We start from the raw sequence: 490,477 nt of genomic DNA on the forward strand, positions 1-490,477 counted from the left end.
TTTCCCAGCTCCTTTTTCCCATTATCTTATATCACTTTTAAATAGCTCATGAAGGATATTTTAGACAAATTCAGCCCCTTTTCCCCTGTGGCAAGTAATGCAATAAAAGCTAATTGATTTAGCATCCTATTGATTAGAAAGCAGGGATACAATACAATGAGAACTGATGACCACAAACATGACTCAAACGCGGCCAGATATCCTAAAGAAGTTTATGACTCATCATCAAAACACAATTATATTCCAAAGAGGCCAAGCATTAAATGTATTTTATTGAGTTAAGTTTATCTGACACTGTTCAGCCACAAATGGTCATGTGAAATCCATAGAACCAGAATACCTGATTAGCCAGAATAACACATTCTCAGACCACGCTGGCTTTTCTACCATTGGATCTAGACAAACATGACCCTCTGCAGCATACATATTTACTGCATCACTTGAAGATTGTGGAGAAGATAGACTTAGAGCTGAACTGGAAAGTATATGACAGAAAAATGTCTGGAGACAGTTATTTCATAATATATCATTTCTAAGAAGAAATTAAGCACTATAATTTGCGAGCCTGCAGTGATGCCTCAATGCATTGAGTAAGGTCTCTGGCATCAATTATGTTTAAGTAATAACATATGTAAAGGGCCTGTGTCTGCCCAAACTGTCAAGGGCTCCTAAGTGGCATCTATTGTTATTATTATCATATTATAATTATTAAATCATGATGCTTATCTTATAGGTACTTATAATAGAACTAGGTTGGTAGAAACTGGCTTGTGTTGTCTTTTATCTTCAAAAGTGGAATAGGTGTGTGTCTTTGGTCTTACTTTGAGTTAAGATTCACTTAAACGTAGTGCAATCTAATAATCACCAAACGATTCCTTCATTTTCTGCTTTTAATTTATCTCAAACAAGCAAATAAATGAAAAGCAGGCATGAGACAAAAAGGCTATTCCACAAAATCTCTGCGGAAAAAGGGCTGTGAGCCCAGTTGTTGAGTGAAGTTCCTCAGTCCAGAGAAGGCAGCAGAGAATGCCAATGTTGGCGGGGTGCAGTGGCTCACGCCTGTCATTCCAGCTTGGGAGGCCAAGGCGGGCAAATTGCTTTGAGCTCAGGAGTTCGAGACCAGTTTGGGCAACATGGCAAAACTGCATCTCTACAAAAAAATACAAAAATTAGCAGGGTGTGGCCACCATGTGCCTGTAGTCCTAGCTACTCAGGAGGCTGAGATTGGAGAATCGTTTGAGCCTGGGAAGCAGAGTCAAGATCGTGCCACTGCATGCCGGCGTGGGTGACAGAGTGAGACCCTGTCTCAGGGAAAAAAAGAGAGAAAGAGAGAATGCCAATGTTCTCATTGTCTCTCGTATCTCTCTGAGTCAGTGCTCTCCAGAGAAACAGAGCCAATAGGATATGTATCTCTACACAGAAAGATTTCTTTTAAGAAATTGGCCCATGCAATTACAGGCTAGCAAATCTAAAATCCGCAGGGTGGGCTGGTTGGCTGAAGACCCAGGAAAAGCCAGCGTTTTGGCTGGAGTCCGAAGGCCAGCTGTCTGCTGCAGAATTCCATCTTGTTGGAGGAAGTCAGTCTTTTGTTCTTTTCAGGCCTTTGACAGATCAGATGAGGCCCACCGGTACTAGGGAGGGCAACCTGCTTTACTCACGGTGCACAGATTAAAATGGTAATTTCATCCAAAACACCCTCACAGAAATATCCAGAATTGTGTTTGACTGCATACCTGGACACCATGGCCCAGCCAAGTTGATACAGAAAATTAACCATCATAATCTCTAATCTCTCCCTCCTTCCCTCTGTCTCTGTCTCCATCTCTCTCTCTCTCTCTCTCTCTCTCTCACACACACACACACACACACACACACACACGAGCAAAGTTTATCACAAAGTAAGGAAGAAATGCAGGGTGCAGTGGCTCACGCCTGTAACCCCAGCACTGTAGGAGGCCAAGGTGGGCGGATCACCTAAGGTCAGGAGTTCGAGACCAACCTGGCCAACATGGCAAAACCCCATCTCTACTAAAAATACAAAAATTAGCCAGGCATGGTGGCACACGCCTGTAGTCTCAGCTACTCAGGAGCTGAGGCAGGAGAATCTCTTGAACCCGGGAGGCGGAGGTTGCAGTGAGCCGAGATCGCGCCATTGCACTCCAGCCTGGGCAACAGTGTGAGACTCCATCTCAAAAAACAAACAAAGTGAGGAAGGAAGCATCAAGGTGTGATGCCAACCACCAGGGCTATCTTGAGACCCTCGGAGAAGTCCATACCTGAGGAGAGGAGCACTGAGCATTATTGCATCAATTCCAAGTAGGACTTCATCTCTTCTTTCATGAGAAAAATAATTCATCGATTCTGAAAAACAGCATTCATTATCTACCTACGATGCCATTTTTAAAACGTCTCAGGTAAATATTGTTCTATCCCCATCTCACAGATAAAGAAACTCTTTTCAATTAAGTGACTTGCCCCAGCATCCATTGCTAAAAGATGGAAGAATCTAAATTTCAACACAAGTCCTCAAATGTCTCTTGTGATTTCTCTCCATGCTGCCCCACAGGTAAGGAAAACAAGAATGTCAGCAAATGTCTGTAACAGAAGAAACCTGCGATGTTGAGCGTGGAGTAGTACACTTTGTTCCAGGATTCCATCTCTGGTTAGGGGATGTGTGGGAAGGAGCACTCACAGACAGATATGCATCCAAGCCCATGGCCTGCAAACCAGAACCTCTCCTGCTAAAGAGATTTGTAGATGCTTATGGGAGCAAGAATTGCCCAACCTACCACACTCTCTAGGCAAATGTCATCTGTTGGAGATTCCGACTGAGGTCCTGGAAGGGCTCCCACATGGGCCATCTGCCAGGCCTCTGATGTCGGCCAACTGCCAAGCTTAGGCTAACGGTTGCTTGTAGTTGGTGGCAGAGCTATTCCAAAGAACTACTGAGATGCAGGCAACTGATGACAGGGCTGCTCTTTTGTCTCTCTAGCTGGCCCCGCACAGTACCCTAAGCGACCCACTCCAGGGCTCCCCTTGGGAAACCATGTCCGTGGATCATGCTTAGCACTGCCCTTGTTCTAGCCGTGCGTGGTGGCGCGTGACCGTAATTCCAGCTACTCAGGAGGCTGAGGCAGGAGAATTGCTTGAACCCGGGAGGCGGAGGTTGCAGTGAGCTGAGATTGCACCACTGCACTCCAGCCTGGGTGACAGAGCAAGACTACATCTCAAAAAAAAAAAGGATAAAAAAGAACTGCCCTTGTTCATGGCTGGATGTTCAGAGGGTGGAAAAATGGAAAAGGTGGTTGTTATAGAAGCACTTGAGCTGTGTGCTTTTAAAGTTTGGGTTGGGATTAGTTCTGGGAACGTGGTCTACCTTCTTTCTTCCTCCTGTGCCCTCTTTCGACCCACCCCACAACTTTGTATATCAAATGGCAAAAAGAATCCTATTCCTGCCTTAGTTCATTATCTGACCTTCAGTAGGACCAGAGGCCTGGGAAATGGGGGCGAGGCCGAGTGTGTGGTAGAACCACAGGCATTCTAGATGCAGACATGAGTGAGAATCACACCCCAGTCCATGGCATGTCACCCACCTGGTACTTCAGAGGAAGCTAGTTCTGCCACGGCCACCTCCTAGTGAAAGCGACACAGGAGGGCCTGCCTTCCCCTCTGCAGTGCCTCTCGCTGCAAACACTTGACCAGTGCACATTTGCCAAAGTTCTGAATGTCAGAGCCAAGCTGAAAACCAGTGCAAGATCAGTCCATCTAAGTCAAGGCAGCTATGTGCATGTCCTAAATTATAGTTGCAGAGGGGTAATCCCAGGCTGTTTAGTACAAAGATAATGATCAGAAACTAGGAAAATGGTTGCTTTAATTCAAAAACCACATTGCTAGCAATAAGGTGATAACCATGACAAGATTCCTGTACAGAGGGTCCTGCACCAGGAAAAAGATAACATTAACTCATTCCGATCTGAAAGCATTAGCCATGATGTACTTACTATTATTACTATTTTCTAGTGAGGAAACTCTGACCTAAGGAGCATAAGTAAACTTCCACAAAGTAACTCAGCTAGTGAATTGGTACCACCAGGATTTGAAGCCAGGAAGTCTGATTCCCAAGTCTAAAAACGTAACCACTCTATTATATGGCATTCTGATTGTATAATGTTTTTGTGCTTATGAGGCATTGTCAGGCCTGCTGTCTGTTGAGATTTATCATTTTTTTAATTCCTCCATCTTATTTTGCGTAATAGTATCACATCCATTGGTTTATAATAAAGACTATAATAAAATTGTATGTCTTCTGGCCAGGCATAGTGGCTCACGCCTGTAATCGCAGCGCTTTGGGAGGCTGAGGTAGGAGAATTGCTTGAAGCAAGGAGTTCAAGTCCAGCCTGGGCAACAAGGCGAGACCCGTCTCTACTAAAAATTTAAAAAAAAAAAAATAGCTGGGCACAGTGGTGTGCACCTGTAGTCCAGCCTGGGCAACAAAGCAAGACCCCATCTCTACTAAAAATTTTTTTTAAAAGCTGGGCACGGTGGTGCACGCCTGTAGTCCCAGCTACTTGGGAGGCTGAGGTGGGAAGATTGCTGGAGCCCAGGAGTTTGAGGCTGCAGTAAGCTAGGATTGTGCCACTGTACTCCAGCCTGGGCAACAGAGAAAGACCCCATTTATTTAAAAAAAAATGAATGTTTTCCAAATATTTTTATAATTTAAATATTTTCCCACTAAATAAGATCTTATCTGTGCCATTTCTCTATAATTTTCCACATACATGGCTTTTACTGGGCCGAGGAGGCTACTGAAAATATGAGATCACATACTCACAAGGGATGTGGGTACTCCTTCCCTGACACCGTGTTGCTTCTTTTAGGTCACATTAAGGTTTAGTTTCTTTCAAGACTGTTACTATTTTATCAGAAATTAAGACCTTAAATTAAGTACTAATTCATTTTCACATCTCAGTGAATGAGATGAAAGGAAACTGAAGTGAGATTTGGGTTTTCTGGTTTTCACTTTTGGGGAGAGATTTTTTTTTAACATGGGGTCTTCCTGAAGTCATACCATGGAGGTAATCTCATTCAGGGTCTGTAGGTAGGTGAGCAATCTGTTTCAAGATGAAAAGAAATTGTATAGGGTTTTAAAAGATGTCATTCCAATGCCTTAAACAGTCCTCACAGTGTTATAGGCAATACTGTGACCTGACTCTTCACATGGTTGCTGTGACATCATAACTTTTTTTTTTTTTGAGATGAAGTCTCACTCTTGTCCCCCAGGCTGGAGTGCAACGGCACAATCTCAGCTCACTGAAACCTCCGCCTCCTGGGTTCAGGAGATTCTCCTGCCTCAGCCTCCCGAGTAGCTGGGATTACAGGCACCTGCCACCACGCCAGAACAATTTTTGTATTTTTAGTAGAGACAGGATTTCACCATGTTGGCCAGGCTGGTCTCGAACTCCTGACCTCAGGTGAACCACCTGCCTCAGCCTCCCAAAGTGCTCGGATTACAGGCATGAGCCACTGCGCCCGGCCTGTCATAACATCTTTAAGCCTCAGTTTTCTCAACTACAAAATGGAGCCAGTAATATCTACTTCTTGAGTTTAGTAAGATGTTACTAAAATACTAAAGACGGCCAGGCAAGGTGGCTCATGCCTGTAATACCAGCACACTGGGAGGCCAAGTCAGGTAGATCACTTGAGTCCAGGAGTTCAAGACCAGCCTGGGCAACATGGTCAAACTCCATCTCTATAAAAAATACAAAAAAATGTAAGACAGGCGTGGTGGCATGCACCTGCAGTCCTGGCTACTTGGGAGGCTGAGGTGGGAGGATCACCTGAGCCCAGGAGGCTGAGGCTGCAGTGAGCCATGATCACACCATTGCACTCCAGCGTGGGTGCCAGAGTGAGACCTTATCACAAACAAAAAAGACCTAACACAACTCCTGACACAGGATGCAAAGAATAACAGCTGCAATTTCCACGATTTCCCTAGTCAGAGCTCTACCAATCACCAGCTGCCTGACTTCGAATGTGCTTAACTCTTCTAGATTCGGTTTCCTTGTATGTGTATTTAAATGTCAAAGGGTCCTGCTGACTCAGACTCCCTGTAATTCCAAGATGTCCTCTGTCCCCCTGCCCCTACCCAGTGTGCTGCTGGCTTCCCCCACGGGCTGGCACTCAGACCTGGCCTAGGCTCCTGTTAGCAGATTTTCACATCTTTGCCCACATCTACTATTTCCAAGACATCTGCACTGAGCTAAGTATGCCCGTCACACACTACTCAAGCACTTGCACAAGTGTGAGGCACACAAAACGAATGTTGGGCTGAAGAAAACTCAACTTGGAAAAGAAAGGGGAGACACAAGTTTGCCACAGAATTTTCTTAATGTTCTTAATAATCTACAGTTGGCAGAGCTAAGGGTTCCCCCAAGCAGTGGAAGTGTCTCTTTTGCATTCTTCCAACACTAGCATGCCCCAGCCCAGAATAAAGGCAGCACCACCTCTCTACCCATTGTCATCACATTTGCTTGGAAACTGGACCAAAGAGTAAAGCAAACTGAGGATAAGCTTAGTAAACCATGGGATGCTGAATGAATAAAACAGGAATGACACGCTATCCACTGCTTACGGAACACTTACTGTGCATCTCAGTATAACCATGTAGACATTTCACCCTCACAACAATCCTATGATGTAGGTAGCTATTTATGAAGAAGGAATTTTAATTATCCTCATTTTCAGATGAGGGAACTGAGGCAGAGAGAGGGGAGGTGACCCATCTTCAGAATCCTTCTTCACCACAACATTATACTGCCTATGATAGCAGGAGTAACAATGATGATAGCTTATATGTAGTGAGCACCTGAAATGCACTGGATGCTTTATCAATGGAATAGGAAAAAGGAAACTGTTCGTGTAAAGAAAAACAAAAAATAAAAACAGCTTGTAGATGTCCATATTTTAGGTGAGAAATTCATCTCAGAGGTACATGGTGTTTTAATGTATTCCAGTAGTTTTCAACCCTAGCTACACTTTAGAACAACCTGGGGACCTTCTAAGCAATAGCAATATCTAAAACCTACCCCAGACCTGGGTGTGGAACCCAGATATCAGTAAATTTTTTAAACTTTGCAGATCACTCTTGTGCCCAGCGTGTTGAGAACCACTGGTTTACTTCGTTCAAACACACTTAGGATATTTTTCAGTTGTGAACATGATTGGAAAGAAAAAAAATTGTCAACAAAGGAAAATAAATATTATACAATAATTTGGAGACTTCTTCAAAAAGAAAGAAGAGTCGGGGCCCATAGAATAGGCAGAAGATAATATTGGGAAAGAGCTCTAGTCCAGGTGGAGACACTGAAGATCCAGCAACAGGACAATAGGTGAGACCCTGACGGGGAAGACGGCATGGAAGGTTGCAAAAAGTGGATACAATACTTCACTACTTCTGTGGCCATGTCCTTTGCAATACGGCTTTGGAGCTTCTCCCATTCAAACATGGTGTCTATTTCCCCTTTCCTTGAATATGGGCTGACCCTGTGACTTGCTTTGACCAGCAGAATGCAGTGGAGTCCCAGTTCAAGCCCAGGTCTCAGAAATCTTGCATCACACTCACTCACCATGTCCACAAACAAGCCTAAGGCTCATCCGCTTCAAGTTGACAGACCACATGAACCAGAGCCCAAGTGTCCCAGCCAAGCCTCCAGACATGTGAGAGGGTCCCAGCAAGATTAGCAAATGGACCCACAGTTCATTGAAGACCCATATGAAAATCCAGCAGAAGCTGGAAGAGCCACCCAGCTGATCCTAAATTGCTAATACACAGGATTGTGATAACTGAGTTTGGGGATGATTTGAGGATGGTTATGTCGAATTAGCTAAATGGCCAGTGAGAAGGTGGAGAGACATAAGAGGGTAATGTCTAGCACTCAGTTTTAAGTTGTTATCTGATCTGGGCTGTAAACCCCCTTAAACCACCCCAAATAGGCCCAAATCTTCCATAAACACACAACCCTGGTGAATGATGCCTTTCCTAGTACATAGTGGAAGGGGAAGAAGAGGGAATACAGAAGGGAAGTCGTGGCAGGAAAGATGCAGAGGGGGCTTCACAGCTCCAAAGAGGCAGGAAACCAGGGTGGGAGGTTATCAGGAAGGAAAGCAAATCCCCCACAGAATTCCCAGAGCAGTGAGGGAGGGGAGATTGGACAAGCCAGAGCATGTGGAATGGGCCTTGGGTGAGTCTGTTGGGATATTAAAGAAAAGGGTGACACTGTCAGGCTGGAGGGCTAGAAACACACCTGCAGCAGACCCTTGCATCCAATCCTCATACCCACCATGACAGGGAGAGATTTATCACCCTCATTTTATAAGTGAGAAATCCAAGGATTGGAGAGGTTAAGTAACCTCCCCAGGATAACTCACCCGGGAAGTGGTGGAACCAGGTGTGCCTGACTCAAGCTCTCTGAGTAGATCTAATTAGCTGGTCAGAGTTCTGAATGTTTTTTCCCGGAACTCCAAACTCCCAGGCCCTCACTGCACTAGTGAATAGCGCGGAGGGGCGGGGGAGGGAATAACAGGAAAAATAAAGGAAGAAATTGTCAACAAAGAAAAATAAATGTTGTACATGAATGTGGAGACTTCCAAATTCTTATTTGAAGCGTGAATAAAGTGATCCCAAATCCTCAGATCCAGATTCTCCCATCCCAATCAGCCGCCTGAGACTTTTCACTCCAATGAGCACTCCTATTGGCTTCCTTAATTTCCCCTCCACTGTTTTCAGCAGAAGCCAGTGTGTCAGCTCCTGTGCTCACAACGTCCTCCCCCACCTGGCGGCACTGGTCCTCCATCAGGAGCTGAGAAGCAGCCTGGGGTCCCATGACTTACTGCAGTTACCCAATTCCTCCTCCCCAGAGTTTGTGCTCTGCTCCAAAGCGCAGAGAAGCCACACACACACACACGCTCACACACACGTACACACACACACCCTAACATACACACACCACACACATACACTCACCACACACTTCCACACACACCACACACTCGCACACACACATACATACAAACACTCATACACACACACTCATACAAACATACACACACACTCATACACACATACACACACACACAAGTGTTTGCTGCCCCTCACGTGGTACAGTAGGGAAAACCACGACACACTCGGGGTCACAGGGAGCATCTGAACCGAGAAGAGCCCGCCCCACAGCTCCTGCTTCCACCCCTCTCTGCGGACACAGAGTCAAAGTCATGTGGGTATCCTGGGAATTTCCCCCCTAAAAAAACTGTGGCCGGGCGAGGTGGCTCACGCCTGTAATCCCAACACTTTGGGAGGCTGAGGCGGGTGGATCACCTGAGGTCAGGAGTTCGAGACCAGCCTGACCAACATGGTGAAACCCCGTCTCTACTAAAATAAATAAATAAATAAAAATAAAAAAATTTTTAAAAATTGGACAGGCGTGATGGCACATGTCTGTCATCCCTATTTGGGATGGCTATTTGGGATGCTGAGGCAGGAGAACTGCTTGAACCCGGGAGGCGAAGGATATAGTGAGCCGAGATCGCGCCATTGCACTCCAGCCTGGGCGACAGAGCAAGACTCTGCGTCCAAAAAAATAAAAATAAAATAAAATAAAAAATTATGTTTCTTGAGGAGAAAAGACAAAAACAACTGCCGCTTGATTTCTCTTTCAAATTCCAAGAGAATAGGCTTCATTATACCGCCCCAGGTCGCCCGCAGGTGGGAAAGCGGACAGTTAAGCCCATTTCTTCCCCATCTGCTCGGGTTTTGTCTTGAGTATTTCGCACAGCTCCCCCATCCGCCCTCTGGCGCTTCAGAGTCTGGAGGAATCCCGAGCTGCGCCTCCCTCTCCCTGCATCCCTGGCAGAGAATTTCCCCTCCCAGCGCGGGGGAGCCCATCCCTGAGGACTCGGGCAGGTCAGATGAGAATTGGTAGAAAGTGAAGCGCCTTTTCCTCGCGCTGAGGGCAAAGCCAGTGTGCAGCCGCCTGTGGGTGAGGAGCTTTTATGACAATGAATCCCGTGTTTTATGGGAGGGCAGTGTGGAGACAGCGCGGGCCGAGTCCCTGGGTTCCGGGGCAAGACTGTGGGCGTCTCCCGCGGTGACTCAGAGATGCTGCCCTGCCTCACACCATCTCGCACCATCTCTGTGGAGGCCGTGACCTTCATTCACTGCCGTCTGTCACTGGGGGGTGACCTCGCAGTTGTCAGAGCCCCCTCTCCTGGGGCTCAGGACTGGGATCACCCCCGCAACCCGGCGCTTCCAGCTTCATCTCGGGGCGCTCTGTTTACTCCTCCCAGGCCTGTGCCTGAGCTGCCGGCTACCTTAAAAGGTCCCCTCGGAGCTTCTGCGCTTCCCACACACTTCCTATTGCTAATAGCTGAGGCTGAGCTTAGCACGGCTGCTTGCAGGTTAAAGACCAGGGCCTGCGGGGCCAGCTTTCAGCAGGCAATGAGGACCCCACTTACAGCCACACACCTACCTTAAGGGACCGCCTGGGTTCCCTCATATCCAGTGAACTGCCAGCCCTACTTCCAGCCCTCCAAGTCTGGAAAATCACAGGAGGGGAGGGAGAGGGGCCCAGAGGGTGTAGTTGGGAATCCCTGGCTTGGAATCCAGAAGGGCTGGAGTTAGAATCCTGTCCTTTCACTGAGTGTCCTGGGCTAAGTTATTGAACCTCTCCTAGCCTCTTGGTAGAAGGGAGACTCTACTGCTTGCCTCGCGGGGTTGTGATGAGATAAAGGGGCCACAGAGAGTAGGTGTGAGCTCCATCCACCCATGTGGCAGGTCAACTCCACCTATGTCTCTAGAAACTGAGGTCAGGGCTTCAGCCCAACCCCTTTCTGTTGGTGGAGAGTGAGGTGAGCTATTTCTATCCCCTTTAAGCCTCCACTCCCCATCTGTGGGTTGGGGGTGCACCTCGTGATTTTTCAGCCTTCCCACAATGGCAGGAGGTCACGCAGCAGCCCTGAGGTGAGGACACTGCGTGGCTCAGGTGAATATGGTACTCGCTGTACCCGCCAAGCGCTAGATAGAGGGGACCAAGGCAGGCTTCAGGAAGAAGAAAGGCCTTTTGGGCCTGAAGTTTGCAGGATCCCAGATGGCAGGCACTGGGATACGGGAGGGCCTCAACCCTTAGCAGTGCCTTTCCCACCAGTTCCCAGATCCCTTTTGGAAAGTGGCCCAGTGCTCCCGCCTCTCCGCTGGCACTTATTAGGGGCTTCTGAGTCCGTGGGACCTGGGATGGCTTTGGGGCCTTGAATGTCTGTGATGTTTCCCCATCAAGGCCCCAGCCTCGGGCCTTCAAGCCGAGAATCCACCAAGGTCTCTTTGCAGCAGCTCCCTGGGCTCCTCTGGGTTGCCCCCTTCCTCCAGGAGGGAATCTGCCAAAGGGACAGGCTCCTGCTCTCTGGGCAGGAACAGAGCCCATTGTCCTCTCCATCCCCTCTGGTGATTCCAGAGGCAGGCAGACCCAGGATCAAAGGCTGCTGACAAGCTGTGGGATTCTGGGCAAAGTACTCAACCTCTCTGAGCCTGTTTCCTCCCCTATAAAATGACAATCATAGGCGCCGTGAGATTTCCATGAGATGATACCTGTGTCAGGACCCAAAGTAAGTGATTGGCAAATGATAGCTGTTATTTCATTGCGTGGGGACATCTGGGAGGAGCGAGAAGAGTCACAGCCAGTTACAGAGCAGAGAACACTGGACTGAGAAGCAGATCTGAATTCAAGCCCAGTTCTGCTACTTAATAGCCGTGTGTCGTTAGACAAGTCCCTTGACCTCCAACCAATGGGAAGAACAACGCGTCTCTCAGCACAGTTGTGACAATGCCTGTGAAAGCACACGGTGTCCAAGGGCTGCCAAAGTCAGGCATTGTTTCACAGACTCAGAATGTGACAGCGGCAGGAGGCCTTGCACACATCTTCACAAGAGCATGTAGCATGCCTGATGTAATGTCACGTCCCTGAATCCCTTGAACCCCGGAGGCAGAGGTTGTCGTGAGCCGAGATCACGTCACTGCACTCCAGCCTGGGCCAACAGAGCAAGACCCTGTCTCAAAAAATAACAATAATGATAATAATAATAATGTCATGGCCCTCTAGCACAGAGCCCCGTGCATAATCAAAGCTTGGTAAATGTTCGTTTTTGAATTAGTTGATTTAGCCCAACTCTTTTCACTTTATAGAGGAAAACTAAATTCTGAAGGACAGAGGAGACCAAAATATTTATGGAAGAGCTGAGGCTGCACCCCAGATCCCCAGTTTCCGGCTTCCTGGTTCACATTCTAGAAAATACTTCCCTCGGTACCAGGAGACCTCCCACTTCCCATCTCATCAGTCCCAGCTTTTTTTGCACTCAGTTTTCAGATTATTAATCCCCAAACCTGGTCTTCTGCGAAGCAAGGCTAGCCTTTGAGATCAGAGGATTAGGAAGCCACTTCAAAGCTTGAAAGGCCCAGCCCCCATATCTTTCCATCCCCAGTCTCCCCAGGCCAGCAGCTGTCAGATACTCAAGAGTTAGCAAAGCAGGCACCTGGCCAAAGTCATGCCGATACCTGCCTGGCCACATAGCCAGACCCTCTCCTGGGTGTCTACAGGGACTTCCAAAGCACAGCTCTAAGGGGGTAGTCATGGCAAATTTAGTGTATCAGGATGAGGAAACTGAACCGTGTTGGTTGTATGTATGCTCCTTCAGAAGAAGTTCATTATTCATTTTTGGAAGACCAGCTATTGCATTTTGGGTTTTTTTTTTTTTTTTGTCGTTGTTGTTGTTGTTTTTGTTTTTTTAATGCTTTTTATTTTCAGTAGAGATAGGTCTCACTATGTTGCCCAGACTGGTCTTGAATTCCTGGGCTCAAGCGATCCTCCTGCATCAGCCTCCCCAAATGTTGGGATTACAGGCATGAGCCACGGTATGTGGCTTGCATTTTGAAAAACAGAGTTCTTTCTACCTCCAGGAGCCTTATCAGCCTTTGTCCCAAGGTTTAGGACAGTGCTCATTAAAGACCTGCTCTGTCAAAATCTCCCATGAAGTCTGTACAAGAACATTGTTCTTTTTATTAGCATAGAGGAGCATTTCCCAAAACATGGTCTATGGAACATGAATCCTGTGAGATGCAGCTGAGGGTTTTATGGACAAACAGGTATGAGAAATGCTGCACACTATACCTCCCGGCCCGAAATTCACAAAGCAATATCAATAGCTCTAAGAACGTTCAGTGAAGAAAAGTAGTAGGTGTCTATTGCTTGGCCTGCCCAGCAGTCCTTTCTCCCTCCTTTGGTAACAGCATTCAGGTTTTCCTTTGGGGAACAACTCCCTCCCTCCCACCCACCATGACCCTGCATTTCATGTGGTCTGATTTGTTGAGACCATTCAGCGACAATGCTGCCTCATCCTCAACACATACACATACACACACACACACACACACACACACACACACACACACTCCCACCTGCAGGCCCCTAGCCAAATGTGGTAACCAGTGCAGAATTACATGCTCAAAAAAGATTACTGGAACTGAATCTCTCAGATCATAGCACTCTTAGAAGCTGTCCGTAAGTTCCTGTTACTAAGACTCCTAAATCTTTCCCAGATCCTGTACATCCAGTGATTTGATCGTTCACCTTTTCCTTTAATTCCTATGAACTATCTAAAATTATTCCAATCATTTTCTTTTTTTCCTTAAGTTTGTCTCTCTCAGTTGCTGTTGCTTGCAACAATGAACTCTAGTTGATGAAAGAAACCAATTTTTCACAAGCAAAAGATAATGAAATTGGACCCTTTCTTATTCTATATGCAAGAATTAACTCAAAATGGATCAAAGACCTAAACATAAGAACTAACACCATAAAATCTTAGAAGAAAACACAGAGAAAGTCTTTGGCAGTGGTTTCTTGAATATGACACCAAAGGCACGAGCAACAAAAGAAAAAATAGATCAATTGGACTTCATTGAAATTAAACTTTTGTGGCTCAAAGGACATTATCAACAAATTGAAAAGGAAATCCACAGAATGGGAGAAAATGTTTGCAAATCATGTCTAATAAATAATTAATATTCAGAACATATAATGAACTCCTACAACTCAACAATAGCAACAAAAAACAAATGACCCAGTTTAAAAATAGGCAAACGATTTGAATAGACATTTCTCCAAAGGAGAGATGCAAATGGCCAGTATGCACATGAAGAGGTGTTTGACATCGCTAATCATTAGGGAAATGCAAATCAAAACTATAATGAGATACAACTTCACACCCAATGGGAGTGATTATTATGTATTTTTAAACAAAAACACAGAAAATAATTGGAACGTGCGTACATCGCTGGTAGGAACAGAAAATGCTGCAGCCTCTGCGGAAAACAGTATGACAGTTCCTAAAAAAAAAATAAAATTGGAATTACCATAGGATCTGGTAATTCCACTTCTGGGCCCAAAAGAATTGAAAGCAGGAACTCAAACAGATATTTGTACAATGTTCATAGCAACATTACTCACAATAGCCAAAAGACGGAAGTAATCCAATTATCTGTCACCAATGGGATAAGCAAAATGTGGCAAATACAATGGAATAAGTTTTTTTAAGATTGAGAAGGAGTCTCGCTATGTTGTCCAGGCTGGTCTCTAACTCCAGAGCTCAAGCAATCCTCCCACCTCAGCCTCCCCAGTAGCTGAAAGTACAGGCTTGTGCCACTGCTCCCAGCTGGAATAATATTTAGCTTTTAAAATAAAGGACATTCTGACACACGCTCCAACTTGTGTTGGATGCATTATGCTAAATGAAAGAAGCCAGTCACAAAAAGACAAATATTGTTTAGGTACGTGGAGTAGTCAGATTCATACAAACAGAAAGCAGAATGATGGTTGCCAGGGGCTGGGGAGAGGGCAAAATGGGGTGTTATTTTATAATGGGTATAGAGTTTCAGTTTGAGATGATGAAAAATTTCTGAGTATGGAAGGTGGTGATGATTACACAACAATGTGAACATACTTTAATGCACAAAACTGTACACTTAAAAATTGTTAAGCTGGGCACAGTGGCTTATGCTGGTAATCCCCATGCTTTGGGAGGCCAAGGCAGAGGATCATTTAAAGTCAGGAGTTGAAGACCGGCCTGTGCAACACAGTGAGACCCCGTCTCTACAAAAAAATTTAAAATTAGCCAGGCACAGCAGTGTGTACCTGAAGTCCCAGCTACAGAGGAGGCTGAGGTGGGACCCCACAAGTTCAAAGCTGCAGTGAGCTATGATTGTACCACTGCAATCCAGCCTGGGTGACAGAGTGAAAACCTGTCTCTCAAAAAAATTTTTTAAGTGATTACAATGGTAAATTTTATGTTCTGTGTATTTTACCACAATAAAAATAAGAAAACCATTTTGCTTTCTTTAACCTAACTTTCCCTGAATTATTTGACCATGGAAATCCCCCTTTTCACCAGAATTCACATGAATATAATACAACAGAGAGCAAGGGTCCCAGAGAACACACTTGGGAAAGGCTGGCCTGTGGCATTGTGACGGGACCTTCAAGGATAGAAACCCCATGGTGGCACAGGGTGAGGCACTCACTGCAGGTGGAGGAGAAACACATTGGACCGGTCATTAGGGAAGGAAGATACCTGTATCTCACTCAGTAAATTAGCATTCGAGGGAGAGCCTAGAATTGCAGAGGGCAGGGAAGACATCTTCTTCTCTGCGTTTTGACATTATGATATCTATGAGGTAGCTTCTGAGTGGGAGTTCTTAAGAGGAATCCCCTATTGGAGGCAGAATTGGAAGCTTGCAAACAAATCCAGGCAGGAGGCCTGAGATAACATGCCTCTCAACATATGGCCCAAGAGGTAGGGGGCTAAGTACCTCTGATACTGTAGACTGTATTGTTTACATGCCGAATACAGGTTGCTTAGCAACCTCAGAACTGAATAAAGGCTTTTTGAAAATTTTAGCCTGTTCTCAGCTGCTAAGGGGAACTCCTTTGGCCAGGGAGTTTGGTTCATCCTTTGGCCAGGTCATTATGGCTGGATTACCCATGAGAACATTACTAAGGCTGCCCAATGGGAGGACAAAAATTTAGGATAATAGAGTAGAAGAGTCTCTGATTAGATAGCGGGTCCCTACTTCCAGAATTCCTCCCAGGACAAATCTCTGAAGGCTCTTGGTTTTCATCTGAATAAAGAAAATAATAAAATATAGCTAAAAGTTTTTGAGTTTTCATTATGTGCCGGGGAAAGCGCCAAGCACTTAGTACGCATTTTCCATTTATTCCCCTGAAAAAAACCTAAGAAGTGGATTACTTTTTAATTCATTTATTCAAATTCTCCATTCAGATGAAAAAGCTGAGCTTTAGAAAGATAAAATTACTTGCCCAAGTTACCCAGATGGGAGCCAGTGGAGCCAGGATTCAAATCCTGGCAACTGGATTCCAGAACCCACCCTGTTCATTGCCACTTTATCCCATCTTTTCAGCCACCCTCCCACACACCTCTACAGTCTGCTTCTTCCTTCTTAGTAGCAAAGCAGGTGGATTCTTCCTGTCCACTTCTGTCTTTTTTCCTATACTGAGAATTTTAACTTGGAGCACCTGTGAAACCCTAGAGGCCCATTTATCTGTTGGCAATGTTCTCCTTTTAAGCTGGGGAATGGACCGTGTCATCTTCAACCAGAGTTTTTTATGATTCAAACATCTTCCTCTTCAGCGTGTAAAATGGCATTTCTTATTGCCCAGTCTGCAGAGAGTCTCAAAGACGTAGTAAAGGAAATCAAATGAAGAGTTTCCTTCTCTTGCTGCCAGAAGAGATAGAGTTGGCATTTTCCCAACTGCTAATGTTTCTAAACTGGCTTTATATGTTCCCAGGGACAACAATCAAGCCCAGTCCAATAGGTCAGCAAACTAGGTGAGTGTCTACCTGCATGCTGGAAACAGGGCCTAACATGGGGGTGGGCACTGAGGTACCCACTGCTCCCGAAGATCTCTTTCCTGTGCCAGCCAAATACATGCCTGTCATTCTCCCTCAAACACTGGTGAATGAATTGAAGTGCAAACAAATCCTTATGCCACCTCATATGTGCATAGCACTTTAATAACCCTGCAGAGATTCGAATGCCCTTTAGAGATTACGAATCATTTTTACTTATCTCAGTCTTAAAAACCCTCCAAGGCAGGTATCAGTATTCTTACTTTATATAGGAGGATGTTAAAGCTCACTCATAGTTAGCAAAGACAGGACTAGCATCTAAGGCTTTCACCCAAGCCCAATGTTTTCTGGATGTAGAATTTAGCACTCATCTCTTACACAATTCTTTCACCTGGCAGAAGTCTGAAGCTGGGACAAGTAAATTTTGGTTGGTGCCCTAAGAAGAGCCACATCTGGATTGTGGAATAAGGACAAGAAGGAAGGGCCAAGCAAGAAGACCAAAGAGCCTGTCTCTGCAGAGCTGGGAAGCGGGGCAGCTGCCTGATCCTGATGTGGAGCCAAGAGACCGCACTACACGCTTGTGGGAAAGACCTTGAGCTGGGATCTGGAGCCCCAGGTTTCAGGCCAACTGGGCTACTGAGTCGCCTAGAGCACATCACGCTTGTCAGGGCATCATTTTCTCTCTGTATGAAAAGGATTTGGGGGATCTGACATCTAAGATACTCTCAGGCTCTAACAAGCTTGAGTCATCTTTGGGGGTCAGTAGGTCTGCGTGTGCTTCCATGTGACAATGAGAGCTAAATAAACGTCAGCTCCTTCCAGCCTCATCAACATCATCATCTCGGCTGTGACTCAGATCATCCACACATGATGAGTAAACAGTGCCCTTTGCACTGTGCTGCATGAAGCCGAGCGTGGGGGCGGTGGTCACAGTCGAGGCTGCCTGCCTGCCTCCCTGGGTTGCAGATTTATGGCATGGCAGTCCTTGTCGAAAAGACATCTGGAGGGCCTGGCTCTACCTATTTTTCTCCTACCCAGCTCAGAGGTACTTTTGCCCAGTCACTCCTCAAATAATCCAAGCTCCTCACACTGCTGTTTCCAAGTTTTGAAACACATTATGGCAGGCCACCAGTTCCATTTTATTAGCAAATAGATGAGTCACAGGGCCATTTCCTTTGGATTTTTAAGTAAGATTTCCACTTCTACCTCACTGTCTTGTCTGGCCTGATGTTTACAAAGAGAGAGGTTGCTACTTTCAAATACATGTGATTTTTAGTCAAATAAATCCTAACTGCTTGAGCTGCACCACCTCCAACACTGTTCCTTGCCCATTTCCTGATGTCATGCATTTGCCCTTCCTCTGTGTCTGTGGGTATGCCAGAGAAGTAGGAGTTCCCCCATTAGATACTTATTTTAGAATATCTGCCATCTGGATGGGATGAAGACAATGTGGCGTATTGCCACAATGGAATACTATTCAGTCATCAAAGAGAACAAAATCACGTATTTAGAAGCAAGATGGGTAGAACTAGTAGCCATTGTTTGAAGTGAAGCAACTCAGAAACAGAGACAAATACTGCACAGTCTCACTTATAAATGGGAGCTAAATAATGTGTACACATGGACGTAGAGAGTGGAATTATAGACCATGGAGACCTGGAAGGATGGGGAAGTGGGAGGGGGGTGAGGGATGAGAAATTACTTAGTGGATACAATGTACTTGATTTGGGTGAGGGATACCCTAAAAACCCTGACTTCATAGCACTCTGCAATATATTCATGTCACAAAATTACACTTGTACTTCATAAACTTATACAAATAAAAATTAATCAATAAAATAGCTGCCATCTGCACTGCAATTATTCCCTACCTTTAATCAAGACTGGCTTAAATGTGTATGTCGGCTGAGTGCAGTGGCTCATGCCTGTAATCCCAGCACTTTGGGAGGCCGAGGCAGGCGGATCACAAGGTCAGGACATCGAGACCATCCTGGCTAACACGGTGAAACCCCGTCTCTACTAAAAATACAAAAAAAAAGAAAATTAGCAGGGCGTGGTGGTGGGCGCCTGTAGTCCCAGCTACTCGGGAGGCTGAGGCAGGAGAATGGCATGAACCCGGGAGGAGCAGCTTGCAGTGAGCCAAGATGGCGTCACTGCCCTCCAGCCTAGGCGACAGAGACTCTGTCTCAAAAAAAAAAAATTGTGTATGTAATGTGTGTGTATATATATCTGAGTGCATACACACATGTATATGCATAATAGGTATGTATGTATATGCAAATAAAATTGCAAATACCTTTCAAGAAAGTGTTCTCCAAAGCTATCTCAAATTATCCACACGGTAATTTCTCCAAGTCAAGCAACTGCCTTGGGGCCTCTGAGTGATACTAGCAAGAGTACTTCTCAGTCCTCCTGCATTTTTACTTTTCCAGAAGCCTGACAGTAAGGGGGTAGTTTCTCTACTTCCAATGGAGTGGTTTAAAACGTTAATACAACAGAAGATACAAGAACATTTTTGTTTTATTTGAGCATGATCCCAGTAAAACTGAAATAACAATTACTTGTCCTGAGTTCCAGAAAGGGCATGCTCTAGGATACTCACCTTCCTTGGTAGATGCTGGAATAAATAAATAAGACTGACAGCATACCCATTTTTGGAATATATGTATTGAAGAGCGGAGCAAGACAAGAGTCTCATTGATATTTGTTTTACTAATTGTAGTACTCTACTTTTCCTTTAGCTGTGAGCCCCCTCTCTCCCACCTCTACCCTATTCCCCAACACGTGCACGCGCATGCACACACACACACACACACGCATATGTGCATGCACACACACACACGCATACGTGCATGCACACACACGCGCATACGTGCATGCACACACACACACACGCATACGTGCATGCATACACACGATCACCTGTATGTTCCTTCGCTAAAAACCTCATGTCCTTGGTTTGCATATGTTATTTTTTCCCTAGCTGCATGACAAGAAAAACAGGTGGATAATATTTACTTCCTCATTTCCCCAGGGTTGGACTGGATGATTTACTGATGGTTGGGTAGAGTCTCTTGTCGTTTTGTGGCTGTCTCCTATCCAGTCACACGACTGGACTCCATATCTTACTCCAGCGCAATCTTGTCACCAGGGCCTTGGCCAGGGCTTGTGTCTGGCCAGAACGGCTCCCTTTCTCTCCTGCTGTCATTTTGTGTTGCTCTCTGGCTATTGTGGGCATCAGGCCTCACCACTTTATGTGCACTTCTCACAGAAAACCTTGAATGCTGCTGGACACGTGTGCTAAGTCCAATAAGCACAGCAAATGCACATGCTGGGCTGAGGCTGCCCCTGACGAAGGACTTCCTTCCTTCTGCCTGAAATGCCTTACTCACTACTCCTTTGCTTGGCTGTTGCAGTAATGAATGTCTTCTTTTTTCTTTTTCTTTCTTTCTTTTTTTGAGACAGAATCTTGCTCTGTTGCCCAGGCTGGAGTGCAGTGGCACAATCTCAGCTCACTGCAACCTCCACCTCCTGGGTTCAAGCAATTCTCCTGATTCGGACGAGAGTCCCAGCGTTGCGGTGGCTTCCTCATTGGTCTCCCTGGGTGGGTCTCATGACTCGGTTCCTGCCAGGCTCAGCCCTTCTGGGCGATGTCCTGAAGCAGCACCACTCTAATCTGTCACACCCGTGTTTAGAAATATTCAAGCAGCTGCATTACCTTCCAAGCCAAGTCCAAATTTCTCAGTTTGGAACTCAATGTCTTCTACAATTGCTTCCCAACTTACCCTTACAGTTCACTCGCTCTCCACCTCTTGGGCAAACAATAAATTGATAAGTTAAGTGCTTTACATTTCATCCTAATGATATTCCTATAAGATGTGTGTTATTATCCTTGTTTTTCAGATGAAGAAATTGAGGCACATTAAGATTGACTTGCCCTAAGTAACCCAATGTATTTAGTTTCTTGGGGCTGCTGATATTACCATAAACTCGATGACTTAAAATAACAGAAATGTATCCTCTTCCAGTTCTAGAGTATAGAAATCCAAAAATCTTGATGTTGGCGGGGCCATGCATCCTCTGAAGGAGTTAGAGGAAGATCCTTCCTTGTCTCTTCAGCTCTGGTGCTTGTAAACATTCCTTGGCATTGCAACCCCAATCTCTGCATGGCCTTCTTCCCTCTGTGTCCCCTCTGTGTCAAAATCTCTCTTCTTTCTCTTATAAAGGCACCACATATTGGAATTAAGGTTCACCCTTAATCCAGGATGATTTCGTTCTGAGATCCTTAACTAGTACATCTGCACAGACCCTATTTCCCAATAAAGTCACATTCTGAGGTTCAAGTGGACACAAATTCTGGGGGAAGACTGTTTAACCCACTACACCCAACAAGTAAGAATTTGAAACTAAATCTCTCAGGCTATCAAGCATCATACATTAACACCTTCACTTAACGCCTCCCAGAAAGCTCCCGGCCAAATTGGACTTCTCTCATTTTTCTATATAGATTTCTCCCTTTCCTGCCTCTCTGTCATTGCTCATGCTATTTTCTTTACATAGGCCAGTTTTTCCCTTTTTCTTCCTTTCAACCAATCCTACCTGTGGAAATCTTGTGTAGTCTTCAAGATGAAGCTCAACATCACTTCCTCTAAGAAGACATCCATGGGCCAGTGCAGTGGCTCACGCCTGTAATTTCTGCACTTTGGGAGGCCAAGGCAGGCAGATCACTTGAGGCCAAGAGTTCGAGATCAGCCTGGCCAACACAGTGAAACCCCGTCTCTACCAAAAAATACAAAAATTAGCCGGGCGTGTTGGCACCTACCTGTAATCCCAACCACTCAGAGGCTGAGGCAGGAGAATTGCTTGAACCCAGGAGGTGGAGGTTGCAGTGAGCTGAGATCATGCCACTGCACTCCAGCCTGGGCAACAGAGCATGATTCTGTCTCAAAAAAAAAAAAAAAGAAAAAGAAAAAGAAAAAAAAAGACATTCATTACTGCAACGCCAAGCAAAGGATTTTTCTTCCACCAAAGCTAAACTGCCTTACAGCACATGTCTCCGATGGCCCATATTATCTTCAACCTCACGTTCTAGGTTTCTGTGCAGTTGTCTCCATTCCCTACTACATCTGCTTCCTGCCACTGTTAACTATATTACAAGCACCTTAAAGGCAAAACTGCCTCCTCCCACCATGTGTTCTCCACAGTACTTTTCTTAAGCCGGAGCTCCACAAATTTGCCCAAGTGAATTTAGAATCATCTGCATCTTTCTCTGCATTGAATAGTTCATGTATTTGTAAGCAAAAATGTAGGATGCTTAAAAACTCACCTTTCCCCAATGCTCCCACTTTTCCCAACTGGAATTTTTTAAATGGCCCAATTTTCTTTTCCACATCTAACTCAATCATCTTAACAAACGTTTTCATCATTTGAATTTTATCTAATGAATAAAAATTGAGTCCCTTCCTGGTATAATCCTCTCACAATTTCTTTATTTTCTTCCTATCACCAGTGCTACCTCCTTTGGCTTTTCAGGACAAATTTATTACTCTTGAGATCTCTGAGGATGAGGATAATATCTTAGCCATCATTATATTCCCAGCAGCTGTTAGCACCTGGGTGTCCAATAATATTTGAAGAATGCATGAATGTGTGAAGGTGTGGATGCTGCACTAGAGCAGGCAGAGTCAGTGCTGTCCCTGAGATGATGACATAACTTTTGCAGGTCTCACATAATCCTTACCACAACCCTATGAGGTGGGCATTCTTCCCATGTTACAGATGGGAAAACTGAGGCTATGAGATAGTAAAGAACTTGACTCTTGGCCACACATCCAGTAAGTGATGAAACCAGATTGAAACCCAGGTTTGTCTAACCCTGGAGCTAAAGCTCTTAACCAAAAATCCTCTTGGATTGGATTGCAGCCGGCATTATCCTGCCCTGCTTCAAGCCAAGGGAATGTGATCATGACAACCTTGAACATACCCTTAAACCTGGAGCCTTGGCATCTGTTGGCCATTTGGTTGGGAAGGTCTAAAAGAAGTGATGAGGAAGCTTGAGATTGTGAGAAAAATAGTGTAAAGAATATATATGCATTTTGTGTGTGTGTGTGTGTGTCTGTGTATTCTGTGTATAGGATGATACCTGGGGATGAAACAGGCTGTGTTTATAGGAAAGTTTTGGAGATAAGAATATACAAGTGACCAGGAGTCACAGGTGGACCTCAGTCCTAGCTCAGACACTTAGCATCTGAACAAACTTGGACAAGTCATTTATCCACCTGAACTGGTTTGCTGTGAGATGGCCTATTGACCTCACATAGGTGTTGGGAGGATCTATGAAGCTCAAGAAGAAAGTTCGTAAAATCCCAGTATATGCAGTGCGCTGCACTGATGAGTAGAAGGGTAAGGAGGAACAGAGTGGTGGTCCCTGATTCAAAGGAGTTTCCATTCAAATTAGGGGAAACAGACATGTAAAACTAACTCTAAATGATACGGAATGGAAAATGTGCAACCATGAAAAGGAAGATCTCTTGAGCTCTTTACTGTATGGCAGGTTAAAAGATGTTAATCTCACAAAGATGTTAACCTTACCAAGTGGGTATTATTAGCAATCCCATTTGGTAGATGAGAAAACTGATAGCTAGAAACCTTTAACCTTTACTCCAAAGCCATGTTGCTAAATTCCACAGCCAAAATTCACCCCAGATCTATGTAACCTGAATCTTTACTTGTATCATCTCCCCATGCTATTGCCTTGAGCAATTCTAAGATGCAAAGTGCAGAGAGATGGGAACCTTTGTGCTCAACTTGGAAAAAGGGGAGAAAGGGCAATGAAAACAGAGCAGACACCCTTTAAAACTGCGTGGCTTTAAGGCCAGGCGTGATAGCTTGTGGCTGTAATCCCAGCACTTTGGGAGGCCGAGGCAGGCGGATCACCTGAGGTCAAGAGTTTAAGACCAGTCTGGCCAATATGGTAAAACCCTGTCTCTACTAAAAATACAAAAATTAGCCTGACGTGGTGGTGCATGCTGTAGTCCCAGCTACTTGGGAGGCTGTGGCAGGAGAATCGCTTGAACCCAGAAGGCGGAGGTTGCAGTGAGCCGAGATCACGCCACTGCACTCCAGCCTGGGTGACACAGTGACTCCGTCTCAAGAAAACAACAACTGTGTAGCTTTAGGGAATGTCTGAAGTCCCATGATTGTCACCATCAGTGTGTGTCTCACTACAAACTCAAAAAGCTAGGGAGAAGAGAATGAAATAGGGTGCATATAGGGCCAGAGAAGATGTGAAGGGAGAACACCAGAAGTTCCATTCCAGCAAAAGGGCTGCATACGGCCGCTGGATAGATGCCAAGTGATTAATGTCAAGCCATATTAATGTCAGAGAGGAGAATTTGGTGAAAGCTTTGCCTGGCTAGATCTCAGGCTGGAAATCACTAGATTCCTTTATTTTATTTCCCCCTAATCCTTTATAACTTCCTCTAATGCCTTAGTCAAGCTTAAGACCATCAGCCTCCAGGGAGCAAAGTGAAGCCCATCTGTTCAGTCAGGCATTTGCCAGACCAAAGTAAAAGGTCAATCTGGCTTTTCCTATAACAGCATTGAGATGACCCCAAATACTTCCCAACGGTATCAGCCAAAAACAACTTTGCATTACCGTGAATCGTGATTTCAAAGCAGAGATGTCAGGGATATCCTTTAAAACGGATAATGACTGGGCTATTGCTAGTGAGAAAAAGAAAGAAAACAATAGGCATATGTCTCTTTGGAATGTGCTTGCTCTAAAGGCTGTATAAAAATAATCCTAATCATCTTGTTTGGGGAGGAAAATCAATCAAGAATGCCTTTTTTCAAATATTTTATTTCTTTTATTATAAGACATATAGGTAAAAACTTGCATATTTTGAAAAAGATAGAAAATGGTAATAAAATGGATATTTTTCTTATTAAGAAATATGTTCATAAATATGCTTTATCAAATGTTAAAATGGTTATTTTGCAAAATAATAATAAATAGAGCAGAGCTGTGACATACAAGGGTCAACCAAAGTACTGGAAGTTTTTATGCTATATGTTTTATAAAAATTCAGACTTCTGATTATACATTAAAAATTGACATTTTGCACTACAGGGTATCAATAATTCTGATTTTAAAAATATTTTTATGATGGCTCCATGAATTCAAAAATAATAAAACATAAAAGGTGGTTTGACTAAATAGAATCTGATTCAAATAATTTCCCCCTAAATAAGAAATTGTAAGATATAATTTTTGAGCCTATAAGGGACACATGTATCAGTTCCCAATTCTATATGTCTTGGTGGGCATTGAACAAAAATTGTTTGCTAAGCCTTTGTTTCCAGCAAGGTCCACATCATTTCTTTTCACAGTTTGATGGAGCAATAATAGTCACGATTCTGATGAGCCTAGTTCTACAATTCTAGCTCCATGGATCTTAGATTCGTAGAAAGTTTTCCCTCCTTTGAAGAAACTCATTGACAGCTTTCTTATATTTGTTTATGACTCATTGGCCTCAAAGTCACATATCAGAACACTGGGAAAAATTTTTAATGATGAAAAGTTCTTGTTCTAGGCATTCTTTGTAAGCTTTACTTCTCTACTATCCAAAATAGAAGAAACACATGTGAACACCAAACACATCCTCTAAAGAGTCTTGGGTGTTCAAATAGCAAGGTCAGGCTTTTCCTGGAAATAAATACTGACTTTTTACAAAAATCTTTCATTTCCCATGCATCATGTTGCCCACAAGGCTAATACGCTAGCTCCCTGCTACAATGGGGGAAACCACATCTAACTTAAGTATTCAATCTAATATAGATTATTGGTCCCAATGGCCTTCAACAACGGCCATCAAAGGGACATCTGGGTGACCCTGGGTTCCTAGAGTACAGAGAGGTCATGGCAGGATTTGGACTTGAGCTTGAAGGCCATATTCTTGTTGTTTTTGGCCACGATCTTGCCCCAGAAGCGCCTGGCTTTCCTGGGCATGCTCTCCTTCCTTTTCTGGTAGGCCAGCCGCCGTTCATTCTTCTCCTTGCTGTCCCGCCGAAGGCGCACCTGTCGCACAATGCCCTCAAACAGCTCCTTCACGTTGTGCTGGACAGCTGCAGAGGTCTCGATGAACTTGCAGTCAAACACCACTGCACAGGCTCTCCCTTCTGGGAAGGAAAGAAAGAGGTCAGAGGGACTGCAGAGCACAGTCCCACATAGCACACAGTCAAGCTGGATGGTTCTTCGAGGTAACACTAAGTCAGCTGTATATGCAGTGGATAGAGGATGCTGCTGCGGCATGGGCCCTCCCAGGGCATGAATAGAAAATGTCTCACTGGAGGGTCCCTGGAAGTAAGGGAGATGGGCTTTAGATCTGATCCCCCATAAATTCACTGTCTGAAGGTCCCATTTCATCAAATATAGTGATATTAGTTATAACAGTAAAAGCCATACCCTTAATTTACTGCTGACTTACAATGTGCCAAGAACAAGGCTAAGTTCTTTATAAACACTGTTTTCAATGTCCACAACAATCTTGGAAAATACATTATTATCCCTGTCAAATACATGAAGAAACCGAGGGGAGTCTCCTCTGCAGGTGAAGTTCACACAGCCTGTAAGTGGCAGTGAAGCCAGGTCTGCTCAGTTCTCAAGCCCATACTCAACTCTTTCTCCTGACCCAGTTTCCAGAATTGGAAATAAGAATTCTACTGCTTAGCTTTCCTCTCTTTTAAAATAAAAATAAAAATAAAGCAATAATGAGATATCTTGGGAAAAAATTGAGAATTTTACAAATGTGTAATACAGTTAAATTATACAAGCTTTTCTGGGACAGTCTCAATTTCAAGTATTTCATTGCATTCAATGACCATGCATCAAGTTTTGGTTTGGAAAAAAAATGATTACTGTAGACAGTTGTGTCCTAGTAGGAAGACATTCCCAAACTAGTGTGTACATTGTCTTTATCAGGTGTCTTTCCTCCTGAGCAGGGCCCGGCAATGTAGTATTTTAGTTTTATAATTGTACCAGGATCAAATCTGAATTAGGCCAGTAAAATCTCAAGGGCTATAAAAGCACTTGGCTGCCCACTCAGCAGATAGAGATTTTCCCTGAGCTAAGTATGAAGAAGAATATGTGACCCCATCAGACTGATGCCTCAAATGAAATTTCAGAAGCCAGGGATGGGGAGTAGGAGAGTAGGACAGTGTTTCTAGGGCTCACAGGAACCAGAGTCAGCCAGAGTAGAATTCTTTTTCCTCAATGAAACTCTTTCTCACAGTTCCCCTAAATCAGAGTTCCCTATCCTCCTTGCATGAAGATGCTACTTTCATTTCCCTGTACTCTTGGGAATTCCAGGAAACTCCTTAAAAGCGGGAGGATTAGTATCCTGCAGGTAGACCAGATGGACAAGGGAGAACAACTAGTGTGGAGGAGACCCACTGGGACTGTAGGAGTCTGAGAAACACACCTAAAATTTCATATAGCATCTTAATGAGTTCCTAGATCCAGCCTCGTGGAAGGAGGGAAGAACCCGTGTCTGAAGGAAAACACATGTGATCCAGCGATTGTTTCTACAGTATTGGCTCTGCTCCTCTTACCTGATACAGACACTTCTCGGCACCGCACTAAGTCACTTTTGTTGCCAACCAAAATTATGGGAATGTCCTCTGTCTGCCGGGCCCTGCGGAGCTGGATTCGCAGCTCAGATGCCTTCTCGAAGCTCGCTCGGTCTGTGATTGAGTAGACAATCAGGTATGCGTCCCCGACCTGCATGCAGTGGTCATGGAGCCATTCATTTTCCCCCTAATGAAACAATAAGATCTTCTGTGAGTTCAGTTAGGCCTGGGGAATAAAGCATCAGTTTGCAAAGAAACAATATGTGTATCCTAAAGTACACTTGCTGATAGGAAAAATAGGAAAAAGGAAGAAAATCGCTTCCAACTCCCTAAAAGCATTGGTCTTCTATGCCTATAAGATGTCTGGTGGCTGTAAAGATTGCTAGCCTGTCCAGTATTTATGCCAAAAAGTTTTCACTTTTCAGTATCTTCTACAGCTTGATTTGATAAATTACACAACTTCTCTGCCAAACAGCATTTCCAATTTCTATTTAATCTACCAAAAATGAGCCTTTTCTGACTTCCCAAAAACTCCCTTTTGCCTTTTCCAAGTGATGAGATTAAGAACACTTTTGTGGGACTAGGAGGGTTTTCAATTAACAGAAGTCTAGCACATAGGTTCTGAAGCTTTTTAAAATCTTTAAAAAGCCAATGTTGAAGACTGGTATTGAGAATCTCAACTTCATATGAGATGGATGTATGTTATTTAAAATAACAGTCAATGCCTGTTTGTATTTTCCCTAAAACAAATAAACTTTTTGGGTGTGTTTTTTAATAGAACTAAAGGCAAGTCACTACAACTTGCTTGTTATTCAGAACTCATCTGTGAACGACCTGTTCCTTAGAACAGTCTCATTCTTCAGCAGTATGCTTTTAATCAAGAAAATGAGCCCACCTCATCTGGAACACCTACTATATAGGACAAGGTCACCCTTGCACCAAACAACTTGTTGAAAGGAAAGCCCTAAAGGAATTTAGAGAGCTACAGGCTCTGCATACCTTATTTTCCCACATATCCAGGAGTATAATCGTTGCACTTTCCCCATCAACCATCAGGGTTCGTTCATATGTATCTTCTAGAGAAGAAAGAACAAAGATATTGGAGTCAGGCGAATATGCAACACTTCTCCATAAGAGGGTCAGGTAGAAAATTGTGCTAGAACATAAACTTACTAAATATGCAATTAATTATGTAAGTATACAGATATTTTCAAAGGCAAATTACTATTTTTTGTCACCTTCAACAACATTCTACATATAATTCCTCCAGTCCTTATCCAGCAGAACGTCTCTCTCGAACATGTGTCACTAAACCACATGGAGTAAAAGGCATTTGTTTGCATCATTCCTGGACCTTTTGTATGGCAAAATCATTTGTGAGGATAAACTTACTCAAGAGCTTTTGACTCAGATTCAATGGTTAATGCTATGAGGAAACATTAACCACCCAGTGAAACTGTAAGCCACATTTTCATAAGTCCATTGTACCTTTCAGTGGGTAGTTACTGAATACTCACTAGCAATTTCAGGAGCTTTGGGCTCAGAGACATTGCTCCTCTTCGGACAAGTGCAAGAATGAATCTTGAGACTCTCCCTGTTTTGGCTGTAGTTTTCTTCCTTTTTTTAAAAAAAATGCTGTTCCCTAGGAATAAGTGGGCTTGTTTTTCCATCTTGAGTATAATAGAAATGCAGCCTCCAGCTCTACTTGGTAATGGAAACTTTCCTCCCTGCACTTGAGCCCAGATCTTGTGTAGGTGAAGGGTGAACACAGTACAGTACAATGGGCCAAAGCAGTTCCAGCCTGGAAAATCCATGGGGGGCAGGCGTAGAAAAGGGGTACAGTGGGATTTTTGCAAGTGGGATTTCCCTCATCCCAATACCATTGAGCCCATCCCCACTCTATTTTCACAATGAGGTTTCCTGTTTTGAATTTCATCTTTTGAAAATTATGACTTTCATAATGATTTATCATTTTTCTTCTGTTCTTTTTGTCTAGAATCTTTTCCCTCAAATACCCACAAGGCCTGTTTCCTTACCTCCCTCTGGGGGAGGTGCTTCCTGGCCATCCATTTAAAATTGCAACACTTCTATCCCACAATATTCCTTCTCTGCTTTATGTTTCTCCATCTCACTTATTGCCACCTAACATACAACACATTTAACTTACTTATTCTATTATTTTCTGTCCCTCCTGCCCCTCTCGTAATGTTAGGGCAGACATTTGCATCTATGCTGTTTACTGTGTCCCCCAGCACATTGGTACATTGCTGGTGCACAATAAAGTTTGTACAGTGAACGAATGATAAATATAGCATTGTGGCTGTGAAAACAAGCAAACCTGAATTCAAATCCAGGTGCCATCCCTTATGAACTCTGGGGGTCTACGCAACTTAGGCTCTCTGAGCCTCAGTTTTCTTCATCTGTGCAATGGGATTGATAATAGTACTCACACCTTAGGGCTATGTGACAATTACCTGTATTAAGCCTGGGCACAAAGTAGAAACTCAGTCAGTGTTAGCCATTATCACTTCTTCAGGTGAAGGAAGCTGGTTCTTGCCATACTCAGCACTTCCTCACTACAGATAAATCCTAGCTTAAGAGAGCTACGTTGGAACCAGGGCACTTCTTGTTTTACAATAGCGAGCAGTTTACGAAAAACACTGCTCCTGGTTTAATGCTTCATCATCTAAGAATTGGAATCAGGAGAGGTTTCCCTTCCTTAGAGAAGGAAAACTTGGACAAATAAGAAGAGAGTTAACCAGGCATGGCCCTGTCTTTCTGTGAGTTTCCCCACCTCCCACAGCGTCATTCTTCTAATCAGTAAGTGTTTGCCCTTGGGGAATTAAAACTCTGTCTCGCCCATCGTGTGCCTGCTCACAATATGCAGAAGGAATGAGATCACAGTGGGACTATTTGGATTACCAGGGGTAGAACCTCACAACCTCAACCTGTAAATTAGACAACGCAAGGGAGACTGTCAGAGCCTGAGCAGCACAGAACGGGGATGGCCTGACTGCTGCTTCCCACCACAGGGTTCTTAGCTCTTCTCTAAAACCCCTCCCTGCACTCAGACAACTCCTTCAATGATGGAGGAACTTTCTCAGCCCACCACTCAGGTACAGGGGACTCGCTTGAGTGCCCAGTCATTCAAATAGAAACATACTGTGTTCCAATCGCTGACGGAAAAGGAAAACCCAACTTTCTCCTGGCTTAAGAGATATCAGAACAAGTCTAGAGAAAAAGTGGACTAAGGATCACAGCCATGAAAGTAAAAACATGCTTTCCCGTTCTAGAAGCTTCCTGACAGGATCATTCTGTCTGATCTTACCTTTGCCTGAAAATTACGGTGTTGGAGGCCTGGGAGGCTAAAACAATCCATCTCCTCCCTGCTCAGCACGTGTGCTCCCCACTTTACCCCCCACCCCAGTACATGAGTTTAGATACGGCCTCTGGCTGTGTGCACCAGGACCCTTCCAGCACACATGGCATCCCGACTGAAGGCTCTCCCCTAACCAGGTGCAAGCCTGGGAGTAACCAGAGCTCCAGGTTTCTCTTCATCTAAGTTGCTCAGCTCATCTTTTATCCTTTTCAAGTGCTAATCAGGTGAGAAGAAGGGAAGGAAAAGAATACCAGACTCTAGGAGAGCTCTTTGAAATCTGCTTCCAGTAAAGGTGTGGAGAAAGGTTTGGATACTGATTAGTCTCTGTGAGGCTTTTCCGTAATCTGGGTCTGGAGACACCCCTACTTCTCCAGTGCACTGGAAGAAAGCTGGGGTGTCTGTGCACACTCTATGTAGCAAAAGAACTCATGCTGATGGGGACAGACAGACGTTCTATAAGGGGTGATGGTGGTCAGTAGCCACTTTCTCTAGACCAGTTTGTCTTTCCTCATTTGATCCCCCTGACAGACTCTCTCCCTGACCAAACTTTAGTCAGGCTCCTCTGAATCCTCTTCTCTACCCGGCCTCTCCCTGGGCTTCCGTTTCCATCCTGGCAGAATTCAGCTTTAGCAAGAATCCTGCTAAGTCAGTTTAGTGAGAATCCCCCACCTTCAATATCTGATCAAATTCCTCACCCACCACCTCTGATAGTCTAAGTCCTTGGCCTGACTTCAGCAAGAATCCCCCTAACCTTGACGTCTCCTCTTAGTAATTTTCCATCCTCTGACCCCCTCCCACCTGCTCCTTGGCCTGACTTCAGCAAGAATCCCCCTAACCTTGACGTCTCCTCTTAGTAATTTTCTATCCTCTGACCCCCTCCCACCTGCTCCTTGGCTAAGTGCCCACTTGTTCTTCTTGTACTTGGAATTGAGCCCCATCTCTCCCCACTATTGGGATGCCTACTGCAATGGCCCTGAATAAAGTCTTCCTTACCATGTTAATAATTTTTTCGTTAACACTCCTTGTGCTTGGAAGTGAGGCCCCTTCTGCCCAAGACTGGCTCAAGTGCTGTGTGTGTGTGAAACCCGCCCAAGTGTTCTCTCACTGCCAGAACTGACTCCTGCAGCACCTCTAAAGTTCTGAGACTCCAGCATCCCTCTCCCTGAAAACTTTCAACTGCTTCCAGCTTTCATAGCTCAGGGGATCCCAAGGAACCTCAGAAGAAATGCCTGCTCTACAAATACTGTCCTCTACTCTACTGGCCCCGGTCCCCTCTGGACAGCTCCACGGGCCCCAGCCAACAGTGACCAAAGTGGACAGGGGCCACAAGCAAGGAAACCACCACTTTTGAAAGATAAGCACATCAAAAGGAAATGGTAGATTCAGAATCAGCTCTAACTAATGCTCATTTCGTACTTACTATGTGCCAGGCACCATGCTCCATGCTCAACATGTTATATCCTTTAATCCTCGTAACACCCTATGAAGGAGGTATTACCCCAATTACACTAATGAGGCAGCTTGAGGAGGCTAAGTGGCTTGTCCAAGAGCACCCAGCCAAGTCAGTGTCAGAGCTGCGTCTAAACCCATCATCAAACCCCAAGCCCAATGAGACTTCCGTACTTTGCTATATATGTGTGGTGTGCCTTCCCACCTAGCTCAGGGCTTCCAAATCCTAGTTGTCCCTAGGGTCCAGTTCAGAGACCATCTCTTCCATGAAGCTTTTATTTATTTTATTTATTTTATTTTATTTTTATTTTTATTTTATTTTATTTCATTTTTGAGATGGAGTTTCACTTTTGTTGCCCAGGCTGGAGTGCAATGGTGAGATCTCGACTCACTGCAATCTCCACCTCCCAGATTCAAATGACTCGCCTGCCTCAGCCTCCTCAGTAGCTGGGATTACAGGCACATGCCACCACGCCCGGCTAATTTTTTGTATTTTTAGTAGAGATGGGGTTTTACCATGTTGGCCAGGCTGGTCTTGGACTCCTGACCTCAGGTGATCCACCTGCCTCGGCCTCCCAAAGTGTTGGGATTACAGGCATGAGCCACCATGCCGGGCCAACCATGAAGCTCTTAAATCCACAGTCAGAGGTAATCTTTTCGCCTCGGAATTCCCACAGCACTCTCCTTACACCACTTTCAAGACATTTACCACATCCTATCTCAATTTCTACTTGGTGTATACATTATGCTCCATTGCATACTGTGAGCATCTCCGCAGAAGAAGCCCCATGACTCTTTGCATGTCCCCAGAGTGCCTCACCAAGCTCTGTGCTATACATTCAGTAACTTCTTAGGAATGAATGAATGAATGAATGGCATTCAGTGTATACAGAGAGTCATAAGATTACTGTAGTGTAACTGTAACAATATCCATCTTTATTAGGAGAAATCATTATGAGAATATTATGTCGATTTTTTTTCTTACAGTGAATGCTGATTTAAAAAAAAAAAAATGTAGGGGTGTGCCTTAGAAAACCTTCCTCTTGGGAAACAAAACCAACTAGTGATTCCAGCAGGTCCTACAGATTCTCTGTGTAAGAAGCTAGGGAAAGGATTCCCTTTCTCTCATGATTGAACCCAAATCCTGTGTCTTTTCATGGTCCCCTGCGGCCCCAGGATCAGCCATATGCCTGATGCCCAATGTGCTGTCATATTGGGCATCTCTCTCTCTCTCTCTCAACAAAGAAGTTCCCAAAATATCTGGGAAGGCTACCTTTCCAAATTCCAGGTATGAGTCAGTCTTCTTAACATTTTATGCCTATGGGAATATTACCCTCTGGATACATACAACTCCATTCTAATGGACAAACATTTTTGAAAGTCTACTATCCACTAACTTTTTTCAATTCTTCCCTCTTAAAAACAAAAAACAACTCCCAGTCCATCTCTTCCTTATGTCAACGCCCAAAGCACTGTATCGTTACTGCTTAAAATATTAGTTAATGTGACCCTGCTCTGCAACATAGCAACTAACACTTAGCTCATTACTAGGGGGCATGGTATACCTCATCCATCGCCTTGTATCCCAGAGCTTAGGCCAGAGCCAGGTGTGTGGCTGATGCCCAATGTGCTGTCATACTTAGTATTTGGAAGCTAAATCCTGGGGCTGCAGGGGGCTATGAAAAGACACAGGATTTGGGTTCAATCACAACTAGATTTGAATCCTGGTCATACCATGTACTAGTTTTTTCACCCTGGGAAAGTCACTTGACTTTGTAAGCCTCCATTTCTTCACCTGTCAAATAGGTATATTAATGCCAGATTGATTCAAGTATTATCAAAAATATGTGTGGGAAGTATTTAACACAGTGCCTGGCACATAGCAAGTTCCCCAGAAATGGTAAAATGAACTGAACTAAGATGATAAAATCCCAAATTCTAAATCCACCTTCCTTATTGGGTGATTCTGGATAAGGCTTTTGATCTCCCTGAGACTTAGTTTACTCATGAGTACAAGAACTTTGTGAAGACCAAAATAAACAGCAGCAAATATAAGGCACCTAACAAAGTGCCTCTCCCGTTGCAAACATTCACTCTAAATGCTAGCCCCTTCCTCCCGTTTCTCTTTCCTAGCAAGTCACCTGGCAGCCTTTACAAAGAAAGAGGGAATCAATTGTACAACACTGGCCCTATTTCTCCCTTTACTCTTCTGAGATTCCAGGAGTGAGGAGAGAAATCAATGTTACAACAATGAGTCATTATTTATAGCCCAGTTCCTGAGCTGCCTCATGAGGCAGTGAACTCCTTGACACTGAGACAATCAAGAAGAATAAAACCTCCAGATGAGATGGGCTGTGGGTAGTGAGGAATAACATTAATATGCATCAATGCAGGGGAGAACTGAGTCATCGCTAAGACACCTCCCTACTCTGTGATTCAGTTGTGAGTCGCGACAGAACACAGACCATGTGACTTGGGGAAACACTGAGCAGTGCTTCCTTTATTTCTGTAGCTGCAAATAGGGACATATAACTACCCTGGTCGCATACGCTCAGACTGAAGCTGTGGCTGAAAGACACTTTATGGATGGCATTGGCTATCAGGATCCTCATATTACTTAGCAGAACATAGGGCTGTGCTTTACCCCTAGCTGAAGAATACATGCATTTTGAGATAATGTCACCTCAAAACAGTTTTGGAAATAGGCCAGGCTCCAATCAATAAATAGATGAAATTGTACAGGGAAAATTGTCTTGAAAAGCTGTCAGACTCTATAGAAAGTTTCATTGTTATACTTCACATTTTAAAAAATTATTATGCTATTTCAAATACAGATTTTGAACTATTTAACACCCACAAAACTTTCTAATATTGGTGGAAGCAAACTGATCAAGCCATCCTAACAGCTTTTCCAACTGGCTTGTTTTAGGTATAACCATGGAAAAAGGCTGTGTCTATACTGAGTTCCGGGAAGAATGTTCAAGTCAGAGTCAGCAGAAGTCAAGTGGGGCGCTGACCCTCTGGCTCTGCCCTCTCTAATCAGCCTTCCCCAACCCATTTAGAATTGGAATCTGAAGAATTCCCTTTCTGGCCCAGGATCAACAGATTTTGGTCCTGTCTACAAGCATTTTCATTTTCTTGCCCGAAAGCCTGTGCTTGGGCTTTTCTAGAGACTCAGCTCCCCCATCAATTGTCCAAAATGCCTAACTTCAGCTCCCAACTCTGTGGGTAAATAAGTCACCCACCCTCACTCTTTCTTCCTGGGCCACCCCTGGTGGAAAGAAGCCCACTGGGGCTGGGACACCTACCTCCCAGCACCTCGCAGTCGCTGTCCATGCTGTCATGCACACCTGCAAAGATGTTGGCCAGAGTGGACTTGCCCACCCCCTGCTCCCCTATGAGCACCACTCGGTAGTAGGTGTTCCCTGACTCAGAGGAGATGACTGAGTCTGTGGAGTCAGAGGACCAGCTTCGGCGGCAGTGGTCCTCAGGGGTAGCAGAATGGCGGTTGCGGTGGCTGTACTGGTGGGGCTCTTTCTGGACCATCAGATGCCTGCCATCAGCTGGGATGCTCCAGCGCTGCTGCTGTGGCTGCATGCCCACAGTGCCCTGGCGCATGGTGACATTATTCAGAGTCATCGTTGAGTCCTGGGGAGCAAAGCAGCCAAGATGGCAGCATTAGTAAGCATGAGTGAGAGCTCCGCTCAAATACATGGTCAGTCATCAGTAATATTTTATTAGATGAGATGAGAAGCAAGTATCCCTAACATAAAGACCACCAATTAAACAGTCCCCCAAACCCCAACAAGACAGGCTTTCAACTGGACACACACATGCTGCCCACACTGTCAGTAACCAGCTCCTCAGGCAGACTATCATTTGCATGGGAAAACAAATACGGTTAACATCACCCACTGCCCATGGGCTTCCCCCTTCCTCAAAGCAGACTTGGATGAAAGAAGAGCTGCACTCAGAGCTGGCACAAAGGCAGCTGGAAAGAACCAGCAGACTCCAAAGATGGCTTGAAAAGCAACAAGTTAATGTTGCTGGGGACCAGCTGGTCAGGTTAGCTGCTCTTGTCTAAACTTGGCTCTTAATTGCACCAGTGTCCAGCAGGTTTTGTGCCTCAGTGGGAAACACGTGGCAATGACATCACCCTCCCCTCCCCTGCCCACTGCAACCCTGGCTGGACTGGACAGGCACTTATTGGAACTTCCATGTTTAGTAAAGTTGCCTTGATGCTCTCCAGCTGCCTGGAGAGCATCCACCTGCCATTATTGGGGGTAGGGGGGAAATTTTCTGTTTAAAGTTTATGCCTCAGCTGTGCCCTCTTACCCACAGATACCACTTTTAAAACATCCCGGCTCCAAACCTAGACACCCTGGCAGAGAAATGACCTGCTCATGTTCAGACCTATGAAATTTGCAGAGAAAGTGCCTCATTCTTAAAAAACCACATCCATTCTCAAGAGTTCTTTAATTCAACTCAGATTCCTTTTTTGAGTCAGGGTCTTGCTCTGTCACCCAGGCTGGAGTGCAGTGGCACGATCATAGCTCACTGTAGCTAGCCTCCAACTGCCAGGCTCAAGAGATCCTCCACTTCAGCCTCCCAAGTAGCTGGGACTACAGACCTGCACTACCACGTCCACTAGTTTTTTTATTTTTATTTTTATTTTTTGGTAGAGACAGTGGCCTCACTATGTTGCCCAGGCTGGTCTCGAACTCCTGGGGTCAAGTGATCCTCCTGCCTCGGCTTCCGAAAGTGCTGAGATCACAGGCCTGAGCCACCATTCTCAGATCCCCTTCTTGAAGCAAATCAGAAGGCTGAAGACTCCCCTAAATGATATTCAACAACTTCTCTACAACTTTCCCTTTGCAGACTGCCTCCCCTAGCCGGGAGGTCTGTTTTTCCGGCTACTGGTGATAAAGTATAAGTACTTACGTTGCAATCAGCAAGATGCACAAACACTCCTCTCCCACCCTCACCCCCACACTCCGTACCCCAACATCTCGCCACTAACCAGGACGACCAGCCGGTTTTTTAGTCTCAAAAGCAGCACCTCAGTTGGCAGACTTACATTCAAACAACAAATACATAAAGCATCATTAAGGGCTGCCCTCTCTGACCACTCGATCTGTAGAGGGAGGTGACCCTTCTACCGAATTGAACTAAGGAACCTGCTGATGAGAAGCGACATCCTTTGCACTTGAAGCTCTGACCCCTACCAGAAAATCCCAGTGCTGAGCGCACGTTCCAGGGGTTCTTTTCTCAACTTCGAAAGTTCTGCGGGCTGGGAAACTCCCACTCTCTCCCTTCTCCGTCTCGGGCCGTCCCCCTTACTTGGCTCGGCCGGATCGGCGTCGGGGCGTCAGCGTATCGCGTGGGTCCGCGCTGGGATACCCGGGCCAACGAGCGGGGAGTGCTGCGCTGTGCCCGCCGTCCTTGCCCGCCGCCTGCAGCCGCCGCGGCCGGGCGGTTTATAACCAGCCCAGCCGACCCGCCGCGGGGCTTTTCCGTGACGTCAGCGCCCCCGCCGGGAGGGGGCGGCTCTGCAGCAAACTCGGAGTTGCAGCCACTTGGCTAAATCAGTTACTCGCAGTCATGTGACCCCTTCTCTCTCCATTTAAAAAATAATGACAGTTCAATCCTGGGCCTCCTTTATTTTGTTTTATTTTCTTTTTACCAGATGAACACAGGAAAATGGAAAAATACACTAAGTGACACTTAATCGTCCTTCCCAGCAAAGCACTTGCGAGCTGTCGGGATAAAGGATGGAAGGGAGAGGCAGGTTTGAGTTGAGAACTCAGTTTTGCCAAGAAAACAGAGATCAACCTGGAATGCGCAGAGACTTTAGCCTCCAGGATGAGACTGCAGCCACCTTGAATAGCCAAGGCTTGTTTTAACCACATCTTCTGCAACGAAGACAGCCTTGTCACCTTCTTCTGGATAGGGGGAAGCAGATGGAGCCCCACAAGGCTTTGTTTCCCTTCTCTGGCAAGGACCCAGAGAGAAGGGGCCAGAAAGAGGTGAGGAAAGAGGACAAGACCTTGAAAAGGGCAGTTTGGAAAAACAATTTAATTGAGGATCCAAGCAGATTGTGCTAAATATTGCTGGCCCTCCTGCTCTGGGCCAGAATGCTGAGGCTCCTCAATCAGGGAATTTAATCAGCATCCCAATCAGCAGCATCTCTGTACCAGGCTCCCTGGCAAGGCTACGCCTTGGGCATGAGCCAATACAGCCTGGCCATGGGGAGGAGCACTGAGACCAACACCCCTGTAAGAGACTCCTGTGAACAAAGGGCACAGGATAATAACTACTACTACCATTTATTAAGTACCTCTGAGGACCTCTGCTTAGTAGGTACTGTTAGGCCTCCTGGGACCTTAATCCTTACTATACTTCTGCAAGGTGGCTCTATTTCTACCCTCATTGTATGGAGGAGGAAGATAACATAGGGCCAGAGAATTTGCCCAAGGTCACACCGCTGGTATAAGTGGCAGGGTCAGGACTCAAAGCCTGGTTTTCCTGAGTCTCTGCACTGCACCACCAAGTGAAGGATTTCAATGACCTCTTTCTGGGGACATGGGTATTTCCCAGATGCTGTGTTTAGAGATGATGCTGGCCTCTCCAACATATCTGCTTTTCCAGCCAGCTTCAACTCTGGGTTGGCTGGTGGCTCCGGGAAGCAGCCAAAGGCACCAGCATCTATTGAAGCAGCTGGACTCTGCTGTGATTAGAGTCAATTCACAGTTATCCTGCAGGCATTTATCTGCTTTGAGAATTAGCTACATGACCAGCTGCTGAGACCTGCCAGGTCCCAAGCTAGCAAAGGTGGAATCCATAGAGTAATGAAAACTTAGAATTCCTTTAGTCTCAGGTGTTGTGGCCCCAATCTCCTACTTATCTTATACATAAGAAACCTGAGACCCAGAGAGGAGATGACCGCTTAGGACATGACAGAACTGGAACTACAACCTGGGGATCATAATTCTCTGGATGCCCTTTGCTTCTGTCAAGTTTTTCTTCTGGGTTTCGCTGACAGGAAGTGGCTACAGATGTGGGGAAAGGAAAAGGAGAGGAGATGGGGGGTGGGGGAGATCATCTCCAAGAGTATATCACTGACTCCATTCTAAAACACATGTAATTGATGAATAATCCATGTTTCAAAATGATCCATGCTTTTTCCATACTGACACTCCTACTCTGTCAACTGGTCTCAACAGAAACATCATAGGAGTAAAAACTAAGAAGAAATCAGTTTATAAGCATATGATATAGTTCCTCAGTTCTACTTTTGCCGATTGATAAGAATCTAATACTTCACATTTATAAAAACCTAATTCTGGCCAGGCACAGTGGCTCACGCCTGTAATCCTAGCACTTTGGGAGGCTGAGGTGGGTGGATCACGAGGTCAGGAGTTCAAGACCAGCCTGGCCAACGTAATGAAACCCTGTCTCTACTAAAAATACAAAAAAATAGCCGGGCATGGTGGTGGATGCCTGTAATCCCAGCTACTCAGGAGGCTGAGGCGGGAGAATCGCTTGAACCTGGGAGGCAGAGGTTGCAGTGAGCCGAGATCGTGCCATTGCACTCCAGCCTGGGCGACACAGCAAGACTCCATCTCAAAACAAACAAACAAAACAAACAAAAAAAAAACTAATTCCATACCTAGGCAATATCTACTATGAACTATTTGTCATTGGTATATGTGAAACATACAAAAGAAAATGAACTCCAGGGACTGGGGAAAGGGAAGGGGCACACAGCAATGTTGTGTTTGGATAATAGAACAATTTTTAAATTTTTTAAATTGTCTGTCTCACAAGAAGCCACATGAACACAAACAAGAACACTACTTAAGAAGAGTCTTGACTAAAAGTTAAGTTTGAGTAATTATTTAGAGAAAAATCATAGTTATACTTCACAAAAAGCACATCTGAGCGCCAAATCTCATCTAGCCAAGTCTCAGATCCCTCGACCAGGATTCCAGCTCACTGGGATCATCTTGAGGGTGTGGAGCTGGAGAGAAAAGGTAGAATCAGGGCATTTGGGTAAGTGGCAAGTTTTGAAGAGGAAAAATTGGCAGAAAGTTGTCTTTTGTTCTATGAATTATTCTCTCCATATTCTTTCTGCCAGCATTTGAAGGCTTCCTCAGTTTCTAGCTACAATGAGTAGCTCAAGAGTATAGCAAAGAGGCAGAATTCAAAGCAACAAAAATAACTCACATTTACTTACCAAAATGCATGCCTATCTCAGCTAATCCGCATCACCCCTACAGTTACCCATATTCTATGGGGAAAGGTGCTGAGGAATGAGGGTTAAATAACCAGCCCAGGGTCACAGGGTGGTTAGGTGGCAGATGTGTACTCTCTGGGGCCACAGTCTTAACTGCTGTTCTATTTAGAGTAGGGGATATACGTCAGTCCTCATTCCCATACTAGCCCCACCTTGGCCTACCACCTTCCTAAAACCCTCAAAGGAGAAGTTTTTGTCTGATTGGCCAAAGCCCATGACCTTCACTGGGCCACCTGTTCCTAGTGGGCCGAGTTACTCTACTTAAAGGCATGAGCCATCCTTTCCTCTCTCTTTTCTCCACATCCCTGCCCTAGGGCAGAAGGTGAAGTTGGGGTCTGTTTGGGGACTCTGCCTACTACTCTGCCACTGTCACTGTCACTTAGCATGTAGACTTGAGCAACCAGTTCCCATGATTTCAAATAGGATGAGAAAGGAAGGAAAGACGTAGGGAAAGAATAGGACCTTTGACCAGGGTTGTAAATAAGGGCATCTGGGACTTGCACAGACATTAAGATAATATTACTTTGAATACCATGTCTTGAAAACTCTAAGAGAGGAGAGATGATGGGTAGGCTCAGGATCTGTACATGCCTGGGTCCATTATACTATTCTAAAAGCTGTAATTCTATTCCAAAAGCAACAGAATCTAAAAGCAACAGAATCATCTATACTATAGACTTACTACAACCAAGGTCATGCTTGCCCAAGCCATCAAGTAAATGCTACTCAGTGGTAAAGGGGACACCATGCAAACGTTCTCCCTTTCCCAACAAGGAGGTAGATTATAGACTAAACACTGAGTAAGAAATAAATTAAATGGGTTTTTTCCTATTATTTTTTAAATGTTTCTTTTTTTCTTTCTTTCTTTCTTTTTGTATGTTTTTTGAGAGACAGAATCTTGCTATGTTGCCCAGGCTGGCCTCACCACTCCCAGGCTCAAGTGATCCTCCAGCTTCAGCCTCCTGAGTTACTGGGACTATAGGTGCTGGGCTCTGTTTTGCATTTTAATGCCTTTAGGCAAAGCATGCCGGCCAGTTTCCCACAATCCTTACTAATCCTTAATATATTCTACTCCAAGCAGTTTCATTTATACTATCTACCTGGCCCCTAAAGGCATTTGACTTTGGGATCTTTGCCTGGGCTGAAAGAAATGGTAGGGGATTTAACATCAGAAAAGGAGGTTCAAATCCAGGCCTTTCCTCTTATGCATGTGATGCTGGGGATGTCACCAAGCCCCAGAGGCCTTGGCTTCTGCTGTTCTGAGGACTAAAGAGCTATGGAATGTGGAAGTGCTTGTTAACCACGGAGCACTATGTCAATAAGAGTGATTATGATTATGACGCAGGAGCCAAGGATTGAAGCTTAGCCACCTGCCCTCGGTTTTGCTGCCTCTTAAGGCTCCAGCTAAATTAATCCAGCAGAATTCAAGACACATGGGGTGGAGGGAGGATGGGCGAGAAATATGCTCATATTAGATGTTACTAGGAAAATATCATTAGCAAGGAGGTTGTTGTAAACAAGAAGATGGAGGCCAAATACCCAGCACACATCATAGGTCTCCACCAGCCACAAAAACATTCAGGGGAGGAGCTGGGTGGGAAGCAATTTGCAAAGTGTCTGAGCACAAAAAGAACCACCCACCAACTTTGGGAAGTCTAAAGAAGGAAAGAATTACTATATGGAAAATCATTGCTTTAGAGAAGGGGGATAAAAAAGCCTTCAATCGCAAATTCAAGAGAGGCCTGATTACAAGAAAATAAAGACAGAAGAAAAGATGGCTAAGAATAACGTGTCAGCATCCAGAGGCCTGTGAGATCCAGATGGACAGCCCCTCCAGCTGCATCCTCCCCAGACCAGCCCCCAGCTTCTCATCAGACTCCTGCTGAGCAGATTGAATTTTCCATTGAAAAAATTCTTAGCTATCACCCCTCCTTCCCTCCATTGGCCCAGCCTGCTGCAGGCCTGGAGAGTGCCAGTGGCAGAGATAGCTAGAGCCCTTCCTTCTAAAAGCTTGCAGAGTAAGTGCAGAATGTATCTTAGTAGGCTGGGAGGAGCCTCCTAAAGAAAGCAAATGTTTTCTTCCCAGGCTCCCTCCATCCATCCACATTCATTCATTAAACAACAGATAACTACTGAGAATCTACGTTATGTAAAGACCTGTTCTAAGGGTTAAGAATATGATCCTTACATTCACAGAACTTCTACTCTGGTAGGAGAAATAATAAATAAAGAAATAAAGTATCACCATGTTCAGTCATTCATGCACTCATTCTTTCTCTGAGCATGCGACCCTTTAGCCTCCATTTTCTCATCTGCAAATAGGGAATGATAATACTGAAAGGAAGTATAAAGTAGGGATTAAGGGCATACCCATTCAGAGGTCTGACAACACCCAGGTCAGTGAAAATGTAAAGAATGGAAGCTCTCATGCCCAGCAGGTGGGAGTGTAAGTTCGTAAGGCCACTTTGGAAATCAACTATCAACACCTAAGATGTGCATATCCTTTGAGATCCAGCAATTCCACTTCTAAATGTACATCTTATATGTTACAGAAAAAACAAATACAAGGATGCTCATGAAAGCACTGTTTGCAATAGCAACAATCAGAAACCAACTAATGGCCATCAATGAATAAATGCATTGTGGTATATTTACACAATGAAATAGTATACAGCACTGAAAATGGATGAAGTAGATCTACTTGTATCAACAGAAGTAAATGTTGAGACCATATGGTAACTTGAAGAAGCAAATTGCAGGATATCAACAGGGTAATACACTATATAATTTTTACATACCACACTAGTGTTTTATGGTTAAATACACAGTTAGTAAAAGGATAGAAACGAGGATGAGAAAAATAGACATCAACTTCAGAATAGAATTATCTCAAGTGAAGGAGGGGAATGACAATTAGATGGACAGAAGACTTCTCAAAAACAACCGAGAAGCCAGGAAATACTTGCATAATAAGATGAAAGTGCTCAGTGAAAATAATTGTTAATGTGGAATTTTATGCCCAACTAAACTGTAGTTCAACAATGTGAGCTAAACAGGTCAGGTGCAGTGGCTCACACCTATAATCCCAGCACTTTGGGAGGCCGAGGCGGGCAGATCACTTGAGGTCAGGAGTTCAAAACCAGCCTGGTCAACATGGTGAAACTCTACCTCTACAAAAAAATACAAAAATTAGCCAGACATGGTGGCAGGCACCTGTAATCCTAGCTACTCAGGAGGCTGGGGCAGGAGAATTGCTTTGCAGAGGTTGCAGTGAGCTGAGATCGTGCCACTGCACTCCAGCCTGGGTGACAGAGAGAGACTCTGTCTCAAATAAATAAATAAAAATAAAACTCCGATGTGAGCCTAACAAATATTTATCGAGTACTTGTTATTACTAAGCAATATCCTAAGCTGCAGAGACACAGAATTATACAAGTCTAGGTTTCTGTCCTCCAGGAGCTTAAAGTCTGATGTTCCTTTCCCCAGAAAGTACCAAATCCATGAGATCATCTAAGAGCTACATAAAAGCTTTAGCCCAATGCATATTTGGTTTCCCAACCAACACAACCTTTTTCCTAGAGTTCCCTCCCTCAGCAACAGAATGCTTAATGACACTATTTTGACCCAAGGAGTCAAAAACAAGACTAATGCAAAGTCCTTGATTTAGCCAATTATAATGACATGGGGATTCTTCAATGATAAATTTAGAAAGGTCAAAGGAAGAAACAGCTGGGTTGAAGACATAGGCAGTTAACACCTTTCATACATGGTTATAATTATTCCCATTTGCCTGCTTTGTTTGCTTAATCTCACCATCTTCCTGATTTCCAGGTCTTTATTGAAACAGGTGGATGATTTCTCCAACACTTAAAAGGCAGCAAGACTCTTTAGCTTTGGTAGGATGCAAGTAACTCACCCCTGCAATGAACATCATCCAGAATGTTTTAAAAAATAAAAATGAATGAAGCCCTTAATTGATGAAAAGTTATATGTCTAAGTTTCTGTTATTTTGTAAAGATTCCTTCATTCCCCATTTAAAATCTTTGAGTAAAAAACTGTTATACTGTGTTCTCTACGTAAGCAAGGTATCATTTTTAACCCAGAATAGTGCATTTACTGGAGTTGGTGAATTTAATAGATGAAATAATGATTATAGTGGCTAGCATGTGTGCCAGGCACTGATGTGCATTATCTAACTTAATCCTCACAACAACTCTATGAAGCAAGTACTATTATTATTCTCCTCTTATAGATACGGAGACTGAGATCAGGTAACATAGCTAGGAACTGGCAGACTTCATCTAACTCTTTTTTGTTTGTTTGTTTTTATGAGACAGGTTCTGACTCTGTCACCCACGCTGGAGTGCAGTGGTGCAGTTATGGCTCACTGCAGCCTCAATCTCCCCAGCCTCAAGTGATCCTCCCATCTTAGCTTCCTAAGTAGCTGGGACTACAGGCATGCAGCACCACACCCAGCTAATTTTTTTTGTATTTTGCAATACATGGTTTCACCATGTTGCTCAGGCTGGTCTCAAACTCCTGGACTCAAGAAATCTGCCCACCTTGGCCTCCCAAAGTGCTGGGATTACAGGCATGAGCCACCATGCCATGCCTGGCTACCATCTAACCCTTATCTACAACTCTGGTCCATGCAGTGAGACTTTCTCAGCTCTGAAGTGCAGACACCAGCACTGGGTAGTGGTAAGTAAGTGAAAAAAATTGGACAATGTCATATTAGTACAGAGGTGGCTGTATGCATGTATAGGTCAGCCTCCTTCACATGACTGGGAGCTGCTGGAAGGCAGGACTATTCCTGTCCATCTCTGTATCCCAGCTCCTAGGAGCAAACCTAGCACACAGAGGGAACTCAGTATGTGTCCATTGAAAAACTGAATAAATGAACAACATGCACCATCACCTTATCTGGTCAGTTATTTAAAAGCCCCTAATTTCACCATTGCACGGTAACTCTTCAGAAGGACAGGCCTTCATCCCAGGCAGTGGAGCTGAGTGATTCAACAATCATGTGCTCGGCTCTCACAATGTGCCAAGGTACAACAAGGCCCCACATTGGAGAGGATCAGGGCCCAGAAGGAAAGAAAGATGTGCACACATAGGGTGTGATTGGATGCAGAATGTGGTGAGATGCAATGCTAGATGTAACACAACGAATGAGATGAGGGCACAGACCACAGGGTCTCCTCCTTTGCGAGAGAGCCTCCCCGCCCCTCATCATGCCTGCCTGGGCCCATGCTGCACACTCTTGTAATTGCAATCTCCTCTCCCTTGGGAAGAGCAACATTGGGAACCATCTCCTCTGGTCCTCTCCTCAGGTCCTTCTCCTTCCATGGAGAAGGATTGACCTTCCTGATTGGCGAGATCAGGGAAGAGACTGAGCATGTGCAATCAGGTCTCCTTACTTGTTCACTGGAGCAAGGCTGCCTGCAGGATGGGGCATTGCTTTTCCTTTTCCTCTTCCTTCAAGTGGCACAAGGCTTGCAGTTGCTCTTTGCATGAACAATATGGCAATCCTAGTGGACGGCCCTCCAACAGCTTTCCCTCTCAGAGGATGGATCATAATTGGTCTAAATCGGTCAAGGTAAGCTCATCTCCTATGTCAGGGATTGATCTAAATATGGGCACTTGATCTCATTGTGGTCAATAAGATGCAAAAGAATGAAAGCTCCTGGGAAAGAATTTCCTCATATATAAAAAGAAATCCCTCCTTTCTCAACCCACCTCTTCCTGTCTCCCAAATCTATGGTCTGAGAACTTTTGAGGTTTATCACTCCTTTAAACCTCAACTTACACGGAGGTGGGGATCATATCTGATATATTTACCACTGCACACTCAGTATCTAGCATAGCGCCTGGCTTATAGGTGGCATTTAATAATTATATTCAATACAGAATGTGATTACTTCCAGCTAGAGTGATTGAGAAGGCTTGATATAGTGATATTAAGATGAGCCTTTAAATGTAATAATACTCGTAACATTAATAAGAATAGTAAGAAACTGAAATGTAGAAACTTTGATTAACTTGCCCAAGTTCCCACAGCTAGAAAATGGTAAAGCTAAAGATTTGAACCCCAACTTCTGATTCCGGAGAACATGGACTTAATCCAGTAGTCCACTGGGAACCATAAATTCAACAATACAATTCAACTCAGCAAACATGTAAAATACCTATTATATCGCAGGCTCTAGGAATACAAATAAATGACAGTCCCTGTACAAGATGGTCAGGAAGAAAACCAAGTAATTAACAATATTAATAGCTGCCCATTCTTGAGCCAGGTATTTTGTCGACCGATTTACATGTATCATGTCATTTAATATTTTCAACAATCCTATGTGGTCATTATTAACACTATCCACATTTTACAAATTAGGGAACTGAGGCAGAGATATTAAGTAACTTATCCAGGATCACACAGCCCAGTGACAGAACTGTGACTTGTATCCAAGCAACTGTACTTCAGAGTAGCAGCCATTATATACCCAAAACCATCATTGTAAAGTGACATGACAGACCCTATCACAGAAGTGTGTAATGGTGGAGGCAGCAAAGGAGTTGGGGTGATAAACTGTGCTTGAGTGGACCAGAGAAAACTTTACAAAATAATTTTCAGCCATCCATATGTTTTGAAGTACGGAAAGAAATTGGCAGGGAAGTTTCTTCATGCCTGCATGTGTTGTTGGGGGAGGGCGTGTGTATTTGTGTGTGCACATGTGGGGGGAGGGTGTGTGTATTTGTGTGTGCACATGTGGGGGGAGGGTGTGTGTATTTGTGTGTGCACATGTCGGGGGAGGGCGTGTGTATTTGTGTGTTCCATGCATGTGCACACACCAACATGTAGATAGGATATGCGTATGCAAAAATAGCATCTGGAAAGCCTATCTGAGATGGATGAAGAACAATGTAGCTGTGGGGAAAATGCAAGAAAAGATAGAGCCAGAAAGGTAGTCATGGGTCCTCAAAAAAATTCTGAGCGGTGAAAGAAAAGGCATTGGCTTTGTAAATGCTCTGTTTACTCCTCTGCCAGGAACTCAAAGTTCCAGCAGGAGGTCAGATGACAAGAGGTAAGGAGAAACCTATCAAGGTCCAGAAGCAAACAAGGAGAAGCCAGCTCCTCAGCCTTCACGTCTGAATGGGTGCAGAAGCCATGACATGCAGGTACGCATCCAAGGGCCAGGAGGTACCCACAGTTTCTATAAGGGAGCAGCTCCATAAAATGGAGCTAAGAGGCTCACACGAGGCCCGCTGGCTGCGCCACCCAAACCCCCCACGCCCCAGGGGGAACCTGAGATCTGCCAGGACCAGCCAGAGCACCTGAGAGAGATGTGCCCGTGCACAGCGCCACCAGCTGGCTCAGGGAGGCGTTTCCTGCCCAAACACCCACTTTCTATTCCCCTCTTCCACTTTCTCCTCCCACACCCCTTCTCTCCTCTCCACTTCTTTGTCCTGGATCTATGTTATTTTTCTGAGCATCCAATACACAGCAAATATGGTTTGTGCTCAGCCGAGGGATTGCCATCTATACTCAATGTGAAACATCACGGTTGGATGGGGAACAGATGTTTCTGCCCATTAAAATTTATATGAAAACTATAAACGTTCCTCTGACAAATGAAATAAGTAGAAACCTCTGAGAAATTGTAAAGTCATCACCCTTGGGAAATTCAGCAGGAGTGATGCATGACCCAGTGGCAACAGTGCTTGCCATTTTTCTTTCTAAATTAAAACACAATCTGGGTAGAGAAAAGCAAGCCCCTTGCAAATGACACATAGAACCAATATCCTTGGCTATGTCTCTCACACTAGGGAATTCTCTCCTTGGGTTAAGAAATTGCATAGCAAAAATACCATCATCATAATTATTACCCTAAAGAATTTTATTAGGTATCCATCCATTTGTATGCTTAGATTATATAATTTAATATGTGGTTTGGTGTCAGGTTTTATGTTGTTTTTTGTACCTTCAAATTGCCAATGAGAAAAACTATGTATTCACTCTTTCACTGCATGAATTTTGAAGAGCCCATTAGGTATTGGGCCAGATGCTAGGCTGTCTCTGGGATGCACAAATTAAAACAACACAATCCTTCCCCTTACTAAAATCATAATCACTGAACCCACATTCAGTATTGAAATGTCTGTTCACCTCAAAGACCAAGCCCTGTCATCACACATGGACAAGATCATAGTGAGACTTCAACTGGGGAAAGAGGAACCACTGAGCCTGAGAAAAAGGGCATGCAGTGCTCCCAATCCTAATGTAGCAAACATGCTCCTGCCCTCCAAGGACACAAAGATGTGTATAAAGCAAAGGGTAACCAGAAGAGAAAACAGCAGAAGTATTCTCAAATAGCAATTGGTATTTGGTGCTTAAAAATCTAACTCCATTAGTTCCTTTATCCATTATTATGGGATGATTTCGTTAGTATGTCAGATTCTCCAAGTACATTTGTGTTAGTCCTTTCTAGATTGCGAGAAACTGAGACATTCTCAGCTGTAGACTTACTGTGAGAGAAGCAAGAAACTATGTTGACTGCTGCCCTGCTGAGTTTCATGGAAAACACAAATTTCATACAGATTACCACACAACTTCTACTTTCTCATTGAGAATCTTCGTTGCAAAAATTGGAAACTGTCTCAAGTCACTTTTTTTTTTTTTTTTTTTGAGACAGGGTCTTACTCTGTCGCCTAGGCTGGCGTGTAATGGTGCCATCACAGTTCAGTTCACTGCAGCCTCGACCTCCCGAGCTCAGGTGATCCTCCCATTTCATTCTCCTGAGTAGCTGGGACCACAGGCACACCACCACCCCCAGCTAATTTTTGGATTTTTTTGTAGAGATGAGGTTTCGCCATGTTGCCCAGGCTGGTCTCAAACTCCTGGGCTTAAGCAATCCTCCCACCTCGGCTTCCTGAAATGCTGGGATTACAGGCGTGAGCCACAATGCCTGGCCAATTTTTTAAAATACTAGTGGATATTATTAAAATGCAGATATCTTGAGGCCCTAAGGGACTTCTTCAAGGGGTCAGAGACAGGAAATAGAAATCTATCAGAAGCCAAGACTCACACACTGTCTCACGCCCTCTTTCCACATGGCCTCTCCATGTCTGCTTCTTGCCACATATGTTTCTCTTCTCTCCACACACTGGCTTTGCTTCTTCTCACCCCATAGCTCTAGTCCCTTTGTTCCAGCCACAGGCAGGGACAGACAATCTCACAGACCCAATTCCAAAGTCCCAGGAAAGAGCATCTGATTGGCTAAGCTTGGATGAAACAATCAACCTTGGTCCAATCAACTGAAGCCTGGAAGGCAGAGCCTGGAACTGTAGCACAAATACGGCTGCCACACAGAAGCCTTGAGTGTGAAAGGAGGAGGCTCTCTAAAGAAAGGGATTGCTGTGAACTGAGCAAAGGCCACAAAAGGTGTCTGCTAATCTTTGGCAATTCTGTCATCTCCCCTCAGAGAGCTTCCCTTGCTCCCTGTCCCAGGGCTCTGCTTTATGGTGACCCAGATACTGGTAGTCTCTACTCGCTAAGTTTCTCCCCTCTCTTATTCCCTGTCTCATGACTTCTTCTTACCTATAGTTGCTATTATTTCACGCCTTCTACTTACTGCCTGTCTCCATGTCTCTTGACTTCTGTGCCACTTGACTGACAGCATCTCTCTGAGTTAACAGAATTAATTCTCCCAAAAAGTAGATTGGGTTGGACAGGCCTGTCAACCTCAACTGACCTGTAGCTCTCTTTGGGTCAGTCATCAATCGATCTGTGGTCCCATCAGCTATGGCCAGGGCAGTGGGGTTACCAGGGTATAGAATAGAGATGGAGGGTACAAAAATAAGCAAACCATCTGCTTCTACTTTTCCCAGAAAAGAGCCATGGGTCTGGCAGTTTTCCTATGAGCTTCTAATACATTGCAAAAGACCTGTCATGTCTCCAAATACTCTCTTGACATATTAATAAAATAAGCTCCTTAGGAATCTCTACGCTTTTTAAATTCTCAAACAATAACTAGTTTAGCATTTCATATACATTTAATACAATTAATACATTTAATAAAATAAAATTACTACTGTACTACTCAGTGTACTATTGTACCCTCAGCTGGTATTTTACTAAACCTTAATAAACCTTGTCCTTCTCAAATACCTACTTCCAAGAGTCTTAAAGTAAAATAGGGCAAGCAATTAATAGATTAAAGGAAAAAACTCCTACACATCACAGAATCGTTGACTGCTACATAACTTCTTGGTGACTAAGGCCTTACAATCCTGGTGGTAATATTGTGGTTCTTTTTGTAAAATCCTCTGTAAATTACTTATTTAAGCAGCTAGAGGCAAGCGTATAAAAGTATCTGCTCTCTGTCCTGCTCTTCACTGAGAAATATGAGCTAATTAATACGAAATGTTACAATGCCTCAATTCTCACTATAAATTAAGGAGAAATGTAACACACAAAGTAAGAGGAAAGAATATATTACTGAGAACAAAAGAACATATCACTGAGAACCAATAGGAGTTTTAGAAAAAGACAGATACATTATGTTACACATAAGATCCTAAATATTTTAATCTCCTAGATACAAGCCCAGCTTCCAATTCATTTACGACCTAAAACATCCAGTTACTAGTGAGCACATCCCTGTACTGAAGATGCAGATCCTCTGCTGCAGAAAGTTCTTTCACCCAAGAATAGTCACATACCCATCCTTGCTGCCAGCCCAGATGGGGCTTCTCAGCTAGGGAAAACTTCATTAGGGGTATGATGTGTTTTATCTAATTGATAGCCACAGATGGGCAATCTTTCTGTCATGCCACTGAATAAAGATGTCCTTTTGGGCTCATTTACAAAACTGAAATGTAAAATATTATTTTAAATGGTAGAGGAGCACAAACGCATTGTCTAGCTTTGTACAACTCTTTCCATAAGGAGGGACATTGGTCAGAATTACCCTCATGGTCAGGATACCCAGGCTCAGAAGACAGGAGGAGAAGTAACCTGTCTAAGAAGAGCTATATCCCTGCTTCTTGAAATGAATTCAAATCTGGTGTAGATGGCCTGTCCCTGCCACAGGTCCCTCTCTCACATCTTGTGGTATAAAACAGCTCTTGCCAAGTAGAAGTCCAACGTAAAACCAACAGTGATTTCTCTTGAGACATCAGATCTAAAATGGAATAAACCCTTATTAGCAAAGTTCAAAAGTAGCATGTGATATCCAGAAAATCTGGGCTACAAGGATAAAAAACCAAAATAGAATATGCAAATGTGAGAAACACATGAGTTTAATTACTGCAAATGTAAATATAGAATTCCTAGGTAAATCTTTTAGAATGAAAAAGCCATGAAAATATATTGATTAGACATGAGCCCCTCGATAGCAGTTGTATATTGCAGTGATACTAAACCATACCAAAACTTCGTAGCTTAAAAATAACAATAATTTATTAGTTCATGATACTATGTGTCATCAGCATGGGCTAGAGGCAGATGGGTGCTTCTCATCGGGGCTTATTTATGTGGCAACTATCAGGTAGCAGCCTAGCAGGGACTAGATGATACAAAATAGCTTTGCTCATCTGACTGGCTGTTGGTTGGGCCTCTCTCTCTCCATGTGGTCTCTCATCTCCAACAAGATTAGCCTTGGTTCTTCCCATGGCAGCTACTGCTGGTCTCTCATCTCCAACCAGATTAGCCTTGGTTCTTCCCATGGCAGCAGTAGCATTCCAAGAGAACAAGACTGGAAGCTGCAAGGCCTGAACTCCCACAGCTAAAACTCCTATAATGTGTAACTTCCTTCATTCTATTGGACAAAGCAAGTCACAAGGTCAGCTCACATTCAAAATGCGAAATAGACTTCACCTATTGATGGGAAGAGAGGCAAAGTCATATTGCTCAGAGCATCCAATACAAGGAAAGGAGGAATCTATGGCCATTTATTGCAATCTATACAAGCAAAGAAACACATCCTAATGAGCTCTATTCTCCCTAGCACCTAATATAAGGTTTGGTACACATGGACAATATTTTAAGTCTGTTGTTAAATGAATACATAAGTCTTTAGAAATATAGTTAATCCATTGCTGATAAGAGAAATTTCAAAATTAAAACTGCCAGTGCTTTTTTAAAATTAGGGTATTAACCTTTATCAACTCTAGTCTTATGTCACTATCCTTACCCTTTCTCTTACATTGGCATGAAAATTTGTTTTCTCCAAATAACTAAGCTGAGATCAGGCTAATTTGACATCTTCTTGAAAATTTGTGCTAGTTCTCTAATCTAGCTTCTATTATCATCAAAATAACATGGGCCATACCAGATATAATTGTATAATCTGCTTATAAATATAACCCCAATGTTCTGTCCCACAGCATCCAAAAGCATACACAACCACAATTCATCGTGGCAGGAATGCAGGCTTATTCACAGCTCATCACAAACAAACTGGGGGCCCATTTCAAAGTCTACCTAGGAAGGGCACCCAGAAATGTCCACCTTTTAAGTTCTCCTTTTTTTCTTTTCCATCCGCAGCCCCTTCTCTTTTCATGAATGGTAGCATGTTTGCTGCTGAGTAGTTTTGTCGGCCTGTTTCCCACCTGTAGAATTTGGGGAGGTGGAGGAGGTCTGATAGCCTTCCTTCATTTCATGCTCTGTCCCTTTCAGGCTAAATTGGCAGCCTTTCTTGTGGTATAAAATTATTAAAAACCTTGTGAGTCCTCTGTGTATGTCACAGGAATTCATTCCATTAGGCAAGAGTCTTGTCCACAGATCTTTGCTACATAGTTTATTTCTATTTTTGCTTTTGCTGAGATGGCTGAGGGACAATGCCCTTAAGCTTCTTAGATGCTCTCTGGTTTGATTAAGATATCTGTGTGCCACACCCTTCAAGGAGGCTTTTGTGTGACTGAATGCTCTGATCTTTTGATCTTTCTGAGATAATAGCAAAAGGTAGTGATGGAGGATTTTTCTTGGCCCCTTCGCTCCACTCGCAGGAGGGGTGTCCTGTCTACTCGGCCCGCCATGCTGAACCCCTTGTGGGAGGGAGCACATGAGTGAGCGAGTGCGAGATCCGGTCAGCTGCTCCAGGCGCCGGCAGAAGCAAGCTCCATGGAGGGCTCCTGGTGGTACCCAGGTGAGGGTTCCTGTGACCCTGAAGCACCAGGGTGGGTGTTACGGTGCTCTTTTAGTTCCGCTGTCCACAGGCAGCAGTGTGTTAGCAGTTCAGCTGACCCCTTGTAGTGGCACTTGGGTGAGGGTGCCCATGACCCCAAGATCCCAGAGTGTGTTACAGTGTTCTTTTAGTTTTGCTGTCTGCGGACAGTGGTGTGTTAGCAATTCAGTTGGCCCTTTTCCTTGTTGCTTAGGGCAGCTGCCTTCCGCCAGAGAGGGCAAAAGGCCAGTGTAACGCCCTTTCCGGGTACCCACACTCAGTGGGTCCCAAGCTCTTGCCCAGCATCCAGGAATAATGAGGTTGCTCAGACAATTAAAGGGCAGATAATTTTATTATGCATTAAAAACGGCTCTCAGCAGAGAGGGGAGCTGGAGACGGGGCAAGATGGACAGGCTGTCTTACCCCAAAGTCTGGTTGTCTCTTCCATAGTCTGGCCATGTCTTCCCTGAAGTCCAGCCGTCTCCCACACTACTGACAGAGTCTGGGGTCTTTATAGGCACAGGATGGGGGAAGGGCAGGCCTTAGGTAGTTTTGGAAAAGACATTTGACTGGTAAAAAGACATTATTCAGATAGAACCAATCAAGAGAGAGCGGGCAAACAGGAATAGAAGTTCTTACTTTGGGCCATGGGTTTCAGGCTACTTTGGCTTGAAGGTGGGGTTTCACCAGGGACCCACCCGTGTCTGCCTAGAATTTCTCTGCCTCCTACCTGTATCGATCGTACAGCCACACCCTCAGCCTTTTTTTTTTTTTTAAGAGGATGCTTTCCTAACAGGAGATCTTTCCATTTTAGCATATTTTGCAATCTGAATAAGCTAAGCATTTTCCAAAACATGAAGTCTTGGATCTTCTTTTTTTTTTAAGAGTTACCTTGCTCCTCTTGCATTTGACTGTGAGCAGCAAGAAGATCCAGGCCATACCTTTAACACTTTGCCTGGAAACCTCCTCACCTTGATATCCAAGCTCATCATTTACGAATTTTGCTTTCCACATAAGTGCAAGTCATAATTCTACTAAGTGTAAGAGGATCCACTTTCCTCCAGTTTCCAATAACATGTTCCTCATTTCCTTCTGAATTCTCACCAGAATTGTCCTTAAAATTTAGATTTCTATTAATAGTCCCTTCACAACCATTTAGATATTCTCTAAGATGATTCTTCTGAGCCCTCCCCAGCAAAGACTTTTCTAGAGCCCATAGGCACTTTTCTTAGAGCCCATAGGCAATTGTAAGGGTTGCTTCAATAGTGCTGACCCCTCTGAACAATAGCTTTCATTTATATATAGTTTGCAAAGTGCTTTTTAAAATATTATCTTTATGACATCAGGTGAGGAAAACGAGGCAGTCTTCCTAGCCCCATTTATCACATGGTGAAACCAAGGCTCAGAGACCTTTCAAAGGTAAGTGACAAGGAAAGGGCTAAAACCTTAGGTCTTCTGGTTTTTACTTTTAAAACACTGTTCCAAGCTCCCTCCCTTCCCTAAAGATAAAATCTTATTCTGCTGGTAGATTAGCAGAATAGAGGGAACTTAAGCCTTTGAAAATTGAACACATCTTCATTTTAGTTTCTTTTGAGGGAAGGGAGTTTTCCATAAAATTTAGCATCCAGACAAGCACAAAAGTCAAGGGAGAAGATGAATGAGGCGAGGTCTGTCAGCAGTGAGCTCAGTCCAGTTGGCAGAGGATATCTGAGATACTTTGGCGCCTTGTGCCTGGATCTATGAAGTGCCCACTGATAAAACCTAAGCTTAGTTTTAAATAAACAGTAAGTCTTCCTTCCATCTTGAGCAAGAAAAAGCTAGATATGCCAGGGGCTTCCCATCTAACTTTCAACAAATCTGGACTATTTGCCCAGAACAAAGAAGCCCTTAAAATCAACCATCCATGGAAACATTCAAAGAAACCAAGAGATTAATCTATCTACAGAGGCCTCTGGTCCAAGATGGCAGAGTCAACAGGCCTCGACCTCCCCTCCTTCCTAAAATCACATTGACATGCCAGTAAAGAAAAGAATAAATCACATAAAAGAAGCTTTCAGCAAGTCAGAAATTTGGCAGATTTCTGGGAATAGAGAAGATGAGATTGCACTGGCAGATAAAACAGAGAGGAAGCAGCAACAGCTCAGAATGTACACCACAGAAAGCTGTAGCTAAGGCTGGAGCCATTTTGAGGGCTCTGAGTTCCAAGTCAGCAGGAATAGAGTGGGAGTGGGAAGAGGAGCAGAAATCAGGAGGATGAATGGAAGGCCTGCTGCTGGAACAGAGAGGCAAGTCAGGCTGCATCTCCACTTTTATATTTGGAGAACTGTCAGCTGGAGGATGACACCTGGGAAGAAACCAAAACTATGCTTGCTAGAGAGAGTAAAAACTGTCCTTGGGGAGGACCACATCTGCTGGTTCATGTGCTGGCCCTGGCAATGGGCACCCATCGTTTGGCCTGCCTTGCATCTCCCTTTCTTTTAGAACTCCACGTTTGCTTTGGGGAACCACTTATCTTGCACTGCCTACAGTTTGGTCAATCAAGAAACTGTGAGCCAAGTTGCCTTCCTCTCTTGGCTAAGGGGAAGCTCCCTGACCCAAGAGAGGCCAATCGGATCATCTCTCAAAAGAGACTGACACAAACGCTGAAAACAGCTCAAGTTTTTTCACCTGCCAATAGAGATGTTTCACCTTCATGGAGATGTTGCCTAGAGGTAAATCCCCAGAGATGTTCTGATTTCTGTGGACCCTGGCTCCTATTCTGCCCTGAACCTGGTTCTTCTACTTCACCCCGGACTTTGTATACTACCCCATATCTTCCCCGTAAGTTTCCCTTGCATCCAAAAAACCATAACTGATACGTAAACCCAGAGTAGAGCCCTTATTGTATAGCATTTCCTTCCTTGCCATCTACCCTATAGCACAGGCTGCCAGTCCACACCCACTAGTTCTGGGCTAACTATGAGAGCTTCCATTCAAAGATGCCACAGACCCATGCAATAGTGGAAACCAATGGCACAAAATAGAGAGGCCTAGATAATCAAACTAAATATCTGTAGTCAAAGGAAACAGCTAATTAAGTGATGAGAAGACAACTTAAAAATAATTCTAATTAGTATACTTAAAGAGATTTGAGACAATTATGCCTAAAAAACCTACAGTAGGTAAAAAAAGGAACAATAAAAAATATGATAACCAAATATTTTTAAATTATTAGAAAGCAACCAAAAAAAGTCAAGGAGATCCCCTAGAATATATAGCAAAAGCCAAAGAAATGAAAAATAAAAGCAAAATGTTAAGAGTCATATAGAGGACTTATCCAGTAGTAACCCCCATATGAATTTCAGAAAGAGAAAATACAAGGGAGAAAAATAGGAAATAAATAACAGAAGAAAATTTCCCAGAGCTAAAGAAAGATATGTGCTTTATAGATTACAAAGGCTTAGCAAGTACAGATCAGAGAAATAAAAAAGACCCATTCAAGGATACATCATTGAAACTTCTGAATACCACAGACAAAGGGAAGATCTATTTGTCCTTAGATTTTAAAAAATGAAGATTAACTATAAAAGAATAAAAATTAGATTGTCTCACATGAATAAGCAACAACGGATGTTGAAAAATACTCTCAAAGTTCTAAGAGAAAATTTATTTTGAACCTAATATTCTGTAAATAGCCAAAATCTCAATGACATATGAGGTGAAAATGATGAAATTGTCTCACAAGAGCTCAAAAAAATGACCTCTCACATAATCTTTTTGGAAAATAAATTCCTTTAAAAGTATCCAGCAAGTCGAAAGAAAACGTGGAATCCAAGAAAAAAGAAAAGCATGGACTCTAATACACAGGGGACCCAATCAAGTAGCTCAATGTAAAAAAAAAGAAAAGAAATTTTTTTTAAAAGCCTGGGATAACAGTTGTACAGCGCTTAGGAAGTAACCAATCTAAATTAAAACAATAAATCAAAGAACTCAGAGAATAAGTCTTCAAGAAGTGAAATCACATTAATAAATTAAGCAGCTGGATGGTCTTGGTGATAATATGAAGTTATGTGCTTCTTTTGTACACAGTAAAAAGAAAAAAAGACAAATAGAAACCCTATTTGGGGAGAAGCATACAAAGATAAGGAAACCACAACCAAATTCAGAATGAAGCCAAAGTGCAGTATGACTTTGAGCCACTGAGAGTGAAAAAAAAAGGTAATTCATTTCTGATGCTTGGAACATTTTACTTTGTGTAGTTCAGTTCTGTGGTATATGACTACATTTCCTTCCAACTGCATGTTCTACACAAAATAATATTTACATGATTCATGTTTTTGTAAACTTTTTATTGCTGTTCCATTTTTATTGTAAAGTAAAATAAAGATACAAGAGAGGCACAAACCAAACATATAATTTAATGAATTACTATTAGGAGAGCATCCATTTAACTACTGCTCAGCTCCTGGAAGAGAACATTGCTACCCACCCAGAATCCCCTCCATTTTCACTATCCCAGTCTCAACCCTCCTGGGTTTTACACTAATCATTTCTTTGGATATTTTATCACCCAAGTATGCATCCTTAGCTGTTAGAGTTTAATCTCAGTCATTTTAAAAATTTGATATCTCTTAAGGCTTTTTTTAATATATAGGTTTCCCCTCTATCCCTCTTTTTTTCTTACATTTTATGTATTGAAAAATACGTAGTCTGGACACTGCTGAGTGCATACTTACAGTACAGTTCAGCATGTTCATCTTCTCTGTATTCCTAAAAATGGGCATCTAGATTCAGAGCTGGGATTGGACTCAGGTTCTGTTCTTCTCACAGGATAATAGGTGGTAATATGTTCCTTTTTTTTTTTCTTTTTGTTGTTAAGTTTTGCTGTTGTTTCAGTTTTATTGACATAAAATTTACATCCTATACAATTCAACCACTTAATGTGTGCAATTCATGGCTTTTAGTATATTCATAGGTGATAAAAATGTAGTAAAATTAGCTGTAGTATTGAGTCAATTTTACAACATTTTAATCAACTCGAAAAGAAACCCCATGCCATCTAGCCATCATCCTTTTAAATCCACAGTCCTCCCCATCAGCTTTAGGCAACCACTAATCTTCTTTCTGCCTCTACTGAACTGCCTATTCTGGACATTTCATATAAATGGAATTATATAATATTTGGTTTCTGTGACTGGCTTCTTTCTTCAACAATGTTTTCAAGGTGGTTATATATTGTTTCATTAGGAGGTACAAAATGTCCAGTCTTCACTCTTTTTTCATATTAAAGGGTGTTGAAGCTCAATGTGTAGAGCTAATCAGGGATTGCAAAATGGTGATATTCTAATTTTATCATTTATTTCACATTTATCAGCCTAAATATTTACCTAAAGAGTATTTCCATTCTTTTACAATATTGTTTTCCAGTAGTAAAGTTCAAATGGAAAAGGCAGGATAAATGCTTGATTCTTTCCCAGTCTTCACGAGTTTTCAAGATAATCTCATCCTCCAGAGGTGATCAATTACATTTAAATATATACATATATATAAATTTAACAGTCATGGATTTAAACATATTTGATAGATTTTTATTGATTCCAACTATCATTCTTTTTCAAGCTCAATTTATACTATCTTTGGCCAGTGGGACTCCAAGGAAACCAAGGAAGGACACCAAGTCACACAGAAAGACGCAGTAACTTGCCCTAGTTCACAGAGCTAAAGATTAGATTTAAATAAGGGGATCTGTCACCAAAGCCCTATGCTTAGCTACTATGTCATTATACCACTGCTCCAATTCAAAAATATAGTAAAAGGACACATCTCATTGATCAAAGCACGAAAAAGACAAAATATTTAAGAATTATACAAGAAATGTGCAGTCCTACATGAAGAAAACTTTGAATCTCTGTGTAGAAATATAAGACTCAAATAAATGGAATTATATACTTAATCTTAAACCGGGCAAATGAATAATATAAACATATCAAGTCAATTATCTCCAAATTTTTACTTAAATTACCTCTGATTTGTTCAATTATCTCTACATTTAATCTGATCTCAATTTTAAAAAAACAGGATTATTAGGAGGACTAGACACATTTCTTCTAAAGGAAAAATGTATGGGTGGTATCTGGGATATAAACATGCAAGATAAGCCATGAAAAAATATTTAAAAGAATGGCCACAGTAGGGTGGGGAGCATTGCACTGTCACATATTTTAAAATAATATAAAACTACAGTTATTGAAACACTTTGGGATGTGCACAGGAAGAGAAAGACATATCAATGCAAACACTATTCAGATACATATAGGAATTTTATATATGATAGAGATAGCATTTTAAAACAATGGGAGAAGGTAGATGATTCAACAAGGAAAGTTGGGACCATTGGTCATCTAGAAGAAACAAAGCTCAACCCTCTTCTTTCCTTACAATAAAATAAATTCTAGGTAAATCAAAGATTTTAAAATGGGTTCAGCAATGACAGAAAGCAGCTCAGTGGTTGCCTGGGGCCAGGGGTGGGAGGCCGAGGAGCACGACCTCTTAGAGGTCATGGAAATACCTTGTATCTTGATTGAGTGGCTGTTACATTTGTCAAACTCATCAGATTGGACACTTAAAATCTGTGTATTTTATTATATATAAATTGTATCTCAATAAAGTTTGTTTTAAAACGGGTTCACAAAAGTTCTAGAGGAAAATCTAAGAAATTCTTAGAGTAAAAAATAAAGGGAATATATACATATGTGTGCTTCTAATTATAAATAAATTTTATAGATGAATTTTTAATAAATGATTACAGTATCTGCCTTTAAGGAGGATACCAGGCTAAGCAGGAGAATTTCTTTTCATTTTGCTCCCTTTCATACTATTTATACGTTTTACTCTGTGCACTTATTACTTTTTCAATGACAAAAAAGTATTAACAAAAGGAAGCTCATAAATCAAAGATTAAGTTCATTTTTTAAGTTATAATAGTACTCAACAGAAAATCTAATATAATAAGTTTTCTGTAATAACATAGAGGTGGAGAAGCAAAGGAGATGAAGGAGAATATAAATAATTAACATCTTATCTTTTATAATGAGGTGTCAGTTGGGAGTTAAAGTGGATATATAGAGAAATAGAAGAATATATGCAGAAAAACAGGAAAAATTAAAAGGAATTATTCTACTAAGGAAGCCAGAGGTAGGAAGGAGTAGAGTTGTATCATTTAAAAAATTACCTTAATGTAATTTTGGTAGCTTCCAAGAACACTACCAGGCAAGCTATACCAGAGGTCATGGAACAGAAAGACTCACAGAGCAAACTAAAACTACTTAAAACTCACAGCCAGAAGCAAGAAGCAGGGAATGGAGTAGGTTAACACCTTGGCTCTGCAGAGAGAAAAGACAGGCATATAACCTTCCATGTGTGGCCGGAGATCAGGTACTGCCTCCCTCTCTGCAGTATGGTTCATTTTCACTGATGGGGTAGCTATGAGGACCAGAACTGAGGTTGGAGGAAGGGGGCCCAACAGACAGAAGTGTCTGGAGCTGACACACACTCTTGTTCAAACGGAGCAATGCAGGCACATGGATAGCTGGCCATGGCTGGATCTCACCACCCAGCCTGCTGACCAGAATTTTATTGGCATTTCTACATATAGCACATCTGGGGCCAGAAAGGCAGTGTACTGGGTGTTCCAGTGGGTGTCACTTCTGTTTGTCCCATTCTTTTTACCATAAACTATGTTTTATGGGTTACGAACTTACTATCAATTGAACACATCTTACGAATTTTGCCTACATCTCACAATCTACTTGCTTACTTGGTATCTACATCTAACCCTTCTAAGTTTTATCTATTCTATTTGTTTTCTTTTTTATAGCAGAATTGAAAATTCTCAAATAATAGAGCAAATATACAAATATAAGTGGAAGACTTTCATTTTTCATCTTTTTTTCATTTTTAAAAAATTTTTGTGGGTACATAGTAGATGTATGTATTTATGGCCTACATTAGATGTATCGTCATTTTTTATCTTATTACCCTTTAAAAATAAAGTTATAATATGCTTGAAATACTCTTAAAATACTAATAAGTTAAAAGTGAAAATGAAAAACCGTCTACACCTATATCCATGCATGATTATAAAAGTGTATCCTTTATTAATAGTTTTATATGTAAGTATTAATGCATTCCTTCATGTTCTAAACATTTCGTAGCTGAGAGTTTTCATTGTATAAATCACCAAGTAGACCATGAGCAGGGAATACAGGGCAGCAGCTAAGACTTCAGTCCTTGAGACCAGATACATATGGGCTTGAATCTTGGCTGTGTAACCCAGGCAAGTTACTAAAAGTCTGTACCCAGTTTTCCCATCTGTAAGGTGGAAAAAATAAGTACTACTTCCTAGGGTGACTGTGAGAAGGAAATTAAATAAAACATATAAAATGCTTAGCACACCATCTGGAACACTATATAAGTTATCTCCTATTATCATCATTACACTGAGGGTGAGATCACAACTTACATTTCATGTCCCTACAAAGGGTTTAGTATTCAGCAGACTCAGTAAAATCTTAGTGAATTGAATCTGCTGTAGCTACTGTAGAGAAAAAAGGGGGGCAGGGGCAGACCTAAGTAAAAACAGTCAAAATGTTTAAGGGAAAACAGTTAAGGAAAATAATCCTAGCTAATATGAACCAGCTACTAAGACTTGCAAAATACCTAAGAATTTCCCAACAACTGGTCCCTTATGAAAAGTTTTTTGTTCCTTAGGAAGATTGTATTTAATTACTTTGATTTTGGTCCCAGGTCTTAGCAACATTCTTCTGGCATTCCATGAGGCTCTAGGGCAGACAAGTTAAAACACAGCCCTCTAGAATTTTTGTTCTTCCCCCAAAGGAAATCCAGCAGTGGCTGCTCACTATTATTCAGAGTTTTTTAAAGAAGAGATTGTTTAAGGGATACTTCTTGGCTTTGTAAACAACCCCCAAACAGTGGAAGCAGAGTCTGGCTTGTGTCTGGAGCCAGTTAAGTAAGGAATCAGTGCTAAGACTGGGAGAATCCCTGGGGCGACTGGTCAACCTTTGCCTTCCAGAATGACCAACCTTTAACTCCTGGGAGAGATGGTTGTCTCTGTAAACCCAGATGTTGACCAATCCAGACAAAAACATATGGGGCTTGAATTCAGCGGATGTAAATTCTAATCCTAGTTCAAGCACCCAAAGTGTCTGAGCATTTTCAATGAATCATTGTTCATTCATTCATTCATTCAATAATTGTTGTTCACCAAACATGCTAAGTACCGGAAATACAAAGCTGAATAAAAATAGTTATCTGTAGATCATATGAACATGAGTGCATAGATAGATATAGATGGAGAGGAAGGCAGTATCTGATCCTGGGCCACACAGGGAAGGTTATATGCCTGTCTTTCTCCCTACAGACACAAGGTGTTAATCTACTCCATCCCCTGCCTCTTGCTTCTGGCTGTGAGTTTTAAGATATAATGTAAGATGACAGCTTTTTCTAACATGTGAGAATTAAGTGGTATAAAAGATATTGTTGTAGTCTATTCAGGCTGCTATAGCAAAATACCATAGATCAGGTGGTGAACAACATCAGGTGGTGAATGACAAATATTTCTCACAGTTCTGGAGGCTGGGAATTCCAAGATCAAGGCACTGGCAGGTTCAGTGTCTAGTAAGGGCTCACTTCCTGATTCATAGATGGCACCTTCTTGCTGTGTCCTCACATGGCGGAAGGTGGAAGGGGTCTCCCTGGGGCCTCTTTTATAAGGGCAGCATTTCATTCATGAGGATTCCGCCTTCATAATCTCATCAATTCCCAAAGCTCCAGCTCCTAATACCATCACATTGGAGATTATATTTCAATGTATGAAGAGGGAGAGGGGGTACAAAAACATTGAGACCACAGCAGATGTTTTAGGCTTTGCAATTCAAATGATTAAATGAAAATCAGAGAGAGAAAAAGAAGTTCTCTTTTCAGATCCCTTTCAAACCTGGCCAGGCACAGTGGCTCACTCCTGTAATCTCAGCACTTTGGGAGGCCATGGCAGGCGGATCACCTGAGGTCAGGAGTTCGAGATCAGCCTGGCCAACATGGCAAAACCCCATCTCTATTAAAAATACAAAAATTAGCTGGGCATTGTGGCACACGCCTGTGATCCCAGATGCTCAGGAGGCTGAGGCAAGAGAATCGCTAGAACTCAGGAGGCAGAGGCTGCAGTGAGCCAATATCATGCCACTGCACTCCAGCCTGGGTAACAGATCAAGACTCCATCTCAAAAAAAAAAAAAAAAGAAGGAAAGAAAGAAAGTGACAGTCAATTTTGCAATAATGAAGACACCATACTGCCTATAAAATGGGTGAAGATTGACCAATGTGTATGGGTATAGGGTAATAGGCACCTCAAGGGCTGCTTATAAAAGTGTAATTTGGGTCAATATTTCTGTAGGGCCATTTGAAAATAAATCTCCAAAGCTTCAAAAAATGTTTATATCCTCTGGCCCAATATACATGCTTATAGGCATTTATCCCAAGGAAACAGAAACATACAAAAATATTTTTTAATATATGAGAATGTTCATTAGAATGCTATTTCTAATGCTATAAAATTGGAAATAACCTAAATGCCCAACAATAGGAAATGATTAAATAAATTATAGTTTATTAACACAATGAAACAGGATACAGCCACTTCTTCACATACTTTTCTGCCTCTTCCAACCCCATTAAGGTACTCCAATTATAGTTATATTATAGATATATTATAGATCATGTGATATATTATAGATCATGTAATTCACTGATACGCAGTTTTTGTGGGTTTTTTCTTTCACTCTTTCTCTGTGTTTCCTAAAGGTGTTAATGCCCTTGCACTTCTAGCCTGCCTGGAACACAGGAAAAGTGAGCCTTGGCAGCCAAAGCAATTCCTTGGGCAAGCAGATGCAGTGCTTGCGGCTGGGAGTAAGGCAGGCATGAATGGAGATGGTGAGGGCCAGGGGGACACAGGCAGAGCACCACCAGCCACTCTTGTCTCCACTCCGCCCTTCCCTAGCTCCAGGTCCCACCTCAGCTTCTGCATCAACTTCACAGACAGTTGAGATTCCAAGTGCATCTCCACACCAAGGTAAGGAATCATGACCAGAAAGAGTTTGAGGCAGAGCTGCACAATGGTGAGTGCCTATTGTCTCAGCTAGTCAGGAGGCTGAAGTAAGAGGATCACGTGAGCCCAGGAGTTCGAGGCTGCACTGAACTACGGTCATGCCACTGCACTCTAGCCTGGGTGACAAAACAAGATCCTGTCTCTTGAAAAATAAATAAATAAATAATAAAGAGTTTGGGGCAGGAAGGAATACATCTACAAACCAGGAAGAAAGAGAAAAAGGAGACATTCCTAAGGGTAAGCTATGTTGTATAAACAAGCCTCACTGTCTTCCACTCCTGTTGAATGATCAGCCACCCGAAGCCTTCTTCATCTTTGTCACTGTCCATCCTATATTGGTCAGTGAAGCTCATCGGGTTACATCCCAAACTGGACAGGCAAAGACAACATCTAGGAACTGTTTGGACCTGCAATCTAGAGTGGAGAAAGCTAAGATCTGGACAAGGTCCAGGCAGCCCACCATCCTGAGCCACACTTCAGGCAAACCAGTAGCCCAGACAAAGTAAAGTATTACAAACACCAGCTTTGGGCTAGGCCCTGGAGAGCTGAGGCTGCTTAAGTGCTTTCTGCCGAAGCCCAGATATTTGTCTGGGAACAGAGAAACGGGCTGGTGTAAAGTGGGAAAATCAGGACCATAGCTGGTCCACAAACCATGAGGCAGCTGGGCATGGCAGGGCTGAGGTGTGGGCTGCTGGTGCCCTTGTAGCCAAGTGCTCAGTGTATGTCATCCATACCTGCTGCTGAACTACATTAAAATTCATTCCTATATGATACCAAAGAAACCCTCCAGGCACCAATCTTGTCTCTCGGAGATTTTCATCATAATGCTCTTGTTTTAAACTTGAAGAAGTTCGTGAGCTGGCCATAATTTACTCCTTCAGCCCTCTCTCTCACTTCTCCTCACACAAGCTCTCCATGCTGGGCAAATCCATGTACACACTGATCTTCCACAAGGGCTTCCATTCCTGCCTCCCAATCATAACCTGCAAAGTTTCACCCCTCACCCAGTCTCTTTCCTTGCTCTGACACCATCCGGCTCCCATATGCAAAAGTACACATGCATCCATGCACACACCCCACTGTCAAGAACTATGAAAGGTCTGAGCTTTTGCCCTACTTACAAACTAACAACTTAGATTTTGCCCTGCTTACAAACGAACATCCATTTCATGGATGCTGGCCAAAGACACAAGACTCCTCGGTCAGGAACAAAGGATTTTATTATTCATGCCAGGCACAGCAAGCAGCATAAGTGTCACCATATTTGGCACTGGCTCCCCAAGCTCCAGTTCCCACCAGGCAATGTGAAAAGGGTCAGCTGACCCTTGCTCATGTGGTGGGGTTGCATTACAGGAGAGGACCTCAGTGCTTAGGGAGCCTGAATCTTATACAATGAGCAGTGAGCATGCCTGTCCCTTGTTCTGGAAGGAAATGCTACTGCTATCCTCCAAGACTGTTCAGTACACAGACATCTTTGAAAAGATAGTACTTAAGAAATAACAGCCAGTGCCCACTTATAAGACATGCAGAAATGCAGAGGCCCTTGGAGAGACATCTCCCAACCACCTCCAGAAGATAAAAGTAAACACTGGAGTTGGACTCACTTCTGTTCAAGTTCCAGATCCTCTCTCTCTAGCTGTATGATTTTGGACATGTTTCTTAATTTCTCTGAACACATTTTCTCATCTGTAATATAGGTATAATAGCATCCACCATAAAGTTGATGTAGATTGAAATATTCGTACAATGCGTACCAGAGTGCTTATACCTTGCAAATGCTCACCACATGGCTGCCATCATTATTAGTAGCAGCATCCAGCTGTCCAAATTCCACAAATCTTTAAAGCCCTGCATGGTTTACCCACTTTGTGGAAACCGTTGCTTCCCTCCCCATGCCACCTACCAACCACAGAAAGCTCAGCCTCCTTGCTAAAGTCTCCTGCCTCTCCTCTGACAGTTCAGTGAGTTCCAACTGAGGATTGCCCTTGCTCTGTTGTTTTGTCTTGTCGTTTCACCATAAATGTCTGTCATGTCTTCCTACCTGGAGTATTCCCTTCTGGAGGGCAGGATTCTGTCTTCTACCTCTCAGTATCACCATAGCATGCAGCATAAGACCTAGTACACACCGCAATAAACACTGACAGGGAGATTGCCCAGCCCAAGACAAGCGAAAAATAGTCATTCCTAGGCAACCAGGCCCCTCTCTGCTACACAAAAGAAGTGCATCTATGAAGAGCAGGATGGAGGCCATTCTCGGCAGCATGGAGGGTGAAACATGCCTGCAGCCTGAGAGCTGCCAGCCCAGCTCCCTCGCCCCCACACCCTAACTCCCCACCCTGCAGCCTGACCCTCCATGTGACTCATCACCAGCACTTACATGAGGGGCCTGCCAGAACCCCAGGAAAAGTTGTTCCCTTGGCAAAGGAAGATAAATCCTGCCCATGAGGAGGAACTTATTTGAAAAGAACCCGTTGATTCAAAGTCAAAAAAAGTTATCCTCTGGAAAGACAACTTCCAGCCAACTTCTCAATGAAAAGAAAACCCCCTCTGATTAAATGCCATGCCTTAGGGTGGCAAAACACATGCACGTCTAACCCTGCCGTAAACTGGCAAGCCAAAGGCATCTTCTGTGGGTATTTTAGTATTTGGTAACCAACTGACAGCTGATTAAATCCAGGTGTGCATTGCAGTCTTCTCTGGTCAGCAAAGAACAAACAGGCCTTCCCAGCTATGCCCAGCACATCCCCACTTCCAGGGCTGGCCTTGGAGCCACCACACACAGGCTACCACAGGATCTGGGGCTGTGCGTCACGAGGTGCTCATTCTGTCACTTTAAAGCAATCACCCTACAGTCATGGGCATTTCTGAGAAGAGCTGGCTCAACGCACAATCCTGACAAATCTGCACCTGGAAAACTCTTTCTTTTTTTTTTTTTTTTTAAGCCGTATTACTGAAAACCAGTGGTAGCAAATGTATTGATGGGGGCTGCTGGGGCCTGAGGTTTTGCACACGAGGTGCTGCAGAGTTGGAGCCCTCACTCTCCTCCCTTCTCTAAGGTTAGGCAAAAAGGAGCCAGGTACACTCACAGACAGCAGGAGTGCTGCGGGAGAGCGGGGCATGCATGCCTCTCCCCCATGCCCCCAAGTGGGAAAGGCCTTGTACAGGGTCTCTTGATTCTTTGGTGAAAGGAGAGTGCTCTCACAGGTTGTCCCGTGTGTGCGCGTTTGTAGCCAAATCAGGAGAAACCACGCAGTGGCCGTTTCAACTCGGAGGCTGCAGCACCACTGTTAGGAAGCTGAGGAAGAGTGGGAGGTTGTTGGAGTCGGGGCACAGGGCCCACATCATCCATCTGCCTCATGGATGAGAGGACCCTGGAGTCCAGTTCTAGTTCTGCCTCTAATAAGCTGAGTGACTGGGTCAGGTTGCCTACCTCAGTTAGCTTTGGATATTTTCCTCACATAAAACTGGGGAATTGAATCTTGTTAATATCATCTCACAGGGCCATTGTGGGGATCAAGTGTATGATGAGTGCTCAGTACAGGACTTTGGGTGTGGCAAGGGCTCAGTAAAAGAGTGATTTTTAATCTCCCTCAGATGACTTCATCACAAGATGGCTACCAAGTAGCCTTCAAGGCATGAGTCCTCTTCCCCAGAGGCTGCAGGAGAGGAATCATCTCTGCTCCTCACCTAGGGCAGACAGCAGGGAGCAGGGAGCAGGGGCAAGGGATGGTTGTTTTCTGGTCACCACACCCCAGACAAGGACATTCAATGCCCATCACTCTCTCCATCTGATAAAGACCATGGCCCCATGACCACAGCTACTACCACCACCTCCACCCAAGGAGCCTGGCACCTAAAATCTGGGGGTTCACAGCTTTCTGCTGGAGTGCCTCCACTTTCAAAAAGCTTTTCAGTGAATGCTGTGATGTATTTTAACCAACACTTGTTGAGCACCTGCTCTGAGTTTCTATGCCACTGTCATGGGTGCTGCAGGCTACATGAGGTGTGTCTTCCCCAAGCATCTATTTCACTGGGCTGTATTAATTTAATATTTAGGTTGGTGCAAAAGTAATTGTGGTTTTTGCCATTAAAAGCAATTGTGGTTTTCCCAGCACAAGACAAGGATGCCCGCTCTCACCACTCCTATTCAACATAGTATTGGAAGTTCTGGCCAGAGCAATCAGGCAAGAGAAAGAAATAAAGGGTATTCAAATAGGAAGAAAGGAAGTCAAATTGTCTCTGTTTGCAGGTGACATATATTTAGAAAAGTCCATCATCTCAGTCCAAAAACTCCTTAAGCTGATAAGCAACTTCAGCAAAGTCTCAGGATACAAAATCAATAGGCAAAAATCACAAGCATTCCTATACACCAACAATAGACAAGCAGAGAGCCAAATCATGAGTGAACTCCCATTCACAATTGCCACAAAGAGAATAAAATACCTAGGAATATAACTTACAAGGGACATGAAGGACCACTTCAAAGAGAACTACAAACCACTGCTCAAGGAAATAAGAGAGGAGACAAACAAATGGAAAAACATTCCATGCTCAGGGATAGGAAGAATCAATATCATGAAAATAGCCATACTGCCCAAAGTAATTTATAGATTCAATGCTATTCCCATCAAGCTGCCATTGACTTTCTTCACAGAATTTGAAAAAAACTACTTTAAATTTCATATGGAACCAAAAAAGAGCCTGTTTGGCCAAGAAAATCCTAAGCAGAAAGGACAAAGCTGGAGGCATCAAGCTACCTGTCTTCAAACTATGCTACAAGGCTGCAGTAACCAAAACATTATGGTCCTGCTACCAAACCAATGGAACAGAACAGAGACCTCAGATATAACACTACACATCTACAACCATCTGATCTTCCACAAACCTGACAAAAACTAGCAATGGGGAAAGGATTCCCTGTTTAATAAATGGTGCTGGGAAAACTGGCTAATCATATGCAGAAAACAGAAACTGGGCCCCTTCCTTACACCTTATACAAAAATTAACTCGAGATGGATTAAAGACTTAAATGTAAAACCCAAAACCATAGAAACCTTAGAAGAAAACCTAGGCAATACCATTCAGGACATAGGCATGGGCAAAGACTTCATGACTAAAACACCAAAAGCAATTGCAATGAAAGCCAAAATAGCAAATGGAATCTAATCAACCTAAAGAGCTTTGGCACAGCAAAAGAAACTATCATTAAAGTGAACAGGCCACATACAGAATGGGAGAAAATTTTTGTAAGCTGCCCATCTGACAAAGGTCTAATATGCAGAATCTACAAGGAACTTAAATGAATTTACAAGAAAAAAACTCCATAAAAAAGCAGGTGAAGGATATGAACAGACAATTCTCAAAAGAAGACATTTATGCAGCCAACAAACATATGAAAAAAAGCTCATTATCACCGGTCATTACAGAAATGCAAATCAAAACCACGATGAGATACCATCTCACACCAGTTAGAATGGCAATTATTAGAAAGTCAGGCAACAACAGATCCTGGCGAGGCTGTGCAGAAATAGGAACGCTTTTACACTGTTGGTGGGAGTGTAAGTTAATTCAACTATTGTGGAAGACAGTGTGGTGATTCCTCAAGGATATAGAACCTGAAAGACCACTTGATCCAGCAATCCCATTACTGGGTATATACCCAAAGGATTATAAATCATTCTGCTATAAAGACACATGCACATGTATGTTTATTGCAGCATTATTTACAATAGCAAAGACTTGGAACCAACCCAAATATCCATCAATGATAGACTGGATAAAGGAAATGTGGCACATATATACCATGGAATACTATGCAGCCATAAAAAAGAATGAGTTCATGTCCCTTGCAGGGACATGGATTAGCTGGAAGCCATCATTCTCAGCAAACTAACACAAGAACAGAAAACCAAACACCGCATGTTCTCACTCATAAGTGGGAGTTGAACAATGAAAACACACGGACACAGGGCGGGGAACATCACACACCAGGGCCTGTCAGGGGGTGGGAGGCAGGGGAAAGGAGAGCATTAGGACAAATACCTAATGCATGCGGGATTTAAAACCTAGATGACGGGTTGATAGGTGCAGCAAACCACCATTGCACATGTATACCTATGTGACAAACCTGCATCCCAGAACTTAAAAAAAAAAAATAGTAATTGTGGTTTTTGCCATTACTTTTAATGATGAAAACTGCAATTACTTTTGCATCAACCTACATTTTACACTAAAAAGAAACATGGGCTTGCAGTGGAAGAGACATGGAGGGATGGAGTTGGAATGCTGATGTGAGAGAAGTCTGGACCAAGGCCACCCAAATTACAGCGAGGCAGAAAGGCTCACTGCTTGCACCAGTGATGCTGCTACCCCAGAGCAGCAGCTGAAGTTACCAGATACCATCACAGCCTCCTGGAGAGAAAGCACTGGCCTGGAACCTAATGCTGGCCAGAGGGCTCCAAGGACAAATACAAAAATTAGCCAGGTGTGGCAGCGCTCACCTGTAGTCCCAGCTACTCGGGAGACTGAGGCAGGAGAATCACTTGAACCCAGGAGGCGGAGGTTGCAGTGAGCCGAGATTGTGCCACTGCACTCCAGCCTGGCCAGGGGACAGAGCGAGACTCCATCTCAAAAAAAAATTAAAATTAAAAAAAAGACAATAATAAGCTCATAATTACCCCTAACATAATACAACTATCCTTCATACAACTGGAAAGGCACCAATCCCCAACCCAAATACTATTACATAAAGTTAACAATACTTAAATGCTGATATGAAGTCAATAAATCTTATATCACATGATAAAGGAAAAAGGAAATAAAATGAAGGTATTTTCTTAATATGAGTGTATACATGCACAAATGTGTTTTTAACAGAAGGAGGAAATACTCATAACCATTACAGTCCTCCTTTCTGCAGCTGGTCACGTGGTTGTAGCTGGTATTGATGACTACCTTCCTCTACTACCCATTCTGTATTTCCTTTGCCTTCAGCAAGGACCTAAGCAGGTCGTGGTTTTTTTCTGGTGCAGTGACCCAAACTTTCGTTCCTGAAGGGTCTGGGCCCTTTATAGTCCTGTGTGGATTGGGCTGTTGCAGTTTCTCATTGACCTTAATCACAGGGCATGGTAATACTAAGAGACGCCCTCATGGATCTCCTGTATTCCATGCATACTCTTCCTTACCTCCACTGTAGAGTAGTAGACTGATTTTATCTTGATAGTCTGGGTCAGTCACCCCAGTCAGCACTATAACTCCCTTCTTAACCTGTTGACTTAAAAGATAGGAGGAGCCCAAAGTGTCCAGGTGGCAATCTTAGCTTCCAGTTTAATGGAATAGTTCTTGTGTCTCCTAGTGGCAGCATTCCTCCCTCTGGAACTAAGACCGCTAGGCCAGCAGAACATAATGTCGTGGGAACAGGAAGCAAAATGTTTGCTAGTGGATCACTAGTGAGAGGTGCCACTTCTACTTCCACCCCTTGATTCCTGGACCTGTGAATCCTGGCTATGGGAGAAGCAGTACCATACACTGGATGCTGATTCACAGCATACACGGCCCTCTGAAGAGCTTTGTCCCAGCCCTGCAAAGTATTGTAATCTATTTGGTATTGTAATTGTGACTTCAAAAGGCCATTCCACCATTCTATCAATCCAGCTGCTTCAGGATGATGGGGAACATGGTAAAAACCGTGAATTCCATGAGCATAAGCCCACTGCTACACTTCTTTAGCCGTAAAGTGAGGGCTTTGGTCAAAGGCAGTGCTGTGTGGAATATCATGATGGTGGATAAGGTATTCTGTGAGTCCAGAGATGGTAGCCTTGGCAGAAGCATTGTATACCGGATAGGCAAGCCCATATCCAGAGTAGTGTCTATTCCATGAGGACAAACCTCTGCCCTTTACATGTTGCAAAAGGCCCAATATAATCAACCTGCCACCAGGTAGCTGGATGATCACCCCAAGGAATGGTGCCATATTGAGGGCTCAGTGTGGGTCTCCGCTGCTGGCAAATTGGGCACTCAGCAGTGGCCACAGTCAGGTCAGCCTTGGTGAGTGAAAGTCCATGCTGCTGAGCCCATGTGTAACCTCCATCCCTGCCACCATGGCCAGTTTGTTCATGGGCCCATTGGGCGATGACACGGGTGGCTGGGGAAAGAGGCTGAGTGGTATCCACAGAACAGGTTATCCTATCCACTTGATTATTTAAATACTCCTCTGTTGAGGTCACCTGTTGGTGAGCACTCACATGGGATACAAATATCTTCACAGTTTTTGACCACTTAGAGAGGTCCATTCACATACCTCTTCCCCAGATTTCTTTGTCACCAATTTTTCAATCATGCTTCTTCCAAGTCCCTGACCATCCAGCCAAACCACTGGCTATAGCCCATGAATTAGTACATAATCACACATCTGGCCATTTCTCCTTCCATGCAAAGTGCACAACCAGGTGCTCTGCTCAACATTCTACCCCCTGGGAAGAATTCCCTTCACAACTGTCCTTAAGGGATGTCCTAGAAAGGGGCTGTAGTGCTGCAGCTGTCCACACTTTTGGGTGGTGCCCACACATCGTGCAGAACCATCTGTGCATCAGGCCCTAGTCTTCTCTTCCTCTGTCAACTCATCATAGGGAACTCCCCATGAGGCCACTGGTGTGGACTGGGGGAAAGAAGGCAGTGTGGCAGGAGTGGAGACCATGGGCATTTGAGCCACTTCCTCACGTAACTTATTTGTGCCTTCAGGACCTGCTCGAGCCCGATCACATATATACCACTTCCATTTGATGATGGAATGCTACTGTGCATGACCCACTTTATGGTTAGATGGGTCAGAAAGCACCCAGTTCATGATAGGCAGTTCAGGTCGCATGGTGACTTGATGACCCATAGTCAAACATTCAGTTTTCACCAAAGTCCAGTAACAAGCCAAGAGCTGCCTCTCAAAAGGAGAGTAGTTATCTGCAGAAGATAGCAGAGCCTTGCTCCAAAATCCTAGATGCCTCCACTATGATTCATCTATTGGGGCCTGCCAAAGGCTCCAAACAGCATCCCTATCTACCACTGACACCTCAAGCACAATTGGATCTGCTGGGTCATATGGCCGAAGTGGCAGAGCAGCCTGGACCTGTTGCAGAGCCTTCTCCTGTTCTGGACCTCACTCAAAACTGGCAGCCTTTCAGGTCACTCAATAAATGGGCTAGAGTAACACACCCAGATGAGGAATGTGTTGCCTTCAAAATCCAAATAGGCCCATTAGGCATCATGCCTCTTTCTTGGTTGTAGGAGGGGCCAAGTACAGCAACTTATCCTTCACCTTAGGACTATCTCAACAGCCCCCACACCACTGGATCCCTAGAAATTTTACTGAGGTAGAAGTTCCCTGAATTTTAGTTGGATTTCTTTCCCCTCCTCTGGCACACAAATGTCTCACCAGTAAGTCCAGTGTGTTTGCTACTTCTTGCTCACTGGATCCAATCAGCCTAATGTCATCAATGTAAATGATCAGTGTGATATCTTGTGGAAGCGAAAAGTTATCAAGGTCTCTCTGAATAAGATTATGACACAAAGCTGGAGAGTTGATACACCCCTGAGGTAGGACAGTAAAGGTATATTGCTGATCTTGCCCACTGAAGGCAAATTGCTTCTGGTGGGCCTTATGGACAGGAATGGAGAAAAGGGCATTTGCCAAGTCAATGGCTTCATACCAGGTACCAGGAAATGTGTTAATTTGCTCAAGCAATGGAAACCACATCCGGTATAGCAGCTGCAATTGGAGTCACCACTTGGTTAAGCTTACAATAATCTACTGTCATTCTCCAAGATCCATCTGTCTTCTGCAGATGCCAAATGGAAGAGTTGAACGGGGATGTGACGGGAATCACCATTCTGCGTCTTTCAAGTCCTTGATGGTGGCACTAATCTCTGCAGTCCCTCCAGGGATGAGATATTGTTTTTGATTTACTACCTTTCTAGGTAAAGGCAGCACTAATGGCTTCCATTTGGCCTTTCCCACCATAGTAGCCCTCACCCTACTGTGTCCGGAATTGGTGGGTTCTTGGTCTCACTGACTTCAAGAATGAAGCTGTGGACGCTCGTGGTGAGTGTTACAGTTCTTGAAGGCGGCGTGTCCGGAGTTTGTTCCTTCTGATGTTCAGATGTGTTCGGAGTTTCTTCCTTCTGGTGGGTTCATGGTCTCGCTGGCTCAGGAGTGAAGCTGCAGACCTTCGCGGTGAGTGTTACAGCTCTTAAGGCGGTGCGTCTGGAGTTGTTCGTTCCTCCCGGTGGGCTCGTGGTCTCGCTGGCTTCAGGAGTGAAGCTGCAGACCTTTGCGGTGAGTGTTACAGCTCATAAAAGCAGTGTGGACCCAAAGAGTGAGCAGTAGCAAGATTTATTGCAAAGAGCCAAAGAAAAAAGCTTCCACAGTGTGGAAGGGGACCCAAGCGGGTTGCCACTGCTAGGCTCGGGCAGACTGCTTTTATTTTCTTATCTGGCCCCACCCACGTCCTGCTGATTGGTAGAGCCTAGTGGTCTGTTTTGACAGGGCACTGATTGGTGCGTTTACAATCCCTGAGCTAGACACAAAGGTTCTCCAAGGCCCCACCAGAGTAGCTAGATACAGAGTGTCGATTGGCGCATTCACAAACCCTGAGCTAGACACAGGGTGCTGATTGGTGTGTTTACAAACCTTGAACTAGATACAGAGTGCCGATTGGTGTATTTACAATCCCTGAGCTAGACATAAAGATTCTCCACGTCCCCACCAGACTCAGGAGCCCAACTGGCTTCACCCAGTGGATCCCACACCGGGGCAGCAGGTGGAGCTGCCTGCCAGTCCCGCACTGTGTGCCCACATTCCTCAGCCCTTGGGTAGTCGATGGGACTGGGCACCGTGGAGCAGGGGGTGGCGCTCATTGGGGAGGCTTGGGCTGCACAGGAGCCCATGGAGGGGGTGGGAGGCTCAGGCATGGTGGGCTGCAGGTCCCGAGCCCTGCCCTGCGGGAAGGCAGCTAAGGCCTGGTGAGAAATCCAGTGCAGCACCAGTGGGCTGGCACTGCTGGGGGACCCAGTACACCCTCTGCAGCCGCTGGCCCAGGTGCTAAGTCCCTCATTGCCCGGGGCTGGCAGGGCCGGCCGGCTTCTCCGAGTGCGGGGCCCGCCAAGCCCACGCCCACCCGGAACTCCAGCTGGCCCACAAGTGCGGCAGGCAGCCCCGGTTCCCACTCGCGCCTCTCCCTCCACACCTCCCTGCAAGCTGAGGGAGTGGGCTCCGGCCTTGGCCAGCCCAGAAAGGGGCTCCCACAGTGCAGCGGTGGGCTGAAGGGCTCCTCAAGTGCCGCCAAAGTGGGGGCCCAGGCAGAGGAGGCACCGAGAGCGAGCAAGGGCTGTGAGGACTGCCAGCACGCTGTCACCTCTCACTACCAGTTAGGAAGCCAATTTGGGGGTTCTGCCAGCTGCTAAGTATGTCTATGCCAATTATGCATTCTGGCACTGGGAAAATGACCACAGGATGAGTCCAGGGACCCACTGGACCCACTGTAAGTTGGACCTGAGCTAAAACTCCATTAATTACCTGACCTCTATAAGCTTCTACTTTAACTGGAAGACCACAATGACATTTTGAGTCCCCTGGAATCAACATCAGCGCAGAGCCATTGTCAAATAGTCCCTGAAATGTCTGATCATTTTCCTTTCCCCAGTGCACAGTTACCTTGGTAAAAGGCTGGAGGTCTCCTTGGGGATGGATGGGAGGAAGATTGACAGCATAAATTGCCGGTAGTCTAGTGGGGTCCTTCCTCAAGGGGACCCAGCCTCCCCTTCATTCAAGGTGTTGTGGGTCTGTAAACTGGCTCAAGTCTGGACATTGATTGAGGGGCTGTGATTTTCTGTTTTTATAATTCAAATTAGTTTTTTGCCCATTCAACCTAGAAGTTTTCTGCTTATATAAATTAAGTAGGAATGCAGTAGACTTCCTATCAATTTCACTTCTAGGAACATCGTGATTAATTAGCCAATGCCAGAGCTCTACATGAGTCAGACTATTCTGATTGCATCTTCGCCTCTGCTGTCCATTGCAGCAGCTTCACCCACCTTGCCTTTGACACTTGAGTGCTGCCACTTGGCTCCTGCCACCTCAGGATCCAATTATTCCCATTGTATTTAAATTTTGTAGTTGAGTGACTGCAGTTCCCACTGTTAAATCTGACATACAGAGAAGAGTAATTACAGGGCTCTACAAAGATGCAGGTGCTGCCCTCACAAATCTATTCTGTAAGGCATTGGTCAAGGGTATATCTTCTGGACCCTCCCAGCTGGGATGAGTAGGTCTAAAGTGAATAATCCACTCCACCATCCCAATCTCCCCAAGCCTTTGGATCCCTTCATCTACATTAAACCAAGGGAGATCAGGTATTTCCAGCTCGCTCACAGTGGGCCATCTTTTCATCCATATTTCAGCTAACCAAGCACATAAACTATTAGAACCTTTTTTAACTCCTGGAGTTGCAACATTCCATGCAGAGTCCCTACTTAGTGGGCCCAAACTGATAAATTCAGCCTGATCCAACTCTCTGTTCCTTCCACCATTATCCCACACCCTTAATATCCATTCCCATGCCTGTTCTCCAGATTTCTGCTTATATAAATTAGAAAGCTCAAGCAGTTCTTTTCAAGTACACTCTTTTTGAGGACACTCGAAAAGTGCACCACCTCATGGGTCATATCTCAACCTCACCTCTACAGGCCCAATGGGACTTTAGTCTAGTTATAGGTCTAGAAGCAAACAGGGGTGTTGGGGGTGGCTCCTGAGGAGAATCAACATTATCTTGCCTGGCAACTCCCTCAGGGGAGGCCATCACTGTTGCCTCAGTCAGTGCAGGGTTTATCTCCTCAGACAAAGGGGGAAAGGCTGATGGCAGCATGGGTCAGGGAGGCGATGGGGAAGCTGTTTCTTCTGGCAAAAAAAGTTTCATCAGAGTTTACAAGCTCAGTGTCCCCAGCTTCATCAGTGGCCTCCTACACATCCCCATTCCGAGTTGCAGGGTCCTATTCTTTTCCGATCAACGCCCTCACTTTAGCAGTAGACACCTGGCGAGGCTGTGCATGCACCTTCCATTGCAGGTCAGCCCCTTACATAATAAGAGCTTGTGCCTTTTTTCCCACAATTTCAGCTCTTTTTCTATAGGAGATAAGACTCTCACTCAGGGAAATCTTAGCAGATTTGAGGCTCAGTTTCTGCTTCTGAAGCCAGGAGTTAGAATCCCTGACTCTAACAAAGTGATGACAAAATTCATCACTTTGTCCACTGAACTTAGGAGCAATCAACCAGCTTCATTATGTTCTTTGGTTCTCCACATATGGTCAAAGGTATTATGTATAGAGTCACTAGACTCCTTGCCTCTCATGAGCAGTGAATCAGGAGTGTCAAATGCATTTATTTTGCATAGCTCTCTAAACAGTTCATGCCAAGTTCTCTTCATATCAGTGTTCTCTATACTATTAGAAGTAGGGTCCTTAGCATTTTTGGGTCTAATCATATTAAGCAGCCAACACCAGAAACCCAAAACCAATGAAAGAACTCCATCCTTCATATTCTGTTCCTCTAGAAACACTCCTGGTACCAAAATCTGTATTAGTCAGGGTTCTCTAGAGGGACAGAACTAATTGGATAATTATATATATAAAAGGGAGTTTATTAAGTATTAACTCACTTGATCACAAGGTCCCACAATAGGCCATCTGTGAGCTCAGGAGCAAGGAGAGCCAGTCTGAGTCCCAAAACCAAAGGACTTGGAGTCCAATGTTCAAGGGCAGGAAGCATCCAACACAGAAGAAAGAGGTAGGCTGGGAGGCTAGGCCAATCTAGTCTTTTCATGTTTTTCTGCCTGCTTTATTCTAGCCATGCTGGCAGCTGATTAGGTGGTACCTCCCCAGATTAAGGGTGGGTCTGCCTTTCCCAGCCCACTAACTCAAATGTTAATCTCCTTCGGCAACACCCTCACAGACACACCCAGGATCAATACTTTTCATCCTTCAATCCAATCAAGTTGACACTCAGTATTAACTATCACAACCTGAGACCTCAACATAAACTCTGTCTGGCCCACAATTCCACATAGGACTCACCAGTTCTGCCAATCCAGGGACAACCTCCCCATGGACCAGCAGGTGTTTTCCAACTGAGAACTTTGCTGCCATTGCCTGCACCCTTCTCCTTCACCAAACACTCGCTGAGCCATTAATTTTCTTTCAGCATGCAGGGAGCATGCCAAAAACTTCCTGTAGCTCATGAGTCATGGTCTCTGAGCACAGAACACCTCCCGAGGGAAACAAGGCTGCGAGGAGCCCCAAACCTCAAGGGAAGCTCTGCCAGAGGATGCACTGACTAGGAGGCAGCACTCAGGAAAGGCCCTGCCCGACATGCTGGGCTGTTGTTCAGGGTGCCATGGAAACCTCACAGGGTGGCCAGGCCCGAAAGAACTCAGAGCAGGCAGAAAACAGGCACTGACCTGGGATCAGGCAGCCTGACGTTAGTTCTCGGGAGCCCAGACTTGACAGAGTTGCTGAGGGAACTGAATAAGAAAATGTATGTGAATTGTTCTACAAGCTATAAAGCATTGTTACTACTAAACAAAAATTAGACATCAGACCCAAGAGGTGTAACATTCCCTGCCTCTCCTTTCTATTCCCTTTGAGCTCCATTTTCTAGGAAAGATTAAGGAGGAGGGAGCACTCAGAATGTCTTACTGTGAAATTGAACTCAGCTGAATCTGCTGCAGGTAGACAGTCTCTTCACTAATGGGAAGCTTTAAAGACCCTTACAAGGAGACCTGCAAACCAGTACCCAAGAGACCTGCAAGCCAAATGCAGGAACCGCAACCTGTTAATTTTGCACACACTGTGGAGCATGTCTACCTTTTGTCATCTTACCTGAATCAACCAACAAATATTTATTCAGCACCTGCAGTGTACCAGGACCACGTTAGACATGTCATTTCCAGAAGCTATTCAGAATCTTTTTGTCTCTTAAAACCATAATATGTCACCCATCTACCTCTAGCACTATACTTAATATTCTCAACACTCCTCTGACCCAGACAACGGGTGAGAGAGAGACAGTTTGTCTGGGAATTCACTTCCATTTCAAATGTTACTGTTTTCCAGCTTTTGCTATATCACACTTTGCTCTTGGCTTTCTACAGAATCTGTTCTCTTTACTTTTTCCCTTCTGTTTCTCCTACAACCTCACACACAAGCGCAGCTAAAATGCTGACAATAATTGCAAGACACTTCACCCCTGGGGACCCTGGTTTCTTCACCTGAAAAATGAAGAATGTTGAAGACAAGCTCTGAGGACACTTCCACCTCTGTCCTTCTGAGATCCTGAGGTTCTAAGTAGCCAGATCTTCATTTTTAAATAAGGAAAGGAAGCTCAAGGCAGGGAGAAGCGCCCAGGACATGGACAAAGTGGAGATCAGAGAGACTCAAACTGTTGATGTGCCACAATGCTCTGCTCCACACCCAGCATGGAATAGCCTGAATTAATAATTAATAAAGAATCATTAACAATAGTTGTTTTATTATATGTTTGTTTAATTATAATTTTATAATTATATACTTGAACATCTTTATAATTAATAAATTAATAATTAATAACAAGAGATGCTATGAACAGATGCTTATCTGTGTCCAGAACAAGAGGAAAAGTATTAGATTGGGATGAGGTGAAAACTATGTCATTTTAAACAGACCAAGTTTCCTTAAGCAATCATTTTGTTACTAGGTGTTTACCAAAAAGGTTAAATCTAGCCTGATATTGAGAATAGGAGCACTGGGATGGCAGTGAGCCAAGGAAGACCAGGCAAGAAGAGGGATGGATTTTTTCCTTCCTTAGACTGGACTTCAGCCAGTCAGCATTCATGGCTGGCCCCTGGAAGCCCCTTCAAAAGGTGGCTATGGTGGCCCAAAACACAACCTATCTCCAACATTTATGAACAGGACAGAAAAAGTTAAAAATTAGTCATGGGCTTCTCTACCTTTACAAATTCTTGGAGTGCCACTCTGAGAAATGGACAAAGATACAAATGGAGAAGGGAGAGAATGCTGAGTAAGACTAAGGTGATTTTCATTAAGAGAGCCAGGTACTCCCAGACCAAAGAAAATCACAGCTCCCTGAAGGAGGTAGCAGAAGACAAGCCAGCCAGCAGAAGCTAGAGTTTGAGGGAAAAGGGCTAAGGGAGAGCGAAGATAGAAAGTATGGCCTAGAGGAGGAGACAGCTGCTAGACTTTGTGCAATTTGGGGAAGAGGTGGCATGTAAAGTGGGTTGCTAGTTTGCTCTATATGATGCAATGTAATGCCCCTCTTCTGTGCCTTGTCCATGGACTTCCATAAAGACTGAAATCCTTTTACAAGGTTTTATTGAAGTTGGAAGTGTTCTTCTTTTGAATGCTACCCTTTGTTAAGACTGATGCAAAGTCTTACCCTGGTTGCATTCTGGTGAGCTCTGGAAGAGCACTGCGTACCTGAGATTACCTCAGATCTGCTATCTGCTGCATTTATAAAGAGTATGTATCAGGGAAAATGCTTTGGGTTTGAAGTCAAAAGATACTGGCTTCAATCATAATTGCTTGAAGGAGTTGTTTAGCCTCTCTGCTTCCTAATTTTGAAAAGAAGATAATTTCTAAACTGATATGGTATGTACATATATATATACACACACATATACATATATATACACTTTTATATATATACACACACACATATATATATGGTGGTCCTCAACCAGGAGGCCACTGAATCACCATGAAAGGCTTTTAAAAGCCCATGTGCCTGTAACAAGGAATGAAGTACTGCATACATGCTACAGCGTGGATGAATCTCAAAAACCCCATGCTAAGTGAAAGAAGTCAGGCACAAAAGTCCACATATTAAATGATTCCATTTATATGAAAGGTCCAGAAAAGGTAAATCTACAGAGACAGATCATATATTAATAGTTTTCTGGAGCTAGGGGTGGAAATGGGGAATGATGGCAAACAGCAAGTTTTCTTTTTGGGATGATGGAAATTATTTAAAATAAGATTGTGGTGATGATGGTTGTACGACTAATACAAATAATCATTTAATTGTTCACTTAAAGTGGGTGAATTTTATGGTAGTAAATTATGCCTCAATAAAGCTTTAAATAAATATATGTGCCCTCATTTCTCCCAATTTGATAGTCCTGGTGGGAAAAGAGGGGGATGTGTATTCTGAAAGAATTTCCTTCAGTTCTTATACGTGCCTTCTCTGCTCCCACTTAAGAATCACTGATATAAGCCCTTGTTCCTCAAAGAGTAGTCCATGGGCCAGGAGCATTAGCTATCCCCTGGGAACTTACTGGAAATCCAGACTCTCAGGCCCCAGTGCAGAACTGTGCTTTGTGTCTTGAAGTTGGTGAGCACATTCAAGTTTTGGAAGCACTGCTCTAGAACCTTCTGCAAACAGTGACAGACCAGCTTTCCCAAGGTCTTTGCTCTTGTCATGCCCTTGTCCTTTAAGAATCCAACATTTGACAGGAGGAGTCCTTTCTCTGAGAACATGCTTGCCTTCCTGCAACCAGATAATAGTGGGGGGGGATAAAAAAAGCTTCTTTTCAAATTAAGGTCATTAGTTATTTGTTATAAACAACACTAATCAGTGTTGACTGTGTGCCTCAAAGCCTTGCCCAAATGTTTATGTGTGGCTGAAACCAAGAGCGAAATACCAGACATCTAAGGAGTGCAGCCCTCACCCCGCTTTCTAGATGGACACTGCAGAATCCAAATCCAAAATCTCATTTACTGTAGCTGAGAGGCCTCCCTGCAATCTGTCCTGTTGGTAAGCTGCCCTCACTACTATTTCTTTCAGTAATCACACAGCACAAATATCAGATGGTTGGCATTGTGCACTGGAAAATAACCTAGACATGAGCAACACTGCCATATTCTGATGCTTCAAAGTGAATAATACAGCAGACGCCTTATTTCTAATTGGTCTAATTCTGGCCTGGTGGACAAGCAGAAATTGTGTTTTAGAAGCTGCTCTGAGAACTGTTAATTGCCAAAGCTAATGACTGTCCCATCCCCAAAAGATACTGGCACTGAACAGTAACCTCAAATACCTACATAACAGAGAGTTTTCTTTGCAATTTTTACTCTAAAACTGTAAACAGTGACTAAGCTGTTTGTATTGGAAGTGTTATTCACTGTACCATTGAAATTACCCTGTCCAGAAGGAAAAGGTCAGAGCCTTGTGGATCCCTTTGATTGGTCCAGAGATCGAGTTCATGTTACCACTGTCAGGACCAGGTACCCCTGGAGCAGTCCCCTCAACCAGACATGAAGGTGCGGGGCAGGGCACATCGGCACCAACTGGCAATTAATGGCAGCATTTGGCAGGTCATGAGAGTCTCGTCTGAGAAATGTAGAAAAGAAATGAGTGTTTAACATTTTGTATTTTGAGGAGAGATCATAAATTAAATGTCAATATGATGGAGGAAGAGAAGGAGCCTTCCTGGGGCAAGTAGGTGCTGATTATAATTGGAGACCTGGAGAGAAAACAAATTGCATTTGGCAGCATGAAAATAAATGATTGTATGTGTCAGGGTTAAAGAAAAATCTCTTCTGTTTGAAGTGGGGAGTTGCTTTGGAACCTAAAGGGGGTTATTGCCTAGATAGGAGAGAGGGGAGAGGAACGTTATGAACTTACGGAGAATGAATGTAGTATGCTTGATCCTAGCTGAAGCATACTTTACGTCAGAAATAATGAGGGAGGCCAGGCGCGGTGGCTCACGCCTGTAATCCCAACATTTTGGGAGGCTGAGGCAGGTGGATTGCCTGAGCTCAGAAGTTCGAGACCAGCCTGACCAAAATGGCAAAACCCCATCTCTACCAAAAATACAAAAATTAGGCAGATGTGGTTGCGGGCACCTGTAGGCCCAGCTACTGAGGAGGCTGAGGCAAGAGAATTGCTTGAACCCAGGAGGCAGAGGTTTCAGTGAGCCAAGATTGCACCACTGCCCTCCAGCCTGGGCAACAGAGTGAGATCCTGTCTCAAACAAAAAGAAAAGAAATAATAAGAGTCTCTGAGCAAAGTGGGACCAGACTGAGCAGTTTGGTTTTTTTTTATCTTCTGAGTGTAATGACGTGAAAAGTTTTATCTTGCAGTTCAACTTCACTCAGCTGCCTTGAGTTGGCTGCCTGGAACATTGTGTCAAAGATTCTAAGGCCGTGTTTGCACTTTTCAGAAAAGATTAACAATACCTGCCCTGGGAGCTGGATGGCGTCTGCATGCTTCACGTCTTCTGACGTAGGGTTATCGTAGAGAAGAGCCACCAGAAGTTCAAAAGCAAACGAACTCTATTAAACAGAGAAATAGTGTTGAAACCTATGTGCCTACTACAAGAGATACAATTTCCTCCTAAATTTTTAAATTTCCAAACTTGTGCTAAAAAACAGATATGCAATAAGAATTGCATCATGAATTTAACTTGTTTATTGATTCATTCAAGTATTTTTGTGTGCCTACCAGAAGGGTAGCACCAGGGATAAATGATAGGCACGACAAATTGCTTCTGAGCTCCAAGAATTCACAGTCTAGTACAGGAGACAGGCAAGTAAATGGACCACAACAGCTGCAGAACTCTTGAGCATACAGTTGAGGATACTGGGGTAGGTGAAAAATGGCCCCCCAAGATATCCACATCCCAATCCTTAGAATCTGTGAATGTTCCCCTATATGGCAAAAAAGGGTCTTTGTGGGTGTGATGAAGTTAAGGATCTTGAGATGGGAGATTATCCTGGATTATCAGGGTAGGCCCTCAATACAATCACATATGTTCTTATAAAAGGGAGGCAAGGGTTTGATACAGACAGAAGATGATAAGGCAATGTGACCACTGGGGCAGAGAATGGAATGATGCAACCACAAACCATAAACTGTGGAATTCTGGCAACCACCAGAAACTGGAAGCTGGAAGAGGCAAGGAAAAAATTCCCCCTTAGAGTCTCTGGAGGAAGCACGGTCTTGCCAATACGTGATTTCAATCCAGTGATACTGAGTTCAGATTTGCAGCCTCTAGCAGTGTTACGGAATACATTTGTGTTACTTGAATCCATAAAATTTGTGATAATTTGTTACAACAACCATCAGAAACTAATACAGATGCTCTTGAGAGCTCACGGGAAAATGGCTCATAATCAGGGTTCCTGGGTCAAGTTTGGGAAATGATTCAGGCTGATTTAGATAAAAAAACTCTCTGGAAGGCTATGGGGAGAGGGACTTCAATATGTGGTTCATAGGATCTAGAAGGGCTGGAAGAGCAAGCTCAGAAGGTGAGAGTATTACCAGAGGAAGGTTTCCGAGACACACAGCACCAAAATATGTTAATGGCAGTAGTTATCCGTACAGGTCTGCAGCAACCTCAATTCTTGTCTCCTCAGAAGAAAGAATTTGAGGGACATAAAGCAGAAGGAGAGACCAAGGCAAGTTTTAGAGCAGGAGTTAGTTTATTAAAACTAAGTTAGCTTATTAGAGCAGTAATGAAAGGAAGGAAAGCACACTTGGAAGAGGGCCAAGCGGGCAATTTGAGAGACCAAGTGCATGGCTTTACCGCTTGACTTGGGGTTTTATATGTTGACATACTTCCGGGGTCTTCCATTACTTCTCCCCACTCCTGAGATCTTATTGGGAAGCCGCTGATCACCAGTTTCAGGTGTGTTTTACCTATTAGGAGAATGCCCTTCCCTGGTGCCGGCTGTGACCAATTATTACTTTAGAGGGACAGCTAACAACAACCTGACTATCACTGATGGTTGCCCAACACTCCTTGTGTGGGTTGGGGGAGCCCTCTCCTGCCCTGCTCATACCTGATTAGCTACCTACTATAATGGGAGGATCCCAGAAGGCTCCAAACACCAAGTGGAAAGAACAATTCTTCCATGAGGCAGCTACCCCTGCCCCTGGAAACAGGAAATGAATTCTGGCCATCTCTTTTATCTTTGTGTCGCTCACTTGTGATCTAAAATTCCAAAAAGTAGGGTCAGATTGGGTGAGACCTAGATTGTTAGGGGTTGGGAGAGAAAGATGTTCCCCTCTACAGCTTCCTCAGTGGTACAAGGAGTAAAGGATCCCACAAATACTACTATAAGACAATTCCTCCCTAAACTTGGTAGGGTTTTAGATGTTAACAACAAGAAACAACAATAATATAACCAGAAATAACAAATATCCATACCAGAAAACACCTAATCCTTTTGGGGTTGCTTTTGGAAAAAATTGATATGTAAGCTGGAACCTTAAAAAAAAAAACAGGGGAAGTCAGCTGTGGGTGTTTTAGGGTTGAATTATTTCACATGCCTGCACACAAATAAAGCCCTAATGTGTTAATATCTCAGCTGACTGACCCGCTCATCAGCCCTGGCTCCCATTTTCATGTCTTACTGTTTTACTCCTGACCACAAAGTGTGAAATCATCCAAAAAGATTTGACAAGGAAAAATAAGATGATGGGGTTGAACCAAAAGACACCACATATGGGCCCTTCTGGACCTCACTGTTCCTATGTCCTCAGGGCTTCAACCTGGAATCCCCCATAATCAAGGGCACCGACAGCAAAAGTGCCATTGTTGTAATTAATGAAATGTGTATTACATTGCTTAGCAACCCCGCTCTGTTTGTGTGACTAACTCCTTGCCTGAACACATATAACTTTGGCTCTCTGGAGAATATAACTGAGTCACAACTCTACTTTTATGAGATCAGGGAAGAATAAAAACTTTATTTACCTACATGGTTGCCTGCGGTTCCTAAAATGAAGCAGAGCTCTAAGACTTTCAGGTGAGATGACTCAGAAGACTAAAGGAGGATAATGAGGATTAATGGGAACAGCAAGTTTCAAGAACAGGCTGAAAATAAATTCTATTATCATTATTCTTCCAACAAAGTGGAGAGATCCAGTCTGAGGGGTCTTTGTCAGCCTGGGCACCAGTATAAAGTCTGAGATGGTCAGTAAAGTCAGTAGGTTTCATGTTAAACACAGTCAATCCCTTGCCATTGTTCTTAAATTGAGCCTGTATGTCTAGAAGTTTCCTGGGAAGAATGTAATGTTTATGCTCTATGGATGAGATTAAAAGCAAATTTACTAAACATTTAGCTAAAGCATACCCAACTATTTACAGATAGCATATGTTATTATGGATATAAATGAGTCTATAAGCAAGTAATTCCCATTTAGGCCACTGGAATCCACCATCGCTTCATAACTTCCCCTGACAGGCTGCTCCTCAGAGTCATGATCTGTCTCTTCCTTGCCCAACATTTCCTTGTCCCACCTCCAGGGGAAGCACAATCAAGGAAAGGGGTCAAACAACCTGTCACTTGGCAGTTGTGTGCCATTAGCAACTCTCAGAGTCCCAGATTCCTGATTTGTAATTTGCACAAAATAATGGTACTTCAGAGGGTTGTTCTTGAAATTTATTAGATACTATGAGATACTATCACTGCCTGGCACGTAAGAAACACTCAGTCAATAGTAACTACTTTGCACTGGGTTGGAATCCTAGCTAGACCACTTATCAGCTGTTGACTTTGTACAAACTACTTTACATATCTGAGCTTCCATTTCCTTCTACGTACAACAGTGATAACAGTGCCTATCTTATGAGAAATTCTTGAGGGTATTAAATGAGATAATATATAGAAATTAATATGACACAGAATGAGTATTCAATTAGTAGTCATTAACTAGTGGGAACAACTTTACTGTTTCTACCCATTGTCTCTCTTAGGTGGGTTAAGCTAATGCTTGGATAATTAGGGATACCTGGTTCTTTCCTCCTAAAAAGACAAATTTCTCTAAGTTACTATGATTTTTAAAAATAACTTAAGGAGAGAGATAATCTCTTCTACAGCTTGGTGTACCTTGTGCCTATGACACAACACATGGAAAATAAAATTGAATTTTTAAAAATGTCTCCCCTGTCCCTGATTTCTTGCCCCGCACCAGCTCCCAACAGCTTTCTACTCCACCTCATACTGTTTCTTGAGAATCCTTTTTTTTTTTATTTTAAATTTTAGTTTTTGTGTGTACATAGTAGGTATTTATATAGATGGGGTACCTGAGATATTTTCATACAGGCGTGCAATGTGTAATAATCACATCGTGGTAAATGGGGTATCCATCCCTTCAAGCATTTATCCTTTGTATTGCAAACAATCTAGTTATATTCTTTTAGTTATTTTTAAATGTACAATTAAGTCATTATTTACTATAATTACCCTGTTGTGCTATCAAATACTAGGTCTTATTCATTTTTTTCCATTTTTTGTACCCCTTAACCATACTCACTTCCCCCTGATGCCCCACTACTCTTCCCTGCCTCTAGTAACCATCCTTCTACTTTCTATCTCCATGAGTCCAGTTGTTTTAATTTTCAGCTCTCACACAAAGTGAGAACATACAAACTTTGTCTTTCTGTGTCTGGCTGCTTTCACTTAATGACCTACAGTTCCACCCATGTTGTTGCAAATGATGAGACTTCATTCTTTTTCATGGCTGAATAGTATTCCATTGTGTATAAGTACCACATTTTCTTTGACCATTCATCTGATGATGGACACTTAGATCACTTCCAAATCTTGGCTATTGTGAATAGTGCTGCATTAAACATGAAAGTGCAGATAGCTCTTTGATATCCTGATTTCCTTTCTTTTGGGTATATACCTAGCAGTGGGACTGCTGGATTGTACAATGTATCATATAGCTTTTTGAGGAATCTCCATAGCAGTTGTACAGTAATTCTCCATAGTAGTTGTACTAATTTCCATTCCCACCAACAGTATACAAGGGCTCCATTTTCTCCACATCCTCGCCAGCATTTGTTATTGCCCATCTTTTGGATAAAAGCCATTTTAAGTGGGTTGAAATGATATCTTATTGTAGTTTTGATTTGCATTTCTCTGATGATCAATGATGTTGAGCACCTTTTCATACACCTGTTTGCCATTTGTGTGTCTTCTTTTGAAAAATGTCTAATCATATATTTTGCCCATTTTAAAATTAGATTATTAGACTTTTTTCCTATACAGCTGTTTGAGCTCCTTATTTTGCTGGTTTTTAATCCCTTATTAGATAGTTTGCAAATATTTTCTCCCATTTTGTCTCTTCACTTTGTTGATTGTTTCCTTTGCTGTGCACAAGTTTTTTAACTTGATATGATCCCAATTGTCCATTTTTGCTTTGGTTGCGTGTGCTTATGAGGTATTACTCAAGAAATCTTTGCCCACTTCAACATCCTAGAGAGTTTCCCAAATGTTTTCTTTGAGGAGTTTCATAGTTTGAAGTCTTAGATTTTAGTCTTTAATCTATTTACATTTGATTTTTTATATGGCAAGAGAAAAGGGTCTAGTTTCATTCTTTTGCATAAGGATATCCAGTTTTTCCAGCACCATTTATTGAAGAGACTGTCCTTTCCCACACTGCATGTTCTTGGCACTTTTGCAAAAAATGAGTTCACTGTAGATGTTTGGATTTGATTCTGGGTTCTCTCTTCTGTTCTATTGGCTATGTGTCTGTTTTTATGCCAGTACTATGCTCTTTTGGTTACTATAGCTCTGTAGTATAATTGGAATTCAGGTAATGTGACTCCTCCAGTTTTTTTCTTTTTGCTCAGGATAGTTTTGGCTATTTTGCCCAGGATAGCTTTGGCTATTTGGGTCTTTTATAGTTCCATATAAATTTTAGGATTTTTTTCTATTTCTGTGAAGAATGTCATTTTTATTTTGATAAGGATTGCATTGAATCTGTACATTGCTTTGGATAGTATGGACATTTTAACAATATTGACTCAATCCAGAACATGAAATATCTTTACATATTTTTGAGTCTGCTTCAGTTTCTTTCATGAGTGTGTTATAGTTTTCATTGCACAGGTATGTCACCTCTTCAGTTAATTCCTAGTATTTTATTTGTAGCTATTGTAAACAAGATTACTTTCTTGATTTCTTTTACAGATTGTTCTCTGTTTGCATATAGAAATGCTACTGATTTTTGCATGTTGAGTTTGTAACCTCCAACTTTACTGAATTTTTATCAGTCCTAATCATTTTTTGGAGGAGGCTTAGGTTTTTAAAAATATAAGATAATATCATATGCAAACAAGGATAATTTGACTTCTTCCTTTCCAATTTGAATGCCTTTGTTTCTTTCTCTCGTCTGATTGTTCTAGCTAGGACTTCCAGTACTATGTTGAATACCAGTGATGAAAGTAGGCATCCTTGCTGTGTTCCAGGTCTTAGAGGAAAGGCTTTCAGTTTTTCCCCATTCTGTATGATACTAATCATGGGTCTGTTATATATGGATTTTATTGTGTTGAAGTATGTTCCTTCTATACCCGGTTTTTTTTTTTTAGGGTTTTTTAAATCATGAAGGGATATTGAATTTTATCAAATGCTTTTTCAGCATCAATTGAATGATCATATGGTTTTTGTCCTACAATTCTGTTGACATGATGTATCACATTGATTAATTTGTATATGTTTGAGCCATCCTTGCACCCCTAGATAAATTCCACTTGGTCATGATGAATATTCTTTTTAATGTGTTGTTAAATTTGGTTTGCTAGTATTTTATTGAAGATTTTTGCACCAATGTTCATCAGAGTTATTGGCCTGAAGTCGTCATCATCTTCTTCTTCTCCTTCTCCTTCTTCTTCCTCTTCTCTTCCTTCTCCTCCTTCTCCTTCTTTTTAATGAGTCTTTGTCTGGTTTAGGTATCAGGGTAAACACAATCCTCAAATGTTGAGTTTGGAAGCATTCCCTTCTCCTCTATTTTTGGAATAGTTTGAGTAGGATTGTTATCAGTTCTTGTTTAAATGTTTGGTAAAATTCAGCAGTGAAGCCATTGAATCCTGGACTTTTCATTGCTGGGAGGCTTTTATTATGGCTTCAATCTAATTACTTGTTATTGGTCTGTTCAGGTTTTGGATTTCTCCATGGTTTAATCTTGGTAGGCTGTATGTGTCTAGTAATTTATTTCTTCCAGGTTTACCAGTTTATTGGCATATAGTTGGTCATAGTAGCCTATAATGATCCTTTGAATTTCTGTAATATTGGTCGTAATGTCTCCTTTTTCATCTCTAATTTATTATTCGTATCTTTTCTTTTTTCCTAGTCTTGCCAAAGGTTTGTCATTTTGTTTACCTTTTCAAAAACCCAACTTTTAGTTTCATTTATCTTTTGAATTGTTTTCTTCATTTCAATTTCATTTATTTCTGCTCTGATCTTTATTATTTCTTTTCTTCTACTAATTTTGGGTTTGGTTTGCTCCGGCTTTTCTAGTTCTCAAAATGCATCATTAGGTTATTTATTTGAAGTTTTTGTACTTTTTTGATATAGGTGCTTATAGCTATAAACTTTCCTCTTTTGCTGTATCCCATAGGTTTTGGTATGTTGTGTTTCCATTATCATTTGTTTCAAGAAATTTGGTAATTTATTTCTTTATTTCTTCATTGACCACTGGTCATTCAGGAGCATATTGTTTAACTTACAGGTGTTTGTATAGTTTCCAAAATTCCTCTTGTTATTGATTCCTAATTTTATTCCATTGTGATCTGAAAGATACCTGAATTTAAGATAATTCCAGCTTTTGAATTTTTTGAAGACTTTTTTGTGGCCTAACGTATGGTCAGTCCTTGAGAGTAATCCATGTGCTGAGGAGAAGAATGTGTATTCTGCAGCTGTCAGATGAAGTGTTCTGTAAATATCTGTTAGTTCCATTTAGCCTATAGTGCAGGTTAAGTCTGATTTTTTTTCCTGTTGATTTTCTCTTTGAATGATCTGTCCAATGCTGAAAGTAGAGTATTGAAGTCTCCAGCTATTTTTATATTGGAGTCTATCTCTCTTTTTAGCTCTAATAATATTTATTTTATATATTCCTGGAGCTCCAGTGTTGGGTGCATATTTATAATTGTTGTATCCCCTTGCCACACTGACCCCTTTATCATTATATAATGAACTGTATCTTTTTATAGTTTCTGTCCTGAAGTCTATTTTGTCTGACATAAGTGTAGCCACTCCTCCTCTTTTTTTTTTTTTTTTTTTTTTTTTGGTATTCATTAGCATGGAATATCTTTTTCCATCCCTTTACTTTCAGGCTATGTGTTCTTTATAGATGAAGTGTGTTTCTGTAGGCAACAGATCAGTGGGTCTTACTTTTTTATCCATTCAGCCATTCTACATCTTTTGATTGGAGAGTTTAGTATATTTACATTAAATGCTATTAGTAAGGACTTACTCCTGCCATTTTGTTGTTTGTTTTCTGATTGTTTTGTGGTCTGCTCTTCCTTCTTTCCTTCATTTCTGTCTTCCTTTTAGTGAAAGTGATTTTCTCTGGTAGTATGTTTTAATTTCTTGCTTTTTATTTTTTGTGTATCCGTGTATATCTTTTTGGTTGAGGTTATCAAGAACCTTGCAAATAATATCTTATAACCCATGATTTTAAACTGATGACAATTTGCCACTGGTTGCATAAACTAACAAACAAGCCAAGAGAAAACTAAGAAAAACTGTACACTTTAACTTTGTCCCCTGCTTATTAACTTTTTGTTGTTTCTATTTATCTTATTGTACTGTGTCTTGAAAAGTTGTTGTAGTTATTATTTTTTATCTGTTCATTATTTAGTCTTTCTACTCAAGATATGAGTAGTTTATGCACCACAATTGTAGTCTTATAATATTCTGTAGTTTTCTGTGTTCTTACAGTTACCAGTGAGTTTTGCACCTCCAGATGATTTATCATTGCTCATTAACATCCTTTTCTTTCAGATTGAAGAACACTTCATCTGACAGCTGCAGAATACACACTCTTCCCCTCAGCACATGGATTACTCTCAAGGACTGACTATATGTTAGGCCGCAAAACAAGTCTTAAAAACCTCAAAAAAAAATTGAAATTAGGCCGGGCGCGGTGGCTCACGCCTGTAATCCCAGCACTTTGGGAGGCCGAGGCGGGCGGATCACGAGGTCAGGAGATCGAGACCATCCCGGCTAAAATGGTGAAACCCCGTCTCTACTAAAAATACAAAAAATTAGCCGGGCGTAGTGGCGGGCGCCTGTAGTCCCAGCTACTTGGGAGGCTGAGGCGGGAGAATGGCGTGAACCCGGGAGGCGGAGCTTGCAGTGAGCCGAGATCCCGCCACTGCACTCCAGCCTGGGCGACAGAGCGAGACTCCGTCTCAAAAAAAAAAAAAAAATTGAAATTATCTTAAAGTCAGGTATCTTCTCAGATCACAATGGAATAAAATTAGAAATCAATAATAAGAGGAATTTTGGAAACTACACAACACATGTAAGTTAGACAATATGCTCCTGAATGACCAGTGGTCAGTGAAGAAATGCATTTTTGTAGGATACATGTGGTGTTGATGAAATCCCTCAGCTTTTGTTCATCTGGGAAAGTATTTCTCCTTCATGATTCAAGGATATTTTCACTAAATATACTAATCTAGAATAAAAGTTTTTTTTCTTTTGACACTTTATATATGTCATGCTACTCTCTCCTGGCCTTAAGGTTTCCACTGAGAAGTCTGCTGCTGCCAGACTTACTGGAGCTCCATTGTATGTTATTTGTTTCTTTTCCCTTGCTGCTTTCAGAATCCTTTCTTATTCTTGACCTTTGGGAGTTTGATTATGAAATGTCTTGAAGTAGTCTTATTTAGGTTAAATCTGCTTGGTGTTTTGTAACCTTCTTGCACTTAAATATTGATCTTTTTCTCTAGGTTTGGGAAACTCTATGTTATTATCTCTTTCAATAAACGTTTTACTCTAATCTCTCTCTCTACTGCCTCTTTAAGGCCAGTAACTCTTAGATTTGCCCTTTTGAGGCTATTTTCTAAATCCAGCAGGCATGCTTCTTTCTTTTTAATTTTTTCTTTGGTCTCCTCTTACTGTGTATGTTCAGCCTGTCTTCAAGCTTACTAGTGCTTTCTTCTGTTTGATCAACTTTGCTGTTAAGAGACTCTGATGCATTTTTCAGTATGTCAATTGCATTTTTCAACTCCAGAATTTCTGCTTATTTTTAATTATTTCAATCTCTTTGTTAAATTTGTCTAATAGAATTCTGAATTCCTTCTCTGTGTTATCTTGAGTTTCTTTGAGTTTCCTCAAAACAGCTATTTTGAATTTTCTGTCTGAAAGGTAACATATCTCTGTCTCTCCAGGATTGGTCCCTGGTGCCTTATTTGGTTCATTTGGTGAGGTCATGTTTTCCTGGATGATCTTGAGGCTTTTGGATGTCCATTGGTGTCTGGGTATTGAAGAGTTAGGTATTTATTGCAGTATTTGCCATCTGGGCTTGTTTGTACCCACCCTTCTTGGGAAGGTGTTCTAGGTATTTAAAACGACTTGAATGTTGTGATCTAAGTTTTTGGTCACCCCAACCATATCTGTATTATGGGGCACCAATCCCAGTAATGCTGTGGCTCTTTGCAGACTCATAGAGGTACTTCCTTGGTGTTCTTGGATAAGATCTGGAAGAATTATCTGGATTACCAGGCAGAGACTCTTATTCTTTTCTCTTACTTTTTCCCAATCAAACAAGAGTCTCAGTCTCTCTCTCTCTCTCTGCTGAGCTACCTGGAGGTGGGAGAGGAGTGACATAAGCACCCTCATGCTACCACAACTAGGAATGCACTGGGTTAGACCTGAAGGCAATACAGCACTGGGTCTTGCCCAAGGCCCACAGTAACCATTGCCTGGCTACTGCCTATGTTTGCTCAAGGCCCTAGGGCTCTACAATCAGCAGATGGCAAAGCCAGCTAGGCTCTTGTCCTTCCCTCCAGCGCAGGTCCAGAGATGCTATCCAGGAGTCAGGGCCTGGAATCAGGCACTCCAGGAGCCTACTTGGTGCTCTACACCATGGTGCCCAAGCTGGTACCTAAGCAGCAAAAGTCCCCTTCACTCTTCCCTCACCTTTTCTCACACAGAAGGAGTCTCTTCCCATAGCTATAACAGCTGGGAATGTACTGGGTCATACCTGAAACCAAGCATGTCTCTGAATCTCACCAAGGTCCATGGTGAGTACTGCCTGGCTACCACTGCTGATTATTCAGGGCCCAAGGGCTCTTTGGTCTGCAGGTGATGAATCTTTTCAGGACTGTGTCCTTCCCTTCAAGGCAGTGGGTTCCCTTTTGACCCAGGGTGTATCTAGAAATGCCATCTGGGCATTAGGGCTTGGAGTGGGGGTCTCAGGACTCTACCTGCTGTCCTATCCTATTGTGGCTAAGCTGGTATCCAAGTTGTAATACAAAGTCCTCTTTACTCTTCCCTTTCCTCTCCTTAAGCTGCACTGTCTGGGGTTGGTGGGGGTGCGGGGAGACACAAGCACTCCCTTGGTGATCCCAGCTGGTATCTTACTCAGTCATGAGCCCCCTATATTTACTGACTTCAAGCCCAGCACAGCACCAGGACTTGCCCAGGAATTGCAGTCTTACAAGTTTATTTAGACTGCCTTACAAGTTTATTATTTAGAACCCCAGAGCACTTTAGCCCACAGTGGTGAGGCTTGCCAGAACTAAGGTTCCAACCACTAGGATGGGTGATTCCTCTCTGCTTAGTGCTGGTCTAAATGCTCCTTCCATGGGCGCTGGCTGAGTTCTGCCCAGTGTTGTTTTCTGCTGTGAGAGGGCAGTACTGAGTTCCAATGAAAAGTCCTGCAATCACTGTGCTCTCCCTCCCCTGAGCACACAGATTCTCTCTCCATGCCACAGAGGCACTGCTGGGGAATGAGGAATGGGTGGCATCTGCAACTCAAGACTGTCTTTCTTACCATCTTTAGTGCTTCTTGCAGTGATATGAAGTTAAAACCAGGAACTGTAATTGCTTTCCTGATTTTTGGTTCTTATGAAAGTGCCTTTTTGTGTGGGTAGTTGTTTGATTTGGTGTTCCTGTGGAGAGGATCATCGATGAAGGCTTCTATTTGGCCATCTTGCCCTGCTTCCTCCTTGTGAATCTTATGTATTGGTTTGATGAGATAGAAGGTAAATCCAGAAAGCACAATATTGACAACAATTATTAAATTTTGAAAATTATATATTGTTTCCTTTCCTGTGATTAGGATTATGAGAATATGAAAAACCCCTTTCTTTAAAATAATAAAGCCTAGACACAATGGTTCATACTTGTAATCCCAGCGCTTTGGGAGGCCAAGGTAGGAGGATCACTGGAACCCAGGAGTTTGAGACCAGCCTGGGTAACATAACAAGATACTATCTCTCCAAAAAAAAAAAAAAAAAAATTAGCCAGGTATGTGGCATATGCCTGTAGTCCCAATGACTTAGGAGGCTGAGGGAGGGGAATTGGTTAAGCCCAGGAGTTTGAGACTGCAGTGAGGTATGATCATGTCACTGCACTCCAGCCTGTGTGACAGAGCAAGACCCTGTCTCTAAAAAACATAAAAAAAAAATCAAACAAAATAAAATAATAGCTATTTCAGTTGTTATGTGAAGTTGTTGGGATTTAGAATGGGAGGTGGGAGGTCAGACATTCCTAAAATTACACAAGTTAATCTATTGAGGTATGGGAAGAACATAGTAAAACTTCAATTAATAAATTATATACATTTACTATTGTACTAATTGAATTACTTCTGTACTAATTGAATTTACTACTGTACTAATAGAATTTTTAGGCATGTGCCCCCCATTGGAGCTATATCTTACATAATCAAAAATATTTAAAGTTCATTGACTTAAATCATATATTTAATGTCACAAATTGTCATTATTCTTATGCTAAATCAAATTAAATTTGGCCTAAATAAGCCTCTGTACTCTCAGAGTTGACTCCTTAGATAATAAACCGCAATGTAAGTTAGTATGTAAATTGAAAACATAACTTAGGAATATGCTTCTGTAACAAATAGCTGAGTCTCAGCCAATCACAGCAGCTGGGCTTAGTCAATCACAGGTGGCCAGCTCTTCAAATAAGGCAAATTGTATTCAAATAAGGCAAATTGTGAGCTGTACAAATACAGCTGTTTTTGTACCTCACTTGTGTTTTCTGTATGTGATATGGTTTGGCTCTGTGTCCCTACCCAAATCTCATCTCGAATTGTAATCCCCACGTATCGAGGGAGGGACCTGGTGGGAGGTGATTGGATCACAGGGGCATTTTCTCCCATGCTATTCTTGTGATAGTGAGTGAGTTCTCAGGAGAGCTGATGGTTTTAAAGTGTGGCACTTCCTTGCACTTGTTCTTTCACTCCTGCTGCCTTGTGAAGAAGGTGTCAGCTTCCCCTTCGCCTTCCACCATGATTGTAAGTTTCCTGAGGCCTCCCCAGCCATGCAGAACTGTGAGTCAATTAAACTTTTTTCCTTTATTAACTACCCAGTCTCAGGTAGTATCTTTATAGCAATGTAAAAATGGACCAATACAGTATGTCACTTTCTTTTTTAAGTCCATAAATGTTATCCAATCATGTGCAGCCCTGGAGTTTCTCTGAACTGGTTCTTGTTCATGGGTCTGTCTGATTTGTGACTCACTCTTTGCTCAATTAAACTCTGTTCTTCTTTTAGCAGATTTGGTGTCAGAAGTGAGGATCCCAAGTAAGAGTCCTGTGACCCCCCCTGCCAGGAATACCAGGCAACAAGGTGAGGTACCCATCAAGCCCATTGTGCTCACTATACTCTTGTTTGAAACTGGAGGTTATGTGTGAGTTTACTCTCAGATTTTGAGCTTTACTCATTTGTGTTCTGAGCTTTCTGAGTTTGAGACATAATTAGACTGGATTGGGTGCAGGACCTAATTGGATTTAATAATTAACTGGATTAGATTCAGTTAGAGGCCTAGAGTAGGTACCTTTTTGTTAATGGGTTTGTTTCAATCTGGGGCTCCACCTTCTGGGATTCCAGCTAATTTTATGTATAAGAATTATGGGCCTAGAATGGGTGCATTTTCAGAAAAATGGGTTAACCTTATTGGAGACAGCTTAGAATTAAGATGGTCACAATGGGTAAGATTTAATTTAGATAGAATTGTTTACTTGCAGGCACATTATAAAGGAAGGGCTCAAAGACTCCACAAAAGCAATGGAATGAATTTTTCAATTGTTATGCAGAGGCCTTTAAAATATTAAATAAATTAAAAATTGTCTCCATAAAGGATTCCTTACAAAAGGCAAATGAAAAGCATATGCAACACACTGATGACATGACAAAAAAGGACTGTATTGTGGCTGAATTAACTCTGACTATTCATTCTCTTTATCTGTTTCTACCTAAATACTCTTTATTTTATTTTATTTCATTTCATTTTAGTTTTTGAGACAGTCTCGCTCTGTTACCCAGGCTGGAGTGAAGTGGTGTGATCTCAGCTCACTGCAACCTCCACCTCCTGGGTTCAAGCAATTCTCCTGCCCCACTGAGCCTCCCACATAGCTGGGATTACAGGGATGTGCCACCATGCCCCGCTAATTTTTGTATTTTTTGTAGAGATGGGGTTTCATCATGTTGGCCAGGCTAGTCTCGAACTTCTAACCTCAGGTGCTTTGCTCACCTCAGCCTCCCAAAGTGCTGGGATTACAGGCATGAGCCACTGCAACCAGCCTCTACCTACTCTGAGTCTTCTAATCTTTTTGCTAAATTTCCCTTTCACTCTGAAGATTAATTTTTTTAAAAGAGAAGTTAGATTCCTTACAAAGTGAGTCCCTCTGATCAGCCAGGCTTGCCTGCTGTAACCACCTTTATACCATAGTCTAAAACTGAGCTTAGAGACATTGTAAAGGAATCCCATAACACAAGTGAAAATTCTCAAAAATTTATGGAGGAATTTAGAATCCTCATAGGAGCTTACAATGCAGGAATCCCTGATCTTTACCAATTTATTCACATGGTATTGGGGCTTGATGAAGCTCACAAATGGATGGCAGAAGCAGAATGGGACAAACCTTGGAAGGATATTAAAGACCCCTCGAAAACCTCCTCATGAGATGAACCAAAAGGAGTTAGAAACATTGCTGAAAACATTTTCAGTTAAATTCCTAAGATTTTTCCACAAAAATTGGTCAATTATACAGTCTTACAGACAAAAAAAAAAAGGATGAAGCAGCTTCAGATTACAAAGCCCTTTTAGAAATACTATTTGTAAAATATTCTAGCCTTGAATTACAATAAGGAGTATTTCCTGCAGGGACTGAAAATGCATTAACTGTTTTATAAAAGGACTTCATCTCAAACTTAGTAGCCTAATTTAAAAAACATAAATCAGGATGGGAAGTTACAGATATGATTGAATTGCTGGCCTTAGTTGAACATTAGAGAGGACTCTACAGCAAGAAAAAATCCCAGAAAGCTAACAAGCATATGTTTTTCCAATTACAACAATTACAAGAACATAGACCAAAGGGACCTTCTTGTTTTTATTTTACATCACAACCAAGAGGTCCTAAAATAAGAAACCATTTACCCCAGGTGCTTGCCTTCATTGAAAACAACCAGGACACTGGAAAAGAGATTGTCTGCTTTTATATCAGTTCACCATAAACCTCCTCCCTTTAGGCGAGATTGGTTTCTCACTAGAATGAGTCCAAAAGATTTTAGCTCTTGTGATATTAGTCAACATTAAGGAGACTCCAATAGATTCTACAGTAAATGACTCCTCCTAATACCCTTAAATAAACCTGAAGAAACAAGAGTTGAAAAAAACGGGGAACCTTGTACAATCCTGGTGGATACCACAGCCACCTTATCTATCTACCGTAAGCCCCACTAGTAAGCCAACAAATCCCTCAGAGTAAAAAAGGTCATTTCTTGCAAATCAAAACCACAATGAGATACCATCTTTTGCCAGTCAGAATGGCAATTATTAAAAAGTCAGGAAACAAAAGATGCTGGTGAGGCTATGGAGAAATAGGAACACTTTTACACTGTTGGTAGGAATGTAAATTAGTTCAACCATTATGGAAGACAGTATGGCAATTCCTCAAGGATCTAGAACCAGAAATACCATTTGACCCAGCAATCCCATTACTGGGTATATACCCAAAGGAATATAAATCATTCTACTATAAAAACACATGCACGCATATGTTTATTGCAGCACTATTTACACTAACAAAGACGTGGAACCAACCCAAACGCCCAACAATGATAGACTAGATAAAGAAAATGTGACACATATATACCATGGAATACTATGCAGCCATAAGAAGGGGTGAGATCATGTCCTTTGCAGGCACATGGACGAAGCTGGAAGCCATCATCTTCAGCAAACTAACACAGGAACAGAAAATCAAACACCGCATGTTCTCACTCATAAGTGGGAGTTGAATAATGAGAACAAATGGACACAGAGAGGGGAACAACACACACCAGGGCCTGTTGGGGAGTGGGGATGAGGCGAGGAAACTTAGAGGACAGGTCAATAGGTGCAGCAAACCACCATGGTGCATGTATACCTATGTAACAAACCTGCACATTCTGCACATGTATCACTTTTTTTTTTAGAAGAAATAAAGAAAAAAAAGGTCATTTATGTGGTGGGAGTTTCAAATCAAGTTCAATAGGTCCCCATATCTGAACCTATCCAATTGATGTTGAAGCCATTTTCAGAAAAACGTATCTTTCAAATATGTGGTAGTGCTCCAGTAAACTTGCTAGGGTGATACTTACTTTCAAAGCTAAAAGGGCATATAATTCTCTCCAGAGGGAGAAATAATCTTAGAGTTTCCTGATTCCTGAACCAGAACTGTTATGCTGTCTACAGGCTGAAATTGATAAGACTGCAACTCAGGCCTGTAATAACTCTGACCTTTCTAAAATAACTGAATGTTTATGAGCTTCTTCTTCAATGATGCAGGAAGGATTAAAAGTGTGGAAGCTATAAGAGTCCAAATTGATCATTCTAAACCTTTGCCTAAATTACCCCAATATCCACTAAAACCCCAAGCAATTCAAGAGCTCTTACTAATTGTGGATTTAATTAAATAAGGATTTATAATTCCACATACCAGTACTTGCAACACTCCAATCCTACCAGTTAAAAAACCAAATGAATAATGTTGGAGATTTGTTCAAGATTTATTGGCAATTAAAATTGTAATACCAAGGTTTCCTATAGTCCCAAACCCTAATACTTTATTATCTAACATGCCCACTGATTCAGAATGATTCTCAGTAATAAATCTCTGCTCAGTCTTCTTTAGCATTCCAGTTCACAAAGAGAGTCAATACATTTTTTGCTTTTACTCGGAAAAATCAGCAGTACACCTGAACTGAAATGTTATAAGGGCTTACTGAAGCCCCTTCCTATTTTTCCCAGGCATTACATAAAGACTTAATAACCCTATAGCTTCCTCAGAATTATACTCTTATTCAATATGTAGATGATCTGCTGTCATGCTCTCCCACTAAAAAATGCTTTGAAATTGTCTCAATTTACCTTTTACAGCAACTCGTACAAAAAGGTCACAGGCTTCGGTGGAAAAACTTCTGTTTCAAGAGAAAGAGTTTACTATTTGGGACATGACTTGAGTGCTTAAGGGATTTCCCTCTTGCCTGGGAGAATAAAAATTATTCAGTTTTCCTTGGCCTGCAACCAAAAGACAATTAGGAGGTTTTCTTGGACTTGCAGGATACTGAAGATCATGAGTCCTGAATGTTTTCTTAATGGCTTCACATTTGTATGAGCTCACTAGAAATGCAGGACCAGAACCTTTACCTTGGGAAGAAAGTCATGAGCAAGCTTTTAACCAAATAAAATTGGCCTTACAACAGCCTCCAGCTTTAGAACTTCCAAATTACATTAAGCCTTTTACCTTGTTCATTTATGAATGTAACAATCAGGCATTAGTTCTTACCCAAGAACTTGGAAGGAAGTATAAGCCCTTTGCATATTATAGCTTGCACTGAGACTCAGTAGCTAAGGCATATTCTAATTGTTTAAAAGTAGTAACAGCAGCAACCAAGTTGGCAGAAGTTTCCTCTGAGCTAGTTTTAGGAAATGCACTTAACTTCTAAGTCTCACATGCTGTGGGAAATCTATTAAATTCCAACAAAACTCAGCATTTTTCAGCAAGTAAATTAACATCTTACTGAATTCTTCTCCTGTTTCCTAATCTTCATATAAAATGCTGCAACCTATTTAACCCTGCTACTCTACCACCTCTGCCTGATGATGGTGAATACCACAATTGTTAAGTGTAATATCAGAGATAGTGACCCCTCATGTTGATTTACAAAATACTGCATTGGCTAATGCTGAGTTAAACTTTTTGTTGATGGGTTCTATGCCAAAAACTCAGAAGGGAAAAAATATCAGGAGGGATATGCTGTTACAACTCAAAATGAGCTAATGGTGAAGGGAACTCTTCCCCAGTTAAGTCAGCTCAACCCAAAGGGCTTTTTGCTCTCACCTAAGCTTGTCATACAGCTAAGGACAAATTAGTAAATATTTACACTATATGCTTTTGGAGTAGTCCACAATTTTGTAATGTTATGAAAACAACAATGGCTTTTCATTTCTAGTGGGACCCCCGCCAAAAATATACTCCAAGTAGATGAACTTCCTGCTATATTGTTACCATCACAGATTGCCCATTATTAAGATTGAAGCCCATACCTGTAAAATTGAACCTGAATATAAAGAGAAAGCCCTAACAGATTTTTGTGCTAAATCAGCTAGTGCTGAAACTGTTAGGATATGCAATTTGAACAAATTTCATGAGGTTGAGCCAAGTCAACTCCCTTGTGATGGCCTATTTAATAAACAGTGCATTGTGGGAAAAACAAAATTGGTATCTAAAAGTCTGTAAATTGAATCTTAAGTGTGAATACACAGAGGGCCTGGATGGCCACCCTGTTCTTCCTGAGACTCTGAAGACTTCGTTGCTAAAAGCTCTGCCCTCCACAGATCATCATGGAACAGAAAAATGATCCAAATTATAAAAAGAATATCAGTGAGGTGACTGTTCCAGAATTGCTAAAATGGTTTATAACCAATGCTTGGTTTGTTAAACTCATAATTCTGGGAAAATAAAAACTGCAAGCGGTGTATTTCCACCACCTGGTGGACTATTTGAACACATACAGATGGACTTCTTTCGATTGCCACCATCAATGGTGTATCAGTATTTTCTTGTAAGTTTATATACTTTCTGGTTGGGTTGAAGCTTTCCCATGTAGGAAAGTTGATGCTGTGATAGCAGCTATGAAATTATTAGAAAATATGTTTCCTTTATGGAGCATTGCTGGAGAACTCTCCAGTGATGGGGGAACTCATTTTACTGGGCAAGTTATAGAGCAGTTAAATAAGGTGTTATGGGCACAATGACATTATCAACCTCAACCTTCTGAAAAGATTGAAAGAACAAATGGCATCTTAAACCTGAAACCGGCAAAATTAACAGAATCAATTGGGCTGCCTTGGCCAAAGGTAACATTGGCTTTAATGGCAATGAGACCTACTCTCACTGGAAAACATAAGTTGACCCCTTTTGAAATAGTCACTGGAAGGCCTATGATCCTAATAATAGAACTTGATGCATCTCCTGCTATGACTAAATACTGCAAGGCTCTAATGCATTATGCCAGAGTGTATTTTCATCAGGTAAAGGAAGTTTTCTGTGATCCACTGACTAAGGACAATCAAACTTTTTATGGTCTAGAAACCAGAGATTGGGTCTTCCGGAAACCACATCAGAAGAAGACTGCCTTTGAACCCCATTGGAAGGGGTTATACCAAGTTATTCTCACTACTTACTTGAAGTACTTACTTGAAATAAGACTTCAAGGCTTCAAACTTTGGAACCACATCTCACAACTCAAAAAGGTACCTTCAGACTTTTGGAACTGTATGTCTATTGGAAAATTTAAGGTAAAGCTGGCCAGAAAAATTTTCCAGAAGCAAATAGTATCCTCAATGTGGACAGCTTTCCCAAGATTATGGATCAACACTTCTCTGTGATTAGAAAAGCTTATCCTTTTCTTCTTTTCTTTCTCATTTCCTTCTGTCCTAATCCTTTCCTTTTCCTTACAGGAAAATCCATGGAGCCATAATCAGTGAATGGCTTTAGCTATAGCTTATGCTATAGTACAAAATACAGAGCAATCATTGGGTTTGTGGGCTAATATCAAAACAAACAAACAACAACAACAACAAAAAACAGGAAACATTTCCATCAGTGCCAATACCTCTCCATCTTCCCAATGAGAGTAATGCTGAAATTCCACAGGAAGATAGCTGAAAGCTATCTTTGCTGTTCTAAACATCACTGTTACTTGCTTTCTATACTCACTAGAACCAACACTCTAACCTTTCCAATTAACCTGATGGTTACCAAATGTAGAAAACCTATCTGAGTGGTGCGTGCAAAAGATATACTGTGCTTCCAGACATCATGCACTCAAGACCTTGGAATTACTTATGTGGGTACAAGTAATTGTATAATGTCACTGGATTAAATTCAATAGAATCTTTTTTCATTAAATGTGATTATATTCCCTTACAGTATGTTATAAAGGGGCCACCAAAAAGTAAATTTTCCACTGGACCTTGTTGGAAGCTATCAAATTTGACTGACCTCTGCTCAAACACAATTAGGTGGCCCTCTTTCCAACCCCCAAAGGCCTATATCAGATCTTCAGAAAATCTGCTTGTTCTGTTCTGTCTCCTTGCTTGTTTGGATCTTGCTATTTGGCGTAGCTCACTCCTGCCTGTCAAATTCATTCCCCTGGAAGTCTCCATAATAGCTCCTATAATCAGAGGCTAAAATGGTCAATAACCAAAATTATCATCAACCTTCAAACAGACAAAGTTAAGCTAGTTTCCACTGAGGAAAGATTCCAGTGGGGTATCTGGGGGCTCACTCTTGGTGGTAGTGGAGTACTGATTGTATGGAATTTGAAGCTAATCTATAAATTGGAGAAAATCTTCAAGTTTGTGGTCAATCAGATCTCCCAGGGCTTCAGACATGTAGAAGCCACTCTCTAAAAGGTGAATAATAACATACATGTTCAATAAACACCACGCAATAAAATATCATAAAGCTTTAAATCTCCTTTTTCCTTCAATTTGGGGCTTATGATTGGTACTGAATAAAAATGTATGCTGTACCCATCTCTCTGATTTTGTTAGTACAGAAAGCTTAATTTACAAGGTGGCTAATACTGCTGTTTCCATAGACACTGCCATCAAATACATTAAGGAAATTTTTCAAGAGAAAGAAACATAGGATGTGTTTACAAGAGCAACTAACATTTGGTTTGCAGGCATTCTAAAGGTGGATAATAAGCTTGGGTTTCTCAAGATTTTCTAATCTTCATATTTCTTCTAGTGGGTCTCCAAGTTATTATGACTTGTGTTACCAGGCTAACAACAAAAGTCAACCACTCTTTAAATCAGGCCATTTTACAGCAAACTATGGTCCTTAATCACCATAACACCCCAAACAACGACTATAATCAATTAGTTGCAAATACTGTAGAGCTGCCTCTATTGCCTGAACTTTGACTTGTTTGATTTGGTTTGATTCATTTCATAAGGACTCTTAAGAAGTATGCTTTGGTCTTTTGGTATTATCTTCTTGATTGTCATCATATTAGTTCCGCTGGTATGCTATATCTTCTCAAGTCTTAAAAATTTTGTATGCAGCCATTCATTGAGTGTTGAATGCTCTCACTTTGATTAATTCAGCAAGAACATAATTATTCAACTGATGTGACATTGCAACTTATGAATTTTATACTATGAACAAATAAGATTTGTGAATTCCACAGAGACCAAACAAGTCCACCTATGATAGTGACAGAGGGTGGCATCAATGCCCAAAGTTTGGGTCAGTCTCTCAAAATGGAGATGTTGACCAAAAGGAGAGAACTGTTAAATCAAACTAAACTTGGCCTGAGACAAAGCCTCTGTACTTGCATGCTTGAGTCCTTATGTAACAAACTGCAACCTAACTTTGTATGTAAATAAACTGAAAGCCTCATTTAGGAATATTCTTCTGTAACAAATAGCTGTGTCTCAGCCAATCACAGCAGCTTGACTTTAGTCAATCACAGGTGGCCAACTCTTCAAACCATGTTGAAATAAGCAAATGCCAAAGTGTAACCAAGCCAGCTGTTTCTGCACCTCACTTCCATTTTCATACATCACTTTCTTTTTTCTTGTTTTTTTGGTTTTTTTTTTTTTTTGAGACAGAGTCTCGCTCTGTCACCACACTGGAGTGCAGTGGCACGATCTTGGCTCACTGCAACCTCCGCTTCCCAGGGTTCAAACGATTCTCCTGCCTCAGCCTCCCAAGTAGCTGGGATTACAGGCATGTGCCACCACGCCTGGCTAATTTTTGTATTTTTAGTAGAGACGAGGTTTCACCATGTTGGCCAGGCTGGTCTTGAACTCCTGACCTCAGGTAATCTGCCCGCCCTGGCCTCCCAAAGTGCTGGGATTACAGGCGTGAGCCACCTGGCTCGTCACTTTCTTTTTTCTGTCCAAAAATGGTGTATGACCATTTGACAGCCCCAGAGTTTCTCTGAACCTGTTCTAGTTCTGGGGGCTGCCTGGTTCATGAATTGTTCTTTGCCCAATTAAACTATTAAATTTGTCTAAAGTTTTTCTTTTAACACTTATGTCCAAAAATTATCATGACATTTTAACTTTGTTACTTAGAGTTACCCATTTAAAAGCAGTATATATGAATTTTAAAGGTCCAGTGTTTTTATTATACTTATTAGAGTGGGGGAGGGAGGAAAGACAGAAGGTAGAAGAAAAGGAGAGAAGAGGAGAGGAGAGGAGAGGAGAGAAGTAGAGGCGATTGAAATTTTTTAAATCTCAAGAGAATAACAATCAAATCACCACATGCATCCTGCTAACATTTCTACAATGTGTGAAATGTGTGAAACATATCTAACGCCCATTTTTATTAGCGAATGTGGAACAATGCACAGTCTAAACTGAGTTAACAGAGACCAGTTTTCCCCAACAGTAACGCAAAGCTCAGTGTGTCCCTGGCTGGATATCTGATTTGCTGCTGTCTTCACCTGTTGATCTTTTCTGGACCTTGACTCCTCGCAAAGTGATCCTTGGCCCTCAGCCAGGAAGTTGTTTGTAATTATCTATCCTGCTGCTCTCTGCTTGTCCATTCTTTACAGCGGTGTGAAATCATGACAGGATGCCCAGGCCTGTGTTAGGCAGTAGGACATTAACTCAAATTGCCTAAATGGTTAGGGTAGTTACATAAGACCCTCTTCTTAGTGGAATGCTTTTTGTTTAATATTTTAAAAATTTCCTCCATTTCACTATTGGAACTTCTTATTCCCCTGTCTAGCCATACAGACATGTATTTAGGTGCAGTATCTATTGTCTACAATTGCCTAGAATATGGTGGATACCCCCACTCCAATGGGCAGTCCTTGTCCTGATATTCAGGGTTACCCACGCCCTATTAAAGCTGGTTTCTAGACATCCTTATTGTCTGGGAAGTATTCCCTTTCTGTTAGCTGAATAACCATTATTAATAAAACAGACCATTAATGAATCAGCCCTAGTCTTAATTGTTTGGGCAAGTCATGACGGACCAAGTCACTTCTCATACTTGTGACCCAAGGATTCAGTGCCAAGGTGAAAGAAATATTTTCTCTTCTTTGTGGCTTTAGAACCTGCATTAGTCCATTCTCACATTGCTATAAAGAATACCTGAAACTGGGTAGTTAATTAAACTGGGAGGTTTAATTGGCTCATAGTACCGCAGGCTGTACAGGAAGCATGACGCTGGCATCTGCTCTGCTTCTGGAAACTTTCACTTATGGCAGAAGGTGAAAGGGAAGCAAGCACATCTTACATGGCCAGAGGAGGAGCAAGAGAAAGACGGGGGAGATGTCACACACTTTTAAACAACCAAATCTCACAAGAACTCACTATTGTGACAACACCACCAAGGGGGATGGTGTTAAACCATGAGAAGTTGCCCCCATGATCTCCAATCACCTCCCACCAGGCCCCACCTCCAACACTGAGGATTACAATTGAGCATGAGATTTGGTGGGGACACAGATCCAAATCATATCAGAACCAAAGGTTTAGCCAACTAGAATATGAAGTGAACTACTGACAGAGACAAAATTTTACATATGTTTTCAATACCAATCCAATTTTTTTAAATGAAATTTCAAATTGTTATTGCTTACAGGCTTTTATAACTCTTCAACACTTCATTAAGGCTCTTCTTAAGGACCTCCATGTCTCCCTCCCACCCAACCTTACATGGTTTTTTATTCTTCCCAGACATTTCTCTTCTCCTCTGACATCTAGAATACTAAGCCATCTGGCCCACCTATCCAAAGCTACCCCATCGCCAAAGTCCAATTCACATCACACGTCCTATGAAGCTCTCATTGATGTTTGCAGCACACATTGATTTCTCCTTTCTCTTCATATTTGTAATAGTTTCATGGACAGCCCCAGTCAATTTATGCTACTTTGTGCCACTCTCCAATGACACAGGGAAATCTTGGAAGAGTTTAATATTGTGAGCATATTTGCTTTGGCTATTCCACCAAACCCAACATTGAATACCATACTAGGCATTTATGAAGTTACATTCAATCACATATTGGAACTGTGACACTGAGGTTGCTAGTTTTGTTGATTAGAGGAACTGTGCTACCATGCCCAGAGGAAGCTTCATATGAGAAAAGCACAATGTTCCTATAAACAAAACATACCAGATTATTGGGTTATTAATCAAACCTCCCTATGTATTATTAATAGCTACCATTTATTGAAATATCTAATTTTTTTAAAGTATAAGGATAATGTTATAATATTTATCATATTTATTTCAGATTGAATTAGAAATACAATGTTACAGGTTTACTGGAAATCCTCTTTATTCCTACACCCATTCTTCTCCCTCTCTAGGCACTGGCAACTACTTATTAAGAATTTGTGTGTATCCTGTTGATGTTGTTTTTTTGTTTTTGTTTTGTTCTGTTTTTTGAGACTGTTCTGTGTTAGTATCCCATGGATCTACATCTGTTGATTTTTTTCCCCAACAGAATTATAAAACTTTTGAGGGCTTATAATCATAATATTAATAATTATAATATATTAATAATAGCTACCACTTATGAAGTACCTACTGTGTGCCAGGTGTTAGGTATAACATTTGAAATATTATTTAATTTCAGTTAATGCTCATGCAATCTGATGATTTAGGTAATATTTCCATTTTAAAAATGAGAAAACTGAGGCATGAAGAGTTTAAATAGCTTGCCTAGACTCACACAGGTAGACAATGGCTAAGCCAAGAACAAAACCAGGTTACACAGGGCTTGAAACTTATACAAGTTGGGGTAAGCAGGCTCTCTTAAAGAAAAAGATCTCAAGTATACAAGTATACATATACAAAATTAGGTAAGAAAGAGAATATTCAGAATGAGAACAGAAACAACTAATTACTTGAGCCTTAGATATGCAAGCCCCTTTCTTCTAAGAGGGCTTTGGACAATTCCCCTAAAATATTTATATTGAAAACACTCCCTGGTTGCCACCTGGCTTCCATCAAGAACATTATGTAACATGCAAATGAACCTGAAGCAGCATTAGCTCATGATAAGCCAGGCCCTGAGGCTGAAGCAGCATTAGCTCATGGTAAGTTGGCCTCTGAGCAGAGATGGGATTTGGTCTTTTCCAGAGCCCAGATCTCAGGCACCTCTTCCCAAGGGCCTGGTACAGTGTTCAGCACATATTAGGGAGCTGTGCCCCTGTATGCTGTCCACCTTCTTCACTCTCTCTCATGCCCTATGTTAATTCTCTTATAATGTCTAATATTACCTACAGTTATCTTACTTGCATGTTTATTGTCTGTTTCTCCCAAACTCCATGAGATCAGGGACCTTGTCAACCTTTGTTCCTCATCGTATCCTCAACATTTAAACAGTGCCTAAGCCTAATTCACAGTATCAGTGAAGATCTATTGAATAAATGAAATAAATGTTGGCTAAAGGAACACATTAAAATGCATTTGGTTTAAGATAGATCAAAACTTAGGGAATTCATACCAGAAAAAGCTTTAATAACAGAGTTTATAGTATTTGATTGTTTGTCTTGAGGCAGGGTCTTACTCTGTCCACCCAGGCTGGAGTGCAGTGGCAGGATCATAGCTGCAGCCTTGACCTCCTAGGCACACGTTATCCTCTCACCTCAGCCTCCTACATAGCCAAGACTACACAGGCATGCCACCAGGCCCAGCTATTTTTTTTTTTTTTTTTTAACTTTTGTAGAGATGGGCTCTCACTATGTTTCCCAGGCTGGTCTAAAACACTTGGCCTCAAGCGATCTTCCCACCTCAGCCTCCCAAAGTGCTGGGATTACAGGTGTGAGCCACCATGCCCAGCCAGAGTTTACAGTGTTAGAAACAATGAGTTCATGTAATCTTCTTTATTTATTTTTATTTTTTTATTTTTTGAGACAGAGTTTCGCTCTTGTTGCCCAGGCTAGAGTGCAATGACGCAATCTTGGCTCATGGCAACCTCCACCTACTGGATTCAAGTGATTCTCCTGCTTCAGCCTCCCAAGTAGCTGGATTACAGGACTGTGCCACCATGCCCGGCTAATTTTTTGTATTTAGTAGAGATGGGATTTCACCGGTTGGTCAGGCTGGTCTCGAACTCCTGACCTCAGGTGATCCACCCACCTCGCCCTCCCAGTGTAATCTTCTTAAAAGCAAATTTATATTTTGTACAAACTATGCATTATATTTAGCTCATTTTCTTATAAAAACATTCAACATTTCAAACCCCCAGTGCAATGAATGAATAGTTCTTCAGCAAGAGTTATTAACTTTTGTTTATAGCAACCATAATAAGGCTGCAATCTAAAATAAAAATATTTAAGAATTATCTTAATTAGCATGGTAATCAAAAAGACATACCCCACGTGCTTTGGGAATCAACAGTCATCTAAAAAAACAGTAACTTCTTTTTTCCAGTGGTAGTTTCTTTTTTATATTTATAGAAATGTAAATTTTGTCCCTTCATGGATTATTTATCTTAAGAAACCATTGGGAAATCAAAAAGGAGAAATGTTTGTTTCTAGGCTATGAATCATAGGAGAAAATTGTACTAAATCTGTTTTTTTTTTTTCACATTGGCCTACTTGAAAGACTATTTCATTTTTTTTTCTCATTTTACATTTAATGAACCCGATCAAAATCCAAAATAGTACAGTTTTGTTTCATAAAGTTACATAATTGTTTTTGAGGAAAAATATAGACTACATAAAGTGATTGCCTGAGATAAATATTTGAAGTTAAAATATCTTTTATTTTCAGTTCTTCTGTTGAGTACGGCAAAAAAAAAAAAGGTCCTCAAAATAACCATAGTTAATGTTTCATTTGATAATGGTTCACTTCCCTGTTGACTTTCCAAGCATCCATCTTGGAAAGAAGAAACAAGCCTCTGTTTCTGTTTACTTTGGTTAACAAGATTTCAAAATCTTCGTTCAGTCTTCTGTTGAGTTTTAAGAGTATACTTGCAGCATCAATTTATTTATATTGCTATCAAATGTATGGGGTTAATAGAACTGGAACAATTGACTGGCCAGCTGCAAAAAATGTTAGATACCTCATTGTTTACATTAAAAAAAAATCCAGAAGAATCAGAAACTTAAACAGAAAAAAAGAAAGAACAAAAGTGAAAGAAGAAAATATAAGGGACTTCTACTTCTTGCAATAATAGATTAGGTAATTCAACCAACTATCCTGTTTAGAACAAGGAAAGATATTTTAAAACATGTACCTGCCATATATGATACAACTATTCCATTCCGAGGTATTTACCCAAAAGAAATAAAAATATATTTCCACAAAAAGACTTTTACACAAATGTTCATAGAAATTTCATTTGTAAGAGCCCAAACTAGAAACAATCCAAATGCCTATCAACTGGTAAATGGATAAACAAATTGTGGATATAGCTATGCAACAGACTGCTACTCAGTATTAAAAAGCAGGGAACTACTGATATATGCAACAACACAAATCAATCTTAATATAATTATTTTGAGGGAAAGAAGCCATACAAAAAAAGAGTAAACACTGTATGCTTTCATTTATATAAAATTCTAGAAAATGCAAGCTAGTTTATCATAACAGAAGGTAAATCAGTGGTTGCGTGGGGATGGAGACTTGTGATGGGGCAGAGGGTAGGGAAGGAAAGATGACCAAGGGCCATGAGGACACTTTTGGGGGTGGTGGATACGTACATTATTTTGATTGTGGTAATGGTTTCATGGTTAAATACCTGTCAAAACTCATCAAATTGTACAATTTATATATGCACACTGTATGTGGACTACACTTTAATCATTGCCTCAGCAATATATACAATAATGACTTCAATCATATATCTCAACAAAAAAAGTCTACTTGAAAGTTTTGGACAGCCTAAAAAGGCACTGAAAAATGACATAGCCAAGATCCAGGAGAAAAGGAATCCCAGAGAGGTGAACCTGGTATTTGGGGTCATTTCTCCCTTTGAGAAGCCCTTTAAATGTTTACCTTAAAAAGAAGAAATACTGAAAATGAATGGGGAAGGTGTCCAACTTAAAGGCTTCAGAAGAGAACAACAGAACAACCCCAAAGAAGTGTAAAGAATGAGAAAATAAAAATAAGAGGCCAGACACAGTAGCCTGTAATCCCAGCACTTTGGGAGGCCAAGTCAGGAGAATCACTTGAGGCCAGGAGGTCAAGACCAGCCTGGGCAACATAACAGGAATTCATTGCTACAAAGAAAATTTTTTTAATTAGCCAGGAATGGTGGCACCTGTAGTTGCCTGTAGTCCCAGCTACTCAGGAGGCCAAGGTAGCGTTATCACTTGAGCCCAGGATTTTGGGCTTACAAGGAGCCATGATCGCACCACTACACTCCAGCCTGGGTGATAGAGACCTTGTCTCGAAACAAACAAACAAACAAGAACAAAAATTAATGAATCCAAAAACAAGAAATAACTAGCACAACCAACAAAATCAAATGTTGATTTTTTTTAAAAGACTGATAAAATACATTCCAGTAAAATGTATAAAATTTATAAAAGAAGAAAAGTGAAAATAAATGTGCTAGGAATAAAAAAGGGGACATAACTACAGAGAAAATACATATATTAAAATCATAAGAAATAAACAACTTTATGCCATACATTTTAAAATGACAATTTTAGAAAAATGTCACTTATAAGGAGAAGTTTTTTAAAAAAACATAATAAACCAATAACCATGAAAATGTTTGTGTTTAAATAGCAAAGACTTGGAACCAATCCAAATGTCCAACAATGATAGACTGCATTAACAAAATGTGGCACATATACACCATGGAATACTATGCAGCCATAAAAAATGATGAATTCATGTCCTTTGTAGGGACATGGATGAAATTGGAAATCATCATTCTCAGTAAAACTATCACAAGGACAAAAAACCAAACACCGCATGTTCTCACTCATAGGTGGGAATTGAACAATGAGAACACATGGACACAGGAAGGGGAACATCACACTCTGGGGACTGTCGTGGGGTAGGGGGAGTGGGGAGGGATAGCATTAGGAGATATACCTAATGCTAAATGACGAGTTAATGGGTGCAGCACACCAGCATGGCACATGTATACATATGTAACTAACCTGCACATTGTGCACATGTACCCTAAAACTTAAAGTATAATAATAATTTTAAAAAAAAGAAAAAAAAAGGTTAAAAAAAGAAAATGTTTGTGTTTAAAAATCCACCTCCTTGTACACACACACACAGGTGTGCACAGCATGCACACAGGTACCACAAATACCAAATCAAAAGCATTTCACAGAAAAGTTCTAGCAAATACTGAAGGAACAGAATCTCAATCTTATGATCCAGAGCATTAAAAAAAAAAATCCATCAATTTAATGAAGCTAATAGTTCATTTAATAAAACTAATGTTAACTATTATACCAAAACTAAATGAGAGTATGTAAAAGGAAGATTATAGGCCAATATCACTTATGAACATAAATGTGAAAGTCATAACTAAATAAAATGTTTCTTAAAATCTGAGTATATAAAAAATTCCTCTTGTCTAAACTGCATTTCTCTGAGAAATAGAAATTAGAACAGTATATTAGAAAAAAAATGTAATTTACCATATTAACAAAGCAAATAAAGTTATGCGATTCAACAGTTGGAGAAAATACATTTGATATAACTCAAAACCCATTCATAAATTTTTTAATTGTAGCAAAATAATAATAGAAAGGAATGTCCTTAATCTGAGAATGGGAACCAGCCAAATTCCTAAAGCAAACATTTTATTTAATGGTAAATGTTCTACACATTCCCTTTAAAGTAGGAAAAGTAAAGGATGTTCATTATCACTGAGCAGTGCAGAAAAAAAAAAGAAAAGAAAAGAAAAAAATTACATAAGAGTTTCAAATAAATAACAGAATTGTTATCATTAATAGATGGTATGATTGTGAACACAGAAAATCCGGGAAAATTTACAGACAAACTCTCAGAGTTCAACAAGTTATTGGAATACAAGACCAATAGGCAAAACTCAATTATTTTTCCATACACCTGGAACAAACAAGTAGCAATAGTAAATTTTAATATCATGCTTTCACAAATGATAAATACTATATAGTACCAAGGACTAAATCTATAATTTATCTGCAAATTTTTTTGTGGAAAAAGTCACAAAACCTTGCTGAAGGACAGTACAGAAGATCTGAATAAATGGAGATGTTTTGCTGTTCACAGATGAGAAGACTCAATATTGTTAAGAGATCAAGACTCTCAAAGTAAATCTATAAAGGCAGTGTAAATCCACTCAAACTACTTGTGCAACTTGACAAGCTGATTCTCAAATTCATATGCGAAAAAAAAAGCAAAAAATTGCCAAAGGCTGTTGAAGAAGAACATATTTGGATATTAAGCTACAGTGATTTAATACAGCATAGTAGTGGTGCAGGGATAGCCAAATATGTCAATGAGAGATAACAGCCAAGAAACTGAAGAATAATATAAAAAACTTGATAGTTGTCAGACATTGTACTAAATATCATGGGGAAAGACTCAACTAGCCAGTAAATTATATTGTAATAAGTGGTTATTCATAAGGAAAAAAGTAAAATTAGAATTCTATTAAACATAATGAAACATATGCTTTCATTTCATTAAGCATAAATGAAAATAAATTTCAGATAAAAATCAAAAGAGAAAAGCAAAACATTAAGTCTTTTAGACTAAAATATAGAAAAGTATATTTATGAATTTAGGGTAAGGAAGAAAGTTTTAACCAAAACATAAATGAAAACCGTAAGGAAAGGCCAAATTTTAAAACCCTGTACCAAAAGACACTGTTAAAAAATGAAAATACTAGTCACTTGAAAGAAGATAGTTGCCATGAAACTGACAAAAGATTAGTATCCAGAATATATTAAAAACATATACCAAAAAAATAAGAGCAGGACAAAGTCCAATGTTTAAAGTAGATAATTCTTAGCAGAAAAAGTCTGAACAGTAAATAAAAATATGACTATATACTCAGTTGTGCTTATAGTTAAGAGAATGCAAGAAAAAAATTAAGGTACAATTCCACACTTATATAAATTGGCAGAAACCACTTTGGAGAGTAATTTTCCCATAAACATGGGCATACCATATGGCCAAGCAATTCTACTTCTAGAGAAAGTTTTGCCCATGTGTACAGAGACCTGCATAAGAATAAATTTGGGAGGATTGTTTGTAAAAGCAAAAAAATGTAAAATAACCTAAATGTCCATCAACAGAAGAAAAAAAATGAATAAATTGTGGTTCATACAATTGAATAATGTTCAATAAATGTTCATACAATTGAATGAAAAATTAGAGCTGCAGGCCAGGCGCGGTGGCTCACACCTGTAATCCCAACACTTTGGGAGGCCGAGGTGGGTGGATCACGAGGTCAGGAGATTGAGATCATCCTGGCCAACATGGTACCCTGTCTCCACTAAAAATACAAAAATTAGCTGGGCATGTTGGTGCATGCCTGTAATCCTAGCTACTCAGGGGGCTGAGGCAGGAGAATCACTTGAACCAGGGAGTCGGAGGTTGCAGTGAGCCGAGACCGTGCCACTGCACTCCAGCCTGGGCAACAGAGTGAGACAGGAGACTCCATTTCAAAAAAAAAAAAAAAAAGAAAAGAAAAATTAGAGCTACAAGTGTCAGCATGGATACTTTTAAAAATATATGTAGTGTGGGAGCAGGTTGAAAGATTACAGAATTATAACACTTATATAAAGTTTTACAGCCTGCAAAACAATATTATAAAAACTTTATGGACAGAAACATATACAGTAATAGGATAAAAACATGCATGGGCAGCCAGCCGCCCCGTCCGGGAGGAGGGGGCCAGCCCCTGCCCGGCCAACCGCCCAGTCCAGGAGGTGGGGGGCAGCCCCCGCCCGGCCAGCCGCCCCGTCCGGGAGGTGGGGGGCAGCCCCCGCCTGGCCGCCCCCGCCTGGCCACCGCCCCGTCTGGGAGGTGGGGGGCGCCTCTGCCCGGCCGCCCCGTCTGGGAAGTGAGGAGCCCCTCTGCCCGGCCGCCACCCCATCTGGGAGGTGTACCCAACAGCTCATTGAGAATGGGCCATGATGACGATGGCGGTTTTGTCGAATAGAAAAGGGGGAAATGTGGGGAAAAGAAAGAGAGATCAGATTGTTACTGTGTCTGTGTAGAAAGAAGTAGACATAAGAGACTCCATTTTGTTCTGTACTAAGAAAAATTCTTCTGCCTTGAGATGCTGTTAATCTATAACCTTACCCCCAACCCCCTGCTCTCTGAAACATGTGCTGTGTTCACTCAGGGTTAAATGGATTAAGGGCGGTGCAAGATGTGCTTTGTTAAACAGATGCTTGAAGGCAGCATGCTCGTTAAGAGTCATCACCACTCCCTAATCTCAAGTACCCAGGGACAAAAACACTGCGGAAGGCGGCAGGGTCCTCTGCCTAGGAAAACCAGAGACCTTTGTTCACATGTTTATCTGCTGACCTTCCCTCCACTATTGTCCTATGACCCTGCCAAATCCCCCTCTCCGAGAAACACCCAAGAATGATCAATAAATACTAAAAAAATTAAAAAAAAAAAAAAAACATTCATGGGGATGATAAATACCAAATTTGGAACATTAATGATTCCTGGGTAGAGAAATGAAATCCGAGTGAGGTTCACCATATTTGTTAGCTTTTATTTCTTAATGAAAGAAGATATGAAACAAACACAAGATGTTATGACTGTGTAAAGTTGTGTGATAGGTACACAGGTAGTGTAGGGGAGGCAAAATTTTATCACTACTTGCAGGGTTCTCCTGCTGAGCCTGAGAATTAAATTAACATAAGACAGATCAACAGGAGAAAGCATTCAATTTTTAAATTTTATTTTATTTTATTTTATTTTGAGACAGGATCTCGCTCTGATGCTCAGGCTGGAGTGCAGTAGCATGATCATGGCTTACTGCGGCCTCAGCCTTCCAACTCAGCATGCCACCCCCTGCCCCCAGGCCACCCAGTAGCTGGGACTACAGGCACAGGCCACCACGCCCAGCTCAAATTTATTTAATATAAATTTTACATGGCACTGGAGCCTTCATGAAGAATAAAGACTCAAAGAAGCAGTTAGGTAGAGTTCAATGAACACTTACATACTGAACTGGACAAAAAATAGTAAATTATGAAACTGGGACAAGGCAAAGGGGCTTGGGCAGGGTAGTTAATTGGGTAGAGAAGCCCATCCTTGATGATAAGAATATTTTCCTTCTTATGTGGAGAGAACAACTTTCACATAGGAATTGTGTCTCCTCCATTAAAGAAACAGAAGGAAGGGCTGGGTGTGTTGGTTCACGCCTATAATCTCAACACTTTGGGAGCCCAAGGCAGGAGGATCCCTTGAGGCCAGGAGTTTGAGACCAGCATGGTCCACATAGCACAACCCCATCTCTACAAAGAATAAAAATTAAAAAATTCCAGCTACTCGGGAGGCTGAGGTTGGAGGGTCGCTTGATCCCAGGAATTTGAGGCTGCAGTGAGCTATGATCGCACCACTGCACTCCAGCCTGGGTGACAGAGCAGACCCCTTCTCTAAAGAAAAGTTGAGTGGGGAAGGTTAGAGTGATCTTCTTACATCTGCTGTTTTTCATGTGCCTTTAGCTCAAAATGGTCAAGGTACCAGGGCAACATATTTTGGGGTGGCAGATTGTTAATTCCTTCAGTAGTTACTATGACATTGCACTATATACTTTTTTGTATGTTTAATGTATTTCATAATTTCAAAAAGAGAGAAACTTGCATAAACAGATACTGAATACCTGTCTGGCAATGAAGTAGTGTGGGGAAATAGACAATGACCCAAGTGATCAAGTCCTCAGTGAATGAGGATGTATGAACTAGGAAGAGTAGAGGGCAGCAACAAAGAGAGTTATCTGGCACCATCGTCTAATGGCATGTGCTTCACAGGGTCTGGATGGAAAAAGGAGCAGGCAGCCTGGTATCAACATTAAATTTAAACATCATTCTTTTCATTTACAGGAGAAGTTTCTGAAGCCCAGGAACCATCAAAAGTCTACATAGGCACAAGTTAATCAACTTTGCTAGCTTGGGGCCCAAATAAAAAGATCTGTGGGCCCCAGATCTTTGCTCATGGCCACAGGGCATGGCAGTGCTCCTAAAATTGTGGTTGATGGTGCAGCAGCCTGAGATTTCCAACCTGAGTCAGTGGTGAAGGAGCACATTGTGGCAATGCTGTGAGGAGAAAATTGGATTCCATTCTTCTGGGTTCATTCCAAGGGAGACACGGAAATCCTCTCAGAGGGAATGAACCTGAGCCAATCTGACTATCAGAACACTTGGGCTTTTCAGTAGAGGCAAGTGAAGCTCTGAGTCCCAGAAGGAGAGCTCATGTCCAGTGCAGCACCCCCTAAAAATATAAATTTGGTATTGGCTAGCAACATCTTGCCAGGACTTGTTTATATTTCTAGACTTCTGTGAATGTTATCCACATTATAAAGTATGTTCCAAACATCAGCTAAAATCACATTTTTTATTTAATAGAGGTAGACGATACCAATGCTGACCTATACAGAAAATCCTGGAACACCTGACTTCTAAGAAGTAACTAAAAACAAACAAATAAATCCTAAGACACAAGGTAACCTCATTGGCACTTGGAAGGAAAGTAGAAGTTTTAAGGCTTTTTGTAGTATTTTATGGGTCTGTACAGCTGGCAGGCCTACCAACAGCCAAAGAGACAATTATAGGGTAATTATAGGGTAAGACAATTACCCTGAGAATTATGGCATCTCAGGGTAAAAAGAAACTTACCTCACTGTACACAAAAAACACTTATCAAAGATGTAATGACTCTCAGAATCAGTGATATTGTTTTACTCAAGATTTGGGAAAGATGTAGGCACAATATTAAGTCTAAAGATTATGTCAGCTCAAAGGATCAAACAAAACATTATAACATGGTTTCATCCACTATGATTTGGGAGAAAGGTTGATGTGGGCCATTTTTAGAAAATCTATAATTAAATAGCTGCAAACAAAGATTTCTTGATATAATTCAGAACACTTGGTGGGGCTGAGCTGTTAAAGATGTACAAAGATTTATTGAAGCAGAAAGAAGAAAATTAAGGGGTGAGGGACAACAGTGCAGGATAGAGGGGGACTGGAGTAAGAAACTGTCCTAGCCAGGAAGAAACAACCATGCTTATTAGTAAAAATTAAAATTCAGTATGGAAAACAGAATCCAAGAAAATACACAAACACATAATGCATTTTGGGGTGATAAGATCATCTTTTCAAATGTACTCTTACTACATTTTTACTACCATTAAAATTGACTAAAATAGAGAATAAGAAGCCAAAAAATAATGTCAATGATTCTGTTAGCTTCACAGCTGAAATTCACTGCGCTCCAGCCTGGCGACAGAGTGAGACTCCGTCTCAAGAAAAGAAAAAAAAAAGAGCCAAAGACCAAGAACGGGTACAAATTATAAGTCAAACAAGTAAGGCCTTCCACTCATGTATCAAGGCTTATTATAAAGTCATGCTAATTAAAAGAGTATAGTCAGAGTTAGACTAATAAACCAATATTTTAAAAATACAAAATGTGGAACTTATCTCTCCAACTGTGGAAAACTGAAATATGACAGCGGTAGCATTGCATTCCAGTCTGGGGGAAGGGATACATTTATTCAGTAAATATTATTAGGGCAATTCATTATTCAAGCAGGAAAAAATCCAGATTCCCATTTTATGTCACTTGGAAAAATAAATTCCAGGTAAATTAAAGAACTAAGTATGAAATATAAAACTTAAAAGTTTTCAAAGAAACTATAGAATAATCTCTTTGTGACTCCAGGGCAAGAAAAGATTTATTCAATAAATGAACAAATACATAAACAAAAAATCCCATACTCTAAAAATATATACAAACAAATGACTGTATTAAAATTTAAGACTTTTATACATAAAAAACAGACCTCTGGAAGAATATATAATATCTGTATTAGTAACCAAATACAAAATATTAAATTAATATTAAATAAATATTAACATTAAATATTAAAATTAACATAAAAAGTTTAAATTTATATATCAATCAGAGAAAGAAAAAACAACAAGGAAATGGATAACATAAATGAACAGGCAATTCACAGAAAAGGAAATCCAAATGACAAATAACACAGGAAAATATACTTATCCTAATTAGTAATCAGGAAAATTCAAAAATAAGGTTTCCTTTCATACCCATCAGACTGGAAACTGCAAAGTTTCTCAGAGCTAAGTGTTGGACTCATGTGGAGCAACAACAGTTCTCATATCTTTCTGGGATGCACCTACTTCACAGAGCAATTTGGCAACATTTGATAAAAATGAAGATGCACAGTCAATTCACTTCTGATAGGTACTAGTATTTTCAGTGCAGCATTGTATTTAATAGCAGAAGAAAAGGAAACAATCTAAATGTCCACCAACAAGAGAATGAATAAATGAATTGTGGTTTATTAACCCAATGTAAAAATGAAAGAACTAGAGCTGGGCCAGGTGCAGTGGCTCACAACTGTAATCCCAGCACTTCGGGAGGCCAAGGTGGGTAGATCACGAGGTCAGGAGTTCAAGACCAGCCTAGCCAAGATGATGAAACCCCATCTCTACTAAAAATACAAAAATTAGCCAGGTGTGGTGGTGGGTGCCTGGAATCCCAGCTACTCAGGAGGCTGAGGCAGAGAATTACTTGAATCCAGGAGGCAGAGGTTGCGGTGAGCCAAGATCAGGACATTGCACTCCAGCCTGGGCAACAGAGAGAGACTTCGTCTCAAAATAAAAAATAAAAAAAAAGAACCAGAGCTACATATGTCAGCATGGGTAAATCCCTTTCACTGAGTGAAAAAGAAGTGGGAAGGAACACAAGGAAAGGAAAGACATTGGCCAGTGGATACAAAGTTATAGTTAGATAGGAGAAAGAAGTTCTGGTATTCTATTGCATGGCAGGAGGACTATAGTTAATAATAATGTACATTTCAAAACAGCTACAAGAGAGGATTTTAAATGTTCTCACCACAAAGAAGTGATAAACATTTGAGGTAATGGATATGTGAACTACCCTGATTTGATCCTTCCCTAATGTATCAAAATATCACATTATACCCTATAAATATACATAATTATTATTTGTCAAATAAAAATTTATTTAAAAGACAATTTGCAAACATATATATGTATTACTTATTTTTATATACACATTTACCATGAAATTTAAAAATAAAAGCAAATAGTTATAGATAGTAATTATATTACATAAATGTGCAATAAAAGCATATGAACATTTATAAAGCTGTTAAACATTAAACCTCTGACAGTAATTGACTCAGAGAAGAAAAAAGGGTAATAGGACTGGAGATAAATACAGAGCAGGCTTCAACTCTATCTGTATCGTTTTCTTTCTCTCCAAAAATCTATAATAAATATGGCAAAATGTTAACATTTGAAAGATATGAGTAGTGGCTATAATTTATTCAACAAATACTCACTAGAATGTGTCAAGCACTGTTCCAGGCTGGGGATACAGCAATGACTAGGACATCAAAGTCTCCAACCACACAAAGCTCACATTGTATTGGGAAGATGGACCACATAAAAATAAAACAAATTTCTATGATAGATAGTTAAGTGCTGTGAAGAAAAATAAAGCAAAAAAAAAAAAAAAGTGATTGAGGGGGAGTATTCTGGAAAAATTGCAGAGTAGGGAGCACCAGAAATTTGTCTTCCCACCTAGACAACAATTATACTGGCAGAATGTGTCTGGTTTAACCATAGCTGAGAGCTGTGTACGTGTTGCTGGAGCAGCTTACACAGCTTGCTGGAGCCAGAATGGGCAAAACAAGCGTTGTTCTCCAAATACTAGGGATCTGTGTTCAGATTACTGATAGCTGCTTCTGATCACAGATTTGCAGACAAACGGCAGGTGACCATTGCTATTTCACTCCTTCTCATTGTTGCAAGCCCCTCCCCCTCCAGCTGAGGTGACTTTCAATGGATTTAAAAGGCCAGCACCATTTTTTTCTTTCTTCACTTTTCTTTTTTGTCTTTTTTTGGATCCAGACTTTAAAGACTATGACTTTCAAAAACAACTGCATCAGAAAAATGAGAAAGTGACCACACATGTCCAGGGAAGGGTACAAGCTCAGAGAAGACCTGAGAAAACCTTAAGTTTAATATTCAGGATGATCCTTGGTAAAGAGACAACCTACCACAATAAAAAAATAAATAAATCAACAATAACAGAAACAGCAAACCCTGGCAAAAGGAGTTTTCCAGAGAATCTGATTTCCAGAGTTACCACATTATTAGATTCAAATGTCCAGTTTTCAACAAAAATATCAAAAGGAATACAAAGAAACAGGAAAGTTTAGCACATTAAAAGAAAAAAAATACATCAACAGAAACTGTTCCTGAAAAAGACCTGATGGAAGAGCTACTAGACAATGATTAAAACGATTGTCTCAAAGATGCCCAAAAAACTAAAGGAAGATGTACAGAAAGTCAAAAAAATGATGATAAACAAAATGGAAATATCAGTAGAGACAGAAAACCTAAAAAGATACCAAAAAGAATTGCTGAAGCTGAAAAGTACAATAACTGTAATTAAAAGTTCGCTAAAGGAATTCAAAGGCAGATTTGAGCATGCAGAAAAAAGAATCAGTGAACTTGAAGACAGGACAATGGAAATTATCTAGTCTGAGAAACAGAAAGAAAAAAAGGTTGAAGAAAAGTGAACAGAGCCAAAGGGACATGTTGGATACCATCAAGTGGATTAATATACACATTGTCAGAATTAAACAAGAAGAAAGAGAAAAAGGGGCAAAGAGAATATTTGGAGAAATAATGGCTGAAAACTTCCCAAATTTGATAAAAGGTATGAATATAAACATCCAATAAGCTCAATTAATTCCAAGAAAGATGATTTCAAGACAGAGAGAATCTTGAAAGCAGCAAAAGTAACTCATCACATAAAATGGATTCTTAATAAGACTCTCAGCAGATTTCTCATCTGTGACTTTGGAGGCCGGAGGTAGTGGGCCAATATAGTCAAAGTGCTAAAAGAAAACAACCTGTTAATCAAGAATCCTATATCCAGCAAAATTGTCCTTTAAAAAAGTTAGAAATTATTAGGTTGGTGCAAAAGTAATTGCAGTTGTTATTCTTCAAAAGAATTGTTATTCTTCAAAAAGAATAACAATTACTTTTAAAATGGCAAAAACCACAATTACTTTTGCACCAACCTAATAAGCTATTCCTAGATAAATAAAAGTTATGAGAGTTAGTTACTGCTAGATCTGCCATGCAAGCAATTAAATAGTTCTATACAGTAAATCAAAGACATATGAAGAAATAAATATCTCAACTAAGGTAAATACACAGGCAATCAGAAAAGCTAGCATTTTTGTAACAATGGTTTGTAACTTTTTTTCTGTATTATTTAAGAGACTAAAGCATTTAAAAGAATTATTAGTTTATGTTTTGGGGCACAAAATGTATAAGAATGTAATTTTGTAACATCAACAACTGAAAGGGGCAAGAATGGAGCTATAAAGAAGCAGAGTTTTTATGTGTTATTGAAGTTAAACTAGTAAAAATTCAAAATAGCGTTATAACTTTAGTATGTTAAATGTCATCCCCATGGTAACCACAAAGAAAATAGCTATAGATTATACACAAAAGGACATTAGAAAGGAACTCAAAATTTTTACTACTAAAAAAACAAGTAATTACAAAAGAAGACAGCAATGACAGAAATGAGAGACAAAAATGCTACAGGAAAATTGAAAACAAGTAGCAAAATTACAGAAGTAATTAATAATAATTACTTTAAATGTAAATGTATTAAACTCTCCAGTCAAAATACAGATATTGGCAGAATGGATCAAAACACATGCTCCAAATATACGCTATCAATAAGAGACTCACTTTCAATCCAAAGGCACAAATAAGTGGAAAGCAAAAGTATGGAAAAAGATAGTTTATGCAAATAATTACCAAAGAGAGCAGAGGGGGCTATACTGATGTCAGGCAAAAGAGACTTTAAGTCAAAAAAGATTACGAGAGAGAAATATATACATGCATGTATATATTCAAAAAGCTTCAATACAATTATAAGCATTTACACACCTAATAACAGACCATCAAAATATGAAGCAAAAGCTCATAGAATTAAAGAGAGAAATAGACAGTTCTACAATAATAGTTGGAACTTCAATATTCTACTTTTAATATTGAATAGAACAATCACGCAGAAGATAAGGAAATAGAGGACTTAGACAACACAAAAAACCAACCAATCTATTGAATATATATATATATAATATATATATAAATACACACTGTATTTGTCAATTCTCACATTGCTATAAAGAATGACCTGAGACTGGGTAGTTTATAAAGAAAAGAGGTTTAATTGGTTCACGGTTTCACAGGCTATACAGGAAGCATGGCTGGGGAGGCCTTGAGGAACTTACAATCATGGCAGAAGGCAAAGGGGAAGCAGGCATGTCTTACATGGCTGGAGCAGGAGGAAGAGTGAAGGGGTAGGTGCTACCCACTTTTAAAAACAACCAGATCTCATAAGAACTCGTTTACTCTCATGAGAACAGCAAAGGGGAAGTCAACACCATGATCCAATCACATCCCACCAGGCCCCTCCTCCAGCACTGGTGATTACAATTCAACATGAGATTTGGGCGGGGAAATAAATCCAAACCATATCACACACACTATATATATGTTGTATTATATATAATATTATATTATCTATTAGATCAATAAACCAATAGATCTAACAGACATATGCAAAATATTCTATGTAACAACAGCATACGCATTCTTCTCAAGTGCACGTAGGACATTTTCCAGAATAGACCATATATTAGGCCACAAATTAAGTCTTATATTTAAAAAGATAGACATCATACGAAGTATCTACTCTGATGACAGCGAGAAGTTAGAAATCAATAACATAAATTCATAAATTTGTGGAAATTAAACAACACACTCTTAAATCACCAATGGGTCAAAGAAGAAATAACAAGGGAAATTAGAAAATATTTACAGGAGAAACAAAATTTAAAAAAAAATACCAAAACTTATGGGATGCAATGACAGCAGTGCTAAGGGAGAAATTTATAGCTTTAAACACTTACATTAAAAAACAAGAAACATCTCAAATCAACAACCTAACTTTACAAATTAAAGAACTAGAGGCCGGGTGCGGTGGCTCATGCCTGTAATCTCAGCACTTTCAAAGGCCAAGGCAGGTGGATCACGAGGTCAGGAGTTCAAGACCAGCCTGGTCAAGATGGTGAAACCCCATCTCTACTAAAAATACAAAAATTAGCTGGGCGTGGTGGCGGGCACCTGTAATCCCAGCTACTCAGGAGGCTGAGGCAGGAGAATCACTTGAACCTGGGAGGCAGAGGTTGCAGTGAGCCGAGATCGCGCCATTGCACTCTAGCCTGGGCGACAGAGCAAGAGTCCGTCTCAAAAAATAAAATAGAACAAACTAAACCCAAAGCTAGCAGAAGGAAGAAAATAATAAAGATCAAAGCAGAGATAAATAGAGAAGAGAAAAACAAAAGAGAAAAATCAATGAAACCAAAAGTTGGTTCTTCAAAAAGATGAACAAAAATGACAAATCTTTAGCCAAACAGACTAAGAAAAAAAAAGAGAGAAGACTCAAATTATAAAAATCAGAAATGTAAGGACATTACTACTGATTCTATAGAAATTTTAAAAGACTGAAAGAGAATACCATGAACAATTGTACACCAATAAATTGAATAACCTATATGAAATGGACAAACTCCTAGAAACACAAAACATACCAAGACTAAATCATGAATAAATGGAAAATCTGAATAGACCCATAACTAGTAAGGAGACAATCAGTAATCAAAAATCTCCCAACAAAGTACAGCCCTGGACCTGATGGCTTCAGGGGTGTATTCTATCAAACATTTAAAGAAGTAAAACCAATCCTTCTCAAATCTTTAATTTTAAAAAATTTTAAAAATTTTTAAATATTAAAAAATTTTCTTTAATTTTTACAGAAAGATTTGAGAAGGATCTTTAATTTTAATCTAAAAATTAAAAAGAAAGGAACACTTCCTAATTCAGTCTTTGAGGTCAGCATTACTCTGATGCCAAAAACCAGACAAAGACACTATAAGAAAACTACAAACCAATATCCCTTATGAACACTGATATAAAAATATTCAACAAAATATTAGCAAACCAAATTCAGCAGCATCTTAAAAGTATTATACGACATGACTCAGTGGAATTTATTCTTGGAATACAAGAATGGTTCAACATACAAATATTAGTCAATGTAATATAACACATTAACAGAATGAAGGAAAAACAACACATGATTATCTCAATTGATGCAGAAAAAGCATTTGACAAAATTCAGCACCCTTTCACAATTAAAAACACGCACACACACACTGAAGAAAACTAGGAACAGATGGAAACTATGTCAACATAATAAAAACCATATATGAAAAACCTGCAATGAATATCATATTCAATGACGAAAGACTAAAATCTTTTCCTTTAAGAAAACAAAGAAGCTAAGCACAGTGGCTCATGCCTGTAATCCCAGCATTTTGGGAGGCTGAGGCAGGCAGATCGCAAGGTCAGGAGAACGAGACCAGCCTGGCCAACATGGTGAAACCGCGTCTCTACTAAAAATACAAATATTAGCTGGGTGTGTTGGCGGATGCCTGTAATTCCAGCTACTCAAGAGGCTGAGGCAGGAGAATTGCTTGAACCCAGGAGGGGAGGTTGCAGTGAGCCAAGATCGCGCCATTGCTCTCCAGCATGGGTGACAGAGCGAGACTCCATCTCAAAAAAAAAAAAAAAAGAAAACAAAGAAAGGATGCTTCCTTTCACCACATTTATTCAACATAGTAACATAGTACTGGAGTTCTAGCTAGACAATTAGGTAAAGAGAGAGAGATCAAAATTGGGAAAAAAGAAGTAAAATGATCTCTGTTCCCAGATGATATGATTTTATCTGTAGAAAATCCTAAAGATTCCACAAAAACACTCTTAGAACTAATAAGTGAATTTAACAAAGTAGCAGGAAACAAAATCAACAGACAAAAATCAGTTGCATTTCTCTATACTAACAATGAACTAGTTAGTTCCTTTTGGAAAAGGAAATTACAAAAACAATTCTACTTAAAACTGCATCAAAAAGAGTAAAATACTTATGAATCAACCAAGGAGGTAAAAAACTTAAGCAACAAAAAATATAAAACATTGCTAAAATAAATTAAAGGAGACATAATAGAAACACACCTCATAGTCATGGATTAGAAGACTTAATAAGATGTCACAATACTATCCAAAGTGATCTACAGATCCAGTGCAATCCCTATTATCCAATGACTTTTTTGGCAGAAATAGAAAAACCCATCCAGGGACGTATTTTCCTCTATCCTCCCTAGGCTGGGGCTGTCTCAGGTCTTGGGACTCTGGCAGGGGACTGCCGGGCAGAGGCAAAGGGACTGCAGCCTCTGTGGTTGGCCAGGCCAGGCTCCAGGGAGAAAAGCAAATGCTGGGCTAGGGTAGGGGCTGGGTGGGGGCAGATCTGGTGCCGCTGGCAGGAAGCACTTTATCTCTGACCTGGCCAAACATCCTCCAACCCCAAGAGAAATGGCTTTTCCTCCCAGACCAGAGCTACAGGTGGGCCAGGAAAAATGGACTGCAAGTCCAGGACAGGTGAACACTGGGTCTGCCTGCCAGAGAAAGGTTTTCTTCATCATTGTCTTTTTGGCACGGCCTGACTTTACACTGTGTGGGTGGTCCCAAGAAGCACCTGAAGTGAGCAGCAGCCCCAAAGCATTGGATGCTGGATGAATTAACCGGTATGTTTGCTCCTTGTACATCCACTGGTCCCTACAAGCTGAGAGTCTCTCCTCATCATTTTCCTAAGGAACTGACTTAAGTATACCCTGACAGGAGATGAAGAAAAGAAGATCTGCATGCAGCGGTTCATTAAGATTAATGGCAAGGTCTGAACTGATATAACCTACCCTTCTGGTTTCATGAATGTCATCAGCATTGACAAGACCAGAGAGCATTTCCATCTAATCTATGACACTAAGGGTCACTTCGCTGTTCATCCTATTACACCCCAGAAGACAAAGTACAAGTTGTGCAAAGTGAGAAAAACCTTTGTGAGCACAAAAGGAATCCCTCATCTGGTGACTCATGACGCTTTCACCGTCTGCTACCCTGATTCCCTCATCAAGGTGAATGACCCCATTTAGACTGACTTGTAGACTGGCAAGATTACTGATTTCCTCAAGTTTGACACTGGTAGCGTACGTATGGTTACTGGAGGTGCTAATCTGAGACAAACTGGTGTGATCACCAACAGAGAAAAGACATCTTGGATCTTTTGATGTGGTTCATGTGAAAGATGCCAATGGCAACAGCTTTATCACCAGGCTCTCCAACATTTTTGACATTGGCAAGGGCAGCCACTGCTGAAGACAGAGACAAGAGACTGGCAGCCAAATCAGTGGGTAAAATGTTCTCTAAGTTACATGTTAGAAAGGTCTTTGTACTTAATTAAAGATAATACAGCATGAAAAAAAAGAAAGAAAGAAAACCCCACCCTAAAATTCAAATAGAAGCTCAAGAGTCCTGAATGGTCAAAACAATATCAAAAAAAGAACAAATCTGGGAGACTCACACTTCCTGATTTCAACATTTACTACAAAGCTACAGTAATTATAACATGTGGTGATGACACAGGATAGATGTATAGATCAGTGGACTAGAATTAAGAGTCCAAAAATAAACTTTCACAGATATAGTAAATTGATTTTTAATTGGGTACCAAGGCCATTCAATGGGTAAAGAATAATCTCTTCAACAAATAGTGCTGAGATAACTGGATATCCACATACAAATGAAGGAAGTTGGACCCTTACCTTACATTACTTACAAAAAGTAACTCAAAATGTATCAAATACCTAAGTGTAAGACCTAAGATTATAAAACTTTTAGAAGGGCAAAAGCTTCATGACACTGGATTTCACAATGATTTCTTGGATATAACACCAAAGGCACAGGCAACAAAAGAAAAAAAATAGACAAATTGGACTTAAAGAAAAATTTTGAACTTTGTGCATGAAAAGAGTAAAAAAGGCAACCTACAGAATGAGAGGAAATACTTGCAAACTATACATCTGACAAGGATTAATATCCAGAATATATAAAGAACTCCTAAAGCTCAACAACAAAAGATCCAATTAAAAAACGGGCAACGAACTTGAATAGACATTTCTCCAACAAGGATATATAAACGGCCAATAAGCATATGAAAAGATGCTCAACATCACTAATCATTAGAGAAATGCACATCAAAACTACAATGATATACTACTTCACACCCATTAGAATGGCTACTATTTAAAAAAAAACAAAACAGAAAATAAGAAGTGTTGGTGAGGATGTAGAGAAATTGGAACCCTTGTGCACTGTTAGTAAGAATGTAAAATGGTACAGCCACTGTGAAAAACAGCACAGAAGTTCCTCAAGAAATTAAAAATAGAACTATCATATGATCCAGCAATTCCACTTCTGGGTATATGCCCAAAATTATTAAAAACAGGGTCTTGAGATATGTGTAAACCCATGTTCATAGAAGTTATTCACAATAGTTAAAACATGGAAGCAATCCAAGTGTCCATCAACAGATAAATGGATAAACAAAATGTGGTATACACTACAATGGAATAATATTTAGCCTTATAAAGAAATTCTGACATATGCTACAACAGAGATGAACCTTGACAACATTATACTAAGTGAAATAAGCCAGTCACAGAAAGACAAATACCGTATAAGTCCACTTATATGAGTTACTTAGAGCAGTCAAAATTATAGAGACAGACAGTAGAGTGGTGGTTGCCAGAAGCCGAGGGGAGGAAGAAATGGGGAGTTGTTATTTCGTGGGTACAGTTTCAGGTTTACAAGATAGAAAGAGTTATGGCAGCCAGGTGTGGTGTCGTGTGCCTGTAGTCTCAACAACTCGGGAGGCTGAGGCGGGAGGATCGCTTGAGGTCAGGAGTTCGAGGATATAGTGCAGTATGACTGCGCCTGCAAACAGCCACTACACTCCAGCCTAAGCAACATGAAACTCTATCTCTTTTAAAAGTTTTAAAATTTTAAAATAAATTTTAGCCTGGGTATGGTGGCTCACGCCTATAATCCCAGCACTTTGGAAGGTCGAGGCAGGCAGATTGCTTCAGCCCAGTAGACCAGCCTGGGCAACAGGGCAAAACCATGTCTCCACAAAAAACACAAAAATTAGCTGGGCATAGTGCTGCATGCCTGTAATCCCAGCTACTCGGGAGGCTGAGATGGAAGGATCACTTGAGCCCAGGAGGTTGTGGCTTCAGTGAGCCAAGATCATGCCATTGCACTCCAGCCTGGGTGACAAACCAAGGCCCTGTCTTGAAAAATAAAATAAATTTAAAAAAATTTTTTTAGGAATTACGGAAATGGATGGTGGTGATGGTTACACAACATTATGAACGTATTTAATACCACAGAACTGTACACTTAAAATGGTTAAGATTGTAAATGTTATATGTATTTTAACACAAAAAACTGGAGGTGTGTTATGTGTACATTTTAACACAATAAAAAATTACAGGTGTGGTGGCTCATGCCTGTAATCCCAGCACTCTGGGAGGATCATTTGAGCCCAGGAGTTTGAGACTGCAGTGAGCTATGATCACGCCACTGCACTCCAGCCTGGGCAACAAGAGTAAGACCTTGCCTTGAAAAAAAAAAAAAAATGGAGGAAAATATTTATGCAGGGGTGGGCAGTATGCCATTCAAACAGCATGGATTCAGCCCAGCACACTGGCTCATGCCTGTAATATCAGCACTTTGGGACGCCAAGGTGGGAGGATTGCTTGAGACCAAAAGTTGGAGACCAACCTGGGCAACAAAGTGAGACCTTGTTTCTTAAAGAAAAAGAACAAAACAAACCAAAAAACCCACAAAAACACAAATAGTACAGTTAATGGTTAGGAAGGCTACTCTGAGGAGGTGATGACTGAGCACCTAGATGTAAACTAATTAAGGAAGCCAGTGATGTTTAGGAATGTTTTCTTCTACATGAAAACAACACAACATTTCCTAGAAACATAAAAGAAGACATAAATATCTAGGGAGACATTCCATATTCCTGGATGAATACTCTAAATTATCTCATTTTTTTCTCAAAATTAATTGACAAAATAATTCTAAGATTAATCCAGAAAAATAACTGATATAGAGTAACCAACAAAATACTGAAAAAGAAGGATACTACAGAGGAATTTGATCTCCTAAATAATAATAAATCTTGAAATCCATATTAATTAAAATACTGTTCAAGAACAGAAAAATCAATAGGGAAAGAATGGATTATTTAAGTGTTATTACAATTGGGCAACCGTTTTCTAAAATTTAGATTCCTAACTCATTCCTCACACCAAAATTATAGATGGCAGAACCTGCAGAAATGAAAATAAGCATCTCTGAATTTCGGCGTTTTTTAAAAAACCTAGAACATCGTAAGTTCTCAAACACTGTATGGCAAATGAATTAATAAATGAATGAGATGAGACATAGAGCCCCTTACTGAGGAAATGAAAGGAGTTACCTTGCATTTTGTTATTTGTTTAATTCACTCGTTTATCCATTTAATTCACCTATATCGAGCACCCACTTGGTGCCGTCAACATCTCAAGATATAGGAATGACTGAAGTCTCAACATGTCCAGGAAGGTCGATCATATTTCTCACAATAAAGGGCTCCACCCAGGTCCAACTTTCAAGCAGATCCCCTTTTACCTAAAAGGTACTTAGCATTCTGGAAGCCTCAGTATTTGTTCCTTCCATTACAGGAACCCAGATGTAGTCTGCTCACAGTACTAACGAAAAGAGTGGATCTTCTAATTCATCTTCCTCAGCAGCACAAACTCTTCCCACCCTAGGAGCAGAAACCAGGCTGAGATGTATGGAAGCCTCCAGTACTAAGCTACCCAGACAGAAAGCAACATCCAGGTCAAAGCATCACTGTCCGACCACATGACCCTTCTACACCTGGGCCCCGAAGGCACTGCTAGGAGTCAACAGCTCCACCTGGTGACCAGAGGCTGGCCTTCATCAAAGGCTCAGGCACTGCAGCAGTTGAGAATTTCTCTTTATGGGTATTTCCTCAGGCATAAATACAGTAACTAAAACATATGTTTTCATTGTCTGCTACTTATGGAATAAACATTAATGTTTTGTGTTTTCAAAGCTATTTAAGTCAAAAAAATCCTTTAATAATGTTTATGGAGAACTGAAAAATTGTTACTGGAGGTCTCACAAAAAAAATCACAGTGAAAAAACAAATAATTCTGTGCAAAAGTCTGTTTATTAAACCTATATTCATCTTACAACAAAATCAGAAGTTAATAACTAAGGTGTCACTGATTTCAAGACTATTTCCATCAAACTTTAAAGTTTGCTCATTTTTCATTTAATTAATAATTTAATACCCACCCCCCTACCAACACGACCCATGGGGAGACAATAAGTGTAAAGCTCTGACAATATAAAATGCTGTGGAAAATAATCCTGTCAGTCATATTGATAGCTAGAATGATTTGCCAGTTTTTATAGCCATCATAACAGCAGCCTGTGATTTGAAATCTCATAAAACAGGAAGCTGTGTGCTTAAAGACATGCCTGGAATTCCTGATGTGATGGGAGACAATTGTTGTGATCTGTTGCTGCCACCAGCAGGCCATTCTCACAAAATGGTATTTTCCCCTTTGCTTTTTGTTTCCAACTTACCTACTGATATTTCTTGACCACCACATTCTTTAATCAGGATAAATAATTAGATAAAAAAACAAATCTTTTTCATGGGTATCCTCAGTAACAATCACTTCTTTAAAATCTACCATATATAACCTTTTTAAAATTTATTTAACAAACAGGCCTAATCTTTCTGCTTATCTTTTATTCCTTTTTTTTTTCATAAGCTCCTAAATCCTTGCATTTTTTAAATCAGGTTCCTGGTAAATATATCTTAATATGAGAACAAGTGATCCTGGCATAAAAGGTAGAAGCCCACAGTTCATCACACTGATGACTGCTATAAGATATTCCTTAAATTTTCATTTAGCTGGCGAATTTAAGGCTGGTGCATACAAACAAGTTCTATAGCCACATCAACCTGGGATCAGATCCAGCTTCTTAGCATTGTGCTCTTGGGAAGCATTTAACCTTTCTAGGCATCAGTATCCTCCCTGTAAAATGAGGATAATAATAATACCCATGTCTTAGGATTGACAAGAGGAATAAATGAAATAATGCATATAAAGCATTTAGCAAAATGTCTGGCACATAGTAAGCCATCAATGAATGACTCATTATTATTATTAAAGTGTAAAAATTAAGACTTCCATACAATCAGAAGCCAAATCAATGGGAGAGTTCTGACTAGAACCTCCAAATCTGCTGATTCCAAGCCAAGGGCTTTGAACATCGTATTGCAATGATGCTTTCTATTTATCTAATTAAGATGAAGACTCTGGTTCTTTTGGGATAGGCCAAGATTGCTGAAAACATCACTTTTCAAATATGAAGTCCTTTTTAAGCCCAGAATTAGACAAACCATTAGGTTCCACTGGACGTCCCTCCTACATCTGAAAACAGCTTTCTCCCCCTTGGATGACAGAAGTGGTATTTTTATGGTAATATTTCTCATAAGAAGCAAGTACATGAGATTCCTCTTTAAGCTCTGAAATTTCTTTCTTTTGCAGAGCTTCAGATAAATAAAGCAGCTTTCCATTATGTGTTTCTGTCTAGCAAGGCTATTCAATATGTTCATGGTGGAGCATAGGCATGAGGGGCGCTCTCCAGCACAGTTAGTGGAAACAATTTCTAGTCTAGTTCAAAGCAGTAACTAAAGCCAGGTTCCTTTGATGTCTTACTGAGAAAGCTGCCCTGCAGCATAAGACAGGGCAGTGTGAATTCCCGTCTAGCCTTGTGGCTGAAGTTTTGTGGATCAGGAGCTGGGGAAGACCAGAAGTGCCAAAGGTCTACTTTGCTACAGAGAAAATAAGTGAAGCGACTGTGTCTCAATGGTAAGTCTTGCATAGGTACCTTTAAAATATTGTCCTATAATTAGATTTTTATCTCCCTTTCAACTTGAATGAGGAATCATTCTGGACTTGCTGTCTCATCAAATGTTAAATTATATACTAATTATTCCTATGTCTGCAATTCTTTCTAAACAAGGATTTCCAAAAACTTTTCCACCCTTTGGAGGTTAACTTACTGCATGGAAACTAAATACTGGAGGTTACTGAGTACCAAGATTAGAGGGGGAATTTACAGTGTTTGCTTCCCAAATTAGCTTTATTAAAGGGACTAGAAAGTTTTATAAAGGGTATGGATTGTTAGCAAGTGATAGAAAAATTTATTGATCTCAATCCCATCTCAATACACAGGCACCAGAGCCTTCTTTATTGCCCGTTATGTTTTTTAAGGCTCTAGTTCTGCACAATCAATGGTGGTTCACAGCGTGTGGGAAACAAATGGACAGCAATGCTCTTTGGCATTTGGTCAACCCTCTGAATCATGTAGCTCTTTCCCATCTTTTAAGGGTGTAACCCCTTCTAAGAATTTTATTGCCAAAGACAATATGACAATATATCTAACTGATCTCAAAGCCACTTTTTAGTGCCTCCACTACAGAGAAAGTGTTTGTACTCATCCAGTGGTCTTTTCCTGTCCCACATTTCCCTTTGTTTCCATAGAAAGGTTGGACACCGCTGACCATTCTTCAAGTCCTCGACAATTTGCTGAGCAGATACTCACCATGGGTCAGGCTCTAGGACACCATGGGAAAAACTGAGGCAGAAGCACACTCAGCATTTAAGGTACAGCAAGGGGGGGAGTGGGAATGAAGTGTAGTTAGTGAGGGGAGATGAAGTCAGAAAGATAATGGGGCCAGATCATGTTAGGCCTGGAGGCCACTGTGAAATTTTTAACTTAGACTCTGAGCGAAAGATTGAGGGAAAAACGTAATAAATAATTTTTTCCTTTGGTAATTAAGAGCAAAATTACCAAATGATCAGAAGTAGATAACTAGTATTAGGTACCATGTTTCTATCACCCTAGGCATTGCCAGAGGGCCTTCCACAGACACACCCAGGCACCTCAGGATTGAGCCAGAAGTTCAGAGAGGCCCATAACCTGGTTTCATAAATTAGCCCATGAACTGGGGTCTGAACAGGGGCTTTGGCCCCACACCATTCACCTTCCTCTTGCTTTCTTACACTTGCCCACTCCTAATTTCCCTAATCTCTGCCCCAGGAACTTCTCATTAATCAGTAGACTGAGCAGGATAGTGGCTGCTCTGTATGATAAACCAAGTCCCTTATTCCAGCTGGCATGCCCTTGACTTTGCAGAGCTGTGGCCCCTCCTAACTGCCTCTGGACTCTGGTGTAACGCGTGAGCTGGCTTAAGTTAGTTTAGCCACTGAGTAGAAAAGAACATAAAGGCCAGGAAGGAAAAAAAAAAACATCACTCACAGCCGCCTTAGAGCCACCTCGTTTGATGCCCCCTGAGTTAGAAACTGATTTCCAAGGCCAACCATGGGGAAAAATCTGGCTACATTCCAACCTTATCGTGTTTAATGAGGCCTCATGATGAAAACACAAGGCTTCTCCTTGATGATTCCCTCCTATGGCAGAGGTCTGAATAAATAAAGGAAGAAATATTAGAGCAGCTGGTTTCAGATAATAAAGCTAGCAGTATATGATTTACTAGTGATTGAAATTAAAAATATGAATAGGATTCAGAGGATAAAGGTTAAGGTGACACACGATTGCTACAGTTATTGCTAACAGAAAATAGTCATTACTTGTTAACATTTCTAAAGCGTTGATACAAGCCACAGGCTATCAGCACTACTGCTGCTCTCATTATGACAGATTAAATAATCATATAAATAATCACTCCGTCCAAAACTTGATAACAAATTCGACAATGCCAAAAACAAAAACAAAAACCATAGCCTATATGTACACCAACCTTCTTTGCAAAGCTCTCTTATAAACTACTTTTTCAAAGCTCCCCACTATACCCAGTATCTAGTGAATGGCTTTACCATTGGTGTCATTAAAATTGTACTGACTGGCCATTGTCAGAGGGAAGCGCTTCTTCACCTTTCTGGTGAAGGGAGCTCAGTTTATTTAACTCCTGGCCTCCCTTTGCAACCTGTTTCACCCTTCCCCTTGGGAGATAGTGACCTCTCTGACTGGTAAATTTATCAAGAATATCTCCACCTTGACGTGTGGTTAATTTGATCAATGGGATGTAAATGAAAATGTGGTATGCAATTTTGAGAATAAGCCCTTAAGAGGAAGTCTTCTCCTTCTCTTTCCTGTTGGCTGAAATGCAAATATGATTACTGGATCCAGTGTATACCACAAGGTGGAAGCTGCATAATAGGGACTGGGGAGCCACAACAAGCTAGGAGCTGGGGTCCCCAGCGACTGAAATTACACCAGCCCAGACTGCCGACCCAGACTTTCACCTGAGAAATAAACTTCTGCCTTACTTAAGCCCCTGTATTACAGGTTTTCTGACAATTACAGCCACAAAATAGCAGCAGGGAGTCCAAGAATGCTGGGGGAAAAGGCACAGCCCAGGAAAAAGTGATTAGAGGATACCCAGAGAAATAAGTCCAAATAAAAAGGTTTAGTGACTGAGATTAAGCATGAACAAAAGGTATATAAATAAGAGGAAAAAACAAGCATTTGGCAAACCATACTAACAAGTCATGAACTTATATTTATACACTAAGATTTGTATTCATGTACATATAATGGATCCTTGTTAATAAGCATAAATATATTAAATGAATATTCATAAAGCACTTAGAAAAGTCCCTGGCAGGCAATGAGTGCTACACAGCTGCTATTAATTTAAAATAAAATAAATAAGAGTAAATGATGTGATGGTTAATTTTATGTCAACCTAGCTAGACTATGGTGCCCAGTTGTTTGGTCAAACACTAGTCTAGAGGTTGCTGTACAGGTATTTGTGGATGTGGTTAACATTTACACTAAGTTTTCTTTAAGTAAAGCAGATTACCCTCTATAATGTGAGTGGGCCTCATTCAATCAGCTGAAAGCAATAAAAGCAAAGACTGAGGTTTCCAAAAGAAGAAGGAATTCCTCAAAACTGCAACATGGAAATTCTGCCTGAGTTTCCAGCCTGCTGGCTTACCCTACAGATTTTCGACTTGCCAGCCCCTACAATCCCTTTAGCCAATTTCTTAAAACAAATAAATTTCTAAGTATATATATATAGATAGACAGACAGACAGATAGATGTATAGAGATAGATATAGAGAGATATAGATATATAGAGAGAGATCTCATATTGTTTCTGTTTCTCTGAAGAACCCTAATACAAATGGAAAGTTAAAATAGGCCTGCAGTAGAAGTCACTGGAACCCTTTGTTGACAACCAGCAGGTGGGATAAAGGACCCACTAGAACCTTGCTCAGTGCACTGTCACTCCCCATCCCAACCCTACTTTCATGGCCCTGAGGAACAACCTCTAAAGAACCTCAAAAGTTCAGTTACCCTCCTTCCCTTGCTGCTGTTTTAGAGCAGAAGATGAAAGGGACCACAATGGTCACAGTTCATCCTAGAACTAGGAGTAAATGCTTACAGGTATGGGGTTTCTTTTGGGGGTGATGAAAATGTTCTGGAATAAGACAGTGGTGATGGCTAAACAACACTGTGAATGTACTAAATTCTACTGAATTGTACACTTTAAAATAATCAATTTTATGCCATATAAACTTCACCTCAATAAATTATTTTTAATTATGATTTATAATATGTGAATTTTACCTCAATTTAAAAAAACTGCAAAAAAAAAAAATGGAAATATCTCCACCTTCTTCCTCCTGGAAATGAGTTTGCGTGTAGAAAACACAAGCTCTCAAGGCAGGGTGCAGTGATTTTTGGCTGTAATCCCAGCATTCTGGGACACCAAGGTGGCTGGACTGCTTGAGGCTAGGAGTTCAAGACCAGCCCTGGAAAGATAGCGAGACCCTGTCTCTACAAAAAATAAAATAAAATTAGTCAAGCATTGTGGCACATGCCTATTGTCCCAGCTACTAGGGAGACTAAGGTGGGAAGATAGCTTGAGCCTAGAAGTTCGAGGCTGCAGTGAGCTACGATAGTGCCACTGAACTCCAGCCGGGGCAACACAGCAAGATCCTATCTCAAAAATAGCAACAATAAGAAAACAAAAAACACAAGCTTCTTCTGTGCCTCCGAACCCTGAAGCTTACCTGGGAAACATTTCCTCATGGGTAGGACAGAGCTCAGTATTAACAACCCACTTGGGTAACAGATGTAAAGCCAAGCCAATCAAGTAAGCTATTACCAAAAATGAAAGGGATATTTTGACCTCCATATGTACTTTTTGTTTCCCACCTTAACAAAGTATGAAAGCTGAAGGAATCCCAGAGCTGATGGCTCCCACTAATGGTGGTTTTCTACACACACTCAGTCTTGTCTCACATGACCACATGTATCCTCGGTACAGAGAGACTGAGACATTTGGAAGCCTAGCCTGGACTCATAAGAGTTCCACTCTGCTTTTGCAATCCATGCTTTCTCGTTGCCTGCTGTGTATGCTTTCTTAAAGATAAGTAAACCTAAAGCTGGATGCAGCCCACAGTGTCTTGTGACCTTGTGTTTTTGTCTTGTGAGTTGTCAGTTTGAGCAATCTGAGCAGAAAGGGTGGTCAATCAAATCAACTGCTTCAATTGTAAAATACCATGTCTATTGTTCTGTGAAAGGATAAACATAAGATTCAGATCTCATGAAATTCACACACCCTAATCCAAAACCCAATTCTTTAATTAATTCACTTGAAAAGAGAACATGATATGAAACACTCACATTAGTTCATTTTTCTTCTCACATATACATCTGTCTCAGGAACCTGGCATGGTGAAATCATAGAAAAGGCAGGACAGTGCACTGGAAAGAGCTTCAGATTTTGAGTTAAAAGAGGGGCTGGTGTTCAAGTTTCAGCTCTGTCACTGAATGATCTTGAATAATTATTTAATCTCTGTAAGCCTTAAATCTATAAAACGGAGATAATAGAGTATTTGCTCTGTTCAACTCTCAGCATTGTTGTGAGGAGCAAACCACTTATCTGTAAAGAGCTAAATAAATGTAGATTATCACATGTTTCAAGCACCTGATTTTCACGTGTTCATTTTGGTCTGCTTCAGAAAATCATTGATCCTATCTTATCTCATTTATTTATATTAGTCCATAATGGCTATACTGCATACATAATAAACAGAGGTTTATAAATACTAAACTTTTACTTAGCATCATTATATTTATGTAAGAGACAGAAGCATTAGATTGACATTCCTATAGATTTTCTTTAAACAAATGTAGCAGTTGTAATTTTGTTCCATTCAGATGCTAAACAATGGTATACATCTGTATTGGTCAGAATTGTCCAGAGATAAATAGATATATAGAGAGTTATTATGGGAATAGACTCGCATAATTATAGAAGGCAAGAAGTCCCAAAATCTGCTGTCCCAGTCTGAGTCTGAAGGCCTGAGAAGGGGATAAGGGGTTGCTATAGTCTGAATGTTTGTGTCCTTCCCAAATTCATGTTGAAACCATATTACCAATGTGATATTAGGAGGTGGGGTCTTGGGGAGGTGATCAGGTCATGAGGGCAGAGTCCTCATGAATGGAATTAATGCCTTTATAAAAGAGGCCCAAGAGAGACTCCTTGTCCCTTCCACCATGTGAGGTAACAGCTACACAGTGCTATCTATGAAACAGAGAGCAGGCCCTCACCAGACACTGGCTCTGCTGGTGCCTTGTTCGTGGACTACCCCCGCTCCAGAACTGTAAGAAACAAATTTCTGTTGTTTATGAGCTATCCAGTTTATGGTATTTTGCTATAGCACCTCAAATGGACAAAGACACGGGTGATAGTGTAAGTCCCAGTCTGAGTTCAAAGGCCTGAGAACTAGGAGCTCCGATGTCAGAGGGTAGGAGAAGATGGATGTTCCAGCTCAAACAGAAAGTAAATTTACCCTCCCTGCCTTTTCGCTCTATTCAGGTCCTCAAAAGATTGGATGATACAAACCAATGTTGATAAAGCAAATCTCTTCTATAGGTAAAGGCTAGTCTCTTCTAGAAACACTCTCGCAGACACATCCAGAAATAAATACTCAGGAAGGATTTTAACTCCCAATTTCAAATTCTAACTTGATCTATAATTACTATATAAACTATGCATACCTCCAGAGATGAAATTTTTAATAATAAAACAGGGAATGGGTACAGTGGCTCACACCTGTAATACCAATATTTTGGGAGGCAGAGGCAGGAGTTTGAGACCAACCTAGGCAACACAGCACGATCCCATCTCTACTTCAAAAAAAAAAAGGAATACGTGAAAATAAATACATTGCAGGTACAAAGGATTTTTTTTTTTTTTTTTAAACAGAGTCTTGCTCTGTAGCCCAGGCTGGAGTGCAGTGGCACAATCTCGGCTCACTGCAACCTCTGCCTCCCGGGTTCAAGCGATTCTCCTGCCTCAGCCTCCCAAGTAGCTGGGACTACAGGCACGTGCCACCACGTCCAGCTAATTTTTGTATTTTTAGTAGAGATGGGGTTTCACCATGTTGGCCAGGATGGTCTCGATCTCTTGACCTTGTGATCTGCCCACCTCGGCTCCCAAAGTGCTGGGATTACAGGTGTGAGCCACCGTGCCCGGCCAGAATTTATGCTGTAGACATTTATGATGTTATATTTTTTTTAACTACTCAAAAAAAGTCTTCAGTATTTTGTTGACATTTCCTCAAAAAATAAAAATAAAGGAATTGTTAATTTTGGTCTACTTTGGAATTTTATTATCTTCTTACTCACAAAAAATAATTTTTAATAAATCTAAAAAAATTGTAAAGATTAAATCACACTGAACACTTCAGGTTTTCAAGTAAGTGTAACAAATTCCAATAAACTATTGTCTGTCAATAAGGTACTTTTTTTTTTTTTACAGTTTTTACATCATAAAAGCTGTATTCTGAATTGGTATTGGTTTTGTGAACACAGTATCTTAGGGATAGAAATTTGTAATGGTTTGAAGCAAAGATCACAGGTTAGCTATAGAAAAGTGCCACAGGAAACTGGTCTAAACCAAAAACATGTTTTTATCATACAAGGTAAGACAAAATAATATCCCTTTCTATCAAGTCATGTTGAAGCCTTCCTTGAATACCAAAATAGCATATCTACAAATCCCTCTAGGATACAATATATTAATTTGGGAACAATTCAGAAAAACAAAGCCATAAGCTAATTATACATATTGTTTGCTGTGAGTCACAGTCAAAATTTTAATCTTGCCACATAATATTAGGACACAGTTGCTCAGGCAATGTGACTGTAGGCCATAATTGAGCCACTCAAATGAAATGCCAGCCAGATTTTTTTCACTTGCTCCTTTGTCATACACCCTTTTAAATGGATGGATAGGCTGTCTAGGAGTTTAGTTCTGCAGATCAGAGCTGCTCATGTTTAAATTCAGCTTTAGTAATTCAATCCTAATGAAAACGTGACTGAAATGTATTTGCATTGTCGTTTAGAACCAGAACATTATGACATAAAGCTGTGTGAAAGGTGTATTTGTGTAATTAGAAATGAATTATGTATGTGACTTAAATTATTACCCATTGCAGTGACAGCTTCTGTCAGCTCATGCAGCAGATTGACAGATCGCAATAACAAAAAGGGAAGTCTGGATGCTGTCAGAGGCAAGAAGAAACTGCTGCCTCTGCTTTCTTCAGTGTTGAGCACAGCTCCATGCTCAGCAGTTGGCGTAAATAAATACCTTGAAACTGAGATCTATGAGCAAGAAACATGATCAAGGTGGTTAAAGAAGTAAAAGAGGTAAAGTACCTCATTCATTCATTCAATTACTAAATAGCTATTCTATGCCAGGTCCCATACAAGGTCCTGAGAATATTAGGGTAAGTAAGATTAAATCCCCATCCTCAAAGGAGTCCACCAAGAGAGAGAGGGAGAGCATGCGACCACATGAGCATATGGACTGGGAACATAGAGAAAGGGAAAATTCTTATAAACAGCACCTCTCACGCAAAAGCTGCTTTATACGTGCAAACCAGGTGTTAAGGTCCCTTAACATGTGGATAAAATGAGTCTATACCCCCACAAATGCCTGGCTTGTCAAAGTCCAAAGTCTTCATCAATTCCCAGAGGGCTATCTTCTGTACTTCTCAGCCTCTGAGATCCCATGCCACATATGCTACCTTTATTCCATGTCACATGGGTTCTCCCATGAAATTCAGCCTCTTCTGAAATTTCTACTGCAAAATCACTCTCATGCAGGATACTGGAAGATTTCAGAGTGAGGCAGAGAAATGGATGGAAGGTTACTTCCCACACTACTTGGCAAACAAACAACTTTATGAAGAACAATAGGTATCCACTATAAAAACAGGGCCCAGCACCCTTACCTAAGGAGCTGAAATGTTCCTTTTGACAGATTTGTCTTGAATTGAGATAAGGGTGCTGGGCCTTTCTACCCAGCATCCACCAGTCTCAAATGTTGGCCAACCAGGGGAGGAGCATAATCTTGGGTGAGGCAGATCCTCTCAGCTGAGGGCTATTCTTGGGGAAGAATTTGGCTATAAGTGGCCCACAGGTGATGCTTCTGGCAGCTGGAGAAACAAGCGCCTTGGTTCTGAAAGGGGCAATCTGGGCAGCACACCCTTGCATACACCACAGTTAAGACAGGCAGCAGTTGCAGAGTGGCTGGAACTATGTGAATAAAATAAATACATACATACATACATACATACATACATACATACATACATAAATTTTTGTTTAAAAAGACAGGCAGAATTACCTGCCCTTTATCAATGTTTTTTAAGTACTTTATGCCTGAAAAGGATACGATGCAAGATAGATATTGAAAGTTTAGTTCAGTCCAGCAACATAGTGAGACCCTATCTCTTAAAAAAAAAAAAAAGTTGTATATAAAGCCTCATGCATGAAGTCTATATACATGGGGCCAAGAAATACCATTTTTACTTATTACTAGTTGGCTACTTCCTCACTGACGAATTTGGTCCCAAACTGCCTGTTCATGAATCCTAGATGTACAGCTAGCTACCCAGGTATGGCACTAACAAATTAAAAGAATTCATCCTTGATTATACATAACTGAGTATTTAACACCTCAAGACAATACAGGTATACCCCATTTTGTTGTGCTTCCCAGATATTGTGATTTTTTTAAATTGAAGGTTTCTGACAACCCTGCATCAAGCAAATGAGTGACACTTTTCCCCAAAACATGCTCACTTCATGTCTGTGTCACATTTTAGTAATTCTTGCAATATTTCAAACTTTTACATTATTATATGTTAGGGTTATCTGTAATCAGTGATCTTTGATGTTACTATTGTAACTGTTTTGATGTACCATAACTTATGCCCATGTAAGATAGCAATCTTAATCAATAAATGTTGTGTGTGTTCTGACTGCTCCACCAACTGTTGGTTACCCCATCTCTCTCCCTCTCCTTGGGCCTCCCTATTCCCTGAGACATAACGATACTGAAATTCGGCTAATTAATAATCCTGCAATGGCCACTAAGTGTTCAAGTGAAAGGAAAAGTCATATATTTTTCACCTTAAGTCAAAAGCTAGACAGAATTAAGCTTAGTGAGGAAGGCATGTTGAAAGCCAAGACAGGCTGGAAGCTAGGACTCTTGCATTAGTTAGCCAAGTTCTGAATGCAAAGAAAAAGCTCTTAAAGGAAATTACAAGGGAACACACAAATGGTAAGTGAAGCAGCTTTATTGCTGATATGGAGAAAGTGTTAATGGCCTGGAAAGAAGTTCAAACCAGGCACAATATTCCCAAAGCCTAATCCAGAGCAAGGCCCTAAATCTCTTCAGTTCCATGAAGGCTGAGAGAGGTGAGGAGGCTGCAGAAGAGTTTGAAGCTAGCATAATATTTAAGGAAAGAAGCTGTCTCCACATCATATAAGTGTAAGGTGAACAGCAAGTGCTGATGGATAAGCTGCAGCAAGTTATCCAGAAGATCTAGCTAAGATCATTGATGAAGGTGGCTACACTAAACAACAGATTTTCAATGTAGAAGAAACAGCCTGCTATTGAAAGACGATGCCAGCTAGGACTTTCATAGCTAGAGAAGATAAGTCAATGTCTGACATCAAAGCTTTAAAGGACAGGCTGGCTCTGTTTGGGACTAATGCAGCTGGTAGCTTTAAGTTGAAACCACCTTCCAAAAATCCCAGGGCTCTTAAGAATTATGCTAAATCTACTTGCCTGTGCTCTAGAAATGAAACAACAAAGCCTGGGTTACTGAATATTTTAAGCTCACAGTTGCAACCTACTGCTCAGAATGAAAGATTTCTTTTAAAATATTACTGTTTATTGACAAAGCACCTAGTAATCCAATGGCTCTGATGGAGATGTACAAGGAGATCAATGTTGTTTTCATGCCTGTTAACACAACATCCATTTTGCAGTACATGGGTTAAGCAGTAATTTCGACTTTCAAGTCATATTATATAAGGATTGCATTGTGTAAAGCTAGCTATGACCATATAGACAGTGATTCCTCTGATGGATCTGAGCAAAATCAATGGAAGACCTTCTGGAAAAGATCCACCATTTGCAATTCATGGGAGGATGTCAATATAACAACATTAACAGGAGTTTGGAAGAAGTTAATTCCAATCCTCATAATTGACTTTGAGGAGTTCAAGATTTCAGTGGAGGAAGTAACTGTAAATGTGGTGGAATCAGCAAGAGAACTAGAATTAGAAGTGGAGCCTGAAGATTTGACTGAATTGCTGCAATCTCATGACCAAACTTGAGCAGATGAGGAGTTACTTCTTATGGGGGAGCAAAGAAAGTAGTTTCTTCAGATGGAATCTACTCCTGGTGAAGGTGCTGTGAACATTGTTGAAATTACCACAAATGATTTAGACTATTCCATAAACTTAGTTGATAAACCAGTGACAGGTTTCAAGAGGACTGGCTCCAATTTTGAAAGAGTTTTTACTGTGGGAAAAATACTATCAAATAGCATCGCACGCTACAGAGAAAGCTTTTGTGAAAGGAAGAGTCAATTGATGTGGCAAACGTTGCTGTCTTGTTTTCAGAAATTGTCACAGCCACCCCAACCCTCAGCAACCTTCACCAGGTTCCTGATCAGTCAGCAGTCATTGACATCAGTATAAGACCCTCTACCAGCAAAAAGATAACAGGCCGGGCATGGTGGCTCATGCCTGTAATCCCAGCACTTTGGGAGGCCAAGGCAGGTGGATCACCTGAACTCAGGAGTTCAAGACCAGCCTAACCAACATGGCAAAACCCTGTCTCCACTAAAAATACAAAAATTAGCTGGGCACAGTGGCGGATGCCTGTAATCCCAGCTACTCGGGAGGCTGAGGCAAGAAGAATTGCTTGAACCCAGGAGGGAGAGGTTGCAGTGAGCCAAGATCATGCCACTGCACTCCAGCCTGGGTGACAGAGCAAGACTCCGTCTCAAAAAAAAAAAAAAAAAAAAAGGCATCAACTCACTAAAGTCTCAGATGACCATTAGCATTTTCTAGCAAATTATTTTTAAATTAAGGAAAATACATCATTTTTCAGACATGATGCTATTGCATACTTAATAGACTACAGTATAGTATAAACATAACTTTCATATGCACTGGGAAACCAAAAATATGTGTTACTTACTTTATTGTGATATTCATTTTATTGCAGTGGTCTGTAGCCAAACCTGCAATATCTCCAGGGTATGCCTGTATTTTCTGTCTAAAAGAAATTTTCCTAAATGGAAACAAAAGCTGATTACAGAAGCCCCATTTGGAAATTAAATTAGTAACTCCTTTCTCTTTGCAGGCTTCAGTCTTCTAAAGGTTGCTTTGTATATTAAAACCTTTTTTTTTTTTTTTTAAGATGGGGTCTTGCTCTGTCACCCAGGATGGATATTGGATCATATCCAATCATAGTTCACTGCAAACTCAAACTCCTAGGCTCAAGCAATCCTTCTACCTCAGCCTCCCACGTAGCTGGAACTACAGGCATGTGCCACCATATCTGGCTAAGTTTGTTTTTTAGAGTCAGGGTCTCACTGTGTTGCTCAGGTTAGTCTCAAACTATTGGCCTCAAGCAATCCTCCTGCCTCTACCTACTAGGTAACTAGGATTACAAACTGGAGCCACTGCGCACAGCTAAAACACTCTTTTCAATGCCAAAAATTACTCCAGATAACCCTTAAATGATGGTAGCTGAACCTTTGTTCAGTGCATAAACAATATTTGGTAGACATGGCTTTATAGACTGCATAAGTCTGAGGTCCCAAACTAGGAACTAGTGCTCTCAAGTGTTCCCAAATCCTTCAACTCCTGCACTAACCCATTGACTTTTCTCACTCAAACTGCCCTGCAGCAACTATTACATCCAACATCTTTAGCATTTGCGATCCTAACCTCTCATTCTCTTTCTCCTTTGAGCTACATTTTAAACTTACCAAGTTTTTCAGTTGTTTCAAACATCTGTCTAATATTTCTAATCAGATTAGTTTTCCCAAAGACAGAGAGTATTTTACCTTTTTATATTCCTTATAAAAATTTCTCAGTAGATACTTAATGAAAGTGTATTAATCAAGGAATTATTAACAATTATACAATGATATAAGCACATCTTTATTTTTCATTTAAACACTTAATATTTACAAAACATTAAACCACTCAATTTTGACTATTGTATCAAAAGTGATATATTTTGCAACATATACTGTAATTTAAATAATTCTATTAATTTTCAAAAAGTACATTTAATTACCATACTAATTTTCAAAAGAAGAGCAATGGAATGTCAGAAGTAATCTTTCACTATGTGCCAGTAGCTTGAGTGGTTATATTCTGAAAAATGAATGACACATTTTCTGTTATTCTTTCAAGAAAAGGATCTGTAAGATTTAAATGATCTCCAGAAAAATGTTTCCATTGCTTCAGCTGGGACATAGAAAGAGGTTTCAGGGAGTTAGATTTCTGGTGATGTGGACCAAGCTGACAATCTCTAGAGACAATGAATTTTTCCAACGAATCACCTGTAATAAGTAAAACAATGAGAAAATCCTTAGGCAAGCCAATATCCTGCTAAATACAATACTTTTTTGTTTTATGATAATTAGTTTATGTGATTTATTACATTTGATCACCATGGTTCAAGTTAAAACAAATTCATTCTTTTTACAAACATTTATAAGTTATTTACTATGTACTGATTTAAACAGCAAAGGTAAAATGATGAAGAAACACAGGCATGGTCTCTGACTTCAAGGACCTTACAGTCTAGTGGGAGAGATATACATTAAATAAATAATCATCTGAAAAATGTATTACAAATTCAAAATCCCTTTCCTAAAACCTGTGGGGCCACGTTTACAAATTCAGAATATAATTCGAACAATCTGGGTCAGCATTCCATAATGAAACTCATTAACATTCTGTAGCAAGTCATAAATAGTCTTACAAAATGGGTTAAATAAAGACTATTGATAAACTCACATCAATTTAGGTAAGGTTTTGCCACAAATAATTTTGTCACAAATTTATGAAGAAAAAAAAACCTTTTGAGCTTTCTAGATTTCAGAATTGAAGATAAGGGACTGTGGAGCTGAATTACAAACAGAGGTAAGGGTATGAAGGAAAGATACAGGGAACTATCTTACATATGACAAGAGAGGCTGACTTGGTCCGGAAGGTAAGTGAAGGGCACCCTGAGGAAATGTTCTATTAAGATCTGAAAGATGAGAAAAGAACTAGATGGGGAAAAAAGATAAAGCATTCCATGATAAGCACATTAAAAAGCTATGAAAAGGAAGGGACACTGGCATAGTCGAGCAATTGATACGAGCCTATGCAATTAAAGCCTATAGAGTAAAAGCAAAGAATAATGCAAAAGAAGTTAAGTAATGCACAGTGAAGCAAGTATTCAAGGGCTGGATTATGCAAAACATGAATGGCAGAGGCCAGCCGTTATTCACCAAATCCATTTCTCTTTCCTCCAGGGCACTTAGTCACCTTTTCCAGCCTCCCTTACGGTTAGATATTGCCACTGAGTCTGGCCTTATGGAATGCAGCTATGTCACTTCCAGGTCTGAACTATAAACATCCTTCAAACTGAACAATTTTCTACTTTATCTCTTCTCTCACTGCTGGCTGGCAGATGCAGGGTATCCCAGCAGAGGACTCTAAGGTCCAAATGGATGGAAGAGCTCCAAGTGAAAGAACCCTGGATCACGAAATTACCTTATGAAAGGCTGTCCACTAAATGCCCACAATGACCTGTTACACAAATGAGAAACATATTTCTATTGTGTTAGACCATTGTGCTTTTTTAGTTTCTTGTTACAGCAATTAGACTGCCCTGACTAACTTATCAATTTAGAGATTTTAGTATCTATCCTAAGAGCAATAGGAAGCTATTGGAGGTTTTATTTTTTTAACCTTTTAATTATGGGAAATTTCAAATAAATATAATAAATATATAGCATGTATCATTTCACTTATAAATATTTCATTCTACATTTCTAAAAGATAAACACTTCTTTGAAATTTTATCACACCTAAAAGAAAAGCCTCAAGTCATTCCTTAATATCATCAAATTCTTGTCAGTGTTCATAATCATTGAGGTTTTAAGAAAAGAGATGACAAGGCCGGGCGCAGTGGCTCACGCCTGTAATCCCAGCACTTCGGGAGGCCAAGGCGGGCAGATCACGAGGTCAGGTGATCGAGACCATCCTGGCTAACACAGTGTAACCCCGTCTCTACTAAAAACACAAAAAATTAGCCAGACGTGGTGGCAGGCGCCTGTAGTCCCAGCTACTCGGGAGGCTGAGGCAGGAGAATGGCGTTAACCCGGGAGGCGGAGCTGGCAGTGAGCCGAGATAGCGCCACTGCACACTAGCCTGGGTGACAGAGCAAGACTCCGTCTCAAAAAAAAAAAAGAAAAGAGATGACAAGATTGCTTCCAAAATTAGAAGACAATAGAATAATACCTGCAAAGTACTAACCAAAAAACCTCTGGCTAACCAAGAGTTCGCCAGTATTAGGCCCTCGTTAAAAAATGAAAAGACAGTAGAAATAAATAAAAATACCTTAATAATGATAAATGCAAACAAACTAAATGTTCTCACTGAAACAAAATATTAGACTGGACAAAAAATAAAACCCAGCTTTATGCTATTGACAAGAGATACCTAAAACATAAGAACACAGAGAAATTTAAGGTAAACAGATGGGAAAAGATAGACCAGACAAACCCTAATGATAAGAAAACTAGTGTAATATGTTAAGACAAAATGAAAGCAAAAGGCATTCGGGATAAGGCGATCACTACATAACAATAAAATAGAGAAACCATAATGAAAAAAATATTTCACAAGGAAGATATAAAATATATGAAGCAGAAAATGACAAAATAACAATTTTCTCTAATCCACTGTCACAGTTTCATATTTTAATATATTTATTTGAATAATAGATATATCTAACAAAAAATTAGGTTGTTAATGTTTTAAATGGGCAAACAATATGAAGAGATGGTTCACATAAAGAACTATGGTTTTTAAACTTAGGAAAATGCTCAACTTCATTCGTAATAAGAGAATAGCAAATTAAAACTATACCAATATATTATTTTCTTACTATCAGATTGGCAAATATACAAACATTTGATAATCCACTAAACTGGCAAGGCTATGGGAAAATAGACATTCTAGTGTATTTCTGGGAGTGTGTAAATTGACACAACATCCAACAAAGGGCATTTTGGCAATATCTATCAAAATTACAAATGTACACATTCTCTGACTCAGCAATACTAAAAATTTACCTTATAGGTATACTTGAAGATATTCAAAATGATACATGAATAAAATACACACTTATGGGAAATAACCTAATTGTACATCTATGGATGATATGGTTTGGCAGTGTCCCCACCCAAATCTCATCTTGCAGCTCCCATATTTCCCACGTGTTGTGGGAAGGACCCGGTGGGAGATGATTGAATCATGGGGGCAGGTCTTTCCTGTGCTGTTCTTGTGATAATGAATGGGTCTCACGAGATCTGATGGTTTTAAAAATGGGAATTGCCCTGCACAAGCTCTCTTTTTGCCTGCCACCATCCATGTAAGATCTGATTTGCTCCTCCTTGCCTTCTGCCATTAATGTGAGGCCTCCCCAGCTATGTGGAACTGTGAGTCTAATTAAACTTCTTTTTTTTGTAAATCGCCCAGTCTCAGGTATGCCTTTATCAGCAGCGTGAAAACAGACTAATATAGTGGGGGATAAATTATGATATATCTATACACTGGAAGATTATACAGCTGAGGAAGAAAAAGAATGAGGAAACTCTGTAACAATACGGAAAGATCTCAAGATACGCTACTGAGTGAAAAAGGTACAGAAATATAATATGCTATAATTTATTGGGAGGAAAACTGGGCAAGAATATATATCTAGAGTGGCTTATATATGCATACATATATATCTGGAAGGATACACAAAAAAACTAATAGTGGTGGTTTCTTTTGATGTAGAAGGCTAGAAATTAGGGAGATAAGGGTAGAGTAGGAGGTAGAGTAGGAGGTAGAGTAGGAGGAAGAGTTTTCACCATGTACATTTTATATTTTTAAATAATTGAGTCATGTAAATATATTACCGATTCAAAAGTTAAATTAGTCATTTTTGAAATCTATAAAAGAAAAAATGGATTACATAACAAAATCTGGCTAATATGACAGAATTCTACACTAGGCAATTAAGAGGATATACACGATTTCCATGCACAAAACAAACATTTACAAAAAATGACCACACACTAGACCATACCCCAAGTCTCTATAATTACCAAAGAATCCATATCATGTAGTTCTATTTCTGACTACAGAGCATTAGCCAGAGTTCAGTAACAAAAACTAAAATACATTTTAAAACATACTTTTAAATAACTCATGAGACAAAGAAGAAATCATAATGAAAAAACAAAATATTTAGAACTGAATAATGAAAGACTGTATATCAAAATTATGGGCAGCTTAGAGGAAAATGTATAGTCTTAAATATCCACTTCTTTGAAAAGAAGACTGAAAAATCATTAAGCTAAGTATTAAACTTAAATATTGGAAAAAGAACATTAGAGTAAATACAAGGAAAAAGGAGAAAAGAAGAGAAATTATTAAAACAGGAAAAAATTTAATAGGGAGGATAAAGTGTTAATTAATATTTTTAATTACCAAAATGGCTATGAAGAAAATCTGAAAACATTTCTATGAAGTTTAAATTCTACCCACTAAAAAATAAAAATATATACATATTTTAACTACCATAAATATTATATATTGTTATAATTATATATTGTGCATGATTATATTTATTATATTTAGTTATTAGTTATATATTTATATATGACATATAACTAATAAATATAATCATATATAATTTATATGACAAATAACTAATAAACTAATAAGCTTCTATTGTACCTAAAGAGAAACATTTATATAAAGAAACATTTCCATAGAAGAGAAACATTTATATAAAATATATTTATGTTTATATAAAATCTAAATTCTTCCATCTCAGTCTTATATAGTCTAACTTCTTCAACCTATCTTAATATAATTCATCAAGTAACTTTCAGCTACTAGACATTGATTGCTCAAGTCCTACTCCTGATCTAGTTCCTTTTTGAATGGTGTCTATTCTGGAGGGTAAATTTTCAGCTTTACTTAAGCAGCACTAGCACTTACATCAAGTACTGAGAAGTATGGTGACCTATGCTTCTAAGTGCCTCAGAAAATATGACCCCATTATGAATAAATTCTGTACAACATAAACAACAGGATTATTCTGTCAACTGTATGTTTTTTTGCGAAAGAGAAATAGGGATTAAAACCATTTTTCTGGCTGGATGCGGTGGCTCACACCTGTAATCCCAGCACTTTGAGAGGCTGAGGCGGGCAGATCGCTGGAGCCCAGGAGTTCGAGACCAGTGTGGGCAACATGAAGAAATCTCGTCTCTACAAAAAATACAAAAATTAGCCAGGTGTGGTGGTGCACACCTGTAGTCCCAGCTACTCAGGAGGCTGAAGCTGGAAGACTGCTTGAACCCAGGAGGCGGAGGTTGCAGTGAGCCATGATTGCACCACTGCACTCCAGCCTGGGCAACAGAGCAACAGAGCCAGACCCTGTCTTGGAAAAAAAAAAAAAAAAAAAAAAAAAAAAAAAAAAAACTCTAACTCCAAAGCCATTACACCAGGACTTGAAAGATTTTCCTAAATAAGTTCAATTTTTCACAAGTGATTCAGAAATAAAAAGCTAAAATTCAGAGAATAAGAGTCTACTGGGCCGGGCGCGGTGGCTCACGCCTGTAATCCCAGCACTTTGGGAGGCCGAGGCGGGCGGATCACGAGGTCAGGAGATCGAGACCATCCTGGCTAACACGGTGAAACCCCGTCTCTACTAAAAATACAAAAAATTAGCCGGGCGTGGTAGCGGGCGCCTGTAGTCCCAGCTACTCGGGAGGCTGAGGCAGGAGAATGGCGTGAACCCGGGAGGCGGAGCTTGCAGTGAGCCGAGATCGCGCCACTGCACTCCAGCCTGGGCGACAGAGCGAGACTCCGTCTCAAAAAAAAAAAAAAAAAAAAAAAAGATTCTACTGAATATTTTCTCAAATATCTCTATCTGGCAGCTGCCCTATGAGCTGAGAAAAAAATAAAACTAACATATGCAAATGGTAAATATTATAAAGTTATTCTTTAAATATTTTCAACTGCTAACAAGAAATAAATTAACTTTACTACATAGTAACAGAATTAAAATATAACTAACCTGTATGAACTTCTTCTCCTGTACACTCACAGTCAAGCAGATCATGAGTAACACAATCTGAACTTTCATGTAATGTGAACAAATTTTTAAGTTCTTCTACTGAAAACTGAATATGTTCAGATGTCTTGGTGAGGTCGACAACTGCCCCACAAAGACCTTGCTTACTGATCTGCCTTTGATAGATCTTTTCTTCTATTGTACCTAAAGAGAAAACATTAATTAGATTTCCTTCAGATCTTTATGTTCATTATTTTTGTTGGGTATAATGTTTAGTAACATACTAGTTAATAAAATAACAATATATTCCTGACACTGAAGCACAGGCTAACAAAAAATAATTTTAATTATTCAAAGAGTATACATTTTTGTCACACTGAAGGGTTGTTACCTGTAGTTAGGAGTCTGTAAATATGTACAGGATATTTCTGACCATCTCTCCATACTCTAGACATTGCCTATAGAAAATAAGTGAGAATTCTGAGAGTACAGTAGAAACTAATGGCCCCTTCCACACATGCAATTTGCAGAAATATGTTTTAAAATTCGGAATTCTATATTTTACATACAGCTTCAGAAAACAAATCTCAGGTGTGTGAAGCATGCCCTACTTCATAGCTTTTTCTTGGCAGAAAGAAAGGGATGAGTGAACACTTACTATGGTACTGTAAAATAACTACAAGAGTATCATGCAAGAGTGAGAGAATAGATCTTCATCAATGGGACAGTGAGTATGGACAGCAAGAATGGAAAGAACCAAGTGTAGCATGGGCTTGGAGGTTCATTCTCAGTCCAAATAGCTAAAGATTTGCCCCTGAGAACTACCTAGGATACATGTAATCAGCTAAGGCTCTAGGTGGATCCCTGTGGTTTAAAGATTTATCAATGATACTGTGCATTAAAGTGTTGATGTTCAAACCCTGCACATTTCAAATAAAAATCTGGCCTTCAACCAACTTCTAAGAGATCATCTCTAGGCCTTTGGAATGTCCTGCCTGATATGAGTGTCTGTTTACCAGACACTTGGGCCACACCAGATAGTTTATGCTAACAATGTTATATGGTGGGGCCTTGGATCATGTAGTTTGATTTCTGGAGGCTAAAGACTGATTAACTAAGGTCAGTCATGCAGGTGTTCCATGACTACAGAACTGACCCCAAACAAAATTCTGGACACCAAGACGTGGATGAACTTCCCTGGTGGACAATATTCTATATGCACTGTCACTCACCAATGCCGACAGAATTAAGTGTTGTCCATAAAACTCCACTGGCAGAGAACAACTGGAAGCTTGTGCCTGGTCTCTCTTGGACTCTGCCCTGGACTCAGTACCTTTTCCTTACCGCTTTGAGTATTCTTTACTATAATGTAACATAACTGTGAGTATAGCTGCTTTTCTCAGTTGAGTCCTTCTAGTGAATCATTAAACCTGAGGGTTGTCTTGGGATCCCCCAATGCACATACCAACTGAGGTGCAAACCTACAGGTAGAAAACTCAAGATACAAAAAGATGGGCTGTACTCTAAAGAAAACCAAAGGCTTCTCAAACATTTTCCTAAATATGTTACTTTTATACCCTTACTATAGCCTGCATAAACACTAATCATAGCATCTGTAACTTTATTGTCTTCACCTGATGGTCATGAACACCCTAAAGGCCAACTCTGCAGTAAACTAGAACCTGGAGACATACAGGTTTAGGTCTGAATCCTGGCTCTGCATCTTACAAGCTGTGGGATCTAGAACAAGCTTCTATATCTTCATCTGTAAAATGGGACTACTAATATCCATCCTTGTAGGCTTGTTAGGAGGATTAAACAGATGGAAAGCACTTAGGAGAGTGCCTCACGCAAAATAAGGGCTCTTTATGCAGTGGATATTATATATCATCATTATCTTTGTATCCTCAATAGGCATTGTATCCTCAGGCATTCAATAATATCTATTTAATGCATAAATATTCCTACCTGAATGTCAGTGGCTGGATTCCAATCAATGTCATAGAGAATTAAGTGAGATCCTCCAATGAGGTTAAGTCCTACACCACCAGCTTTTGAACTTAACAAAAAAATAAAAAAAGAAGAGTGTTGACTGTTAAAGCCATCAACAATCTGCTGCCTTTGAGAGATTGGTGTTTGTCCATCAAGTCTTGTATAAGCATATCCATGACGCTTACATACTTCTTGTAAAATGTTCAAGGTTTGTGTATAGTTGGATACCAACACCACCCTGTCAATCAAAAAGAAAGATTCTTTAGATAAATTTAAAGGCAGCATTAGATTTTCTTAGTTGAAAGAAAATACCACAATAATATTATCACTGACATTGAGAGAACATGCAACAATGACCTTGTACAATTAAAACATAGGTATTCCTGCATATTCCATTTTAAAGTCAATATCTAAACTTCCAGTTTTAAGACAGTGCGGCAAAGACCTTTCTGCCTTCTTCATCTCTCTGAGGTTCACTCTAAAAACAGCAAGAGAATGAGCAAAATACAAAAATGAACAGAAACTAACTCTGAAGATATTTGAAAACAAAAACCATAGTGAAGCAGTCACCTGCTTAGGAGTATACATAAGGTGATGCCTACATGCCCAAAGAGGGAGATTCCAGTAAGAAACAAATGAAAGTTCATTTGCACCACAGAATCTTGCTAAGGTACCTGAGAAGGAAGGAATTTAGACTGGAACTATTACAACATTGGTACGTAGAACCCAGGCCCTGCTCCCATGTGATCAGTTGACTTTTCTTTCCCAAATAAAGTATTTATTATCTGGAGAAAATAAACCAAAGAAACTTAGACCAGGGAACTGACTGTAGAAGGCAGGAGAGCCAATGTAGTGGCTTATGCCTGTAGCCCCTGCTACTCAGGAGGCTGAAACAGGAAGATAACTTGAATCCAAGAGTTTCAGTCCAGCCTGGACAATAGAGCAAGGCCCTGTCTTTTAAAAAAAAAAATGTGTTAATGAAAGTCTAGATACTGAATAAGATCCCTCTACCCTTTTCCTGCCAACTACTAGAATACCAGCAGCCAGGCACCCCATATGCCAGCCCAAGGAAGATACTACTAAAGGATTCATCTATGGAAAGACTTAAATGATTCCACAGAAAAGATCCACAGATAGGGAGTCCCCAAATTTAAAAGCTAGCTTGCTGCCTGATTACCCAATGATGATTATTAGTCAACGAGCCCTGCCTATCCATACAGTGTTCAATTAATGTTTTACTGCTTCACTCTTAACTGTGGACACCAGGGAACACCAGCTATTTGAAGTGAGCTTCAACATGAAAAGGAAAAATCAAAATAAACAAACCTGAATTAAACAAAGCAATGAAAAAAAACAGAAGAAAACTTTCCGAAAATAATTTATGTCCTCAAACAAGAGCTATCTATCCTTCAATGGAAGAGGATGCAATTTTTCAAAAGGAACAATCAAGAATTAGAAAAATATCTTAGAAATGTAAAATGATAGACAAAGTTTTAACAGGAGAGCTGGAAGATAATAGTACGAGAGTTTGACAGGAAATACATTAAGAAGAAAAAGTGATGACCAATAGGAGAGAAAAAAAAGAATTAGAGAATCAATTCATGAGGTTCAATATCTGACTGACAGGAATTCCAAAGAAAACAAGAAATTGTTTTAAGAGAAAGGCCGGGCGCGGTGGCTCAAGCCTGTAATCCCAGCACTTCAGGAGGCCGAGGTGGGCGGATCACAAGGTCAGAAGATAGAGACCATCCTGGCTAACACGGTGAAACCCCGTCTCTACTAAAAATACAAAAAAATTAGTCGGGCATGGTGGTGGGCGCCTGTAGTCCCAGCTACTCCGGAGGCTGAAGCAGGAGAATGGCGTGAACCTGGGAGGCGGAGCTTGCAGTGAGCCGAGATCGCGCCACTGCACTCCAGCCTGGGCGACAGAGCAAGACTCCCTCTCAAAAAAAAAAAAAAAAAGAGAGCGAGAAAGGATATCTCCCAGACATGGAGTCTTCAGATAAAAAGGACCTACTAAAAAGTTCCCAGCTCAATTAATGAGGACTCATATTAAGGTATATCAAGATTATAACTCAAAGTATGAAGAATGAATAAAAGTTGATCAATTTTTGATGAAGAAAAATAGGTCATATGCAAATGAATCGAAATTTGAAAATCATCGGACTTCTCAAAAGCAACTAAAAACTAGAAAACAACATGTAAAGCAATGTCTTCAAAATTCTAGGGGAATACTATTTTGATCTAGAAGTTTATGACAAGGGAAGTTGTCAGTCAAGTGCTAGTGTAGAATAAAGACAGTTTCAGATGTACAAGAAGTCAAAAAGATTAATCTCCCATCTTTCTTAGGAAACTACTGTGAGATGTGCTCCAGCAAAATGTGAAATTCAGAAAACAGAAAATCCAACACAGAAGAGGAAAAAAATGAATTTATAAGTTAATATGATTTGGCTCTGTGTCTCCACCCAAATCTCATCTCGAATTACAATCTCCAGAACCCCCATTTGTTCAGGGAGGGACCAGGTGGGAGGTGACTAAATCACGGGGGCGGTTTCCTGCATGCTGTTCTCGTGATAGGGAGTGAGTTCTCACGAGATCTGCTGGTTTTATAAGGCAGTTTTCCCTGCTCTTGCTAGCTCTCTCTTTCCTGCTACTCTGTGAAGAAGGTCTTTGCTTCCCCTTTGCCTTCTGCCATGATTATAAGTTTCCTGAGGCCTTCCCAGCCATGTGGAACTGTGAGTCAATTAAACCTCTTTCCTTTATAAATTACCCAGTCTCAGGTATTTCTTTATAGCAGTGTGAAAACGGACTAATGCATAGGTGATGGCTTTTTAAAAGTCCCAGGATGCCGGGCACTGTGGCTCACACCTGTAATCCCAGCACTTTGGGAGGCCAAGGGGGGTGGGTCACCTGAGGTCAGGAGTTTGAGACCAACCTGGGCAACATGGTGAAACTCCATCTCTACTAAAAATAAAAAAAATTAGCATCCCCCTGTAATTTCAGCTACTCGAGAGGCCAAAGCACGAGAATTGCTTGAACCCAGGAAGCAGAGGTTGGAGTGAGCTGAGATCACGCCACTGCACTCCAGCTTGGGCAACAGAGCAAGACTCCATCTCAAAAAAAAAAAAAAAAAAAGCCCCAAGATGACAGCTATGTAGCAAGATTAGAGATCAGTTCAAATTGTAGCAGGAAGACAGAGGACTCACAGAGGAAAGACAAAGAAAATACAGAGGCACCTAGAGACCACAGTGGTACCCCATTATCTGCAGATCTGCTTTCCACTGTTTCAGTTACCTGCGGTCAACCTCGGTTCAAAAATATTACACACAGTAAGGTATTTTGAGAAAGAAAGAGAGGATGCACATTCACATAACTTTCACTACAGTATACTGTTATGATTGTTCTATTATTAGTTATTGTTGTTAATCTCTTACTGTGCCTAATTTATAACTTTATCACTGGTATGAATATACATGAAAAAACAAAATCCATATAGGGCTTGGTAGTATCTGTGGTTTCAGGCATCCATTCCTGGTCTTGGAAGGTATTCCCAAGGATAAGATGGGGATTCCCAAGGATAAGATAGCCAAAAAGCACATTAAAAGGTGCTCGATATCACTAATCATTAGAGAAATGCAAATCAAAACTACAATGATATCCCACCTCCCATCCACTAGGATGACTATTATCAAAAAAATAGAAAGTAACAAAGTTGGTAAGGAGATAGAGCAATTTGAACCCTGTGCACTGTTGGTGGAAATGAAAATGGTGCAGTCCTCTATGAAAAACAGTATGGCAGTACTTCAAAATATTAAAAATAGAATTACCATATGATGCAACAATTCCACTTCTGGATTTATATCCAAAAGAATTTAATGGGTGCAGCAAACCAACATGGCACATGTATACATATGTAACAAACCTGCACATTGTGCACATGTACCCTAGAACTTAGAATATAATAAAAATATATCTATAAATTAAAAAAAAAGAATTCAAAGCAGGGTTTTGAAAAGTTATTTGCACACCCATGTTCACAGCAACATTATTCACAAGAGCCAAAAAGTAGAGACAACCCAAGTGTTCAGCAATAGATGAATGGATAAACAAAATGTGGTATATACATACAATGGAATATTGTTTAGCCTTAAAAAGGAAGGAAATTCTGACACATGCTACAACATGGATAAACCTGGAGGACATTATGTTAAGTGAAATTGGTCAGTAAAATAAAGAAAGAAAAACTATATGATTCCATTTATATGAGGTATCTGGAATAGTCAGAGTCAGAGAGTAGAAGGGTAGTCCAGGTGTTAAGGGAGGGGAAAATAAGGAGTTGGTGTTTAATAGATTTCAGTTTTGTTTGCAAAACTGAAATAGTATTTCAGTTTTGTTTGCAAGATGCAAAGAGTTCTGAACATTGGTTGCACCAGGATGTGAATGTACTTAACACTACAGAATTATACATAAAAAAATGGTTAAAATGGTAACTCTATGTTATGTCTATATTACCACAATTTTTTTTTAAAGAAAAGGCGATCTCTTCAGATAATGTGAAGCAACAGAACAAAGACCCAGCCTGTGCCACTTATGAAAGTGTAGCTTCTCCTTCAATGCAACATGGCAGGGTTTAGGTTTCTTAAGGACCCACAAGGAGTCAAATGACCATCACACCTATAATCCCAACACTTTGGGAGACTGAGGTACGCAGATTGCTTGAACTCAGGAGTTAAGAGACCAGCCTGGGCAACATGGTGAAACACCGTCTCTACAAAAATACAAAAATTAGCAGGGCTTGATAGCACATTCCTGTAATCCCAGCTACATGGGAAGCTGAAGTGGGAGGATCACTTGGGCCTGGGAGGTCAAGGCTGCAGTGGGCTGAGGTCACACCACTGCACTCCGGCCTGTGCCCCAGAGTGAGACCCTATCTCAAGATAAAGAGAAAAGACCACCCCAACTTCAATCCCCAAATATTACTTTTATTTTTCTTAATCATTATATTTTTCTTCATTCCTTTCTTCCTTCTTGCCACAAGAGGGAAACTTTCCCCTATGACATCTTCAAAGATAAATTCTCACATCTATATTCAAACTGTATCTCTTCTCATTTCTTCCAAAACTCTTTTCACTCATTATCCTTTGTCCAATGACAGCCACCTATCCCGCCCACCCTTCAGAGAAAAAAAAAAGTCCAGTTAAAAAAAAAAAGATAATAAGATATGAATAGAAGCTAAAGTGAAAGTTTGCACTCTTAAACTGGGTCACAATCTGCATATGTACATCTCACATGCCCTTTTGCACATAGCAAATATTATCTAATAAAACATGTGAGAAGAGCTCCATTAGAGGTAGGTACAGGATGCTATGGAGTACAGAGGAGGGGAGTCTAACTCAATCTGAGATAGGAGAAAGCATGAGAGCTGAGTCTTGTTGTTGTTGTTGTTATTTTGTAGAAAAGGGGTCTCACTCTATCACCTAGGCTGGCCTCCGATGCCTGGCCTCGAGCAATCCTCCCACCTTGGTCTCCCAGAGTGCTGGGATTATAGGTATAAACAATTGCACTTGGTCTGTTGAGCTGAGGCTTAACAAAGAGAAAAAGTTGGCCAGAAGAATGAGAAGCAGAGGTAAGCCAGCCACAGAAACCTGCAACATGTAAGAGCAGAGCAGAAGTGGGGCAAATTACAGGCTCTGCAGGTGGTTTGGTATGACTGGACCACATGGTATGTGTGAAGGAGTGATGAGAGATGAGGCTGGAAAAGGAGGCATTAACCATGTCATGAAGGGTCCTGCCTAATGTGCTAAAGAATTTAGAAATTTCTGGAAGACAAGTGGGAGTCTTCAAATGATTTTTTAAGAAAAGGAGTGACAAGTTCATATTTATATTTTAGAAATATAATTCAGGGCAATGTTGAGTATGTCAGGGGGCTGAAAGTAAGAGGGAAGTAGCTTATAAGAGATCATCATAACCCAAATCAGTAATTTTAAGAATCAAAACAAAAATCTTGGTACCAGAAAAATGAGGATGGATTCTTGAAATTAAAAAATAAAATCAATAGAATTTAGTGACTGACACTGTGGGATAAATAAAGAAGAAAAGTGAGTCTATAATAATTTCCAGGGTTTTTGCTTGCATTATGGTACCAAGGAATAATGGGACAAGATGAGGCTTACAATAACAAAATGATGGTTTTGTCACATGGTTTTGGACCTGGGAAGTTTGAAGTACTATAGGACATCAAGATAGATTTAGATGTCCATTCAACACTTAAAAATAAAGATGTAGAAATTAGAAGAGAGGACTGAACTAGAGATATAAATTTGTTTCAATATTATATGTGTTTGGTATCCAAGAAGATATAAAATATATATAGTCATCACACACACACACTGGACCACATGGTATGGTTGTGTGTGTGTGTGTGTGCATGTGTGTGTGCAATAGTTGAAAGTACAGGGAGTATAGCACTCAGGAAGTGTGTTAAGAGTGAGAAAGTTAAAGAGAAAATCCTAAGGTGTATCAGTATTTAAGAAACAGTAAAAGAAGAAAGGATTCTGAAGAAAATTGAGAAACAAGCATTATATATCAGAAAATATCACTAGGTTTTTAAAAGTATACATATGTTTAGTTTTTCTTAAAACTTACAGACACATTGTTAATTACAAGTTTATGAAATACTAGAAGCTAACCATATTCCCAAAGAAGAAAATAACTTATTTTTAATGTTTTCTTATTTTAAAAGGGAAGTAGGAAGTAAAGAAATAGTGCAAACTAAAACTCTATGAGCACTTATAAGTTTGTTAAATCGATCTTACTTTTCAGTAGGTCGAAGTTCGTGGATAACCGCTAAGAGCTTGGACAACACCTGTAGTTTTCCTGACTCCTTTTCAGTAAACAGGAGAGGGTTGTAGTCAGCAGGAAACACACTTAGCAAGCCTTTGTATAGACTCTTTTCTTCATTTTTATCACAAGTTGAGCTACATTCCTTTTCCTATTCAAAATGATGATTGTTAATGCTGGCTCAAGTTTGTTTTTTTAATTAGGAGGGGAAAATGCTAAAATTATGGAAGGAAAAAGGTGAAGATTAACGGCTATCTGAAAAGTCCAAGAAACTGTTAGGTAAATCTTTATAGGTCATGATTTGATCATTTTTTAAAAAAGTAACATGCCTTCTACTGAGTTAGTTACAGAGCAGTTCTAACGCAGTCTCATGCCTGCTACCTTCACCCTGCAAGTGTAGTATTAATATTTCCCACATGTAACTACAGGAAGTAGGAGCAGACAAAGAAAGGAGAGAGAAATAAAGGGCAAATGGTGATACAAAATCCATCCTCTCCAAAACCCTAACATTTTGCATCTTTGATACATCTTTTTCTCTTTTCCTCTCTCCTTCCCTCCCTGTTAGTATTCTCTACTGAATTGTGGGCTTCATACAACACCTTTACATCCAAAAACAAGCACTATCGTTTACTTAATCTTACCAGTTTCTTCTGTAAGAAGGAAGAATTTCACCAATAAATTAACAGAGAAATTTATTCTTACTTACAACAATACTTTTTATTTCACCAATAGTTGTAGAATAAATTTATTCCAAGGTGATTATCAGCACCTCTGAAATTCCCCCTCCAAAACTGCCTAGCTGATATGTGAACATATAACTAGAGATCAGAGATATTCATGACTACATCACTTTTTGGGTTAAATTCCTAGGATTGGCAGGTCTCTTAACTCTCTCCCATATTTACCAGATTTATCACTGTTTTTGAAACTTTGTTCAACCTAAACCCCTTGTCTGGAATACTTTTTTATTTTGCTGCTCAATTATCCCAATCCTATAAACACTTGAGGACCCAGTGCAAATTATACCTGATTATTCATAGCCTTTGTTTGCACTGAGTTTTAACCTTTATGGTTACACAGTACATTTCAGGTTTGACTTTATCTAATTGAGCAGTTAATGATATGCAGTTGACCCTTGAACACATGGGTTTGAACTACGCAAGTCTACTTATATGCAGATTTTCTCCCATCTCTGCCACCACCCCTGATACAGCAAGGCCAACCCCTCCTCTGCCTCCTCTCCTCTTAGCCTACTCAATGTGAAGAGCTTTGTGAGGATCTACTTCCACTTACTGAATAATAAATATATTTTCTCTTCTTCATTCTTTTCTTAATAACATTTTCTTTTTATAGCTTACTTTAGTGTAAAAATACAGTATATAATATACAAAATATGTGTGAACTGACTTAATGCTACTGGTAAGGCTTCTGGTCAACAGTAGGCTATTCGTAGTTCAGTTTTGGGGGAGTCAAAAGTCATACAAGTTATAAAGGGATTTTCAACAGCACACACAGGGGTCAGCCCCCCTAACCCCAGGGTTGTTTAAGATCGAATGACTTTTTTTTATACTTCACAAATGTTTTCCTGTGTGTTGCACCCCCTCTTTAGTAATACTAGAAACACTTTAAGGGCAGTGAATCCTATGTGAAATGTATAAAAATGCTGGGCACAGAGTACTAATTTTAATTTGGCTTACTGTCAAAATACAGCAATATTTAGGTGTAGTCATTTGATTAAAAATACTAGGAACTCTAAAATATTTCTATCACTGGGACATATGAGGAGAAAGAAGTAGCTGCTGGCTGCTTTAGGTTAGCTCTGCCTACAACTTGGAAAGATCATCAAAGGACCACAGGCCCAGGGTCTAGTATACAGTTTTTCATCTTCAGAAACTTGAATATGCTTAAGCTCTAGGGAAATTATTCATATTAACCAAATTAAGAGACTGAATAAGTCAGAATGAAAATGTATTGACCTATGAGACCTGCCTATTTAGACCAATCAGTCTATGCACGTGCATTCTGTCCTATGAAAGAACGTCCCCAGGGAAAGTCAAACCACTAACAGAAGGTGTCTGGTGAATATTAAATCAGAGTACAGGGAGATGGGTGATCTTTTCTTTTTTTAAAGAGACAGGGCCTCATTATGTTGCCCAGACTGGTCTCGAACTCTTGGCCTCAAGCAATTCTCCCACCTCAGCCTCGCAAAGTGCTGGGATTATAGGCGTGAGCCACCGCCCTGGCCAAGACGGGCGATCTTAATGCACAAGTTCTTAACCAAGAACACGTATTAGAATCACTTGAAAAGGCTTTTTTAAAAATGCTCATGCCTGGGTCCTACTCTCAAACAAACTCTGAATTAATCCATATGTGTTGAGGCCTGGACTAATGTAATTTTAAGAGCTTCCCAGGATATTATAATATGTACCACTAATTAATAATTGACCAATAGATAATATCTTTATACTGTGACAGCCTGATGCAGCATCTCCATCATAGAGATTTACCAGTTTGACTTCTCATCTCAAGCTAATCGCGACACTATCTCTTCTGACTCCATGTACACTTCAATTATGAGTTATGATATTGTTACTGGTTACGTTCCACTCACATTTCCTAAAGAAAGACCTAACATCTTAATTGAACTTGGGAAACAATTTAGTTTCAATAGAAACATAGTTACAAGCCATTGCTTAAAGGTTATTTATACATGTAGAAGGCTCATTTCTGCCCTTTTATATCAATCCTTATTTGCTATGAAGTTAGAGAAAAGGCTTTTCTGAATAAATATCAGACTATAAATTATGTACCCTATTTGAAGTATCCTATGCCTATTATTAGTGACTGCATGGCAACAATGGAGAAACACTCAGAGCCCCCTGCTGCTTTCTTCAAGAATGTACAAACATATTCTAAATTAACTGGTATACTCTGGGCCATCATAAGGTCTTCCTTTTAATGAAGAAATTTTTGGCTATTTTTACCGTGCTTCATGCCCAAAGGGTTTGATTTTTATCACTGTATATAGAATCAGTTTTTTTTAAGTTGCGGCTGGGCGCAGTGGCTCACACCTGTAATCTCAGCACTTTGGGAGGCTGAGGTGGGAGGATCACTTGAGCTCAGGAGTTCGAGACCAGCCTGGGCAATAGAGTGAGACCCCATCTCTATTTTTTAAAAAATAAATATTTTTAAAAAAAATAAATAAAAAGGGCCAGGTGCGGTGGCTCAAGCCTGTAATCCCAGCACTTTGGGAGGTCGAGGCAGGCAGATCACCTGAGGTCAGGAGTTCGAGACCAGCCTGGCCAACATGGTAAAACCCCGTCTCTACTAAAAATACAAAAATTAGCTGGGTGTGGTGGCAGGCGCCTGTAATCCCAGCTACTCGGGAGGCTGAGGCAGGAGAATCGCTTGAACGTGGGAGGTGGAGGTTGCAGTGAGCCAAGATCATGCCATTGCACTCCAGCCTGGGGGACAAGAACAAGACTTCATCTCAAAAAATAAATAAATAAACAAATAAATAAACAGCATCACTAAGTTTCTCCAGAATAAGATTATATATATATAGATTATATATAGAGATTTTATATATAATATATATACATATATACATATATATCTGAGCCCCTATTTCCTCACCAAAAAAATGGGGATGGTAATACTAGTACTTATTCCAGAGTTTTGTAAATAATAAATAAAATAACACTAATAAAGCACTTAGTGATTGGTACAGGTTGACCATCCTTTATCCAAAATACTTGGGAACAGAAGTGGTTCAGATTTCAGATTTTTTCAGATTTTGGAATATTTGCATCTTGGGCATGGGCTGCAAGTCTAAACACGAAATTCATTTATATTTCATATATACCTTATACACATAGCCTGAAGGTAATTTTATACAGTATTTTTAATAACTTTGTGCATGAAACAAAGTCTGTGCGCACTTAACATCAGAAAGCAAAGATGTCAGGTATGGAATTTCCCACCTGTGATGTCATGTTGGCACTCAAAAAGTTTTGAATTTTGGAGCATTTTGAATTTCTAATTTCCAGATTAGGAATGCTCAACCTGTATATAATTAGTGCTTAATAACTGTTAGCTAATATTATTAATACCAAAATGTGATTTTCCATGGGTTGAGCTTAAGATGATTTTTATTTTCTTTGTGATTTTCTGAATTTTCTAAATTTTATGCACAATCATGTATCACTTTCAAAATGAGAAAAAAATAAATTATTTTTAATGGCACATTTTGTATTTGTCAGCACCAAACAAACAAAACTGACAGACTATATTAACATAAAATAGGAAGGGAGACGATCGCCAAGTATTAGATAAGGTGCCAAAGGGGATTGGGCACAAACTATAGAAGGCAGTACCTCAAACTCATCTCTTCCCTACTTCAGCTCTAGGAGTGTGGACATGCTCTGAAGAACAAATGAAAGGCTGGATAAGCTCTACAGCAGAACCATACTAGATAGCCAGCAGAGCTTTTTGAAAACCCACAAATGCAACCTCAGAAATTAGCCCTGTCTGCCCTCTTAGATTCATATACTATAGAACCCTCATATCCCTGACACAGTTTCAGATACTATGCACTTACCTTTATAGAGTTGAACAAAAGGCAGGGGTGATTGCACAGTTTTTTAAGAGCTCCTATACATATTAGATGGGGACTATTTTCCAACAACCCTTGAAGGCAGAACCTGACAACCTGAGAATTTAACAGCTTTCGATAAAGCTCAATCTGTAGTGCTCCTGGTCGGCAAAAGACAACATTCTCTATTTTAGGTGGGAGATATTTATTTATAATTTCTTGGGTTCTTCTAAGGATAAAGAGTCCAGTGAGGCAAGTAAGTTCAGCTGCTCTTCTTTCTCCTAACTCCTTTTCTTCCTATGGAAAAATAGCAGACTTAAATGAAAGTGTTATAGACAAAAATACACTTAAAATGAACATTAAAGATTTCATAATGATAAACCATTTACTCATTGCTTCCCAACAAATTTTAAAAGAAATAAAATATGAGTATAGGGACAGAAAAACCAACCATGATCTATTTATATGTTTAGCATAACCATTTAATTAAGTGAAGTCACAGTCTCCTAAATAACAAAATAATGATATATCCTATAATTGGTAGAATCTTAGAGTCAATGAAATATAGTCTGTATACAACACGTAGACCATAATTTAACCATTGTCCTACCTTTAAAAATGTTTGTTTCCCATTTGTGTTTCCTTTAGTTTGCTTCTTTTTTGTTGTTGTTGTTTTTGAGACAGAGTCCTGCTCTATCACCCAGGCTGGAGTGCAGTGGCACGATCTCGGCTCACTGCAACCTCCACCTCCCGGGTTCAAGGGAACCTCTTGCCTCAGCCTCCTGAGTAGCTGGGATTACAGGCACACACCACTATATCTGGCGAATTTTTATATTTTTAGTAAAGATGGGGTTTCACCATGTCGGCCAGGCTGATCTTAAACTCCTGACATCAAGTGATCCACCTGCCTCAGCCTCCCAAAGTGCTGGGATTACAGGCATGAGCCACTGTGCCCAGCCAGTTTCTAATTTTTTACCCTTACAGCTAAGTTTTTATTTCGTTTTATTTTTTTGAAACAGAGTCTCACTCTGTCGCCCAGGGCTGGAGTGCAGTGATGTGATCTCAGCTCACTACAACCTCCACCTCCCAGGCTCAAGCAATCCTCCCACCTCAGCCTCCCAAGTAGCTGGGACCACAGGTACATGCCACCACACCTGGCTGATTTTTTTTTTTTTTTTTTTTTTTGGTAGACATAAGGTCACCCTATACCCTATAGCTAAGTTTTTAATTTTTTAGTTTTGTTTTTTTTTTTTGAGATGGAGTTTCACTCTGTCACCAGGCTAAAGTGCAGTGGCATGATCTCAGCTCACTGCAACCTCTGCCTCCCGGGTTCAAGTGATTCTCCTGAGTAGCTGGGACTACAGGCATGTGCCACCATGCCCAGCTAATTTTTGTATTTTTAGTAGAGACGGGGTTTCACCATGTTGGCCAGGATGGTCTCGATCTCTTGACCTAGTGATCCACCCACCTCAGCCTCCCAAAGTGCTGGGATTACAGGAATGAGCCACCACACCCAGCCAGCTAAGTTTTTAAATAAATGTACTTTTTTTTATAATAAATTCATAAAAGGAGTATTGCCAGGCCACAAGATATACACAATTTTAATGCTTTTGATATACATTGCCAAACTTTCCCCAAGTTGTGCCAACGTACATTCCAACCAACAATTTACATTCCAAATAGGAGACTCTTGTCTACACTTGCTACTACTAGTAAATCCAAGTTGGGGAGGTGGTATACACCTGCAGTCCCAGCTACTCGGGAGGCTGAGGCAAAAGGATACTCCAGGAGTTCAAGGCCAGACTGGGCAACGCAGAGTGACACCATCTCTAAATAAACAAACACACACCAATAGAAAAGTACAAAAGTCACTTTGGTTATTTTGTTCTACTTTTTTCAAAACTAGTAAAGATGAACATTTTTATATGTTTATTGTCATAATTCTTTGTGAAGTTCCTATTCATGAATTTTAGACAAGTGATGTCATATTCTAAAATAAGGAATGCAAGAAACGAAGGATTGTGGAGAAAAATAAAGAGTTCACACTATTGATTTTTCTAAATCAAAATAATATGAAGTTATGGATGATTTCCTCAGACATACGGCTTTTTAAAAACCTATTTATTAGAGTAAATTATACCTCAGAAGCAGAAGGTTCTCTCGATAAAATGATGGGTTCTTCATATATTTTCCTATAAGATGACAAAGAGCCTAATATTCCTGGATTTACAAAATCAATTAATGCAAAAAATTCTTGCAGATCATTCTGAATTGGAGTACCTAAAGAGAGACAAAAATGAGTAAAAGGTCAAGTTTGTGTTTTACAATCACAATCTCAGGTTTATAGCAAAACCACAATGGAAGTTTGGAGAAATTTATTCCCTAAAAGGAATAAATACAAGCAAATTGCCTAAAACTAAGAAAGAGCAGTCAAAGCAAGTTAAAACATATTAATCACCACATAAACTTTTAACTCTGGTTTTAATTGCATACTAAGTTCTTACATAGTAGTATAGCATAGAGACTGAGTGCAGGCTCAGTGGAGTCTGACTGCTTAGGTTCAAATCCTACCTGCATCACTTACTCCCTGAGTGACCCTGAGAAAGTTATTTACACCAGTTTATTTTCTGTAAAATGCAGATAATAACAGTCGTTCCTAGGGTTGTGAGGATCAAAGTAGTCAATCCATATAATATACTTTGAATGGTGCCTACAGCATAATAAATGTTCTATAACTTTAGTAATTTTACTGTTATTATAGCTGTGTGACTTTGGACAAACTGCTTAAGTCCTTTAAACTCAGAATTTTTTTTTTCATTTATAAACGTATAAAGATAATAAATTCCCAGAATAATTATAATGGAAAGTAGAGACAATGGATATGAAGTACCCAGCAAAATGCCTGACACTCAGTAGACACTCATTGAATGGCACCTATTATTACTACCTTTCAAAGTTATCAGATCAAATTAAGATCTTCACCATCCAAAGGGTTAATACAGACTGTAATGGATTCATATACCTTCTATATATTACATATAGTATGCAATAGCTTTAGGCTAATTTTCAAAGAAACATTAGCATGTTTCAATAATTATAATAGTGCCAAAAGAACATATAAATCAGCACAAACAATGTAATATCAGATGGCTTTCAAATAAGAGATTAGAAAATGTTGTCCAAAGATATAAATAATGTGAAAAGTAAATAAAAATGCATTTATTTCATTAAGATAGATGACATAACTTTTTTAATGTCAAGGAATTTAATAATCACCTCCCTAAAACTTAATGGGTCCTCCCCACCCCCAGGTTGGACCAGCAATTGCTAATTTTTTTAAATTTAACACATCTAGTCAGTTTTAAATTTTTAGACACATCATTGAAAGAGTTGGGAAAAATACATTTATGTTGGTATATATTCAGTTAAGCCTCTAAAAGAATATGCATGATGATGACAAAGATTGGGGAGTATAGGAAAGACGAGAAAGAACGGTAGAAGGATCACTGTGGTTGGCTTTCAGACATTCATCAAACCCCAAATGATTAAGTCAATCATGGTAATTCTGTCCCCTCCTTTGCAAATGACTGACATACTCAAGGGTTCTTGTCTCATACTGCGTTCACTGGAAGCAGAGCCTAAGACAGTGATTTGTTTGCATGTGATTTACAGAGGGAGAGCTCTCAGGAGAAAGGGAATAATGGAATCAGAAAATGGTAGGGGAAGAAACTAAGCAAGAATGGCCTCAGCTATAATTTAGCTTGAGCTAAATTACAGGGAGCTCTAGAGCATAAACTGCACCATAACGTTGGTCCTGAAATCACTCTAAGGCAAGGGAGCTGCCATTTGCTGCTTACCCCTAAATCAGTCAGTCGTTGATTGCAAACTATAGAGGAGAATACAGCTCTCATTCAATCAAAGATAATTCTCCAGAAAAGGAAGGGGTTCTAAGTTGTTTAATCAATAGTACCAGCAGCTAAAGGATGGATACAACAGCCCAGAAAAGGAGAGCTAGAAAGGGCACCAAGAAGTTCCATCAGTAGCATGTGACTCATCCTGGCCAATGAGACATGAGAAGTCATCACAGAGGGGCTTTGAGGAAAGTCCCTCTTAAACACAGAGAAACAAGAAGAGCCAGTCCTGTTCTCCTTTGGATATCATCACATCTAGCTGTGATGTCTGGAACTGCTGCAGTCACTTGCTACCAGCCTGAGGATGAAGCCAACACCAAATATGGCAGAGCAGAAGACATAACCAGAATCCTTGATGACAACGTTGGGTTGTTGTAGCCTGGCCTACCTTTAGACTTCCAGTTATATGGGGGAATAAGCACATCTGATTCAGATCATCTGTTACCAGCATCTGAAATCATCCCAACTGATATACAAAGGGAAGAGGCAAGAACAAAACTGGACAAAAGAAGAAAAGCAGAACACAAGAAGGGAATAGGAAAAAGGATTTAGGGCAGAAAAGAAGAAGGAAAAAGAGTAAGGAAGGGGGGAAAAAGATGAGAAGGGGAATATGGCTACAAGACAGAACCAATTGTATAGTATAGCATCATTGTAAGAGTTTGTCACATTGCTTTCTAGTGGTAATTTAGATCCCCATTTGCTATTTCAGTGCTCTAATTCTAGACTAGGTAAAACCTGTAGAAGAAAAAAAAAAAACTAAAGATTTTCAAGTCAAGTTGGTGTACTTACTAAGACTATTTTCAAGAGTATGGGAAAGAAACTTCTGAGAAAATGAAAGGACTCTTTCTTTTCCCTACCTCCACCCTATCCCTACAAAAAAAAAAAAGCTTTTTCTTTGTTTTTTGGTTTGTTTTTTTAAAAAAGAAATAAATCTACCACCCAACCCAACACTGTCAATAACCTACACCTATATCCTCCTGTAACCTCCACAGAAAGCTCTGAGAGCTTTTTATACACATTTATATTTTTCCTTTTAATCCTATAAGCCCACTTCTAGGAATCTATACACAAAGAGTATATGCTTGTAGATATTCATCACCACATTATTTATAACAGTAAAGAATTAATCTCAGATTTATCTTTTCTATGATATAATGAAAGGGCATTGAAGATCTTATAATAATCATTCAGCTCTTAATTGTGGGCTGAACTGTATCTCCCTAAAATTCCTATGTTGAAGCTCTAACCCCCAATGTGACTGTTTTTGGAGATAGGACCTTTAAGAAGGCAGTTAAGGTTAAATGAGGTCCTAAGGATGGGGCCCTAATCCAATATGACTGGTGTCCTTCTAAGAAGAGAGAGAGATACTCCACGAATACATTTGCAGAGAGGATAGAGTACATGAGGACATAGGGAGAAGGCAGCTCTCTGCAAGCCAAGCAGGGAGACCTCAATAGAAACCAAACCTGCTGACATCTTGATCTTGGACTTCCAGTCTCGAGAACTGTGAGAAAATAAATGTCTGTTGTTTAGTCTGTGGTCTTTTGCTATGGCAGTGCTACAAGACTAATACCCCTCTATCAATCAAACTGAATCCTAACCATTTTCCAGTAAATATTAACTCCACAGCACTGGGCTAGATAATATGAGGAAACAAAATCAAAATTATTTTCATTTGATTCTTAGTTATTGAGCACCTATCATGTATATATCACTGTACATACTCCTATACAAACATGTACTTTCATAATAAGGAACAAATCATCTTGGGGTAAAACGTCCTGCCCATAAAAGCAAAGACTTCATTCAGGCAATTCTAAGAATACAGAAACCAACTATGAGTATTTCTAAATTAAAAAGGTTAGTTAGGGCTAGTTTTTACCTAAATTCATAGCTCAGGGGATAAGAGTGATAAGGACAGCAAAACAGAAACAAGCTAAGATTGACAAAGGATACAGAGGACAATACTAATGCCTCAAATGAAACAATCTCACTGGTTGCTATCAAGACATTCTTGTTGAATGAAATCCTAGATCAATTTTCTACTGCAGATTAAATTTAATTTGGAATGTTAAATTAGTATTTGCTTATCATTGAGTATATCAATAAAATTATATATTTTTGCTACAGAAAATTATGATTTTCAAGTGAGGAAGGGAACTACTTTTATTTCTTATCTTCAGTACTTTTCAGTATATTTTATTTCTCACTCTTCTTTTTTATTTATTTTTCTTCTCCCTTCTAGTGCTAAACATTTTTACTTTATATCTGCAACTATTCTTTAAATAAGCAATACTGACCCCCATCCTTAAGCAGTAAGAAGAAACAGTCTTTTTCTCTTCTAACTCAGTGTTACTAAATTCAGCTAACTCATTTTTTTTTTCATTACTTTTCTGGCTCCAGTGATCTCAAGATCAAAGGCCAGTAAAGAAATCTGAACTGCAGCACTGGAAATCAAGTATAACGAATCCACTCAGCTTCTCAAACAGCCAAAGATATGAAAATCATTCAGAGTATGGTTCCTATTTCCCTGACTCATTTTTTCCTTTAAAAATGGCATTTTATAAATATTCAACACTAGTTTTCCTATTCTTTGGTTTCCACTTCACTATTACTGACAAACATTCATTGGGCATCCAGAAAATCTTGGGGGTATAACTATGAAATTTGACCCTAGTCCTTTTGTCTTTATCATCGTGATTAAATTCAAAAAATAAAAAGGTCATTTAGCATTTCCCAAAATCATTTTTTTAAAGCACAGATCATTTTAAAAATCGCTTTTGATAATGGTTAATACAATCCTCCTATACAAATTGGAAGTCAAATCATGAGGAATTTCTTAAAGGTGGATAGTCTTCCCCACCCCAACACAGTAAGAACAGAAGAGGAGGAGTTTTCTCCTCTCTGTTGTTCTGGGGCATATTTCCACCCTATCAGTATAGGAAGGAGGTACAAGTTTTTGGTCATACTCCTTCTCTCTCTTCATTTAACTTCAGAGAGCTGTGACATGCATAAACGACACATGAAGGAAAAAATGACGATGACACAGTAAGAATAATCATATCCTGACCATTCCTTCCAAAAGGGCTGAAGATGGTAGGGAAAATGAAGCCCCAAGTAGAAAATAGGGGAATTGTAAATATTAGTAATGAATACAATTCTCTTCTTTATTCTGCTGACACAACGGCAAAGTGGAAGGGCCATACAAGACCAAGATGAGATATGGGAGAAAAGCTACATTGAGCTACTTAGATCATACTCCAGTCTAGGCCTTAAATAAAAAGGTAGAAGAGGATTCTCGTATTTACCATCCATTCCACCTTTCCAGACAGTTGGGTCCAGAAGCTCTGTCCAACAATAAACCATGCATATGTAGCATATACATATAAAAATAACTGATATTTATATTAAACACTTACCACATGTCAGGTAGTTATAAATAACTGATATTAAACACTTACCACGTGTCAGGTAGTTTCCCAAGAACTTTACATTGATTAACTCCTCTGACCCTCATGAGAACTCTACAAAGTTAGATGGTATTATCATTCCTATTTTAGAGATTTAAAAAAACTGAGGCACAGAGACACTAAATAATTTGCTCCAAGTTGTACAGCTATGTCAGACTCGGGAACCAAGCACAAGCAATCCAGTCTGATCTCCTAAATTCCTTATCATGATATCATTGTGTTTATTCCTAAAAAACTCCAAAGTCTGGGCTACAGAAAATTACACATGGATTTGAAGATTCAGAATCCTACCAAGAGTTAATTAACACAGGTTTATTAGTATAAATTCCATCCAACACCACCAGTTATTTGAATGTTAAGCATCATAGTACAAGTCTGTATGTTCACTAGGCAAAAATTCCAAAATATCTTCCCCAAACTGAATACTGACCAGTTAGAATTATTCTTTTCTCACAAGAAAGGCTAATGAGGGCTGTAGTTGTCTTAATGGCACTGTTCTTCAAACGATGCCCCTCGTCACAGATTAGAAGATCAAATTTTATATTCTTAATTTGATCCAGGGAACGAAGTAACATTTCATAACTGATAATAAGAACAGAATAAAATATAGACTTGATGAATTCTTCAACTTTGTGGTCCTGAGGAAAAAAGATAGTATTTTAAAAATCAGGAACAGAAACTATATGAAATCAAATTTAAGCAGCCTATTCCTGACAGTCACTTACTAAGAACTGGAATGTGTTAACTCTTTCTGTCTTAGTCAACTGAGGCTGCTATAAACAAAATACCATAGATTGGGTGGCTTAAACAACAGACATTTATTTCTCACAGTTCTGGTGGAAGGTCTAAGATCAGGGTGCTAGCATGGTTGGGTTCTGGTGAGAGCCCTCTTCCTGGCTTGCAGAAGAATGCTTTTTACTGTATCCTCACATGGTAAAGAAAGGAAGTTCTGGTGTCTCTTGCTCTGGTTACGGAGGCACTAATCTCATCACGTGGCTCTACCCTCACGACCTCATTTAAACCTAACTACCTCCCAAGCCCACCTCCTAATACTGCTATATTGAAAGTTAGGGTTTCAACATATGAATCTGGGGGACACAAACATTCAGTCCATAACAACTCAAAACCAAAATGTAAGCTAAAACTCCATTTTTGTGCAAAAGGGTTAGGGAGTTAACAAGTAAAAACTGAATTACTGATTTGAAAAACTAGATTTTTTTTAAATGACTAAGGCTAAACTTTTAAGTTTCTTACCTGATCAACAGTAAATATCTTGATCCTTTCACTTCCTAGCCATTTTTGAAATTCTTTCTTCCAATTATTCACCAAGCTTCCAGGTGTGACAATTAGTGTCTTCTTTATTACTGGCTTGCCTCCATAGGGTCCCTGACACTGCAGGGTCCAGATGAGCGAAATACATTGCAATGTCTTCCCTAAACCCATTTCATCAGCAAGAATAGCTCCACATCTGCCATTCATTCTGTTAGAAATAATTTTACTTCCTTTAATCACAATAGAAAAATATTTTATGCTCTTAAAATCATCAAGAACCAGAAACTGATATTTTGTAATGACACTGAAGACTTTTAGTACTTCATTAGCTGATTTACAACACATCTTTTGCATCTTTGATAATTATATCCATTACATATTGTCAACTAAATTACCAAAACATAAATCTGAAATTAGAGAGTTGAATCTAAATCATCTGCTACTATTACATGTACATATTTAGAGGCTAGAAATGAATTCCAATTTTATATCTGCATATGGATAATTTAACTATAACTGTGTTTCTCATCACTAAGAGTTGAGTGATTTTTATTGGTTTCAGATATCAAAACAGTTTAAAATATATTGTTGTATTATATTTAATCAGCAAGATCTACTGAGCTGTATTTTATGATTCTGTCAGTAAATGAAGTCCTCAACAAAAATAGCTCCCTGCATCATAAAAAAATTAAACACTAAACACTTGATATAATACATATAATTTAGTAAAAGTTGTTATCCTACAGACCTACTGTTATATAATTTAAAATTAAATGTTATTAGAGATATTATTAGTAAGACCATGTATTTTTATGCCACTTTATATTTTTAAAGACCTTAGAAGTGTATGTTTTATATTTTTAAAGTTAAGAAAGTCCAAGGGAATTAAGGATATTACCAAAATACATAAGTATACAGTTGACCACTGAACAAGAAGGGTTTGAACTGTGAAAGTCCACTTATATATGGGTTTTTTTCAATAAATGTTATAAATGAGTGTGCCTACCTCTCTTGCCTCCCTTCTATCTCCTCCACCTCTTCCGCCACCTCTGCCACTCCTGAGACAACCAAACCAACCCTTCCTCTTCCTCCTCTTCCTCAGCCTACTCAACATGATAAGGATGAAGAGCTTTATGATGATCCATTTCCTCTTAATGAATAGTAAATACATTTTCTCTTCCTTATGGTTTTCTTCATGCTTTCTTTTTTCTGGCTTTCTTGTAAAAATACAGTATATAATACATATATGAAATTATGTGTAAATTGAGTGTTTATGTTATCAGTAAGGCTTCCAGTCAACGGTAGTTTATTAGTTAAGTTTCTGCAAAAGTTATATGCAGATTTTTGACTACACAGTGGGTCAGCACCCCTAACTCCTGAGTTGTTCAAGAGTCAACTGTAGTTTGTCAGTTAATTGTATTTCTTCTTAGTAGAAATTAAGAACCAATATGCAATTTTATATATGTGTTCCATTTCAAGGTATAGAGAAAAAAATTACCAACATAAATTACGGCTACTATTTAGGTGGCTGTTTTAGATCAATACTTTGGCAACAAAGGACCAAATGTCAGCCCAATGAGATACAGTGAATAGCAAAGAGAAAATCCAGATTCATCCTTTCACGATAAAGAGAAGGGAGCAAACAGGAAGCCTTTATGGAGATGTACCTTGAGCAAAATTGTAAAGGGTAAATAATTACTACACTAATTAGGCAGCTGAATATAGTTGGAGCTTGAACTGAAAAATATGAAGCTAGCACGGCAGGTAGAAGACAAAAGATGAGGATACTTAACCTTGAGAGTTTAGACTGTATCTTATATATCAGCATCTCCCAAACACCAGTATTTCATGACTACCATCACGATTTGTTGTCATATCTGTGATACTATATGTTATTTATGATTTTTCTTCAAATCATTTTAACTTAAATTTGAAAAGAAAACTCTTTCTAAGCATAATTTATCTGTGAAACCAAAAGTTTAATGTGCTATTTTTCTTTTTTTTTTTTTTCCTCTCCAGACGGAGTCTTGCTCTGTCATCCAGGCTGGAGTGCAGTGGCGCTATCTTGGCTCACTGCAACCTCCGCCTCCTGGATTCAAGTGATTCTCCTGCCTCAGCCTCCTGAGTAGCTAGGATTATAGGTGCCTGCCACCACACCCAGCTAATTTTTGTATTTTTAGTAGAGACGGGATTTCACCATGTTAGCCAGGCTAGTCTTGAACTCCTGACCTCAAGTGATCCGCCTGCCTTGGCCTCCGAAAATGCTGGGATTACAGGTGTAAGCCACCATGCCCAGCCTATTTTTCCAATAATTAACTAAATATGCTACTATTCAAATTTTTTTAAAGGCTTGTCCACTTGCCACCTCAAAATGGTCCCATATACTGCCAGTGGAGTAGGGATCACAGTTTGGGAAACACTGTTCTAAGTTCTGAGAGTCTCTGAATGATTTTAAATAAGGGAATGCCATGTTCAGAACTGTTTTTCAGAAAACTCAAGATGGTGGCTTTAAGTAGAATACATTATTTGAGAAGCATCAGAAGCAAATATACAGGTTAGAAGCCATTGCAATAGTCTAGATAAAATATGATATTTTTATGACATCGGTTACTAGAGATGCTGCAGTGGAATGACAGAAAAGATTAGGAAACAATATTTAGGAGGTTAAAATAATTAAAAGTTCAGGTTTGACTAGATTCAGAATGTGAGAGAGAAGAAATCAAAGATGATTCACAGACCAACTGAGATAAGACCTTCGAAAGAAAAAGCAGATTTGGGAGGAAATATGAGTCTAGTTAACAGTTTCTGGAAGACAGTATTCCCTTAACTTGTCATCATTCAAGGAGTTCTTAGAGTTGGGGAGAATTTCATTTCCAACTACCTTTAAAGGACAAATTTTAAAATCAAGGGTCTTGGCATTTAAAAACAAGGCAAAACAAAACCAAAACAAATAAACAAAAAAGACTGGAAGAAATGTTAGCAGGGGCCTTTGATTCTTTTTTTCTCCTGTTTTTTTGTGTCCTCTAAAATATCTTTAAGATACTACTATTCTTTAATCAGAAAATGCAAAAAGGAAGAAGAAACTTTTTTCTATTTTCAGATGTAGAGACAGAAGAAAATCTTTTTCCAAAATTCTCATAACCAGGTGCAGTGGCTCATGCCTGTAATCCTAGCACTTTGGGAGGCTGAGGTGGGTGGATCTCTTGAGGTCAAGAGTTCAAGACCAGCCTGGCCAACATGGTGAAACCCCGTCTCTACTAAAAATACAAAAATTAGCCAGGCATGGTGGAGCACGCCTGTAATCCTAGCTACTCAGGAGGCTGAGATGCAAGAATCACTTGAACTTGGGAGATGGAGATTGCAGTGAGCCAAGATAACGCCATTGCACTCCAGTCTGGGCAACATAGTAAGACTCCGTCTCCAAAAAAAAAAAAAAATTCTTATAACCAGAATTAAAAGCCTCTTTCACTTGCTCTTATGACCCTTTACCACACTAGCAGTCGGTAAGCTTTTATTATACCACATTAAGGTCAATTGCATTTATCTGTTTACTCAAATACTTTAAAAGCCACTTAAAAGTAAGGACCGTGGTCCTGATTCCCATATGCCCACCTCCTAGCAGTATGTTTGGCACGTGGCATCTATCAAGAACCACTTTTGGAATAAATGCACACAGTAAGCACTATTCACCTTTCCTACCAATTGAAATTCATAGTGTACCCTCAGGACTCATTATATTAGGATCTTCTTAGAAAACCATTATTGTGTTACAGGTTAAATCAAAATTCAGATTAGATTAAACAAATGATTTATTTTCCTACCTCATTCCCATTACACATTCATAAAGGAATATGATTCCTTCTTTCTGATGTGGTCGAAGATGATATACAAGGTAAGGATCAATCACTACATCCACAAGAGGGAAACAGTTCTTATTGAATACCCACTGGTGATTCTTATCTGGTCGTGGCATAACGAGGGAATCTTAAAAAATGATAAAAGTACAAGTATTGTAATTTCACTTTTTCAGCAACCAACATTATCTTGTTTTCATTACCCTAAGATAGAAATGTTTGCCATCATTTGTGGCCAAAAAAGTCCAAAATTTAGTCACAGTAATGTTACCCAAGGGCACAAAATTTAAAAAGAAAATCTCATGCCTTACTGATGAACGATTTCATGCAAAGAATTACGAAGAGCCTTCCAAACTTCATATACCCAAAAGTGCTTCGAAAGCAATGAAATTCACTATTGTCTAGTAAGGAATTCAATAAGCCACAACATTGAATAGTTCAGTATTCAGAGCAAAGAGAACTATTTCCAACTGAAAGTACAGGTTGGAATTTTGCCAAGATGCATTTGCCAATGTTCACAGCTTCTCATTCTGAAAAGTCTCCCCAAATTTAACATACAGGCTTTCTATCTTTTCAGTCCTAAACACACTAACAATGATCATTACTCCTATTAATTAGAACTGAGAAAAAATGATAAATTCTCCATTGACTTAGCCACCATTATTTGCTTGAAGTTAATTACTACATTCATGAATGTCAAGTTCATAAAGCTTTTTTTTCTGGGGACAGAGTATCACTCTGTTGCCCAGGGTGGAGTGCAGTGGTGTGATCTCAGCTCACTGCAACCTCCGCCTCCCAGGTTCAAGCAATTCTCGTGCCTCAGCCTCCCAAGTACCTGGGATTACAGGTTCGCGCCACCACACCCGGCTAATTTTTGTATTTTTAACAGAGGCAAGGTTTCACCATGTTAGCCAGGCTGGTCACGAACTCCTGACCTCAAGTGATCTGCCCACCTCAGCCTCCCAAAGTGCTGGGATTAAAGGCATGAGCCACTGCACCCAGCCTCATGAACCTCTTTAAAGCAGCATGAAGTCATCATAGAATAACAATGTAATTCTTCAAAACTATGCTAACACAATTTAAAAGATTTACTAAAATATCACCCAAAAAGGCAAAATCAAATATAACTAGAAGGCAGGTCTCAATTGATAAATCTGAAATTAGATAATAAACCCACCAAAATTATTTTGGGGATATATTTGCATGCCTACATCATGTTTATAAAAATTGAATTAGATAAAAAAAGAAAAAAGAATGAGGAGATGAGAAGAGGAGATAAAAAGAAATAGACTCCAGTAGACTATGTAAATATTCATCAGTGTGGAACTATACTGTCACAGGAATAAGAGTTTAGTCATGTTTACCATTAACAAATACCCAGAGGGTAAGTTTTCTCTGGATCTTCCTAGGTTTCTGAGTAACTGAAATGAACTTTCATCTTTGAGGTCAATTCCTGTTAGGTAGGAGACTAGGAAGTAAAAATGGGAAATGTAGTCCTTGGCTTTCCTCTATATCACTGTAGCAAAGTAAGAGTGTGCTCCTTGTGGATTTCCAGTCAAGAAATGGCCCCGTTATTTTTCTATCTTTTAAAAAGGACAACAAGGAAAAAGAGAAGATAGAGGTGAAAAATCACATACTGCCCAAGCAAAAAGGACTATAGGATTATAAATCACCTAATAAAAGGCCCATCTTCAAGAAAGAGAAACCTAAACAGTCAAAATCATAGAACACTAGTTCAAATTTTAAGATGTTTCTTTATCTTCACAATGATGAAGACGATCATTTAATATTAACAACATGTCTGAGGCATTAAAGTCTACAACCTAATTCTATCCTTGGCTAAGATAAATACATAAGAATAATTAACCATTTACTATTTACCTGAAGTGCTTTTACACACACACACACACACACACACATATATATAAAATTCACATGTACACATATATATACATTTACATCACATACACACAACACATAAATGCCACAATAAAATGTTTCATTCACTCACTCAACAAGTATTTCCTGGAAAGAGTATATACTAGACACTCTAAATCTCTACGGTGGTTATTAGGACCCACGTTTTACACATGAGTAGGCAAAACATTAGGAAGGTTAGTGACTACCCCCAAGAGGTCAAAGAACCAGTTAGTTCAGTGGCAAAACCATGATTCTTACTCAGATCTCTGAATAAGCACAGTATTCTTTTCAGTTCCCCACAGCCCTGTATTGTGTAATAGTAAAAGTACAAAGAGAAAGGAGAATAAAGAGGAGGGGGATTGTTAAAAGAGCTGGTGGGACAGACAAAATATTTGGACAAAAAGAGAAAATTCAGCTGCATCAGCTTCCACTGCCTGTATTTCAACTAAGTCTTTGGGATAAGCTAATATAGAACTCAGAATTTTTAATTGTGGGGTTTTGTCCCAATAATGCCGTTGATTATTTGTATTTAGGTAAGTCGGTTCATCTTCCTGGGCCTCAGTTTTCTCCAATGCAAAGTGAAGAGACGAATCTAAATGATCTCAAAGGCCTCTTTACTTCAAAACTTATGTTTCCATAATACTTGCAATGGGGAAAAATAATCATTACTTTATATACTTGCTGTTGTGAGGAAAGAAGTCACCTCTATGTCTCAACTTTCACATCTACTACACTATACTTTGATTCGGATTACTTGTCCTTCCCCTCACCAAATGAGAAGCTCTGTGATGACAGTTTTATCTTTAGGCCCAACCCATAAAAGGCAATCAAGAAATACCTGCTGAGTGAACAGTCAAAAGAACAATCAGATACAATCTAGGTTTCTTTTTTTTTAATGTGATTTTTAAAATTGCATTCATCAGTGTGAAAATTAACTGATTGAATGGAACTTTCACTAGTAAAATTTGGACTTTGCATGAAATCTTACCATTCAATATTTTTACACACTAATGCTTGTGATCAAGGCATACAGTCCTCAAATTAGAAGTATAATCATAGTCCAGATTAATACATTTACTAATTTCTCTCCTTACTAAAAAGTCAGATTTTATTCAAAATTATACACATGTATGTGTAATGTATACACATACAATTTAGATATGTTTCCTTCAACACATGTACAGTATTTTTATTACTGTATTCTTAGAATTATTCATTTACATATGAAATAATTCCCAAACTATATTGTTATTTGACTTCAACATTATCTCTTATGTCAGATTATATATCTCAAGAATAATGTATACTTTCACCTAAAACTTTTAAAACAAAATTTAAACTTCAAATTCACACACAAAAAACATTTTGACAGTAAAAACAGAAAATTCAAATTATTTTTAAAATCTTACTTGGCGTATATGGGTCATGGCGTGGTTTGCAATTTTGGAAATCATTCTGTCTATTTTCCTTTGAACTTGGTTTACAAACACTTTTGAAAGGGTTAGAGAAACATTTCCTGGCAACCTGAGAAGAATGCGAGATAGCAGTACTTCCTCCTCCAAGCTGAAAACACCTGCCACTGCTGAAGTCATCTGGAGAGATTACACCCATGACTTCTATTTCTTTTCCACAAATCATCAGTGTTTGGCCCTCTTCAATCTTTTCAAGCTCTTTGAATTTATAACCAATGCCTTTAAGTTAAGAAAGAAAAAAATTAATTGACACTCTATGATACCACGGTCACCTTCCCGTAACTGTACAAAAAAACTGCACTTTGAATGTAAATAGTCTTATATAATGCATTAGCCAAAATGGAAGCATAATTTAACATTTTGGTTAAAAAAAACATTGAAAATCAAAAGAAATAATACAGCTATCAAATTAGCCATGCTTTAGAGAAAGCAAGAATTTTTTTACTATTGAAAATATAGATTATTGTACTCTATAGTTTTGCCATCTCTTGTCCGGAAAAATTAAGCCAAGAAAATAGTTTGATAGGCTATATGTATCCTCCTTTCTTGTAAATAAACTACAGAAACATCATGGTACCTCTATTTTCACTTAGAAACAGCTAGAAATGTGAAGGAGAACTAGCAATAAAAGCAACTGCTACCACAACTAGTACTGACTGTTCCACATGAGATAGCAAAGTTAAAATACAGTTGTGGCAAGAGGTCACAGATATTCCATGTTCTAACTCTTTAATAAAACATGGAATATTTTGTAATATTAAGCTTGTTTGAATTATTATTAATTTGATGAACATTTATTAAGTGTTGCTGTGTAAAGGTGCTGATGAAATATAAGTATGGATAAGTCAGTCATGGGCTGCTTAAAATGAGTTCACTAACCACATAGATGGCATTTTAGACTTCCATGCTTGTCTATTAAATGCATTAAACTATTAAATGTGTAGTTATTGTGCCATTACCAAGCAAAGGAGCTGTGTATACCAGAAACTTTTAAGTCTCTAAAAATAATAATAAAAGACTGCCACATTTTAGAAAATATGATGACCCTTTTCAAGTAGTTGAAAATTACTAAAATTTTCTCTACTGAAACTGGCCTAAAATTTATAATCTGTGCCAATCTGTATTTAATATATAGTCTTAAATTATTTATGGTGGAATACTTTTTAATTGTAATGCTCTGATATAGGAAGAAATTACTTAGCTCAATGTCAAAGACCCATCACTCCATCCCAAATCAGTATTGGTCTTCACTTATCCAAATTAATGAAGATTATAGTTTTATCTTCACATAAAATCCAATTACTGTTAATCTCAGTTTTACATGGAAATGGAAGACAAGAATAACCTTTTAACTTTGAGGTACCTTTAAAGTAGCTCTAATTCCAAGATCTCTCATTTCATTTAGATCCATAGATGATCTTGATCCAAAGGTGACTCTTTCAAACATCTCAGTCGCTAGAAGCTTTTCTTTTACTCTTAAACTTTGTTTCACATACTGGTTTTTTTTTTTTCCTAGGTATTATGCAATGATGGCCAACTGAGCCTGATGCATTATCACAAGCTATTAGCAATTTTAGCATTCCAGCTTTCAGTTTTCTTAGCACCTCTATCTTTACATTAACAAATTTACATATTGTATATCCCAGTTATTTAAAAGAAAAACTGCTTATAGACAGTAACTTGCAAAATTAACTTCAGGTTAATACATTTATTAATGTTATAATTAAGCAACCAAGTCCTATGTTTGGATATTTTCATTTTGAAAACCCTAAAATATACCTATGTTCAGTCCCTCTCCCTACCATACAGGCCAAATAAATCAGAGCCTCAAAGAAAGGTCAGAGTCTGGGCATCGGCATTTCTTTTCTTTTTCTTTCTTTTTTTTTTTTAAGAGACAGGGTCTCTCCAGCCCAGGCTGGAGTGCAGTGGCAGGATCAAGGCTCACTGCAGCCTCGATCTCCTGGGTTCAAGCAATCTTCCTGCCTCAGTCTCCCAAGTAGTTAGAGTTACAGATGCATGCCACTACACCTGGTTAATTTATTTTTTTGTATAGACAAGGTCTTGCTAAGTTGCCCAGGCTGGTCTCGAACTTAGCCTCAAGCAATCCTTCCCCATCAGCCTCCCAAAGTGCTGAGATTACAGGCGTGAGCCACTACACCCTTAAAAGCACCTCAGATGATTCTACTGGCATGGTCAGGGTAAAAACCCACTGTTTTAAGCCTAATTTTCATTTTTTGTTACTTGCAACTGAAAGATCATTTTATTATAAACTACACATATGCAAAACCATGCACACTATACCTTAGGGGTAAAAGATATTCCAAAGTAATTGTGATAATTTTTCCTCTCTCACTGACTTTAGAATTTCACTAAAGAGGCAATACCAATGCATGAACAAATTCTCCAAAAATCTAGCCCCAATCGACCTTAACCAACATAGAATGTGTACTATCTATTTTTCTTTTTACTTCCCCAATCACTATACACAGTTGTTCCATATTTTTATAATAAATAAAACATTCTATTGTAGATAATTTAGTTTGCTTCAACTCTTAACACTGTCACGGCCTTTCATACACTACATTCCTGAAACACTGAACTAGTTTGAATTCCTTCCTGCTTTTGTGCCTTTACATGTGCTATTCTCTCTTGCACATGGCCCTTACCTATAACCTCCAAAACTATTCATCCTTCAAATAGTATCTTAAACGGTAACTCCTATCAAGCTTACCCCTAGCCTCCTGTGCAGATTAAATGGTTCTTTTATGCTCCCACTGCTTCCTGGGCAGATTAAATGGTTCTTTTATGCTCCAACTGCATTTAGTAAAACTTCTCATTGAAACAACTGTATTATTGCTTCCTAATCATCAATTACTTTGCTTTGTTCCCACTAAATTATAAATTATAATCATCTTTGGTATTCCTAGCATACTGCCTGGCACATAATAGTTATTAAAAACTATAAACTATATTTTTAAGTAAATAAACATGTAGAACAGATTTTATAGTTATAGGTCACACTCAAAATTGAACTGAGACAATGCAAAGACACTGTAGTTGGTGTTAGCCATTCTTAATTTGTAGCCTAACTTGTATTACTACAAATTATGCTGGCAACATTTTGTAACAGAAACAATGGCAACCTCCAATTTCCATATGTTAATCTAGGTCAGGCCTAACCATTATCTCCTTGCTCTGTTTTTCAAAACATTATTGAGTAGTGCTGAAATTACATATCATTCAACTTGATATCAACATATTTTTCAATTTTAACCACTTAGCATTCTTAAAAAGAGAGAGAGAGAAAGTATACCAAGTCAAATTTAGTGTTTAAGCTCAGAAAAGTACCAAAATAACTATATATAGCTGGCTGGCCATTTTTGGAGAAAATGAAACCATAGGATAGGATTTGCTTCACTGAGCTAGCATAAACCATAAGATTGTCAGGCTCACTAACCATTATGAGATTATTTTATGTATTATACACAGTTGAGGCATGAACATCCATTAAAGAATACCTTATCATCTCTTTATAAAACCCAATTACATTTCAATTATGTAACCGGAGATACATACTAATTTCAGGCCAAACTGTAAACATTAGGTAGTATCATAATACCTCTTCCAATGTCTTTGCCTTCCAAATTCTTTAATATAAATGACTTTCCTTTTACAATAAGAACAGCATCACCTTCCCACTTTTTATGTTTTTTCTTTGAAGGCTTACACCAAACAACACTGAAATATTTAACTAGGCTATCAGATTTCTCTTCTTGTTCCTTGGACACTGCTACTTCTTTAGGAGCCGAATGAACTACAATTAAAAAAAAAACACACATTATTAAAAATGACTTTAATGTCTAAGTAGTAAGGTCATTCAAACAAAACCAAAAGGCACAAGAAAATTAGATTATATTAAGAAATAGTATGAAAGAATATTTGATCATACTCATGTTAGCATTTTATAAACTAAGAAATCCAAATATCAGGTGTTAATATTACCAGATGAGTATAATTACTACAAATGTCTTACTGTTCCGAAGTCAAATAAACTCAAATGAAGTAGAATAACATAATAATCACTGTAAACATTTTAAAACTCTAAAAATTAAGAAATTATTTCAATGTCTATAGCATGGAAAAATATCTAAAATCACATTTTGACAAAACTGATTTAATTAAGTAACATGACAAGCTGAGGAAAGGCAAAGATTACAGAGTTCTCTGAAAGTAAAACCTGAAATTTTTGTTTATTTAATTGATAAACAAAAATTATATATATGTAGGTGCACAACATTCTGTTTTGATATATGTATACACTGTGGGATGGCTAAATCAAACTAATTAATATTATCCATTACCTCACATACTTTTTGTGGTGAAAACATTTTTTAAAATGCTACTTTCTTAGCATTTTTCAAGTATACATTGTTATTAACTATAGTCACCATGTTATACAATAGATTTCTTGAACTTATTCCTCCTTAACTGAAATTTCGGATCCTTTGACCAACATCTCCCCAATGCCCCACCTCTATCCAACTCTAGGTAACCATCATTCTACTTTCTGTTTCTAAGAGTTTGACTTTTTTGAATTCCACACATAAGTGAGATCACACAATAATTGTCTTTCTGTGTCCAGCTTATTTCACTGAGCATAATGTCCTCCGGGTTTACCCATGTTGTCACAAGTGACAGGATTGCCTTCTTTTTAAAGGCTGAGTAGTGTTCTACTGTGTACCTATACCAAGAAGTTTTTAATCCATTCATCCATTGATGGACACTTAAGTTGACTTCACATCTTGGCTACTGTGAAAAATACTCCAAGGAACATGGGAATGCAGATATCTCTTCAACATGCCAATTTCATTTTTTTTTTTTTTGGCTATATACCCAGAAGTGAAAGTGTTGGATCATATGATATGTTACTTTTTCAAATAAGAACAAGTATAAAACAGCAAAGTAGAAATGAGAATAAATATTATTAAAATTACGTTGTCTCCTGCTTCTTACACCTAACTTGCACACACTAGATTTTCAGTGGCTGGATAAAAGGTGGTTTAGCTGAAGACAGCAAAATCTCATTCCCGCCATTACTGAAGAGCTCTTCACTATGTCTTTTACGTCATACACACTTGAACCATGGAAACTATCAAAACAATAAAATTTTAAAAACAAAATGAAGTAATTTTTTTTCCTTTTTACTATTTTCCTACTTACTTAAATAGGAATAAGGCAACAAAAGCATATAAAGTATAAAGATCAGAAAGGAAGAAATAAAACCGGAGCATTTACAGATAATGTAACTATTTACATAGAAATCCCCAGAGAATCTAAAAATAAAGAAGAATAAATTTAGCAGAGTCACAAGATGCAAGGTTCATATGCAAAAATCAACTGTATTCTTATAGACTAGCAAGGAATAATCAAAAATAAAATTTTTTAAATTCCATTCACAGTAGCTCCAAAAAACAGACATGTGAAATACTTGGGAAAATATCTAACAAAAGATAACCCAGATCTCTACACTAAAATTAAAAAGCTTTGTTGAAAAAAAATTAACAAAGCTCTTATAAATAAGCACAGCTCCTATTTCATGAATTGGAACATTCAATTTTGTTAAGATAGTAATTTTCCCCAAAACGATCAATATATTTAACACAATACCAATCAAAATCCCAGGACATTTTTAGTAAAATTGGCAAGTTGATTTAAAAATTCATATGGAAATAAAAGTAACGTAGACTAACCAAAGCAATTTTTGAAAAGAACAAAGTTGGATGTTTACAATAATGCTGCGATAATCAAGATAGTTTGGTACTGCCCTTCCTCTCCAAAAAAGACATATAGACATTCCAATGCATTGGAAGAGAAGCAAGAAATAGAACTATTCACACATATACGGCGAAATTATTTTCAACAAAGGTAGGGAAGCAAATTCAATGAGGAAAGGAAAGTCTTTTCAACAAACATTGCTAAACCAACTGGATACACATTTGGAAAAGATAAACATCAACCATTAAGTCACCCCATATACAAAATTCAACTCAAAATGAATGATAGACCTAAATGTAAAACCTAAAACAAAAAATCTCTAATAGAAAACACAGGATAAAATATTTGTAACCTCAGGATATACAAAGCTTTCTTAGAATACAAAAGCACGAAACATAAAAATCAAAAATTATTAATCAACTTTTATCAGAATTTAAAACTTTTGCTTTTTGAAAGATGCCATTAAAAAAACAAAAGGGAAGCCACTGGCTGGGGTAAAATATTCACAGCATATGAATAAGACAAAGGTCTTGTATCCAGAATAATTATTCTTTTTTTTTTTTCTTTTTTTTTTTTTGAGACAGAGTTTTGCTCTGTAGCCCAGGCTGGAATGCAGTGGTGTGATCTCGGCTGACTGCAACCTCTGCCTCCTGGGTTCAAGCGATTCTCCTGCCTCAGCCTCCCACGTAGCTGAGATTACAGGCGCCCACCACCATGCTCAGCTGATTTTTGTACTTTTAGCAGAGACGGGGTTTCACCAGGTTGGCCAGGCTGGTCTTGAATTTGTGACCTCAAGTGATCCACCCACCTAGGCCTCCCAAAGTGCTAGGATTACAGGCGTGAGCCACTGCACCCAGCCTAAGAATTCTTATAGTTTAAAAATAAGACAACATTGATTTTATATCCTGAGACTTTCCTGAAGTTGCTTATCAGCTTAAGGAGATTTTGGGCTGAGACAGTGAGGTTTTCTAGATATACAATCATGCCGTCTGCAAACAGGGAAAATTTGACTTACTCTTTTCCTAATTGAATACCCTTTATTTCCTTCTCCTGCCTAATTGCCCTGGCCAGAACTTCCAACACTATGTTGAATAGGAGTGGTGAGAGAGGGCATCCCTGTCTTGTGCTGGTTTTCAAAGGGAATGCTTCCAGTTTTTGCCCATTCAGTGTGATATTGGCTGTGGGTTTGTCATAGATAGCTCTTATTATTTTGAGATATGTCCTATCAATACCTAATTTATTGAGAGTTTTTAGCATGAAGCGTTGTTGAATTTTGTCAAAGGCCTTTTCTGCATCTATTGAGATAATCATGTGGTTTTTGTCTTTGGTTCTGTTTATATGCTGGATTATATTTATTGATTTGCGTATATTGAACCAGCCTTGCAGCAAAGTCTCAGGATACAAAATCAATGTATAAAAATCACAAGCATTCTTATACACCAATAACAGACAAACAGAGAGCCAAATCATGAGTGAACTCCCATTCACAATTGCTTCAAAGAGAATAAAATACTTAGGAATCCAACTTACAAGGGACGTGAAGGACCTCTTCAAGGAGAACTACAAACCACTGCTCAATGAAATAAAAGAGGATACAAACAAATGGAAGAACATTCCATGCTCATGGGTAGGAAGAATCAATATTGTGAAAACGGCCATACTGCCCAAAGTAATTCATAGATTCAATGCCATCCCCATCAAGCTACCAATGTCTTTCTTCACAGAATTGGAAAAAACTACTTTAAAGTTCATATGGAACCAAAAAAGAGCCCGCATTGCCAAGTCAATCCTGAGCCAAAAGAACAAAGCTGGAGGCATCACACTACCTGACTTCAAACTATACTACAAGGCTACAGTAACCGAAACAGCATGGTACTGGTACCAAAACAGAGATATAGATCAATGGAATAGAACAGAGCCCTCAGAAATAACACCGCATATCTACAACTATCTGATCTTTGACAAACCTGAGAAAAACAAGCAATGGGGAAAGGATTCCCTATTTAATAAATGCTGCTGGGAAAACTGGCTAGCCATATGTAGAAAGCTGAAACTGGATCCCTTCCTTACACCTTATACAAAAATCAATTCAAGATGGATTAAAGACTTAAACGTTAGATCTAAAACCATAAAAACCCTAGAAGAAAACCTAGGCATTACCATTCAGGACACAGGCATGGGCAAGGACTTCATGTCTAAAACACCAAAAGCAATGGCAACAAAAGCCAAAATTGACAAATGGGATCTAATTAAACTAAAGAGCTTCTGCACAGCAAAAGAAACTACCATCAGAGTGAACAGGCAACCTACAAAATGGGAGAAAATTTTCGCAACCTACTCATCTGACAAAGGGCTAATATCCAGAATCTACAATGAACTCAAACAAATTTACAAGAAAAAAACAAACAACCCCATCAAAAAGTGGGCAAAGGATATGAACAGACACTTCTCAAAAGAAGACATTTATGCAGCCAAAAAACACATGAAAAAATGCTCACCATCACTAGCCATCAGAGAAATGCAAATCAAAACCACAAGGAGATACCATCTCACACCAGTTAGAATGGCAATCATTAAAAAGTCAGGAAACAACAGGTGCTGGAGAGGATGTGGAGAAATAGGAACACTTACACTGTTAGTGGGACTGTAAACTAGTTCAACCATTGTGGAAGTCAGTGTGGCGATTCCTCAGGGATCTAGAACTAGAAATACCATTTGACCCAGCCATCCCATTACTGGGTATATACCCAAAGGACTATAAATCATGCTGCTATAAAGACACATGCACACGTATGTTTATTGCGGCACTATTCACAATAGCAAAGACTTGGAACCAACCCAAATGTCCAACAATGATAGACTGGATTAAGAAAATGTGGCACATATATACCATGGAATACTATGCAGCCATAAAAAATGATGAGTTCATGTCCTTTGTAGGGACATGGATGAAATTGGAAATCATCATTCTCAGTAAACTATCACAAGGACAAAAAACCAAACACCGCATGTTCTCACTCATAGATGGGAATTGAACAATGAGAACACATGGACACAGGAAGGGGAACATCACACTCTGGGGAATGTTGTGTGGTGGGGCGAGGGGGGAGGGATAGCATTAGGAGATATACCTAATGCTAAATGATGAGTTAATGGGTGCAGCACACCAGCATGGCACATGTATACATATGTAACTAACCTGCACATTGTGCACATGTACCCTAAAACTTAAAGTATAATAATAATAAAAAAAAAGAAAAAAAAATAAGACAACAAACAAATCAATAGAAAACAGGCAAAAATCTTAGACAATTCAGAAAATGATATATACAAACAACCAATAAGCACATAAAAAGATATTTAACATCATTAGTCATCCAGAAAATACATATTAAAAACCTGAAATACCACTTCACAACCATTAGGATGGCTGGAATCGCAAAGTCAGATAATAAACAAGTGTGATGCGTATGTGGAGAAATCAAAACCCTCATACCCTGCTGGTAGGAGTATAAAATGGTGCAGCACTTTGGAAAAACCAGCATGACAGTTGCTCAAACAATTAAACAAGAGTTACCAAATGACACAGCAATTACACTCCTAAGTATATGCCCAAAAGAATAATAACATATGTCCACAAAAAAACTTGCATATGAATGTTTATAGCTAGGATTATTAATAATAGCCGACAGGTAGAAACAACCCAAATGTGCATTCAACTGACAAAGGATAAACAAAATGTGGCATATGCATACAATGGAATATAATTCCATCATAGAAAAAGAACAAAGTACTAATACATGCTAAAACACGGATGAACCCTGAAAACATTTATGCTAAGTGAAAGAAGCCAGTCACAAAGGCCATATATTTTAGGATTCCATTCATATAAAATGTCTAGAACAGCAAAATCTTACAGAGACAGAAAATAGATTAATGGTTGCTTAGGCTGGAGGGTAAGGATGGGGTTAGGAAGCAGGGTGGTGGTAGCTAAAGGTAAAAAGTTTCTTTCTGAGGTATTGAAAATATTCTGCAACTGGCTGTTCTGATGGTTGCACATTAACTGTGACTATATTAAAAAACAATGAATTGTACACTTTACATGACTGAATCATAGGGTATGTTAATTGTATCTCAATAAAGCTGTTTAAAACACACACACACAATGAAATAACACCACATCTTGATTATACTGACTAAAATTAAAAAAAAAAAAAAACTGACCACAGTAAGTGCTAATAAAGATATAGAGCAACTGAAAATATCATATCCTGCTGGAAGGAATGTCAAACAGTACAACTAGTTTGGAAAATGGTTTCGCAGACTCTTTAAAAGTTAAACATACACCTACCATAACCAGCCATTACACTGCTAGGTATTCACCAAAATAAAAGAAGAAGAAGAAGAAAGAAAAAGAAGACATATGTCTGGAAAAAAAAAAACTTGTACATCTCCAAGCCAGGTAAATCAACCTGCCAAATGCCTGAAAATTTATCACTACTAGAATTCAGATAAATTGTATCTTCATTACTGGCATTCATGGATTTAGAAAGTGAGTCTTGGCTATCTTCAACCAGTAAATTATACTCAGAACCACCAAAGTTGTTTTCTGAGAAAACAAATGATTCATACCCAGCTTGAGTCAGCTCTGTCTGGCATGACCCAATGAACTCTGATCAGTTCCTGAAAGGATTCAGTCTGCTAGAGCCCTCAGCAGGAACCAAGAAGACAAAGGACTTAAGTGCAGCTCCTCCAGTTTTCTGACCTTCCTTCCCTAATGAGAGTGTATGGATAACACGTCATTTTTCAGATACTTTTTTGGGGGAAATGTGCTTCTAAATGTCCCAGTAGATGTAGTGGATAGTTTTTTACCCTTCTCTTTTCATATGTTATTGTGGATATATTTCTACATATTATTAGTCCCTTATTACTGGACTTTTTTTTTAAGCTCTATCATATTCAATCTGTGCATCTCTGGTTATTTGTGGAAGATAAAGTCCAAGAAATGAAATTACCAGTCCAATGAATTTAAAGATTTTCAGATTCTTGATTTAGACTGACAAATTTTTCTCCACGAAAGGTTGTATCAATGATATTCCCACCAAGCAAGGGTGTCCACTTCATTACACCCATTACACCTACATTAGCACAAAACATCACCTTTATCCATTTTTAACTATTGTTTTTAAATTTTCATACAGTAAAATAGACTTTTTCTTTTGATGTACAGCTCTACAAATTTGAACACATATATAGATTCACAGAACCACCATGACCACAATCAGGATATAGAATCGTTCCATCATCCCGAAAGACTCCCTCATGCTATTGCTTTATACTCACACCCTCCCCTTACCCAAAACCCCTGCAGTTACTGACCTGTTTTCCATGAATATTGTTTTCTTTTTGAGAACGTCGAATAAATGGAATCATACAGTATACAACCGTTTCAAAAATGATTTCTCCCATTCAGCATAATGTCTTTGGGATTCATCCCAAATTGTTGCCTGTATCAACAATTTGTTCCTTATTATTATATAGGATAGTGACAGACAGTTGAGTTTTCAGCTTAATTTTGATAGCTTTGACTATCATAAAGCTTCTATGAACTTTTTCTGTGAATTCATCTTTATCAATTTAATTGGCAGAAATGATATCTCCTTAATGCTGCAATTTGAATTTGATTAGTGATAGGATATTTTTAAATGTATCTTCATTTCCTCTTTGCTAGACTCTCCTAATTTCACACTACACTTAAAGAAGGTACCTGAGAAAAAAAGAAAAGATTCTCATATCTTTAAAGTTTTAATCTGACCAGAAAACCCTCAACATTCAGCCGACATATTGCCAATATGTAGAATCTAATCCCTGAATTTTACTTAAAATATTTAAGTAAAAAATAGGCATAAAAGAATTTCAATTAGTAAGAACTGTTAAAATTAAAGCAAAAAGGTTGGGAGTGGTGGCTCACGCCTGTAATCCCACCACTTTCGGAGGCCAAGGCGGGTGGATCACAAGGTCAGCAGTTCGAGACCAGCCTGACCAACATGGTGAAACCCTGTCTCTACTAAAAATGCAAACATTAGCCAGGCGTGGTGGCAGGCACCTGCAATCCCAGCTACTCGGGAGGTTGAGGCAGGAGAATTGCTTGAAACCAGAAGGCGGAGGTTGCAGTGAGCCGAGATCATGCCACTGCACTCTAGCCTGGGCAACAAGAGCGAAACTCCGTCTCAAAAAAATAAATAAATAAATGAAAATAAAATTAAAGCAAAAAATAAATCTACTGAATTTTAATATGTAAAATGCTACAAAATACATGGAACACAAGTGTTGACTGTGCTGGAAGAATTAAGAATCCATTTAATATTTTCTTTAATAGGAGGTACTAAGTTACGGGGCTGTTACAATATTTTAAATAAACCCAGGTCATTTAAAAACTCCTCCCTCTTCTCTCACAGCCTGGCCCCCACCAAAAAAAAAAAAAAAAAAAAAGCAACATGAACAATTTAACAGAGTAAAATAAAAGAGGTTGAAATAAGCCCACTCACACTTACTAGAAATTATTAAACACTTTAGTATACAGTCATGTACCACACAACAAGGTTTTGATCAACCACAGACCACATATATGATGGTGGTCCCGTAACATCTTAATACCATATTTTTACTGTATATTTTCTATTTTTAGATATGTTTAGATACACAAATACCACTGTGTTACAACTGTCTACAGTATTCAGCACAGCACATGCAGTACAGGTTTACAGTCTAGGAACCATAGGCTATACCACACAGCCTAGGTGTGTAGCAGGCTATACCATCTAGGTTTGAGGAAGTACATTCCACAATGTTCACACATCAACGAAATCACCTAGCAATGCATTTCTCAGAACATATTCCTGTCATTAAGCAACATGATTGTACTCTAAATCAATATATCGACATGCTGTAGTAAAAGCGCCAAAGAAAACTTGATTTTTTTTTTTTTTTTTTTTTTTTAAGACAGAGTCTCACTGTCACCCAGGCTGGAGTGCAGTGGTGTGATCTTGGTTCACAGAAACCTCCACTTCCTGGGCTCAAGCGATCCTCCCACCTCAGCATCCTGAGTAGCTGGGACTACAGGCATGCACCACCAAGCCCGGCTAATTTTTTTTTTCGTATTTTCAATAGACAGGGTTTCACCATTTTGCCCAGGCTGGTGTCGAACTCATGAGCTTAAGCGTCTGGTCTACGTCAGCCTCCCAAAGAGCTCTTAACAAGGTCACTCTTTGACTTCCTACTTAATAAACTCCTTTCTCCACAGTAAATCATGGGGAAAAAACATAGCATGGAAAAATAAAGTCAAGATTATTATGTAATATGTTATATTTCAGGGAGAAACATGTATTGCAGGAAGAAACACATACATAAAAAAAAAGAAGTTTTTGGCCGTGCGCGGTGGCTCAGGCCTGTAATCCCAGCACTTTGGGAGGCTAAGGTGGGCGGATCACCTGAGGTCAGGAGTTCGAGACAAGCTTGGCCAACATGGTGAAACCCCGTCTCTACTAAAAATACAGAAATTAGCCAGACGTGGTGGTGGGCGTCTGTAATCCCAGCTACTCAGGAGGCTGAGGCAGAAGAATCACCTGAACCCTGGAGGTGGAGGTTGCAGTGAGCCGAGATCACACCGCTGCACTCCAGCCTGGGCAATCAAGCGAGACTCAGTCTCAAAAAAAAAAAAAAAAGAGATGTTTTCCTACCATAAGAAGCTGTCTACCCCATTGTTTCCACTTCAAGTATCCAAACACTCCCACCCCCACACTGCCTCTGCTTCTTCAAATTCCCAATCACTCCTTAACTGCTCCAATATGGCTTCCAGTAGTCATTCCCCCTAAACTGCCCTGTTAAAGGTTACCAGGAACTCTTTGTCTATAAACCCACAGGTTGTGTTTTTAGTCCTAATCAAAGTTCTCAAAAGCATTAGACAATGTTGACTACTTCCTCCTAGAAATACTGAACTATACTTTTGTAGATTCTCTAACATCCTTCAAATTTTCCTCTTACCTCTTTGCTTGCTTCTTCTTAGACATCTTTGCCAGTTCATACTTCATCTACCTTTTATCTATTGGAGTTCTTCAGAACTGACTTCTAGGCCCTGTTCTCTCACTGTGCACCACTTCTCTTTAAGTAGCCTGTCCACTTGAGCGGATTCAGTGCTGCCCAGGTACTAAAAACCTTTTTTTCTCTAGCCCAGATTACAACTCTTGATCTGCATATCCAATTGCCTCCCAGACATGTCCACATATCTCATAAACATCTCAAACTCATCATGTCCATGTATCTTTTCTCCAAAAATTGTTCCTCCTTTGGTTTCCCCATGTCTCGTCCTTATACAAGCCAGAAAACTGGAAATCATCCTTGACACTCTACTTTTTCAGTCCCACAGACAATCAACCACAAAATCCAGACAATTCTGCCCCCTACCAGGTTTTCAAAGCTATGTATTGTATCCTTCTCCATTGCCTCCACTTTTTTCAACTCATCTCTGATCTGAATTTTGGTATTACTGCAGGGGCTTCCCAACAAGTCTACTGACAGCGTCTTTTGCCACCTCTATTCTCTAAAACCGTTTTCCACATTTATTATAGTTATCTATTTTTAAATGTGAATCTGATAAAGTATCCCTCTTGCTTAAAATCCATGAGTCCTAGTAATCTTGAAGGAAGTATGCTATTTCCAGCTATAGACTTTTACCTGTCTTCTTCTAATGCCCTTATCTAAATTAACTTCTACTCTCTGTACAACTTAAATTTCCGATTGCCAAATTAGATCTAGTTACCCTATTACCTCAACATTATCTCAATAATTAGTTATGTAACAAATTATTTAATGTCAGCCTTCCCCAGTAACTTATAAAGTCCTGAGAGTATGTTTTGATTTGTTCATCACCATACTCACAGAACAAGATACTTTTCAAAAACTGCTATTTTGACTCTAGGTACATTTTGACTAAATGTTTATAAAAACATTTAATTAAAATACAATTATCAGCCGGGTGCAGTGGTTCACACCTGTAATCCCAGCACTTTGGGAGGCTGAGGCAGGCGGATTACCTGAGGTCAGGAGTTTGAGACCAGCCTGGCCAACGTGGCGAAACTCCATCTCTACTAAAAATACAAAAATTAGCCAGGCATGGTAGTACACGCCTGTAGTGCCGGCTACTTGGGTAGCTGAGACAGGAGAATCGCTTGAATCCGGGAGGCGGAGGTTGCAGTGAGCCGAGAACATTCCACTGGCACTCCAGCCTGGACGATAGAGCGAGACTTCGTCTCAAAAAAAAAAAAAAAAAAAAAAAAAAAAAAATATATATATATATATATATATATATATATATATATAAAATTATCAGTGTTACAGCTCTTTCAGAATTTTCCAGTTTTTGCCAATTCTAAATCCAGTTTCAGAATTTTCTAGAAAGCCTCCTCACCACAAAAAATTATATATATATATATATATATATAATTGTTAGGGGTGGTTATTCTGGAACATAGCAAATTAGTCAATATTTTCATAATACAAGTAGTCTAGATATAGGAGGCTATGTTCCACTATCCTATGTTGCCAATGATCTTGTTTTTACCTTTTGGAGTTATTCACCCTCTTCATTCCCTGCTGTATGGCCTACATAATTTTAAAAATGGGACTAATTGGGAAAGAGAATATGTATAAATATACATATATATTTATCTTAAAATTCATTTTCATTAAGAGTTGCTTTAGAATATAACTCTGTCCTCATTTCCATTATTACCCAATTTTTATTTTCATTGACAAAGACTTGTTACCGGCCGGGCACGGTGGCTCACGCCTGTAATCCCAACACTTTGGGAGGCCGAGGCAGGCTAATCACAAGGTCAGGAGATCAAGACCATCCTGGCTAACATGGTGAAACCCCATCTCTACTAAAAATACAAAAAATTAGCTGGGCATGGTGACAGGCGCCTGTAGTCCCAGCTACTCAGGAAGCTGAGGCAGGAGAATTGCTTGAACCCAGAAGGCGGAGTTGCAGTGAGCCAAGATCGCGCCACTGCACTCCAGACCAGGCAACAGAGCCAGACTCCATCTCAAAAACAAACAAACAAAAAAAACTTGTTATCATCAGGATCATTTTCCAAGTAAATTTTGTAGCAAAGATTCAGTCACTTCTTTATGTACCATATTATTTCATTGATCGGTGAAAGCTTTTATGAACATGTTCTTTCATAACCATAATTTCTACCAAATGAAGTTTTACTGAGTCAAATTTTGCACAGCTAAATATTATCAGGATCGTATTAATCCAACAAATTTTAGTCAAGAAAACTTAACCAGTTTTTAGATAAATTTGTAGCTGTCATGGGTTATTTTCGTTGTTTTACCAAGCCCGATCTTCCCAGATAAAGTTTTGAGGTTTTTAGCATTAACAAAAGACAGAATACTTCAATTAGCTTTTGAACTCTTTTCACACAAATTTTGCTGTGTGCAATTTTAGTCAATTTTAATTAGTTTTCTTTTTGTATTATTTCTACCAGTAGCAGTCACTGTGCATTGAATTAAAAACTGACAAAATCTTTCTGCATAGTTAAAATGTGTTTCTCTGTTTTTATTAGGTTATCCAAGAGAAAAACATACTTCCCCTTTTACCCTAAAGAGCGGGTAAAAAGAATGTCTTCATCAAAAGACTGGGAAAAACATCCTGGAGTAAAATACCGTATTGTATTACCAGGGTCTAAGAGAATGGATGTTATGTCCAAGACCCTCCCTGCCACCATCCCACCAGCTCCCAGAAAAAACAATGAACAAGATAACTAAATTCTGATAATTCAGAAATTACTTATAAGTAACTTTGAAATACCATAAGATTCTCGGATATACACTTTTCTTTTGCAGAACAGCAGAAGGGCATGAACTATGGAGACAGACTGGCTGGGTCAGAGTCTTAAGTCTGCCTCTTACTAGCTCTATGACCCTATATAAGTTACTTAACACCTTTGTGCCAGTTTATAAATCTATAAAATGAATATAATACTAATACTTACCTCGCAAACCTACTGTGAGCAAGGATTAGTGAATATATGTAAAACACAACAGTATTTGCCACATAGTAAGTGCTCCCTTAATGTTTACACCATCAACATTTGCCCTTGTCCCTTTCTCAATTACTCCCATTTTTAAAATTATGTAGGCCATACAGCATGGAATAGAGAGGGTGAATAATTCCAAAAGGTAAAAACAAGATCGTTGGGAACATGGAATAGTGGAACATAACCTCCTATATCTAGACTACTTGTATTACAGAAAATATTGACTAATTTGCTATGTCCCAGAATAACCACCCCTAACAATCCCAGTCTATAATTTCTTAACTGTAAACTGGGTTCTGATCTATTTTCCCCTTGACCCTGTAATGTGCTTGCCAAATCAATACCAAAAAGTGGTCGGCATAAACAAGAGACTTGAAGGTCTATCTGCAAGACTCATAAGGCAGCTGGCACAGTGGCTCACACCTGTAATCCCAGCACTTTGCGGGGCCAAGGTGAGAGAATCACTCAAGCCCAGGAGTTCAAGACCAGCCTGGACAATACGGCAAAACTCTGTCTCTATAAAAAATACAAATATTAGCTGGGCATGGTGGTGCACACCTGTGGTTCCAGCTACTCAGGAAGTTGAGGCAGGTAGGTTGCTTGAGCCCAGGAGGTTGAGGCTCCAGTGAGCTGTGACTGTGCCACTGTACTCCAGCCTGGGTGACAGAGCGAGACCCCATCTCAAAAAAAAAAAAAAAAAAAATTCATAAGGGCATGTTTTGATAAAGGGAAATAATGTCATTTAATATTAATAGTGGGCATTATCGTCTTAGTGAATGATTCCTAAGCATAGCCACTCTGGAGTTGAATGACTTAATTGTACAACCCATAAACCTAAGCCTTTAATATTCTTTTTTTTTTTTTTTTTTTTTTAAAGAGGTCTTCAGGTTGGTCTCCAACTCCTGGACTCAAGCAATCCTCCTGCCTCAGCCTCACAAAGTGCTAGGATTACAGGCATGAGCCACCGCACCCAGCCTAATATTCTTTTGTTTAACAATTCTAAATACACACATTGTTTTCAATGGCACAAATGAAAATTTAAAATGTCTCATATAATCAAATTCAATAAAGAATGTAAATACTCTTGCAGATCATGTTTTGAGTTTTAAAATTACCAAAACCTACCAATGTTTAATATGCATTAACATATAACTGCAATATAAATTTAAGATTGAAACAGTTTTTATTACACTAAAAAGCATACAAACATTAATATACAAATCCCTTCAAACTGATAATCACTCACAGTTTTCTTATATCTAAGAGATTGAATGTGAACTAAATATAAGTATCAATAAGTATAAAATAAACCTAGAAGATATTTCTTTGCATTAAAGATCATTTTCAGAATTATGTTTTATAAGCGTAGCAGAGACTACACATTTCATATTTCTTCAATACCTCATGTCAGAGCATATATGCAACTAGTACTAAAATGAAAAAAAAAAAAACCAGTAAACTACAATATTCCCAGATATCTAAATTACCTGTCCAACATTTTGAATGCACTTAAATATTACAAAAATTATTCATCAATTTCACTTCTGACATTCCAGTCACTGAACATGCAAAGGGCGTTTTGTTTCGTTTTTGGGACAGGGTCTTGCTCTGTTGCCCAAGCTGGAGTACAGTGGCGTCATCAGGGCTCACTGCAACCTCTGCCTCCCAGATTCAAGCAATTTTCCTGCCTCAGCCTCCTGAGTAGCTGGGATTACAGGTGCCTGCCACCACGCCCAGCTGATTTTTGTATTTTTAGTAGAGACGGGGTTTCACCATGGTGGCCAGGCTGGTTTCGAACTCCTGGCCTCAAGCGATCCACCCGCCTCAGCCTCCCAAAGTGCTGGGATGACAGGTGTGAGCCACTGTGCCCAGCCTTTTGCAAAAATTAAAAAAAAAAAAAAAACTCATACCCTGTTGATGGAAGTGTAAAATGATATAATCACTTTAGAAAATGTCTGGCAATTTCTTAAAGGTTAAGTCTGTATGGTTCCCTAACTAACATTATGTCCATGAAAAACTTGCACAAGAATATTCATAGAATCTTTATACATAATAGCCAAAGTATGGAAATTGCCAAGAAGTCCATCAAAAGATAATGGATAAAAAGTGTGGTATATTTATGCAATGGAATACTGCACAGCAACAGAAAGCAATGAGCTACTAATAGGATGGATAAACATGGATGAATATTAAAAACACTAAGGTGAAAAAAACAGAAACAAAGTATGCATATTGTATGATTCCAATTACATGAAGTTCTAGAATAGGCAAAACTTATCTATAATTTTTTTTAAATTAGGACAATGGTTGCCTGACGTGCAAGAAGACTGATTAGAAGCAGGCAAGAGAGGACTTTCTGAGGTGATATTGTTCTAATTCTTGACAGAGGTTTGAGCTACACAGTTGTAGATCAAAACTCACCAAATGGTATATTTTAAATTTGTGCATTTCACTGTATGCAAATCTTACCTAAAAAACACACATGCACAAATAAATAGTGAACTCTAGTAATACTCATGCTGAAGTACTTAAGGGTAAATTATTCTAACTCTACAACTTGTTTCGAAGTAACATTTTTCCTTTAAAAAAAAGAATTGATGGATAAATAGGTGATGAAGCCAAGTATAGCAAAACATTAATTGCAGAATCTATGTGGTAGATATATGGATACTTACTATAACTATCTTTTCACTTTTTCTGTATGTTTGAAAGGTTTCTTAATGTTAGGGGAAAAAAAACTTTGTAACAGAGGTGAATTCACACATAAATTTTAAAACAAAAAAGACCTGCTAGCAAAGTGGAATTATAATGATATATCCTTTTAGTTTAAGTTGTCAGGACTGATATGAGCGATATTTTTATTTTTATTTTTATTTACTCATTTATTTTGCTTTCCACTATTACAAAGCAATTGGAAACTAAAAATAAATAATATGTTCAAATTATAACTACTAGCTTTAATCAATATAAAAGATTTATAAAAATATATTGAACAATTTCTCAAAATCGTATACAAAGATTTTGCTTGACTGTTAATGTTTAATTAGATTGCATATTCTAAGAACTTACTCTTGTTTAAGTATGCAACCATATTTCATCTAATTACTTTTAAGTGTTTACAATCAAATTCACCATCAAATATTTGATTTTGAGAAGCTGTGGCTCTTAACATTTGAAAAAAGAAATGAAATGTGATATTTAGATATGGTACATTGGCCATCTATTATAACATAATCATCTAAATAAATGTATTTCAATTATACCTCATCAAAAAATTTTACCTCTACAGTACTGAATTATTTGTCTTAACGGCACACAAAAAAAGTACACAAATCAGTACAAAGTAGTATCTTGTATTTAAAAGAACATGTGTTAACAAAGCATTTAACCATCATTATCTACAGTATATATTAAACACAATTTATTACACTCTAAGTTATTTAAACATGTGTATTTAAAAGTTGACATTACTCCAAAAGAAGGCACATGAAAAAAACTCATAGTTTAAACATTTTCACATAAGTAAAGATAGAACAGGGTAGAATGACTCCTTAAAAAAAAAAATGAAATAACACCAAGTTAATATCTCATCATACACAAAAGAAAAATACTTGACTATTTTAAGAAATCTGGTATTCGTTAGAAATGAGTTTCACTGACTTTTCTCAGGATGTCATTATAAATCACAGCTAGTTTAGAAAATCATAAGTTGTAACAACATATCCATTACATTCATATGGATAAGAGAAAGATAGGAAAGTGGCTATCCACTATCTAAATTACTAATATATTGGATGAAATAATCTATATACTTAGTATATTTATCAAATGTAGTATATTTCTACAGAATCAAGTCTACATTTAAAAAACAAAATCACTCTTCTCTATGTTCTCCCAGCATTACATTTTGTAATTAAAGCTCATGGACCCCAAACAATTGTCTATGATATGCAAGATGTCTGGTGGCTTAAGTGTATAGTCATCCCTCAGTATCCAAGGGGGATTGGTTTCAGGACACCCCCTACCCCATCAAGATCCACAGATACTCAAGTCCCTTATATAAAATGTTTGTATTCACATACAATTTACACACATCCTTCCATATACTTTAAATCATCTCTAGATTACTTACAATGGCTAATATAATGTAAATACTATGTAAATAGTTGTTAGGATACAGGACAAGTGAGCCCCAAAACTGGGGATTAGCCCAACTCCTACCTCAGTTATACCGTCTTTTTAAATTTCGTATTACTTTTTATTGTTGTACTGTTATTTATTTTTCTGCCTGAATATTTTCAATCCACAGTAGTTCAATCTGCAGATGTGAAACCTGCAGATAGAAAGCCAAGTGTACATTCCATTGTACTAGCAAACTTTCCCCTATATATTCCCCTTAATGAAACTTGTCCTCAACAAAAACTGCTAATGTTAGTTGGTAAGTAGTCCCCTAACTCAAAAAAGTCTCAATACAAAAAAGAAGAAAAAAAAAGGTTTGGTTCCAAATTACCCTAAGATACTCTGTAAGATAATAAACAGCCTCGGAAAAGGATTCTATGGTCAAATAAATAATTTTCTTTATACAGGAATTCTCATAAACTATACTATGTTAATCATGGTTATACAAGGGGAGGTAGACAATGAGGAGAATTATATGCATTTAAACTTTTGCAAATTAAAAGTAAACAAGACTGACTTGGAGAAAAACAAGATTGACTTGGAAAAGTTGCTGCAGTAAACTCAAAGAGTGTGATTCTGGTGTTTAAAAATATGTAAAAATAGGTTTCTTATTGTATACAGCCCCTAAATGCTAATGAATTGTGTCACCTAACACACTAAAGAAAAAGCAATCTTAAACAATGCTGCAGAAAAATATGATTGTAGCAGACTATGTTTATGCTATTTTATGGGCAGCAAAGGAATTTTCAAGGGCTATTTTGTATATACATAATTTTTACCTTCCACAATTATTTTAGAACCTAACCACCAAAAATAAAAAAGATGTATACTGCACTTTTTTTTAACACAGATCTCTTTTCTAGAAACATCTCACAGAATTAATGTTCCACAGAACACACTTGGGAAAACTCTGATTTGCTGTAAAAGCCAACATTTAAATTGAACATTCATTATCAATTCTTAGTAGCATGCTGAAACTGTAAAGTGAATTACATCTCATATATGTGCTTTCAATAATTTCAAAAAATAAAGCTTACTACTGCCAAGATGTGTTTACTAGAATTATACTGGGAAACATTACCTCAAATTAAGAATTACAAGATTCATTAGACTCAAAGAAAAGTCATAGCACAGATTAAAGAGAAAAGGTAACATTGTCAAAAGGATATATCAAGTTATATATTCAGGACATCTTTATAATTAAAGAAGTTAACTCTACCAGCTATAAAACACCCTCTTTTTAATCCAACCAATGAAATTAAGTAGTCAACATGCTAAAATAGTACCTTGAGTTCATTTTTTTCTATTTCTATAGCCATAACTTAAATTTCTGATTTAAGTTCTTCCAATACAATGCCTGTCCCTAAATGCCACTCCTCCTAAATCACAACTATAATCAAATTAGCCCTCTAATTCAAAGCATTCAATGGCTTCTCATTGTACGTTAAGTCTGACTCATTAAAAATAGTATTTAGGCTGGGCACGGTGGCTCAAGCCTGTAATCCCAGCACTTTGGGAGGCCGAGGCGGGCAGATCACGAGGTCAGGAGATCAAGACCATCCTGGCTAACACAGTGAAACCCCGTCTCTACTAAAAACACAAAAAATTAGCCAGGCATGGTGGTGCGCCTGTAGTCCCAGCTACTTGGGAAGCTGAAGCAGGAGAATCGCTTGAACCCAGGAAACGGAGATTGCAGTGAGCCAACATCGCACCACTGCACTCCAACCTAGGTGACAAAGCAAGACTCCATCTCAAAAAAAAAAAAAAAAAGTATTTAATGTAATTCATAATCTGGTATCAACCATCATCCAAATTTATATCCCTCAGTTCACTTTCAACTACTCTTCGACAAAAATTTTGAGACTAGTATGATTTAGGCACCAAGCGAGGTTCCAAAATACTCTGTTTCACTGGTTCTCAAACTTTAGCATGCATCAGAATCGCTAAAGGGTTTATTAAAAGAGATTGCTGACACCCCCAGGGTTTCTAATTCACTTGGAAATGGATTTACATTTCTAACAAGTTCTCAAGTGATGCTGATGCTGCTGGTCAGGACCCATACTTGGAAAACCATTGGTCTACTCCAAAGGCCACAAAGTGGAAGCCCAATGGCTCAGTGAGGCCCACTCACATGTTGTCTGTATAATGTTTTAAAAGCATTTTGTGTTATTTGCAAACATTTTAAAATTGGAAGATTCCTCATTAAAAAATGCAGATTTCTGGTTTATCCCCGCATGTGAAAATTCTGCTGGAGCTAAACAGCAGCTACCCTACCTAGTCCAGGGAGATGTCCTTCCTAGTCCAGGATACTACAGCCCAAATTGACTCTCTCTACATTCACTTAAAATCAATGGCTTAGCACTGCATTTGTGCTTATATACTCAATCCACTTTTTCCCATTCTTTTGTCTTTTTTCCAGCGTCTCACTCTTGACTTCAAACACCCATGGTCCCCTTCACTGCTGAAATTACACCCACCCCATTCTACAACTTGGCTTAAAAATCCCTTCTCAACAAAACCCCAGCAAAAATAGAAATTCTTAAGTAACATACATATTAGAGATTTAATATAAATTTAATATGTATGCTTTAAGAATTGAGGTTTTATTTCCATGAATACTAAAATAACAATACTTATAAAATACATAAAATTTTAATTTTGTTCATTCTGATTTTTACTGTGAAAGAAATTTTTTCCAGAACAGGACATTCAAAATGAATTAAGACATGTCTTTAAATCACACAGCCAAAATATATAATAGCTTCAATGGAATACCTTATCTATTTTGCTGGAACAAAAATAGAGAGAGAATGGGGGTAATTGATGTAATTATCCTGATTTCACAACCTAACAATCTTTAAAGGCAATTTTAATGAAAGAAATGCTTCTAATATTTAAATCTAGAGAATGTTTTAGTGGATATTTACTTCTATCGAATAGCGGGATGGAAATTACACAAAGAAAAACTAAGTGCTGGTCTCTGCTCTGCCATAAATAGCTTTGTTACCCTAAGTAAGTCATTGAGTTCTCCCTGGACCTGTTTCATTACCCCTAAACTGCAGAGATGGAAAAAAAGTGTTCTCCAAATATCTTCCATCTCTAAAATCCTAGGATTTACTCCTTCAAAAGATAAAAGCATAAAAACCAATGTCATACAGACAAGCTTCTTGGTATTAGGTTAGTATAGCTCCTAAATTAGACTGACTTAAAAATCTCTAATTATAGCTTTCAAAGTTCTAACTAAAAATGTTGAAGACTCAGAACTTTGAAAGAATATGTGTTTGTATATGCATTTGTGTATATCTTAGTGATCAGAATAAAATATCTTTTGTAAGGTCAACAATTAAACTTAGGGAAAAAAAAAAGAAGACAATAAAAACTATAACCATGCCAACCAACCAGTAAATTTTAATATCTCAAAAGAAAATAATTAGAAAATTATATCTAAAAAGTTTTTCCATAATAGAGATTAACAACATTTTTCAAGAACGTGTATTCTGTTTCAGGATATTCCCAAATTAAAGTAATTTGGCCAAAATCAAAATTATCAAATTGCAAGATTGAAAAAAAAACTTAGAGACTGTTATATTCAGGTAGATCATGCCGTAAGCGAATTGCTTTCAGCTTCTCCACTTCAATTTTTGCTCTTAGTAGCTCTTCCTCTAGCTGCTGCCTTCTTTTCAATCCATCCCTCTTCTCCTGAACATACAATCCAAAATTTTTTTGATTTTCTAAAATTATCTGATGCTCCTCTTTCAACATTTGCAGGATCTGAGGATCATACCCTAATAGTGACCTAAAGTGTTCACCACTCTCATGCCGAAAAAAATCATCTCTCCTTGGAATAGAAGATGGAGACGATGTCATTCTCATATCAACAGAGGAAAGTGAAGGCGACAAGGATCTTTCCATAACATGTACTAATTCATGTTCTTCTCTTTGCTCTAAAGTATCACTCTGTTGAGAATTTAAAACCAGTGGAGGAGGTGGTTTAATGTCTTCTTCTTGCTTCACCTCCACTGTAATAGCAACAGGATGGTGATCCAACATTACCTGTAGTGAACTGGTACCAGCCTGTGCCTCCTCATCCAAGTTTGCACTATAGCACACAAAAAAGCATTATAATATGTAAATCAAATGAAGAAAAAGTGTATATTTATAGCATAATTTTAATTTAATGTACATTAAATGATAAAGCTTTAAAACTATAAAGTTACAAAATAAAAAAAAATCTTAAACACTTGAAATACATTAAAGTGACTAAGATTGGGATTTCAATAATACATACTCACAGATCTCCCCCATCCTTAACTTTAAAATTGTGCTTTAAAGGAGCAGGAAATTACAAATATTATAGAAGGCCAATGAAGAAAATAAAAAGAAAAGCCAGTTTTCATGTTGTCAAACAGACACCAATCTTTCCCACAACCCTAAGGTTTTCAAATGGTGTACAGAGCCATTTAATGCATTCTCAGTCTTGTTATCCCCATACCTTAGCCCTAGACCTCAGGCTTCTGCTCTCCTGGACTGATCTTAAAACCATGAAGGCCCATAACTTATAAAAGGACAGTGAAAGGCCATCTATGGGAGGTACTGATTTCTGCATTTGCCCAAAAAATAAAACATAAAGATTGTATATGGCTTTGGGATATGCTCAACTACTGGAGGTTATCCTAACTTTCTTATTTCAGATGCTTTTATCTGATAGGAAAAACTTCCGTTTTACCTATTCTGAACCATATGACTCAGATGCTGTTTAAGTCTTTCAATCACTGGTCAGGTAAAGTTCACAAGAGCAATGGTTTTAATCCACAACTGTATACTCAGTACCTAGCAGGTACTGTACTTAGAACCTAGTAGGTGCTCATTATGTGTTGAATGACTGAAAAAAAACAAACTAAATGATTTTTTAATGAAACATTTTTAATGGCCTATACAGATATATTAAAGGTTTATTAAATTTACACATAATTTCCACCAAATATGCATTCCCAATGGAGACAACTACAGCTTTAGCATAATTTAAGCTTCAGCATAACAAGTTATGATATTATAAATGCAATAAACCTTAAAATTCTGTTTTATAAACATAATTTTATGTATAACGTGAAGCTGTGAATTAAGAATATCTGCTCCTTGAGGTTGTTTTTTTTAATTTATGCTTCTGCCTAACTTAAAAATAAAAGTTATAAAGGGAAATTAGATCATTGAACATGAATGGAAATACTTTATTTAATATTATTTAGAGAAGATTTTACATATAATAAGAAACATAATTAAAAGAATACATTCTACATGGATGATTAAAATGCTGGAACAAGTTCAAGCAGAATGCATAGAAAAAGATTAAAACTACCCATACGTTACTTACTAATGCCATTAAATTGCCAGAAATATCAGATATTTATCTAAGAGACAAAATGAAACATATATAGTATATAATAAAAAATCTATTTGTAGGTTATATAAATTCATTTTTGTTCTTGTCTCTGTTTGTGTCATTTTATTATTTCCAAAAACAAAACAATTAATTATAAATGTAATTCAAAGTAGCAAGCTCTGCTTCTATTAATAGCTCTGCTAAAACCTGGAATGGGAAAAGGCTAAAATTGCATATGAAAATTAAGTTTTTAAAACCACATAATTACTATTTCAAATTAGTATGTAAAATAGAGAGTATAAACATAGACATAATACTACCAAGTAAATTAAAAATATGCCTCATATCTGGAACATTCCTTTCCATTTTAGCTAAAACATTACAACTAAGGCATAACAATATAAAAAGGGAGAAAAAAAGCTTTAGAGCAGGTCACAAAAATGACAGAGAAGGACTTGAGAATCAGAACTTTGAAGATCAGTTTACAAAAACACAAAATATAAACTGATATTAGGAAGAGGTAAAAATAAAGACATAAGTCAATGTGAGTTACAGAAAATAAATAGCCTTACAAAACAGGTATATATTTTTAAGTATGTTAACGCAAACACTAGTATTTTCCTTATTAAAAAGGAAGAGTTTGGTAAGATTAACAGGCATATTTATGTAGAAGTATAGTTAAGATTATAGAATAATTATAAACTTCTGAGATTATTAAGATTCAAGGATGATATCAATCAAATAAATATAAGCACATTAAATATATATATTAAAGAAATAAGCTAATACAGAGAAAATGTCAATGTAGACACAGTAACATAAGAATTTAAAAGGCATGTTTCTTATATTCTTCCCTTTAAAACCTAACAAATTGGTATTATTTAAGCCATAGGTATAGAAATGTACAAATCAACTCATTTTTATCAGAGAAATGTTCATATCCCAAAAGATTTTTTGTGTGTGAATATTGTAAATATTCACACACACAAATAGTCAAAATGTAACCAGATACTTGTATATTTATATATTATTTTTCTTCTACTCACTGTTATTTTTAAAATATGCAACTAACTAAAATTACAGTTTCTACATGTCGTTTTCAAATTATAAAAACCTATACCTACTAACCAAAGGGTACAGTTTTATACCTGCGATGCAAAAAACACTTTTCTCCATGGTTCAAGGGAGAGAAAATTCTGCATAAGTAGCACAGTATAAAACAATTTTACTGCGTAGTTTTCTGGATATCTAGCTATTGGGATTTCATCATTTGTCATCACAGTGAACATTTTAACCAGTGGCCCCAAGAATTAATCCACTGTGTATTCATGTCCTGGATTCCCACTGGTGATATTTTTTTTACTGTGCTATCAAGTAGAAATAAGCAGTATCTGGTAAGAAGCTAGGCTCAAAAATACTTTCCTAGTAAATTACCAAAATAACATATGCACTTGGCTACAAAGTGGTTTTTTTCTGCTTCTCTCCTAATTTCAAAGGGATTTCATAGTAATCAATAATTTGCTTATATAATGCCTCTTCCACCAATAGAAAAGCACATTGTGTAAAGCTTTGTTTGAAAGGCTCCTCAAACTAACAAGGAGTTTACAATTTGTTTAAATTACCCTAAATGGTTCAGAATAAGAATGTAGCTGCCATTTTTATATTTTGCCAGAGGTTACAATCTGAATTAGTGGCAAGATAATACTTTTGAAAATTCCAAGGCAAATAGTTACATAGAAGACAAGTTTAACCAAAAAATTGCTTCTAACTCTAAAAAAACCCAGTTGCTCTTAGGGGTATTTTAAAATTCATAATTTGATATCCTTGCAAAGCAGTAAGAGAAAGCTTACTCTTTCCTATACGACCCAAGATCAAAGTGAAACTAGACTATTAAGGAATAAAAACAACAACAACAAAAAACTTTTAATTTTATTAAGTAAACTGAATCCCTAATTAGGCATTAACTCCCTTTAGTTGTGTTCATCTTTATTTTAAACGTGTTAGAAAAATAATTTAAACTGTCTTCATATACACAATCATGCCATTAACAAGTTTACTTATTGATTTTGTTTATATTTGTTAGTTAACATATATTCAATAAGTGTAGACAATGACAATTCATAAAAAAGCAAGGTTCCATTTCTCTAGAAACTGCTAACTTTATATAAATTTTATATAAAATTGAAAATTCCAGTGAAATGTAATCTTAAATGAGAAAAAAAGTATCTCTCAGAAGCAAACTAAATAATTTAATTTTAAAGCTTAAGAAGTTTATGAAGTGATGTCACAAATTTCAACCCACTTATTCCTCCCTAACCTTTACTTTTAGAAACTACAGGAGGGAAGGGGGAGGGGAAGACAGTAAAAAGTAGCTTAAATGCAACAGAAAAATTCCTCATAGCCTCACTTTTCTCTTTTTAAAAAATGCAAAACAAAGACACTATTCATTGCTCCCGTTGTGGGGATGCTTACTATGCATATCTCTATCACGACTAAGCCAAAGCCCAATAGATAGGAGGCGCCATAATTTTCCATAACAAAACAAAATAAAGCTTACCTTTGTATGTGGTTCCTGTCTCTTACCAGGCAAAAACTGGAAATCTGGGGAATCATCTCCATAACTTTCTTGGTTGGCTCAGAAATATTGCTTTTAAAATCTGATTGGGTCTCTTTTTGCTGCAATAGCTCCTGTTTGGCATATTCTTTGAGCCTTTTATAAAGGGTGCGTAGGCCCTGTGCTGTTCGAGGAGGGCGGTCTACTCCAATTGCATTATAGTTAACTGCTATGATATCCCAACATCTATTCTTTTCTACTATTACTGAATGTTTATTAGTGTGTTCTTCGAGAATTTTCACATATGGCTTCACAAGCTTTAGCAAATCAAGCTTTTCGGATAAGGTAAAATTGGAAGATCTAGCCTTTCCTACCATTGTTCTTTTCAAATTAAGTAGGCAGTTTCTGAAACCACCATGCAGCCTTCAGCTCTGCTCAGCTCTTTTCACAAACAGAAAAAGATCAGGCTTAACTAGGCTAGCCTCATTTAGGCCCACGCCTACAGGGGAGGGTTTATTAAAATTCCTCCAGCTTAAGCTGACGCAGGTTCAGGAAATCTGCTTAAGCCAAGCCTGACCTACATAAAGCTTCTCACTGAAGAAGACAGGAAGGCACAAGCAAAACACACTTGTGTATAAAGGGAACAGCTCGAGACAGGATTTAATACACAAAGGTCTAGAGATAAGCATGGAACACAGCTAAAAATTAGCTAATTTAGTGAGAATATCAAATTTCACACATGTATGCCTAGCTGACAGACTGAACTGCATTGCAGTATCACTTTAATAAAAACAAAAGAGGAACTGTTTTGTGCTATTTATTTACAAATCCAGTAGACAGAAAACTAAAAGATATGAGTAGTGAATGTAGTAATTCCTAACAGAGCCTCTCATCACTGTTTCTGAGCTGAGTGTTCTCCCTTACAAAATCTGCATAATGCTGGATCTGCTGTCAATCAGGAATTGCATATCCTCTAGCTAGTTAGGTTACACCCAGACCCAGACTCCACAGTAAAGCTAAGCTTCTCCTTCATTTTACAGTCTACATTAGCCTCTGCATATTTTTTTCACTTAAGAAAAAATTTTTATAGAACACTCAATCTAAAAAGCAGGTAAAAATCATGTTTTTAAAGCAATGGATTATTCTAGCCGTAATGTATGTGAATTTGCTAGCCTGCCTTATCATGTGTAAAAAATCACTGTTCATGGTGAGAAACAGTATAATCACGCCTTAAGACTCCACATACAAAATCACATTTGCTATTATAATAGAGCCAGATTTTTTATTTAGCTATATTCACACAGTTTGGACTATGAAAGGAAACAGCTAGTCTAGCCATTTTCAAGGCCACCAGTTTCGGTGCTTAGAATATATTTGTTAACCCCAGTATGAAAATATATGATACATAATAATGTAAGCAAGACAAACCTATTTTCTCACAATATACATATTTTTCCAGATAGGGGAATAAATTAGAACATACTTGAACATAGTTCTATCCAATAAAACTATTACTGAACAACTGTGATAGTTATTAAGAGGTAGGAAAAATAAATTGTTTTTAATTACTGACCACGTATATAAATGCTCCCAGGCACTGTGCAAGACCCAATGAAATCAAAAATGAATCTAGATACAGCACCTATCCAGGGAACTGTAGTTCCACAGAAATGCTATAAATTCTCAATTATCTTGTTTTTCATTCTTTTAACAATGGAGAAGCAAATTACATTTACTGAGCTCTCACTGTGAGCCAATGTGTTAAAAGCTTTAAGTGTATTATCTTTCAGAAAACAGTGAAAGATTGCTGGATGTTCTACGGAATGCTAGATGTTGTCTGGTATACGCTACTGAGTAATTTGATTCCATAATAGTTCTACCCTTTCATTGTCTTTGAGCAGTTTCACAGCTCTGTAAATTGTAGAAATCAGTAATGCAAATGATTCTTGTCCATAGAGATGCAAAAAGAAAATCGACCTGCCCCAACAACAACTGGACCACAGGTACTCAAAATCATTCTAGCATTTTCTGAGCTTTTGGAACATTAAAAGAGAACCAAAGAAAGAACATAGGGTATATACTTTATTTAGATAATTATTTTGTTATTTTCAGAAGAAATACAGGTATTACAGAACACAGGGTATATACTTTAGATAATTATTTTGTTATTTTCAGAAGAAATACAGGTATTATGTTAAGAATGAAACACTACTAAAATATGAAAAAATGTTCAATCTCACTAGTTATCAGGGAAATGTATACTAAAAATGATTTTCATTCCTAGATTAGCAAAATTTTTTAAGACTTAAAATGCCAAGAGTGAGGCCAGGCTCAGTGGCACATGGGCCTGTAATCCAACAGTTTTGAGAGGCCAAGGATTACTTGAGCACATGAGTTCAAGACCAGACCGGGCAACATGGAGAAACCCCATGTCTACAAAAAATACAAAAATTAGCCAGGTGTGGTGGCATATGCCTGTAGTTCCAGCTATTCGGGAACCTGAGGTGGAAGGATCACTTGAGCTCAAGAGGTTGAGGCTGCACTAAGCCATAATCATGCCACTGCACTCCAGCCTCGGTGACAGAGCGAGACCCTGCCTCAAAAAAAGAAAAAAAAGAAGACTCCAAGAGTGGAAAAGGATAGAAGGGAAAGAGTACTCTTCTGTACCACTGAAGGGAGTGTAAAATGACATTTTGGATGGTGATCTGGAAGTATCTACTAATATTTTACATGAGTAGGAAATCTTCTAAAATTGTGGTAATTTTATGTCTCAGAATATACCTTAGAAAAATAAAATGCACACGGGAGCAACGAAGCATTCTTTGCAGTTGCATACAGTGGAAGCAATCTAAAAGCACATCAGTTGGAGTTAAAAGCATACAATACATCCATATCATGGTCTACTCCAGGCAGCATTAAAATGAAAGACGCAGATCATAGTGTGTTTGAATATATCACGCTGTTAACGAAAAGAGTCAAACTCTGTATAAAATATTTTTAGAGATTGATTCTGAGCCAAATATGAGTGACCATGGCCAAAGACACAGCCCTCAGGTGGCCCTAAGAACATGTGCCAAGGTGGGTGGCGTATGGCTTACTTTTATATATTTTAGGGAGGCATGAGACATCAACCAAATATATTTAAGAAATACATTGGTTTAGTTCAGAAAAGCGGGACAACTCAAGGCGGGGGCGGGGTGGCGGCGGGGGCGGTGTTCCAGGCTATAAACGTTTTCTGGTTTACAATTGGTTGAGTTTATCTGAAGACCTGGGATCAATAGAAAGGAAATGTATGTTCAGGTAAAGATAAAGGATTGTAGGCACCAAGTTTTATTGTGCAGAGGAAGCTCTCAGATAGCAGACTTCAGAGAGAACAGGTTGTATATTGTTTATTATCAGACCTAAAAGAGTGCCTGGCTCTTACTTGATTATCTCCTGGATCTAGAAAGGAAGGAAGGAAAACAAGGGGAAAGTGGATTCTCTATAGAATGTGGATTTTTCCCACAAGGGATGGCTTTGCACGACCATTTCAAGATATGGCAGAGAAACATGTTTTGGGGTAAAATATTTTTATTTTCTTCCATGTTATGCCAGAGTCAGATCGGAAAGTAAGTCATGATATACAGGGTTAAATAAAACCATCTGATGAGAATGTATGGTTTACAGAGCATGATTCCCCAGACCCCTTAGATAGGAATTTAGGCAAGATTAAAAAAAAAAAAATCAGAGCTTAGTCCTCAATGCAGACAGCACAAATTAGTGATAACCTATGTAAATTGTAATTGATGATTAATCTGAAATATTTATTACTGTTTGATTATATTACAATAAAATTATCTTTCTAGTTTAAAAATAGAATGGACAAGTTTTTAAATTAAAAGAAGCTATACTACTGATGCAGAATTAAGTGGAAAATACTATGCAGGACTTTCTAAAGCAGACTATGAAAAGGTATCATGGATATACTTGTTAAGAATATTACGAATATATGTGTAAATGCTATGAATCACTGCCAGTTTATGGAACTGGTAAAAGACATCGAATAATTTTTTGTTCTTTGCCAATGCTCGTTGGTGTAGTCATAGAGTTTTATGAAGAATCACTGTGCTGTCTGAGAGTGAAAAACTCAAACTGTTTTTCCTCTGCTCTCACACCACAACAATCAACATGAAGACTTGTGTGACCAAATGTGTGGGAGTTTCTCCCCACACACCAAGCAAGAAGTTAAGTTCTGCAGTGGAGAGGAGCCGGGTATCCTCTAATTCAACTTTCCAACACTATCAGGAGATAGTGTTAGATCTCAAAGGTTAAGAGCTCAGTACCACAAACCCCATGGCCCCACCTGAGGGAAGAGAGAGACCCTCTCATATTGTTTTATATTGTTTTATACTCAGTACCTGTTTTAAGAAAAAAACAAGGAAGTGAAATCAAAGACAGGCAGCCCGGCGCCAGGTCCAAAACCAGGCCTGGGCCTGCCTGGCCTAAACCTAGTAGTTAAAAATTAACTCATGACTTAGAACCCGATGTTACCCATAGATTCCAGGCATTGTATGGAAGAACACTGTGAAACTCCCTGCTCTTTTCTGTTTCACTCTGACCACCGGTGCATGCAGCCCCTGTCACGTACTCCCTGCTTGCTCAAATCAATCACGACCCTTTCATGTGAAATCTTTAGTGTTGTGAGCCCTTAAAAGGAACAGAAATTGTGCACTCAGGGAGCTCAGATTTTAAGACAGTAGCTTGCCGATGCTCCCAGCTGAATAAAGCCCTTCCTTCTACAACTCGGTGTCTGAGAGGTTTTGTCTGTGGCTCGTCCTGCTACACAACCAGTCACAAGTCTGGGCCTCCAGAACATCTAACCAAAAAGCTTCAAGTTGGGGTTCCCACAATCCCCTCTGGGTTCTATTAGTTTGCTAGAGTGGTCACAGAACTCCAGAAACACGCTTACCAGTTTATTATAAAGGATATTACAAAGGATACAAATGAACAGCCAGATGTAAGAGATGCATAGGGCAAGTTATGGTGGAAGGGACACAAAGTTTCCATGCCCACCCCAGGCACAACCCCCAGAAACCTCCACTTATTCAGCTATCTCGAAGCTCTACAACACAGGGCTTTGGGCTTTTTAAGAAAGCTTCATTACATAGGCATGACTGATTAAATCACTGGCCACTGGTAATCAATTTAACCCTCAGCCTCTCTCCTCTCCCCAGAGATAGGGGTGAGGCTGAACGTTCCAACTCTCTAATGGTGCCTTGGTCTTTCACGTAACCAACTCACATCCTGAAACTACCTAGGGGCTGTCAGCCATCAATCAATCACTAGCACACAAACAGACATTACTTTGGAGGTCGTAAGGATTTTAGGAGTTGTATACCAGGGAAACGGGGTCAAAGGCCAAACATATATTCCACAATATCACCTATTATTAACTTCAGTTGGAGATTTTTGTGAAACAAAATGTTTACGAAACAGTCAATAAACAAAGGCAAAAAAATCAACCTAAGTGTCCATCAACAGATGAATAAAGAAAATGAACTGCATATACACAATGGAATATTATTTGGTTATAAAAAATGAAATCCTGACATTTGCAGCAACATGGATGGAACTGGAAGTCATTATATTAAGTGAAATAACCCAAGCACGGAAAGACAAATACCGTATGTTCTCTCTCACATGTGGGAGCTAAAAGGGTGAATCTCATGGAAGTAGAGACTTGATTAGTGGTTGCCAGAGGCTGGGAAGGAGAGGTGGGGATTAAGAGAGGTTGGTTAATGGGTACAAAAGTACAGTTAAAAGCTGGGCACGGTGGCTCACGCCTGTAATCCCAGCACTTTGGGAGGCCAAGGTGGGCGGATCACAAGGTCAGGAATCAAGACCATCCTGGCTAACATGGTGAAACCCCGTCTCTACTACTAAAAATACAAAACATTAGCCAGGCGTGGTGGCAGGCGCCTGTAGTCCCAGCTACTCGGGAGGCTGAAGCAGGAGAATGGCGTGAACCCGGGAGGCGGAGCTTGCAGTGAGCCGAGATCGCGCCACCGCACTCCAGCCTGGGTGACAGAGCGAGACTCTGTCTCAGAAAAAAAAAAAAAAAAAAAAGTACAGTTAAATAGAAAGAATAAGATCTAGTGTTCAGTAATATAATACGGTGACTATAGTCAACAACAATTTATTGTATAGTTCAAAACAGAAGAATTGGGATGTTCCCAACATAAAAAATGTTTGAGGTGATGGCTGTCCTAATTACTCTTGTAAAAGAAAATAAAATCTTAGGACCCCAAACTCATTATACCAAAAGGAAAGTTAAACCTAGAAAATTAGTCATGCAACACTGCCTTTCCTTCCTCCTCTTTCCCCCCAGAGCTATAATTTCACAACCCTGTGTCATAGCATTACACGTTAAGTCAGCATTGTCCCGCAATGGCAAAAGGACATATACCTCCCTCACAAATTTCTCATAAGAAAATCCCTTCCTAGTCACTAAACCTTTCAGGATACATATCCCCTAAAACCAGCACATGCCAATTGTAACCTTGGGTGTGCAACCTAAGTTTAACTCTCAAAACTGAGTTCTGTTAAATCTCATGCTGACAATGTCAATTACAAGCTTACCTTCTTAGGTACACAACAGGGACAAGACAAAAAATCACTCCTTCGATCATGTCTTTTGCAGGGACATGAATGGAGGTGGAAGCCATTATCCTCAGCCAACTAATACAGCAACAGAAGACCAAATATCGCATGTTCTCACTTATAAGTGGGAGCTGAATGATGAGAACGCATGGACACATTGTGGGGAACAACACACACTGGGGCCTATAGGGATGGTCAGGAGAGCATCAGGAAGAATAACTAATGAATGTTGGCTTAATATCTAGGTGATGGGATGACCTGTGCAGCAAACCACCAGAGTACACATCTACCTATGTAACAAACCTGCATATCCTGCATATGTACCCCTGAACTTGAAATAAAAGTTTAAGAAAAATAATAATAGTAATAACCCAAGGGAATAAAATGAAATTATCAAAAAAAAAAAAATCACTCCTTCGGCTAACCCGAGATGGATGCATAACTGACTCTTTCCTCTACTCCATCTTTTCAAATGTTTACCTTACCTTATGTAAAACACAGATTTACTGAGCACTAATTAGAGCCTCACAAAAATGTAACCATTTGTCTCACTGCCTCTCTTACCTTCCTTTGTCCCTTCTGCTTGCTCTTTATTCTTCAATACTGAGTTCCAGAAACCCTCTTTTGGAAAGCACAGGTAACAGATGCTCCTGTGACTTGTGTTTTTCCCAGGTGTATCCTTAAACTTTGGCTTAATAAACCTCTGATTGAGTCACATTTTTGGTTAATATACTGATTTGATCATTACACATTGTATGCATATATGAAAATATCACATGCACCCCCAAAATATGTACAACTATTATGTATCAATAAATAAAAATAAACTGTAAAAATAAAAAATATACAAGTTTACCAATTTTTTGAGTCTTCATTTACTTATGAAGGCTCCTGTATCATATAAAATTTATATTAAATTTTATGCTTATGAAATACAATAGAAAAATGGTTGTAGAATACAGATAACTTAATGAATAAAACACAAATGTCCAACATATAAAGAACTCAACTTCACAAGTAAACAGGGAGACACAAAAGATAACAGTAGGTTTTCCTCATTCAATTGGCAAAAGTTAAAAAGTTTAGTAACATGTGTTGAAGAAGTTGGGAAAATAAATTCTCTCATACACTAATGATGGCAGTCATTTTGGAAGGCAATTTGGCAGACCATATTAAAGTGTAATGCAAACACATTATGATCTGACAACTCCTGAGAAATACATGCATATGTTCACAAGACCACATGCATAAGGATGTTCACTGCAGAGGTTTTAATAGTTAAAAAAAAAAAAAAACTAAAACTAAAAACAACTATGATGTATTCATACCATGGTATACTTTGCAGCAATTAAAAAGAATAAGGTGGATCTACGTGTTCTAAAATGAAAACAAAAAACATCCAAGGCAAACTAATGAGAACTGTAAATAATTCTTGGCAAACAACTCCATCCAAATTCTTGCTCTAAGAGCCTTGACCAACTCTAGCAAAGCTTCTAGTAGCCTAGCCCACCTCCACTCAGCCCTGGAATACCCAGCCTCCTTTTGAGCTCCAGTCTGTCTGGAGAAGTTCAGGGCTATCAAAAGAAGCTTACTGTTTATTCTAGCCAACACCTGACTATAGGCCCCTGACCTTCCTTTCTTAGAGCACTAAGAAGAGTTTACAATTGTAAATTCTTCCTCTGTCCCTTTGAGATGTGTATGTATCTCCTACAACTCAGCAGTGTCTTTCTCAAGAACCAGAAAGCCACTCCTTTGAAATGTAATCATCAGGAAGGTTTGGATCTCTGTGTCCCAGTCTCTGTGGAAGGACAGAATCCTAATTTTGATAACTGTCAGCGAGCAGGCACACCTGACCCACTCACATTTACAATGACCAACTATCTTAGCCTGGAGCTGCTATAACAAAGTATCATAAACTGGGTGGCTTATAAACAACACAGGTTTATTTCTCGTGGTTCTGGAAGCTAGGAAGTCCAAGATAAAAACACCAGCAGATTTGGTGTCTGGTAAGGGCCCATTTCCTGGTTCTTAGATGACGCCATCTCAGTATGTCGTCACATGGTAGAAGGAACAAATGAGATCTCTTGGGCCTATTTTAAAGGGTACTAATCGCATTCATGAGGGCTCCACTCTCATACCTAATTACCTCCCAAAAGGCCCTACCTCCTAATATCACCACCTTGGGGGTTAGGATTTCAACATATAAATGTGGGGGAAAAACAAACATTCAAACCACAGCACCAGCCCTTTGTAATTTTCACTTTCCTGACGCTACTTGAGCCCTCAGTTGCTCCCCTTCCGTACTCCCTCATTCTCCCTTTAAAAGGCCCAGTCATGACTGCACAAATCATGGAGCTCAGCTCTTTCCCCTATTGCCAGTGGTTACTGAATAAAATTTGTTTTTACCACTTTAATTGTCTTGATTTTTTTATTCACAAGTGTCAAAGTTGTAAGCAGATAAATACTGAATAACACCATTTATTTGAAGCACAGCACCCACAATAACAGCTGAGTTGTATCTGCAGTATTTTAGATAGTTTTATGAAAAGAATGTATTTAGGTACATTAATTTTTTTTTTTTTAAGAGACAGGGCCTCACTATGTTGCCCAGGCTGGTCTTGAACTCCTGGCCTCAAGTGATCCTCCCACCTCAGCCTCCCAAAGCTCTGGGATCACAGGCATGAACCACCACACTTAGGCTTAAGTACATTAATCTTAATGAATTGCATGAATTATTTTGAGGAAAACGTACTCATATTTGAAACTTTAGAACTCTTTTTTAAAATTAATGTAGATTGATGGATAAATATATAATAAAACACATATAGCAAAATTTTAATTGTAGACTTGAGATGGTAGGTTTATGGGTGTTCAACACAAAATTCTTTCAACATTTATGTAAGATTTTTTAAAGTATCATAATAAAATGTTCAAAAATTATCATTAAAAAGAAAACATAGCAAGTAGTGTATTTTAAAGTCTTTAGCCATTAAAAATGTGCAAAGTTTGAACAAAGTTGAATTACTAAAACTTAGATAAATTAGATATAATAGTAAAGAATAATTGTGGGGTAGGGGTGATTTTTTCCACAAACTCTTTTTAAGGCACAAAAAGTACAGTGATTACAGAAATTTTTTCTGTATTTTAGGAGGTAGTCCAAAAGAGTCAAGATAAGAATTATATGCCTTATTAATCTTTGTCTTGGCCCAGTTCTCTGGCAAACAGAGCCTGATTAAAATGCTGATGTTTCACTTGAGAGGTGCATACACAGGGCATCAAAGGTGAAGAGAAGGTAAACTGAGGCAAGAAAATATATAAAGCAAGGGAAAGTGCTGGCTACCATTTTACAACAAGCTATAAAAAAAATAGTAGGTCACTTAACAAATGCATCCACTTGGTGTACTCTTTGTGGAATGTCTCCTGATAGACTACAAAAAGAAACCATACCTCAGAGTAGTCCATGTGGGAAAAGAAATTTATCTGGCAGGTTCCCTCCTGTCTCCTATTTCCCACTGGTCAAAGTCCACCCTGAAGTACACTGCACTTCATTTTGTGTCATCTGGCCTTCACAGATGCTTAGGGTGCTACCTACAAGGATGTTGTGTGGCGTTATACCCAAGATTGGAAGTGGCAGGAGGAGCCAGACCCTCCCAGAGTATGGTTCATAAACTTAGCTAGATGGTGGCCACCAAGGCATAGGGCCCTCATTCCTCAGATGAAGCAACTGGTTAGCCTCCAGTGGCAGCAGAAAATTCTACGAGGCAGATGGTGCCAAGGGACTCTGAAGGGGCACATAAGATTATGTTTGATATAATCACAATGCAACATGAGAGGAAGATAAGACTTAAAAAAAAAAAAATCTGTCACATAAAAATAGGGCAAAAACTAGGGTAAATCCAATCTCTAAGAGTTATTCTCAGTTACAGCATTTAAATATCTCACACTTCATCACTGTGCTTTGGTGGTGATATTCTGTGATGTTAAGCAGTTAAGACAATCAAAACCTAGGATTTAAGGACCTTGAAAACCCTCACAAAACCAAAGGAGTCAAATTATAAAATTTACTCCACCCATGCTACATGAATCACAGACCTACTCTATATAATCTAAATTTACATATATCTTCACAAAATAGCTCCCAGCTGTCTATTAAGGATCTCTGTTTGGCCAAGTCTTGTCCTTGGTGTAAAAATATGTTGAGCTAAAGGAGCCTCTCTGCCTCAGAAGCTGGCCTGCCCTTTAGATGAATTTTGTATACTGCAAACATTGCTAAGCTACTCTTATTTATTTTAGCCATTCTTTCACTTAATCATTTTATCAGTATAGTCAACATTATGTTTGCTGGTGGCGTCTCACAATATTCACTACACCACTCACTCATTGTGTTGCAGCCAGAAAATCTGGGTGAAATAACTCTCACTTCTAAGGAAGGAGATGAAAAGTATGTGCCTGCTTCGTACACTGAGGATTCTCAGAAACTGGTAAGGATTCCTCTTCACGATGGCAAACTAAGACTGGGATTAGAAAAACCCCTGGTCACAGGAAAGTGGTCAGCAATAGCACAAAGTTAGGAAATCTTATTTAGTGATTCTGAGTAGGAACCATCTGCCTGTCATGAGATAGATGAGAAAAAGCGTGTGGCCACAGTAGTTGCTGGGATCCATCATTTAACATGAGTGGAGCCAGTCTAAGAATGCAACCCATCCTGCAGATGACAGATGGAATAAATAGAAAGAAACTGGGCTCATGACAATATCCTTTAAACTGCTAGACCAGTCAGCCCTGAAGCCTGGAATTTCCAGTTATACATGCCAATAAAAACCTTCAGTTATATAAGCTAGTATTTTTATCGATACTTGAACCAAAAGCATATTAGCTGATATAAAAATATATTCTTTTTGGTTATTTTTTTCTTTCCCTTGTGTTTTCTTCTTTGCCTATGTTACCTTGCTCAAATTACCACTTCTCTGACATTTTGTTTTTAAATGAGGATTCAAATGAAAGACAAGATAGGAAGACAGTTCATTCTCCAAAAAGTAGAGGCTGAATGTCATTATTATTTCAACTATTCTATAGTTTTGGGTTTTTTTTGTCTTTCCATTGAGCTATGATTGTACCACTGCACTCCACCCTGGGTGACCAAGCAAGATCCTGTCTCCTCCGCCCCACTCCCCCACCAAAAAGAAACAGGAGATAACAAATGTTGGCAAGGGTGTGGAGAACAGGGAACCCTGTACACTGTTAGTGGGAATGAAGATTGGTGCAGCCATTATGGAGGTTCTTCAGGAAATTAAAAATAGAACTACCATATGACCCAGCAATCCCTCTTCTTGGCACACACCCAAAGGAGATGAAATCACCATCTCAAAAATCTGCACTCCCATGTTCGCTGCATCATGGGAGCACACACACATACACAAAATAGAATATCATTCAGCCTTAAAAAAGGAGACTCTGTCATTTGCCACAACATGGAAGGATGTGGATGACATTATGCTAAATGAATTAAGCCAGACACAGAAAGAAAAATACTGCATCTCACGTTATATGTGGAATGTTACTTTAAAAAAAAAAAAAAGGCCAAACATACAGAGATTAAAAATAAAACAGTGGTTACTAGAACAGAAAGGTGGGTTGGTGGGGGAGGAGGGAGAGGAAATCGGGAGATACGCGTCAGAGGATACAAGTAGTGGATATGTACGATGAACAAGTCTAGGGATCTAATATACAACATGAAGGCTATAGTTAATAAAATTGTATTAGGTACTTTGTTAAATAAGTAGATTTTAGGTGCTCTGGTCACACACAAAAAACAGTATATGTGATGAGTAATATGTTAACTTGCTTCACTATATTACCATTTTACTGTCTCTATATATGTACGTGTGTGCACATGCATATACATACACACATGCATGCACACACACACACACACACATACACACATATATATCTCCCATAACATCATGTTGTAAACCTCAGGTATGCACAATAAAATTTATTTTTAAAATGTTTTAAATTGAGCTTTAATATTAGGTCTTATACCACACCCTTCCCCCCCGCCCCCCACCACACACACACACAGACAACCCTCTAGAACCCATGTTAATTAACTACTGCCCAATATCCATATCATCAGGTTGTTGCCTCTTCCCTTGAGTGACCCATCTAAAAAATAATGCTCTATACTCTGGTGGCCAGGTGCAGTGGCTCACGCCTGTAATCCCAGCACTTTGGGAGGCAGAGACGGACGGACCACATGAGGTCGGGAGTTCAAGACCAGCTGGCCAACATGGTGAAACCCTGTTTCCACTAAAAAAATACAAAAATTAGTCAGGTGTGGTGGTGGGCACCTGTAATCCCAGCTACTCAGGAGCCTGAGACAGGAGAATCACTTGAACCCAGGAGGTAGATGTTACAGTGAGCCAAGATCGCATCACTGCACTCCAGCCTGGGTGACAGAGTGAGACTCTGTCTCCAAAAAAAAAAAAAAAAAGAAGGAAATGGTCTATACTCTGGAGAGAATTTGATAACCCAACCTCCTAGAAATAGCCCTGGATAACACCTCAGTAGTTTCAAACATCCTTTAGGATGATTTGGAAGGATGCATATGAGAGAGTCAATATTCAAATGACCAGGACCTTTTTTAGTACCTTTAGGACCTTTTTTATTCACTTCCATCCAAGGCAGGAATTCAAAAGAACAGTCCCAGTGTATAGGTTTCCTCAAAAGCCCTTCTTAATCCTGACAACTAGGACAAGAACTAGAAGGCAAATTAGTTAGGGGAGAATTATCTTCAATGGTGTATTTTTGAAAGGAGAAAGGATACACCTATCATGTTTCCCCTTCTTCAGCAGACTGGACTACTGACTGTGTGGATCAGAAACAATGCTCATACGCCCAAAAATCATAAAACCTAATTTATTCCCTGACCCAAATCTTCATAAAAGAGCCCTAAAGGACAAAGGATGATCTCCTCAAAACTCAATTGTCTGTGGAGAATTTTCTATGGGGAAAAAGATATAGTGGCTCTGAATATTCAATATCTGATTCCTTGCAGTTATGTCTAGGTTGTTATATAAGGAAGTAAGAGCCACTAGAAAAGAAAACAGATTCACCAATCAACTGGTCACAAATTTTTAAAAATCAGTTTCCATTCAAATGTCCCTTAAACCTCAACCATAATATCAAAGTCTCTTTGAGACTGCATGACAATCAACTACAAAATGAAACAGCAAATCTTGCAAAAGGTTGACATGATAGGTACTTGGAAAGAGACTGACCTGAATATCAAAGAATTTTAGGCCCCTAGGAAAAGTTAAGCAATCCACAAATACTATGCAAAAACCCTTTTTATGATGGGGCTAAAAGAGTCATACACAAACAAAAGAAGTTTTATCATGTCATAGTTTCTGTGAGAAAAAGTATAACTAACTTCTATTCAAATAAGCACTTTTAATAAGGATATAAAATCTCAGCCAGGCTCGTGCCTGTAATCCCACAATTTGGGAGGCCAAGGTGGGCAAATCACTTGGAGCCAGGAGTTCGAGACGAACCTGGCCAACATGGCAAAACCCCATCTCTACTAAAAATACAAAAATTAGCTGAGTGTGGTGGTGGACGCTTGTAGTCCCAGCTACGTGGGAGGCTGAGGAACAAGAATTGCTTGAATCCAGAATGAGACTGTCTCAAAAAAAAAAAAAATTTACTATTAAATTTGGTCCCTTTTTGATAGACTGGTTAAACAGAAATTAATAGGTAAATATATTTAAGATAACAATAACCAAATTTTTCACTATGAAAGAAAGGGCTGCAAACTAAAATGAACCCTGGGGTACTATATTAGAATTGGAGGTATTGGTATGAGCTGATGGTTTTTAATATTTATAGATAAATATAGATGTAATCATATATAGATTTTCGAGTTTTGACTGCTAGAAGAGCTAAAAGCAATAACACTGCAGTATCAATGAGTACACCTAGTGGTCAGTTCCTGGTTTTTAAATACACTTCTCCACCAAAAAAGAACTAGGGCTCTTGAATGATTTCTACAGCTGGGGCAGGAAAGATCTTATTGTGCCGGAAGCACAAAAACGCTCAAAAACTGATGGGGATTGTCAAAAGGACACAGGAACCCTGGTAAAAGGATTCCCATTGGCCAAATCTGAGACAATCTGAGCATCATAATAAATGATAACAGATTATAACCCACTGAATAAAACAGACATTTATGAATCCATAAAAATTAATTAACAAATAAATGGGGGAGAAGGGAAAGCTCTTCCTTGCAACAGAATGCCAACTAATAAATATAGATGGAATGAGAAAACTAACATTTGGCAACAATTATAGTAATAAATTTCAAAGTAACTCTCCATAGATACTAATTTCAAAGGTAAAAATAATTTTATGGTGAAGAAACCCTGCTGACACCAATTTATCCAAATAATCAAACTTATTATCACCAGTAATGGGATAAATTGACATCATGTGCCTTCTGATTGATATACTAAGAACTATTTCCGTGATATTTCTGCCAAAAATGTGTAAACTAAAACTAATTATAAGGAAATATCAAACAAACCCAAACTGATAAGCATTCAACAAATGATTGGCCTGTACTCCTTAAGTTAAAAAGTCACAAAATAGAAGCAAAGACTAAGAAAACGTTCCAGATTGAAGGCAACTAAAAGACACGATGACTAAATACAACACATATCCTGGTCCAGCAGGAAAAAAAAAAAGTTTATTCATTTTTAAATTTGTTTCTGCCATAAAGGACGTTGTCTTAGTCCATTCAGGCCGCTATAACAAAATACCATAAACTGGGTAGCTTATAAACAATAGAAATGTATTTCCCACAGATCTAAAGGCTGGGAAGTCCAAGATTAAGAAACTGGCAGATTCAGTGTTTGGTAAGGGCCTCCTTTCTGGTTCATAGATGGCACTGTCTCCTGTGTCCTCACATGGTGAAAGAGAAATGGCAACTCTCTGGGGCCTGTTTCACAGAGGAAATAATCTCATTCATGAGGGCTTCACCCTCCTGGCCCAGTCACCTCCCAAAGCCCTCACCTCCTAATATTAATACCATCACATTAGTGCTTAGGTTTCTACATATGAATTTTGGAGAAACAGAAACATTCAGACCATAGCATTGTATCAGTGTTAATATCCTGATTTTGACTGTTGTACTTCTGTACTTTATCATATAGCAGCCTGTCCTTGTTTAGGAAATACATACTGAAGAATTTCAGGTGATGGAGCACCATGTCAGTATCTTATTCTCAACTAGTACTGAAACATTACACATATACATACAATACACACAAAAATGTTAAATTTGTGGAAGTTTTTTATACTATCCTTAATTTTTTCTTTTTTCTTTTTTTGAGATAGAGTCTGCACTCACCCAGGCTGGAGTGCAATGGTGCTATCTCAGCTCACTGCAAGCTCCGCTCCTGGGTTCACACCATTATCCTGCCTCAGCCTCCAGAGTAGCTGGGAATACAGGCACCCACCACCACGCCCAGCTAATTTTTTGCATTTTTAGTAGATATGGGGTTTCACTGTGTTAGCCAGGATGGTCTCGATCTCCTGACCTCATGATCCACCCATCTCGGCCTCCCAAAGTGCTGGGATTACAGGCCTGAGCCACCACACCCAGCCTACTATCCTTAATTTTTTCTGTAATTTTTAAATAATCTTTAACATCAAAAAGTTTAAATTGAAAGCACAACAAAATAACACTGTTTAACTTAGATTGTCAAATATCAAAAATATGAATATATACTTACATATAGATTGAGCATCACAATACATGATAAATGCACTCCTCACGCATTGCTGATGAGAGTATAAACCTGTACTAACCTCTGTAGAAGGCAATTTATCATTATCCATCAAAATGCTAAAGGCATATACCTTGTGATGAGTATCCTACTCCAAGGTATTTATGAACATAGTCTCCTATATGTATATATTATATAGATATTTATTGTAGCTCTATTTGTAATAACGAAAGATCCCAAACAAACTAAATATCCATTATTAAGACATTGGTTAAGTACATTTGGCACATCCACACAGTGGAATTAGTTTTAAAAATAAGATAGTTCTGGCCGGGCACAGCGGCTCACGTCTGTAATCCTAGCATTTTGGGAGGCTGAGGTGGGCGGATCACTTGAGGTCAGGAGTTCAAAACCAGCCTGGCCAATATGGTGAACCCCTGTCTCTACTAAAAATACAAAAAAATTAGCCAGGTGTGATGGCAGGTGCCGTAATCCCAGCTACTCAGGAGGCTGAGGCAGAAGAATCACTTGAACCCAGAGGCAGAGGTTGCAGTGAGCCGAGATCACGCCACTGCACTCCGGCCTGGGTGACAGAGCAAGACTCCGTCTCAAAAAAATAAATAAATAAATAAGGTAGTTCTAAATGCATTGACAAAAAGATTTCAGTGATATACTGTTGCAGTAAAAATGCAATGTATAGAACAAGGAAGCTAGTGAACAATTATTTAGATGGAGAAAAAAATATATATGTATACAAATATGTTTCTAGAATACTTCAAAAAAGACATACAAAAAACTAGTAACTGGTTACCTCTGGGGAAGGGAAGTAGACAGCTATGTAACAGGGAAGGGAGACTTTTTACTATATTCCCTTTTTGTTTGTTTGTTTGAGATGGAGTTTTGCTCTTTTTTGTCCAGGCTGGAGTGCAACGGCGCAATCTCGGCTCACTGCAACCTCTGCCTCCCGGGTTCAAGCAATTCTCTGGCCTCAGCCTCCCAAGTAGCTGGGATTACAGGTGTGCACCACCACACTCAGCTAATTTTGTATTTTTAGTAGAGACAGGGCTTCACCATGTTGGCCAGGCTGGTCTTGAACTCCTGACCTCAGGTCATCCACCCGCCTCAGCCTCCCAAAGTGCTGGGATTACAGACGTGAGCCACCATGCCCGGCCAACTTTTTACTATACTCTTAACATCTTCTGAGTTTTTTACCATGTGCGTGCATTACCTTTTAAAAAAAAAAAAAAGTCACAAGGGATTACATATTGCATGATTCTCATTACATCGCATATCCAGAATAGGTAAACCCATAGAGACAGAAAGCAAATTAGTGGTTGCCAGGGGCTGGAAAGAGAGGAGAGAAAGAGAGTGACTATTTAATTGATCTGGGGTTTCTTTTTAGAGAAAAATGCTCTGGAACTAGATAGAAGTGACAGTTGTACAACATTGTAAATATGCTAAATGCCACTTAATTGTATACTTTAAAATGATTAAAATGGTGAATTGTATGTTATGTATATTTTATCACAATTAAAAAACAAACATTTATGAATACAAATAAAACCAATAAAATATTTTAAAATATATTAGTTTCATGATAGTAATATTTTGCTAAGTTTAAACTGCTAATTACAATATAAATATGATACCAACAGATTTGACACACATCTTTTGTGTTTAACAAGCCTTTTATCCAATAGGGGATGAGATGGCTTAATTCATTCACCATCCCTATTTGAATATGGGAAACCTTCATTTGGCAAGAGTATACCACTTATACAGTTGTTTACTTGTTCTCATCTGCAGGCATAAAATCTTGTAATGGCACTCAATTATAAGGCAGCTATCCAAAAGATCTAGCACGAGCGTATACACTTTTATTCATATCATTTAAAAGAAAACACAAAAGTCTAACTTATCTGAGAATTTATAAACCCTTGAGAATATGCCCAACCATCTCCAAGGACCTAAGACCCACTTAAGAAACATTTAGCTAACTTCTCCAATGGGGAAAGATTTTTATCACTCCCCTGTTATACCTTTAATCTTCCACTCTTCACTACCTTTTTCCTCTCAGCCTACAACATACTACCTTAAAACAAAAACACAACAAAACTCTCTAGCCCCCTACCATTCCTCGAGATACTACTTCCTTCACTACCGAATTTATTTATTTACTTACAAACTTTATTTACATACTTACTCGCATTCACTTCCTCCACTGGCCTATTTCCATTCATCACATATCCATTACAGCATGACTTTTGTTCCAAAACACTTGTGAAATTATTCTCTCAAATATTACCAGAGCCTGCAAACTATAATGTTCCAATAGCCTCTTTGTGGCTACTTGACTTCCCTGAAGCACTCTGAAGCCAAAGACAGCCAAGAGACTCAACTAGAGAAAACTGTAAGTTTCTCAGGATCTCTTTGTTCAGTCACAAAACATTTTTAAATCTATATAGTTTGATTTAAAACCTTAACAAGAGAACATTCCTGCCTTTGCATGTCACAGTTTTGTGAAGGAGATTCAGGTAAACAGATAACAGAAGATGGCATAGTCTCCTCTCACAGTTCTTCAGAATGAGAAAGAATCAGAAAGAATAAAAAAACTTTCTCTTTTTCTAAAGAAACTATATAGCTCTGAATACCCAAGAGATCTGGGGCTTCCTGTATTTATTTCTGAGACTCCTGTAACAAACTGGGTGGCTTTAAACAACAGAATTTATTCTCCCACAGTCTGGAAACCAGAAGTCCAAAATCAAGGTGGCAGCAGGGCTATGCTCTCTCTGAAGGTTCTAAGGGAGAATCTTTCTTTGCTTCTTTCTAGCCCCTGGTGGTTTCCAGCAATCATGGGTGGTTATTCCAATCTCTGCTTCCACCATCACATGGTCTTTTTCCCTCTGTGTTTCTATCTCTTTCTTCATAAGGACACCAGTCATTAAATTTAGGGTCTATCTTAATCCAGTATGACTTTATCTTGATTACATCTGCAAAGACCCTATTTCCAAATAAGTTCACATTCATAGGTACCAAGGCTTAGGACTTTAACATATATCTTTAGGAGACACAATTGAAGCCACTACATTTCCCCTCTCCCAGAATTTGGTTTTTGAAAGCCCAGGGTCAAAAGTACTGAACTGGATTGTTCATGAAAAGAAACACCTGTGGAGCTTGGATCAAAAAAGATAGAAGTGGGTCCTATGGCCATTCTACCACAACCCCCAAAGAAATCACATTCCCTAAGCTTTGGGGGAAGTCATTAGTGGTAGACCTACATCTTCATTCTCACACAAAGGATATTATCTGTAAACACGCAGTGTTATGAAGAGACTCAAAGTGTCCCGTGAATTCAAGAAAGTGAAAATGTACTTATCAGGGCTCTTTCAGTTGAAAGAGAAACCAAACTGAAACTAGCTTAAGCAAAAATGACATTAACAATGAACTAAATATTATGAATTACTATTAATCCTGTTTGGTATAATAACAATGTGTGGTTATGCAGGAGAAAACATTTATTTCAAGAAATACACACTTAAGTGGCTAGAGGTAAAGTGGCATGATATATGCAACTTATTTTCAAAAGGTTGAGGGGAGTGCATCTACATAGAGAAAAAGAGAGAAAGCACACAAATGAGGCAAAATGTTAGTAACTGGTGAGTTTAGGATGTTAATTGCGTCATTCTTTCAACTCGAGAGTTTGTAGGCATATTTCAAAATAAAAAGGTGATGGGGAAAATGACATATGTTATTTAACTGGGACATACAGATTTGTAGTTCATTTCAAGGTGGATTAGATCAAGAATGAAAAAGATGTGAAAGGGTGAGTGGATACTAAACAGGTCTCTCATCTCTATGCTTTTCTATATGCTACATCCCTCTCCAACAATCCACCATAGAGAACAAAACATTTCTCACAAAGCTTTTTTCCCCAATTTAACCTCTTTCTGAACAAGAAACAGGAGGGTATCAGGAGGTTGGCACAGGTTCTCCAGTCCACTGAATGTACTAATCAGAGAAAGGATTACGGGATTAGGAGTTGAGTAAGTTAACTCCCTCTTTATTTTATCTTAACTCTTAACTCCCTTCTCAAATTTAGCAGGGAAGAGAATGAGAAACTATGGTAGAATACAAATAAAGCCCAAGATTAGTAACATAAAAGGTATTATATTCCAGAGTCTAAATGTCATTTTCTGATGAAGAAATTAGAAAAGAACTGGGCATACATGGATCATTTTCTACCTCGGGCTTAAAGTAGAAAAGAAAATCTGGGAAAACAGAATAGTCACCTAACAAGGATGGAAGCAAGGAAGGAGGAAGTGGGGAAAATAGGGAGGAAAGAAGGGAGAGCAAGTCAGTAAGATAGAGCAGAGCTAAACTGCCATGCCCAGAGCTGTTCCTAGGGATCTTCCTATACTGAATCAGCTCAAAAAGTCTTTCTCCACCTTGTTCTGACACCAGTCACAGCTTTTGAAAAGTTATGAGGAGCACATAAATGGCACCAAGATAATGGCCAGTTAGGTAAATACAGAATTCCTTTCTGTCCGGACAAGATACAAACCCATTCACAGGTAAAATTCATTAATCATCAGGAAGTCCAAGAACTTCCTTCAAAATGGTGCTTAGGGCACTTTGTTGATTTGCACTGGTATCATAAGGATGGCAGTTACTATTCTGTAGCCCAACAGATGGGGCCGGCTGGCTGAATCTGTTCATTCAACCAAAACATGAATAAAATGTAATTTGGAAAAATACAGTCTAATGATGGCTTTCACAAGACCAAATAAACATCTATGAACCATCTTAATTATTTTTTTAGTTACCTAACAAATAGTGTTCTCTTACATATACAAAAAGAACCATAATCATTATTTTAACTCAGTTCAACAATAGAGGGATGGAGCATTTGTTAAATGCTTGGTTTTCATGCAAGTATGTATCATAATAATTCAACTCTGATTTGAAGTACTCCAGACTCTAATGAATTAACAAGTAACTACTTTCAAGTTCAACTCTCCAATTTTAGTCCTATTAACATGCTTTTTAGAAAAAAAATGTATAAATCCTATCTTTAAACACAATCTTGGTTCTTGAGGAAAAGATCACATTTGACCAAGTTTATAATCAACAGTCTTAAGCATACATCTACTATAAAGCACTTTAATCACACAGTTATTAATCCAATCACTAAAGATAAATTATGACAACAAAAAACCTGAACTACCAACAATGTAGTGGTATTACATCAACAATTTTCTAATATAACATATTCATTCTTAAAACATCATTTAAAGAATACTGTAATACTATTGGTCAAGCATAAACCTTATCAATAAAAAGCAGTCTTACCTGTATGAGGTGGATCTAATGTTGCCAGTGTAGGTGCTTCAAAACAATATTTTCCACTGCAATTATCTCTGTTATTGATTTCTCTAGTACTTTCTTCACTAGGCAGATTTAAACTGCATATTCTAAGATCATTTTGTGACGGGAGAAAGGTGTTATTAATTGCAACACCCTAAAAGAAACAAATATATATTTAAATCAGAACTCAAACCTAATTTTCTGTATTTTCTGTATTTTTACATAAAAGATTCTAATTTAAAACAGGACATACTGGTTATATATATAAACTAGAACTAGATATTTAAAAATAAATTAATATCTGCTGGGCATGGTGGCTCATGCCTGTAATCCCAACACTTTGGGAGGCCGAGGCGGGTGAATTACTTGAGGTCAGGAGTTTGAGACCAGCCTGGCCAACATGGTGAAACACTGTCTCTACTAAAAATATAAAAATTAGCCTGGCGTGGTAGCAAGTGCCTGTTATCCCAGCTACTTGGGAGATTGAGGCAGGAGAATCGCTTGAACTCAGGAGGCGGAGGTTGCAGTGAGCCAAGATTGTACCACTGCATTCCAGCCTGGGCAACAGAGTGAGACTCCATCTAAAAAAAAAAAATTAACTAATTAATTAAAATCTAATTTTTATTGCTTGTTTTTAGAACTATTTTAAATTATGCTACTAAAACTGAATGATATGACAGAATGAAAAATTATGCTTATAATTATAGTGTATTTTAAACATATCAGAAGTTTTTAAACAAATCATAACATGCCATTCTCATAATAAAATGCTCTTTTTCTTGTTAAATTTCTCAATACTAAAATCAATACTTAAATATTTTTAGGTGAGATAATGGTAATCTCACTATGTTGGGTTTTTTTAACAAGCCCCCACCTCTTTTTTTAAGAGATGGGGTCTCGGTCTGGTACCCAGGCTGAAGAGTGCAGTGTCACGACCATAGCTCATTGCAGCCTTCAACTCCTGGGCCCAAGGGATCCTCCCACCTCAGCCTCCCTAGTAGCTGGAACTACAAGCATGTGCCACCATACCCAGCTAATGTTTTTTTTTCTGTAGAGATGGGGTCTCACTATGTTGCCCAGGCTGGTCTGAACTCCTGGCCTCAAGCAATCTTCCTGCCTAGGCCTCCCAAAGTGCTAAGATTACAGGGGTGAGCCACCATACCCGGCCTTAAAAAGCTCTTATATTTTAGGGACATATTCTAAAAATTTACAAATGAAAGCATATTCCTGGAATTTGCATCAAAATAAGAAGGGAGGGACTTGAGCTGGAGTGGAAAACTAAAGATGAAACAAGAGGCCGGGCGCAGTGGCTCACGCCTGTAATCCCAGCACTTTGGGAGGCCAAGGCAGGTGGATCACTTGAGGTCAGGAGTTCAAGACCAGCCTGGCCAACATGGTGAAACCCCGTCTCTACTGAAAAAACAAAAATTAGCCAGACACGGTGGTGCACGCCTGTAATCCCAGCTGCTCAGGAGGCTGAGGCAGGAGAATCGCTTGAACTCAGGAGGCAGAGGTTGCAGTGAGCCAAGAATGCACCAGTGTACTCCAGCCTGGGCGACAGAACAAGACCCTGTCTCAAAAAAATAAAAAATTAGGCCGGGCGCAGTGGCTCACACCTGTAATCCCAGCACTTTGGGAGGCCAAGGCAGGCAGATCACGAGGTCAGGAGATCGAGACCAACCTGGCTAACATGGTGAAACCCGGTCTCTACTAAAAATACAAAAAATAAGCTGGGCGTGGTGGCGGGTGCCTGTAGTCCCTGCTACTCTAGAGGCTGAGGCAGGAGAACGGCGTGAACCCAGGAGGCAGAGATTGCAGTGAGCCAAGATTGCGCCACTGCACTGCAGCCTGGGCAACAGAGCGAGACTCCGTCTCAAAAAAAAAAAGATGAAACGAGATCAGTCATGGCCAGGCATGGTGGCTCACACCTGTAATCCCAGCACTTTGGGAGGCCAAGGCAAGCAGAGTCCTTGAGCTCAGGAGTTTGAGACCAGCCTGGGCAACATAGTGAAACTCAGTCTCTACAAAAAATACAAAAATTAGCCAGGCACAGTGGTGTGTTCCAATAGTCCCAGATACTTTGAACACTGAGGTGGGAGGATGGCTTGAGGCCAGGAGGCCAAGGTTGCAGCAAGCTGAGATCACACCACTGTACTCCAGCCTGGGCAACAGAGCCAGACCCTGCCTCAAAAAATAAAAATAAAAAAAAGATCAGTCATACATTTTCAATTGTTGAAGTTAGGTAATATGGACAAGGAAGTTCATTATGTGCTATTTTCTCTTTTTTTTGTATATGTATGGGTTTTCTATTGCTGCTCTCTCAAATTACCAGAAATTTGGTGGCATTGAACAACACAAATTTATCATTTTATAGTTTCGCAAGTTAGAACTCAGACTTAGGTCTTACTGCATTAAAATCAAAGTTATCACCAGGGCTGAGTTCCTTTCTGGATGCTCCAGGAGAGAATATATTTCCTTGTCTTTTCAAAATTCTAGAAGCCAAACAAATTCTTTGGCTTAGCCCTCTTCCTCCATATTCAAAGTCAACTATGTTACATCTCTCTGACCCTGCTTCCCTAATCACCATCTCTTTCTCTGATCCTCTTCCCTCTCTCTCTTCCACTTCTAAGGACACTTATAATTATAATGGGCCCACTCAGATCATCCAGGGTAACCTCCCCATCTCAAGGTCCTTAACATTAATCACGTCAGCAAAGTCTCTTTTGCCATGTAAAGTAACACAGATTCCAGTGATTAGGACATGAACATGTTTAAAGGGCCATTTTTTCTGTCTACCACAGTAGTAAATGGTTGAATTTTTTTTAAATAGAAACTCACAATAATAGGCAAAGTTGTCATGTTATTATAAATACTCATCTTTTTTTTTTTTTTTTTTTTTTTTTTTTTGAGACGGAGTTTTGCTCTTGTGGCCCAGGCTGGAGTGCAATGGCGCAATCTCGGCTCACTGCAACCTCCGCCTCCCAGGTTCAAGCAATTCTCCTGCCTCAGCCTCCCGAGTAGCTGAGATTACAGGCATGCACCACCACACCCGGCTAATTTTGTATTTTTAGTAGAGACGGGGTTTCTCCATGTTGAGGCTGGTCTCAAACTCCTGACCTCAGGTGATCCGCCTGCCTCAGCCTCCCAAAGTGCTGGGATTACAGGCGTGAGCCACCACACCCGGCCATAAATACTCATCTTAATAAATTTCATGGTTAGTAAATAAATTTTCCAAAAAAAAACCTGATAAATTTTTTTTATATTTTTTATATCTGATCAGATATTAAAGTAAGTCAACTAATGAAGGTCACAAATTTTCTTTTTTGCAACATTTTATTTTCATATAATTTCAAATTCATGGTAACATTCCAAAAATAGTATTCCTATATACCTTTACCCATATTAACCATTGGTTTACATTTTCTTCCATTTCCCTCTCCTCCTTTGCTCTGTGTATGTGTGTACACACACACGTGAGAGTAAACTGCAGACGCTATGCTCCTTCGCCTCTAAATACTTCAAGGTGTGTTTCCAAAGACTCTCTTCCATAATCACAGTAAAATTATCAAAATTGATTATTTAACACTGGTATAATACCAGTATCTAATCCACAGTCTATATTCAAATTTGGTCACTTATCGCAATAACGTCTGTTATAGATTTTTCCCCAAATCAGGATCCAATCCTAGATCACACATTACATCTAGTCAGTATGTTCCTTTAGTTTCCTTCAATCTCTAACTTCATTCATCGTTTCTGGTCTTGAAATTTCAAAATTTCAAAATAAGGCCAGTTATTTTGCTGAATATCCCTCAATCTGGATTTGTCTGATGTTTCCCTATGATTAGTTTCAGATTGTGAATTTGGGGCAAGAATACAACAGTTCATCATATTAGGAGGCACATAATATCGGTTTGTTCCATTACCAGAGGTATTAACTTTGATCACTGATTAAGGTGGTGTCTGCCAAAGTATTTTTCCCTTTGTAATTTTTTTAAGTATGTTGTGAGGAGATACTTGAATATATTCAAATATCCTATTTCCTCATTGAACATTTACCCACTAGTTTTGGCATCCATTGAGACTCTCTAACACCATCATTACTTCTACTTCTATGCTTTAGCATTCCACTGTAAGGAAGAGTTTAATCTTCATTTATTTATTTATTCATTTATTTACATATATTAGTATAGATTCTGACTCCTGTATTATTCAATGGGCTATAATCCATTAGTATATTTCTTTTGATGTTCAATTTGTCCCAGATTTTGTATTTATCAGACCAATCAAGTAAACACCACTGAAGTCACTAAAGCAATACTTTCTCACTATAGGTTAATTCAATCTAAGATAAGAAATAGTTTAAAAACAAGAAGTTAAGAATGTAACAGACAAAGTAAAAAGACGGCAGAGTTGACTGCTAAGCCTAATACTTTTAGGCTTCTCATGTTACCTTGCTTAAAATTGCTGTATAATTTCAAAAATGCCCCACTTCAGTTTTAAAAAGTAAAATAACTATTTAATTTATTTATAGAATTAAAAGAAAAAAATAGTAAATCTGTGTTTTTGCCTAGAATTAGTCCTTAGACATTACATCAAAAAACAAATCTTGGCCAGGCATGGTGGCTCACACCTGTAATCCCAACATTTTGGGACACCAAGGCAGGCGGATAACCTGAGATCAGGAATTCATGACCAGCCTGGCCAACATGGTAAAACCCCAACTCTACTGAAAATACAAAAATTAGCTAGGCGTGGCGGCAGGCACCTTTAGTCCCAGCTACTCCAGAGGATAAGACAGGAGAATTGCTTGAACCCAGGAGGCAGAGGTTGCAGTGAGCCAGGATTGTGCCACTGTACTCCAGCATGGGTGACAGAGCAAGACTCCATCTCAAAAACAAATAAATAAATAAATAAATAAATAATAAATATTGGTTGGACACAGTGGCTCACTCTAGCCTGGGCAACAGAGCGAGACTTCACCTTAAAAAAAAAAAAAAAAGACAGTTCTCCAAAGAGATACACAAATGGGTAATAAGCACACATAAAAGTGCTCCATATCAGCTATCAGAGAAATGCAAAGCAAAACCACAATGAGGTACTACTTTACCCACTAGTATGGCCACAATCAAAAAGATAATAAGTGTTGGTAGGGATATGGAAAAATTAAAACCTTCATACATTGATGGTAAGAATGAAAATGGAGCAGTCAGCTTGGAAAAGAGTCTGTCAGTTCATTAAGAGGTTAAACATAGAATTATCATATGATCCAGCAATTCTACTCCTAGGAATACACTCAAGAGAAATGAAAACATGGCCAAGTATGGTGGCTCACATCTGTAATTCCAACACTTTGGGAGGCTGAGGAGAGGACTGCTTGAGCTCAGGACTTAGAGACCAGCCTGGGCAACATAGGCAGACCCCATCTCTATAAAAAATTTAAAAATTAGCCTATAAAATTTAAAATTTAAAAATCTCTAAAAAAATTTAAAAATGATGGCACATGCCTGTGGTCCCAGCTACTTAGGAGATGGAGGTGGGAGGATCACTTGAGCCTAGTAGGTGGAGGCTGCAGTGAGCCATGATGGTGCCATCATCAAGACCCTATCTCAAAAAAAAAAAAAAAAAAAAGAAAGAAAGAAAAAAGAGAGAAACGAAAACACATATCCACACAAAAATTTGTACACAAACGTTCATGAGTATTACTCATAATTGCTAAAAAGTGGAAACAACCCAAATGACCATTAACTAATGAATAGATATATAAATTGTGGTATATTAAAACAACAGATTATTCAGTGTGGTAGGCAGAATAACGGCTCCCAAAGATTTCCACACCCTAATCCCCAGAATCTGTGAATGTATTGTTATGTGGTAAAAAGGACTTTGCAGATGTGATTAAGGACCAGGACCTTGAAACGGAGAGATGATCCTGGATTACCCAGGTGGGCCTAACCTAATCAAATGAGTTCTAGCTGCAGAAAACCAAAGAGAAGGAAACATGAGAACTCAAACGTGCTTCCCTGGCTATGAAGACGGAAGAAGGGGACCATGAGCCAAGGAATGTGGTGACCTGTAGAAGCTGGAGAAAGCCAGGGAACAGATTTCCCCTAAAATCTCCAGAAATGAATATAGCCTTACCAACACCTTGATCTTAGATCTGTGTTGAACTTTTGACCTACAGAACTATAAGATAATTCATTTGTGTTGTTTTAAGCCATTAGATTTGTGGTAATTTGTTTCAGCAGCAAGAGAAAACTGATATTTCAGCAATAAGAAATAAATTCCTGATAAAAAGTTTCTTTTTGGTGTCATGAAAATGTTCTAAAATTGATTGTGGAGATGGCTGCACAATTCTGTGAATATAATAAAAACCACTGAGTTGTAGTAAGTAGACTGTATGGTATTTAAATTATATCTGTATTAGTTTGCATTGCTATAAAGGAATACCTGAGACAGGTAATTTATAAAGAAAAGAGGTTTATTTTGGCTCACAGTTCTGCAGCCTGTATAGGAAGCATGGTGCCAGCTTCTGTTTCTGATGAGAGCCTCCAGAAGCTTATAATTAGGGCAGAAGGTAAAGGGGGAAACTGCATCTCAATCACAAGAGGGAGAGCAAAAGAGGGAGGGGGGAGATGCCGCACTCTTTTTAAACAACCAGATATCATGTGGACTCAGAGCGAAAACTCACTCATTACCATGAAAACAGCACCAAGCCATTCATGAAGGATCCGCCCCTCATGACCCAAATATCTCCCATTAGGCCAACCTCAAACACTGGAGGTCACACTTCAACATGAGATTCTGAAGGGACAAATATCCAAACTCTATCAAACCTAAATAAAGCTGTATTTTAAAAAGGAAAGAAAGAAAGAAACCTTATTAAGAAAACAAAAGCCTATGTTTTCTCCTTACAGTGTGCCAGAATTTTTACATTGGTAAGTGCTAAACAATCTACTTGGGAAAGAAATATAGGATAAAACAAACACATACAGACCAAAAAAAGCAGTCAAAAATTAGAAGGTTTTTTCAGCAAAAAAAGACACCATTAAAAACCAGGCAAAGACCTTAAATAGACATTTTTCCAAAGATATACAAATGGCCAATAAGCACATGAAAAGATGCTCAGCATTGCTAGTCATTAAGGAAATACAAATCAGAACCACAGTGAAATACCACTTCACAACTACTGAGATGCCAATAATAAAAAAATTTTTTAAATGGAAAATAACAAGTGTTCCTGAGGATGTAGATACTACAACCATCACACATTCCTGATGAAGATGTAAAATGGTACAGCTATGAAAAACAGTTTGACGGTTCCTCAGAAAGCTAAACACAGAATTACCATAATACCCAGCAAATCCATTTCTAGTTATAATCCAAAAGAATTAAAACAGGAACACAAACAGAAACTTGGATGCCAATGTTCACAGCAGCATTATTCGCCATAGCAAAAAGGTGGAAACTGCCCAAGCATGCATCAAATAGATGAATGGATGGATAAACATAATGTGGTAAAACCATATAATGATTATTCAACCATACAAAAAAATTAAGTTCTGATACACACTACAACATGGATGAACCTTGAAAACATTATGCTAAGGGAAATAAGCCAGACACAAAAGGACAAATATTGTATGATTCCACTTCCATGAGGTACCTAGGGCAGTCAGATTTATAGAGACAAAAAGTAGAATCGTGGTTATCAGGAGCTGAGTGGAGAGAATGGGGAGTTAATGTTTAATGGGTACAGAGTTTCTGTTTGGGGTAATGAAAAAGTTTTGGAAACAGATTGTGGTGATGGTTGCACAACAGTGTGAAAGTCATTAATGCCACTTAATTGTACACTTAAAAATGGTAATGTGGCAAATTTTATGTTACATACGCTTAACCACAATAAAAAAGAAGAGGGAAAAAATTAATAGACTTTAATCCCTATAACATAAAAGGATCAGGGAATTGCAGAGTAGTAGGTAGTGTGAATTCTCCATTTTATATGCCTTCTTTATACTTTATATGCCTTTCATATATACTAACGCCTTTGATCTTAGACCTAAGACCAAAACAATCCTTTTTCTTAACAGTAAATGAGACACATTAAGACTGCTTCCAGTATTCACTTTTTTTTTTTTTGGGGGGGACGGAGTCTTGCTCTGTCACCCAGGCTGGAGTGCAGTGGCATGATCTCAGCTCACTATAACCTCCACCTCCCAGGTTCCAGCAATTCTCCTGCCTCAGTCTCCGGAGTAGCTGGGATTATAGGCGCGTGCCACCATGCCCGGCTAGTTTTTGTATTTTTAGTAGAGACGGAGTTTCACCATGTTAACCAGGCTGGTCTCAACTCCTGACCCCAGGTGATCTGCCCGTCTCGGCCTCCCAACGTGCTGGGATTACAGGCGTGAGCCACTGCACCCAGCCAGTATTCACTTTTTACAGATAAAAGTGAGAAAAAATGTTTGGAATAGTGATACAAATCATTATGTATTTTTTCCTCTTTAAATGACCTTAAAGAAGTTTTCACTTATTTATGTGGTAACTTTAAAAAGAACACTGATTAGAATCTCCACCCCTTCCCTCAAAGAGGTACTTACTTATCATTACCAAAAGTTTATTTTATAGACTCAAGTACATGTTATTCCATTGATTGATTGAATGAGACAGGGTCTTGCTGTGTTGCCCAGGCTGGATGGAGTGCAGTGGCACAATCACAGCTCACTGCAGCTTTGACCTCCCAGGCTCAAGTCATCCTCCCACCTCAGCCTCCCGAGTAGCTGATACTCCAGGTGCACACCACCACACCCCACTAAATTTTTATTTTTTGTAGAGACAGGGTCTCACTATGTTACCCAGGCAGGTCTTGACGTCCTTAGCTCAAGTGATCCTCCCGCCTCTGCCTCCCAAGGTGCTGGGATTATAGGCATGAGCCACTGTGCCCAGCCTGTTATTCCTTTTAAAAAAAAATTATGTAATCTTCATTTCCAAGGTTTTTAGAAGATGTTTTCAGAGATACTGAAAATTCCTACAGGCAGAAAATACTGTTAACTCTTTAAATGGCATTTTCTTAAACATACATGCTTCTCTATATTATCTATATCATGAGTCTTTTTTTGCCTTACCTCAAATAATTTTATATCTGGATTCAGTTTTGTAATCTCTTCATTCAGACCTGGATTACTTCTTCCTGGAGGTATAAATTTTGGTTTTTTGAAGGAATTCCCCTGCAACTGACTTGGTGCTGCAGATCGTCTCATATTCAGCAGTCGTGACCTGAAAAATACCCAAAACAGTTAACTATCCACGAATCTAATTACAATCACCCCCAAATATAAAAATAGCTCAAAACTACAACTAAGATGGAACAGAAACCCCTCTTATGGGCCTGCCTGGCCCCCCAAGCATAGAAACAAAAGGAAAATCTTCAGTTCCTTCAAAGGAAATTCCAGGCACTTAGCTAGCCCTGAAAAGTACATGAGCAATATGATTAGCAAGAAGGTAATAGCTTAAAATAATGGTGAGGGAAGTTAGATTGACAAAATGTTTGGTTCCCTCTAGAAACTAAAGGTAACATCTTAACATATGTCCTTGAGTTGTTTTTCAGAAATCCAGACCACCACCAAATGGAAAATACTGTCTACTGGCACACAGACCTCAGATTAGGGGAAACAGGACTGAACTCTAACTGCTATTATTCTTTGTTCTGAATTTCTTCTTCAGAGGCCTGGAGGAAGTCATACCCACAAGCCAGAGCTCAACATTCCTTTCTGCTGACCCCAAGTTTTTAGACAGAGCTTCACTTCCTTAACCAATCCCAAATCAGAGAATCTTTTAATACATCTATGACTCGCAAGCCCCCACTTCAAGATGTCTCACCTTTTTAGGCCAAATCAATGATGCATTGATTTATGACTTTGCCTGTAACCTCTGCCTCCCCATCTTTAAAAATAGTTACATGAAAGCCATCACAGAGTTTGGGTCTTAACCATTAGCTACCCATTTTTCCTCGCTTGGCACCCTGCAATAAACGCCTCACTTTCTCTTGCTGCAAATCCCAATGTCTGTGGAGAGCTTTGCTGTGCCAGGCAGGCCGTCTCAAGTTTGGTTTGGTAATACAACCATGACATATGTAAAAAGGTAAAAGGGGCCGGCGTGGTGGTTCATGCCTGTAATCCCTGTACTTTGAAAGGATGAGGCCGGAGGATCCCTTGAACCTAGGAGCTTCGTCTCTATTAAAAATTAAAATTAAGAAAAAAAAAAAGGCCGAGCACGGTGGCTCATGCCTGTAATCCCAGCACTTCAGGAGGCCGAGGCGGGCGGATCACGAGGTCAGGAGATCGAGACCATCCTGGCTAACCCAGTGAAACCACATCTCTACTAAAAAAAAATACCAAAAATTAGCCAGGAGTGGTGGCGGGCGCCTGTGGTCCCAGCTACTCTGGAAGCTGAGGCAGGAGAATGGCGTGAACCCGGGAGGCGGAGCTTGCAGTGAGCTCAGATCACGCCACTGCACTCCAGCTTGGGCGACAGCGAGACTCTGTCTCAAAAAAAAAAAGATAAGAGGAGCTTGGTGGTGCATGCCTGTAGTCTCAGCTACTCAGGAGGCTGAGGTGAGGGGGATCCCTTGAGGTCAGGAGTTCAAAACCAGTCTGGGCAACATAGCAGCAAGACTTCAACTGAAAAAACAAAAACAAAACATATGAGAATAAGCCTGAGAAAACAGGTTCAGGCTGGGCAAAGTGGCCCACATCTGTAATCCCAGCACTTTGGGAGGCCAAAGTGGGAGGATCACTTGAGCCCAAGAGAGCCCATCTCTTGTTTTTTTTTTTTTAATAAAAAAAAAGAAAAAGAAAATAAGTTCAATAGCTAGTAAGATTTTATTTTTCATCAAGGGCTATTGAAAAGAATTTAAGATTTAAACTGAACGGTGATACAGTTTGGCTGTGACCCCACCCAATCTCACCTTGAATTGTAATAATCCCCATGTCAAGGGCAGGGCCTATTCTCGTGGTAGTGACTAAGTCTCACGAGATCCGATGGTTTTATACATGGGAGTTCCCCTGCACAAACTCTCTTGCCTGCTCCCATGTAAGACGTGGCTTGCTTCTCCTTTGCCTTCCGGCATAAATGTGAGGCCTCCCCAGCCATGTGGAACTGTGAGTCCAATAAACCTCTTTCCTAATAAATTACCCAGTCTTGAGTATCTCTTTATTAGCAGTGTGAGAACAGACTAATACAAATGGTGTAAATTTAAGTATATGTCAATTTTGATAATACTATAAGCATGATATCTTCTTTAAAGCAATTTAAATAAAAATTTCAAAATGCAAGGAAATACAATTCACATACAAATATCAAACATGTTGCCTTTTTCCTATTCCACTAATCCATAAACCACATGAAGGCAGCAATCTCATGCTTGTTTTCTCCACCACTAATGACTATAATGTGTCTGGCAACAGTGACAGATACATTACCATCACTAACAAATATTTTGAATGAATGAAATCTGGCAATTTAAAAGGTATTTTTATAATTCTACTTGTTTTTACTATCCTACTTCATTTGAAAACAGTGGAATTTTTTAAAATATAAATCAAGAGACTAGAACCAGGTTTCCCAACTTTCACTCAATCTTATTTCCACTAGGACTGGATAGGGGAACAGATGGAAAACAAGGACATTACATACATACATCATGTTTCTGCAATGGATAGTAGCAAGCATTCCAATTCAAAGCAACACCACAAAACACTATTTAACATAAGCCATCAGCAAGGATGAACATGACTACCAACATTATCTGTTTCACCCAGAAATTCCAATTCTGGCAATTTAACCTAAGGAACTATCAGAGATAATACTAAGTAACTACGTATAAGAATAATCAGCTGGGCAGGACACAGTGGCTCGCACGCATGTAATCCCAGCACTTCAGGAGGCCGAGGCAGGTGGATCACCTGAGGTCGGGAGTTTGAGACCAGCCAGGCTAACATGGTGAAACCCCGTCTCTACTAAAAATATAAGAATTTGAGGCCAGGTGCAGTGGCTCACACCTGTAATCCCAGCACTTTGGGAGGCCAAGGTGAGTGGATCACCTGAGGTCAGTTCAAGACCAGCCTCATCAACATGGAGAAACCCTGTGTCTATTAAAAATACAAAATTAGCCAGGCGTGGTGGCGCATGCCTGTAATCCCAGCTATTCAGGAGGCTGAGGCAGGAGAATCACTTGAACCCGGGAGGCAGAGGTTGTGGTGAGCCGAGATAGCGCCACTGCACTCCAGCCTGGGAAACAAGAGCGAAACTTCGTCTAAAAAAAAAAAAAATTAGCCAAGTGTGGTGGTACACGCCTGTAATCCCAGCTACTCAGGAGGCTGAGGCATGAGAATCGCTTGAACCCAGGAGGCAGAGGTTGCAGTAAGCTGAGATCGCACCACTGCACTCCAGCCTGGGTGACAGAGCAACACTCTGTCTCAAAGAAAACAAAGAAAAAAAAAAAGAATAATGATGCTAGTATCAATTACAGTAGGGGGAAAAAGGGAAACAAATGTCTATAATGAAGTACAAGATAAATTATGGTACACCCACACAACAGAACACTCTCTTCATATACCACCAAAATCGAGTCAGTACTATTCCCCAAGCTAGCCATGTTCTCTTTTTCTCTAGGCTTTGAACAAACTTTCCCTTATATAATGTTGGGAATGCTTTTTCCCACTTTTCTTTGCCTAATTAATTCTACCTTATCATCTAGGAGTCTTAACCATGAGCCCTCTTCATCTCCTCCCAAAGACTGGACTGGAGACCTTCCTGTATATGCACTACCCAAGCACTTTTCACACTGCAATGAAATTTGCCCTATCATTCCCTCTGAGCTATTAACTCAGGCATGAAATCTTACGTACAATTCATCAGTATATCGCCAGTACCAAATACACAGAAGAGGTTCAGTATTTGTTATGTGAATGATACCATTAATGGGTGGCGGGGGGGGGCAGTACTTTAAAAAAATGTTTAATGACAAGAGAAATATGTTTTAATAAATCAAAGGAAAAATGGCCACAAAACATGTCCAGCCTCATTCTAATTTTTACAAAAGAAAAGAAAAATAAAAACAATAATGGGTGTATGTACATTTAAAAGACTAGAAAGCAAAGGAGCATGAGAGAACTTGTTGGAGGTGATAGAAATAATCTATATAAGATTGTAGTATGGTTACAGGAGTATATATACATCTGTATATGAAAACATCAAAATGTACACATCTAACTGCACACTGTAAATTATACTGCTATAAAGTAGATATAATATACATGTTATATATTAAAATACACAATCGTTTTTTAAAAACTAGAAAAATACATGCCACAACATTAACCCTAATTATTTCTAGGTCTGGTTAGAATACCAGTAATTTTTATTCTATTCTGAGTTATTTTCTGTATATTTCAAATTTTTTACAATGAAAATGTTACCTTTGTAATAGGGAAAAGTATCATTAATTAGATTTTTTTAAATTACCATATTTCATCAAATCTAAAATGCCATCAATTGTAAGATATACTCTTGATTGTTAGTCCATATAAAAGAAATTTTTAAAAGTAAATAAAAATTTTAAAAATAAAAATTTTTTAAATTGTAAGATGTACCATTATTTTATGTATCCAAGAAAAAAAGTGTAGCCAATTAAACCATGATACACTATCATTGATGGTTAGACATTTCCCAATTTCATCAATGTTAAAATAATGAAACATGTAAATATTTTATATATAACCAGCCTTTATATAGTTTGAGGAATGAGTAGGAGAGATCACTCTCTTCTGTTTCTTATTCAAGGACAAAATAGATCTCTATTAGTATAATCTTTAATCTTAAAGCAAATTATGAAACAGATGGTTTTTGACTGCTTTAGAAGCAGTATTTACCAATACCAGAAGTCAGTACAAATTCTGACCAAACAAGTCATGCCAAAATAACTTCATTAAACTAATTTCCTTTTTATAATGGGTAAGCAGAATACTACAGGCCTCTAAATATATAACTGACACAAGTTTGAAATTGATTAACGGTAACTGTCACAGGACGACATGGATGTTAGGCCTTGCACTTAGACTCAGTTACTTAATGGTCAAATGAAATAGAACAATAGAAGCTGAAATTTAAAACTAAAGATTTTAGTGACTATAGCTCAACTGAAATAAGATAATGAGCCTTCTTAAACTAATAAATTCTAGATAGCATTAATAAAAATATGATGTCCACATCATGAAATGTAATCAGTTCTGTTCTCTACATTAGTCAGACTCCCCTCTAATACTGTGAAAATTCTGACACTTTTTAAAAAGGAACACTTAAAAAATACAGTAGTTAGAAACATCAACAGTAGAAATGAAGGAAACCAGAGTGTAGTTCAGATTCTGCTATTTCAGGGATGCTTAACTTTGGGGAAGCTATTTAACTCTCTAGACACCAATTTTCTCATTTATAAAATAAAGAATGAACTAGATGCTAAAATTTCTTTCAACACTAAATGCGAAGAATTACTACCCTAAATCCTTCTACATCTAATACATGATTTCTGATTTTTCAATCCTCCTATTTTGTAAACTAATAAAAATGATAATGCAAGCATACAACCATCAGCACAGAGCAGTGGTTAAGAAAACAGACTGACTCTGGAGCCAGCCAGGCTGCCTGGCTAGAATCCCAACTCTGCTACTTACATATGACCTTGGGCATCCATCAAGCCATTTAATTTGTTGATACAAAGTAAAATGCAGAAATCAGTACATTTCCCCCCAAAAGACCATTGCACCCTTATAGCTTTTTAAACTGGTTCTGTATGTTCATATTGTCCTGTCCATAATAAATTAATTAATTAATTAGTGCTGTCTGAGCCCTTTCCCCAGGTCCTAGAAATAAAGCCATTTGGTAGCCCTGATGTGATGCTACAACTTCTATAACACCTATTAGTTTCAGTCCTTCCAAGTAAAATGGTAAGGCCAAGCTGACAACTGTAATACACCAGATAGCCACAAGTACTTGGCACTACACTGTGGTAAATAAGAACACAACTTTGAAAGCAAATGCCTGAATATAAATGTGGACTGACACTTTCTAATGGTCTTGCACAGTTTACTTTGGCTCCATGTGTCTCAGTTTCCTCATCTTTAAGAGGGGGTACCATAATCATGCTTACACACCGGACTGTTGGGAGGATTAAATGAAATATGTAAAGCACTTAGAACAAAACTTGACACATAGTAAGCACTCAATGTTATCTGTTATAATTAGTATTATCGGAGAGTAGAAATGATGAAGGTCCTGTGAAGGAGATAGAGAAGGGGTAGTTCAACATACAGGACAATGACCAGAATCTTTGGGTTCGTCTGGGCTTTAAAGAGAGGTATGTGCAACCATCAAACGTCGAGGATGCAAGAATGTAAGTACACCAACTCTACCAAGAACCAGCAACGGTCTCTCCCTGCTGTTGCTGCTTGTCGACTTCCAACTACATTAGGTAGTAATTATTTCACTTCATGCCTTAAATTGCTCCTTTGAGACTCCGGCTATATAGATGGTTCCTAATTTAGGACGGTGTCACTTAGAATTCTTCGACTTTTAAGAAAGCCATGAGCATTCAGTAGAAACTGTACAAGTAACCACACAACCGTCTGTGTTCATGATTTTGCCCAACTGTAGATTAAGGTAAGTGTTCTGAGCATGTTTAAGGTAGGCTAGCGCAGCCATAAAAAGGAATGAAATCATGTCCTTTGCAGCAACATGGGTGCAGCTGGAGGCTATTATCCAAAGCGAATTAAAGCAGAAACAGAAAATCAAATATTGCATGTTCTCACTTATAAATGGGAGCTAAACATTGGGCATTCATGAACATAAAGATGGCAACAATAGACAGTGGAGACAACTAGAAGGGAGAGGAAAGGAGGAGCAAGGGTTCAAAAACTATTGGGTAACATGCTCACTACCTGGGTGACAGGATCAATCGTATCCAAACCTCAGCACCACGTAATATACCGATGCAACAAACCTGCACATGTACCCCCAAATCTAAAATAAACAGCTGAAAATAATTTTTTTGATAACAAAAGTAGGCTAGGCCAAGCTTTAATACTCAGTAGGTTAGCTGTGTTTTAAATCCATTTTCCATTTGGGATATTTTCAACCCCGTAGTAAGTCGAGAAGCATCTGTTCCTACCTAGAAAATCTTCCATAAGGTAATCGATTAAAAGGTTTTAAGGAAATACAAGAAAAACCTGACCAGTGAAGAGGTAAAAGCCCCTAAAGAAGGCGTACCGACACTCTCCAGGACGCTCGCAGAGCCTTCACCCCCTGGCCCTGGGGAAGGAAATTCCCAGTGCAGGAGTGAGGGAGAGACCCAAAAGCCAAGAGGAGCCTGCGCAAAGCGACCGCAGTGGCGGCCCCAGGGGCCACTGCCCAGAACCATCCCTCCCACACAAACGCACAACCCTAAACCCCCACCGCCCGCCCTTCGCTCCAAGGCCCCCGGGGCCAGCAACCAGGGCGTCCCTGGCACTTCAGACCAAAGCTGCAGGCCCGCAGAAGGCCACTTCGGTCGCTCCTGCCGCCTTCCCTCCCTCCTCCCTCGTTGGCCTGCTCCGGCGCCACTCCCTGCTTTGTCCCGCACGAGCCTACAGGCTGTCGCAGCCTCCCGAGCTTCCCCCTGCAGGACGCACCGGCGAAAATCTGACAGAAACCACTGGCCCTGCAAAGAAGTCCTTCTGGTAACCAGCTATCCCCTCGCCGCCGGAGAAGCTCAAGGATCCCGCCTCGGCGAAGCCAATCGCGGACGAGCCCGCCGCGCGTGCGCACTACCTAGCCGCTGCACTGCCCTGTCCTGCCCTACTCTGATTGGACGACCCTACTGCATCACTGCGCATGTATCTTTGCGTTTGGCTTTAAATGCTTCCAAGTTTGATTCAAGTTTACGGTTCAATTAAAAAAATACTGGTTTAGTGCCTACTTTCAGACACAGTGTAGATGCCGAGGCTACAGACCTCACCATCTGCGTGGATAAGTAATAAATACGGTATGATTCGGTGTGTGCGATAATAGAAATGCGTGCATCGCAGAAGTATACGATATCCTATTGGTTATTCATTCATCCGAAAAAACATTGACTTAGCGGTGCCTGCAGGATAATTTTCAAACTCTTTGTTAGGTTCTGGGAATATAGAAACGAATACGTGATTATTAGGCTCTCAGAAAAGGGGAGCCGCCTCCGGACTTGGAAAAGCATTAAAGCATGTTAAGTAGGAAAGTTACATCATTCAATGAGTATTTACTGAGCACCTTCTAAGTGCTAGGCGGTAACACAGTCAACTATCCCTGAAAAATGGTATTAGAAAGGCTAATCTGAAAGGAGAGAGAATGGCTAAAGGTTGTTTATTGAGTTTTATCCAGCAGTTTGACAAAAAGTAAAAGCTAAAAAATATCAAGGGTGAAATGAAGATGTGAAACAATGGGAACTCTTGGGCTGCTGGTAGGAGTGTAAATAGGTACAGCCATTTAAAAGAGTAATTTGAGGCTGAGAGCGGTGGCTTGTGCCTGTAATCCCAGTACTTTGGGAGGCCGAGGCGGGCGGATCACTTGAGGTCAGGAGTTCGAGACCAGCCTGGCCAACATGGTGAAACCCGGTCTGTACTAAAAATACAAAAATTAGCTGGTTTTGGTGGAGCGCGCCTGTAATCCCAGCTACTCAGCAGACTAAGGCGGGAGAATCGCTTGAACCTGGGAGGTGAAGGCTGCAATGAACCGAGATGGTGCCGCAGCACTCCAGCCTGGGCAGCAGAGAGACCCTGTTTCAAAAAAAAAGAGTAATGTGCTTAAGGAGCTTTTATCCTGGGGACTTTTTCCAGTCATAAAGAGCACCTCATAGGTTGAGTTGTGCTTTTGGCAGCTCCTGGAGCCAGCGTTACAAGAATTTGAAATGGGGACCTGCCAAGGTTGGGCACCTTAGTAAACCGCACCCCCCTCTTCTTTGGACTGGGACACATAAAGAGTAAGGGTAACCAGAAAACAAGCTAGCTTCATAGTGTCTGCAGCCTACCTTAATATCATCTGGGGAGTTCAGAAAATCTAAAACAGATTGGCTAAAGGTGACCTGGGACATTCCTCTTGCAGATTTGCATCTGGTTTGATCCTTCACTTCAGATCATTACTCACATATCAACTTGTCAAAGGGCTTTATCTGACAGTGCATTGCTCTCTTGTCTCATCTTGTATCTCCCTTACCCTGCTTTATAGAGTTCATCACACTTTCCATTCCCTAACATATACTTATTTGTTAATTGTTTTTCTATTACTCTCAGAATATAAGCTACATGAGGGCAGGATCTTTGCTTTATTCTCTGCTGTACCCATGTGTTTAGAATAGTACTAGTCTTTTTTGTTTTGTTTTGTTTTTTGAGACGGAGTCTTTCTCTGTCACCCAACTGGAGTGCAGTGGCATGATCTTGGCTCACTGCAACCTCTGCCTCCTGGGTTAAAGCAATTCTTCTGCCTCAGCCTCCCAAGCAGCTGGGACTACAGGCATGCGCCGCCACCAAGCCTGGCTAATTTTTTGTATTTTTGGTAGAGACAGGGTTTCACCATATTGGCCAGGCTGGCCTCGAACTCCTGACCTCGTGATCTGCCCACCTCGGCCTCCCAAAGTGCTGGGATTAAAGGCATGAGCTACAGCACCCAGCCAGAACTGTACTAGTCTTACAGACCGCACTCAATAAATATTTGTTGATATTTATTTGGAGGCCAAGGCAGGAGGATCACTTGAGGCCAGGAGCTTGAGACAAGACCAGCCTGGGCAACATAGTGAGACACTGTCTCTTAAGAAAAGAAAAGAAAAGAAAGAAAGCTGGAAGAAGTGTACACATGAACACTCTGTTCTGTTTTTGCAAGTGTTCTGTAAGTCAAACATTAGTTCAAGTAAAAAGTTTAAAAAGGCCAGGCGTGGTGGCTCACGCCTGTAATCCCAGCACTTTGGGAGGCCAAGGCGGACGGATCACTTGAGGTCAGGAGTTCAAGACTAGCCTGGTGAACGTGGTGAAACACTGTCTCTACTAAAAATACAAAAATTAGTTGAGCATGGTGGTGAGTGCCTGTAATCCCAGCTACTGGGGAGGCTGAGGCAGAAGAATTGCTTGAACCCAGGAGGTGGAGGTTGCAGTGAGCCAAGATCGTGCCATTGCACTCCAGCCTGGGCAAAAGAGCAAGACTCTATCTCAAAAAAAAAAGAAGTTTAAAAAACAAGATTTCTGTTACTCAACAAATACTAAACATGAAGTACCTGGTAATGCAAAGGACACTGTAATGTGTAGTTCAAAAGTACTTTTCTGCAGAAGTGTATAGTCTGATTTTGGATTATCTCTAAAGGAAACTAATAAAATGCAATTTAGGCCTGGGTGTGGTGGCTCATGCCTGTAATGCCAACACTTTGGGAGGCTGAGTGGGGAGAATCGCTTGAGTCTAGGAGTCCAAAACCAGCCTGGGCAACATGAATGAAACCCTGTCTCAAAAGAAAAAAATCAAAGTCTTTGTCCAATTATGTGGATACATATATCTTTGGAAATGAATATATTGGTATTCGTTTCATTTCCTTCTTTAATCATTCAATGCCAAGTATGTCACCCCTAAATATTTTTATAAGGATATTATACTATGCCTTGGGGTTAACAGTAACAAATATTGGAGGTAAAAGTCTCTGTAACTATAATGTTGAATTAACACATTAATTGGTTATTACTTATTGGTAATGTTAGTTAATTGATTAAGCAGCATCAACATTACAGCTGGGGTGGGAGGAGTGGAGAGGAGAAAAATAATTTGGACACCTCCTTTTAGTCTGATTACCCTTCTTTTTCAGTTGTGATCCCACTTGTCTCCTAGCCACTACACTTGATCAATTCTGGACTGTTATTTTTTACTTTAACTCTATAATAAATATCTGTAATACATTTCTCTTTTGATTCATATTCACCTCCCACCACACATATTCCTACTTCTATTTTATGTTTCAGAATATGAGAAAATAACACCCCACTAGTGATTTGTTCATATCACACAGAAGTTAATGAATGGCAAAGGCAGGATTAGTACCTAGCTCTATTCATTACTAATTTCTTACTTTTTCATCGAAGTAAGTTTCGGAGGGAAAATTATTGAACAGTTTTTTAAAGTTTCACATGCTAGCTGGGTGTGCTTATGCGTGCCTGTAATCCCAGCTACTTGGTAGGCTGAGGCAGTAGGACAGCTTGAGCTCAAGACCAGCCTGAGCAACATAGTGAGACTTCACTTCAATTAAAAAAAAATTAATAAGTTTCACATGGTTATAGAACAGTTTTGGATAATATTTATTTTATATGACTTGGGCTTTCAGGTGAATTATTTTTGATTCCTTATTTAGCTTAAAGAGAACAGTGATTCCAGAGGACCCTAACTTGTTCTGGAAGGACCAAGTGAAATGTTTCATCAGAGTAAATAGCAATTCTACCATTCCAGGATTACCAGAACATCTAAAAGCATCCTTCCTAGAGGCAACAACTGAAAGCAGCTGCAGACTTAAAGAGGACCAAAGCTTTACCAAAATATGCCTAAAGTATCTCTTAGCAAACCAAGAGACCTTCAGTGGGGAATACAACACAGTTTGTCAACTCAAATAATTTGTCAAGATTTATTAACTTGAAAAAAAGTTTAAGAATGTTTATTTAACTAATATTTTAGTTTTGTCTATTGCTTTAAAATAAGTCATGTAATTCAGCATTTTTTTTCTAAATGAATACCTCAAAACCTTATTCCATTTTAAACTCAAGAATATGTGGCTGGGCGCAGTGGCTCCCAGCACTTTGGGAGGCCGAGGAGAGTGGATCACCTGAGGTCAGGAGTTCGAGACCAGCCTGGCCAACATGGTGAAACTTCGTCCCTACTAAAAATACAAAAATTAGCCAGGCACGGTGGCGGGCACCTGTAATCCCAGCTACTCAGGAGGCTGAGACAGGATAATTGCTTGAACCCGGGAGGCAGAGGTTGCAGTGAGCCGTGTTGCGCCACTGCACTCCAGCCTGGCGACAGAACATCTCAGATATGAAAGTAGATATAACAACTTAAAACACAATAATCAGAAATGGAATTTCAAAGAAGTCTGTAGTCAAAAGTGTGGAAGCACAAAAAACATAACTAGACTCTGCAGATAACAGTCTAAGGCCACATATCCAAAGTCAATCATTATATGTAAACAGTTGAGGAGCGGATGGCTTTGATACACATAGTTTTTAGCAATCTCTCTTCAGTTCAAATTGAAAAAGTACCCATCGCCTATACTTTCATTTCTCAATCATGCCAACAAATAGCATTACGGATTCTGCTTACCTTACCTTCAAATTCTCATTCCAATAAAATTGCCATCACAAAGGTTATAAAATCTTCCAAATTGCCAAATCTAGTTGTCGTTTCATCTTCACCTTCACCCTCTGTGATCCATTTGGAGCCTGTGGCACTACTTATCACATCCGGAAACCTCCAGACGTTTGAGCTTCAATTCTGCTGTTCCAAAATGCTACCTACATTTTCCTCATTCTGCTCCCAAGCACCTGCCCCTCTCTTCTCCCATTAGAAAGTTATTTCAGAACAGTAACTGCTTTATTGAGTTTTATGCCATCATGGCCTAATTTAATTCTAGCAGTATTACAGTATCTGACAAATATCTGTTCTATGTGATCCCTTTGTCTCCATTACCACTATCCTAGCTGAGGACATTACTTTCATTTAGGTCACTGTATCCAAACCTGGCTAATTATTAGAATCTCCTGAGAAGTTTTTTAAAAAGAGATGTGTAGGCCCCCAAAACTTGCATTTTTAAAGACCTCCCCAGATGATTCCTAAATTTGAAAACCATTGACATGTAATCTCAGCACTTTGGGAGGCTGAGGCGGGCGCATCACGAGATCAAGAGATCGAGACCATCCTGGCTAACATGGTGAAACCCCATCTCTACTAAAAATACAAAAATTAGCCTGGCACGTTGGCAGGCACCTGTAGTCCCAGCTATTCGGGAGACTGAGGCAGGAGAATAGCTTGAACCCGGAAGGCAGAGGTTGCAGGGAGCCGAGATCGCGCCACTGCATTCCAGCCTGGCAACAGAGCGAGACTCCGTCTCAACAACAACAACAAAAAGAAAAAAAAAAAAAAAAAGGAAAAAAAAGAAAACCATTGATATAGATCAGTGGTTCTCAAACCTTAGGGTGCATCAAACTTTAACAGAATTGTTTGCAGGATTTGTTAAAGCACACACACATTGCCAACCCCTCCCCTCCTGGGCCTGGGGTCATGTTTAAGAGTATTCATTAATGCTTTTTTTTTTTTGAGACAAAATCTCCCTATATTGCCCAGGCTCAAGTGCAGTGTCGCGTGATCATGGCTTACTTCAGCCTCGACCTCCTGAGTTCAAGGGCTCCGCTTGCCTCAGCCTCTCCAGTATCTGGGACTATAGGCACACGCCACCACACCTGGTTAATTTTTTAATATATATCTTGTAAAGACAGGATCTTGCCATGTTGCCCAGGCTGGAGGAATATGCATTTCTAACACATCTCCAGGTGATGCTGAGCTGCTGGTCTAGGGATTGCTTTTCGAGAATTGCTCATAGAGAACTTTGCTGTAACTTCTTTTTCTTTTTTTTTGAGAGGGAGTTTCGCTCTGTCACCCAGGCTGCAGTGCAGTGGTGTGATCTCGGCTCACTGCAAACTCGGCCTCATGGGTTCAAGCAATTCTCCTGCCTCAGCCTCCCGAGTAGCTGGGACTACAGGCGCCCACCACCACGCCTGGCTAATTTTTTTGTATTTTTAGTACAGACGGGGTTTCACCGCGTTAGCCAGGATGGTCTCAATCTCCTGACCTCATGATCTGCCCATCTCGGCCTCCCTAAGTGCTGGGATTACAGGCGTGAGCCATTGCGCCCGGCCTGTAACTTCTTTATTGGTCGGCCTTCAGGCTCTTCCCTCTCTAATCCTTCCTCTCTGCTGCACCAAAGTAGTTCTCTTTTAATTTTTTTACTTTTTCAATTTTTATTTATTTAGTTTTTGATACAGGGTCTTGCTGTGTCACCCAGGCTGGAGTGGAGTGGCACAATCACAGCTTACTGCAGCCTTGAACTTCCGGGCCCAAGCAACCCTCCCACCTCAGCCTCCTGAGTAGCTGGGACTACAGATGTGCACCACCACACCTGGGCTATTTTTACATTTTTTGTAGAGATGGGGGGGTCTCACTATGTTGCCCAGGCTGGTCTCTGACTCCTGGGCTCAAGTGGTCCTCCTGCCTCAGCCTCCCAAAATGGTGGGATTACAGACATAAGCCACTGCCCCCATCAGTCCCCTTTTTAAAAGAATACTTCTGATTGGGAGTTATGTGAAAACATCTTTCATAGTGACTGGCTGATAGAAGCTCATAAAAGTACCAAATCTGAAAATGTCACTCACATTTAAAAAGTTCAGTTACTCCCTAAGGCTTAGCACAGCAAATAAGACCTTTCATAATTTGACCCCAGTCTCCAAATATACCTTCCCCTCCATCCCCTCTACACTGTCCCTACATTCCTACACTGGCCAAAGTAGACTACTCACTGTTCCCTGCAATTACCACCTCCTTACATTTAAAAAATATTACCATATGCCCTGAGTATCCTGGAAATTCTACTTAGACAGAAACTGGACTATCCTCACTTAGAATCTATGTTCAAAAAACCATTATAAAACTGTCCCCAAACTAATAGTCTCCCTAAAACCACATCAATATTGTTCAGTAGAGCTATTAAACATTAGTATAATTCTACTTACATAATTTCCACTTATTTATCAAGCAGGCACTAATTTCTGGCTTCAGAAATAACTTAGCAAGTAAGGCATGTTAAGTATATTTTTGTCTAGGTAGTGGAGGATCTAATTTAAAGTAATAATGCTCTACATGTAAAAAAAAAATCAAATACAAATCTTATTTAATCCCCATAACCTACTGATGTAGGCAGAGCAGATAAAGAAATTTAGGATAGGCCAGGAGCGGTGGATCATGTCTGCAATCCCAGCACTTTGGGAGGCCAAGGCGGACGGATCATTTGAGGTCAGGAGGTCAAGACCAGCCTGACTAACATGGTGAAACCCCGTCTCTACTAAAAATACAAAATTTAGCCAGACATGGGGGTGGGCGCCTGTAATCCCAGCTACTCGGGAGGCTGAGGCAGGAGAATCGTTTGTACCCAGGAGGTGGAGGTTGCAGTGAGCCAAGATCACGCCAGTGCGCTCCAGGCTGGGTGACAGAACGAGACTCTGTCTCAACAAAAAAAAAAAAAAAAGAAAGAAATTTAGGATAAGAGGAGCGATTTAAAGTTGCACAGCTAATTAGTAGAGCATAGAACTGGTTCTCAAAACCAGACTTTTTGGTCACAAAGAACTTCTCCACAACATCATGTCCCATCACAGATTTACCTGGTACATTTCACCTTCCCAAATAAAAATAACTCTTTAGAGAAATTCCATTGTGATTTCTAAAACAGATGCTATCATCAAATTCTTCAGGTTGAAACTCTCTGGGCACATTTTGTCCTGCATAATTTTTTGTTTTGCTCACAAAATGTTTTTAATTTTTAAATTGAATTAATTGCATATTTGAAAACTGATTACACAATAATCCAGATTTTTGGCTTCTCCCTAAAAGTCAGAAGCACAACCATTAAAAGGGCTATTATGAAAACCAAAACAAAACAGAAAATAACAAGTGTTGGCAAAGATGTGGAGAAATTGGAACCCCTTTGCACTGTTGATGGGAATGTAAAATGGTGCAGCTGTTGTGGAAAGCAGTATGGTGGTTGCTCAAAAATTAAAAATAACAGAATTACCATGTCATTAGGCAATTCCACTTCTGGATATATACCCCCCAAAATTATAAGTAGGGTCTTGAAAAGATATTTGTACACTCATGTTCATAGCAGCATTATTCACAATAGCCAAAATGTGGAAGCAACCCATATGTCCATCAACCGATGACGAATAAACAAAATGTGGCATATCCACACAATGGAATATTATTCAGTCTTTAAAAAAAATTCTGACACAGGCTACAACATGAATAAACCTTGAGGACATTATGCTAAGTGAAAAAAGCCAGCTGCAAAAAGACAAATTTATACGGTTCTACTTACATGTGGTATTTAGAGTACTCAAATTTACAGAGACCGAAAAGGAGAATGGCGGTTGCCGGGGGTTGGGGGGACAGGGAAATCAGAGTTGTTTAATGGGTATAGAATTTCAGTTTTGAAAGATGAAAAAGTTCTGGCCGGGCACAGTGGCTCATACCTATTAAGCCAGCACTGTGGGAGGCCGAGGCGGTAGATCACTTGAGATCAGGAGTTTGAGCAGGAGTTCGAGACCAGCCTGGTCAACATGGTGAAAACCCATCTCTACTAAAAATACAAAAATTAGCTGGGCCTGGTGGCGTGCACCTGTAATCGCAGCTACTAGGAAGGCTGAGGAAGGAGAATCACTTGAACCTGGGAGGCGGAGGCTGTAGTGAGCCAAGATCGTGCCACTGCACTCTACCCTGGACAACAGAGCAAGAGTTTGTCTCAAAAAAAAAAAAAAAAAAAGAGTTCTGGAGATTGGTTAACACAATAATGTGTATTGCTAGTACTTTAGTTTGCACCCCCTTCTCTAGATTATGAAGTTATATGACGCTTACAAGATCCTACTCATTACCTCCTAATCTGTCCTATGAATTTAAAATAATAAAAATTAAAATTGCATATATAATCTTTTCTGCTTAACTAGTCTTTAGGCCAGGCACAGTGGCTCATGCTTGAAATCCCAGCACTTTAGGAGGCCGAGGAGGGCAGATCACTTGAGCTCAGGAGTTCGAAACCAGCCTGGCCAATATGGCAAAACCTCGTCTCCACTAAAAATACAAAAAACTAGCCAGGCATGGTGGCTTGTGCCTGTAGTGTAGTCCCAGTTACTTGGGAGGCTGAAGCACAAGAATCACTTGAACCTGAAAGGCAGAGGTTGCAGTGAGCCAAGATCATGCCACTGCACTCCAGCCTGGGTGATGGAGTGAGATTCCGTCTCAAAAACAAAACAAAACAAAACAAAACAAAAAAACCCAAAAAACTAGTCTTTATGCAAAAGCAATTCCAAAAAGATTTTATACAATTTTAATGCCAAGATATCCTTTTCTTAAAATACTATTTTAAAAATAGTTACTTTTGAAAACCTACAATAAAATGTTAGAAATGTAATGGTTGGATTATTCAAGAATTCTGAATTGTTCCACATACACTTCATACACTTAAGATCTCATTAACTTTTCTTTTAAAAAAATGATGTGGCCAGGCACGGTGGCTCATGCCTGTAATCCCAGCATTTTGGGAGGCTGAGGAGGGCAGATCACGAGGTCAGGAGATCGAGACCATCCTGGCTAACATGATGAAACCCCCATCTCTACTAAAAATACAAAAAATTAGCCAGGCCTGGTGGGACCCCACTGTAGTCCCAGCCACTCAGGAGGCTGAGGCAGGAGAATCACTTAAACCCGGGAGGCGGAGGTTGCAGTGAGCCAAGATCACACCACTGCACTCCAGCCTGGGTGACAGAGCGAGACTCCGTCTCAAAAAAAAAAAGACGTTTACATAATTGTTTCCATTATTAGACTGTGAGTTTCCTGAGGGCAAAAAATATCTTAGTCACCCTTATATTCCCCACACTGTACTAGGGTATATGGAACACAGAAGACGCGTAGGAGACATACTCTAGTTCCTACATTCTCACATTCTCATCCTGCAGGTTTTTGCAATTACTTTTTTAAAAAGAAATAAAGCTAATCTAACTGGGCCTACTACTCCTTCACACAGAATACTACCTGCAACATTCTTTTTAAATAAAGCATAACAATATTTCATAGTATTTTTTCTTATTCTTAGGAAATAAACACAAATCATTCTATCAACTCCTCTTCTACAGATTAAATTTGTACTCGAAGGAATTCTGCATCTTTCATTAATTTCTAAATGCCGCTCAAAACTTTCCCTGAAATAGGCCGGGTGTAGTTGTTCATGCCTGTAATCCCAGCACTTTGGGAGGCTGAGGCAGGTGGATCACTTGAGATCGGGAGTTCAAGACCAGCCTGGCTACCATGGTGAAACCCAGTCTGTACTAAAAATAGAAAAATTAGCAGGGCATGGTGGTGGGTGCCCATAATGCCAGCTACTCGGGAGGCTGAGGCAGGAGAATCACTTGAACCCAGGAGGCAGAGGTTGCAGTAAACAGGGAAAGCACCACTGCACCCCAGCCTGGGTGACAGTGAGACTCTGTCTCAAACAAACAAACAAACAAAAATTTTCCCTGAAATGTCTTGTTTGAGGCTCACTTCTGAAATAACTAAAATACAGTGTTGGGTCTCTGAAACTCCACTGCCGTATGATGAATTACTAATTTTGATCTCTAACACACTTAACCTGAAAAGTCGCTTCTTCTCCAAGATGGAGAGGTAAGAAATTAGGAGGTAGCCAACCTGATTTTATTATTATTTCTTAGAGATGGGGGTCTTGCTCTTGCTGCCCAGGATGGACATGAACTCCTGGGCCTAAGCAATCCTCCCACCTCAGCCTCCTGAGTAGCTGGGACCACAGGTGCCCACCACTGTGCCCTGCTCCAATCTGATTTTTTTTTTCCACTCTGTCACCCAGGCTGGAGTACAGTGGCACAATCATGGCTCACTGCAGCCTTGACCTCCTGGGCTTAAGTGATCCTCCTGCCTCAGTCTCCCAAGTAGCTGAGACTACAGGCATGCACCATCACACTCAGCTTTTTCTTTATTATTATTTTTTGAGATGGAGTCTTGCTCTGTCCCCCAAGCTGGAGTATAGTGGCTTGATCTCTGCTCACTGCAACCTCCACTTCCTGGGTTCAAGCAATTCTCCTGTCTCAGCCTCCTGAGTAGCTGGGATTACAGGCACGTGCCACCATGTCCAGCTAATTTTTTTTACTTTTAGTAGAGACAGGGTTTCACTATGTTGGTAAGGCTGATCTCAAACTCCCGACCTCAGGTGATTCGCCTGCCTAGGCCTCCGAAAGTGCTGGGATTACAGGTATGACCCACCACGCCCAGCTTCACTCAGCTAATTTTTAAATTTTCTTTAGAGACAGGGTCTCACTATATTGCCAGGGCTAGTCTCAAACTCCTGGGCTTAAGTGATCCTCTTGCCTTAGCCTCCCAAAGTGCTGGGATTACAGGCATGAACCACCCAACCTGATTTTAAATCCTGTTTCTACCATGCTTGAGTCAAGCTCTTCAACTTTCTCCATCTGTAAAATTAGGATAATACCACCTATGCTGGATTGTTATAAGGACTAAGTGATTTTTGCATGTAAGGGCTGGTCAACATGGTGGATTCCTTCCCTTCTCATTTATCTAGGACTTGTAGTCACTCAAGACATTTTAAATTTGCCTGGCATTAATTTGTTTCTACACTAATAATTTATTACCTTTATTGGCCTGAATTACTGGGTATTAACTCAAACAGCAAAAACAGCTTTCTGATATTTCTCAAAGATCATATCCAGCTTAATGCTAAAAAACAAACCAAGAAATTATGTTTCTATATATGGCCATGTTCTTATTTAAGAAACACAGTTACTTAAGAAACATTAACTATTTTTTACATGTATTTGTGTCAGACATTGGGGCAAATTTCGAATTTTACCTAATGTGTAAAATATATCTTTGGGGAAAATGAGCCTGTTAGGTTTCAGGATCAAAGGGGATTTAAGTTACCTTGATGCGCTGAGTCTTGTGTTTCCCTAAATTCATATATTGAACTCCTAACCCTCAATGTAGTAGTACTAAAAGGGTGGGTCCTTTGGGAGGTACTGTGATTTAGATTAGATCATGAGGATGAGACTTGCATGGTGGGAACAGTGCCTTTGTAAGAAGAAAAAGACCCAAGAGCTCGCTCTCTCTCCAAGCAAGCACCAAGGAAAGACTATGTGAGCACTTAAGAAGGTAGCTGCATACAAGCCAGGAAGAGGGCCCTCACTGGAACCCAACCATGCTGACACCCTGATCTTGGACTTCCAAGCCTCCAGAACTTTGAGAAATAAATTTTTATTGTTTAAGCCACCCAGTCTATGGTATTTTCTTACAGCAGCTCAAGACTTGGGTTTTTCAAGGCCACTAGTTATGAAAAGATTGCCATAACCTTTCACCTAAACCTCTGATTCTTTACAGCTAAGCTTTTCTTCAAAGTGTTTTCTTAATGAAGATTGTATTCACTCACAAATAGTTCTCCAAAACAGAGATTGATAAAAGGATGGAATGAGACTCATACACTCCTTTTCTGATTAAGATAACTCTGTATTTTACGCCACTTATATAGACTCAGTGTGTTAAGACGTATCTTGGGGAAAATATGGCTACTTTCTCAAAGTTGTAAGCTTTATTTCTATGTATAAAGTCCAGCTTTATTAGATGTTTCTGATTCCCAAAATAATAGTATTAGGATATTCCTTATTTTAGGCTTTAAATAATTTGTATAATAAAATAGTGTCAGTAGGTCCAAAGCTGAAATGCAAAGTTCAGATTTCTAATACAAAGGAGAGGAGTATTTTGTTTCTTTTGGTACAGCCATGGTTCCCAAACTGTGTAGCAGGGCACCTTAGCAAATTAACATGGGTGCCACACAATATTTTAAAATTTTTGAGAAAAACATAGCAACACCTGTTGGACATCACATAAACTACTACTTTGAGGTAGTTTACATTTTCAACATTAAATAGCATTATATTCCTTTCTATAACAACATATCTTTACAAAACTGGGTTTTCAGCAGTTTGATAAAAAGTACTGTGCAAGAAGCAGAGAGGAAAAGAAAATGATACTGATTCCAAGGTTTGAGACATGCAGTGTCCACAGTTACTAGTGGTGATGATGTACATTCTTATTAAGCTGTTGGATCTAACTGCTTAATAAACACAAGTATTAGATATTTCTTTTGGACCAGGTATGCTGTGAAAAAAGTACTGAGGCACTAAATAGTGTCATGAGCTGAGAAAGTTTGAGAATATCTGTGCTATAGGCAAGAAAAATACAAAACATCATTTAGTTTTTCACCTAGAAATTTTCTAAATAAATAGTCATACAAAAAAGGGAAAATATATACAAACGTACATACAAAGTTTGGATTTTTATTGAAATCTTGTTAGGTATCAAACAAATTCTGCTTTCTTCAGATAAAAATATTCTCTCAGATGTCTCCAGATAACTGCTAAGTCTAAATTGGTCCTTCAATGTCTTATTTTTATTGTCCTCGTGAAATGTTCATATACAGTTAAGATGTTCCCAAAAGGATTTTTATCGTGTAAAGGAGCGTACATGACGACCTCTACCACTGCCTCCACTAACAAACTTTCCTCTTGAGCCTCCACTGCCGCTATTTGCACTAGCCCAGGAAGGTCCAAGTCCCCCACGACCTCTAGAAGCACGGTCCCGAGGACTTGGGCGGTAACCTGTAAAAGAAAGAATACAGTTTTTAGTTCCAATGTCCTTTCTTTTCCAAGATTATAAATACTAATCTACGACACTGAGCTCAAACCAAGAATTACTCTATTCTCTTTTAAAGCTCACGTGCAAGCACGGTGAATGGGCCAAAGATTTTTGAATTATACATTTTAAACAGGTAAACTATATGGTATATGAGAATTATATCCTAAATAAAACTATTATTTTTTAAAAATGTGCATTTGAAACCAAAAGCTACTTCTGATAAGTAAAATTCTGGACTAGATAAATGTTTTAAAAAAAAAGGTTATGTGCTTACACACCTAAGACAATACTATAACCAAAAAAATATATGCTGTATAAAGGTATCTCTGTTATTAAAATACTTTGTGGTCAGAAAGATACCTTAAGCATTGGCTTTCATTACTGAAACATAAAAATAAGAGCACATCACCATGAAACTGTTCAGATTATACAAACAGTTCAGAAACTAAAAATTTGATTATTTTTACAGAAGATGTATATTGGGCATTCATTCAAGGATATAAACTTTAGAACTTTAAGTCTATACTCTAAAATATTCTCTTCCAGAATGAGAGTACAGTTGACCCTTGAACAACATGGGTTTCAACTGCCTAGGTCCACTTATATGAGGATTTTCTTCCACCTCTGCTGCTCCTAAGAAAGTAAGACCTCTCCTCCTCTTCCTCAGCCTATGGAATGTTATGACCTTTATGAAGATCCACTTCCACTTAATAGTAAATGTATTTTCTCTTCCTTATGATTTTCTTAATAACATTTTCTTTTCTCCAGCTTATTTAATTGTAACACATTATATAATATATATATAACATATAAAATATGTGTCAATCAACTGTTTATGTTATCTGTAAGGCTTCCAGTCAACAGTATACTAGCAGTAGTTAAGTTTTGGGGAAGTCAAAGTTATACTTAGATTTTTGACTGTGTGGAGCAAGGAGATGGGGAGATTAGCACCCCTAGCCCCCTCTGTATATGATATCAACAATTTTAAAGGAGGAATTTACTTCCCTTCTCTCAGCAATATCAAGTAGCAAGGATGTATACCTGTAGAACTAAGGGGTCGTAATGGTGGAAGAGGGCCTCTGTTAAAATTGCTCTGGCCTCCACGACTTTCATTGTAATTTCCTCGAGGAGTATTCTGAGCACTCCAACTGGAGCCTCTTGTTCCTTCCCGACGACTGTAGTTTCCTAAACACAAACAGCACAATCAAAATCACTTTTTTCACAACTTCAGTTGGATTCTTTTAAGTGACAGATTTTTCTTAATCTTCAAAAGAATGGAAAAGAAACTGAAATTCTGCAAACTGACTGTACTATATAGTGGCAACATCACAGTGGTTAAGAGCAGAGGCTCTAGAGCCAAACTGCCAGGGATCAAATACTGGTTCTACCACTTGTATTTATGTGCCCTGGTCAGCTGACTGACAATTTTCTCTTCTGCAAATTGGGAGTACTAAGAGAACTTGCCTCATGGGGTTGACATGAGGTTATAATATGTAAAGTGCTTATAACAGTTCCTGACACACCTAATCTAAGTGTTTGTTATTAATATAAACACAGATTCTCTTTCACTCTCACCCTCCTAACTCAGCAGGTATGAAAACATGTTTATCAATCCACTACTAAAGTATAATTTCTGTAAGTATCCCTAGTTTCTAAAATCTTGTAAGGCCAGGTGCAGTGGCTCACGCCTGTAATCCCTGCACTTTGGGAGGCCGAAGGTGGGTGGATCACCTGAGGTCAGGAGTTCGAGACCAGCCCGGCCAACATGGTGAGACCCCGTCTCTACTAATAATATAAAAATTAGCCGGGTGTGGTGGCGCATGCCTATAATCCCAGTTACTCGGGAGGTTGAAGCAGGAGAATCGCTTAAACCCAGGAGGCAGAGGCTGCAGTGAGCCGAGATTGCGCCATTGCACTCCAGCCTGGGCAAGAAGAGCAAAACTCTGTCTCCAAAAAAAAAAATCTTGTAACAATTTCAAACAGACTAAATATAACATTAGAAAACAAGCAGATTAGGCAGATCAATGGTGAACTGCACAGAACAATCTTAAGAAAACTGTTAAGTATAATTGTGAAAATAATGTAAGGGTATTACTCAGAAAATGTATAATTCTCAATGTAAAAAGGAAAATAAGGCTGAGCACGGTGGTTCATGCCTGTAATCCCAGCACTTTGGGAAGCCAAGGGGGGTGAATCACTTGAGGTCAGGAGTTTGAGACTAGCCTGGCAAACACGGCGAAAACCCATCTCTACTAAAAATACAAAAATTAGTTGGGCATTGTGGTGCATGCCTGTAGTCCCAAATACTTGGGAGGCTGAGGCAGGAAAATCACTTGAACCAGGGAGGCAGAGTTTGTAGTGAGCTGAGATCACACCACCGCACCCCAGCCTGGGCGACAGAGCAAGACTCTTGTCTCAAAAAAAAAAGGCCGGGGGGAATAATTAGCCAAGACTTCTAAACTCATTATTAAAAGTACAATGCATGAAAGGTTCATTGAAAAAAAGTTTCTTTCTTCTATCCAATAGAGTACTCTGCAAACAGTACCACTAGTCCAGAGGTGGCTCAACTGCAGCAACAGGAAAACTGTTTATCTGAATCTCTTCCATCTAAATCACTTTCATTCAATATTTTAACATTCCAATATTCTAACCCATTAGAAAATACATACTAATTAGTTACCTTTTGAAGCAGGTGGTGTGAAAAACCTATTCTGACTGTGGAAAGCACCCCGTCCTCCTCTATTGCCTGAAAACCCACCACGGGAAGAAATCTTCTGTGATACTTTGAGTGGCCGTTTTGGTGGAGGTATTCCATCTTGAGGAACCACTTCTTTACTTTCAGCAGCAACAAAGTCATCCACATGCATAGATGGTGGTCTACTTGTGTTCTGTTTTCTCTGACGAAAAATATCATGAGGTCGTATACCCTGTCCAAATCCTCCCCTGCCCCTTCCTCTTGGTGGTGGCACAACATGAGCTCTTTTGGCAGGTTCAATGTATTCAGATTTTCCACTATTAAAACAAAAACATGCCATAAAACATTTTTCTTTCAGGTTTCTAGCAAAAATAATCTTTATAATACCCAAAATTATATTTCAGTTTTTTTGTACTCCAATTCTGCTAACTTTGCAAGTATCTATCATACTTCTGGGATAATATAACAAACTAGCTAAGAAAAGTACTCACATTTCATTGTTATGAATAACAATGTTTTAAAATAATCCAGTTCACTTCTTATTCAAACCTTCCAAAATCTTGTAGAAAACAATATAACAAATGTACTGGGTATATCCTGGCCAAATTATTACGTTTAAATTTAAAAAATTCAAACAATGTTCATGATTCGAATGCTATGTTAATTTCCTTTCTAGTTTAATAGCATGTGTCTTTTTTTTTTTTTTTGAGAGACAGAGTCTTGCTCTGTCGCCCAGGCTGCAGCGCAGTGGCGTGATCTCGGCTCAATGCAATCTCCACCTCCCGGGTTCACACCATTCTCCTGCCTCAGCCTCCCGAGTAGCTGGGACTACAGGCACCCACCACCACGACCAGCTAATTTTTTTTTTTTTATTTTTAGTAGAGACAGGGTTTCAACATGTTAGCCAGAATGGTCTCGATCTCCTGACCTCGGCCTCCCAAAATGCTGGGATTACAGGCGTGAGCCACCGCGCTCGGCCGCATGTGTCTATCTTAAAATATACTAAAATACATAAGCTTATGTGATGACATTTGAGATCTTCAGTGGAATAAATTTTACCTTGACGTTATAAAGGTCTCATGCTTGTGCTTCCCAAGTTTGAATCCTTTAGTAGTCTTGGTTCTTCCTGGAGATGATGGTTCTGACAAAAATGAGCGCTCTAATTCTGAGTGCAAATCAAAGTCACTACAGCATTTTTCAGAGAGTTCAATTAAGTCAACCTTTACCTGCAGTCATAATAATGAAACAAAACACATATTAAATGTAATTATTAGCATAACATTTGACTACAGAAATTCTTATTACCTATAAATTATATTTGCCTCTCATAAGAAATAAATTATAGATCTACCTCTTTCATCTTTTCAAAAAGCAAATGGCATTGGTAGTTTAAAAACAAACACACACACACACCTTAGTAATGCTACTTTTTTTGTGTGTGGCATTCTTCAAAGCAGGGCTATTAATCTAGGAGAACTTTGATGCCTGAGCAGGAAACTCAGTATTTGTCTATATAAATTAACACTGTAATATCTCCTGAACTTTTCCAAAAAAAGAATCTGAAAATAACATACTCTGCCAGCCTTATATAGTCAACATTTCTATTACAAAAAGATTCTGTGCCACAGATTCCCAAAAGCTCTATGCATTTAATGAGGTTCCCATCTAAGTTTAATTTCAGGGAAATCAACATTCAGTTTACTTAGGTTTTATTCAAATTTATCAAATGTAAGATACCTAAAATTTCTCTAATCCAGAGGGTTACAATTATCATCACAAGACAGTTGTGATTCAACTTAAAGTTAAAAAATTAGTAACTTTTAACAAATATTTTATACCTGTGCTGCCCAACGTGGTAGCCACTAACAACATGTGCCTATCTAAATTAATCAAAATTAAATCAAAATAAAATTCAGTTCCCTAGTCATCCACATTTCAATTGTACAACAGGCACATGAGGCTACTGTTTTGGACAGGGCAGACTACAAAATATTTGCATTATTGCATAAAATTCTACTGGAGAGGACAGTTTTAAAGAACCACTGAACAGCTTGCACTAAAAAGAAATTAATTTTTAATGCACTTTTAATTGAATTGTATGTGGTTTTTTAAAAAAGGAAAAGCAGCCCTCAACACACTAAATACAAATGTGAAGCAAATCATTCTCTTAGTTTTATTGTATATGATGAACACCAGTATGTTTCTTTGATAAAGAAAAGGAACAATGTACTGTATAATAAGATGTGGCTAAAATAATTCGCCTTACCACATCTCTGAGAAGCATAGAACAGACTGCAATAAATTTTAAATAGTTAATTATACTCTTACCTATTCAGCATTATGTTTAAGAATGTCAATTCCCATTCATACTATACTATAACAAATACATTCTTCACAAGTTTCCAAACTGAGAGCCACACCATAGCACAACCATTCCTCTCCTTGAACCCAAATGCAAGAATAAACTGTTGTTTTATGGGATACTTTTCCCTGTTCTATACCCCGTCAAGTAAGAAAACAAAGTGCTTCATAGAACTTATGCAAAAGTGTGATTTTTCCCTTAAAAAAGTTACATTCTCTGGCCAAATGTGGTGGCTCACGCCTGTAATCCCATCGCTTTGGGAGGCCAAAGAGAGAGGATTGTTTGAGGCTAGGAGTGAGACCAGCCTGGGTAACAGAGTGAGACTTTATCTATATTAAAAAAAAATTTTTTTTTTGGCTGGGCATGGTGGCTCACGCCTGTAATCTCAGCACTCTGGGAGGCCAAGGCAGGCAGATCACAAGGTCAGGAGTTTGAGACCAGCCTGACCAACATGGTAAAACCCAGTCTCTACTAAAAATACAAAAAAATTAGCCAGGCGTGGTGGCACAGGCCTGTAATCCCAGCTACTCAGGAGGCTGAGGCAGAAGAATCACTTGAACCCGGGAAACGGAGGTTGCAGTGAGCTGAGATTGTGCCACTGCACTCCAGCCTGGGTGACAGAGTGAGACTCTGTCTCAAAAAAAAAAAAAAAAAAAAAAAAAAAAAAATTAGCAAAAAAGTCACAACCTCAAAATACAGATCACTAACTAGAAAGAAGCAAAAAAAGCAGGAGAAAAAACTTTCTGGATGCCATGAAGTGGGCAAGTGGCATAAAAATAATGTAGGACTTGCTTCCAAGTAGACTTTAACAGCCATAAAATATGGAAACTATTATAATGCTAACAATATATAAAGAAACAGAAAAAACAATAACGTTTTTCTAAATATTTAGTAATAATTTATACCAAATCCAGATCTGTATCTATCTCTTCAGCCTGAAATGGAGTGAACCACATAGATTTCAACTGATCATCCATGACATCAGCAAGCACATAGGCAGTCCTGGAACAAGAAAAGTATCTGGTGAAAAGCAGAATTCTAAAATCAAATTTCAATTTTTTTTTTTTGAGACACAGTCTTGCTGTTACCCAGCTGGAGCGCAGTGGCACGATCACAGTTCACTGCAGCCTTGATCTCCTGGGCTCAAGTGATCCTCCCACCTTAGCCTCCCTAGTAGCTGAGACCACAGGTGTGTACCACCACACCCAGCTAATTAAAAAAAATTTTTTTGTAGAGAGAGGGTCTCCCTATGTTGCCCAGGCTAGTCTCAAACTCCTGAGCTCAAGCTATCTTCCTGCCTCAGCCTTCCGAAGTGCTGGGATTATAGTCGTGAGCCAATATGCCCAGTCTTTTAGCTTATCTTCAAGTAAAATCTGTGGAAGGTACAATTAAAATTATTACTTTCTAAAGTATTATTAAAAGTAGTACCTAAAAAAGAAACTCCCAAAAGCAATTAAAAATTAAGTATCCTCAAAAACAAATAACTTGAAAACTAATTCTGCTGTAACAAGTTTTGACCTTTCAGTAAAATAAAACAATGCCCTGATTTTATCTGCTAGTTTGTTTCTGTACAGCCTGCAAGCTAGCATAGTTTGTATAAATTAAAAAAAAAAAAAAAAAACTAAAGAAGAATACACAACAGAGGCTGTATGGCCTGCAAAGCCTAGAATTCTTACTATCTGGCCCTTTATAGAAAAAAACGTTTGCTGGCACCCCCTAGACTACAGCCATTTTAAAACCAACAGCTATTCAATCATAAAACATTGTGTATTTTACCTATTGTTAAACAGATTCTGAAGAGATTCTGGAGCTGAAAGTACTGGTTCTACATCCTGGTCACTGAGAGGTAAAGGGTCACCTGATGACTCCAGCATCTGCTTAAGTCCAACTACACTGTCCAACAAAGAATCCAGATTGTCATCATCTTTTGAATGTTCCTAGATACAAATAAAGGCAGAATAAGAAGGTGCAGGTAAAACTTATGTCTGTAAACCTACTGACTCTTTCGTAGAAAAGGCTATATGTATTATTACTAAGAAATTTGGAACACTGTCCAGAAATTATTAACATTAAACACATTAAAATAAAACAAACACCAAAACACTTGTCATTTTATTTCTAAACAATAGCAGCAGAGGGTACCCTGCTTCCAAGGAACAGACAATTCAAAAAGTACCGTCTTCATGTACTCCTTAAAATTCATAACAGGATGGAGGACTTCACTTCAAATTATTAATTCAAAGAGTTATTTGAAATGGTACAAACACCCAGCTAAAGATTCACTATTTTAAAAAAGGTCACTACGAAATACTTGTACTAGTCAAACTGAGAGGAAAATAGGCCTTAAGAACGCTCTGTTTTTTTCTTTTTTACCAAAACAAGCTTCTCTAGTTCAAGGAACAAATTTTCTGGACTTTCTTCTTTGCTTTGTAGAAGCTGTTTTAACTCTGCAGCATTAATACTCATCGTCCGTGATGTATGAGCTCCCTCTACTTCCATGAGACCATTATCATCTCCACAGCATCCCTGTAAATGTCACACATAAGTTAAATTTGAGAACAGAGAAATTTACAAAGATGCATCCACACTTATTCATATTATCTAAGCCATATGCTGCAATCTTTCCTTCAATGTTTTCATTTTTACATCAGTACAAATGGCTAGTTTTAAGGATTTAGATGAAAGGTGAAGTATGTTTTCTTTGAGTAAGACTCACAAAATATTTAAATAAGCAAACATATATTTTACTGGCACCAAGACTTTTCAACAAAATACCGAATGGCAAAACACTGGCAGTTGTAGGACGTGACACACTGATTGATGCTCAAGAATTAATAAAATGCTTGCTATAACAAAGAACTGATGAAACCTGAAATTATCTTTCTGAAGATAACACAAACAACTAAAGAAAATAGTAACTATCATATTTAAGACTATATTCTGTCACATAGAAAAGTTAATATTTTCTGCTTTAAAAAGTATGCTACATAATAAAGTGAATTCTGGAGTGATAACATTTCAATACCAGAAAATCCTTCCAGCAAAATAAATCTTGCTTCATGATAAGAAAACCATCCATATTGTCACATACACTTATGGTAGAGGGCCGTATGCCTACCTAAACATTGTATAAAATCTTTAGCCTTGTTTTTTTGTTGCTGTTGAGACAGGGTCTCGCTATGTCACCTAGGCTGCAGTGCAGTGGCACAATCATAGCTCACTGCAGCCTTGACCTCCCCAGGATCAAGTGATCCTTGCATCTCATCCTCCCAAGTACCTGGGACTGACTGCAAGCACGTGCCACCATGCCCAGGTAATTTAAAATTTTTCATATAGATGGGGTCTCACTATGTTACCTAGGCTAATCTCAAATCCTGGGCTCAAGCAATCCTCCCACCTCAACCTCCCAAAATGCTGAGATTACAAGTGTGAGCCACCTTGCCTAACCTGTTTTTCTTTCTTTCTTTCTTTTTCTTTTTTTTTCTTTTTTTTGAGATGGAGTCGCACTTTGTTGCCCAGGCTGGAGTGCAATGGCGCAATCTCAGCTCACTGCAACCTCTGCCTCCGGGGTTCAAGCACTGGGATACAGGCATCCACCACCAAGCCCAGCTAATTTTTTGTATTTTTAGTAGAGACGAGGTTTCACCATGTTGGCCAGGCTGGTTTCGAACTCCTGACCTCGAGTGATCCACCCACCTTGGCCTCCCAAAGTGCTAGGATTACAGGAGTGAGCCACCATGCCCGGCCTATTTTTCTTATTTTAAGAGACGAGTTGGCCAGGCATGGTGGCTCATGCCTCTAATCCCAGCACTTTTGGGGGCTGAGGCAGGTGGATTGCTTGAGCCCAGGAGTTCAAGACCAGCCTGGGCAACATGGCAAAATCCCATCTCTACTAAAAATACAAAAATTAGCCGGGTGTGATGGTGCACATCTATAGTCCCAGCTACTCAGGAGGCTGAGGTGGAAGGATCACCTGAGCCTAAGGAAGTCAAGGCTGCAGTGAGCCATGATCACACCACTGCACTCCAGCCTGGGCACCAGAGTGAGACCTCGTCTCAGGAAAAAAACAGGGAGAGAAAGAGAGTCTCACTCTTTCATCCAAGCTGAAATACACTGGCACGATCATAGCTCACTGCAACCTTGAACTCATAGGTTCAAGTGATTTCCCCAACTCCGCCTCCTGAGCAGCTGGGACTAGAGGCACATGCCACCAAACTAAGTAAGGCAGGCATATTAATGGCTTCTGGAATTGTGCTCATAATATACCATGACTTTGGAAAATACTAATGAGAGAAATCTTAATTAAATTTTAACAATAAGATTTTAGAGTGGGGAAAATAATCTTTAATTCATATTTGTACGATAGACCAAAAATACTAAAGCATAATAAACTTTACAGTTATCCCAAAATCACAACATCCAAAACAATCAGTAAATTAAGTAACAAAAATAAGTAAATAACAAAGAGACTAACAAAACTTCATTATTCTGAGTTGCCCTAGCAAGGTAACTCAATGTCATAAATTTTTTTCTTTTTTGAGACAGCGTCTTGCTCTGTCACCTAGACTAGACTGCAGTGACACAATCATAGCTAAGTTCAGTCTCCAACTCCTGGACTCAAGCTATCCTCCAATCTTAGCCTCTCAAATAGATGGGACTACTGGTGGGCACACCACGTGTGGCTAATTTTTGTTGTTTCTAGAGACAGAGTTTTGCTGTGTTGTACAGGTTGATCTCAAACTCCTGGGCTCAAGCGATCCTACCACAGCCTCCCAAAGTGATGGGATTAGAGGCACGTGCCACCACACTCATCTAAGAATTATTTTAAAATGAAAGCACTTGGCCAGGTGCGGTAGCTCATGCCTGTAATCCCAGCACTTTGGGAGGCCGAGGTGGGCAGATCACCTAAGATCAGGAGTTCAAGACCAGCCTGGCCAACATGGTGAAATCCCATCTCTACTAAAAAGGTACAAAAAATTAGCTGGGCATGGCGGCAGGTGCCTGTAATCCCAGCTACTCAGGAGACTGAGGCAGGAGAATCACTTGAACCCAGTATGTGGAGGTTGCAGTGAGCCGAGATTGTGCTACTGCACTCCAGTCTGGATGACAGAGTGAGACTCTATCTAAAATAAAATAAAATAAAATAAAATGAACTAAAGTGATCTTTTTTATGTTGGATATTTAATATATAAAGTGATTTAACTTACGGCAAAGTATTTCTCTTTTTTTCAAGACAGGGTCTCACTATTTTGCCCAGGCTGGTCTCAAACTCCTGGCCCCAAGAGATCCTCCCACCTCAGCCCACCAGAGTGCTGAGATTACAGATGTGAGCCATCGTACTTGGCCAAAGATTTCAAATTTAAGAAACACCAAATACATACATACATATATACACAAACACAAACACACACATACTTACAATTGTGTCAGAGTTAAGAATTTGTCTCATAAATTCTAAAAATGAAGATGCAAGCTCTCCTGTGTCCTTACTAAATGTGCTGACCACTCGTTTCAGTAAACTATGCAGAGCACTACTGTTTTTCCTTAAAGAACTGTAAATAAAGAAAATAAAGAGAAGATATTATCTTAAAATATGAGCATATAAAACTGGTATGATAAATGAACTCACTTCAGACAGAATAAAACTTACTCCATCATTTTTAAAAATGCTAAGAAGTACTTTGGTGTGTCTTTGTACACAAATATAACAAAGAACCGTCAATAGTTACCAACTCCTTTTAAAGCTAAGCTTCAAGATCTTAAAAAAAAATTCCCCCAAATAATCATTTTATAAAATTTAACACAAGAGGCTGGGTGTGGTGGCTCACGCCTGTAATCCGGGCGCTTTGGGAGGCCGAAGGTGGTGGATCACTTGAGGTCAGGAGTTTAAGAGCAGCCTGGCCAACATAGGGTAACCCGGTCTCTACTAAAAAAAAATACAAAAATTAACGGGGGGTGGCAGCACACACCTGCAATCCCAGCTACTCGGGAGGAGGTGAGGCAGAAGAATCACTTAAACGATTGGGAGGCAGAGGTTGCAGCGAGCCGAAATCACGCCACTGCACTCCAGCTTGAAGGACAGAGTGAGGCTTCATCTCAAAAAAAAAAAAAAAAAAAAAACTTAACACAGAAAACTTGCCAGTTCCCTATTTATAAACCTTTTGGCCAGGCGCGGTGGCTCACACCTGTAACCCCAGCACTTTGGGAGGTCGAGGCGGGCAGATCACGAGGTCAGGAGATCAAGACCATCCTGGCTAACACAGTAAAATCCCGTCTCTACTAAAAATATAAAAAATTTGCCAGGCGTAGTGGTGCACGCCTGTAATCCCAGCTACTGGGGAGGCTGAGGCAGGAGAATCACTTGAACCCAGGAGACGGAGGTTGCAGTGAGCCGAGATTGTGCCACTGCACTAGGCCTGGGCAACAACAAAGAGAAATAGATTAAATTCAAAAATAAAAATGTTAATGGAAAAAGCATGGGTTCAAAATTGGACTACACCCATTACTAACCACTACACACAATCTTTAAGTGAGTCATACTTCCGTGGTCTATCAAAAGCTGGGGACCTATTAGAATGCCTAACATTTAAAAACTTGCAATACCAAGTTCTGGGGAGGATGAGGAGCAACTGGGGCTCTAATACACTGCTAGTGGGAATGAAAAATGGTATCTCTACTTTGGAAAACAGTTCGGTAGTTTCTTTTTTTTTTTTTTTTTTGAGACGGAGTCTCCGGTAGTTTCTTTTAAGGTTAAACACACACACCTATCATACAACCCAGTAACCCCACTCCTAAGTGTCTACCCAAGAGAAATGAAAACTGAGATTCACACAAAAACCTGTGTGCAAAGCTTTATTCATAACCACCAAAATTTGAAAACAACCCAGATTGCTAGAAAATTAGTCACCGATAAGAACTACATGACTCTAAGCATCTGTCAAAACACATAGAACTGTACACCATAAAACATAAATTTGACTAGATATAATTTTTTAAAAAATCAACAAGGGGTTGGGCGCAGTGGCTCATGACTGTAATCCCAGCACTTTGGGAGGCCGAGGCAGGTGGATCACGAAGTCAGGAGTTCGAGACCAGCCTGGCCAACATAGTGAAACCCTGTCTCCACTAAAAAAACAAAATATATACAAAAAATTAGCCAGGCATGGTGGCAGGCGCCTGTAATCCCAGCTACTCGGGAGGCTGAGGCAGGAGAATCACTTGAACCCAGGAGGCGCAGGTTGCAGTGAGCCGAGATCGCACCATTGCACTCCAGCCCAGGGGACAGTGCGAGATTCCATCTCAAAAAAAAAAAAAAAAAAAAAACAACCAATAAGGATATGAGGGAAAAAATAAGAATGCAGACTATGACCAATGAATCTAACTATATTACAAATGAACCATATAACCAAACTGAAGGAGACAGGGAAGAAATAAGCTGACATAAATAACTGAAAAACAGTTTTTTGACTGGATACACTAAGGCTAAAGACAAAAAGAACCATATACAACACTGTACTCCGATTGCTCAATTTGTTTCCCACAGGAGTATGGTTTAGTAATGAGTTTGAGACTGCTACTTCATTTGTAAACTAGGGCTAAACAAATAAGCAAATATAGATAATGAGAGCTGAATTTCTCACTGTTAGAGAATAAAATAATCAAGAAAGGGAAAAGGCTAGAATTCACTTCTGGTACTGGATCAAAGTCAAAGTATTAGTATGGGCCAGGTGTGGTGGCTCACACCTATAATCCCAGCATTTTGGAAGGCAGAGACAGGTGGATCACTTGAGCCCAGGAGTTCGAGACCAGCCTGGGCACCAGCTGAAACCCCGGCTCTACAAAAGATACAAAAATTAGCCAGGCATGGTGGCTTGTGCCTGTAGTAGTACTTGGAAGGTTGAGGCAGTGCACGAAATTTCCATGCACTATTCAGTAGAATGTATATTCTGTGGTTGTTGGATGGAATGTTCTGTATCTAACTGTTAAGTCCGTTTGTTCCAAGGTATAGTTCAAATCTATTGTTTCTTTGTTGAGTTTCTATCTTGATGACCTCTCTAATGCTTTCAGTGGAGTATTGAGGTCCCCCACTATTATCGTGTTGCTGTCTATCTTATTTCTTAGGTCTATGATTAATTGTTTTATAAATTTCAAAGCTCCAGTGTTAGGTGCATATATGTTTAGGATTGTAATATTTTCCTATTGGACAAGGCCTTTTATTATTATATAATATCCCTCTTTGTCTTTTTTAAGTTGCATGAAATGTCTTTTTCATGCAAATGAAGGAGGATCAGGAGAAGTGCTTGAGCCCGGGAGGCGAAGGCTGCAGTGAGCCGAGATCATGCCACTGCACTCCAGCCTAGGCAACAGAGTTAGACCCTATCTCAAAACAAACAAACAGACAAAAACACCCACCAAGTATTAGTATGAATTAATTTTCTCAAAAACATATATATAAATTAATAAATTTATTGTTTTAAAATAAATTTTATAATTAAAACTTTTAATATTTAAATAAATTAATTTTAAAATATGTATCTGTTTTATGTAGATAAAATGTAAAAAGAAAGTAAATGTATGTAAATGTGTGATGAATTAGGACACATACGTATATTTCCCAGCTCTATCCAATGAGACACACCAAAATCAGTGACATCCTAAGAGCAATAAACACACCCAGAGCCCAGATCCTGGTTTCTAAATATTCTCCAATAAAAGGAACCAGGGGCTCCTTGGAGAACAAGTCCATCTTGGCTGGAACAGGGAAAATACAAGCTGATCCTGGAACACCTTGTAGTACTAGCAATAGGAAGTACTTAAAAAATTTTTTTTTAAGTCAGAGCTATGTAACAAACCGGAACGTTCTGCACATGTATCCCAGAACTTAAAGTAAAATTTTACAAATATATAAATTAAAAAAGTCAAGAGCATATGAAAAGGGCACAGAAGCCAACCTGAAAGATCCCTAGTGGCCAGAGTTGGAATAAGATGAACAACAAAATAAGTAAGGATAGTATTGAATTATATACAATGAAAAAAATTAATGTCTATGAATTCACACTGATATAAATATCTGGATAAACCAATGCAGGAGAAGCAACAACTCTTCCTTATGGAAGGAAAATTAGTAAGTAAAAAGGAATGAAGGGAATAGAAAATCACCATTACACCACCACAGTAATAACTGCCATATCTTGCCAAGATCTACACTGACAGATACTAAAAATGGTGGATGAAAGTTTTTGGCATAAATAGGATATGTGGATATCATAATATCTCAAAGTATAGTCTCCAAAATATTTAGTAATTAAAAATGGGAAATTAATAAGTTTTCAGTGCAGAATCCTAGAAGATAGCACTTCAGCCAAGTGATCAAGGTCAGTATCATCAGTAATATATAGAAACATCATGTATTTCCTTATATGATGCACTGAAAAAGGCACATTGCCTCTGTAATATCCCTATCAACAAAGAATAATGTCAATCTAATTATGAGAAAATATCAGACAAACTCAAATTGAGGGACATTCTACAAAACAAGTGAGCAGTACTCTCCAAAAATGTCAAGGTCATGAAAGATAAGGAAAGGGGAGACAAAGGATGCAATGCAATGTAAGATCTTACATTGGATCCTGGAACAGGAAAAAACATAGTAATAGAAAATTCAAATAAAATCTGTATGTTAGTTAATAGTAGTATGACAACATTAATTTCTTAGTTTTGGTAAGTATTATACAGTTATGTAAGAGGATAATACAAGTGTAAGGTGGGTGAAGGGCACACCTGAACACTACACTATTATTTTTGCAATTCTTCTGAAAGTCTAAAATTATCTCCAAAAAAACTTTTTAAAAAAGTGTAACCTGCCACAGGACTATATAAGAAAAAGTATATGGTGACCTGTTAATTTAAAAAAACCAAAAAAACAAAAAAAAAACAGGTTGGGCACAGTGGCTCACATCTGTAATTCCAACACTTTGTGAGGCCAAGGCAGGAGGATCACCTGAGGTCAGGAGTTCAAGACCAGCCTGGCCAACATGGTGAAACCCGCTCTCTACTAAAAATTCAAAAAATTAACTGGGTGTGGTGGTGCATGCCTGTAGTCCCAGCTACTTGGGAGGCTGAGGCAGGGGAATCACATGAACCCGGGTGGCAGAGGTTGCTGTGAGCTGAGATTGTGCCACTGCACTCCAACCCGGGCGATAGAGCAAGACTCCATCTCAACAAAAAATAAAATTAAAAAAAAAAAAACCCAGGTCATGCTGTATCTCTGCTTAAAACCTGACAATGGCCCGTATCATAAGCCTAAAGGCCCTTGATGATCTTTCTCCCATTCTGTACCCCCATTACCTCCATAACCAGACATCCTATCATTTTTCTCCTTGCTCACTCTGAGGGCTCTCACTGTGGCCTCAGAGCTGTTTCTCAGACATATGAAGCATGCTTTTGCAATTGTTCTCCCCAGGATATTACCATGTTTTGTTCCTCACCTCTTTCAGGTCTTCATCTTTGTTCAAGGGTTTTTAATATCCTGGTGAGCCTTACAGATCATTATAGAGAGTTTGGATTTTAATTGAGGTACAATAGGAAACCATTAGAAGGATTTCAGCAGAAATCCGGTTTTAAGTTTTAAAAGATTACTTTGGCTTCTGAGAGAACGAATTTTAGAGAGCCAAATGGTGGAAGCAAGGAGACCAATTAGGAGGCTATTGCAATGGGCTATGCAAGAAATGATAGTGGCCTGGATAAAGGTAATAGCTACAGAGGTGGAGAAGAGGGATCAGATTCAGGATGTATTTTGGAGAAATAATCCACAGGACTTAATGAGATGCCATTAGATAGTCAAGTAGAAATGTCAAGTAGATTAATGGGTTACTTGGAGCTTAGCAGAGAGATAAGGGCTAAAAGGGAAAAAGGGAATAGGTTAAGAGGACTTAGGACAAGGTTACAGATAAGAAAAAAGGACCAGAAACATTAAGTCTAGGAAACCCAACAAAATCATAGATAATACGATAGCACAGGTGTACAAAAAATCTTTGTGGGAGTACCTAACCCAACTAGGAAAGCTTTTTGGCTTTTTTGGAAGTGCAGTGTATGAGGTGAGTTTCAAAGGACATGGAGTAAATATCTTGGCAATAGGAAAAAGGTTAAAGGCTTTGGTGAGAGACTGGATGGGGGCAGAGCATGAGGAATGGATGTGAAGCAGGTGCCATCAACTGAGAGCGAATACAGAAGATGCAGGTACATCAGGACAAGGAGATGCAGAAAGGAAGAGCCAGCACCAAACACAGTACCTGCAATGTAAGTTTTCAACCAATGCTGCAAGAATTAATGAGAAAGAGGCAAAAGTATGTTTCCTCCTCCTTACTATCTCATAATCCCATGTAGTTTAATAAATATAAGTACTAGCCAGGTATCTTCCCTCTTCCTTCTCCCAGCAAATAAAAACATCAGGGCATCGGCAGAAAAATTAGAGTAGAAATTATACTTGAGACAGTGAGCAGTCTGAGGTTTATATCATTTCTTTTTCTTTTTTTTTGAGACAAGGTCTCCCTCTGTTGCCCCGACTAGACTGCAGTGGCATGATCACTGCAGCGGCATGATCACTGCAGCCTTGACCTCCCAGGCTCAAGCAATCCTCCCACCTCAGCTTCCCAAGTAGTTGGGACTACAGGTGTGTGCCATCATGCCCAACTAATTTGTAAATTTTTTTTATAGAGATAAGTCTCCCTATGTTGCCCAGGCTAAACTTGAACTCTTGAACTACTGGGCTCAAGTGATCCTCCCACCTCAGTCTCTTGAAGTGCTGAAATTATAGGTATGAGCCACCATGCTCAGCTATTTATATAATTTCAGATTAATTTTGTCCCAGCCATTCCTCTAGAAAACAAAATATGGTCAGCTCTCCATACCCATGGATTCTGCATCCACGGATTCCACCAACCATGGAATGAAAATATTATAAATAAATAAATAACAATATGAATAAAAAAATACAAATTTTAAGATACAGCAAAAAATTATTTACATAACATTCACACTGTATTATTAGGTATTATAAGTAATCTAAGGTGATTTCAAGTATACAAGAGAAATACTGTACCGTTTTATATAATGGACTTGAGCATCTGTAGATTTTGGTATCCAATTCCCCATAGATACTGAGGAACTGTACACAGAATCTGCATTTTAGCTTTAAGGTCTATAAAATCCCTCTAGCATCCATCACTTCTGAGGATACAACAACGAAACAAAGACCTTAAGGCATGAATTACCATCCCTGGAACAGTGAGATTTCCTTCCAGATACTGTACCATGCCCACAGTAATTTGTGTATCTATTCATTTTATATCTTTAATCCAAAAGATTCTATTATTAGCATGACCTTTCATTGCTAATTAATCTTTTCCATACACACAAAATTTCTCCCACGAAAGAAATCATTTCTTCAACTTTCTACAATAGGTATGAATTAATGTGGGGTGAAGGAGCAGTGACAGAATGAAAAAATTAAATCTGAGAGTATATTAAATTAGACAAATCATTACCTTTTTAAATGAAATAATCCATAATCATGCTCTGCAAGAAACATCATTGTTCTGACACATGTCAGTAAACAGTTGTAACTGCTCTCAGAGTTAGCTAGCGTAGCCAACAGACAGTCACAGATTGAGGTCATCAATTCTTTATTTGGTAGAGAATTGGAGAGCTGCTCCAGTTCAGAAATAGAACCTTCAGAAGAGCTTGGTAAGATAAGTGCAATGTCCTGTGGGGAGCAGGGAAAAAAAAATCGATTTTTTAAATAATTATCACCATCACTTAGCACTTTTGAGAAATACATAGCAATTAATATTCAATAACTATCTCATTAAAATATTGTTGCTACTGTCCCATCCCAAACATATAAACACATTAAGAATAATGAAATTACTTTTCCCTTTTAAAAAAGTTAATACAAGGATACACACCTAAAGGAATAAATATTTAAATATTTTGATTTACTTTTACTTTAAAACAACATCTTTCAAATTTTTTTTCTTTCAGTATTGCAGTAAGTATAGTTTCTGTTTTCAATAGGTTAAAGGTAAAAAGTATTTTGTACTAAAATAATTAACTTACTGTATTATTTATTCATTTGTATCTTTTTTGGTTTATAAAGAAACTTTTCAGAGAAATAAAGTTTTTCTTTTTTTTTTTTTTTGAGACGGAGTTTCACTCTTGTTGCCCAGGCTGGAGTACAATGGCATGATCTCGGCTCACTGCAACCTTCGCCTCCCAGGTTCAAGCAATTCTCCTGCCTCAGCCTCCCGAGTAGCTGGGATTATAGGAATGCAGCACCACACCCGGCTAATTTTGTATTTTTAGTATAGACGGGGTTTCTCCATGTTGGTCAGGCTGGTCTTGAACTCCTGACCTCAGGTGATCCACCTGCCTCGGCCTCCCAAAGTGCTGGGATTACAGGCATGAGCCACTGTGCCCAGCCAGAAATAAAGTTTAATATACATTAATACTGCAATTTAAGGCTCGGCACAGTGGCTCACACCTGTAATCCCAGCACTTTCAGAGGCCAAGGCAAGTGGATTACCTGAGGCCAGGAGTTCAAGACGAGCCTGGCCAACATGGTGAAACACCCTCTCTACCAAAAATACAAAAATTAGCCAAGCATGGTGGCACACACATGTAATCCCAACTACTGGGAGGCTGAGGCAGAAGAATCACTTGAACCCAGGAGGCGGAGGTTGCACTGAGCCAAGACTGTGCCACTGCACTCCAGTCTGGGCAACAGAGCCAGACTCCATCTCAAAAACAAACAAACAAAAAAACAAAAAGCCCCCTGCAATTTAAAATATCAGAAAGTTGGATGGATAGAGGAGATGAACATTTAAACACAGTCTTTCAATCAAATATTTCCCTCTACTTTATATATATACATGTATATATGTATATATATGTATATATGTATGTGTATATATGTATGTACATATGTGTATATGTGTATATATGTATATACATATGTGTATATATGTATATATGTGTATATATATAAGTATATATATATACTTCTAAATTCAAGTTTTCCAATGCTAAGCAAGTTTAGCTAATGATAACTCTAAAAACTCCTGCTACTCTTTATAGAAGTAAACTGAATTTTTTTTTGAGACGAAGTCTCCCTCTATTGCCCAGGAGTGCAGTGGCGCAATCTCGGCTCATTGCAACCTAGGCCTACTATGAGATTCAAGCAATTCTCCTGCCTCTGCCTCCCAAGTAGCTGGGACTACAGATGCATGCCACCACGCCCAGCTAGTTTTTTTGTAGTAGAGATGGGGTTTCACCATATTGGCCAGGCTGGTCTCAAACTCCTGATCTCGTGATCCACCCATCTCAGCTTCCCAAAGTGCTAGGATTACAGGCGTGAGCTACCATGCCCGGCCAGAAGTAAACTAAATTTTACAAGAGCATTTTTCATTATGTTTTATCATCTTTAATTACTTCAATATACTGCAAACTCGTATTCAACTTGGCTTAAACTATACAACAAGGCTCGAATCAGAAGGAAAACACAGCAAAGTGAGGCCATCAATGAGATTCGTGTGACCAAGGCAGCTAGGATGCCACAGCGCTATTCAATGTAGTCATGCAACCCAAAGTGGATTATACAAGAAATACCAACCAAATGGACACTTTGAGGTACAAGGACTTAGAATACCCTTTCTACCAGGTCCCCTTCTTTGTGAAAACAAGTCATACAAAAAAAAAAAAAAGTTCTTTCTTGACCTGAGTCTTAAATGTAACCAAACTGAATATTTGTTAAGGTAGAAAAAGACAGTCTTCCAACATGGGACTCTATTCTGCCTGAAAAAAAAAAATCACATTTGATGACCACTTAGCAAGAGCATTCTGACAAGCTAAAATGCCATTAGGCATAGAAATCTCCAAAGATCTCAATCATAATGGGCTTTAAAAGCTAAAACAATTCTCATTAACCCATGAAACTATAAACTGGAAGTCAATAATACAGACAACAGGAAAAAATACTACTACTTTAGCCAACATCTATAAGCAAAGTAGTCTGAAACACACTAAAAGTGTAGTAGCCTTCAAAGATTGCCCCAACAAGAGAACATATTAATTCAACCAAGCTATGAAATTTAAGAATGACTTGGTGTAGCCAGGCATGGTGGCTCTCGTCTGTAATCCCAGCACTTTGGGAGGCCGAGGCAGGTGGATCACCTGAGGTCAGGAGTTCAAGACCAGCCTGACCAACACGGTGAAACCCTGTCTCTACTAAAAATACAAAAATTAGCCAGGTGTGGTGGTGTGTGCCTGTAATCCCAGCTACTCAGGAGGCTGAGGCAGGAGAATCACTTGAACCCAGTGGGGCAGAGGCTGCAGTGAGCTGAGATCACGCCATTGCACTCCAGCCTGGGCGACAGAATGAGACCCCATCTCAAAAAAAAAAAAAGAATGACTTGGTGTGTAACGTAATTGGAAGGAAAATGAATTAGACCCTAAAAAATACGGAAACACTGGCACATAAAGCAATTACCCAAGGTTATGATCTTATAAAGGAAAGAAAAAAGCTCTTCAGAGAACCCATGAACAACAGCAGGAATAATAAAACATAGATGACAGCTGTTCATTCACAGCCAAAATTTACATCAAGATGCTTAAATACACACACACACACACACACATACACATGCAGAGAGAGACTTTATAAAATAACTATAAATACCTGATCACAGAGAGACTGCAAAATGGATGTGACATATTCAACACACTGTTGGCGAATAACACTGTCTCCAGGAGACCGCACCAAAGCTAAAAGATCCTGGAATATCTCTGCATATCTTTCATCACCTTTAATAGTTCCATTAATTAGATGCAAAATAGCTAATTTACAAGCTTTGTGTGAAGCCAGAGCATCAAGAAGAGCAAGCAACCTGGTGGTTTGGCTAGTATACTGTTTTTCTTTATCTTCTGAAGTGCTGAAATAAAATCGATACATTTAGTAAACAAAGTTCTTGACCTTAAGGCATTGTTTAACTAGTATTTATTTCTCAATACACATCAACTTACACAAATTTTGCATAAAACATTTAATTCCTTGGGTATAATGACAAATTCTCTGGAATTTTACAATGACTGCAAAAATTTTATAAATTCAGGTTTCTAATAATATATTTTCTTAAATCAGAGTACTTCTTTAGGATTCACCATTTGAAAATCCCAAATCAAGACCTTCAAGATATCTTGCACATGAAATGATGAAATAAAGCTTTCTAATTTTAAAAGTCTACAAGTATTCATATATTCATATGTGTGCATATGTAGGTATATGTGTATATTTACATGTATATATGTTATCTGGGCATTCCAAACCCTAGTTTCCAAATTGTAAGGGAAAAAATATATGTGTCAAAAATAATTTGAGGAAAAAATTTTTAATGCAAAATGAAAATACCTTTGCAAGTCTTCTACAATCAAATCCAACACAGTTCTCATAATCAGAAGTGCAGTTGGTGAGGCAAGGTCACACAATTGAACACAAATACGCCGTAACATATGTTGAATGGGCTGGCAGGTTGTGCCAGAGAAAGAGCGAACTATTTCTTGGAGCAACTTTGCTTGAACATGAAGGTGCATGCTCCACAATTTTCGGGTGTTGAGTGCCACTGATATATCATGTGGCTCAATAACCTGTTAAAAAAGTATAATGTGTGTGTACGTAGATTTTTTAATATTTATTTATAGTCACAAAAACTGTTCAGGAAGAAATGTTATGAAAAGAACATTTTTACTGCATGCTTAAAACATTTAATTTTCTATTATACAGTTAAACATTTGCTTGAATTCAATGAGTCTAAAAAATCTTATTGTTCTCAGGTTAGCAGTTAGTTGAGCAGAGTCCATTGGTGAAGCAATCTAGTTATTGGCAAATTCTAACACATGGTAAGGTGTGGGGGAAAGGATTTAAAATAACAGAAAAATGTAAGTACAAACATACATAACAGCAAAATAAAACTCACTTTAACAAAAATTTATTTAAAATGTTACCCCCATATTTCCTCAATGACCAACTTGTTTCAGTTTTATCTCCCCCTCATCCGGTTATTTTATGTCTTTTTGGGAGGAAGGGAGATGAGGGTTTTTGTTTTTTAACAAAATCACTGGCTTTTTAAAAAGTGTTACTGCAGTCATTTATAAGATGCATGTTATATGGAAGTGATACCTGAGTTGTTTGCATGGGCAATGGAAGAGGCAGCAGCTCTGAAAGGAGTATGAGTCCAGAAAAAAATCCTTCAGGAACCTTCAAGATTGAAGAAAGAACTTCTTTTAACATTAAAGACCAAGTATTATTGGCCAGAGTCTCTTCTGAGATTGTGAGTTTTTCATTAACTCCTTGTGTAAAAGTCAGTAAAATATCAATGATATCATTCTGAATTTTCTGTTCATCACTATCCAAACGACCTGAGAGGGGGATAGAGCACAGGAGCATATGTAAAGTAACAAGCGCTGAAGGAACACGCATGTCCTTAAACTCAAAGGATCCACCTCTCAGGAGTTCCGTTAACATAGTTTTAAGAAGAGTGAGTGTGCAGCGAGCCATTGAAATAGTAGTAACTCTGTGAAGGGTAGTCCCCATGTTGACATGGAGCCTCCAAGGCTGAGTCAGAATACTGTTCAATTTTTGCAGAACTCGAATAAACGTGTCCATTCCTTCAGCAGAAAAAAGCTGAATAACGGCAAGATTCCATTTCAGATCTTTCTGTTGACCTTTATATAGGATAAGAAAAAGAAACAAAACTAATTACTTATATGTTAATAACTGATTAAGAATTATTAAAGTGAATATTTAATATTTATGATAATTATATTTATAATAAATGATTTTTATTATGACAAATATTTAATTACTTTAATTTAAAATGATATTTTTCATTATTAAATAAATGATGTTTAATAATTAACTAAATATTTAATAAATGATATTTATTCTAGGCTTAAGAATCGTAGTTTTTAAAATACAGTAGCCACATTACCTTCAACAGGAGGTGGTGGGCATGCAACATTACAGAGAACACGTAAGGCAGTGGTAAGGCCAACTCCTTCTGGGGTCATCAAGTTATCGATATTCTTTAAAAATGAAAATGAACAGAATATTTCGTTTCTTAGTACCCATGAGATCAACAGAAAATTCCAGACAAGGAATTACTTGAAAATATGAGCTTCAAGTTAAGAACATACAATATTTTATATTTATTAAGTAAATTTAAAACATGAACAAGGCCCTAGAGTTAAATGAATTTATCAAGATTATTTGATCTCTGGCATATGTTGTACTATATACAATATTATGTAAATAAAAAGAACTGTAATGCACAAATTCACTGAAAAGAATCAACTAGAACAAAGATAACATAAAGAAATGTATGAAACTCCCTGTATTAAGAGTTTACAATGGCTACTTTCTATATACTCTTTTCATACATCTTCTCTGCCAAAAATGAAGCAATGACTATATTTAAAAAGTCCTGTGGAGGCTGAGTGCAGTGGCTCACACCTATAATTCCAGCACTCTGAGAGGTTGAGGTGGAAGGATTGCTTGAGCCCAGGAGTTAGAGACCAACCTGGGCAACATAGTGAGACCCTGCCTCTACAAAATATTAAAAAATCAGCCAGGCATGACGGTGCGTGCCTATAGTCCCAGCTACTCAGGAGGCTGAGGTGGAAGGATCATTTTAGCCTGGGAGGTCAAGACTAGAGTAAACTGTGATTGTGCCATTGCACTCCAGCCTGGGTGACACAGTGAAACCCTGTCTCAAAAAAAATAAAAATAAAAAGCGCTTTGAGTACTAAACTTCATTCAAAAGTGAGGAAGCAGCAAGGAATGTTTCTGGCCTACATGGCATACATTTTTTTAAATGCAGATACCAACAGAGTCTAGTATTGTAGCCAGGTGGGGCACAGGTTAGAGGAAAAACAAATACAATTGCCTATGTCCTTAGCACCTGCCTATGCTATGTTTCTAGGTAACAAATAGTTATGTTTCAGTTTTCTTAGCTTTCACAGAACAGCATTATCAATTGTTTAAAAACTTGGGGCTGGGTGTGGTGGCTCATGCCTGTAATCACAGCACTTTGGGAGGCCATGGCGGGTGGATCACCTGAGGTTGGGAGTTTGAAAACAGCCTGGCCAACATTGTGGAACCTTGTCTCTACTAAAAATACAAAAATTAGCCAAGCGTGGTAGCACGTGCCTGTAATCCCAGCTACTTGGGAGGCTGAGGCAGGGAATTGCTTGAATCTGGAAGATGGAAGTTGCAGTGAGCTGAGATTGAGCCACTGCACTCCAGCCTGGGCGACAGAGCAAGACTCCATCTCAAAACAAAACAAAACAAAACAAAAAAACCTTGGAAGAAATAACATTCAAAAAACGTTACTATCTCTTAGCTCATAGTAGAGTCTAGACCAAAAAAAAAAAAAAAAAAAAGTTACTACCTCATTTTAGCTTTTCTTTTATTCTAATCCTTTTCCTTGTAATTCCACAAATTACATAAGGCAGCAGGGAGACACAGAGTGAAGTTTCAGTCTTGGATCAACTTTTTATAGACCATGTTGGGATGAGAACCACTTATAATATCATAATTAATGGGATAAAGATTTACATAAAAATCAACTCTTAACTACAGCATGTAATTCACATTTCTAGAACTAAATTTCTTACTGATTAAATAATTTTACTCAAACCATCGCCATTTATTGAACATCTTGTTAATACTCACTCAACCATGCACAAGTACCCAGAATACATGACCATCTAAATTTACAGGATATTAATTGTACTTCTCCTAAATAAAAGAAAATGTAATGAAAAGTTCTAGATGTCATTTGAGGCTCAGAGTAAGAACACGGAAGAATATGATGGCACCATAGGAAGTAAAAGTACTCTTAGGAGAGTTGGAGTACAAGAAGACAAAGGCAGAGAAATCAGTAAAGAAAAATCTGAAGCAGATAAACCCAAAAAACACTTTGCTGTGGGTCCCAACAGCAACAAATTAAACAATATACAAAAATTATTTTAATAATATACACTGCAATTCCAAAACCAAGATGGCTTATATACTCTCTCTCTCTCACACACACACACGCAAACACACGTGCATGCATGCGTGTGCGCACACACTCACGCACAGATTTCACCTGCGAAATGAGAGAGATAATTCAAGGTCCATTCTGCTCTTCTAACTTGAACTTTTTATGTGTATATGAGTGCTTCTAACCTTCTTCCTATGCTACACGATGGCTCGACTAAGGAACAGAGATGAAAAAACTTCCAAGACTAATAAACACTGCTGTAATTTTTTTCATTATGAATTATTTAAATTGAATATAAAATTTTAAAACTGCATTATGAGTCTTAGGAATTTTAACTGTTATGAATTATTTCAACTGCAGATTCAACCATACCAAATTAACAAAGAGAACTTGCCTCCACTGCAATTATCTGGAATGGGCCCTATCAATTTTCACCTAAATATTTTGAGTGAAATTCTTTTTCAGAAATTAAAGTTTAGCTAAACAGTTATATGTTACATGACTACAGCATTTAAAACACTTATAAATGTCATCAAGATGGTAGGTGATACTATTTCCATTTCAGAGGGAAAAAATAGGACAGAATCCAGTAGTGAAAAGTAGTACAGTACACAGGGTTATGTGCACGTGTGTTCACATATGCATATAATCGCACGTCCATCTATATGCATATACCAACCTGTACCTACAAAGTCTAATAAATCAATCAAGGACACTTAACAATGTCTACATTATCTACACAAGTGATTCAATGCAGTATCACCATGTACTACCACACAGTTTCAAAAAGTCAAAGCACTTTTAAGTTTTACACTTACCTGCTTAACATACTCAATTAAGTTTGGGATGCAGTTAATTTCAAATCTAAGGTTTTTCAGAGGTTCAAGCCACTTGCCAAGTTCTTAAAAAGAAAAATAATTTATAATATTTAAAAATAGAAGGCTTTATAACAAAGAAAGTAAATATTTTTTCCAAAGAAAATCATTATTAGGTCCATGTTGATTTCAATCATCTAAACTTCATGCAGGGATGGACATGCATCTAATTCTTTTTTTTTTTTTTGAGACGGAGTTTCGCTCTTGTTGCACAGGCTGGAGTACAAAGGGCGTAATCTCGGCTCACTGCAACCTCTGCCTTCTAGATGCAAGCAATTCTCCTGCCTCAGCCTCCCGAGTAGCTGGGATTACAGGCGCCTGCCACCACACCTGGCCGATTTTTGTATTTTTAGCAGAGACGGGGTTTCACCACGTTGGCCAGGCTGGTCTCGAACTTCTGACCTCGTGATCCGCCCGCCTCAGCCTCCCAAAGTGCTGGGATTACAACTTGTATCTAATTCTTTAAACAAGTTTTTCATTCTGTTGCCCAGGCTGAAGTGCAACAGTGTGATCACGGCTCACTGCAGTCTCAGCTTCCTCAACTCAATCAATCCTCCTGCTTCAACCTCCAAAGTAGCTAGGACTACAGGCGTGCATTACCACATCTGGCTAATTTTTGTATTTTTTGTAGAGATGGGGTTTCACCATGTTGCCCAGTCTGGTCTCAAACTCCTGGGTTCAAGTGATCCACCTACCTCAGCCTCCCAAAGTGCTGGAATTACAAGTGTGAGCCACCGCGCCCAGCTTAAACAATTTAGTTTTAAAATGAAAGAAATGCCTACTCTTAGTTATCTGGTTTATGCAAATTTAGATGTTTACATGCTTAAATAGTCTATATAATTAAAATGAATTTTTATAACAATTTACAACATTAAAAAATTACAAAATAGGGCTGGGCGTGGTGACTCACGCCTGTAATACCAGCACTTTGGGAGGCTGAGGCGGGTGGATCACGAGATCGACAGATGGAGACCATCCTGGCCAGCATGGTGAAACCCCATCCCTACTTTAGTCCCTACTAGAAATACAAAAACTAGCTGGGCATGGTAGCACGCACCTGTAGTCCCAGCTACTAGGGAGGCTGAGGCAGAAGAATCACTTGAACCCGGGAGGAGGAAGTTGCAGTGAGCCGAGATCACACCACTACACTCCAGCCTGGAGACGGTGCGAGACTCTGTCTCAAAAAAAATGTACATACCTACAAAATAGACTGCTTATAAATTAATGTAACATAGTGTTTATTCACCTATCTCTGCCACTGCCTCTCACACCCACCCAAAAAAAGTATAAACAAAATTTATTAATTTCTAAAGGAATGAAACCCAAGGGGAGATATTTTGCTGAGTGCCTTTTCCTCTAACATGAAATTTTAATTCTGTCAACTTCCAAATTTGCCTTTATAAAATTACTATCACCCCAAAAGAATGACAGCAAACTTTGTTTATAGAATAAACACAAATACAATCTGCCATTTACTGCAAACAAACTCAAAACTCTCCCAGAAGCTATACCATAACTCCTATATTCTATCACCAAAAATGTTTCTAGAAAAGCACTCCAATGTAAAAAGTGAAATACCAGTTCCAGATGCCATATAGGAAATAGAAAATAGTAGCCAGGTCTTTCCTTGGTTCTACACTCCTCCACCAGAATTACAGCTGTACAATTTTCCCCATGCATTTTAAAATTAAATCTTTCTTATATATAGAATATATAGCTCAAAGATATAAGAAATAATAATAAAACAAATACCAGAATACCCAACACCCAGAAAAAGTACTAAAGCACTAATAATACCTTTGAAGACACTGTGTGCCCTCCTTTTATAAACGCATTCTTCAGGAAAAAAATCTATTCCCAGAATGGGAAGTTGAGTTTACTACCCAACTTTTACTGGAGCTATCACAAGTAAAATTTAGGATTAAAAAGAAAAGAAGAGGCCACATGCTATTTTAAAGCATTTTTACAATATTTACTCAACGTTATCAAATTTTCTACTTGATAAGGTCAGAAAACGAGGAACCAAAATAAAATAATTTAAAACTTATGATTAGGTATATTAAACTTGTCAAGGCTGCCCACATAAGGTTTCCCATAAATGTCATTCGATACACATTTATATACTTTAAAAAATAATATTCATATTTACTATTATTTACTTTTGAGGATAGCACAAATGTGTTACTCCACAACTAGATTTCTAAGTTGTAGTTTGTGTTTTATGTAGAAATACATACACAGCAAAACACACAAAGGAAAACTATACCCAAAACTAAACTTTTGAGTCTTTTTTTTGAGATGGAGTCTTGCTCTGTTGCCCAGGCTGGAGCACAGTGGTGCAATCTTGGCTCAGTGCAACCTCCACCTCCCAGGTTCAAGCAATTCTCTTGCCTCAGCCTCCCGAGTAGCTGGAACCACAGGCGTGTGCCAGCACGCCCAGCTAATTTTTGTATTATTAGTAGAGATGGAGTTTCACCTTGTTGGTCACGCTGGTCTTGAACTCCTGACCTCAGGTGATCCACCCGCCTTGGCCTCCCAAAGTGCTGGGATTACAGGCATGAGCCACCGCACCCGGCCTTGAGTTTGTCTTTAAACTCTTCCATTTTGATTAGAAATTTCAACAAACCACCAATTTTCATGACTTTCCAGAAAAGGTACTTGTAAAAACTATTTTGTTTATATACTAAAACATTTTATCAACCTTTAGTTTTTATAAACTGTCTTCATAAAAAGTAATTTCAGGAAGTTAAAAACAGTATTACTAGGTATATTATCGAAACATGATGAAGGACTAATTACAGATATTCAAAGGTTTGTTCCTTCACATATTACAAATGCTTAAAATAACTTTAAGTACCATACCTTGCAATTTAGCATTATTTTCATCTGCTTTACAAAGCTTCAAGAGAGATGCTGCATGTTGTTCTAGCATTTGAACATCACTGGAAGACTGAACCACCACCAAAATAAGTATGCATGCGTAATTATAAGCTACTGACTTCTTAGATTTGGAATCACTGAAACAAAATAAGGTTTTTAAGTTTTGGATACAAAAACAATTTTTTAGGAACAATTTTTAAAAATTTTCTTCTACTTGGCTTTAAAGAGATCAAGGACATTTACAATAAAACATGACTAACTGTCTGAAGACAAGAAATCAGATTTTACAGTTCATATCCAATTCACCTGAAACCATTACTTTACTTAAAAGTATATAAAAAAGCATACATATCACCATGGAAAGTAAAATTCTATTAAGAAATAAGATCAGAAAAACAATGAAATATTAACAAGTATACTTCATTAGTAATGAAAGGTTAGGAAGTATACTTCATTAGTCTCCTTCAAAATATTTGTCCAATCTGGATAAATAGGAACGAGTATGATCACCTGCCTTCAACACTCAGTATTCCACTATAAACCTGTTAAGATACAGCTAGGCATGAAAGTCATTGCTGTTTGCTTTTCATAAGCACCCCACAAAAGATCTGTCACTCAAGGAGTTATACACCCAGTCCTCATAGTGAGGGCAGTTATCTGGATGCCATTTGCCTTGTGTGACATGAACCAGAAATAAGGCATGTCTTTCTTCTCATATAATAAAACCCTCTGCCTTACCAAGAAGGCTCTTCAAACCATTATCATTCTCAATTTACCCATCTAGTCAAAGCAATTCTGAATCCAGAGCATGGTTTAGAATGCAAGGGCAGGAGCCAGCAAGAAAGTGTAAGAGGAATAAAAGGAATATATACCTTAAGGTACGTATTCCTGTGCCTTAGAATTCCCCTCTGCATAAAACAGCAGGGGGTACTACAGTTGCAATCTTTAACACCATGGGTTAACTGAAGGAAGGTGCTAAAGAGTCCACTGTATTACTTTATAGCCACATCTTATATTTTAGAGATTTCTGTCACTCTAACCTTTAATTAACAAGTTTTGTGTTATATCAAAACTATAGTTTTTCCCTCTCAAAATAACACCTTCTTTTAAGAAACTAGACCATTAGTTAATCTGATTTTCTAACATCATAGAAAATTTAAGGAGTAAGTAGGAAATTACCCCAAGGCTTCTTTGGAATAGTACTCCATTAGAGTAATAAGACTTTGGAGATTTTTCTCCAGACTAAAAACATGGCCAACAGCTGATCTTCCCACAGGATTAAAAGTAATCAAATAAAGATTGTGCAGGGTTCCCAAGAGATCTGAATGGTCTGTTTCTTCACTGGCTGTACAACGCTGAAAATGGCTGAACAGTTCTGTAATACATTGCAATGTCTGTGTTGAGTCCTGTAGCCACAAGGCAAATGCATCATCAATAACACCATCAGATTGGAGACCTTCCTCCTCATCTTGATCATAAAAGTGACACAGAGCTCGGATCAATAAATTTGTTGCTTCATATTCCGACATAAAAAAAAGAAGACCCTTCTGTGACTGTGCAAGAAACTTCAAAACATCTTTTGTGGCTTGCAGCACACCAGGGTGAGCACTTGTTACTGGAATTGACAGAAGCAAGGTAACCAACTCCAAGAAGTGATGACTGTGAAGATATCTGTGGAAGAGTTAATTGATACATGTCAAGTCAGTGCAAAGCATTCTTCATTTACTCAATATTCAGACAAGACACTGATAAAAATTTTTAATGACCATAATCCTTATCCTCAGTAATATACTGCTTTAACTGAAAACATAATGTGAGTGGCAAGTCTTCTCTAGATGAGGCCAAATAAGAGTGAATGTTCTGTGAGGCTTTGTCCTAGTTAGCACTCAACAGATGTTAAATAAATAATTATTGACAAGCTTTTCTTTAAATTTTGGGCCTTCTTTCCAGGACACTTATCAAATGCTCCTTTTTCACCATGGTCCTACTTTATTCATGGCATATTGGTATATTTAAATTCATGTATCTAGGAAAAATATAGTATATACAGTCAGCACTCCGCATCTGCATTTGTGGATTAAGCCAACTGCAAATCGAAAATATTTTTTAAAAGTGCATCTGATGCCAGGTGCAGTTGGTCACACTTACAATCCCAAGCACTTTGGGAGGCCGAGGCAGGCAGATCACTTTAGGCCAGGAGCTCAAGACCAGCCTGGGCAACATGGCAAAAACCTGTCTCTACAAAAAATACAAAAATTAGCCAGGCGTGGTGGCGCATGTCTGTAGTCTCAGCTACTGAAGAGGCTGAGCCCAGGGAGGTCAATGCTGCGGTGAGCCATGATTGCTCCACTGCACTCCAACCTGAGTGAGACCCTGCATCAAAAAAAAAAAAAAAAAAAAAAGCCTGGGCTGGCTGTGGTGGCTCACACCTGTAATCCCAGCACTCTGGGAGGCTGAGGCTGGAGGATCACTTGAGCGCAGTAATTTCACACCAGCCTTGAGCAATATAGTGAGACCCTGTCTCTAAAAAAATTTTTTAATTAGCTGGCCATGGTGGCCCATGCCTGTAGTCCCAGCTACTTGGGAGGCTGAGGTGGGAGGATCGCTTAAGCCCAGGAGGTTGAGGCTGCAGAAAGCCAAGATCATGCCACCGCACTCCAGCCTGGGCTAGGTGAAAGAGCAAGACTCTGTCTCAAAAAAAAAAGACAGAAAAGAATGTATCTGTACTGACCATGTACAGACTTTTTTCTTACATCATTCCCTACACAATAATAGTATAACAACTATTTACAGAGCATTTATATTGTACTATGTATTATAAGTAATCTAGACATGACTTCAAGTATACAAGAGGATATGCATAGGTTATATGCAAATACTACATCATTTTATATTTTATATCAGAGACTGGAGCATCCTTGGATTTTGGAATCCAAGGGAGGTCTGAGAACCAATTTTGCAGACAGTGAGGGATGACTGTACTATAGAAAAATATAGTATACTCAGATTTACTACAGTAGACTGAATTAGTATCTCTAGGGAAAAAGCTTTCAAATTGTCAATTTTTAACATTTAAGCAGTTAGTATTACCACACATAGCACTCTTTTATGAGACGAAATCTAGCTATGTTGCCCAGGCTGGACTCAAACTCCTGGTCTTAAGCAATTCTCTGGACTCAAGTGATCCTTTTGCCTCATTCTCCCTAAACTCTTTTCCAAAATCTACTTTTTTATCTCTTTTTTTTTTTTAAATTTTTTAGTTCTGGAGTACATGTGCAGAATGTGCAGGCTTGTTACATAGGTAAACGTGTGCCATGGTGGTTTGCTGCACCTATCAACCCATCACCTAGGTATGAAGCCCACATGTATTAGCTATTTTTCCTGATGCTCTCCCCCAACCCTCTGTTCTCCTTCAACAGGCCCCAGTGTGTGTTGCTGCCCTCTCTGTGTCCATGTGTTCTCACCGTTCAGCTCCCACTTGTAAGTGAGAACATGCAGTATTTGGTTTTCTGTTCCTGCATTAGTTTGCTGAGGATAATGGCTTCCAGCTTCATCTATGTCCCTGCAAAGGACATGATCTCATTCCTCAACTTTTTAAAAATGAAACTTAACCAGATTTTAAAGAAAAAAGAACCAAAACATCGTATTTTTTCAAATACTCAAAAATGGGGTAAAAATCTGTCAAAACATCTCTTGACTACAAGATAGAACCAGCTTAATGAAAACTTCTTAATTTTTAATTATTAAGAATATCATAATTTTCTGAAAGTTAAAAAGAATAAAATTATTTATAATTCTGACTCATTCTCTTCCATTTTAGTCACTGCAAATGGTAACACAATAGCTTTCATAAACCCATCAAAATACTACTAAAAAGTAAATGACAGGCCAGAACTTAATTTTGTCAAAAGCTGAAACTGCTTCTTCAGTCCTATTACTATTTAAACCCAGGCTTCTACTTCACAATAATAAACACCCACCAGTAACTGCTTACTACAAAGGCAAACAGAACCTTCAAGAAGACAAAACTCCAGAATTACTATGCTCCAAGAGCATCCCCCTTATGGACCATTCAGAGAATGGTTAAAATAGCAAGCCTCAGACTGCACATCCTTAGAGGTCTGCTTGCAAGGTTGGCTACTGGCTAACTTCTGGGAACTTAGATTTCAAGAGGATTCCCGCACCCCTAACTGATAAGAATGGTTCCTTGTGCCTAAATTATTTGTGCAAACAATATGGTTATGCTGAACACCTGCTTTCCTTCTAGGAGTCTGGAATTCTGGTATAAGATAGGCAGTGAGTGCCTACATGACTACCCACAATAAAAAAATTTGCATGCCAATTAGCTTGATATAATTATTCCACAATGTATACATGTATCAAAACATGTCACTGTTGCTATTTAAAAATAAAAAATAAAAAAGCCTGGGTGCCGAGTTTCTAAAGAGCTTCCTCAACAGGCAACACTTCACACATGTCACAACCTGTTGCTGTGAGAATTAGGCAGGCACTATGTGACTCCACTGTGAGAGGACTCTGGAAGCTTGCAACTGGTTTTCCCAACTTCCTCCCAGGTACCTTTTTCCTTTGCTGAGTATTATATGCTGAGTTTTGTGAGTCCTCCTAGAGAATCTTGGTGCTCTTGGGGAACCTGACATAGGACAATAGAGCCTTGCCACCACTTCAAAAACAAACCCTCCAAAGTACAATTATTTTTCCTTTCAAAATTCACTCTCCTTCCTAATTTACCAGTTTCTGTCAATAAAACCACAGCTCCAATTGCTACCCTGGCTAGAAATCTCTAGCTTCTTCTCACTTCCCTTCGCCTACTAGGTCCTGTTGCCAAGTCCTAGTACTATTATATAATATAATGGCTATTTCACAATCTCTGTCACTATAAGCACAATATTTGCCTTTCCATTACCTGTTAAGGGCAAAGTACTTAAAACCCAGTACCTAGAAACCTCAGACTATCTTATCTTCCTAGTAACTCTAATTTCTTTTCCATTGCAATACATCTTGCAACACAAAATCTGAGAATATTACTCTGATCATATCAGATCTGCTACTCCAAAATATTCAATACCTTTCCATATTCTACAAATAAAATCCAAATTCCTTAGCACAACCATTCTGGGCCCTTTATTTCCTCTTGTCTGATACCCAAATATACCTCCTCCATATGGTGGGAAAAAAACACTCAGTAAGTATTTAATTACTAGCTTCTTCTCAGTGACTGAAAACATCACCTATTCTACTAAAAATAAAGTTGTTAGTAAGAAGTATTTAAATTTCTTTACAATCTCCAAGACTACAAATGTATTATATTTGCATACTTACAAGATTCCCTTTCTCCTGCCCAAAACCAAACTCCTACACTTGTACTCTTGTCCTCATCTCCCACCAAGCCTTGCCCCAGGAATTGTTATTGTTTACTCCTACATCATAAACATCTCCCTCTCCACTGACTTTTTATTATAAATGAGTCATTATTCCCAGCCTACAAATATGCTCAAGCCTCTCCCACTCCTAAAAAATAAAAACCTTCCTTTTTGACTCCAACATCTCCTTCTAGCTGCTGCCTTGTCTCTTACTTTTTCTCTTAGCCAAATTTCTTGTTTTGAGACACAGTCTCACTCTGCTGCCCAGACTGGAGTGCAGTGGCACAATCACAGCTCACTGCACCCTTAACCTCTCAGGCTCAAGCAATCCTCCCACCTCAGCCTCCTGAGCAGCTGGGACTACAGGCGCACACTACCATTCCCAGCTATTTTTTTTTTGATTTTTTATTTTCTGTAGCGGTCTCCCTATGTTGCCCAGGCTGGCCAAATTTCTTTTTTGAGACGGAGTTTCGCTCTTGTCGCCCAGGCAGGAGTGCAGTGGCACGATCTCGGCTCACTGCAACCACTGCCTCCTGGGTTCAAGCGATTCTCCTGCCTCAGCCTCCCGAGTTAGCTGGGATTACAGGCATGCACCACCACACCTGGCTAGTTTTTCTTTTTTTGAGATAGCATCTCACTCTGTTGCCCAGGCTGGAGTGCAGTGGCCCGATCTCGGCTCACCAGAACCTCCAACCTCCCGGGTTCAAAGGATTCTCCTGCCTCAGCCTCCCAAGTAGCTGGGTTTACGGGCACATTCCACCAAAGCCCGGCTAGTTTTTGTGTGTGTCTGTGTGTGTGTGTGTTTTTGTTACTTGTTTATTTATTTTTTTGAGACGGAGTTTCGCTCTTGTTGCTTAGGCTGGAGTGCAATGGTGAGATCTCAGCTCACTGCAACCTCTGCCTCCCGGGTTCAAGCAATTCTCCTGCCTCAGCCTCCCAAGTAGCTGAGATTACACCCATGCGCCACCATGCCCCACTAATTTTGTATTTTTAGTAGAGATGGGGTTTCTCCATGCTGGTCAGGCTGGTCTTGAACTCTCGACCTCAGGTGAACCACCTGCCTTGGCGTCCCAAAGTGCTGGGATTATAGGCGTGAGCCACCATGCCTGGCCGGTGTTTGTTTGTTTGTTTGTTTGGAGACAGAGTCTCACTCTGTAGCCCAGGCTGGAGTGCAGTGGCCAGATCTTGGCTCACCGCATGCTCTAACCTCCAGGTTCAAATGATTCTCCTGCCTCAGCCTCCCAAGTAGCTGGGATTACAGGCGCCCACCACCACACCCGACTAATTTTTGTATTTTTAGTAGAGACAGGGTTTCGTCATGTTGGTCAGGCTGGTCTCGAACTCCTGAACTCAGATGATCTGCCTACCTCAGCCTCCCAAAGTGCTGGGATTACAGGCGTGAGCCACCACACCCGGCTCTAGTTTTTTATTTTTAGTAGAGATGGGGTTTTGCCATGTTGGCCAGGCTGGTCTCAAACTCCTGACCTTAGGTGATCCACCCACATTTCTTAAAACAGTGGCCTACACCATTTCAAATCCTTACTGGCCAGTGGTTTTTCATCTACACTTCCTCTCCCACTGCTACATTAAACTACTTTTGCCAGAGCCCCATTTGCAATCTATGTTACAAAATACATGATTTCCTATCCTTATCTTCTGAACCTCTGCACAGTATCACAACAAACCATTCACTGGTTCCTAAAACTATTTGCTTCCTTAGTTTCTATTCTCTCCTGCTTCTCATTTTGTCTTTCTATTCCTTCTAAGTATCCTGCCTAAATGCATTCTCTGCCCATCTCTTACATATTACTGCTCCCCAACCTCCCATCACTGACCCATTGATTTCCCAGTACACAATCTGTGAGGGTTGCCAGTATCTGGCCTCAAGTGTTCACTTTGGGCCTCTCTACCTTTCTTTCTCAGGGTTCCCCCCAAAGGGATTAAAGGGTGCTCGGACCACAAGCAGGAACAGCTCAGAAGCATAAAAGAGTTAAAAGTTTCTTGTGGGCATCCTTGAACCAAAGGGGAGAGTTGGTAGACGAATGCCCAGCCTGAATGTTTTAGGAGGATAAGCAGGAGATACACTTTAACCAGTTCTTCGGAGGATCCCCAGTAGGATGAGCCCCAGCTGTCCACAGCAATAAGTATAATAACACTTCCTTTACTGGTTTTTCTCCTTATCTTACTCTCTTCAGGCATTTCTGCTTCCTAGGATAATCTTTCAAAGAACCTGCACCCAAGACTTTGACTCAAGTTATCCTTTTAGGAAACTCAAAACTAAGACAAGGTGTAACAGTTTCAGCTAAAAACAGGAACTTGGATAAGTGGAGGTTTTAGACTGGACACATATCCCATCCCCTGGGAATGCACTATGCTCCATCCAAATCAATGAAAATATTAATCACAAAAATAAGTAATAAAATAATTCAAATGCCATTTTTCCATTTTTATGTTAGGAAATTATTTACAGGCAAATGGTAAGAAAGAAAGTCTCAAAACAAAATAAAAAATCTACTAGGGATGCTGGTCCTAACAATGGCAAAACTGTATCAACAGATGAGAGAGGTAGATGGCAGAAACAAGTAGTAATGGAAACTTAAAGACATCTTTAACCAGCACTGTAAAATTAAGCTAGTAAAATATAATTTTAACTTACAATGTATTAAGAGTAGTAAGTACAGATGGGTTCACACAGAAGAGCTCTCCTTCCTACACCATTCCTTTGTTACCACCTTCCCAGAAGCAAGTCAGCAGTTTCTCATTTATTCTTGCTCATAGACATGCTTATACAAGCATCATTGTTAATTACTAAAATCTTTCACTGAAGTTCCCATTTTTGCTTTAAGAACTAACACAATATAAGCTCACCCACAGTAACATACTTCTCAGTTCCACTACTAAATAACCGTTTTGAAATATCAAGTATCCTTACACATAAATAAGTTACCTACAATCAGATAAAAAGCAAAATCAACCACATAAAATTGTCTCCAATGATTTGTGAAATTTATTTCCCAAAAGGCAAACATGTCTTACCTAAAGAGAACAGGGTATGGATCATCCCTCTCTGGAGGTCCAGTAATTCGTGCCATCGTTGGGAAAGACTTAACAGGTTGTTGGATCATTGTATGAGGGGCAGTTTCCATTAAATGAAAAACTTCTTCTAGGAGGTTAATAAGCCTTTCTATTTCCCCTTCACTTATATTTGAGGATTCCAAAAGATCCATATCCATAGAAGCTTCCACCTCATTTTCATATTCTGGGTTTGTTCTCTCAAGTCCAGCATCTGTGTCGTGATCAGGTTCACTGTGGTTAGGAAGAGATGAAGTCTTCTCTGCTAAATGGTCACCAAGTCTTTTAATCTCTGACAAGACTTCATAGAAATGGCATTTTTGGAGAATAGCTGAACCAGCAGTAACAACCCTCACAGTCTGATCTAAAAGTATGAGTTCCAGAAGCTTTTGATAACCACTTTTTTCATTCTGCCTACCTCTTAAAAAAGCTTCCATTCCTTCTGTCATACTAATGACACTGTCCAAAGCTTTAAAAGCATTTAACTTAAGAGAAGATGATACGTGATCAGCAAACAGAAGTTCAAATAATCCACTGATCACTCCTGCTTGTAGCAGTCCTGTAACTCCTTGAGCCCCACATTCTGCTAGTGAGGACACTAATTTGGTCCCAGCTTTGAGCTGTCGAACATTTAAGGCGATAGGTTGGCGAAGCGCTACTTGTAAATTTAAAGCTTGCATGGTCCAGTCTACCAACTGGCCAAGGGAGTCTTGTTTTGTGTTTTTCAATTGCAAATAGCTTAACCCTTTTATTATTAAACTTGGAATTTCTTCTAAAGCTGTTACCCATTTTGCACCTCTATCTTCTCTATACAAATCTAAGAGTTCTGTTAACTTCACTGAGGCTTCGATTGCCCCTGAATTTTCTTTATCTGGACCTTGATCCTTCATTCTACTGATTTCAATTTCAAAAGTAGTCTTGTATGGACAACTGAAGTATAAGAGTGGTACAAGCTCCCTGTCATATGGATCATATGTCATAGGAGGAACTGAAGCTAAGTCTTCAGCAGTGTATTCAACATCAAAGTTTGGATACTTAAATGTTTCACGTTCCAAGTCAGCAATTCCATCTTCATCACTGGAAATTTGTTCATAACCATCATCCCCTGAAAATTAGTATGAATAATATTTAAGTATTACATCATCTTTGTCTAATACATAAATTCTGATTGAACAAGAAATAGTTTTAATAAAACATTAAAAATGATTTCCTCAACAAAACCAACTTCTGCCCCAACATCTTACCCACAATTTTACAACATTTTATAATTTCTAATAGAATTATGGACAAACTTCTTTTTTTCCTGAAAGGGGTGAGACCTGAAAACTGGACAAACATTTTAAGCAAATTCCTCTGTATCTGTTCAGTTTTACAACTAACTGTAACAGATATCTTTTCCTCACAGAAATATAATTAGAAATGCCTCAAAGTAACAAAAATATCTATCTCAGGAGGAAAGAAATTATGCTTGTCCTCTTGAGAGATTATTTTTAAGACCAAAAAAAACTGGTTGTTTTAAGTTAAGTAAGAACTAATATCATCAGGTTAAACCAAATACTTTCAGCAAAACCATTGTAGATTCGTTTTATAACAATTTCACATTCCAGAATTTTTATTTCTCTGCATTTACCTATCACACAGTTTTGTAGGTCTCCATTATATTTTGATAGAAAATGTGTCCATTTAAAATATGGCTGTGCACAGTGGCTCATGCCTGTAATCCCAGCACTTTGGGAGGCCAAGCCGGGCAGATCACTTGAGGTCAGGAGTCCGAGACCAGCCTGGCCAACATGGTGAAACCCTGATCTCTACTAAAAATACAAAAATTACCTGAGCGTAGGGGTGCGTGCCTGTAAGCCCAGCTACTCAGATGGCTGAGGGACAAATCACTTGAACCCTGGAGGTGAAGGTTGCAGTGAAACAAGATCGCACCACTGCGCTCCAGTCTGGGTCATGGAATGAGACTTTGTCTCAAAAAAAAAAAAAAAAAAAGAAAGAAAAAAAGAAAACTGCCTGCCTAACATTTAACTACTTTTGCCAAATACAATAAATCTAGAAATAATTATTTGATAATCTGTGAATGGGGAAAGTTAAAAAAAAATCACATGATAATCTAGCTATTTGATATTTTTTAAAAGAGCCCCTATGATTCTGAAATGACATTCATTTTTACTATCTGTAGAAAAAAGCCAAGGCAGATTATCTGTTATTCTGCATAAATGCTTTAACATTAAATGCCATTTCTTGGGCAAATTAAGAGCCAATTAGCTTGAGTATCTCTCACTTTTTGCTTTCAAAGGAAAAATAAAGCCTAATTAAAGGACTGTATCATACTGCCACATGTACTTGTGTAATTGAGATTTTTCCCTTGAATTTTTAAAAATAATGTAGCATTTGCTAAAATATCTAGGTGGCAGACATCTTTAGGAATTCCACCTAGCTTTACCACTCCTTACTCTGAAAACAGCCACCAAATCCCTAACCAACATGTATTTGTTACATGACCCTGTTTTCCTGGCAAAAGCTGATGCTGTCAAAGGGAAACTCATACTGTAGCAAGTCAAACAGAAAACTGAGATACAGTCAGGCAGTTTAGGCTGGCTGGTTAAACAGGGGAGATTAAAGTAAACACACAAAGCAGAGGAGAGATGGAAATCTCATTTCTAGTCATGCCTTGAGGCCTAGCTACATTCTGACCCTGGGTTTCTTGGAACCCATTTATCTTTGCTAGAAATTCTTTTGCATTTTTCAAAGCTGTATCGAGTTAGTTTCTAGTACTTAAACCCCAAAGTCCTAGCTAACATAACCCACCTTCACCTTCTTCATCCTCTTCACCTTCTTCCTCTTCATCTTCCTCTTCCTCCTCAGGAATACTGTCTACTGTTCGTCGATCATCCTCATCCTCATCCTCTTCTTCCTCTACATCCACATCATCTTCATCTTCTTCTCCTTCTTCTTGTTGTTCCTCTTCTACTTCTCCTTCATCAGAATATTGCCCTTCCTGGGGAACAGAATTCCGATCAGGAGAAATGGGCTCAAAGTAATCTTCTCTATGAGGAGCATCCTCTTCCTTGTCACCAGACACTGAAAAATTGAGATTTAAGGCACAGACTATTTTAATGGTTTAAATGACAAAAGGCAGCAAGACTGGATATGGCAACTACTTAATATTTTGGTTGATATAGTTTATAAATACCCTTAAAAAAAAAGAATTACTCACTGTTTAAAAAATATTGAGTATACACTGTACAACTTCTACAGTGAGCAATAATAAAGTATACTGTTAAGCCATTCCCTTTCTTTTTAGCTTTTAAGTAACTATACACGTTTTTGTCTTTTCCAGTACATACTTATTTTTATTTTATTTTATTTATTATTTTTATTTATTTTCTTTTTTTGAGACAAGAGTCTCACTCTGTCGGCCAGGCTGGAGTGCAGTGGCATGATCTCGGCTCACTGCAACCTCCGCCTCCCAGGCTCAAGCAATTCTCCTCCCTCAGTCTCCTGAGTAGCTGGGATTACAGGCGTGTAACACCACACCCGGCTAATTTTTGTATTTTTAGTAGAGATGGGGTTTCACTATGTTGGCCAGGCTGGTCTCGAACTCCTGACCTCAGGTAATCCACCCACCTTGGCCTCCCAAAGTGCTGGGATTACAGGCGTGAGCCACCACGCCCGGCCTATTTTTATTTTATTTTATTTTTATTTTTAATAGAGACAGGGTCTCCCTATGTTGCCCAGGCTGGTCTCACACTCCTGGGCTCAAGAGGTCCTCCTGCCTCAGCCTTCCAAAGTGCTAGGATTACAGGCATGAGCCACCACACCCAGCCCAATACTAGTGATTTTTAACTGGTACTCTTTTGTACATATCACTACAGCAAACTAACACTTTATTTTGGCACAGCTTCAAATGAATTAACAAATTTTTTTTTAACAAGTTAACTGGCTGACAGAAAGAAAAATACAATTAGTGGCCAGGCACTGTGGGTCACACCTGTAAATCCCAAAACTGTGGGGGGCCAAGGCGGGAGGATCACTTGAGTTTAAGACCAGCCTGAGCAACATAGGAAACTTCTTCTCTATAAAAAATTAGCCAGGCGTGGTGGTATACACCTGTGGTCCTAGCCACTGGGGAGGATGAGGTGGGAGGATTTCTTGAACCCGGGAATTCAAGGCTGCACTGAGCTGAGATGGTGCCACTGCACTCTAGCCTGGGTCACAGAGCAAAAACCTGTCTCAAAAAAAAAAAAAAGAAAAAAGAAAGAAAGAAAAAAGAAAAAGAAAAACACAAGGAAATACTGCACAGCATGGGGGGAGACTGCATCAAGATTTGATTACTGGCACCTGATTTCTTTTCTTAATCAAAAAGCACTATTAGCCAGGCACGGTGGCTTATGCCTATAATCCTAACACTTTGTGAAGCTAAGGCAGATGGATCACTTTAGCTCAGGAGTTCCAGCCTGGGCAAAATAGTGAGACCCCATCTCTACAGATATTTTAAAAATTAGCAAGGCATGGTGATGCACACCTGTAGTCCCAGCTACTTAGGAGGCTGAGGTGAGAGGATCACTTAAGCCCAGGTGGTCAAGACTGCAGTGAGCCACTGTACTCCACCCTGGGCAACAGAGTGAGACCATCTCAAAACAAAAACAAAAATGTACTATTAACTAGGGGGGAAAACCTTAGCACTGGTTTTATTTATACCTGGCAGAGGCACAGGATCATCTTCATCATCATCAGGTGGAGGGGGTCCTGGAGGAGTTCTTGGTCCCCTTGGCTGTGGTCTTGGAGGGCTTCCATTAAACTGATCTTCTTTCTCCCCATCAGCTAGTGTTTTATGGGAGACAGAAAAAGAACTTTCAAATTACAGATGACCCCCGAACAACATGGCTTTGAACTGTGTGGGTCCACTTACATGTGATTTTTTTAAAGCAAAGAGAGATCTAAAATATGGTATTTGAGGGATGCAAAATCTGCATATATATAATGGGCTGACTGTCTGTATATGCAGGTTCCTCGGGGCCAACGTCAGGACTTGAGTATGCACAGATTTGTGTATACACAGGCAGTCCTAGAACAAATCAATCCCCAAGTAGAACAAAGATAATCATGTTAAAGTATAAGGAAATGAATGGAAAAAATACTTTTCATCACTGGGGAGATTTTCATCTTCAGAATTAACTAATAAACTTTTCCTTCCTGGTGTCTCAGAAATTTTGCTAATTAATCTATATTAATAACATCGGAATTTCTGACTTCCCACATACTGAAAAAATACTTGTCATCATTTCAGACTTTCATCTTCAGAATTAACTGATTATAAACTTTTCCTTCCTGGCATCTTAACAGAAATTTTGCTAATTAATCTATATTGGTAACATTAGAATTTCTGACTTCTCACATACCAAAACATAATGTATACACTCTTAGGCTTGGGCATAATCCCAGAGAATGAAGATTTTGTTTTCATGCCAAAAAAATAAGGGAATGTTCAGCTTTATTTGTGATAGCCAAAAAACAGAGACTACCCAAATGTCCTTCAACAGGTGAGCAGTTAAATTTTGGTACATCTATATTTTGTAACACCACTCAGCAATAAAAAACAACAAACTATTTATATATAATATGTTGAAGTTCAAGGAAATTATGCTGAATGAAAAAAGTCAATCTCACAAAGATACTGCATGATTCCATTGATGTAACGTGTAAAATAATATAACTATAGAAATGGTGAACAGATTAGTGGCTGCCAAAGGCTAGAGATGGGTGGGATGAATAGGGCTATAAAGGGGTAATAGGGAATCTTGGGGCAATGGTGTAGTTAAGTATTTTGGGGTTTTGTTTCTTTTTATGTTTTGTTTTGTTTGAGACGGAGTCTTGCTCTTTCGCCCAGGCTGGATTGCAGTGGCACAGTCTTGGCTTACTGCAGCCTCCACCACCAGGGTTCAAGTGATTCTCCTGCCTTAGCCTCCCAAGTAGCTGGGACTACAGGCATGCACCACCATGCCCAGCAAATTTTTGTATTTTTAGTAGACATGAGGTTTCACCATGTTGGCCAGGCTGGTCTCAAACTCCTGACCTCAAGTGATCTGCCCGCCTCGGCCTCCCAAAGTGCTGGGATTACAGGCGTGAGCCACGGCATCCAGCCCAGATAAGTATTTTGATCATGGTGTTGGTTATGCAAGGCTGTACACATGACATAAAAACGCACAGAGTTACACATACACAAACAAGTGCGTGTCTATCTAGTGAAATCTGAATAAGCTCCATAGATTACACCAACACCAATTTTCTGGTTTTGATATTGTACTATATTTATAAAAGATGTTATCACTGGGGGAGGCTAAAGAGTGCACAGGACTTCCCTGTACATTTCTTTGCAACCTCCTGTCAATCTATAATTATCTCAAAGTAAAAAGTTAAGGGGCCAGGTGTGGTGGCTCACACCTGTCAACCCAGTATTTGAAGGGCTGAGACAAGAGGATCACTTGAGGTTAGGAGTTTGAGACTAGTTTGGGCAACATAGTGAGACCCCATCTCTACAAAAAAATGAGTTGGGGTGGAGGGTGGCACACGTCTATAGTCCTAGCTACTCCACAGACTGAGGTGGAAGGACTGCTTGAGTCCAGGATTACGACGTTACAGTGAGCTATGATCAGGCCACTGCACTCCAGCCTGGGTGACGTAACAAAATCCTGTCTCTAAAAACAAAAAAATTAAATTAAAAAAATTTTTTAAATAAAAAGTTAAAAACACATGTATATATATGTGCTTGTCAATTTTAAAACAAATCAGTAAATTGAACAAATTTTTAGAGTAACCACTACATATGTCAGACACTATGATAAGACTGAAAACACAAATATATGTAAAACATACTTTCTATCCACAAGGAGCTCACGGTTTGGTTAAAAAAAAAAAAGCACAGAAAAATGAAGGACTGAAAGAAAAAGAAAACTGAAAGAGTAACTATGCTTAGCAGGTAAGATATAAGAAAAGTACAGTGTATGACCACCATCAGAAAAAAAAGAGCTCACACCACATTACTATATCAGGATTCAGAGAAACAAAGGTTATTTATAGTCACAAACATGCTAATTATAAAGCAAAATATTATTCCTTAGTGACTTTAATTACAATTTCAAAATGTATTCTTGAAACTCCTTTTATTTATTTATTTTGTGTGTGGGTTTCTGTTTTTGAGACAGGGTTTTGCTCTGTTGCCTAGGCTGGAGTGCAGTGGCATGATCATGACTCATTGCAGCCTCAACTTCCCAGGCTCAAGAGATCCTCCCACCTCAGCCTCCAGAGTAGCTGGACCACAGGCACATGCCATCGTGCCCAGCTAATTCTTTCTTTTTTTTTTTTTTTTTTTGGGAGGGGCAGGTTCTCCCTATGTTGCCCAGGCTGGTCTCACACTCCTGGGTTCAAGCAAGCCTCCCAAAGTGTAAGGATTACAGGCATAAGCCACCATGCCCAGCCTATTTATTTATTTTTACAGATGGGAGTCTCACTATGTTGCCCAGAATGGACTCGAACTCCTGGGCTCAATCGATCCTTTTGCCTCAGCCTCTTGAGTAGCTGGGAACACAGATGCATATCACTGCAGCTGGCTATGAATCTCATTGTGTCAACTTCTTTTTTTTTAAATAGACATAGGGTCTCGCCATGTTGGCCAGGCTGGTCTTGAATTCCTGACCCCAAGCAATCCTCCCACTTCGGCCTCCCAAAGTGCTAGGATTACAGCCATGAGCCACTGCTCTCAGCCTTGTGGTCAACTTCTTACAGTGATTAACACTGGAGTGAGGAGAAGAGATTCTGAGAAACATGAGTCCAGCTGCCTATCTTCTGAAAGAAAGCCACTGAAGTTCTTATTTTTCTTGTTTCCAGTTAATGAGCAAAAGGTTCTCAAAAGTGGAAGAAATCTACATTAGTTAAGATGTAGATACCTAATAAATTTTAAATGCACTCTTGAAAAAAAAATGTCATTTATATAAGTATTCCGGGAATATGTAACAAACTCCCTGCCTATTTTTCAATTCATTTACAAATAATTTTAATAGTAAACCATGAATAGTCACTAGATTGCATTATCATTAAGATATTTTAAATGGGAAAAAATTCCCTCAGATCAGTTTTAAAAGTTCTCTAGGAAAACAGAGGAAGAAAATAAAATGTCACCACTTCAACATAAAAAGAAACTCTTAGACAAGAATGGGAGACTAACAGATAGCTATCTTGTCAAGTCTTAAGCAAGGTTCAAAAGGTGAACGAGGTGTGCTTGCTCACTCTCTCCCACCCCAATCCCTCACTTTCCCTCCTTTCTCTCCCTCCCCTTCTCCCTCTTGCCTCCTCTTCTTTCTTTCTCTTCCTCCTATCTCCCCCTCTTCCTCCTTCTCTCCCCCTCTGCCCCTCTGCTTCTCCCTCTCATCTCCTCCCTCCCTCTCTCCCCCTCTCTTCCTCTCTCCCTCTCAAGAAATAAAACAAAAACAAAAGGTAAAAGAGTGCTCTTCGAATTATTTTTTTTTTTTAAACCACGGATATAAGTTTCACTTGCAAAAGCAAATTTAAAATTCTCACCATGTTTTGGATTCCTTTTCAAACTTGGTTGTGGCTGGGGAGGTGGTGGCGGTGGAGGTGGTGGTGGTGGAGAGTCTCTGTCATGACTTATCACTCTATCCACTGATCCATATATTGCCAGTGTCAGACAGTTATACCAGCCTCTTAGCACCAGACCATCAGTATTCACCTGATTTTCAGGGAGGGCAAAAAAAATCTTTCAAAGTCATGTTTTAAAATGCTAGAAGTTAGCTGATACCAAATTAGATTGTGGTTCAACTAAAGTCTTTAAAAGTATGCTGAAAATGCAAAGTCAACACAAAGTGAAATTTACCTAGGCACAGCTTTTAGTGTGGTTCTCCAGAGCTACCATAACTACACCTGCACCTGTCCTAAGATTACATCTCCCAGTCCTATGCTTTATGTCAACCTTGTTCAAAAAGTATAACCAGACTCCCATCCAAGAGAAAAGAAATGAGAATAAAATTAAGTAGGAGTTATTGCTAATTAATAAATTAAACCCCAATAGGTACAGGGGTCGTAGAAGGGACCAAAAGCACAAATGATGCTCAGTCTCAAGAATGATAAAGTCCATAAAACTACATAGCATTCTTCTCAGAAGCCAAATTCATACATGCAGGTATATTTTACGTACCCACATTGTACATTAAAAAGTAAGGGAATTAGCCGGGTGCAGTGGCTCACGCCTGTAATTTCAGCACTTTGGAAGGCTAAGGTGGGTGGATCACAAGGTCAGGAGTTGAAGACCAGCCTGGCCAAGATGGTGAAACCTCGTCTCTACTAAAATTACAAAAATTAGCCAGGGTGGTGGCGGCACCCATAATCCCAGATACTCAGGAGACTGAGGGAGAGAATTGCTTGAACCCAGGAGGCGGAGGCTGCAGTGAGCCAAGATTGCGCCACTGCACACTCTAGCCTGGGCGACAGAGCGAGACTTGGTCTCAAAAAAAAAAAAAAAGTAAAGGAACCCAGAGGCATTAAATAAATTGTTTTTGCAAAGAAACTTTCTCCTAAAAAGATTAAAGGCTTTTGCCAATGCCATTAACCCTCAATATTTCCCTATAAGAAAAAATAACTTCATGCTTTCTAGAGCTTATCTACATTAATAGCTACATCTTCACAATTATGAGAGCAGATATTGTCATTCCCTTTTAAGAAATAAGAAAACCAGAGCATGTGAAGAAGAGCCTGCATTAGAAACCAAAGGCCCTGACTTCTGAGTTCTCTTTCCACCCCACCATATTGGGTAAAGACAAAGTTCTAAGTGTTACCGGGGCCCCTTCTGGAGGCACGATAAGGAAAAAAGAAATTAATATTTCTTTGTTAGACTACACAGGGAAACTGGGGACCAGAAGAAGGGTTCAAAGACTGGCCAAGGATTGATAGACTGAACAGAAATCCCACTGGAAGGAAGATAAACAGATAACAATGATAATTTTTAGTCTAAACAGGATGCAAAGGATTTAATACCCATCCCCCCCAAAACCAAACAGCAAGCTGAGTAGTCCCATACCAGGTCATAATTATTTTTGCATTTCAAATCTGCCACTAAATGCTTCCAGCATGGCATCTGGCATATCAAGAAAAAAGGCATATTTTTGATAAGAAAGGAGAAATATGAAATATGTACTTTTAAAAGAAACTTTAAGGCACAGTAGTGTCTAATAACAATTTGCCTGCCTGTCGTCTTCTGAACTTGCCTATCTAAATGAAAGATGGTAAAGCACAAATGCTGGCCTCTTCTTGACTCGAAAGAGGAAGAAAGAGCTTTATAGGTAGAGAACGGCATTACAATGTCTTTACTGCATTATAAAATAGTGTCTAGGTGCTAGAAGAATCAGATAAGATATGACACTCTGAGCTGGGCGCGGTGGCTCACGCCTGTAATCCTAGCACTTTGGGAGGCCGAGGCGGTTGGATCACGAGGTCAGGAGATCAAGACCATCCTGGCTAATACGGTGAAACCCCGTCCCTACTAAAAATACAAAAAATTAGCCGGGCATGGTGGCAGACACCTCTAGTCCCAGCTACTCGGGAGGCTGAGGCAGGAGAATGGCGTGAACCTGGGAGGCAGAGCTTGCAGCGAGCCAAGATTGCGCCACTGCACTCCAGCCTGGGTGACAGAGCGAGACTCCGTCTCAAAAAACACAAAGAAAAAAAAAAAGATATGACACTCTGCAACACTGATTTATGTGGATCAAAAACTTTAAATGGAGTTGAGAGCAAATAGTAATGACAAGCTGAAAACTGACTTCCAGAATTACCTTTGAGTTAGGTCTAAAGATGATGGAAGTATTCTCATCATATTCCAGGCTGTCAAGAGAGTAGAAATAAATATGTAAGCTCAAACACTGAACATCACAGTTCATGAAGACGTCTCTCTAGATTCAAATATTTTAATATAATCAAATGCTAGATTTTTGTTTTGATTCAATAAACCACAAAGTTTGAGTTTAATGTATTGTCCCCAAAATGTGATTAAAAAAAATCAATCCCAGATTCTGGATTAATTGCTTTGGGGTGAGTATGGACATCAATAAATTTTTAAAAGCACACCAGGTAATTCTAATGTACAGCCAGAGTAGAGAACCACTGCATTACAGTCATACAAAAATGTAGACTACAACCAAAATTTAAGAAAAGCACCTGTTTTTATTAAGTAGGTACTGACATAAAAACACCCCCAAATACTAAAAATTACCTGCTTCAAATTATCTAAGGTTGCCCTTCATTTAAAAAAAAAGTTAAATTATTGACATAATTTAATAATAAATAAGAGAGGGGTCAATAACAGAATAAGTGATGTCTAAGAAACTGTTAATTCCTGACAGAAACAGACATTTTCTCATTTTTAAGCTGCCTTTAGTTTTTTTTATTTTATGAGTTCTAAGTAAACCCATTGAATGGTCATTTGTTTGCAGACATCACAACAACAGGTTTAATAATACCTAACCTGAAAAAAACTACCTAGCATGTACTAAATAATCAAAAAAGGGGGTATCTACTAACAAAAGTTTCATTTTACAAAATGTGGCTATGGAATTATAAATTGCACAGTAGTGTGATATGAAAGACACACATAAAATATTAGCTCTCAATGTGTCTATATAATTTAAGAATCAAAGATATTTTCCAAATTAGAAGGTTACTATCATGTGTGAAAGTATCATGTATATAAGAAACACATGCACGAGTCACAAGTTAACAAACAATGGCTATTTCACACATTTAAATTTTTATTTTATAAATTTAGCATCTCCTTAGGAGTTTGACATTTCTTTAATACCACCATGACACAATTAAACCCTGTGTTCTTGGGTCTACCAGCAGATACATCCTTTTCTTCTATCTAAAGAATCAATCAAAAGGTGTTGCTTACTAACTCATGAGTTTCTGGTGAAATTACCTAGCAGGTACATACCTTCCCAACCTATCGAAAACAGGGGCACTTGGTTTGCTTACATTGTTGAAGAATAAGTCTAATTGAAATGTATGGGGAGATGTCTCTCTGTAAATGAAACAAAGTTGAAACATCAGCCTTTGTAACAAACACTTCCTAAATTAAAACAAATAACATAGTAAGTACAAAGTTAAGAGCAATTCTAGAATTAGAATATGATGTTCCTAAGATTTAAATAACAAAAATATAGTTAACTATGATATTGTATGTAATTTTATTCACATCCAATCTCAAGTAGCCAACAGCTGATTTTAAGTATTACTGAATATCAAATTTTAATCAAGTACTTTTTGCATGCTATCACTATTCATTTTTTTTTGAGACGGTGTTACAGAGTTTCGCTCTTGTTACCCAAGCTGGAGTGCAATGGCAGGCATGATCTCGGCTCACTGCAACCTCTACTCTTGGGTTCAAGTGACTCTCCTGCCTCAGCTTCCTGAGCAGCTGGGATTACAGGCACGCACCACCATGCCCAGCTGATTTTTTTGTATTTTTAGTAGAAATGGGGTTTCGCTATGTTAGCCAGGCTGGTCTCAAACTCCTGACCTCAGGAGATTCACCCGTCTCAGCCTCCCAAAGTGCTGGGTGTGAACCACTGCGCCTGGCCTCCCCTTCTTTTTAGAGACAGAGTCTTGCTTTCTTGCCCAGGCTGGGGTGCAGTGGCGTGACTACAGCTCACTGTAGCCTCGAGCTCCCAGACTCAAACAATCCTCCTGCTACAGCCTCCCAAGTAGCTGGGACTACAGGTGTATGCCACTACACTGGGCTAATTTTTTTTTTTTTTTTTAAGTAGAGACAAGTTATCACTATGTTGCCCAGGCTGGTCTCGAGCTCCTGTGCTCAAGTGATCCTCCCATGTCAGCCTCCCAAAGTGCTGGGACTCAGGCATGCCTGTTTCCTTTCGTTACCAAAAGAATCAGGGATTAGCTAACTTCAAGTTGTGTAATTACAATTTCAACTTAATCCACATTAATACAAGACTATAATAGTAACTTTAGCATCACAGCCCTAAGTTGTGACTTAAAGCCAATTGATATTTGTACAGCAGCAATTTACAAAAATATTTTGGGGTTTCTAAAAATAGATTATTTGGTTAATATCAGAGCCTATTTAATTTGCATTAGACTAAAATCTTACTACACTTTATGTAAAAGATACTATACCATAGCACCCTTGGTTGAAATTCCTTAAATTCAACTAAAATCTTGACTTTGAAAACCACATACTTTATTCTTGTTCATTTATATAAAAATCCAAATGTTAATAACTATAATGTCTAGAGTACTATCAAAGAGATTCCTGTATGCACTTCTGGTAGAAGCACAAACAGGCATCATCATTCTGAAAAGCAATGTGGCAATAAAATTCAGGAGACTAAGAAAATGTTCACATCAAGCCACCGTTTGAACGTACCCCACAAAGTCCATGTCCTGGAAATTTAATCCCCAATGCAACAGTGTTGGGAGGCAAGCCTAATAAGACATGACTGGATCATGAGGACTCTGCCCTCATGAATGAATGAATGTTGTTATCTGGGGAGTGGATTAGTTACTGTGACAGTAGGCTTGTTAACAAAGCAAGTTCAGCTCCCTTTTGCTCTCTTGGGCTCTCTGGCTCTTGCTTTCCACCATGAGATGAAGCTGCAAGAACGTTCTTGCCAGATTGCTGTCACCTTGATACTGGACTTCCCAGTCTCCAGAACTTTGAGATATAAATTTCTTTATAAATTATCCAGTATGTGGTATTCTGTTAAAGTAACACAAAATGGACAAAGACACACCATTTGATGCACTTTTTTCTAGAAAGTGTTTTTACAGAAACCTTGATATGCGAACAGATTTTTTTCAAGAGGATATTCATCATACTATTACTTGTAATTTGAAAACTAAAAACCATCTAATAGTCCCCACATAGGAGACTAATCAAATATATTTATACTATAGTCATTCATTAGACTATGTAGCTATTAGAAATCATAAAATCAAGTAATATTTAATGATGTAAAAGTACTCCTGATATATTATAAATGAAATAAAGGAATACATAAAACACTAAAAAGTAACAGCAAAATAACAACATATATTTGCCTTACCCAAATTCAATCATATGCACCCAACAACTCTAGTCTCTTCCTCTTGCCCTTCTTTACTTTTTCTTCTTTTCTTTTTTTTTTTTTTTTTTTTGAGACGGAGTCTTGCTCTTGTCGCCCAGGCTGGAGTGCAGTGGTACGATCTCAGCTCACCACAACCTCCGCCTCTCAGGTTCAAGTGATCCTACCTCAGCAACCCAAGTAGCTGAGACTACAGGCACGCGCCACCAGGCCCAGCTGATTTTTGTATTTTTAGTAGAGGCGGGGTTTCACTATGTTGGCCAGGCTGGTCTCAAACTCCTGACCTCAGCTGATCCACCCGCCTCAGCCTCCCAAAGTGCTGGGATTACAGGCGTGAGCCACTGCACCTGACCCCTCCTGGCCCTTCTTTAAACTAGACCTTGGACTTCAGTATCTCAAGAAAAGGAAAAAGAGCTAAAATACAAACTCTTTCTTTACTTTTGAGACCCTAAAGGCTCAGGTCCTGGTCACTGAAAAACGATTTAAAGAATCAAAGGAAATCTGACTGCACTAGCCAGTTATCTTACAACTCGGTGACTCTAAAAAACCTAACCTCACATAAGGTATTATATTTACAAAAAGTAATAATAAAATACATATATAAGCACACATATATATGTATGAACACACACACACATACAAACACACACACATTAAAAATATATATCAAATGTTAAGATGCTCTTGGAATAGAGGAATTATAATTATTATTGTTATTACTTTTTTTTTTTTTGAAACAGTCTTGCTTTGTTGCCCAAGCTGGAGGGCAATGGCACAATCACAGCTCACTGCAACTCTTAACTCCTGGGTTCAAGCAATCCTCCCGCCTCAGCCTCCCAAGCAGCGAGGACTACAGGCATGAGCCACCACGCCCAACTAATTTTTAAATTTTTTGTAGAGATGAGGTCTCCAAACTCTTGGTCTCAAGTGATCCTCCTGCCTCGGCCTCCCAAAGTGCTGGGATTAGAGGCCTGAGCCACCACACCCTACCAGAATAAAGGGATTAAAGGGATTTTAATTTTATCTAAGCATTTCTAAATTTTATAATGAGAAAAAACACTATTATAAAGTATGCCCACAAATATCACTTGATCTCTAACACTGCTTTCAACTTTCAGATTCGGTCTTCCTGGCTCTTTTTTCTTTTTTTTAAGATGGAGTCTCGCTCTGTTGCCCAGGCTGGAGTGCAGTGGTGCGATCTCAGATCACTGCAACCTCCACCCCCCAGGTTCAGGCGATTCTCCTGCCTCAGCCTCCTGAGTAGCTGGGATTACAGGTGTGCACCACCACAGCTGGCTAATTTTTGTGTTTTTAATAGAGACATGGTTTCACCATGTTGGCTAGGCTGGTCTCAAACTCGTGACCTCAAATGATCTACCTGCCTCAGCTTCCCATAGTGCTAGGATTACAGGCATAAGCCACCGTGCCTGGCCCTCACTCTTACATTTGTTTTACTGCGTTAATACTTTATTTTACTGTTCTGTAGCATACTAATGATGTATAAATTTGTTTCTGATACTTTATGTTTAGAGTTATTACAACATGAAAAGCCACACATCTCCAGCTAAGAAAAAGGAAGAGGGTTAAGATAACGGAAAATGCAACAAATAATCCTACCAATGGCAGCTAATTGCCGAAATCCAGTTTGCTTGCTATGGTAGCCAGTCCCTAAGATGACCCCAATGACACTTGCTTCCTGGTATTCACACCCTATGTGGTAAGGTGTACACCCTATGTAGGCCCCTCCCACACTATAGCAGCAGAATATGTAACCTACAGAATATGGTAAAGATGATAATATGTCACCTTCTGATATTAAGTTATAAAACACACTGCCTGTGGCTTCTTTCTTGGGCATGCCCTCTCACTCTTAGATCACTCACTCTGGAAGAAGCCATGTCATGACACGAACAAGCCCATGGAGAGGATCTCCTGGCAAAGAAGTGAAGCCTCCTGCCAGCAGCCCCATGAATGAACTACCAAGCAAATTCTTCAGCCCCAGTGTATATCTTGACTACAACTTCATGAAAGAACCTGAGCCAGCTAAGCGACTCCCAGAATCCTGACCCTCAGAAACAATGTGAGATAATAAATGTGTAGTTTTAAGCTGCTATATTTGCTAAAATTTGTTATGGAACAATAAATGACAAACTTTTTTTGGCCAAAAGCAGTACAATTAGAGAAGACTGTTGGATATACTATCATTATCCAATCTTCCTCATTCTACACAAAGCTCCCTTTACAGGAAAATCAGGAAGAAACGTATAGGGAAACTTGAGTTAATTTTCTTAAACATGGAAAAAAAGATATGAAGTCAATTATAATGATCCTTCACTATAAACATTAAAGATCTTTCTTGTGTATCTTTTAATTTTTGAAAGATGCCTATGAAGACTTTATACCTATTTCTACAAATAATGAACTATTTTCCACAATTATGAAGAAATGAGCCCTTAACTTTGAATCTGTCCCATAACACCCACCACAAAGTAGCTAGTTTAACTCTTTTTCTTTTTTTTGAGACAGTTTCACTCTTGTTGCCCAGGCTAGAGTGCAATGACGCAATCTCAGCTCACCACAACCTCCGCCTCCCAGGTTCAAGCGATTCTCCTGCCTCAGCCTCCCGAGTAGCTGGGATTACAGGCATGCGCCACCATGCCTGGCTAATTCTGTATTTTTAGTAGAGACGGGGTTTCTCCCTGTTGGCCAGGCTGGTTTCGAACTCCTGACCTCAGGTGTTCCTCCTGCCTCGGCCTCTCAAAGTGCTGGGATTACCAGTCCCAAAGTGCTGGGTCAGACCAGTCTGACCAATATGGTGAAACCCCATCTCTACTAAAAATACAAAAAATTAGCCAGGTGTGGTGGTGGGGTAATCCCAGCTACTCAGGAGGGTGAGGCAGGAGACTCACTTGGACCCAGGAGGCAGAGGTTGCAGTGAGCCAAGATTGCGCCATTGCATTCCAGCCTGGACAACAGGAGCAAAACTCCATCTCAAAAAAAAAAAAAAAAAAAAAAAGGAGTAATAATAATAATAATAATAGTAAGATACACTTATAAATATTTCAACTAATTCCCACTTATTTTCAAGAGAAAAATCAGGTTAAAAATACTTCATCTACCTGGTTACACCACCCCAGGATATTTTAGAAAACGTAAACCTAACACCATCAGTTAAAAAAAAAATGAATAAAGAAAAATCTTATCTAGTACACAGGTCAAATAATTACTGTTTTCAGGTTTAAGATGATATATGCATTATACAGAAAATATAGAGCCAATTACAATGCAGCATAACCATAATTGAATAGCTTCAGGATTTTATCACTTGTAAAATATTCCCTTACATTTTTGCATTTAAGAATATGTTTCTAAGACAATCTTTAACCAAAAAATACTTTTAAAAAGAGAGTTGACTTACCCATATGCTCTATTGTCTGGCAGACTGCTATGGGCTCTTACTCCTGGGGGTATGACTCGGACTTCATTGATATAAACCACACATGGAAAACGAACCACATCTATATGAGAACTTTGCTGTAACAAAAAAAAAGCCGGAGGGGGAGGGGTTCGGAACATTATGTAAAACAGTTTCTCTATTCAAATTTTATTCATTCACAATGTCACATGTAAACTTAACATTCCATATCATTAAATATCATTAAATATATTATTTACAGTGTTGTATAAATAGCTGATAAGATGTACTTACTTAAGTTTCTCAATTTGCCTAACATTTTCTGCCATGCATTTACTTCCCTGCTGATGTTTTGCTTAGACTAATATAGACACAGAGTCCCTTATCTGAAATCTCTGGAGCCAAATGCCTTTCAGAATCCTGACTTTTTGATTTCTAGAAAGATAATATAATCCAAATATTGCATATTACTTTAGACCCCCAGTGGCTTCTGCAGCAGCACCCTGTAATCAAAACATTAATATTCTGCAGCCACACGTATCAACATTCACACTAAATAAAGATTATGGCCGGGCGCAGTGGCTCACACCTGTAATCCCAGCACTTTGGGAGGCCCAGGCAGGTGGATCACGAGGTCAGGAGATTGAGACCCCGGTGAAACCCCGTCTCTACTAAAAAATACAAAAAATTAGCCGGGTGCAGTGGCGGGCACCTGTAGTCCCAGCTACTTGGGAGGTTGAGGCAGGAGAATGGCGTGAACCCGGGAGGCAGAGCTTGCAGTGTGCTGAGATCGCGCCACTGCACTCCAGCCTGGGTGACAGAGCGAGCGACTCTGTCTCAAAAAAAAAAAAAAAAAAGAAAAAAAAAGATTATAACAAGCACCATATCAGTTCAGATTAGACTGCATGGCCAAATGAATTCAGGGTAGGGTTTTGTGTTTTTTGGTGTAAGTTTTTTGCCATTTTTGAGTTTCTGAATTATAGATAAGAAACTGCAAATCTGTACTTAGATCAGCTTACTTTGTTAAACTTACATACCAACTAATATCAAGGGATCAGGGAAAGCATTTAGGTACTGAATAGCCGAGATAAACCCCTCCTAAAATTAAAAAACAAAACAAAACCACAAACTAAGAGTTTATTATATAGAAAAAAAAATAGAAGCAGAGGTGCATGCCTGTAACCCTAACTACTCAGGGGGCTGAGGTAGGAGGATCACTTGAGCCCAGGAGTTTGAGGCTATAGTTAAGTTATGATATGATCGCCTCACTGCACTCCAGCCTGGGTGACAAAGTAAGACTCCATCCTGGGGAAAAAAGAAAAACAAACAAAAAAAGAAACAGCATAAATTATATCTAGTATATACTTACATCTATCATTTGACACAGGATTAGGCAAATATAATTCTTGTTTTCAATAATTAAAAAGAGAGTTTTCAAATTGTTTTTGGACAATTTTATGTCAACTTTTCCTATTACTTCAGTCAACTGTTATTACCAAGTGGTCAAAGTCCATCATGAGAAGAATGGCTCACATTATTTGCATCTAGAAAGACTGAGTCTCGCTATAAAGAATATCATGCTTACCAACAATGAATTTAAGGATTTACAAATAGCCTTTCAAAATCTATTTTGTTTGTATATAAAAGAGTTTCTGTATTTGCTGCTACCAGTTGTTAAATATTTATTTCTAAATATTTATTAAATGTCGACTATGTTCCAAAGTATGCTAGTTCTGAGGCTACAAAGACAAGACATAATCTCTGCCATTATGGAACAGACAATCTGTTGTGGTAGACAAGTAGATAAATTGCCATGATACAGACTCACAAAGGATGCTATGAAAATTCAGAGGGGTATTTAGGTCCCCAGCCCAGGTTGTAGGCAAACAAGGGAGAAGGCATGCACAAAAGGAATGCAAAAGAGAACATGGAACATTCACAAAAGTGCAGGCTGGGAGCCATGGCTCACACCTGTAATCCCAGCACTTTGGGAGGCTGAGGCAGGAGGATCACTTGAGGGCAGGGTTCAAGAAGATCAGCCTGGGCAATATAGGAAGATCCTGTGTCTACAAAAAATTAAAAAATCAGCTGGGCATGGTAGCACATGCCTGTAGTCCCAGCTACTCAGGAGACTGAGGTGAGAGGATCACTTATGCCCAGGAGGTCAAGGCTGCAGTGAGTCGTGATGGCACCACTGCACCCCATCCTAAGCAACAAAGCGAGACTCTGTCAAAAAAAAAAAAGGGAAAGAAAGAAATTGCAAACATAGTTCATCATAGCTAGAGGGCAAAATAGCAAAACAGGGGAGGAAAGCAGAGAAGAGTAGCTAAGAACAACCAACAGAATTACAAAAACAAGATTTTCATCCACAGCCAGAGGACAATTCCCAATCTGTATCTCCATCTAGGACCTCTCTCCTGAGCCCCAGGCTACTATATCCAACTGCCCACTCAGCCTCTCCATTTCAATGTCCCTTGTGCACCAAACTCAACAAATCCAAACTGAATTCTCCTACATTAGTGATGGCATCACCATCCACATATTGCCCAAGACATTATTATCCTGGACTTCTCATCCTCTCTCTTCTATATCATCTATCTATTCAAACACTAAGTCCTATTGATTAAAGCTCTCCTCCATTCCGGCTGTCACTCCTTTAGTTCCATATACTACATCACTCCAATATGAATTACAGCAATAGGATCCTAATTGATTTTGTGCTTCTTTTTTAATTTTTGTTTTTTAAATTTTTATTTCAATAGTTTTTGGGATACAAGTGGTTGTTTACATGGATAAGTTCTTTAACGGTGATTTCTGAGATTTTAGTGTACCTGTCTCCCAAGCAGTGTGCACTGTACCCAATATGTAGTCTTTTATCCCTCACCCCCGTCCCAACCTTCCCCCTCCGAGTCCCTAAAGTCCATTGTATCATTCTTACGCCTTTGCATCCTGTGCTTCTTTCTTGCCTCCCATCAACACATTCTCCTACTGAAGTATGGTCTTTCTAAACTATAAATGTACCACTCCCCTGATCTTACTGTTGCCAAGCCAAATTCCTAGGTCTTATAAACAAGACTGGCTTCTTTATTGCTCCAAACTTATATCCCTAGCTTACCATGCTTTTCTCATTTTTATGCCCTCACTCATGATGTTCTCTCTGCTTGAAATCTATCACATCCTTCTGCCCCAACTCCTTTTACAAGTAAACTTTCTCTTGAAAGCTGAGCCAGATCAAATCTAGATAGGTGCCTCTCCTCCTAGTGCCTAAAGTCCTTTATCTAGCTGAATTGTAATTGCCTCTTATCTCTCCCATTAGACTATGTGTTTAAAGAAGACAGACCTATGTCTTAGTTTACTGTATATTCATAGTGCCTAGCATATTCATTTAATAAATGAATTTTTAATAGGCACTTGATTAATGGTTATTGAATTGTGTTTTCAGAGAATTAAAAACAAAGCCTAGGAAAACAGGTTAACAATGGGAAATCATGGAAGGTTCATGATCAGGAAAGTAACAGGAATATGAAGAAGACTGGTCAGATTCCACAACTCTGAGCCACAATTATCTTTGGAAGGAGTCATTTACCTGCATGTTTAAAGGTCACAGCATAACTGTTTCCCTTCCTTATTCTTCTATCCCTGCAATTATCTTCTCTTTCTACCCTCTCCTTTAGCTATCACATCTACTGCTACCACTTCCTTTTTCACTTCTGCAGATGAGTTCCTAATTGGTTTCCTGAAGTAATTTTTAAATGACCTCTAAAATACAGGATTTTCCAGTATCGACCTAGTCTCCTAGGACTGTATTTTAACCCAGCACTTCCACACTGGAAAGTACTATTAAAAAAATAACTAAAAATGTGTAAAACAATTTAGCTTCAAGAATATTACACACCACTGTAAAGTCAGAAACCTAAATGTATGAGAATTTAGTATATAAATAATAGCATTAATATCGTAGCACTTTGGGAGGCCAAGACAGACAGATCACCTGAGGCCAAGAGTACGAGACCAGCCTGGCAACACGGCAAGACTCCATCTCTACCAAAAAAAAAAAAAAAACTTTAAAAACTAGACGGGCATGGTGGTGTGCACCTATAGTCCTAGCTACTCAGGAGGCTGAGGCAGGAGGATCGCCCAGGTCAAAGTTGTAGTAAGCCATAAGCACACCACTGCACTCCAACCTGGGCAACAGAGCAAGACCCTGTTTCAAAAAATATATATAGCATTACCACTTAAAGAATATTACACAGCCAATAAAAAAGGATATTATATAGAATATCTAAGGAGAGAAACAAGATGGTTAGGGGACAGTGATGAGACTTACTTTTTACCACATACTCTTTTGTACCTTTTGTATTTGTACCTCATACATGTATTACCTAGTCAAAAAAAAAAAGAAAATTTAAAAAAATAAGCTTACTTTTGAAATATTATATAGGTGTATTACTTCTTGATTCACAAAGATGTACAACACATTGTTAGGTGAAAAACGAAACCACAAAACAGTATTACAGTATTGTAATATTAACGTGGGCAACGGGTGTATACATTTAAGCATAATATTCACTAGAGGATTTGGAAAAATATTAATATAAAGACAGCTGTTAATTACAGTGTAAAATACAAAGTAAAAGCTGATTACAATAGGGAGAGATACAGAAAGGAAATTAATTCACTCATCAACAGGAATATACAAATACAATAGCTTTCCACTCATATACTTGTTTACCAAATAACCTTGCTTAAATCTGATTTTAACTTAAACAACTTTTTCTAATATTGTATATGTTAACATTAGAGATATAGTGTGCTTTTTTATATTTTTTTATTATTTATTTATTTATTTTGAGACAGAGTCTCGCTCTGTCGCCCAGGCTGGAGTGCAGTGGCACGATCTAGCCTCACTGCAAGTCCCACCTCCCAGGTTCACGCCATTCTCCTACCTCAGCCTCCTGAGTAGCTGGGACTACAGGCGCATACCATCACGCCTGGCTAATTTTTTTTGTATTTTTAGTAGAGACAGGGTTTCACCAGGTTAGCCAGGATGGTCTCAATCTCCTGACCTCGTGATCCCCCTGCCTCAGCCTCCCAAAGTGCTGGTATTACAGGCATGAGCCACCGCGTTTGCTATGTTGCCCAGGCTGTCCTCCCAACTCCTGGGCTCAAGTGATCCTCCCACTTCAGCCTCCCAGGCTGGGGCTACAGGCACACATGCCACCACACCTGGCTTATCTTGCATTCTTGATTTGTAATGTTAAGTGTTTTTTCATTCACGGGAACACTATTCCCTCACAATCAAATTGTCTTTTAATAAGTTTAACTGCTTATCTTCTGAACTCAGTGGATTGGCCTTATAAATGTGTATCAATTGTTTATGTGGAGAAGAGGAAATTATTGGTAAAACAAATACAATACCAAAAAAAGAGCTGTTAATGGCAGCTGGCAATAAAGATTCCCTGTGTGAAACTAATAAATGTCTCTTCTCTACCATATTACAAATTCCTTTGAAATCAAGGGCAATGGGCTTTGTTCTGACTTGTATTGCCCCTCCTAAAGCCATACCCTCACCTTCAAAAGTGTTTTTCATAAATAATTGTTAAACAGATTCTCAACTTCCTATGGGGCAAATTAATCTGGCTAATTATCCCGTTCCCATCAAACTCACTTCCACACTCTTACCATCATTAGTCCCACTAGTTCTCCTGTCTCTAAAACTAGAATTTTACCATTTTTAACTACCCTATCTCCTTCACATAATCAGTTGCCATCCTGTCAATTCTATACTCGAAATTTGTACATATCCAAAACTTGTATAAATCCTCTCCTACGTAGTTCCACTGGGACACAGCATAGCACTGCCTTAGAGCCAGAAAAATGTATGATGGTGGATCTTAATCTAGCTATGCTATTTTAGGAAAGTCACCTCATCTCTCAGGCTCAGTTTCCTTATCTATAAAATGTAGATGACTACCTTTGAAAACTCAGCGTGGGCCCTGCAGTGGCTCACGCCTGTAATCTTCGCACTTTGGGAGGCTGAGGTGGGAGAATCGCTTGAGCTCAGGAATTCAAGACCAGCCTGGGAAACATGGCAAAACACCGTCTCTACAAAAAAATATGAAAATCAGCCAGGCGTGTTGGTGCACAACTGTAGTCCCAGCTACTCGGGAGGCTGAGATGGAAGGATCGATTGAGCCCTGGTGGGAGAAATTGCAGTGAGCTGTGATCGCACCAGTGCACTCCAGCTTGGGTGACAGAGCAAGACCTAGTCTTAAAAAAAAAAAAAAAAACTGATGGAAGGACCAGAGATGATTTACTTAAGTTATCAAAGCCCACTGTGTCTGGCACAAATTAAGCATTCAATAAATGTTAAACAATGCTTACTGCCCATTGGCTAACTCAGGTTTTCATAACATCTCACTTTTTCTCTCTGATTTTGTCACCTCACCTCTATTTTCTCTGAACCATTTTTTTTTTTTTTCTTTTTGAGACGGAGTCTCGCTCTGTCACCCAGGCTGGAGTGCAGTGGCACAATCTCGGCTCACTGCAAGCTCTGCCTCCCGGGTTCACGCCATTCTCCGGCCTCAGCCTCCTGAGTAGCTGGGACTACAGGCACCTGCCACCACGCTCGGCTATTTGTTTGTATTTTTAGTAGAGACAGGGTTTCACCATGTTAGCCAGGATGGTCTCGATCTCCTGACCTCGTGATCCGCTTGCCTCGGCCTCCCAAAGTGCTGGGATTACAGGCATGAGCCACGGCGCCTGGCCTTCTCTGAACCATTTTAAGTATTATTGATCAAGTAATCTATCTAATGTATCTTACTAATTGTATGATTCGCCTGCTCAAAAACTACCCATTTCCTACAAAATAAAGTCCATAATTTTTATTTATTTATGTATTTATTTATTTTAAAAGACAGAGTCTTGCTCTGTCGCACAGGCTGGAGTGCAGTGGCGTGATCTTGGCTCACAGCAACCTCCTCCTCCCGGGTGCTAGCAATTCTCCTGCCTCAGCCTTCCGAGTAGCTGGGACTATAGACGCACACCGCCACGCCCAGCTAATTTTTTGTATTTTAGTAGAGACGGGGTTTCACTGTGTTACCCAGGCTGGTGTCGAACTCCTGACGTCAGGCAATCCACCCACCTCAGCCTCACCAAAGTGCCGGGATTACAGGCGTGAGCCACTGCGCCTGGCCTAAAGTCTGTAATTCTTTGTCGAGCATTCAAGGAGCTCCATGATCTGTCTTTGAATTGCCTTGGGTGCCACTTCACACTGCTACTTCAAGCATACCCTAACAGACGACTGACTACCCCAGTAGAATGCCCTCCTTTCCTAACTACAACTGTGAAATATTGCCCCTTTCACCAAAGACCAAGTTCATAAGCCAAACACCTTGATGAAGTCTTTCCTGATACACTCAAATGAAAAGTTATCTCTGCCTCTTCTGAAATCTTGTATCTTTTATTTATACCCACAAAGGGAGCTAGTTCTAATACGTCAGATACTGATGGGCATTTTGTAAACTAAGATGATAAACCCCAACGAATTCACACTGTGCTTCTTTATGTGATCATCACATTCTAACTCAAATCACAATTTTGTGAATCTAATCTCCAATACTGAGTTATAACTTCTTGAAAACAAACATTTCAATATTTCGTATCACCCACAAACCCCTACTTCCTCCTTCAAGACTTGATTTAAATGTGATCTCTGCTAAGCCTTCCCCAATCACCCCAGAAGAAAGCATTTACCATCTGCCCTATGCTCTCAAGGTATTCAATGTTTACCTAAGAATGAATAAAAGAATAGAAATACATGATAAACTAATGAAGGCCAATTTTCCTAAACTAGAATAGTACTAAACTAATTCATCACATGCCTCTTTCTCTTTTTCCTTTTTCTCTTTCTTCCTTTCGAGACAGGGTCTCACTCTGTTGCTCAGGCTGGAGCACAGTGGTGTGATCTTAGCTCACTGCAGCCTTGAACTCCCAGGATCAAATGATCCTTCCACTTCAGCCTCCCGAGTAGCTGGGGCAACAAGATCAAACCACCACAACTAGTTAATTTTCTTTTGTAGAGACAGGGGTTGCACTGTGTTGCCTAGGATGGTCTCAAACTCCTGGACTCAAGCAATCCTTCTGCTTCCGCCTCCCAAAACGTTGAGATTACAGGCATGAGCCACTGCGCCAGGCTCTTTCAGTTTTAACTGTTCTCTATTTCTATACACCATAAGTTTGTTCTGATCCAACTACTGCCTCCATTGAGGGTTTTCTAAATCTCGGCTAGAATGTTAGATATAGTCATTGAACAAACAGTGCTAACTGACCCACATTAAATGTCAGACCATAAATTAACTGTCAGTAAGAAATGCTAACTCAAAGTTCTCCAACTTTTGACTTTTACAAACCTATAAACCATTCGTTAAATTAGATCACAGCTGTCAACTTTTTATTTTGCCAAGTAAAGCATTATGATACAATCACTACCCACTATCATTACTATCTCATAAAAGAAAGAACATTTTAAACATTTTCCATTCAAATATTTATTGAGCACCTACATTTTGCTAATACTGTCCTAGGCACTGGAGATACAGCTGAGAAAAAGAGAAATTATATCTGTCCTCAAAAAGCTTGATACAAGAGCACACTTGATAAAAATAAAAGGAAAAAAATAATCTCCAAAGAAAGAACAGTTCTCTAAATTAAGCTTACATTAAGACAGAAAAATGTGAAGTTCGTTTTTTTTTTTAACAATTTCTCCGTAGACTTCATTCAAGTTCATTTTTGGTCTGCTTTCAGGAATCTTTAGTTAACCAGCTATGTTTAATCTACATATTGCAGGGCCAATTGTACATTAAGGGGCGCTCAAGTAGTTTTGTACAGAAATATTACTCCACAACATTCCACCTCCAACCTCAAAGGAGATGTCTGCTGATGAGTTTAACTATAATTCTCTCAACTCTCCCCTCTTCGCAAGTATTCTCCGTGAATGCATCTCATTCCTAATGTGTGAAATCTCTCCGAGAGACAAGTATTAAAGTTTCAGGCCAAATCGGAGAGCACCGTAATCCTAAACCAAGTAAGTGTCACAACTGGGGAACATAATTCCCGACAGAAAAGAGGCCAAAGAGAAAGGATTTAGAAACATCGTGATTCGGAAACCACGAAGCCAACGTAAACTGCTCAGACTCCGGCACTACTGTCAAACACTACTGGCAAACCAAGACCCCTCCCAAACGCCATCTGAGGTAAACCTGAGAACCCTGATCCTTCTCAAGGCCCAAACCTGACAGGAAAAATAAAAAATAAAGCCATGCAAGCAGAAAAGCCAACTCGACCAAAGACACGGAGGGCCCAAGTTAAAGCAAGGAAATGAAGGGGCTGCTGCAGCCCTCCCTCAGACGCGATGCTCACACAGCTCGGGGGAGGGTGTCTGTGTGTAAGCGAGAAATTAAAGAAGCAATCTGCAGAAGGAAAAGTGGAGAACGCCTAACGGTTTTTTTGTAAAGATCCCAAGTCAAGAAGCAGCGTCAGAATCAAGTCGCCAAGCCTTACCTCAGCGCTCGGGTGTTTAAAAGTATCTAAAAATAACAGCTCCATCGCCGAGTCCACCGCCATGTTTGCCGCGGGCGGGGAACAGGGGGGAGGACTTCCGGGGCAGCGCTCCAGCCTCCGCGACAGCGACTCAGGAGAGGGAGAAACAGAGGGACTTCCGGTGACCAGAGCACTAGCGCCGCAAACCTCGGCCTATCCCAACGCATCTTGTTGCCCGGAGTTGCCGGCCCCGCCTTTTCCAGCGCGGCGGAGGGCGCCCCCTAGAACGCAGAGGGGGGGCAGAGGGAAGTGAGATGGGGACTACGGGGTCTCCAGTGGTTCAAACCCTGTCGTTCCTCCGCGTTACAGAGCTACAGCGGTCTCCGGGTGGCGAAGTGCGGAGACGGGGTTTTGGAGACGGTGGATGGAGGAGGGGGAGGGAAAGCTGCCAACTTTGGATACCAACCCCGTACACCCACCGAAGGGGATGTCCCACTTTTTCCAGCGCTGGGAGCAAAAAGATAACAGTGAGCGAGGTTGAAAAGTAAGACATTGATTTAAATAGAAGAAAAACTGTTGTTTCAACCAACGAAGAGATTCTTTGTTTTCTTATCTGTAAAATGTGAAAAATCGTACCTAACCTACAGGGTGATTGTGAGGAGTAATTGAAATAAAATTCGAGGAATTGTGTAACGTGAAGTACCATGAACAATAAAACAGGAGGCAGAATGAAAAGTAAGCCTCTCTGTCGGGTGTTGATGAGCTTTGGAGCAACGAGATAAACTCAGCGGGTTTGGTAGTCTAAATGGCACAAACCCTTAGCAGAGCAACTAGGAAATAGCTTGTAAAATTACACGTGCCTACCACTCTTCTAGGAAAATTCTCGCCCACGTATCTACAAATACAAGAATATTCATAGCAAACTTTATAAGTTGCAAAAGAGCAGGAAACATAAGTGCCATTGACAGAAGTAATAAGTAAATAGTGGCGTATTTATATAATAGTATATAGCAGGTACGAAGAATGAACCAGTGCTATGTTTACTAGCATGAAAAACCCAAAAAACAGGGTTGGTGGGCGCTTTGGCTCACGCCTGTAATCCAGCACTTAGGGAGGATGAAGCGGGAGGATCGCTTGAGCCCAGGAGTTGGAGAACTGCCTGGGCAATATAGCGAGACCCCGTTATTCACAAAAAGAAAAAAAAAAGACACAAACCAAAACAAAACAAGTTTAACTCCTCTCATCGCAAGCCGGGTGCGGTGGCGTGTTCCTGTGGTCCCAACTTCTCGGGAAGCTGAGACAGGAGAATCTCTTAAGCCCAGGAGTTGGAGGCCAGTGGGGACACCCATCTCTTAGAAAAGGAAATAAAAAATATATAGTGTAAAATAACATCTATATATTTAAAAACGTGCAAAAGAATATAAAATTTTAGGAGTGTACATATGTCATGAAATTATAAAGTCATGTATTGGAGTAACTAAAATTTCAAGATAGTGGTAAACTGGAAGGAGATGTAATGGAGAAGAACAGAAAGGCTTCACATGCCTTGGTAATGTTTTGTTATTTAGGTTAATGTTAATTTCACAAGCATGCCTTATATTATTGTTTGTACCTTCTGGTATGTCTGAAATATTTAATAATAAATGAATTTCTAAAGTAAATCTCCTCTCCACATCCTTCCTCAGCCATCCAGTTTCCTCTATTAGCTAGCTATAGTTTATCTTTTATTATTTGTTCTTGCATTGATATTTATTGCTTTTAATATTTTTCTGTTTTCTGATTCTTGCCTCTTTTTTTTTTTAGAAACAGGGTCTTGCTTCGTTGCCCAGCCTGGTCTCAAACTCTTGGCTTCAAGCAATCCTCCTGCCTCAGCCTCCCAAAGTGCTGTGATTATAGGCGTGAGCCACCGTGCCCCCCCCCTTCTTCTGTGTTTAGGCTTATATGCTGTTCTCTAATTTCTACCACTGATGTTTATTTTTATTCATATTTCTTATTTATTACTATATGTATTTATATAAATTTTCCCCTAAGCTCTCCCTTAACCAATGTACTATATAGTGCTTTTATAGTTGTCATTTTTACAGTCTGATTTTCTTAGCATTGATATCCTTTTTTTTTTTACATTTTTATTTTTATTTCAACAGTTTTGAGGGAACAGGTGATGTTTGGTTGCATGGAAAAGTTCTTTAGTGGTGATCTCTGAGGTTTTGGTGCACCCATCACCTGAGCAGTGTATACTGTATCCAATGTGTATGTAGTCTTTTATCCCTCACTCCCTCGCCCACCCTTCCCCGCCGCCAGTCCCCAAAGTCCATTATATAATTCTTAGGAGTTTGCATCCTCATAGCTTAGCTCCTGCTTAATAGTGAGAACATGCCATGTTTTGTTTTCCATTCCTGAGTTGCTTCACTTAGAATGATGGTCTCCAGCTCCATCCAGGTTGCTGCAAATGCCATTATTTTGTTCCTTTTTGTGGTTGAGTTAGTAGTATTCCCATATATATTCCCATATATATATATATATATATATATATATATATATATATATATATATATGTAGTATTCCCATATGTATATATATGTATATACACCACATTTTCTTTATCCACTCGTTGGTCGATGGGCATTTAGGCTGGTTCTGTATTTTGGCAACTGTGAGCTGTGCTGCTATAAACGTGTGTGCAAGTGTCTTTTTCATATAATGACTTCTTTTCCTTTGAGTAGATACCCAGTAGTGGGATTATTGGATCAAATGGTAGTTCTACTATTAGTTCTTTAAGGAATCTACATACTGTTTTCCATAGTGGTTGTACTGGTTTACATTCCCACCAGCAGTGTAAAAGTGTTCCCCTTTCACCACATCCATGCCAACATCTGTTTTTTTTTATTTTTTAATTATGGCCATTCTTGCAGGAGTAAGGTGGTATCTCATTGTGGTTTTGATTGGCATTTCCCTGATAATTAATGATGTTGAGCATTTTTTCATTTCTTTATTGGCAATTTATATATATATATATATATATTTGTTGTTGTTGTTTTGTTTTGGTTTTTGAGACGGAGTCTTGCTCTGTTGCGCAGGCTGGAGTGCAATGACTCGATCTTGGCTGACTGCACCCTCTGCCTCCCTGGTTGAAGCAATTTTCCTGCCTCAGCCTCCTGAGTAGCTGGGACTGCAGGCGTGCACCACCACCCCCAGCTAATTTTTGTATTTTTAGTAGAGATGGGGTTTCACCATGTTAGCCAGGCTAGTCTTGAACTCCTGGCCTCAGACAATGCTCGCCTCGGCCTCCCAAAGTGCTGGGATTATAGGCGTGAGCCACTGTGTCCGGTGAATTTGTATATTTTCTTTTAAGAATTGTCTATTCATGTCCTTTGCCCACTTTTTGATGGGATAATTTATTTTTTTCTTGCTGATTTGTTTGAGTTATTTGTAGATTCTGGATATTAGCCCTTTGTTGGATACGTAGTTTGTGAAGATTTTTCTCCCACTCAATGGATTGTCTGTTTACTCTGCTGATTATTTCTTTTGCTGTGCAGAAGCTTTTTAATTTAATTAGGTCCCATCTATTTACCTTTGTTTTTGTTGTATTTGCTTTTGGATTATTGGTCATGAACTCTTTGCCTAAGCCAGTGTGTACAAGAATTTTTCCTATGTTATCGTCTAGAATTTTTAGTTTCAGGTCTCAGATTTAAGTCTTTGATCCATTGTGAGTTGATTTTTGTATCAGGCACAGATGGGGATCCAGTTTCCTTCTTCTACATGTGGCTTGCGAATCATCCCAGCACCATTTGTTGAATAGGGTGTCCTTTCCCCACTTTATGTTTTTGTATGCTTTGTCAAAGATCAGTTGGCTGTAAATATTTGGCTTTATTTCTGGGTTCTCTATTATGTTGCACTGATCTACATGCCTACTTTTATACCAGTACCATGCTGTTTTGGTAACTATAGCCTTGTGGTATAGTTTGAATTCAGAGGGTGTGTTGCCTCCAGATTTGTTCTTTTTGCTTAGTCTTGCTTTGGCTATCTGGGGTCTTTTTTTGTTTCATATGAATTTTAGGATTTTTTTTTCAAGTTCTTTGAAGAATGATGATGGTATTTGAATGCAAATTGCATTGAATTTATAGATTGCTTTTGTCAGTATTGTCATTTTCACAATATTGATTCTGAAGCAGCATCATTGTCTGGGGTAATACCCAAGGCTTGTTGTCTCACACCAAGGGAATCGAGGATGTGGACACACACATGAAGTGAGGTTTAATAGCACAAGAAAGAGAAAGGAGAACAGCTCCCTCTCTTGAAGGGGGGGAGGGAGAGAGAGGGAGAGAGACAGACAGACAGACAGACATGGGGGCAGCTCCCTAATGGGAATTCTAGCCCACGGGGGAGTGCACCAGATTTTATAGACAGGCTTGAGGAGGCAGTGTCTGATTTACATAGGGCCCACAGATTGGTTGGACCGGGTGTGATGTTTACATAGTGTGCGAGGAAGCTGGCTGCCCTACCCTAATCTTATTATGCAAATAGGCTTTCCACTTGGTCAGTACCATGTTGTCTGCTCCCTACTGCACACACGGTTGGAAAAGAAAAGGGAAGATGGAGCCACCATTTTGAACATGCCTAGTCCCAGGTGGCCTTTTCCTATTGGCACAACTGCTGGCATTCACCCATGCAAGCTTCCAGCTTGCTTGTACATGTGTGCAGCTCCATTTTACAGGCTGCTCTTTGTTAGAAACAAGATGATTTGGGGGCTGCTTTTCATTAAAAGGAAAACCTTACTGAGAACTTCCTCACCCTCACTATCTGCCTAAATAATTTCTCTTTAACTCCTATATCAAAATTCCGGCCCGGGCGCTGTGGCATATGCCTGTAATCCCAGCACTTTGGAAGGCTGAGGCGAGCAGATCACTTGAGGTCAGGAGTTCAAGACTAGCCTGGCCAACATGGCAAAACCCTAGCTCTACTAAAAATACAAAAATTAGCCAGGTGTAGTGGCATGTGCCTGTAGTCCCAGCTACTTGAGAGGCTGAGGCAGGAAAATTGCTTGAACCCAGGAAGCAGAGGTTGCAGTGAGCTGAGATTGTGCCATTGCACTCCAGCCTGGGTGACGGAGTAAGACGCCTCAAAAAATTAATTAATTAATTAAATAAATAAAATAAAATTCTTCCCATCCATGAGTGTGGGATGTGTTTCCATTTGTTTGTGTCATCTATTATTTCTTTCAGCAGTGTTTTGTAGTTTTCCTTGTAGAGATCTTTCACCTCCTTGGTTAGGTGTATTTCTAAGTATTTTATTTTATTTTTTTTGCAGATGCTGTAAAAGAGGTTGAGTTCTTGATTTGATTCTCAGCTTGGTCATTGTTGATGTAAAGCAGTGCTACTGATTTGTGTACATTGATTGTGTATCCTGTCAGATCTAGGAGCTTTTTGGATGAGTCTTTAGGGTTTTCTAGGTATACTGTCATATCATCAGCGAACAGCAACAGTTTGACTTTCTCTTTACTGATTTAAATGCCCTTTATTTCTTTCTCGTCTGATTGCTCTGGCTAGGACTTCCAGTACTATGTTGCATAGAAGCGGTGAAAGTGGGCATCCTTATCTTGTTCCACTTTGCTGTGGGAATGCTTTCAACTTTTCCCCATTCAGTGTAATGTTGGCTGTGGGTTTGTCATAGATGGCTTTTATTACCTTGAGGTATGTCCCATCTATAATGATTTTGCTGAGGGTTCTAATCATAAATGGAGGCTGGATTTTGTCAGGTGCTTTTTCTGCATCTATTGAGATAATAATGATTTTTGTTTTTAATACTGTTTGTATGATGTATCACATTTTATTGACTTGCATATGGTAAACTATCCCTGCATCCCTGATATGAAACCCAACTTGATTGTGGTGGATTATCTTTCTGATATGCTGTTGGATTTGGTTAGCTAGTATTTTGTTGAGGATTTTTGCATCTGTGTTCACCAGGGATATTGGTCTGTAGTTTTCTTTTTTTGTTATATCCTTTCCAGGTTTTGGTATAAGGGTGATACTAGCTTCATAGAATGATTCAGGGAGGATTCCCTCTTTCTCTATTTTTTGGAATAGTTTCAATAGGATTGGTACCAGCTCTTCTTTGAATGTCTGATAGAATTCAGCTGTGAATCCACATGGTCCTGGACTTTTTTTCCATTGGCAATTTTTAAATTACTGTTTTAATCTCACTACTTGTTACTGGTCTGTTCAGAATTTCTGTTTCTTTTTTATTTAATCCAGGAGGGCTGTATATGCAGGAATGTATCCACCTCTTCTAGATTTTCTAGTTTGTGTGTGTAAAGATGTTCATAGTAGCCTTGAATGATCTTTTGTATTTCTGTGGTATTAGTTGTAATACTTCCTGTTTCATTTCTAATTGAACTTATGTGGATCTTCTGTCTTCTTGGTTAATCTCACTAACTGTCTATCTCTTTTGAAAGAACCAGCTTTTTGTTTCATTTATCTTTTATATTTATTTGTTTCAATCTTATTTAATTTGGCTCTGATCTTTGTTATTTCTTTTCTTCTGCTGGGTTTGAGTTTGGTTTGTTCTTGTTTCTGTAGTTATTTGAGGTGTGACCTTAGATTTCTATTTGTACTCTTTCACACTTTTTGATGTAGGCATTCAATGCTATGAACTTTCTCCTCTTAGCACGACTTTTGCTGTGTCCCAGAGTTTTTGATAAGTTGCATCACTATTATCATTCAAATAATTTTTTAATTTCCATCTTGATTTCACTGTTGACCCACAGACCATTCAGGAGCAGATTATTTAATTTCCACGTATTTGTATAGTTTTAAGGGTTCCTTTTGGAGTTAATTTCCAATTTTATTTCACTGTGGTCTGTGAGGGTACTAATATAATTTCAATTTTCTTAAATTTATTGAAACTTGTCCTGTGGCCTATCATATGGTCTCTCTTGGACAATGTTCTATGTACCGATGAAAAGAATATATATTCTGAAGTTGTTGGATAGAATGTTCTGTAAATATCTGTTAAATCTTATTTGTTCTAGGGTATAGTTTAAGTCCATTGTTTCTTTGTTGACTTTCTGTCTTCATGACCTGTCTAGTGTTATCAGTGGAGTATTGAAGTCCCCCACTATTATTGTGTTGCTGTCTGTCTCATTTCTTAGGTCTAGTCGTAATTGTTTTATGAATTTGGGAGCTCCAATGTTAGGTGCATATATATTTAGGATTATGATATTTTCCTGTTGGACTAATCATTTTATCATTACATAATGTCCCTCTTTGTCTTCTTTTTAACTGTTGTTGCTTTAAAATCTTGTTTGTCTGATATGAGAATAGCTACTCCTGCTTGTTTTTGGTTTCCATTTGCATGGAATGTCTTTTTCCACCCCTTTACCTTAAGTTTATGTGATTCCTTATGTGTTGGATGAGTCTCTTGAAGATAGCAGATACTTGGTTGGTGAATTTTTATCCATTCTACCATTCTGTATCTTTTAAGTGGGGCATTTAGGCTATTTACATTCAACATTAGTACTGAGAGGTGAGGTACTGTTTATTCATCATGCTAGATGAATAGAATAGGGCCAATGGGGTTATGTTCCAGAGGGGATTATGGCTGTCTCTGTTGCCAGGGAAGTGGGAGAAAACCAGTAGTGATAGGCCTCACCCAGCTCCCACGCAGTTGACGGGGCCAGTCTCATTTCTACTGTGGCCCTGCTAACAGCACCAACTTTATCTCCAGGCAACCTTCAGGCAAGAGTCAGACCTAGCCCCAGGCTGTAAGTTTCCCCACTGAGAAAGCAAATATGGCTTTCAAGCCATGCCTCACCCCACCTGCCCACACTCTCCACCATAACTCCTGCTCTCCTATCTGCAGCAGTTTTCGTTTGCCCCTGGATTCTGCTCAAGAGAGTTCATGCCCAGTCAAAATTATTACAGAGTTCATTTAGAAGTTTCTTTCACCCTGTGACCCCTCCCGAATTCTACCAGCTACTTTCCCTGAGGGCCCCTATGAGATATAGTCGGGGTTGTCTTCCCTGGGCTTGAACTGGAGAATGGCAGTGCCTACTTGGCTCTTCCCACTGCTGCTTCTACTTTTATATTTCACGCTAAATCTGTTTCAGCTCTAGGTACGGTTAAATCCCTCTTCCATAATCTGGATTTTTGGATTCCCCAGTGGGGATGTGTGTCCAGATGCAGGTTTTCTACCTCTCACACTTTGGGAACTCACAGTTTTTCACCAGTCTTGAAGAATTGGCAGCGGCCTGCCACTTCTTTCAAAGGATCTGTGATTTCTTTTGGTCTTCCTGGTTCACTTCTGCAGTGGTTCCTGGAGCAAGTGTCCATGGTGTGAGTCTTCACACGCTGTTCTGTCCATCCAAGGGGGAGCTGCACATCAGCCCTGTCTCCTATCTGCCATCTTCCTTGGTCTTCCTGATATCCTTTGTGACCCAAAAGTAGTGTGAGTTAGCTATTTAAAATTAATAGACTAAGTTTAGAGCAGTTTTGTTACCAGAAAGTGGTCCCGATCTAGACCCCAAGAGAGGGTTCTTGGATCTCTTGCAAGAAATAATTCAGGATGAGTCCATAGATAGAAGTGAAAGCAAGTTTATTAAGAAAGTAGAGAAATAAAAGAATGACTACTCCATAGACAGATCAGCCGCAAGGGCTGCTGGTTGCCCATTTTAATGTTTATTTCTTGATTATACACTAAACAAGGGGTGGATTATTCTTGCCTCCCCTTTTTACACCATATAGGGCAACTTCCTGACGTTGCCATGACATTTATAAACTGTCATGGTGCTGGTGGGAGTATAGCAGTGAGGACAACCAGAAGTCACTCTTGTCACCATCTTGGTATTGGTGGGTTTTAGCCGGCTTCTTTACTGCAACCCGTTTTATCAGCAAGGTCTTTATGATCTGTATCTTGTGCTGACCTCCTATCTTATCCTGTGACTTAGAATCCCTAACCGTCTGGGAATGCAGCCCAGTGGGTCTCAGCCTCGTTTCACCCAGCCTATATACAAGATGGAATCTCTTTGGTTTAAACACTTCTGACAGTTTTACTGTATAAAAAATTGAGCAGATAGTACAGAGAGTTCCCATATACTCTCTCTTTCCCCATTTAAAGATTCCTCTATTATTGTCTTGCAGTAGCTTGGTACTTTTACTACAATTGATGAACCAGTAGTGATACATTATTATTAAATGAAGTCCATAGTTTACATTAGGATTTACTTTTAGTGTTGTATAGTTTCGACAAATATATAATGCCATTTATCTGCCCTTACGGTCTAATACAGAATAGTTTCACTGTCCTAAAAATTCCTTGTGCTCCACCTTTTTATCTCTCCCTCTGTCCTCACAACCACTGATCTTTTTTACTGTTTATATAGTTTGCCTTTTTCAGAATGTAATATAATTAGAATCATACAGTATGGACCCATTTCAGACCAGCTTTTTTCCCTAAGTAATATGCATCTGAGTTTCCTCCATGTATTTTCATGGCTTGATAGCTCATTTGTTTTTATTGCTGAATAAAACTGTCTAGATATAACATAGTTTATCCATCCAAGCAAGACCTTGTCTCTAAGAAAAAGAAACTGCTCTAAAAAGTAAAACCTATTAATTTTTAAAAAGGTAAGAACCATCAGGAATGGTGGCTCATGTCTGTAATCCCAGCACTTTGGAGGACCGAGGCAAGAGGATTGCTTGAGCCCAGGAGTGCAAGACCAGCCTTGGCAACATAGCAAGACCTTTTCTCTACAAATAATATAAATAATTAGCCTGATGTGGTGGTGTGCACCTTTGGTCCTGGCTACCTAGGAGGCTGAGGCTGGAGAATCACTTGAATCCAGAAGGCGGAGGTTGCAGTGAGCCAAGATCATGCCACTGCACTCCAGCCTGGCTGACAGAATGAGACCCCATCTCCAAAAAAAATACAAAAATAAAAATAAGGCCCAACTATATGCTATCTACAGGAAATGCACTTTAAATATAAAGACACAAATGAGTTAATGAGTTAAAAATAAAATATTGGAAAAATGTATACCATGCCAACACTAATCAAAAGAAAGCTGAGTGACTACATTAATATCAAAATAGATTTCAGAGCAAAGAATATTACCAAGGATAATTAACATTATGTCATAATGATACAGGGGTCAATTCATCAGGAATTTGTGACAAGCCTAAATCTTTATATATCTAATAGCAGAACTTCAAAAAACTTGAAGCAAAAACTGATAAAACTGAAGGGAGAATTAGACCAAAAAAAGAGTTAAGAATAACGTGCATAGCATGCTATTTTTTATGCAAAAATACTAATGTATGCTTGAATTTATAGGCTACCTATGAAAGCATTATGTAAGAAACTGATAATACTTGTTGCCTCCAGGAAGGGGAGTTTGATGGCTAGTGTACAGAGAGAGAAGGGAATCTATTCCCATGTATGTATATTACCTATTAAAAATAACCATCCTGGCCAACATGGTGAAATCTCGTCTCTACTAAAAGTACAAAAATTAGCTGGGTGTGGTGGCAGGTGCCTGTAATCCCAGCTACTCAGGAGGCTGAGGCAGGAGAATCGCTTGAACCTGGGAGACAAAGATTGCAGTGAGCCGAGATCACACCATTGCACTCCAGCCTGGGCGACACAGCAAGACTCTGTCTCAAAAAAAAAAAAAAAAAAAATAGAATGTTTGCCAGGCACAGTGGCTTATGCCTGTAATCCCAGCTCTTTGGGAGGCCAAGACAGGAGTATCACTTGTATCCAGGAGCTTGAGACCAGCCTGGGCAACATAGCAAGACCCCATCTCTACAAAAAATAAAAAATTAGTTGCCCACAGTGGCATGTGCCTGAAGCCCCAGCTACTCAGTAGGCTAAGATGGGAGGATCACATGAACCTAAATCGAGGCTGCAGTGAGTCATGATCATGCCACTGCACTCAGTCTGCGTAACAGAGTGAGATCCTATCTCAAAAAATAATAATAATAATAGGCCAGGTGTGGTGGCTCACACCTGTAATCTCAATGCTTTGGGATGCCAAGGCAGAAGGATTGCTTGAGCTGGACAACATGGTGAAACCCTCATCTCCACAAAAAATACAAAAATTAGCCAGGCTTGGTGGTGCATACTTGTGGTTCCAGCTACTCAGGAGGCTGAGGTGGGAGGATTGCTTGCACCCAGGAGGTCAAGGCTGCAGTGTGCCAAGAACATACCACTGCACTCCAGCCTGGGTTTCAGAGCAAGACCCTGTCTCCAAAAGCATAAATAAAAATAGAATTTTTTTTTTTTTGAGACAAAGTCTCGCTCTGTTGCCCAGGTTGGAGTGCAGTGACACGATCTCAGCTCACTGCAAGCTCTGCCTCCTGGGTTCACACCATTCTCTTGCCTCAGCCTCCCGAATAGCTGGGATTACAGGCACCCGCCACCATGCCCAGCTAATTTTTTGTGTTTTTAATGGAGACGAGGTTTCACCGTGTTAGCCAGGATGGTCTCAATCTCCTGACCTCGTGATCCACCCACCTCGGCCTCCCAAAGTCCTGGGATTACAGGCGTGAGCCGCCGTGCCTGGCAAAAAATAGAATTTTTACAGATAAATAAGAACCGAGGAGTAGAGAAAAGTTGTATAAATAACTCTTTCAAAAAACTTTTGTTGGCTTCCTTTCCAATTTGGGCCTGGCAGGATGGCTCCTGCAAAGAAGGGTGGCAAAAAGAAAAAGGGCAGTTCTGCCATCAATGAGGTGGTGACCCGAGAATACACCATCAGCATTCACAAACACATCCATGGAGTGGACTTCAAGAAGTGTGCCCCTCGGCCGAGCGTGGTGGCTTATGCCTGTAATCCCAACACTTTGGGAGGCCAAGGCAGGCGGATCACAAGGTCAGGATTTCAAGACCAGCCTGGCCAACATGGTGAAAACCCATCTCTACTAAAAATACAAAAATTAGCCGGGCGTGGTGCTGGGCGCCTGTCATCCCAGCTACTCGGGAGGCTGAAGCAGGAGAATCGCTTGAACCCCGGAGGTGGAGGTTGCAGTGAGCTGAGATAGTGCCACTGCACTCCAGCCTAGGTGACAGACCAAGACTCCATCTCAGAAAAAAAGAAGCATGCCCCTCAAGCACTCAAAGAGATCCAGAAATTTGCCGTGAAGGAGATGGGAACTCCAGATGTGCGCGTTGATACCAGGCTCAACAAAGCTGTCTGGGCCAAAGGAATAAGTATAAGTAATGTCCCATACCGTATCCATGTGCAGTTTCCAGGAACGTAATGAAGATGAAGATTCACCAAATGAGCTCTATACTTTGGTTACCTATGTACACATTACCACTTTCAAAAATCTACAGTCAGTATGGATGAGAACTAACTGCTGATCATCAAACACATCAAATAAAGTTATAAAATTGCAAAAAATACCACAAACTTTTGTTGCATAGAACAAAGAAATGTGATGGTTGTTGGAGGAGCCTGTCAGGTCAAGAAATAGTGTTTTTAAGATGAGGGATAACAGAATGTGTAGAATTATGGGAATAAAGTAATGAGGAGAGTAACCATGATGATGAAGAGACAGAGGGGACATCTGAGACAGCAAAGTATTTAATAGGTAGAGGTGGTACCTGGTGACCAAATAGTGACCTTTGCTAAAAGGAACACCTACTCTCTGGTAACCAGGGGAAGAAAGAGTCCATGGGTACAAATGCAGATGAGGATATACTATGTGGAAAATGAGGGAGTTCCTTTCTGATGGCTTCTGTCTCAACGAGGTCATTAGCTTGTCAAAAAATAGATGAGGTAAGGCCGGGCACGGTGGCTCACACCTGTAATCCCAGCACTTTGGGAGGCTGAGGCGGGCGGATCACGAGGTCAGAAGATTGAGACCATCCTGGCTAACACATGGTGAAACCCTGTCTCTACTAAAAATACAAAAAAATTAGCCGGGCTTGGTGGCCTTCCACCACATGATGATGCGGAAAGAAGGCCCTCACCAGATGTTAGTGCCTTGATCTTGGACTTCTGAGCTCTGAAACTGTGAGCCAATAAATTTCTGTTTGTTATAAATGAATCATTCTTAGATATTCTGTTATAGCAGCACAAACAAACTAAGACAACAACCTACAGAATGAAAGTATTTACAAATTATATATCTGATTAGGATCTACTCCGTAGAATATAGAAAGAACTCTTACAACTCAACAACAAAAAGACAAACCCCCCAATTTTAAAATGGGCAAAGGACTTGAACAGACATTTTCCAAAGAGGGTGTACAAATGACCAAGAAGCACATGAAAAGATGTTCAGTATCTTTAGTCATTAGGGAAAGGCAAATCAAAACCACAATGAGCCTGGGTGAGGTGGCTCATACCTGTAATTCCAGCACTTAGGGAGGCTGAGGCAGGTGGATCACTTGAGGTCAGGAGTTCGAGAACAGCCTGGCCAACATGGTGAAACCCTATCTCTACTAAAAATACAAAAATTAGCGGGGTTTGATGGTGCATGCCTGTATTCCCAGCTACTCAGGAGGCTGAGGCAGGAGAATCACTTCAACCTGAGAAATGGAGGTTGCAGTGAGCCGAGATCACACCTCTGTACTCCAGCCTTGGCAACAGAGCGAGCCTCTGTCTCAAAAAAAGAAAAACAAAACAAAACAAAAAAACCACAGTGAGATACCACTTCATATCCATTAGGATGGCTAGAATTTTTTTTATATAACAAGTGTTAGCAAGGACATGGAGAAATTGAAACTCTTGTACATTGCTGGTGGGAATGTAAAATGGTGCAGCCACTGTGGAAAGCAGTGTGATGGTTCCTCAAAAAGTTAAGCATAGAATTACCATATAACCCCAAGTCCCACTGCTAGGTATATACTAAAATATTTGAAAATGGGTATTTATTTATTTATTTATTAAATGAGGCAGGATCTTGCTCTGTTGCCCAGGCTGGGGTTCAGTGTTATGATCATAGTTCACTGCAGCCTTGAACTTCTGGGCTCAGGCCGTCCTCCCGCCTAAGCCTCTTGAGTAGCTGGGACTACAGGCACATGCCACTATGTCTTGCTAATTTTTTAAATTGTTTAGAGTGGGTGTTTGTGTGGCGGGGGTCTCACTATGTTGCTCAAGCTTGTCTCTAACTCCTAATCTCAAGCAGTCCTCCTGACATGGACTTCCAAAGTGCTGGGATTACAGGTTTGAGCCACTGTGCCGGCCTGAAAATAGGTATTTAAACAAATACTTATATGTGCATGTTCATAGCAGCACTATTTACAATGGCCAAAAATGTACAAACAACTCAAATATCCATCAGCAAATAAATGCATAAACCAAATATGGCATATACATACCTACTTCCCCCCAATGGCTCCTCCTATCCCTCAGTAGATTTGATGTTCTCTCATTTGTGACTTCAGAGTATATTCCACAGCTTAAGCTTTAGTACCCAACTTGTTTGTGGCCAGAAGAGGTCAGTGTCCCTCTTCTAACCTCTGAGCTGCTTCCCATGTAGTGATTGTATCTCGTTCATTAATACATCCCTAGTACATGGCACATACTAAACACTAAAAATACTTATTGAACAAATTAATTTATTTTGTCCTATTTCAGATCCCATATAGAATTATATATTGCACATCATTTATATGTCAAATGCTTATATTGTACTTTTCTGTTTTTGTTCTTTCATTTTTGCCTCTCTTGCTCATCAGATTATAAAGTATCCCAGGACAGTGCTCTGTAACCAGCCCATAGTAGCTACTGCTATTTTACCAGCTACTGTATCTTTCCTTCTTTGATTTCCAGCACCTGACAGTGAAAAGAGCAATTTGAAGAAAAACAAAATTTATCTTCAATGTGAAAAGCAATTTATAAAAATCCGAATACTTGCCAGGAGCAACTTGACAAAAAAGACAAAGGTGGTAGAAGAAATGTAACCAGCCCACAATTCCAATGTTGATAACAGATGAGCTCCCTTTCAAGGTGACTGACATTTACACAAGTACACAGAGCAAGAAGAAGGTCTGAGTGAACTGCCAAGCATTTTAACTTCTCCTGAGACCAAGTACATCAACAGTTCTCTTGGAAAAGAACAACTGATTTGGGAGTCTAGCAGACTGCCAGCTGCAAGACATTCATCCAGCATCAGGAACACAATGGGCCTTCATTTGCCTGCCTTTCTGAGGGCACCAATCAAAAGTAACAGCTGCCACCTTTTTCTATGAGACTTGATTATAATTTTCTATGGCCAAGGGTTTGCTGTGACACTTCCACATCATTCTTCAGTATGTAGTCCAGAGATTAGCTACAGATTCAAGAAACACAGACTGTAAACTATTATATACAGACATATCTCAAAATAAGCATACCCATTAGTGCCAGCTGCCCTGAAAGACTGAATGACCCCAGCTATTTTCCAAATGTTTTTTCAGAAAGCCATGAACACACCTTTCTGGGATCCTATCTATTTCAAAGACAGGCAAAGCTCTGTGGTTCAGTTCCACCACCCAGTACCAAGCCCACAGTATGCAGACCATACGCCTTACACATGGCCTTTTCTCTTTATGTAATTGCTGTACCATATTCAGCAGATCTAGACTGACTCAAAGCATGTTCCCTCAAGAAGCTCCACAGAAAAAAAGGTTTCTGTGATCAAAAATCATTTGGGAAATGCTGCAAACCCTATCTGCCTCTTAGAGCTTAACCATGCATGTCGGGGCATAATATAAACCTTTTCCAGTCTGGGCCACAGAGTGAGACCCCACCTCTAAAATAATAAATCAATAAACTCTTGAGAAGTACACAGAAAAGAAACTTCTGTAACTTTTTAGGTCTTAATTACAAGCAATTGTAGCTTAATCTAAACTTGCTCTTCACTTTATTTCTATGCTCTTGAAAACTAGTGACATAAGCCTTATGAATTTTTTGTTTGTTTGTTTCTTCTTTTTTTAAGAGAGAGACAGGGTCTCATTCTGTTGCTCAGGTTGGAGTGCAGAGGCACAATCATAGCTCACCGTAACCTTGAATTCCTAGTCTCAAGTAATCCTCCCATCTCAGCCTCCCTAATAACTAGGACTACAGGCACATACCACCACATCTGGCTAGTGTGTGTGTGTGTGTGTGTGTGTGTGTGTGTGTAAAGACAGGGGTCTCATTATGTTCCCCAGGCTGGTCTTGAACTCCTGGGCTTAAGCGATCCTCCCACCGCAGCCTCCCAAAACTTTGGGATTACAGGCATGAGCCACTACACCTGGCTGGATTATTCTTTCTTTAAAAAAATTTTTTTGGCCGGGCGCCGTGACTGTAATCCCGGCACTTTGAGGGGCCGAGGCGGGCGAATCACGAGGTCAGGAGATAGAGACCATCCTGGCTAACACGGTGAAACCCCGTCTCTACTAAAAAAAAATACAAAAAATTAGCCGGGCGAGGTGGCGGGCGCCTGTAGTCCCAGCTACTCGGGAGGCTGAGGCAGGAGAATGGCGTGAACCCGGGGGGCGGAGCCTGCAGTGAGCCGAGATCGCGCCCTGGGCGACAGCGAGACTCCGTCTCAAAAAAAAATAAATAAATAAAAACAAAAATTTTAAGCATAAATACAAAGGTTAGGTAGATTTAAAGATGGCCGGTAGCATGAAGTGAGCTGTCTAAAAAGTTGCTTTTACATAAGAACTTTATGTTACTTGATGAGCAAGTATTAATTGGGCTCTCTGTCTCTTCTTCTCTCTCCCTCTTTCTCTCTCTCTCTCTCTCTGGATCCACTTTCCCTCCTGCATCAGGGAGTCTACTCCTATGTAAATCTTCTGCAGGTTGTGCAGTGGACTTCACCTAGTCTCCCATCTCCAGCTAATTTGGCCAAGAATAGTCACCTGGCGCAAGGTGGGGAGGGAGCTCTCAATTGGCCAGCAACTTCTGACGTGTGACCTGACTGAACAATGAGAGGCTCGAGTGAAATTACCAGCTGGTAGTAGGACAGAGGATATAGATACATGGAATGGAGCTGAGCCAAATTAATGACAAAGGACTAGACAAGAATGACTGTTGATGATCACCTATGCTGAGATCACAAAGCTGCCCCGAGTCCAGAAGCAGGTTCACTGAGGGAGGCTCAACCATGTTACCAATCTTGTTTGAGATTAATGTTCCTTGTTGTAAACCTCAAGTCTGTTTCTTGCAATCAAACCATTCTAAATTGAAACAACTACTTAGAAAGTGTTTCTATGGGTTCAGTGGGACATTTCAACCAAATGAAATATGATAATGATCTTAAATGAACTAACAATAGTGTTGCAGAAATAAAATACAAATACCAGAAAGATAGCCAGGCACAGTGGCTCATGTCTGTAATCCCAGCACCTTGAGGGGCCCAGGCAGGAGGATCCCTTGAGGCCAGGAGTTTGAGACTAGCCATGGCAACATAGCAAGGCCCTGTCTCTATTAAAAAAATAATAATAATAATTTAAAAATTCGCCAGGCACAGTGGTGTGCACCTGTGGTCCCAACTACTCCGGAGGCTGAGGAGGGAGGATCACTTGAGCCCAAGAGTTCAAGGCTGCTATGAGCCATGATCACACCACTGCACTACAGCCTGGGCAACAGAGTGAGACCTTGTCTCTAAAAAAATACAAACAAAATACAGATTTAACCAACTCATGCCCAGCTTAAGTACAGAGTTTAAGAGTGTGCATTTAGAAACTTCATAAGTGTTTGGAATCCTTGAGTGTTTTATTTTGCTTTAATTTTGGTCTTCAGATTCAAAGGGTTATTGTTTGTTTGTTTGTTTGTTTTGAGACGGAATCTCGCTCTGTCACCCAGGCTGGAGTGCAGTGGCGCGATCTCGGCTCACTGCAAGCTCCGCCTCCCGGGTTGACGCCATTCTCCTGCCTCAGCCTCCGGAGTAGCTGGGACTACAGGAGCCCGCCACCACGCCCAGCTAATTTTTTGTATTTTTAGTAGAGACGGGGTTTCACCGTGTTAGCCAGGATGGTCTCTATCTCCTGACCTCGTGATCCGCCCGCCTCGGCCTCCCAAAGTGCTGGGATTACAGGCGTAGCCACAGCGCCCGGCCGATTGACGGCCATCCCGTCTCTACTAAAAATAAAAAAATTAGCCAGGCGTGGTGGCGGGCACCTGTAGTCCCAGCTACTCGGGAGGCTGAGGCAGGAGAATGGCATGAACCCGGGAGGCGGAGCTTGCAGTGAAGCGAGATTGCGCCACTGCAGTCCGGCCTGGCCGACAGAGCAAGACTCCGTCTCAAAAAAAAAAAAAAAAAAAAAAACTTTCCTAATGACCTCTTTGCTTCTAGTCTCGTATTTCAATTAGTTGTAAACACCATGGGAAGAGTAAACTTTCTGATAAATCTTTTCTTTACTTTTATTCTTCTTTCAAAATAGTCAATGCTCAGTTTCCTTTTCTAAACAAAATTTAATTAATTAATTAATTAATTTTGAGATGGAGTCTCTGTCTCCCAGGCTGGAGTGCAGTGGCACGATCTTGGCTCGCTGCAACCTCCGCCTCCCAGGTTCAAGCGATTTTTCTGCCTCAGCCTCCCAAGTAGGTGGGATTACACGTGTGTGCCACCATGCCTGGCTGAGTTTTGTATTTTTAGTAGAGATGGGGTTTCGCCATGTTGGCCAGGGTCGTCTCGAACTCCTGACCTCAGGTGATCCGCCCCTCTTGGCCTCCCAAAGTGTTGAGATTACAGGCATGAGCCACCACACCTGGCCCCTTTATTTCTTTTTAGTTTTTGTTTTTGAGACTAAGTCTCACTCTGTCACCCAGGCTGGAGTGCAGTGGCATGATCTTGGCTCACTTCAACCTCTGCTTCCCAGGTTCAAGCAATTCTCCCACCTCAACCTCCGGAGTAGCTGGGACTGCAGGTGTGTACCACCATGCCCAGCTAATTTTTGTATTATTTGGTAGTGACAGGGTTTCACCACGTTGGCCAGGCTGGTCTTGAACTCCTGGACCTCAAGTGATCTGCCCATTTCGGCCTCCCAAAGTAAGGGGATTACAGGCATGAGCCACCGCGCCCCGCCAGTGCTCAGTTTCAATTCTTTAGTTCATTCCCAGGTTACAAGACACATTTCACAGTGGAATTCAAGGCTTTCCTCCATCTGACCCCAACTGACCTCTTCCATTTTGTCTTTAGCGCCTTCATTTAAAGTCATCCACTCACTAAACATACTAGGCTTTCTGCCTTGGCTCAAATTGTTATACTCTTGAATGTGTTGAACTCTCTCTCGTCTTCTCTGACCATCTTAATTCTTATGTATTCTTGAGAAACTATCTAGTTCAAATTCTTTTCCAGGCTGGGCAAGATGGCTCATGCATATAATCCCAGCACTTTGGGAAGCTGAGGCGGGTGGATTGCTTGAGCTCAGTAGTCCGAGACCAGCCTAGGCAACATGGCAAGACCCCATCTCTACAAAAAAATACAAAAATTAGCCAGGTGTGTGGCTGTACCAGTAGTCCCAGATACTTAGAGGGCTGATGTGGGAGGATCACTTGAGCCTGGGAGATCAAGGCTGCAGTGAGCTGGGATCACACCACTGCCCTCCAGCCTGGGCAACAGAGTGAGAACCTGTCTCAAAAAACAACCAACCAAGCAACCACAAAAAAACACCGCCTGCACAAAAACAACAAATTCCATTTCCATAAGGAGTCATTGACCATCCCAATTCTCATTTATTCACTCATTCAACAAATACATAAAGAGCCTATCATATCCAGCTACTATTAGGCAAGGGAATACAACCATGAAAATGATGTAGTCTCTTCCTTCAAAGGGTCTGCAGTTTCTGGAGGAAAGGTTAATTATAATACAAAAATAAGTGACATGATAAAATACACAGTAATAGCATACAGGAACCCCTATCTCCTATTGGGTGTGGTGAACAGGAAAGTTTTTCCAAGTTCTGAAAGATGAATAGAGTTAGCTGGCAAAGAGGAGACAAGGGTATTTCAAACAGAGGACAAGAACATTATTAGAAGCACCACTGCACTCCAGCCTGAGCGACAGAGCGAGACTCTGTCTCACAAAAAAAAATGATAATAATAAAAAATAATTCATAGGAGGGGGCTAAAAGTCTGGATTTGGATTTTTGACAGTGGAAATGGAAAAGAAAGGAATGAGAATACACATTATAAGGAAGGAGGTTATGAAATTTTGGTTAATTAATGGTCTCTAATGATTAGCATGAGCATGTAGAACTCAATGTTTACTGATTATTTGACACTCTAAAATTCTGGTCCATACCCATAGCAGAAATAAAGGGTGAACAAGATGATGAGTTTAAAAATTCAGCTGTTTTAATAAAGTTCATTGTTAATTTTTTTTAAGAAATGAGGCTTTCAGCCAGGCGTGGTGGTTCACACCTGTAATGCCAGCACTTTGGGAGGCCAAGGTGGGCGGATTGCCTGAGGTCAGGAGTTGCAGACCAGCCTGGCCAACATGGCAAAACCCCGTCTCTACTAAAAATACAAAAAAAAAAAAAAATTAGCTGGGCCTGGTGGCACAGGCCTGTAGTCCCAGCTACTCAGGAGGCTGAGGCAGGAGAATCGCTTGAACCTGGGAGGCAGAGGTTGCAGTGAGCCGAGATTGCACCACAGCACTCCAGCCTGGGCAACGGAGCAAGACTCCATCTCAAAAAAAAAAAAAGGAAATGAGGCTTTCAAAAGTCATCTTGAAACTTTATAGCAAGACCTCATTTCTCCAAAAAAAAAAAAAAAAAAAAAAAAAAACATTACCCAAGTGCAGTGGTGCACACCTGTAGTCCCAGCTACTTAGGATGCTGAGCAGGGAGGATTACTTGAGCTGCAGTGAACTATGATCTCACCACTGCACTCCAGCCTGGGCAAGAGAGGGAGACTTCGTCTTAAAAAAGAAAAGAAAAGAAAAGAACATTTAGATGCCAGGCAAATGTTTTATTAGTACAAGGCCAGAAATGAAAATCTCAGGCAATTTCAAGGCCCAGTTGCAATCTACTGCCACCTACTGGGGAGTCAACTGGAGGCTGGAGGGGAAATGTATACTTTATTAATTATTAATTGCTAAACCTATTATACAAACTTATAGTTAGTTTCATAAGGTCATCTATTCTTTCAGATCTTTACTATAAACTGGAATTGTTGTATCACTACCAGATCATGGGCCCTATAGCTTTATTACTGACTGATCAAGCTTGATGCCTTATCCCATTTTAATTCTACTGCTTAGTGAGTGGTTTTAGGATTTCCTTAGGTTAAGAATTTCTTCACTTCTTAGGTTAAAACAGCAGCCAGGTGCAGTGGCTCATGCCTGTAATCCCAGTACTTTGGGAGGCTGAGGTGGGAGGATCATTTGAGCCCAGGAGTTGGAGACCAGCCTGGGCAACAGGCAACAAAGCAAGACCCCATCTTTACCAAAAGAAAAAAAAAATACACCTGGCACGGTGGCTCACACCTGTAATCCCAACACTTTGGGAGGCTGAGGCAAATGGATCTTGTCAGGTCAGGCATTCGAGACCAGCCTGGCCAACATGGTGAAACACCCTCTCTCCTAAAAATACAAATTTAGCCGGGTGTGGTGATGCAGGCCTATAATCCCAGCTACTCAGGAGGCTGAGGCAGGAGAATCACTTGAATCCGGGAGGCAGAGGTTGCAGTGAGTGAGATCACACCATTGCACTCCAGCCTGGGCGACAGAGTGAGACTCTGTCTCAAAAAAAAAAAAAAAAGAAAAAGGAAAAAAATAGTTATGATGGCATGCGCCTAAGGTGCAGCCTGGGTGACAGAGCAAGACCCTATCAAAAAAACAAACAAACAAAAAAAAAACCCACAGCAAAACTTTGCTAGTTGCTTTTACAAGGATGTTGTAAGAAACACTGGCAACACCAAATGTTGGTGAGGATGTTGGGCAACAGGAACTCTCATTAACTGCTGGTGGAAACACAAAATGGTACAACCATTTTGGAAGACAATTTAGCAGTTTCTTACAAAATTAAACATACTCTTACTACACAATCCAATATTCCATGCTTATTAGTATTTACCCAAAGGAATTGAAAATTCATATCCACATAAAACCTGCAGATGAATGTTTATAGCAGCTTTATTCATAATTGCCAAAACTTGGAAGCAACAGAGATTTTCTTTAGTAGGTGAATGGAAAAATAAACTGTTATATCTAGATAATAGAATATTACTCAAAACTAAAAAGAAAGAAGGTATTAAGCCATAAAAAGACATGGAAAAAACTTTGATTCATATTTCTAAGTAAAATAAGCCAATCTGTAAAGCCTGCATACAGTATGAGTTCAATTATATGACATCCTGAGACACTAATGGCCCTCCTAGACAGGAGGCTCACGAGAGTGGTAGGGCTAAAGCCTAAAACCATGCAATGTCTGGGGTTTCCTCTGCTTTTTCAACTCATCATCTTGTTCACCCTTTATTTCTGTCATTGATATGGACTAGAATTTTAGACTGTCAGATAACCAGTAAACATTGAGTTTCAGGCACTCATGGTAATCATTAGAGACCATTATTTAACCAAAATTTCATAACTTCTTTCCTTTTAAAGTCTCTTCTCATTCCTTTCTTTTCCATTTCCACTGCCAAAATTCAGACTTTTAACCCCCTCCTATGAATTATCTTAATAAATTTTCTAATGAACTCTTTGCTTCTAGTCTCCTCTTCTTTCTTTCACTCTTTTTTTTTTTTTTTTTTTGATACAGGGGCCTCATTGTGTCAGCCAGGCTGTAGTACAAATGGCTTTGAACACCTGGGCTCAAGCTATCCTCCCTCCTTAGCCTCCAGAATAGCCGGGACTATGGGCATGCACCACCATGCCTGGCTAATTTTTTAACTTTTAATTTTGTAAAGACAGGGCCTTGCTATGTTGTCATGGCTATTCTGGAACTCCTGGCCTCAAGGGATCCTCTTGCCTCAACCCCTCAATGTGCTGGGATTACAGGCATGAGCCACTGTGCCTGGCCATCTTTCTTATATTTGTATTTTATTTCTGCAACACTATTGTTGGTTCATTTAAGATCATTATCATATTTTATTTGATTGACATGTCCCACTGAGCTTATAGGAACACTTTGTAAGTAGTTGTTCAATTTAGAATGGTTTGATTACAAGAAACAGAGACCCACTTTGCATCAGTATATAATGCTGTTGATGTCAAACCCAGTTCTTAATAGACAAATCTATCCAATCTTAATCAGTTTGACCATAAAGTAAGATTCTCATAAACATTTTATAATTTTTTACAGTTTTTTTGTTTAAGACCAGATCAATGTTCCAATAAAACTCTGTTGTGCTTTTATCCAAATGTTTAATTTACAGATAAACTGAATAATACCTCTTTACTTTTAGCCAATATGCTTACACAGAATTTCTTTTACAAGATTAATCTTTCACAAACCTTCCACAACTTGCTTAAACCTTTAGCTTTATCCTATCTAACTAAAACAATCATTTAGCCTTATAAACTAGGCAAAAAAATCCACATTCCCATGCCTTCGTATACTCTTTTACCAAAATACATTCTACTTTCCCTACACACGTTGCATGTAAAACTGTTTTTCCAATACTCTCAAGTACATGTTACATTGTTAATGCTTAGCAACTTTTACTTTTGATGAAAAACCCAGTAGGTACTAGATGTGGAGCCTAGGAAACTAGACAGAAGTGCAGATAAGACTCTTTGCAGCATAGCTAGGGGGCATGGCTAATTCTGTATGTCCCCAGGCCTTACCTAGCTTTAAAGCAGGCAAGTTGCACAGTTAAGATTCATAGTAGCAGTTTATGAAGGATTTAGCAGGCCTAATGCCCTTTAAAACTACATTTTAAATAAATTCCCTTTTGCAAATCTCCTCATGACTTACATAGACCATCCATGACATGCCTGGACCCTTTGACATATCCCAAACATCTCCCCCATTTAAACAACTAGTCATTTTACTTTAGGACAAGAATGCATCATACAAGATCCTCTCTCACACAAAATCTCTTTTCTTTATAATGTTCCTTACCAAAAATACCTCTTTACCTTTTAACCTTTAAAGTAGACAAGAGTCATTTTCTGGCCAGGTGCAGTGGCTCACGCCTGTAATCCCAGCACTTTGGGAGGCCAAGGTGGGCAGATCACCTGAGGTCAGGAGTTCAAGACCCAGCCTGGCCAACATGGTGAAACCCCGTCTCTACTAAAAATACAAAAATTAGCCAGGCATGGTGGTGCATGCTTGTAATCCCAGCTACTTGGAAAGCTGAAGCAGGAGAATTGCTTGAACCCAGGAAGCGGAGGCTGCAGTGAGCCGAGATTGTGCCACTGCACCCCAGCCTAGGTGGCAGAGCGAGACTCTGTCTCAAAAAAAAAAAATAGTAATAAGGTTATGGTTTCACTACATGTTGTTGTGCAAGTTCTGTTGTGAAGGGGAGCAGATAAGGAGGTTATCTATATACCATAGAAGTTATCCCCCGCTCAAGAGATTGCTCAGTTAGATTTTTTTTTTCTAGAACTTGTCTGAATAAGTGTGGGCTATTTCTAAACCCTGAAGTAGAACTATCTAGGTTGAAATTATTGGTTAAAGATTTAGGTAGCCTTCCCAGGAGTAATAGGGCTATTAGAGGGAAACATGAATTTAGAGGTCGGGTAAATATTAAGCAAGCACCATCTTGACCCAAAGTGGTGTGAATCTTTTCTTTTGGAGGGAAAGGGCGCCATTTGCCCCCATTACCCAAAAGGATTTGGAGGAGAGTTGCTCAGAGGAGGTTAGCACAGAATAGGCAGCTTTTTTTTTTTTTTTCCTGAGACAGAGTTTCACTCTTGTTGCCCAGGCTGGAGTGCAATGGTGCAATCTCAGCTCATCAAACCTCTGCCTCCCGGGTTCAAGTGATTCTCCTGCCTCAGCCTCTGAGTAGCTGGGATTTCAGGCACGTGCCACCATGCCCAACTAATTTTTGTATTTTTAGTAGAGACGGGGTTTCACCATGTTAGCCAGGCTGGTCTTGAAATCCTGATCTCAGGTGATCCGCCCACCTCGGCCTCCCAAAGTGCTGGGATTGCAGGCGTGAGCCACCACACCTGGCCATAGGCAGCTCTTGAACCCAAAAGAGAAATTTATCATTTTACTTGCTGCCTCCAGAATTTCCCTTGGCTTTCTTTTGTTGATGGTGATGTCTGATGTGCAAGCCAGCCAAAATAGAGAGCCCCTTCAGCTCAAGGTCATCAGGGGTTGGGATTCTGCCCCAGGGACCATTTGGCCCTCAGAGCAGTCCTGTTTCCAGTGCCCGAGCTTGTAGCAGAGGGGGCAAGCCATGTGGGTTTTTTTCCCATTTACCCCATTGGGGCAGTTTGCCTTCTAGTGCCTGGCTTCCTGCACCAATGGCAGTGACCTGGGAGGGTTCTCTGAGGGCAACCTGGAGGGGGCTGGAGAGCTTGTAAAGTGGCCAATAGTTGAGCCTGCCTCTGGTCCCTCCTCTTTTTAGCCCTGTCCTCCTTGTCCTGATCATGGTTATAAAAACTGCGGAGGCAAACTTGAAGATTTCCTGCATAAGGGCATTGGGTTCTAAGGCTGACTTTTGTAATTTTCTCCCAGTCTATTTTTAGGCCAAACAGTATTCCAAAGGAAAATTAGTTTTTTTTATTTTAAGGTTTGGGGGAATCAAACTTTTCCTGGTTTTTGGGAATGCATCTGAGGGGCATGTCCTGTGATATGGAGATGTCACTACCCACCTGCAAAGAGAACAGAGGAGGAAAAAAGGAAAAAAGAAGATGTCCCCTCTTATTTTCCTGTTATCCTGAATAGAATGTCCCCCATTCATCCTTCAGGTTCTGGAATGAACCAGTCTTATTGTGTACTCTTAACCTTGGTCCCATCTCATCACAATTACCCACTTGAGAACAGAGGAGATACTGGAGTGAACAGTGGCCCCCCTGTCCATCCTTAGGGTTCTGGAATGAACCGGTCTTTCCGTGGACCCCTAACCTTGCCTTCATGTCTGTTCTAATGAAAATGTGTTAGCCTGGGACCAACTTTCACCTGTGTCCTATGGGTCTCTTGTTCCTGCAGCCTTGGGCCAACCTATATCCTTGTCTCCATGACCTTATAGTGACTCTCGCTTGGAGGATTTTTTTAACAAAATGATTATCTCTGTCCTCAGATTCCCATTTCCCATGCTCATTAAGTAGACAAGCAGCCTTTTTTTCAGCTAACTGCCAAAGAGGGTTGGACTTCTCTCCCTGCTCCCTTCTAATATGACCTTGGGAAGGGCATGGAAATGATTAGAGAAATGGAATCTACAGGAGGAAGTGGGAGGAAGCGAGAGGAATACTCATGGAAAGCCTTTGTAAAAGGGAAATAAATCCTGGGGCCTCAAAATCACTAAGCTAAAGTGAAAAGTCAAGCTGGGAACTGCTCAGGGCAAACCTGCCTCCCATTCTATTCGAAGTCACCCCTCTGCTCACTGAGATAAATGCATATCTGATTGACTCCTTGGGAAAGGCTAATCAGAAACTCAAAAGGGCTGGGCGCAATAGCTCACACCTGTAATCCCAGCACTTTGGGAGGCCAAGGGAGGTGGATCACTTAAAGTCAGGAGTTCAAGACCAGCCTGGCCAACATGGCGAAACCCCATCTCTACTAAAAATACAAAAATTAGACAGGCATGATGTCATGCACCTGTAATCCCAGCTACTCGGGAGGCTGAGGCAGGAAAATCACTTGAACCCTGGAGGCAGAGGTTGCAGTGAGCCAAGATAACGCCACTGCACTCCAGACTGGGTAACAGAGTGACACCCTGTCCAAAAAAAAGAAAGAAAGAGAGAGAGAAAGGAAAGAAAAAGAAAGAAAGAGAAGAGAAGAGAAGAGAAGAGAAGAGAAGAGAAGAGAAGAGAAGAGAAAAGAAAGAGAAACTCAGAAGAATGCAACCATTTGTCTCTTACCTACCTATGACCTGGAAGCCCCCTCCCTGCTTTGAGTTGTCCTGTCTTTTCCGGACAGAACCAGTGTTCATCTTACATGTGTTGATTGATATCTCATTTCTCCCTAAAATGTATAAAATCAAACTGTGCTCTGACCACCTTGGGCACATGTCAGGACCCCCTGAGGCTGTGTTACGTGCGTGCATTCTCGACCTTGGCAAAATAAACTTTCTAAGTTAACTGAGACCTGTCTCAGATGTTCAGCGTTCACAATAATAATCTAACCTGTTATAGTGCTGCGTATGATTCTTTGTTCTTTTCCTGACTTCTCACCCTACCTTTCTCCTAATTCTCCCCATTTTGACACCTTGGTCTTCTGTTATACATTCATATAAAACTCTAATTTCACACTAAACTGGTTTCATGAACTCTTCAAAACATATTGCAACAGATCAATCAACAAGTATTTATTGTGTGCATACCATGTGCCCAGCAAGGTATATAATCTTTTATAGGCAATGACAGCTACAGATTTGCTTATTTCCTGCACTGAGTGTTACTTAGTTGATAGACCATCTGGCTTCAGTTTTTTGTTTTGTTTTTTTTTTTCTTTTAGTTGCAATGATTGAAAACAATGCTTTAAAATCTATATTCCAGTCAGGCGCAGTGGCTCACACCTGTAATCCCAGCACTTTGGGAGGCCAAAGCAGGCAGATCACCTGAACTGAGGAGTTCGAGACCAGCCTGGCAAACATGGTGAAACCCTGTCTCTACTAAAAATACAAAAAGTTAGCTGGCCATGGAAGCACATGCCTGTAATCCCAGCTACTTGGGAGGCTGAGGCACAAGAATCCTTTGAACCTGGGAGGCGGAGGTTGCAGTAAGCCGAGATCGCGCCACTGCACTCCAGCCTGGGTGACAGAGCAAAACTCTGACTCAAAAAAAACCACAAATAAAAATAAATAAATAAAATAAAATCTATATTCTTATCCACATCTCTTGGTCCAGGAAAAAAGCAAAGTGTGGGAAACAGCAATAAATATTTGTGGAATGAATTATTATCATGTTAGACAGATTTTCTATTTTATTTAGCACTATATATACTTTTGCTATATTTTGTACAAATTACAGAATTGTTGTCTAGAAGTCCAGTATGCATTAAAATGGTCACTAGAAATGTGGTTCTAAAGCCAAAAGATGGAGATTTCATTAGAATGTAGAAGAGGAAACATAAATTTAACTCAATTAGTAAATATTATTTTAGCTCATTCCTTATACTAGGAATTATAGCCGGCACTAGATATACAAAGATAAATATCACTGGCTTCATCAAGTTCAATCCCTTCTCACTACATTTTTTTTTTTTTTTTTGAGACAGAGTCTCGCTCTGTAACTCAGGCTGGAGTGCAGTGGTGTAATCTCGGCTCACTGCAACCTCTGCCCCTCAGGTTTAAGTAATTCTCCTGCCTCAGCCTCCAGAGCAGCTAGGATTATAGGCACGCACCACCATGCCCGACTAATTTTTGTATTTTTAGTAGAGATGGGGTTTCACCATGTTGGCCAGGGTGGTCTCAAACTCCTGACCTCGTGATCCGCCCGCCTCGGCCCCCCAGAGTGTTGGGATTATAGGCATGAGCCACCGTGCCTGTTCCCTTCTCACCTTTTCATCAGATTATTTCATTAGCCTCTTGACTACACTGCCTCCCTCCAGTCTTGTCCCTCTTTAAGCCATCCGCCACCTCACCACAGTAGACTATCTAAAATCTAGTACTTTTTACTTTTTTTTTTTAGAGACAGGGTCTTGCTCTGTTGCTCAGGCTGGAATACAGTGGCACAATCATGGCTCACTGCAGTTCCAACCTCCTGGACTCAAGCCATCCTCCCACCTCAGCCTCTGAGAGTACCCAGGACTATGGGCACGTGCTACCACACCTGGTTTTTTGTTTTGTTTTGTTTTATTGTTTTGTTTTTTTGAGATGGAGTTTCACTCTTGTTGCCTGGGCTGGAGTACAGTGGCGCGATCTCACGTCACTGCAACCTCCGCCTCCCAGGTTCAAGCAATTCTCCTGTCTCAGCCTCCCGAGTAGCTGGGATTATAGGCCTGAGCCACCATGCCCGGCTAATTTTTGTATTTTTAGTAGAGATGGAGTTTTGCCATGTTGGCCAGGCTGGTCTCGAACTCCTGACCTCAGGTGATCCACCTGCCTCAGCCTCCCAAAGTGCTGGGATTACAGGCGGAAGCCACCACGCCTGGCCACACCTGGCTAATTTTTAAAATGCTTTTGTGGAGACGGAGTCTTACTATGATTCCCAGGCTGAACTGGAACTCCTGGGCCCAAGCAATCATCCTTCCTTGGCCTCTCAAAGTGCTGGGATTACAGGCATGAGCCACTAGACCTAGCATCTAAAATCCCTTTTTTTTTTTTTTTGAGATGGGGTATCACTCTGTCACCCAGGCTGGAGTGCAGTGGTGCAATCTCAGCTCACTGCAACCTCCATCTCCCGGCTTCAAGCCATTCTCCTGCCTCAACCTCCCAAGTAGCTGGGATTACAGGCGTGCACCACCACACCTGGCTAATCTTCGTATTTTTAGTAGAGATGGGGTTTCACCATGTTGGCCAGGCTAGTCTCGAACTCCAGACCTCAAGTGATTCGCCTGCCTCAGCGTCCCAAAGTGTTGGGATTACAGGCGCGAGCCACCACACCTGGCCACCTGGCTTCTAAAATCGAAATCCAACTTTGCTTAAAACCAACCACAGCAGAAAGTCCAGGTTCTTTAGCATCATAGATAAGACCATCAAGACATTCCTCCCTCTTTTTGTCTCCTATCACTCTCTGCCTTGACATTTATGTTCTAGTTCTATCCAATTTCTTAGGCTTTCTGCACACATACCGTATTAATATATATTATAGCAATATACAGACCATATTAATTTACACTTCTGAGCCTTTGCCCAGGGCCTGAGCCCCTGCCAGCCTTGCATTTCTTAGTGTCTTTGTCCAGCCCAATTTTATTCTTTCTTCAAAGCTCAGCTCACTTCTTCCCTGAAGCCTTTCCTGAATTTGCTGAGTAAGTAATGTAAGTTCTTCCATACGCCTGAGCTTGCCTCTAACATTGCACCTAGCATATTATATTAAAAGGACCTGTGTATGTGTCTTTCCTCTCACCGCTGGCTCTTTTGAGGACAGAGACCATGTCCTTTTCATCTTTGTATTCCCAGTATCCATCAGGGTCCCTGGCCCATAGTTTATCCTTAACTATTTTTTATTGAACCAGATGAAACTGAATTGATATTCTTTAAGACAATTACCCCTTCTTTGACTTTTATATTTGTCAAATTAAATTAAATTTTGCTAATACATTTTTAAACTAATACAACCTACCAAGTCTTGGAGAAGATGTGTCATTTTCATCTATTAATATATTTTTTTTAATGTTGGCCAGATGTATGTGGCTTATGCCTGTAATTCCAGCACTTTGGAAAGCTGAGAAGGAAGGATCACTTGAGCCCAGGAGTTTGAGACCAGCCTGGGCAACATGTCAAGACCCTGTCTCTACAAAAAATACAAAAATTATAGGGGCATGGTGGTTTGCACCTGCAGTCCCAGCTACTTGGGAGGCTGAGGATGGAGGATTGCTTGACCCCAGAAGGTCAAGACTACAGTGAGCTGAGATCGTGCCATTGCACTCCAGCCTAGGCAATAGGGTGAGGCTCTGTCTCAAAAACAAAAACAAAAGAATAAAAGTAGCAGGAACATGGTGAATTTGGGACAAATAACCCAAGGAGAAGGAAGGGGAGGATCTGGAGAGAGGAGGTGGGCCATCTAGCATTTTTGACATCATGAGTGGGTTTTTTTTTTTTTTTGAAATGGAGTCTCGCTGTGTCGCCCAGGCTAGAGTACAGTGGCGCAATCTCAGCTCACTGCAACCTCCACCTCCCGGGTTCAAGTGCTTCTCTCATCTCAGCCTCCCAAGTAGCCAGGATTACAGGCACCCACCACCATGCCTGACTAATTTTTATACTTTTAGTAGAGATGAGGTTTCAACAAGGTTTCACTAAGCTGGCCAGCCAGGCTGGTCTGGAACTCCTGGCCTCAACTGATCTGCCCACCTCAGCCTTTCAAAGTGGATTATTTTTAATAATCAAGAAATGAAATAGGTCAGGCACAGTAGCTCATGCCTGTGTAATCCCAGCACTTTGAGAGGCTGAGGTGGGAGGATCACTTGAGCCCAGGAGGTCAAGATTGCAGTGAGTCCTGAGATTGCACAACTGCACTCCAGCCTGGGTGACAGAGCAAGACCCCGTCTCAAAAAAAAAAAAAGAAAAAAAAAGAAGTGAAATAAATGACTACAATGACCAGAGAAGAAATAGAGACAACGAAAAGTTACCTTTACTGAACTTTATATATATGTATACTAGTATAAAAAATAAAAATAAATATTATAGTACAAAAAAGGAAAACAGCACAACTGTTGATATTCAAAAGATCTCATACCTACCTTCCAGTGTGAACTTTGATCCATCGGTTACACACTGATACTGTAACATTTTATGTAAATAATTGTCCAGTAACTAATAAACACATTTTAATAAAAGCAAACCACCTGCAAAAGGTACAATTTAGGCAACTACTAAATTGTACCACTGATGTAACTTTGGATTTTCTTAACTCCTTTTCTAGATTTAAAACTATTAAAAATTTTAAAAGAATACTACATTTAATTGTAATGATGTATTCAAATGTGGTAAAATACTTCATATATGAACTAACACTTATACTTACCAAATCAAAATATCACAACTTGCAGTTTATGTTCTATCTCACTGTTTTTTTGTGGGATTATTTGTGTGTGTGTGTGTTTTTTTTTTTTTTTTTTGGTTTTTTTGAGAGAGTCTTGCACTCTTGCCAGGCCGGAGTGCAGTGACACAATCTCGGCTCACTGCAACCTCCACCTCCTGGGTTCAAGCGATTCTCCTGCTTCAGCCTCCAGAGTAAACGAGACTACAGGTGTGCACCACCACGCCCAGCTAATTTTTGTATTTTTAGTAGAAATGGGGTTTCACCATGTTGGTCAGGCTGGTCTTGAACTCCTGACCTCAGGTGATCTGCCTGCCTCGGCCTCCCAGAGTGCTGAGATTACGGGTATGAGCCACCATGCCTGGCCTCCTATCTCACTGTGTTTTAAATTTTAAACACAAATTTAAAAGTCAGGTGGTCATACAGAATGTCAAGAATGAAGTAATTCAAATTCTATTTCTTCTATACAAGAAACATTATGCTATCATATCATATTACATATTACTATGCTATAATTGTTTATATCAAATCTGCTAAAACTCAAACTATATATAATAACACAAGGGTCAGAGACATGAACTATGCCCTAAGTGAGCTTGAATCATTCTGAATCTTCATGAACTTATTCCTAAAATGAATGTGTATAGCTGAGTTCATGTGTGACAGGAACCAAGTGTTTACACTGGAGCTTTGCCAGTTAACTTCCAATTAGAATACCATGTTTATTAAAGGATAACTAATAAAACTGTGTCAATTTGAAAATATTAAAACTCTCAACAATCCAGTCACAGTGTTGTCGTACACTTGCAGTCCCAGCTACTCGGGAGGCTGAGGCAGGAGAATTGCTTGAGCCCATCAGGTTGAATCCAGACTGGGCAATACAGTAAGCCCTCATCTCTGAAAAATAAAACATTTTTTAAAAAAAACACCTCTTAAGACCTGGTGCAGTGGCTCACACCTGTAATCCCAGAACTTTGGGAGGTCGAGGTGGACGAGCAAGGTGGGTGGATCACTTGAGCTCAGGAATTCAAGACTAGCCTGGGCAATATAGTGAGACCTTGTCTCTACAAAAAAAAAAAAAAAGGACAAACATCCAAACTATATCAATTGGCTAAAATTTCTGGCACATAGCGATAATGAAAATCATACCAAATTTGTTTTATTTAGCCAATTTTTGTGCAAACAAATAGAAATAATAACATTTTAACTTGTTTGTTCTGTTGTACATTTAAGCCTACTCACTACAAAACCTTTATCAAAGATTTAAGAGCAACAATTGGGAAATAGAGAGTACACATAACTAAAGGGTCTACAGAATCTCTGAAGCACACAGCACACACTTATCCAGCTCATCCTCTGCACCCATGGTGAGTTCCACCTCTGCCCCTGATGGAAACGGTGGCTACAATCAAGGGGGCTATTTGGTCCATGGCAAGGAGAGCAAGGACTTCTGGGAAGGGAGATGGCTGTGGACCTGGTGAGATGGACTCTACTGAGGAGAGGGGCATGAGAGTAACTCCTATACTTCCGTGCCATCTTTGCTTCACCCCCAATTTATGAACAGGTCTCTGTGTGTGGGTATGCACACACACCACATCTTGTCATTTTACTATGCTCCAAGTCTCTTTGGAATTCAGACTTTTGTTTTGTTTTTGTTTTGTTTTTGTTTTTGTTTCTGTTGCCCAGGCCAGAGTGCAGTGGTGCAAACTCGGCTCACTGAAACCTCCACCTCTCAGGTTCAAGCAATTCTCTTGCCTCAGCCTCCTGAGTAGCTGGGATTACAGGCATGTGCCACCACGCCTGGCTAATTTTTTGTATTTTTAGTAGAGACGGGGTTTTACCATGTTGGCCAGGCTGGTCTTGAACTCCTGACCTCAGGTGATCATCCTGGCTTGGCCTCTCAAAGTGCTGGGATCAAAGTGCTAGGAGTGAGACACGGCGACCGGCCTGTTTTTGTTTTGAGACAGGGTCTCATTCTGTTGCCCAGGCTGGAGTGCAGTGGTGTGATCTCAGCTCACTGCAACCTCCACTTCCTGGGCTTAAGCGATCCTCTCACCTCAGCCTCCCCAGTAGCTGGGACTACTAGGCACTTGCCGTCACACCAGCTAATTTTTTGTATTTTTTTGTAGAGACAAGGTCTTGCCATGTTGCCCAGGCTGGTCTTGAACTCTTGAACTCAAGTGATCATTCGCCTTAGCCTCCTAAAGTACCGGGATTACAGGCATGAGCCACCATGCCCAGCCAAGACATTTTAAGTATAAAGTGAGTATCAGAAGAATGAAACAGGAGGCATTAAAGAGAATAGCCATAAAAACAAGCAGAGAAGGAGAGCAGAACAGAAAGAAAAGGGAGCAAATTAGAAGATGAGAAGAAATGTTGGCAGAAACACAGAGTAAATAGTGTAAATTCCCTACGTTCACATCAACTGGCAAAAGGAGAGATGACTAAAGAGTCAACAGGGTCAAGAAAAATTCAAGTAGAAATTTTTTTAAGTTACATTAATTTTCATTGGGAGAAGTTGAATAAATGGGAACTGAGTACTGTTTTTGCAACTTTTTGTGAGGCAAAGTATTTCAAAATAAAAAGTATATGCATATTGTCTTAGCCCATTTGTGCTGCTATAAAGGAATAACTGAGGCTGGATAATTTATAAAGAAAAGAGGTTTTGGCCAGCGGTGGTGGCTTGCACCTGTAATCCCAGCACTTTGGGAGGCTGAGATGGGCAGATCACTTGAGCCCAGGAGTTCAAGCCCAGCCTGGGCAGCATAGCAAGACCTCGTCTCTAATTTTAAAAAAAATTAACCAGGCAGGGTGGCTCCCACCTGTAGTCCCAGCTACTCAGGAGGCTGAGGCTGAGGTGAGAAGATTGCTTGAGTCCAGGAGTTCAAGGCTGCAGTGAGCTGAGATCAAACCACTGCACTCCATCCAGCCTGGGTGACAGAGAAGACCCTGTCTCAGAAAAATAAGTAAATAAAAATAAAAATTTTAAGTTAATTGTAAAACAACCTGAGGCAGGTCCTTCAGGAGTTTTTCCAGAAGAAGGCATTGTTATCATAGGAGATGAGAGTTCCATGTGTGTTATTTCCCTTGGAGACCATCAAGTGGGATAAGATGTGGAGGAGAAAAACAGTGATTTTGATGATTCAGACCCTGTGTAGGTCTAGACTAATGCGTGTATTTGTGTCTTAGTTTTTAACAAAAAAATTTAAAAAGAAAAAAAAATTTAAATAGAACAAAGAATAAGGATATAAAGAATAAGGTAATAAGGATATAAAGAAAGAAAAAAGAATAATAAGGATATAAAGAATAGGGTAATAAGGATATAAAGAAAGAAAACATTTTTTAGACAGCTGTATAATGTGTTTATGTTGTACGCTAAGAGTTGTTAAAATCAAAAAGTTTTGTTGGCCAGGTGCAGTGGCTCATTCCTGTAATCCCAGCACTTTGTAAGGCCGAGGTGGGTGGACCATTTGACTCAGGAGTTTGACACCAGCCTGGCCAACATGGTGAAACCCTGTCTCTACTAAAAATAGAAAAATTAGCCAGGCAGGAGTGGCATGCGCCTGTAATCCCCGCTACTCAGGAGGCTGAGGCAGGAGAATCGCTTGAGCCTGGGAGACAGAGGTTGCGGTGAGCCGTGCACCACTGCACTCCAGTCTGGGTGACAGGGTGAGACCCTGTCTCAAAAAAAAAAAAAAATTAGCTGGGCATGGTGGCGGTCACCTGTAATCCCAGCTACTCGGGAAGCTGAGGCAGGAGAATTGCTTGAACCCGGGAGGCGGAGGTTGCGGTGAGCCGAGATCACGCCACTGCACTCCAGCCTAGGCAACAGAGGGAGACTCTGTCTTAAAACAAAAGAGTCAAAAAGTATTTTTTTAATTAAAAACTTTATAAAGTAAAAAAGTTACAGTAAGCTAAGGTTAATTTATTATTGAAGAAAAAATATTATTTAATAAATTTAGTGTAAACTAAGCATACAGTGTGTATAATGTCTACAGGAGTTGAATGTCCTAGGCCTTCACATTCACCCACCACTCACTCACTGACTCACGCAGAGCCACTTCCAGTCCTGCAAGCTCCATTCATGGCAAGTGCTCTACACAGGTGTACTGTATTTTATCTTTTATACTGTATTTGCACTGTACCTTTTCTATGTTTAGATATGTTTAGGGCCTGGTGTGGTGGCTCACACTTGTGATCCCAGCACTTTGGGAGGTTGAGGTGGGCGGATCACTTGAGCTCAGGAGTTCGAGACAAGCCTGGGCAACATGGTAAAACCCCATCTCTACAAAAAATACAAAAATTAACTGGGTGTGGTAGCATGCGCCCATAGTTCAGCTACTAGGAAGGCTGAGATGGGAGGATCGCTTGAGCCCAGGAGGCAGAGGTTGCAGTGAGCTGAGATCACACCACTATACTCCAGTCTGGGTGACAGAGCAAGACTGACTTAAAAATAAAAAAAGACATATTAGGTACACAAATACTTACCATTGTGTTACAGTTGCCTGCAGTATTCAGTACAGTAACATGCTGCACAGGTTTGTAGCCTAGGAGCCATAGGCTTTGTATAAAAAAGATGTTTGCACAACGACAAAATCACCTAACGACACATTTCTCAGAAAGTATCCCCATCGTTAAGCAAAGCATGACTGCATTTCTTTTCCTGCAGAGCTGCCGTTTCTGTTTTTCATAGTTCTGCATTTATTGATTCACATTGGCATCATTGATAAATGCCCCAACTATTAACTATGTTTTATTCACTGGAACCTATAATTTCTCTTTTATTCTTGTTCATTCTGCTTTCAAATTAAGGTGTTAACATTATTCCCACTTCTAGGAGAGATTTCTTGAACCAAAAACAAAAGTCTTAAAGCTCTGTACTCTAGTGGTATAAAGAACTCCTCAAGTGGGGAGGGATAGCATTGGGAGATATACCTAATGCTAGATGACGAGTTGGTGGGTGCAGCACACCAGCATGGCACATGTATACATATGTAACTAACCTGCACATTGTGTACATGTACCCTAAAACTTAAAGTATAATAATAATAAATTTAAAAAAAAAAAAGAGGCAGCCGCCGCCGCCCGACCGCCGGGAGGATGGAGTTCAGCGGGCAGCGGAGCTGTCTCAGTCTTTGCCGCCGCGCTGGCGAGCGCCGCCCGGGAGGCAGCGGCTGGAGGAGCGGACGGGCCCCGCGGGGCCCGAGGGCAAGGAGCAGCCGCCTGCCTTGGCCTCCCAAAGTGCCGAGATTGCAGCCTCTGCCCGGCTGCCACCCCGTCTGGGAAGTGAGGAGTGTCTCTGCCTGGCCGCCCATCGTCTGGGATGTGAGGAGCCCCTCTGCCTGGCTGCCCAGTCTGGAAAGTGAGGAGCGTCTCCGCCCGGCCGCCATCCCATCTAGGAAGTGAGGAGCGCCTCTTCCCAGCCGCGATCACATCTAGGAAGTGAGGAGCGTCTCTGCCCGGCCGCCCATCGTCTGAGATGTGGGGAGCGCCTCTGCCCCGCCGCCCCATCTGGGATGTGAGGAGCGCCTCTGCCCGGCCGAGACCCCGTCTGGGAGGTGAGGAGCGTCTCTGCCCGGCCGCCCCGTCTGAGAAGTGAGGAGACCCTCTGCCTGGCAACCACCCCGTCTGAGAAGTGAGGAGCCCCTCCGCCCGGCAGCTGCCCCGTCTGAGAAGTGAGGAGCCTCTCCGCCCGGCAGCCACCCCATCTGGGAAGTGAGGAGCGTCTCCGCCCGGCAGCCACCCCGTCCGGGAGGGAGGTGGGGGGGGGTCAGCCCCCCGCCCGGCCAGCCGCCCCATCCGGGAGGGAGGTGGGGGGTCAGCCCCCCCGCCCGGCCAGCCGTGCCATCCGGGAGGGAGGTGGGGGGGTCAGCCCCCCGCCTGGCCAGCCGTGCCGTCCGGGAGGAGGTGGGGGGGTCAGCCCCCCCGGCCAGCCGCCCCGTCCAGAGGTGAGGGGGCCTCTGCCGGCCGCCCCTACTGGAAGTGAGGAGCCCCTCAGCCCGGCCAGCCACCCCGTCCGGGAGGGAGATGGGGGGGTCAGCCCCCCCACCCGGCCAGCCGCCCCGTCCGGGAGGGAGGTGGGGGGGTCAGCCCTCCGCCCGGCCAGCCGCCCCGTCTGGGAGGTGAGGGGCGCCTCTGCCCAGCCGCCCCTACTGGGAAGTGAGGAGCCCCTCTGCCCGGCCAGCCGCCCCGTCCGGGAGGGAGGTGGGGGGGTCAGCCCCCCGCCCGGCCAGCCGCCCTGTCCGGGAGGGAGGTGGGGGGGGTCAGCCCTCCGCCCGGCCAGCCGCCCCGTCTGGGAGGTGAGGGGCGCCTCTGCCCGGCCGCCCCTACTGGGAAGTGAGGAGCCCCTCTGCCCGGCCAGCCGCCCCGTCCGGGAGGGAGGTGGGGGGGTCGGCCCCCCGCCCGGCCAGCCGCCCCGTCCAGGAGGTGAGGGGCGCCTCTGCCCGGCCGCCCCTACTGGGAAGTGAGGAGCCCCTCTGCCCGGCCAGCCGCCCCGTCCGGGAGGGAGGTGGGGGGGTCAGCCCCCCGCCCGCCAGCCGCCCGTCCGGGAGGGAGGTGGGGGGGGTCAGCCCCCCCACCCAGCCAGCCGCCCTGTCCGGGAGGTGAGGGGCGCCTCTGCCCGGCCGCCCCTACTGGGAAGTGAGGAGCCCCTCTGCCGGGCCAGCCGCCCCGTCCGGGAGGGAGGTGGGGGGGGGTCGGCCCCCCTGCCCGGCCAGCCGCCCCGTCCGGGAGGTGAGGGGCGCCTCTGCCCGGCCGCCCCTACTGGGAAGTGAGGAACCCCTCTGCCCGGCCACCGCCCCGTCTGGGAGGTGTGCCCAACAGCTCATTGAGAACGGGCCAGGATGACAATGGCGGCTTTGCGGAATAGAAAGGCGGGAAAGGTGGGGAAAAGATTGAGAAATCGGATGGTTGCCGTGTCTGTGTAGAAAGAAATAGACATGGGAGACTTTTCATTTTGTTCTGCACTAAGAAAAATTCCTCTGCCTTGGGATCCTGTTGATCTGTGACCTTACCCCCAACCCTGTGCTCTCTGAAACATGTGCTGTGTCCACTCAGGGTTAAATGGATTAAGGGCGGTGCAAGATGTGCTTTGTTAAACAGATGCTTGAAGGCAGCATGCTCGTTAAGAGTCATCACCAATCCCTAATCTCAAGTAATCAGGGACACAAACACTGCGGAAGGCCGCAGGGTCCTCTGCCTAGGAAAACCAGAGACCTTTGTTCACTTGTTTATCTGCTGACCTTCCCTCCACTATTGTCCCATGACCCTGCCAAATCCCCCTCTGTGAGAAACACCCAAGAATTATCAATAAAAAAATAAATTTAAAAAAAAAAAGAATTAAAAAAAAAAAAAAAAACTCCTCAAGAAGCTGCCTATGTAAAGGGCAGGGAGGGAGGACCGAATTGTAATTTGCAGATTACTCTACTGACTGTATGTGGCCACCAGGGGGAGGTTAAACTGTGAGGCTCTATTTTAGAGGTGGAGCCCCCTGCAACATTTTTCTTCAGGTGTAATCTTTGCCTTTGACCTGCTCCAAACCCAAATATGTATCCCAGTTAGGGGACCAAATTGGTCAGACAGCTCAGTGATGTTTTCCTTATATAATGTAATGCCTGGGGCCTTTTTCCACTTATTTGTTGCTTCACCAAAGTGCTTAAGAGGCCAGTGTGACAAAGCAAGTGTTCTAAGCAGAAGTGAGGTCCTGAGCATCCCAGTTCTAACCATTACTTTTGTGCCCAGGAGCTCCAGTAGATCACATAGCAAAAAAAACCAAAGTGAACTCAGCTTTTCACAAAGATACATGCTTCTGTTATGATTCAAATAGATCACTCTCAGCCGGGCACAGTGGCTCACGCCTGTAATCCCAGCACTTTGGGACGCCGAGGCAGGTGGATCACTTGAGGTCAGGAGTTTGAGACCAGCCTGGCCGACATGGCAAAACCCCATCTCTACTAAAAATACAAAAATTAGCCAGGCGTGGTGGCGTGCGCCCTGTAATCCCAGCTACTTGGGAGGCTGAGGCAGGAGAATCGCTTGAACCTGGGAGGCAGAGGTTGCAGTGAGCCAAGATCCCGCCACTGCACTCCAGCCTGGGCAACAGAGCGAGACTCCGTCTCAAAAAAAAAAAAAGCAACAAACAAACAAACAAACATAGATCACTCTCAAAGGTGGCTGAAAAAAGAATTTAGGGATCCTGAATACTGAAAAGATAACAGGATCTCTGCCATGACACAAGCTACACTACAACCACGAAGTAAGAAGTCCAACACAATCTGAGCACTACTTGTCCATTTCACAGGTGAGAAATTCAGAGGATAACCTTATAAACAAAAGATCCAGTCAATAGTGCAGTCATTTGTCACTGATAGGCAACAGGAATATTCCAGCATTTATAATTTATAAGAAAACAGAAGTGGGCCGGGTGCGGTGGTTCACACCTGTAATCCCAGCACTTTGGGAGGCTGAGGTGGGTGGATCACCTGAGGTCAGGAGTTCGAGACCAGCCTGGTCAAGATGGTGAAACCCCGTCTCTACCAAAAATACAAAAATTAGCTGGGCATTCATGCAGCCTGCAGAACCATGAGTCAAACAAACCTCTTCTCTTTATAAATTACCCAGCCTCAGGTATTCATTGATAGCAACACAAAATGGACTAATACACTAATCTGAGCAAAAAACTTCTCCTCCTCTAGAAAAAAATCTTTTGTTGCTTTAAGTTGTAAAGAATTGCCAATCACTTCTCAGCCTTTTAGCTACGATTTAAAAAAAAATCATGCCTAAAGAATCCCTCTGCAGTTAGTTTTGAGAGGTGTTTTTGTTTGTTTGTTTGTTTTGAGACAGGATCTTGCTCTGTTGCCCAGGCTGGAGTGCAGTGGCACCATCTCGGCTCACTGTAGCCTCTGCATCCTGGGTTCAAGCAATCCTCCCACCTCAGCCTCATGAGTAGCTGAGACTACAGGCACACACCAACACGCCCAGCTAATTTTTTTTTTTTCTTTTTTTTTGGAGAGACAAGGTCTCACTATATTGCCCAGGCTAGTCTTGAATTCCTGGGCTCAAGTGATCCGCCCACCTTGGTCGTCCACCTCGACCTCCCAAAGTTCTGGGATTACAGGTGTGAGCCACTGCGCCAGGTCTTAAGAGGTGTTTTTTTTTAAAAAAAGTGTTTTATTTTTCAGAGATGAGGGCTTGCTGTATTGCCCAGTCTAGATTCAACCTCCTGGGCTCAAGCAATTCTCCTGCCTCAGCCTCCCGAGTAGCTGGGACTACAAGTGTACGACGACACTGTGCCTGGATTGTTGAGAGTTTTAGTTATTTTCAAATTGACACAGTTTTATTAGTTATCCTTTAATAAACATGGTATTCTAATTGATGTAGGACTTCAGCCCTAGGGGCATTGCCAGAGCGTTTCAAAGAGGTTGCTACCGGTACTACAACAAGTACATCAACGTGAAGAAGGGGAGCATCTCTGGGTTTACCATGGTGCTGGCAGGCTAGATGCTCTTCAGCTACTGACTTTCCTACAAGGAGCTCAAGCACCAGCAGCTACTCAAGTATCACTGAAGAAGAAGGCACACTCCGCACTCCCCCACACGACCTTCTTGGCCCGAGCCCCTCCATAAGGGAGACAGTCTCGATAGTTGCTGAATCCTTTCATATTCTAATGGGAATTAACCTCCAAGGAAAAGATGACTGGTATGTGAAAAATAAATAAATAAACAAACAAACAGATAAATATGTAATACCATGTACCTGCTGTTGACCTGACTTTTCTATAACATTGCTCTCAACTTCATTCATTCATTCATTTAGGAAAGATTTACTCGGAAGATGTTCAGTTTTGTGAAAAAGACAGATATAAAACACTGTCCTAATTTTGTGAAAGAGACAGATATAAAACAACAAGGCTATTTTTGTGGGTAAACACATAGAAATATCATTGTGGAAACGTTCTCAGAATTAAAAATCCAGTATAAAATTCCAGATCCACTTTTTTTTTTTTTTTTTTTTTTTGAGTGGGAGTCTCACTCTGTTGCCCAGGCTGGAGTGCAGTGGCACAATCTAGGCTCACTGCAACCTTCGACTCCCGGGTTTGGTCAACCGGTTCTGCTGTCTCAGCCTCCCGAGTAGCTGGGATTACAGGCACGTGCCACCATGACCGGCTAATTTTTTTGTATTTTTAGTAGAGACGGGGTTTCACCATGTTGGCCAGACTGGTCTCAAACTCCTGAGCTCAAGTGATCCTCCCACTTCAGCCTTCCAAGGTGCTGGGATTACAGGCGTGAGCCACCGTGCCCGGCCAGATCCACATTTTTAACAGACATCAGTTGTAAGTACCACAATATATGTGTTATATTCAACGGTATTTAATATTTAAATCAAAATAATAATACATGATTATATGTATTTTATTTCTACATTTATAATTTTAAAAATCATACTTTTGTCAATGTATAACTCTTTTGCACTTCTCCTAAGTCTTGTGTTAGGTCAATCTGTTTCACAGTCATCACATTTGGGAAAAATCAGAAAAAAGAAGAAAGGGGAAAGCAAGTAATTTGGTATTTCTTAGTCTGTCATACTAAGTAGTTAAATGGTAACTCTGCCAGTCTAGGGCAAAATAGAACAGATTATTATTAATTTCTCAATGCTCCAAATACCTAGTTTGGGAATGTGCATATATATATATATGCTAAATATATTTTATATATATATATGCTAAATATATTTTATATATATATGCTAAATATATTATATATATGCTAAATGTATTTTATATATATATGCTAAATATATTTCATATATATGCTAAATATATTATATATATATACTAAATATATTTTTATATATAGTATTTGTTTTTTAAATAGAGATGTGGTCTTTTTATGTTGTCCAGGCTGGTCTTGAACTCCTGGGCTCAAACAGTCCTCCTACCTCAGCCTCCCAACGTGCTAGGATTACAGACATGAGCCACCACGCCTGGCTGGCAATGTGTATTTCAACAAATATTTCTCCTTATAATCCTGTGGTTCTCAATCCTGGCTGCACATCAGATCCTTAAACAAACTAAAATGTTTTTCAGCCCAGCCTTCTAACATTCAGATTCAGAAGGTGGAAGGGATTTGGGCTCAGACATCTAAATTTTTTTTTTTTTTTGAGACAGTCTCGCTCTGTTGCCCAGGCTGGAGTGCAATGGCACGATCTCGGTTCACTGCAACCTCTGCCTGCCAGGTTCAAGCGATTCTCCTGCCTCAGCCTCCCAAGTAGCTGGGATTACAGGCATGTGCCACCATGCCCAACTAATTTTTTTGTATTTTTAGTAGAGACAGGGTTTCACCATGTTGACCAGCCTGGTCTGGAACTCCTAACCTCAGGTAATCCACCCGCCTCAGCCTCCCAAAGTGCTGGGATTACAGGCGTGAGCCACCGTAACTGGCCAGACATCTGAATTTTTAAAAAGCCACAGAAATGGATTTGATTCATAGTCAGACCTGAGAAATAATGATGTAGTCTGTGGTGTAGACACACTGAACTTACAATCCCTGAAAAACTCTGATCTTCCCACCTCCATGTGTCCAAGCCTAGCCCACTTCTTTCACTAAGCATTTGTAGCCTCCTGAATGGACTCACTCTAGCCCTTTGTTCCTTCTAATATAGTTCCTGTCATTTGCCCTGCACTATTGGGATTATATATCCATATCACCTCTCTTAGTAGACTGAGAACTCTTTGGGAGCAGGGCTACAGCTTCTTTATTTTTAAACACTCTACAATATCCTGAAAGTATTAGATATTCTAAAAAATACTTGTCTTAAGTGCAATGTGGTATCTTATGTTGGATCCTGGAACAGAAAAAAGAGATTAGTAGAAAAACTAGTAAAACTCAAATAAAGTTTGCACTTTAGGAATGCACCAATATAAATTCCTTATTTTTGATAAATGTGTCATGGTTATGTAAGATGTTAACATTAGAAGAAGTTGGGTGAAGGATTTATAGAAACTCTCTGTACTATCTATTGCAACTTTTAGAATTATAAAATCCTAATTTTATCATTTTAAAAATTATAAAATCCTAATTTTATAATTCTAAAAGTATTACAAAATAAATTACTTAAAGCCAAAAAAAAAACCTCTTGATAAAATAAATTTAATTCAATAATCAAAAGTTTTATCCAAATCTTTCCCCACAAAAGTGGCCGGGCACAGTGGCTCATGCCTGTAATCCCAGCACTTTGGGAGCCCGAAGTGGGCAGATCACTTGAGCCCAGAAGTTTGAGACCACCCTGGCCAACAGGGTGAAACTCCATCTTTATTAAAAATACAAAAATTAGCCAGGCATGGTGGTGCGTACCTGTAGTCCCAGCTATTCGAGAAGCCAAGACAGGAGAATCCTTAGAAAGAATTGCTTGAACCTGGGAGGCGGGGGTGCAGTGAGCTGAGATCACGCTACTGCACTCCAGGTTGGGCGACAAGAGCAAGATTCCATCTTAAAATAAAATAAATATAGCCTGTGCGACAGAGCGAGACTCCATCTCAAAAAAAAAACAACGTAATAAATAAATCTTTCCTAACAAAAGATATTTTAACGATGAATGATAAATTGTTAAATTAAAGGCAGTCATATACATATATATATATATAGAGAGAGAGAGAGAGAGAGAGAGAATTAATTGAAAAGATACACAACAAAATGTTAGAGTGATTTCTCTTCAGGTGGTAGAATTATAGATTATAGGTGATGTTTATGTCCTGATTACCTTTATTTTCTAAATTTTCTATAGTAAACAGGTGTTTTTTGGTAATAAAATTTTTTTTTTAATTTAATGTTCTCCAATATGATAACTCTAGAAAGTGCCATGTCATGAACAGTTACAATACATAGCTGTGGGCTTTCTCCAAGGTCCTGGCTCTTATAAAGTAGAGCTTTCTAGGAACTACTCCACTTGACAGGAATTCCCATTTCAGACAGAAGTCAGGGAAGACAGATTCAGTCTCCTGTGCATCCTAGAATTAGGGCAGACACAGAGCTGTTCAGAAAGCCCAAAGTTGGCTCTCGTTAGACGATGCTCTGTTTTATTTTTTTAGAGACAGGGCCTCATTCTGTTGTTCAGGCTGGAGTGCAGTGGTCAATCATAGTTCAACTGTAACTTTGAACTCCTGGGCTCGAGCCACATTCCCACCTCAGCCTCTTGAGTAGCTAGAACTACAGGTGTGTGCCACCATGCCTGGCTAATTTTTTTTTTAAATTATTTGTAGGCTAGGTGCAGTGGCCTGTAATCTCAGCACTTTGAGAGGCTGAGGTGGGAGGATCACTTGAGGCCAGGAGATTGAGACCAACCTGAGTAACAAAGTGAGATCCTGTCTCTACAAAAAACTGTTTAAAAATTACCCAGGCGAGGCAGAGGTTGCAGTGAGCTGAGATCATGCCACTGCACTCCAGCCTGGGTGACAGAGCAAGACTCCATCTCAAAAAAAGAAAAAAATTACCCAGGCATGGTGGTTGTGTGCTTGTAGTCCCAGCTACTCAGGGGGCTGAGGTGGGAGGACTGCTTGACCCAGGAGACTGAGGCGACAATGAGCCACAATCACAGCACTGCACTCTAGCCTGAGTGACAGAGTGAGACCGTGTCTCTAAAAAAAAAAATTATTTGTAGAGATGGGGGTCTCGCTATGTTGCCCAGCCTGGTCTCAAACTCCTGGCCTTAGTGATCCTCCTGCCTTAGCCTCCCAAAGCAATGGGATTACAGACGTGAGCCACCACATCTGGCCAGAAGATTCTTTAGTGGAACCCAGTCTGGGCTGGCAACAAACCACTTACATAGAGTGTGTGTGTGTGTGTGCGCGTGCGCGCGGGCACGCACATTAAAATAACACAACATAAAACTTATCCTTGCAATCATTACCAAAAATTATTTTTCTTTTTACAACAACCTCTTGTCCAACAGAACTTTCAATCATTTTTAAATGTACAATTTAGTGACATTAAGTAAGTATATTCACAATGTTGTACAACCAGTACCACTCTCCACTTCCAAAATTTTTCATGATTCCAAACAGAAACTCTGTACCCATTAAACAACAACTTCCCATTTCTCCTGCCCCTGGTAATCACATTCTACTTTCTGTTTTTATGAATTTGACTACTCCAGGTACCTCACATAAGTGGAATCATACAATATTTGTTCTTTTGTGTCTGGCTTCTTTCATTTAGTATAATGTTTCCAAGGTTCATCCATGTTGTAGCATGTATCAGAATTTCATTTTTTATGGCTGAATAATATTCCATTGCATGCATATGCCACATTTTGTTTATCCATTCATCCGTAAATTGACATGGGTTGCTTTCACACTTTTGGCTATTATGAATAATGGTGCTATGAACATTGATATACAAGTATCTGTTCAAGTCCCAGTGTTTAATTTTTTGTAGTATATACCTAGGAGTGAAGTTGCTGGTCACAAGGAAATTCTATGCTTAACTTTCTGAGGAGCCACCAAACTGTTCTTCACAGTCGCTGCATCATTTTACATTCCTACCAGCAGTGCATGAGGGATCCATTTTTCTCTACATCCGTGTCAACACTTGTTATTTTTCTTTCTTAAAAAATAATAGTCATCCTGGCAGGGTGCAGTGGTTCATGCCTATAATCCCAACACTTTGGGAGGCCAGAGCGGGTAGATCACTTGAGGTTAGGAGTTTAAGACCAGTCTGGCCAACATGGTGAAACCCCATATACAAAAATTAGCCGGGCATGGTGGTGGGTGCCTGTAATCCCAGCTATGCAGGAGGCTGAGGCAGGAGAATCACTTGAACCCAGGAGGCAGAGGTTGCAGTGAGCTGAGATCGTGCCACTGCACTCCAGCTTGGGTGACAGAGCGAGACTCTGTCTCAAAAATAAATAAATTAAATAAATAAATAAATAAATAAAATAGTCATTCTTATGGTGTGAGAGTCACTCACATTTTATATGTCCTCTGTATCCTTAGCAAGCACACTACAAATACTTGTACTTGTTTGTTAAGATTTGCCACACTGGCCAGGTGCGGTGGCTTATGCCTGTAATCCCAGCAATTTGGGACGCCAAGGCTGGTGGATCACCTGAGGCCAGGAGTTTGAGACCAACCTGTTCAACATGGCGAAACCTCTTCTCTACTAAAAATACAAAAATTAGCCAGGCGTGGTGGTGCATGCGTATAATCCCAGATACTTGGGAGGCTGAGGCAGGGAGAATCACTTCAACCCATGAGGAGGAGGTTGCAGTGAGCCAAGATCATGCCATTGCACTCCAGCCTGGGTAACAGAGCGCGACTCCATCTCAAAAAAAAAAAAAAGAAAGAAAAGAAAGAAAAGAAAAGAAAAAAGAAAAAGATTTGCCACACTAATGAATATTTGACCCAGAGCAGTTGAAATGCAAATTTACTCTGTTTTCCTTTCCCAACCCAGGACACCTCCTAAACACTTTACATAGAAAAACAGGCATGGAACTAGAGGGCCATGCATGGGAAAGCATGACAGTGAGGGCAGAAAGAGTTCTGAGGGAGAGGCTGGGGAGGGCAAGCACAGAGTCCAAGGAAACCAAGCAGAGCCAAAGGACAGAAGAAAGCGATGAGGCCGGGCACGGTGGCTCGTGCCTGTAATACCAACACTTGTAGAAGACCAAAGCAAGGGGATTGCTTGTGCCCAGGAGTTCAAGACCAGCCTGGACAACATAGGGGGATCCTCCCATCTCTATAAAAAAAATTTTTAAAAATAGCCAGGCATGCTGGCATGTGCCTGTAGTCCCAGCTACTCAGGAGGCTGAGATGAGAGGATCGCTTAAGCCAGGGAGGTTGAGGCTGCAGTGTGCTGTGACAGAGTGAAATCCAGCTTGGATGACAGAGTGAGATTCTGTTGGAAAGGAAGGAAAGGAGAGGGGAGGGAAGGGGAGGGGAGGGGAGGGAGAAAGGAAGGAAATAAAAGGAGAGAAAAAAATTAAAGAGTTAAGGGGTGGGAACAAGAGACCAAAAATTCAATGGACATTTTACCCAAATGGAAATATTACCAACTGTCACTCATCTGAACAAAGCCTGCCAGAAAAGCCAGTTTGGCCGCTCGGAAGAAGGAGAGGGTAAAAGTCAAAGCTTCTGACTTGAGCCTTGAAAACATATCTGGACATGACTCTTACATTTTGATCTTTTTGGGTTACTTTGCTAATCCCCACCTTGATTTAAGTGATTTCTGAAATTAACTTCAGCATTACGTAATCACAAAACTATTCAGGCCTCTACGATGAAACGCCTTTCACTAGCTTTTGAAAATAGATGTCTGGGTGTGTGCAAGCAGGCAATTACCAAACTGGCATGTCTTGTATGCCATTCCACCCCACAAAGCATTTTGTGGATCAAAAACAGTCTTTAACTGTTAAAAGAAAAAAATTATTTCCATTTTTTAATTTTTGCTAGAATTGTTAGATTTTATAAGAAGACTTACACTTTAACTTTTTTTTTTTTTTTTGAGACAGGGTCTCACTCTGTCATCCAGGCTGAAGTGCAGTGGTGTGACGTGCGGTCACTGCAACCTCTGCCTCCGGGGCTCAGGCAATCCTCCTACCTCAGACTCCTGAACAGCTGGGACCATAGGTGCATGCTACCATGCCCAACTAATTTTTATTTTTTATTTTTTTTTGTAGAGACAGTGTTTCACCATGTTGCCCAGGCTGGTCTCAAACTCCTGACCTCAAGCGATCTGCCCTCCTCGGCCTCCCAAAGTGTGGGATTACAGCCGTGAACCACCTCGCCTGGCCTTAACTCTTTTTTTTTTTTTTTTTTTTGAGATGGAGTCTTGCTCTGTCGCCCAAGCTGGAGTGCAGTGGCATGATCTCGGCTTACTGCAACCTCCGCCTCCTGGGTTCAAGTGATTCAAGTGCTAGGATTACAGGCGGGAGCCACCATGCCCGGCCCTGGCCTTAACTCTTAATAATTAACTTCTAAGCTTCAAGTTTAAAAATTTAAAAATTGTACATTTTTTTTTTTTTTTTTTTTTTTGCTTATTGTTGCTAAAATTAACTCCTATTCCTAAAGATGCATTTCTTCAGTTTCACATCTAGGCTTGGTGGTCTGAAAGATTAAAAAAAAAAAAACCTGAAAATCGAAAACAACCCTTGTGAAAAATATTAATATTCTTCCTAAGAAAAATATTTTAAATTCTCTTGAAAATTTTTTTATAAAAATGAACATATTTTTAATAGAACTCTGATCCATTATGCCACTCTCCCAAACTAATTTCATTTCTGATTTCTGGGCATGACTAACTGATGTCTTTGGAGACCTTCAGGGAAACCCTTGTGTGCTCAGAGACGTAATACAGGTGACTAAGACAAATGTTCATCTGAGTCAGTGCTTAGGTGATATTGTTTATGCAACATTTAAAATGACACACATGGCTGGGTGCGGCAGCTCACACCTGTAATCCCAGCATTTTGGGAGGCCGAGGTGGGCAGATCACCTGAGGTTAGGAGTTCGAGACCAGCCTGGTCAACATGGTGAAACCCCGTCTCTACTAAAAATACAAAAATTAGCTGGGCATGGCAGCACGAGCCTGAAATCCCAGCTACTCGGAGGCTGAGGCAGGAGAATCGTTTGACCCCAGCATACAGAGGTTGCAGGAGCCAAATTGCATCATTGCATTCCAGCCTGAGCAACAAAAGTGAAACTCTGTCTCAAAAAAAATTAAAAAATAAAATAAAATAAAATGACATATATGGCATACCAGCAATTTCAGGCTGAAATTTTAAGGCTCCAGGTAGTCATTATCTCAGCTGTTGCTGTAGGACATTTCAAGAATCTATTTACAACCCATCTTCTCTCTCTTAATCTCTGCTAAGGCTCCTTTTTTATACCTGTCAATTAATTTATATATACCAGAGAGTCAACCAAATACTTATTGAGACTCTTTTGTAAACACCACATGACAGGGATCATGAAGGGTGGAGATGATTCTTGGTGATTCTTGGTCTTTAGAGAAGTTACTTTTTTTTTTTTAAACAGAGTCTTGCTCTGTTTCACAGGCTGGGGTGCAGTGCATGAGCTGGGCTTACTGCAACCTCTGCCTCCCGGGCTCAAGTGATCCTCCCATGTCAGTGTTCTGAGTAGCTAGGACCACAGGCATGTGCCACCACGCCTGGCTAATTTAATTTTTTTTCTAGAGACAAGGTCTGTCTATGTTGCCGAGGCTGATTTCAAACTCATGGGCTCAAGATATCCTCCTGCGTCAGCCTCCTAAAGTGCTGGGATTACAGGTGTGAAATCTTATTTAAAAAAAAAAAGTCACTTCATCAGGCTCAATGGCTCATGCCACTGTTGGGATTACAATCCCAACACTTTGGGAGCCCAAGGCACAAGGATCACTTGAGCCCAGGAGTTTGAGACCAGCCTGGGCAACATAATGAGACTTTGTGTCTCCAAAAAAAAAATTAATTACTTGAGTGTGGTGGTACGTTACTGCGTCCCAGCTACTCGGGAAGCTGAGGTGGGAGGATTACTTGAGTCCAGGAGATGGAGGCTGCAGTGAGCCATGATCAGGCCACTGTACTCCAGCCTGGGTGACAACACTAGACCCTGTCTAAAAAAATTCACAACATACCCTCCTTCTTAAAAAAGCTATGTTTATTATATATATAGCCTTCTATCATAATTAGTTATTTAAATGCCTGTCTCACTCAAAAGAAATATATAAATACTGGAGGACAGGAATAAAAACTGTCCAGGAAGCAGGTTTTATTCTTCCATGATCTCTCACAGTGCAGTGCATATTTGTTGAAATATATAAACAGAAGGACCACAAGAAGTATCATACATTTCTATAGTTTATTCATTTTCAAAACTCGGCACAAGATTTCCAATAGAAACTCTTTTAAATTAGTGGTTCAATTTTCAAGCTAGTGGTCCAAACTGATAAAAATGGAGGTTTAGTCACCAAACCTACAATACTGGAAGTTGAATTTTTAATGCTATATTGGTATCTCTTCTAGAAAGTGAGGTCTAGGAGAGCAGGAAGCATGTGTATCTTGGTTTATCAGTAAGGATACTTTTGCTACAAGCAACAGGAATCAGCTCTGGGGAGCCTGATGTGTAGAGTTTGGTCAATAAAGCAGTATGACAGAGGAGCACAGAGTATACTGTAGGACAAGATGGGGAAGGGAGATAGAAGATTTCAAAGAGATTGTTTCATTTAAGGTGAATCTTAGAGAACAAGCACATTTCCAGGCAGACAAGAAGAGAAAGGATCATTCAAATGGAAGTTAGAGCCCGTGCAAACAAAGGCTGGGAAATGTGAGATGTCTTAGTCCACTTGGGCTGTTAAAACAAAATACACTAGACCAGGTAATTTACAAACAACAGAATTGATTGCTCACAATTCTGGACGTTGGGAAGTCCAAGATCAAGACACTGGTAGATTTGGTATCTGGTGAAAGCCCGTTCCTCATAGACAGCATCTTCTTGCTGTGTCCTCACGTGGCAGAAGGGGCAAACAAGCTCTCTTGGGCCTCTTTTATAAGGGCACTCAACTCATTTATGAGGGTGAAGCCCTCATGACCTAATTACCTCCCAATGGCCCCATCCCTAATACTATTATATTAGGGATTAAGTTTCAACATATGAATTTTGGGGAGAACAAACATTCAGCCTATACGAAGAGGTTATTTGAGGCATCCAGTGAATGGCTGTAGTTCAGTACAGTAGGAAATAAAAATTTTTAGTATTCATTCATTGATTCACATGTTAAATATTTATTGTTTGCTATGTAACTAGTATAGTAGATGCTCTCAAAAAATTAATTGACTACTTAAAAATAATTGTTTTTGAGACAGTCTCACTCTGTCACCTAGGCTGGAGTGCAGTAGCATGATCTCAGCTCACTGAAACCTCCACCTCCTGGGTTCAAGCAATTCTCCTGTCTCAGCCTCCCGAGTAGCTAGGACTACAGGCATGAGCCACCATGAGTTGAGGTGGGCAGATCGCCTGAGGCCAGGAGTTCGAGACCAGCCTGGCCAACATGGTGAAACCCCATATCTACTAAAAATACAAAAATTAGCTGGGCGTGGTGGCCCACACCTGTAGTCCCAGTTACCTGGCAGGCTGAGGCACAAGAATCACTTGAACCCAGGAGGTGGAGGTTGCAGTGAGCCAAGATCGCACCACAGTACTCCAGCCTGGGTGACAGAGCAAGACTCAACCTAAGAAAAAAAAAAAACAGAAGAAGAACAAGAAGACATCACAGAAACAAAAAAAAGTTGTTTAGAAGAGAGATAACACAGGCATTAACTGAAAAAAAAAATGTAGTTAGAGGGACTGATTCCAGAAATATTCAAAAGGTAATTGACAGACTTGAAATCTCTTGGCTGTGGGAACTGAGGGAGAGGTAGCACAGTCTAAGATAAGAGCTAAATCACTGGATAATTGGCACTATCTAAGATGAGGGAAGGAGCAGTTTTGGGAAAAGATAATGTGGCACCTCCAGGAGGATATGTCTGCAGTCAGATCTAGAGCTCAGGAGATAAGGATGTAGGAGTCAGCCTGAGCCGGTAATTAAAGGAATGGAAGCAGATGAAATTGCCTGGGAGAGTACGTAGAATGAGAAAGAAAGGAAAGAGCCTAAAATAGAAGTTTGATGTTTAGCCAAGTCTCCAATGAACCACACCTCCCACTATTTGTGCCATTCCCTTTCCCTCCCACATTGAGTCTGGGCTAGCAATGTTTTTTTGGTTTTTGTTTTTTTGTTTTTTCCTTCCTTCCTTCCTTCCTTCCTTCCTTCCTTCCTTCCTTCCCTCCCTCCCTCCCTCCCTCCCTTCCTTCCTCCCTCCCTCCCTTCTTTCCTTCCTTCCTTCCTCCCTCCCTCTCTCTCTCTCTCTTTCTTTCTTTCTTTTTCCTTCTTTTTTTGACAAGGTCTTGCTCTCTAGAGTGCAGTGGCATGATCACAGCTCACTGCAGCCTCAACCTCCAGGGCCCAAGCAATCCTTCCACCTCAAACACTAGAGTAGCTGGGACCACAGGACCACAGGTGTGTATTACCATGCCTGGTTAATATTTTTTAAATTTTTTGTAAAGAAGAAGTCTCCCAGCCAGATGCAGTGTCTCACACCTGTAATCCCAACACTTCGGGAGGCCAAGACGGGCGGATCACTTGAGGTAAGAAGTTCGAGACCAGGCTGGGCAACATGGTGCAACCCTGTCTCTACTAAAAATACAAAAATTAGCCAGGTGTGGTGGCATGCCCCTGTAGTCCCAGCTACTCGGGAAGCTGAGGCAGAGAACTGCTTGAACCCAGGAGGCAGAGCTTGCAGTGAGCCAAGATTGAGCCACTGCATTCCAGCCTGGGTGACAGAGCAAGACTCCATCTCAAAAAAAAAAAAAAAAAAAAAAAAGAAGGGATCTCCCTACATGGCCCAGGCTGGTCTCAAACTCCTCAACTAAAGTGATCCTTCCACCTTGGCCTCTCAAAGTGCCAGGATTACAGTCATAAGCCACCCTGCCAGGTTGGCTGGCAATGTTTTGTATTTTTATTGTGATAATCGTTACAAGACCACACACATTTAAAAACCTTAACAAATGGTACACCTAAAATGGTATATTTATATGTCAATTATACTTCAATAAACCTGAGTTTTATAACAAGGAGGAATAAAGCAAATGAAAAATTATATAATATTCTCATTCTATTATAGCCAATGACCTTGAGAACTAGAATGAAAGTATCAGTATGACTTAAGATGTACTTTATTAAAAAGAAAAAAGAGGCCGGGTGCGGTGGCTCATGCCTGTAATTCCAACACTTTGGGAGGCTGAGGTGGGCGGATAACTTGAGGTCAAGAATTCAAGACCAGCCTGGCCAACATAGTGAAACCCTGTCTCTACTAAAAATACAAAAATTAGCTGGGCGTGGTGGCATGTGCCTGTAGTCCCAGCTACTCAGGAGGCTGAGGCTGGAAAATTGCTTGGACCTGGGAGGTGGAAGTTGCAGTTAGTCAAGATCATGCCACTGCACTTCAAGCTGGGTGACAGAGCAAGACAAAGAAAGAAAGAAAGAAAGAAAGAAAGAAAGAAAGAAAGAAAGAAAGAAAGAAAGAAAGAAAGAGAGAGAGAAAGGAAAGAAAGAAAAGAAGAAAGAAAAAGAAGGAAAGAAAGAAAGAAAGAAGAGAAAGAGAGAGAGAAAGAAAGGAAGGAAGGAAGGAAGGGAGAAACAATGACCAATCCAATAGCAATAAACAACTCTAACATCCAAACGGTGGTCTTGGAACCCACAGAATGGGAGAAAATCTTCACAATCTATACATCTGACAAAGGACTAATATCCAAAATCTACAGTGAACTCAAACAAATTAGCAAGAAAAAAACAAACAATCCCATCAAAAATTGGGCTAAGGACATGAATAGAGAACTCTCAAAAGAAGATACACAAATGGCCAACAAACATGAAAAAATGCTCAACATCACTAATGATCAGGGAAATGCAGACCAAAACCACAATGCGATACCACCTCACTCATGCAGGAATTGCCATAATCAAAAATAAAAAAAATAATAGATGGTGATGTGGATGCGGTGAACAGGGAACTTCTACACTGCTGGTGGGAATGTAAACTAGTACAACCACTATGGAAAACAGTGTGGAGATTCCTTAAAGAACTAAAAGTAGAACTACCATTTGATCCAGCAATCCCACTACTGGGTATCTACCCAGTGGAAAAGAAGTCATTATAAGAAAAAGATACTTGCACACACATGTTTATAGCAGCACAATTAACAATTGCAAAAATGTAGAACCAACCCAAATGCCCATCAATTGAGTGGATAAAGAAACTGTTATATATATATATATATGATGGAATACTACTAAGCCATAAAAAGGAATGAATTAATGGCATTTGCAGCAATCTAGATGAGACTGGAGACTATTATTCTAAGTGAAGCAACTCAGGAATGGAAAACCAAACATCATGTATCATCATATGTTCTCACTCATAAGTAGGAGCTAAGCTATGAGGATGTGAAGTCATGAGAATGACACAGTGGACTTTTGGGACTCAGAGGGAAAGGGCGGGAAGGAGTTGAGGGATAAAAGACTACAAATTGGGTGCAGTGTATACTGCTCAGGCGATGGGTGCACCAAAATCTCACAAATCACCACTAAAGAACTTACTCATGTAACCAAACCTGTTCCCAAATAACCTATGGAAATAAAAAAATTTAAAAAAAACAAAACTGTGGTCTTAGAATACCATTTCCCGCTGAAAGAACACAAAACTTTTTTGGGGAAAAAAAAGCTGGGGATCAAGGCAGGAACTGTATAAGATGAATCATGTCATACCAGAGAAGGGGAAAAAAATCTACCAAAAACTGATAGACGCTGGGTGTGATAGCTCATGCCTATAATCCCAGCACTTTGGGAGGCTGAGGCAGGAGGATCACTTGAGGCCAGGAGTTTGAGACAAGCCTGGTCAACATAGCAGGACTGTCTCATTTAAAGAAACAAAACAAAAAATGGGTAGAATGATGTTAAAAGGATTTGGGATCAATGGCAGACTAGATAAAGAAAATGTGGTACATATACATCATGGACTGCTATGCAGCCTTAAAAAATAATGAGATCATGTGCTTTGCGCAATAGGATAGAGCTGGAGGCCATTATCATAAGCAAACTAACACAGACACAGAAAACCAAATACCACATGCTCTCACTCATAAGTGGTAGCTAAATAACAAGAACACGTGGGTATTAGGAGGGGAACAACAGACACTAGGACCTCCTTGAGGGTGGAGGGTGGGAGCAGGGAGAGGATCAGAAAAAATATCTATCAGGTACTATGCTTATTACCTGGGTGACTAAATTATCTGTACATCAAACACCTGTGACATGCAGTTTACCTATATAATAAACCTGCACGTGTACCCCTGAACCTAAAATAAAACTTAAAAAAAAAAAAGGATTTGATAGCTAATTTGAAGATGTTGCCATTGGCCATTGATGAAACAACTTGACTGTCAATAAAAATTAAAATATGGCCAGGCGCGGTGGCTCACACCTGAAATCTCAGCACTGTGGGAGGCTGAGGCAGGCAGATCACTTGACGTCAGGAGTTCAAGACCAGCCTGGCCAACATGGTGAAAGCCTACCTCTACTAAAAATCCAAAAATTGGTCAGATGTAGTGGGGGGCACCTGTAATCCCAAGTACCTGGGAGGCTGAGGCAGGAGAATCTCTTGAACACAGGAGGTGGAGGTTGCAATGAGCCAAGATTGAACCACTGCACTTCAGCCTGGGCTACAGAGTAAGACTCTGTCTCAAAAAAAAAAAAAAATGTTTAAGTTCATATGTTCCTAATGATATCAAGGAAAAATTCGATCTTCATGGCAGGATGCTTGGGAATCAACTCTATATTTTGAAAACTGGTAAGTGAAAGGAAAGACTCAATAATTTATCTTGCCTTTCCTATGAATATACCATGGAGTAGTCAAGTAAGTGATGAGGGGAAGTTTCTTCTTATGGAAGCATTCCAACAATAAATGAAGAAGGATTGATAGAATTGGAATATCATCATTTTGCAACTGTTATGAAATGCGCTACAATGGAAGCTAGCAACACAAAAAGAGAACCAGCCAGATATTATATGCTTCTCGAAGAAGAAGACAACACCTATGCGGGAGTCTTCTTTCAAAAAAATCAAACCTGAATCTGATAAAACCTCTGGATTCCATTATCAATTTGCAGGAAGTACAGCAGGCAGAGAATAATGATAAACAAACTATATTATAAGGTTGCAATTAAGCTGGGCACAGTGGCGCAGGTTTGTAATCCCAGCACTTCAGGAGGCCAAGGCAGGTGAATCCTTCGAGCCCAGGAGTTTAAGACCAGCCCCGGCAACATGGGCGAAACCCTGTCTCTACTAAAAATAAAGAAAAAAAGTAGCCAGGCGTGGTGGTGGATACCTGTAGTCCCAGCTACGGGGGAGGCTGAGGCAGGAGAATGGTGTGAACCCAGGAGGCGGTGCTTGTAGTGAGCAGAGATCATGCCACTGCACTCCAACCTGGGTGCCTCGGTGACAGAGCAAGACGCTGTCTCAAAAAAAAAAAAAAAGAAAGAAAGAAGGTAACAATGAACATAAAAGTCAGGACAGCAAATAGTTTTTGTGGTGAGGGGATTTCTGTTTGGGATAGGTATATGAAAATATGAATGGCTTCTGGAGTGACTGGCAAGATTCTGTCTTCTTTCATGTAGAAAGAAAGAAGAAAACTAACATACAACTTAATAAATTATATAAAGCAAAGTGTTTGCCTTATTTCTGTATTTGTGTTATGTTTTAAAAATTAAAAATCAGGGCCAGGCGCAGTGGCTCACGCCTGTAATCCCCACACTTTGGGAGCCCAAGGCGGGCAGATCATCTGAGATCGGGAGTTCAAGACTAGCCTGACCAACATGGAGAAAACCCATCTCTACTAAAAATACAAAATTAGCTGGGCGTGATGGCGCATGCCTGTAATCCCAGCTACTCAGGAGGCAGAGGCAAGAGAATCGCTTGAACCCAGGAGGCTCAGGTTGCAGTGAGCTGAGATCGCACCACTGCACTCCAGCCTGGGCAACAAGAGCGAAACTCCGCCTCAAAAAACCCAATGCCAAACCAAAACCAAACCCAAAACAAACAAACAAAACAGGTTTAATATGTCTCCCAAAATGTAAAATGATACAACCACTTCAGAAAACTGGCAATTCCTAATGAATTTAAATGTATACTCTATGATGCAGCAATTCTACTCATCAGGTAATTTCCCAAGACAAAATAAAATGTACAACTATGAAAAGAGTTGTACACAAATGTTTATAGTAGCTTTATTCAAAACTGCCTGAAAAAAATCTGGAAACAGTCTAAATGTCCATCCATATGAAAATTAATAAGCAAATTGTGGTATATCCATACCGTAGAATACTATTCATCAGTAAAAAGAACTATTACATGCAACCAGGTGGATAAATCTCAAAAACTTGCTAAACAAAATAAGCCAGACACAAAAAAACACATGTTATATGATTCCATTTATATGAAGTTCAACATCAGGCAAATCTAATCTATAGTAATAGTACTCAGGATAGTGGTTAACTCTGGATGGCAAAAAATTTATACTTCCCACGAAGTTTGGGGGCTTGGAAAATTACATTATAAATCCCTTAGTTTGAGTCATTTTTATTAATAGAAAACTAGTTTCTCTTCACCCTCACTAAGGAAATGTCGAACAAACACTGACAGTATAGCTGTTAACTAGAAGGGGTATCAAATTTTCAATCTGGGGCCAGGCACCGGGGCTCACACATGTAATCCCAAAACTTTGGGAGGTCTAGGTGGGTGGATCACCTGAGGTCAGGAGTGTGAGACCAGCCTGGCCAACATGGTGGAACCCTGTCTCTACTAGAACTATAAAAATTATCTGGGCGTGGTGGCAGGCCCCTGTAATCTCAGCTACTCCGGAGGCTGAGGCAGGAGAATTGCTTGAACCCTGGAGGTGGAGGTTGCAGTGAGCTAGGATCATGCATGCCACTGCACTCCAGCCTGGGCAACAGAGTGAGGCTCTGTCTCATAAAAAACAAAAAACAAAAAAATTTCTGCCAGGTGCGGTGGCTCACGCCTGTAATCCCAGCATTTTGGGAGGCCAAGGCAGGAGGATCACGAGGTCAGGAAATCGAGACCATCCTGGCTAACACGGTGAAACCCCGTTTCTACTAAAAATACAAAAAATTAGCCCGGCGAGGTGGCGGGGGCCTGTAGTCCCAGCTACTCGGGAGGCTGAGGCAGGAGAATGGCGTGAACCCGGGAGGCAGAGCTTGCAGTGAGCCGAGATCGCGCCACTGCACTCCAGCCTGGGCGACAACGAGACTCCGTCTCAAAAACAAAAACAAAAACAAAAAAACATTCTGTCTGTCCCTGGGAGTATCTGTCGTGAACACAGGCTATGGAGAAAAGAAAGGAACATACCGTTGAGGGGGTGAGGTGGTGGAGAGTGTCGCTTGAATGCAGAAATACCTTGCCTTCACCATGCCACAGTTCTCTTTCTAGCCAGTTCTCCTGAACGCCCTTGAGTTAAGAGACTGTCCACCATTTAAGTTCCTCCTGAAAGGGTAGCCAAGGAAGGAGGGAGCTGCTAGGCAAGTGCCGTCTTTCCAGTCAGAGATGTGTCTTACTGTATTATTTAACTTAATTATTATTTTTTATTGTTATTATTAATATTATTTTGGGATGGAGTCTTGCTCTGTCGCCCAGGCTGGAGTGCAGTGGCGTGACTTGGCTCACTGAAACCTCCGCCCCTTGGGTTCAAGCCATTCTCCTGCCTCAGCCTCTGGAGTAGCTGAGATTACAGGCATACACCACCATGCCTGGCTAACTTTGTATTTTTAGTAGAGACGGGGTTTCACCATATTAGCCAGGCTGGTCTCAAACTCCTGATCTCGTGATCCACCCGCCTCAGCCACCCAAAGTGCTGGGATTACAGGCGTGAGCCACTGCGCACAGCAATTATTATTATTATTAGAGACAGAGCCTCACTCCAGTTGTCTATTATGGAGTGCAGTGGTATGGTCTCAGCTCACTGTGGCCTCGACTTTCCCAGTTCAAGCGATCCTTTGACCTCAGCCTCCCAAGTAGCTAGGACTACAGGCATGCACCACCACACCCGGCGAATTTTTTAAACTTTTTGTCGAGACCGGGTTTCACCATGTTGCCCAGGCTGGGCTCGAACTCCTGGGCTTAAGCAATCCTCCGGCCTCCGCCTGCCGGCGTGAGCCCCCACGACCGGCCATGTTTATTGTTATTATTTTTAGAGACAGGGTCTCCCTCTGTCGTCCAGGCTGGAGTGCAGTGGCGTAGTCACGGCTCACTGCAGCCTCGACCTGCCAGGCTCAAGCAATCCTCCCGCCTCAGCCTCCGGAATAGCTGAGATGATGGCTCCTATAGCGGCTGGCTCAGACACGTGCGTTTCCAGTTTCAGCTACTAGAGGGCAGAATTGTGGCAGCAGCAACTGTGAAATGTTTCCAGAAATGGAGACGCTGGAGGTTGAATTAGGCATCTCGCCAACTAAAAAGCAAGAAAAAATACGGGCCAGAAAAGGTACGGGAAGCAAGGGCTGGGCACAGCTGGTAGGCGGAATAAGGGTGTGGACAGACCTGGAGCTGAGGTGGCAGCAGGCTACTGAAGACTGCTGAGCTGCCGCATGAAAGAAACTCAGCCCCCACTCCCACTTCCCCCACACCCTCCCCACCCCCGACCCTGATTTTGCCTCTGACAAGGATATCCAAGGTGTGGCTACTGCAAAATAGGATCTGTAAGCCTGGACGTTTACACATCTCTTAGAGCCGGGTGAATCCACCCAGTGAAGAACAGTCTACGGAGGGATCCTCCCAGGAAAGTTGGAGGGAGACCAGAAGCAAGTACAGACAGAAAATGGGGGTGGCCTGTAGAAATGGAGGTATGATTTTTCAGGGGAGTGGTGGAGAAATTCTCCTCAGTCAGTAAATTAATGTCCAAAATCTTACCAGGCTGCGCTTTCCTTACCTTAAAGCTTTGATCCCAGTTAAAATGAAATGCGCAAGAAAAATGGAATACTGGCCGGGCACGGTGGCTCACGCCTGTAATCCCAGCACTCTGGGAGGCCGAATGGATCACCTAAGGTCAGGAATTCGAGACCAGCCTGACCAACATGGAGAAACCCCGTCTCTACTAAAAATACAAAATTAGCCGGGCATGGTGGCGCATGCCTGTAATCCCAGCTACTCAGGAGGCTGAGGCAGGAGAATCGCTTGAACTCGGGAGGCAGAGATTGCAGTGAGCCGAGATCACACCGTTGCACTCCAGCCTGGGCAACAAGAGCGAATCTCTGTCTCAAAAAAAAAAGAAAAGAAAAGAAAAATGGAATACTTGGAGTCACGTATGCTGTGGTGTGAATGACTGATTTATTAAATACATGTTAATAGAGCATGTGCTTTGTGGAGATGGGGTTTGATGCTAGTGGGGCTAGACCAACAATAAATAAGCAAACAAATACATAAGTAAAAAATCTCAGGCCAGGCGCGGTGGCTCACGCCTGTAATCCCAGCACTTTGGGAGGCAGAGGCGGGCGGATCACGAGGTCAGGAGATCGAGACCATCCTGGCCAACACAGTGAAACCCCGTCTCTACTAAAAATACAAAAAATTAGCCGGGCGTGGTGGCAGGCGCCTGTAGTCCCAGCTACTCGGGAGGCTGAGGCAGGAGAATGGCCTGAACCTGGGAGGCGGAGCTTGCAGTGAGCCGAGATTGTGCCGCTGCACTCCAGCCTGGGTGACAGAGCAAGACTCCGTCTCAAAAAAAAAAAAAAAAAAAATCTCAGATAGTGAAAGGGCAATGAAGAAAATAAATCAGGTGACAAGAAAGAAGAGAGTCTTTCTTGTTGGTTGGAGGACTCTTCAGATTAGAAGCTCAGGAAAAGTCTCTCTCAGGAAGGGTGATGTTTGAGCCAAGGCTCGACAACCTTGAAATGCCACGGAGTCTGCAAAGCAATGATCTGTGGGAAGAGGAGCCAGCATTGTGGGGGCTCAGAGATATATTGTTTAGACTTTGTAGGCTTCAAAATAAGGGGCTGGGCTGGGCACAATGGCTCATGCCTGTAATCTCAGTACTTTGGGAGGCTGAGGCTACAGGAGTGCTCGAGCCCAGGAGTTCAAGACCAGCCTGGGCAACATAGCAAGACCTTGTCTCTATGAAAAGAATTTTTTTTAAATTTAAAATAAAAAATAAAAAACAAAAACAAAATAAGGGGCTGTATCTTATTCTATTTGCTATGCAAAGTCGTTAGAGGGATTTAAACAAGAGAGTGGTTTGACCTCATTTATATTTTTTTTCTTTTTTAAGAGACAGTGTGTTGCTCTGCCTACTCAGCCTGAAATGCACTGGCACAATCATGGTTCACTGCAGCCTCCATCTCTCTGGCTCAAGCAATCCTCCTGTCTCAGCCTCCTGAGTGGCTGGGACTACAGATAGGCACCACTACACCCTGTTGCCCAGGCTGGTCTTGAACCCCTGGCTTCAAGCAGTCTCCCTCTTTGGCCTTCCAAAGTGCTGGGATTACAGGTGTGAGCCACCACACCCAGACTACATTTTAAATAGTGCTCAGTGGAGCATCAGCTCTAAGGAGGCAAGAATGGAAGCAGAGAAACCGATTAGGGAACAGTTGCAATAGTTTTAATGAAAGATGATGGTGGCATGGACTCGAGAAGTAGCAGAAAGATGGTGAGAAGTGGAAGGAAGATAAGAGCTACATTTTTCTCTTGAACAACTGCCTGGATGGTGGCGCTGTTCAATTAAATGAGGAAGACTGTAGAACCAGGCTGGTGGTGTCGATGGGGGAAACAAGAGTTCTATTTTTGGGCTGGGCCTAGTGCGTCATGCCTGTAATTCCAGCACTTTGGGAGGCCAAGGAGGGAGGATCGCTTGAGGCCAAGAGTTCAATACCAGCCTGGGCAACATAGCAAAATCCTGTCTCTTAAAAAAAAAAGAAGTTCTATATTTGTTGTCGTGTTTTTTTGTTGTTGTCTTTTGTGTGTGTGTGTGTGTGTCTTTTTTCTGGAGACAGAGTCTCACTCTGTCACCCTGGCTTGAGTGCAGTGGTGGGATTAGGGTTGACTGCAGCCTCGACCTCCCGGGTTCAAGCAATCCTCCCACCTCAGCCTCCCAAGTAACTGTGACTATAGGCGCATGCCAACATGCCTGCTGATTTTGTTGGTTTTAGTAGAGACGGTGTTTCACAATGTTGCCAGGGCTGGTCTCGAACTCCTGGGCTCAAGCAATCCATTTGCCTCAGCCTCCCAACTTGCTAGGATTATAGCACTTTGCCAGAAGCCACCATACCTGGCCAAGGGTTCTATTTTGAACTTGATGAATTTGAAATGCTGAGTAGATATCCAAGGGAGATGTCAAGCAGGCAGCTCCGGAAGAGGTAGAACTGTAAATGCTGTTAGCATATGGATAGTATTTAAAGCCAGCTACCTAAACAGGAGCACCTAGGAACAGAGTACAGACAAAGCAGAAGAGAGCCCAGCCAGGGCTCCAGGATCCAGGACCCTGAAGAGTGAGGCAGGGGAGGTGGGGCCAGTAAAGGAGCTGAGAAAAAAGAATTTGAGAGATAGGAGAGTCTAACATTTCAGAAATAAGGGTTGAGGGTATTTCAGGTCAAGAGGTTATGGTCAACAAAGTCAAATGCTGCTGCGCTGTTAAGAGGAGAGAGAGAAGTGATCATGACGTTGACAAGGGTGGTTCCAGGGGAGGAAGGAAGTTGAAAACCCAGTGGAACTAGGTTTTGATAGAAAGGAAAACTTCCATAAGGACAGATTTTACAGGAAAGAGAAATACCCAGATATGTCAGGAAAAGTCCATGAGAGGGCACTGAAGAAAAATCTCAAATAGAAGTTTCCAACCTGGCCGACATCAGAATGACCCAATGAACTTTAAAAAACAAAAACAAAAAACAGTTTCCTGGTCCTATGCCAAATCTATTAAATTAGTACGAGAGGAAATTGGAATCTATATTGGAATTCTCAGATAATTCTGGTTTACCTGAATTCGAGTAGAAGATGAACCCATGAGGCAGAGGTTGCAGTGAGCCGAGATCATGCCACTGCATTCCAGCCTGGGCAATAGAGTGAGACTCAGTCTCAGAAGAAAAAAAGATGAACTGGGCAGAAACATTCCCACCAGTACCTTCTCCTTGTTTGAGAAAAGAAAAAAGGTTAATAAGTAGAATTTTCTGATTTTAAGTTTATCTCCCCTAAATTTTTTCTTCAATCTTTAGAAGTTATCACTTGTCTTCTAGTGAGCTCTAGTAGGACGTAAAATGAATATTTACAGAAAAACTCAAAAAGAGATAACCACACTTAGACATCCTGCTCTTTTTCACGGATATGTGTGTTTGTGAATGTGATTTTAGGCTGCGCACACAGAATTAGAGGGATTTTTTTTTCTGCCTTATAAATTGGTTTTGTATGTAATAATGGAGTTGTTTTGATCAATTTGGATGCTGTTGTGCAAATCGCACAGAGTATCCTGCAATCAGAATGGGTTTGAGAATAATTGAAAAGAGCCCTGAAAGCTTCATGCTTTCTCTCTCTCTCTCTCTCTGCGGCAAGTAAGCAGTTTCCTCAAGGGAGGCCTGAAAGTCAAATCCCTATTCCCCTTCGGTTTAGCTGGCTGGAAGAAAATCCCAAAATGGGAATAATTTGATATGTCTGGAAGAAGCAGGGAAAACAAAATTTAAAACAGGAGCTTCCTTTATGGGAGGACCCATAATAAGGCCATTATCATAACATTCTACATGTGTTGTGCACAGTTCACAACGCATCATTATGCTTATCATCTCATTTGATCTTTATATCAATCCTGGGGAAAACTATACTATTGTCAATTTCCCATCATTAAAACAACAACAACAGCCAGGTGCAATGGCTCATGCCTGTAATCCCAGCACTTTGGGAGGCTGAGGCAGGTGGATCACTTGAGGTCAAGAGTTCCAGATCAGCCTGGCCAACATGGTAGAATTCTGTCTCTATTAAAAATACAAAAATTAGCCGGGCACAGTGGCTCACGCCTGTAATCCCAGCACTTTGGGAGGCTGAGGCGGGCAGATCACCTGAGGTTGGGAGTTCGAGACCACCCTGACTGACCAACATGGAGAAACCCCGTCTCTACTAAAAATACAAAATTAGCCGGTTGTGGTGGCACGCACCTGTAATCCTAGCTGCTTGGGAAGCTGAGGCAGGAGAATCGCTTGAACCCAGGAGGCAGAGGTTGCAGTGAGCGGGAGATTGCGCCATTGCACTCCAGTCTGGGCAACAAGAGCAAATCTCCGTCTCAAAAATAATGATAATAATACAAAAATTAGCCAGGCATGGTGGTGCATGCCTGTAGTCTCAGCTACTCCGGAGGCTGAGGCAGGAAAATCACTTAAACTCAGGAGGTGGAGGTTTCAGTGAGCCAAGATTGCACCACTGCACTCCAGCCTGGGATACAGCCTCCGTCTCAAAACAAAACAAAACAAAAAAACAACAAACAGATGAATAAATGGAGGCTTAGGTGGGTTAAGGTAATTTCAAAGGCCCTACAAGTAGAAAAGCACAAACTCCAAAGGTAGTTGTTTACAATCACAGAATAAAAAAGTGAATGAGGGCCAGGCACCATGGCTCACGCCTGCAATCCCTACACTTTGGGAGGCTGAGGTGGGAAGATCACTTGAGCTCAGGAGCCCAGAGACCAGCCTGGGCAACATGGCAAAAACCCATCTCTACTAAAAATACAAAAATTAGCAGGGTATGGTGACACACACCCATAGTCCCAGCTACTCATGGGGGGCTGAGGTGGGAGAATTGCTCTGGCCCAGGAGGTTGTGGCTACAGTGATCTGTGATCACACCACTGCACTCCAGCCTGGTCAACAGAGCTAGACCCTGTCTCAAAAAAAAAGCAAATGAACTCAGCAATGAAATGGAACAAGCTATCCATACATGCAGCAATTGGGATGACTCTCCAGGAAATTATGCTGAGTAGAAAAAGCCAATGCCAAAAGGTTCCATACGCTATGATTATTATATGTATATACAATTTTTGAAGTGACAAAATTTTAGAATTTGAACGTGGTTGCCAGGTGTTAGGTATGGCGGGAGGAAGTGGGGCAGGAGGGAGATTCATATGGTTATAATAGGGCAGCATAAATAATCTTTATAGTGATGTAACTGTTCGGTATCTGGACTTGATGGATACATGGACCTTCACTTGTGATAAAAGTGCATAGATCTGAATAAACACATACATGCAAATGAGTACAAATAAAACTGGAGAAGCCTGAATAACGGATTATATCAATATTAATAGCTGCTATGATACCGTACGACAGTTTTGCAAAATGTTACCACTGGGGAAACCTGAATAAAAAGTACACTGGATTTCTTTCTTTTTTTCTTTTTTTTTTTTGAGACAGATTCTCGCTCTATTGCCCAGGCTGGAGTGCAGTGGCTTGATCTTGGCTCACTGCAAGCTCGGCCTCCCGGGTTCACGCCATTCTCCTGCCTCAGCCTCCTGAGTAGCTGGGACTACAGGCGCCCGCCACCACGCCCAGCTAATTTTTTGTATTTTTAGTAGAGACGGGGTTTCACTGTGTTAGCCAGGATGGTCTCGATCTCCTGACCTTGTGATCTGCCCACCTTGGCCTCCCAAAGTGCTGGGATTACAGGCGTGAGCCACCGCACCCAGCCCAAAGTACACTGGATTTCTTTGTATAACTTCTTACAACTGCATATGAATCTGTAATTATCTCAGTAAAAAATTATATTAAAAAAATGAATAAGTCAGGTTGTATCTCTGGCTCCTGGTTCTTGCCTGTGCATTATAAACTTTCCAAAGGTGATATGGTTTGGCTGTGTCCCCACACAAATCTAAACTTGAATTGTATCTCCCAGAATTCCCACATGTTGTGAGAGGCACCCAGGGGGAGGTAACTGAATCCTGGCAGCCAGTCTTTCCTGTGCTATTCTCGTGATAGTGAATACGTCTCATGAGATCTGATGGGTTTATCAAGGGTTTCTGCTTTTGCTTCTTTCTCATTTTCTCTTGCCGCCGCCATGTAAGAAGTGCCTTTCACTGCCCGCCAAGATTCTGAGACCTCTCCAGCCATGTGGAACTGTAAGCCCAATTAAACCTCTTTTTCTTCCCAGTCTTGGGTATGTCTTTATCAGCAGTGTGTGTGAAAACAAACTAATACAAGAGGGTAATGAAAAAAGATCCGGCCTTGCTCTTACAGTCCCCAGGTTGACTCACTGTGCTTTGAGTGAGTTAGAAATGGAGTATATCTATATTTGACCCTGGAAGGTTTAATGAAATCAGCCAAGCAACGCATTCCCCAAAATGAAATCTCAAGAGTGTCTCCTACCTTGAGAGGCAGTAGAACCTAAATTCTACACTGAACATTGCAACATTTTTATATTTCTGAGCCAAAAATTCCAACACAGACCACCATGAGTTTTCCCTGACTCTTTTGGACTAGCTATTGATGGGGGACAGTATTAAAGAGAGGCAGGCTGGGCTCGGTGGCTCACACCTGTAATCCCAGCATTTTGGGAGGCTGAGGTGGGTGGATCACTTGAGGTCAGGAGCTCGAGACCAGCCTGGCCAACATGGTGAAACCCCATCTCTACTAAAAATACAAAATTTAGCTGGGCATGGTGGTGCATGCCTGTAATCCCAGCTACTCTGAAGGTTGAGGCAGGAGAATTGCTTGAACCAGGGAGGTTGCAGTGAGCTGAGATCATGCCACTGCACTCCAGCCTGGGTGACAGAGCAAGACTGCATCTCAAAAACAAAAAGGTGGGGAAGGAAAGGAGTGAAGAGTACTAGTGCCTTAGGTCTGTGGGGTGGGGCAATTGGGATTAATGGTGGGTATGGTGATGTTCTCCACATGATTATGGCTGCAACAGAACCAGATGGTAAGGGTGGCCTTTGACCAACAAGGCTGATACACAACGCTTATGCATTCCACACCTCAGATTTTATTGCCCTTTTCCTTCTCTCTTCTTGTCACATACTTTTGGTTGCTTCTCTCCCCCACCTTCTTTTCTGTCCCTTTCTCTTGATTTTTCTTCTTTTTAAAAAATTTTTTATTTTTATTTTTGAGACTGAGTCTTACTCTGTTGCCCAGGCTGAGTGCAGTGGCAAATCATGGCTTACTGCAACCTCCACCTCCCAGGCTCAAGGGATCCTTCCACCTAGGCCTCCTGAGTAGCTGGGACTACAGGCACATACCACCACGCCCAGCTAATTTTTGTATTTTGAATAGAGCTGACGTTTCGCCATGTTGCCCAGACTGGTCTCTTACTCCTGAGCTCAAGAAATCCAACTGCCTCAGCCTCCCAAAGTGCTGGGATTACAGGCGTGAGCCACAACACCCAGCCCCTTTTCTTATTTTTCTATATGTTCCTACTATGATCACATTTTAATTAATACACAATCTTTTTATTTTATTCTATTTTATTTATTTATTTATTTATTTAGAGATGGAGTCTCATTCTGTCATCCAGGCTGGAGTGCAGTGCCTCAATCTCAGCTCACAGCAAACTCCACCTCCTGGGTTCAAGTGATTCTCCTGCCTCAGCCTCCTGAGTAGCTAGGATTGCAGGTGCGCACCACCACACAACCCTTGGCTAATTTTTGTATTTGTTTGTTTGTTTGTTTTTGTTTTTTGTTTTTTGTTTTTTTGAGATGGAGTCTCGCTCTATCACCCAGGCTGGAGTGTAGTGGCGTGACCTCAGCTCACTGCAACCTCCACTTCCTGGGTTCAAGTGATTCTCCTGCCTCAGCCTCCTGAGTAGCTGGGACTACAGGCACACGCCACCATGCCTGGCTAATTTTTGTATTTTTAGTAGAGACAGGGTTTCACCGTGTTGGCCAGGCTGGTCTTGAACTCCTGAGCTCAGGTGATCCACCCACCTTGGCCTTCCAAAGTGCTGGGATTACAGGTAAGAGCCACCACGCCCAGCCTATTTTTGTAATTTTTAGTAGAAACAGAGTCTCAATATGTTGGCCAGGCTGGTCTCAAACTCCTGACCTCAAATGATCTGCCTGCCTTGGCCTCCCAAAGTGTTGGGATTATAGGCATGAGCCACTGCAACCAGACGGTTTTATTTTATTTTATTTTTTAAGAAATGAGGTCTTGGCTGGGCACAGTGGCTCATGCCTGTAATCTCAGCACTTTGGGAGGCCGAGACGGGCCAATCACCTGAGGTCGGGAGTTTGAGACCAGCCTGACCAACATGGAGAAACCCCATCTCTACTAAAAATACAAAATTAGCTAGGCGTGCTGGTGCGTGCCTGTAATCCCAGCTACTCGGGAGGCTGAGGCAGGAGAATCGCTTGAATCTGGGAGGCAGAGGTTACAGTGAGCCGAGATTATGCCATTGCACTCCAGCCTGGGAAACAGGAGCCAAACTCCATCTCAAAAGAAAAAAAAAGAAAAAAGAAATGAGTCCTTACTATGTTGTCCAGGCTTGTCTAGAAAACCTGAGTTCAAGCAATCCAGCCACCCTAGCCTCCCAAAGTGCTGGGATCACAGGCGTGAACTACCACATTCAGGCCAATAAAGCAATTATTTATTTATTTATTTTTGAGACAGAGTCTCGCTCTGTTGCTCAGGGTGGAGTGCAGTGGCGTGATCTCGGCTCACTGCAACCTGTGCCTCCTGGGTTCAAGCTATTCTCCTGCCTCGGTCTCCTGAATAGCTGGAATTACAGGTGCCCACCACCACGCCCAGCTAATTTTTGTATTTTTAGCAGAGACGAGGTTTCACCATTTTGGTCAGGCTGGTCTCGAACCCCTGACCTGAAGTGATCTGCCTGCCTTGGCCTCCCAAAGTGCTTGGATTACAGGTGTGAGCCACTGTGCCTGGCCAATACACAATTTTTAAATATTAACAAAAATAGGCTGGGCATGGGGGCTTATGCCTGTAATTCCATCACTTTGGGAGGCTGAGGTGGGAGGATCACTGGGGCCCAGGAATTCTAGACCAGCCTGAACAACATAGCAAGACTGAGTCTCTAATAAAATTAAAAATATATATATCAAGAAAGTCACTGAGGCCCAAAGAGACCCATAAGTTGAAGACTAAAATAGATCTTGCTTTAAGGTTCCATGGACACCATACAAGACTGCAACTCTAGTCCAGGGCTGTCTCCACTGTGAAACAGCTTCCTGATGCAAGAGGGCTTTGCAGAAGGTAAGAAAACCTGTCTTATAGTCTGGACTCCATCAGCAACTTGCCAGTTAACCTAGAGCTATTTGCTTCCTCATGTACAAAACGAAAGACATGGGTACAAAATTCCCTCTCTAGGCTGGCACGGTGGCTCACACCTGTAATTCTAGCACTTTGGGAGGCTGAGGCGGGCAGATCGCTTGAGGCCAGGAGTTCGAGACCAGCCTGGCCAACATGGTGAAACCCTGTCTCTACTAAAAATACAAAAATTACCCAGGCAGGCGTGGTGGTGCCTGCCTGTAATCCCAGCTATTTGGGAGGCTGAGGCACAAGAATCACTTGAACCTGGGAGGTAGAGTTTGTAGTGAGCCGAGATTGCACAACTGTACTCCAGTCTGGGCAACAGAGTGAGACCCCCTTCTCAAAAAAAAAAAATCCCTTTAAGTTTTATATGAGTCTAGAGAAACAAGCCTTTCTAACCAGGAGTGGTAGGATGCTGAAAAAGAGGCTGGTTAATCTAGGTGGAGAATGAGAAGTTAGAGGGTCACTTCATTTGGACCCTTTCCTGGAGGCTGGGAGTTTATTTTTGAGACAGGGTCTCCAAAAACAAACAAACAAACAAACAAAAACCATCCAGTAGACAGAGTGGTCATATGACCCAGGAGGTTATTACCACAACATCTGCCATCAACCCAAGACTGTGCAGGCCAACCCTGTAATTACACTTAGGCCTTAAGTGTAGGCAAGACCTGTAGGTGATGGACCACAAGAGGGGGTGGTTAGTGAGGTGAGGAAGACAGATCTGACCTAATCAGAAGAGGAAGAGGAGGGATTTGGCAGAAGGACTGTCAAACTAGAAAAGGGAGGTGATTCATTTCACGCATCTAAGCAAAGGCTTGGGTGGGGCTGATTCAAACAGCGGCAGGGAGGGAAGGAAGTATTGGCTCTTACTAGCGACTGAATTAGGAATAGAAAATGGAAATAGAGTCAACTACTAGGAAATACTGATGAACAGAGAAGTTAATACTCCCAAGTTTCATTCTCACAGCAATCACCACCACAACAACCCTTAGGCCCTAACAGGCTGTGCTAAAGTGGGATTGGAATTTATTGTTGGCTAGGGATATACAAACATTTATTGTGTGCTTAGTACATGCCAGACACTTCCATGGGTGTTATCTCATTTACTTTTCACAGCAATTCCACAAAGTAAGTATTGTTATCTTTGTTTTATATCTGAGGAAACTGAGGCTCATGAAGGGTAAGTCACAAAGAAAGGCCTTGGGCAGAGGCAGCAGTAAAGGCAGGTTTGTCTGAGTTTTGAGCCTGAGCTCTTCTACCAGGAGAGCTGAATGCTTCTTTTTCCGTAAACCTCCTCTGAAGCCTCTGGGCTCACATTGCCACTGACCATTCTTGCTCATACCCTAATGATAACTCTAAGGCTCTGTATTATCTGACAGTGAGTGAGCTGTGGCCCAGAATTTGAGTCAGAAAATCTTGATTTGAATCCTGGCTTTCCTAACTCAGTGCCTACAGGCAAGATGCAAAACGTTGCTAAACCTCAATATTAATTTGTGTAGAATGGGAAGAATAACACCAAAGTCCTATATGGAAATGCAAAAAAGGAAGTTCAGTGTTTGGCACATTTTAAGAGCTTTATAAATAATAGCTATTAAGGCTGGGCGCGATGGCTCACACCTTTAATCCCAGGACTTTGGGAGGCCGAGGCGGGTGGATCACAAGGTCAGGAGATCGAGACCATCCTGGCTAACATGGTGAAACCCCATCTCTACTAAAAATACAAAAATTAGCCAGGCGTGGTGGCGTGCGCCTGTAGCCCCAGCTGTGGGGAGGCTGAGGCAGGAGAATGGCATGAACCCGGGAGGCAGAGCTTGCAGTGAGCCAAGATCGTGCCACTGCACTCCAGCCTGGGCGACAGAGCGAGACTCTGTCTCAAAAATAAATAAATAAATAAATAAATAAATAAATAAATGCTATTAAATTACTTTAGCTTGAGCCTAAGCAGTGGTTCTCTATCTTGGGTGCACATTGGAATCACCTGGGGTGCTCTGAAAAACACTGGGGCCTGGGCTCCACCCCAGATTTTGGTTTAATAGGTATGCCTGCAGGCTGGGCATGGGGAAATTTCAAAAACTCTCCAGGTGATTCTAATTTAGTTCTGTATACTTCTGAAGTCTTGAGAGTCATGCTTCAGAATCATCCAGAATGCTGGTTAAAACTCAATTCACTGCCGGGCGTGGTGGTTCATTCCTGTAATCCCGCACCCGGCTAATTTTTGTATTTTCAGTAGAGACGGGTTTTGTCATGCTGGCCAGGCTGGTCTCGAACTCCTGGCCTCAAGTGATTCCCCCCACCTTGGCCTCCCAAAGTGTTGGGATTACAGGCATGAACCACTGCGCCCAGCAGAGGTAATTTTGTTTTCAGATTTGACGAAGAATTAATAGATAAGCTTAATAAGTCACCTAAGGTCACCTATCTAGTGGGTGATAGAATCAGGATTGAAGCCCAGCCTCTGAACTAGAGGATCTTAGCACTGGGAAGACAGGTCTGTACTGATGACCAGGGACTTGGAAGTCATCAGCAAATGAAGCCAGACAGTGGACAAGAGAAAGACGGTGCAGTGAGATGGGCATTCAGAGGAGGAGACACAGCAATGGCCACTACTAAAAAGGCCCAGCTTGAGAGGCAGAAAAAGAACCAGGACAGACTGTTTCCTTAAAAACCGGCCGGGCGTGTTGGCTCGCACCTGTAATGCCAGCACTTTTGGAAGGCCAAGGCGGGCAGATCACTTTGAGCTCAGGAGTTCAAATATTTTTTACCAGCCTGGACAACATGGCGAAACCCCATCTCTACAAAAAACACAAAAATTAGCTGGGCATTGGTGGCAAGCGCCTGTAATCCCAGCTACTGGGGAGGCTGAGGCAAGAAAATTGCTTGAACCCAGGAGGTGGAAGTTGCAGTGAACTGAGATTGTGCCACTGCATTCCAGCCTGGGCGACAGAGCGAGACTGTCTCAAAAAAAAAAATTCATATTTAAACCTTCTTTAGTAAAAAATATCTAAATTACAGTTGCTGGGTCAAATGGAAGCCACAAAAACAAAATCTTGACATTTCTAAATGTTGCTCCAGAAGACTTCTACCTCTTTTCTTTTTATATATATTTTTATTAAAAGATAATATATTCTTAGTTGTTAAAAATAAATAGAGATGGGGGGGTCTCACTATGTTGACAAGGCTGGTCTCGAACTCCTGGCTTCTAGCGATCCTCCCATCTTGGCCTCCCAAAATGCTGGGATTACAGGCCTGAGTCACCATGCCCTTCTTCCCCTTTCCACTTCCAGAAATAGTGGATAAAATGGTGGGTTGTTGCTGTTGTTCTATTACTCATTTGATAAGTACCTATTTCTCTCTCTGTTGTATGTATCGTCATGGTTTCTCTCCAGCTGCCTTGAGTGTAGTATCCTTACACTATTATAAGCAGTTATCCTCTTCCATTTCTTTAATATATTTTATAAGCTTATAGCTTAAAATAACATTTTGTCATTAAAATATGTTTGAGTTATGTTGGCTTTTCTCTGTCCATGATTTTGTTAATTTGAATTTTCCTTTTATTTTACTAAGCTAGTGATTTATCATTTTTTTCCCAAGCCAGCTGTTAATTTCATTGGTTATATAAGATAAAAACCAAAAATAGAATTGATAAGCAAACCAATGCAGTTCTTTAAAAATTAACAAAACTGGCCATGTACAGTGGCTCACGCCTGTAATCCCAGCACTTTGGGAGGCCAAGGCGGGCAGAGCCCAGGATTTCCAGACCAGCCTGGGCAACATAGTGAGACCGCATGTCTCTTAAAAACAAAAAATTAACAAAACTGATTTTTCAAGTCCCTAATTTTACATACAATGTGGCAAAATTTTAAGATACGGCAAAACTGGATTGTAAAATAAGGAGATACTTTGTTTCTTTTTACAGTATTTAGAAAGATACTTAATTCATTATGCTTTAACAAAATTTATTACTACAAGCATCTAAGTGCAAAGAAATTTTCCTCTAGATAGTGATTTAACAGCATTTGATTTATATCTTATATTTTAATTTTTGTTGTTCACAAAACTGATGATGTGACCCAGATTCGCTTTATGATTTAGGTTTTAAGAGACTATATGTATATATACATATATATGTGCCACACATACACACACATACATATGCTTATTTTTAAAGACATTGCATTGAAACACATTAAAATTTTTGTTTTGTTATAGTCTAAGAATGCCATATATAGAAATAATAACTTGAAGTATTAACTGTGTATATCTTTGTCCTACAATACAGGATGAAATTATGTGAATGTTACAACTGCACTTAGAATGTGTTCCTACATTCTATGAATAAGATCTTTTCACTTATAAATGCTACCATAAGTTTTCCACTTCCGTAATCTCTTAAATTTTTTCAGTGTTATAGAAATGACATTAACGTTTCCTTTCTTTTTCTTTTTTTTTTTTTTCTTTTAGATGGAGTTTCCCTCTTTCGCCTAGGCTGGAGTGTAGTGGCGCAATCTTGGCTCACTGCAACCTCCAACCCCTGGGTTCAAGTGATTCTCCTGCCTCAGCCTTATGAGTAGCCGGGATTATAGGCAACCGCCACAACAGCTGGCTAATTTTTTTGTATTTTTAGTAGAGACAGGGTTTCGCCATGTTGGCCTGGCTGATCTCAAACTCCTGACCTCAGGTGATCCACCCACCTCGGCCTCCCAAAGTGCTGGGATTACAGGCATGAGCCACTGCGCCCGGCCATTGTTTCAAATATACTGTATACTACTGTGGCTCATTTTCATCTTTCACTTGGCCAGATTTACAAATGAGTTTGGTGGCTCTGTGATTGGCTCATCCAGGTAGAGGGAACATGTGTGCAAAGGCAAAGAGATACCACACCACACACCAGGGGGTACCTGTGAGTGGTCTGGCATGGTAGGAGGATAGACAGAGAAGGATAGGTGACGGCTGAGAGACCGGAGAAAACAGAGGCCAAAGTTTGGAGGTAAGATCAGAGAACATTGCATTAGGAGAAAAAGAGGCCATACAGGATCACAATTAAGAGGATGCACTTAGGAGACCAAATTGGCTCTTCCCACTTCTTGGCTGTGGGACCTGGAACAAGTCATTTAACCTCCCTGAGCCTCAGATTCTTGATCTGTAAAATGAAAAAAAAAAAAATAAGGTTGTTATGAAGATTAAATGAGATATACTACCTGTAAAGCAGTTAGCATAATGTCCACTGCATCATAAGTATTAAATAAAAATGTTATTTATTTTCATTAAGGAAACTGGAAAGCTTAGAGATTGAAAGATTTACGATTTCAGATGTAGAATTATAAAGTAATGTTTACTACACGTAAGTGCTTCCTCACCTTATTTTTTAGAAAAACTTCTACATCGTTAGAGCACTTGCCCATTATGAGATGTATTCGTTGTTTTTTGTTTGTTTTGTTTTGTTTGAGACAGGGTCTCACTCTGTTGCCCAGGCTGGGGTGCAGTGACATGATCATGGCTCACTGCAGCCTCAACCTCATGGGCTCAAGTGATCCTCCCACTTCAGCCTCCGAAGTATCTGGGAGTACAGGCATGCGCCACCAGGCCTGGCTAATTTTTTATTTTTTGTCAAGACAGGGTCTCACCATGTTGCCCAAGCTGGTCTCAAATACCAGGGCTCAAGTAATCCACCCACCTTGGCCTCCCAAAGTGCTAGGATTACAGGCTTGAGCCACCATGCCCACATTGGTTTTATTTTGTTGTGTGTGTGGTGGGTTTTTTTGGGGGGGGTGTTTTGTTTTGTTTTGTTTTTGAGATGGGTTCTTGCTCTCTCAGCCAGGCTAGGGTGCACTGGCACCAATATGGCTCACTACAGTCTCGACCTCTCCCGACCTCTCCTGGGCTCAAGCCATCCTCCCACGTTAGCCCCCGCAGGCGTTCTCTACCACACCTGGCTAATTTCTTATTTTTTGTAGAGACGGTTTCTCCCTATGTTGCCCAGGTTGATCTCAAACTCCTGTGCTTAAGCAGCACACATTGTATTTTAATTATTTGTTTTCCTAATGCAGCCTGGGAGCTCTGAAACCTGAGGTGAGCTTCATTCTTGTTTATATTCTGAGTGCGTGGGACATTCTGTAGGTCATTGATTCAACACCTGTTGAACTGAATTTGGAAATCATTCACACAGAGGCTCACAGCTGAGGTAAATGAGAAGGATCTCCAGGAGAGAGTTCTGGGTGGCCCCCACCAGTCAGGAACTACATCTTTTGCTAAAAATTTGATTTCTGTTCTCACTAACTGTGCACTTACAAGTCTCATAGAAACATATTTTCACAATGTCCCTATCTGCTGGGTTCATTACTTTGCTTCTTGATGGTTGCTTGTTTATTAAATTGATAATAAACACAGTGATGGTTTATTAAAAATTTAAAAAGAGCAAACCCAACAGTCTTTTGCTGCCTTATTGTTTACACACAGACAGAGGCAGCTGCCTCCTAAGAAGCTGGATCTTCTGGTCTCCATAAGGGGTAACGGGAAAAGCAACCAATTAGAAGTCGCAGCTGGGTTCCCAAGCAGGCTTCGCTGTTTACTAGCTGTGTGAACTCGAAGGAATCATTTAACCTATCCGAATCTCATTGGCCTCATCTGCAAAATGAAGACAATACCTGCCCTCTCTTCTTTTTTTAAAATAGATTTTAGTATCAAATGGAATATTGCATGTGAAATCCTTGAATAGTTCTATTCAAATATAAGGTAGTGTTCTCACAAGAAGTCCACTAGAGAGGGTTTTGAGGCTCTTTCTAAACCAATGCTACTAATAGCCAAATAGAAATGCCTCAACTCAACAATGACTACTATGACATATATTGACAGCAAAGTTGACTTATTTGCTGCCATATCCCATGCCTCACATAATCTCTGGCAAAAAGCAGGTGTTCAATGAATGTTTGTTCAATTCATGAAAGAAGGAAGGACTCTGGGAAGGTAGGCTCAAACAGCAGGTTTCTGGCTTCGAACTGTGTGAAATTAGGGCCAAGTAGCCAGGTGAATGGCACATGAGGATCACCATGGGCTTCTAGAGCAGAAGGCCCGGGGGGCAGCGCTGGCCAGAGCCCATCAGAGATGAAACTTTTACTTCTTGTTTTGTTCCAATTGGCACAATCTCACTTGTAGCTTTTTTTTTTTTGAGATGGAGTCTCGCTCTGTTGCCCAGGTTGGAGTGCAGTGGCACAGTCTTGGCTCCCTGCAACCTCCGCCTCCCGGGTTCAAGTGATTCTCCTGCCTCAGCCTCCCAAGCAGCTGAGACTACAGGCGCACGCCACCACCTCGTCTAATTTTCATATTTTTAGTAGAGATGAGGTTTCTCCATGTTGGCCAAGCTGCTCTCAAACTCCTGACCTCAAGTGATCCGCCTGCCTCGGCCTCCCAAAGTGCTGGGATTATAGGTGTTAGCCACCACACCCAGCCTCACTTGTAGCTTTTGATTACACTAAGGAGACAAGAAAAAGTGCAGGGGAAAGAGACTGAATCGTCATTTTCTCTGAAAATATTTTTAGTCAGCCAAGCACTATGAATTAACAATATTTAACAACAATTAAATATGGAGCAAATTTAGTAGGTAGTACAGCCCTTAACACCCTTATCTGTACTGCTTCCTTCCCTGCTTCTCCTAGCCAATCAAGAACTGCTGGCTGCTCAAGCCTACTGCCCTTCCTTCTCTGTGCTCAGCCACTGCCTTTGCAGAGAATAATCTTCCCTTCCAACTGCCTGTTAATGTCTTAAACTTCTTTCAAAGATTAGATCAATGAATTAATTACTGGATCATCAAGTATTTATTGTGTTCGTTGAGTATCTAACCATGTGTAAGGATGAAGAAAGCTCATAGTCTAATTCTATTTTTTTGTTTTGTTTTAGTTTGATTTTTTTCTTCTGTCATTTTTATTCTTTTTTTGTCTCTTAATTTCTTTCTTGTTAGTATTTGCTGCCTACCATGTAGTCTAATTCTAGTAAGAGGAAGAAATACATATGAAGACATAATTTTAATGCTATATGATAAGTTCTTTTTTATAACAGCTTTATTGACATATTATTCACACACCATAAAATTCATCCTTTTACACCTCAGTGGTTTTTAGTGTATCAGAGTTGTAAACTCAACATCACTGTCATTTTAGAACATTTCATCACCCCAAAAGAAACCCTGTATTCATTAGAAGAAATTCCCCATTCTTCCTTTGCTTCCAGCCCCTGGCAACCATTAATCTACTTTCAGTCACTACGAATTTGCCTATTTTGGACATTTCATATAAATTGAATTATATGACATGTGGCCTTTGTGACTCGTTTCTTTCACTAAGCATAAAGTTTTCAAGATTAATCCAGATTGTAGCATGTATCAGTACTTCTTTATCCTTTTATAGATAAATGACTAATTTTTTTTTTCTAGAGAAGATGTGCTACATTTTGTTTAGCCTTTCATCAGTTGATGGACAATTGGATTGCTTCTACTTTCTGGCTAATTTTTTTTTTTTGAGACAGGGTCTCACTCTGTCACCCAGGCTGGAGTGCAGTGCCGCCATCTTGGCTCACTGCAACCTCCACCTCCTGTGCTCAAGCGATCCTCTCCTTTCTGGCTATTATGAATAATACTGCTGTGAACATTTGTGTATAAGGTTTTCCATGGACATATGGCTTCACATTTCTTGGGTATATACTAGGACTGGAATTGCTGAGCCATATTGTAATTCTTTGTTTAACCTTTTGAGGAACTGTCAGGCTATTCCCAAAGTGACTGTACCATTTTACAATCCCCCCAACAATGAATCAGGGTTCCAATTTCTCCATATATTGTCAACACTTGGGTCTGCCTTTTTATTTTTAGCCAGTTTAGTGTAGATAAAAATGGTATTTCCTAGTGGACATTTTTTCATGTACTTATCCATTTGTGTATGTGTGTATATATATATATGTTTGTTTGAGACAGGGTCTCACACTGTTGCCCTGGCTGGAGTGCAGTGGGGCCATCTCAGCCTACTGCAGCCTCGACCTCCTGAAGCCATCCTCCCACCTCAGCCGCCTGAGTAGCTGGGACCACAGCTGAGCACCACCACACTCACTAATTTTTGTAGAGATGGGTTTCGCCATGTTGCCCAGGCTGGTCCAAACTCCTGGACTCAAGTAAGCTACCCACCTCGGCCTCCCAAAGTGCTGGGATTATAGGTGTGAGCCACTGTGACTGGTGTACATTTCTTAAAGAAATGTCCATTCAAATATTTTGCCCATTTTTTGACTGGGTGATTTGTCTTTTGTTTTTCTTTTCCCCCAAGAGCTACAGCAAGTAGAACTTTCATTTTTTAGTTATAAATTTTTTTTGGCCCAGGCGTGGTGGCTCATGCCTGTAATCTCAGCACTTTGGGAGGCCAAGGTGGGTGGATAACCTGAGGTCGGGAGTTCGAGACCAGCCTGACCAACATGGAGAAACACCATCTCTACTAAAAATACAAAATTAACCAGGCATGGTGGCACATATCTGTAATTCCACCTACTCGGGAGGCTGAGGCAGGAGAATCGCTTGAACCCAGGAGGTGGAGGTTGCGGTGAGCTGAGATCGTGCCATTGCATTCCAGCCTGGCAACAAGAGGGAAACTCCATCTCAAAAAAAAAAAAAAAAAGAAAAAGAAAAAATCTGTATATTCTGGATACTAGACCCTTATCGGATATATGATTTACAAATATTTTCTCCCATTCTGTGGGGTGTCTTTTCATTTTCCTGATCATGTCCTTTGATGTACTAAAGCTTTTAATTTTGATGAATTTCAATTCATCCTTTTTTTCTTTTGTTGCTTGTTCTTCTGGAGTCATATTTAAGAAGCCATTGCCTAATACAAAATCATGAAGATGTACTCCATTTTTCCCATTTTATAGATTTAACTCTTACATTTTGGTCCATCATTTTATTTATTTTTTATTTTTATTTTATCAATAGTCTGGTGTGTAATGGACATTTATTTTAAATTCGTTTTTCTGTGTGGTGTGAGGAAGAGATTCAACTTCTTTTTTTTTTTTTTTTTTTTTTTTGAGATGGAGTCTCGCTCTGTCGCCCAGACTGGAGTGCAGTGGCACAATCTCGGCTCACTGCAAGCTCCACCTCCTGGGTTCACGCCATTCTCCTGCCTCAGCCTCCTGAGTAGCTGGGACTACAGGCGTGCACCACACCCAGCTAATTTTTGTATTTTTAGTAGAGACGGGGTTTCACCATGTTGGCCAGGCTGGTCTTGAACTGACCTCAGGTGATCCGCCCGCCTTGGCCTCCCAAAGTGCTGAGATTACAGGCATGAGCCACCACACCTGGCCATTTCACACACTTCAAACAGACATAAAACAGGGCGACAACTATTTCCTGGTTTTTAGGTTACATTTTGCCAGAATAATAAAATTGGCCCTTTATCAGCCAAATGGATAGGTGAGTAGGCAGGCTACAGGGATGCATAGGGCCTTAGGAAAGAAGAGAAACAAAACTTCCTTTCCTTCTTTAAACATTCACCCTTGTCAACCCCACCTTGACTTAAAAGATAAGGCGTGCTGCTGTGCTTTCCTCTCTTTGGGCTTTGGAAGAGACAGGGACTTACTCCTGGGCAAGGGGCTCAGGGACAGGGGTAATTGATACCTTGATGGCAAAAGGCCAGCAGTAAGGAGGGAGGAATTCTCTTGGTGGCATCTCTTTTTACCTGGATGCCCAGTTAAATGGGATCAGTTTTGTGATCCCCAAGGATCAGGGGGATCTTATAAGCCATGCTGTGCAGATTAATGGCGCATTTCCCTATCTGTATTTTTCTGTGTATTTTCCTATGACATAGCAGTCAGTAAAGTCTTGCTCAAATGCCTCAATGGTGTCTTTTGTCTACGCTAAGGCCAGAGAATCATCAGCCTTTGTGGTTGTCTGGAAAGAACCCCCCTCACTTGGAGATTCCTCTTCAGTAGTAACCTTCCTGGTTCTCAGGTTTGTTTTCCTTAGGAAGCTTTTGTACGCAAAAATCTCTCTCCTTAAAACCTATGAAGTGTACATCATCAAAGTCCCCATTTTTACAGGTAAAACTGAGTTCTTGTGAGGTTAAGGAACATGCCCAAGGCCACAAGGTAGCAAATGGCAGAGCCAACTATTAAACCCATACTTTTCCTCATGATCTGTAATAATCGCTATAATAAAGGTTCAGGCCAGTAATTTCTTTAAATGTGTAATGCACAGAGTAATGGATAATTATAATTTATATATTTATCTTGATCATCACTTCTCCTTGCCTCTCCACTTCAGAGGCTAGACATGTCCAGGGAGTATAAAATGTGGTGTCTTTTACAAATGCATCTAGTATGAATAACTAAGAGTATCAGTGGCTTTTGGTAGCCTCAGAACACAGGTTTCTACTTTGATTTGCTTTTTTAAAAATTGAAATATAATTCTCACATACCATAATATTCACCCTTTTAAAGTATATAATTCAGTGGTTTTTAGTACATAAAAAGATTTGTGCAAGCATTGCCGCTATATAATTTGAGAATATTTTCATACTTTGATTCACTGTAGAAGATTTTGTTTTGTTTTTTGAGATGAAGTCTTGCTCTGTTGCCCAGGCTGGAGTGCAGTGGCCCCATCTCAACTCGCTGCAACCTCTGCCTCCCAGGTTCAAGTGATTCTCATGCCTCAGCCTCCTGAGTAGCTGGAATTACAGGTGTCTGCAACCATGCCCGTCTAATTTTTGTGTTTTAGTAAAGACGGGGTTTCACCATGTTGGCCAGGCTGGTCTCCAACTCCTGAACTCAAGTGATCTGCCCACCTCAGTGTCCCAAAGTGCTAGGATTACAGGCGTGAGCCACCACGCCCAGCTTAGATTTTCTTATAAGTACAAGAGAATAACTAAGTATGTGCAATTAAAACACTAACAAAGATCTAGAGGGCTGAGCGCGGTGGCTCACGCCTGTAATCCCAGCACTTTGGGAGGCCAAGGCAGGCGGATCACCTGAGGTTGGGAGTTCGAGACCAGCCTGACCAACACAGAGAAACTCCGTCTCTACTAAAAATACAAAATTAGCGGGCCATGGTGGCGCATGCCTGTAATCCCAGCTACTGGGGGGCTGAGGCAGGAGAATCGCTTGAATCCGGGAGGCGGAGGTTGTGGTGAGCCGTGATTGTGCCATTGCACTCCAGCCTGGGCAACAAGAATGAAACTCTGTCTCAAAAAAAAAAAAAAAAAGAAAGAAAGATCTAGAGATCTCAAATGAACCTTGAGTCAGTAAATGTAGTGCTGTTACGTAGTCTTAAAAGGGGAACTGCACTGCAAGTAATAAGATTATGACATATATCGTGATGGAGCTTTGCGTGGTCATATGGCCATCAGGATAAACACATGAGTAACAGAAGGCTCTGTTTTGAAAGCATGAGTCTTATAATTCCATTACAGCTTGGTCCAATACTTAAGAAAGAAAAGTGCTAAACTATTAAATAAATTCCATTAAGAACTGCTGAAGAAAATTACAACTACTGGTTTCCTATTTTGTGTGTGTTGACATGATGGGAAAAAAAAAACACTGCAGTTCAATATGATAATCACATAGTAAGACAAGAAAACCAGAAAAGCTAATGTAATCTTACAAATTAGGTGATGTATGTAAAATCATTTTGGGAGTTCCAGAGGATTTACAGACATGAGCTAGTGTTACCAGGTAAACAAATTCAAAAGATATCATAGCTATATAATAGGAGCTATTGACCACACACTTAACTTATAATTTTATGGAAATAAAGATTTATAGTAAAAATAGTTGCACTTATACGGCATTTCTCATTCTTTTTAAAAAGTTATACATGTACAAGGAAAAAAATTCAAATACCACAATAGTATAAACTATAAACTATGCAAAGTATTCTTTTTTTTTTTTTTTTTTTTTTTTTTTTTGAGACGGAGTCTTGCTCCGTTGCCCAGGCTGGAGTGCAGTGGTGCGGTCTTGGCTCACTGCAAGCTCCGCCTCCCAGGTTCATGCCATTCTCCTACCTCAGCCGCGGGAGTAGCTGGGACTACAGGTGCCCACCACCACACCCGGCTAATTTTTTGTATTTTTAGTAGAGATGGGGTTTCACTGTGTTAGCCAGGATGGTCTCAATCTGACCTCGTGATCCGCCTGCCTCAGAGTCCCCAAGTGCTGGGATTACAGGCGTGAGCCACCGCGCACGGCCTAACTGCAAAGTATTCTTGACACATAGGCCCTCAGTTCTTATCCTCAAAGGCAACCTGAGTTTCCAGTTTTTAATATACCCATATGTTTTATGAATTTTATGTCAATATATCTGTTCACTTTTTTTTTCTTTTTTTGAGATGGAGTCTCCGCCTGTCGCCAGGCTGGAGTGCAGTGGCGCCATCTTGGCTCACTGCAACCTCTGCCTCCCGGATTCAAGCAATTTTCCTGCCTCAGCCACCCGAGTAGCTGGGACTACAGGTGTGCGCCACCATGCCCGGCTATTTTTTGTGTTTTTAGTAGAGACGGGGTTTCACCACGTTGGCCAGGATGGTTTCGATCTCTTGACCTCGTGATCCAACCACCTTGGCCTCCCAAAGTGTTGGGATTACAGGCGTGAGCCACCACACCCGGCCTACCTTTTTTTTTTTGGAGATGGAGTCTCCCTTTGTTGCCCAGGCTGGAGTGCAGTGGCACAATCTTGGCTCACTGCAACCTCTGCTTCCTGGGTTCAAGTGATTCTCCTGCCTCAGCCTCCCCGAGTAGCTGGGACTACAGGAGTGCACCACCATGCCCAGCTGATTTTTTTTGTATTTTTAGTAGAGACGAGGTTTCACCATGTTGGCCAGGCTGGTCTCAAACTCTTGACCTCAGGTGATCTGCCCGCCTTGGCCTCCCAAAGTGCTGGGATTACAGGTGTGAGCCACCATGCCCGGCCTTACATTTTTACTTATATCTCTGGAATAAAAATAATTGAATCTCAAAAAAATAAAAAAAGATTATGACATATAGGTACCACTGTGTCAACAGTGAAGCCCCAGCAGACACATTTGTATTCTGTCCAGTTCAAGAGCTGCTCTCTAAAAGTGATGAGAAAAAGGGTCAAAGGAGGGTAATGAAGATAATTAAAGAGCAGGAAAGTAAGATTCACAATGAAAACTTTAAAGAGTTTGCAGTTATTTAGTCTAGGAAAGGTGAGTTAAGAACGACCTTAAAGTATATGAACGGATTACTATACAGAAAATGGTGACCTTTTCTTTCACCCTCTTTCATTCACTAAGGAAAAAACAAAGAAAATGGGTTTATTTTACAGTACAAGTAGTTAGATTAGCAGAAAAAAAAGTCATGACACAGAGCCTTGTCAACCACCAGCAAGGCGGTGGCAGCAAAATGTCCTCTGAGGCTTAAAAAAATTATTTTTAATTTGAAATAATTTTAGACTTACAGAAAAGTTAATAATTCCCTTATACAGATTCCCCAATGTTAACATTTTATTGCGTTTGCTTTATCATTCCCTTTACATATATTTTGTCTGAACCTTTTGAGCATAAGTTACAGACATGATTCCTCTTTACCCCTAAATACTTCAGTAGATACTTCCACCAACAAAGACACTCTCTTGCCCAACCACAGTAATATTACAACAAATGGGAAATTAACATGGATATAAAACTATTATCTAATCTACAGATCTTTTTATTTTTTTATTTTTTACTTTTTCTGGTTCAGGATCATGTCTCTTAAAGTCCTTTAATCTGCAAAAGTTCTTCTTCAGTCTTTGTCTTTGATGGCTTTCATGTATGTAAGAGTACAGGCCAGTTATTTTATAGGCTGTTCCTCAACTTGGGTCTCTGGCGCTTAAAAACAAAACAACAGAATCTCAACGTTTTGAGAATTTTAGGTGTGGTCCTGAGCCAATACTTAAATAAGCCTCTCTCCTCAAGGTTCTTTCCAGCCACCTTACACAGATTATCCTTAGTGAATTAGATTTATAGATGGTGGTGATAGACAGTAAAACATTTTTGTATTCAGAACTGTCTTGAATTACATATATTCCAACCCCTCCACCACATTTTACCATTTTAATTTAACAAAAGTAAGTTTGTTGAAGAATGAGCACATACTCTTTAAACATTTAAGTCTTAAATTACCTGTAGACTCCCATTTTGACAATCTCACCCCTGCAGTGATGACCTATGCCCTAGGCTCAGAAGACAAAGATCTGCAAAAATGGGTGTTACTCATTACAATCATTCAACAAATATTTGTTGAGTGCCTAGTATATGTCAGGCTCTGTTCCAAGCCCTGGGAATACATTTGAGAACAACAACAACAACAACAACAAAATCCTCATCCTTGAAAATCTAGTTGGAAAGATTAACCTTTTTTTTTGAGATGGAGTCTCACTCTGTTGCCCACGCTGGAGTGCAATGGCCAGATCTCGGCTCACTGCAACCCCCCGCCTCCCAGGTTCAAGCGATTCTCCTGCCTCAGCCTCCCGAGCAGCTGGGATTACAGGTGCGCGCCACCCCGCCCGGCTAATTTTTGTGTTTTTAGTAGAGACGGGGTTTCACCATGTTGGTCAGGCTGGTCTCGAACTCCTGACCTCGTGATCCGCCTCGGCCTCCCAAAGTGCTGGGATTACAGGCGTGAGCCACCGCGCCCGGCCCAGAAAGATTAACTTTTAAATTAAAAAAAAAAAAAAAATCAGAAACCGGGATTAGACTTCCCTTAAGTCATTCATGCCGGAGGTTGCAAATTCTTTTTGTGAAAAATCACACCTTAGCGATGACCTTGAGCAGTAGGATGTAAACAACTCCCACAAGCTTAGCGTTCCAATAACGGAACACAAGGCATAAACTAAACAGGAAGAAGGCAAGTCTGTGTGAATATGTTCAACTCCAAGACTCAAGATTCTAATGTGGATACTACTGCGGAATTCCTGTTAAACGCGCTGATTTAATAAAGTCTTCGGTTTATCCAAACGGGCTACACAAATGATTAATCCAAACTCCAAAGACCTAGAAAGAACAGGCGGGGCCGGGTTTCCTCAAGTGTTCCAACCACTTTTTCAGCAAGAGTCACCTGCTTGGCGACGAGCCTCCGGACCGCCCCGCGCTATCTGTTCCACCCGGCGGGGGCCACGCACGGGGTTCCGCGTCCCTGTGAGGCGGCACCTCCTGGGCCCAGCAGAGCTGAGCACCTGGGAACCGCGCACCGAGAGCCCCACGGGGAGGTGGTTAGGGGGAACCGGCTCCTCCAGGCGGCCTCGCCCACTGCAATGCAATCTGGGTGGTTTTTCCAGGTCCCTCCCTGCCTCGTTCCGCGCCCAGTCCCTGCCCCCGCGACGCCCGAGGGCCTGGACGGGTAGCTCGGAGTTACCGGGGCTGGGGAGGAGCGAGGCTACTGCAGTAAGCCAGCCGGAACCCATTTATGACTCCGCACTCTGAAGTTCAGGACAGGGAAGCACCCACCTCTGGAACTCAAGCAGTGGACGAGGGAGGTCCCGAGCGCCGTCGCAGCGCTGCGAGTGTGGGACCCTGGCCTTCGCCCGCTCTCAGGGGACGAGAGCTGCCACCTGTATCACGGGAGGCCCCGCCTCCGCCTGCACCTTCTCCTACCAGGAAACGAGACGGCGCGGGCCTCGGGCTCCTCTCCCCCCTCCCGGGAGCTGAACCCCCACTGGGAAAGCCAGGTCTCCAGCTTCCCTTGACACGCGTCTTGAAAGGTTACCGGATTTGTACCCGGAGTGGGTTCTGCAGGGATAGGTGCATGGTTGCCCGTTTCACATCATGAATATGAACGGGGCTGGACACCTAGAGCCGAATTATTAATACTTCAGACAGAATTCTGTTCCCAAGAACAAATCGCTTTGAGATATAAAACCCGAGAAAACTTCACCTCTGGCGCTTTTCTCTCTAAAATGTCAACAAGACCCAACAACATACTGCCACCGATCTGGTGGCTGGGGGGTGATGGTTGGGGTACGAGCCTCTGGGCAGACCAAGCTGAGGTGGAGCAGGGAGGTTGTTTGGGAGCTTGGTCAAGTCAACACACTCCAATACAATGCCAAAAGCATGAGCAGAGGGAATGGGGTCAGGGCGCAGAACCTGGGAAAAAGCCTGCGTGGCCCGATTTAAGAAAATTTTTATTAGGCATGCGGATAGATGCTTTTCATTTGGGGCCCAAGGCAAATAAAAGGAAATGGGCCCCAGCTCTGGAGGATGTTCCAGCTTCGAACTAGCAGCCAGGACCAAACCAGACATAGCATTCAGAGTTGACAGAAAAAGAAGCGGGCTCCATTGTGCCTGAGTTTCCTTGCGGGGTCCCCCAGCTGCTTTGCGCGCGATAACTGCGTCCTGGGGAGTGACTAGGTGGTTGGGCGTCCAGCCCCTGGCGTCCGGCTCTGCCGCGCGCGGGGTTCCTCTCCGGAAGGTGGGCAGCGCGGCGGGTTTGGGACGAGCGTGCACCCGGGCTCCGGCCCGGAGAAGGGGGGGCTCGCAGGATTTCTCCTGCTGTTTGCACTGAAAGTTGTGTTGGCTCAGGAGCTGCTTTTCCGGGGATCTGCAGTTGCCCCCGCCACCTCCTGGCTGCGGTTGGCAGGTCCCTCCCTCAGCAGTTCGTCCTCCGCCTGCGCCGCGCCCTGGGCAGCTCCGCGCCCCGGGCCTCACCTCTGGCCTCCTTTCGCCTCCCTGCACCTGGCCTTTTCGCTTGACCGTTCAGAACCTTCGGCTTCGTTCCCTGCAGCCGGTATTCTCCGAGCCCCCCTGCACCTCTCAGTTACCTCCAGTGGGAACCCCTCCCCCCAGCGACTCCGAGCCCTTTACCTCTCTGAGCCCTTTCCCCGTCTGGCCTCGTCTACCCTCTGGGTGTCAACCGCCTCTTCCCTGCCCCTCACGTCTCCCCCTCCTCCTCCCCTGCCCTCGCCTCTCCATTCATCCAGCCATTGTCTCCCGCCCCTTCCTCCCCCTCCCGAAGCGGCCTCCTCCCCCACCGCTGCCACGTCGTGGTTTGAAGGAGCCAATGGGCCGGCGCCGCCAGGTGTCTCTTACCTGCACCACGTGGGGGAGGGGGAAGGGGCGGGCAGGTAAAGCCACATCCCAAAACAGAAAAGCTTTCAGCCATTGCGTGCCTCCCGGGGGGGGCAGCCTTGCTCCAGGCTTTTTGCATAGACGCCCGGGCAACTGAATACAAAAAGGGCAGGCCTCCTGCGCCCTCCTTCCCACCCCCCTTCCTGCCCTGGGCGTGGAGCACCGACCAGGTGTGGGCTTGGGTGGTTGGTTACCGCCTTTTGCACTAGCAGTAGCAAGGAAGGGGGGTGGGCGCTCTTTCTTTTTCTCTTAGAAGAGGGTTTAGCACAGGTTTTTTCGTTCTCACTTCCACACCACCTTACCGCCTCCCGACCCCCCCTCTCCCCCTCCCCACCTATCGTCATGACGGCCTCTCCGGATTACTTGGTGGTGCTTTTTGGGATCACTGCTGGGGCCACCGGGGCCAAGCTAGGCTCGGATGAGAAGGAGTTGATCCTGCTGTTCTGGAAAGTCGTGGATCTGGCCAACAAGAAGGTATTTCTCCACATTTTCGTCTAAATGCAAGGAATGGGGCAAGAAGTTTGTGGTAGAGGTTTGGGCGGGGAGGGGGGTGGAGGTAAGTAAATAAGTGCTCTTGTTTGCCCACTTGTGAGTCTGGACCCGAGGCCTAGGGAAGCTAGAGTAAAACCAAACTTATTGGCCAACTGCCTTGGAGCCATTTCAGTCCTCCGCAACTTAGCTCAGGTGGAGAGGCCGGCGCTACCGAGCCGGGTTCTTTGCCCGTCGGGGGACGCTCCGCCGAGACGAGGTGGGGTCTCGGAGGCCCCGGGGTCCACTTCCAGGGCTTTTCCGACCTATCGGGTGGGGGGTGGGGCGGGGGGCAGGAACGCACCGGAACCGATGGCGAGTCGAGAGCTTTGATTCTGCGTCCGGACCCCAAGAGAGGCGCGGGCCGCCCCAGCAGGGGAGCGAGGGAGGAGGGTGCAGAAAGAGGCTCCGAAATTGGGGGAAACTGACCCGTGCTTCTCTACCTTCGGAGGTGGGACAGTTGCACGAAGTGCTAGTTAGACCGGATCAGTTGGAACTGACGGAGGACTGCAAAGAAGAAACTAAAATAGACGTCGAAAGCCTGTCCTCGGCGTCGCAGCTGGACCAAGCCCTCCGACAGGTGACAACCCCGGGTCACGCCACCCACCCCAGCCTGGGCCCAACCCCACCGCACCCTACGCCCTCTCAGGGCGGCCCACGCGTGTTCCCGGAGCAGGGTGGCGAGACGCCTGCCCGGCCGCGTGGGTGGGAGCCCAGCCTGAGGGCCGGGGCGCACCGTTTGGGCGGGGGTCGCTGCTTCTCTTCATCTCCCAGCCCCCAGGGTTTGGGACCGACATTCACTAGTTTTCGAGTTGCTTCCTGAGTAGTTACTGGAGCCGGAGAGTCAGCTCCATTTTGCCAATTGATTGACGTGCGGAGTTTGAATCCTAGCGCCCCCATCTCCAGGTCCAGACCCCAGACGCGCCGCTCCCCTGCGGGGTTTGGGCCCACAGCCTTCGGGCAGGGGGCGCTGTGGCGTAGACGTGCAGGTGGGCCCGGCGGGTGTGCAAGAAGTAGCACTGTGGGTTGGAACCTGAAGGTGCCTGCCTGGTTTCAGGCTTCTGAACTCCCAACGAAAGGCTCGGTCCGTCATTATTTCTTTAGTGGCCTTGGTCCCACTGCCAGGGAGGTTTTTCAGGTCCGAACGTGCAAGGCTGCCCGTTGTGTCACTGCGGAACTGATGGAATCCCCTTATTAGGACTGAGGTGACCTAAAAACCGGCTGTTCCGGGGTGCTGACGGGTGCCGGATCGGGTAGGGCGGGGCGCTAAACACCTGTGCACAGATGAATGCTCTGCGTTCTCACGACCTCTGCCCTAGCACACGAGCTTCGAGTTATAGGAGAAAGCTATCCTTCCTGGGGTGTATTCATCCAAGACTTTCCAGATCTGTATACCCAATACCCGTATTTGTTTATTAGAAGCTGGCATCTTTCTTAAGCCTGGCACATCCAAACATATAAAAAGTAACACTAGGGAATGATGTAATCTGCAGGCAACCTGCTGATGAAATGAGACATCTGACTTAAGTCTTGAATGAATTTTTTTTGTAAAAACAGAAGGGAGAATGCATTGACAAGTTTCTCCTGGGCGCGAACTGCGGATTGATTGGAAAGCTTCCCTACCTCGAGGAAGCTAGACGGTTCGTGGGAAAGGAGTCTGTCCAAGGTTGCCCCAGCACCGGTGTCACCCATCAGGGCCCTTATTGCGGTTTTCTCTGGCTATCACCAAGGGGAGCTACTTTGCAGAGTTTGTAAATCGTGCATCAGTTGCATCCCTATGTGTATCTTGTTCTTGCAGTTTAACCAGTCAGTGAGCAATGAACTGAATATTGGAGTAGGGACTTCCTTCTGTCTCTGTACTGATGGGCAGCTTCATGTCAGGCAAATCCTGCATCCTGAGGCTTCCAAGAAGGTAAGAGTGCTGGCTTCTGGGAAAAAAATGGTTGGAGCTTTGGGGTGACTGGAGGTTTTTAAAAATTTTTGGTTTATTCAAGTTTCTCTGTTCTTAAAAAGATGCATATAGGGAGTTATTTAATGAGTACAGAATTTCAGTTTGGGAAGATGAAAAAGCTCTGGAAATGGATGGTGTTTATGGTTGCAAAATATGTTAATGTACTTAATGTTTTACTGAACCATACTCTTAAAAATTATTAAAATGGTAAATTTGGTGTTATGTATATACAAAGATACTCTTTGGTGACTTAAAATAGTCTCTTTGTTTACGTCCAATTTTCAAGATGCATGACACTTCCCTTTTCCGAAGCTAATACAGAGTGTGAATTTTTGACATTTAAAATAACTACAAAGAGAGGAAAGAACTATTCTTTAGTATGTCATAATATCCTCATTTGTGTTGGAAATGCTATATCCTAGAAAGGAAGGAAAAAAGAATTAAACATTTAAAGTTGTATTTCTAATCATTTCATTAAAAAGGCTACTTAAATAAGATAACCTTATATCTAGTGAAACCACAATCGTAGCACTCTTCACTTTGTCTGATTTTAAGTCAATGTTCAAAACATTCTTGCATCAAAACAAAAGGGTCAGCCTCATCTTTTACCTTTGCTCATTTTTCTGACAGAGAGAGGATTACAGAGTGAGAGAAATACAGTCTTACTATAGGTAAAATGTGATTTCTCTCCCTGGGATAAATACTGAGGGGCTGTGGGAAAAGGAACAGCAGAGACAACCCACCCAGTGTAGCCAATCATTGTTAATACACTGTCTCTTAACAACTTAAATTAGTTTGAGCTGTAACTTTTTATTGTGGTAGGCAGGCACCGAGCTTGAAAAGATGGAAGTAGAATATATTTAGGTACCTGTATAAGGCAAGGCTTGCAATGAAAGATGTAGACTGACAAATGACGACCCAGGCAAGTAAGTGCAGATTTTATTTCGTTTAATATATTATGACAATTCAAAAAGTTTGAAGGAGTAACTCAAGTTGTTATGTCTTCAGAAAATCATTCCTTTTATACGAGTCTTAGTAATTATTTGACAAAAGGGGAAGAATTTTTTTAAAAAATTAAATGCTAGACTAGTCGCTACATCCTTACCAGAAATAGTAATATGTAAGGATTACTTTTTTACTCCCAAACTCACATGACGGAAGGACAAGACTTAATCTTTTCCCTGTTGGGCCAGAGGAAAATAGCTGTTTTCATTATTTAGGTGGAGTGCTTTGGGTGTAGGAAAACATCTGGAGAAAAATTAAGACTTTTTCCTCAGCCACAGCTATTAGAATTTTGATTAAATACAGAAACTAAAACAATTAATGTTATAGTGAAAGTAATTCTGTATATTCGTTAAAGAAAAGGGAAAATGGCAAAACATGAAATAATCCTGCCACTCAATATATTAAAATGTTTTTCTCTAACATGAATGTATTTGGATATATTCTTCTAGATTTCTGTAGACAAGCATTATTTACAAAGAGCATTCATACGGCGTAAGCCTTTTAGCCTACATTATTTAATAGAACATCAACATTGTTATAACCACTAAATAAAATACTCAGTATTTTAAATGGACACAACAATTTAAACTGATTATTGTTGAACATGTGAGTTATTGTCCTTACAAATAGCTTTTAAATGAGCATTTTTGTAGGTAATAGGGAGGTTTCATGGTTCTTTTGGTTGTTAACTTTTTTAAAAGCTGTGACCATGATGCAGCAATACTGATTTCAAAATACAGCATGAACAGGTCACATCTAGTAAAATCCAATAGAAGGAACTTGGAGAGGAGATATTTTGCATGAACATTTAACATTTAAAAGTCTTAATTTCCTTGATGTTCTAATGTAAAAATGGGTAAAAATTCCCAGCAAATTAACACAATTTCAAAATTTTAAGAAAAATCTGAATTGAGTTTTTAAAAGGATTATCTTTAAAAGTTATCCAATGCTGGGTTATTTTGTTAAGAAAAAAAAAAACAAAGGAAACAATAGTGTAATATTTGTCCAGACAGTTGAGCTTTGCTTCGTAGCCACGGTAGTGGTCCTAATAGCTAAGAACAGCAGGTAACCATTTCTCCTTTGCCTTTGGGATTTGTGAGTTTGTTTTTGTTTGTGTTTGAAGTCTAATTTGAGTTCACAGGTACAGCTACAATATTGTTCAAGAAGACTAATGTGGGACTATTATTTGGCACAGAAATAAGCCTTTTCAGTTAATCAGGAATTTACTATTCTAATCTCACTTATTACTGAAAATATGCATTATTAGAACCCAATAGTTAGAACTACCCAGTTTTACAATCTAATCCCACACCTGTGTGAAAACTGAAAGGGCTGCTAGTGCTGCCTGAAAATACAGATGTTCTAAAATGGTTATGGCTGGAAAAAATTAGTATTAACAGCCAGAAAATATGAAGTATAACAGCACAAATGTATCACAGCTTCAGAATTGTTTTGAATGGAATGCATACTGGAGCACAAACATTGTAATCCACTGCCTTAAAACAAGAGGAATTTTTTTCATGAGACTTGTACATAGGATCTAATATAGAAACAGGACCAACTTTTAAAAATAAATCTACTTTTACATTAAATTTTAAATTTTTCCATTGTAAAATATGCTTATATTCAATTTTTAGGTTCCTAATTGTGAGAGAAACATTGAACCAAATTCACCTAGTTAACATTATCTACCTTGTCCTTCCTCAGAATGTACTATTACCTGAATGCTTCTATTCCTTTTTTGATCTTCGAAAAGAATTCAAGAAATGTTGCCCTGGTTCACCTGATATTGACAAACTGGACGTTGCCACAATGACAGAGTGTATCCTTTAAATCATTACTCAAGAATCATTTGAAAAGATAGTTCCAGAAAAGGTAATTCAAGAAACTTTCAAACATTTTAAATTTTGTCAGCATATGGATAAAATTGGCCTATCCAAAATTTGTTTACTCTGCTGAGAAACTAAAATACAATTATAGACATCTTTGAAAGTGGTTATAATTAATCAGATGGTTGGACGGATTTGGAGATGGATTTTTTGGTGGGGTGATCACATGTAGAATAGGATTCAGTTTCAGCTGTGTAATGTGTGTGTGTGCTGCAGAAAGAACATGAAGACTTTAGTGCAGATTCTAAGGCCACTTTTTCTTGGTTACTGTGATTTTAGGGTTTATTTTGGCTTCTTTGGAATGAAGTCAATAATTTTTTTAATTGGTGGATATATCCCCTTTACAAACTGCTGTTCACTGGTCCCGCTTTTAGCCTCCCCTGAGTTTTTCAAATACAAGATTATGCTGATTATAATAAGCCATCTTTGGAGATGATAAAATGGGGTCTGGATTGTCCCCCACATTCTTTAGTTACCAAAATAATATATTTGATGCATGATATATTGTAAAAGTAATTTTATAATTACAAATCTATAATCATGAATGACCCGTCATCTTACATTCATTAAGTCTTTCAAATGCTAACTAATAAGCAGGCGTGTGCTAATATATCAGATGTAAAGTTGAGTAATTGTTACCTTGAGTGGCTTCCCAAAAGCCACTGTGAGAGTCATCATGAAGTTAAAACTAAGTTAACTTCAGTAGCTTGTGGGTTGTAGATGCTTATTCCCAAACTTTCTCATTCATTTTCAGGAATTAAAACCTGGTTTTTGTGTTACTTCACGATTTTTTTTCCTGATTGAAGTTTGCTCGCATATATTTCATAACTACTTGTAAACAGGTCAAATCCGTTTTCATTTGCCTTCTTCTTGGAGTCAGTTAGCTGGAATTTTGGCTTAGCATGACCAGTAGTGTTGGGAAGAGGGTGGAATAAGCTCATTGTGACAGAATTCTTACAAGAATTTTGTTAAAAAGGTTAGTACACCAGAAAAATTCTCACTGGTTTTTCTGTTGGGTTGAATGTTGTATTAGACAGCTCAAGCTTCCATAACAAATACCATAGACCACGGAGCTTAAACAAAAGAAATTTACTTTCTCACAGTTCTGGAGGCTGGGATGTCCAAGATCAGGGTGTCAGCATGGTCAGGTTCTGGTGATGGCTCTTCCTGGCTTGCAGGTAGCCAGCCACCTTTTCTGGGGGGATAGCAGGAGGAGTTATCTTCTTACAAGGTCACTGCCCTATCTAATTAGACCCCTCCACCCTTTGACCATCATTTAAACTTAACTTCTAAAGACCCTCTCTCCAGATAGTTACATTGGGGGTTGGGCTTCAACATAGGACTTTGGGGGAGGTGGAGGACACAATTCAGTTCTTAAGTATATATTAAACTTTTTAATGTGGATAGTTGGTCTTCCACAAAATAGAGAACCAGAGTACCTACTGAAAAATTAGAAGGCAGTGGAGGAAAAATCTAATAAGCTATCTTAATTTAGAAAAAGACAACTTCTGGCTGGACATGGTGGCTTATGTCTGTAATACCAGCACTTTGGGAGGCTGAGGAGGGAGGATGGGTTGAGACCAGGAGTGCTGACACCAGCCTGGGCATTATTGCGAGAACCCATCTCTACAAAAAGTAAAATGAAATAAAAATATTTTAACAAACGAAAAAGATAACTTCAGTAGGAAAGGAAGTATATTAAGGATTGTTGTGCCAGGGCAATATAGAGAAACCCCATGTCAACAAAAAATAAAAAAATTAGCTGGACGTGGTTGCATGAGACTGTAGTCCTAGCTACTTAGGAGGCTGAGGTGCAAGGATTGCTTGAGCCCAGGAAGTCGAGGCTGCAGTGAGCTATGATTGTGCCACTACACTCCAGCCTGGGTAACAGAGCAAGACCCTGTCTCAAAAAAAGTGGATTTTATTCTTAAATGTTTTAATATTTAATATCGTACTTGTACATGTCTTTCTCATTTAACAAGTTAGAAATGCTAATAAGCTTTCTTAGCAACGGTTTTTATGTTATATTGCTGCTGTGGTGAGTTATTTTATGACTACTATTCAGAGGAATACTTATTTCCCTGTCTAGGCTACCAGACCAATTTCTGAGGCTAAAAGCAATTATGTCCAATCTGAATATCAACTTGTGCTCATCTATGCAAAGTATTTCTACAATGTCTGAATTGAATTGTTCCGTTCTTTCAGAGCATTAAACATTTTCCTTGCCAATATGGAAGTGACGCTGAATTGGGAGATCTGTAGTCATTAAACATTCTTGATGGTTTTGCCAAGTGGACAGAAGGTCATTTGCTCTTGAGGAATTACCTGTTTCACCTGGTAAACCAGTGGGGGAGGGAAAGGGGCTTCTGTAAACACCTGGAGAAGAGCAGATAAGAGAATGTGCAGGTTGAAGTGTTTAATTTTTTTTGTCGTGAAATACTTGTATCCTTGATTGGTTGTTTTAAACGAGGATACAGAAATATCAATTTGGACCCTCAGTGATGTCACAATATTCTAAGTGTTTTGGAAACATGCTTTATTAACTTTACATCCAAGTAAATTTAAAATTTTTAACAAAAATCCATTTTTGGCTGGGCACGGTGGCTCATGCCTGTAATCCCAGCACTTTGGGAGGCCGAGGCAGGTGGATCACTTGAGTTCAAGAGTTCAAGATCAGCCTTGCCAACATGGCGAAACCCCGTCTCTGCTAAAAATAGAAAAATTAGCCGGGCATGATGACGCACATCTGTAATCCCAGCTACTCAGTAGGCTGAGGCAGAAGAATCACTTGAACCCAAGAGGCAGTGAGCCGAGATCATACCATTATACTCCAGCCCAGGTGACAGAGTGAGATTTAAAAAAAAATTATTTTTCAAATTTTGGAGATGGGTCCTCATATTTTGCCCTGGCTTCTCTCAAACTCCTGGCCTCAAGCCATCCTCCTGTCTTGGCCTCCCAAAATGCAGGGATTATAGGTGTTTGCCACCATATCCTGGCCTCATTTATTTTTTAATTAGTAGGCTTTATTTTTTTGAGATGTAGTCGTGCTATGTTACCCAGCCTGGTCTCAGACTCCTGAACTCAAGCAATTCTGCCTCAGCCTCTTGAGAAGTTTGGATTACAGGTGCATCTGCTATACCTGTAATCTCAACTTTTTATTATTATTATTATTTCTTTCTTTGAGACAGAGCCTCCCTCTGTTACCCAGGCTGGAGTGAAATGGCGTGATCTCGGCTCACTGCAACCTTCGCCTCCTGGGTTCAAGCGATTCTCCTGCCTCAGCCGCCCAGGTAGCTGGTATTACAGGCGCCCGCCACTATGCCTGGCTAATTTTTGTATTATTAGTAGAGATGGGGTTTCACCATGTTGGCCAGGCTGGTCTCCAACTCTTGAGCTCAAGTTATCCACCCATCTCGGCCTCCCAAAGTGCTGGGATTACAGGCGTGAGCCACTGCACCCGACCCCAACTTTATTTTTTAGACCAGTTTTAGGTTTAGAGCAAAATTGGGCAGAAAGTATAGTGTTCCTATATAACCCTTGTTACACACATACATACACACTCTCACTCACTCCCCCACTGTCTACATGCTGCACCATTGAGCAGAAAGTATATTGTTCCTATAGAACCCTTGTTATTCTCTCCCTCTTCCTCTCCCTGCTCCTTCCCTTCCTCTCCTTCTCTCCCCGTGCCCCCTCACTGTGAAAGTGCTGTACCAGAGTGGTACATTTGTTACACCTGATGAGCCTACATTGACATGTCAATATTACCCAAAGTTCATAGTTTACATTGGGGTTTACTTTTGGTCTTGTACATTCTATGGATTTTGACAAACGTATAATGACATCTATCTACCATTGTGGTATCAAAATACATTGTAGCAATAGCATAGTATAGAATTTTTTTGTTTGTTTTGTTTTTTTTTACCTGCTACCTTAAAGTCTTTTATCCCTAATAGAATAGTTTTATTGCCTTAAGAATCCTCTGTACTTTGGCCAATCATTCCTCCCTCTCCCTTAACCCCTGACAACCACCAATCTTTACTGTCTCTGTAGTCTTGGCTTTTCCAGGAGGTCATATAGTTGGAATCATGTAGTATGTAATCTTTTCAGATTGTCTTTTTAGCCGGTAATATGCATTTAAGATTACTCCATGTCTTTTTGTGGCTTTATAGTTCCTTTTTAGCACTGAATTCCATTGTTTGGATGTATGGTTTGTTTATCCATACACGGTTTGTTTATCCAAACATGGTTTGTTTATTCGCCTACTGAAGGACATCTTGGTTGCTCTCAAGTTCTTGCAAATATGAATAGTGCTGTTATAAACATCACGTGCAGGTTTTCATATGGACATAGGTTTTTTAAATCATTTTTATTTTTTTTTGAGACGGAGTCTTGCTGTATTGCCCAGGCTGGAGTGCAGGGGCGCGATCTTGGCTAACTGCAAGCACCGCCTCCAGGTTCACACCATTCTCCTGCCTCAGCCTCCCGAGTAGCTGGGACTACAGGCGCCCGCCCATGGCTAATTTTTTGTATTTTTAGTAGAGACGGAGTTTCACCATGTTAGCCAGGATGGTCTCGATCTCCTGACCTCGTGATCCGCCCGCCTTGGCCTCTTAAAGTGCTGAGATTATAGGCGTGAGCCACCACTCCTAGCCTAGGTTTTTTATTTATTTTGGTAAGTACCAAGGAGTGTGACTGCTGGATCATATGGGAAGAGTGTCATTTTTTATATCTCACTGCAATTTTTGTGTTTAAGGCAGACTTTTTTCCAGGGGGAATGGTGAGGGAAAGCAATGAGGCCTTGCATTTAAAAAAACAGTATGTGGAACTTGAATAATATGCAGTATTTCAAGGCATTTATGGAAGATGAAAGAAAATTATAGTGTGGTCTTTTTTTTTTTTTTTTTTTTTTGGGCAAAGTCTCACTTTTGCTCAGGCTGGAGTGCATTGGTGCTGTAATGCTATCGTGGCTCACTGTGGCCTCAAACTCCTGCACCCTAGGCAAGTAGTTGGGACTGCAGGCCTGCACCACTGTGCCAGGCCAATGTTGTGTATTTCTAATGGAAGAGGACACTAAAACCCAAGTTGTAGAGTCACAAAGTCTGAGCTGAGTATACCCTGCTACACAGCAGCTTTGCTTTCCTGGGAGTTACTTGTGTCTACCGAGCCAAACTTTAATCTTGAGTATTCCAAAATGAAAGCTTTGTAAGTGAAGTGCTATGTAAATGAAAAAGTAGGACCATTTTGATGACAAAAGGGTTTAGGAATTTTTTTTTCTTTTTTTTGAGATGGAGTCTTACTCTGTTGCCCAGGCTGGAGTGCAATGATGCAATCTTGGCTCACTGCAACTTCCACCTCCCAGAATCAAGCGATTTTCCTGCCTCAGCCTCCCAGGTAGCTGGGACTATAGGAGCCCTCCACCTCGCCTGGCTGATTTTTGTATTTTTAGTAGTATTTAACCATATTAAACAGGCTGGTCTTGAACTCCTGACCTCAGGTTATCCACCCACCTCAGCCTCCCAAAGTTCTGGTTTTATAGGCGTGAGCCGCCACACTTGACCAGGAATTGAGTGTAGTTCTGGTTCTTATTTTTGGCACTTCTTTCCCTCTTTTGTCTTTGTATTTGTTCTAAAACGCCTTTTTTTTTTTTTTTTTTTTTTTGACAGAGTTTCTGTCTTGCCCATGCTGGAGTGCAGTGCGCAATCTTGGTTCACTGCAACCTTCACCTTCTGGGTTCAAGCAATTCTCCTGTCTCAGCCTCCCAAGTAGGTGAGATTACAGGCATGTGCCACCATGCCCAGCTAATTTTTGTATTTTTAGTAGGTACGGGGTTTCACCATGTTGGCGAGGCTGGTCTGGAACTCCTGACCTCAGGTGATCTGCCCTCCTCGGCTTCTCAAAGTGCTGGGATTACAGGCGTGAGCCACTGCGCCTGGCCCTCAACACATTTCTGATGTTGGTGTTAGGCCTTTGAGTTATTCCAGTTGCATTGTTGTCTGCTTTTGAATTATGTGATGCTAGCTGAGAAGACCTCATCTAGCAGGTAAACTGGATTGCATGTTGTAAGCTTTTTACTTAATCAAGTGAGGATGGTGAGGGTGTGAGATGATAGGGACGGGGGCTTCTGTGGTTTTTTTTTTTGAAATTATCTTAGATCCCTTACGGAAATTAATACTAGTTATCTCCTGCTGAAAGGACATTTGTGTAAATGGCTTCTTTTATTCATTTTCTTTTAAACCCATTTTTTTCCCCACTAATGTTGGATGGAATTACTTCCTGATTTCTTAACCTGCTTTTTGTTAGCTGTTTGTCAGGAACTTACTTATTCTCACTAATCAAGACTTCTAATATTGTGTTTACTTCCCTTTGCCAAGCATTTATTAAGATCTTATTTTTCTGAAAGTGTGGTAAGGAGGACAGGTGAAAAAAACTATCAATTGACTTCTTACTACATATGCCATGAACGGCTCAGTGGGGAGCTTTCATCCCCATTTTATCACTAGGGAAACTGAGGCTTAGAGGCTTTGTCTTTAAGTTATATGCTCTAGCATCCAACAATATACAAGGTGAAATATTTTAGAATGTATACAATCATTTGAGGCACGTTGGCTACCTCAAATAGGTTATCTCCCTTTTAAGTTAATATCCTGTGTTTCCTCGGCACATATCAAACCATTAAAGCAGTAAAGTTAATTTTGTAAAATATGTATTCCATGATAGGGTATTGCATTTGTATGTGCTGTTTGACGTGATTATGATTGCCATTTCACTAGGGCAAATTTCCATTATCAGGAAAAAAAAATCACTAAACTGCTCATGCCTACCCATTCAAAGGTTATTAGGGTGTGTATATTTCATCACTTCTTGGGGGGTGTAAAGGATTTGGGTGTGTGTGCACATATGTGTGCTCTATTATCAGTGTGTGACATTAGCCTGTTTTTCCTGTAGGTTACAATTGGGGATAATAGGATAGTAGTTAAGAACATGAACACTGGGGGCAACTTATTTGAATCTTCAGCCTCAGATTCCCCATCTTAAAATGGGTAAGACTATTGTATAAGGATTAATGAGATAATGTGTGCTGCCACTTAGCTGGTGGTTGGCCTGCCCCACACTCTGCAATGTTGACTGATCCTGTGGACCCCACCAGGTTGTCGGGTGTCTCAGAACAGGAAAAACGGCTGGCAAGGGACTTTGAAAAGGACTTCCTTATTGTTTTAAAACCTTATGTAAACCATTTTACACATATAAATTTTTTTAACCTTATGTGAGACTAGAGGTAGACCTTTCAAAGCATCAGCTACATGTTAGTACAGGTAAACTTGAAGGTTAGGAGTTTATTCTAACAGTGAAATGAGCTGGGGCTTTATAATTGTACAAACCTTCCCTGCCCTGCTGTAAAGGTGAAGGCAAACACCGAATCCTCATTGGTACTTTTCTGTGTATGAAAGGGATATATATATATATAAAATCAAGTATACAGTTAAGCTGGACCAGTAGTTGACCTTGTTAGCTGGAGGTGGAAGGAATTATCTCTGGCATCACATTGGCATAACATGAGCCAAATCGGCATGGACACTGGCCTGTCATCTGCAGTGAGTGAAGTGACTAGAAATACTGCATATTCCTTGCCAGCCCTCAGACTGATGTTAATTACGTGTGGTTTGTTTTAATTATAAAATATTTTGGCCTGGTACAGTGGCTCACGCCTGTAATCCCAGCACTTTGGGAGGCGGAGGCAGGTGGATAATGTGAGGTCAGGAGTTTGAGAACAGCCTGGCCAACATGGCGGAACCCCGTCTCTACTAAAAATACAAAATTATCTGGGTGTGGTGGTGGGTACCTGTAATCTCAGCTACTCAGGAGGCTGAGGCATGAGAATCGCTTGAACCTGGGTGGCGGAGGTTGCGGTGAGTCAAGATCGCACCATTTTACCCTAGCCTGGGCGACAGAGTGAGACTCCATCTCAAAAAAATAAAATATTTTACTTTTAAAATGGGAGTTTGGAAATTCCAAGTTAATCCTTTTGTTTTAGAAAGCTTCGGAAGACTTGTTACCAAGGAGTCTCCTTTTCCTAATTTGTTTATCCCATATAAATGTCTTTTTCCAAAGTAAAGTTTTTCATCTCCTTTGTTGAATGAGACCCTATCTCCATCTTCTTTCTTCTAGGGTATAATTGACTTACTAGGTTTGTTGGAAATCCTTCTGTGTGACTCTTCAGTACAATAATATCTCCAAGAAGTAATATTTGTTAGGTAGGGATCTTATTTTTTACCCTCTAAGAGTAAGAGGCTGGGTGCAGTGGCTCATGCCTGTAATCTCACCACTTTGGGAAGCTAAGGCAAGAGGATCACTGGAGCCCAGAAGTTCAGGACCAGCCTAAGCAACACAGGGAGACCCTGTCTCTACAAAAATAAATCTAAAAATTAGCTAGGTGCTTAAAAATAAGCACACTCCTGTGGTCCATGCTACTTGGGAGGCTGAGGTGGGAGGATCACTTGAGCCCAGGATGTCAAAGCTATAGTGAGCTGTAATCACGCCACTGCATTCAAGCCTGAAGATCCTGCCTCAAAAAAAAAAAAAGAAAAAAAAAGTAAGCTGAGAAGTAAGGTTTAAAACTAAGGTTGTATTCAACCTGAGAAAGCTGGTTGGGAGAAGACAAAACTAGGGTTTTAAGTATGTGTGTATCTGTGTCTGTGAGGTTTTTTGGGTTTTTTGTGTGTGTGTGTGTGTGTGTGTTTTGTTTTGTTTTGTTTAGTTTTTTTTGATACGGCGTCTCACCCAGGCTGGGGTGCAGTGGTGCGATCTCAGCTCATTGTGACCTCTGCCTCCTGGGTTCAAAGGATTCTCATACCTCAGCCTCCCAAGTAACTGCTGGAATTACAGATGTGCATCACCACACCTGGTTAATTTTTGTATTTTACTTTTAGTTTCACCATGTTGGCCAGGCTGGTCTCAAACTCCTGGTGTCAAGTGATCCACCCGCCTCGGCCTCCCTAAATGCTGGGATTACAGGGGTGAGCCACCACACTTGGCATCTTTTTTTTTTTTTTAATTTTATTTTTATATTTTTCACTCCTCTCAGCTCATACCTAGGTTTTAGATGTTTTTCCCCCGCATTTTATTGCTGGTGTTAAATAGTTTTGGTTGTCTTGACTTCTCATTGTATTTTCTTATGGTGACATTTTTTGTTTCCTTCAAAGCTCACTTTAAAATATATCAGGTTATATGTAGAACTTACATTTAAAATTATGCAACCAAACTGGGCACGGTGGCTCAGGCCTGTAATCCCAGCATTTTGGGAGGCTCAGGTGGGCAGATCACTTGAGCTCAGGAGTTTGAGACCAGCCTGACCATCTGGTGAAACCCTGTCTCTACAAAAAATACAAAAATTAGCCAGGCATAGTGGCATTCGTCTGTAATACCAGCTACTTGGGAGGTCGAGGTTGGACAATCATTTGAACCCGGGAAGCGGAGGTTGCAGTAAGCCGAGATCACGCCACTTCACTCCAGCTTGGGCAACAGTGAGACCCTGTCTCGAAAAAATAAATTAGGCAGACAGCTAGGTTTGGTGGCACACTCTTGTAATGCCAGCTACTCCAGAGGCTGAAGCTGGAGGGTCGCTTGAATCCCAGGAGTTCTGGGCTGCAGTGCGGTATGCCCATCCAGTATCCACAGTAGGTTCATCATCAATATGGCGACCTCCGGGAGTGGAGTGGAGGGTTGCCTAAGGTGGGGTGAACTGTCCCAGAAACAGAGCAGGTTAAAACTCATGCTCTTGTGCTGATCAGCAGCGGGATCGCACCTATGAATAGCCACCACACTCCAGCCTAGGCTACATAGCAGGACCCTAGTCTCAAAAAAAAAAAAAAAAAAAAAATTTTTTTGAGACGGAGTCATCGTCTGTCGCCCAGGCTGGAGTACAGTGGCGCGATCCCGGCTCACTGCAAGCTCCGCTTCCCGGGTTCAAGCCATTCTCCTGCCTCAGCCTCCCGAGTAGCTGGGACTACAGGCGCGTGCCACCACGCCCGGCTAATTTTTTGTATTTTTTTAGTAGAGACGGGGGTTTCACCATGTTAGCCAGGATGGTCTCGATCTCCTGACCTTGTGATCCGCCCACCTTGGCCTCTCAAAGTGCTGAGATTACAGGCGTGAGCCACCACGCCCGGCCCATAAAGGTAACTCTTTTAAGAGTAACATCTCTATCACATGATTTTAGAAAATTCAGTTTTTAGTTAGAAGACTAATAAACTTTTCTCTTTTTTTCTTGCTGTATTTTATCAGCTACTCCTTTGTTCATTAGCATAGGTATTATAAGTCTGGCAGCATGAAATTGTGTTACTATACAATAAATGAAAGTAAACAAAAGGAATGGATTTAATGTCTTGTGACATTTTTCTTATGGCAAGGAAAAATGGCTTTCAGATGACACTTCAAATTGGAGTAATTATAAAATAGTTTAAACTTGTCTGAGTTAATGTATTACCTTATTAAAAACTTAGTTTAAAAAGATATTTACAAGTAAAAATTGGATGTTCTGAAACCAGATGTGACCATTTTTAGGTAATTGGGAAGGATAACTTTTTAAAGTAGATAAGCTAATATTGATAAACCATAAAATTTCTCTCTGAATTATATCCTCAGCTAATGTAAGTGTGGATTAAATCCTCAAGCCTGTTTCACCAGTGGTGGTCATAAGGAAAGTGTCCCTCCTGTTAATATATAGACCAAGTCTCTCTAGACTCCTCTAACATGCATATAAAGTTTTACTTGCTCAGTTGCAGCCTGAAATGATGAGTTTTGTTCCCACTGCCTCTGCCTGTACCCTTCCTCATTTCCTTGAGGCATTTCTCATTTGTGAAGCTGGCTAAGCCTGTTTGTACTGTTGTGACTGCCTTGAGGGCAGAATGAGTAAGTTGCATGAGGAGCTATAAATTAGGAGGCACAGACTCATCTTTCCTTTCCTCAAGATCAGACGTGCAGCAAGTAATCCAATATATACTTATAAATTGATAAGGGAAAGAATTGCTACTAAAACTTTTTTTCTCATTCCTCTCTGTTACTCGTTTTCAGTGATGCTAAGGATCATAGATTGAAGAAACTGGCCTATTGAGGCTGTGTGCGTGTGTGTGTGTGTGTGTGTGTGTGTGTGTGTAAGGAGATGGCTTGGGCATTCAGGAGGTTGGGTGACTTTTACAAGTTGTTACACAGCTCAGCACCACTCATCCTGGTGTGACGCTGATCCTGGTGTGCGATGGCTCAAAGGGAGACATGTTGGGACGTGTTATGTGGCACCAAGGTAGTAGCCAAATGTCAAGAACATTTTCTGAGTTAAAAAGTAGAATTCATTAAAATGATTCTTCAGCTACAAGTCTATTTCTAACCAGGCAGGAATGCTTTACATTTTTACTTTTGATCTCTGTCTTCTTCAGTTGGCTTTTATCTATGAATTTATAAAACTTCTCTCACACTATTGCTCAATAGTCAAATCATAGCTTTCGTGTAATCCCACCTCCATTACCCATCAGCCAGGTGACTGGGTGAACTACTGAACATCACTCAATCCCAGTGGTTTGTTTGCGATGGAGTCTTGCTCTGTTACCCGGGCTGGAGTGCAGCGGCCATGATCTCGGTTCACTGCAACCTCTGCCTCCAGGGTTCAAGCGATTTTTGTGCCTCAGCCTCCTGAGTAGCTGGGATTATAGGCGTCCGCCACCACATCCGGCTAATTTTTGTATTTTTAGTCGAGACAGGAGTTCACCATGTTGGCTAGGCTGATCTCGAACTCCTGACCTCCAAGTGATCCACCCACCTCGGCCTCCCAAAGTGCTGGGATTACAGGCGTGAGCCACCATGCCTAGCCTCACTAAATCTTAGTTCTACAACTGTTTGGTTTTGCTGTAATTTATCTGTCAGGGTTATTATGAGAATTGGAAGAAATAGGGAGTGGTTGGCACAAAATGGTGTCCAGTAAATGCCACCATTTAAGTCAGCAGATCCTTGGAAGCTATAGAGATGTTGATAGGTGGAAAGAGATCAGAGGAAGATGGGGGCCTACACCCAGGAAATGTTACAACAGTCGAGAAAATAGCATAACATTTTAGGAATAGTATCTAATGAACTCTTAAATTGACGATTGTGGCCTAGAACAGTTTTGGTGGGTCATTTGTGGCCTAATTTGGTTAGGGGATTAAGATAAGAGTGCTTTCCTTATAGGGTGGTACCTGAGCACTGTTGAGAAGGCTAGGTAATCCTGCCATTAATAGATGAGAGGAAAGCTTAATTTGAATGGAATATACTTTTATACTCCTTTCAAGTCTAAATTTTCCCCATATTCTTTTTTGAGATTGATTGACAAACATTCCTGTGGCATCCTTTGTATCTGGCCATCTTTTTGCAATCTCCATTCTTCTGTAATAGGTCACAGGTCAATAACCGTTTGCTATAAGGGGCTAGAAAGTCAATGTTAGGTTTTGCGGAGCACATTAGGGTCTGCTCACCCAGGTGCACCTTGTTTTAGTGTGCTTCACTTTATTGTGATTCACAGTTGTTGTATTTTGTCTTTTTTTAAATTTTCATCTTTTATTTTTGAGACAGCATCTTGCTCTGTCACCCAGGCTGGAGTGCAGTGGTGTACTTTTCGACCTCCCAGGCTCAAGCAATCCTCCCACCTCAGCCTCCTGAGTAGATGCAATGACAGGCCAATTTGTTATTTTGTAGAGATGGGGACTCGCTATCTCAGGCTGGTCTTGAATTCCTGGGTTCAAATGATCCTCCCACCTCGGCCTCCCAAAGTGCCGGGATTACAGGCGTGAGCCACCGTGTCTGGCCAGTTTTGTTTTGTTTAAAAAAAAAGAAAATGGAAGGTTTGTAGCAACTCTGCATTCAGCAAGTCTATTGACACCATTTTTCCAACAACATTTGCTCACTTGTCTCTCTGTCACCTTTCAAACTTTTTCATTATTCTGTTGTGGCGATCTGTAATCAGTGATCTTTGTTACTGGTGTAATTGTTTTGGGGCACCATAAAGCAGGGCCATATTAGGTGGCAAACTTAATTGGTCAGTGTTGTGTGTGTTCGGCTGCTCCAACTGGTGGTTACCCCATCTCTCTCCCTCTCCTTGGGACTCCCTATTCCCTGAAACACAATATTGAAATTAAGCCAATTAACCCTACAACAGCATCTAACCTTTCAAATGAAAGTAAGAGTTTCATATCTCTCACTTTAAATCAAAAGCTAGACATGATTAAGCTTAGTCAGGAAGGCATGTCAAAAGCTAAGGGAGGCCAAAAGCCAGGCCTTATGCACCAAATGATTTGTCAAGTTGCGTAAAGGAAAATTTCTTGAATATTCCAGTGAATATATGAATGATAAGAAAGCAAAACATTATAGGGTGTTACCTGAGCAAAGATGAGAAGGCTGGGTACCACTTGTCATTTATAGAAGAGAGGAAAGTGTAATTTGAATGGAATATACTTATTGCTATGATATGGAGAGAGTGTGAGTGGTTTGGATAGATCAAACTAGCTACCACATTTCCTTAAGCCAAAGCGCAATCTGGAGCAAGGCCTTAAGTCTCTTCAATTCTATGAAGGCTGAGAGAAGTGAGGAAGCTGCAGAAGAAAAGCTAGCAGAGATTGGTTTATGAGATTCAAGGAAATAAGTCAGCTCTACGACATAATTCAAAGTGAAGCAGAAAGTGCTTATGGAGAAGTTGCAGTGAGTTACCCAGAAGATTTAGCTAACTGATGAAGGCAGCTACACTAAGCAGATTTTCAATGTACTAGAAACAGCCTTCTCTTAGAAGATGATGCCATCCTGGACTAACATAGCTAGAGAGGATAAATCAATGCTTTGCTTCAAAAGCTGATTCTCTTGTTATAGGCTAATGTAGCTGGTGACTTTTAAGTTAAAGCTAATGGTCATTAACCGTCCTAAAAATCCTAGCGTTCTGAAGAATTATGCTAAATTGGCCGGGGTGGTGACTCATGGCTGTAATCCCAGCCCTTGGGCAGGCCAAGGTAGGTAGATCATTTGAGGCCAGGAGTTCAAGACCAGCCTGGCCAACATGGTGAAACCCCATCTCTACTAAAAAATACAAAAATGAGGTCGGGTGCAGTGGCTCACGCCTATAATCCCAGCACTTTAGGATACTGAGGCAGGTGGATCAGCTGAGGTCAGGAGTTCGAGACCAGCCTGGCCAACATGGTGAAACCCCATCTCTATAAAAATACAAAAATTAGCTGGGTATGGTGGCGCGTGCCTGTAATTCCACCTGCTCGGGAGGCTGAGGTAGAGGTTGCAGTGAGCTGAGGTTGTGCCACTGCATTCCAGCCTGGGCAACAGAGCGAGACTATCTCAAAAAAAAAAAAAAAAAAAAAAAAAAAAAAAAAACCAAAACAAACAAACAAACAAAAAACCAAAGAAAACCAAGAATTACAGTAAGTCAACTCTGCCTGTGCCCTCAAACAGCATCACAGGCTACCGAATCTTTGATGAAAGGAAGAGGCAATTGATGTGGCAAACTTCATTGTTGTCTTATTTTCAGAAATTGCCACAGCCATCCCAACGTTTAGCAACCATCACCCTGATCTATGAGTAGCCATCAACATCTAGGTAAGATCCTCCACCAACAAAAAGATTGACTCACTGAGGGCTCAGATGATTAACATGTTTTAGCAACAAAGTTGTTCTGTTGTTTTTTATTTTTGGAGACAGAGTCTACCTCTCGCCCAGGCTGGAGTGCAGTGGGGTGTTCTCAGCTCACTACAACCTCCACCTCCCGGGTTCAAGCGATTCTCTTGCCTCAGCCTCCTGAGTAGCTGAGATTACAGGCATGCACCACCACGCCTGGTTAATTTTGGTATTTTTAGTAGAGATGGGGTTTCACCATATTGGCCAGGCTTGGTCTCGAACTCCTGGTCTCAAGAGATCCTCCCGCCTCGGCATCCCAAAGTGCTGGGATTACAGGTGTGAGTCACTGTGCCCATCTGCAACAAAGCATTTTTGAATTAAGGCATGTACATTTTTTAAAAGACATAATGCTATTGAATACTTAGAACAGTCAAAACATAACTTTTATATGTAGTGGGAAACACAAAAAATTGTGTGACTTGCTTTATTGTGATATTCACTTTAATGCAGTGGTGTAGAACCAAGCCTACCATATTTTCAAGGTATGCCTCTATTTGATGGAAATACATCCTTATTTTAGAGAGATTCGCAAAACTTCATGTGAATTCCTGGTTTCACCCTCAAACCAAGTTTGAGCTATGTGTTTCAAAGAGTATACTTTTGGTAAAGAAGCACATTGGCCTGTGTTGGCTCTGAGTGCTTGAATTGTTTCCAAAATTTGCTGTCTAGAACTAGCATCTGCTGTCATCAAAGGTGGACTATCCTACAGGGCTCCAAAAGTGTTCTATAATAGAATTTCTAAGCAAAAGTGGCATTGTGGAAGTAATGTCACATCAATAATCTGTGGTGTCCATTTCAAACATTAGGCCAAAAAAAAAGTCATTTAATACCTTGTAGTGTTGATAATGTCACCATATCATGAAGTCGGCATGGTCATTGCCTTGTGTGTGCTGTAAAGATTCAGAGGATGAAATATTCTAATTAACTTTGTTGCATACTTTGATTCAAAATGAAATGAAAATGCTCAGTATTCATTTGCTACAACTGGGTAAATAAAAATTGTATTCCTGGTAATATCTCAGCACTGGATTGATTTGCCTCTTTTACCCAAAAGGGCAGTTGGAGCCTAAGTTGAATGACTGACTGATGGGAGGCAGCCATTCTGAGATTTCTAAAGGAAGCTCAGCTAGATCCATCTTCTTCCTCTTGGCTTGGTATAGGTTTAATTTTGATTTAGAAGTAACCTGATTTTACCTTTCCAAAGTGTTTCCTTAATTTAATCTCACAGATTTAAATTTTGAGAAGAGTAGTTCAGTCTCTCGATATGGAGCCTCTCAAGTTGAAGATATGGGGAATATAATTTTAGCAATGATTTCAGAGCCTTATAGTAAGTATTGCTTTTATAGTAGTGCAGTCCCAGAATTCATACTATTTTTCTCTTACCTATACTCAAATTTCCTCCTACAACTTTGTCTCCCTAATCACTAAAATGATGACTTTTATGTTCTCATTTTTAGATCACAGGTTTTCAGATCCAGAGAGAGTGAATTACAAGTTTGAAAGTGGAACTTGGTAAGTGCTTGAGTACTATTTATTTGAGCTTTTTAACTTGTTTTTTTTTTTTGTCTGTTTGTTTGTTTTTGAGACAGAGTCTTGCTCTGTCGCCCAGGCTGGAGTGCAGTGGCACGATCTCAGCTCACTGCAAGCTCCGCCTCCCGGGTTCATGCCATTCTCCTGCCTCAGCCTCCCGAGTAGCTGGGACTACAGGCTCCCGCTACCATACCTGGCTAATTTTTTTGTAGTTTTAGTAGAGATGGGGTTTCACCATATTAGCCAGGATGGTCTCAATCTCCTGACCTCGTGATCTGCCCGCCTCGCCTCCCAAAGTGCTGGGATTACAGGCGTGAGCCACCTCGCCCGGCCTTTAACTTGTTTTTGTTCATATTGTGCCTCTTAATTCTTGTTATATTTGAGAAACTTTACTAATCCTTTTAGCTATCCTTTCTTGCTGTTCGGTCATCTGTAAAAGAAGGTTGTATTACTTAGAGCTTGATATTGGGAATAAAATGTAATGACTTACTGGCATCTTTAGTCACCCTGACCTTAAGTATATTATATGCTCATATCTGTGATTGTTATTTTGGTCTCCCCAAACTATCCGATCTTTCATTTAGAAAATTTCCAAAGGAGAAATTGTAGGCTTTAATAGAGTTCACAATTTTTACTGAGATAAAATTTTACGTACATTCTATAAGTACATTTATTTATTTATTTATTTTAGTTTTGAGACACTTGCTCTGTTGCCCAGCTGGAATATCGCGGTGTGATCTCTGCTCACTGCAACCTCCGCCTCCCGGGTTCAAGCGATTCTTGTGCCTCAGCCTTCCCAGTAGCTGGGATTACAGATGTGTACCATCATGCCTGGCTAAGTTTTGTATTTTTAGTAGAGATGGGGTTTTGCCGTGTTGACCAGGCTGGTCTCAAACTCCTGGCCTCATGTGATCTACCCACCTTGACATCCCAAAGTGCTGGGATTACAGGTGTGAGCCATTGTGCCTGGCTATATAGGTTTCTACTTTAAAGCCAAGGAAATAGCTGGGGAGAAGTATGAAGTGGTGTCTGTTAGTGATCGCAGGTAGACCTGTTTGTAAATCACTCTAATGAATTGAGTGTGTGCTTGGTCTCTGAAGTGAATAGAAACTTCTGACAGCTTTGCCCATAGAGAGAGACTTTGAGGCCGATTAGTTGTGGAGAAAGTGACTTATTAAGAAAATGTCCTAGGAGAACTGAAAATGTGAACGTGGGAGGGATAAGACATCAAAAGGTGTCAAAATATATAATAAGTGATTTGCAAATGAGTCATTAAGGTGTAGGGACTCACAGGCATTTCTATGGACATTCTCTGGGATGGCTCCCTGGTTTGATCTGGGGGATATTTTAATGGCAGACTTCCTACCATGCACACACATTCCTCATGTGGGTTAATTGTCAGCTTTATTCTGATCCTAAATTCGGCTGCTAAACTGGATTTAAACCCCACATGTATACTGTCTAGATTTGAGAATGAATTCAAACCTATCTTTTGGGGTTCTAGGAACTTTCAGGACATGAGGGTGCCAAGCAAACATTTCCTCAGCTTTTTTTTTTTTTTTTTTTTTGAGAGGGAGTCTTGCTCTATTGCCCAGGCTGGAGTGCAGTGGCACAATCTCAGCTCACTGCAGCCTCCACCTCCCAGGTTCAAGTGATTTTCCTGCCTTGGCCTCCCAAGTAACTGGGATTATAAGCGTACACCACCATGCCCGGCTAATTTCTGTAATTTTAGTAGAGACGGGGTTTTACCATGTTGGCCAGGCTGGTCGCAAACTCCTGACCTCGGGTGATCCACCTACCTCAGCCTCCCAAAGTGCTGGGATTACAGACATAAGCCACCACGCCTGGCCTTCCTCAGCTTTGATAGATAGATGGTTTGCTGAGTGAGCTAGCTGTGTTGGGCCTGCACAGGCAGCCATGTTTCTATAATGAACCACCTAAACAGTACTTTGAGTTGTACCCACATAATTTTTGAGGTTATAAGGAAAATCAAGTAGTATTGCTAGTCTGTCTGAACACCAAATAATACATCCTGTGTAACTAGGCAGTTGTCTTGCAGGGGGTAATAGGTGTCTGACTTGCTAGCATTTATCATGCAACCTGAAGTTTTGCTTCATCCACAGCAGCAAGATGGAACTTATTGATGATAACACCGTAGTCAGGGCACGAGGTTTACCATGGCAGTCTTCAGATCAAGATATTGCAAGATTCTTCAAAGGACTCAATATTGCCAAGTTGGTTTTCTTAAATATCTATTTTACTTAACAATCCCAAAGGGATAATGGATTTTCTATCTTTTTTTTCCTCACTGTATTTTTTTTTCTACCTGCTGTCTGTTTTATTATTCTCAAAGGGGAGGTGCAGCACTTTGTCTGAATGCTCAGGGTCGAAGGAACGGAGAAGCTCTGGTTAGGTTTGTAAGTGAGGAGCACCGAGACCTAGCACTACAGAGGCACAAACATCACATGGGGACCCGGTATATTGAGGTATGTCCTCAAAACCTGAACCCCTGGACATCGTGAATGAGAATTAACATAGGACGGAAGGCTCAGAAACACTAACTTCTCTGTCTTTTCTCAGGTTTACAAAGCAACAGGTGAAGATTTCCTTAAAATTGCTGGTGGTAAGTGCCTTTTACATAATGTGGCTTTAGTTAATAAGAATCTAAAAATTTTGCATACTTAAATTTAGCAAGAGTAGGTGAATAGGGTCATGAATGGTTTTTATTTTCTAATGGAACATGGGAATAGATTTTCTTCCCCAGAGGTAGAAGCTTCCGATAATAACAGTGAGCTTAATGTATAACACTTGTCCTAAGGCTTGAGCCAACTTACTATAGTTAAATAGCCATTAAAAATAGTACTATACAAAGGTGAAAAGGTGATATGAAGTTGTATGCATATGGAAAGGCTAGGTTTTTTTGTTTTGTTTTTTTGGAGACAGAGTTTCGCTCTGTCACCCAAACTGGAGTGCGGTGGCACAATCTCAGCTCGTTGCGACCTCTGCCTCCCAGGCTCAAGCAATTCTTGTGCCTCCGCCTCCGTAGTGGCTGGGTTTACAGGTGTGTGCCACCATGCCTGGCTAACTTTTTGTATTTTTAATAGAGATGGGGTTTCACCATGTTGGCCAAGCTGGTCTGGAACCCCTGGCTTCAAATTGATCCTCCTGCCTCAGCCTCCCAAAGTGCTGGGATTACAGGCCTGAGCCCCTGTGCCCGGCCAGGAAATGATATTCTTGAAAAGAGTCAGAAAACTGCTTTCAAACGGCCACGCTGCAATACCTGGGATTGTTGCACATGTGCTTCTAATTTTTCTCTAAACTTAACACATGAGTCACCAGAAACATGGTAGTTTTGGGTCTCGTAGTATTTTTGGATGTGTATTTACAGTAATATGGTTAAAAACAGGGTGGAACAGATGTGGTTTTTATCCAGTTATTTAGTGATTAATAACTTTAAAGGAAGTAACATGCATAAAACGTTGACTGCTTTTTGTCTGATTTTTTTCTATATATATATCTACTTTGTAAGTTTCTGTTGCTCATTCATATTGTTTTATAATTTCCTTTTAATGTATATTAACATCATCCTACATTACTCAATTTTCTTAAATGTTAATTGCTACATAGTATTATATGTACCATAATATTTTGAAACATCTCTGTTGGAGCTGGGCACATGGCTTGTGCCTGTAATTCCAGCTACTTGGGAGGCTGAGACAGGGAGGATTGCTTGAGCCTTGGTGTATTTTGAGAATGGCCTGAGCAACATAGTGAGATTCTGTCTGTAATAAATAAAATATCCCTGTTGAGCATTTAGAACTCATTTCCAACTTTTGACTTTAATATGTTGTCAATATTTTAAAATCTCTGTATGCGCCACTCATTGGGATAAATCTCTAAAAGCAGGATAGCTGAATCAAAGAATTTTGGACCTTTTCAACAGCCATTTGACACCTATTGCCAAATTATATGAAGATGACTTTCACTGTGTAAAAGAACATTTGTATTCCTACATTACAGAGCCTGGGTGAAAATTTTGCAGCTATAGAACTTACCGGAACAGCATCCTATTAACACAATCTGCTGGTATATTTTTGCTCCAGTTCATCTTTAGATAAACTCTAAGGCTTCAAAATTCAGGACTTCAAATTTAGGAGCATTTCCAGAGTTCCCAAGCAATGTTTGATATTGTTAGGGGTCAAATATATTTGGGGTTGCTGTGGTTTTACCTAAATCCTGACATTTCATGATAGATGCATTGCAACTTGGAGATGGCAAAGTCAATTGTTTATATCATTTCTGGGATTTCATTGTATATGGGCACTGCGATAAGAATTTGCTATTAGGGGCTGGGCTTGGTGGCTCATGCCTTTAATGCCAGCACTTTGGAAGGCCAAGGCAGGCGGATCACTTGTGGTCAAGAGTTCGAGGCCAGCCTGGCCAATATGGTGAAACCCCATCTCTACTAATAATACACAAATTAGCCAGGAGAGGGGTGTGTGTGTGTGTGTGTGTGTGTGTAATCCCAGCTACTCTGGGAGGCCGAGGCAGGAGAATCAACTTGAATCTCTGCGGCGGTGTTTGCAGTGAGCCGAGACCGTGCCACTGCACTCCAGCCTAGGAGACAGAGTGAAACTGTGTCTCAAAAAAAAAACAAAAAAGAAGCAAAAAGAAGAACGTGCTATTAGGGAAAATGTTACTAGTGTATGAGTTTCAAAGATATGCATTTAAGTATTTGCTATATGACAACACTGTACAAAATGTTTTATGTTGGGCAGAATGTTGATCAATATTGAAAGTAGGTACCCCATATATTCATTATACTATTCTTTTTACTAAGAATGTTTGAACCTTTCTTAATTAAAAAAAAAAAAGGTAATTGAGTTACTTGCAGATGGTTTTCTTGGGAGCAAAAGAGTAATCAGGAAAAGATTTTTTTAACCCAAAGTGCTTTATATCTATTACCCTACTTAATTTTCATAATTTATGACATAGGCAATCTTACAGACAAGAAAAGTAAGGCACGGAGTTGAACTTGACTAAGATTATGCCCTAGTAAGCAGTAAAGCCAAGATTGGACCCAGGCATTCTGGCTCCAGGACCTGTGCCTTTAACTACCACAATGACTTACTAGTGATTGGCCCGTGATTTAATTGTCTTGCCAGCTTCCTAAATTAAGAAGGATGTTTTATGAAAAAGGGGAGGAGTTTCAAATTTAGAAAATTCTGATTTCTAGGATGTTATTTTGCGTTCAGTAGGAGTATGGGTCTTCATTATGAACTCAAGACATTGGCAGGACTTTTATCACTTTAAAATCGGTAAAGTTGATGTCTTAACTATTTCTCTCCCTGCTTCCTAATATTTGTTTTCCCTAGGTACTTCCAATGAGGTAGCCCAGTTTCTCTCCAAGGAAAATCAAGTCATTGTCCGCATGCGGGGGCTCCCTTTCACGGCCACAGCTGAAGAAGTGGTGGCCTTCTTTGGACAGCATTGCCCTATTACTGGGGGAAAGGAAGGCATCCTCTTTGTCACCTACCCAGATGGTAGGCCAACAGGGGACGCTTTTGTCCTCTTTGCCTGTGAGGAATATGCACAGAATGCGTTGAGGAAGCATAAAGACTTGTTGGGTAAAAGATACATTGAACTCTTCAGGAGCACAGCAGCTGAAGTTCAGCAGGTTGGTTTTAAAAACAAGTATGTTGTACCTTTGCATTAATTTCTGTTCTTTATCTCTGAAAATAGTCCTACATTGCTCATTATGTTAAAATAAAACTGGCAAAATACTAAAAGTGTAACTGCATGAAAATAGTCTTGATTCTATAACCAAGAGATAGCCGCTGTTATCCTGTACACACACACAACACATACTACGTATTTTTACAGAAATGGGATACTGCTATAGCTGGATTTTTGTATTCTGTTTTAAAACTATGAAAGCTTACCTATGTCTGAAAAGTTTCATCTTTAAATATCTCATGGAAGTGCATACTTTATCTAGAAATTCCTCTAGTGTACACTTAGATTGATTTTTTTCTACCAGAAGAAATTTCTATGTAAAATGCTTAAAAACCTGTCATCAATTTGATTTCTGTAGCATTGGATATAGAGTGTGAGCTTTTAAGGTTTTTAATGTGTTGCCAAATGTTATTTCCCAAAAGGCTTCATCGGTTTCATACCCTGCTGGTGAGCTCTGTCCTGTTTTACTAGCTTTCAGCATGTGTGTGTGTGTGTGTGTTTGAGATGGGGTCTTGCTCTGTCACCCAGGCTGGAGTGCAGTGGCGCAATCTCTGCTCACTGCAACCTCCGCCTACCCCAGTTGAAGCAATTGTCCTGCCTCAGCCTCTGAGTAGCTGGCATTACAGCTGCCTGCCACCACACCCAGCTAAGTTTTGAATTTTTAATGGAGATGGGGTTTCGCGGCAGGCTGTTCTCGAACTCCTGACCTCAGATGATCTCCCACCTCGGGCTCCCAAAGTGCTGGAATTACAGGCATGAGCCACCACGCCTGGCAACTTTCAGCATTTTTGAGGCACAAAATGAGGCAATCACTTCCTCAAAATGTACTAAGATCTAGGCATTAAACCATTTATAGAATCTCAAGCTTTTCGACTGTTCTTGACTTGCCAGCTACCAATTGAACATGTCTTCAGGGGTCAGTTTGCCTTTGTAGCATAAATGGTATAGACTGCTTTTCCAACTTGCTCTATTTGTGTCCCATAGTAGAATAGTGATTCATATGATTCCACAGGTCTGCTTTGTAAGTATTTAGGATACTTACTTAATTATTTCTGTGAGTTCATCAGAGTTTTGTGTAGCTTCTGCATCCCATTATATGTTGTGATTTTAAATAATTATGCAAAGTTAAGAACCTTTTTACCTACTAGAATGCCAAAATTATTTTTGTACTTAAAATAAGTATAATTGAAATTCTAAATTATTTTTGTGTTCCATTGTACTGGTGCTCTTGAACCCTAAACTAGCTACATTCTTACAATTTAAAATTTAAATCTGGCCAGGCGCAGTGGCTCACGCCTGTAATCCTAGCACTTTGGGAGTCCAAGGCGAGCGGATTGCCTGAGCTCAGGAGTTCAAAACCAGCTTGGGCAACAAGGTGAAACTCCATCTCTGCTGAAAATACAAAAAAAAATTAGGCAGTCATGGCAGTGTGCGCCTTTAGTCCCAGCTACTCGGGAGGCTGAGGCAGGAGAATCGCTTGAACCCGGGAGGTGGAGATTGCAGTGAACCGAGATCACGCTGCACTCTAGCCTGGGCGACCAAGCAAGACTTTGTCTCCCGCTACCAAAAAAAAAAAAAAAAAAAAAATTTATACCTTTTTGAAAATGTCATAAGTGCTGAATCTCTAAAATGTGCTTGAGTTTTCAAACATGACAAACATTCTTCCCAAACCAGGAGAAAAAACTCGATGTGGTTGCAGATCTTTATTTGGAAAGAGAGTTTGTCTTATGAAATCATGGCCTAGAATAAGCTACTGCAGAGCCTGGGCTACTCTGTTGGTTTGGAAATAGAGTAGGCTGCCTCTCTATGATTCTACTATGAGTTGCTTTTGGGTGTGCATTTTCTCTACTTCTCCATCCTTCTTGATTTATTTAATAAGTTTTGAACTAGTCATAGGTTCTTCCACTGTCTTTTCTTCATTACTAGTCATTTTATTCAGTAAATATTTGAGCACCTCTTAATTGTCAGGTATTATGAGATGCTTCACCATTTCCTGTCCTGAGTTTATCTATTACTACACTAATTTTCTATTCTTGTTCTTCTAATGTTTTTGCTGTGTCTGGATTGTTTATATAACTTCTTATTAAAGTCTTCTTGTCTCTTTTTCATGCCGTTTCTCTGGTGGTGTGGTTTGATTTTTGTCCCCTCTTACTCAGATAGCAACTGAGCAGGGTGTGAGTGGGGAAATTAGTGCATGTTTTGGGGAAGGGTTCATTGATTCTTCTATATTGTCAATTTATGGGATGTTAAAGGCTAGAGTGATTAAGTTGTTCAGAAAACCTGGAGATGCCACAGATGGCATTTGCCTAAGGACTTCTAGTATTATGAACTAGTTGGCATGCTCTGAGACAAAAGTGGACAAGAGCCTTGTAATATGAGTGTTGCCTAAGGGCAGTCTTTTGTCTAAAATTCGCCTAACCTATCATCATCCATTTCCAAGATAGCTGAATTCCATGAATCTAGAAGATATTCAAGATCTTTTGTCTTACCACTGTCTCAAATTCACAGGGAAACTAAACTACTATTCATCTTTACGGTCAACAAATGATTCTTTTCAGGTCTTTATACCCACCCATTCTGTCTTGTGCTATTATTCAGCATTATATTTTAATATAATCCAAAGTGATTGTTTGGCCTGTGATTCTTTTACTGGGTCATTCTCTATTTCTTTGGTTTGGAGGTGGAGTATGAAGGTAATGAGGGGAATACTGTGTACTTAGTGAAATGATATATTTCTACTTTTGCTACAAAAGTCCACATTTAGTGATATGTTCAGAATTGTATAAAAGTGGCAGCTTTAGGGATAATATCCCTCACAGATAGTGATACATTGTTACAGGTAGACACTAACTGTTTAAGTGTTTTGTGTTGTGTGTGGTGTACACCTCACAGTGTATTTGACAAAAATGAGTATCATGCTTTCCCTGCTGGAATGCATGAATCCCTTTCTCCATTACTTCTCAAACTTGCATGTACTTCTGAATCACTTGAAGATTCAGTTCAGATGAAGATTCATATTTATTAGGTCTGGGGTGAGCTGGATTCTGCATTTCTAACGAGCTTCCCAGTGATGCCATTGCTGATCTGCAGAAAGCAGGGGAGTAGCACAGCTCTAAATTACTTCTGTTTTGCTTTGAGTACAGGTGCTGAATCGATTCTCCTCGGCCCCTCTCATTCCACTTCCAACCCCTCCCATTATTCCAGTACTACCTCAGCAATTTGTGCCCCCTACAAATGTTAGAGACTGTATACGCCTTCGAGGTCTTCCCTATGCAGCCACAATTGAGGACATCCTGGATTTCCTGGGGGAGTTCGCCACAGATATTCGTACTCATGGGGTTCACATGGTTTTGAATCACCAGGTAAGAAAGATACTTAGTGGAAAACTTATTTGCTTTTTCTCACTACATATGAGAAATATCTAATATTAGATATTAGATAATCTATTAGAAATATCTAATATTAGATATTAGTCTTTGATAAATAAAATTAGTCTGAGATAAATTTAGATGAAATTAGTCTTTGATAAATAAAATTAGTCTCACATCTAATTAAAAAGTACGTAATCCTCAGTTACACACTAAGTCTTTAAGGAAAGACTTAACTGTAAATACAAGAGGTCTTTAGAATGAACTGAAAATAATGCTGTCGTTAGTATAATAATTCAAATTCAGCTTTGATTTCTTCATCACAAATATCCATCACATTATCAATAGCGTCAAGTAGGCATGACATATATTATCAGTCTTGACACAATTTTTCTTATTTTGGCTGTTCAACTCTGCAACTCTGCTGTAGTGTTACAGCAATCATGGATGATGCTTATTTTAACAAATAATCATATCTGTTCCAGAATATTTTGTATCCATAGACTATTTAGAAATGGCTTATTTCATATTTAATATATACATGTTAGACATCAAATTACATTCAATAGGAACCAAACTCAGTGAGGACTTGAATCCATACCACCTAGAAAGAACAGTATGTGTGGATCATAACAGGCTCTCAAATGTATTAATGAATGAGTTGCTGAGAAGCCTGTATAAAAATCTAACTGAATTCTTCCATATGCAAATGTAAAGTATTTCCTAGCTTATTGTCACCTAATTTTTGGTTAAAGAAAATTATATTTGCTGGAAAATTTAACAGTATTTTGTGCTGTCATAAGCAAGATACAATTCTACAAACCCATAAGCCAGGTGGTTGTAGTTGAAACTTTGGAACTTTTTTTTTTTTTTGAGACAGAGTCTCACTCTGTCGTCCAGGCTGGATTGCAGTGGAGCAATCTCAGCTCACTGTAATCTCTGCCTCCTGAGTTCAAGCAATTCTCCTGCCTCAGCTTCCCGAGTAGCTGGGATTACAGGTGCCCACCACCATTCCCGGCTAATTTTGGTATTTTTAGTAGAGACAGGATTTCACCATGTTGGCCAGGCTGGTCTCAAACTCCTGACCTCGGGCGATCTACCCGCCTTGGCCTCCCAAAGTGCTGGGATTACAGGCGTAAGCCGCCGCACCTGGCCTGGGACTCTTAATTAAATGCAAAGCTGTATTAATTTTTGAAAATGTTTTCTGAGGATTAAGGGTTGAATGTAGGCTTATATTGAAAATACTGAATTTTTTTCCCCTAAATTGCTAATTTCTCACCTTTTCACTTGGAGATTTGGTCACTTTCATAACTGTAATCTTGTCTCACTGGAAAGCCTGTACCATTGGATACAAGGAATCAGAAACCATCCTGAGCCCTTGCCTTCTATACCAGTTTTCTGCATCAGCACATGCTCATTCTAAGTCTTCAGTCAATATTGATATTAAATTATGCAACTTGTTATCTGACCCTCTCAGCATGCTTCACTGGTAGCAGTTCTTTTGAATAAAATTGCCCACATTTAAGCATCACCAGGGAATTATTTGGTTTCTTATTGAGTCACCACTTCTAATAACCCAGAGGCCATTACTCTTTGATTAACAACAGTATTTGTCTCTCTTTGCCTCATGTGACCTATTGTGATTACACTTGGGAAAAGGTTCTTAGATGATGCACAAACTCTTAGGTGCCTTGAGGATGTTAGGTTTCCATCTTGGACTGGGTTTGTTGCTAGTTTCCCTGGTGTGGTAACTCTAATGGTAACTTGCATGGTAATAATTTCACAGTCCTTAAGAGACTTATTGAGAAAACCATAAAATAAGAAAGTAGTCCTGTAAGCTGATCATGTCTTTTTCTCCCCCATAAAACATTCGTGCTCAATAAAACTAAGGCGTTCTACCTCTGTGGAACACAAATCTACAGGCTTGGTTTGAAATAGGGGGTTTTAGCAAGCTATTACTAATAGAAAATGTCTGTTAGTAATACCTGTTTGACCAAGGTAGAGCTGTAAGGAGTGAGAGAAGGGCTCCCAAGCAAGGCTGATGATACATACAGCTCTCACAAATCATCACTGGGCCTTGCACCTCCCAAATTCCTTGCCCCCAAGCCACATTCCAACCTAGGTCTCAGGGATGAGGGAAGATTGAAAGGGATATGGCAGGTCAGTGATGGACTGGAACTGAGAGCCAAAAAAGAATACCGGTTCAGTTTCCTGTAGGAGGGTACCTAAAGCTCCAGTGCTGGTTCTGTTACTAGCTTTTCTCAATTGAATGAGATTTAATCGAATTTTTCAGAAGAGAAAAAAACTAGTATACGATCCTATATTTTGAAGCAGCAGTCACAAGGAGACCCTTTCAAACCCTTGTAAATCTGATACTAATTAACAGAAGTGAAAAAGGCTCATTTTCAGCTATGAGCTCTCAAAACTGTTTCTTAAAGGTTTTGTTGGCCATTCTGGTGATCAGGTGATGAAATGCAAGTCAGGTTCCAGCAGATCACACCATCACCCGGATTTTGTGGCTAAAATATCTGTATTATGGGTGATTGTCACTTTGCATGTTTTGTAAGCAACCATTTCCTTGTTGAAGGAGACAGTCTCCTTTTGTTTTTATTCTTCCCCCACACACTCAGGGCCGCCCATCAGGAGATGCCTTTATCCAGATGAAGTCTGCGGACAGAGCATTTATGGCTGCACAGAAGTGTCATAAAAAAAACATGAAGGACAGATATGTTGAAGTCTTTCAGTGTTCAGCTGAGGAGATGAACTTTGTGTTAATGGGGGGCACTTTAAATCGAAATGGCTTATCCCCACCGCCATGTAAGTTACCATGTAAGTTTTTCTTGGGTCTTGGCGCTATTCTACGCTATATGCTGGTAGGTGCTTAAGCTGCTTTCGTAACTTTCTGTGCCCCTGGTTCTTTCTGAGGCAGGTGAGGTGGTTATATAAGGCTCTCCCATCTGTAATCAGTAGTACCTGGTAATCATTTAAGACCTTGGTTGTGGACACCCATAATTAGAGATGCTACAAATACCTCCTTTCAAATTATATTCCTGCTTTTCCAGTGATAAGCACTTGATTTCTGAAGCTTAGTGTGCTCCAGATAAGCACTGACTCTGGGAGGCAACCTGGCTATATAGATAATTTTAGTACGCATTTAAAGGCAAAATAAAAGTATGGCTGGATTCTTTTTATTTTATTTTTTAAAACGTATTAACCTTTAAGAAGGGCAGTTTGATGCACATGTTGCATTTAACTTTTTGAGCATCAAGTATTTTTTTAACATTTTTGAGCATTTCTGTTGCTCTCCAGGATATCTGGAATGAGCAAGTGAGCAAAAACAAAAAACAAAAACAAAAAAAACCACATAGATTAATTAGCCAAAGTTTCCATTGGATCACAGGATCAGTGCTTAATTTTAAGCCATGCTCTCGCTCATTGGCACCTGGGTGCAAGCCATCTGGAATCCTATTTGAGGGGAATAAGCCCTGTAGTCTACGAAGTTCTAGTTAGTGAATAAGGAACATATGGGGATCTGATGTTAAAATTTGAGTCTTTTTTACACAATTTTTCCTTTAAATAAGATGTACCTTCTTAGGCCTGTTGGGTATGTTTAAAGAATATAGTATTTGCAGTACAGTTCAAAGATAACTAAGTAAACTGGATTATGTGCTTGATTCCAATAAAGCGGGGGATTTGGGCACCTCACTTTCTAATAAGATGGACCTATACTAATGATCTTGTTTGGTAAAGTATTATTTGTAGAACATTCAGTGGGGCTTAATCCTTTTTATCTTTTAGCATTTTGAATTTCTAAATGCTAATATTCCATTTACCTGCTGCTTGCTGTTGGTGAATATCTTAGAGTTGATCATTAATAAGTATGAAGTTTTGGAAATTTATAATTGGGTTAAGAGATCTTACAGTAATCTCAGTTGTATGTCTTCAGTATATAAACCACTGGTAATGTCAGTAGCTTTTACGATATCCTTTAGTGATAATCTGTCAAACATTGTAAGATAAAGCATCATGTGTGACCCAAATTCTGCTTTTGGAATATCCTTTCACTTGTCCCTCCTCCTGGTCATTACAGATTTTTCCTCTGAAGACTTTCATTTTTACCCATTTTTCCTCACAAGCCTCCAAATAAAAAAGATTTAAAATCCATGTGTCAGCCAGGTACAGTGATTCACACCTGTAATCTCAGCACTTTGGGAGGCCAAGGTGGGAGGATCACTTGAGGCCAGGGGCTCAAGACCAGCTTGAGCAACATAACGAGTTTATGTTTCATTTAACTTTTATGCAACTTCTTAAAGTTTGTTAACTTACTTTCTTAAGAAGGAATGTTTTATGGTTAACTTCATTTTTGTAGTCAGTGCATATACACTACTTTAGATATATAAGATTAGCTATCCTAGGCTGGGCATGGTGGCTTACACCTGTAATCCCAGCACTTTAGGAGGCTGAGGCAGGTGGATCACATAAGGTCAGGAGTGGCCAACATGGTGAAACCCCCTCTCTACTAAAAATACAAAAAATTGCCGGGAGTGGTGGCGCACATCTGTGATACCAGCTACTGAGGCAGGAGAATTGCTTGATCACGGGAGGCGGAGGTTGCAGTGAGCTGAGATTGCGCCACTATACTTCAGCCTGGGCGACAGTGAGACTCAGTCTCAAAAAAAAAAAAAAAAGCTATCCTTTTGTTTGAGGAATGCCCAAAACATTGCAGCCCAATCTATTTGGTTATCGAAAATTTCTACCTTTGTTTTGAAGCTGAACAGACTTACACCTACTATGTGTGTGTGTTTATGCATGTGTGGTTTTTTTTTGTTTTGTTTTGTTTTGAGACGGAGTCTTGCTTTTCTGCCAGGCTGGCATGCAGTGGCTCAGTCTTGGCTCGCTGCAACCTCTGACTCCCAGGTTGAAGTGATTCTCCTGCCTCAACCTCCTGAGTAGCTGGGACTACAGGAGTGTGCCACCATGCCCAGCTAATTTTTTGTATTTTAGTAGAGATGGGGTCTCACCATGTTGGCCAGGATGGTCTGGATCTCCTGCCCTTGTGATCTGCCCGCTTCGGCCTCCCAAAGTGCTGAGATTACAGGCGTGAGCCACCACACCCAGCCATGTGTGTTTGTCTTATTGGTGTGAGGCACTGTCCTGTAATGAACCGCTTGATAGTTTTGAAATCAGAATATGAACCGGGCGCGGTGGCTTACGCCTGTAATCCCAGCACTTTGGGAGGCCAAGGCGGGCAGATCACCCGAAGTCAGGAGTTCGAGACCAGCCTGACCAACATGGCGAAACCCTGTTTCTACTAAAAAAAAATTCAAGAAATCAGAATATGAGCACAGGCTGTATAACTTTCTGTGAGACTTAGGTGCCTCAATTTGTATTGTTGGTCTTTTGCACAGTTTTTGATGAGTATGAAAGAGGCACTCAAGTTAAATATGAGATCAATATGTTAGTCTTTTTTCTATACGCCCATATTTAGCTTGCTGTCTTATTCATCTCCATGGAAATGTAGAAACTCATAAGAACAAAAGACAATTTGAAGTCAGCTTGGAGATTTTTATGGGAAAAAGTTATTTCTTGGGCCTCTGCTGATTGCAAAATGTGGTGGTTCTAGGTATGAAGCTTAAAGTCAGGGACCCCATATTCATTCAGCATCTCAACTTAACTCTTCTATTGGGTATAAATGGCCCGGATAGTTGTGTTCATTCCACAAGTGAAAGCTAGTGACCAGCCACTGGTCTTCTGTTTCTAAACCTAGAAGATGTTTGATAACCAGAAGACAATGCAGTTGGGGCCCATTTTTTAATTTAATCTGAGCCAGCTTTTTATTAGTTGATTCCCAGGAAGACTTAGGCATCAATTCCTTTGGGACTATTTCCCAGGTTGGATTTTTTTCTTTTTAAAGGTCTGAAGATATAAATTAGCTTCAAAGCCCATCATGTGGCTAGCCTTTAGGTGAGAATAATGCAGAATTGATCTGCTTGTTTCTTTTAGGTCAGTTCCTTCTGGCACAGTCTATGCTTTGACCTAATATGTGGTAGTGGCCAAGAGAGGTTTATCATAACACTTCTCATTTGATGCTGTACTGACGGGTAGGTAGCAAGAGGGAGTAGAAGCATAACTTAAAATTTAAAATATTTAGTAGCCTCTAGTATGAAACTTAAACATCAGTTCCTTGTTTCTTTCCTCTGAGAGTTGGTTTGTAGTAACTGGCACTCAGGAACATGAGGGAAAAAAATTACATATTGTGAAATGGTTGAGAAGACATGAAAATCCACTTGATTTTGGTGTTTCCGAATTTCAGGCAAAGAACTGTTTTTTAGGTTGACAGGGTGGAATTCAGATACTTCTATGCATTAACTGTATAATCAAAAGGAAATTGCTTGGGATAGGATAAAGAACTGTGGTCTCTTTCTTTAAAATGTGTAGATGGAACAGTGACTATGTTTTTAGTGCTAGCACGTGCATGTCAGCTGTTACAAATATGTCTCAAAGAATCTCTCTTTGCATATCTAGGCCTGTCTCCTCCCTCCTACACATTTCCAGCTCCTGCTGCAGTTATTCCTACAGAAGCTGCCATTTACCAGCCCTCTGTGATTTTGAATCCACGAGCACTGCAGCCCTCCACAGCGTACTACCCAGCAGGCACTCAGCTCTTCATGAATTACACAGCGTACTATCCCAGGTAAGGCTCTGACAGAGGTGGAAATGAGGGGCAGAAACAAAGGACTCCTTTGATAGCCAGTGCAAGAGCTCACAAAAGAATATTGTCTGCCATGTTGAAGGTTAGCGTGGCAGGCCACAGCCTCTGGTCATATCTCTGACCAAGAAGGTTGTTTCAAGACAAAGCAAAAGCAGTATAGTTTTTAACCATATACTGACAGCATGATCTTTTAGGTCACCTATGTCTACAGCTTTCCTTTTTTACCTCTCCTGTCATAGGACCCCAAGTGAGTAGTGATGTGATCACTGCAATAGGATGGCAATATCAGATGAATGAATCATAAAACAGGAAAATTCATAACAGGAACAATGCTATTTTGAAGTAGTATGAGTTCATGTTATGGCACAGTGAATAAAAACTGTTGCTTTAAATATTCCAGGGCTTATATTCTTTTCCTCCTAAATCTTTAAACAAATCTATAAACCAATCCAGAATTAGATTATTTAGTGTTTTCTTAGAGTCTATATATTTTAAGTCTGTCTTTTTAGTTGTGTTCAATTTCTCGGACATAGCATACTAGCATATAATGGAGAGAATGTTGTCAGTCTGGGAGTTGGGAGACTGAATGTTAGTTTCTTTCCAAGCTATTTAGAAGAAATATTTGGAGTACATGCACGAGCATGTAAATGAGGCTTATAATAAGTGTCTTGGACCTAACCTGTCTGATCCTACAGCTATGTTGCATTGTATTTTTCTTCCCTGTCCAATACAGAATTTTCCACTAAGGAGTAAGAGTTAGGGGTCTCATAATAACAGGCAAGTTTGTAGCCACTTTTAATTATGTTTTTTATTTTGTTAGAAGTTTTTAAAACATTAATGCTATTGAAAATATTTTTTATTCCACTGGAGAAGAAAAATAAGAAAAAGGCTATGACAGTTGTCAGCTAGCTGTCTTCTGAAGGTTTGAAAAGGCTAAGAAGCATGAGTAACTGTTCATGATGGAATACTGTGCCAGACACGTAGCCCAGCCCCAATCTGCCACCCTCTCTGGACCCTGTGATAATTGCTTATGTCATCAGAATGTCAGGAATGGAATCCTTGGTGTCTCTGAATGTCTGCCAGTGTTCTTGTTCCTACAGTGTAATTGTAGAATATCCACTTCCATCACTACTTGCCACCTGAGTAGTGGTACAGGAAGGAGTTTCTTGGAAATGAGACCATGAATCTTGAAGCCCCAAAGGCAGAAGGAACTGACATTTATGGCTTAATAGCTCCTGTAATGTTGGATGTGGGCCTGTAGGTCAATTTTTTTTTTTCTACCAGTAGTTTTAAAATTTGTATTGTGCTCATTATTAAGTCTGAGTATAGGAGTGTAGTGAGTAAAAGTAAAGACTCCCATTTTATACACCTCTGAGTCTAGAAGTAACCGTTACTATCAGTTTGGTAATACACGTGTATGCTTCTAAATAATGTGACATCTTAATGTGTACTGTCTAATCGTTCCTTCTTTCTTTTTTTTAAAACTTGAAAATGTGTCAGTGACTTCTGTGTATATTTACCTCATTCTTGTAAATTCCTCAAAATGTCCAAAGAGTAAAAATATAATTTAAGTTTATTTGTAGATATCTGTACTTTTAATTTTTCTCTATTAAAGCTCATGTTGATCTTTAAATACTTGATTTTCTCTCTCTTTCTCAAACTTTTTTTCCCTGACTAAAGATGGGATTTTGCCGTTTTGCCTAGGCTGGTCTCAAACTCCTGGGCTCAAGTAATCCACTGCCTCAGCGTCCCAAAGTGCTGGGGTTACAGGGAACATGCTTGTATTTCTGTAAGACAGTTTTACAGAAGTGGAATTTTAAAAAGGAAGGTCAGGTGCGTTATATATAAGCTAATACTTCCAAATTAACCCCTAGAGTGTGTTATTTTATTTTACATTTCCCCACTTTTAGTGAAATTACCTACATAACAACATGAAAGCATTCAAGCATGGGAATTATATGCTCTTATTTATGCTGCAAATCTGGTATGATTTAAAAAGCATATGCCAAAGATGTTTTATAATTTTGATAGAAAAACATTAATTTCTTTTTTTTTGAGTCGGAGTTTCGCTCTTGTTGCCTGGGCTGGAGTGCAATGGCGTGATCTTGTCTCACCACACCCTCCGCCTCCCGGGATCAAGCTATTCTCCTGCTTCAGCCTCCTGAGTAGCTGGCATTACAGGCATGTGCCACCATGCCCGGCTAATTTTATGTTTTTAGTAGAGAAGGGGTTTCTCCATGTTGGTGAGGCTGGTCTCAAACTCCCGACCTCAGGTGATCTGCCCGTCTCAGCCTCCCAAAGTGCTGGGATCACAGGTGTGAGCCACCACGCTCGGTGAAAAACATTAATTTCTAACCTGGCATAACTACTGGGCATTTGAGGCTATTAAAAAACTTTGTTATGTAAATGCTCAAGTAGGTTTTGGCCTCCACTCTGATAAGTGGGAAATCTGAAACAGCATATTCTAGGGATATTATTAATCAGAAGCTCTTGTGTTTTTCTTTATTTTTAAATTTCTTCCATTAAAAAAAAGCCATAAGTGGTGGGTTATGCCTGTAATCCCAGCGCTTTGGGAGGCAAAGGTGGGAGGATCACTGGAAGCCAGTAGTTAGACACCAGCCTGAGTCTCAAAGTGAGACTCTATCTCTACTAAAAATAAAAAACTGTGGCTCACGCCTGTAATCCCAGCACTTTGGGAGGCCAAGGTGGACGGATCACGAGGTCAGGAGATAGAGACCATCCTGGCTAACATGGTGAAACCCCGTCTCTACTAAAAAATACAAAAAATTAGCCGGGCGTGGTGATGGGTGCCTATAGTCCCAGCTACTTGGGAGGCTGAGGCAGGAGAATGGCGTGAACCCGGGAGAAGGAGCTTGCAGTGAGCCAAGATCATGTCACTGCACTCCAGCCTGGGTGACAGAGCAAGACTCCATCTCAAAAAAAAAAAAAAAAAAAAAAAAAAAACTGGCTTGGCATGGTGGCTCACTCCTGTAATCCCAGCACTTTATGAGGCTGAGATGGGCAAATCACTTGAGGTTAGGAGTTTGAGACCAGCCTGGCCAACATGGTGAAACTCCATCTACTAAAAAATACAAAAAGTAGCTGGGTGTGGTGGTCAGTATCTGTAATCCCAGCTACTAGGGAGGCTAAGGCAAGAGAGTTGCTTGAACCCAGGAGACGGAGGCTGTAGTGAGCCAAGATTGTGCCACTGCACTCCAGCCTGGGCGTCACAGCGAGACTCCGTCTCAAAAAATAAATAATAAAAATGGCTGGGTGTGGTGGCTCACCCCTGTAATCCCAGCACTTCGGGAGGCCGAGGCAGGCAGATCACGAGGTCAGGGGTTCAAGACCAGCCTGGCCAATATGGTGAAACCCCACCTCTACTAATACCAAAATTGCCAGGGCATGGTGGTGGGCACCTATAGTTCCAGCTACTCCGGAGGCCAAGGCAGAAGAATCGCTTGAACCTGGGAGGCGGTGGTTGCAGTGAGCCAAGATCATGCCACTGCACTCCAGTCTGGGTGACAGAGCGAGACTCAGTCTCAAAAAATAAAAATAAATGATGCTGTCACAACAGCATCTGGAAGAGCAGGTGAAATGAAAGCATGTATGCCTCATGTGGTTTTGTTTTCTCTTTTTGGGCTTTTCACCCCCTTCTCTACCTCAGAAGAGGGTTTCAGTTTTCCAGTGACTCATACCTTAGCTAGGGCAGAAAAGTATTTAGAAGGGCTTTCTATTTGGGTCCTCTCTGATTATCAGTGCAAAATCAGTTACCTCACATCTTTTCTCTTTCATTACATCAAGCCCTACTTTTTCTTCTGACCTCTCATTTTTCTCAGAAAAGAATATTCTCCTTTGCATCAAAGCTGTTGCATAGGTGGGAGACATGCTGATTCTTCAAAGACTGAATGACATACATACCTTCTATGCATCTCTTGCTTTTCGTACGACATTATAAATTACAAGTAACATCAACTTTTTTGTCTTTGTTTTTTGAGATGTAGTCTGGCTCTATCACCCAGGGCAGAGTGCAGTGGCGCTACCATGGCTCACTGCAGCCTTGATCTCCCAGGCTCAAGCGATCCTCACGCCTCAGTCTCCCAAGTAGCTGAGACTATAGGCATGCACCACCTCACTTGGCTAATTTTTTGACTTTTTGTGGAGACGGGGTCTCACTTTGTTGCCCACGCTGGTCTCAAAGTACTGAGCTCAAGCAATCTTCCCACGTCAGCCTCCCAATGTGCTGGGATTACAGGTGTGAGCCACCATGCCCAGCCAAGTAACAACATTTTGCGCCAACAAAGGAAGCACAGGAAGTTTTACTTTTTTTAATGAGTGATGTAGTCACAAGTAGACTGCGCATGCTTGTATAAAAGCTTTATGGTGAGGAATAACCATTGTCTTTCTTGGGGTAACCATTTGTTTTAAAACCAGCTTTTGTTATAACCTAATGAATGAATATATATATGTGTGTATATACATATATATATTCATTATTCAATATATTCATTATTTTATATATATATATATATATATATATATATTTTTTTTTTTTTTTTTTTTTTTTTTTTTGAGACGGAGTTTCATTCTTGTTGCCCAGGCTGGAATGCAGTGGCACAATCTCAGCTCACTGCAGCCTCCGCCTCCTGGGTTCAAGCAATTCTCCTGCCTCAGGCTCCCAAGTAGCTGAATTTACAGGCATGTGCCACCATGCCCAGCTAATTTTGTATTTTTAGTAGAGACGGTGTTTCTCCATGTTGGTCAGGCTAGTCTCCAACTCCAGACCTCAAGTGATCCGCCCGCCTCGGCCTCCCAAAGTGCTGGGATTACAGGCGTAAGCCACCGCGCCCGGCCTATGAATATGTATATTTAGTAATATGTATGTGTTACTAAACACATTGATCTTTGGTTTGTTGTGTTACTGTGTTCTATCCTGGAATTCTTTGTAGTTGAACCAGAAGAATACCAAGCCTCTGAGAGAGGCTTACATTTCCTATTTTGAACTTGCTCTTCTTATTCCAGTTTACTTTTTTACTTGAAATTTGTATTGAGATTCACATGCAGTTGTAACAAATAATACATGGAGATCCCTTGTACACTTCGCCTAGTTTATCCCAATGGTAACATATGGGAATCAGTTTACTTTCTAATTTGCTTGTTGTTGCAAGTGTTCTCATAGGACCAAGAAAAAAGAATTCTTGATTTAAAAGTTTTCTTACAAGTTAAATATTTAGTATCACAAATGCAGACAAGAATTTAGCATCCAATGAAATGATGCTAGAAATAATAGTAATAGTGATGCAATATGAAGCAATATTATAATATGAGAGAAGTGTCAGGTAATTTTTGTGGGTGGTCATGATTATGATTATCAGGTTTTTTAGTTTGGATTAGGTTTCTAAATGATGTAAGGGAGAACAACTGCCGTGGGCAACTCACTCTCTCCTACTAGTCAGTGAGAGTTCAGAATGGCTTTCAGGGAGGAAATGACCCTTTGCTAATGTAAAAACTTCAATGGCGCGATCTCAGCTCACCACAACCTCCGCCTCCCAGGTTCAAGCGATTCTCCTGCCGCAGCCTCCCGAGTAGCTGGGATTACAGGCATGCACCACCATGCCCAGCTAATTTTGTATTTTTGGTAGAGATGGAGTTTGTCCATGTTGGTCAAGCTGATCTCGAACTCCCAAAATCAGGTGCTGTACTAGCCTCGGCCTCCCTAAGTGCTGGGATTACAGGTGTGAGCCACTGCGCACGCCTTGGGGTAAATTTAAGTTTAGTTACCAAACTTTTTTGACAGCACATAAATTTGCCAGGTATTTGGGTGAGATAGATTGTTGGGAGATTTATTTATTTGTGCCAAAGTGTTTTCCTATTTATTTGTTTGGTTCCTTAGACTTTCTCTGAGTGGTAGAAGTGCAGGCCTGGAGAAGCCTGTATGGACTTTTAGGAGCACTAACAGAAATCCAGCGTCCAGAGGTAGTCATCAGTCCATAGACTGCTGTAGTTATTAAATCCATGAAGAATCTCGAAAAGTTAACCTTGTTAATTTCAGATGAAAATTAAAGTCAGTTTAAAGGTTCCCTACATGAAAACTGACTTTAGGTTTTACACTGGCAAGGATTGAAACAGTATGTCTCCAGTTACTCCCAAATATGTGGTATTTGTAACACTAGGGATGTTAATGTTGGTAAAATGGTTCTGTGTGGTCATTTTACAAAGCAGTGATAATTAGATTTTTCTGCAGGGTTTCTCAAAAATGTGAAACAATATGTAGTCACTCATTCAGAGGGGAGACTGTAATTCTCTAATCTTCCACTTAATCAATTTCTCTAACCATACATATGATACTTTGGCCTCTCTTTTTTAGTGAAATTATAGCAAGTCTGCAGGGCATGGTGGCTCATGCCTGTAATCCCAGAAATTTAAGAGGCCAAGGTAGGAGGATCGCTGGAGCCCAGGAGTTCGAGACCATCCTGGGCATGCAAAAAATTTAAGTTGGGATGGTGGCACCCATTTGTAGTCCCAGCTACCTGGGAGGCTGAGGCTAGAGGATTGCTTGAGCCTGGAGATTGAAGCTGCAATGAGCTGTGATCGTGCTCATTGTGGTGTGGGAGACAGCACAAGCCTGTCTTTAAAAAAAAAAAAAGCCATATATATCTATATATGGCAAATCCTCAAATTGTGAATGTTATCAATACTCTCATACTTCTGACTACCTTTATTTTAGAAATCACCTGATAATATTAATTAGTATTACCAATGTTTGTATTTTGTGATTATTAAATGGAGGAAGAGTATTATAAGTCTTATTATCAATATAGCATATATTATGAGTATGTTGATGTGGTGGGCATCTTGGCATCCAGTATGTTCATATCTTGTTTTACATATAATTTTATATGATTTATTAGGCTACACTGTATATTATAAAAATAGACAATATATGTCAGGGTCTGGAAAATATAGCATAGGGAGAAATTTGTGGATAGTCCAATAACAGAATCTTGGCCAATTAAATTGATATTGGCATACCAGTGGGCTGTGCGGGAGCTTGAGGCTGCAGTGAGCTGTGATTGTGCCACTGCACTCTAGTCTGGTTGACAGTGAGACCCTGTCTCAGAAAACAAAACAATAGGGTTGGGCATGGTGGCTTTGTAATCCCAGCACTTTGGGAGGCTGAGGAGAGCAAATCACCTGAGGTTAGGAGTTCAAGACCATCCTGGCCAACGTGGCAAAACTCCATTCTGAAAAAATAAAAAAATTAGCCAGGCATGGTGGCAGATGCCTATAATCCCAGCTATTTGGGAGGCTGAGACATGAGAATGGCATGAATATGAAAGATGGAGGTTACAGATTGTGCCACTGCTCTCCAGCCGGGGTGACAGGGAGACAGTCTCAAAAAAAAAAACCAACAAAAACAAAACAATGGGCTGGGAGCAGGTAGTCAAAGCAAAGGAAGATTGAATGGTAAAATTCATAATTTTAAAGGAAAGGATATCATAACTTATCAGGGAAATGGAATTTTTATTTACATTGTGCTTGGAAAAACTTAATACCTATATATGTTGTTTTGTTTGAGACACAGTCTCCCTCTGTCACCCAGGCTGGAGTGCAGTGGTGCAATCTCGGCTCACTGCAACCTCTGCCCCCTGGGTTCAAGCGATTCTCTTGCCTCCGTCTCCTGAGGCACCCACTACCCTGGCTAATTTTTGTATTTTTAGTAGAAACAGAGTTTTGCCATGTTGGCCAGAGTGGTCTCGAATTCCTGACCTCCAGTGATCCACCCGCCTCGGCCTCCCAAAGTGCTGGGATTACAGGCATGAGCCACCAGGGCTGGCCTACGTTACCTATATATGTACAGAGGATATTAAGTGCTGCAGTGGAGGAAGTCTTCAGCAACTTTATAATATATTAACTCATGTATTTCATTCAGTAATTTCCTAACATGATCTTGGTGCAGCTTACTGAAGGAGCCTTGGCTGTGATCCTAAGTAATCAATGTCTTTGCAACTGTGATGCTCTAGCAGTTTTCTGGATACAAGCCTTTGGAACAGCCCCTCTAGTATTAATTTCTTTCCCTTCATTTCCTCTCACATCCCTTCAGCTCTTTGTTCAGGTTACCCTAAGGTTGCTTATCCAGCTCAAGGACAGTCTCCTTGTTAGTTTATTTGATGTGGTACAGTCTCCAAAACTGTAGGACCTTTGAATACACTGTTACATTGACTTGGTCATTTGTCCCTAACCCTTCGGTTCCTCTATGGTCCTATCAATTTTTGAACTTTTATATCTTTTGAGTACAAGTTACATTATTGACACAATGTATATATGATATGTTAATAAATACTGGCACTTGAGAATCTGAAATGTAAAGGTATAATGGAGGTAAAAATCTAAAACAGTGACATTATTGAACATAACTTCAGATGAGTTACTAATTGGCATAGCTCTTTTTTAAGAACTTTTTATTCTTATTTGGCGTGCAATTAGAAAATTTCATGCTTAATCCTTATATTTCTCTAAACTACTGCCATAAAGCCTGTACACATGATTTTTATTACAGCTTTGAGATAATTTGATAAAATTTACCTATTTTAGGTGTTCGGTCATTTTTAGTATATTTACAGAGTTCCAAAATTTACAATTGTAGAATAATTTTACAATCTAATCTTTAGGTAATCATGTAACAGTCTAATTTTAGAATATTATGTCACTCCAAAAAGAAACCTTATGCCCATTAGTTAGAAACTCCCATTTGCCTGTCCTCTATCTCTTCACTGACCCCTCTCCCCACCCCTAAACAACTATCAATCCATTTTCTATTTCTATAGATTTTCCTATTCCAGATAATATTTCAGTTTCATTCATATTGTGACATATATCATCCCTTTTATGGTGAAATAATCCATTGTAGAGCCATACCACATTTGGTTTATCCATTCATCAGTTGATGGCTATTTAGAGTTTTTACACTTTTTGGCTATTAAGAATAATGCTACTTGAAACATATGCATTCATGTTTCTGTGTGGACATAGGTTCTCAGTTTTCTAGGGTATATATCTAGAAGTGGAATTGCTGGATAATACAGTAACTATTTAGCTTTCAAGAAACTGCCAACCAAGCTGTTTTCCAAAGTGGCTTCACCATTTGACATTCCCACTAACAATATATAAAGGTTCTAATTTCTGTAATTGCTTTCCAATTCTTACTGTCTTTAATTTTACCCATTTTCTTGGGTGTGGGTTTGCTATCTCATTATGATTTTGATTTGCATTTCCTTAATGAGCATTGGTTTTGAGAATCTTTTTATGTGATTCTTAGCTATTTGCACATCTTAGGAGAAATGTCTACTCAAATCCTTTGCACATTTTTAAATTGGATTATTTTCACTTGTAAATTTTTTTCATATATTCTAAATATGAGATCTTATAAGACATCATTTACAAATATTTTCTCCAATTCTGTAGGTTGTCTTTTCATTTTCTTGGTAGTGTCCTTTAAAGTATAAAAGTTTTTAATTTTGATTGTTAGTTTATTCTTTTTTCCCTTACACTTTTGGTGTGATGTCTAACCCAGGGTCACAAAGATTTACTACTATGTTTTGTAAGTGTTTTGTAGTTTTAGCTCTTAGATTTAGGTATAATTCGATCTGAGTTCATTTTTTGTATGGTGTGAGGTAGGGGTCTAAAATCATCCCTTTAGAGAAAAACAAAGTCATCCTTTTACGTGTTGATAGTCCATTGTTCCAGCACCACTTATTGAAAACACCTCTTTCCCATCAAATTGCATTCTAATAACTCTTATCAAAAATCTATGACCAGCTGTTTTTGTGCCATCAAAATGGTGCACATTGAATGTCCTGACCATTGCTCTTAAGAGCATCAACAATGTCAAAACAAGAGGCAAACATCAGGTTCTTAGAAGGCTGTGCCCAGTGTTATTGTCCAGTTTCTGACTGATGATGAAGCATGGTTACAATGGCGAATTTGAAGTCATTTGAGATCACAGAGCTGGGGAAATTGTTGTGAACCTCACAGGCAAGTTAAACAAGTGTGATCATCCTCAGATTTCACGTGCAACTCAAAGATCTAGAAAAGTGGCAGAATTATCTGCTTCCACGTCATCAGTTTGGTTTCATTATACTGACAACTTCGGCTGGCATCACAGACCATGAAGAAGCAAGATGAAAACACACATGAGGGAAAACCCTGGGATTCATGTTCTTGGGGATATAATACATGCAAATAAAATGCCTCAACAGACAAAAACAAAACCAATTGATAATAAGTGTAAAGGTTTATTTCTGTTCTCTCAGTTACATTCCGTGGGTCTATATGCCTCTCCTTATGCTAGTACTGTACTGTAATGATTGCTGTAGCTTTGTAGTATGTTTTGAATTTGTGAAGAAAAAGTCATCCTACTTTTTCTTTGTTGAGTATTCTGGATCCTTTTTATTTCCATATACATTTTAGGTTCAGTTTTGTCAATTTCTGTACAAAAGACAGCTGGAATTTTGATAGCTATTGCATTGCACCTGTAGATCAATTTGGTGGTATGGCCATTTTAGCAATATTAATTCTTACCCAGGCATGGTGGCTCACGCCTGTAATCCCAACACTTTGAGAGGCCGAGGTGGGCAGATCACTTGAAGCCAGTAGTTTGAGACCAGCCTGGCCAACATGGTGAAATCCTGTCTCTACTAAAAATACAAAAATTAGCCAGATGTGTTGGCACATGCTTGTAATCCCAGGTACTTGGGAGGCTGAGGCACGAGAATTGCTTGAATCTGGGAGGCAGATGTTGTAGTGAGCTGAGATTGAACCACTGCACTCCAGCCTGGGTGATAGCGAGACTCAGTCTCCAAAAAAAAAAAAAAAAAAAAAAAAATCATATTTATGAACATGGGCTGCCTTTCCATTTATTTAGATGATCTTTTTTCTTTTAACAATGTTTTGTAGTTTTCAGTGTGCAACTCTTGCACTTTTAAATGTTTCTCTAAGTCTATTATTTTTGATGCTATAGTGAATGGAATTGTTTTATTTTTGGTTGTTGTAGTGTATAGAAATGCAGTTGATTTATTTTGTGTATTGATCTTATGTAACCTTGCTGAACTGGCTTATTAGATCTAGTAGTTTTTTAGTAAATTCTTTTTTATTTTTCTACATATAAGTTCATATTTGTCTTTATCTTGCCATTTTTATAATGTAAATTATTTTTGCTGATTCTTATTTCAGTAATCCACAAAAGACCTTAAGATTTAGAATTTAGGATTTTTTTGTTTTGAGACAGAGCCTCACTTTGTTGCCCAGGCTGGAGTGCAGCCGATCTTGGCCCACTGCAACCTCTGCCTCCTGGGTTCAAGTGATTCTCGTGCCTCAGCCTCCCAAGCAGCTGGAATCACAGGCATGTGCTATGATGCCTGGCTTTTTTTTTTTTTTTTTTTTTTTTTGATGGAGTCTTGCTCTGTCGCCCAGGCTGGAGTGCAGTGGCGCCATCTCAGCTCACTGCAAGCTCCATCTCCCAGGTTCATGCCATTCTCCTGCCTCAGCTTCCTGAGTAGCTGGGACTACAGGCGCCCACCACCATGCTCGGCTAATTTTTTTGTATTTTTTAGTAGAGATGGGGTTTCACCGTGTTAGCCAGGATGGTCTCGATCTCTTGACCTCATGATCCACCTACCTTGGCCTCCCAAAATGCTGGGATTACAGGCGTGAGCCACCGTGCCCGGCCTAATTTTTTTTGTTTTTTTGTTTGTTTGTTTTTTGTTTTTTAGAGACAGGATTTCACTGTGTTGGCCAGGCTGGTGTCAAATTCCTGGCCTAAAGTGATCACCCACTTTCATCTCCCAAAGTGCTAGGATTACAGGCATGAGCTACAATGCCTGGCTAATTTTTTTTTTTTTTTTTTTTTTTTTTTTGGATTTTTAGTGGAGATGGGATTTCACCATGTTGGCTAGGCTGGTCTCGAACTCCTGGCCTCAAGTGATCTCCCCACTTTGGCCTCCCAAAGTGCTGGGATCACAGGTATGAGCCACTGCACCCGGCCTAGAATTTAGGTTGATGAAAAATTCTTACTTTCATGTCCTGTCAGGTAGATATATGACTTTTTAAATTTTTCTTACGATTCCTTGTATACAGCAGGTAATCATAGCTGTGAAAAATAAGGATAAGAATCCAAATTGTGTTGTATTTAAGCTTCATCAGAATAGATGGTACCTTAGATGCGGAATATAATTGTCATTTATAAGCTTAAATTTCTAGTTGTGCAACATTTACTTTGGCTAGTTTTATCTGGATTATATTTTGAGAGTACTAGAGACCTCAGGCTTAATTTATAGAAGATCTTTAGGCAAGTGGAATAGAATATGGCAGGATAAAGCTGTGAAAGTAAGTTGTATGCTGTGAAAATGACCTTTTATATCTAGTCTGGAAAAGTCTAAGTAATCAAATATGTGCAGAAGTCCCGATGGTCTTTGAGTATTAGACTTGCTATCTTTCTGAGCAAACATCATCTTTGAGTGAATGCTAGTTGTACAGGAGGAAAGTAATGAACCAGAAGTCAAGAGTTTGGGTGATTCTTATAGTTTGGCAAGAGGTAACTTATGTGACCTGTTGAGAAATTATCTAACTCTTAGTTTCTGTTTCCACCTCTGCAAAAATGAAGAGGTATGACTGAATAGTGGCGAATGTCCTACTCAGACCAAAAGTTTAGCATTTCTTCTTTCTCTAGTCTCACAGTTGCCCATAAATTGACTTGAAATCTCACATTGTGATCACATAGTAGCCTTTAAAATATATTTATATCAATGTCTGGGTTTGGCTCTCTTGAGTTTCTAATTTTTAATTTGTTGGGGTAGTATCTCATAATAGAGAGTTGTTTAAAAAACAAACAAACAAAAAAACACAAAAACTCCCCTGCTGATTCTTACTTGCAAATTAGTTAAAGACCACTGCTTTAGCAACATAGAAGGTTGAGGGCAGCTTAATGTAAAGTAATAGTTCAGGCTCCCATTATTTTTAAAATGATGAAATATGATGGTGACGGAAATAGCAAGAATGAAGTAATGTTACAGCATTTTTATGGTTTATGAAGTAATTTGATATGTTAAGTCACTGAAGCTGAAGAGCAGTTCTGTGAAACTAGGAAAGTGCTGATCACCCCCCAGTAAGCAAATGAAGGAATTAAGTGATTTAAGCTTGCTGTGCTAATTATAGACAGAGTCTGGGACTGGAGGCACATCTGACTCCATTCCTATTAAGCTATCTGTTAGGATTATGTATGATAGATAATCTCAAAGACTTTTAGTCCCTTCTATTATGTGTTTAATTACCCTTGAAATGGGACAATTACCAACTCAGAAAGATGAATAAAGGTTAATAATCCAAAGTTGCAAGTCTATATTACTCTTTAGGCTGATGACTTTTAAAAAATTCCCTATATATTTTCAATTATGAGTTTTAATTATATTAAACTATATATTATGTAAAATGAATTGTGTAATAAAAATTTTTAATAATGGCCACCAATTGAGGTAGAAAACAGAGTGGGTGGGAACAGGGTGAAACTAATTGCATAATATGGTAATGACTCAAGTTGTCACATAAAGTTGGGTGTTTACTTGGCTGGTGTTCCTTGGAGGTTATGGTTGCAGATATACCGGAAGACCCACTCATCAATTTTCTCCCTTGTGTTAATGGTGATTGATTTAATTTTTATGTATCTCTTCCAACGTCCGCCACCCCCATTTTTTAAAAGGCAGGAAAATATAACCCATGGGCACTCTAGTACTTTGATTTGCTGTAGTACTGCTGTGCTATTCCTCATGCTCCTATATATAGGTAGAACAGTCTATTCTTTGGTGCAATCACTTTGGATACTTCTGGTCTCTGTGGCTGTGGTTCCCTTTAGTTCTTTGTATACGTGCCTCTTCATGCCTTAGTGTTCTTGGTAGCTAGCCGGTGAATCATCAGAGAGCTGGGCCTCGGAAGTGGTGCTTTGCGGTGGAGTTGACATGAGGCTTACTTCTGTCCTTCTCTTAAGAATCTCAGGGATGTGAGGAAGCCCTGTATGTAATTCTGCACTAATCTCACTGCCTTTCAACTTTTGGCTTTCGTGGAAATGTGAGACAGAACTGCTGTGGTGTTTTCACCTGTCTTAGGAAAGACAGCTCTGAGAAGTATAAGAAAGGTTGCCTTGAGAAATTCTGTTTCCTTAAGTAACTAATGTTTTTATAGTAAGTATTCAACATTGTCTATTCCTATTGGTTCACTGTGCTTTCTCTCCCTTTAGCCCCCCAGGTTCGCCTAATAGTCTTGGCTACTTCCCTACAGCTGCTAATCTTAGCGGTGTCCCTCCACAGCCTGGCACGGTGGTCAGAATGCAGGGCCTGGCCTACAATACTGGAGTTAAGGAAATTCTTAACTTCTTCCAAGGTTACCAGGTCAGTAGCTTGAAGGAGAATAATCCTCAGTGCCCTTATTACTTAAGTTGATTTGCCTAAAGAATGCAGCCAGGAAAGAAACAGATTCTATGAAACTCGTGTGTGTATATATGCTAATGGATTTGCTTATGGAAACAAATAGATCTGGAGTCACTGTGGGGACCAACTTCAGACTCATCCCCTTGTCAGAAATTAAGGCTTTTTCCATGCTGTCTTAAGTCTTCCAACTTAATCTGTTGGTTATTTTTTGAAAAGTGAGCTACTTTGGGAAAGCTCTTTAGGACATGCAGCAGTATGAGTGTTTACATCTAGAATAGGATTGGCTAAGGGGTTTTATTCAAAGTGAAGTGTCAAATCCTTGACTAAACCAATAAGTACTTAAACATGGGTTTTAAAGGTGAGTATTTAAACATGGCCAGAGGCCTCTGGATAACCTGGAAAAAAAAAATTGCCTAACTCCTAGGACACTCATGAGTCTTTAGGTGGTAACACCTTAGAATGAGCTCTCAGGTGTTGGGCGAGCCTTTCATGTTTATTCTCGTGACTAATGTTTGCTCTTGGCAGTTTTTTTCTACCCCAGTCTGTGTCCATCAGCTGTTTTCTCACATATGCTAAAGAATGAGATGATTTTTAGTAAGAGTTCTTTAACAGTGAACATTGCCATTCCATCTAAGCAGATAGCTTTCTTTCCTCAAGTCACATAATTACCTAAGTCTTAAATTCCTTCTTTCCTGCCATTTCTAAAAAATAAGTAACTTATAGTCTTTTTATTGTACTAATAGCAAAAATTGTCCTCTTTCCTCCTGGATCTGAACGTTGCTTGAGTCTTTGGAGTGGAGAAGCTGTTTTCGGAATAATAGTCACATTCTAAAATAGCCCTTGAGCATTTTCAGTACAGCATTACAAGGGTTGTGTCTGTAGAGGCTATTTGGTGATTAGAATGGGTTTACGAGCTTGGCATCTGTGAGTCATGGAGGACTGTGATCTCAGCTAAAATTATCTCAGGGGCGATGCTACCAGCCCAAACCTACCAAGTGGCTGTCATTTTCTCAGGGGCTTTTAAACATATGAAGGACACTTTCTGACAAAATCTATGGCTGATAGTGAAAAGCTGAAGGAAGGTGGAGGTCAGTAGATACTCACTCCTCCCTAAGCAATTTTGCTGCCTTTGGAAGACTTTGAAAGGGGTTAAAAAGTTACTTTTTAAACTTCCTATCTGATTCATTAGATTATAAAAGGAAGATTTTACTAAAAGCTTATTGAAAAGGTTGCTTATTATGGAGAAAACATTTTGACTTGTGTATTTTATTTTTTCCATTGTTTTCCAAGTGAAGAAAGTTCAAAGAAAGTTTCAGGTTTTAGTACTCAGCTGAATTAATTTCTTTTTCATTTGTTTGACTAACAAACTTTTACATTCACACTGAATAGAATTAGGTTGCCTTACATATAAATTAGTAATGAGATTAAGCAAAATTGCTCTTTATTATTAAGAGTGTTGGCCAGGCATGGTGGCTCACGCCTGTAATCCCAGCACTTTGGGAGACTGAGGTGGGTGGATCACTTGAAGTCAGGAGTTCAAGACCAGCCTGACCAACATGAAACCCCGTCTGTACTAAAAATACAAAAACTAGCCAGGCGTGGTGGCATTCGCCTGTAGTCGCAGCTACTCAGGAGGCTGAGGCAGGAGAATCGCTTCAACCCAGGAGGCTGAGGTTACAGTGAGCCAAGATCACTGCACTGCACTCCAGCCTGGGTGACAGAACGAGACTCTGTTTCAGAAAAAAAGTGTCATGCCTGGCATTGTGGGTATTTATTTTACCACAACCATGCAATCGGGATTATTTCTATGTTTATGACTAAAAGATTCACATTCTTCAAAATTTAGATAACATAACTTCAGTCTGTAGCAGTTTTTCTTTGTAGTAACTTCTTAGAACCATTCAAGGTTGGAATAGAGTTGTCTAGTATAACCAGAAACATAACGATTGTGCAATATTATTTCATCTCAAGGCATTTGGCCTTCATTTCTGAAGTGCTTGGAATTTATGAACTGGAGCAGTGAGTTAGGATTACATAGGAACTTCGGTTATCTAATTCAACGTATCAAATTATTCTGATATCTTCTTCAGTAATTTGAGCTTTGAGGCAGTCATAATGCATGCACTCAAAAATCTTTATACCTAACCCAAGTTTGTATCATTCTTACATAAAACGTGTATTTTCTACCGTCTTGAAGAGTACATGCCTTCTTGTTTCGTGTTCTCAGTTGAATTCACTATGGGGTTCCATCTTCTTTAGATTTGGCAACCAAGATGATAAAATCAGTGGATGACATTTTTTGAAAACTGTTCACTTAAGTGTAATCTGTGTTTACCTAGAGTGCATGTATTGGCTGTTGCTGGCTTAATGGGAGGTTTTAATTTTACTTCTAGTTATTTTATATATAATTATATAATAACTACATAACTAAGCAAATATCCAGGCAATAATTGGTTGAGTAAATAAAATTTCTTTTTCTTTCTTTTTTTTTTTTTTTTTTTTTTTTGAGACGGAGTCTCACTCTGTCGCCCAGGCTGGAGTGCAGTGGCGCAATCTCGGCTCACTGCAACCTCCACCTCCTGGGTTCAAGCAATTCTCCTGCCTCAGCCTCTCAAGTAGCTGGGATTACACGTGTGCCACCAAGCCTGGCTAATATTTTGTATTTTTTTGGTAGAGATGGGGTTTTACCATGCTGGCCAGGCTGGCCAGGCTGGTCTCGAACTCCTGACCTCGTGACCCGCCTGCGTTGGCATCCCAAAGTGCTAGGATTACAGGCATGAGCCACCGCAGCTAGCCTATTTTTCTTTTCTATCTGTTCTGAAGCTGAAGAAATTTGATGGTCTCTGATCAAATATAATTTTTTTATGTATTTTCCTCCAACCTTTAACAAAATTTCTTACATAAAACTACTCTAGGCCAGGCACAGTGGTTCACACCTGTAATCCCAGCAGTTTGGGAGGCTGAGGCAGGTGGATCACCTGAGGCCAGGAGTTCAAGACCAGCCTGGCCAACATGGTGAAACCCTGTCTGTACTAAAAATACAAAAAGTAGCCACGCATGGTGGTGCATGCCTGTAGTCCCAGCTACTCAGGAGGCTGAGGCAGGAGAAGTGCTTGAACCCAGGAGGTGGAAGTTGCAGTGAGCTGCGAATGCGACATTGCACTCCAGCCTGGGTGACAGAACAAGACTCTGTCTCAAAACAAACAAACAAAAAACTACTCTTTGTGTCTTCCATACTTCATCTGGGGTGGAGGTAAAGCCACAAAGACCAAGGATTTACAAACTACCATGAAAATACTTGGTAATGAGGATGTCATTCTGGTCCATAAACGTGTGTATATTTTAGATGATGTGTTTTCATACTGAATGGACTCTCAGGTATCCTTACATAAGTCCTTTAACATTTTCATTTGCTCTTTGTACTACCCTTTACCATCAATGCCTTTTACATTTTCAATAGATGCTAGTTTTTGTTTCTCTTCAAGTACTGATTATTGTTTCTTTGGACCTCTCACTACTTGCTGCCCTGCTGAGAGAATTAGACTGATATTACAAATACATCTAACACTATCTAAAATTCACTGCATTGTTTGGAGATACTGGGTATTGGGCTTATTGTACAATCCCTTGCAAATAACTAGTGCTCAAATATTTGATATGTAATCATACTTGCAGTAGCATGAAAACAGTACTAGGCAAGATCTGAAGAAATTGGCCTCCTAAGTTCTTGTGGTATGGTGTTTTGTATGTGTGTGTAATCCATGTTTTCAATCTAATGTCCATCCTAGAAGGGACTTTTATGGTATTTAAACATGTTAAGAAATAAAGATTTGGGTTAGTAGATATGTATATGGCTTGTACCTGTGTTTGTTTCCTCCTATCTAAATGTCCTATACTTTTGTTGGTAGATCTATTTAGCTGAAATATTATCCATAGTGACAGTTTGTCCGTCTTTTGATCTTGTTTGTTTTAACTTGCATTTTAGTATGCAACCGAGGATGGACTTATACACACAAATGACCAGGCCAGGACTCTACCCAAAGAATGGGTTTGTATTTAAGGGCCCCAGCAGTTAGAACATCCTCAGAAAAGAAGGTAAGGCTTTATGATGTGCAAGTTAAATTATAAAGGGCCAAACAGAGATCAAGATTCTGAAGGCATTTAGAAATCAACTGAGAGAATCCTTCTTTTCTTTAGTGTAATGTAAAATATCAGATATCCTGGAAGGAATGGAGACTAGAATTAAGTTTGTCATCTAGGTACATAGAATCTAAGCAACATTAATGGATGAGAGTTGTTTGTTACTGTGGGGCAAGGGAAAACTTTTCCCTTTGGACATTAATTTACTATCTCTCATGTGGAGTACAAGTTGGGTATTCTTTTTTTTAATTGAGGTAAAAATTACATAACATAAAATTAACCATTTTAAACTCATTTACAACTCAGTGGTTTTTAGTATATTCACAAAATCGTGCAACTACTACCTCAGTTTAGTTCTAAAACATTTTTGTCACTCCCTGTTTTCTCTCCCAATAGCTCCTGGCAACTAATCTGCTTTCTGTCTCTATGGATTTGGCTATTCTGGATATTTCATGTAAATGGAATCATACATGTGACCTTTTCTGTGTTTGTCTTTTTAGGTTCACCCTTGTAGCACGTGTTAATGCTTCATTTGTTTTTATGACTGAATAACATTTCATTGCATGGACATACGACATTTTATTTATCCACTGATGGACATTTTAATTGTTTGCACTTTCTGGCTATTGTGAATGGTGCTGATGTGAGCACTCATGTATAATTATTTGAATATCTGTTTTTAATTATCTTTGGTGTGTACCCAGGAGTATAATCACTGAGTCATGTAGTGATTCTTTTGGATTGGGTATACTTTTTCCTGTTTCTTCTTTTATGTTTTATTTTTATTTTTTTTGAGACAGAGTCTTACACTGTTGCCCGGGCTGGAGTGCAATGGCATAATCTCAGCTCACTGCAACCTCTGCTCCTGGGTTCAGGTGATTCTCCTGCCTCAGCCTCCCGAGTAGCTGGGATTACAGGCACCTGCCACCATGCCTGGCTTTTTTTTTGTATTTTTTAGTAGAGACAGGGTTTCACTATGTTGGCCAGGCTGGTCTTGAACTCCTGACCCTGTGATCTGCCCACCTCAGCCTTCCAAAGTGCTGGGATTATAGGCGTGAGCCACCGTGCCCAGCCTGTTTCCTCTTTTAAAAAGATTGTTGTAAAATATACACAACAAAACTTAACAATTTTAAAGTGTCCAGTAGCATTAAGTGTACATTCACATTATTGTGCAGCCAGGTACCGCCGTCCAGCTCCAGAACTTTCTCATTTTCTCAAACTAACATTCTGTATACATGAAACAAGAATTCTCCATTCCTCCTTCTCCCCAGCCTATGGTAACTACCATTCTACTTTGTCTCTGTGAATGTGACTATTCTAGGTAGTCCTTCCTAAGCAGACTGATTTGTCCTTCGGTAACTGGCTTATTTATTTCACTTAGCATTATGTGTTTAAGTAGATTTGGGCATACGTTTAAATGTGCTTTAATCCAAAATGATTGGAAAGTTTTTGTTGCGTGTCTTTTTCCTTTTCTAGAACTAAATGTAGACAAAAGGAACCCTGATAATTTTCTTTGAAAATAGTCTTCCAGATTAATGTTTTCTCCTCAGTCCCCATTAATCCACAATCTTTTCTTAAAGGATACTGGCATTCTTTGAGGCTTCTTGGGAGATGTAGTTGTAGGGATGTATTTGGGAATTGATACTGGTTTTTCATCATTTTTGAGTTGAGTTTTCTGAAGCTGGCATGCTGGCATGTCATTTTCCAATTCTATTAACATTTTCATGGCTGAGGACCCTGTGGGTTTTAATAATGTGGATTCTAAACTGGAAATGAGGTTGCCAATACTTTGTCATCATTGAGAAATAAGAATTTGCATCTTAGCCCTTTGCTCTGAAGTGTGGAAACCCCAGTTCTAAGTTGGAAGTGAAGATTTTTTTCAGATCTGTCATTTTCGGTGAGGTTTCAGTATATCTTGGTCCTACCAAGGAGTGTCACGTACGAATGCTTTGCGGTGGTAATGGGTGTTCTCTAGTCTTTGTCTCAGTGGTGAGAACACATTGTTCTAGCCTGTTGATATCCATTTTGGTCCATATTTTCTTTTCACATGTTCATTGTTGAACACCATGTTGTTTATGAATTTGATTAACACATAGTCTATATTTTTAAATAAGTATACTGAATAAGAAATGACTGGAAATGGAAGCTTTTGACATTACACCAGAAATGTCCTAAACTGACTACGAACCATTACTCACCACCTCTAGTTTTCTACCCTGTGTTTATATATTTGGAGTCATGACAGAATAACAGATCGGGCGCTGTGTTCAAATCCAGATGTCTGCATCTTTTCATCATAATAAAGTCAGGTTAATGTGCCTCTCTATTGCAAATTTTTAAAAATACAGATCTGGCTAAGAGCAGTGGCTCATGCCTGTAATCACAGCACCTGGGGAGACTCAGGTGGGCAGATCACTTAAGCCCTAGAAATTTGAGACCAGCCTGGGCAACATGGCAAAACCCTGTCACTACGAAAAAAAATACAGAAAATTACCTAGGTGTGGTGGCATTTACCTCCGGCTACTCCGGAGGCTGAGGTAGGAGGGTCAATTGAGTCCAGGAGGTCAAGGTTGCAGTGAGCCATGATTGTACCACTGCAGTCCAGCCTGGGTGACAAAGAGCAAGACCCTGTCTCAAAACAAAAAAAGCATAGATTACTGTGTGAAATACTTGGCATAATTTATCTTATTTAATTATCTTACCAACTCTAGGAGATAGGATTATAAAAGTATTGGGTGCTCATTGCAAAGAATTTGGAACAGAGAGACAGGTATAAAGAAGTCACTAATAATCTCACCACCCAGAAACAAGCATAATAAATACTTCCTTTCATCCTCTCATACCCTCATGCAATTTTGAACCTTGTTTCTTTCCCCTTAACCTTGCATTGTTTTATATATATTTTTTTACCGCCTCCTTATCAATATCAAATTCATTATCATAACCGAGTGGCTCATGTTCTTATAAGTACTTATATCCACAGTTTCATTTGAGACCCACCATAACCCTGCAAAGAGGCATCATGGGCCCATTTGACAGATGAGGAAATGAAACCCAGAGAGGTTAGGCAACTTACACAAGTCATACAGCTAATGATCAAGCTAACAAAAAGATCCAGGCCTTCTGCCTTCACTCTGAGGACGCTTTTCTGTTAACCAAACTGTAGCATGGCAAAGTGCTTCCAGTGGACTGCATGGTGGCTACCGAGATACGTCCACATCCTGATCCCTGGAACCTGTGACTATTACCTTCTATGGAAAAAGCTGTAATGAGGTTCTTGAGAGGAAAATAGATCATGAATTATCTGGGTGGTCCCTAGATACAATCACTCGTGTAAGAAAGAGGCAGAGGGAAATCAGACAGAGACACATACAGAAGAGGAGGCAGCAATGTGACGAGGGAGGCAGAGATGAGAGAGCTGTTGACACAGCCCAGGAGTGTTCCCAGCTACCAGCAGCTGGAAGAGGCAAGGACCTGACTGCTCCCTGGAGCCTCCAGAGGATGCACAGCCGCACTGACACAGTTTCTCATTCCTGGCCTCCAGAATTGTTAGAGAATGAATACCTCTTATTTTATGCCACCCAATTTATGGTAACAGCAGTGACAGGAAACTAACAGTATTTTTAAAAATATGTTAAGAGGGCCGGGTGTAGTGGCTCACGCCTGTAATCCCAGCACTTTGGGAGGCTGAGGCGGGCGGATCACGAGGTCAGGAGATCGAGACCGTCCTGGCTAACACGGTGAAACCCCGTCTCTACTAAAAATACAAAAAATCAGCTGGGTGTGGTGGTGGGCGCCTGTAGCCCCAGCTACTCGGGAGGCTGGGGCAGGAGAATGGCATGAACCCGGAAGGCAGAGCTTGTAGTGAGCCGAGATCGCGCCACTGCACTCCAGCCTGGGCAACAGAGCAAGACTCCGACTCAAAAAAAAATGTGTGTGTGTGTGTATGTGTGTGTGTGTGTGTGTGTGTGTGTGTGTTAAGAGGGCCGGGTGCGGTTGCTCATGCCGGTAATCCCAGCATTTTGGTAGGCTGAAGCAGGTGGATCATCTGAGGTCAGGAGTTCGAGACCAGTCTGGCCAACGTGGCGAAACCCTGTCTTTACTAAAAATAGAAAAAAATTAGCTGGGTGTGGTGGTGTGTGCCTATAATCCCAGCTACTCAGAAGGCTGAGGCAGGGGAATTGCTTGAACCTGGGAGGTGGAGGTTGCAGTGAGCTGAGATCACGCCACTGCACTCCAGCCTGGGCGACAGAGCAAGACTCCATCTCAAAAAAAAAAAAAAAGAATTGAGCGATTGATCTCATGGCTGGCTATAGGATCAGGTAAAGAAAGCTAACACCCACAGCGAGGTCTGGTAAAGAAGTCACACTATTCTGTCTTCTCTTGCCTTGTCCCATCAACCCAGCCAACACACGTTGACTATCCCACTGAATCAGTGGAGATATGCTTCATTTAACCATTCAAGATGCCCACAAGCCTTTCTGGGAAGGAGATTGGGTGTCGGGCTGGAAGAAATGCTTCCTCAGATCGCCAGAAAGGGTGTTTTTCTCCAGTTACTGTTACATTCCAAGTTGCTTTCTTCTTTTTCTTTTTCTTTTTTTTTTCTTTTTTTTGTCCCCATAGAGACAAGGTCTCACTATGTTGCCCCAGTCTGGTCTTGAACTTCTGGGTTCAAGCTGTCTCTCTGCCACAGCCTTCCAAAGGGCTGGGATACCGGCATGAGCCACTGTGCCTGGCCAAGTTCCAAGTTTCGTATCTGTTAGGTCTCAAAGGCAATGTCAGCCCCCAAATTTAAATCTATTAATGATATTTTGGCTTGTACATGGTAGCTTATGCCTGTGCATGGAAGATTGCTTGAGCCTGGAAGTTCAAGAATAGCCTGGGCAATGTGGTGAGACCTCGTCTCTACAAAAAATTAAAAGATAGCCAGGTGTCGTCATGCATGCCTGTAGTCCAAGTTACTCGGGAGGCTGAGGTGGAAGGATGGCTTCAGCCCAGGAGGTCGAGGTTGCGGTGAGCTGTCATCGTGCCACTGCCCTCCAGCCTGGACGACAGAGCGAGAGTTAATGAATGAAAACAAGTTTTACAAACTAAAGTTTTATATTAATACATAACTTTTGCTGTCATGATTATAATAATCATAGGGACATAGGGTTTTTTTGTGTTTTTCTGAGATGGAATCTCACTCTGTCACCCAGGCTGGAGTGTAGTACTTAGATCAGTGTTATCTTTCCCTTTTTTGTTATTGGACTGTCAGCCTTAAGCAACAGGGCTTTGCTTTTTTGATAGGTGTGTTTTCTAGGCCTTCCATAGGATCTGTTCTAAAGAGTTCAGATTACATAAACTTTCTAAATAATGAGAAATTCCTACTGAGAAATTTTATGCAAAAATAACACAGTATTTACCTCTGTCTGGACGGTTACCAGTTAATTACATGAAAAAATATAAAAACTGTATTTGATCATTTTGTAACTTTATGTTGCAAGTTCTTGTGTAAGATGATTAAAAAGAACAAACTTTTTATAAGATCTTATTTTTTCCATTTAGATAATCTGAGTCCAGAATAACAGTAAAAACACATAGGAAGTACTTATAGTTTCCTGAGTAGCTGGGACTACAGGCGCACACCACCATGCCTAGCTAATTTTTTGTATTTTTAGTAGAGATGGGGTTTCACCATGTTAGCCAGGATGGTCTCAATCTCCTGACCTCGTGATCCGCCTGCCTCGGCCTCCCAAAGTGCTGGGATTATAGGTGTGAGCCGCCACGCCCAGCCTTCAAGTGAGCCTTTTACCTTAGCCTCCCTGGTAGCTGAGATTATAGGTGTTCTCCACCATGCCTGGCTGTAGAATTGCAGGGTTTTTAAGGGATTATAGGTTCATTCTGTAGCATATAGCACCAGTGGTGAAATCCAGATATCTTTAAAGACTTCTTTGTATGTAATACTTTAATGACAGTGTATTACAAAATAAAAACATGTTTTAACACAGATCTTATTTGAAAGGGAAATCAGATTTGTAAATGTCTGCAGTTGTAATTCTCAACTTTGTTTGCTATAGCTAAACGGGAAGAGGAAACATTATCTCCTTCTGAGATTGATTGTTTTTTTTTTTTTTTTGCTAGCAGTTAGGAGTCTGCAGTTTCTTTTTGTTGTTGTTGTTGTTGTTGAGACAGAGTCTTGCTCTATCCCCAGGCTGAAGTACAGTGGCGCAATCTCGGCTCACTGCAACCTCCACCTCCCGGGTTCAAGCGATTCTCCTGCCTCAGCCTCCCGAGTAGCTGGGACTACAAGCACACACCGCTACTCCCAGCTTATTTATTATTTTTAGTAGAGACAGGGTTTCACCATGTTGGCCAGGATGGTCTCCATCTCGACCTCATGATCTGCCCGCCTCACCTTCCCAAAGTGCTGGGATTACAGGCATAAACCATCGCTCCTGGCCTCAGTTTCATTGTTACACAGTCAAACTCCACTGGCATTAAAAAACGGTTCGAGAAGGCTAAACGTTTAACTTTAACTTTTCCTGGCATTTCCACATTTTATCAGAATATGAAGGCTTAATTTTCAGCATCTACAAAGATGCTATTTCCTAGTATAAATGTGATAGGAATGAAGAAGTTGGTACTCACTGACTCTAATAACTGACAGTCCCAGGGTTGACTGATGTAGCTGGATCCAAGGGTTTGCTCATCCAAACTCACTCTCTGAGATACCCCTAGCAACACTTGGCCTTCACTGGCCTGGCTTACGTTCATCCTAAAACCACAATGACCTGGGATATGCAGGGCTCTAACTGGCCATGTCTGGGCCCCTTGTTTGGCTCAGTGGTAAAACTGCCTCTTAGGGGCTTGAGATTAGGTGATGGGGCAGTTGTTTTCAATTCAGGTGCTACTGCCAAAAGAGGGGTAAAATAGATACTGATCAATAGTGTTGGGTCATTGATTTTCTTATCTGAATTTAGTGTCAAAGGAGAAGCCTTTCAGCATGTGGTATTTTAAACTGAGTGCCAAATTGTGGTCACTTTGGAAACCACATTTAAAAGATGCATCCTAACCAATATTTCCATGTTTTTTAAATACCTGATATTAGATTTGTACCATTTGTAGAATCTATGTTATTAAGGCAGATTTAATCTTGAAATAAATTAATCTTCATGTGCTTCTGAGACTTTTTTTTTTTTTTTTGCTAGCAGTTAGGAGTCTTCAGTTTCATTGTTAAGCAGTAAAACTCCATTAGACATTTCATACTGGCCATATGAAATAAGACTGAAGTCTAAAACATTCCTGTTTTTCATTTACATGTCAAAGTATGCATAATGGCCATGTGTGGTGGCTCACACATGTAATCTCAGCACTTTACAGTACTTTAGAATGCCAGGCAAGAGGAACACTTGAGGCTGAGTTTGAGACTAGCCTGGACGACATAGGGAGACCCCATCTCTAAAATATATATATATCTCTTTTATTTAGCCTAGGGCCAGGTGTTGTGACTCACACTTGTAATCTCAGCACTTTGAGAGGTCAAGGCAGGAGGATTGCTCGAGGCCTGGAGTTTGAGACCAGACTGGTCAGGATGGTGAGAATCTGTCTTTACAAACAATTTGAAAATTAGCTGGATATAGTGGTGTGCCTGTAGTCCCAGCTGTTCAGGAGGCCGAGGTGGAGGATACCTTGAGCCCAGGAATTTGGGGCAGCAACGAGCTCTGATCTCACCACTGTACTCCAGCCTGGGTGACAATGCAAGGCACCATCTCTTTTTGAAAAAAAAAAAAAAAAAAAAAAAAAAACTGCAGTGAGCTATGATTGGATCATATCACTCCATACTCCATCCTGGGTGATGGAGCTAGACCCTGTTTCAAAACAATATATAATGCCTACTAAAAGTTCTTATTTTAAGGTTGTATGGTATATAAGTAAAATAACATAGTGGAACCAATCTGTATTAGTTTAAATCCTGCATCTGCCCATTACTAACTTAATCATTCTGTGCTTCAGTTTTTCCTTCTCTAAAATGGGGATAACAAGGTAATCTAAAAGGTTGTATGTGGGGATGAAATAAATTTATCCATGATCCATATAAAGGTGCTAATCATCAACTAGTCACAGGCATATAGAGCCCATATGTTTGCTGTTATGTCATGCCTTATTGCTTTTTTTTTTTTTTTTTTTTTTTTTTTTTGAGACAGAGTCTCCCTCTGTTGCCCAGGCTGGAGTGCAATGGCATGACCTTGGCTCACTGTAACCTCCACCTCCCAGGTTAAAGCAATTCTCCTGCCTCAGCCTCCCACATAGCTGGGAATATAGGCACACACCACTACGCCCAGCTAATTTTTGTATTTTTAGTAGAGATGGGGTTTCACCATGTTGGCCAGGCTGATCTCAGACTCCTGACTTCATGTGATCTGCCTGCCTCAGCCTCCCAAAGTGCTGGGATTACAGGCATGAGCCACCATGCCCGGCTCCTTATTGCTTCTTATTAAGTGTCTTAGAAATTATTTGGAATTTCTTATACTAGAATTTAACTTTAAAATTTTGTCTAAATTGTTTTGTTTATTTTGGTAATGATATTGAACCTCTAAGGAATGAATGAAATAGTCTCTCCAGAAAGGAGCTGAGCTGAGCAGGGAGTCGGAAACCATACATGTTAAACTAAACACATGATACTACAAAGGGTAGGAGTGGTGCAGAACGCCAACTACTGTGTAAACCATGGAAACTTCCTTGGCTAGTGCTGTACTCCCAAAGCCCTTGCCATGTAAATGCCAACTATGTCTGTGTGAAATAATAACTTGGACCATCTTAAGGCTTTTTTTCCACAAAGTCCTTGTGGAATTTGAAATCATTTTTGTGGCTGCTGAGAATGACATTTAGAGACTATAACATTTCCTTTTATTCACTTTTTTTTTTTTTTTTTTCAGTGTTTGAAAGATGTATGGTGATCTTGAAACCTCCAGACACAAGAAAACTTCTAGCAAATTCAGGGGAAGTTTGTCTACACTCAGGCTGCAGTATTTTCAGCAAACTTGATTGGACAAACGGGCCTGTGCCTTATCTTTTGGTGGAGTGAAAAAATTTGAGCTAGTGAAGCCAAATCGTAACTTACAGCAAGCAGCATGCAGCATACCTGGCTCTTTGCTGATTGCAAATAGGCATTTAAAATGTGAATTTGGAATCAGATGTCTCCATTACTTCCAGTTAAAGTGGCATCATAGGTGTTTCCTAAGTTTTAAGTCTTGGATAAAAACTCCACCAGTGTCTACCATCTCCACCATGAACTCTGTTAAGGAAGCTTCATTTTTGTATATTCCCGCTCTTTTCTCTTCATTTCCCTGTCTTCTGCATAATCATGCCTTCTTGCTAAGTAATTCAAGCATAAGATCTTGGAATAATAAAATCACAATCTTAGGAGAAAGAATAAAATTGTTATTTTCCCAGTCTCTTGGCCATGATGATATCTTATGATTAAAAACAAATTAAATTTTAAAACACCTGAAGATAAATTAGAAGAAATTGTGCACCCTCCACAAAACATACAAAGTTTAAAAGTTTGGATCTTTTTCTCAGCAGGTATCAGTTGTAAATAATGAATTAGGGGCCAAAATGCAAAACGAAAAATGAAGCAGCTACATGTAGTTAGTAATTTCTAGTTTGAACTGTAATTGAATATTGTGGCTTCATATGTATTATTTTATATTGTACTTTTTTCATTATTGATGGTTTGGACTTTAATAAGAGAAATTCCATAGTTTTTAATATCCCAGAAGTGAGACAATTTGAACAGTGTATTCTAGAAAACAATACACTAACTGAACAGAAGTGAATGCTTATATATATTATGATAGCCTTAAACCTTTTTCCTCTAATGCCTTAACTGTCAAATAATTATAACCTTTTAAAGCATAGGACTATAGTCAGCATGCTAGACTGAGAGGTAAACACTGATGCAATTAGAACAGGTACTGATGCTGTCAGTGTTTAACACTATGTTTAGCTGTGTTTATGCTATAAAAGTGCAATATTAGACACTAGCTAGTACTGCTGCCTCATGTAACTCCAAAGAAAACAGGATTTCATTAAGTGCATTGAATGTGGATATTTCTCTAAGTTACTCATATTGTCCTTTGCTTGAATGCAATGCCGTGCAGATTTATGAGGCTGCTATTTTTATTTTCTGTGCATTACTTTAACACCTTAAAGGGAGAAGCAAACATTTCCTTCTTCAGCTGACTGGCAATGGCCCTTTAACTGCAATAGGAAGAAAAAAAAAAAGGTTTGTGTGAAAATTGGTGATAACTGGCACTTAAGATCGAAAAGAAATTTCTGTATACTTGATGCCTTAAGATGCCCAAAGCTGCCCAAAGCTCTGAAAGACTTTAAGATAGGCAGTAATGCTTACTACAATACTACTGAGTTTTTGTAGAGTTAACATTTGATAATAAAACTTGCCTGTTTAATCTCAATGTTTGCGATTTTTTTTTTGTTTTGTTATTAGAAGAATTGTACTGATGGAAGTACATAGATAAGCCATCTCTTCCTAAGATGGTGGTAGGGTTTTTCTCTAAACTTATGTATAAAAGCTACCAGTGATAAATCTACTCAAGATGGCCTGGCATGGTGGCTCACACCTGTAATCCTAGCACTTTGGGAGGCTGAGGCAGGTGGATCACGAGGTCAGGAGTTCAAGACCAGCCTGGCCAAAGATGATGACACCCCATCTCTACTAAAACTACAAAAATTAGCCAGGTGCGGTGGTAGGTGCCTGTAGTCCGAGCTACTTGGGAGGCTGAGGCAGGAGAATCGCTTGAACCCGGGAGGCAGAGGTTGCAGTGAGCCGAGATCATGCCACTGCACTCTGGCCTGGGTGATACAGCAAGACTCCATCTCAAAAAAAAAAATTTCTAACGTTTTATAGCAACATATATTATCAGTATCACTTGACATGCAAACTCTGTTGTTAGTATGTTTCAGTTCTGAAATTAGATTCTAACCCCAAGGGCAGGGATTATGCTGTACCTTTATTTCCCTCAATGTCTAGCACTTTTTTTCTTTTCATGACATTTACATCAAATGTCTATATTTCTGTTCACCCAGTATGTTCTTCATAAGCATTCATTGAGTGTAGCTTAGTTAACCCAGGAAAGTCTTTCAGCCCTAGTCCTTGCCAACATCACCTTATAAGAATGAAGCCATTTTATATTAATACTTTTGGTCTTTGCCATCACGTATAGTAAAGTTCTCTAGATAAGCTGGAGTCCTCACCCAAGTTTTCCTTGCTCTAATATCTCTGGTAGGCATTTCATGTTTTTCAGGCTGTTACCTACCTTAAGTAGAATCAAAGTTGCCTGAGCAAAGCTAGTGTTATTCATCTTGGTACAGCACCTGGTACAGCTGCTCTCTTCATGCAGAAAAGAAAATTGGCAGAAGGAAGTGGAGTAAGGGTGATGAGGAAGGATGGGAGAATGAGGGAAAAGAGGACTGGGATATGTGGAAGAACCTTAAAGTTCCACCTCTTATGTGTATACTCTTCCTCTCCCTGCATTCTCCAGCTGTCGAGGAAAACAAAAGTAGACAGAATGAACATCCATGTACTTTTTTTTTTTTTTTTTTTTTTTTTGAGATGGAGTCTTGCTCTGTCGCCCAGGCTGGAGTGCAGTGGCGTGGTCTCGGCTCGCTGCATGCTCGCCTCCCAGGTTCATGCCATTCTCCTGCCTCAGCCTCCGAGTAGCTGGGACTACAGGCAGCCGCCACCACGCCGGGCTAATTTTTTGTATTTTTAGTAGAGATGGGGTTTCACCATGTTAGCCAGGATGGTCTTGATCTCCTGACCTTGTGATCCGCCCACCTCAGCCTCCCAAAGTACTGGGATTACAGGCGTGAGCCACCGCGCCCAGTCGACGTCCCACTTTTTTACATCTGTTACTATAATGCCATGAATTCATAGGTTCCAGGAGCCCAGGCTTTTTTCCATTGGTTCTCACACAGTGTGCTGCTCTGGGTGGAGTGGGCTAGTGCTTCAGTTGAACCCCGGTACCTTTCTCTTTGGCTTCCTTTTCTGATCATTTTCCTTCATGCATTTCGGGAGGCTATCTCAGCTCTTAGAGTGGTTAATATGCTCAATACACACACTGATTCTATTGGCAAGAATCTTATCCTTGTTTATAACAATGCCAACAGCATGTTGGGTAACATTACAGACTCATCCAGTTTTGCCATGGTAGCTATTATGTGGCATTCCTTTTGTTTTGTTTGTTTTAGAAAAGGTTGCTCTGTTGCCCATGCAAAAGTGCAGTGGCGCAATCATGGCTCACTGTAGCCTCAATTTCCCAGGCTGAGACGATTCTCCCACCTCAGCATCCCAAGTAGCTGGGAGACTACAGGCACGTGCCACCATCCCAGCTTTATTTATTTATTTATTTATTTATTTATTTATTTATTTAGAGAAGGAGTTTCACTCGTTGCCCAGGCTGGAGTGCAATGGCACAATCTCGGCTCACCGCAACCTCCGCCTCCTGGGTTCAAGCGATTCTCCTGCCTCAGCCTCCCAAGTACCTGGAATTACAGGCATGAGCCACCATGCCTGGCTAATTTTTTTTTTTGTAGTTTTAGTGGAGACGGGGTTTCTCCATGTTGGTCAGGCTGGTCTCAAACTCCCGACCTCAGGTGATCCACCCGCCTCAGCCTCCCAAAGTGCTGGGATTACAGGCGTGAGCCACCGCACCCAGCCGTTTTTTTTGTTGTTGTTGTTGTTGGTTTTTTTTCTGTTTTTTTTTTTTTAAGAGATCGGGTTTTGCCATGTTTCTCAGGCTGGTCTTGAACTTCTGAGTTCCAGCGATCTTCCCACCTCAGCCTCTGAAAGTGCTGGGATTACAGACATGAGCCACCTTGCCCAGCCCCAGACTCTTAACCAGATCTCAAATGAACTGAGAACTCACTTATCACCAAGGGGATGGTACTAAATCATTCAGGAGGCATCTGCTCCCATGATCCAATCACCCCCCACCAGGCCCTACCTCCAACATTGGGAATCACATTTCAACGTGACATCTGGAAGGGACAAACATCCACACAGGCAGTGGCTCATGCCTGTAATCCCAACACTTTGGGAGGCTGAGGCAGGTGGATCACCTGAGGTCAGCAGTTTGAGACCAGCCTGACCAACATGGTGAAACCCTGTCTCTACCAAAAATATAAAAATTAGCCAGGCGTGGCGGCACACACCTGTAATCCCAGCTACTCGGGAGGCTGAGGCAGGAGAATCTCTTGAACCCGGGAGGCAGAGGTTGCAGTGAGCTGAGATTATGCCACTGCACTCCAGCCTGGGCAACGAGAGTGAGACTCCATCTCAAAAACAACAACAACAAAAAAAAAATGAAGGGATCTGGAAGAGAAGTAGACTTGAAGACTGGTCAATGTAGTTAGTACTCTCCTAGGTGCTCCTTCATCTACTCTGGCTCTTTTCCTAACATTGCATAAATACAGCTCATTTGTTTACAGCATCAGAGTAGGGCTTCTAGTGCTCCTTTGGTCTGCCTTTTTACTTTATATCCAGCTTGCCATTAATTTGGCAGTTGCTTTATATTGTTGCTATTCTAAAAGTGAATGCTGATACATGGATAATAAATCTGCTTGTTTTACACTTGAATTTGAGCTAGTGTCTTATAACTGAAACCCTTTTGAAACTTAGCAGAGTCAATACTACAAACATTTTTAAAGATCAATGTAAAATACTCAACTTGTTCTGGTTCTCAGCCTCCTTTGTGATTCATTCTTTCCTACATGATTGGTGTTAATCATGGTTCTATCCTCAGTCATCTTCATCTATTCATTCTCTCTGGGCAAATTCATTCATTTATTACCACACTCCTCTGTGGATCTATAGACTCCTCTACCCAGCACTGTAATGGACATTTCCATCTGGATGTGTCCCATGCATTTCAAACCCAACATGCTTAAAATGGAACTTATCTTGCCACATCCAAAATCCTGCTGCTTTCTGGGTTCTTTTTACTTCACTAACCAGCACCATATACTGCCAGGTCTTAAGGAGATCATTCTTTTTTTTTTTTTTTTTTTTTTTGAGACGGAGTCTCCATCTGTAGCCCAGGCTGTAGTACGGTGCCGCGACCTCGGCTCACTGCACCCTCTGCCTACCAGGTTCAAGTGATTCTCCTGCCTCAGCCTCCGGAGTAGCTGGGATTACAGGTGCATGCCACCACGTCTAGCTAATTTTTGTATTTTTAGTAGAGACGGGGTTTCACCATGTTGGCCAGACTAGTCTCAAACTCCTGACCATAGGTGATTCATCCACCTCAGCCTCCCAAAGTGCTGGGATTACAGGCATGAACCACTGCACCTGGCCCAGGAGGTCATTCTTTATTATTATTATTATTATTATTATTATTATTATTATTATTATTATTAGAGACAGAGTCTCGCTCTGTCACCCAGGCTGAAGTGCAGTGGTGCTACCTCAGCTCACTGCAACCTCTGCCTCCCGGGTTCAAGCGATTCTCCTGCCTCAGCCTCCTGAGTAGCTGGGATTACAGGCGCCTGCCACCACACTCGGCTGGTTATTGTATTTTTAGTAGAGACGGGGTTTCATCATGTTGGCCAGGCTGGTCTCGAACTCCTTACCTCAGGTGATCCACCCCTCTCTGCCTCCCAAAGTGCTAGGATTACAAGCGTGAGCCACGGCACCCAGCCCAGGAGGTCATTCTTAACCTCCTCTCCTTCATCATCCTAGACAATAATATCTCACCCATGTTTTGCCTTAATATTGAACTCCATGCATCAAATTTTGTTCCTGTCTATTGGAAGTATGTTTTAAATAATTTTTAAAATTAAAAACACAGATCTGATCATGTGCTCTTGGAACCTTTTAATAGCTTCCCATTTGCTGTGGGAAAAAGCCATTCATGTACATCCTGCATGACATTGCATAAGCTGATTCCAGCCTTCCTCTGTTGCTTTCTTGCAAGGCACTTTTTCCCCTCATGCTCTATATTCTGTGATACATTTTCCAATTGTTTGTGTGGGAGTGATACACCTTTGTCTGTTTCCTCTACCTGAAACATTTTTTTCTGCTATCTCTCTCTTAACTGTTGCCCACTTAGAAATCTTATCTTCCTGGGCAGACGCGGTGGCTCATCCCTGTAATCCCAGCACTTTGGGAGGCCGAGGCAGGAGGATCACTTGATGTCAGGAGTTCAAGACCATCTTGGCCAAATAGTGAAACCCTGTCTCTACTAAAAATAGAAAAATTAGCCGTGCGTGGTGGTGAGCACCTGTAATCCCAGCTACCCTGGAGGCTGAGGCAGGAGAATTTCTTGAACCTGGGAGCCGGAGGTTGCAGTGAACCAAGATCGTGACACTGCACTCCAGCCTGGGCAACAGAGCAAGACTCCGTCTCAAAATAAACAAACAAACAAACAAAAAGAAATCTTCCTAAGGAAGACGTTTCCTGATGAAATAGGCTCACAGTAAGGTCTCCCTGTAACCAGCTTCCCATATCGTTAATGGCAGTGTGTTTCTTGTTCCTCACTAGTGACTAGTCAGTGCTTAAGATATATACAATATTTGCTGAATTAATAAATTTATATTTATTCCTTCATGTGGAAACTAATGTGATTTTATATGTATATATTTATATATATATATATATATTTTTTTTTTTTTTTTCTTTAGACAGAGTCTCACTCTGTTGCCCAGGCTGGAGTGCAGTGGCCCAATCTCGGCTCACTGCAACCTCTGCCTCCCAGGTTCAAGCCATTTATCCTGCCTTAGCCTCCTGGGTAGCTGGGACTACAGGCATGTGCCACCAAGCCCAGCTAATTTTTGTATTTTTAGTAGAGACAGGGTTTCAGTATGTTGGCCAGGCTGGTCTCGAACTCCTGACCTCCTGATCCTTTTGCCCCAGCCTCCCAAAGTGCTGGGATTACAGGCGTGAGCCACCACACCCGGCTGATTCTATATGTTTTTTTTTTTTTTTTTTTTACCACGCCTGGCCGATTCTATATGTTTTTTTTAAAGAATTTTTATAAATGTAAATGTTGCTAAATAGCACATACTATGTTTCTGTCTTTTTTTTTTTTTTTTTTTTGAGAGGGAGTTTCATTCTTATTGCCCAGGCTGGAGTGCAATGGCACGATCTCAGCTCACTGCAACCTCTGCCTCCCGGCTTCAAGCAATTCTGCCTCAGCCTCCAGAGTAGCTGGGATTACAGGCGCCCACCACCACGCCTGGCTAATTTTTTGTACTCTTAGTGGAGAGGGGGTTTTACCATTTTGGCCAGGCTGGTCCCGAACTCCTGACCTCAGGTGATCCACCTGCCTCAGCCTCCCAAAGTGATGGGATTACAGGCATGAGCCACCGCACCCGGCCAATATTATGTTTCTTTAGCACCATTTTGTCAATTTTTAAAATGTTAGTGGTAATCTAATTATTAATGGTATGCTTTTACATGGGAATATAAATTCAAAGAGTCACTTTTTCACTTAAGTGCACAAAGAAGACAGTTTGGTATGAAATGTACCTCTACATTATGATTTTGGCTGCGTCTGCCATCTACTGGACACATCATGCTGTTGGCTTTTCAGGTTTCTATTCTCAGCCAAGGTGCCATCCAGGATTCTAACAGGATTTAAAATTTGTTCTGTTTTTAAATCATATTATAATTGATGGGAAATTGATGTTTTTTAACTGTATTTATTTTAGACTGGTCAAGTGAAGCAGTGTGAATGGAGAAGAAACAAATCTGTAACTGGTTGTGATCAATTAGTTGTGAACACCACGGCACTTGAGCCAGCCTTTACTGTATTTAAAAAAAGAAAAAGAAATGTCATAGTAGTTTCCATGTTACACATACTTTTTTTTAACTTTTAAGTTCAGGGGTACAAGTGCAGGTTTGTAACACAGGTAAACTTGTGTCATGGGGGTTTGTTGTACAGATTATTTCATCACCCAGGTATTTATCTTAGTACCCATTAGTTATTTTTCCTGATCCTCTCCCTCCTCCCACCCTCCGCCCTCTGAAAGGCCCCAGTGTGTGTTGTTCCCCTCTATACACATACATTTTTATAGTGATGTCACAAATTTGGTAGAAAACTTTTTTTTCCAAAAATCATTGTGCTCCTTTGCTTTTAAGATACCTACAATTTGGAATGTGATGCATCCTCGATGCATCAGTCTGGACATGCCTAGTAAATGATCTGCAGTGGCTGTCTGGCTGAAGAGTACTTCAGGGACAGCTCCAGGACTGCACTGGATCTGGCCTGAGCATCCAGGTCTGGCCTAAGCTCTTTGTAGGGTGGAAAAACAGCAGAAACAACTTCATCTGTCAGGGCTTTAGGAATAGCAGATTTTTTTCTGAATTAACTGAATTGAGGTACTCAGAGTCCACCTGCTATCCAATTGCATCCCTTTTTCAAAATAAGAAAGTATTTAATCCACCATTTACACATACCAAGAAGGCCTAAGTGCAATTAATAGCAGGTAGGTGTCTTCTAATGTGGCAGTCTCAATCTCTATAAATAGGGTTGTTCGAGTTAGCAAAAACAAAATACCAAACCAAAACAAAACCCAGGATATTCAATTACATAGAAATTTCAGATAAATAACAAATCATTTTTGGTATAAGCATGTCCCAAATATTGCATGGGACATGCTCATACTAAAGTGTCCTGAATTTTTTATCTGGAAACCCTAATATAATTCACAAATATTTAAAGGGCTTACTATCTGAAAGAAGAGAGGCAAGAGTCTTGGTACAAAGTCAGCAACCTATGTTTTCTTTGCCTGGGACAAACTTGATAACAGGCCACTTAGTTCCAATGATGTTTTGCTTTATGAGTATTGCTTCATATGACCAAGTTGATCAAAAATCTCTACCTAGAGTAGTTTTTAACTATAAGAAAATTT

At 40.3% G+C, this 490,477-nt stretch overlaps 5 protein-coding genes, 4 long non-coding RNA genes and 3 pseudogenes across 28 annotated transcripts, besides 22 other annotated features; 5 read left to right on the plus strand and 7 right to left on the minus strand.

Moving 5' to 3' along the window:
* Positions 1-244: 244 nt before the first annotated feature.
* Positions 245-3,644, minus strand: LOC105375648 (uncharacterized). The gene is made up of 3 exons (XR_928424.4): positions 3,594-3,644; positions 2,277-2,361; positions 245-1,150 (listed from the first exon to the last, which is right to left on the minus strand). It is a non-coding gene; the product is annotated as an uncharacterized LOC105375648 (long non-coding RNA).
* Positions 9,451-10,030: an enhancer, noted in NCBI's record as "NANOG-H3K4me1 hESC enhancer chr8:95246124-95246703 (GRCh37/hg19 assembly coordinates)". NCBI's record gives its function as "activates a minimal SCP1, AML or CMV promoter by ChIP-STARR-seq in naive and primed H9 embryonic stem cells {active_cell/tissue: H9 hESC(naive and primed)}" and the evidence as "EXISTENCE:reporter gene assay evidence [ECO:0000049][PMID:30033119]".
* Positions 9,940-9,989: an enhancer, noted in NCBI's record as "active region_27627". NCBI's record gives its function as "activates an Ori minimal core promoter by ATAC-STARR-seq in GM12878 lymphoblastoid cells {active_cell/tissue: GM12878}" and the evidence as "EXISTENCE:reporter gene assay evidence [ECO:0000049][PMID:35858748]".
* Positions 10,031-10,609: an enhancer, noted in NCBI's record as "NANOG-H3K4me1 hESC enhancer chr8:95246704-95247282 (GRCh37/hg19 assembly coordinates)". NCBI's record gives its function as "activates a minimal SCP1, AML or CMV promoter by ChIP-STARR-seq in naive and primed H9 embryonic stem cells {active_cell/tissue: H9 hESC(naive and primed)}" and the evidence as "EXISTENCE:reporter gene assay evidence [ECO:0000049][PMID:30033119]".
* Positions 10,040-10,379: an enhancer, noted in NCBI's record as "active region_27628". NCBI's record gives its function as "activates an Ori minimal core promoter by ATAC-STARR-seq in GM12878 lymphoblastoid cells {active_cell/tissue: GM12878}" and the evidence as "EXISTENCE:reporter gene assay evidence [ECO:0000049][PMID:35858748]".
* Positions 10,610-11,188: an enhancer, noted in NCBI's record as "H3K4me1 hESC enhancer chr8:95247283-95247861 (GRCh37/hg19 assembly coordinates)". NCBI's record gives its function as "activates a minimal SCP1, AML or CMV promoter by ChIP-STARR-seq in naive H9 embryonic stem cells {active_cell/tissue: H9 hESC(naive)}" and the evidence as "EXISTENCE:reporter gene assay evidence [ECO:0000049][PMID:30033119]".
* Positions 10,640-10,739: an enhancer, noted in NCBI's record as "active region_27629". NCBI's record gives its function as "activates an Ori minimal core promoter by ATAC-STARR-seq in GM12878 lymphoblastoid cells {active_cell/tissue: GM12878}" and the evidence as "EXISTENCE:reporter gene assay evidence [ECO:0000049][PMID:35858748]".
* Positions 24,808-37,874, minus strand: GEM (GTP binding protein overexpressed in skeletal muscle). Of its 4 annotated transcripts, none has more exons than NM_181702.3 (5): positions 37,760-37,874; positions 35,728-36,067; positions 28,591-28,667; positions 27,574-27,778; positions 24,808-26,142 (listed from the first exon to the last, which is right to left on the minus strand). In NM_181702.3, the coding sequence occupies exons 2-5, from the start codon at positions 36,056-36,058 to the stop codon at positions 25,865-25,867; spliced, it is 891 nt and encodes a 296-aa protein (NP_859053.1). In that variant the 5' UTR covers positions 36,059-36,067; positions 37,760-37,874; the 3' UTR covers positions 24,808-25,864. The 4 variants fall into 4 exon arrangements, with proteins under 4 accessions (NP_859053.1, XP_047277642.1, NP_005252.1 ...); XM_047421686.1 differs by having other exon boundaries at positions 24,808-26,320; NM_005261.4 differs by having other exon boundaries at positions 37,645-37,874.
* Positions 35,831-35,974: a silencer, noted in NCBI's record as "fragment chr8:95272504-95272647 (GRCh37/hg19 assembly coordinates)". NCBI's record gives its function as "represses an EF-1alpha promoter that drives an FKBP-Casp9 reporter gene in an ReSE screen in K562 erythroleukemia cells {active_cell/tissue: K562}" and the evidence as "EXISTENCE:reporter gene assay evidence [ECO:0000049][PMID:32094911]".
* Positions 37,116-37,185: a silencer, noted in NCBI's record as "silent region_19365". NCBI's record gives its function as "represses an Ori minimal core promoter by ATAC-STARR-seq in GM12878 lymphoblastoid cells {active_cell/tissue: GM12878}" and the evidence as "EXISTENCE:reporter gene assay evidence [ECO:0000049][PMID:35858748]".
* A 44,088-nt stretch (positions 37,875-81,962) lies between the features above and the next one.
* Positions 81,963-87,464, minus strand: LOC107986896 (uncharacterized). Its single transcript, XR_001745728.2, has 3 exons — positions 84,317-87,464; positions 83,278-83,468; positions 81,963-82,625 (listed from the first exon to the last, which is right to left on the minus strand). It is a non-coding gene; the product is annotated as an uncharacterized LOC107986896 (long non-coding RNA).
* Positions 83,249-84,448: an enhancer, noted in NCBI's record as "BRD4-independent group 4 enhancer chr8:95319922-95321121 (GRCh37/hg19 assembly coordinates)". NCBI's record gives its function as "activates an origin of replication core promoter dependent on BRD2, P300/CBP, MED14 and CDK7 cofactors, and independent of BRD4, by STARR-seq in HCT116 cells {active_cell/tissue: HCT116}" and the evidence as "EXISTENCE:reporter gene assay evidence [ECO:0000049][PMID:35650434]".
* Positions 116,593-117,242: an enhancer, noted in NCBI's record as "OCT4-NANOG-H3K27ac hESC enhancer chr8:95353266-95353915 (GRCh37/hg19 assembly coordinates)". NCBI's record gives its function as "activates a minimal SCP1, AML or CMV promoter by ChIP-STARR-seq in naive H9 embryonic stem cells {active_cell/tissue: H9 hESC(naive)}" and the evidence as "EXISTENCE:reporter gene assay evidence [ECO:0000049][PMID:30033119]".
* Positions 128,476-129,270, plus strand: RPS4XP10 (ribosomal protein S4X pseudogene 10; annotated as a pseudogene).
* RAD54B (RAD54 homolog B) lies at positions 147,515-250,670 on the minus strand. Of its 3 annotated transcripts, NM_012415.3 has the most exons (15): positions 250,556-250,670; positions 242,960-243,110; positions 233,823-233,991; positions 186,676-186,870; positions 182,994-183,275; positions 179,632-179,794; positions 175,793-176,018; positions 174,969-175,176; positions 169,298-169,437; positions 167,164-167,454; positions 162,539-162,714; positions 155,700-155,961; positions 154,123-154,189; positions 153,735-153,935; positions 147,515-147,942 (listed from the first exon to the last, which is right to left on the minus strand). In NM_012415.3, exons 2-15 carry the CDS (start codon positions 243,092-243,094, stop codon positions 147,725-147,727), a joined length of 2,733 nt encoding a protein of 910 aa, NP_036547.1. In that variant the 5' UTR covers positions 243,095-243,110; positions 250,556-250,670; the 3' UTR covers positions 147,515-147,724. The 3 variants fall into 3 exon arrangements, with proteins under 3 accessions (NP_036547.1, NP_001192192.1, NP_001192191.1); NM_001205263.2 differs by lacking the exons at positions 233,823-233,991; positions 242,960-243,110; positions 250,556-250,670 and adding an exon at positions 212,050-212,499; NM_001205262.3 differs by lacking the exons at positions 147,515-147,942; positions 153,735-153,935; positions 154,123-154,189; ... (7 more) ...; positions 182,994-183,275; positions 186,676-186,870 and adding an exon at positions 203,271-208,211.
* On the minus strand, positions 203,271-212,499 carry FSBP (fibrinogen silencer binding protein). Its single transcript, NM_001256141.2, has 2 exons — positions 212,050-212,499; positions 203,271-208,211 (listed from the first exon to the last, which is right to left on the minus strand). Exons 1-2 carry the CDS (start codon positions 212,421-212,423, stop codon positions 207,686-207,688), a joined length of 900 nt encoding a protein of 299 aa, NP_001243070.1. The 5' UTR covers positions 212,424-212,499; the 3' UTR covers positions 203,271-207,685.
* Positions 210,355-210,855: an enhancer, noted in NCBI's record as "NANOG-H3K27ac hESC enhancer chr8:95447028-95447528 (GRCh37/hg19 assembly coordinates)". NCBI's record gives its function as "activates a minimal SCP1, AML or CMV promoter by ChIP-STARR-seq in naive H9 embryonic stem cells {active_cell/tissue: H9 hESC(naive)}" and the evidence as "EXISTENCE:reporter gene assay evidence [ECO:0000049][PMID:30033119]".
* Positions 216,261-216,590: an enhancer, noted in NCBI's record as "active region_27630". NCBI's record gives its function as "activates an Ori minimal core promoter by ATAC-STARR-seq in GM12878 lymphoblastoid cells {active_cell/tissue: GM12878}" and the evidence as "EXISTENCE:reporter gene assay evidence [ECO:0000049][PMID:35858748]".
* Positions 217,992-218,061: a silencer, noted in NCBI's record as "silent region_19366". NCBI's record gives its function as "represses an Ori minimal core promoter by ATAC-STARR-seq in GM12878 lymphoblastoid cells {active_cell/tissue: GM12878}" and the evidence as "EXISTENCE:reporter gene assay evidence [ECO:0000049][PMID:35858748]".
* Positions 220,075-220,607: an enhancer, noted in NCBI's record as "NANOG hESC enhancer chr8:95456748-95457280 (GRCh37/hg19 assembly coordinates)". NCBI's record gives its function as "activates a minimal SCP1, AML or CMV promoter by ChIP-STARR-seq in primed H9 embryonic stem cells {active_cell/tissue: H9 hESC(primed)}" and the evidence as "EXISTENCE:reporter gene assay evidence [ECO:0000049][PMID:30033119]".
* Positions 243,585-244,211: an enhancer, noted in NCBI's record as "H3K27ac hESC enhancer chr8:95480258-95480884 (GRCh37/hg19 assembly coordinates)". NCBI's record gives its function as "activates a minimal SCP1, AML or CMV promoter by ChIP-STARR-seq in naive H9 embryonic stem cells {active_cell/tissue: H9 hESC(naive)}" and the evidence as "EXISTENCE:reporter gene assay evidence [ECO:0000049][PMID:30033119]".
* Positions 244,212-244,837: an enhancer, noted in NCBI's record as "H3K27ac hESC enhancer chr8:95480885-95481510 (GRCh37/hg19 assembly coordinates)". NCBI's record gives its function as "activates a minimal SCP1, AML or CMV promoter by ChIP-STARR-seq in naive H9 embryonic stem cells {active_cell/tissue: H9 hESC(naive)}" and the evidence as "EXISTENCE:reporter gene assay evidence [ECO:0000049][PMID:30033119]".
* Positions 248,885-248,934: a silencer, noted in NCBI's record as "silent region_19367". NCBI's record gives its function as "represses an Ori minimal core promoter by ATAC-STARR-seq in GM12878 lymphoblastoid cells {active_cell/tissue: GM12878}" and the evidence as "EXISTENCE:reporter gene assay evidence [ECO:0000049][PMID:35858748]".
* Positions 250,403-250,632: an enhancer, noted in NCBI's record as "active region_27631". NCBI's record gives its function as "activates an Ori minimal core promoter by ATAC-STARR-seq in GM12878 lymphoblastoid cells {active_cell/tissue: GM12878}" and the evidence as "EXISTENCE:reporter gene assay evidence [ECO:0000049][PMID:35858748]".
* VIRMA (vir like m6A methyltransferase associated) lies at positions 263,244-329,024 on the minus strand. Of its 4 annotated transcripts, XM_047421677.1 has the most exons (25): positions 328,940-329,024; positions 323,706-323,760; positions 319,382-319,497; positions 313,815-313,901; positions 312,658-312,706; positions 310,394-310,562; positions 306,518-306,640; positions 304,625-304,897; positions 301,778-302,918; positions 294,540-295,031; positions 293,343-293,497; positions 290,424-290,506; positions 287,551-287,644; positions 286,740-287,284; positions 285,972-286,207; positions 285,243-285,495; positions 282,055-282,272; positions 274,929-275,061; positions 271,883-272,035; positions 271,286-271,446; positions 270,415-270,511; positions 268,207-268,373; positions 267,133-267,464; positions 265,494-265,637; positions 263,244-264,415 (listed from the first exon to the last, which is right to left on the minus strand). In XM_047421677.1, exons 9-25 carry the CDS (start codon positions 302,791-302,793, stop codon positions 264,261-264,263), a joined length of 4,434 nt encoding a protein of 1,477 aa, XP_047277633.1. In that variant the 5' UTR covers positions 302,794-302,918; positions 304,625-304,897; positions 306,518-306,640; positions 310,394-310,562; positions 312,658-312,706; positions 313,815-313,901; positions 319,382-319,497; positions 323,706-323,760; positions 328,940-329,024; the 3' UTR covers positions 263,244-264,260. The 4 variants fall into 4 exon arrangements, with proteins under 4 accessions (XP_047277633.1, NP_056311.2, XP_047277634.1 ...); NM_015496.5 differs by lacking the exon at positions 323,706-323,760; XM_047421678.1 differs by lacking the exons at positions 310,394-310,562; positions 313,815-313,901; positions 319,382-319,497; positions 323,706-323,760; positions 328,940-329,024 and having other exon boundaries at positions 312,658-312,699.
* Positions 310,190-310,689: an enhancer, noted in NCBI's record as "H3K27ac hESC enhancer chr8:95546863-95547362 (GRCh37/hg19 assembly coordinates)". NCBI's record gives its function as "activates a minimal SCP1, AML or CMV promoter by ChIP-STARR-seq in primed H9 embryonic stem cells {active_cell/tissue: H9 hESC(primed)}" and the evidence as "EXISTENCE:reporter gene assay evidence [ECO:0000049][PMID:30033119]".
* Positions 328,718-329,337: an enhancer, noted in NCBI's record as "active region_27632". NCBI's record gives its function as "activates an Ori minimal core promoter by ATAC-STARR-seq in GM12878 lymphoblastoid cells {active_cell/tissue: GM12878}" and the evidence as "EXISTENCE:reporter gene assay evidence [ECO:0000049][PMID:35858748]".
* Positions 329,268-346,205, plus strand: VIRMA-DT (VIRMA divergent transcript). 6 transcript variants are annotated; one of them, NR_183270.1, is made up of 3 exons: positions 329,268-329,462; positions 330,722-330,816; positions 343,698-346,205. It is a non-coding gene; the product is annotated as a VIRMA divergent transcript (long non-coding RNA). The 6 variants fall into 6 exon arrangements; NR_183267.1 differs by lacking the exon at positions 330,722-330,816 and having other exon boundaries at positions 343,604-344,090; positions 345,665-346,205; NR_183266.1 differs by lacking the exon at positions 330,722-330,816 and having other exon boundaries at positions 343,698-344,090; positions 345,665-346,205.
* On the plus strand, positions 340,564-341,245 carry LOC100286997 (ribosomal protein L31 pseudogene; annotated as a pseudogene).
* Positions 346,206-412,839: 66,634 nt separating the features above from the next.
* LINC02894 (long intergenic non-protein coding RNA 2894) lies at positions 412,840-415,022 on the minus strand. Its single transcript, NR_034034.1, has one exon. It is a non-coding gene; the product is annotated as a long intergenic non-protein coding RNA 2894 (long non-coding RNA).
* A 1,706-nt stretch (positions 415,023-416,728) lies between these two features.
* On the plus strand, positions 416,729-483,021 carry ESRP1 (epithelial splicing regulatory protein 1). 7 transcript variants are annotated; one of them, NM_017697.4, is made up of 16 exons: positions 416,729-417,005; positions 417,511-417,639; positions 418,858-418,971; positions 421,723-421,837; positions 437,827-437,925; positions 438,056-438,110; positions 440,252-440,362; positions 440,482-440,614; positions 440,709-440,751; positions 443,504-443,805; positions 447,008-447,226; positions 449,863-450,061; positions 453,758-453,926; positions 468,232-468,382; positions 472,407-472,516; positions 481,480-483,021. In NM_017697.4, exons 1-15 carry the CDS (start codon positions 416,874-416,876, stop codon positions 472,479-472,481), a joined length of 2,046 nt encoding a protein of 681 aa, NP_060167.2. In that variant the 5' UTR covers positions 416,729-416,873; the 3' UTR covers positions 472,482-472,516; positions 481,480-483,021. The 7 variants fall into 7 exon arrangements, with proteins under 7 accessions (NP_060167.2, NP_001030087.2, XP_005251048.1 ...); NM_001034915.3 differs by having other exon boundaries at positions 449,863-450,049; XM_005250991.4 differs by lacking the exon at positions 472,407-472,516.
* Positions 418,067-418,156: an enhancer, noted in NCBI's record as "active region_27633". NCBI's record gives its function as "activates an Ori minimal core promoter by ATAC-STARR-seq in GM12878 lymphoblastoid cells {active_cell/tissue: GM12878}" and the evidence as "EXISTENCE:reporter gene assay evidence [ECO:0000049][PMID:35858748]".
* Positions 457,390-457,439: an enhancer, noted in NCBI's record as "active region_27634". NCBI's record gives its function as "activates an Ori minimal core promoter by ATAC-STARR-seq in GM12878 lymphoblastoid cells {active_cell/tissue: GM12878}" and the evidence as "EXISTENCE:reporter gene assay evidence [ECO:0000049][PMID:35858748]".
* On the plus strand, positions 463,793-464,165 carry RPS15AP26 (ribosomal protein S15a pseudogene 26; annotated as a pseudogene).
* Positions 483,022-490,477: the final 7,456 nt, after the last annotated feature.

This window comes from Homo sapiens, chromosome 8 (assembly GCF_000001405.40).
Source record: "Homo sapiens chromosome 8, GRCh38.p14 Primary Assembly".
Lineage (NCBI taxonomy): Eukaryota > Metazoa > Chordata > Mammalia > Primates > Hominidae > Homo > Homo sapiens.

Coding starts and splice junctions, on each gene's coding strand:
- GEM (NM_181702.3), bottom strand. CDS start 36,058: ATGACTCTGAATAATGTCACCATGCGCCAGGGCACTGTGGGCATGCAG. Junction 28,668..35,727: donor CGACTGCGAGGTGCTGGGAG/GTAGGTGTCCCA, acceptor TTTCTTCTCTAG/AAGATACATATGAACGAACC. Junction 27,779..28,590: donor TGGATATGTGGGAAAATAAG/GTATGCAGAGCC, acceptor TTGTTTCATTAG/GGGGAAAATGAATGGCTCCA.
- FSBP (NM_001256141.2), bottom strand. CDS start 212,423: ATGGTAGGAAAGGCTAGATCTTCCAATTTTACCTTATCCGAAAAGCTT. Junction 208,212..212,049: donor GACAGGAACCACATACAAAG/GTAAGCTTTATT, acceptor TGTGTGCTATAG/TGCAAACTTGGATGAGGAGG.
- RAD54B (NM_012415.3), bottom strand. CDS start 243,094: ATGAGACGATCTGCAGCACCAAGTCAGTTGCAGGGGAATTCCTTCAAA. Junction 186,871..233,822: donor ATTAGATCCACCTCATACAG/GTAAGACTGCTT, acceptor TTTTAATTGTAG/TTCATTCGGCTCCTAAAGAA. Junction 169,438..174,968: donor GAAAAGAATAATTCTAACTG/GTCAGTATTCAG, acceptor GTCTCTCTTTAG/GTACTCCAATTCAGAATGAT.
- VIRMA (NM_015496.5), bottom strand. CDS start 329,002: ATGGCGGTGGACTCGGCGATGGAGCTGTTATTTTTAGATACTTTTAAA. Junction 287,285..287,550: donor CCCACCACCTCCTGTTGAAG/GTAATGTGGCTA, acceptor TCCTATATAAAG/GTCAACAGAAAGATCTGAAA. Junction 270,512..271,285: donor CAGAATCTGTTTAACAATAG/GTAAAATACACA, acceptor TTCTTGTTCCAG/GACTGCCTATGTGCTTGCTG.
- ESRP1 (NM_017697.4), top strand. CDS start 416,874: ATGACGGCCTCTCCGGATTACTTGGTGGTGCTTTTTGGGATCACTGCT. Junction 437,926..438,055: donor AATGATTTCAGAGCCTTATA/GTAAGTATTGCT, acceptor TCTCATTTTTAG/ATCACAGGTTTTCAGATCCA. Junction 450,062..453,757: donor ACCGCCATGTAAGTTACCAT/GTAAGTTTTTCT, acceptor TTGCATATCTAG/GCCTGTCTCCTCCCTCCTAC.